The sequence below is a fragment of the Balaenoptera ricei genome, chromosome 18, assembly GCF_028023285.1.
Source record: "Balaenoptera ricei isolate mBalRic1 chromosome 18, mBalRic1.hap2, whole genome shotgun sequence".
Lineage (NCBI taxonomy): Eukaryota > Metazoa > Chordata > Mammalia > Artiodactyla > Balaenopteridae > Balaenoptera > Balaenoptera ricei.
This window is the reverse complement of record NC_082656.1, coordinates 45,990,994-46,567,709: the sequence shown is the minus strand read 5'-3', so window position 1 is coordinate 46,567,709 and position 576,716 is coordinate 45,990,994.

The window sequence follows — 576,716 nt, the reverse complement described above, 5'->3', positions numbered from 1 at the left end:
AAAAATCAGCTGGCACCAGTAAGGAAAGAAAGGTATAAGAAAAGTAAGGATGTACTGGGAATAACAGAAAAAGACATTAGGGAAGATAGAAACATTTTAAAAAGCCACTTGAGACTTGTAGACATGCAAAAAAATCTTGAGAAATGTGGATAAAAGTAAATGGAAAAAATGAAGAATTATAATATTCATCACAGACTGACTTATACTTAGCTCTACATAGGTTTGACTTAGGGACTTAAATTAGTTAGGTACTTAAATCATTTTGAAACCATGCAACCCAGACTGGGACTTGAACCCAATGGTCTTTTAAATGAGATCACAACCCTGATCTCAGAACTTAATGAAGCTCAGTTTCTTGATGTCTCATAGCAGAAAGTATTCAGTGAGAGACAAAGTGATAGGTAAGAAGTGAATTTATTTAGAGAGAAACAAACTCCACAGACAGAGTGTGGGCCATCTCAGAAGGTGAGAGGCCTCGAAATCTGGGTTGGTTAGTTTTTATGGGCTGGGTAATTTAGTAGGCTAATGGGTGAGAGGATTATTCCAACTATTTTGGGGAAGGGGTGGAGATTTCCAGGAATTGGGCCACCACCCACTTTTTGATCTTTGATGGTCAGCCTCGGCCTCAGAACTGTTATAGCACTGGTGAGCATGTCACTTAGCTTATGCTAATATATTACAATGAGTGTACAATGAGGCTCAAGGTCAAATCTTCTGCCATCTTGGACCTAGTTAGTTCTAACCAGTTTTTGTCATGTCCTATGGCTATTTCATTCTTTTAAAGATTGTGCCCTACCCCCTTCTTCCTGTTTCATTTTCAGCAAATTAAAGCATTTAAATAAATTGGAAAAAGAAAAAATAAAAAGCAAATCAAGAGGAAGGTATTAGTAAGTTTTAAAAAGCATGCAGTGAATTGGGGGGGAAGAAAATCTGCAGATTTCACAAATAATTTTAAAGAAGATATTTGACTAGTAATTTAAAAGCAACAACAACTAGATAAACAATTGGTAATATAATCAGTTTAAAAGAAAATAGAAATTGATAAATCAAGAGATCAAAACACATTGATATCAAGATATACAATGGAACTTAAAAATATTCTCAGTTTTTTATTTAAAAAAAAACTGTAACATGAGGGAGAAATTGGGAAATGTATTCCACAATGAATGTATAATTCATGTACACAAAGTGGTAAATAAAACCTCAGAAAAAATAGACATATCCATTCCCAGCTAATTTGTTTCAAATCCTAATTCGCATAAATGTTTGAGTTTTTGTCCTGAAATTTATTTTACTAGTTTTAAATTAACCACTTTTGCCTTTTGGAGAGGGGAATTGTATTCTAGCTTCTCTCTTTGAATATTTCTAAGTGACTTTTTTTTTTTTTTTTTTTAATTGTACAATTTGGTATAATCTGAAGAGCATCTTGGGCCAAAATTAACCTTAGGGAACACTCCTTTTATTAAAGTAAATCCAAGGTGACAAAAAAAATTTGCCCTGAGACAATTAGATTTTGTATTTTGGACCCCTTTTGAACATATCAAAATTCATATTTTAAAGTCATATTTTAAATTAGTTGTGTTTAATTCAATTTTTAATTACTTTCAGATTTATTACCAAATTCATAAAAATAAGAAGGCCATACTGCAGAGCAGAAATTTAATGTCCATACAGTATAAATGACCTGGTTTTAAACACTGGATCATTTGCTACCTGAAAAGTTGGAAATAACTTTTAATCTTTTCTTTAGGCTCAATTTTTTTCCATTTACTTTCAATCTTCCTCATTGACTATTATGATAATTAAATGACTCACCTTATGTAAATATTTTAGTATAGTGAATAATTTATTATGGTTTTAAAAATGTGAGGTAATTGACTTATTTTATATTTAGTTTTGAAAAGGTAGCCTTTTTTCTATACTGTTCTATTTTAAAACTATATCGTATTATGGCTCAATACTCCCACAATAAGAAGGAATGTCACATTTCTTTACCAACCACTAAAGTCCAGTAACCTATTTAAGAGTTCAGAGTGAGACTTTAGGTTCACTTTAGTCCCAGAAGATATTCCTGATATGGCCTGTGATTAAATGTGGCTACTGACAAGTTCTCACCTCTGATGAAACAAGGAGAGAGCAGTGGTCCCAGGAGGTCTCAGAACGTGAAAGTTCTTTGTTCTTCTTGACAATATTAGCAATCTCACAGGAAAAGTGAAGGCCTATCATCCTCTAAAAATGAGTTCATGCAAAAGTCATTGATGGGAAATGTGGTAAAGAGTATATTAATGTAGAGTGACTATTCTTCAGAAAAATAGAAAACTTCTATACCTACTGTCTTTGAGCTTAATTATTTCAGAATATTAAATTTACACAAAACTATCACATCATTAGGTAAGGTAAACATTTGTTAATGAGGTTCTTCTTTCAAATTATTAAATTTATTTAAAATCAAATTATAAGTAAAAAGAATGGGATAATTTCATGATGATAAACTCCATTTTAACCCACAATTCCCTGAAATAAGATTATCAGTATAAATGTACATAGATGGTTTATAAAAGAAAAAAATAAGTAACTGCTTTCTGATATTATATAGCCACCCAAGAAAGTGAATCTTATCTGAGTAGTCCTTAATTTATCATAGTTTCACGCTACAAACAATGATATGTATTATATGTATACAATAATAAGTGATTTAAAGACAAATACATATTTGATCATTCAGATGACCAAAATATATTTTTCATATCTGTTTGGTCTTCACCCAAGGTTCCTGGCACATAGCTCCCAAAACCTTAGACTTTCCTAAATGCCAAAAATGAAATCTTTTGTTATGTATCTTTTGAGGTGACTTTTTGAAAACACCTAAGAATGGGGGGCTGGTTGCCTGTGAAGCCAATCAAGTGATTAGAATTCAGCACCACCTTCCCCCACCAACCTCCAGGAAGAAGGGAGGAGCCTGAAATTGAGTTCAATCACCAACTTCCCATGATTTAGTCAATCATGCCAATATAACGAAAACTCCATAAAAACCCAAAAAGGATGAGTTCAGAAAGCTTCCTCGTTGGTGAATATGTGGATGTTTGGGAAGAGTGGTGTACCTGGAGAGGGCATGGAAGCTCTGCTCCCCTTTCCAAATACTTTGCCCTCGGCATCTCTTCTATCTGGCTGTTCTTGAGTTATATCCTTAGATAATAAACCAATAATCTAGTAAGTAAAATGTTCTCTGAGTTCTGTGAGCTGCTCTAGCAAATTAATAGAACCCAAGGCGGGGGGGGTGGGTCATGGTAACTTATGATTTATACTCAGGTAGTCATAAGTACAGGTAACAACCAGAACTTGCAATTGGCATTCTGAGTTGAACGGGGTCATTAAAACTTCCGATTTGCAGCTGGTGGGGTCAGAAGCACAGGTAATAACCTAGCTTTGCAACGGGCATAAAAAATTATGGGAGGAGGCATTCTTCTGGGACTGAGCCCTTAACCTCTGGCATCTGAGGCTATATCCAGGTAGATAGTGTCAGAATTGAGTTGAATTATAGGACACCCAGCTGGTGTATGGAGCATTGCTTATTAGTTTGGAGAGACCTCATATTCCCCCAACATACAGGTTGAAATTGGACCCCAGAACCCAAAATAATAAGGAATATTTTTATGCTATTTTTAAAGAAGATGATGCAAAATCTAAATATGTTTCTAATAAAAAATTTATAAAATAAAGAAAAGGAAAATTTCCTCTACAAAATATATACCTGGTAAAGTCTTAACAAGGAAGAAATCAGATTGAGAACCAATTAAATAGCAACCTAATGTTTATTTTATCTGTCAGGCAGAATTATATGATATAGTATTAGAGTTTATTACCTTTACCCTACTTAAGTCTCCCATAGTTTTTGCCATAACTACTTAAATCATTTGTTAAATCATTTGTTCTTTATCTTCATCAAATTTGTACAGAACAGCAAAATACCCAACATGCATGGAAAATCACTGGCAGTCATTGATAGTTTTGAAAGATTTATTCTATTAATACTTCATTGTGATGCATTGCACAAAGAGGAAGTGAAATGAGCTCCATGACTCCTAGACACCATCATGAATACAGAAAATGGAGATGTTTACATATCTTTCAGGCAATAACAAACTTTTAATTACCTTATAGAATCTCAGATCCATTATTTTGGTACTATATTTCAAATCAACTATATATTTTTTGTCTTGTTCTTGAAACAAAATACAATTGTATTCTAAACATTGAAATTGGATTCTTATTGTATAATTTAATTTTTAATTTTGTGGTTTTCCTATTCTTATAATTAATTAGTACATAAAATACAGTCTTTGTCATGGTCACCCTCATCAATCAGTTCAAGTAGCAACTGGAACAATTAAAATAACGAAAAAATAATGTCTTTATTTTAAGTATTTTTTATTATTTTTGTACCTGTAGTAAAATTCTTATAAAATAAAATTTGTCATCTTAACCATTTTTAAGGGTGAAGTTCGGTGGCATTAGTTGCATCCACACTGTTGTGCAAATATCATCACCTTTCATCTTCAGAATTATTTCATCTTGCACAACTGAAACTGTACCCATTAAATAATAAATCATCCTCCTCCTCTCCCTCCAACCCCTTGCAACCAACATTTTACCTCTGTCTCTATGAATTTGCCTATTCTAGGTACCTCACATAAATGGAATCATACGGTACTTGTTCAATAGTTTATTTCCCTTAGCATAGTGTTCTCAAGGTTCATCCATTTTGTAGTATGTGTCAGAATTTCCTTCCTTTTAAAAGGTGAATAATATTCCATTGTATGTATATACCACATTTTGTTCATCCATCTGTTCGTCAGTGGACATTTAGGTTACCTCCACCTTTGGACTATTTTGAATAATGTTGTTATGTAGAAATACCTGTTCAAGCCCTGCTTTCATTTTTTTAAAATGATGTCTCAAAATGTTTTTATTTTTTAAGATCTCTTTTTGTACACTTAAAAATGTTAGCTTATATGTCTATAAAGGTAAAATTTTAATATTAAAATTTTCAGTAGAATTATAAGATTGGAAAAAAATTCCTTGTTTGAATCTTCAACACCACACTTTCTTAAAACAAGAAAGCAAACAAACCTTTGAGTTGAAATTAAATACAAAGATAAGCATAGATATGTCTTAAGACTGTATGAGGCTTGATTCTTTTAAAGTCAAATAATTAATTACTGTTTTTATATGTGTATTTATTGAGCTAATACAGGTTTATAACATTAAATAAGTTTTATGTGTACAACATTATATTTTGACTTCTGTGTACACTACAATGTGCTCACTACCTAAAGTATAGTTTCCATCAGTCACTGTACAGTTGACCCCTTTTACTCATTTTGCCCTCCCTCCTCTCCTTCCCCTCTGTAACACTACTCTTTTTTTTGTACCTATGTGTTTGTTTTTGTTAGGTTTTATTTCATTTTTTTCCCACATGTGAGTGAGATCATATTTGTCTTTCTCCATCTGACTTATTTCACTTAGTGTAATACCCTCAAAGTCCATTGGTGTTGTCATAAATGATAAGATTTAATCTTTTTATGACTAAGTAGTATTCAATTGTGTATATATATATATAACATCTTCTTTATACATTCATCTGTAGATTGACACTTAGGTTTTCCATATCTTGGCTACTGTAAATAATGCTGTGATGAACACAGGAGTGCATATACTTTCGAATTAGTGATTTTGTATTGTTTGGATAAGTTCCCAGAAGTGGAATAGTTGAATCATAGGGTAGTTCTTAATTTTTGAGGTGTCTCCATAATTTTTTTCCATAGTGATGGCAATAGTTTACATTTCCATCAACAGTGCACGAGTGCTCCCTTTCCTCCACACCCTCTCCAGTACGTGTTATGCCTTGCCTTTTTGATAAACCATTTTAACAGGTGTGGGTTGATATCTCATTGTGATTTCTATTTACAATTGTTTAATTATTAGTGATGTTAAACAACTTTTCATGTGCCTATTTGCCCTGCATATGTCTTCTTTGGAAAAATGTCTATTCAGCCCTTCTGCCCATTTTAAAATCGGGTTGTTTATTTTTTATTATAGAGTTTTATGAGTTCTTTATGTATTTTGGTTTTTAACCCCTTACTGAATGTGATTTGCAAATATGTTTTCCCGTTCGGTATGTTGTCTTTTTGTTTTGTTGATAGTTTCTTTTGCTGTGCAGAAGCTTTTCAGTCTAATGTTGTCCATTTCCTTATTTTTGCTTTTGTTTTCCTTAGCTGTGGAGACATATCCAGAAAGATTTTGCTAAGACCCATGTCAAAGAGCATACTGTCTATGTTTTCTTCTAGGAGTTTTATGGTTTCAAATTTTATATTCAAACCTTTAATCTATTTTGAGTTGATATATGTGTACTGTGTGAATAGTGTTCTAGTTCCATTCTTTTTGCCTGTTGCTGTCCAGTTTTTCCTACACCATTTATTGAAGAGACTATTCTTTCTCCATTGAATGTCCTTTGCTCATTTTCATAAATTAATTGTCTATAAATCTGTAGCCATATAATTGGGCTCTCAATTCTGTTTCACTGATCTATGTATCTGTTTTTCTGCTGATACTATGTTGTTTGATTACTATAGCTTTGTAATAAAATTTGAAATCAGAGAGTGTGATGCAACAGCTTTGTTCTTTACTCTTAGGCTTGCTTTGGCTATTTGGGGCTCTTTGAGGTTCCATATAAATTTTAGGATTATTTTGTTCAATTTCCATGAAAAATGTCATTGGGATTTTGATAGAGATTGCACTGAATTTGTAGGTTGCTTTAGGTAATATGGGCATTTTAACAATGTTAATTCATTCAATTCATGAGCATAGAATGTCTTTTTATTTATTTGTGTCTTCTTCAATTTCTTTCAACATCTTATAGTTTTTAGTATACAGGTCTTTCACTTCCTAGGTTAAATTTATTCCTAGTTATTTTATTCTTTTTCTTGAGATTGTAAAGGGATTGTTTTCTTAATTTATCTTTCTGCTAGTTTATTGTTAGTGTATGGAAATGCAACAGACTTTTGTACATTGATTTTATACCCTACAACTTTACTGAATTTGTTTATTATTTCTAATAGTTTTTTGGTGGCCTTTAGGGTTGTCTATATATAAAGTCTTGTCATCTGCAAATAGTGATAGTTTTACTTCTTTCTTTCCAACTTGGATTCCTTACTTATTTTTCTTGCCTCATTTTTCTGGCTAGGACTTCCAATACTATGTTGAATAAGAGGTGCAAGAGTGGACATTTTTGTCTTGTTCTTGATCTTAGGGAAAAGGTTGAGCTTTTCATCACTGAGTATGATGTTAGATACAGATTTGTCATATATACCCTTTATTATGTTGAGGTACATTCTTTCTATACCCATTTTATTGAGTTTTTATCATAAATGTGTGTTGAATCTTGTCAAATGCCTTTTCTACATCTATCAAGATGATCTTATTTTTTTATCTTTCATTTTGTTAATATGATGTATCACATTGATTAATTCACAGATGTTGAACGATACTTGCATTCCTGGAATAAATCCTACTTGATCATGTTACATGATTTTTTTAAATGTACTGTTGTATTTGGTTTGTTAATATTTTGTTGGGGATATTTGCATTCATGTTCATCAGAGATATTGGCCTGTAATTTTTGTGTGTGTGCTGTCTTTCTATGGTTTTGGTGTCAGAGTAATATTGGCCTTGTAAAAAAAATTAGGAAGAATTTCCTCTCCTTCCATTTTTTGGAAAAGTTTGAGAAGAATAAGTATTAAATCTTCTTTGAATATCTGGCAGAATTCACATGTGAAGCCATCTGGTCCTGGACTTGTGTTTTTGGAGATGTTTTTGATTACTGTCTTATTCTCCTTCCTAGTGATTGGTCTATTCAGATTTTCTATTTCTTCATGATTCAGTCTTTGAAGGTTGTATTATTCTAAGAATTTATCCATTTCTTGTAGGTCATCCAATTTGCTGGTGTATAGCTCTTCATAACATTCTCTTATAATCCTTTGTTTCTCTGTGGTATCCACTGTTATTTTTCCTTTATTTGTTTCTGATTCCATTTATCAGGGTCTTCTCTCCTTTTTTCTTAGTAAGTTTTGCTAAAGGTTTGTCAGTTTTGATTTTCTTTTCAACAAACTAGTTCTTAGTTTTGTTGATCTTTTCTATTGTCTTCTTAGTATATTTTTTATTTTTCTGGTTTGATTTTATTATATCTTTCCTTCTACCAACTTAAGGTTTTTGTTATTCTTTTTTTCTAGTTCTTTTAGGTATAAAATTAAATTGTTTATTTGAGATTTTTCTTGTTTCTTGAGGTAGGACTCTATTGCTATAAACTTCCCTCTTAGTACTGCTTTTGTTGTATCCCATAGATTTTCATATGTCATATATTCATTTGCCTTCAGGAACTTTTTGATTTCTACTTTGATTTCTTCATTGACCCAATAGCTGTTCAGTAACATGTTATTCAGTCTCCATATCTTTGTGATTTTGCCAGTTTTATTCTTGTAGTTGATTTCTAGTTTTATACTATTGCAGTAAGAATTGAAGCTTGGGGATTTCAATCTTTTGAATTTATTGACTTGTTTACCCAACATATGGACTATCTTTGAGAATATTCTATGTGCACTTGAGAAGGATATGTATTCTGCTGCATTTGGATGGAATGTTCTGTATAAACCTATCAAGTCCACAGTGTCTAATGTTTTATTTAAGGTGACTCTTTTCTTGTTGACTTTCTGTTTGGATAATTCATTTATTGTTGTGAGTGGTTAAAGTCTCCTACTATTACTGTGTTGCTGTCAGTTTCTCCCTTTAAGTCTATTAATAATTTCTTTATATATTTTCAAGTTCCTATATTAGGTATATATATTAATACCTATTATGTCTCCTTGATGAACTATCTCTATTATCATTATGTAATGTCCAGCTTTGTCTCATTACCATTTTTTGTCTTGAAGTCTATTTTGTCTGATATGAATATGACTATACCCACTTTCTTTTGGCTGCCATTTGCTTGGAGTATCAACTTCTAATCCATCACTCTTATCCTATATTTCTCTTTAGAGCTGAGGTGAGTTTCCTGATTGCAGGGTATAGTTGGGTTTTTTTTTTTTTAATCCATCCAGCAATTCTGTGTCTTTTGATTTGTGATTTTAATCCATTTATCTTTATGATGACTATTGATGAATGAGGACATTAGACTGCAATTTTACCTTTTGTTTTCTGATTGTTCTGTATCTCCATTGTTTATTTTTTCCTTGTGTTTTTGTCTGCCATTTTAATAAGGTCGTTTGCTGTAATTTTTTTCTCAGTCTCCTCTTTTTTATGTTTTGAGTCTTTGCTCTAGATTTATGTTTTGTGGTTAGCATGAAGTTTGATAAAATGTCTTATAGATAAAATTGTCTTTTTTTCTGCTGTTAGCATCTTGTCTTCATTTGTTTGCCTGGGTTCCATCCTTTTCCTCTTCCCATTTTATATTTTTGTTATCTCAGATTATCCCTTTTTATTTTGGAGTTTGTTACCAAATTGAAGTACCTATAGCTGTTTTTACTGCTACTTTCCCCTTTAACTTTTATGCTATAATTGTTTAACAATCTATAATGTTATAGAATATCAATTTTCTGATTCTGTATGTCTATTTGTCATCTTACACCAAGTTTTGTGTACTACAGTCTTTTTGTTTACGGTTATAGAGCACCTTTCAACATATCTTGTAAGGCAAGTCTAGTGTTGATAGATTCCCTCAGCTTATGTTTTTATGGGAAAGCCTTTATATATCATTTATATCTGAATGATAACTTTGCTTGATAGAATATTCTTATATAACAGTTTTTATACTTCAATATTTAAAGAATGCCATTCCACTCTCTCCTGGACTGTAGAGTTTCTGCTGAGAAATCTGCTGATAGCCTAATGGGGTTTCTTTGTAGGTTATCATCCTTTTTTCCTTGGTCACCTTTAAAATTCTTTGTTTGTCATTGACTTTTGACAATTTTAATATAATGTGTTTTGGAGAAGGCCTTTTTACATTGAGGTATTAGGTATTCTTGTGACTTCATGGACTTGTATATCTAGTTCCTTTTCCAGATTTGGGAGTTATCAGCTATTATTTCTTTAAATATACTCTCTGCTCCCTTTTTACTCTCTTCTCCTTCTGGGATACTTTTTATCCTAATGTTGCCCTTCCTAATAGAGTTGGATAGTTCCATTGAATTTCTTCTCTCTCTCTCCTTCTACCTGTATCATTTCTAAATTTCTATCCTCAAGCTCCCTAATTCTCTCTTCTATATGGTCTGCTCTATTTGTAATGATTTCTAAATTTTTTTTTTTGAGTTTTCTGCTCCAGAATTTCTGGGTTTTTTTTTTTTTTTTTTTTTTTTTTTTTGAGTTTTAATCTCTTTGGTAAAGTATTTCTTCTGTTCATTAACTTTATTTCTGAGCTTATTGAACTGCCTTTCTGAGTTTTATTGTAGCCTGTTGTGTTTCTTTATGACAACTTTTTGAATTTTCTATCAGTTAGATCACAATATTCTGTGACTTTAAGTTTGGTTTCTGAAGAATTGTCTTTTTTTGTGTGATATTGTGTTACCATGGTTCTTCATGGTGTTTGATGAATTATTTCTCTGGTAGCATATTTGAAGTACTGAACACCTTTCTTTTTTAGAAAAATTTTTTAAATTGATTTTGATGATTCAACATATTAGTATTTAGCAGCCTTTCTTTTTTTTTTTTCAGTAAGAGGTACACATTTTTGGTTCCTCTTACCTGATTTGCCTCTGGTTATATTTGAAAATAGGTACTTTCTACCCTCCACTGCCTCTGTTAGAGGTGTCACCTGGTGCTCTCATTGTCACTGCTTGTGTCTCTGTGACTGTTGGTGTCTTGCTACTGCCAGTGTCTCTGATGTCACCACCTTGGGCACCAAGATGGCAAGTGCCTCCTCCACTGTGTCTGTTGTCTCCTGGGTTTCAGGCTTGGTTGCTGTAGGGGGATGGAAGGGATAGAACTGGGGTTGCAGGTGTCCCTACCATGCCTGAGGAGATTGAGTTTGCATGCCTCACTGCTGAGGGCAGAGGGCAGGCTAAAGTTGCAGGCACTTCCACTGCTTCCTGGTTCCCTATGGCCAAGGGTGGCCCTGCAGCCTGGAGGTCGGAGTTGTGTGCATCATCTTTCCTGAAACTACTTGGTTCTCTGGGGCTGCAGGTTCAGCTCAGGTTCTGGGATCACATGCACTGCCTCCACTGGTTCCTAGGTTCCACCTCTTCTATGTGTTCCAGTCCACCCACCTTTAGATGTACAGATGTGCGGAATTCTCTGGCATCCTTGTGTTTTGGGCAGAGATACTTTTGTTGAGTTATGGATGTTTTATTCGTTGTAGGTTGAAGGGGAGAGACAAAAGAAGCATATCACACCACCATAATGCCGACATTCAATTTTGCTTCAAATTCTTTTGGGAGTATACCCAGAAGTGGAGTTGCTGGATCTTATGTTAATTCTATTTTATATTTGTAGGAAACACCTTGCTGTTCTCCACGGCAATTGCACTAGCAAATAACATTTAAAAATTAGATTCATAGAATAAAACAGCTTCTGGAAAGTAAGTGTTGATTTCAGCATCAGCTGGAAATGATGTCATAATGTCAAGTGAAAGAAAAATGGCAAAACGGAATCCAGGAGAAAAATAAGTAAAAGGACAAGATCCATACTAATATGAAAATAATGAAAGCAGTAAAATATAAGAGATATAAAGATGATAAAAATAAGAGTCAACTACATGTTCATTTATATATATTCCTATTTTTAAGATATATATATTATTTAAAGTGAAGTTGTGTAGAAATTGTGCAACTTTTATATAAATATATTACTAGCCTCAATATCTTTTCAAGTGTATTAATAAGAATGCTTTGTAAAAATTTCACTCACATTTAGGGAATTTTTTTCTTTTATTTGCCTGCACTCCTGATTATCACTTTCTCCAAATGGAGAATGTATCTGTCCTTTATATTCTTGACAATGTGATATGCATTATAAACATTTATTTCATTAATGCTCTGATAACATTACATACCTACCTTATGCAATCATCACAACAATTATTGAATTAAGCACTATTATCATTTCCATATTTAGGTATTAAAACAATACTAGAAAATGTTGACAACCTATTCAAGTCTATACAATGTGTATGTAAATGAAACTAAGATTCAAATTCTTTCTTACTCAAACTTCATATTTCATCTCTATCTCTGCTTAGAAATACATTTTAGCCACTGTGTAAATATTTAAATAATTATGTGTATTGATTAAAAATGAAAATAATTTATTATATTAACCTCAGTCATTAGCTCATACAGTTACATGCTGACGTTACCATATGAATTTAAATTTAATCTTATATAAAGAATGCTAAATTTCAACATCCTAAAATATTTGCATAGTAAGAAAAGTCACACTACTGTTTGTTGAGGAGTACCAACAGCAATATTTCTGAAGAACAATAGTATATAAGTAGAAGCAATAAATCTTTTTGGCATTGAAATAAAAAATAATGGCACCTAGAAAATTGAAGTATGAGTATAGTTACAACTAAAGGCAAAATATATTCAATTACTCAGACTAAATGGGAACAGTTTTATAATCCTTTCTATGAATTATGGACCAATATTACTTCCAATAAAATAGTTATGAATTAAGCTATTATTTTTTAAATATATATCATTATGCCAGGTGTATATGCAGGTATGCATGTATGATGATCTTTATCAGATATGATTATGTTGTGTACCTGCCCTTTTTACTTATTCATAGCATCATTTCTACAGCATAAGAAAGGATCATTAGAGCTTGAGATACATGGGGTTTCCAAAGCCAGGAAGCATTCGGCTTTCAATCAATAATCAATCAATTACAGAAAAAAAAAAAAAGGATATATATTTTTCCCTACACTGTGACTCCCACATAATGAAGAGAATTTAAATAACAACATAAAGCTGTAGGTTGTATTTGAAAGTTCATCAGGTTTTATAAACACAGTTGTAATTATTATATTAGTCTTTGGCTATAAAAAATATACAATTTATGAGTTCAGTATTTTTATTTATTGAAATATTGCTATCGCAATGAGAAAATATACACTTAGTTATCTCTCTTTTCAAAGACATTGAATGCCTTTACAGTACAGTGGGTGTCTGACGCATTTTTTTCTTGGCATCATCCACCATAAGAACAAGGTTTAGTACAAAGCTTTGCTTAATAAAATATTTCTAACAACAACAAAATCAAACAGATTATTATCTCATTTTTAGTTATTAATGCCTGCATGCTATTTGAGCTTTCTTTGTTGAAAATTTTCATAGATTGTATGCCATATTTTAAAAATAGAATGATACATTTTATTTCTGTTACTCTTTTGTTACTTTAGTTAACTATATCTCTATGTCTATAGGTATATATTTAAATAAATATAATAAATATATATTAAGAATTATACATATACACAGCTTTTACACATGCAAAAATACATTTTATATATATGTATATACATTGGCTTCTGCTATAACAAATTCCTACCTTTGCCTATGACACTAATGAGCCAAGCTCAGTGGTAGCAATTCCTATTGTCAATTGTGGCTTACACAGAGTAGTCACCATTGAACTTCTCAAGGGTCTTAATTTTTTTATCATAACATTTTAAAATTCATTAATAAAGTCCTTTAAATCTTCTTGGGGAACATAGGCAGAGGGTGGGTTTTCTGTTCTCACATAACACATTTATTCTAATCTGCCTATCTCCATAAGATTCTGATCCTCTTCCTCAATTTCCTGCCAATGCCTTTCAGGCAGCTACCTCTCATTTACTTATGCCATAAATGCATCCATGCTTTAGAAGCAGTCCCATCAGCATGATAAGACTGTCTTCACAAATTTTTGAAAAGCCATTATTTCCTTATTAATTAGAGAGTAATCCCATGGACAATAAGATCTAGAAATACATAAATCATGAGACATTTTTGAAAAAGATAACTTGGTGATAAAATGTAATCAGTAAATTTATGAATCAAAAAATAAAAATAAAACACAGGAAGTGAATATTTAATACATTTAAATATATAGTTAAGACCTATCAACTATTAAAATAATAGCTACAGAAGAGAATAAAATGTTGCAAACATTTAAACATTGATAATAATGTTGCATAAATAATTTTATAACTATCAGATAGCCCAAAAGGAAAGGGAGTGGGAAAATGCAAGAAAATACAGTCTATTATGCTAATGTAACTTTCTCTATACCTCACACCAAAAAGTTAATAGAAAAATAAAAAAACACGTAAGGGTTTTTGGTGCTTTAAAACTTTTTACATGTGTGTTTGATTGTATATATGATATATATCATATTTACATAATGTTCTCATATTTTAGGAAATAATTCCTATAAAGAAATATTTTTATGAATTTCACAAAACCTTTTAATCCACGTAAAACTGTTGTTGTTGTAGGTGATGGTAATAATGTTAAATTTAGGAGTTCTCAGTTCAGTTAAAATTACTTGGTTCTGTTCTTGTTTTGGGAAGGGCTATCAGGACAGTCAGTCCAATCTGGTTGCATTCGTTTGACGTCTAGAAAAGAGGATGGTGCAGGAGGGCACAACAGCATCAGAAGGCAGGAACTGTACAGTGGTCAGGACTATCTGGTAGAAGATGGCAGAGACAGAAGCCAAATGGGAAGATAGGGATAGCCATGCCCAAGTGCTTGCTTTTAGGAAGAACACTCCCAGGGCAGTTATGAAAGAAAAAGATTGTTTATTTGTTTGTTTTTTGTTTTTTGTTTTTTTTGCAGCTTTATTGAGATAATATTGACATATGATATGTAGTGTAAGTTGTACATTGTGATGACTTCATAAATGTATGTTTTAAAAATGATTACCACAATAAGGTTAGTTAACACCTCTCTTCCCTCCCCAAATCTCCTTTTGTATATGTTTGTGTGTGATGATAACATTTAAGATTCGTTCTTTTAACAATTGTCAAATATATAATACAGTATTGTTAATTATAGTCACCATGATGTACAATAGATCCCCAAAGTTATTCATCTCATAGCTGCAAGTTTATGACGTATGACCAACAAAGATCGTTCACCCCCACACACATAGTGTCCTGGTCAAAGGTATTCACCACCCCACCCCTCAGAGGCCTGGTTGTTGCTCTTCCTCCACTTCCACAAAATAGCGGTGTCCCTTTCCAAAGGCTGTAATTTCACTTTTTCTTTTTCCAAATCATTCTTTGTTCACATTCAGACATTTTGTCCAGAAGAATCAAGTGCAAGAGAGACAAAAGTATTTATACAATCATAAATAAATGTGAACCACCTAAGCCACATTTGATTAGGCTGCCACCCAGAGGGTGTACCAATAAGGAAGACCTAGGGTAGCTGCTAGATGAAAGGACACACCATATCCAGGGATGTTAAACAAATAAAATAAATAAATAAAACCTTCAAGGAATAGCTGAGTCATTTAACTGATATAGGCCTCAAAATAGATATGAAAGGGAAATAAGTTTGGGGTTTCACTGGGAAGATTTTGAAGTATGTAGGAATTAAGGGTTGAAGATAAAAGTCCACAACTCAGCAGGTTATGTCTTTCTCATGACCATTTACTTCCCTCTAATTCAATGGGCCCAGGCAAAGATTGAAACTTAAATGTACTAAAGGAAAAAGATGTCAATGATCCAAATACAATACTGATACCATTAAATTTGATAGTGTATATCCCTAAATAAATTTTAGGGTGGGTCAGTCTAACACATGGAGCCAAATTAGAGCTAACCATCCTGTGGTCCCATTTCTAAGTGTAAAGGACATCACCACAGCATTGCATTGCATATATGGTATCAAGGAGAAGTGTTAGCAAGGCTGCTGTTATTGCTGGTCTTGTAGGAAAAATGTCTAGATCTTGAATAACTGAAACAGGTAATAAATAGAATAAAAGGAGACATTAGTGTTCTAAACTTTGCTCATGGTGGATTTTTATTTGTCTGATTAATATATATTTTTTTTCCTTTCACACAGTTCTAAAGTTTAAACCACCTCATATCAGAGTTTAATTCTTATCCTCATTAGGTAGCTTGTAGGCATTACAGTCTCAATTTTATTTGGCAACCTCCTATTCCATTCTTGTGATATGGGCATAACCTTTATTACATGTCCTGGATGCTAGTGCAATTGTCAAAAGCAGCTCCAATTCTCAAGCACTAAACAGGAATCCTCAGAGCATGAATTTGTGTTGGTGCTCTCTTACTGTCAAAGATTCATGCTTTCAATTTATTTTTAGTATCTGTGCCTTTCTTAATTTTATGAAAAATCACCATTGGATTTTAAAGGGTGTTTTAAAATATTATATCATGCATTTTAGCTGTTGCAATTGGAAATGTTCAGTAAACCTAATCAACCAAATTGCCAGAAATGGAAGACAGAAACTCATTTTTATCTTCTAATTTGCTTAAATACACTTAATTACCTGTATTAATTTTCTTGTGAAACTGTAATAAGTACCACTCAGTAGCTCTATTCCATTAGGTGTTTCTGGTTTAATGTGTGCTATTTCTTTTTCTGGCTGCTGTATCAGAACAATGGATGAGACATTGTAAGTCTTAGAGAAATGCCTGATATATTTTGATATATGATTGCTACTTATTACATAAACAGAGCTGTTTATTTTAACCTAATTTTTAACTAAATATTTTAGCTGAGCACTATAATTTAAACATGCAGAAAATAATAGTAGAATTTCCAGATTAAAACATAATTTTAGTAGGAAAAAAAGCTTTATGTCTACCAAATATAGTGAGACTCTAGAAGAACTTCAAGAAAAGAACAACACCATATACATCAATGGTTCTCAACTGGAGGTGATTTTTTTCTCCCTGGATATATTTGGTAGCTTCTTGAGACATTTTTGGTTGTCACATTGACTTGGAGGAGTGACTGTCTTTTAGTGGTAGAGACAGGGGATGCTGCTAAACATCCTACGATGCACAAGACAGCATTCCCTTCTTCCTTGCACACACACACACACAAAGAATTATCAAGACCAAAATGTCAACATTGTCAATGTTTGGAAATCCTGGCATAGATCTACATGATTGTTAGTAATACTGGGAAAAGCAGAGAGAATGTAGCCAGACAAGGCTTAAGCACTGTAGGACAATCATAAGCTAAGAGGGGATACAGATAGATTAATAAAATAGTGACACAGGGAAGAAGAAATCTTAGCAACTCTAAGGAAGACCGTTAAGACACAGACTAAAACAGAGATAGCAAAAATAAAGAGAAATTATCTAATTAGCCTCATAGATATAGATGGTGAAGTAAGATATATAATGCAAATAGTGGAAAATATGTAGGAATGAAACCTATTTTAGATGTAGATTTCTCACTAGGCAGTATTATTTTTGACTGTCTGCACAATTTTTCCTCTAAATTTCAAGTTTTTAGAAAAAAGGCTAGTAAATAAGTTATTCAAAATTTTCACATGGGGAGGAAAACCAAGTTAAGGATCAAGAAGAAACGATTAAATGCTCCATTCCTCTGCCAAATTAAAACAATAAATATCTTTATTTCAAATATAATTCTTTTTTTCCTGCAAAATGTATTGTTAAGCATGTCATTTTATTTATTTTTAAAATTTATTTATTTTATTGATTTATTTTTGGCTGTGCTGGGTCTTTGTTGCTGTGTGCGGGTTTTCTCTACTTGCAGTGAGTGGAGACTACTCTGTTGCGGTGTGTGGGGTTCTCATCCCGGTGGCTTCTCTTGTTGCAGGGCACAGGCTCTAGGCACGCAGGCTTCAGTAGTTGTGGCTCACGGGCTTAGTTGCTCCGCGACATGTGGGATATTCCCGGACCAGGGCTCAAACCCGTGTCCCCTGCATTGGCAGGCGAATTCTAAACCACGGCGCCACCAGGGAAGTCCCCTAGCATGTCATTTTAATGTAGAGTATGTTACTATGTCTTGAAAATCCCTTCAAAAATTGATTTGGTGTCATACCACAGATTTAATAAGAATATTTTTATACATTGCTTCTTTCTTCTAAGTAGCAAATGGTCCTAGAACTTATAATGATAAAAATGAACTTACCTATAGCTTATCTGTAACTCTAGCTTCTTTTAATCTGAGATTTAAATGTATTTTTATAATTCCATGCTTTGTAAATTGAAGGTTAAATCTCTGCTCTAAAGATATAATCTCTGTATTTTCCAAGACTATATTTATCAATCTGTGACTTTAATTTAGCATAACTCCAGTCTCAATTATTTCATAAAAATTAAATTGCTTTATACTTTAAACAGCTTACTTCTTATATTTGGTATAAATGTCAAATCATGAAAATATCTTCCTATGTACACAAGAAGGTAGTATAAAGGGTCATCCTCATCTAGGGCCAGTAAGAGAACTAAATTATCCCTGCCATTAATGCTGATGTTACACTGGTAATTACTACATAACATCTAGCAAAATTATACTTTGAGAGTAATTTCCCACTGAGTTGATTGCCACCTGGATTCACTGCTTCTTCTTCTTCTTTTTTTTTTTTTTTCACTGCTTCTTAATTGGTTAAGTAGTATCAAGCAATAATTGAAGAAAATAGAAAATAGCTTGTTTTAATTTAAGGAAACACAGAGGACTCAATCCATGAGGGGGGGGACGGGGAAGAAACAAATGTATTCCCATCCTGCTCTCATGCATTTATTATGTCCCTTGAATACATAAATTATTAAAATTCAAATTCATATATTTGTAACAGGCTAGTTTATAATGGCTTGGTATGAAGTAGAAATAGTTTATGCTTTAGTTTTATGTGGTAGAGTTAAGGTCCAGATAAATTTAGCATGTCTTTCTACATATCATTCATACATTAAATTCACACATTAAATCCATTGAAATTATTTTGATTATTTAAAATTTCAAACATTTTGGTGACTGTTTTGTTTCATCTTTGTAATAATAAAACAAATATTTCCCAGTAATATTTTAGGAAAGTTTATAATATTGACAAATATATAAATAATCATAATTTTTTTTTTGCTTTAGTTTTTAGCTTAAGTATATTTTATTACATAATAATACACAGAGAAAGTTTGCACAAGGTCAAACTTGGAGGCATATTATACCATTTAAACTGCACTGACTTGGAAATAGATAGAAACATGTGCTTGAACCTAGGTATATCACTTTCTAGCAGTGTGTCATTGGGGAAGGAACTTAACCACTTTAACCCTTAATTTCTGTAAAATGGGTCTTTGCTCATATTCTTTTCAGAATGAAAAACGTTCACATATAACTTGTAACTTAATAAACCCTAAGAAATTAGTAGCAAATATAATAATAATAATAAATAAAACATGACAAAAAAACTGTTTTTATAGGTCAAGGAACACTTAAGTTTGAATATGGCTCAGAATTACAAGACCTTTCATTCATTCATGTACAAAGTTGGCTTAGCTAAATGAGTACTGTGTTTGAAGGTTCTGCTTGTGTTAACCTGTGTCATTTGTTAAGCAAATTAATACTAACCTGCTACTGGTTTTATAATTTTCTTTCATTTCATGCTAAGGAACTATAGTAAAATCCTAATTAATTATAACTTTAATTTTGTGAAGGTCTAAGTGCTAATGTCATGAAATAGACAACATGAACTTTAGACAATATTAATTTAAGTTGAATATGCATTTCTATAGCAGCTTGCACATAACTTTAGAAACATTGATCACATTTATAATAAATTCTTGATAATATTATAGACATGTTTCACAGTTCAAATTTTTTAAATTGAATGCACTTAACAATAAATATGAAAAGCAACATTCAGCTTCCAGGCAGAGGAGTATGCTGAGACAGAGTTGTCCCTGATTACTCTAAACAAGGTTGAGCCTTACATGGAAAGTTCATCTTCTTATATTTCTGGTGTTTTGATCTAGCATCCAATGGAGTTTCAACTTAGAGTCCTAAATTTTGCTTGGTAATTTTGAAAAATTATTATTGTCAATGTTATGTTAGGACAATTGGTTGGTACATACAATAGAAGGCTGATTGTCAATGTAAGAAAATTTGAGAGTAGTACATAGCGCAAAATGTCTCAGCATTGTGTGTGCATCATTTACATATTGTTAAACTATAATTTGAGCACCAAAGAAACTTCAATATGTCAGAAATTCTGTTTAAGTGCCTTTGTTTAAATATGTCTATTAAATAATTACTTAGGGAAAAATAACAATATTTTAAATGCATAAAAATCTAAAATCTGTGATAGGTCTCAACATTTTATTGTCAATCTTAAAGGCTCTAATGACAATACAATTTTGAATTGGATTATAAAATTATTTCAATGTAAGTCCTATTTGACCTTGAAAATGAAGTAACACAAAAGGCTAAGAACTCTTGAAATCAAAATCTAATTGTGATACTGAAAAAGGAACTAGTATGTAATTTTATGCATAAGTGTATAATTTTGATTAAAAACAACAAAATAAATGAGCTGCAATTAAGACAGTATTTTATTTCCTCTGTCATTAAATCAACTTTGAATTTTATACTCAGTATTGTCAGATAAAAGAAAAATAGCAGTTTTGGTGGGTGTATATTGTATATAGAAAAATTCATGATATAAGGAATATATCTGATTTGATTGTTAAAATTAGCACCAATACATATAAATGTCTGATGAATATATATATTTTAAATATACTTTTTATACTAGCTTCAGTAAAATTAAAAAATAAATAAATGAGTGTAACCTGGTCTACAAACACCTTAAAACTATTCACAAGAACTCTGCAACACAACTTTAATAATGTATTAGAAATTCAAATTTAAGTAGGCAGTCCAACCTGTGCTTTCTTGGTTTGGAAGGGAAACATGTGACATTTATGCAAATTATTCTTAGGCCATTTAGTCATGGAGGAAACACTATCATTACTTTTTTTTCCCACTGGATATTTACATACATATATTTATCAAGTTGAGATCATACAGAATATAATGTTGTATATTAGACTTTATATGATATTTTATCTTGAACTTTTCTTCTCATCATTACAAACTTTTCAAAGTATGACTTCAACAGTCTTATAATGTTGTATAGAAGTGGTACTTGTTTTCTTTTTATTGACATATAATTGACTTATACATTATTTAGTTTCAGGTGTATAACATTATGACTTGATATATGTATATATTATGATTTGACCACAACGTCTAGTTAACATTCATCACCACAAATAGTTACAAAATTTTTTTCTTGTGATTAGAACATTTAAGATGTACTATCTTAGCAACTTTGAAAAATACAGTACAGTATTATTAACTATAATCACCAAGCTGTACATTACATTTCCAAGGCTTATACGTTTCATGACTGGAAATTTGCACCTTTTAACCACCTTCACTCATTTCACCCACCCCCAGTACCTGATGTATATATTAAATGAATAAGAAAGATTTTAAACCTATTTTCCTGTGTAACAAAGTTATTAAAGTGCTTTCAGAGGTCAATGATTTTTTTTGAATTTCATTTTACTTTATTTTTTTATACAGCAGATTCTTATTAGTTATCTATTTTACACACATTAGTGTACATATGTCAGTCTCAATCTCCCAATTCATCCCACCCTCCCTTTCCCCCCTTAGTGTCCATATGTTTGTTCTCTACATCTGTGTCTCTGTTTCTTCCTTGCAAACCAGTTCATCTCTACAATTTTTCGAGATTCCACATATATGCGTTAATATGCAATATTTGTTTTTCTCTTTCTGACTTACTTCACTCTGTATGACAGTCTCCAGTGCATCCTCATCTCTACAAATGATCCAATTTCATTCCTTTTTATGGCTGAGTAATAGTCCATTGTATATATGTGCCACATCTTCTTTATCCATTTGTCTATCAATGGGCATTATGTTGCTTCCATGACCTGGCTATTGTAAATCGTGCTGCAATGAACATTGGAGTGCATGTCTTTTTGAATTATGGTTTTCGCTGGGTATATGCCCAGTAGTGGGATTGCTGGGTCATATGGTAATTCTATTTTTAGTTTTTTAAGGAACCTCCATACTGTTATCCATAGTTGCTGTATCAATTTACATTCCCACAAACAGTGCAGGAGGGTTCCCTTTTCTCCACACCCTCTCCAGCATTTGGTGTTTGTAGATTTCCTTGTGATGCCCATTCTAACCGGTGGGAGGTGATGCCTCATTGTAGTTTTGATTTGCATTTATCTAATAATTAGTGATGTTGAGAAGCTTTTCCTGTGCCTCTTGGTCATCTATCTGCATGTCTTCTTTGGAGAATTGTCTATTTAGGTCTTATGCCCATTTTTGGATTCGGTTGTGTGTTTTTTTTGATATTGAGCTGCATGAGCTGCTTGTAAATTTTGGAGATTAATCCGTTGTCCATTGATTCATCTGCAAATATTTTCTCCCATTATGAGGGTTGCCTTCTCATATTCTTTATAGTTTCCATTGCTGTGCAAAAGCTTTTAAGTTTCACTAGGTCCCATTTGTTTATTTTTGTTTTTATTTCCATTACTCAAGGAGGTGGATCAAAAAAGATCTTGCTGTGATTTATGTCAGAGTGTTCTTCCTGTGTTTTCCTCTAAGAGTTTTATAGTGTCTAGTCTTACATTTAGGTCTTTAATCCATTGGAAGTTTATTTTTGTGTATGGTGTTAGGGAGTGTTCTAATTTCATTCTTTTATATGTAGCTGTCCAGTTTTCCCAGCACCACTTATTGAAGAGACTGTCTTTTCTCCATTGTATATCCTTGCCTCCATTGTCATAGATTACTTGACCATATGTGTGTGGGTTTATCTCTGGGCTTTCTATCCTTTTCCCTTGATCTATATTTCTGTTTTTGTGCAGTACCAGATTGTCTTGATTAATGTAGCTCTGTAATATAGTCTGAAGTCAGGGAGTTTGATTCCTCCAGCTCTGTTTTTTTTTCCCTCAAGATTGCTTGGGCTATTTGGGTTTATTTATTTATTTATTTATTTTTTGTCTCCATACAAATTTAAATTTCTTTTGTTCTAGTTCTCTTAAAAATGCCTTTGGTAATTTGATAAGGATTGCATTGAAACTGTAGATTGCCTTGGAGAGTATAGTAACTTTGACAACGTGGATTCTTCCAATCCAAGAACATTGTATATCTCTCCATCTGTTTGTGTCATCTTTGATTTCTTTCATCAGTATCTTATAGTTTTCTGAGTACAGATCTTTTACCTCCTTAAGTAGATTTATTCCTGAGTATTTTATTCTTTTTGTTGCGATTGTGAATGAGATCGTTTTCTTAATTTCTCTTTCTGATTTTTCATTGTTAGCGTACAAGAATGCAAGAGATTTCTGTGCATTAATTTCCTATCCTGCAACTTTACCCAATTCATTGATTAGCTCTAGTAGTTTTCTGGTGGCATCTTTAGGATTCTCTATGTATAGTATCTTGTCATCTGCAAACAGTGACAGTTTTACTTCTTCTTTTCCAATTTGTATTCATTTGTTTCTTTTTCTTCTCTGATTGCCATGGCTAGGACATCCAAAAATATGTTGAATAATAATGGTGAGGTTGGACATCCTTGTCTTGTTCCTGATCTTAGAGAAAATGCTTTCAGTTTTTCACCATTGAGAATGATGTTGGCTGTGGGTTTGTCATATATGGCCTTTATTATGTTGAGGTAAGTTCCCTCTATGATCACTATCTGGAGAGTTTTTATCATAAATCAGTGTTGAATTTTGTCAAAAGATTTTCTGCATCTATTGAGATGATCCTATGTTTTTTTTCCCTTCAGTTTGTTAATATAGTGTATCACATTGATTGATTTGTATATATTGAAGAATCTTTGCATCCCTGGGATAAATCCCACTTGATCGTGGTGTATGATCCTTTTAATGTGTTGTTGGATTCTGTTTGCTTATATTTTGTTAAGGTTTTTTTGCAACTATATTCATCAGTGATATTGGTCTGTAATTTTCTTTTCTCTAGTATCTTTGTCTGGTTTTGGTATCAGGGTGATGGTGGCCTCATAGAATGACTTTGGGAGTGTTCCTTCCTCTGCAATTTTTGGGAAGAGTTTGAGAAGGATGGGTGTTAGCTCTTCTCTAAATGTTTAATAGAATTCACCTGTGCAGCCATCTGGTCTTGGACTTTTATTTGTTGGAAGATTTTTAATCACAGTTTCAATTTCAGTGCTTGTGATTTGTCTGTTCATATTTTCTATTTCTTCCTGGTTCAGTCTTGGAAGGTTACACATTTTTAAGAAATTGTCCATTTCTTCCAGGTGGTCCATTTTATTGGCATAGAGTTTTTTATTGTAGTCTCTTATGGTGATTTGTATTTCTGCAGTATCCATTGTAACTTCTCCTTTTTCATTTCTAATTTTATTGATTTGAGTCCTCTCCCTCTTTTTCTTGATGAGTCTGGCTAAAGGTTTATCAATTTTGTTTATCTTCTTAAAGAACAAACTTTTAGTTTTATTGATCTTTGGTATTCTTTTCATTGTTTCTATTTCATTTATTTCTGCTCTAATATTTATATTTCTTTCCTTTTACTAAATTTGGGTTTTGTTTTTTCTTCTTTCTCTAGTTCCTTTAGGTGTAAGTTTAGATTGTTTGTTTGAGATTTTTCTTTGTTTCTTGAGGTAGGATTGTATTGCTATAAAATTCCCTCTTAGAACTGCTTTTGCTGCATCCCATAGGTTTTGTAGTCTCATGTATTTGTTGTCATTTGTCTCTAGGTATTTTTTGATTTCCTCTTTGATTTCTTCAGTGATATCTTGGTTATTTAGTAACGTATTGCTTAGCCTCCATGTTTTTGTGTTTTTTACATTTTTTTCCCTGTAATTTATTTCTAATCTCATAGCGTTGTGGTTGGAAAAGATGCTTGATACAATTTCACTTTTCTTAAATTTACCGAAGCTTGATTTGTGACCCAAGATGTGATCTATCCTGGAGAATGTTCTGTGTACACCTGAGAAGAAAGTGTATTCTGCTGTTTTTGGATGAAATATCCATTAAATATCAATTAAATCTATCTGGTCTATTGTGTCATTTAAAGCTTGTGTTTCTTTATTAATTTTCTGTCCAGATGCTCTGTCCATTGGTGTAAGTGAGGTGTTAAAGTCCCACAGTATTATTGTGTTACTGTCGATTTCCTCTTTTATAGCTGTTAGCAGTTGCCTTATGTATTGAGGTGTTCCTATGTTGGGTGCATATATATTTAAAATTGTTATATCTTCCTCTTCAATTGATCCCTTGATCATTGTGTAGTGTCCTTACTTGTCTCTTGTAATATATTTTATTTTAAAATCTATTTTTTTCTGATATGAGTATTGTTACTCCAGCTTTCTTTTGATTTCCATTTGAATGGAATATCTTTTTCCAACCCTTCACTTTCAGTCTGTATGTGTCTCTAGTTCTGAAGTGTGTCTCTTGTAGACAGCATATATACAGGTATTTTTATTGTATCCATTCGACAAGCCTGTGTCTTTTGGTTGGAACATTTAATCCATTCACATTTAAGGTGATTATCAATATGTATATTCCTATTACCATTTCCTTACTTGTTTTGGGTTTATTTATTTATTTTTTTAACATCTTTATTGGAGTATAATTGCTTTACAATGGTGTGTTAGTTTCTGCTTTATAACAAAGTGAATCAGTTATACATATACATATGTTTCCATATCTCTTCCCTCTTGCATCTCCCTCCCTCGCACCCTCCCTATCCCACCCCTCTGGTGATAACAAAGCACTGAGCTGATCTCCCTGTGCTATGCGGCTGCTTCCCACTAGCTATCTATTTTACGTTTGGTAGTGTATATATGTCCATGCCACTCTCTCACTTTGTCACAGTTTGCCCTTCCCCTTCCCCATATCCTCAAGTCCATTATCTAGTAGGTCTGTGTCTTTATTCCCGTCTTACCACTGGTTCTTCATGACCGTTTTTTTTTTTCCCCTTACATTCCATATATATATGTTAGCATACAGTATTTGTTTTTCTCTTTCTGACCTACTTCACTCTGTATGACAGACTCTAACTCCATCCACCTCAATACAAATAACTCAATTTCATTTCTTTTTACGGCTGAGTAATGTTCCATTGTGTATATGTGCCACATCTTCTTTATCCATTCATCCGATGATGGACACTTAGGTTGCTTCCATGTCCTGGCTATTGTAAATAGAGCTGCAATGAGCATTTTGGTACATGACTCTTTTTGAATTATGGTTTTCTCAGGGTATATGCCCAGGAGTGAGATTGCTGGGTCGTATGGTAATTCTATTTTTAGTTTTTTAAGGAACCTCCATACTGTTCTCCATAGTGGCTGTACCAATTTACATTCCCACCAACAGTGCGAGAGTGTTCCCTTTTCTCCACACCCTCTCCAGCATTTAATGTTTCTAGATTTTTTGATGACGGCCATTCTGACCGGTGTGAGATGATATCTCATTGTAGTTTTGATTTGCATTTCTCTAATGATTAATGATGTTGAGCATTCTTTCATGTGTTTGTTGGCAATCTATATATCTTTTTTGGAGAAATATCTGTTTAGGTCTTCTGCCCATTTTTGGATTGGGTTTTTAGTTTTTTTTGTTATTGAACTGCATGAGCTACTTGTAAATTTTGGGGATTAATCCTTTGTCAGTTGCTTCATTTGTAAATATTTTCTCCCATTCTGAGGGTTGTCTTATGGTCTTGTTTATGGTTTCCTTTGCTGTGCAAAAGTTTTAAGTTTCATTAGGTCCTATTTGTTTATTTTCTTTTCATTTCCATTTCTCTAGGAGCTGGGTCAAAAAGGATCTTGCTGTGATTTATGTCATAGAGTGTTCTGCCTATGCTTTCCTCTAAGAGTTTGATAGTGTCTGGACTTACATTTAGGTCTTTAATCCATTTTGAGTTTATTTTTGTGTATGGTGTTAGGGAGTGTTCTAATTTCATACTTTTACATATACCTGTCCAGTTTTCCCAGCACCAATTATTGAAGAGGCTGTCTTTTCTCCACTGTATATGCTTGCCTCCTTTATCAAAGATAAGGTGACCATATGTGCATGGGTTTATCTCTGGGCTTTCTATCCTATTCCATTGATCTATATTTCTGTTTTTGTGCCAGTACCATACTGTGTTGATTACTGTAGGTTTGTAGTATAGTCTGAAGTCAGGGAGCCTGATTCCTCCAGCTCCATTTTTCATTCTCAAGATTGCTTTGGCTATTCAGGGTCTTCTGTGTTGCCATACAAATTGTGAAATTTTTTGTTCTACTTCTGTGAAAAATGCCAGTGGTAGTTTGATAGGGATTGCATTGAATCTGTAGATTGCTTTGTGTAGTAGAGTCATTTTCACAATGTTGATTCTTCCAATCCAAGAACATGGTATATCTCTCCATCTATTTGTATCATCTTTAATTTCTTTCATCGGTGTCTTATAATTTTCTGCATACAGATCTTTTGTCTCCTTAGGTAGGTTTATTCCTAGATATTGTATTCTTTTTGTTGCAATGGTAAATGGGAGTGTTTTCTTAATTTCATTTTCAGATCTTTCATCATTAGTGTATAGGAATGCAAGAGATTTCTGTGCATGAATTTTGTATCCTGCTACTGTACCAAATTCATTGATTAGCTCTAGTAGTTTTTTGGTAGCATCTTTAGGATTCTCTACATACAGTATCATGTCATCCACAAACAGTGACAGCTTTACTTCTTCCTTTCCGATTTGGATTCCTTTTCTTTCTCTTTCTTCTCTGATTGCTGTGGCTAAGACTTCCAAAACTATGTTGAATAATAGTGGTGAGAGTGGGCAACCTTGTCTTGTTCCTGATCTTAGTGGAAATGGTTTCAGTTTTTCACCATTGAGGACAATGTTGGCTGTGGGTTTGTCATATATGGCCTTTATTATGTTGAGGAAAGTTCCCTCTATGCCTACTTTCTGTAGGGCTTTTATCATAAATGGGTGTTGAATTTTGTCGAGAGCTTTCTCTGCATCTATTGAGATGATCATATGGTTTTTCTCCTTCAATTTGTTAATATGGTGTATCACGTTGATTGATTTGCGTATATTGAAGAATCCTTGCATTCCTGGAATAAACCCCACTTGATCATGTTGTATGATTCTTTTAATGTGCAACATGTTGGATTCTGTTTGCTAGTATTTTGTTGAGGATTTATTTATTTTTGGCTGTGTTGGGTCTTCACTTCTGTGTGAGGGCTCTCTCTAGTTGTGGTGAGTGGAGGCCACTCTTCATCATGGTGCACGGGCCTCCCACCATTGCGGCCTCTCCTGTTGCAGAGCACAGGCTCCAGACACGCAGGCTCAGTAGTAGTGGCTCACGGGCCCAGTTGCGGGATCCTCCCAGGCCAGGGCTCGAACCAGTGTCCCCTACATCAGCAGGTGGATTCTCAACCATTGCACCACCAGGGAAGCCCTGTTGAGGATTTTTGCATCTATGTTCATCAATGATATTGGCCTGTGGTTTTCTTTCTTTGTGACATCTTTGTCTAGTTTTGGTATCAGGTTGATGGTGGCCTCATAGAATGAGTTGGGGAGTGTTCCTCCCTCTGCAATGTTTTGGGAGAGTTTGAGAAGCATAGGTGTTAGCTCTTCTCTAAATGTTTGATAGAATTCGCCAGTGAAGCCATCTGGTCCTGGGCTTTTGTTTGCTGGAAGATTTTTAATCACAGTTTCAATTTCAGTGCTTGTGATTGGTCTGTTCATATTTTCTATTTCTTCCTGGTTCAGTTTCGGCAGGTTGTGCATTTCTAAGAATTTGTCCATTTCTTCCAGGTTGTCCATTTTATTGGCATAGAGTTGCTTGTAGTAATCTCTCATGATCGTTTGTATTTCTGCAGTGTCAGTGGTTACTTCCCCTTTTTCATTTCTAATTCTATTGATTTGAGTCTTCTCCCTTTTTTTCTTGATGAGTCTGGCTAATGGTTTATCAATTTTGTTTATTTTCTCAAAGAACCAGCTTTTAGTTTTATTGATCTTTGCTATCATTTCCTTCATTTCTTTTTCATTTATTTCTGATGTGATCTTTATGATTTCTTTCCTTCTGCTAACTTTGGGGTTTTTTTGTTCTTCTTTCTCTAATTGCTTTAGGTGCAAGGTTAAGTTGTTTATTTGAGATGTTTCCTGTTTCTTAAGGCAGGATTGTATTGCTATGAACTTCCCTCTTAGAACTGCTTTTGCTTCATTCCATAGGTTTTGGGTCGTCGTGTTTTCACTGTCATTTGTTTCTAGGTATTTTTTGATTTCTCCTTTGATTTTTTCAGTGATCACTTCGTTATTAAGTAGTGTATTGTTTAGCCTCCATGTGTTTGTATTTTTTACAGATCTTTTCCTGTAATTGATATCTAGTCTCAAAGCATTGTGGTCGGAAAAGATACCTGATACGATTTCAATTTTCTTAAATTTACCAAGGCTTGATTTGGAGAACGTTTTATGAGAACTTGAGAAAAATGCATATTCTGTTGTTTTTGGGTGGAATGTCCTATAAGTATCAATTAAGTCCATCTTGTTTAATGTATCATTTAAAGCTAGTGTTTCCTTATTTATTTTCATTTTGGATGATCTGTCCATTGGTGAAAGTGGGGTGTTAAAGTCCCCTACTATGATTGTGTTACTGTCAATTTCCACTTTTATGGCTGTTAGTATTTGCCTTATGTATTGAGGTACTCCTATGTTGGGTGCATAAATATTTACAATTGTTATATCTTCTTCTTGGATCGATTCCTTGATCATTATGTAGTGTCCTTCTTTGTCTCTTGTAACAGTCTTTATTTTAAAGTCTATTTTGTCTCATATGAGAACTGCTACTCCAGCTTTCTTTTGATTTCCATTTACATGGAATATCTTTTTCCATCCCCTCACTTTCAGTCTGTATGTGTTCCTATGTCTGAAGTGGGTCTCTTGTAGACAGCATATATACGTGTCTTGCTTTTGTATCCATTCCACCAGTCTGGTTCTTTTGGTGGGAGCATTTAATCCATTTACATTTAAGGTAATTATCGATATGTATGTTCCTATTCCCATTTTCTTAAATGTTTTGGGTTTGTTATTGTAGGTGTTTGCCTTCTCTTGTGTTTCTTGCCTAGAGAAGTTCCTTTAGCATTTGTTGTAAAGCTGGTTTGATGGTGCTGAACTCTCTCAGCTTTTGCTTGTCTGTAAAGGTTTTAATTTCTCTGTCAAATCTGAATGAGATCCTTTCTGGGTAGAGTAATCTTGGTTGTAGGTTTTTCTCCTTCATCACTTTAAATACGTTCTGCCACTCCCTTCTGGCTTGCAGAGTTTCTGCTAAAAGATCAGCTGTTAACCTTATGGGGATTCCCTTGTGTGTTATTTGTTGTTTTTCCCTTGCTGCTTTTAATATGTTTTCTTTATATTTAATTTTTGATAGTTTGATTAATATGTGTCTTGGCGTGTTTCTCCGTGGATTTATCCTGTATGGGACTCTCTGTGCTTCCAGGACTTGATTAACTATTTCCTTTCCCATATTAGGGAAGTTTGCAACTAAAGTCTCTTCAAATATTTTCTCAGTCCCTTTCTTTTTCTCTTCTGCTTCTGGGGCCCTTATAATTCGAATGTCGGTGCGTTTAATCTTGTCCCAGAGGTCTCTGAGACTGTCCTCAGTTCTTTTCATTCTTTTTTCTTTATTCTGCTCTGCAGTAGTTATTTCCACCATTTTATCTTCCAGGTCACTTATCCGTTCTTCTGCCTCAGTTATTCTGCTATTGATCCCTTCAAGAGTATTTTTAATTTCATTTATTGTGTTGTTCATCATTGCTTGTTTACTCTTTAGTTCTTCTAGGTCCTTGTTAAATGTTTCTTGCATTTTGTCTATTCTATTTCCAAGATTTTGGATCATCTTTACTATCATTATTCTGAATTCTTTTTCAGGTAGACTGCCTATTTCCTCTTCATTTGTTAGATCTGGTGTGTTTTGACCCTGCTCCTTCATCTTCTGTGTGTTTTTCTGTCTTCTCATTTTGCTTATCTTACTGTGTTTTCGGTCTCCTTTTGCAGGCTGCTGGTTTGTAGTTCCTCTTGTTTTTGGTGTCTGTCCCCAGTAGCTAAGGTTGGTTCAGTGGGTTGTGTAGGTTTCCTGGTGGAGGGGACTAGTGCCTGTGTTCTGGTGGATGAGGCTGGATCTTGTCTTTCTGGTGGGCACGTCCACGTCTGGTGATGTGTTTTGGGGTGTCTGTGGCCTTATTATGATTTTAGGCAGCCTCTCTGCTAATGGATGGGGCTGTGTTCCTGTCTTGCTAGTTGTTTGGCATAGGGTGTCCAGCACTGTAGCTTGCTGGTCATTGAGTGAAGCTGGGTCTTGGTGTTGAGCTGGAGATCTCTAGGAGATTTTCGCCGTTTGGTATTACGTGGAGCTGGGAGGTGTCTTGTGGTCCAGTGTCCTGAGGTTGGCTCTCCCACCTCAGAGGCACAGACCTGATGCCTGGCTGAAGCACCAAGAGTCTTTCATCCACATGGCTCAGAATAAAAGGGAGAAAAAATAGAAAGAAAGAGAATAAAATAAAGTAAAATAAAATAAAGTTGTTAAATAATAATTATTAAGAAAAAAAATTTTTTTAAGTAAAAAAAAAAAAAAAAAAACAGATGGACAGAACCCTAGGACAAATGGTGAAAACAAAGGTATACAGACAAAATCTCACACAGAAGCATACACATACACACTCACAAAAAGAGGAAAAGTGGAAAAAATAATATATCTTGCTCCTAAAGTCCACCTCCTCAATTTGGGATGATTCATTGTCTATTCAGGTATTCCACAGTTACAGGGTACATCAGGTTGATTGTGGAGCTTAAATCCGCTGCTTCTGAGGCTGCTGGGAGAGATTTCCCTTTCTCTTCTTTGTTCGCACAGCTCTGCGAGTTCAGCTTTGGATTTGGACCTGCCTCTGCGAGTAGGTCACCTGAGGGCGTCTGTTATTTGCTCAGACAGGACAGGGTTAAAGGCGCAGCTGATTCGAGGGTTCTGGCTCACTCAGGCTGGCAGAAGGGAGGGGTACGGGTGTGGGGCGAGCCTGCAGCGGCAGAAGCCAGCGGGACGTTGCAGCAACCTGAAGTGTGCAGTGCGTTCTCCCGGGGAAGCTGTCCCTGGATCACGGGACCCTGGAGGTGGCGGGCTTCACAGGCTCCTGGGAGGGGAGGTGTGGAGATTAACCTGTGCTCGCACACAGGCTTCTTGGTGGCTGCAGTAGCAGCCTTAGCATCTCATGCCCGTCTCTGGGGTCCAAGCTGATAGCCGCAGCTCATGCCCGTCTCTGGAGCTCCTTTAAGCAGTGCTCTTAATCCCCTCTCCTCCCGCACCAGGAAACAAAGAGGCGAGAAAAAGTATCTTGTCTGTTCGGCAGCTCCAGACTTTTCCCAGACTCTCTCCCAGCTAGCTGTGGTGCACTAACCCCTTCAGGCTGTGTTCACGCAGCCAACCCCAGTCCTCTCCCTGTGATCCGACCGAAGCCTGAGCCTCAGCTCCCAGCCCCCGCCCACCCCAGCAGATGAGCAGACAAGTGTCTCGGGCTGGTGAGTGCTGGTCGGGACCGACCCACTGTGCGGGAATCTCTCCGATCTGCCCTCCGCACCCCTGTTGCTGCGCTCTCCTCCGTGGCTCTGAAGCTTCCCCCCTCTGCCACCCGCAGTCTCTGCCCGTGAAGGGGCTTCCTAGTGTGTGGAAACCTTTCCTCCTTCACAGCTCCCTCCCACTGGTGCAGGTCCCGTCCCTATTCTTTGTCTCTGTTTTTTCTTTTTCCTTTTGCCCTACCCAGGTACGTGGGGAGTTTCTTGCCTTTTGGGAGGTCTGAGGTCTTCTGCCAGCATTCAGTATGTGTTTATAGGAGCAGTTCCACGTGTAGATGTATTTCTGATGTATCTGTGGGGAGGAAGGTGATCTCTGCGTCTTACTCTTCCGCCATCTTTCTTGGGTTTATTTTTGTAGGTCCTTTTCTTCTCTTGTTTTTCCCACTTAGAGAAATTCCTTTAGTGTTTATTGTAGAGCTGGTTTGGTGGTGCTGAACTCTCTTAGCTTTTGTTTGTCTATAAAGCTTTTGATTTTTTCCATCGAATCTGAATGAGATCCTTGCTGGGTAGAGTAATCTTGGTTGTAGGTTCTTCCCTTCATCACTTTAAATTTATCATGCCGCTCCCTTCTGGCTTTTAGAGTCTCTATGAGAAAACAGCTCTTAGCCTTATGGGAGTTCCCTTGTACATTATTTGTCATTTTTCCCTTGTTGCTTTAATAATTTTTCTTTGTCTTTAATTTTTGCCAATTTGATTACTGTGTGTCTCGGCATGTTTCTCCTGGGTTTATCCTGCTTGGGACTCTCTGCACTTCCTGGACTTGTGTGGCTATTTCCTTTCCCATGTTAGGGAAGTTTTCAACTATAATCTCTTCAAATATTTTCTTGGGTCCTTTTTCTCTCTTTTCTCCTTCTGGGCCCACTATAATGTGAATGTTGGTGAGTTTAATTTTGTCCCAGAGGTCTCAAAGGCTGTCTTCATTTCTTTCATTCTTTTTTCTTTATTCTGTTCCACAGCAGTGAATTTACCATTCTCTCTTCCAGGTCACTTATCTGTTCTTCTGCCTCAGTTATTCTGCTATTGAATCCTTCTAGTGTATTTTTCATTTCAGTTATTTTTTTTTCATCTCTGTTTGTTTGTCCTTTAATTCTTCCAGGTGTTTGTTCTTTAATTCTTCCAGGTCTTTGTTAACAATTTCTTGCATCTTCTTGATCTTTGTCTCCATTCTTTTTCCAAGGTCTTGGATCATCTTCACTATCATTATTCTGAATTATTTTTCTGGAAGTTTGCCTATATCCCCTTCATTTAGTTGTTTTTCTGGGTTTTTTCTTGTTCCTTCATCTGGTACATAGTCTTCTGCCTTTTCATTTTATCTACGTCTCTGTGAATGTGGTTTTTCATTCCACAAGCTGCAGGATTATAGTTCTTCTTGCTTCTGCTGTCTGCCCTCTGGTGGATGAGGCTATGTAAGAGACCTGTGCAAGCTTCCTGATGGGAAATACTGGTGGTGGGTAGAGCTGGGTGTTGCTCTGGTGGGCAGAGCTCAGTAAAACTTTAATCCACTTGTCTGCCAATGGGTGTGGCTGACTTCCCCTCTTGTTGGTTTTTTGGTTTGAGGTGACCCAGCACTAGAGACTACAGGCTCTTTGGTGGGACTAATGGCAGACTCCAGGAGGGCTCATTCCTGGAGTACTTCCCAGAATTTCTGCTGCCAGTGTCCTTGTCCATGTGGTGAGCCACAGCCACCCCCCAACTCTGCAGGAGACCCTCCAACACTACCAGTTAGGTCTGGTTCAATCTCCTATGGGGTCATTGCTCCTCCCCCCTCTGTCCTGATGCACACACTACTTTGTGTGTGTCCTCCAAGAGTGGAGTCTGTTTCCCCCAGTCCTGTCAAAATCCTGCAATCAAATCCCACTAGCCTTCAAAGTCTGTTTCTCTGGGAATTCCTCCTCCTGTTGCCGGACTCCCAGGTTGGGAAGCCTGACATGGGGCACAGAACCTTCACTCCAGTAGGTGTACTTCGTTGGTATAACTGTTCTGCACTTTGTGAGTCACCCACCCAGATATTAAGGGATTTGATTTTATTGTGATTGTGCCCCTCCTACCATCTCATTGTGGCCTCTCCTTTGTCTTTGGATGTGGGTTATCTTTTTCGGTGAGTTCCAATGTCTTCCTGTCAATGATTGTTCAGCAGCTATTTGTGATTCTGGTGCTCTTGCAAGAGGGAGTGAACGCACGTCCTACTATGCTGCCAACTTGAAATGAGGTCGATGGTATTTTAAGATCACTTTTAATGTTGTGGTAAAAATGGTTTTGGAGGTGGAGCAATATAAGATAATTGTCAGAACTAAGGGAATGGAGATAAACATATGAAAACATAATGATTATAAATATATTTTAGATGCATAATGACTGTGTCATGCTGTTGGATCAGATACAAGAAGGGGAGGTAAATGAAATAAGTAATCAAGAATAATTTCTGTATTTCTGAATTAAAAATAATTTAAAGTCTTTGTACATGACCTGGAAATTTAATGTAATGGAGAAGATTGGGTTGTGACTTGAGGATGCAAATTTATGGAAGAAACAAAGAGTTCCTATTTGGATATGTCAAATTTGGATATTAAATAATTACATCTATTAAATAATTACTTAGGGAAAAATAACAATATTTTAAATGCATAAAAATCTAAAATCTGTGATAGGCCTCAACATTTTATTGTCAATCTTAAAGGCTCTAATGAGATTAAAATTTTGAACTTGATTATAAAACTGTTTCAATGAAAGTCCTGTTTGACCTTGAGAATGAAGTAACACAGAAGGCTAAGATCTTTTTAAATTCATATCTAATTGTGATACTGAAAAAGGAACTAGTATGTATTTTAGAATGAAGATGTATATGTATGGGGATTTAAATTTAGTAATTGAAAAACAAAGATAAAATTTAAATATTTTAAAATAAAATTTCAGTTTTCCTAATTTAAAGAAAAGGTGTAATGATAGAAGAAAACCCATGCTACATCCTGAAAAAAAGTAGATCAACTAGAAAAAAGAGGTGTCTCAGAAGGATATTAACAAGAGGTGTCTACTGAGGTGTGATTGTTAGTGATTCATAATTATTAGTGATTCAGAAGTCAAGAAACAAACATATTTTAACAAACACAAAATAATACCTAACACAAGGAGACACAAAATGCGGTGTATGTAAATGTATACACACACACATACTTTGGTTCTGAAGGTGATAAGAGAAAGATGTTATTTGGAAGGAAATGTGGACTCAAAATAAATTTCGTTTCAATTTGTTTATTATTAACATTAAAAGAAATTAGACAATTTATGATGATAATGATGATATAAGTGAGCTAATAACAATGGAATATAGTATACAATGTGTATATAAAATATATTTGATTAAACTCTGAAAGAAAATCATTCTTTTTTCCAAGTTAAATTGTGGTTAACACTGCATATCTTTTTTTTTTTTTTTTTTTAAAGGAGAGATGGGAGCGGCAATGTGAGACATCCCTGTATGGGAGCCTGATCCCAGGGCTGGGTCTGCAATTTTAAAGCTTCTCTTTTTTTTTTTTTTTTTTTAAAGGAAGGTTTTACTTTATTTATTTATTTATTTATTTTTGGCTGTGTTGGGTCTTCATTTCTGTGTGAGGGCTTTCTCCAGTTGTGGCAAGCAGGGGTCACTCTTCATCGCAGTGTGCGGGCCTCTCACCATTGCGGCCTCTCTTGTTGTGGAACACAGGCTCCAGACGCGCAGGCTCAGTAATTGTGGCTCACGGGCCCAGTTGCTCCACGGCATGTGGGATCCTACCAGACCAGGGCTCAAACCCGTGTCCCCTGCATTGGCAGGCAGACTCTCAACCACTGCGCCACCACGGAAGCCCAACACTGCATATCTTAATCTAGTTCAGATGACACAGAAATTGCTAAAATCTCATTTCTGCCTAAAATACTAAAAGATTGATAAAATACTTTTTATTTAAGGTATTCAATATATAATTTTTAGCTTAAACTTTTTATATATAAGAAATTAACACAGAAAACTGAAGTCTATCCTAATAAACTGGCACTGAAGTTCTTAAGTTCAAGGAAAATAGACCAAGAAACACAACACAAGCTTAACACAACAAAATCTCCAGTTGTTTTTTTAAAACATTGGATTTCCAAATATCTCATCCAACAACCATCATCTATACTGAAATATGAGCACAAATTTAAAGACAGAGATGGTAGAGTTGATTTTTAAAATGACCCAGCAATATCATGTCCACAAGAAATTCTTTTCATATCTAATGATATAGACTGGTTGAAATTAGAAGAATGAAAAATATATATTATGTAAAATATAATCAAAAGAAAGAAGAGGGTGGATATATTAATATCAGATAAAGTAGACTTCAGAATAAAGAAAATTTCCAGGGAAAGAGAGGAGAACAAATTACAATAAACAGTTAAGTCTTCAAGAAGACATAACAAACCTAAAATTGTATGCATCAAACAAAAGAATATGTAATGGAAAACTGATAGATTTTACAGGACAAATCCAAAATTATATGTGCAGACTTCAACACCCATCAGTCAGAAATTGCCAGAACAACTAGCTAGAAATCAGCAAGGTATATAATAACTCATCAACACAATCAATCAACCAATATGAACTGACATTTATAGAACACTGTAGCCAACAACAGCAGAATATACATTTCTTTTTTGTGCCCATGGAACATATATGAAATATATCCTATCCTAATACATAAAACAACCCTTGAAAATTTTAAGAAATTGAATCATACATAGTATATTATCTGATCATGATATATTCAAACTGGAAATAAATAACAGAAAGGCAAAAGGAAAAGTTCTAAACACGTGCAGAAGAAATGTTTAGTGAATATGAAGAGAACAATTAGATTATGTAAAATAAAATACAGGAAGAAGTAATACAAAATATAAAAGAACAATACCAAAAAAGAACAGAGCAACAGTGAGCTGTGAGATAGTTAAGCTGAATAGTTTTTTAAAAAAATAAATAAATAAAACTCTAAATCCATAGATACAAAGAACTCACTAACACCCAAGCACAGGAAGCATGGAGTAACAGAGCATATTATAATCAAATTTTTAAACCAGCTGTAAACAGGTAATACTAAAACAGATGTTGAATAAACAAATTTTACATGCAGAGGAAAAAGGCAAGTATCACTAGTAGGAACACAGGTGACCTAATCACATTGAACAGTTTCCCCCTGACATCCTCTAGTACTTTTCTAATACCTGACCCCAGTGCTTAAAAACTCTCTTGCCTTTTGTTTCAGTGAAGTTGAGTCCAACCTCTCTCCTCTACTGAAATAGTCTTGAATAAGTCTCACTTGACTGTGCAGGCAGTGCAATTTTTCTTTGACATTACAAAAATGTTTTTAAAGCACAGGAATAACAAGCAAAATGTCAGTTTGGATGTTCACTATAAAGGTATAAAAATGATATTAATGAGGTTAGTCTTGGCTAGCAGTTTTAATTTTCAAATAACTTTATTGAGGTATAATTCACATTCTGCAAAATACATCTTTTTAAAGTATAGAAGTCAGTTATTGTAGTCACAGAGTTGTCCAAACATTTATATCTAATATCAGGATATTTTCATTACCCTAAAAGGAGACATCATACGCATCAGCAGTTACTCCCAATTTTCCTATCATCCCAGTCACAGGCATTCAAGAATCTATGGATTTGTCTATTCTGGATATTTCATATAAATGGAAGAATACCATACGTGGTATTTTGTGATGGGCTTCTTTCACTTACTATAATACTCCTGCAATATTCAGACACAAGTCATTCTTATTCTATTCTCATAGTGGAATGTCACAAACTTTTTTTAATTTAGTTTTTTGGCCGAGTCGGGTCTTAGTTGCGGCATGCTGGATTTTTCGTTGTGCATGCAGGCTTTTTGTTGTGGCGTGCGGGTTTTCCCTCTCTAGCTGTGGCGTGCGGGCTCCAGGGTGCGTGGGTTCTGTAGTTGTGTTGTGTGGGCTCTGTAGTTTGCAGCATACAGGCTCTCTCGTTGAGGTGTGTGAGCTCAGTAGTTGTGGCACGTGGGCTTAGTTGCCCCGTGGCATGTGGGATCTTAGTTCCCTGACAAGGGATAGAACCCACGTCCCCTGCATTGGAAGGTGGATTCTTTACCACTGGACCAACAGGGAAGTCCCTGGAATGTCACAGACGTTTAAAGTCGTGTTTTAAATAGAACAGGAGAAATCAAAGCTTATCATCTAAGAGACAGAAGGAAAAAGTTACTGTAGGACATGAGGGATATAACTAAATCAATTTAGAAGAAAAAAGGGGAATTCAGCTTCTCCCTATATGCTTTCTACCTGTAAATCCTTAACAACCATATATTTAATTAATTAGACTGAACTAGTATTTATTCTCTAATGAATAAATAAGCAGGTAGCGAGAAATGATAATATATAGATAGCTCTGTATACATCACCAATATCCAGTGAGCCCCACACTTAATGTGGTTCCCTCACACTTAAATACACCAGGACTTAAAATAATCAATGGTCTAAAAAATACAGAACAGCACAGTTTTGAAAAGTATGAGGAAAATCAATATTTAGCAGCTAAGATGTGTCTACTGTATTATAAGCTCCTATGAATATTTCTCCATCATCATCTTAATCAACATTTTGAATAGATTTAGACAAAGTGGAATGTTCTTTCATCTTCAGATAGTTTTCTGTGTGTAACAGGAATATCAAATTATTGCACAGTGTTGTTAGCAGAGTCATATGCCTCTCCTGGTAAATAGAAATGGGTCCTGTGAATCAGTAAGGCCAATTCATTAATTTCTAAAAATTTTCTAATCTTGTACTCTAATTATTTGATGTTTTCTTTTCTGTTGTCATATCCCAAGACATAGCTGGGAGTCTATTTTTAAAAATTCCATGTCTCCCTCATTCTCACCTAGTTTATTGCCAAAATTTGTCTTTCTGTATTATATTTTTCCTTTAACAAAGCAACTATGTTTTTTAAAATATTAGCTTTCCGTCTGGATGTTACTTCTTGTTTTATCTATCACCTAGGTAACAAAACAAAGTTCAGTATTATTTGATAAGGATCAACAGAGAAGCTAATTTAACCGATAACACACACATGCTCACCTACCTTAAAGTGGCTTGTATTTCAGAGAAGCATATTCTCAATACAATTTTGTTTTAAGTTTCACAATTCAGCTAATGGAGTAAACAACTTACTGAAGCATCAGCTTGAAAGCTGCAACATTTGGCATCAAATCTTAGAGCAGATTTTAACAGCAAAGGAGACAAATATGTTTAGAGTTGCTGCTTCTATGATTTCTCATAACACAGCAGAAGTGAAAAGCAAATCCCACCACCTCGAAAAGCTCTTTGCCCTTGGCTGTATGACACTGTATTTTCTTTTCTGTCCTCTTCATGTTCCCTCTCTCTAGCTCTCTCCCATGTTTCTTAATAGCAATCAACATGCTTCTTCCAGTCCTAGCCTGACTGTATTTCCTAGTCTACTTAATGACCTGGCTCATTTGTTCACTATGCTGCGGCATGACTAATTATTTACCTTTTATTGAAAGGTTTTTTTTTTTTTTTTTTTTTTTTTAATCTATCTAACACTCTATAGTGTTTCTTATATACTGGGAACTCTTCTAGGTGCCATATAATAATCCGTAATTCTCAGAGCAACTGTATGCAATATATACTATTATTATCCCTATTTTACAGATGGGAAAGTTAAACTCAGAATAGGTTAAGTAAATTTCCCAAGATCACCAATTAATGTGTGGTGAGATTTAGATTCAAATCTACATTGTTTGGATCTAGATTCTGCTTTTGACTATAATTCTATATTTATCACTAGGATAGGCATGTTCTTTCCTATTCTAAATCCTACATTCAATGTTGGAGACACTGCAGTTTTGATATTCTCCACACCTTCCTTTGGGGGGATATCACCTTCATCTTGCTTTATCAGTGCTCCATCATGACCCATGATAAATGTTTCTCATCACTCAGACTTGTTCCACAGCTGACCGTAAATTTGAATATTCTATGTTTAAAACACACACTCTTATGCTCCATCATTTGCCTTACCTGTATTCACTACATTTATCCTTGACTTTACAGCAACTTCCATTCTTTCCTGTCTTCACTTACTTCATATTCTAGTTTATATTATCTGCTTCTGCAGCCTATTACTTCATTCAATCTCTTGCCAAGTGTAGCAAAATTTCCATAATATTTTTTACATCAACCATGTGGATAAATATTATCCCAACTCTTAGTTACCCCGTTTGTATCTAGGTTGCTGGAAATCAGTGGAAAAAAATCAAATGGATTACAAAACAAATTCATGTTTACATTTGTATCCAGAGGTTGCATTCATGGTCTTGGGCCTAATATATTCAGTTTCTCACTGGATCACTCAAAGACATCTCAAAAGGAGGATATTTTAATTTTAGCTCAGCTTGTTCTATGAAATTAAATGCAGACATTTCATCTAATTGGAGGGTCTAACATGTGATCAAAGACCCAACCAATGTCCCTCTCATAAAATAAATCTAATTTCTTCTAATTATTGCCTGTTGTGCTTGATGTGAAAACTTAAAGCCTTGAACCATTTTGTAAAGAAAGGCCTGTGAGACCATGCATAATTTAATATCCTGCCTATCTCTAAATCTCTTTTCCTCTTTCTCTTAATTACCCTACTCTACATACCCTGCTCTCTCAATTTTCTAGCACAGCAACTGTTTCCTACCACAGAGCATGTGCTCTCTCCTCCTGAAGTATCCTTTCAAGCACACTCAACTACCATTGCTACATAGCATTGTTCATTTCTCAGTTTAAATATCTCCACAGTAGATATTTAATCTACTACCACCCTATAGGCATCACCATTTTTTTATATTTATACATCCTTGTGTTATCAATTTGTTGCTTATTTATTTATTTGTTTTCTGGTTTGTTTTCCTGGCAGAATACTATATTGTTAAAAGGAAAAATAAAATCAAGAGTAACTAATCTCTGATTTTAAATAATTATTCTCAGCATATTGTCTGGCAGAATAGACACTCAACACATAATTGAAAGAAACACATGAGTGAGACCAAACGACAACTTTAGGCACCCCCTTAGAAGCAAATGTCTAAGAGTGCCACTGTGTGCACCCTAAATCAGCTGCCACTTGTGCAAAAAAGGGAGGTCCAAAAACATAGTCACATCCAGGCTTGGAAATGAACCTACCAATTATATTCTAGGAATTTGGCCCTATTTGCTCAATATTCTTTCTCTTTCAGTGAGTAAATCTGGGAGTTAGAGGGCCTTACACCTTGTGCTACCAGTATTCTTATGTGCTAGCACTTTTACATGCTCAAATTTCTTCCTAAACAAGAGCTACATGTAGTCATTGTAATTCCTGTACCTAGAACAATAAGTCATTCACAAGGTCACTATACAGGTACTACTGAATAAATAGACTGGGTATCCTTAAAATTATATTTCTTCATCTTGCAGTATCCTCAAATCCTCCTCTGTCTGGCAAAATCCTACTTATGCAATAACATGGAGACCAAATGCTGTCCTTCTAAAAAAATCTTTAAAATCCAGAAAGATTTCAGTAATATATTCACATATATGTACAGACACATATGCACACCACATAAACGCCTAAGGGGATCATGTATTACATGAGGTGTTTGAAAAACATTTTGGTTATTTTCATTTTTCTTGTCTCCAGATTCCCAGGTTTTTGCCATAACTCCTATCCATAACATTCTTGTTTTCAAGTAATAAGACTTTTACAACTTGATAAATTAAATAATTGCTTTTTTTCCCCTTAAGTAGATTTTTCTTGAATGCCATTGCCCTCTATAATATTCTAACTCTCCTTGGAGTTTTATTTATCATTTAATGCTGTGTCTTATTAACAGATTTTTAGCATCTATTGATAGAAGCATATGATTCATTCCCTTAAATTTTAATATAGTAAATTGTTTTGATAATTTGTAATGGCAAAAGTTGTCTGTATTCTTAGGCTCTGTATTTTTGTTTTTTCACTGGATTTTTACTAAGATTTTGTTTAGAGTTTTTGCATCAATATTTATATTTGGTTCTTAGTTTGATTTTAATTATGCATATAAGGTTATGGTAGCACTGTGCTGCTCTAAGAAATTTTACTGATTTTATCTATTTCTTAGTCTTAAAATAATTTAATGGTATTTGTATTATAAGTTCTTTCAAGGTTATTTGTGAGCCATTTGGCCCTGATAAATTTTTATATGTGTATCTCTAACCAGCTTTACAGCTTCCATTTTAATTAATATCTTCTAGTAATGCATTTGATACAATCCAATTTAAGTAATTGTTTTTTCTGGGAAACCATGCATTACTTGTGATGTAGATTACAGGTATTTGTGGCTGAGTACTTGGTAGATTTTTAACATCATATATTAATATGAATATATATACATACCTGAATGTACATATACACATATTTGAAAGTGTAATTCTTAAGAGGTTAATGACTCTGTTATTCATTTCTTAAACTTTAAAAATGAATTTTATATCTATTAGACATTTCATATTCTTAGAAATTTATTTTAACTTACAATCATAAATGTGGTCTCATCTTTTCTGCTTTTTTATAACTAGACATCAAATTTCTGTCATATACAACAAATTATTGCAAATTGAAACTGTCTTATACAGTATACCTATCAATTCAATGTCATGCTAAACTCAAAATCGATATTGTTCTAATATTATTATTGTCACTACTGCTTTTTTTAGTTATCTGACATCACTTTCCATGAAATTTTTTAAAACACTTTTTTAAATAACTTTATGTTATGTTATATTATGTTAAATACATATAATTTTTGTATTTTTATTTATGGACAATCTGGCAGCATCTGTATTTTAACAACACTATTTAATACACGTTTGATGTAATGATGGGTGATTTTAAAATATTTATTTTTTCCTGTTATATTTTTTAAACTATTTTAGTCATTTTCACTCTTCATCGTTTCTATTGTTGAAATAGATATTCAATTTTTCCTGTTTGTTACTTTGTAAAACGCTAATATAACTTCTCATTTCATTCATGATTACCTTTCTTTTCTGGTTACTTATAATGGGACACAAATTTCTCTACTATCTTTACACACAACATTTCCACTATTTTCTCCAGTAAGTTGCACTGGTTCTCCCACCAAGACACTGTAACCCAGCCCTCCACGCCCACTCTCAAATCTGACTTTGTATAGGACAGGCTATTAGGGAAACTAATCTTTCTCTCCTTCCCATCCTCCATATGTTTGTAGGCTTTTAGACTGTTGAGAAGCAATATATTTCTCACAGAAGTCTTAAGATTTTCTTTCACTGTCTTCCATGTTCCGGTTTTGAAAAAAAACAAAATCCGAGTCTGATAAATTGATTTGAAGTACAGGAGTCCCAGGAATCATATTTTTCTCAGTTTCTTTTGAATTGGAGATTTCTATTGTATATTCTTTGTTTGTATGTTTTTCAATCAGTCCCCTAGAAACTCAGTGAGACCTTCACCTTCAGATTTAAAACTATTTTCAGTTGAGATATTTTCTTCTAATTCTTATATAGTCATCTCCTCTCTTTTCTCTCTCTTTTTTTAAATTTCTGCTTTTCAAATTCTTGTTACTCATCTTTTCAAAAATCTTTTGTATCTATTGTCTAATTCTCCTATGCTTTCCCTCATAATTTACACCTTATTTTATTTTGGCTCTATGCTCTAACATATCTTCTTGATCTTCCTGGTCACTGATTAAGAACTCAAAGTGCATACCATAGTTTCCTTCACTTTATGTATTGAATTAAAAAAAAGAAATTACGTGCTTTGAGTCCACACACCAAAAAAAGTACTGTATTTAAATATTCTCAGTTTTGTTTTTTTCAGTTTTTTTATTTTTAATTTGTGTCCACTTCTGATAGTTTGATCAATTCTTAATCTGTATGAGTGTAGACAGATTGTTATTTTTCTTTTTTCTCAGTTTCTCAGGGAATCAAGTTGTTGGATTATCTTATTACAATTCACAGAAAAATGAAGTAGATTCTCCCACTTACGTCTTTGTACAGGGGCCAGTGTGAGACCTTTAAAGATTCAGGAAGAATTCTATCTGCTCCCTGCTCTACCTGAACTCTTATCCTCAGAAGTAGGTAGGGTCTTCCTACTAATTTCAATGATACCCTGTTTTTTTCTAGTTCTACATGGATCAACAAAATGTCTTCTCTGGGTTGTAGAATATCTGTTGACAAATCACATCTGCTTCTGTTGCTTTCTGATCTCCTCCACAAGTTCTCTAACACTGGGCTCAGTTCACAGGAGAGAAAGCACAGTAGCTTGTGTATGCTCAGATACCTACAGAGCCCAAAACTTCATTCTCACTCACCTTCCTTCCAGGTACAGTAGGAGTTTCACTCAGGAGATGTAGATAATTGGGAAAAGGGAGTGGATAAAACCAGCAGCTTCTAAAAATCCCTTCCCTGAAACTTTACCCATCTCTACATTTTTATTTTCTTTTTTACATTATCACTTTCTTTAAAGTTTTTATTTAATTAGACTCAGTATATTGCAATTATTTACTTACATGTCTTACTATTAATTTGAATTTTGAGAGAGCAGTATCAACATACTCTCTGCTGTTATACTGTGGTGCTTTGTACTCTACTAAGCACCATGTATATGTATAAACATTTAAAATATTCTACCTCATATGTGCTTACACAAGACTTTATTGGCATTAGGGTAATGTTCATTTTAAAGTCCATATTTAATTATTAGAATACTGGTTGGTCTAACCAATGTAAACACCATATTCACAATTCAGAGAAAAAAATTATAGCTTGTCACTCATCAAAATATGCAAATAAATAATTGCATTACTTTTATATTGATGTATTTTTCTAAGTATAAATGAACAATGCAATTTTAAATTATATATTTTAATATTTCCCCAGTGATGAGAAACACTTTAAATGAGTCTCTAGAATTTTTTTTCATTTTTCTGTTATTGGAAACTTCACACTCATTACTATTTACCATTTTATAAATACTTGTGCAAGATATTATTTTAATTATAAAAATGTGATTTTTACATACTTAAATCGTTGTTAGAAATGACAATCAAACATGTGACTTTGCTAAACTTTTGGGACAATTGAAGTACTATCAATTTCTAATAATTGCTAGGTATATATAATGTATCATGGTAAAATCTCTATGACACTCTCTAAATAATTGTTTTTAAACTTGAAAATAAATACAATATATAATAAATCTATTTTCTGTTCTGCAGAACAATGAAAAGTGTGCTATAAAAAAGATAGGTGATAGATGTGGTATACAATTCACAGCAACATGGATGGACCTAGAAAGGACAAATATCATATTATATCTCTTATATTTGGAATCTAAAAAAAAAAAAGATACAAATGAACTTATGTACAAAACAGAAATAGACCCACAGAATAGAAAACAAACTTATGGTTACCAAAGAGTATGGGAGAGGGATAAATTAGGAATCTAGGATTAAAATATACACACTAGTACATATAAGATAGATAACCAAAAAAGACCTACTGTATAACATAGGGAACTATACTCAATATATGTAATAACCTATAAGGGAAAAGAATCTGAAAAAGAATATATATATGTATGTATTCTTTTATATGTATGTATAGCTGAACTACTTTGCTGTACATCTAAACTAACACAACATTGTAAATCAACTTTACTTCAATAAGTATAGGTGCTTAAAATAATGAACATTTTAAATTAAAAAGCATTCCTTACATAATGATTATTTTACTTTATGTATGTGATTTTTATGTGATTCTAATATCACATAATGATCTTCATGTGATTCCAATGATTTTCATGTGATTCTAGTAATAGTAAACAATAAGATAACTAAATCATTTTTACAGATTGTAATGTTGGTTTTTCAATAACTACAATAAAACTAAAATATATAATCACATGCATACTATTATAATTTGTCTTGAGTTACCTCTAATTTTTTCGAGCTTTACTGAGATATAATTGACACAAAACATTGTGTAAGTTGAAGGTGTACAGTGTATTTATCTAATATACATAGGTATTACAAATGTACCACCATGTTATACATTAGATCCCCAGAATTTATCACATAGTTTGGAACTTTATACCCTTTGACCAACATCTCCCCATTCCCACACTCCCCAGCCCTGGTAACCAGCATTCTATTCTCTGTTTCTATGAGTTCAGCTCTTTTGGATTCTGCATATATGTGATATCACGTAGTATTTGTATTTCTTTCTGACTTATTTCATTTAGCAAACTGCGCTTAAGGTCTTTCCATATTTTCTTTTGTGAATAATGCTGCAATGAATATGGAAGTGCAGCTATCTCTTGAGGATACTATTTACATTTTCTTTGGGTATATACCCAGAAGAGGGATTGCTGAATCATATGTTATTTCTTGTTTTAATTTTTGAGGAAACTGCATATTGTTTTCCATAGTGCCTCCACCAATTTACATTTCCACCAACAGTGCATAAAGAATCACATTTCTCACATCCTCATCAACTCTTATTATCTCTTGTATTTTTTGATAATAGCCAATTTAATAGGTGTGATGTGATATCTTATTTGCATTTTCCTGATATTTAGTGATATTGAACATCTTTTCATGTACTCGTCCATTTGTATATCTTCATTGAAAAAATGTCTCTTCAGATCCTATGTCCATTTTATTCTATTTTTTTCTACTGAGTTGTATGAGTTATTTATATATTTTGAATATTAACTCCTTGTCAGATATATGACTTGCAAATATTTTCTCTTGTTCTGTAGACTGCCTTTGTAGTTTGTTGATAAGAAGTTTCTTTTTCTGTGCAGAAATTTTTTTAGCTTGATTAGTCCAACTTATTTATTTTTGCTTTTGTTGTTTGTGATTTTGATATCATACCCAGAAAACTGTTCTCCAGACCAATGTCAGGAACTTCTTCCCTATATTCTCTCCTAGGAGTTTTATGGTTTCAGGTATTATATTTAGGTCTTTAATTGAATTCAACTTCATTTTTTGTGAGTGGTGTTAGATAGGAGTCCAATTCATTATTCTGCATGTGGTTATCCAGTTTTCCCAACACCTTTTATGTAAATATCTATTCCCCATTGAGTATTCTTGGCTTCCTTGTCAAATATTTATTGACTGTATATGTGGGGGTTTATTTCTGGGCTCTAATTCTGTTTCATTGGTCTATATGTCTATATTTATGCCAGCACCACACTTTTTTGATTACCATAGCTGCATAGTGTAGTTTAAAATTAGGAAGTGTGATGCTTCTAGCATCTCCTTTTAATGTCTTTGACAGTTATATCTGCCACTCTCTCTGTCTTCCCCCCCCCCACCCCCCAGTCATACAGCTCATGATTCTGTACTCACTGCAATCCATCCAAACTCATTCTTTTTCTACAATGGTGTGCTAGAACTTCTCGTGTGGAATCCTGGACTTCCACATAGGCTCTCTCTCATCTGTGGGTAATTGTCTAAGGCAGAGTTCTCCTCGGGCTCCTGAACCATGACCAAGATGGGCTGGAGCCAGTTCATGGGCCACTTGGGGTGGGGGGCAGAGTCAGGACCTAGGTTTGTCTGTCTATTACCTGACTCATAGGTAGTCAGGACTCATGCTGTGTCTCTTGGTATACGGTGCTTGATCCCTCAGTTCCCTCAAAGGCACTTTTGTCTGTGGTTGGATGATGAATTTCTGTTGTTGAGGAGGTGAGCAAAAACAAACGATGTCTTATGCTGCCATGATGCTGATGTCACTCAAAATAGTACTAATTTTGATGTTCTTTTTATATACTTTATTGGATTTTAATATCAAAAGTTTACAGAAAAAAACAAAATCTTACTTTTTACAAAGGAATTGTAGAATGTCAAAATTTTCATAAGAAATTATAGTACATTAAAATTGAATAACGTATAAGTACATGTATATGAAAAATATTTTGCATGATATCTTAGAATGCCTAGCTGTCTTGAACAATTATTTTTTATTCATATTTATTGTATAAAGCATTACTAATTCTAAAGTCTACTTTGTTGGAATATATTTAAAATATGCTTCCCCTATCAAGTAAATAATTGACTTATAAGTCCCCTCTTCAAAATGACTTTATAATCTCCAGCATTAAATATGCCAAGAGAAATATTTTGATTTTGAAATGGTCATTTTAAATTTCCTATATTTGTATCTTAGTCATGGTGTAACTTGGTGCATCAATTAATTTATGTAAAAAACATGGTTATGGATATGGGCCAATATATAATTTGATATTAAACTTTGGAAAAGATGATGAATACCAAATACATAATTATTGCATGAATATAAGCAACCACTGCAGTACTTAGTCTTTATTCTTTTGCTTTAACCACCTGAATGGAAATATCTTCCTATTTTAGTTGACTAAACTGCCCTTAAAAATGTTTTCACATGTATTTGCTATCAGATAAATTCAAGAGAATTTTAAAATTTGTACTACAAATTTTGTTTGATGCAGGATTCAATATCTAACACATTAGTTACACTAATGTTTTTTTAATGTTTATATAGCATGAAAACTGTATTTAACTTAACTGATTCAGTACCATGCAATTTCAATAGAAGTTTATGTCTTATTCTTTTAAGTTCACATATGATTGCCCATTCTCTGTCTGTCTCTCTTGCTCTCTCCTTCATACACACACACACACACACACACACACACACACACACACACACACAGAAACTGTAGAAAGTGTGATGAACATATTTAAAGGGGTTTTGAGACATTATTCCTGAGGATTCAACTTATCCTTCAACCTGCTCAATAAGGAAATAAAGAAACATTATTTGAAACCATTATTTGGGGCAAGAGTGGCTTTCCTTAATGGCACGTTACAAAATTATAGGGATTTTAAGAAGAGCTAAAATAGTCCCAAAGCCAATAATGGTGTACCTGATTGTGGTTCAAAGTTTTTGTGTAATACTCTATAAAATACAGAATGTTTTATGTCTTGTCTACTCCATTTATTCATTTCCAGTTTTACAAAGAGAATTATAATTGGATAAAATGATCTAATGGTTTATGCAGGAGGATAAATGCCCAAGAATATTTTGAAAATGTTTAAAAAAAATAGTGAGAGATGGATTATTTTATGGTGTAGCAGAAGATTTATAAAACCTCATTGTTAAAAAATTAACATGGTTTTGTATAGTGAAGACAAATAAAACAGTGGACCAAATCAAAATATCTAGCTATAGGTCGTAGTGTATACTGGATTTTAGATGAGAACATTTAGTTATTTCTATTCAGAAGAAAATAAATTATATTTATATAATGAGCCAACCACATAGAAGAAAGTAAACTAGTACTTTCCATTTATACTGTAAATTAAATGAAATTTCATGCATATTAAAAAATGTTAAAAAGGCTAAAACAAATACTACAAGAAATTGTTAGTTACTAGCAGATAATATAGTAACTTAGAATATGTGGGTGTAGAAGGAATAGAGAGAGATGCAATGTATAAAACTTTTGCCATATATTTAGGATAATAACCATGCATCAAGACTAACTGATATCCTGAATAGTAGTAAGAGAATTCATGTGCTCAAGGATTATAATGTAAAATTATGACAAAATGTTCAATGACAGAATTGAAAACAATAGTTGAAAAAGTGTCAGCAAAGATAGGAGGTGGTATCTCTGGCTAGTTACAGAAGAGAAATTTTGCAAACTCCCCTGATCATCTGTAATGTCTCTCCTCCCATTATCTCTAATTTCTCCAAATATTACTTGTTTTGTTGTTGACTTTGTTTTTGTAGTTTTTATTTAAACATTAATGAGTTCATGGCTAATGAAATAGTCTGTTTATTTTCCCTTATTTTATTCATTTTACTTCAATAAAGAAAAACCAAACATACACAGATATACAAGTAGTAGAATAACGAATTCATATGACAATTTCAACAGGTGCCAAATCATAGGCAATATTTTTTTTCTCTATACTCTCATCCACTGCCCATACTGAAGAATATTTTAGGTAAACCCCAGATCTGTTTATTACCTCTATACATATTTTGCACTTTTCTTTAAAAAGATAAATTGTTCCTTAAAAATCTTATCCATAATATTATCACACAACATAATTAATTATCACTTAATATTATTAGACGTTAGTTTTCAAATTCTCAACTGTTTCATATATCCCTGTTCCCCTATACTATCTTCCAAATGTCTTTCCTCTTTTTGTGAGGAAATTTTCCTATGGAAAAATATCAAGTGGTTTTATATTCATTCAATTGGATTCCCAAAAAGAGATGAGAGTAGGATTAGGGTCAAGGAGAAGTCAGAATAAATATGTCAAGTCATATGGCTAAAAATTATCCAAATTCAATGAAAAATATAAATACACATTTCTCCAAGAAGTTCAACACACCATAAATAGCATAAACTATGCTAATACAGATACAATCCTTTGAGTTTAAAATAAATAAGTAAATAACCCAAAATTTAAAAAGTAATGGTGAAATAAAGGTGTTTCATCTGTAACGAGGCTAAGATAATTCAACTGCAGCAGAACTGTACTATAAAAATGATGTTCTTTTAGCAGAAGAACAATATTACAACTTGAAAACATGGATTTAACAAAGGAGTTTGGAGTGTAAGTGATTTTTCTGTGATCACTTATTTCCAGAAATGTTTTTTCCTAGATTCTTTAGAATTTTCTACATAGATTATCAAGTCATTTGTAAAAATAAACAGTCTTATTTTTTGGCTCAATCTGTATACCTTCTCTCCTTTCTTGTCTTATTTCAACAACTAGGACTTCTTAGCACAACGTTGAAAAAGACTGCTGAGAAAGGATAAAATTGTTTTATTCGCAATTTGGTGGGAAAGTGTTTCACTTCTCACCATTAAGTATGATATTAGTTGTAGGCTTTCTTTTGAAGATATTCTTTTTTTTCAACTTTATTGAGGTAATATTCAACAAACAAAATTATAAGATATTTAAAGTGTATAATGTGATGATTTGATATAGTATACACTGGAAAGGATTTCCTACATCAAGTTAACTTATCCATCACCTCACATATTTACTTGTGTGTCTGTGTATGAGAACACAAATTCTGCTCTCTTAAAAGATTTCAATTATACAATGTAGTATTATCAGTTATAGTCATCATGTTATACATTAGGCCCTCAGACCTTAGTCACTTCATAATGGAAAGTTTGTACCCTTTACCAGCTTCTCCCTATTTCCTCCACCCCCGATCCTTGGTAACTACCTTTCTCCTCTCTGTTTCCATGTGTTCAACATTTTTAAAAAGTTTTTAAATTCCACATATAAGTGATACCATGCAGTATTTGTCTTTCTCTTTCTGGCTTTATTTCACTTAGCATAATGTCCTCCAGTTTCATCCATGCTGTCACAAATGACAAGATTTCCTTCTTTTTATGGCTGAATAAATATAGATGTAGATACAGATATAGATATATCTTATATTTTCTTTATCTAGTCATCTATCTATGTACACTAACTTATTTCAAATCTTGGCTATCATGAGTTATACTGCTATTATTATGTTCTTTATCAAATTTAATATATTCCAGTTTGGTAGAAGTTTTTTTCATGAATTAGTATTGGTTTTCCTCAGTTGCTTATTCTGTATCAATTGATATAGATACATGATTTTTCTTCTTTCACCTGTTTATGTGGTGGATTATATTGATTGACTCTTGAAAATACCTTAAAAATTTAAAGAACTGTAATTGTATAAAACATATTCCCAGGATAAGTGGAATTAAACTAGAAATCAAAAAAAAGGATATGTGTAATAGTCCCACATAATTTGAGAGTAAATAACGTGTTTCTAAATAATACATGGATCAAAGAAGAATCTTGAGGAAATATTAAAAAATGGAACTGAATGAAAATGAAAATACAACTTATCAAAATCTGTGGGATATATCAAAAGAAGTGCTTATTGGGAAACTTATTGTACCAAATTCTTATTTTTTAGAAATTAACAAAGAGCTAAAATCAATAATTTAAAATAAATGTTAAAAAATAAAATAATTTAATCTTAAAGCTATCAGGATAAAGGAAATAACAAAAATTATTGTGTAAGTCAATTGACTTAAAAATCCAAAAATTGATGAAAAATGTCCTGGAACTAATAAAAGATTATAAAAAGGCCCAAGGATAAAGGGTAATATACAAAACCCATTTCTTTCCTAAATAATAGCAAGGTACAATTAGAATATGAAATTTTTAAAAATGTCATTTGTTACAGCACCAACCAAAAAATGAAATACTTAGATATAAATCTAGTAAAATATGTATAGGATCTATATGTGGAAAACTAAAAACTGTGATAAAAAATTGGATATCCAAATAATTTTAGTGATATTTTGTGTTCATGGTCTGGAAGATTCAATAGTGTTGAAATCTCAATTCTTCCCCACTTGATCTATGATTCAGTGCATTCCCAGTCTGAATCTTAGCAAGATTTATGGTGGATTTCTACAAAGATTTTAAGGTTTATATGAAAAGTCAAACTATCTAGAATAGCCAAAAAAATACTGAAGAAAGAGAACCAAATGGATGCCTTACACCTGATTTCAAGGCTGACTGTAAAGCTACATTAAGCAAGACAGTGTGGTATTGACAAAAGAATAGACAAAGATCAATGGAACAGAATAGAGATCCAAGAAATAGAACCAAACAAAAGAGATAATTGATCTTTAATTATGGAGCATATCCCTTTTATGGGAGAAAGGTAATCTTTTCAACAAATTGTGTTAGAAAAAATTAGACATTTATAAGCAAAAGAAATGAAACACAACCTAAAATTTACACCTTTCACAAAAAATAAACTAAGTGGATATAGATCTAAATCTAGTATGCAAAATTATAAACCTCCTACCAAAAAAAGGAGAAAATTTAGATATCCTTGGTTTGGTGATAAGTTTATATATAGAGCGAGAGAACAAAAGCATAAGGCCCGAAAGAAAAAAAAATTGATAAACTGGATTTTATTCAAATAAAAAACTTCTGCTCTGTGAAAGGCTCTGTTAATAGAATAAAAGACAAGCCACAAATTTGGAGAAAATATTTGCAAGACACATATCTGATAAAGGACTTATAACCAAATTATACAAAGAATACTTAAAACTCAAAAAATTAACAAACAGTCCAACTAAAATCTGAGGAAGAGCTAAATAGACGTGTCACCAAAGAAAATATGCACAAGTCAAATAAGTGTAAGAAAAGATGCTCAATATTACTGATTAAAAGTCAGTTGTATCACCAATTATTATGTCTTTTAAACCAGATTTTCAATAAAACAAAATGTCCATGTTTTCTTCTACTTTGATGAATAGTTTGGATATTCTTGACCCTTTGTAATTCTATATAAATTTTTAAATCAGATTGTTAACTTTCACAAAGAAAATTAAAAAACCTGTTGAGATTTTGGTTGTAATTTAAGTCTATAAGTGAATGAGAGGAGAATTTTTATCAGTACAATATTGCTTCCTCTAATTGATGAACATGATATATACATCCATAGATTTATGGCTTTAATTTCTATAAGTAATGTTTTACAGATTTATGCATAGATGCCTATATATCTTCCATTAGATTTAAAACCAGGAATTTTATATGTTTGATGTTATTGCAAAGAGTTATTTTTACATTTTATTTTCCAACTTTGTCATATTATATAGAAATTTTATATGTAGACTTTGTGCCCAGAAATCTTGCTAAACTTACTTATAATGGTAACATAATAACTTATCTGTAGACTCTTTTGGATTGTCAATATATACAGTCATATTGCAGAGGAATGACAGTATGTCATTAATTTCCTTTGAATCCTTGTAGCTTTTTAGCTTTTCTTTCTTACAAAACACTGTTGGATAAAACTATTATCTTCCTGTCTCATTTCTAGTTCAGAGGAAAGCTTTCAACTGTTCGACTTTGTTTGATGCTTGCTGTGGGCTTTTAATATATGTCCATAACCAGCTTAAAGAACTTCCCCTTTTCCTAGTTTGCTAAGGGTTTTAAGTAGTAATAAAAGTTGAATTTTATCAAATGATCCTTCTCTATCTATTTTTCCTTTTTTTCTATTAATGTTCTAAACCACACTAATTGATTTACAAGTGTTAAACCAATCTCACATCTCTAGGTTAAATTTTATTTGCTCATGAAATAATATTCTCTTCCTATATTGCCAGATTCAGTTTGCTAACATTGTTTTAGGATTTTTTTACCTATGTCCATGAATGAGACTGGCCTGATATTTGTTTTATGATGACCTTCTCAGTTTTTGGTGTTAAGGTTATGCTGACCTCATAAATGCATGGGAATATAGCCATTCTGTTTTTATTCTATGGAACACTTTATATAAGACAGAAATTATTTTGTCTTTATATATTTTATAGAATTTGCCAATAAGCCCACCTGAATTTGAAGTGTCCATTTAGTAAATGTTTAAAATGCTGATTCAATCTAAAATTATAGCATGAGAATAAAGAGAAGCAGACCTTCAATCCATTCTCTTCTTTTTACTGGGAGACTCTTAAGTAGAAAGAAATATGACCTAATCAAGCAAAACACGCTAATTATAGACCTCCTCAAGACCAAATTCAGTTCTACTACATATATTACACACCCAGTCATCCTTCCTGACAAAACCTTATATAAGCTCCTGTGTTCCTGTCCTTTGAAGTAAAAGGCTTTTTTTAGTCTCCCAGGCCTCCCTTGAGTCTCAAAAGGCTGACTCAAGAGTTACTGATTAGGAAATGTGAAGATACAGAAATAAAAAATAGCTGTTGGGCTGAGGAACTGGTAACAATTTAGACTATAAATCTGCCACATAACAGAATCACTGAACTCACAGTGAAAGATATAGACAAAGGCCTATTCCTAAACTGTTTTTACAGGAAGCAGATCTCCACGAGATGAAAGCTGCTGACTGCAAGAACATAGAGCTTAGACTGGTTGAAGCTTCACCTTGATGCCAATCAGTCTGAGAATTGTGCACAAACTGATCACACACTCTGCAGACCCCTCCCTCACACTGCTTTCAAAATCTCTTCCCTGAAATCCATCAGGGTGTTCAGGTCCTTTGAGCATGAGCTGCACATTCTCCTTGCTTGGTGTCCTGCAATAAATGCTGTACTTTCCTTAACCACAACCTAGTGTCAGTAGATTGGCTTTACTGCATGGGGGTGAGCAGAATTAAGTTAGGTTCAGTAACATTGATAGCCAGACCTGTGCCTGGGAGAAATTTGTCATTTTGGGAATTATTTTCCTTGATTGCCTTAAGAATTATAATTTGCTATTGTGAAAAAAATGTGAATTGCAAATTAAAGCAACACATAGACAGCACTGCATATCTGTTAGAATGACTGAAATCCAAAAACCTGAAAACATGAACCGTTGGTAAGATTGAGGAGCAAAAAGAGTTGTTATTAATGGCCAGTGGGAATGTAAAATGATATGGCCATTTTGGAAGACAGGTTGACCATTTTTTTACAAAGTTATCATAATATCCAGAAATCATAGTTCCAAGTGTTTCTCCAAATACCTTGAAAACTTAAGCTCACACATAAACCTGTATGTGATTATTTATAGCATTTTTATTCATAATTACTAAAAACTCCAACATGTGTTTCAATTCATGAATGGATTAAAACTAGTACATCCACACAATGGAATATTACTTAATGATAAAAAAAATCAAGCCATGAACAGACATAGATGAATCTTAAATACATTTTGCTACGTGAAAGATAATAGTGTGTAATTCCAATAATATGAAATTCTAGAAAATGTAATACCATAGAGGCAGTAAAACTCAGTGGTTGCCAGGGTTCAGAGGGAGAGAGAGAGATAATTGAAGCACAGGAAATATTTAGGGAAGTGAAACTAGTCTGTCTGTAACTGTAATTGTTAACACATGATATACTATGATATGTATATACTATGTATGATATGATATACTATGCATTTGTCAAAACTCACTGAACTTTACAGCAAAAGAATAAATTTTAATGCATGGAAATGTAAAATATCATTTAGTTGTCAAGGGAATCCTGCCCTCATATGCAGACTGTGACAAAATAATCTAACTGTATTACAGGTGTATAAAATGACCTCACTAATGAGGATGGAGAAAAATGGTGCTTACCTAAGTAACTTTGGAAATGAGAAAAGTTGTAAAACCAAAGGTAAAAAAAAAAACAAAAAACTGTACATACAAACTTTACTCATGTTGGTGAAGATGTTTCCTACGGGGATATAGGTTAAGAAAACTAAAACCACTCTACATTTATATTGGAAATGAGCAGTTAAGTAAATGAATGGCTGATAGTGGGTGGTAGGTTTCTGAATGTTTGAGTTGGAGGTTACAGATAAGCCACGGAAGTCAGCTAGAATATACATGTCATAATGCATCAGAGTTGAAGACATCAGTATGAACCCATGTTTAGCATAATAAAGAGATACACAGATTAGATAGATAGATAGGTGAATATTGTATGTAGGTTAAAATGCACACATATGTCCTTGTTCCATCAACCAAGAGAGCCTGGAAGCAATGGCACTCTCATAGTAATTATCAACCCTAGCACCTAGATTTGGTTTCTAATACCATTCTCCAATTAAAGGAAACTTGACTCCTTGTAAAAATGAATGTATCTAGTGCTGGCACATATATTATATAAGATAAACTTAAAGCATCTTTTAGGACCAGAAAGAAAGTACTCAAAAACAAAAACAAAACAAATCATACTCCAATAAAGATGTTAAAAAAAATAAAAAATAAAAAAAACAATGACATGTGTAGGTCAAAGGGACACAGGGAGCAACTGAAAGAGTCCCCAGTAGGCAGAACTGGTACAATTTAAGAGACAAAATGAAATGGTATTGGATTATAAAACAGAATATAAAATACATATCCATGTTTCCATCCTTATATAAATATAAAAAATGAATAAATAAATAGGGGGGAAAAGATACGTCTCCCATGAAGACAAATTTCAAGTTCACGCAGATGCTCTGCCCTGAAGGAAGTGAACCTAACTACCCTCTCTTTAAGTGTGTGTTGAGCATAATGAATTTTCTTCTAAAGAGCATAGTCTGGAAAGGATGAAAATACAGTAATTTTACAATGCAAAAACTTGACACTATCTGAAGACAGGTAATCAAGGTAAATATCAATAGTGATAAGTGATGCTGCTAGTATGTAGCCTTGATATGATGTGATGAAAAAGGCAATTTAGCTTTGTGGTATTCCTACCCCAAATCCATAACTCCAGTGTAATCATGAGAAAATTATCAGACAAATCCCAATCGAGTGGCATTCTAAAAAATAACTAACCAGTACTTTTTAAAAGTCAGGGTCATTAAACAAAAGGAGAGTTTGAGAAACTGTCACAATCAAGAGGAACCTAAGTGTTCATGACAACAAAATACAATGTGGCATTCTGGATGGAATCCTGGAATAGATATAGAGCATTAGATAAGAAATAAGTAATTCTAAATAAAAACATAGATTACATTTACCTATAATGCATTGATATTAATTCATTAATTGTAACAAATGTATAATACTGATATAATTTGTTAATAGTAAGCAAAACTGGCTGTGAGATATATGCGGAATCTTTGAACTATATTTGTATTTGGTAAATATAAATTATTCTAAAAAATGAAGTTTGTTTAAAACTTTTCAAAAACTTTTTTAGTCAGTAAGTGAAATAAAACCTTACTAATATAAAAGCTTTATTCTCATTTTTTGACAATGTGAAGTTTGAATATTTTAATTAGAGAATAAAGAAACATCTTGATTTACAGAAAAAATGAAATTACGGCAATATTTCTTATAATCAACAAAAGTGTGTGTTAATTTACACCTTCCCAATTTAGTCTCAACAGTTTTCAAAGTGAATGTTTAAGATATATACAAGCATTCGTATTGTAAAATGTTGTATTTCTAAGATTTTTCATTAAAATATTGGGAATATTATCTTTAAAGCATTGTTCATTATCTGTTAAAACAAAACATTTGGTTTTTAATCCCACTTGGTGAGCCACATACTTCAACCTTAAGTATATAAAGTATTTATGGATTTTATTTAATCATTTAAATAATGTAAAGAATTCTTTTCTAGATATATTAATAGGTTTTAGTGAAACTAGACCTTAATAGTCAATTATTCGCTGTTGTGAATGTACACGAAGGACATTTTATAATAGTAAAAGTGAGGCAGGCATACAAAAGTGACATATTTCTACTAGGGGAATTTCTCTGGGACCAGAACCACAAACTGGAGGACCCCTGCTGAAGTTGTCACTACCCTGAAAGAGTCTAGTCACTCCACATTTTTATGAGAGAACCCTGGGTGCAAGGGGATAGCCCTTCCCTCTAGAAATTCTAGGAACAATTTGGATTTGCATCATAGAGTGAGCACACTGTGAGGAATGGGTTAGCCCTTTTAGGCTACTTTAGAACCCAGGTCATGGGAGGAGGTAGAGACAAAGTACCTTAGGAAGCAGTCCACTTTTCTGCCCAAGATAGAAAAAATGGGCAGCATGGAAAGAGGTATCAAAGTTACAGCACAAATATTAGGACAGAAACCCTAATGATGTTCCTTCAAATAAAATAATGTGATTATGGGACTATGTGGTTGACAAAGAGAAAACTGATGAGCTGCCAAATTCTCAACTATAGAAGATATAGGGGTGAAGTAATGGAACTCTGTGGAATCCAAAGGGAACTATGGAATTCTGAATAAAAAGGATTTACAAAATAATGTAATCAAGAAAACGTTATTTTTCTCTGCAGTGAAAACAACTGAGAGACCTGAACAAGAAATATCCTGGGAAGCATTCCGTTTAAATATTAAAGCCCTTCTCCCTCACCTCGCCGTCTTTCTTGGAAGACACTAAGCCCACTGGGACCTAAGAAGAGGGACCAAATGATGACACCAATAATTTTCAGGAAAACAGAAACAAAGGTATTGACAAGATCTCCCACAGCCCTTGATGTCCTCTTGTAAACTTGATCCTAAACTGTGTTGCATAACATGCCTATATCCACTTTAAGACTATGCAGTTTAAGAATGCCAAGACAGTTTCCTGGTCTCCTACCATTTTCTTCCCTTATTGCCCACAGGCACCACTGACAATATGCTCTATATGCTCCAGTATGTGTGAACTGGAAAGGGAAAATCCCAGGTATTCCTGGGTTTCCTAGACATAGGAGCTCATACTTTCTCCATTCAACTGAACAAAGCCTTTAATCTGTTCCTTGTTCTTAGTGGAAAAAAATTGTCTCTCCATAGGAAAAAGAAAAAAACAAAAAACGTTCAATCAGTCAATATTTCAAAACTGCCAGGAGTATTCTTCAAGCCAAAATCAATTAAGGTGGGATAAACCCTGGAAAACTCAAGCATAAAATAAAAAAATATTGTGTCCAATGAGACAAACCTGGCTCCTGATGGCTAGACAAACTATAAACCTGTGATTACTCACCCTGTAGTAAAAGGTATGACCCTGCTAAATTCTTTATTTAAACCTCAAGGAATTCTGACTTTAAAGATGTTATCACCTACAAGAGTTGGAGTCTCAAAAGAAATCAAGGTTCCCTTATCTTGGTCAGAAGAGATTTAACAGAGGGCTTTAACAATCCATCAAAATTATAGTAAAGCATTGTTGGTGTTTTGTATTGGTAATTACATGTAATAGGCCAAAGGAGTCAGACTTCCAACAAAACCCTTAAAAGATGAATATAGACATACTCTTCAAGGGCCTCACTACCTGGTGAAGCTCACAGGTACCTAAGAGTTTGAAAGTGGAAAACAAAAGGGCAGCCCATTTGATGTAATATAAATGAAACAGAATTGAGAGTATCTAAACACCAAAAATATTTGCCCTTTGTTTTCCTTTCCCAGCCTGATACTGGTTAAAAAAGATACTAGTAATGATGACTGGACCAACACAGTTTTGGAGACTTTTTTTTTTTTCCTTTTTTTCAATTTCACAATGACATCTGGTGGCCATATACACTGAAAGGATAACTCTGACTTTATCATTGTCAGCAGTGGTTCTGCAATTGTGCCATATACCTTGTTCACAATGACTCTTAAGCCTGTGCAATAGATTTCCTCTCTTTTGAAACCACCGTCTCATTTTTAGGGGTCACTTTTAATGAGACAATAAGAAATCCTTTTTCAGTTTTCTAGATTAAAGCTCATTCCTCTAGAAAAATGATCATCTGGCCCTTCTGTGAAGTAGATGACAGATCTTGACTAGTGAGATGGAGGATAATTGTGACCTTGTCATACAGACACAAACAAAGACTCCTAATAACCTCTTGTGATCATCCCAGTATAGCAGGGAAGACCATCACTTTGTTGGATATGTCTTCATTTCATGAATACAGTGGTGAAAATCTCATTATCTCTCTCCCAGAACTGACTTTTGAACTAATATCAACCTGGGAGCAACTGGTATCAGTCCTGTAGTAATTTGATATGCTCAATTTAAGGCATCAGCTTTCCAGTGTTACTGATGTTCTGGGGTCTGGGATGGGCACATGCACAGAAGAAACCTTAAAAACCCATATTAGCAGTCCTTCACCATTTATTTTATGTCTAGTTAATCATTCTTTTTAAGGCCATTAAATCCAGTGCTCACCAAAAGTAACAACGCTATTACCACATGGTTCCATAACGTTGATCTGCGGTAAATAGCAGACAGTTCTCTGTGACATGGACTTTTTTGGTTTGTTTGAATGAAAGCCATGCCTTTGTTTTCTCTCATTCTTGAGCAATGGAGACAACTTTAAGGGAATTTACTGTAAAGTAACAAAATTTAGTTTTCAAAACTGATCACTTACACAAGTTCCTTCCAAGTCTGTGGAACAATTCCTGAGAATTTCTGTTATAATTTTGTATTACTTGATTACAAAAGCCCACTAAATTGAATAAGTGACAGGTTCAATAAAACCAAGAAATGCTGCTAGTCATTACAGTAACTGAAGACCTAGCTAGCTTGACCTCAATCCCCAGATCTGGTTTTTGTTATGCAATCAAAGCAATTTACTGAATGTATACAGATACTTTCCATTAATTGGTCAGACTTTCTCTAGATGGACTGTCTAAAGCAAAACATGGAAGCCATATCCTGTCTACCTCTTTGAGAGAGATTGTCAGCAAGAATTTCAAGGATTTTATTCTTATTTGAAGCTACTCTGTTCAGAAAACATGTTTTCTGTCATTACCAAATGATGCTAGATTCCCTCAAAGTCTACATAATACATGTCCCTTAGAAGAAGCTCCAGAGTTTGTCAGAAGACACTGAAATGAGTAAAGTGTCACTGAACAGCCCTGTTACTCCAGTAAAGCTCTTTACTTCCTTCAAGGAGTCTTTGAATAAGTGACTCTTTAGTGCTTCAAAGTATACAGTTGAAACTATGGTGGCTATGCATTTCATCAGGAGGCAGCCTGAGAAAACAAAGGGTTCTCACTTTGAGAAGAGTATAATCTCACTGCAAATGTTAGGGTCTTGTGAATTCACCATGTCACTCCTCTAATGTTCACTCCTCTGGATGAATTAACTAGAGAAACAATTGGAAAATAAGTAAACTATACCTAGGTAAAATTTGGGATAAGAATATCTTAGGAAACTATTAAACGTGAACAATAGTATAGTGGAAATTTTGGCCACAAAAGACTTAGAGAAAGAAAAAAACCAATTTTATTGAATTAAGTGAGAGAAGTTAAAATTTTTGAAAACCTTCAATTCTAAAATAAATAGCCCAAAACCAGACAGCAGACAGTAAGTTCTTAATCAAGTGTAGAATCTCTTTACAGAAACATCTATTTATCAGTAAATGAAGAAAATAAGAATATTGAAGACTGTGGTAAGGATTAGCATGCACATAAGGTGCCTGGCATGAAACTTGCAAGAGGTGTTTACAACGTTAACAGTAAACATACTCTGATTGATGTAACATTCTAATAAAGTGAATCTGGACTTCACTGAATATAAGACTTTTATTTGAGGAACTGGTTTCAAGATACCCTCTTTCTGTAATGCATTTTTAGAAAAGTCATCAAATGAAAGAAAATAAATAGAAACAGAAGACTGGTTCCTTAGCAAAATACCATCTTCTTTTCATGCAAACCACCAAAAATATAGACTGGCAGTAGAGGAAATAGAGAACCAATATATCCCAGCAGAGTATCCATTAGTTACATTTTTCTACTAGTTTTTAAAGTGAAACATCAGCAGATTTTTAAGTATCCTGCAATAACTGCCTCAAATCAGCAAAATCAAAGCTAAAAAACCCAAAACAACAAAAAAGTACCAGTTTAAAACCAAGATGAAATGTTTAATATATTATAGTCGGCAGCAAAAAGAATTAAATTTTGTTTATAATAACACTTTAACTTCTATGGATGATTTGTGGAGTGCAAATGCCAATTACTTTGCTCAGTAGAACTCCAATGTCCAGTCAATCAGTTGATCACAAACTGGTGATGCTGCTGCTTTTTAGAGAAAAACTAATTCGGCTACTACCCTACTGCAAAGCACCTGTGATCGCAACCTCCTGAGCAATGAAAATACTTCCTCCCAGACTTATGTAAAACTTTTATATGGAAAACTTCCAAAAAATCTAAATATGCATATTTCATAATTTACTGAGATATATTTTGCATCATGCTATTATATTCTACAACTAAGCAAGAATAAATATCATATTTGGGATTCTCTACTCATAAAGTGTGTTACAACAGTCAAATACAAGATGTACCATTTTATAATCAATATAGTTCATTTGAGCTTAAGTGGCAACCCTGGGGAGAGGATAAAAAAGAAAAACATAGCTAATTGAAGACTTCCATAAATGTCATCTTCCATTCCCTCTTACAATTTCATATTTTGTTTTAATTTCCATAGAATTTTCATACTCTTAATGAATTTATTAAAATTCTCATAGTTTTATTTTCAATCTAGAGTGTTAAGGTGCTTATATTTGAAGTAGAACTCAAAGACATTAAGAATATTGATGTAATATTATCGTTTTGAAAACCTAGTTTTAGAAATAACTACCACTTATATAAGTTGGTATGTGGTTAAAAAAAAAAAAAAAGCTTTACTCTAGTGAATGATAACCAAGAATATTTATCTGAATTTAAAAATTGAGATGTTAGTGAAAATGGAATTGTCCTCAAAATAATACTCTCTGTTGATAAATAATTGAACCATATGCTCTTTTCAAATACTTCTTCGGTTTTCAAAAATTTGTCCTAAGTAAACAAAACCACAAAATTATTCATAGATAGGTTATCATCATTGCATTTCCTCTGTTAAACATTTATGAAAATGATAAAGCCATATTTATGCATGGTAAATATTTGCACCAAGGTGTATGTGAAGACAGCAAGGCCTCAGCGACAAGGTAATTGAGAACGTCAGTTGTATCCTTTTTAGAGGACTGTGCTTTAAGAAATCTCTGTAAACTTAACATGTACCTTAAGACATTAGTAGGTTAAATGGACCTAAAGATTTTAAGGTATTTTAAATGTTTAAATCATTGTTGTAGGCTGCAATAATGATGACCATGTTACAATCACTCAGGACAGGACCCAAACAATCTTTTTGAATTGCCCTGCTTTCTAAATATTTATCACACACATAAATGATGATAAATCAAAATACATCATAAGCAATTATTAAGTCATATAATTTTCAGAAGTTCTCAAAAGCAGGCAAAAAAGTGTCCAATATATAATGTGTAATCATCTGGTGCTCTGTATGTGAAGGTACCATAAATTTCCCACCACCATTCCATTAGTCTCTGAGACTTTACACTAAATACACAGGTAGAAGAATCTCAATAAGAACTTTGAAAGTCATGCAAACTGCCATTTGGACTCAAAATATTTCAGTGGTCAATCCAAGGTAATTAGTCATGTAAATAACTTTAAAAATCCCCTTCTCTTTGTATCTTCAAAAAATGTGGCAATCCTCCCATATGTGCCTTTGATTTAATCAAGCTTCACACAGTCTAGGATTTTGTTCCTTTATTTGTGCATGTTTAGCTCACATTCTGAATCTCTTGCTGCAGTCTTTTCTGTACATACACACGAATGTACAACTGGGGTCTCAGAGAAATGGGTAAAGGTGGTCAAATTGTACAAACTTCCAGTTACAAGATGAATAAATTCTATGGATGTAGTATACAGCATGGTGACTACTGTTAATAATACTGAGTTGTATATTTGAAAGTTGCTAAGAGGGTAGAACTTAAAAAATCTCACCACACACAAAAAATGTAACTATATGAGGAGGTGGATGTGCTAACAAGCCTTATTGTGGTAACTAGTTTTCAATATATACATATATCAAATCATTACCTTGTAATATGTCAATTTTTTCTCAATAAATCTGGAAAAAGTGTACAACTATTTCATATATCTAAAAAATGTAACATTACGATTACTCTATTCCATAATCTTATTGCTATATACTTTGACCCTTGAACAACATGGGTTTGAACTTCACAGATCCACTTACACAGAGACTTCTTTCAATAAATATATTGAAACCATTTTTGGAGATTTGCAGACAAACTACATAGCCTTGAAATATCGAGAAAATTAAGAAAAAGTTAGGTATGTTATGAATGCATAAAGTACATGTAGATACTAGTCTATTTATCATTTACTGCCATAAAATATATATAAATCTCTTATTAAAAGTTAAAACTTATCAAACCTTACAGAACACATACAGACTGTACATGGCACCATTTGCAGTTGAGAAAAGTGTAAATAAATGTAAAGATGCAGTACTAAATCATAACCGTATAAAATTAACTGTACATTGTACTACTGTAAAATTTCATTGTCATCTCCTGTTGCCATCTTGCTGAGCTCAAGTGTTGTGAGTATCCTCTTAAAACACCTACAGATATTAATCACCTCTGCGTGAGCAGTGCGTCTCTCCAGTAAATTGTGTATCACAGTAAAAAGTGATCTCTCCTACTTCTCACGTATTCTTCGCAATGTTTGGTGCAGTACCATAAACCTTGAATAACACCATGGGACCCATACGAAACGCCACTAGTGCTGCTGGAAGTGCTTCCAAGAAGCAGAGAAAAGTCATGACATTACAAAAAAAAAAAGTTGAATTGCTTGATATGTACCTCAGATTGGGGTCTGCAGCTGTGGCTGTCTGCCATCCCAACATAAATGAATCCATCACAAGACTCCTTGTTAAAAAAAAGAAAAGGAAATTCATGAACCTGTTGCTGCAGCTATGCCAGCAGGTGCACAAATCTTACAGTTTTTGTGAAATAACCTTTTTATCTTGTATTGAAAATATAGCCTTTGTATGAGTGCAGGATTGTTGTAAGAAAGGCACACCTATAGACTAATATGACTCAAGAAAAAGTGAAGTCATTACGACAACTTAAATTAAAAGGAAGGTGAAAAACCTAAAGCTGAAGAATTTAATGCCAGCAAAGGATGATTTGATAATTTTAGAATTAAAAATCTGGCTAAAAAATGTCAAGATAACAGAAGAAGCAACATCTGTCAACCAAGAGGCAGCAGATGAGTTCCCAGAGGCCATTAAGAAATTCATTGAGGAGAAAGTATATCTGCCTGAACAAGTTTTTAATGCAGACAAAAGTGCCATATCTGAAAAAGAATGTCACAAAGAATATTTATTTATTAGTAACAAGAAGGGAGCACCAGGATTTAAGGCAAGAATGGATAGGCTAACTCAGCCTCTAGATCAGGTAGTCATAAGGACATCTAACACTTATTAACATGGTACTCTATGGAAAGATTGTCAACACAAAGGAAGAGAACCCCAATAGAGAGAACAACATGAAAGTCTGGGAAAGTTACACCATTGAAGATGCCATTGTTATTAAAGAAAAGCCATGAAAGCCATCAACTTGGAAACAATAATTTCCTGCTGGAGAAAACTGTGTCCAGATATTGTCCATGACTTCACAGAATTTACAATAAAGTCAACAAGGAAGTCATGAAAGAGATTGTGGCTATGGCAAAAAATAGTGGGGGAGGTTGGGTGCAAGTTTTCAAGATATGGATCTTGGAGAAATTTAATAGCTTATAGACATCACATCAGAGGAATTAACAGAAGATGACTTGATGGAGCTGAGTGTTTCTGAACAAGTGCTGGATGATGAAGCAGAAGACGTAGAAGAAGCAGTGACAGAAAAATTGACATTAGACTACAGATGGGTTCTGGTTATTTAAGTCTGCTTTTGATTTCTTTTAGGACATGGACCCTTCTATGATATGGGCACTGAAAGTAAAGCAAACGGTGGAAGAAGAATTTATACCATACAGAAAATATTTTTAGAGAAATGAAAAAGCAAAAAAATCAGATAGAAATTACAATGAATATCTCCATAAAGTTAAACTGAGTGTTCGTGCCTCTCCTGCCTCTCCTTCCACCTCCTCCACCTCTTCTGCTTCTGCCACCCCTGAGACAGCAAGACCAACCCCTCATCTTCCTCTTCCTCCTCAGCCTACTCAACAAGAAGAAGACGAGGATGAAGACATTTATGATGATCCACTTCCACTTAATGAACAGTGAATAATCATCATGCCATATAGTTAATAAACTAATCTGCTGTGCACATGAGTGTCTTTCAGTGAAAATCTAACAACTCTATGGCAAGCACTGTATGAGACATTTTTGTGTCAGCATCATCATCATTGCCTAATCATCATCATCATCATTCATCATCATCATTGCCTAGTACTCATCTTGTAGGACATCATGTGCAAGACTCGTATTGAAGTGGATAGCCTATTCTTACATAGGCATAAGATGTGATAATTAATACAAAATTAATCATATATTAGCTTTCTTACAGTTTTATAACCTTTATTTCAAAACATTACACTACCATTTGGTTGCCTTTCTCTTGTAATTGGAGAACTGCATGTCAGCCTATCAGTACAGGTGTTATTTTTTTTAAGTAACAATGTTTTTAATATGTATTATGAACATGCCTGTACTACTATATGCCATAAAATTTTATAACAATTCATTTATTGGTATATAGACTAGGCTACTATGAAACAATTTTATCAGTTTCACTAGGTTACAACAATCATATTGCTTCTTCTTCATTATCAATGCATGAATCATTATATCTATAAATAAATGTGAATTTCCTTTTCATATTATCTTTTCATTTTTGATGTCTAGTGTTAGTAGTACTAATAATATCTACAGTGTTTTGTATCATATAAGACGATATTGAAGTAGGTACGGAAAGGCAGATGATTCTTCTTGTAAACAGATGACATAAACTTGCAGTATTGATAAACACAGTACAATTGGCCCTTGAACAACATGGATTTGGGCTTCACAGGTCCACTTAAATGCAGATTTTTAAAAAGCAAGCACTATCCTATCCACGGTTGGTTGAATCCATAGATGTGGAACTTGCAGATATAGAAGGCCAACTATAGGGGACTAGAGTATCCACAGATTTTGGTATCCATAGCAGGTCTTGGAACCAATTCCTGCAGAGAGTAAGGGATGCCTGTACAGAACTGTAAAAGTATTTTATCTTTCTTGATTTTCTTAATAACATTTTTTTCTCTAGCTTACTTTATTGTAAGAATACAGTACATAATACACATAACATATGAAATGTGTTAACTCTTTATGTTATTGGTAAGGCTTCTGTTCAACAGTAGGCTATTGGTAGTTAAGTTTTGGGAAGGTTAAAATTTACATGTGGATTTTCGACTGGTTGGGAGATCAGTGCCCCTAACCTCCACATTGCTCAAGGGTCAACTGTATATGTTTTTAACCAAACTGATGACTATTCTAAAAAGGCTATATGATTTCTTTACAGAGGAAAAGTATAATATGTAATGAATAATAGATATTTCTGGAACAGAACTCAATGCTTAGCTGACATTTCTTTATAGTACTAGTCATACGTGGACAATTCTATTCACTTTATATGATGATCCATACTCTAATGACTTCCATATATATTGTTTCAATTTAGAGATTTCTTATCATATCTCTAGGACTGTCTGCTGTACAATTCAAGGCACTTCAAATGTAGCACATTCAAAATTTAACTCATGTTCCCTCATCCTTCGTCAGTCAAGGTGAGACTTCTGTAGCCTTTATCTCAGTGGCTGGCACATCCAATGACCAAATAATTTAGGCCTGAAAACCTGGACTTTCCTTATTTCCACAAAACTCAAGTAATAATTATTGCCTATTCCACTTGTTAGTTTCTGTGAAATACATTCTTTCATCTTTACCTATATTATCTCTGCTAATTTTACACATGTATGATACAGATTATTGTAGTTGTTAGTCAACTGGTCCCTTCATCTTCAATTTTAACTCTTTGAACTTCATCCTCAGCTAAAATAATAGTTTTAACGTTTTCATTTACTCTCCATCATGTACAAGGTAAAGCTAAAACTCCTTAGTCTTATAAATAAGGTCCTTCTTTTTATGGCCCTTACCCACTGATCCAGCATCAGTTCTAGTCACTTCCATCTTCACGTTCTACACTACAGCAGCTACTCAAACATGACCTATTATTTCTGGCATATGCCTCTGTTCTCATTGCTTTCTCTGCTAGGAACATTTTCTTTCTGCTCATTTTCATCTCCTAATTTTCCAATTTGAAATTTCTTGAAGCTTTCTGTGGCTCTTCCTAGTGTTTCATCACCGATTGATTAGGTACTTAGTTCTGTACTGCCACTGTAGCTGTTTATATCTTCATATAGAAATTTTATTTTAAATAAATGTTTAACTAAAAATTTCCCTATTTTTAGATGTTCCATAAGTTGCTTCCAGAACTCTGAGACTCACCAAGTGTTGTGCTTCCATCATCATCAGAGAGAAATACAAAATGTAATAATCTTCAGCTTTGAAGAAAATCTCCACATGTCATTGGACTCCGGATACCTTACAACTTGACTGATCAGACAGGCTCCCTGATACTTCATAATATTTATCTCCCACATATTAGGGCTATAGCATGCCAGCTAAGTCTTGCTTATCTGGCTATATCAGCATATTATCAATATATTGGATTAATATCATGTTCTTCAAGAAGTCCAAAGGATCAAAATCTTCTAAAACTATATTATGACAATATTTTGGAGAATTAGCATAGCCCTGGGACAAAACTGCACATGAATATTTTCTATTTTATATGAATTTGAACTGTTTATAAATATCTTTTCTGATTGGAGAAGAAAACATCTTAAAATCAATTACCAATACTATGCACCTGAAGCCATAGTAATCAGCTCTGACAAAGTTGCCATATCGAGCATGAGAGCTGAGACCATTGTCCCTATTTGGTTGATCTGGTAGTAGTCTGTGACCATCCACAAAGACCCTTTTAGGTTCTACAAGGCCACACTACTGAAGTAAATGAAAATATATTGGATACTACTATCCTGTCATTTTTTTAGATCCTTAAAAATGACATTAATTTCCACCATCTACCTGAAGTTCATGTACACATTTTTTTTTTTTAGTAACATTTTGACTAAGTGGAATGAACAGTATCAGAGATGTCCACTTGTCCTTTCTTATTAATATGGCAAGAGTTTATAATTTAAGAACATTATAAGTCTGGACCCAATGTGGTGGTCGCAACAACAACCAAAGAGGTCAACTCCAATTATATATTTGGAGTTCAGGGACATGACCGCTATCTACCACAGACTTTGCCCAGGAATTCATTTGTCACCATGTTGTCAGATGTCAGATGCACATTCTAGCAGGATGGGACACAATGATGCTTGGGTTTCTAAATATCAACATTATATAAGATCAGATATCCTACAGTCCTTAAAATGTCTGTGGATTGCCCTTTATCCAATGTGCAAATAGTCAAGCAAATAACATGGTGTTTTAGTTATTTCTTGCTATGTAACAAATTATCTCGAAACTCAGAGGACAAAACAATACATATTTATAATCCTCACTTTTTTTGTGTCAGTAATTCAGGAATGTCTAGGCTGAAGAGATCTGGCTCAGAGCCACTCATTATGTTGCAGTCAAGATGTCTTCTGGAGCTGTGGTAATCCAAAAGCTTGACGTGGGAAGGAGGCTTACTCACACAGCTGGTAAGTTGGTGCTGGTGGTTCACAGAAGACATCCATTTGTTTCCATACAGGGATCTCAATAGGTTGCTTAAGTTTCATCAGAACATGACAGCATTCTTGTCCCAGTACAAGTGATCTAAGAGACAGCAAGACAGGGTTTTGATTCTTTTTATGACAGATTTGTAAGTCATGCACCATCAATTCTACCACATTCTATTCATTAGAAATGGGTCACTAGATTCAGTTTACAATCAAGGTTAGAATAATTAAGTTCCAGCTTTTGAAGGAGGAATGTCATAAGTATTTGTGAACATAATTTAAATCTCCAATAGTCCTTTTAATGACAAGTTATTTACACTTCTCCACGATTGAAAATACACTCTCTCCAATACCTCCAATATTCTCATTCTTTTAAAGTACAAGTTTGAAGTTTGACATCTTATCATCTAAAATGGGTCCAGGTGCAAGAGTAAAAGCTCTTCAGAATTAGTTTCTCAAGTACTGTATAATTCCGCAGATAGGATGATTTGCAACTTAAAGAAGAAAGTTATGTCTCCTCCAACATACAGTGGTGTACAGGCATAAGATAATTGCTATTGACAATCATTTCAAAATAATGGAAAAACATAGGAGACAAACAGAAGTTCATATCAACCTTGAAATCTAGCATGGCACATAGGGACCATTCCTTGACTGGGATACAAGGCCTTGACATGTTTTTTCATGGCTCTTGGTTTTACCCTCTGAGCCATTTTAGTAAATCTTCCTTGTGCATTAAAGATAGGCTGTGTTTTTCTCAACATGTTTTATGTCCATAGAAATGTTTGAGTTCAAACATCTTGTTTTTTTTGTTAGTGTATTGTGTGTTTGTACTTTCTTTTTCCCTGCCATTTCTGTTCATCTAGCTAGTATTTCTGCCTATAATATTATCTTAAAATGTGTGGGTGTTCTATGAATCTTACTGGAGTTCATTAAATTAGGCAAAATCCATAGGCACAATTTTTTTAAAGCTATTTCCTTATCTTCCTTGGACTTACATTGAAGCTGCTGAAATACAGCATCTTTAAGGACTTCCTTAAATAGGAATACCCTGTTTTTGACTGTTTCTTCTTCTAATGCAGTGCCTTAGATTTTTTTGCCCTGTGGCTTTGTAACTAAATTTTACTATCACATTCTTAGCTTTATCTTTAGACCATGTTTTCCTGATAGTGTTCTGAATTTGATCTCTACCTGGAAGATGCTGTTTAATTGTAGCATTGTTGATCATCTGAAGAGGCTTGGAAGTTCCATTCCACACAACCCCCTCAGGGCACTCCTAAGAAGAGTCACATGAGAGATTCTGTATAAATGAGTGATAGAGGGGAAAAAAAGCTCAATTTCTATTTCATAAGAGTTGGAATATTATGTGGGAGCAAACAAAGTAGAAATTGCAGCTGCACTGAATCCTCACACAGAAGTAGCCTTGAAACACTTAGGTGAAGAAAAAAATTCTCTCAATGAGCAGAGTTTTGGTCAATGCATTTTTTTGTACACTTTATGTTGAAGGACAAGTGAACAGAGGTTAGACTCTTAGGCAGTGGAATCATGTGGATGGGCACATGCCATTATGATATGTTAGCACTCACCAGAGAGCATCCATCAGTGAAGAGGCATTAAACAACAAAGTTAACAAAATCACTTTGTTGATGTCAGCTAGTCTCAGTTATCCATTATCACAGTTTTAGCATGATGGATACTTAATGAATTGGCTTCGGTATCAGGAACCGAAGTCAACCATAGATACTATGACATGGACACCCACTTACCAAGGTTGATCTAGTTTGCCACTGTCAAATATTCAGGTCCTGGGGAAGCTGTTTTTTGCAAGAGTCCTGTCTATATAAATGATATGAGTTCTCCTAAGCTGAGTGTCTGCATTATTCTACCAGTCCAATCTCTTGATTCCTTGAAAAACTACCACCCAGGACAGTAAGAGAAATTTGCTCACCAAGACACCTGCCTGGAAGAAGAGCCTCTACTGGCCCTAGGAAAACAACAAAGGTGAAGTACTGCAGCTTCTTGGAGCACCTTGATGATCCCACATTCAGGGTGGAAGGTCAGAGAATTCCCTAGAGGAGAAACAAGAACAGGGTCCCATACAAATCACAGTCTGGGCTTGGGCTGCGTGCAGATGTTACTGTGGGTCTTGCCTGGTCTCAGCTTAGATAATTTCGAGTAGGCGCATTCAGTGTCTGGCATGCATGAGGGATCAGGTCTGTTCTCCGAATATCTTGTCCTGATGGCACAGCTGGCCTGAGCAGTTCCCAGAGACTGGCGAGGACATACAAAATATTGAGGAGAGCTCTCAAACTGAGGGACCCAATGTCCCTTGACTAGGTCTAAGGACACTATTGTTCCCAAGCCTCAGTCATTTTCTGAGCAATTTGAGTGCTGAGCTGAGTGACACCTGGCCTTCCACACGGCCTACTGTAGTGAGGACTGATATGACTCCACAACCATAGTGAGATAGAAGAAGAGGTAGCAGACATTGAGGGCTCTATACCCTTCAGAGATCAAAGTGAAGCCAAATTACTGAGGCATCTCTACCAGACTCTGATCAAATCTTAGAAAAACCCAACTCACGTGTTGCAACATTTAGAAACACATCATGGTCAAAAGATTTGTCAAATTTACAGAGACGGCTATGTCAGCAACCAGTACACTGTCACTCAGTGGGGGTCCTGACAGGATTCATAAGACTTGCATCTGACACATCTCTTGGGAGAAAAATCTCTGGCATTCCTCCACAATGTCACTGACTGTCCTTTGTTCTGAGTTACCGCTTCAAGGATACATGCAGGAATAGTGTCCTCCAACAACCTTGGAGGACAAGGATAGTATTTTTACTTACTTTTCTATGCATTTCTTTCATTCTTTTTAAAATATATATGTACTAAAACCTGAAACTCCTGATTTCTTACAGAGAAGAACATGGTGCCTCAGAAGCCCTTCATACTTTTCCTCCTTTTTCCTTGCCAAGGGAAAACAAAACAAACTAAAACAAAGCAAAACTTCTTCTCTGTGTATAACACTCAGAGAATATGCTTCTCCACTCTTGCCCTTGTACCCTGTGTTTGAAAGTTTTTCCCTAATTTAAACACAAGTTCCTACTAACACCACATACAGCAAGCCCTCCTGTAACCTCTCAATTTTTCCACTAAAATAGTTTTTCCTTCTGTGATTATTGTCAAAATTCTAGATAGCAATAACAAAGATCATCAACAATAGAAATATAAGTATTACCAGTTTTTCTGTATTACAGGCCTTATTATAAATGTATTTAATTGTCACATTTATCACCACAACAACCTTGTGAAGTAGATACTATAACTAAAAGTATATCTAATTTACTGATTATGTAAAATGAGGAATAAGGAGGTTGGACAACTTCACTGTCATTATTTTATCCCACTTTTTTTTTGTTTGTTTTTCAACAATATATTTATCAGTATACTCTATTTCCTCATTCTACATCTGGTTTGTCACTGAGGGAGTTGAAATAATACCTCATGATTGCCAGGGTTTTCTTCTCCAGTATATTGATTCGGCTGCTGATATCCTGCAAGATGTAAACAGAAGCTTGGTTTCATCTCTCAAAGAGCTAACTCTGTAACTTGAATAGTAACTGTTGTATGAAAAAAATAACATAATTTTAATATAAGTTGGAGAAAATCATTTCACAAATTATATCCTTATTTTATTCATTTGTGGAAATGGCAGGAATAAAGAGGAAGTAAAAACTAAGTTCTATATTTTTAATTTTATTTAACTTTTATCATGATCCTATGACATTGAGTTTTACATATCAATAAAGGAGCACCTAAATAAAATAACATGCTAATAAGAATTAATTGACAAAGCAGTATTTCCATCTAGCAAAGTTTGACATCAAAATGTGTATTTTTTTCTACTATAATATACAACATGGAGATAAAAACAGCTAACTATATTGTATATATAACCTTATGTATATGTAATAAGATATTTTAAAAACTGATACATTGTGCTAATTGTGAAAGCCAATCACTGTGAATCTTTCAGCAAGCTGAATGTTACCAAAAATATTTTAGAGTATGCAGTAAAATTTTGTGTTTACACAGATAGATTTGGGTGTCCGAATAACCTGCATGTTTTTTGTTTGTTTGTTTGTTTTAAACATCTTTATTGGACTATAATTCCTTTACAATGGTGTGTTACTTTCTGCTTTATAACAAAGTGAATCAGTTATACATATATATATATATATATATGTCCCCATATCTCTTCCCTCTTGCATCTCCTTCCCTCCCAACCTCCCTATCCCACCCCTCTGGTGATCTCAAAGCAGCACTGAGCTGATCTCCCTGTGCTATGCGGCTGCTTCCCACTAGCTATCTATTTTACGTTTAGTAGTGTATATGCGACCATGCCACTCTCTCACTTCATTCCAGTTTACCCTTTCCCCTCCCCGTATCCTCAAGTCCATTCTCTACTAGGTCTGTGTCTTTATTCCCGTCTTGCCCCTAGGTTCTTCATGAGGATTTTTTTTTTTTTTTACATTCCATATATATGTATAGCATACGGTATTTGCTTTTCTCTTTCTGACTTACTTCATTCTGTAGGATAGACTCTAGGTCCATCCACCTCACTACAAATAACTCAATTCCGTTTCTTTTTGTGGCTGAGTAATATTCCATTGTATATATGAGCCACATCTTCTTTATCCATTCATCTGTTGATGGACACTTAGGTTGCTTCCATGTCCTGGCTATTGTAAATAGAGCTGCAATGAACATTTTGGTACAAGACTCTTTTTGAATTATGGTTTTCTCAGGGTATATGTCCAGTAGAGGGATTGATGGGTTGTATGGTAGTTCTATTTTTAGTTTTTTAAAGAACCTCCATACTGTTTTCCATAGTGGCTATATCAATTTACATTCCCACCAACAGTGCAAGAGGGTTCCCTTTTCTCCACATCCTCTCCAGCATTTATTGTTTGTAGATTTTTTGATAATGGCCATTCTGACCGGTGTGAGATGATATCTCATTGTAGTTTTGATTTGCATTTCTCTAATGATTAATGATGTTGAGCATTCTTTCATGTGTTTTTTGCAACCTGTATATCTTCTTTGGAGAAATGTCTATTTAGGTCTTCTGCCCATTTTTGGATTGTGTTGTTTGTTTTTTTAATGTTGAGCTGCATGAGCTGCTTGTAAATTTTGGAGATTAATCCTTTGTCAGTTGCTTCATTTGCAAATATATTCTCCCATTCTGAGGGTTGTCTTTTGGTCTTGTTTATGGTTTCCTTTGCTGTGCAAAAGCTTTTAAGTTTCATTAGGTCCCACTTGTTTATTTTTGTTTTTATTTCCATTTCTCCAGGAGGTGGGTCAAAAAGGATCTTACTGTGATTTATGTCATAGAGTGTTCTGCCTATGTTTTCATCTGCGAGTTTCATATTGTCCGGCTTAACATTTAGGTCTTTAATCCATTTTGAGTTTATTTTTGTGTATGGTGCTAGGGATGGTTCTAATTTCATTCTTTTACATGTAGCTGTCCACTTTTCCCACCACCACATATTGAAGAGGCTGTCTTTTCTCCACTGTATATTCCTGCCTCTTTTATCAAAGATAAGGTGACCATATTTGTGTGGGCTTATCTCTGGGCTTTCTATCCTGTTCCATTGATCTATATTTCTGTTTTTGTGCCAGTACCATACTGTCTTGATTACTGTAGCTTTGCATTTTAGTCTGAAGACAGGGAGCCTGATTCCTCCAGCTCCATTTTTCTTTTGAAAGATTGCTATGGCTATTCGGGGTCTTTTGTGTTTCCATACAAATTGTGAAATTATTTGTTCTAGTTGTGTGAAAAATGCCAGTGGTAGTCTGAGAGAGATTGCATTGAATCTATAGATTGCTTAGGGTAGTATAATCGTTTTCACAATGTTAATTCTTCCAATCCAAGAACATGGTATATCTCTCCATCTACTTGTATCATCTTCAATTTCTTTCATCAGTGTGTTAAAATTTTCTGCATACAGGTCTTTTGTCTCCTTAGGTAGGTTTATTCCTAGGTATTTTATTCTTTTTGTTGCAATGGTAAACGGGAGTGTTTTCTTAATTTCACTTTCAGATTTTCATCATTAGTGTATAGGAATGCAAGAGATTTCTGTGCATTAATTTTGTATCCTACTACTTTACCACATTCATTGATTAGTGCCAGTAGTTTTCTGGTAGTATCTTTAGGATTGTCTATGTATAGTATCATGTCATCTGCAAACAGTGACAGTTTTACCTCTTCTTTTCTGATTTAGATTCCTTTTATTTCTTTTTCTTCTCTGATTGCTGTGGTTAAAACTTCCAAAACTATGTGGAATAATAGTGGTGAGAGTGGGCAACCTTGTCTTTTTCCTGACCTTAGTGGAAATGGTTTCAGTTTTTCACCATTGAGGATGATGTTGGCTGTGGGTTTGTCATATATGGCCTTTATTATGTTGAGGAAAGTTCCCTCTATGCCTACTTTCTGAAGGGTTATTATCATAAATGGTGTTGAATTTTGTTGAAAGCTTTCTCTGCATCTATTGTGATGATCATATGGTTTTTCTCCTTCAGTCTGTTAATATGGCATATCACATTGATTGATTTGCATATATTGAAGCATCCTTGCATTCCTGGGATAAACCCCACTTGATCATGCTGTATGATCCTTTTAATGTGCTGTTGGATTCTGTTTGCTAGTATTTTGTTGAGGATTTTTGCATCTATGTTCATCAGTGATATTGCCCTGTACTTTTCTTCTTTGTGACATCTTTGTCTGGTTTTGGTATCAGGGTGATGGTGGCCTCGTAGAATGAGTTTGGTAGTGTTCCTCCCTCTGCTATATTTTGGAAGAATTTGAGAAGGATAGGTGTTAGCTGTTCACCAAATGTTTGATAGAATTTGCCCATAATGCCATCTGGTCCTGGGCTTTTGTTTGTTGGAAGATTTTTAATCACAGTTTCAATTTCATTGCTTGTGATTGGTCTGTTCATATTTTCTATTTCTTCCTGGTTCAGTCTCAGAACATTGTGCATTTCTAAGGATTTGTTCATTTCTTCCAGGATTTCCAATTTATTGGCATATAGTTTCTTGTAGTAATCTCTCATGATCCTTTGTATTTCTGCAGTGTCAGTTGTTACTTCCCCTTTTTCATTTCTAATTCTATTGATTTGAGTCTTCTCCCTTTTTTTCTGATGAGTCTGGCTAATGGTTTATTAATTTTGCTTTTCTTCTGAAAGAACCAGCTTTTAGTTTTATTGATCTTGGCTATCGTTTCCTTCATTTCTTTTTCATTTATTTCTGATTTGATCTTTATGATTTCTTTCCTTTGCTAACTTTGGAGATTTTTAAGCAATATGTAATTGCTTTAGGTGTAAGGTTAGGTTGTTTATTTGAGATGTTTCTTGTTTCTTAAGGTAGGATGGTATTGCTATAAACTTCCCTCTTAGAGCTGCCTTTGCTGCATCCCATAGGTTTTGGGTCTTCATGATTTCATTGTCATTTGTTTCTAGGTATTTTTTTATTTCCTCTTTGATTTCTTCAGTGATGTCTTGGTTATTAAGTAGCATAATGTTTAGCATCCATGTGTTTGTATTTTTTCAGATTTTTTCCTGTCATTGACATCTAGGTTCATAGCGTTATGGTCGGAAAAGATACTTGATACAATTTCAATTTTCTTAAATTTACCAAGGCTTGATTTGTGACCGAAGATATGATCTATCTGGGAGGATATTCCATGAGCACTTGAGAAGAATGTGTATTCTGTGGTTTTTGTATGGAATGTCCTATAAATATCAATTAAGTCCATCTTGTTTAAAGTATCATTTAAAGCTTGTGTTTCCTTATTTATTTTCATTTTGCATGATCTGTCCATTGGTGAATGTAGGGTGTTAAAGTCCTCTACTATGATTCTGTTACTGTTGATTTCCCCTTTTATAGCTGTTAGTATTTGCCTTGTTTTTTGAGGTGCTGCTATGTTGGGTCCATAAATATTTACATTTATTATATCTTCTCCTTGGATTGATCCCTTGATCATTATGCAATGTCCTTCTTTGTCTCTTCTAATAGTCTTTTTTTTTTAAGTCTATTTTGTCTTATATGAGAATTGCTACTACAGCTTAGTTTTGATTTCTATTTGCATGGAATATCTTTTTCCATCCCCTCACTTTCAGTCTGTATGTGTCCCTAGGTCTGAAGTGGGTCTCTTGTACACAGCATATATATTGGTCTTGTTTTTGTATCCATTCAGCCAGTCTATGTTTTTTGGTTGGAGCATTTAATCCATTTATATTTAAGGTAATTATCTATATGTATGTCCCTATTACCATTTTCTTAATTGTTTTTGGTTTGTTCTTTTAGGTCTTTTCCTTCTCTTGTGTTTCCTGCCTATAGAAGTTCCTGTAGCATTTGTTGGAAAGCAGGTTTGGTGGTTCTGAATTCTCTTTACTTGTCTGTAAAGTTTTTAATTTCTCCGTCAAATCTGAATGAGGTCCTTGTTGGGTAGAGTAATCTTGGTTGTAGGTTTTTCTCCTTCATCACTTTAAATATGTCCTGCCACTCCTTTCTGACTTGCAGAGTTTCTGCTGAGCCATCAGCTACCTTATGGGGATTTCCTTGTGTGTTATTTGTTGTTTTTCCCTTGCTGCTTTTAATAATTTTTTCTTTTTATTTAATTTTTGATAGTTTGATTCATATGTGTCTTGGCATGTTTCTCCTTGGATTTATCCTGTATGGGACTCTCTGTGCTTTCTGGACATGATTAACTATTTCCTTTCCCATATTAAGGAAGTTTTCAACTATAATCTCTTCAAATATTTTCTCAGTCCCTTTCTTTTTCTCTTCTTTTTCTGGGACCGCTATAATTCGAATGTTGGTGCATTTAATGCTGTCCCAGAGGTCTCTGAGACTGTCCTCAGTTCTTTTCATTCTTTTTTCTTTATTCTGCTCTGCAGTAGTTATTTCCACTATTTTATCTTCCAGGTCACTTACCCATTCTTCTGCCTCAGTTATTCTGCTATTGATCCCTTCTAGAGTATTTTTAATTTCATTTATTATGCTGTTCATCATTGCTTGTTTACTCTTTAGTTCTTCTAGGTCTTTGTTAAATGTTTCTTGCATTTTGTCTATTCTATTTCCAAGATTTTGGATCATCTTTACTATCATTATTCTGAATTATTTTTCAGGTAGACTGCCTATTTCCTCTTCATTTCTTAGGTTGGGTGGGTTTTTGCCTAGCTCCTTCATCTGCTGTGTGTTTCTCTGTCTTCTCATTTTGCTTAACTTACTGTGTTTGTGGTCTCCTTTTTGCAGGCTGCAGGTTCGTAGTTCCTGTTGTTTGTGGTGTCTGTCCCCAGTGGCTAAGGTTGGTTCAGTGGGTTGTGTAGGTTTCCTGGTGGAGGTGCCTGTGTTCTCGTGGATGAGGCTGGATATTGTTTTTCTGGTAGGCAGGTCCACATCTGGTTGTGTTTTGCAGTGTCTGTGGCCTTATTATAATTTTAGGCAGCCTTTCTGCTAATGGATGGGGTTGTGTTCCTGTCTTGCTAGTTGTTTGGCATAGGGTGTCCAGCACTGTAGCTTGCTTGTTGTTGAGTGGAGCTGGGCCTTGGCGTTGAGATGGATATCTCAGGGAGATTTTCACCATTTGATATTACGTGGAGCTGGGAAGTCTCTTGTGTATCATTGTCCTGAACTTGGCTCTCCCACCTCAGTGGCACAGCCCTGATGCCTGGCTGGAGCACCAAGAGCCTGTCATCCACACGGCTCAGAATAAAAGGGAGACAAAGAAAGAAAGAAAGAAAGAATAAGATAAAATAAAATAAAATAATGTAAAATAGAATAAAATAATGTTACTAAAATGAAAAATAAAAAATAATTATTAAAAAAAATTTTAATGTAATAAAAAAAAGAAGGAAAGAAAGAAGAGAGCAACCAAACCAAAAAACACATCTACAAATTATAACAAGTGCTAAAAATTATACTAAAAAAAACCGGAAAGACAAAACCCTAGGACAAATCATAAAAGCAAAGCTATACAGACAAAATCACACACAGAAGCATACACATACAAACTCACAAAAGGAGAAAAAGGGGAAAAAATATATATATATCATTGCTCCCAAAGTCCACCTCCTCTATTTGGAATGATTCGTTGTCTATTCAGGTATTCCACTGATGCGGGGTACATCAAGTTGATTGTGGAGATTTAATCCGCTGCTCCTGATGCTGCTGGGAGAAATTTCCCTTTCTCTTCTTTGTTCGCACAGCTCCTGGGGTTCAGCTTTGGATTTGGCCCCGCCTCTGCATGTAGGTCGCCTGAGGGAGTCTATTCTTTGCTCAGACAGGATGTGGTTAAAGGAGCAGCTGCTTCGGGGGCTCTGGCTCACTCAGGCTGGGGAGAGGGTTAGGTACAGTGTGCGGGACAAACCTGCAGCAGCAGAGGCAGGTGTTACATTGCAACAGCCTGAGGCACACCATGTGTTCTCCCGGGGAGTTTATTCCTGGATCACGGGACCCTGGCAGTAACAGGCTGCACAGTCTTCTGGGAGGGGAAGTGTGGAGAGTGACCTGTGCTTGCACACAAGCTTTTTGGTGGCTGCAGCAGCAGCTTTAGCATCTCATGCCCGTCTCTGGGGTCCATGCTGATAGCCACGGCTCGTGCCTGTCTCTGGAGCTCCTTTAAGTGGCGCTCTTAATCCCCTCTCCTCGCACCAGGAAACAAAGAGTCAAGAAAAAGTCTCTTGCCTCTTCGACAGCTCCAGACATTTTCCTGGACTCCCTCCTGGCTAGCTGTGGTGCACTAGCCCCCTTCAGGCTGTGTTCATGCAGCCAATCCCAGTCCTCTCCTTGGGCTCAGATCTCTGAAGCCAGAGCCTCAGCTCCCAGCCCCCACCCGTCCTGGCAGGTGAGCAGAAAAGCCTCTCAGGCTGGTGAGTGCTGGTTGGCACCTGTCCTCTGTACAGGAATCTCTCCACTTTGCCCTCCGCACCCCTGTGGCTGCGCTCTCCTCTGTGGCTCCGAAACTTCCCCCCTCTGCCACCCGCAGTCTCCGCCTGCATAAGGCCTTCCTAGTGTGTGGAAACCTTTCCTCCTTCACAGCTCTCTCCCACTGGTGCAGGTCCCATCCCTATTCTTTTCTCTCTGTTTTTTCTTTTTTCTTTTGCCCTACCCAGGTACATGGGGAGTTTCTTGCCTTTTGGGAGGTCTGAGGTCTTCTGCCAGCGTTCAGTAGGTGTTCTGTAGGAGTTGCTCCACATGTAGATGTACTTCTGATGTATCTGTGGGGAGGAAGGTGATCTCCACGTCTTACTCTTCCGCCATCTTGAAGCTCCTCCTCTAACCTGCTTGTTATATTAAAACAGCTTCTTTCTATCTGAGAAGTCATAGCCAAAATATTCAACTTTAATTATAGTTTTTTCATTCATAAAATTGGAATATGCCACTCTTTTAACCATTCAGTTCCATTTGGCTGATAGTATCTAGAACCAAATCTGTTCAATTTGTTCCATCTAGCAGTGAATTATCAAGGCTATTATCAATATGATAATAAGGCTATTATCAAACTGCTGGCTTCTAAGTTACATATACATTCATTCAAAGCTTAATAGAAAGCTTTAGTAATTGTGACAATGTGGGTTTAATAATATATAATAACTTTCAGAAAACTTATAGACCAATGAGTCAGAATACATAGTCCAGAAATATACCCATACTTAAAGGTTGATTGAATTTTGACAAAAGTGCCAAGGTAATTCATTGGGAAGGGGCATGACAGTATTTTAAAAGAATATGCTAAATATTAGATATCCATCTTTTAAGGTTTGAAGTTCATTATTTTAACACTTGCTGCCTCCTACCATCAGTGCTTTTCTCCTTTTTCTCTGATTGATACCCTGATCTTTCATGGATATACTTAAGTAGTACTTAGTCAAAGCTTTTATCCCTACTCATCTGGAGATGCTGCCTTGATGTTAAGACTATTTTTCCTTTGTCCTTCTTTCAGTACTCATTACAATGGATTGCACAACTTCACATGTGATTTTCTTGCCTGTGAGATTGAATACATGCCAAGGGCAAAGAGCATGACTTACTCTCCTTTGACTTTTTCTTAATGCCTATCACATTGCTGACACAAAATAGTGTTCCATAAATATCTATTGAATAATTAAACACAAAGACTTATTTAAAGGCCTTGTTATTGTCTAACTATACAGCTATTTTGTAAAGCCTGTAAGGGAAATGAATGAGCAAAGACACATTGAAGATTTTTACTAGCCTTTTAAAGGTAATGGGACACTATATATTAAATCATCTCACTGAACAGAGAGAGAATACAGGTTTCAAGAGTTAAATTTAGCATTATGTATTAGAAGGATCAGCTCATTATTGAATTTTGAAAATTTTCTCTCTGGCTATGATGAAAGAAAATTTTCACTTAGAATATTTATATGTATTTAAAATTCATTTGATACTTGTGCTAAACAAGCTACAAATATAATTTGATAGACTAAGTAGTAAATTTTCAACATACTATAATGATGTAAAATGTGAACTATATTGAAAAACCCTCTGAATGATGACATAGTTGTTTTATCAAAATACTGAAAGCTGAATACATTCAAACAAATCAGATGACAGCAGAATTTGATTATTAAGGAGTAAACTAATTCAAAATTATAAAACACCCAGAGGGGTAAAAATGTATACATTAAAAAGTGTTCGAAAGAGAAAATACAATTGACTTAACTCTTATTTATTTATTAAACATTTTTAAGAATAACTACTATTTGCCACTTGGACTAAGCATTGGTGATAAATTATGAAAGAGTCTGAAATACACCTTGTCCTTGTAAGGATAAAGCTTTGTTAAGAAAATAAAGAAACGTGTTATCAAAAATCACTCAAGTATATTTTCAGTAGTAAATGTTGATTTTGAATTATGCAACCACCACATCCTTAAAATGAAGTTTTACCTAAGGACATAGAACATAGAAGCAAACACTAGAAATCATTTAATAACATCTTCACATTTATACATTTAAATAAATTTTCTAGAGACCCAAAGTTCATTGGTATAAATATTGGAAATAAAGACATTGTTTTTTGTTTTGCTTTGTTTTTAATAATATACTTTTTTCCTAGTGTAATGTGTTTTCTAATCAGGTGAAGAAAAACAATCTCTGTATATGGAACTTGCTTTTCTACTCCATTAACTTCTATAGTTATTCCTAGTGTTAGTGTATAACTCACACCAATCCATATGTTCATGTCATACATTTAATATTTCTTCCCCCAAACAGATTGCTTTTAAAAATATTATATATCTTGGGAACTCTGTCATTTATCTTCTCTAACAATCAAGAAATATGAGTTTCAACTTTCTACTTCTCTGCTTCTCACCAACATTTATTAGCTATCATGGTAGTATAGAAAAGCTCAATAAATTTAATTTCAAAAAATAAATGCATAAGAATAATTTCAAGACACATACACTCTCCTTGAACACAGGTACATTCACTCATTTTGAATTAAGTCCTTTCATTTAGCTAATATTCATTTATAGCACATGCCTAGTTGTTATTTTTTTTTTTTTTTTAATAAATATCAGGCATGTTTTCGTGGAAAAAAAATTCTTGCCTTCATTGGAGTTTACGTACTAATGGTGAAAAAAAATATTAAGTATTTAATATACATTCTTACAGTTTTTCATCCTTGTAGATTTTTCTTGGTTTTTTAAAAATGTATTTTCAACTGGAACCAAATTTGTAAATTAATCTGGGGAATGCTTACAATGTTATGCTGTAATGGGCAATCCCACTACAAAAAAAACCTTTTTTTTGTCTCTGTATATTTCCTTAAAAATTGTCTTCTCCATAATTAATACGGCTGCATAGATGATTGGGAAAATCATTTGGGCCTTTTTCAACCAGCTCAGTAATCTAACACATTTTGTTACATAGTTCTCACTTTTCTTTCTTCTTAGTAGCTATTTCAAAACTTCTCTGCAATTGTAAAACTTCCCATCTGATCTACCTTTTATATCACACACAAAACAGAAGCCATTAGGTAAGGACTGCTTCAATACCTTTCCACCCAGAAAATAACTTACCTATATGGCACTTGTATTTTTAGATTTCCCGTCTTTTACTGTTGAAAAAAACCTGATTTGACTCATTTCTAAGGATAATAGTTCTAATATTCACGATTATTTCATCAGGACTTTCAATGAGAAAAAGTCTATTATTCATGATCTCTCCTTTTTGAACCTCTCATTTCTACTAGATTATCTTCATTATATTTCTCTCTTCCCCATCACAGTCAAACTTTCTTAAGTGTTGGGTAAAGCTGATTTCTCTTCTTAATCAACTCTTCAAACTATGGCAATTTGGCTTCAACTTGCACACTACGCTGAAATCTTTCTTGCAAATGTCACCTACTAGCTCTGTTTTGCTAAATAAGACCATGCATAATGGCTAGGAAGGTAATCAACACCACACACTGCAGGACTAGTTTTAGGGCATTTGAAACAAGTAGTGGAAAGATTGAAAATAAATGGATATTTCAGTTTTTGAGAGTAACAGACAGGTGTGATTTTTTTTTTTTTTTTTTGCTTTTACTTTTTTAACTTTTTAAAAAATTTGTTTGTTGTATGACAATATATACTTTGGCACATCCAAGGTAATGGAATAAAGAGTTAATAGATTCTTCTTTTTAGCAGTAGGTAAAAATAAACTTAATTACACTGTACACGCAGATTTTTTCAAGATCTTTAAAACAAAGCTCAAAACATTTCCAATATTTGTTGTTTGTTAGCACAGTGACTTAAAGCAGCCTCTTCTCTGAAGTCATTCTCTTCAATCTTAAGAGACATGTTTTTGGTTTCTAATAAAATTATTCTCTATATATTATCACTGATCTTTACAGAGTAGCTGAGATTTATTATTTAGTACAGGGAAAACTAAAATGAACCATGAATTATATTCAAAGAGGGAAAGTCCTATAGAATGAGTTGTATAATAGTCACAAAGCATTTGAGCCAACTGGTGCCTGAATTCTTAGTTGGGGAGGTGGAAGTGCTAATCATAGTACAAGCAGACATTGAATTCAATTAATATGTGAATTGCAAATATTCTCTCTCAGTCTATATTTGTACATCACTCTCTTAACAATGTCTTTTGCAGAAGAAAAGTTTTAATAAGCACAATCTGTCATATTTTTCTTTCATGATTCTGCTTTTGGTGTCATATCAAAGAACTCTTTGCCTAACCCAGGCCATGAATATTTTCTTCCAAATTTTCTTCTGCAAATTTAAAACTTCTGTTAGTTTTAAATTTTTATATGATACATTTTATTTTAATTTTGTAAGATGTGAGAATGAGGTTGAAGTTTTTTTGCTTGTGTGTTTTGTTTATTTTTGTTTTCTGTTTTTTCTTATAAATGTCCAAGTTGCCAACATCATTTGTCAAAAAGATCATTCTTTCTTCATTGCATTACACCTTTGTCAAAAATCAATTGACCATGTTGTGTAATTATATTTTTCTGGAATCTACTTTTTCCATTGATCTATGTTTCACTCTTTTCACAAATAGCACATGTATTGCATTTTGTAGTTTCACAGTAAGCCTTAAAATCAGAGAGTGTGATTACTGCATTCTTATTTTTCAAAATTAGTTTGGCTATTCTAGTACTTTTGCCTTTACATATACGTTTAGAATCATCTTGTCTATATCTACACAAAAATCCTGCTGGCATTTTAATTAGCAGTAGTAAATTTGAAAATTAATTTGGGGAAGCTCTGCAATATTAACTTTTCCAGTCCATGAATACAGTATAAATTTCATTTATTTCAGTCTTCATTGATTATTTTCATTAGTGTTTTGTAGTTTTCAGCATATAGAATCTGTATGTACTTGATACATTTATACCTTAGTATTTCTTGTTTTAGAGCTATTGTTAGTGAATTTAAAAAAAATAAATTTAAGTTTCTAATTGTATTCTGCTCCATTATAGAAATGAGATTGGTTTTGTGTGTTGAACTGGTATCTTTCAATATTGTTAAACCAATGTATTAGTTATTAGATTATTGGTGTGTCTGTAGAATTTTAGGTGTTTTCTATATAGACAATCATGTTCTATATAGACAATCTCCAAATATACCTTATTTCTTCTTTTCTAATCTGTAATACTTTTATTTTTATGTTCTTTTAATTGCACTGTATAAGATATTCAGTATTATGCTACATAGTCATGTGGATAGTGGACATCCTCACCTTGCTCCTAATCTTAGTGGGAAAGCATTGTTTTTCATTAACGAGTATGTTAAGGAAGTTCACTTACATTTCTAGTTTCCTGAGAGTTTTTATTTTGAATGAATGTTATATTTTGCTAAATAATTTTCTATATAAATTGGTAAGATCTTGTGGGTTTTCTTCTTTATGCTGAATTAAAATGACAGATTTCTGAATATTATTCCAGCCCAGCATTCCCATGATAAAACCCTCTTGATCCTTTGGTGTCTCATTCTACTTATATAGTTCTGGGTATATGAGTTGTTAATATTTTGCAGAGAATTTTGCATCTACATTCATGAGGGATATTGGTCTATACTTTCCCTCCTTCCCTCTCTTCCTTCTGGTATAGTTTTTATCTGGTTTTGTTATAAAAGCAATTCTGGCCAGATAAAATAAGACGGATAATATTCCTTCCTCTTATGTTTTTTGTAAGATAATTTTAGAAATTTTGTATTAATTATTTTTTACTTTTTAATACTGAATGAAATGAAACCAGTGAGGCCTAAGCATTTCTAGAACTGTTGAATTATGAATTTAATTAGTTTAATAATATAAGGTTATTCACTTTTTTTTATTTTGGGTAAGTTTTGACAATTTGTCATTTTAGAAAATTGGTTCATTGAATCTAAGTTTTCAAATTTATGTTGAGATTTAGTAGGATTCTCTTTTTGAAATTTAATGACTGCATGGTCTGAAGTCATATCCTTTCTTTAATTCTTCCTACTGATAATTTCTGTCATCTCACATTTTTTTCTTTGTGAAACTTGCTAGATGTTTATCAGTTTCATAAATCTTTTCAAAGATTTGATTTTGGTTTCATCGATTTTTCTCTATTTGTTTGTTGTTTTTTTGTGTCAGTGATTTTACTTTTATCCTTATTATTTTATCCTTCTACTTGATTTAGGATTATTTTGTTCATATTTTCTCATTTCTTAAGAGAAAATTTTAGGTTGCTATTCTGAAGCCCTCTTTCTTTTCTGGTGTGAGAATTTAATGCTATACATTCCACACTAAGTACTGCTTTAGCTGCATCACACATATTTAGATATATATCAGTCTGTTCAGTTCAAAATAAATTTAAATTTTCTTTGAAGCTCTGTCTGTGAGCTGTGGATTATTTAGGAGTAGGTTTTATAATTTCCAAGTGATTGGAGATTTTCCTCTATTTTTCTATTATTGATTTCTATGTTAATTCTATTATATGCATTTTGTATGAATTAGATTTTATATATTTATGGTTTGTTTAATGACCTAGAACATGAGCATTCTTGGTGAATGTTCTATATACACTTGAAAGGAATGTGTATTCTGCAGTCTTTTTGTGAAGTGTTCTATACATGTTGACTAGATTCATTTGGTTGATGGTATTGATAAACTCTTCAATGTGTCTATGAAATTTATATCTGCTAGTACTATTTATTACTAAGAGAGGAATGTTGAAGTTCTCAGCTGTGATTGTGACTTTTTCTGCATTTCATTCCAGTTCTGTCAGTTTGTCAGTTTTGCTTTATCTATTTTGAAGCTCTGTTGTTAGGTGCATACACATGTTGGATTTTTATTTCTTCCTGGATATTTGACAATTTTATCATCATTTTGTGTCCCTCTTTATTTCTGGTAACAAGTTTCTAGTTCATTTCTGTACTGTATGACACTAATGTAGCAAATTGAGTGTTTGTATGGCATGTCATTTTCTTTTCTTTTACCTTTAAGTTACTAATTTTGTTATATTTAATACAAGTTTCCTATATTCAAGCATATAGTTGTGTCTTTTTTATCAATTATGATAATCTTTTGTTTTAATTGGCTTTTTAAGACCATTGTTATTTAATATGATTATTGATGTGCTTGAGATTAGTTCTACCTTTTTATTATATGTTTTGGGTTTTTTGTTTGTTGTGTTTTTCTTTTTTTCTTCCTGTATTTTGTCACTCTCCTCTTCTTTTGGGTTATTTGAACATTCCTTATGCGTGTTTTAAAAAGTTTCCATGAAGCAGGAAGAAATTCAATGAAGCTAAGTAAAATAAATGAGAGATTAACAGCACCAAAGAAAATAAATTGTAGACATATTTGACACAGAAAGGAGACAGTTAAAATAAGGTTTGGCAACGTTTTTGAAATCATAAGTCTTAGTAAAGTGGACATAATATTTTTGGAATATTATAGAATGTTAGATTGTGTGTTTGTACTTCTCTTAAGCTTGAGAGAGTCAAATTATTCAACAATATCCTGCCCTGTTTTAAAAATTTTACTTTGGCCTTCTATTTTGCCACATCACACACCCCAATTACCATTCACAGAAACAAGCCCATCCTTTTATTCACATGCAACTGATTATTCTAAAAACAAAAACAAAAACAAAAAAACAAATTCATGGCAATATTCCAAGTGTCCAAATGTAATGAAAATGTATATCAATTTTCAGGGAAAAAAGTGGAAAGTTGGGCTTCCACTGTGTTTAAATTTAACTTATGTCTTTCAGGGTTATTTTCACTTGCAAAGTCAGTGTTCTGTATAAAATCTTCAGGTTGTATAGATTACAAAAAATTACTAACAAAACATTTATTATTCCAGAATCTAAAATAAGTAAAGAAAAAATAAGTAAGTAAGCATAAAATAAGTGAGATGCTTCATGGAATTCTTATTAAAAAGAGATTATTATCAAGTTTTAAGTTTAACATTGTGTCCACACAGGGTGGAAAGATGATCATATCTCCTTATGTACCCTTCCTAACCCAGAGGAAAATTTGGTTGATTTTTTTGGTGTGTTATAAAATATATATATATATATATTAAAGAATATCATTTAATGACATTTAATGCATTCACAATGTTGTGCAACCTCACCACTATCTAGGCTCAGAATATTTACGTCACTCCATGTGCCCATTAAACAATCAATTAAGGTATCTATTAAGTGGTCACTCCTCATTTCTCCCTTCCCTCAGCCCTTGGCAATGACTAATCTGCTATCTGTCTCTACGGATGTGCCTTATCTGAATAATTCATGTGAATGGAATCACATAATATGGACCTTTTGAGTCTGGCTTCTTTCACTAAGCATAATGTTTATGATATATACAAGTTATAGTAGAAGTGAATACCTTATTATATTTATTGGTAAATAATATTTCATTATATGCCTATACCACAATTTGTTTATACGCCTCATAAGTTGTGGGACATTAATTTATTTATTTATTTTCTCTTTTGGCTATTGTGAATAGTTTTCTTATGCATGTACATATACTAATTTAGATTCTATCACCTGGTAACAATTCCATCTAGTAGTGGAACCACTGGATCCTTATTAAGTGACCACAGAACTGCTTTCCACATGAATTAATCATTTTATATTTATACTATATTGAAGAATCCTTGCATCACTGGAATAAAGCCCACTTGATCATGGTGCATGATGCTTTTAATGTGTTGTTGGTTTTGGTTTGCTAGTATTTTGTTGAGGATTTTTGCGTCTATGCTCATCAATGATATTAGCCGGTAATTGTCTTTTTTTGTGATATCTTTGTCTGGTTTTGGTATCAGGGTGATGGTGGCCTTGTAGAATGAGTTTGGGAATGTTCCTCCTGCAAATTTTTTGGAAGAGTTTGAGAAGGATAGGTGTTAGCTCTTCTCTAAATGTTTGATAGAATTCGTCTGTGAAGCCCTCTGGTCCTTAACTTTTGTTTGCTGGAAGATTTTTAATTACAGTTTCAATTCCATTACTTATGAGTGGTCTGTTCATATTTTCTATTTCTTCCTGATTCGGTCTTGGAAGATTGTACTTTTCTAAGAACTTGTCCATTTCTTCCAGGTTGTCCATTTTATTGGCATATAGTTGCCTGTAGTAGTCTTATGATCCTTTGTATTTCTGTGGTGTCAGTTGAAACTTCTCCTTTTTCATTTCTAATTTGATTGATTTGAGTCCTCTCCCTTTTTTTCTTGGTGAGTCTGGCTAAATGTTTATCAATTTTGTTTATCTTCTCAAAGAAACAGCTTTTATTTTTATTGATCTGTGCTATTGTTTCCTTCATTTCTTTTTCATTTATTTCTGCTCTGATCTTTATGGTTTCTTTCCTCCTACTAACTTTGGGGTTTTTTTTTGTCCTTGTTTCTCTTGTTGCTTTAGGTGTAAGGTCAGCTTGTTTATTTGAAATTTTTCTTGTTTCTTGAGGTAGGATTACATTGCTATAAACTTCCCTCAGAACTGCTTTTGTTGCATCCCATAAGTTTTGGATCATCGTGTTTTCATTGTCATTTGTTTCTAGGTATTTTTTGATTTCCTCTTTGATTTCTTCAGTGATTTCTTGGTTATATAATAGCATATTGTTTAGCCTCCACGAGTTTGTGTTTTTTTGGGGTTTTTTTCCTTGTAATTGATTTCTAATCTCATAGCATGTGGTTGGAAAAGATGTTTGATATGATCTGAATTTATACCAGTAATGTATGAGCATTCAGTGTCTCCACAATCTCACCAACAGTTATTTTTCCTTTTCTTTTCTTTTTTCTAATTATAGCTATTCCAGTGGGCATCAAGTAGTATTTCATTGAGGTTTTGAGAATTTTTCTATGATTAATGACAATTGACCTCTTCTCCATGTTCTTTTTGGCCATTTGTATGGCCAAAAATACTTTTCCCATTTTTAAATTGGGTCATTTATCTTTACATTGTTGAATTTTACAAGTTCTCTGTATATTCTGGATATCAGATCTTTATCAGGTATATTATTTCCAAATATTTTCTCCCAATATTTGGATTGCCTTCTCACTTTCTTGATAGTGTCTTTTGACACAAAAAAGTTTTTAATTTTGATGAAACCTAACTTATCTATTGTATTTTTCTTTCAAATCTTTTCTCTCTATTTTTCATTTTGGCCAATTTCTATTGCTCTATCTTCAATTTTCACAAACTCTTTCCTTTATCAGATTTATTCTACTATTGAATCCACCAGTGAAATTTCTACTTCAATTTTTAATAATTTTCATATGGTTCTTATTTATATCTTCTATTGTAACATTTGATGCAAGATAATTTTTATGGCTTATTTGAGCATTTCTTAAAAGTAAATGTTTTAAACTATTAGTTAAATATTTTCAACATCTGTGTCACCTCAGTTGTTGTCTATTGGCTTTTTTTTTTTTTCTTGTAAGAGTTGATATTTTCTGGTTCTTTATATAACGAGTAAATTTGTATTGTATTCTCTATATTTTGAATGTTGTATTATGAGACTCTTGGTACTGCTTTAACTAGAGAATGTTGGTATTTTTACTTTTGCCCAAAATTGACCTGTTTAATTTTGTTTTTCAACTTTCAACATCTACCTTATAGGCTATGGTTCCATTATCAGTTCAGTTTTCAAAAACTTTATAGTACTCTTTCTATCTGTCCTGTTTGTGTGTCACCCAGTAGCATGACTGTGACTTGGTGGGTGGTCTATTTATACAGTACTCAAAGTCTTTGGTATGCTAGTTAAGATCAGTTATATGCAGCTGAAGCTCAAGGTTAAGTTTTGGAGTTCAAAAATAATTTTATGAGATTGTTTTCATGAGCTCCTCCATTTCCACCATCTCTCCTAGACTTTTCTGTTCCCTGCAGCTCCTTTTTTTTGGTCATCTGACTAGAATCTTGAGTTTATAGTTTATTTACTCTTCCATGCCCTTTCATGTTTGTTAAAACATTCATGCCGTAGCATTGGGAAGGCAGAGAAAGAGAAAATAGCAACAAGGTTTGGTCCCACTATCATGGGATCTTAACTCTGAGAGAAAGGTTTCTTCTCTCAAAGTTTCAGCTCCTGTTAGTCCTTCATACTGGCTGCTGCCATTGTTGGATCGTTACGAATCTGGAATATGAAAGGACAGAGAAAATGAAGGAAAGAAAAATAATTGTGTTTCTGCACTCTGAAGGAGTATTAGGATTTTCCTGTTTGTCTCCTTAAGTCAGAATTATAGGGCTAGAACTTTGGGTGTTACTGTGCTCATTTCCACGTTGTTAATTGTATTATAGTCAAGCTGAGTTTCCTTCTTTCCTGGAGGGAGAGAAAGGGTATACTCACAGCCAGTTTGCTGGTAATTTTTTTTTTTTTTCTTTTTGATGCTCATTGATGATCCATGCACTACTATTTACTTTGCACAGTCCTGAAATGATTGCTGTATGCATTCTGTCCTGTTTGTACCATTGTATTAAGTGGGAGAAGCAATTGAAGTGTGTTAAATTTATATTATACAAAAACAGAACCTTAGGCTACTGTTTATTAGGCTGAAAAGTCATTTGTAATGCAACTCTTTTAAGATCTTCAGAGGCTGCCAATCCTTTCGAATCCTAGACAGACCCAAACACTTTTCAAATCATGATCCATAAATCTAATCTCTGCCTTTTAAGTTTGCATTTCATTTAGCAAAAGGCTTTACTGCCTTGCCATAATCTATGTGTCTCAGCTCTCATCTTGAATTTTTCCGTGAATCAACATAATGGAAACAGCTGGAGTTGTAAGGTAACTCTTACCCTCCCCCTAAACCCACTATTTAGAATTAACTTAGATATTATTTCTTGTATCATGTTAGGAAATAAAAATCAGCAAGTCCTTCTGAAGGGCTCAGAGGATCAAAATTCTCACACATCACTAGGTTTCCCATATCTCAGTATTATCTTCCATAGTTTTAACCACAGCCATTGGTCAGGGTAAAAAATAATAAAAAGAAAAAATAACAATAATAATAAATAAAAAGATTTTACAAGTCATATGACTAACTAGCAATTGTCCATCTTGAATTACTCTTGACTAAAAAAAATGCAATAAATTTCATGTCCATACTTTCTAGACTATAAATACCCTAGTATGTAATGAAATATACCTATTTTTTGTAAAGAAAAGAAAAATACAACTTATTCTAGCATCCTGGTAATAATTCTATAAATTCCCATAAACTCCAGCATCAGTCAAAACTAATCTGAGCCCAATATACCACAGGTGAAATTTCAGCTTCTTCACTGTGGGTTACAAAAGATTTACTATATTCAACCAGGTATTATGACATCAGTATTGTTCTCAACCAAATTAATAAGCAATACCACATTCCTTACAATGTGACCTGAACCATTACACTTTTAACTATTAATTAACAGTGAAGACTCATATTTATGCATTGCTAAAACTAACATAGGCAATCAAAACAAATAAGGACTTCTTTCTTCCAGTGTCCATAGAACTTTACTTGGGTCAGTTGTTCACTTGATGGGATTCTATGATTGAACACGTCATGTATCTATCCCTGTGCCAGTGGTGAATGGTCCTGTGATTAACAGCCTCACCAGCAACAAATGCATTGGGGGAGAATATCTTTCAACAAAGGAAGGAATTATTGGCACACAAAACAACATTTTTTACTTAATATTTCTCTATTTAATTTGCTATTTTGTGCCAAAGGAATGTTTGTAGTTTCTTATATGGTTGGTAAGTTTTAACTTTTTCCCTATATGTAAAACTGTATCTATGTTCTCTTCTGTTTTCATTGATACTACTTGATATGTTGTGAATATTTTAAGTTTTCAGATTGAATCACTTCTATATATCAGAGCTAGGCCTGGTATTCTTTCCACAACTACATTTCCTAACATCTCTGTTCAGATTCTTTGAAGTGGATTATCTCTGTAGCATATCATCAGCCTTTGTCCATTTACTTTGATATAATGATAAAATAATTTTGTTATTCATAAATCTTCTGGAAAATAATATTAATTATAATCCCTTACAAACCAGAATGTAGATCATTAAACATGATGCATGTATATTTTGCCACATAATATATACAATTTTGTAACTCAGAAAAGGCAATAAGTGGTCTTCTCACTTTCCAATGGAGTATCAAAAGAGCTAACATCCACAGACAAGGAAACATATGGAACCTCCCTTTTTTCTCACCGTGTGGTGAAGGGTGGATGAAGTTACACTAAAAAATAAATCTACTTCAACTTTTTGATAGACTTTTCTTAATTATCTTCCCAAAACATTTTATATTTATTTTGTGTTGGGAGTGATATTAATTTGATATGTCCCTGTATTATCATTCAACTATGTCACCAAGACAGCTTCTAATTCTGCATGTCTTCTCATTCCAAGTATAAGCACAACATAAGTTCTGATATGATCTTCCTCCTTGGTTGGTACTCTATACCCTTTTATTTCTTGATGATGCTGGGACAATCAAGATATCCTTGCTGATATTCCTACAGACGCTTCTCACTGCAGATACTTGTCTTTTAATGACAGGGATATTAGTTCAGTTTGGCTGATCCTCTTCTATTTCCCAGGGCAGGCTTGTCTTCATATTCAAGGAACCAAGAGGTAGACTTCCATCCTCCTGGTATGGTATAAGAAACAGGAACTTTATTAGCTTAAGGAAATGTCAGGGGATTTAGGCACATGTTCTCATTAGGATGTGTCACCATCCTTTGAAACTTTTCTTGTCCATAGAAAAGCCATTTTTATTTCATCAAATATATGTTTCTCTGAATAGAACTTTATCATATTATCCTAGGTTAGCTAAATTGTTAAAAAAAATGTTGTAAAAGTTGTTTCTGTTTGTGAACATATGACATGGAAATGTCTAGATAGATATTTTTAATCAAATTAAGAGGTTATATTTGGGATAATCTAACTTTAAGTATAGAATTTAGAATACATAAAACAATTCACTTTGACAAGCTCTGAAGAAAATCACCTCACAGACCTAAAATGTCACTACCAAAGAAGAAAGTCCAGGTACAATAAGAGATTAGTTTGAATGCAAACTAGGAAAGACAAGAGTTACACAAAGATCTCATTGAAAACAAGAAAAATGATGATTTTGAATATTAAAAGAAATTGAAGAGGCTGACACTTAAGATTGCAGACATTTATTTGTGATCAAGTTGATTTCCACCAAGCAACTCTGTGTCACATGTTCCAGAGTGAACATACTCAGTCATTTATATAATTTACAACATTGATGGTTCACTTGAGCAAAGCAGTTTAGAAAGGTTACTATGTATTATATCAAAACAATTAGGTAGCCATGTTCAAATAGTCCTTAAATACATATCATTGGGAGATACCAGAGAAAGAAAATACAGTGTTTAAATACAAGTTCAAATGAGAAATATTTAGAGTAATGAAGTGTCAAAAATGTTGTTAATGCTTCATTATACTTTTCTGATATTAATGCAAATTATGTAAATTTTAAGCCTCACCTATATTCTTCGTTGGTTTGCTTTAAAGATGATATTTGTATAAGTGCAATATAAATAAAGCTCTTTTTTTTTTTTTTGGTTTTTGCAGAAATTTTGCACTCATTTTATGCCTCTATAACTAACATTGCACAGGATGTGTCACAAAATATATATAGCTCCAACTTCCCGGAGATGCTGTGCTAACTTTCTTGCTTTAATGACTATTTCACTTTCAAATGGAATTATTAACAGAAATAAGTACACTCTAAACAGATGGTTGTCAGAAATCTGCTTACTTCAATAAAATAATTGAGAGTTAACAAACGTTTGCAGCTTGGTGTGGTATGAAGCATCACTGCATTAAGTTGCCGTAAGGAATGAAGCACATAGCACATTTTATAAGATAACTCATATTTATGTAGTTTTGATTTCAGTAATATTAAATACATAAAGTGCTTGTGTAAATGACTAACCCAAAACTGTAAATAATATTCATTAGATAACACCTATCATCTTCAAAGCTTACATAAAGTCTTCTGAAACCCGTGTAAAAATAGGATCAGCTGCCGCCAAAATGGGGAGAGATTGTATTTTTACTCTGAAAAATAATAAGCCAAATGTCTGAATATTTATGATTGATTTCCTTAAAACTTTTTCTCCAAACCCTCTGTATAATAAAATAAATAACTTAGAGAATATTCAAAATCTCAACTAAAATAAAAAGTGTCAGATAATGTGCAGTATTAATCTTTCTAAACCATATTAAAATGTTGTGTAGCTAGTAGCATGCTATTGCAGCATGTAAAGGTAAGACATTACAATTAAGATAAAGTAGAGCTAGACAAACAACATTTAATGGGGACAATGTTTAAAGTTAGAAATTTTGTTTTGAGTACTAAAGAAAATAAAGGGATAAATTAAGAAAAATAAAGAAATGAGTGGGTTGTTTCTTTTTCCAGGAATGAATAATCTTTCATTTTTAACTAGGAGATACACTGTCTATTCTCTGTTTCTGTGATTTATTCCCAGTTTATTTTCCTGAATACCAGTTTAGTCTATCTCGCAGTGATTAGACAGATATATAAGGAGATAGATAGATAATAGATGTGTGATAGATGCATGTATCTATCTATATCTGTATATATAGATATGTATATGTACACATACATCTATATTAACTTGTTTCTAGTTAGCATTATCACTTCAATAATTTAAATTCTCTCTCTAGACTGCAAGCTACATTAGACTGCAGTATTCACACTTACCAATTTCTCCAAAAAATGTTGGGATAAGTGAATAAGTCAGCAGAATATATGGGGGAAATCTTAAAAATGTATATTTGAAACATAATTCATGAAATTAATTTTGCTATAGGGAAAATTGTAAAAATTAATTATTCTACTCAAATTACTCTCCAGAATTACTTTGTATTTTATAATTTTTAATGAGAAATATGCTTAAATCCTTAAAAAGTATCGGGTAATTAAACTGACCCTGTTAAAATTGAATTTTTACATTTTCACCTCTGTGTTTTAAATAGACAGGTCAAAGGTATGCAGCTAACTTGAAAATCTGAAATTTCTGGTGGTGATTGATTTCAATATTTATTCTAAAATATCAGTAAGAGGATCTGGTCTTGAGAAAGTGGGTTGAGTACCTGTCAAAATCAATCTGGTGTTTTAACTGATTTTGTTTATGAATGTTAGAAGAGGATTTTTTTTTCAAAGTAGCATCAAGTAATTATAAATTCCAATTCCTTCTTTATGTTCATGTATGCTTTTGGTATTCATCACGTATCTATCTTGCATAGAGGGAATCAGAATGTCAGGGAAACTAAATAGCCCTGCCATAGTTTCTTTTCTGAGTAGAATAGGTAGAACAGAGCTGTATCCCTGCTGCCAGACACAGTGAACAATCCTCTTTACCAGCGGAAGCTGTGCAGGTAACAGGATGAGCATCATTCCACATTTGCCTAGACTGATGATCACATGGTTAATGTGATGATAATGACAAATACACTGCCTGGAAGATGGTTTACAGAATCAAATGATAAAAATTTTATATGCGCTGCAAAGAAATAAAATTTCTTCCAATCCTTGGCTTAATTAGCAGAGTCTTATGACAGAGCAGGGACCCATTCCTCTTCCACAGAAATAGCTCTTTAATAGTATCCTCTTGTTTTTCAACTTCACTTTTGTGATTTTCAGTGTAATGAACTCAATGTTCAGAGCTGTTTCAGAAGAGATATTCTTAGTCCAATCACTCCTCAAAAAGTACTTTATATGAATGTCATATACATGATATTAATTAATACATTTTTCCAGTTTAATTATTTAAGTTGAATAATTCCACTTCTTCACAAGCTAAGCAACACAAAAATTTGAGGAGGAAAGAATTTTGATAAAGGAAATGAAAGCAGAAAGACCTGGGTCTCATCAAGTGCCAAGGACAGATGTTTTAAATACAACATGGGTATGGCCAACAGGAGAGTTAATAGGTAAACGATGAAGGTTAACCAAGAGACGTCAAAGGTGGGAGCATCTACTCCCAAGATGCCCAAGGCTAGATGCTCAAGAAATGAATGCATCAGTGACTGAGGGAACTGAGTATGATTCCAAATTGGGAGAAAAAATATACTAAACTAAATGAATGATTTTTTTTTTTTTTTTTTGCTTGATCTTCTCTAATGCCATGTTGGTAAAATTTCCTGCAAGTTGTAACTGTTGGTTATAATTGAGTTTACTATATGTTAATCAATACGAATTATAATGCTTTATTTTTCATTTGAATGTAGGTTCCCCTTTAATTAATAATATTACACACTTTTATTGTATTTATGAAATACAATTTTTAACTTGAAAATAAAATCACTCACTTCAGTTATGAACAATCTAGTCTACTTTTGAAGGAAAGGGACAGAAACGGTGTTAGAATACAATATTTAGTATGGGAGAGACATTTAAAATATTTGCAAAAAAAAAATGACAATGTTTTTCCGTTAGAAATATGTTTACCTTAACATTTCAGTAATAGTAGTATAACTTACCAATGGAATTTTCAAAGTATAACTGAAACCTGCAATTAATCTACTTAAGTTCACAAAAAACAATCTTGTAGTTACTTTTCATCATTCTCTATTTATGGGTAGTAAAAGTAAACAAGTCAGAATAATACTACTGCCAAATTATTATCTCTATCATTAGGAGTTATACTGTTTGCCTTCATTAGATAAACTTGGAAATTCATCAGAATAAAACAAAATCATTACCAGAACATAGTACATACTTTTGAATACTTTGGGCAGCCAGTATATTAAAAAATAAAGACATACACATTAAAATTCTGCCTGGGTATTAGAAGAATTATATAGAATTGAATTAATCTCATAAATGTTTAAATATTTGAAATATATAACAATTATTTTGGTCATGATCATTTTTAGTTATTCAGTTTAATTTTAATATATTTGAAATGGTTGATACTTTGTCATTTTGTATTAGTGCCAATTAGTTTACCTAGTTTTCTTCCATATGTGCATTATTTTTGTTTGACCAAATTGCAGTTTCATATCATATCTTTCTTCCCATCTATTATATTTTTGTTTTATCTATTTTTTAATAATTTTATTGTTTGTGCTTGGGATTTGAACATCCATCCTTAAGTTTTCACAATCTACGTAATAGTTGATTTTAAGTTCACTATTCCTTCTGGGTCATCTTGGAGTCTGTATTAATTATACAGTAGTGGTAGCAATAGTTACATTTTTCTATTTCTTTGCATGTCTAGCATTTGGTCAATTATATGTTAGAAAATATGGGTGCTACTTATTTTGTCCTCTTTTTCGAGGTGTTGAGTATTGTTTTGGCATGCAGTTCTATTACTGGTAGATCCTTTTGATCTTTTCAGCTGTGGTTTTATGTTTTCTTCTATTGGTCTATTTCAGTTTTGTTTTAGTAATAGGTTGTAATCTAGGGTGTGGCTTTTACTTATTTGGTCTTTAGCTCACTTGTCTCATCTAAATATCTGATTTGCTAAGCAAGGTGTCTTCACTTTTCTCTCTGGAATTCCAGTCTCCCCAGCACTGCATGACTCTTGGTATCTCTGTTAGCTATCGACCTCACAGTGTCTTCTTTCTGCTAGTCTGAGTCATGACTGAAACATAAAAAACTCCAGCTCTCAGTTAAGATACCACAAGGAACTTAGACACAGACTTCCATCACTTCCCCTCCAAAATTCCCTTCTTTCTGGTTTGCAATCTGTTTGCAAAATTCCACTGGTCAAGGGCCAAGTGGATCAACACAAATGTGGGGGTCCTCTCACTGTTAAGGGAGCTCCCAAAAAAAAAGCTTTGACAATTTTATTGACCTCAGGGTTGGGAGAGGAGGGCTGGGAGGAGAACTAGGAGTGAAAAAGAACTCAGTAAATCAAGGAGAGGAAAAGGGACTTTAAGACTTTCTTCTCCTTTCTCCCCCACCCCTGTTCTGTCTCCAAAAGGAGACCTCAACAGATGCAGCTGAATAAGACTTCTGCCCAAGGCCTCAGATAAAGAGACATTGGTATGAACATGCTGGGGACTTAGAAATCACAATATGTTAAGCATTTGACAGGCCAGGAGGGCCTGAGTCCTTTACTACAACTTCCTTCAGAGACTGCAATGCATTGGCTATGGCTGGGTCTGGTGTGGAGAGGGCTGATTTCCCCCATGAGGCCTGCCAGGTAAAGTCTTTGTCATTGCCTAGAATCAGGTCTGAAAAATCACACACAGATCTTTAACCAGGAGCTGTGTCATTAGGACACAGGAACCAATAAGAAAGAGCTTCTTATGTCCAAAAGTGGTACAAAATTTAATTTAAAAAATAGCATTGAATAAACCAAAGAAATAGAAAGTCATCAGTAGAACATCTCAACAGTAAATGCTACAGGTGAGACTCACTGATGAATGCTAAAATTAATGGGTGGTTGGAAACGCCAACAGGTTGGTGGACCTTATGGTTCAGATGGCCTCCAAGGGGTAAAGACCCTCCTGGACCACTAGCACCACTGATACTCTGAAAAGAAGAAAGAGTGCCTCAGCTGTCAAAGGGTCCTTGTCCCAACTCAGTCCTCCAACACTCTTGAGAATCTCCCATCCTTAATACAGAGTCTATCCCAGAACCCCAAAGAAGGGGAAGGGCTCAAAAATCCCTGCCTTGTTGTATACAATAAAGTATACAATATACCCCGCCAAAAAATATAAATAATGGGTGAAACTTTAAGAAGAAACATGATATTTACATAGTGTTTCCAAAGTAATATTTATTAATCTCAGTGTTTCTTTCTTTCCCTTTCTTTCTCTTTCTTTCTTTCTTTCTTTTTTTCTTTCTTTCTTTCTTTTTTCTCAGTGTGCCTTACATCTTTTTGTTTGTTTGTTTTTTAACATCTTTATTGGAGTATAATTGCTTTATAATGGTGTGTTAGTTTCTGCTTTATAACAAAGTGAATCAGCTATACATATACATATACCCCCATACCTCCTGCCTCTTGGGTCTCCCTCCCACCCTCCCTGTCCCACCCCTCTTGGTGGTCACAAAGCACTGAGTTTATCTCCCTGTGCTATGCAGCTTCTTCCCACTAGCTATCTATTTTACATTTGGTTTATTTTAACATGTATTCACATATGTTTTTAACATATTTTAACACTTTTTTTTAGCTATGTTATTTGATATTCATCTCTCCTGGTATTGGTGCTTAATTTTCCTCCCCTGAACAGTGAGCTAGACTTAGTAACACACTTCTAATGAATATGGTATAGATATGAATATTGTCTGGAAAGGGAAAAATAGTTATCTGACGGACACAATCTAAATAATGATCAGTGTTAGCATCACAAGTAAGATGCAGGTTATGTCCTCAATTATATAATTTAATGAGAAGGGCATTACCCCCATGTAGAATTCAAAGAAATCTATAACCTTAGTCTAATCATGAGAAGACATCAGACAAATCTAAATACAGGGAATTCTACAAAATATTCAACCAATACTATTCAAAAGTGTGAAGGTCTTGAAAAACAATGAAAGACTAGGAAACTGTCATAGTGGAGGAGACTAAGGGGACATGGCAACTAAGTATAATATTTTATTCTGGATTGGATACTAGATTAGAAAGAAATAATATTGGAGGAAATTCTGGTGAAATCCAAATAAAGTCTATAGTTTAGGTAACGTTATGTTACCAATGTCAATTTATTAGTTTGGTAATTATAGCAGGGTTATGTAACATTCAGGGGAGCTAGTAAAGGGTATACAGTAATTTGCTGCAGCTATTGGCCACTTTTCAGCAAATCTAAAGTTACTTCAAAAAGAAAAGTTTAAAATAAAGCATACTGATTTAAGGAGAGCATGTTCTTTGATCTTTTAAAATCTTTTATATTCAAAGATTAATGAGGAGTCAAATTGACACTGCTATATTTTTACTTTTGTTTCTTTAGAAGATTGTTCTTAATTTTTCTGGAAAATTGAATTTATTCAGTTGAATTTGAGATAAAAGTTGCCAACACCTACCATTTGATTTTCAACTGTTTCCCTTGCTCTGATATTGTTACAAAGTTTTCCTTAATTATCAAAAAGCTACATTTAAACAAACTTTTATAGTGTTATTTCAGTTAACAGTGTTGTATTAAAGCAATTTCAGTGTCGGGCTTCCCTGGTGGCACAGTGGTTAAGAATCCGCCTGTCAATGCAAGGGCAATGGGTTTGAGCCCTGGTCCGGGAAGATACCACATGTCACGTACCAACTAAGGCAGTGTGCCACAACTACAGGGCCTGTGCTCTAGAACCCGCAAGCCACAACTACTGAGCCCGCATGCCACAACTACTGAAGCCCACATGCCTAGAGCCCGTGCTCTGCAACAAGAGAAGCCACCTCAATAAGAAGCCTGTGCACCACAGCTAAGAGTAACCCCAGCTCACCGCAACTAGAGGAAACCTGCGCACAGCAACAAAGACCAAACACAGCCAAAAATAAATAAATAAAATAAATAAATTTATTAAAAAAAACTATTTCAGTGTCATGCTCTGGACATAAAAAATATTACAAAACATGGCCCATGACATTAACAAATTATGCAAATAAAGAATTACAAGATTTATGTGAGAATTATGGTTGGTAATGAAGCATTCGCTCTATTTGGTGAAAGGAAAGCAAGAAAATCGTTATGAAGATGTATATTCAAGCTGATTCAAAGTATATTTATAAAGATACTAATTTATTATTTATTTTTAATTGTTATAATAATTTTATTTTTAAATTACTCTTAAAAATATGAGCAATATACTATTTCTGCTTTTTTCCCCTCTTTGGTTTATAATTCAATACCATCATAACTTAATAATATTATATTAGCTTCAGGTGTACAGCATAGTGATTCAATATTTTAATAGCTTATACTCCGCTTAAAGTTATTATAAAATAATGACTATATTTCCCTGTGCTGTACCATACAGACTTGTTGCTTTTTTTTTTTTTAATACATAATAATTTGTATTCTTAATCGCATAAGCCTATCCTGCCCCTTCCCCCTTCCCTCTCCACACTGGTATCCACTAGTTTGTTTTCTATATCTGTGAGTCTGTTTCTGTTTTGTTATATACAGTCATTTGTTTTATTTTTTAGATTCCACCTATAAGTGATAACATATAGTATTTTTCTTTCTCTGTCTGACTAATTTCACTAAACATAATATTCTCTAGGTCTAACCATGGTATTGAAAATGGCAGAATTTCATTCTTTTTATGGTTGAGTAGAATTCCATTGTGTGTATATATATATATATATATATATATATATATATATATATCATCTTCTTTATTCATCCATCTGTTGATGAACACTTCATATGCTTCCATATTTTGACTATTGTAAATAATGCTGCTATGTACATTGGTGTTCATGTATCTTTTCAAATTAGAGTTTTTCTTTTGTTTTGTTTTGGATTTCTACCCAGGATTGAGTGGAATTGCTGGATCATATGGTAGCTACATTTTTAGTTTTCTGAGGAACATTCATACTGTTTTCCATAGCGGCTGCATCCATTTACATTCCCACGAGCAGTGTGTGAGTGTTCCCTTTTATTCACATTCTCTCTAATATTTGTTATTTTTAGACATTTTATGACAACCATTCTGACAGGTGTAAGGTGATAGCTCATTTTTGTTTTGATTTTCATTTTTCTAATAATTAGCAATATTGAGCAATTTTTTCACATGCCTGTTATTCCTGATTTATTTTTAATAGGTTTTTTCATTTTTAATTTTTTTGAAGAGTTTAAAATTTTTTAGCTGGTTTTTGAAACTAAATTGAAACATTCATATATAAACATATATGGGATTGTATTTGAATTGATATAAAGAAGTGTGATATCAACTATTTCAGGCATTGGTAGTAGGTACGTGCATCATATTAATACAATGTTACCATCTCACTTTTTATATGCTATCTTCTGAACTTGGAAACCTAAATTATAATAACTAAATCACATAATATTAATTTTACTATCCATTGTGTGAATTTGTTCCAGAATGAAGAATATCAAAAACTTGTATTTCAACCCCTAAATTACTATTTGGGGATAGAACAAACTTCAAATAACAAAATGCTAACATATAGAGAATATAAACACAATATAAATGTTTGCATTTACTATTTTAATTCAAAACACAAAGTATATTACAAAAGGTATATTCTGATTACTCAGGTCAAACAATTATTTCATATCTAATAATTTCCTTATTTTCTTTATATCATTTGATGATATGTCTTTTTTTCCCACATCACCTTGCAGTAGAGATTCAGAATGTCAATGAGAAATGTCTCATGCTACAAAAGGTAGCTATCTATGAGAATTTTTCTAGTTGTCAATATCACAAGTCACAACATTTTATGAATCAGGATAGTTAACAAGCTATTTTTTAAATAGATAGATATATAAAGAAAGTTGAAATATCATACTTATAATTAAAATAATCTGTGATTTACTTTAAATTAACAATCCATAAAATGGCACATTTTTGAGATTCAGTTTTACTGAAAATTTTATTTTCTAATTTTATAACATTTGAAAAATTTTATTCCATAAGAATTTACACAAAATGTGAAGATTTTAAAAGAGACCTCATCCTAGGTCAAGAAGTGTCTTTGTTTGTAGAGTTAACATGCTACTGAATGTGTCTTTAGATACCCCTGTCCTGGTGGTATTTTCAATAGCCACTAACCTTGCCTGGTACAATATGAGAGTTGTAAATTGGCATGGAAATTTAAACCACCAAAGGTTCTTGTTGGTGCTCAGCACAAATTAGTTATATATGGGGATGGTAGGTTTTTCATTTTCAGTTGTCTCTGATGCAGTTTATACAAAATAATTGTTGTTCTGTTAACTGAATATCACTCTGTAATTGCAAAAAAAAAAAAAAAAGAAAAAAGTTGCAGCTGTTTCGTTGGCATTCTGAATGCTTCTAAGTAAATACAATTTTAAAAAAATTAATGAAGTATCTAGATAATTAGTAAATGGTTGTGTTCTGTCATATTTCAATACATAATCCTGTAATTTATTTAAAAACATAACCAAGCACACATCTCAGTATTAAAAGTAGACATATCGTTTTTTAATTTTTTATTTATTTTAGTTTTGATACTTATTTGTAAATTATTAACTTGCTATAAAAATCATGTATTTATCTTAACAGAAAAAAACCTCACTTTCTATTAAAGGTGGATGCACATTTTCTCTAATTAACAATATAAACATGAATTTTTTAAAGAGATTTTTTTCTCCATATATTGAAGCATAATAATCCTCATCGCCTAATTCAAAAGTATGGATTAAAGAATAACAGAAAAATGTATTTCTCTTAGTAATAGAAGTTACTCCAGGGGGCAAAAAATAGCAAAAGACATTCTATGTAGTTAAAATTGATGTTTTAACAAACGTGCATTTTATAATTATAATGGGTTGTTTTGAGCCCAATTATTTTTTTTTATTCACAATATAATTTAAATAAGAATTTATATTTCTCATTTAAAATAAGTAACATAAAAAAGAACATTTTGCTGGTTATCAGAAAAGCAAGATTCTAACCTCATTTCCACTCTTAGGAGCTGTACAAAAATGAATTTAAAGTATCTGAATATGCTTCCTTATTTGTAAATATACTACGAATACTTGCCTTAATAGTTGTTGCATTAAGTGAGAGAATAAAAATAACATATTATGATGAAGCACAAGATACATAAAAACTGTTATCCAGAAAAATTTTTGCTTTTTTTGTTTGTTTGTTTGTTTGTTTATTTATTTATGGCTGTGTTGGGTCTTTCGTTTCTGTGTGAGGGCTTTCTCTAGTTGTGGCAAGCGGGGGCCACTCTTCATCGTGGTGCGCGGGCCTCTCACTATTGCGGCCTCTCTTGTTGTGGAGCACAGGCTCCAGACGCGCAGGCTCAGTAATTGTGGCTCACGGGCCCAGCTGTTCCACGGCATGTGGGATCTTCCCAGACCAGGGCTCGAACCCGTGTCCCCTGCATTGGCAGGCAGATTCTCAACCACTGTGCCACCAGGGAAGCCTTCTTTTGCTTTTTAATGATACATTTTGAAGAGCATATGTTTTTAAAATGGAACTTAATATTGTATTAAATTATCATATTGTTTTCTTCTTTGGACCTTGCTTTTGGCATCATATCTAAGAAATTTTTGTCTAATGCAAAAGCACATTGAATTTTTCCTCAGTTTCCTTCTACAAATTTTGGCTTTAATTGACAGTACCATAGAATTCTTTAACTAATTAATTAGTTGATCTGCTTAAGATGGATAGGAGAGAAAGCCAGCAAAGTTGATCTAAAATTGGATGTTGACGAGGCTTTTAGCTATTTTTACTCTAATTTCACCAGTGATAAAGGTCAGGTAAGAGAAAGTCAATGCTCTGGGAGAATGGAGGAACCCAATTCTCTTAGCTCCCTTCTTAGACTCAGTGTGGACAGAATGCATGCATCATCATCCTTTTTTATTCCCCCACAGAGTCAGTGCCCAGGACAAAGTACATGCTCAGTGAATAATCGTTAAATGAACGAAGGGTTCAGAAAGAACACTATGCTTAACATAGTCACCAGAAGAAAGCTTAGGAGAGATTCTTGAGTTTGCTCTGTGAGGGCGTATATAATAATACCATATCTTATTTCAAATAATGTAACAAAAAGTTTTTAGTGTTGTATTTTGAAAGCTGATCCTTTAGTTATTCCCCCATTTCCCTGTGTACACACTCCTACATGTAGATATATGTTCATAACTTTTAGTTCCCCCAAGGATGCTATTTCCTATCCCAAACAGTGTTATCCAATCAATCTTAGGGTGATGCTGATTGATATGGCCTCCGTGATATTTCCTTTAAAAAGAAATCAGATTTAGCGACATACCAAAATTCTTCCCCACTTGTCCCTAGTTTTAAAATCACATTTTAAAAACAACCCTAAATTACCCTGGGCATCCCATAATATTTTCAAGGTAGATTTTACAAATTAAAACATAAAATTGATCCTGGATTCCACATATAAAAAATATACTTCACTGTCAGAATACAGCTCCTGGCTGGCAGAGAGTAAGTATACTAAACTTCAGTTAAAAGGTATTGCAAAGAACATCCTGCCTTTTAATTTAAGCAATCTGATAAACTGGCCTGTCTCCTGCAAGGTGAAGGACGCCTCAGAAACCTTAATGAACATCTTCCTGAATAGCAGTTACAAGCTTAGCTGCTCACCATGGAAGACTGATTAAGCTAGGGAGGATATTACCTTTTCATCCAGTCTGTCCTCTCACATACTTTGCCACTGAGATTGAACTAGCTAGTGTCTGCAGTGCAAAGATAGTATTGCTCAAAGCACATGTCCTGTTAATCCACAGATAGAATCATTTATCCTAGAAGCTCTTTATCAAAGTCCTTGCCAATGATTATAGAGTTGTCCCATAAGTACAAGTAAGTATTACAACATATTTAATTCAGTGGAGAAAGTGATGGATAAAGTTATATTTCAAAAGAAAAGAAGTATTCTTGTATTTCTATGCATTCCAGTGTGAATTATGTTTCTCATTAGGTTAATCAAGATCTCATCATATTTAGAAAGAGAAACCCAATCGTCCCTACAAGATTTTTACACATTTCAGAGTTTAAACACATAACAGCATTTGGCATATACATTATTAAACAATCTAAGTTGCCAAATAAAGGAGAATCACAAAAAATAATAAAAATCATATTACACATCAATGAATGTGTCCTATGTATAGAAAAATAGAGATTTCAATGTCATCTGACATAATTTCACATATAGGGCCTGTTCATTATTACCAAACAGGCTTCAATAACCTATTTATATTTGTCTCTTTGCTATACTTGAATAGAACCGAACCAAGTTAATCTTTCTGGCAACTGTATAACCCCAAGATAATAATAATAAAACAAGTAATATTTTTTTATAAACAAGCTTTTGAAATAGAATAGTGCACATACTAGAACTATTGATACCCTCATATTCTCCTTTTATAGGAAGTGTCCTTTCATATCCATGACAACACTATCCAGCATCTCATGTCAAAAATTATTTTATTTTTTACAGTGTTTCCACATATTAAAGTAAGTAAAAAAGATGCATTGCTTATTTTCTAGTTTTTCCTGTGTTTATTTTCTTACTTATAATGGAATTATACTGATTATATTCAATGAACTTTTGTGTTACCTTCAGATTTTAACCAATATTTACTCATACAAGAGATAAACACCAACCATGTTCTACGCTCCATTAATGGCATAGAGAATACATCAATTCACAAAATAAAGAGAAATCCACATCCTTATGAGGCTAGCATTCTAATAGGGAATAGTGATGATTTACAAGATAAATCATTAAACATATAGTGGATTGAATGGAAATAATTACTAAGGAAAGACAGAAAAAAGAGGGATAGAGAGGTCTGGAGTACACTGCATTTTCTATTGAGTAAACAATGAAGGTCTCAGAGCAGGTGCAAAGGCCCTTAGGTGGCAACATGTTAGGCCTGTTTGATAATTTGCCACGCACCTGAGTATATTACCAATCATTGCCTGTAGGATTCCCTGGAAGCAGAGGCTGAAAGGGAAATTGAGGTTTAAAGTAAGCCTTAGTAATAAACACCCATGAAGTGATAGGAGAAGTAGCATTGAGCAGACGAAGAAGACGGACTGCAGTTCAGAGCTGACAGGGCCCACATCAACATGGATGGGAAGGCGGACTATGCTTTTCCCTGTCACAGCGCACCCCCATCTCTCTGAAATGTCCAGACTTTTCTTTGCCCCCAGTTGTGGGCTGATTCAGGAAGGGTCTGACCATCGGCAAAGAGATGCTCTGTAGCTGAGCCAGACCCTGAAGGACCTAAGGGTGGGAGGCTGCCTGCTGACCGAACTATCACGGGAGCCAGGCAGAGTGCTTCCTTGAAGGCGATGAAGCTAGTCCTCTGTCTCCCCAGCTAATCTGGTCTCCTTGTGAGCTACATGTTTGCGGGGGGATTTTTTTTTTTTTTTCACATAAACAATGAGCAATCTGATCCTCAGTCATTGTTTACATGACTTGCTTCCCTGTCTCAATTTCATATAGAATTTTGCTGAAACAGAAGCTTTATAACCAAATCTTTATAATATCCTGCATTTTACAGCCTCTTGGTAAACCTTTTCTGAACTGAATAATGTAGCTACTCATCTGCTCACTTTTTCTCCCCAACCATCTGTTATTACTGAAACATAAAGATGTTTCAGTAATAACTCCAATTTTAAGCTGAAGAGTCTTTTTGAATCCTTAGAATCTCAATTATGTGACATCATGTTTTAGAACTGGGAATTTCAGCATGTGATTTTACTTTCTCCTTATATGAATATAAAACAAATCACTATTGGAAGTTTTAGCATTCTTTGGCATCTTAAAATACTTGTTTGGAATTCCTATTAGTGAGTGTGTTTGTCTATTGCTTTGTTTTCTTTTTTCCCTAATATGCAGTTACTACATGTTTTATTTTTACCCTGTTGCTCTGCTTCCATATTACCTATGTTCTGTGATTTGCCTTAAGATATTATACTAGAATGAATAATGAGTTCCACTTTGCATATGATCATTCATTTCTATTTTTAATTGATTATTGATGGAATAGGTGTATAGTGGTATACTTTTGTTCCTATTTTCAACTAATATAAGGAATGATTATTTTGATATTTATTGATATTTATTATATAGTTATACATTAACTATATAAAGCACTACTCTGGCATAAATGTAACATCTAGGAATTTTTCTTGATTAATAGTATATTAAAAGGCTCCTCAAGACTAGGGGAGATTGGAAGAATCCACAGATATTTAAGAATTTCCAAATTTTCCCCATCTTTTCCCCAAACTTTCTTTCTTTCTCAAAATCAAACTAAAACAAGACAAATATTTCATGCTCTATCTTCAGTGGTAACAGAAGCATTATTAAATGAGTAAATATGGGACCAAATTTCCCTTAGATGCTATTAGCTCTAGAATAGCTATTTTTTTTGTTGTTGGATAAGAACTTAACACATCCTATTAAATACACCATGTTCAACATATTATTTATATTTTTTTCTGATACTTAAACATCTGCTCAATCTTCTTTAGTATGTCTTAACTGGTTTAATATTATTAACATCTATTCAATCAAATAATATAAAAATTTACTTCCTTAATTCTACATATTCTACATATTCAATGTCATAAATATTGAGAAAGTTTTCAATTGTTTTTAAAAACATGACATTATCATTCATGGTTTGTGCTTCTCCAAGTGTTGATATCTTGCTTCAGATAGTCCTTCCTAATAGTTTCTGCTGGGGAAATCCTACTCATCCATACAAATTAAATATTTATATTTGCAACAATGTTATCTTCTCTGTTCTATTTCCTGTGTTATAAATGTTAACACTTATTAAATTATATCTTGATGCTTGTCTCCCCAGGAAATAATTTACCTTCTTGAGAACAAAGGATCATGCCTTATTCATGTTTGTATTCAGTTATAGGAACACAGAAACATTAAAGTATTTCTCATGTAACTGAAGGTTTTGAAATGATTTATGCACACCTACCCTCTCCACCTTACTAAGAATTTGAGATATCTAGAAGAAATTATCTACCAATTTCACCAGTATTTCTTTATGCTCAAGAACCACTTGTGGTCTCCAGGAGATGTGCAGCTATAATAAGTGTGCAGCTATAATCGTAAATGAAACATGGGGAAGGCTGAAGGAGAATGAAAGATCTGAAAGGGTATGAAGTGGAGCCACTTGACTTAACAAAAGAATATATGTTGGGGAGAAATATTTCCTGAAGAAAAGAATGATAATGGCTTGTTTAGAGTTCATCAATAAAAGACATATTCTATGAGATCAAATGATTATTTGGTGAATTATTCACCTAAGAATTACTTAATGAAATAATTGATTACTTTTTGAGCATTGCTCTGTATTATGCCATATGATACATGAACTATGTGCCACTCATAGTAAATATTTTTTACCTCTTATAAACCATGAGAAAATAGAAGATAGCAACCTCCCATAAGAGAACTCCCAAGTCTACTAGTATGAATGAACATATATCAGTCTTCTTCCCCATTACAAACAAAGCAGCCCTTATATCCAAGGCCAACATCACCAAAAAGAGGAACCACTTTCTGCTTTGTCGTGAAACTGTGCTTCTTCATATTTGTATTGTCATACATGTATTTCCTCTGCTTTTCCTGATACACAAACATTACATAATGTCTACTACTTAATATGCACCCTTCTAAAACAAAGAGTAAATATAGTAAAAGAGAGAAAGAAACAAAGTCACTTTTGTTATAAAACTAATACATTTAAAAAAAACATACTTTTAAACTCATACATACTATGCTGGATATTAAAATAGGGTGGAAGGATTGTGTGTGCGTGGAAGCCCTGAGTGAAAGAATGATATTTAGGTGGATATATGAATGTGAATATTGCTTCTGTCAAGAAAAAATATAGACAACCTAAAAGTTGAGAATTATGTTTCATTTGGCAGAATTTCTGAGGACTTAAGCCTGGAAGACAGCCTCTCAAATAGCTCTGAGGGACTGTTACTCTGAGCTCCCTTACTCATTACCTCTTACTCCGTAGAGGTAAGGGAGGAGCCAGTATATATAGGAATTTTGCAACAAACAACAGGTAGTCAGAATATCAAAAGATTACTCAATTAAAGAAAACCAGACATCTCAAGGTAATGTATTTAGCGCTTTTCTGTATATGCTAGAGCCTGGGCTCATTGAAATCATTCCTTTGATATGCACCTTAACCATCTAGGGTTACTATCCCATTTTTCTCCATCCTGAATCTCCTCAGGGTGCACAGTTGGGGGTGACTGCAGTGGCTGCTGGCTTGATGGCCGCAACATCCTTTATTTACTGATATGGCAGGTGACATTCTTCATCCGCAGGAGGATCAAGGAAATGGGTCAATAGGTAAAAAGTATTTTTTTTTCAGGATAGGTTTTAATTAGTTGAAGACAGGAAACACTAAATATGCATGCTTATGTTAGGTAGAGAGAAAAGAAGTGCTGAAATAAAAAAGAAAAAATTGGAGCAAAATCCTTGGCAGTCAAAGAAGAAATTGAGATACAAAGTTTAATTGGAAGAATGTTACTTGTACCAAAGCAAATATTCTTCAAAACTGTTCTTCCATATTCTTCATAATTTAAATATTAATTACTCATACATCAGCTTAAATATTAGTTATTTAAATATGAAATGATTCCACAGATTACATCAAATTTTCTCTTTATAAGCCTTAATATATCACCCTGTATTTTACAAATACCTCATGAATGTGTAAAAGGACAAATGAATAACTATCAAGCCAACACATATATACTGATCACCAACTCTATATATATGGTGGTGTTTTTCCTCCATCATAGGAACATGTCTATCTTCTACTGATTTTCTTCACCTTAGAATCTTGGAATTCATCTCAATATTCAGTACTGTTTTCACCAGTGTTTTGTAAATGTGAATTAACTCTCTCAATTGTATTTAAAAGATTAGCTTGATGTTCCAAAATTATTTTGGCTTGGTGGATTAAAAAATCAGTCTCTAATGTAAACAACTTGAATTAATTACAATGTTTGAAGTGGAATTATGCACAATCTCACAAAATCATAAAGTGTTACCAAAATTTAAAATGTGTAAATGCCTTATTGGTAAAAATAAATGAATGCTCATACCATATTATCAGATAAACCATGAAAAGAAGTCATGCAAAACCTAACTATTTTAAGTAGAATATCACTAATTATGTTCCAGTTTTAAAATATTTATTCATAATGTTTCACCAGTTTAAACGGAATAGAGTACCGGACTCCTAGTAAAATTACCATAAACACTTTACAGAAATTTATATTGACCAACCACTCAAAAAGACAAAAGACACTGAAAAACAAAAATGAAAATAAGATTTATGGTAAACAAATATTGTATGTATAAAAACTTAGATTTGACCTTCTGGGGTATTGGGTGACTATAACTTATAAAAACTACTCCAATGCTGGTCAAAGATATAAATAAGCAGAATTTCAAATCTGATTAAAGTCATGGAAAAAAAAAATTTTCAAACAATTACACCTAGAAATGTGTATAAGAATAACAGTTTTAAAATGTTTTCCATATTTATTAAATGTCATAGATCATTTCACTGTTGGATGTCAATAATGCAATATAACTTAGATATATCAACAGCTGAAATAATCACAGTGCAATGCAGTTTTTCAAATAATGCAGGCACGTTCACACATCGCAATCAAACACACATACACGCTTTCAGCACATAAAAGTTCATAAACACTAATTTTCACTCCCCTCCAAACACTCTGTAAGGTGTTGATCTGTACATAGACACTAAGCAGAAGAATGCTGACGCTGCACTGTCCTTTACAGGATAGGAAAAAATAAATGTACTGCTTGAGTAATTTGGGGACGATAACACAACAGCAATCTTATTTCTAACCTGGAGGTGAGAAGGTTTTCCAGAAGTCTTCAGATACTACTTCGATGTTTAAAGAAATAAATGGTGATGTGATTTCCAGGGTTAGGTTGTGCTTTATTCGAAGAGGAGGTTTGGGGCAGAAGGTTCTCTGTCTCAAAAATAAATAGCCCTTTTTTCCAAATTTCCCATTTTAAATTTATTCTTCTCCAGGAGGGTGAATAAAGATTCTTAAATCCATCCACGTGAGATTATGTGACCCAAATCCAGGTAATAACCTAATATTATCAGGATGTTGTCATATAGACATGAAAGATCAGGGTGTCTCCAAGGTAATAAAGATATATATTGGCCCAATTTGTAATGAGAATAACCCAGCTAGAACAAATCACAGGGAAAAACCTAAAAATCTCAGGAATGGGCAAAAACATATAATATATAGCCAGACAATTTAGAGCTACCTTTAATGCTGGGTTCCATTCCTTTGTAACCATAAGATATTGGGCAAATTCTATAATATATCTGCATTTCAGTTTCGCTACATGTAAATTGAGTTAAGAGTAGTGACTGAGATGGTAAATTCTCAAGAACCGACCCCAGACATTGTTCCTAATTATTCCTTTTATTACTACTACCACTAGTATTTTTCAGATTTATATTCTGATGAAGATCATTTACATGTATATTTATTATTATCAAAAATTTTTGCTCTTTAGGGGTAATTTTAACTATGATACTCAATAAATATTTAATTAATGAGTGATTCTATTCAATGTGCTTCTGGTTTACAGTCTTCTTACTGCATATTAAGCATAAAATGCAGCTGTTTTAAAATAACTATTAAAAATTCTGATGGCTATTTATTAAAAAAAAGAGAAATAAATAGCATTTATATAAGAACTTATAAAAATAAATTTGAAATTGTTGCTGACTTTGAGGTGTGTTTAAAATTATAAATAAGGACACAGTATTTTCAAAATCAAACCAAAAACAAAAATATCACAACATATTTCTAGCTATTTTACCAATATGTCATTTGATTTAATAATCACAATAGGGTTATGAGTTTGGCATTATTATCCCTATTTTATAGATGATTTTATACATACACTCAGATATTATTTATACATATACTCAGATATCATATACTCAGATATTATTATATTATTGGATTTCCCACTTGATTCCTATCCAGTAAGTGGTGGAGCTAACATCTTAATGAAGGTGTTTGACTTCAAACTTAAGCCCAAACGTAAGTCACCAAATGTTTAAAAGCTTATTGTGAAGTCTTAAGAAACTGGAAAACAGCATCATCTCTGTAAAGGAAAGAATTTCTCCAAATACGGTATACATTTGGCCTATATGATTGCCTCTGTGGGAAACTACTACCATCCTTTTAGATGCTGAAGAAGACATCCTAGGTGAATTTTACTGAGAACATAATGGTACCTCACTTAAGAAAATGCTGACCATTTTATTGCCATGGTCACGAATCAACAGCAGAACCAGTTTAAAACCTGTCTAAACAACTAATGACAACTGACTTTATAAACACATAGCTAAAAGCCAACCAATCAGTACCAGCCCCACTTCTTGAAAATTAGCCAGTTGGCAGAAGACTCATGCCAGCATACCAGTTTCCAAGGCTGACATCAACTCTTGTCTCCATGGCTCTGTAACTAATAGAATTGCAAAAGGAATGTGTTCCAAAAATTCAATATAAGATCAGGAGTTGGCTTCACTTAGTGAAAAGATACATGCATAGGCTAACTCTCCCTTATGTAATAAAAGGAGGACTACAATTCAGCTTTTATTTTAGATTTTAAATGATGGTTTTATTCTCAGTATTACTAATATACACAACACATGGAAGGTGAAGGTTGAGTCCAGGCTGATCATGGTTGGGGGGGAGGGGATGAGAGAGCAGAAGATAAAATAAAGTTGTCCCCCGCCCAGACCCTTTAGCGAAGGTAACATAGTGCACAACTGAATTTGGTATTTACACATAAATCAGAGCACAGATGACCACACCAGACCATGAACCCAGGCACCAATAGAATTTAATCGTTTTTGCTGCAAAACACACAAAGTGAAACAATCTAGTGGCTAAGAGTCTAATTGCAGAGCCAAAGAGGAATGTGAGGGTTGTTCCCCTGCTTATAAATGAGATTATCTTGCGCAAATCATTCATGCCCTTCAGGATCCTCCTTTGGCCTTAGAAACGTGAAACATAAAATGAGAATAATAGTACTTTTTCAATAGGATATTAATCACAGTAGTGTATTGGAATCATTTTTTTAAAAAATGCTGCTCTCCAGGTATTCTTATTGAATTGTCTAAGAGAGAGTGGAGGCTATGGCATTCTCCCTGGAAGATTCTAATGAGCAGTGTTGAGGCCACTGAGTTAGGAGAATTAAAGTGTTTATTCTTGAAAGGTACTAAGAAGAATTTCTCTATAATAAGTGCTTACTACATGATATTTTTGTCATTACTGTAGAAGCATTTATAGTACTATTAGTTATCAGCATAGTAAAGGTTGTGATGGGGGTGTTGGTAGAAATAGCTGTGAAAATTCATGCTGCATGATTGCCTCAAGCCCTGTATTTCTCCTTAGTATGTGGGTAGATATCTCTATCTGAAAAGTTAAATGATATTAAATCTAAAGGTATATTTTCCTTTGTATCTGGACCTGAAATATTTGGAGACATGTAGGATTTCTGAGAGAATCCATTTTCCATTTTACTACCAAAGAAGTGTAGATAGCCTTCTAAAACTATGAACAAATAGATAAAATTGCAAATTAATTTGTGACTTACTGTGACTGAAATAATAACATTTGTATATAATGTCTATAATAATAATAAATAAATGTCAGCTAATAAATAGAGATATTTTTAAAAAATAGAAAAGTTCTAATTTTAGTTTTCAACAAGGGTGCATCTATGAAATTAGAATAGAAGTATTCTCGCACAGGAATCATTCAAGTGGATAAAGATGACTATTATTAAGCTAAAAATGGCCATGGAAGTGGAGAAGAATAATTATAACATTGAGAAACCTGAATCAGTGGAATAGAAGTTAAATTGAGTAATTCTCACATAATTCAGAATAACAGTATAGTGAATATAAAAGTTAAAAAAATAAGGAACACAAATACAAATTCTATAATTAAGCATAAGGTTCACCATTTTATGCATTTACTGGAGATTATATATATATATATATACACACACACACACACACACACACACATATATATACACTTATATATATGCTTTATCTCTCTCAAGATATTTTTAACTTTACTGAATTGTTAGTGACTGTTATATTTAAGCTATCCAAGGTTAGCAGTCCATTTATATTGCAAGTGTCTTTTCTATTGCTTCTTTTTCCTTTTAACATTGTTATTGTGGATTGATTTTACATGAAAAGTTTTAAGGTTTAATATTAGCATATTTGTCTTTTGTTTCATGATATCCTATTTTTATTTTTTGCACTAAAAAGAAAAAGAAATATCTGTTCCATAAAAAAAAATCTTCAGTGTTTTCTGCTACAATTTTACTTCTCCATTTTATTCAAAATTTTAATTCATCTGTAATTATTTTCTCTGTATGGCTTGAGATTAATTTTAAACTCCCAACTTTATTCTCAAGCACTGACTGTTTATCTCAGCATCATTTATTACTACTTCAGATTTATCTTACTAACTCTGTGCCGCCATTTTAGTATACTAAAGACTATATATACCAAATCCAAAAAAAAAAAAAATTTTGAGTCTGTATCACTGAATTGTTCATTCATTTCTAAACTAGTATTTTAATAATTTTAGAGTTCTAGGATTGCACCCCAGGTTCTACTCTGAAACCGCTGGTCCTTCTAGGTGTTCTACTTTTTCAGCAATGTAATTTACACACACGTGCTACCATACAGACACAAAGAGACATATATGCATTTTTGTTTGCTACATGATTAAATATCCAGTATGGATCATGTTTTTTTTTAAAGATATGCAAATAATCTTTCTACAAATCTGTACATAATATTAATCCTGGTTCAGAAAGGAAAGAAAGTGGATAGTTAGTAAGGAAAAACATCAGAATTGTGGTTATAACCAAGATTGCTTTTCTAGAAGAGAAAGAAAGTTCTGACTTTGACAAACCTGTACTATCATTAGATGTGATCACATTCTTGGGACTTTTTAATTTTCCACTACACCTCTTGATGGTCCTCATAATTAGAAAAAAAAAGTTGGATATCCATCCAGCATATCAAAATTCCAAGCAGGAATTAATAAAAATAAACAAAGACCACAAGGACACAGAGCAATAAAATCGTCCCTTATTAAATGCTTTACCCAAAACCTCACCCAGGATATTAGAGTTACATTTGCCAGATGTATGCAGTAACCTTTCTTAGCTATAAGGGGTAATGACCAATGCTAGATTATAGTTGGACACTGTACAGCTCCAAAAGAACATAGGATTATCTAGGAGGGAGAGGAAAAATCAGTCTCTGTCATAAACACCATGCATTTTTGTGATTAGTAGAATACTCAAATTACCTGGGTTGTAAAAACATTAATAGGTAATCTTATTCACAGGTAAAAATTGTATTTTGAAATTTTAACATGGAACTAAATGACAAATATTTATGCTCATACTGCAAATGGGAAAATAACACATTGAAAAAATTTTCAGAGCAGTTTACTTATTGAAATGATAAACACATGAAATGTGTTTTGAGGTTAAGAAAAACTTCAAAACTATATACATAAAGAAAGAACAAAACACTACTACAGCAATGAAAGACAAGGACTTTGAAGTCTGTCAACACCATTTGACATTTTCAAATTTCGGTACTTGGTTTTTAAGTAAATAAATTAAACATAAATGATAAAAATAATAGATTATATTACTATAAATAATGATTTCTCTATGTTCCTGGAAATACCCTACATTTTTTTCTTCTGTTGGGTAAAAGTATCACTCTCATTGAGATTGGACACCTGTGTAATTTATTAAAAGAATTTATAGTGACAAATATCATTTATCAAGTGATTGTGGTTTTGCGAATGTATTGAAATATGTAAAAAGTAATATCTTTTGATACTGTTGACAGCAGCTCATTTTGCACACGTTTCAATTGAATGCTCACAAAAATCATGCCATATTTATCTCAAGTGAAAAGATGAGACCAGCTGGCAAGTACTGAGATTGTAATTATGAAATGATAGATTTTAACCACTTAAAAAGAGCTATTTTTGGCAATAACATACATAAATATGGCTTAACGAAGTAAAACTATAAAGTTTGTAAAGGCAGAAAATCCAAATGAAAATAACATCTGAAAATCATGTCAGCAAATATATGTGTAGTAATTAATAAGAAAAAATTAAATGACCAGGTAAATTTTAAAAGTTTGTTTTTGATTAGTGGGGGCCTGGAGAGTCCCCAAACTATGATAATGTGTGTCCAAAGCTATACTCTGATGGAAAAAGTCTTCAATGAACTAAGAACAAGTAATTTCAAGCTATAAGTAAATGCCCTGAATCAAGTGTTAGGCCTAAAAAAGATGTATTCACATAAATAGATTCTCAAAACTTATCATCTATTCACTTTTTTTTTCCTTAGGTTTGCCATGTATTTTATTTTATTATTATTATTATTTTTATTTTATTATTATTATTTTTTTGCTACCGATACCCTTATATTTTTATTTTAATTTTTTTAACATCTTTATTGGAGTGTAATTGCTTTACAATGGTGTGTTAGTTTCTGCTTTATAACAAAGTGAATCAGTTATACATATACATATGTCCCTATATCTCTTCCCTCTTGCATCTCCCTCCCTCCCACTCTCCCTATCCCACCCCTCTAGGTGATCACAAAGCACCGAGTTGATCTCCCTGTGCTATGCGGCTGCTTCCCACTAGCTATCTATGTTACGTTTGGTAGTGTATATATGTCCATGCCACTCTCTCACTTTGTCTCAGCTTACCCTTCCCCCTCCCCGTATCCTCAAGTCCATTCTCTACTAGGTATGCATCTTTTTTCCCATCTTGCCCCTAGGTTCTTCATGACCTTGTTTTTTTTTTTTTGATTCCATATATATGTGTTAGCATATGATATATATTTGTTTTTCTCTTTGTGACTTACTTCACTCTCTATGACAGACTCTAGGTCCATCCATCTTACTACAAATAACTCAGTTTCGTTCCTTTTTATGGCTGAGTAATATTCCATTGTATATATATGCCACATCTTCTTTATCCATTCATCTGTCGATGGACACTTAGGTTACTTCCATTTCCTGGCTATTGTAAATAGAGTTGCAATGAACATTGTGGTACATGACTCTTTTTGAATTATGGTTTCCTCAGGGTATATGCCCAGTAGGGGGATTGCTGGGTCGTGTGATAGTTCTATTTTTGGATTTTAAGGAACCTCCATACTGTTCTCCATAGTGGTTGTATCAATTTACATTCTCACCAACAGTGCAAGAGGGTTCCCTTTTCTCCAAACCCTCTCCAGCATTTATTGTTTCTAGATTTTTTGATGATGGCCATTCTGACTGGTGTGAGATGATATCTCATTGTAGTTTTGATTTGCATTTCTCTAATGATTAATGATGTTGAGCATTCTTTCATGTGTCTGTTGGCAATCTGTATATCTTCTTTGGAGAAATGTCTGTTTAGGTCTTCTGCCCATTTTTGGATTGGGTTGTTTGTTCTTTTGTTATTGAGCTGCATGAGCTGCTTGTAAATTTTGGAGATTAATCCTTTGTCAGTTGCTTCATTTGAAAATATATTCTCCCATTCTGAGGGTTGTCTTTTGGTCTTGTTTATCATTTCCTTTGCTGTGCAAAACCTTTTAAGTTTCATTAGGTACCATTTGTTTATTTTTGTTTTTATTTCCATTTCTCTAGGAGGTGGGTCAAAAAGGATCTTGCTGTGATTTATGTCATAGATGTTCTGCCTATGTTTTCCTCTAAGAGTTTGACGGTGTCTGGCCTTACATTTAGGTCTTTAATCCATTTTGAGTTTATTTTGGTGTATGGTGTTAGGGAGTGTCCTAATTTCATTATTTTATATATAGCTGTCCAGTTTTCCCAGCACCACTAATTGAAGAGGCTGTCTTTTCTCCACTGTATATTCTTGCCTCCTTTATCAAAGACAAGGTGACCATATGTGCGTGGGTTTATCTCTGGGCTTTCTATCCTGTTCCATTGAACTACATTTCTGTTTCGGTGCCAGTAACATACTGTCTTGATTACTGTAGCTTTCTAGTATAGTCTGAAGTCAGGGAGCCTGATTCCTCCAGCTCCATTTTTCTTTCTCAAGATTGCTTTGGCTATTCGGGGTCTTTTGTGTTTCCATACAAATTGTGAAATTTTTTGTTCTAGTTCTGTGAAAAATGCCAGTGGTAGTTTGATAGGGATTGCATTGAATCTGTTGATTGTTTTGGGTAGTATAGTCATTTTCACAATGTTGATTCTTCCAATCCAACAACATGGTTTATCTCTCCATCTATTTATATCACCTTTAATTTCTTTCATGAGTTTCTTATAATTTTCTGCATACAGGTCTTTAGTCTCCTTATGTAGGTTTATTCCTAGGTATTTTATTCTTTTAGTTGCAATGGTAAATGGGTGTGCTTCCTTAATTTCTCTTCCAGATTTTTCATCATTAGTGTATAGGAATGCAAGAGATTTCTGTGCATTAATTTTGTATCCTGCTACTTTACCAAATTCATTGATTAGCTCTAGTAGTTTTCTGGTAGTATTTTTAGTATTCTCTATGTATACTATCATGTCTTCTGCAAAGAGTGACAGCTTTACTTCTTCTTTTCCGATTTGGATTCCTTTTATTTCTTTTTCTTCTCTGATTGCTGTGGTTAAAACTTCCAAAACTATGTTGAATAACAGTGGTGACAGTGGGCAACATTGTCTTTTTCCTGATCTTAGTGGAAATGGTTTCTGTTTTCCATCATTGAGGATGATGTTGGCTGTGTGTTTGTCATATATGGCCTCTATTATGTTGAGGAAAGTTCCCTCTATGCCTACTTTCTGGGGTTTTTTTAATCAAAAATTGGTGTTGAATTTTGTCACAAGCTTTCTCTGCAGCTATTAAGTTGTTCATATGGGTTTTCTCTTTCAATTTGTTAATATGGTGTATCATGTTGATTGATTTGTGTATATTGAAGAATCCTTGCATTCCTGGGATAAAACCCACTTGATCATGCTGAGTGATCCTTTCAATGTGTTGTTGGATTCTGTTTGCTAGTATTTTGTTGAGGATTTTTGCATCTATGTTCATCAGTGATATTGGCCTGTAATTTCCTTTCTTTGTGACATCTTTGCCTGGTTTTGGTATCAGGGTGATGGTGGCCTCATAGAGTGAGTTGGGGAGTGTTCCTCCCTCTGCTATATTTTGGAAGAGTTTGAGAAGGATAGGTGTTAGCTCTTCTCTAAATGTTTGATAGAATTCTCCTGTGAAGCCATCTGGTCCTGGGCTTTTATTTGTTAGAAGATTTTTAATCACAGTTTCAATTTCATTGCTGTGATTGGTCTGTTCATATTTTCTATTTCTTCCTGGTTCAGTCTCGGAAGGTTGTGCATTTCTAAGAATTTGTCCATTTCTTCCAGGATGTCCATTTTATTGGCATATAGTTGCTTGTATTAATCTCTCATGATCCTTTGTGTTTTTGTAGTGTCAGTTGTTACTTCTCCTTTTTCATTTCTAATTCTATTGATTTGAGTCTTCTCCCTTTTTTTCTTGATAAGTCTGCCTAATGGCTTATCAATTTTGTTTTTCTTTTCAAGGAAACATCTTTAAGTTTTATTGATCTTTGCTATCATTTCCTTCATTTCTTTTTCATTTATTTCTGATCTGATCTTCATGATTTCTTTCCTTCTGCTAATTTTGGGGTTTTTTTTTGTTCTTATTTCTCTAATTGCTTTAGGTGTAAGGTTAGGTTGTTTATTTCATATATTTCTTGTTTCTTAAGGTAGGATTGTATTGCTATAAACTTCCTTCTTAGAACTTCTTTTGCTGCATTCCATAGGTTTTGCGTCATCGTGTTTTCACTGTCATTTGTTTCTAGGTATTATTTGATTTCTTCAGTGATCTCTTGGTTATTAAGTAGTGTGTTGTTTAGCTGCCATGTGTTTGTATTTCTTACAGATTTTTTCCTGTAATTGATATCTAGTCTCATAGCGTTGTGGTCGGAAAAGATACTTGATATGATTTCTATTTTCTTATATTTACCAAGGCTTGATTTGTGACCCAAGATGTGATTTATCCTGGAGAATATTCCATGAGTACTTGAGAAGAATGTGTATTCTGTTGTTTTTGGATGGAATGTCTTATAAATATCAATTAAGTCCATCTTGTTTAACGTATCATTTAAAGCTTGTGTTTCCTTATTTATTTTCATCTTGGATGATCTGTCCATTGGTGAAAGTGGGGTGTTAAAGTCCCCTACTATGATTGTGTTACTGTTGATTTCCCCTTTTATTGGTGTTAGTATCTGTCTTATGTGTTGTGGTGCTCCTATGTTGGGTTCATAAATGTTTACAATTGTTATATCTTCTTGGATTGATCCCTTGATCATTATGTAGCGTTCTTCTTTGTCTCCTGTAATAGTATTTGTTTTAATGTCTATTTTGTCTCATATGAGAATTGCTAATCCAACTTTCTTTTGATTTCCATTTTCATGGAATATCTTTTTCCATCCCCTCACTTTCAGTCTGTATGTGTCCCTACGACTGAAGTGGGTCTCTTGTAGACAGCATATATACTAGTCTTGTTTTATTATCCATTCAGCCAATGTATGTCTTTTGGTTGGAGCATTTAATCCTTTTACATTTAAGGTAATTCTCAATATGTATGTTCCTATTACCATTTTCTTAATTGTTTTGGGTTTATTTTTGTAGGTCTTTTCCTTCTCGTGTATTTCCTGTCTAGAGAAGTTCCTTTAGCATTTGTTCTAAACCTGATTTGGTGGTGTTGAATCCTCTTAGCTTTTGCTTTTCTGTAAAGGTTTTAATTTCTCTGTCATATCTGAATGAGATCCTTGCTGAGTAGAGTAATCTTGGCTGTAGGTTTTTCTCCTTCATCACTTTACATATGTCCTGCCACTCCCTTCTGGCTTGAAGAGTTTCTGCTGAAAGATCAGCTCTTAACCTTACGGGGATTCCCTTATGTGTTATTTGCTGTTTTTCCCTTGCTGCTTTTAATATTTGTTCTTTGTATTTAATTTTTTTTTAATTAATTAATTAATTTATTTATTTTTGGCTGTGTTGGGTCTTCGTTTCTGTGCGAGGGCTTTCTCCAGTTGTGGCAAGCGGGGGCCACTCTTCATCGCAGTGTGCGGGCCTCTCACTATCGTGGCCTCTCTTGTTGCGGAGCAAAGGCTCTAGATGCGCAGGCTCAGCAACTGTGGCTCATGGGTGTAGTCGCTCCGCGGCATGTGGGATCTTCCCACACCAGGGCTCGAACCCGTGTCCCCTGCATTGGCAGGCAGATTCTCAACCAGTGCGCCACCAGGGAAGCCCTGTATTTAATTTTTGATAGTTTGATTAATGTGTGTCTTGGTGTGTTTCCCCTTGGATTTATCTTGTATGAGAATCTCTCTGCTTCCTAGATTTGATTAATTATTTCCTTTCCCATATTAGGAAAGTTTTCAACTATAATCACTTCAAATATTTTCTCAGTCCCTTTCTTTTTCTCTTCTTCTTCTGGGACCCCTATAATTCAAATCTTGGTGCGTTTAATGTTGTCCCAGAGGTCTCTGAGACTGTCCTCAATTCTTTTTCTTTATTCTGCTCTGTAGTAGTTATTTCCAATATTTTTTCTTCCAGGTCACTTATCCATTCTTCTGCCTCAGTTATTCTGCTATTGATCCCTTCCAGAGAATTTTTAATTTCAAATATTGTGTTGTTCATCACTGTTTGTTTGCTCTTTAGTTCTTCTACGTCCTTGTTAAACATTTCTTGTATTTTCTCCATTCTATTTCCAAGATTTTGGATCATCTTTACTATCATTATTCTGAATTCTTTTTCAGGTAGACTGCCTACTTCCTCTTCATTTGTTAGGTCTGGTGGGTTTTTGCCTTGCTCCTTCATCTGCTGTCTGTTTCTCTGTTTTCTCATTTTGCTTAAATTACTGTGTTTGGGGTCTCCTTTTCACAGGCTGCAGGTTCATAGTTCCCATTGTTTTTAATGTCTGTCCGCAGTGACTAAGGTTGGTTCAGTGGGTGGTTTAGGCTTCCTGGTGGAGGGGACTAGTGCCTGTGTTCTGGTGGATGAGGCTGGATCTTGTCTTTCTGCTGGGCAGGTCCACGTCTGGCAGTGTGTTTTGGGGTGTCTGTGGCCTTATTATGATTTTAGGCAGCCTCTCTGCTAATGGATGGGGTTTTGTTCCTGTGTTGCTAGTTGTTTGGCATAGGGTGTACAACACTGTAGCTTGCTGGTCGTTGAGTGGAGCTGGGTCTTGGCGCTGAGATGGAGATCTCTGGGAGATTTTTGCCATTTGATATTACATGGAGATGGGCGGTCTCTTGTGGACCAGTGTCCTGAACTTGGCTCTCCACCACAGTGACACAACCCTGATGCCTGGCTGGAACACCAATAGCCTGTCCTCCACACAGCTCAGAATAAAAGGGAGAGAGAAAAGAAAGAAAGAAAGAAAGAAGATAAAATAAAATAAAGTAAAATAAAATGAAGTTATTAAAAAATAATTATTAAGAAAAAAGTTTCTTTTAAGTAATAAAAAATAAATAAATAAAAATTAAAAGGACAGACAGAACCCTAAGACAAATGGTAAAAACAAAGTTATACAGACAAAATCACACACAGAAACATATACATACACACTCACAAAAAGAGAAAAAGGGAAAAATATATATATATATCGTTGTTCCCAAAGTCCACCTCCTCAATTTGGGATGATTCGTTGTCTATTCAGGTATTCCACAGATGCAGGGTACATCAAGTTGATTATGGGGATTTAATCTGCTGCTCCTGAGGCTGCTGGGAGAGTTTTCCCTTTCTCTTCTTTGTTTGCACAACTCCCAGGATTCAGCTTTGGATTTGGACCCACCTCTGTGTGTAGGTCACCTGAGGGTGTCTCTTCTTTGCTCAGACAGGACGTGGTTAAAGCAGCAGCTGCTTCAGGGGCTCCGGCTCACTCAGGCCGGGGGGAGGGAGGGGTACGGAGTGAGGGGTGAGCCTGCGGTGGCAGAGGCTGGCATGACATTGCACCAGCCTGAGGCACACTGTGCGTTCTCCCCGGGAAGTTGTCCCTGGATCACGGGACCCTGGCAGTGGCGGGCTGCACAGGCTCCCAGGATGGGAGGTGTGTATAGTGACGTGTGCTTGCACACAGGCTTCTTGGTGGCGGCAGCAGCAGCCTTAGCATCTCATGTCCATCTCTGGGGTCCACGCTGATAGCCGCGGCTCATGCCTGTCTCTGGAGCTCCTTTAAACGGAGCTCTTAATCCCCTCTCCTCACGCACCAGGAAACAAAGAGGCAAGAAAAACCCTCTTGCCTCCTCGGCAGCTCCAGACTTTTCACGGACTCCCTCCCGGCTAGCTGTGGCACACTAACTCCCTTGAGGCTGTGTTCACGCAGCCAACCCCAGTCCTCTCCCTGGGCTCAGACCTCTGAAGCCCGAGCCTCAGCTCCCAGCCCCCGCCCGCCCCGGCGGGTGTGCAGACATGCCTCTCGGGCTGGTGAGTGCAGCGATCCTCTGCCCGGGAATCTCTCCACTTTGCCCTCTGCACCCCTCTTGCTGTGCTCTCCTTCGTGGCTCTGAAGCTTTCCCCCTCCACCACCCACAGTCTCTGCCCGCTAAGGGCCTTCCTAGTGTGTGGAAACCTTTCCTCCTCCACAGCTCCCTCCCACTTGTGCAGGTCCCATCCCTATTCTTTTGTCTCTGTTTTTTCTTTCTTCTTTTGCCCTACCCAGGTACGTGGGGAGTTTTTTGCCTTTTGGGAGGTCTGAGGTCTTCTGCCAGCTTTCAGTAGGTGTTCTATAGGAGCTGTTCCACATGTAGATGTATTTCTGACGTATTTGTGTGGAGGAAGGTGATCTCCACATCTTACTCTTCCACCATCTTGAAGCTCCTCTTACATCCATTCACTTTTAAACATTTTCTTAGATATTTGGAATCAATGGAAAATTTTTTACACACACACACATATTTGTATATGTATATTTATATATGCCTATAGAATTTATTTGTATAATTATACTTGTTCCTTATGTTTTTATTCCCCAAATCCATGCCTTCATTTACACACACACACACACACACCATATATATATATATATATATATATATATATATATATATATATATATATATATATATACACCAGGGGATTTAAAGCTGTTGGTATATCCTTACTTCATAATAGCTTGTTATTTTAACTACATATTACCTTGTGCTATTAGAAAATCATAATGGGAATGAAATGTTGCAGTTTTATCTTCTTTTCATAACATTACAAAAATAGTTAAAATGGTATTTAGATCTACAATGATTAAACCCTGAGTTTATTTATTCAAATAATCTTTTGTATAAGGTTCATGACGTAATTTATATCTCTGCAGTTTGTTTTCCTGAAAGGGATCAATTTATGTACTAATTAATATATCAAAATGAATTTTTTTCTGAATAAACTTTAAAAATTATTGATAATTTGGTAATTAGGCTAACTGAACAAAATAGACAAAGTTCTTTCCATAAATCAAATGTCCTTCCAAAGTTTTGAGGTAATGTGCTTAAAAGCACATGGTAAGATAAAATATTTATTAAAATATTGCATTGGCAAAGGACTAATAAAAGAAACAATGCTGTTATTTCCCAATGTGCTATAATTAAATCAGGTTAAACGCAAGCCTGTAAGTTAAATAGAAAGAGATAGAAACAGGTGGTATTAGCTGTCATCTGTTAAATCTTAATAAAGGTTTCTGACACACTTCCCAGAAATAAAGTGAAAGTCTCTAATGACTAAATATCAAATCCTTTTACAACCAAAATGCTTTCCAGTACCCCTCTAATTTCTCAATTTTTAAGAAGGAATTAATTGAATTTTCATCAAAAGGATGTGTGTGTGTGGGCAGGGGGTGTATGCCCACACGTATGTGTATATGTGTGTACGTAAGTAAATAGAGAGATGTTAGAGCACTATGCAATTTATGAAATATACCTTGATTGTACAACAAAGAATTGAAAAAAAATGTTTATTCATTCCAAATTATCTATTTATCCAATGTATCTATTTTATCTATCTAATCATCTTTTATATGTGAAAGTTTCTTATGGTTTACATCTATAGAAAGAAAAAAGAGCAATACTACTTTTGTCGAAAGCTGTCATTCAAGGAACAACTCAAAATCATTTTTGAATTTTTAATTAATTAAAGATTATATAATCATTTTGAGAAACATTTTCCAAAAAACTAAATTTTATATTTGATTATCATTTTTCAATATTTTTAATATTTTGTTTAATTCCTTCATAAATTTACTCTGAATTATTTTTGCTTCATAAAAATAATATCTGCTTATAAAATTTGTTTTATTAGTACTTTATTCAACATTGCATTTGGTATTTTTATTAATTATAGTATATAAAATTAATAAAACAAGTGATTTTTAAAATGTCATTGTTTTGTTTAAGATCTTATAACATGTATTATGATGGGAAAGAGAACTAACCTTATATAAACCCACATTTAGTTAGGTTTCTCATGTAAGGACCAGGCTATTCTCTTTATTAAAAAGAAAAAATCTGTTTTTATGATTACTCCATAATGATTTATATTTTTGCTATTATGAAATTGAACCCTTTAATATTTCATGCTTTATAACACCTTATTGCTGGTTTATAAGAAAATACAAATGTACATTTAAATGTACGTTGTGCTCTCCTATATAAGTTCTCTTCCTAAGTATACAGAGTTTCAATTTTATTTTTTGTTAAAAGTGAAATGATTACAAACATTGACTACTTTGGAACTTTCACATTCTCTTATTGCATTGGTTAAAAACCACAAAAATTTTAAAATTAGGGTTGTTACCAGTCATTTGTATCTTGTAAGATATTATTTTTTTTTATTTTTTTAAATTTTTTTAAACATCTTTATTGAAGTATAATTGCCTTACAATGGTGTGTTAGCTTCTGCTTTATAACAAAGTTAATCAGTTATACATATACAATATGTTCCCACATCTCTTCCCTCTTGCAACTCCCTCCCTCCCACCCTCCCATTCCCACCCCACTAGGTGGTCACAAAGCACCGAGCTGATCTCCCTGTGCTATGCGGCTGCTTCCCACTAGCTATCTATTTTACATTTGGTAGTGTATATATGTCCATGACACTCTCTCACCCTGTCACATCTCACCCCACCCCCTCGCCATATCCTCAAGTCCATTCTCTAGTAGGTCTGTGTCTTTATTCCCGTCTTGCCACTAGGTTCTTCATGGCCTTTTTTTTTTTTTTTTTTTTTCCTTAGATTCCGTATATATGTGTTAGCATACTGTATTTGTTTTTCTCTTTCTGACTTACTTCACTCTGTATGACAGACTCTAACTCCATCCACCTCATTACAAATACCTCCATTTCATTTCTTTTTATGGCTGAGTAATATTCCATTGTATATATGTGCCACATCTTCTTTATCCATTCATCTGTCGATGGACATTTAGGTTGCTTCCATGTCCTGGCTATTGTAAATAGAGCTGCAATGAACATTTTGGTACATGACTCTTTTTGAACTATGGTTTTCTCAGGGTATATGCCCAGTAGTGAGATTGCTGGGTCGTGTGGTAGTTCTATTTTCAGTTTTTTAAGGAACCTCCATACTTTTCTCCATAGTGGCTGTATCAATTTACATTCCCACCAACAGTGCAAGAGAGTTCCCTTTCCTCCACACCCTCTCCAGCATTTATTGTTTCTAGATTTTTTGATGATGGCCATTCTGACCGGTGTGAGATGATATCTCATTGTAGTTTTGATTTGCATTTCTCTAATGATTAATGATGTTGAGCATTCTTTCATGTGTCTGTAGGCCATCTGTATATCTTCTTTGGAGAAATGTCTATTTAGGTCTTCTGCCCATTTTTGGATTGGGTTGTTCGTTTTTTTGTTATTGAGCTGCATGAGCTGCTTGTAAATCTTGGAGATTAATCCTTTGTCAGTGGCTTCATTTGCAAATATTTTCTCCCATTCTGATGGTTGTCTTTTGGTCTTGTTTATGGTTTCCTTTGCTGTGCAAAAGCTTTTAAGTTTCATTAGGTCCCATTTGTTTATTTTTGTTTTTATTTCCATTTCTGTAGGAGGTGGGTCAAAAAGGATCTTGCTGTGATTTACGTCATAGAGTGTTCTGCCTATGCTTTCCTCTAAGAGTTTGATAGTGTCTGGCCTTACATTTAGGTCTTTAATCCATTTTGAGTTTATTTTTGTGTATGGTGTTAAGGAGTGTTCTAATTTCATACTTTTACATGTACCTGTCCAGTTTTCCCAGCACCACTTATTGAAGAGGCTGTCTTTTCTCCACTGTATATGCTTGCCTCCTTTATCAAAGATAAGGTGACCGTATTTGTGTGGGTTTATCTCTGGGCTTTCTATCCTGTTCCATTGATCTATATTTCTGTTTTTGTGCCAGTACCATACTGTCTAGATTACTGTAGCTTTGTAGTATAGTCTGAAGTCAGGGAGCCTGATTCCTCCAGCTCCATTTTTCGCTCTCAAGATTGCTTTGGCTATTCGGGGTCTTTTGTGTTTCCATACAAATTGTGAAATTTTTTGTTCTAGTTCTGTGAAAAATGCCAGTTGTAGTTTGATAGGGATTGCATTGAATCTGTTGATTGCTTTGGGTAGTAGAGTCATTTTCACAATGTTGATTCTTCCAATCCAGGAACATGGTATATCTTTCCATCTATTTGTATCATCTTTAATTTCTTTCATCAATATCTTATAATTTTCTGCATACAGGTCTTTTGTCTCCTTAGGTAGGTTTATTCCTAGATATTTTATTCTTTTTGTTGCAATGGTAAACGGGAGTGTTTTCTTAATTTCACTTTCAGATTTTTCATCATTAGTGTATAGAAATGCAAGAGATTTCTGTGCATTAATTTTGTATCCTGCTACTTTACCAAGTTCATTGATTAGCTCTAGTAGTTTTCTGGTAGCATCTTTAGGATTCTCTATGTATAGTATCATGTCATCTGCAAACAGTGACAGCTTTACTTCTTCTTTTCCGATTTAGATTCCTTTTATTTCTTTGTCTTCTCTGATTGCTGTGGCTAACACTTCCAAAACTATGTTGAATAATAGTGGTGAGAGTGGGCAACCTTGTCTTGTTCCTGATCTTAGTGGAAATGGTTTCAGTTTTTCACCATTGAGGACAATGTTGACTGTGGGTTTGTCATATATGGCCTTTATTATGTTGAGGAAAGTTCCCTCTAGGCCTACTTTCTGCAGGGCTTTTATCATAAATGGGTGTTGAATTTTGTCAAAAGCTTTCTCTGCATCTATTGAGATGATCATATGGTTTTTCTCCTTCAATTTGTTAATATGGTGTATCACATTAATTGATTTGTGTATATTGAAGAATTCTTGCATTCATGGGATAAACCCCACTTGATCATGGTGTAAGATCCTTTTAATGTGCTGTTGGATTCTGTTTGCTAGTATTTTGTTGAAGATTTTTGCATCTATGTTCATCAGTGATATTGGCCTGTAGTTTTCTTTCTTTGTGACATCTTTGTCTGGTTTTGGTATCAGGGTGATGGTGGCCTCGTAGAATGAGTTTGGGAGTGTTCCTCCCTCTGCAATATTTTGGAAGAGTTTGAGAAGGATAGGTCTTAGCTCTTCTCTAAATGTTTGATAGAATTCACCTGTGAAGCCATCTGGTCCTGGGCTTTTGTTTGTTGGAAGGTTTTTAATCACAGTTTCAATTTCAGTGCTTGTGATTGGTCTGTTCATATTTTCTATTTCTTCCTGGTTCAGTCTCGGCAGTTTGTGCATTTCTAAGAATCTGTCCATTTCTTCCAGGTTGTCCATTTTATTGGCGTAGAGTCGTTGTAGTAATCTCTCATGATCTTTTGTGTTTCTGCAGTTTCAGTGGTTACTTCTCCTTTTTCATTTCTAATTCTATTGATTTGAGTCTTCTCCCTTTTTCTCTTGATGAGTCTGGCTAATGGTTTATCAATTTTGTTTATCTTCTCAAAGAACCAGCTTTTAGTTTTATTGATTTTTGCTATTGTTTCCTTCATTTCTTTTTCATTTATTTCTGACCTGATCTTTATGATTTCTTTCCTTCTGCTAGCTTTGGGGTTTTTTTGTTCTTCTTTCTCTAATTGCTTTAGGTGCAAGGTTAGGTTGTTTATTCGAGATGTTTCCTGTTTCTTGAGGTAGGCTTGTATTGCTATAAACTTCCCTCTTAGCACTGCTTTTGCTGCGTCCCATAGGTTTTGGGTCATCGCATCTCCATTGTCATTTGTTTCTAGGTATTTTTTGATTTCCCCTTTGATTTCTTCAGTGATCACTTCGTTATTAAGTAGTGTATTGTGTAGCCTCCATGTGTTTGTATTTTTTACACATCTCTTCCTGTAATTGATATCTAGTCTCATAGCGTTGTGGTCGGAAAAGATACTTGATACGATTTCAATTTTCTTAAATTTACCAAGGCTTGATTTGTGACCCAAGATATGATCTATCCTGGAGAATGTTCCATGCGCACTTGAGAAAAATGTGTATTCTGTTGTTTTTGGGTGGAATGTCCTATAAATATCAATTAAGTCCATCTTGTTTAATGTATCATTTAAAGCTTGTGTTTCCTTATTTATTTTCATTTTGGATGATCTGTCCATTGGTGAAAGTGGGGTGTTAAAGTCCCCTACTATGATTGTGTTGCTGTTGATTTCCCCTTTTATGGCTGTTAGTATTTGCCTTATGTATTGAGGTGCTCCTATGTTGGGTGCATAAATATTTACAATTGTTATACCTTCCTTTTGGATCGATCCCTTGATCATTATATATTGTCCTTCTTTGTCTCTTACAATATTCTTTATTTTAAAGTCTATTTTGTCTGATATGAGAATTGCTACTCCAGCTTTCTTTTGATTTCCATTGGCATGGAATATCTTTTTCCATCCCCTCACTTTCATTCAGTCTGTATGTGTCCCTAGGTCTGAAGTGGGTCTCTTGTAGGCAGCATATATATGGGTCTTGTTTTTGTATCCATTCAGCCAGTCTGTGTCTTTTGGTGGGAGCATTTAATCCATTTACATTTAAGGTAATTATCGATATGTATGTTCCTATTCCCATTTTCTTAAATGTTTTGGGTTTGTTATTGTAGGTGTTTTCCTTCTCTTGTGTTTCTTGCCTAGAGAAGTTCCTTTAGCATTTGTTGTAAAGCTGGTTTGGTGGTGCTGAACTCTCTCAGCTTTTGCTTGTTTGTAAAGGTTTTAATTTCTCCATCAAATCTGAATGAGATCCTTGCTGGGTAGAGTAATCTTGGTTGTAGGTTTTTCTCCTTCATCACTTTAAATATATCCTGCCACTCCCTTCTGGCTTGCAGAGTTTCTGCTGAAAGATCAGATGTTAACCTTATGGGGATTCCCTTGTGTGTTATTTGTTGTTTTTCCCTTGCTGCTTTTAATATGTTTTCTTTATATTTAATTTTTGACAGTTTGATTAATATGTGTCTTGGCGTGTTTCTCCTTGGGTTTATCCTTCATGGGACTCTCTGTGCTTCCTGGACTTGATTAACTATTTCCTTTCCCATATTAGGGAAGTTTTCAACTATAATCTCTTCAAATATTTTCTCAGTCCCTTTCTTTTTCTCTTCTTCTTCTGGGACCCCTATAATTCGAATGTTGGTGCGTTTAATGTTGTCCCAGAGGTCTCTGAGATTGTCCTCAGTTCTTTTCATTCTTTTTTCTTTATCCTGCTCTGCAGTAGTTATTTCCACCATTTTATCTTCCAGGTCACTTATCCGTTCTTCTGCCTCAGTTATTCTGCTATTGATCCCATCTAGAGTATTTTTAATTTCATTTATTGTGTTTTTCATCGTTGCTTGGTTCCTCTTTAGTTCTTCTACGTCCTTGTTAAATGTTTCTTGCATTTTGTGTATTCTATTTCCAAGATTTTGGATCATCCTTACTATCATTATTCTGAATTCTTTTTCAGGTAGACTACCTATTTCCTCTTCATTTGTTAGGTCTGGTGTGTTTTGACCCTGCTCCTTCATCTGCAGTGTGTTTTTCTGTCGTCTCATTTTGCTTATCTTACTGTGTTTGGGGTCTCCTTTTCACAGGCTGCAGGTTCGTAGTTCCCGTTGTTTTTGGTATCTGTCCCCAGTGGGTAAGGTTGGTTCAGTGTGTTGTGTAGGCTTCCTGGTGGAGGGGACTAGTGCCTGTGTTCTGGTGGATGAGGTTGAATCTTGTCTTTCTGGTGGGCACGTCCACGTCTGGCAGTGTGTTTTGGGGTGTCTGTGCCCTTATGACTTTAGGCAGCCTCCCTGATAATGGATGGGGCTGTGTTCCTGTCTTGCTAGTTGTTTGGCATAGGGTGTCCAGCACTGTAGCTTGCTGGTCGTTGAGTGAAGCTGGGTCTTGATGATGAGATGGAGATCTCTGAGAGATTTTTACCGTTTGTTATTACGTGGAGCTGGTAGGTCTCTTGTGGACCAGTGTCCTGAAGTTGGCTCTCCCACCTCAGAGGCACAGCCCTGATGCCTGGCTGGAGCACCAAGAGCCTTTCATCCACACAGCTCAGAATATAAGGGAGAAAAAAATAGAAAGATAGAAAGAGGGTAAAATAAAATAAAATAAATCTACTATAATAAAAAATAAGAAAAACAATTATTAAGAGTAAATGTATTCAGAAAAAATTTTTTTTTAATTTTTAAAAATAGATTTATTAATTTTTTATAGTTAAAAAATAAGAAAAAAAATTTTAAGAAAAAAATTTATTAAGAAAAAAAATTTTAATTTTTTAAAATAAAAAATATGAAAAAACTTATTAAAAATTTTTTTAATTTCTAAAAATAGAAAATATGGAAAAAATTATTAAGAAAACATATATTAGGAAAAAAAAATTTTTTTAAGTAAAAAAAAAAAAAAAATGGAACGTCCTAACCCTAGGACTAATGGTGAAAGCAAAGCTATACAGACAAAATCTCACCCAGAAGCATACACATATACACTCACAAAAAAAAGGAAAAGGGGAAATTAATATATCCTGCTCCTATAGTTCACCTTTTGAATTTGGGATGATTCGTTGTCTATTCAGGTATTCAACAGATACAGGCACATCAAGTTGTTTGTGGAGCTTTAATCCGCTGCTTCTGAGGCTGCTGGGAGAGATTTCCCTTTCTCTTCTTTGTTTGTACAGCTCCCAGCGTTCAGCTTTGGATTTGGACCTGCCTCTGCATGTACGTCGCCTGAGGGCGTCCATTCCCTGCCCAGACAGAACGGGGTTAAAGGAGCAGCTGCTTCAGGGGCTCTGGCTCACTCAGGCCTGGGGAGGGAGCGGTACGGAAGAGGCGGGGCGAGCCTGCGGCGTCAGAGGCGTCGTGACATTGCAGCAGCCTGAGGCGCGCCGTGTGTTCTCCCAGGGAAGTTGTCCCCAGATCACGGGAGCCTGGCAGTGGCGAGCTGCACCGGCTCCCGGGAGGGGCGGTGTGAAGAGTGACCTGTGCTCGCACACAGGCTTCTTGGTGGCGGCAGCAGCAGCCTTAGCGTCTCCTACCAGTCTCTGGGGTCCGCGCTGATGGCCGCGGCTCGCGCCCGTCTCTGGGGTCCGCGCTGTTAGCCGTGGCTCACGCCCGCCTCTGGAGTTCATCTAGGCGGCGCTCTGAATCCCCTCTCCTTGCGTGCCGCGAATCAAAGAGGCAAGAAAAAGTCTCTTGCCTCTTCGGCGGCTGCAGACCTCCTCTCCGGCTCCCTCCCGGCTCGCCGCGGCACGCCAACCCCTTCAGGCTGTGTTCACGCCGCCAACCCCAGTCCTCTCCCTGCGATCTGACCGAAGCCCGCGCCTCAGCTCCCAGCCCCGCCCGCCCCGGCGGGTGAGCAGACAAGCCTCTCGGGCTGGTGAGCACTGCTTGGCGCTGAGCCTCTGTGCGGGAATCTCTCCGTTTTTCCCTCTGCGCCCCTGTTGCTGTGGGATCCGCGCTGATAGCCGCGGCTCGCACCCGTCTCTGGATTTCGTTTAGGCAGCGCTCTGAATCCCCTCTCCTTGCGCGCCGCGAAACAAAGAGGCAAGAAAAAGTCTCTTGCCTCTTCGGCAGATGCAGACTTTTTCCCAGACTCCCTCCCGGCTAGCACCAAAGCCCGAGCCTCAGCTCCCAGCCCCCGCCCGCCCCGGCGGGTGAGCAGACAAGCCTCTCGGGCTGGTGAGTGCTGGTTGGTGCTGAGCCTCTGTGCGGGAGTCTCTCCGCTTTGCCCTCCGCACCCCTGTGGCTGCGCTCTCCTCCGCGGCTCCGAAGCTTCCCCCCTCTGCCACCCACAGTCTCTGCCCGCAAAGGGGCTTCCTAGTGCCTGGAAACCTTTCCTCCTTCACGGCTCCCTCCCACTGGCGCAGGTCCCGTCCCTATTCTTTTGTCTCTGTTATTTCTTTTTTCTTTTGCCCTACCCAAGTACGTGGGGATTTTCTTGCCTTTTGGGAGGTCTGACGTCTTCTGCCAGTGTTCAGTGGGTGTTCTGTAGGAGCAGTTCCACGTGTAGATGTATTTCTACTGTATCTGTGGGAAGGAAGGTGATCTCCGCGTCTTACTCTTCCGCCATCTTGCCCCTCCCCTTCTGCCATCTTGCCCCTCCCTTGTAAGATATTATAATGGGAAGATCTACTGTTTCATCGTGAGCTTCACTCATGCTTGGTTTCAGAGAGTTTCTTTTCATCATCTTAAAAAACAATATTATATTTTGCATTCATTAAAATGTTTATGAAAACTTAATTTTAGATTTATATAATATACTATTATTAGATTTAAACTATATTTTTCTCAATTGACATCACAATGTGATAAATTTTAACAGCAGGCTTCTGAAGGTGGAACACTTTTTGCATACTATGAAATTCAACATTTGTGATCTATCGCTATATTAAATTTTCTAGTATGAAGTTTTATATATTTTATGTTAAATAAATCATTTGGTTTTCTTTTTAGGTTTTGACATTTTATTCTAACTGTTCAAGATAATTTGGCAAAACCTTATTTTTTTTCTATTCTCTAACTACATTTTTACCTAGGATTAATTATGTCTGATAATGTTTTCTGAGCCCTGTGCCAGTGCAAAGAGGCTTATTCTGTGATTTTTTTTTTCCTTTGTTGCATAAATATTTTTTATTAAGTTTTTCTATTTCTTCTTGGGTCAAATTTTGACAATTTATAAAATTATTTATAGTCAATAATTTAAATTGTATTGCTATTAATAATATGTTATTGTAAATCTTAATCTCTTTTATCTCAGTGTTTCGAGTCTCCCTTTACAATTTCTTCTGCAGACCCCTTGTAATTTATCATTAGCTTTGTCATAGTTTATTTAAAAAAAGAAACTCTTGAAATCATATATCTATACAAATTTTTTTATTTTAATATTTTCTAAATAATTAATACTTGCTCTGTATTTTACCCCCGCCTTTATTTGTTTTTATTTTACATACCTTTAATATAGAAAATTTGCTCATTTATTTTACTGAATTCTTATAAAAAGAAACTTTTATGAATATTGTGTCCTTACACTCAACTAAATTCAACTTTTCCTAATGTGCATGAAGTTTTGTAAATCTTTTTATTAAAACACATATACATAAACATACAGCTTAATGAATAGTCACAATGACACATCTGCATAAGCACCACTTTTATCTGGAAATAGAACACTGAGAACACCTTGGAAGTTCTCCTTGTGTTCCTCCCAGCTAACACTCCTTTTCTCCAAAGCCTACCATTATTCTGACTTTCATTATCATAGAATATTTTTGTCTATTTTTGGACTCATAGAATCATATAATATGAATAGGATCATATAATATGCTTTCTTTTATGCTTGCCTTCATCTGCTCAAACATATGAATATAATTTTTGTGATATTCATTCATACTGGTGCATGGAATAATATAGTTCATTCTTTTCATTGATATGATATGATATTCCATTGCATGAATGTATCAGAATTTGATACAATTAACAATTGTATTAACAATTGTCAACAATTTGATGATTGATTGGTGTCATTTCTACTTTTTGTTGTTCCCTGTGTGGAGCTAATACTAGGAACATCATGTGAACATTCTTATCCATATATTTGGATGAACATATGATTACATTTCTGTGTATTATACATCTTGTATGGCCGTTAAGGATTCATAGAATATGCTTATTTTCAATATGTAAACTCTGTCAAATTGTTTTCCACTGTACTTATATGAATTTACAACTCCAGCAGTGAATAAAAATTCTGACAGCTCCACAACATTGCTAACTCTTGATGGCTTCTCTCTTTTACTTTTTACTTTTACTAAATGCTAGTATAATCTATGAAGGTATTTTATTATGGTACTAATTTCATTTTCTGCATGACAAATAAGGCTGAACACTTCATTACCGTATTGGCCATTTAAACATTGGTCTTGTTAAATTGCCCGTTCAAGTTTCTTTCTATTTTTAAAAACTGAATTTTCCCTTTCATTTTTATTTTTTTGTAAAGTTCCTTACATTGTCTGATATGAGAGTTTAAAGAAAATAGATATTGCAATGGTCTTTTGCCACCCTATGACTTGCCTTTAACTTCTTTTACTAGAGTCTTTTGAAGAGTCCATTAATAAAAAATATACAAGGGACTCCATAAATAAAATATAATTTTCCACATTTTAATCAGCATTTAGTACTTTTATGACCCTTTGGAAAAAATGTTGCCTACCTCTAAAGTAATAAATATATGTCATATGTTATTGTATAGAAGGTAATGAATACATTTTATAGATTATTGTCTAGAAGCTTTCATGTTTTTGCTTCTATTTAGATCTACAACCCACCTAGAATCAAACCTGGCTTCTCCCAAGCTAACAGAGTCTGTCCCAGTAAATCTGTGTCATGTAGCAGAAAGGAAGGCAAGTTCCTGAAAGTCAGTAGACTCCAAAATTATAGAAGATATTTCCCCCCTTTAACTTTTCCATATTTTAAAATTTTCTCTCTTTATAATATTTTTCATAGATTCCCTGCTGTTCTTATTGATCACTATTTACTAATTTTTGAAAAGTACATGTGTCTCAGAGGGGAGGAAACAACCATGAGATCTATATAATAATAACATGAAAAGAGAATTTAGGGAAACTTCTTTCTTTTCTCTCTCCTTCCTAATGTTTACCACAACTTTTATTCTTTCAATATTACATCTAAAAATGTTCTGCAATATGATTATGATGTGCATGTGTGTAATTTTTTGTGTATTTATTCTGTATTCAGTTTTTTGAGCCGTTTTGTTGTGTGGATTTTGAATTATCAAGTTTGAAATTTCAGGGTACATTATTTTTTATATATTATTTTCCTTTTTCCTCCAATCTTCCTTTATTTAAGACTCCAGTTACATGGTGTGGTGGGTTGAATTGTAAACCTCAAAATGTATGTTTACCCAGAACCTTAGAATGTGACCTTATTTGGAATAAGGATCTTGAATGTATAATTAAGGATCTCAAGATGAAGTCATACTAAATTTAGGGACTTTCCTAAATCCAATGAGAGGAATCCATTTCAGGGAAAAAGAGGAGCAAATAAAACAACACTCAAAGGAGAAGGCCATGTGAAGACAGAGACAGAGATTGAAGTGATGCATTTGCTTGGACTGGACAATTTCTCAGAGCCTCTAGAAGTAACCAACTTTGCTGATACCTTGATTTCAGAATTCTGAAATCCAAAACTACGAGAGAATACTTTTCTGTTGTTTTAAGCCACTAAGTGTTTGGTATTTTGAAATGGAGATCTTAAAATAATGCACATGGTTATGAAAACACCTGATATTCTCCCACAATTAAATGTGATTCTGTTCATTTTTTCTCTTCTTTTACTCTACGCTTCATCTTTCATAATTTGTATTACGTTTTAAAGTTTTTTTTTTCCCCTTCTGCAGCATCTTCTCCACTACTAAATCCATCTAAAGAAGTTTTTTTTTTTTAACATCTTTATTGGAGTATAATTGCTTTACAACGGTGTGTTAGTTTCTGCTTTATAACAAAGTGAATCCGTTATACATATACATATGTTCCCATATCTCTTCCCTCTTGCATCTCCCTCCCTCGCACCCTCCCTATCCCACCCCTCTAGGTGGTCACAAAGCACAGAGCTGATCTCCCTGTGCTATGCGGTTGCTTCCCACTAGCTATCTATTTTATATTTGGTAGTGTATATATGTCCATGCCACTCTCTCACCCTGTCACATCTTACCCTTCCCCCTCCCCATATCCTCAAGTCCATTCTCTAGTAGGTCTGTGTCTTTATTCCCCTCTTGCACCTAGGTTCTTCATGACATTTTTTTTTCTTTTTCTTAGAATCATATATATGTGTTAGCATACTGTATTTGTTTTTCTCTTTCTGACTTACTTCACTCTGTATGACAGACTCTAACTCCATCCACCTCACTAAAAATAACTCAATTTCGTTTCTTTTTATGTCTGAGTAATATTCCATTGTATATATGTGCCATATATTCTTTATCCGTTCATCCAATGATGGACATTTAGATTGCTTCCATGTCCTGGCTATTGTAAAGAGAGCTGCAATGAACATTTTGGTACATGGCTCTTTTTGAATTATGGTTTTCTCAGGGTATATGCCCAGTAGTGAGATTGCTGGGTCTTGTGGTAGTTCTATTTTCAGTTTTTTAAGGAACCTCCAAACTGTTCTCCATAGTGGCTGTATCAATTTACATTCCCACCAACAGTGCAAGAGTGTTCACTTTTCTCCACACCCTCTCCAGCATTTATTGTTTCTAGATTTTTTGATGATGGCCATTCTGACTGGTGTGAGATGATATCTCATTGTAGTTTTGATTTGCATTTCTCTAATGATTAATGATGTTGAGCATTCTTTCATGTGCTTGATGGCAATCTGCATATCTTCTTTGGAGAAATGTCTGTTTAGGTCTTCTGCCCATTTTTGGATTGGGTTGCTTGTTTTTTTGTTATTGAGCTGCATGAGTTGCTTGTAAATCTTGGAGATTAATCCTTTGTCAGTTGCTTCATTTGCAAATATATTCCCCCATTCTGAGGGTTGTCTTTTGGTCTTGTTTATGGTTTCCTTTGCTGTGCAAAAGCTTTTAAGTTTCATTAGGTCCCATTTGTTTATTTTTGTTTTTATCTCCATTTCTCTAGGAGCTAGGTCAAAAAGGATCTGGCTGTGATTTATGTCATAGACTGTTCTGCCTATGTTTTCCTCTAAGAGTTTGATAGTGTCTGGCCTTACATTTAGGTCTTTAATCCATTTTGAGTTTATTTTTGTGTATGGTGTTAGAGAGTGTTCTAATTTCATACTTTTACATGTACCTGTCCAGTCTTCCCAGCACCAATTATTGAAGAGGCTGTCTTTTCTCCACTGTATATGCTTGTCTCCTTTATCAAAGATCAGTTGACCATATGTGCTTGGGTTTATCTCTGGGCTTTCTATCCTGTTCCATGGATCTATGTTTCTGTTTTTGTGCCAGTACCATACTGTCTTGATTACTGTAACTTTGTAGTATACTCTGGAGTCAGGGAGCCTGATTCCTCCAACTCCATTTTTCGTTCTCAAGATTGCTTTGGCTATTCGGGGTCTTTTGTGTTTCCATAAACATTGTGAAATGTTTTGTTCTAGTTCTGTGAAAACTGCCAGTGGTAGTTTGATAGGGATTGCATTGAATCTCTACATTGCTTTAGGCAGTAGAGTCATTTTCACAATGTTGATTCTTTCAATCCAAGAACATGTTATATCTCTCAATCTATTTGTATCATCTTTAATTTCTTTCATCAGTGTCTTATAATTTTCTGCTTACAGGTCTTCTGTCCCTTAGGTAGGTTTATTCCTAGATATTTTATTCTTTTTGTTGCAATGATAAATGTCAGTGTTTTCTTAATTTCACTTTCAGATTTTTCATCATTAGTGTATAGGAATGCAAGAGATTTCTGTGCATAAATTTTGTATCCTGCTACTTTACCGAATTCATTGATTAGCTCTAGGAGTTTTCTGGTAGAATCTTGAAGATTTTCTATGTATAGTATCATGTCATCTGCAAACAGTGACAGCTTTACTTCTTCTTTTCCAATTTTGATTCCTTTTATTTCTTTTTCTTCTCTGATTGCTGTGACTAAAACTTCCAAAACTATGTTGAATAATAGTGGTGAGAGTGGGCAACCTTGTCTTGTTCCTGATCTTAGTGGACATGGTTTCAGTTTTTCACCATTGGGGATGATGTTGGCTGTGGGTTTGTCATATATGGCCTTTATTATGTTGAGGAAAGTTCCCTCTATGCCTACTTTCTGCAGGGCTTTTATCATAAATGGCTGTTGAATTTTGTCGAAAGCTTTCTCTGCATCTATTGAGATGATCATATGGTTTTTCTCCTTCAACTTGTTAATATGGTGTATCACGTTGATTGATTTGTGTATATTGAAGAATCTTTGCCTTCCTGGAATAAACCCCACTTGATCATGGTGTATGATCATTTTAATGTGCTGTTGGATTCTGTTTGCTAGTATTTTGTTGAGGATTTTTGCATCTATGTTCATCAGTGATATTGGCCTGTAGTTTTCTTTCTTTGTGACATCTTTGTCTGGTTTTGGTATCAGGGTGATGGTGGCCTCATAGAATGAGTTGGGGAGTGTTCCTCCCTCTGCAATATTTTGGAAGAGTTTGAGAAGGATACATGTTAGCTCTTCTCTAAATGTTTGATAGAATTCACCTGTGAAGCCATCTGGTCCTGGGCTTTTGTTTTTTGGAAGATTTTTACTCACAGCTTCAATTTCAGTGCTTGTGATTGGTCTGTTCATATTTTCTATTTCTTCCTGGTTCAGTCTCGGCAGGTTGTGCATTTCTAAGAATCTGTCCATTTCTTCCAGGTTGTCCATTTTATTGGCATAGAGTTGCTTGTAGTAATCTCTGATGATGGTTTTTATTTCTGCAGTGTCAATTTTTACTCCTTTTTCATTTCTAATTCCATTGATTTGAGTCTTCTCCCTTTTTTTCTTGATGAGTCTGGCTAATCGTTTATCAATTTTGTTTATGGTCTCAAAGAACCAGCTTTTAGTTTTATTGATCTTTGCTATTGTTTCCTTCATTTATTTTTCATTTATTTCTGATCTGATCTTTATGATTTCTTTTCTTCTGCTAACTTTGGGGGTTTTTTTTGTTCTTCTTTCTCTAATTGCGTTATGTGCAAGGTTAGGTTGTTTATTTGAGATGTTTCCTGTTTCTTGAGGTAGGATTTTATTGTTATAAACTATCCTCTTAGAAGTGCTTTTGCTGCATCCCATAGGTTGTGGGTCATCATGTCTCCATTGTCACTTGTTTCTAGGTATTTTTTTATTTCCCCTTTGATTTCTTCAGTGATCACTTCGTTATTAATTAATGTATTGTGTAGCCTCCATGTGTTTGTATTTTTTACAGATCTTTCCCTGTAATTGATATCTAGTCTCATAGCGTTGTGGTCAGAAAAGATACTTGATACGATTTCAATTTTCTTAAATTTATCAAGGTTTGATTTGTGGCCCAAGATATGATCTATCCTGGAGAATATTCCATGAGCACTTGAGAAAAATGTGTATTCTGTTGTTTTTGGGTGGAATGTCCTATAAATATCAATTAAGTCCATCTTGCTTAATGTATCATTTAAAGCTTGTGTTTCCTTATTTATTTTCATTTTGGATGATCTGTCCATTGGTGAAAGTGGGGTGTTAAAGTCCCCTACTCTGATTGTGTTACTGTCCATTTCCCCTTATATGGCTGTTAGTATTTGCTTTATGTATTGAGGTGCTCCTATGTTGGGTGCATAAATATTTAAAATTGTTATATCTTCTTCTTGAATCGATCCCTTGATCATTATATAGTGTCCGTGTTTGTCTCTTGTAATAGTCTTTATTTTAAAATCTATTTTGTCTGATATGAGAATTGCTACTTCAGCTTTCTTTTGATTTCCATTTGCATGAAATATCTTTTTCATTCCCCTCACTTTCAGTCTGTATGTGTCCCTATGTCTGAAGTGGGTCTCTTGTAGACAGCATATATATGGGTCTTGTTTTTGTATCCATTCAGCCAGTCTGTGTCTTTTGGTGGGAGCATTTAATCCATTTTCATTTAAGGTAATTATAGATATGTATGTTCCTATTCCCATTTTCTTAAATGTTTTGTGTTTGTTATTGTAAGTGTTCTCCTTCTCTTGTGTTTCTTGTCTAGAGAAGTTCCTTTAGCATTTGTTGTAAAGCTGGTTTGGTGGTGCTGTACTTTCTCAGCTTTTGCTTGTCTGTAAATGTTTTAATTTCTCCATCAAATCTGAATGAGATCCTTGCTGGGTAGAGTAATCTTGGTTGTAGGTTTTTCTCCTTCATCACTTTAAATATGTTCTGCCACTCCCTTCTGCCTTGCAGAGTTTCTGCTGAAACATTGGTTGTTAACCTTATGGGGATTCCCTTGTGTGTTATTTGTTGTTTTTCCCTTGCTGCTTTTAATATTTTTTTCTTTTTATTTAATTTTTGATAGTTTGATTAATATGTATCTTGGCGTGTTTCTCCTTGGATTTATCCTGTATGGGACTCTCTGTGCTTCCAGGACTTGATTAACTACTTCCTTTCCCATATTAGGGAAGTTTTCAACTATAATCTCTTCAAATATTTTCTCATTCTCTTTCTTTTTCTCTTCTTCTTCTGGGACCCCTATAATTCGAATGTTTGTGTGTTTAATGTTGTCTCAGAGGTCTCTGAGACTGTCCTCAGTTCTTTTCATTCTTTTTTCTTTATTCTGCTCTGCAGTAGTTATTTCCACTATTTTATCTTTCAGGTCACTTATCCATTCTTCTGCCTCAGTTATTCTGCTATTGATCCCTTCTAGGGTATTTTTAATTTCATTTATTGTGTTTTTCATCATTGTTTGGTTCCTCTTTAGGTCTTCTAGGTCCTTGTTAAATGTTTCTTGCATTTTGTCCAGTCTATTTCCAAGATTTTGGATCATCTTTACTATCATTATTCTGAATTATTTTTCAGGTAAAGTGCCTATTTCCTCTCCATTTGTTAGGTCTGGTGTATTTTTACCTTGCTCTTTCATCTGCTGTGTGTTTTCTGTCTTCTCATTTTGCTTATCTTACTGTGTTTTCCGTCTCCTTTTTGCAGGCTGCAGGTTCGTAGTTCCTGTTATTTTTGGTATCTGTCCCAAGTGGGTAAGGTTCGTTCAGTGGGTTGTGTAGGCTTCCTGATGGAGGGGACTAGTGCCTGTGTTCTGGTGGATGAGGCTGGATCTTGTCTTTCTGGTGGGCAGGTGCACGTCTGGTGGTGTGTTTTGGGGTGTCTGTGGCCTTACTATGATTTTAGGCAGCCTCTCTGCTAATGGCTGGGGCTGTGTTCCTGTCTTAATAGTTTTCTGTCATAGGGTGCCCAGCACTATAGCTTGCTGGTCGTTGAGTGAAGCTGGGTCTTGGTGTTGAGATGGAGATCTCTTGGAGTTTTTCATCATTTGGTATTACATGGAGCTGGGAGGTCTCTTGTGGACCAGTGTTCTGAAGTTGGCTCTCACACCTCAGAGGCATAGCCCTGATGCCTGGTTGGAGCACCAAGAGCCTTTAATCCACACGGCTCAGAATGAAAGAAAAAAAATAGAAAGAAAAAAGAAGATAAAATAAAATAAAGTAGATAAAATAAAATAAAGTTATTAAAGTAAAAAATAAAAAAATAATTTAAAAGAAAACAAAATTTTTTAAATTAAAAAAAAAAAAAAAAGGATGGACAGAACCCTAGGACAAATGGTGAAAGCAAAGCTATACAGACAAAATCTCAAACAGAAGCATACACATACACACTCACAAAAAGAGGAAAAGCGGAAAATATAATATATCTTGCTCCCAAAGTCCTCCTCCTCAATTTGGGATGATTCATTGTCTATTTGGGTAATCCCGAGATTCAGGTACATCAAATTGTTTGTGGAGCTTTAATCCACTGCTTCTGAGGCTGCTGGGAGAGATTTCCCTTTCTCTTCTTTGTTTGCACAGCTCCCAGGATTCAGCTTTGGATTTAGCCCCGCCTCTGCATGTAGGTCACCTGAGGGCATTTGTTCTTCACTCAGACATGACAGGGTTAAAGGAGAAGCTCCTTCAGGGGCTCTGGCTCACTCAGGCCTGGGGGAGGGAAGGGTACGGTTGCTGGGCGAACCTGCGGCGGTGGCAGAGGCCTGTGTGACGTTGCAGCAGCCTGAGGCACACCGTGCATTCTCCCGGGGAAGTTGTCCCTGGATCACGGGACCCTGGCAGTGGCAGGCTGCACAGGCTCCCAGGAGGGGCGGTGTGGATAGTGACCTGTGCTCGCACATAGGCTTCTTGGTGGGAGCAGCAGCAGCCTTAACGTCTCATGCCCATCTCTGGGGTCCGCGCTGATAGCCGCGGCTTGCGCCCATCTCTGGAGCTCGTTTAGGCGGCGCTCTGAATCCCCTCTCCTTGCACACCAGGAAACAAAGAGGCAAGAAAAAGTCTCTTGCCTGTTCGGCATCTCCAGACCTTTTCCCAGACTCCTTCCTGGCTAGCCGTGGTGCACTAACCCCTTCAGCCTGTGTTTACGCCGCCAACCCCAGTCTTCTCCCTGCGATCCGACTGATCCCGAGCCTCAGCTCCCAGCCCCCGCCCGCCCCGGCGGGTGAGCAGACAAGCCTCTTGGGCTGGTGAGTGCTGCTAGTCACTGATCCTCTGTGCAGTAATCTCTCCGCCTTGCCCTCTGCACCCCTATTGCTGCGCTCTCCTCCGTGGCTCCAAAGCTTCCCCTTTCTGCCACCCTCAGTCTCCACCTGTGAAGGTGCTTCCTAGTGAGTGGAAACCTTTCCTCCTTCACAGCTCCCTCCCATGGTGCAGGTCCCATGCCTATTCTTTTGTCTCTGTTGTTTCTTTTTTCTTTTGCCGTACCCAGGTACGTGGGGAGTTTCTTGCCTTTTGGGAGGTCTGAGGTCTTCTGCCAGCATTCAGTGGGTGTTCTATAGGAGCAGTTTCACGTGTAGATGTATTTCTGATGTATCTGTGGGGAGGAAGGTGATCTCCGCGTCTTACTCTTCCACCATCTTCTCCTAAGGAAGTTTTTATTTAGGAGGCATTTTTAATTTCAAAATAATTCATTGGATATTTTAATATTCTTTTCCTCATTATATTATTTTTTCATTAAATACCTGACCTAGTGAGAATATCTGTCCTATGTTCTGTGTGCCAATTCCATCTTATCTATCATTATTTAGTATGATTCTATTAACTGTTAGTTTTATGTCACATATCCCTGTGTATTTGAATGTATAATAAATTCTGATTAGATTCTATGTATTGTGAATATTATGTTGATGAAGCTGAGCATTGTTACATTCATTAAAGACTGTCGGGGGGCTTCCCTGGTGGCGCAGTGGTTGAGAGTCTGCCTGCCACTGCAGGGGGCATGGGCTCGAGTCCTGGTCTGGGAGGATCCCACATGCCGCGGAGCAACTGGGCCCGTGAGCCACAACTACTGAGCCTGCGCGTCTGGAGCCTGTGCTCCGCAACAATAGAGGCCGCGATAGTGAGAGGCCCACGCACCACGATGAAGAGTGGCCCCCGCCTGCCACAAGTAGAGAAAGCCCTCGCACAGAAATGAAGACCCAACACAGCCAAAAATTAATTAATTAATTAATTAAATAAAATATGTATGTTATCTCTAAAAAATAAATAAATAAATGGATAGCAACATTAAAATGTTAAAAAAAAAAAAAAGACTGTTGGATGCTGTTTCACTCTCTGTTGTTTGAAAATGACCTTAAACCTCTCAACAGTTCTAAGCTTTGTTAAGGTGGATTTAGTGTAGCCTTATTCAAAGGCTAGTTTACTACTAGTACTACTAATACTTCTGTTACTACTACTACTGGTGTCACTCCTGAATGTTCCAGGTGTCATAATAAATGTTGCCTCTGGTTGGCAAAAATTCAAAGGGAACTAATTAATTTATAACTATCCAGCCAGGGAGTTTCACCCCATGTAGCCATGGCTTCATATTCATCAAAACACTTAAAAGGACCACTTACGTAAGTTACTTGGTATCTTTCGTGCATAGGTTTCTTTGCAATCATACTGTCCCCAAATTACAGCCATCTCCACCTCTCCAAACTTGTGTATCTCAATTTAGAAAGACATTGTGCTCTGCTTGACTTCCTTACTATTCTTAGATGCCTTATCATGGTTCCAAAAATATCTGTAAGCAAAAATCCAGGACCATTATGGAAATTACTTCATTTATATCCCTTCGTTTAGTGAAAACCAAACAGTTGTCACTGTTTCCAATGTCTGAAAAAAGCTGTCCAATTAATTTTATCTGGTTTTCTGGTTATTTATAATGGGGTGAAAATTCCAATCTCTCATTCTCTATCAACACCGAAAGTGGTAATCCTTTACAATTATACATAAGCATGTTAAATTATTAAATAATATTTAACTAATTTAATGATATCATTCTATTAAAAATAGTGAAATTACTATACTTAAAGTGTTTTCATATTATTATACTTTATAGACACAGTAAAAAGATAAGTTCTACTCATCTATTATGCTCTATGTATATCTGTTCTTGAAGATTATCATGAGCACATTGCGAATATGCAAGTTTTCTTGCCTGTCTTGACACTCCTGAGCATACAACTATACAGACACACCTTGCAGTTATTGTGAATTCTGTTCCAGGCCACTGTAGCAAAGCAAACATTGCAATAAAAAAGTCACACAATTTTTTCCATTTTCCATTGCATATAAAATTTACATTTACATTATACTGCAGTCTAATAAGTGTGCAATAGTTTTATGTCTAAAAAATGTACATACCTTGGGCTTCCCTGGTGGCACAATGGTTGAGAATCTGCCTGCCAATGTAGGGGACACGGGTTCGAGCCCTGGTCTGGGAAGATCCCACATGCCACAGAGCAACTGGGCCCGTGGGCCACAATTACTGAGCCTGCGCGTCTGGAGCCTGTGCTCCGCAACAAGAGAGGTCGCGATAGTGAGAGGCCCACGCACCGCGATGAAGAGTGGCCTCCGCTTGCCGCAACTGGAGAAAGCCCTCGCACAGAAACGAAGACCCAACACAGCCATAAATAAATAAAAATAAATAATAAATTGCCATATCTTTAAAAAAATGTACATACCTTAATTTTAAAATATTTTATTGCTGAAAAACCCTAACCATCATCTGAGTCTTCAAAAAGTTGTAATCTTTTTGTTAGTGAAAAGTCTTGTCCAGAAGTTGATGGCAGTGGTTGCTGAAGGTTGGGTTGGCAGTGGCAATTTCTTAAAATAAAACAGCAACGAAGTTTGCCACTTAGATTGACTCTTAATTTCACAAGCGATTTCTCTGTAGCATGCAATGCTTTTTGATAGCATTTTACCATGGCAGAACTTCTTTTGAAATTGGAGTCAATCCTCTCAAACACTGATGCTGCTTTATCAATTAAGTTTATGCAATATTCTAAATGATTTGTTGTTGCATCAATAATTTTGACAGCATTTTCAGCAGTGGTATATTCCATCTCAAGAAACCACTTTTTATTATCCATAAAAAGCAGCTCCTCATCCATGAAAGTTTTATCATGACGTTGCAACAATTCAGTCACATCTTTGGTCTCCACTTTTAGTTCTAGTTCTCTTGCTATTTCCAAAACATCTGCAGTTACTTCCTTCACAGAAGTCTTAAACCCATGAAAGTCACCCATGAGTGTTGGAGTCAACTTCTTCCAAACTCCTGTTAATGTTGATATTTTGACCTCTTCTGATGAATTATGAATGTTCTTCATGCATCTAGAAAGTGAATTCTTTTCAGAGGTTTCCAATTTACTTTGCCCAGATCCATCAGATGACTCACCATCTAGGACAGTTATAACCTTACAAAATATATTTCCTAAATAAGACTTGAAAGCAGAAATTATTCCTCAATCCGTAGGCTGCAGAATGGATGTTGTGTTAGCAGGCATAAAAACAAAATGAATCTCATTGTTTGTCCACATCAGAGCTCTGGGTGACCAGGTGCATTGTCAGAGGGCAGAAATATTATGAAAGGAATCTTTTTCTGAGCAATAGATCTCAACAGTGGGCTTCAAATAGTCAGTAAGCTATGTTGTTAACTGATGTGTTTTCATCCAGGCTTTGTTGTTCCATTTATAGAGCACAGACAGAGTAGAATTAGCATAATTCTAAAGGACCCTAGGATTTTCAGAATGGTAAATGACTTCACCTTTAAGTCCCCAGCCACATTAACCCCCAACAAGATAGTCAGCTCGTCCTTTGAAGCTTTAAAGCCAGGCATTGACTTCTCTTCTCTAGCTATAAAAGTTCTGAATGTTATCTTCTTCCGATATAAGGCTACTTTATCTACATTGAAAATCTGTTGTTCAGTGCAGCCACCTTCATTAATCATCTTAGCTAAATCTTCTGGATAACTTGCTGCAACTTCTACAACAGCATTTTCTGCTTCCTCTTACACTTTTATGTTATGGAGAGGACTTCTTTCCTTCAACCTCATGACCCAACCTCTGCTAGCATCAAACTTTCCTTCTGCACCTACCTCACCTCCCTCAGCCTTCACAGAATTGAAGAGAGTTAGGGTCTTGCTTTAGATTAGGCTTTGGCTTAAGGGAATGCTGTGGCTGGTTTGATCTTCTACCCAGACCACTAAAACTTTCTCCATACCAGCAATAAGGCTGTTTTGTTTTCTTATCATTAGTGTGTTCACTGGAGTAGCACTTTAAATTTCTTTCAAGAACATTTCTTAACGTTCACAACTTGGGTGTTTGGCACAAGAGGCCCAGCTTTCAACACATCTCAGTTTTAGACATGCTTTTCTCGCTAAGCTTGATCTTTTCCAGCTTTGGATTTAAAGTGAAAGACATATGACTCTTTCTTTCACTTAAACACTTAGAGGCCTTTGTAGGGTTATTAATTGGCCTAATTTCAATAGTGTTGTGTCTCAGGGACCAAGGAGACCTCTGGAGAAGGGGAGAGGTGGGGGGATGCTCAACCGCTGGAGCAGTCAAATCACACGACATTTATCTACTAAGCTCATCACTTTATATGGGTGTGGTTCTTGGCACCCCAAAATAATTGCAATAGTGACATCAAAGATCACTGATCTCAGATCACCATAACACATAATAATAATGAAAATTTTGAAATATTGTGAGAATTATCGAAAAGGTAATGCAGAGGAACCAAGTAAACAAATGCTGTTAGAAAAATGGCACCAATAGACTTGCTTGATGCCGGGTGCCACACACCTTCAACTTGTAAAAAACTCAACATCTGCAATAAAGCAAAGCACAATAAAACAAGGTATTCCTGTATTAGTATCTTTTAAAAACTTATGTGTACAACATTTATTCATGTGAGTAGATCACTGAGAGGCAGAATTATAAGAGTTATATATTCCAAGTCCCAGCCCGTTATTTAGGTCTTGGCACTATTTTCTAACTTCCTGTTATATTTTGGTTACCTTTCTAAGTCTAATTTCTTTTCTGAATTATTTTCTTCAGCACATCCAAATGCATACACAATACATAAATTTTTTACAAAGAGTACAACTTTAACGCTTATTACATTTGAAGGTCTTGCTTTTAACCATTATACCCTAAGGGAGGGAGTATATCACAATGGTTTAAGAACATGGTTTCTGGAGTGGTGCTGAGTGGGTGAACACAATAACTTGTCACGTTTTGAGCACATGGCCTGTGTAATCAGAAAATCGATTAGACACTCTTCTGGCCTTAGTTTCCTCAGCTGTGGGCTGAAATTAAAGAAAATATTTACCACATAGAATTGTCTTTGAGAAATGAGTAAGAAATGACTTATTACTGTACTTCATACAGTATGAATGATTGGTCCACAGAACAAAACAGCAAAAGTTAGTTACTCGTTTAATTTTGGACATAATATGGTGATTTCTATCCCATTCCATATATTATGAGTTCATTTGATTCAAGATCTGGTATTCGTTTCTAATTATACTGATTGCTTCTTGGCAAGATCAGTAGGTACCTGGAGGACAGAAATGGAAGAAGACTTTTAAATTTAAAAAAGTTACTAATAAAGGCCCGCCCCCTCAAGCCAAAGCCTCCTCCACCTGCACAGTCTCCAGAGTCCTGAGCACCGCCACTGCTAAAGCCTCCTCTGGAATCAGTCTTGGGCACCCCAGCCTGAGAAAGGAAGCCACCAGTGCTGAAGGGCGCTGAGTGCTAAAGCTTGTGGTCAGGAGAGTGGATCTGGGTAGAGGACCAGTGTTGGCTGCACAGAGAAAACCTGAGGGAATGGGAGTGAGGTGCTCCATGGCCAGGAATGCTCCTAGAGGAAGCGTGGTCTGCCTTGGAAATGAGGCACCACTGTTGAGTGGCGTGCAAGGGGCAGGGCTGCCATTGCAAGCCCCTTCCCCACCCAAAGGCCCCTGCTTCTGTGGTCACTTGGAGGGACTCACACCCAGAGTGAGTGTGTCCCAGTCTGTTGCATCTTCTTGCTGGTCTCTGCCACTGCAGGCACTTCACACACACCAAAGCTGTGGCCACCTTATCCCTCCTCAGCCTGAGTGAATAATTGCCCCAAACAGCCTGAGAGCCCCAATCAGCCACTGCTTCTGCCCTTCTTGCCTGGGCAGGGAACAGACACCTGAGGGTGGCCCATACATAGAGGTGGGGCCAAAACCAAAACTGAGCCCAGCGACAATGTGATTAAGAAAGAGGAACAGAAATCTCTCAGTGCAGCTGAACAAGCCACAGGTTAAATCTGCATGATCTGCTTGGTAAATCTTGCATCTGTGGAATATCTGAATGGACAATGAGTACTATCAACAACTGAGACCAGTCTAAATTTGGCGGCTGTGGACTTTGGGGGCAAGTACATGTGGAAGTTGGGTCAGGTTAGGGTCTGAGCTGGCCCAACAGTGCCCACAGCAAGTTCAGAGAACTACCTAGTGTTAGTGGAGGGCCTCCTGGGGAGGCAAGGGTTGACTGTGGCTCACTGGAGGAACAAGGACACTGAGAGTGGAGGCCTCAGGAAAATATTATTACTGTTTTTTTCTTTTTTCTTTTCATTTTTTGTTTCATTTTGTTCTGTTATTGTTTTATTATTTTTTTCTCTTTAATTATATTTTTTATTTTTTGTTTTCTAATTTTTTAATACTTTTTTTAGTTTTCAATTTTTACTTGACGTTTTGTGTTTTTTTCTTGTTTTTGATTTTGTCTTTGTTTTGTGGTTTTATATCTTGATCATTTTGGTATATTTGTTTAAAGTTGTCTTTGTTTTTTTTAGTTTGCTTTCTGTTTTTCTTGTGTTTTGTTTTTTTATTTTTGTTACTTCTGTTTTTATTGTTAGTTTTTGTTTGGATTTTATTTTCTTCTTCTTTTTTTTTTTTTTTTTTGGTTTGGTCTTGCTTTTATCATTTGTCTTGGATTTTGTTTGTTTGTTTTCTTTATTGTATTTCATTATTTTCTTTTTCTGGCTCCACCATGCAGCTGGCATGGTCTTTGTTCCCTGGCCAAGGGTCATGCCTGAGCCTCTAGAGTAAGAGTGCTGAGTCCAAGACGCTGGAATGCCAGAGAATTCCTGGCCCCAGGGAATATTAATCAACGTGAGCTTTTCCAGAGGTCTCCATCTCAACCCGAAGGCCCAGCTCCACCCAACTGCCTACAGGCTCCACTGCTGGATGCCCCACACCAAACAACTAGCAAGACAGGAACACAGCCTCACCCATCAGCAGACAGGCTGCCTAAAGTCATACTAAGCTCACAAACAACCCCCAAAACAGCACCTGACATGGTCCAGCCCATCAGGGCACAAGACTCAGCTCCACCCACCACAGCACAGACACCAGACCCTCCCAAAAAGAAGCCTACACAAGCCCCTGTAACACCCTCACCAATAAGGGGGAAAATACACCAGAAGCAAGAGGAACTATGACCCTGCAGCCTGCAGAAAGGAGACCACAAACACAGTAAGTCAGACAAAATGAGATGACAGAAAAATATGTTACAGATGAAGGAGCAAGGTAAAAATCCATAAGACCAAATAAATGAAGAGAAAATAGGCAACCTACCTGAAAAAGAATTCAGAGTAATGATTCTTAAGATGATCCAAGATCTTGAAAATAGAATGGAGGCACAGAAATAGAAAGGAGACCCAAGAAATGTTTGTCAAGGACCTAGAAGAACTGCAGAACAAAAAGCAGTGATGAACAACACAATAACTGAAGTGAAAAATACACTAGAAGGAATCAATAGCAGAATAACTAAGGCAGAAGAACAGATAAGTGAGCTGGAAGATAGAATGGTGGAAATAACTGCTACAGAGCAGAATAAAAAAAGAAAAAAAAAGGATGCAGAGAAATGAGGAGAGTCTCAGAGACCTCTGGGACAACATTAAAAGCACCAACATTCGAATTATAGGAGTCACAAAAGAAGAAAAAGAGACAGGGTCTGAGAAAACATTTGAAGAGATTATAGTCAAAAACTTCCCTAACATGGGAAAGGAAATTGTCACCCAAATCCAGGAAGGGCAGAAAGTCCTATACAGGATAAACCCAAGGAGAAACACGCCAAGACATATATTATTCAAACTAACAAAAATTAAATACAAAGAAAATGTATTAAAACCAGTGAGGGAAAAGAAACAAATAATATACAAGGGTATATTATGAAAACCATAAGGTTTTCAGGTGATTTTTCAGCAGAAATGCTGCAGTCCAGAAGGGAGTGACATAATATATTTAAAGTGATGAAAGGGAAAAACCTACAACCAAGACTACTCGAGAATTCAGCACCACCACACCAGCTCTACAACAAATGCTAAAGGAACTTCACAAAGTGAGAAATACAAGACCAGAAAAAGACCTGCAAAAACAAACCCAAAACAATTAAGAAAATGGAACATACATATCAATAATTACCTTAAATATGAATGGATTAAATGCTCCAACCAAAATACACAGGCCAGCTGAATAGATAAAAAACAAGACTTGTACATATGCTGTCTACAAGAGACCCACTTCAGACCTAGGGACACATACAGACTGAAAGTGAAGGAATGGAAAAAGATATTTCATGCAAATGAAAATCAAAACAAAGCTGGAGTAGCAATACTCATATCAGACAAAATAGACTTTAAAATAAAGACTATTACAAGAGACAAGGAAGGACAGTACACAATGATCAAGGGATCAATCCAAGAAGAAGATGCAACAATTGTAAATATTAAAGCACCCAACATAGGAGCACCTCAATACATAAGGAAAATGCTAACAGCCATAAAAGGGGAAATTGATACTAACACTATAAGTGGGGTAACTTAACACTCCATTCACACCAATGGGCAGATCATTCAAACAGAAAATTAATAAGGAAACACAAGCCTTAAATGACACATTAGACCAGATAGATTTAATTGATATTTATAGGACATTCCATCTGAAATCAGCAGAACACACTTTCTTCTCCAGTGAATATGGAACCTTCTCTAGGAGAGATCACATCTTAGGTCAAAAAGCAAGCCTTGGTAAATTTAAGGAAATTAAAATCATATCAAGCATCATTTCTAACCACAAGACTATGAGATTAGAAATCAATTGCAGAAAATAAAAAGTGTAAAAAACACAAATTCATGGAAGTTAAACAATATGCTACTAAATAACCAAGAGCTCACAGAAGAAATCAAAGAGGAAATCAGAATATACCTAGAAACAAATGACAACAAATGCATGATGACCCTAAATGTATGGGATGCAGCAAAAGCACTTTTAAGAGGGAAATTTATAACAATACAATCCCACCTCAAAAAAACATGAAAAATTTCAAATAAACAGCCTAACTTTACACCTAAAGCAACTAGAGAAAGAAGAACAAACAAACCCCAAAGTTAGTAGAAGAAAAGAAAACATAAAGATCAGAAAAGAAATAAATGACATAAAAAAGAAGAAAACAATGGCAAAGACCAATGAAACTAGAAGCTGGTTCTTTGAGAGAAGATAAACAAACCTGATAAAACTTTAGCCAGACTCATCAAGACAAAAAAAAAAAGGAGAGGACTCAAATCAATAAAATTAGAAATGACAAAGAAGTTACAACTGACACTGCAGAAACACAAATGACCATAAGAGACTACTACAAGAAACTATATGCCAAAAAAATGAACAACCTGGAAGAAATGGACAAATTCTTAGAAAAGTGTAACCTTCCAAGACTGAACCAGGAAGAAATAAAAATATGAAAAGAACAATCACAAGTAATGAAATTGAAACTGTGATTAAAAGTCTTCCGGCAAAAAAAGTCCAGGACCAGATGGCTTCACAGGTGAATTCCATTAAAGTACTGGAGAATAGGTAACATCTGTCCTTCTCAAAGTCTTCCAAAAAGTTACAGAGAGAGGAACACTCCCTACCTCACTCTACAAAGCCACCATCACCCTGATACCAAAACCAGACAAAGATATCACAAAAAAGACAATTACAGGCCAATATCACTGATGAACATAGATGCAAAGATCCTCAATGAAACACTAACAAACAGAATCCAAAAACACATTAAAGGATGATACACCATGAACAAGTGGAATTTATCCTAGGGATGAAAGATTCTTTAATATATGCAAATCAAACAATGTGATACACCATATTAATAAATTGAAGATTAAAAACCATATGATCATCTCAATAGATGTAGAAAAAGCTTTTGACAAAACTCAACACTCATTTATAATAAAAACTCTCCAGAAAGTGGGCATAGAGGGAACCTACCTCAACGTAATAAAGGCCATATATGACAAAGCCCACAGCAAACATCATTCACAATGGTGAAAAACTGAAAGCATTTACTCTAAGGTCAGGAAGAACAGAAGGATGTCCACTCTCACCACCATCATTCAACATAGATTTGGAAGTCCTAGCCATGGCAATCAAAGAAGAAAAAGAAATAAAAGGAATGCAAATCAGAAAAGAAGAAGTATAACTGTCACTGTTTGCAGATGACATTATACTATACATAGAAAATCCTAAAGATGACACCAGAAAACTAGTAGAACTAATTAATGAATTTAGTAAAGTTGCAGGATACAAAATCAATGCAGAGAAATCTCTTGCATTCTGATACATTAACAACAAAATATCAGAAAGAGAAATTAAGGAAACAATCCCATTTACCATAGCAATGAAAAGAATAAAATACCCAGGAATAAACCTACCTAAGGAGGCAAAAGACCTGTACTAAGAAAACTATCAGATACTAATGAAAGAAATCAAAAACAATGCAAGCAGATGGAGAGATATACCATGTTCTTGGATTGGAAGAATCAATATTGTGAAAATGACTATACTACCTAAAGCAATCTACAGATTTAATGCAATCCCTATCATTTTACCAATGGCATTTTTCAAAGAATTAGAATGAAAAATTTTACAATTTGTATGGAAACGCAAAAGAACCTGAGTAGCCAAAGCAATCCTGAGAAAGAAAAATGGAGCTGGAGGAATCAGACTCCCTGACTTCAGACTATACTACAAAACTACAGTAATCAAGGCAGTATGGTACTGGCACAAAAATAGAAATATAAATCAGTGGAACAGGATAGAAAGCCCAGAGATAAACCCACACACTTATCATCACCTAATCTATGATAAAGGAGGCAAAAATATACAGTGGAGAAAAGACAGTTTCTTTAATAAATGGTGCTGGGAAAACTGGACAGCTACATGTAAAAGAATGAAATTAGAGCACTACCTAACAGCATACACAAAAATAAACTCAAAATTGATTAAAGACCTAAATGTAAGACCGGACACTATTAAACTCTTACAGGAAAGCATAGGAAAAACACTCTGACATAAATCACAGCAAGATCGTTTTTGACCCACCTCCTAGAGTAATGAATATAAAAACAAAAATAAATGAATGGGACCTAATGAAACTTAAAAGCTTTTGCACAACAAAGGAAGCTATAAACAAGACAAAAAGACAACCCTCAGAATGGTAGAAAATATTTGCAAATGTATCAATGGACAAAGGATTAATCTCCAGAATATAAAAACAGCTCATGCAGTTCAATATCAAAAAAGCAAACAATCCAATTAAAAATGGACAGAAGACCTAAATAGACAGTTCTCCAAGAAGACATACATATGGCCAACAAACACATGAAAAGATGCTCAACATCACTAATTATTAGAGAAATGCAAATCAAAACTACAATGTGGTATCACCTCACATCGGTCAGAATGGCCATCATCAAAAAATCCACAAACAATAAATGTTGGAGAAGGTGTGGAGAAAGGGGAACCCTCTTACACTGTTGGTGGGAATGTAAATTGATACTGCCACTATGGAGAACAGTAACTACCATATGACCCAGCAATCCCACTCCAGGGCATATACCTGGAGAGAATCATAATTCAAAAAAGGTAATGCACCCCAATAGTCATTGGCACACTATTTACAATAGCCAGGACTTGGAAGCAACCTAAATGTCCGTCTACAGCAGAATGGATAAGGAAGATGTGGTACATATATACAATGGAATATTACTCAGTCAGAAAATAATGAAATTGTGCAATTTGCTGAGACATGGATAGACCTAGAGACTTAGAGACTTTCATACAGAGTGAAGTATGTCAGAAAGAGAAAAACATATATTGTATAATATCGCTTATATGTGGAATCTAGGAAAATGATACAGATGAACATATTTGCAAAGCAGAAATAGAGACACAGACGTAGAAAATGGACATATGGATACCGGTGGGGAGAAGAGGGGGTGGGATGAATTGGGAGAATGGGATTGACATATATATACTACTATGTATAAAATATATAACTAATGAGAACCTACTGTATAGCACAGGGAACTCTACTCAGTGCTCTGTGGTGATCTAAATGGGAAGGAAATCCATAAAAGAGGGGATATATGTGTACATATAGCTGATTTACTTTGCTATACAGCAGAAACTAACACAACATTGTAAAACAACTATACTCCAAAAACAGTTAATTTTTAAAAAGTTACCAATAAATTAACAATATGAATAGTTATATCAAGAAATTAATAATATTAATAAATAATATTTTAGTTTAAAATTTGGTTTTATATGCAAGTGCCTACTCAAAAATAAATAAGTAAATTTAAAACAAAAATAATGTTTAGACTTTGTGATACCCTGGAGGGATTATTATTGTTTTAAAGTACTTAGAACATCAACGATTCAAACATATTTATAGAGATCAGTGAGACTAAATTAGTGGTCTGTTCATGATTTATAGAATCTTATTAAGAATTCTGTTATGATTTAAAAAATAATCCCCCAAACATATATGTTTAATAAAGGAAGCCCAAGATGCACATACACACACACACATTCACACACACACACACAAACACACACAGATTAGATAGACATACCTATCTATACCTTAACTGACTACTAATTTGGTCTGAGAGCCTCACTATTTTTAATATTTATTTGCAAAATTCTGAAATCTGGGGAACATATGTGTCTGCTAGTATCTAAAATAGGTTTCCTGTAGGTAATAATTCTGGTATTGTCAAAGCAAATGAGAATTTTAAGTTCAAGAATCAGTCATTTAATGTCCTTGTTCTCCATAAAACCATAATAAAGTGAGCAATTTCAATTATTCATGACTATGAATAAGTATTTAGTAAAACAGGCCTTTGGGACTTTGTTCTAACTGCTACTGAAAAATGGTTCCAATTAGAATTTTGATTACAAGGGAAATCAAGAATGAAATTCAAATTCCAGTAATGTTTAACATTATTTTACAATAAAAATGCTACATATAGAAAAGACATATGTAATGAAAATACATGATTTTAATTATGCCTAATTAATTACATATATTGTTCAGGTGCTACATTATAGAAAGATCATTCCCTTACAATCATTATACTCAGTTGAAAATTCTTTAAACACTCCAGTTTAAAAGACAGAAAAGCAATGTTTAGAGACTGAAAAATTTCTTATGCTATTACCTTTTTAGTGCTCATCTGTTATTTTAATTATTGTGTTTGTTGCTAAACTTCATAAAAAAATGTGATTATTTTAAAACTATGGTGCACCAGAAAGGAAATTATTTATTTATTATCAAATAATGAATCAAGAAATATTACATCCTTATTCTGACTGGCAAATATGACATCATATTTTAAACTTGTAATATTATATTTCTCCACATAAGTTAATATCTAAATATGAATTGATGTTTGTCCAAGGGATTATCATTATAACTATTATCTTTACAATGTTTTCTCCACAGTGGCTTCTGTTAACATCTTATCAATATCAAGCAAATAACACCTAAAGCAATTAAGTACATTTCAAATAACGTGAAGAAATTAGTTTTTAATGACTTAGATTGTACTCTAAATACATAAATGTAGTAGAGTAATTCAGGTCATATTACCTTTTGAAGGTCATTAGACACTGAGTGATTCAATATAGGAATAAATATAGTATTACAATTTATTTTTAGAATGTTTTATTGTTTAATAAAAGACAGAAATACTGTACAATTTTTTAAAGTATGTTTGCTATTTTGCTATTATATAAATGGATGTAATAAATTAAAACATTCAACTACTTAGTTAAATCCATGTTTCTACAGTACTATATATTAGTTACTGATATCACCTGGACTTTCACATTTAAAAAAATCCAATATATAAATAAATTTGAGAAAGCGACAACATATTTTTTAAATGAGCCAGTGCACTGAATGGCGTTAGCTTTACATGTAACTGATTCACTGTGACTAATGTGTATTTAAATATCCTCATTAAACATTGTTTATGATTATTCATGCCCAAAACATTCTTATTTGCACATGCTGAAAAACAAATATTAATAGACTGTCTACTAACATGAAAACAAAGGGACTATGGCAAAATATCTACAAAATCTAGGACAGTACATTCCATATAGTAGTGGTTCAACAACTATTTCTTAAAGTAATAAGTAATAATTTTAAGCTATAGCAACTCCGATTTAATAAGAACACACTACTTTTAAAAATAAAATCTTCCTAAGAAATGCTTTACATTCTACAGGGAATATACATAATACTAGAATTTTAAGGGTTTGTAATTTTAAGTCATGCATTTTGAAGGTTTTGTCTCAAATTTAATAGGAATATTTTATTTAGTTGACTATGTGATGATGTGACTTATCTTTGTGAATGCCATGTTTGTCAGAACGTATTATCAATTTGTAGTAAGTGCCTGAAATGCAATATCTTTGTGTATTTTATTTATGCATATCCTGGCTAGTTCCATAAAGTATTTAATACACTTGGTTCTTTATTTTATCAGCATGTATATCAGATTTAATGCACTGCAATTGTCCTATCATAAAAGAAGACTTCAACATTAGAAGTACCTATATATAATGTGGCAACTGATAATACAACAAACCTCCTGGATGTGCCTGAGAATGATATGTTGCTTCCAATAAATATGGATCAAATTCTAAAGTATATTTTATAGCTAATACCATCACACTAAGATAAGACTAAAGAGACTACACTTATAGAAGAAACATTAGTAAGAGTATTGGTGTTGTTGACATGGGTCACAACTAATTAGAATCTATTCATGCCAAAAGGAATGATTTGTTGCAAAAACGCTTCAGAGGCAGTAGTTAACACTATTTTTATGCCCTTAAATCTGTAATTGGGAGTAGTACTAAAATGAAAAATGTATTTAAGTGATATTTTGTTATATTTTTAAATTTTTCTTAGAACTGTATACTTGTACTTTCCAACTCTCTTACTTTCAGAAAGAACAAAGTTAATTAATATTTTAGTAAAAACTTTTGTATATTTTACCAAATATTTTCCTCAGAATATTGCATTATTGAAATAATAAGTCCTACAAGCTAGTAAATTTATGTGAGCTACATTTTTGGAATAAATCAATAAAATGAGAATAAAGAGCTATATATTTAAGCATTTTTGTATTGGTTTTTCTTAAATTATCACTTGCATTATATCTGTATCTATATATCTATATTTGTCTCTATGATGTATACATATTCATTTCTTAAGCTGGCACTAAGATCAATACATATGTATGACCTATTAAAAATGCAATATAATTAATTTTGATCTATTTATTTTTATATCTCTATATCTTCATCATCTTTGGAGGACACAAACACTTCACCTTAGCAAATGTAGACATTTATCCAATAGCATGACAGATATTTTTTAGTGCCTTTTATACCAGACTTTGTGTTGACTGAAAATACAAGATGCAAATATATAGTTTGCTTTTCAGAAGCTTAGGCTAACTAGGAACCCAAATACAAATAATGGTTTAACCATAAATCAACCATTTTTTGATAAGGATATACAGAGGATGATAAAGGAATCAAGCAACTATGTTTATTTCTGAAAGTTAGAGAGGTCTTTCCAGAGTGTTAAAACCTTGCACTAAGATTTGAGGAATGGTACAAAATTCTGCAAATGAGAAATCAGTGTTGCAAAGGTGTGATGGACAAAGATCTATTTATTCAGTCTTCAAATAAGCATTGACCATCTACCATATCACCAGAGGTGGGGACTTATATTAAAGAAAAAAAAAAAAAAAAAGCAAGAGGTGTAGAATTGCTCATATATAGATCCTGGGAAAAATCACAGTGAATATGCCAAGCATGCTAATTTATGTTAAGTACTACCCGTCCCTTCTCCCCTTTCCACACACAAGTTGGCTGCCAGGCATAGGCATTCGTACATGTATATGCATGTCTCACATCACAAGCTTGTTTCCATATTTGCAATTGGAAACTCTGTCTCTTAATATTGTAAAATAATAAGGTACAATATGCAAATATGCCAACAGATTTCTCAATAGGAGATAGCTAATTTCATATCCAGCTACACAATTTAAAGCAATGTCAGGAGCAATTACTCCCTAAATTCCAGGATCTCCAGCTGATACCAATTTCTCAATCTCTGATGTACTCCCTCCTGATCCTTAACTTTCAGGCTAAACAAACCAAATATACAATGATAAAGGGAAATTATAGTTTTTAAAAGTTTATACTTAAAAATGTGGGGAAAAAATTGACAAGCATCAAATAACAGACACCAAATCAATCTATGGTAACCTATAAGATGGGACAAAAACACAGATGCTTCAGTGGTGGTGGAGTAGAATTTTTAGACTGCAAATCTGACTGACCCTGATCATGTTTGGGAGACATTTTTTTTATCATGTCTCTCCATAGTGATACCTGAGATTAAGGACGATAGGGGAACTTTGTAGAGGTCTTAAGATTCCATTACAGGTTGGTCTGCTTTACAACATCTCAGAAATTACTTTAGCAGTATAACAATCACCAGCACTTTGGGATATTTGGGGGAATACAGTTATCTTAATACACTTAGCTGCTCTTTCATTTCAGTTTTGAGGACTCTCTTAACTAGTACCAATTTCAGTATTTTATTTATTAGGAAGATTTTTTTTCCTTTGAATAAGGACATGGGCCTTGGAGATCATTCCTCATTATCCTCAGCTCTGAGAGCTTTACCACAGTTATACCAGCCCTTATTTTATGGGCTTTTGTTCTACACCTTTATAGATATCTAATTTGATCCTCAGGTCATGTCCTATTTGATTTTTCTTTATGATGAGTGACATCAGGAACAGGATGTCAAACTAAAGCACACAAGAGGGGTCTGGATGGGGCACTAAAGGGCTCCATTCCTATGGTTATTTTAGACTCTTTCCAAGTTTGCCTAATACCTTTAGCAAAGGATAGAAAACTTCCTCTGGCAAAGTGGCACAGCTCATGCTTTCTTGTATCTCATTAGTCTTGGATCACAGGTTATATTCAGAAAAGTCCTCTCCTTACAAAGATACAAGCTTTTTAATTTCAAGAGGCCAAGTTGAACAAAAACTTTTTTTTCAGTATTACATCTTAACAGCTGTAAGAAGTAACCAACAACCTTCTGTGTCTATAACATTTTCCTCTGTAAGAACCATGGTCAGAATCCTAAGATAATGGGTCATAATACAAAATGTACTTTTCTGTGCCTCAACAGGTAAGGCTCAGTTGGCCTGGCATGGAGAGATCCTTGCCAATTCCAAATCCACCTTAAGTCAGGTAGTATCATATTTTAGTTTTATTTTTCACAAATATTGCATTCCAGACCCAAACATCTGTATTAAGATTTTCCCCAAAAGTTGGAAAAGGAATTTAATCAAATAATATTAACACAAAGCCAGATAATTTATTGCTCATGTAATGATTCTCCCCTACACATTTGAGGCAGGCACCTGTCACTGGATTCTGAATGATTTGACTCAAAGTCTCAAGTACCATCTTCTCTGTTCTATCTATCTTTTAGTGTAATTTCTCAAATCAGGTGGAATCAAGAAAATATATGTAACTACTTGAATCTTCAAGTGTATATACAACATATCTTCTTTGATACAAGAAAGAATGATAAAATTTAAAAGGAAGTAATCTTCCATTCTAAAATGGAAAATTTCAGGAAACTTTTTAAACTGTTAAAACTTGAGTCACACATGCCTTATTTAATCACTAAGTCAGAGAAGAAATTATGATTGGCCTAGTTTATGTCATGGGCTGAAACCTGGCTTGGGATGTGGAAAATTGTTTTGAGAAGAAGGAAGGAGTTGCAGTGACATCACTATGAGGAAATTTTATGAGCTGGACCGTTACCCTAATTTTTCTGTTTTGTTGAAGTATAATTGATAAATAAGATTGTGGCATATTTAAAGTATAAATCATGATGATTTGATATACATATATGCAATACATGGTGAAAAGATTCCCACAATTGAGTTATTTAACACATCCATCTCATCATATATTTAACTTTTTCTTTCTATTTTTTTTTTCTGGTGAGAACACTTTAGTTCTACTCTTTTAGCAAATTTAAATTATACAATATAGTATTATCAATTATAGTCACCATGTTATACATCAGAACCTCTGACCTTACTCATATTACAGATGAAAATTTGTATCCTTTTACCAACCTTTCCCCATTCCCCACCTCTCTCTCAACTCTGGGACTCACCATTGGTCCTTGGCAATCACCATTCTATTTTTTACTTATGAGTTTAACTTTTTATTTCTGTTTTTAGATTCCACATACAAGTGATACAATGTAGTTTTTGTCTTTGGCTTATTTCACTTAGCGTAATGCCTTCCAAATTCATCCATATTGTCACTGTGGTAGAATTTCCTTCTTTATTAAGGCTGACTAATATTCCATTATATATATATATCATATTTTCTTTATCCATTTATCCATCAGTTGACACAGGTTATTTCAGGTTATTTCCATGTCTTGGCTCTTGCTAATAATGCTGCAATGAATATGGGAGTGAAGATAGCTTTTTGAGATGATAATGATTTCATCTTCTTTGGATACATCTCCAAAAGTGTGACTGCTGTATCATATGGAAGTTCTATTTTTGCAGTTTTTAGGAACCTCCATACTGTATTCCATTGTAACTGTACCAATTTATATCCCTGTCAAAAGTATACAAGGAGTCCCTTTTCTCCACAGCCTCACCAGCATTTGTTATCTCTTATCTTTATGGTAATAGCCACCAAACAGGTATGAGGTGATATTTCATAATTGTTTTGATTTGCACCCTTTCATGTACCTGTTGGTCATCTCTATGTCTTCTCTGGAAAAACGTATATTCATTTCCTCTCCTTTTTTAAAAAAAATGGATTATTTGGTTTTTAGTTGGTGAGTTGTATGAGTTCTGTGTATATTTTGGCTATTAACCCCTTATCAGATACATGGCTTGCAACTATTTCTTCCCATTCTGTAAGCTGCCTGTTCATTTTGTTGATTGTTTCCTTTGTTTTGTGGAAGCTTTCTAATTTTATGTAGTCCCACTTGTTTATTTGTGATTTTGTTACCTTTGTTTTTGTTGTAAAAGCTGAAATACATTGTCAAGACCCGTGTTAAGAAGCTTACTTTCTATGTTGTCTTCCTGGACTTTTACAGTTTCAGGTCTTATGTTCAAGTTTATTTTTGTGTATGATAGGAATCCAGTTTTGTTCTTTTGCATGTTGCTGTTCAGTTTTCCCAACACCATTTATGAAAGAGACTAATTTCCCCAATGTATATTCTTTGGCGCATTTGTCTAAAATAATTGACAATACATGTGGGTTTATTTCTGGGGTTTCTTTTCCATTCCATTGATCTAGGTATCTGTTTTTATACTAACACCATACTGTTTTGATTATGATAGCTTTGTAATATAGTTTAAAATCAAGAGGTGTGATGCCTCCAGCTTTGTTCATATTTCTCAATATTGCTTTGCCTATTCAGAGTCTTTTGTGATTACATATGAATTTTAGAGTTGTTTGGAAAAAAATGCCATTGGAATTTTGACAGGAATTGCATTGAATCTATGGATGACTTTGGGTCAGATGCACATTTTAACAATATCAATTCTTCCCATCCATGAGCACAGGATATCTTTCCATTTATTTGTTTCTTATTCAACTTTTTTCAATAATGCTTTATAGTTTTCAATGCACAGATCTTTCACTTTCTTTGTTAAATTTATTTCTAAGTATTTTTTGTTTTAGATGTTATTATAAATGGGATTGTTTTATTAATTTCTCATTCTGATAATGTGTAGTTCTTTTTGTTTATAGAAATGTAAATAATTTTGTATATTGATATTGTGTCCTGCAATTTTACTGAATTTGCTTATTAGTTCTACCAATTTCTGAATGGAGTACTTAGGGTTTTCTCTAAATAATACACGTCATCTATAAACAGAGAGGATTTTACCTCTTCCTTTCTGATTTCAATGTCTTTTATTTCTTTTTCCTGCTAATTTACCTGGCTAGGACTTTCAATACTTTTTTGAACAAAAGTGGTAAGAGTTGGCATCCTTGCCTGGTTTCTGAGTTTGGAAGAAAACCTTTCTGTTTTCATCATTGAGTATGACATGCGTTGTGGGCTTGTCATATATGGCCTTTATTACATTGCTATATCATCCCTCGACATTAAGTTTGTTGGGAATTTTTATCAGGAAAAGATGTTGATTTATGTCAAATGATTTTTCTATATCTATTGAGATGATGCTATGATTTTTTTTCCCTTCTTTTGTTAATGTTGTGTATCACACTGATTAATTTGCATATGTTAAGCCATCCTTGCATCCCCTGGAGTAAATCTCACTTGATCATGGTGTATGATCCTTTTAATGTATTGTTGAACTCAGTTTGCTAATATTCATCGAGGACTTTTGATTGCTTATCAGGATATTATCTTATAATTTTGTTTTCTTGTCATGTTCTATCTGACTTTGGCATTAGCAGTCACCTTGATTTGGAGATATCCTCTCATGAATCTTTTTTTTTTCTCTCATGAATCTTAAAATCTATTATAAATGCATTATAAATCAATTATAAATAATATAGTATGCAAAAAATTACTTTAAACAAATAGTTTACCTGGAGCTAGGTTGCTTGGTTTTAATCCAGGCATTTCCACTTACTAAAAGAGGGAAATTTCACAAATAAATACATCATTTTGTGCCCTGATTTTCTTATCTTGCCTCAATTTTTTTTATAGTCAACAGGGTTGTGAGCATTAAACAACACGTAAAAAGTTGGAGCACATACAAGGACATACAGTTAGTGCTATACAAATGTTACCTCTCATTATTGTCATTATTATATTATATAAAAATCGGGCAACTTCAGGAAAGGTTTCTCTTAGAAAGTGACATCTTTACTGCGGTTACAAACACATGTAAGCTTGAAGTAGATAGGAGGAAGCTCAAATTAATCAAGGAACATGGAACTTTGAGAAGCTAAAAGAGGTCATTATGGAAGAATTGTAGAAATCTAGAGAAAGTGATAAAGAATTGGAAAGTTTGCAAGAGACAGGTTACATGGGCATTCATAAGTCATATGAAAAATATTGTCCCATATTCCAGGAGAAATAAAATGTCATTAAAATTTTTGGGGAAAATAATAACATGGTATATTTTAAATTTGAAAAATTGCTTGCTTCTTGGCCAGAACATATATTGAATTCTGGAAGCCCAGTATAAAGGGTAATGTTTTATAATAAAATATTTTCCCCTTGCTCAAATGATCACATGGGTATACTTTTCAACCATATAAATCTCTCTATTAACCCATTATATCTCTTTCTATCTGTAAGCACATTCCTCATCCAGTCTAGCACACATTGGCTTTTACCTGAAAACCTTAATACTAAATTATTCTGACACGCAAGTATTTAATTATTGTTAAATTATTGGAAAATTCCATATTAAACAGACTGTTTTTTATATTATACATGGTCTTGGAATTTAAATTGGCTCTCAGATGTATTCAATCAATTAAATATAGCTCCTGTTTTTCACATCCGAGCAAGACAATTTTATACTTCCCCATTTTCCTTAAACCTCTAAAATTTTAATTCAGAGATGTTTCTTAGCATTTAAAATTAATTAAAAAGTTAAGATTAACAGAGCATTCTCATCTTGTTCCCATCAAGCTTAAGAACCACTGACTGACTATACTTCTATTTTTTCCTTCCCTATTTCAAGGGAGGACTTATTTCTCTCCCGGAAAGAGGAGAGAAGAGAGGTTGCCTAACCGTTATGCTCAGGGACTTATCCTTTGCCTTCTGAAGGACTTGAATCTGTTAGTTTTTCAATGGTCTCTATCATGTTTTCTTTTTCTATTGTATTATTCACATTAATACAATGATATAGGTGGAACAAAATAAACTTCTCTTAAACTGTAACTCCACATCTCTGAATAGCTACAACTTTTTGTAATCTATTTTTTAGTAATTTGCTGAGTGTTTCTTTTTGGCCAACTCCAGATCATCTTATAAAACAATATAACCTGGCTTTGTACCCAGTAAACCGTTAAAGCTCCTTTTATTATTGTCACCAACAATTTCCAAGTTTTAAAATCAATGGACCCTTTCTGTCATCTCTTTCTCATACTGTCAATGTTTTTAAATGTGGTTTATCACACCATCTTTTATGAACCACCTTCATTTTTTTTGGCTACTCTGACAGCACTTTATCATGTGTGGTTTGTTGTTTTGCTTTCCATAAATAAATAGTCCAGCCTTCTCAGCATACTTTGGCTATACCTCCTACATCACCTATTCTCTGAATGTTGGGATTTCTCAACTCTCAGTACTTTGCTCATATTTTCTCTCTCTCACACTTCCTATGGATGTAAATGCCACCTGTGATCTGATGCTTCTCAAAAATATACAAGGAAATCACACAGTACCCACATATGATTATAGCGAATAGGTTCACATGTACTAAAATCAAATAATAAAAGAATACAAAAAGGTTAAACCTCCCTCAGAAAATTGTAAGGTAAATTTTCTCCTAATAGCAATTTGTATGTTAGTGTTTGGTGTTTGCCTTGAGAACCTAATATAACTGCCTGTGCAAACTATCAATGGTGAAAATTAGAAGTAATTTAATACTAATTACATTAAATTACTTATCTTGATATTAAAATATGTCATTTAGAATCCAAATTATTATCTTAGCCAGTTATAAAAACATAATTAATAGCCATTCTGAATAAAACAATGTAAGTATAATTTCCATTTCAAATAATTCCTAGATATATGTACATTTTCTGAACTGAATATCTATTCCTTTTCCGTTATCTGAAATATTAGATTTACAGCTAACCAATGTCTCTAAACTAAAAATGCTGTCATAGATAATTAGTGAGAAAACATTAAATGCATAGACAGTTTGATTTGACTTTATTATTTCTCTATTACATGTATTTCTCTATACATGTAATAATACTAAGTATTTTAAGTAATAACTTCTGAAGGGAAAAGTGGAAATTCAATAAATTCTCATTTTCTTTGAATTGGAAATGCGTAGACTTTCTCACAAATGAAATCTTACATCATTTTTATTGCTAAATTATTTTTAAATTAGTAGCATCTAGGGGGAAATTATTTTACTTGGAATCCATAATATTATCCAAGCTGGTTATGAAATGTTATAACACAATTAATCATGTGTACTATGAATGTTTCTGTACATTTAAATAGAGGTAGAGTGACTAATGACAAAGCAGTTATAAAAGTCTATAATTTTAGTGCAAGAGGTTGCAAACAATAGTTAATACATATCGCAGACTATAAAACACACATGATTCTCAGTGCTTTTATGCCAGTTATCATTTAATCATTTCAGATCAATTCTCCAATCTCTTCTTTACCCTGGAAACTAAACTTCTTGGATTCTACCAATTGGCTTAGTTATATTTGGTTTCCAGTTGGATTCAGCCAGTGGACAAGTATGCACTATATAGAAAAGAGTGAAGAGAGTAAGGAGAGAATATTTACTTCATAGCTTCATTCCAGTATGATCACTTTGGAGTGGTTGAGTCCTCTACTTTACAGATCCCATCTTGGCTGCCAGTCTGAACAACTCTCTGTAAAAGTTTGTAGTTACTGAAGTAACCGTACTTTACCCCAGTCCTTTCACATGAGGAGTGGTAGCATCACTGTTATTGCTGGTCCTAGGGCACTGAAATATCCCTTGTGAGTTTCTTTCATCATTTTCACACATTTAAATAACTCCTTTATAATATTAATTCTCTATCATTCTAACTTGAGTGTATACATTTTCCCCCTAATTGACACAGCCATACATAAATTAATACCTTAAGTTCTCCCAATGATCATTTGATGGGAACAATTTTGTCTCTATTTTGCACATGAGACAATTGAGGCAGAGTGGGTTTAGGTCACACAAATGGTATGTGGTAGAAGTAAGATTTGAATCAGTTAATCTGATTCAGTTTAATCAGCAGCCACACATACACAACATATATGCGCAACACATACTGAAATATCACAGTCATGTCAAGAGTATAGGAACATTTTGATAACTTTATACAGCAAAAATAGCATAAGAATAGCATTTGCCTGAATGTTTCTAATTCTTCTAATAATATTACTTGGGAAATGATTTTAAGTGAGGACATGTCTTCATAGAGGTGACCGAACTTGGTCAAGGACACATTACCTGTTAAGGTTTCCTAGAAAAGTTTGTAATAAACTGACATAAACCATGATAAAGGGAAAGATTACTTTAGTCCTTTGTTAATCATAGCAGATATTAAAGGAAAGAATTTGAGTGTTTCAGGGAGAAAAGTGTGGGGTGTCTCGCCAGAAATGAACAGTCTCCACTAGCAAGTGTTTACAGAGTAGCAGAAAGCCCTTCTTGCTCTGAGCACATGGGACTCTAGATTCCTACTTACGGCAGTTGGGTAGATAATCTTTTCCAAGAGTCTGGGATCCCTCTGGACTTCTAAATAATTAAACATCGTATGACTAATGAAAAAAAAAAAAAAAAAAAAAAAAAAAGGATTGGGCTTCCCTGGTGGCACAGTGGTTGAGAATCTGCCTGCCAATGCAGGGGACACGGGTTCGAGCCCTGGTCTGGGAAGATCCCACATGCCGCGGAGCAACTAGGCCCGTGAGCCACAGCTACTGAGCCTGCGCATCTGGAGCCTGTGCTCTGCAACAAGAGAGGCTGCGACAGTGAGAGGCCCGCGCACCGCGATGAAGAGTGGCCCCCGTTTGCCGCAACTGGAGAAAGCCCTCGCACAGAAACGAAGACCCAACACAGCCAAAAATAAATAAATAAAAGAGTTCTTTAAATAAATAAATAAATAAATAAATAAATAAACTTACTTAGATAACTAATAATTGTGTTCTATATTGAAGTTTTGCAATGCTGCAAGAAAATCTAATTTCTCATAAACTATAGTTAAAAAGAAAATCAAACTCACAATTTCAATGTAGCTCTTCTGTGCTTACTTGTGGCTAGTAGTCCTGATGAAATAATTGCTTCTTGAGCAGATCTGCCTTTCCCTGGTGACTGACCCTCCCACCATGACTCTAGGTCTCACTATAAGGGCACAATCCTTTCCTTAGTTTCTATAATTGCATCTCTTACTATGAGATGTACTGAACATTCACTGAAAATGTCAAGGAATTATAATACAGATGATAATTTAAAGACTTTGCATTATGTAAAAGTCCAACTTCTTCAAGTTTCCTCATGCCTATACATTTGTATCAAATATACAACACCACCAGAGAACAAATTAATTGTTTTCTGGTCCCAGGATAAGATTGAACTCTTGATATCAATATTTCCTGTCATATAAATAAATCATGATTCATAAAATGTCTTTTCCTTTTCTTACTCTATGTCCTCTCTCTAGGTATCATAAACCATTCCCAAATAAAATATATTGTCTCTAGTCTAGACATTTGAAATTCCTTCAGTGAATTTCATGTCTATATATAAATGTTTATACTTGATGCTTCCACTTGAGGGCACAAATTTAGCTCACGTCAAAATATTCAAATACAATAGCAACCTCTCCTAACCCTCCTAAACCTCCTAACCTAATATTCAAATACAGTAGCAACCTCTCCTAACCCTAACCTCTCCTAACCTCTCCTAATATTCAAATACAATAGCAACCTCTCCTAATAGCAGTCCTCTTCTAAGATAACAGGGAAAGAAAACTCTCCAAGAAGCAATGATTTTAACAGGATTACCAACCACAAGTAGGCAGAGAAGTGATACAATGAAGTAGCTTGCATTTTTTAATGGTACCAACATCCTTCCTATTACAAAGAATAACGACATAAGAGTCATCCTTGATATCATAGCTTCCCATAATGAAGCCGTCACCAAATTCAGACCACCTTCTATATAACTTTTGACTGAATCAAATTCTTCCTGTTCCTTGATATTACTCTAGTGTAAACTACCTCATCCCTTAGACAACTGCAATTGTCTGTTAAACGGTTTTACTCTATCTTCTCTGCATTCCCTCTAAATTGTAGTCATCTGTATAACTAATTATTATGTCAAAACCATTGGTTATGCCTTCCCAGATTAAAATGAATCAAGAAAAGCCAAATGTTTTCAAGGTGAAGACCAGGTCCTGCACAACCCAACCTTCTTCTCCGTTTATCCAGCACCGTATGTCTTCATTCTCTAGATAATATAATTTCCTTCCAATTGTAAAAACTACTGTACCTCACCCCCGCCCCCAGGCTGTTGTTATTTTGCCTGAGGGAAATCTTTCCTGTGAAGTTGGGTTAGTCATTCTCCACTGTCGCCTATTAGGTCAATCATTATCTGACAGGTTTCTTTATCTCCCTGACTAGGAAATGTACATAGCCACTAATTCACTTATACCATTTTAAATTTTGTATTTATTTAAGTTATTATTTTCTGACTCTCTGTCTTAAGCTCCACTTAAGCTCAATGTGAAAGGGGTTCATGGCATGTTTGTTTATAGTAAGATTCTCAGCTAACAGCATAGTCTTACCATATATTTATTGAATAAATAAAATAATAAATAGATGCATAGCAATGCAAAAATATCTGTCCTCCCGGGGACAATATCTCACTAAAAGGTGTATAATCAGACCACTTACATAATAATATGACACTTATCTATTTTGCCAAACTGGATTTTTCAACTTTCAATGTCATTATTTGTCATTTTGTTATATTATGTACCATCATCAGTATTATTGCTATTAGTATTACTTCTATACTTCAAAAATTGGTTTATAATTTCTTTTTCTAAAGATGTTGGCAAAATGCTGATCAATAACTAAACTCCATTAGTTGTCTTCTCATTCATTTATGTTCTTCTCAATAATAAACAAAGTATCTCCATCAGTTCTCCATGTTACAGAAGATATTTTCCTATTATAATAATCAACTCAGTGCTCACTTACAAGTAAAGGCAGAACTGCAATAAATATCAGAGATCTACATGCTCATTTATGTGGATTTGTGTTTGACTAAAGAATACATCATATCATACTTGATATTTCAAGCTAAAATATTAAAAATAAATAACTTACAGTCTCAAATTTCTAACGGTTGAGTAACTCTGCAAATACTGAAAAAAAAATCTTGTAAATTTATTTGGATTGTAAAATATATCCACTCTCTCCTTGTTTCATCCACCTATGAATATAAAACCCTTCTCTTTAATATTGGAGTAGATAAAAATTAGATACTCAGTATATCTGGTTTGACTTGGTTCTATTATATAAATTTAAATTTGTTCATGGACTCTTAGTTTTTGCTTGACTGAGAAGTTCTTTATCTCTCCTTCAGTTCTGCTGGATAGAGTATCCTAGGTTGCAGGTTTTTGACTCTCAGCACTTTAAATATATCACGCCACTCCCTTCTGCCCTGAAAAGTTTCTGCAGAAAAATCATCTGATAGCTTTATGAGGATTCCCTTCGATATGAACTCTTTTTTCTTTTGAATGTTTTATAATTCTCTCTTTAACTTTTGCCATTTTAATTATGATATGTCTTGGGGTAGGTCTGTTTAGGTTCAACTTATGGGGAACCTGTTCTTACTGTACCTGGACATCTCTTTCCTTTTTCAAGCTTGGGAAGTTTTCAGCCATAATTTCATTAAGCACATTTTAACACCATTCTCTCTCTCCTCCTCCTGGGACCCTTATACTTGATATTATCCCAAAGAATCCTTAGAATGTTTTCTTCTACTATTTTTTTTTTTTTAATTTGTTAAACAGACTCACAGATATAGGAAACAAACTAACGGTTATCAGTGGGGAAAATAAAGGGGAGGAAGTTGAGATTAAGGGATATAAACTATTATTTATGAAATAAATAACAAGGATATATGTAAAGCACAAGAAAATATAGCCATTATTTTGTAATAACTTTAAATGGAGAATAATCTATAAAAATATTGTATCACTATGTTGTACACTTGAACCTAATATATTCTTGTAAAGCAACTATACCTCAATAAGAAAAAAAAATTGTTCACAAACACATCCTCAGAATATTTGAGACAAATTATGTAAAGAAAAAAGACTGTGTACTTAGAATATTTCAATAGGCCCCAGTGATTTGAACCAAATGTAAACCCATTTAAAGTTCTATGCGTATTAATGTGTTATTTTCCTTCAAGTACAAAAGCATAATTATTTTATTTTTTAAAATAAATTAGAGAGGAGAGCTTCAAGATGGCAGAAGAGTAAGACGCAGAGATCACCTTCCTTCCCACAAATACATCAGAAACACATCTACAAGTGGAACAACGTCTACAGAACACTTACTGAATGCTGGCAGAAGACCTCAGACCTCCTAAAAGGCAAGAAACTTCCCACGTACCTGGGTAGGGCAAAACAAAAAAGAAAAAAACAGAGACAAAAGAATAGGGACGGGACTTGCACCAGTGGGAGGGAGCTGTGAAGGAGGAAAGGTTTCCACGCACTAGGAAGCCCCTTTGCAGGTGGAGACTGGGTGGCAGAGTGGGGAAGCCTCAGAGCCACGGAGGAGAGATCAGCAACAGGGGTGCGGAGAGCAAAGCACAGAGATTCCCACACAGAGGAACAGTGACGACCAGCACTCATCTGCCGGGATGGGTGGGGGCTGGGAGCTGAGTCTCAGACTTTGGTTGGATACCAGGAAGAGGACTGGGGTTGGCTGCATGAACACAGCCTGAAGGGGCTAATGCGCCACAGCTAGCCAGGAGGGAGTCCAGAAAAAATTCTGGAGCTGCCAAAGAAGCAGGAAACTTTATCTTGCCTCTTTGTTTCCTGGTGCATGAGGAGAGGGGATTAAGAGTATCTCATAAAGGAGCTCAAGAGATGGTGTGAGCCGCGGCTATCAGCTTGGACCCCAGAGATGGGCATGAGACACTAAGGCTGCTGCTGCAGACACCAAGAAGCCTGTGTGCAAGCACAAGTCACTATACACACCTCCCCTCCTGGGAGCCTGTGCAGCCCACCACTGCCAAGGTCCCGTGATCCAGGAACAACTTTCCCGGGAGAATGCACAGCACGCCTCAGGCTTGTGCAACGTCACTCCGGCCTCTGCCGCCGCAGGGTCACCATGCATCTGTACCCCTCCCTCGCCCCGGCCTGAGTGAGCCAGAGCCCACAAGTCAGCTGCTGCTTTAACCCCGTCCTGTCTGAGTGAAGAACAGACGCCCTCAGGTGACCTACATGCAGAGGCGGGTCCAAATCCAAAGGAAACCTGGTAGCTCTGTGAAAAAAGAAGAGAAAGGGAAATCTCTCCCAGCAGCCTCAGGAGCAGCAGATTAAATCTCCACAATCAACTTGATGTACCCTGCATCTGTGGAATACCTGAATAGACAACAAATCATCCCAAAGTGAGGAGGTAGACTTCAGGAACAATGATATATATATATTTTTCCCTTTTTCTCTTTTTGTGAGTGTGTATGTGTATGCTTCTGTGTGTGATTTTCTCTGTATAGCTTTGCTTTTACCATTTATCCTAGGGTTCTCTCTGTCCGTTTTTTTTTCTGTTTTTTTATCTTTATTATTTAAATTTTTTTCCTAATAATTAGTTTTATTTTTTATTTTAATTATTTTATTTTATTTTACTTTATTTTATTTTATTTTATCTTCTTCTTTCTTTTTCTTTTTTCCTCCCTTTTATTCTGATCCATGTGGAGGACAGGCTCTTCATGCTCCAGCCAGGCATCAGGACTGTGCCACTGAGGTGGGAGAGCCTAGTTCAGGACACTGGTCCACAAGAGACCTTCCAGCTCCACGAAATATCAAATGGTGAAAAACTCCCAGAGATCTTCATCTCAATGCCAAGACCCAGCTCCACTCAACAACAAGCAAGCTACAGTGCTGGACACCCTATGCCAAACAGATAGCAACACAGAAACAAAAAGCCATCCATTAACACAGAGGCTGCCTAAAATCATAATAAGGCCACAGACACCCGAAAACACACCACCAGATGTGGATCTGCCCACCAGAAAGACAAGATCCAGCCTCATCCATGAGAACACAGGCACTAGTCCCCTCTACCAGGAAGCCTAAACCACCCATTGAATCAACCTTAGCCACTGGGGACAGACACCAAAAACAACGGGAACTACGGACCTACAGCCTGCGAAAAGGAGACCCCAAACACAGTAAGTTAAGCAAAATGAGAAGACAGAGAAACACACAGCAGATGAAGGAGCAAGACAAAAACCCACCGGACGTAACAAATGAAGAGGAAATAGGCAGTATACCTGAAAAAGAATTCAGAATAATGATAGTAAAAATGATCCAAAATCTTGGAAATAGAATGGAGAAAATACAAGAAACATTTAACAAAGACCTAGAAGAACTAAAGGGCAAACAAATAGTGATGAACAACACAATAAATGAAATTAAAAATACTCGAGAAGGGATCAATAGCAGAATAACTGAGGCAGAAGAACGGATAAGTGACCTGGAAGATAAAATAGTGGAAATAACTACTGCGGAGCAGAATAAAGAAAAAAGAATGAAAAGAATTGAGGACAGTCTCAGAGACCTCTGGGACAACATTAAACACACCAACATTAGAATTGTAGGGGCCCCAGAAGAAGAAGAGAAAAAGAAAGGGACTGAGAAAATATTTGAAGAGATTATAGTTGAAAATTTCCCTAATATGGGAAACTAAATAGTTAATCAAGTCCAGGAAGCACAAGAGTCCCATACAGGATAAATCCAAGGAGAAACACGCCAAGACACATATTAATCAAACTATCAAAAACTAAATACAAAGAACAAATATTAAAAGCAGCAAGGGAAAAACAACAAAAAACACATAAGGGAATCCCCAAATGGTTAACAGCTAATCTTTCAGCAGAAACTCTGCAAGCTAGAAGGGAGTGGCAGGATATATTTAAAGTGTTGAAGGGGAAAAACCTACAACCAAGATTACTTTATCCAGCACAGATCTCATTCAGATTTAACAGAGAAATTAAAAACTTTACAGACAAGCAAAAGCTATGAGAATTCAGCACCACCAAACCAGCTTTACAAAAAATGCTAAAGGAACTTCTCTAGACAGGAAATACAAGAGAAGGAAAAGACCTACAATAATAAACCCAAAACAATTAAGAAAATGGTAATAGGAACATAAATATTGATAATTACCTTAAATGTAAATGGATTATATGCTCCATCCAAAAGACATTCATTGGCTGAATGGATACTAAAACAAGACTAGTATATAGGTTGTCTACAAGAGACCCACTTCAGACGTACGGACACATAAAGACTGAAAGTGAGGGGATGGAGAAAGATATTCAATGAAAATGGAAATCGAAAGAAAGCTGGAGTAGCAATTCTCACATGAGACAAAATAGACATTAAAACAAGTACTATTATAAGAGACAAAGAAGGACACTACATAATGATCAAGGGATCAATCCAAGAGGAAGATATAACAATTGTAAATATTTATGCACCCAACATAGGAGCACCTCAACACATAAGACAGATACTAACACCAATAAAAGGGGAAATCAACAGTAACACAATCATAGTAGGGGACTTTAACACCCCACTTTCACCAATGGACAGATCATCCAAAATGAAAATAAATAAGGAAGCACAAGCTTTAAATGATACATTAAACAAGATGGATGGACTTAATTGATATTTATAGGACATTCAATCCAAAAACAACAAAATACACATTTTTCTCAAGTACTCATGGAATATTCTCCAGGATAGATCATTTCTTGGGTCACAAATCAAGCCTTGGTAAATATAAACAAATTGAAATCGTATCAAGTATCTTTTCCAACCACAATGCTATGAAACTAGATATCAATTACAGGAAAAAATCTGTAAGAAATACAAACATATGGCAGCTAAAGAACACACTACTTACTAACCAAGATATCACTAAAGAAATCAAAGATGAAATCAAAAAATACCAAGAAACAAATGACAATGAAAACACGACGACCCAAAACCTATAGGATGCAGCAAAAGCAGTTCTAAGAGGGAAGATTAAAGCAATACAATCCTAACTTAAGAAACAAGAAACATCTTAAATAAACAACCTAACCTTACACATAAAGCAACTAGAGAAAGAAGAACAAAAAAACCCCAAAGTTAGCAGAAGGAAAGAAATCATGAAGATCAGATCAGAAATAAATGAAAAAGAAATGAAGGAAACGATAGCAAAGATCAATAAAACTAAAAGCTGGTTCCTTGAGAAGATAAAAAAAAATTGATAAACCATTAGGCAGAATTATCAAGAAAAAAAGGGAGAAGACTCAAATCAATAGATTTAGAAATGAAAAAGGAGAAGTAACAACTGACACTGCAGAAATACAAAGGATCATGAGAGATTACTACAAGCAACTATATGTCAATAAAATGAACAACCTGGAAGAAATGGACAGATTCTTAGAAATGCACAACCTTCCAAGACTGAACCAGGAAGAAATAGAAAATATGAACAGACCACTCAAAAGCACTGAAATTGAAACTGTGATTAAAAATCTTTGTACAAAGAAAAGCCCAGGACCAGATGGCTTCACAGGAGAATTCTATCAAACATTTAGAGAAGAGCTAACACCTATGCTTCTCAAACTCTCCTAAAATATAGTAGAGGGAGGAACACTCCCAAACTCATCCTACGAGGTCATCATCACTCTGATACCAAAAGCAGACAAAGATGTCACAAAGAAAGGAAACTACAGGCCAATATCACTGATGAACATAGATGCAAAAATCCTCAACAAAATACTAGAAAACAGAATCCAACAACACATTAAAAGGATCACTCAGCATGATCAAGTGGGTTTTATCCCAGGAATGCAAGGATTCTTCAATATACACAAATCAATCAACGTGATACACCATATTAACAAATTGAAAGAGAAAAGCCGTATGATCACCTCAGTAGCTGCAGAGAAAGCTTGTGACAAAATTCAACACCGATTTATGATAAAAACCCTCCAGAAAGTAGGTATAGAGGGAATTTCCCTCAACATAATAAAGGCCATATATGACAAACCCATAGCCAACATTGTCCTCAATGGTGAATAACTGAAACCATTTCCACTAACATCAGGAACAAGACAATGTTGCCCACTGTCACCACTGTTATTCAACATAGTTTTGGAATTTTTAACCACAGCAATCAGAGAAGAAAAAGAAATAAAAGGAATCCAAATTGGAAAAGAAGAAATAAAGCTGTCATTGTTTGCAGACGACATGATACTATATGTAGAGACTCCTAAAGATGCTACCAGAAAACTATTAGAGCTAATCAATGAATCTGGTAAAGTTGCAGGATACGAAATTAATGCACAGAAATCTCTTGCTTTGCTATACACTAAGGATGAAAAATCTGAAAGAGAAATTAAGGAAGCACTCCCATTTACCATTGCAACAAAAAGGATAAAATATCTGGGAATAAACCTACATAAGGAGACAAAAGACCTGTATGGAGAAAATTATGACACTCATGAAAGAAATTAAAGGTGATATAAATAGATGGAGAGATATACCATATTCTTGGACTGGAAGAATCAACATTGTGAAAATGACTGTACTACCCAAAACAATCTACAGATTCAATGCAATCCCTATCAAACTATCACAGGCATTTTTCATACAACTAGAACAAAAAATTTCACAATTTGTATGGAAACACAAAAGACCCCGTATAGCCAAAGCAATCTTGAGAAAGAAAAACGGAGCTGGAGGAATCAGGCTCCCTGACTTCAGACTATACTACAAAGCTACAGTAATCAAGACAGTATGGTACTAGCACCAAAACAGAAATGTAGATCAATGCAACATGATAGAAAGCCCAGAGATAAATCCACACACATATGGTCACCTTATCTTTGATAAAGGAGGCAAGAATATACAATGGAGAAAAGACAGCCTCTTCAATTAGTGGTGCTGGGAAAACTGGACAGCTCTATGTAAAAGAATGAAATTAGGACACTCCCTAACACCATACACAAAAATAAACTCAAAATGGATTAAACACCTAAATGTAAGGCCTGACACCATCAAACTCCTAGAGGAAAACATAGACAGAACACTCTATGACATATATCACAGCAAGATCCTTTTTGACCCACCTGCTAGAGAAATGGAAATAAAAACAAAAATAAACAAATGGGACCTAATGAAACTTAAAAACTTTTACACAGCGAAGGAAACTATAAACAACACAAAAAGACAACACTCAGAATGGGAGAATATATTTGCAACTGAAGCAACTGACAAAGGATTAATTTCCAAAATTTACAAGCAGCTCATGAAGATCAATATCAAAAAAAAAAACAACCTAATCTAAAAATGAGCAGAAGACCTAAATAGACATTTCTCCAAAGAAGATATACAGATTGCCAACAAACACATGAAAGAATGCTCTACATCATTAATCATTAGAGAAATGCAAATCAAAACTACAATGAGATAGCATCTCACACTGGTCAGAATGGCCATCATCAGAAAATCTAGAAACAATAAATGCTGGAGAGGGTGTGGAGAAAATGGAACCCTCTTGCACTATTGGTGGGAATGTAAATTGATACAGCCACTATGGAGAACAGTATGGAGGTTCCATAAAAAACTAAAAATAGAACTACCATATGACCCAGCAATTCCACTACTGGGCATATACCCTGAGAAAACCATAATTCAAAAAGAGTCATGTACCACAATGTTCATTGAAGCTCTATTTATAATACTCAGGACATGGAAGCAACCTAAGTGTCCATGTTCTGATGAGTGGATAAAGAAGATGTGACACATATATACAATGGAATATTACTCAGCCATATAAAGGAAAGAAACTGAGTTATTTGTAGTGAGGTGGATGGACATAGAGCCTGTCATACAGAGTGAAGTAAGTCAGAAAGAGAAAAACAAATATCGTATGCTAACACATATATGTGGAATCTTAAAAAGAAAAAAAATAAATGGTCAGAAGAACCTAGGGGCAAGATGGGAATAAAGGTGCAGACCTACTAGAGAATGGACTTGAGCATACGGGGAGGGGGAAGGGTAAGCTGGGACAAAGTGAGAGAGTGGCATGGACATATATACACTATCAAACGTAAAATAGATAGCTAGTGGGAAGCAGTCGCGTAGCATAGGGGGATCAGCTCGGTGCTTTATGACCACCTAGAGGGGTGGGATAGGGAGTGTGGGAAGGAGGGAGATGAAAGAGGGAAGAGATATGGGGACATATGTATATGTATAACTGATTCACTTTGTTATAAAGCAGAAACTAACACACCATTGTAAAGCAATTATACTCCAATAAAGATATTAAAAAAAATAAAATAAAATAAAGTAAATTAGTTTGTGTGTGTGATAAAAACATTTATAAGGTCTAACCTCTTAGAAATCTTTTGACCCTATAATACAATATTGTTAACTTCATACCTTAATAAAGAGGTTTTAAAATATTAAAATTAAACATGTAAAAACTAGTGTTCTTAATATAATTGACATGATGTATGTCACCTAAAATTAATTTTTCTTTAAATTCAGCTTTATGCTGTCTTCTGTAGGGCTTTAAAGTCTGTTCATATTTGGAGGAATCTTTCAGCTTCTATACTACTCAATATTTTCTGTCTCATAACAGGATGAGTCGGTTTGTAGAAAGTCACTTGTGACATTTGGGTCCCTTTGTACTAATCTGAATAAGTTGTGTTGAAAACATTCATCTACATGAACAACAGGAGATCAGTTGTAGGATACTTCAGCAGATTATCACTGTACATACACTGCTTGTAATTCCATTGAAAGTTTCTTTTATTTTCAATTTTTTTAAACCTTTGAAGGTGGAAATATTGAAAAAAATACATAATATAAAACAAGCTAACAACATTATTTTAACTATGCTCCTCATTGATGCCATTTAACACTTAGAAACTTAAAATGAATATAAATATAGTGTATTGTTTTCAGATTGCTGTGATAACAAATTAGCACAAACTTAGTCACTTGAAAGAGCATGAATTTATTACCTTACAGGTCTGGAGGTAAGATGTTTGAAGTGAGGTCACTGAGTGAAAATCAAGATATTAGCAGGATTGGGTTTCTTCTGGAGACTCTAGGGGAAAAAATGTTTACTTGCCTTTTCTAGCATCTAAAGACTGTCCACATTTCTTGGTTCATGATCCTGCATCATTCCATGTCTTTCCATTTTGACATCTCATTCTCTGCCTATGACCCTCTTGCTTCTTCTTATAAGCACACATGTGGTTACATTTGGGCTTACCTTGAAAACCAGATCATTTCTTCATCTCAATATAATGAACTTAATCACATCAGCAAAGTCCCTTATACAGTGTAAGGTAAGATATTCAAATGTTCTAGGAATTAGGATGTGGACATATTTGGAGCACCACTATTAGGCCTACTAGACATAGTGAAGGTGCTAATAAGTCTTGAAGTAAAGAAACTACTGTATTTATTTTAGCCATTGTTTATCAAACAAAGACTTTATTTCCTGCTTAAAATGATTATTTCAAGGAAATTGTTTCTGGGAATATGCTTTGGGAAGCAATTTTTTTAAAAGAATAAATACAATATGTTTAAAGTAACTTACAAAATTTAAAAGTAGCTAAAATAATACATGAAATGATACACAGGATAAAAATTTTTAATTATGTGTTAAATTAATATAAATTTGCAATTAATGAATAAGCTGTTAAAACAAACAGAATCATTGAAACACTGGTTATATAAAAACATAAAAGCAAGTAATATCACTTGAAAGACATGCTAAACAAAGATAAAGTAGTATAAATGATAGGGTAGGTACGAAGTATGCATGACTTTGAGACAAGTGAAACTGTTGAAGGAGGTCAGCAAGTCGCTCTACCAGGCAGAAATTCATGTGGGAAATCCTACCGGCTTTGGTAACAAAAAAATCAATACAAGCTTTCTAATCTAAACTTAGGAAAATACTTTGAGTAATTTGGGGGTATTTAAATTAAAGTCACTAAATATTAAATAAATGTCATTACATATTTTTCAGCCTCTGTGGATTTTGTCATATGTCATATTTGTTTTTTTTCTAGAAAGCATGCTCAAAATAAATACACTAAAAAGATATAAGTTGATCTTTGGCTAAATGGCTGATTCTAGGGTGAGGTAGAGAAACCATAAGATGATCCTAGAGAATCTTGTCATGTCAGAAATAGGGAAGTACTATCAACCCATCACGTTTTACACCTTAACTATATACAACTTTCATTTGTCAATTATACTTCAATAAAGCTGGGGAAAAAATGAAGTGCTCAAAGCACAAGAAAGTGGGGCATGTCAAAACACTCAAGTGCCATACTCTAAGAGAACTCTGTGTCAAGCATGAAAGAATTTGAACAAACAATACATAACATAGTCTTGGATTATAAAGCAAAATTAAATAAATAAGCAATCCATACTTATATGGATACAGGATTGCATAAATAAACAAATGAGAGAGATGAAACAAAACTTACAGAAGAATTTCAGATAATATAGGTAGTTACTTCTCTCTCTTTAAATGCAGGCTTGATTTAGTGATTGGATTCCAAAGAATACAGAAATGGAAAAATAGTAACCTTTTAGTGGAAAAACCAAGCAAATACTACCTTAACCAAGTGACCAGGATTCATGTTACCAATTACCTTCTGTATCATGTAAATCCTCATAAAATGTGATGAGAACACTGCACTTCTGTGGTATTATTTCCAAAAATCCATAACCTCTATCTAAGCATGAAAACACAATAAACAAACTCATACTCGGACTTCACTCGTGGTCCAGTGCTAAAGAATCTGCCTTCCAATGCAGGGGACATGAGTTCCATCCCTGATCAGGGAACTAGGATCCCACATGCCCCAGGGCAACTAAACCCATGTGCCACAACTACTGAGCTTGGGAGCCTCAACAAGAGTGCCCATGTGCTGCAAACTACAGATCCCACGCACTCTGGACCCTGCGTGCCACAACTACAGATCCCACGTGCCCTTGAGCCCATGCACCACAACTAGAGAGAGAAAAAAATACCCACACACCACTGGAGGGAAACTCATATGCCACAACGAAGAGCCCGCGTGCCACAACTAAGACCTGACACAGCCAAGAACAACAACAACAACAACAACAACAACAAAAAAAAAACAGACCCATACTGAGGGGCATTCTATAAAACACCTGACCAGTTCTCTTCAAAACTATAAAGATTGTAAGAAACAAAGGGACTGGGAATCTTTCATTAACCAGTGGAAACAAAGACAACGGATTCCTCAATGAACATGGAACCCTGGATGGGATCCTGGAACAGAAAAAGGACTATAATGAGAAAACCTGGTAAAATCACAATAAATATTTGAGTGTAGTAAATCGTAACTTAGGAAAAAATCTTTCTTTGTTTTGATAATTGTATCCAGGTTATATAGAATAATAACTTTATATGAAACTGGGTAATAGATATACTGGAATTCATTACACAATCTCTGCAGCTTTTCCAAAAATTTTAAATAATTCCAAATTAAAATCTTCACTTTAAGAAAACAAATGAACTTAGCTTTCTAATGGACATTGATAATGTTATCCCAAAAAACATCATTTTAATAATTTGAACTCTTGTTATCTAAAGGATCATAGACAGTACCAGTAAGCATTTTAAAAATATTTTTGTATTATTAATAAGTTCTTGTTTATTTTTCTGGATACGATCTCTCTTCTAGTCTTAAACTTTTAGCTTAATTAAAAATCTGGAATTCGAAATAAATAAAAACACCCTAGGAGTTCATTATCCTTCAGTAAGTATGTCAATTATTTAGACTTTTCATCAGACAGATATCACCATCCATATTTAACTGCAAATATTATGCTGGCAATTTGTAGTTACCTAAACAAATCATGAGTTGTTATCACTGCAATGTAGAATGACAGAATGTTTTTCTAGCAATGATTTTGTGGAAAGGAATTTTATATTATTTCCTCTATTATATTTTACTTTAACTTTCATGATAATGTAAATATGTCAAAAATTGAAATTGATTATTTAAACAAAAAATTACTTGTATCACCTCACAAAAGAATAAAATTGGCTCATTGCCTATGCAAAAAATTATATCACAGGAAGTCTAAGATTCAAAAACCCCTTACAGTTGTAAACTTGTTTTCAATTTATTTTTAGTAAGAAAAAAATTATTATTCATTTAAGAGTGGTGTATCAATATAAATATTGACATTCCAATCCATGAAAAAAATGGGATTATAAAATATTATGAATAAATGTTATTAGAATTTTTGCCAGATAAAGTAGAAAGCTCTTATAAGCTATGTGATTAAGTCTGATTCCACACCATTCTTTGTCTTCTCCTGATACCTTTTCATGATGATTTCTACTAACTTCAGAAGAGTGAGAGTAACACTCTCTAAAGCTTTACAAGCCTTAAATATTTCAACAATATGTTTCTACACATTTTGAGAACGCCTTATTTTTTTTTACAGATACTCTATAAACATGGTGATATAAAATATTGTTTCTTCCAATTTGTGAGCACAGTGTGAACTTCAATTAAACACCATTTTCTTTAATACTGGAGGATTTTAAAAGAAACTAGAAAATATTGATGACTGATATAAATATATATATAATAGTAATAAAATAATACCTTATTAGAGTAGGGGAGGCAAAATTTTACCCTTACGCTTTTAGGGTTTTTCAGCTGGACCTGAGAATTAAACTGACATAAGACAGATGAGCAGAAGAAATGCATAAAAATTCATACAACTTTTGCATGACACAGAGCCCTCATAAGAGATGAAGACCTAAAGAAATGGTAGAACCAATATACTTTTATAGTAGGTTGAACAAAAAGAGAATTATGGAAAAGTAACTAAACTATCTATGTGGGGAGGCTAAAGGAAGATAAGAATTATTTTAACAGGTTCTTTTTGTATAGAATTCTTTGTATAAAATTCTCTCTGTCTCAACTTTTTGTCCTTGATGATAAGAATGTTACTTTTCTTCTGGTATAGGGAGGACATTTTTCTTTTAAGAAAAAGAAGAAAGGTCAGAGTGTTTTTCTTGCACTTGCTGTTTTTCAAGTGCCTTTAACTCAAAATAATCCTTATGTCAAAGTGGCATATTTTGCAGTGGCATATTCTGTCACCGTTTGTCAGCAAATAGTGAAATATTTCTGTTTCCTGATTTATAGAAGAATATGAACATTTTTTCTAGAAATGTCACAGATGTGAGATATAGAAAAAAAATAAGGTTCATTCCTATCTCCTAAATAAAAGCTATTTATTTTTAAAGGAATTACATTTATAATTATATATTTATTTTCCAGAATTACATTACAAATGCAAATTAATTAATTTTAGACTATGTAACTTTATTCTACTAAACAGTTACTCTTACAGATGTATGGATGTACTTCATTTTGAAATTGTTTTTAAAATTAAATATCTGTTAATGTTAAAAATGTAGTTTTCATCTTATATTTATTAAAGTGAGATGTAGTGAAAAAATCTATATAAATGAAATTAAATGTATCTCTTATGGAGAGAAATGAACAAATAAAGGCCTTATTTTCTGAAAATGGGACATGGACAGAAGTCTGCAATCACCTTTATAAATATTTATTATAACTTCTTTAGTTTAAAGGTTGTAACATAATATAAAAAACATTATAAATTTCATCTATAAAATTTAACATTACTATATATTAATTATACAGATCAATAATTTATTAAGACATTCTACATCATGATTTTTATAATATTTAAATATGCCTATATATATAGCTATTACATATATAGCTATTTTTTGAATGATAATGTCATCATTGTCTGACTGTATAGCTAACTCTCTTTGGGGAATAAAGGGAAGAATTGAGCTCAGTGATGGCCACTGTGCTAAAAAAAAAAAATCTATGATAAACTTTTCTCCGATGGAGGCAATCCTGACATTACTTTGAACATTTGATTGACATAAATTCCCTTTCTCTACACTCTTGACTAATCCCTCAATAACCAGAAATTCACCCAATATATAAAATGAAAAAGGTTAATTTTTCTTACAAAAGCTGGTATGAAGTTAATACTAACAGAGAGTAAGCAAAAGAAAAGAAGGAAGTGAAAGAAGTAGAGGGGAAAACAGGGACAGAAAGAAATGGAGAGAAAAGAAGAAAACACAGCTCCAACAATCAAATAACTGGAGAATAATTTGTATTTTAACAGATAGTCTCCCCACAGAACACTTTTTCATTGTGCATCTAATCGCTCTGAAACTGTCAAGAAAAATCCTGTTCCCATTGCTCCTGCCTTGTAGAATCTCCAGGGGGAAAGAAAGTTACTTAAAACTCTCGCTTTACGAGGATCCTGCAAGTATTCCCAGTTGCAAGTGTTCTTGGATGGACCTTAGCTACTCCCACTGATCCTTATTCCTCTCTTCCATAAATTACTGTTCTTGCCTTTTATACATCAAGTAAATAGAAAGGAAAGAGACGTTTCTAGTAAATTCATTGCTCACAGATGATAATTGAAAATAATGTAACTTTTCTATCCACTGAGCTATTGTCAGGAGAAATATTTTAAAAATTGTTCAACTTACTCTTTAGGAAGCTCTAAGTCTAAAGAGTCTGTTACTTTTAAAAACATTTTCCAGTGATATGAATGACATGTATTTTTGCATAAAACAAACCACAACCGAATTAACATTCGTTATTTGATGAAATCCCCCCAATTTTTGATTTTGTACTCCACGAACTTTATTTCTTCCCTATACTTCCCATGTTTACAGTCTGGAAATAATAATGTTTTAGATGCTTTTTATCCTGCTTTTAAACAAAGTTACCATAGTGTTTGAAAATCAAATGTATACAATTTGATAATTTATAGAACGAAAGGCTTACTGCTAGGTTTTGAAGTATACTTAACATTATGCCCATTAAAAAAGTTGTACTTCCATAACTTTCAGAACTGTATCTGTGTTAAAAAGGGGTGTGCATTTTTTAATGCAAAACCATCTATTTAAAACACAATATCAATTAAAATGATGTCATTTTTTTAATTTGAACTCCTCCTAAAATGATTTCTTACTTGTTTTGTTCACAGATATGTAGAGTTGAGTAATTATTAAATAACAGAATGGTTAAGAACATGAGCTTCAAGTTCAGAGAACCCAGCTTCAGTTTTGAAATAAACCATTTGGTAACTGTGAGACTTCCATTAAATTACTTAACTCTTCAACACCTCAGCTTCCTCACATGTGAGAGTTGAGAGGATTAAATGACAGAAGACATGTAAAGTCCTTAGCTCACACTGTAGGACATATTATGTGTTCAAAGATACTTGAAGGCACCATTACTATTATTTTAAATGTAAATTGCTGACACATATGATGGACTATAGAGCTACAAATGCACTTTTTACCAAAAGCAACAGAGAGTTCTTGAACAATTAAGTACCAAGCATTTTAAGGAAATTGAATTTCAGAACCAATTTGAGTAGTATTTTCCATATATATACAAATATATATATAAGGCCTGAAACTTTATGTCATGCTTTTGAACTATGATATGTATGAAATCCCATTCACTATAGAAACCAACTTCACATTTCCTCTCTCTACTAAGTCAGTTTAAATGATTTTTTGGTGAAACAAACAAACAAACAAAACCTTTGGTGGAATAGGTGGAGAATATAAATTACACTATAAATATATGTGATACTGTTTTTCCCTCTCTCTCTTTTTAGAAATTGATAAATATGTAGGGATCCTGGCAGCCTGGCATTTGAACAAAATTAAATCCAGAGAACGTTGAAGGTGTGAAAGCTTGCAATCCCTACTCCAGTGTAAAAAATTTTAAGACTTTCTCTTAACCCACGTTTTTTGTCAGAATATTTTCTGGAACTAAGTAGTTATTTTAAGCATTCTACTTTATTGGTTAGGTCCTACAGTGAGTTATTGGGAAAACTGTTGTGTTTGACCAGTTTAGCTAACATTTTCATCATTTAATTCTACAAATTTATCTCCCTAATGTAGGGGAGAGATCCATTCCTTATCATTTATTGCTCTCAGAACAAGAATATCCCCATCAATGATATATGAATTATAATTTCAAATATATACACGTAGTCTAATTTCTACCAGATATTATATCATCACATCTGTACAAAGAGAGCAGTAGAACTAAGAAAATGTTATGACATTTTTCAAGCAAGCACTCACTAAAAAATTATTTAAATCCTTAAATTCTTTCTAGTCTTTTTCCCATGAAGTCACTCTCCCTATCTCTCTCTCCTGTTCTCTCTTTCTGTCTCTGTCTCTCTTGATTTCTTTTGCTCTTTCTCTCTGTCTTTCTCTCTCTCTCTCACACACACACACTCACACACAAACTATAAGTGTGATAATGTGAAAAGCAAAAAGCAGGAAACTGTCTTGAATATATTGATGCAAATGAGCTCATTCTATAAGGTATTCAAAGCCTCCATCCTGCCCATTGTGGTTCTAATTATGTCCCTGAGACTGATAATGAAGTACCAGTATGACACTACAGTTTCAGTATACAAGTGTCAAAAACATTTCAAAGTCAAATGCACTATAAGGCAAATTCATGTTTAGATAAAGAGAATGTAACAGTCTATCATGCAGAAATGCAATTAATTGTGCTGTTTGAGTAAAGAAGGTCAGACAGAGACAAGCTGTTTGCTTTTGTCAGCATTTTGAAGACACTGAAAATCCCACACCACCTAAATTAACCAAGGCCTATTCCCTTATAACATTACTAAATCCACACTACTTGTTACACCATAATTTCCTATAATAAAACTGCAGCCATTGATAACACTTTTTCTGTTTATAAGGAAAATAATATTTTCAAAAACTACTGGAATGGGATGAACTATAAATTGTGGAGAGTCTTTCCAAAAATATAGAACTATTGTTTCATCATTTCATAAAATTTATTTTTCTTCCATAAATATTATTTTAATCCTGATCCTTCCCCCTAAATACTTTTAAATATATCATTTTAAAACCAATATATTTAACACTCAAAAAATAAGTAATATACAGTGTTATTTCCAAGAGAATTATATTGGAAAAATGGACGTGATTATCTGATTTTTCCAGAAGATATTCTGCTGTTGAACAGTTCTGCTTAATGTGTGAATAAATCTGTGTATGTTTCACATCTCAAACAGAAAATTAGAAAATTTTATTAGTTTCTAATAAAAGCAAAAATAGATAAAAGTTTGACCTGGAATTGTAGGAGACATATTTTACATATATGAGTGTGTATTTTATACATGTATTTCTTGATGGTATATATTTCATATACACAATATCTAACTAATATAATACTAATGTTTATTATTGTGTTATATTATCTTGTATTTACTGTTCTTATTCACCTTCTCCAAGAAATTGAGATCATCTCTGTATCCCTAGCTAAACTAGCTGGTTAGTAGTAACTTTAAGATAAGGGCTAAAACAGAGTGATTAATGTGACATTTCAAGTTCATTTAAAGATATATACTATATTCTAGACTTTACAATTACCATTAACCAATCTCCTTATGTACATAAAGGAGTAGAGGAGGAGGTTTGGTATTTTAATGTTTGTTTTTCAGACATCCTTATCCCTATGATTAACAAATCTTAATATTTCTTGGAGACATGATCAAGACTTTACTTTTGAATATTACAAGTTGCCTATGCATGGCAAGAAGTTAAGCTCCTATTAGAGATGTAAAGGATATCAGCAAAAAGATGTGGAGAACAAAGATTTCTTTAAGAGATAAGGCATATAATGTCAAGATATACAATTAAAACCTACATGCAACCTAAGGAATATTGAATACTTCTAGGCCACTGTTAGGATTGTGGATTCACTCTGAGTACCTTTGGCTGACACTAAATGGGGAAGTAGAAGAGACTTCTACAATGCTCTTGTGTTCTTGTGTTATTTACTTTTTTTTCTTTTGCAAATATTTAATATTGTGAAATATATCACACATTATTTCATAGCTTAAGAACTACAAATATGGGGGAGGGAGAACCTATCAGAAGTTGCATACAAATGATTTCTATTGCACAATTTATAGAGGAAAACAAGAATATGGAGATTAGATTTAATAACATGTTTCCTGCTCTCTTGAACTGAGTCATGTAAACCTTTGACAGTCATGGAATCAGGAATTATGACTGACTTCATGAAGGGCATCAAACATTGGAACTGTGCTTTCTCATAAATTATCTCAAAAGGGAAAATCTTCCCAACTATAGAGGGAACGCGTAACACATGTATTTTGTCAAACAGTGGAGAACATACTTGTCACAATATTGGATTATAAAGGTATGTAGAGTAAATTGTCAAATATTTCCTTTTCTTTTTGGCACCAACAGTACAAGACCTGACTTAAAAAAGACACAAAAAGCAAGTTGGTAATATGAAGGAATTTGTAGAGGGAAAAATTAAAACCTAAGAAGAGATTTAATAAATTCATTAACCAGAATCCACAAGTGGAGTTTCTAAAATAAAATTGTCTAAAATCAGTGAACTTCCTTGCAAGTGACTAAAATTCCATTAATATATGCCTTACTTCAATGACCTATTTGGAACCACAACCTAACAAAATGAAGTTACAGTAATAATATCATTATTTTACTAAGAAAAGTTTATGTAATACTTAATATTGTGGCAAATGAATATATATGAGTGTGTATATATATATATATATATGGATAATTAACTAGGAAAACATGGAATAAGGACATACAAAATCTCTGACAAAACCCACCAATCCACCTACTATTCTAAATCAGGGAAGAGACCCACAGCTGTAAAGAGGAAAACAAGAGTTAGTTGATAATTTGGCTTGCCTCCAGGATAGAGTCCAACTTAATGACTAAGGAATGTATTTTCCATACTTCCAGGAATGTTTGCTGCTTGTGGCTTGCAGTTACATCCCTTTCTGGGAATTATGGTCTATCACAAGGAGCTGCCTCCCCTAAGGTCATGCTTAATATCCAGGGCCACTCTATAACCAGTGACTTATTAATGGGGAAATGCAATGTTTCTATCCTCTCTTTTCAATTCAAGGCATCTCTTAAACACCATTTTAGCTTGAAAACACCTATTGGGGAAGTATCTACATAAATTACCGGGATTTCTGTATGAAAGATTTGTCTCTCCTGTATCAATCATTTATTTATATCAATATGGACTTATATCCATTGTATAATTTGGGTTATAATCAAATATAATGTTATTTATCTTGGTGCTCAAATTGCTGCAGTTTTGGCCATTGGGAGCTCTAACAGTTGGTATCCTTTGATGTTATCTTATATTTTTGCATTTGAATATCCCCTTACTTTCTGGTACAAGATGTTCCAGGCTCATCTTGCATATTTGCTGCCCAGCCCTAGAATCAACAATTACCTCCAAGAAGCTCTGCTTCCTTTCATCGAAGAATGCCATTAGAAACCAAATTCTAGGTGTTGGGTGTGCTTATTTCTAGACCCTCTCAGGGAGCAGGGGTAGGGAATACATGCATGTCTACTAACCCATATGTATACACACCTATAACTATTAATGCAATTAGATGCATCTATATATGCTAAATATTGAGTTCATATTTATGCCTCCCACTCTAATCCAGTACCACGAGTCATACGAACGTCTCCTCCCCACTTACTTGTCTGTAACCTCCTCCTCCAACAGTAAGACAACTGACTTTCACTATCCTACATTCACTTATTATTTTTAAAATTCCATTATGTATATATAGAAATTTCAGAATTGTTAATTCATATCCTTGTGAGAAACAACTTTAGCAACTAACGTACAATGTTTATGTGTAGTTCTTTTGTCTTTAGTTTTACAGTTTCCTGTCAAAACATCTTTTTCCAAAGGTACTTAAGTCAGCAGTTTTAACAGAAGCTGTCCAGTGAGAATATGATGTACATTGTTAATTTAGTTAAATATTTTCATCATTCTGCATTCTATCTTGAGGTTCTCCTACCTCCTTTTTTTTTTTATAATTTGCATATATTAAGTTTCACTATTTGTGTTGTAAATTTGTATGGGTTTTGACAAACGCATAGCATCATTTATCTGCCACTGCAATAACGTACTGATTAGTTGCACTGCTCTCAAGTTCTTCCCCTGTTCTTCTCCTCTTCAAACACTACTCTTTCCCAAGACTGGCAACTTTCTCAAGTTCTTCCCCTGTTCTTCTCCTCTTCAAACACTACTCTTTCCCAAGACTGGCAACTCTTTCCCAAGATTCCTATCCTTTTGCTTTCTCAATAATGTCAAATAAATGGTGTTACTGTATGTATATAGCCTTTTAGATTTGGTTTCTTTCACTTACCAACATGCATTCAATTCATTGATGTTGTTGGGTGGATTAACCATACATTTACTTTAATCACTGAATAATATTATTCCATTGAATGTATGTACTACAGTTGTTTTTATTTTTTAATTTTTAATATAATTTTTAAAGGTTACCTTCCATTTGCAGTTATCACAAAATATTGGCTATATTCCGCACATTGTGCAACACATCCTTGAGCCTGTCTTATACCCAATAGTTTGTACCTATTTTTAAATTCCTTTCACCTATTGAAAACATCTTTGGTGCTTGTATTTTTGTTGATTATACATAATAGTAATCTCTGTAAGCTACAATAAATATTCATTCACAGATTTTTATGTGGTCATAAATTTTCAAATCCGTTAGATAAATACTTAATTGTGTGAATCCTGGATCATATGGTGTGTCTATGTTTAACTTGGTAAGAAACTGCCAAACTGACTTCCAAAGTGGCTGTACCAATTTTAATTATCACCTACAATGAATGAGAGTTCCTGTTGCTCTACATAATCACCAACATTTGTTATTTTCAGTGTTTAGGGTTTTAGCCATTATAATAGGTGGGTAGCAGTAAATTCTTGATGTTTTTAATTAGCACCTCCCTAAGGAAAATTATGTTGAGAAACTTTTTGTGTCCCTTTTCTATATTGAATCTTAAATATCTTTTTTGATCTGTTCGGACTTTTTTGTTCTGTTTTTTTCTTTGGGCAGATTTTTAGAAATATCTATTTCTAAACTTTGGTATTATTGTTTGTTTTTAATTCTTTGTATTTTAGGGCAAAAAAAGGAAAAAGGGTTTGAAGAGTAGAGATAGAACAAAAGGATAAATATTATATTCTACTTTTAAAAGCAAGTGTCTTAATACCTCAAATGAATGAACTCTTCCAAAATGCCCTAATATTTTATAGTAGTACTTCATAAAATGTATATCTAAAAATATACACTTATTATTTGTCAAATATTACCTATCTTTAAAATGCCAATGATACAAAATTACCAAATTCTAGTAGACAGTAGATGGCAAAACAGACTTAAAATTCTGCAATTTTTCTTTCATTATTTTTACATTTGTCTCATTTCTCTTTTCACCTGAAAACTTTCTCTGTTATTGGTATTCTCCTTCTTTCATTTTTTCTACATTTATCATGCATCTACAGTAGAATAGCAATTACTCTTTCTCTCAGTGCTAAGACAAATGATTTTTTTTTTATTTGTTACCATCCTAGATTGGTCTTTTTCATTTCTTTCTGTATTTCTCAGATGTCCTACTAACTATCCCAACTCCTTTCTTCAATCTGCTCACCACTTACATGTCAGATAAATATTGTAGTGAAAAAGCACATAATATGAAATCTACCCTTTAATAAAATTTGAAGTGTATAGTAAGTATAGTACCATTAACTATAAACTCAATATTGTACAGTACATTTCTAGAAATTTCTATTCTTTTGTGCCTGAAACTTTATACTCAGTTGAACAAATGCTTCCATTTCTCTTCCCCTTAGCTGCTTGAAACCAACATTCTATTTTCTTCTTCAATGAGTTTGATTATAGATAACTCCTATAAGTAGAATCATGAATACTTGCCTGTTCTTCTGTGTCTGGTTTATTACACTTGGCAGAATGTCCTCAAGATTCATCCATGTTGTAGCATATATCAAAATTTTATTACTGAATAATATTCCATTATATGTATATTCCACATTTTCTTTATCTGATCATCTGTTGATGGACATCTGGGTTGTTTTCACTTCTTGGTTATTGTGAATAATGGTGCAATGAACATGGACATACAAATATCTCTTCAAGATTGTGATTTTAACTCTTTTGGTTAATTACCCAGATGTGAGATTACTAGATCACATGACAGTTCCATTTCTAATTTTTTGAGGCTGTTTTCCATAGGGGCTGAATCATTTTACATTCCCCATAAAAATGTATAAGATTTCCAATTTCTCCACACACTCACCAATATTAGTTATTTTCTGGTTTTTTGACAAATGGCAATCCTAACAGGTATAAGGTGTTCACTGTGCCTTGGATTTGCATTTTCCTAATAAATAGTGAAGCTGTGCATCTTTTCATATACCTATTAGACATTTGTGTGTCTTCTTGGAGGAAATGCTGATTCAAGTCCTTTGACCATTTTTTAAAATAGATATTTATTGGCGTATAATTGCTTCACAATACTGTGTTAGTTTCTGTTGCACAAAGCAAACAAAGCAAATCAGCCACATGCATACACATGTCCCTATATCCCCTCCATCTTAAGCCTCCCTCCCACCCTCCCCATACCACACCTCTAGGTCATCCTTTGCCCATTTTTAATCTGGATATTTGTTTATTTTGCTATTGAGTTATATCAGTGACTGATATATCTTGAATATTAACCTATTATCATGAGTATGGTTTGAAAATATTTTCTCCCATTTCATATGTTGCCTTTTCATTCTGTTGATATTTCCTTTGCTGTGTGGAATTTTTAAATTTGATATATTCTCAATTGTTTGTTTTTGCTTTTGTTGCCTATGTTTTTGGTGTCAAATCCAAGAAATTACTGCCATCACCAATGTCATGAAGCTTTTCCTCTATGTTTTCTTCCAGGAATTTTACAATTTCACATCTTACTTAAAGTCTTTATTTTGACTTGATAATTGTGTCTGGTGGATATCCAGTTTTCCCAAAGCCATTTGTTGAAAAGACTATCTTTTCCCCATTGTGTACTTCCTATTGTGGCAATCTTGTCAAAAATCAGTTGACCATATATGTGTGAGTTTATTTCCGGCTCTCTATTTTGTTTCATTGGTCTACATGTCTATCATTTTGCCAGTATCATACTACTTTAATTACTGTAGTTTTGTAATATGTTTTAAAAGCAGGAAGTGCAAGCCATCTAGCTTTGTTCTTCTTCCTCAAGATTGTTTTGCTTTTGGGGAGTCTTTTTTTAGTTCCATATGAGAATGGATGTCTGTGATTACTTTTTATTTTTCTGTGAAAAATGCAAATAAAATCATGATAGAAACTGCATTGAATCTATAGATTGCTCTGAGTAGTATGGACAGTTTAAAAACTTTAAGTCTACCAATCAGTGAACACAAGATACCTTTTCATTTATCAGTGTGTTCTTTAATTTCTTTCAGCAATATTTTGTAGTTTTCAATGTACAAGCTTTTTGGCTCCTTGGTTAAGTTTATTCCTAAATATTTTGTTCATTTTGATGTTATTGTAGGTGGATAATTTGTTGGTAGTGTATAAATATGCCAATGATTTCTGTATGCAGATTCTGTATCCTACAACTTTACTGAATAAGTTTATTAGTTCTTATAGTTCCTTTTTTGTGGACTCTTAGTGCTTTTCTACATATTAGTTCATGTCATCTGTGAACAGAGATCATTTTATTCTTTCTTTCTGATTTGAATGCCTTTTATTTCTGTTCTTATCATAATTGCTGTGGCTAGGACTTCCAGTGCTATTACATTTAATACAAGTAGTGACAGGTGCTTATAACGTCTTGCTCCATTAGTGTCTGTCTGCTGTACCATAATGCTCTGTAGCAGCAGCACACCACCTAGCTCTTTTTTTTTTTGTTCTCAGTGGCACCCAAGCACCTAGAGTATGCTGTGTCCTGTCCACATTCTGAAACAGATGATACAGAAACAAGCCCCTCAGGGAGCCTCCCAAAACATCAGAATATTTACTGACCAGTCTTTTCTTTCCAACACCAAGGTTAAGTTGGGAGGTGGAAGTTTCCCCCTGATCACATGGAATTGTGTTGCAAGGAGGGACTATGGTGACAAGTTACCATGCATTTTCCTACTAGCTTCAATGGAGCTGGTTTTGCACTTGCCTGAGGCAGAGGAGCCTCTTAACTTGTTTCTGAATTTCTCACAAAGAGAACTGGTCTGTGTATTGTTCTTGAGTAGATATCTCCATGGGAGGAAGGAGGGTCTGAAGACTCCTATTTGCCATCTTGCTAATGTCCCAGATTAATATTTTAAAGAAAAATTTTTACCATGTCTTCATGTCTTTCTTGATAGACTATAAATTATTCTCTAATTCTTAGTTATAAAATCCAATACATTTTATAAATTAATTATACAATTTAATTCTTAGATGTAACATTTAAATTTTAACATTAATTTATTGGTAATCTGGCATTCCAATTTCTTCCATAGCGTCCATCATACATAATTGTTCAGATAAAATCCTCACACTGCCCTTCAAAAATTATAAATCAAACATTATGTAAGGAAACAGGTTCTGCTAAAGATTTCCCTAAACTTGTTTATTCTAATCTGTACAGTTTTGTCCTTTTTTCCCCTTTTCTATAAATCCTTTCATACATTGCTCCATCACATTCTTATTTTTTCCATGTGAACTCAATTTTGTCATTGCAATATTTTGATCAAAATATTGTACAAAATCACAATAATTCCTCCTCAACTAATCATTTCTAGGATACAATGTGCCTGAGTGGTTTTCAAATTGTTTTGGTCATTAACTCTGAATAACTTTTGAAAATGTATGCTTCTCCATCACACAATTTCATGATGATAGTTAAAAAGAAAAACATCAAATAAAATTATCATAAATTTAAAATTTTTGATATTTTTAAATAAAATATAGTACTGATTTTTTTTTTTATTGGAATATAGTTGCTTTACAATGTTGTGCTAATTTCTGCTGTACAATCAAGTGAATCAGCTCTATGTATACATATATCCTCTCTCTCTTCTTGTTACTCAGTAGCTGAAGGCCATTGCTATTATTATGTTAAATTATTATTAATAATAAAAATGCATGTAGAGCCACAGAGGAAGCTACACAATAGGTGCTTGCTCAATCATTTAAACTTTTTTTTTTCCTTTTTTGACACTGGGGGATAGTTTATTGTCTCTACCACAGGCAAACTGGCTATTTAGGAGGAAAAGATCAATTTAGATCCTCATTTTATATCATGCATCAAAATAAATTCAGATGAATTAAATGGTTAAATATTTAGTTCAAAAACAATATGTAGGAATATTTATCTGATTTCTACATAGGAATTTTTTTCTAAAGCATGAAAAGCAGAGGAATATTACAAAGAGAAAAATTGATCTGACCACTTACAAACTGTTCAGTGTACAAATTGTTAAGCTTAAAACAAAATTGACCAACAGGAGAAAATATTTGTCAAAATAAGGGCAAGACCAGGTAAATAATTCACATAAATATATTAAGCACCCATTCAAAATAAGAAAAATTTTAATATAGCAATGGAAAAAAAGACCAGTAGGCAAAAAAAGAAATGCAAATTAAAACAAGGAGGTGCCTTTTGGCCTTACCAAGTGTGACAGACAGAATAACATGTCCATCCCCCAAAGATGTCCATGTTCTAATATCTGGAACCTGTGAATGTGTTCTGTTACATGGCAAAGGAGAACTACGATTGTAGGTGGAATTAAGTTTGTTAATCATCTGACCCTAAAATAGAGAGATTATCCTGGGTTATCCAGGTGGGCCTAATGTAATCACAAAAGTCCATACTTTTTTCCTCTACTTCTGTGTCTCAATTTCTGCTCTGCAAACCAGTTCATCTTTACCATTTTCTAAGTTCCACATACATGCATTAATATACAATATTTGTTTTTCTCTTTCTGACTTACTTCACTCTGTATGACAGTCTCTAGATGCATCCACCTCTCTACAAATGACCCAATTTCATTCTTTTTATGGCTGAGTAATATTCCATTGTATATATGTACCACATATTCTTTATCCATTTGTCTGTTGATGGGCATTTAAGTTGCTTCCATGCCCTGGCTATTGTAAATACAGCTGCAATGAACATTTGGGTACATGACTCTTTTTGAATTATGGTTTTCTCAGGGTATATGCCCAGTAGTGAGATTGCTGGGTCATATGGTAATTCTATTATTAGTTTTTTAAGGAACCTGCATACTGTTCTCCATAGTGGCTGTATCAATTTACATTCCCACCAACAGTGCAAGAGGGTTCCCTTTTCTCCACACCCTCTCCAGCATTTGTTGTTTGTAGATTTTCTGATGATGCCCATTCTAACTGGTGGGAAGTGATACCTCACTGTAGTTTTCATTTGCATTACTCTGACAATTAGTGATGTTGAGAAACTTTTCATGTGCCTCTTGGCCATCTGTATGTCTTCTTTGGAGAAATGTCTATTTAGGTCTTCTGCCCATTTTTGGATGAGGTTGTTTTTTTAATATTGAGCTGCGTGAGCTGTTTATATATTTTGGAGATTAATCCTTTGTCTGTTGATTCGTTTGCAAATATTTTCTCCCATTCTGAGGGTTGTCTTTTCATCTTGTTTATGGTTTCTTTTGCTGTGCAAAAGCTTTTAAGTTTCATTAGGTCCCATTTGTTTATTTTTGTTTTTATTTCCATTACTCTAGGATATGGATCAAAAAAGATCTTGCTGTGCTTTATGTCAAAGAGTGTTCTTCCTATATTTTACACTAAAAGTTTTTTAGTGCCCGGTCTTACATTTAGGTTTCTAATTCATTTTGAGTTTATTTTTGTGTATGGTGTTAGGGAGTGTTCTAATTTCATTCTTTTACATGTAGCTGTCCAGTTTTCCCAGCACCACTTATTGAAGAGACTGTGTTTTCTCCATTGTATATCCTTGTCTCCTTTGTCATAGATTAGTTGACCATAGGTGTGTGGGTTTATCTTTGAGCTTTCTATCCTATTCCATTGATCTATATTTCTGTTTTTGTGCCAGTACTGTATTGTCTTGATTACTGTAGCTTTGTGGTATAGTCTGAAGTCAGGGAGTCTCATTCCTCCATCTCCTTTTTTTTTTCCCTCAAGACTGCCTTGGCTATTCGGGGTCTTTTGTGTCTCCATACAAAATTTTAAGATTTTTTGTTCTAGTTCTGTAAAAAATGCCAGTGGTAGTTTGATATGGATTGCATTGAATCTGTAGATTGCTTTGGGTAGTATAGTCATTTTCACAATATTGATTATTCCAATCCAAGAACATGGTATATTTCTCCATCTGTTGGTATCATCTTTAATTCCTTTCATCAGTGTCTTATATTTTTCTGCATACAGGTCTTTTGTCTCCTTAGGTAGGTTTATTCCTAGGTTTTTTTTTCTTTTTTTTGCAATGGTAAATGGGAGTGTTTCCTTAATTTCTCTTTCAGACTTTTAATCATTAGTGTATAGGAATGCAAAAGATTTATGTGCATTAATTTTGTATCCTGCAACTTTACCAAATTCATTGATTAGCTATAGTAGTTTTCTTGTGGCAACTTTAGGATTCTCTATGTATAGTATCATGTCAGTTGCAAACAGTGACACTTTTACTTCTTCTTTTCCAATTTGTATTCTTTTTATTTCTTTTTCTTCTCTGATTGCTGTGGCTAGGACTTCCAAAACTGTGTTGAATAATAGTAGTGAGAGTTGACATCCTTGTCTTGTTCCTGATCTTAGAGGAAATGCTTTCAGTTTTTCACCATTGAGAATGATGTTTGCTGTGGGTTTGTCATATATGGCCTTTATTATGTTGAGGTAGGTTCCCTCTATGCCCACCTTCTGGGGAGTTTTTATCATAAATATGTGTTGAATTTTGTCAAAAGCTTTTTCTGCATCTATTGAGATGATCATATGTCTTTTATTCTTCACTTTGTTAATATGGTGTATCACATTGATTGATTTGTGTATATTGAAGAATCCTTGCATCCCTGGGATAAATCCCACTTGACCATGGTGTATGATCCTTTTAATGTGTTGTTGGATTCTGTTTGCCAGTATTTTGTTGAGGATTTTTGCATCTACATTAATCAGTGATATTGGTCTGTAATTTTCTTTTTTTGTCGTATCTTTGACTGGTTTTGGTATCAGGGTGATGGTGGCCTCATAGAAAGAGTTTGGGAGTTTTCCTTCCTCTGCAATTTTTTTGGAAGAGTTTGAGAAGGATGGGTGTTAGCTCTTCTCTGAATGTTTGACAGTATTCACCTGTGAAGCCATCTTGTCCTGGACTTTGTTTGTTGGAAGAATTTTAATCACAGTTTCTATTTCATTACTTGTGATTGGTCTGTTCATATTTTCTATTTTTTTCCTGTTTCAGTCTTGGAAGGTTACACCTTTCTAAGAATTTGTCCGTTTCTTCCAGGTTGTCCATTTTTTTGTCATAGAGTTGCTTGCAGTAGTCTCTTAGGATGCTTTTTATGTTTCAGTGTATTTTGTAACTTCTCCTTTTTCATTTCTAATATTATTGATTTGAGTCCTCTCCCTCTTTTTCTTGTATAGTCTGGCTAATGGTTTATCAATTTTGTTTATCTTCTCAAAGAACCAGCTTTTTGTTTTATTGATTTTGCTATTGTTTTCTTTTTTTCTATTTCATTTATTTTTGCTCTGATCTTGATGATTTCTTTCCTTCTGATATCTTTGGGTTTTGTTAGTTTTTCTTTCTCTAGCTCCTTTAAGTGTAAGTTTAGATTGTTTATTTGAGATGTTTCTTGTTTCTTGAGGTAGACTTGTATAGCTATAAACTTCCCTCTTAGAAATGCTTTTGCTGCATCCCATAGGTTTTGGATCATCGTGTTTTCATTGTCATTTGTCTCTAGGTACTTTTTGATTTCTTCAGTGATCTCTTTGTTATTTAGTAACGTATTGTTTAGCCTCCATGTGTTTGTGTTTTTTACGTTTTTTTCCCTGTAAATGATTTCTAATCTCATAGCATTGTGGTCAGAAAAGATGCTTGATATGATTTCAATTTTCTTAAATTTACTGAGGCTTGATTTGTGACCCAAGATGTGATCTATCCTGGAGAATGTTCTGTGCACACTTGAGAAGAAAATATAATCTGCTGTTTTTGGATGGAATGTCCTATAAAAATCAATTAAATCTATCTGGTCTATTGTGTCATTTAAAGCTTCTGCTTCCTTATTTATTTTCATTTTGGATGATCTGTCCATTGGTGTAAGTGAGGTGTTAAAGTCCCCCACTATTATTGTGTTACTGTCGATTTCCTCTTTTATAGCTGTTAGCAGTTGCCTTATGTATTGAGGTGCTCCTATGTTGGGTGCATATATATTTATAATTGTTATATCTTCTTCTTGGATCGATGCCTTGATCATTATGTAGTCTCCTTCTTTGTCTCTTGTAACAGTCTTTATTTTAAAGTCTAATTTGTCTCATATGAGAACTGCTACTCCAGCTTTCTTTTGATTTCCATTTGCATGGAATATCTTTTTCCATCCCCTCACTCAGTCTGTATATGCCCCTATGTCTAAAGTGGGTCTCTTGAAGACAGCATATATATGGGTCTTGTTTTTGTATCCAATCAGCAAGCCTGTGTCTTTTGGTTGGAGCATTTAATATATTCACCTTTAAGGTAATTATCTATATGTATGTTCCTATGACCATTTTCTTAATGTTTTTGGGTTTGTTTTTGTAGGTCCTTTTCTTCACTTGTGTTTCCTACTTAGGGATGTTCCTTTAGCATTTGTTGTAGAGCTGGTTTGGTGGTGCTGAATTCTCTTAGCTTTTGCTTGTCTGTGAAGCTTTTGATTTCTCCATCGAATCTGAATGAGATCCTTGCTGGGTAGAGCAATCTTGCTTGTAGGTTCTTCCCTTTCAACACTTTAAGTATATCATGCCACTCTCTTCTGGCTTCTAGAGTTTCTGCTGAGAAATCAGTTGTTAACCTTATGGGAGTTCCCTTGTGTGTTATTTGTCATTTTTCCCTTGTTTTCAATAATTTTTATTTGTCTTTAAATTTTGCCAGTTTGATTACTATGTGTCTCACGATGTTTCTCCTTGGTTTTATCCTGTATGGGACTCTCTGCACTTCCTGGACTTGGGTGGCTATTTCCTTTCCCATGTTAGGGAATTTTTTGACTATAATCTCTTCAAATATTTTCTCGGGTCCTTTCTCTCTGTCTTCTCCTTCTTGGACCCCTATAACGTGAATGTTGTTGTGTTTAATATTGCCTCAGAGGTCTCTTAGGCTGTCTTCATTTCTTTTTATTCTTTTTTCTTTATTCTGTTCTGCAGCAGTGAATTCCACCATTCTGTCTTCCATGTCACTTATCCGTTCTTCTGCCGCAGTTATTCTGCTATTGATTCCTTCTAGTGTATTTTTCATTTCGGTTATTTTATTTTTCATCTCTGTTTGTTTGTTCTTTAAGTCTTCTAAATCTTTGTTAAACATTTCTTGCATCTTCTCGATCGTTACCTCCATTCCTTTTCCAAGGTCCTGGATCATCTTCACTATCATTATTCTGAATTCTCTTTCTGGAAGATTGCCTATCTCCATTTCATTTAGTTTTTTTTTTCTTGTGTTTTATCTTGTTCCTTCATCTGGTATATAGTCCTCTGCCTTTTCATCTTGTCTGTCTTTTTGTGAATGTGTTTTTTTTTCCACAGGCTGCAGGATTGTAGTTCTTCTTGCTTCTGCTGTCTGCCCTCTAGTGGATGAGGCTATCTAAGAGGCTTATGCAAGTTTCCTGATGGGAGGGACTGCTGGTGGGTAGAGCTGGCTGTTGCTCTGGTGGGCAGAGCTTAGTAAAACTTTAATCCACTTGTCTGCTGATAGGTGGGGCTGGGTTCCCTCCCTGTTGGTTGCTTGGCCTGAGGCAACCCAACACTGGAGACAGCCGGGCTCCTTGATGGAGCTAATGGTGGACTCTGAGAGGGCTCACGCTAAGGAATACTTCGCAGAACTTCTGCTGCCAGTGTCCTTGTCCTCACGGTGAGGCACAGCCACCCCACGCCTCTGCAGGAGACCCTCCAACACTAGCAGGCCGGTCTGCTTCAGTGTCCTATGGGGTCACTGCTCCTTCCCCTGGGTCCCAAGGCACACACTAATTTGTGTTTGCCTTCCAAGAGTGGAGTCTCTGTTTCCCTCAGTCCTGTCAAAATCCTGCAATCAAATCCTGCTAGCCTTCAAAGTCTGATTCTCTAGGAATTCCTCCTCCTGGTGCCAGACCCCCGGGTTGGGAAGCCTGACGTGGGGCTCAGAACCTTCACTCCAGTTGGTGGACTTCAGTGGTATAAGTGTTCTCAAGTTTGTGTGTCACCCACCCAGCAGTTATGGGATTTGATTTTATTGTGATTGTGCCCCTCCTACTGTCTCATTGCGGCTTCTCCTTTGTCTTTGCATGTGGGGTATCTTTTTTGGTCAGTTCCAGTGTCTTCATGTTGATGACTGTTCAGAAGTTAGCTGTGATTCCGGTGTTCTCGAAAAAGGGAGTGAGAGCATGTCCTTCTACTCTGCCATCTTGAACCAATCTCTCAATCATTTAAACTTTAACAATTTAGGTCATAATAAAAAAGTTGTACACACCTTTTTTTCTTTAATTTAGCTCTGCATACATACACATAAATTTGTTTTAGAATCATCAACATAATGTCAAAAACTCAATTGTTATTTCACCATTATTAGTGATTTTAATAAATTGCCTTCTTCTTATTAATAGTTTTATTGAGATATAACTTATATACCATACAATTCAGACTGTAAAGTACAATTCAATGACATTTTAGTATATTCACAGGATTGTGCAACTGTCACCACAATCTAATTTTAGAATATTTTCATTCACCCTAAAAGAAAGCCTGTAACCATCAGCAGTCATTCTCTGTTCTCAATTCAACGTTATCTCTCATACCTCCCAGTCTAGGCAGACAATAAGCTACTTTCTGTCTCTATAGATTTGCATGTTTTGAACATTTCATATAAATGTACTCAAATCCTGTGATCTTTTGTGACTGGTTAATTTCACTTAGCATAATATTTTCAAGGTTCATCAACACTGTAGCATATATCAGTAGTTTATTTTTTTTGTTGTGGAATAATATTCCATTGTATGGATATAAACCTATTTTATTCACCCATTCATCAGTTGATGAGTATTTGGGTTGTTCCCACTTTTTGGTTATTATGAATAATGCTGATATATGTATATGAATGTTCATGTACATGTTTTGGTGTGGGTATATGTTCTAATTTCTCTTGGGTGTATATCTAGAGGTAGAATTTTTAGGTCAACTGGTATTGAATTTTCAGCACGTCTTATGCAGACTTTGTCATATTTATTCTTAATTATTTCATGTTTTAAATAGTATAAATGGCATTGTTTCTGTAAGTTTCAATATCCAGCTGTTTGTTGATAGTATATGAACATATAATTGATTTTTGTACATTGCTCTTGTATTCTATGACCTTGCTAAACTCACTTATTAGTTCTAATTGCTTTTATTGTGGACTATCAAGGATTTTCTGTGTTCAGGATCATAATTAATTCAATTGTTTTCTTTCTAATATATGACTTTTATTTATTTTTCCTTTTCTTCCTATATTGCATTAGTATAATGCTGAATAGATAGGGGAAGAGTGTATATCCTTCTCTTTTTCTTTCCTTTTTTTCACAGCAAAGTGTTTTGGTTATACATATACATGTATCTATTCTTTTTCAAATTCTTTTCCCATTTAGGTTTTTACATTATATTGAGCAGAATGCCCTGTGCTATACAGTAGATCTTTGTTGGTTATCCGTTTTAAATATAGCAGCATGTACATGTCAATCCCAAACTCCCTAACTATCCCTTCTCCTCATCCTTCTCCCCTGGTAACCATAAGTTTGTTCTCTAAATCTGTGAGTCTGTTCCTGTTTTGTAAATAATTTCATTTTTTATCATTTTTTTAAGATTCTGCATATAAGTGATACCATACAATATTCGTTTTTCTCTGTCTGACTTACCTCACTCAGCATGACGATCTCTATATCCATCTACTTTGCTGCAAGTAGCATTATTTCATTCTTTTTAATGGCTGAGTAATATTCCATTGTATATATGTACCACATCTTCTTTATCCATTCATTTGTCACTGGAAATTTAGGTTGTTTCCATGTCTTGGTTATGCACATTGGGGTGCATGTATTCTTTCGACCCATGTTTTTCTCCAGATACATGCCCAGGAGTGGGATTGCTAGATTTTATGGTAGGTCTATTTTTAGTTTTATAAGGAAACTCCATACTGTTCTCCAAAGTGGCTGTACCAATTTTCATTCCCAGCAACAGTGTAGGAGAGTTTCCTTCTCTCCACACCCTCTCTAGCATTTATTATTAGTGGATTTTTTGATGATAGCCATTCTGACTGGTGTGAGATGATATCTCATTGTAGTTTTGATTTGCATTTCTCTAATAATTAGTGATGTTGAACATCTTTTCATATGCCTCTTGGCCATCTGTATGTCTTCTTTGAAGAAATGTCTATTTAGGTTTTCTGTCCATTTTTTTTGATGGGGTTGTTTGTTTTTATGATATTAATCCACATGAGCTGTTTGAAAATTTTGGAGACTAATCCCTTGTCAGTCGCAACGTTTGCAAATATTTTCTCCCATCATGTGGGTTATCTTTTAATTTTGTTTATGGTTTTCTGTGCTGCGGAAAAGCTTTTGAGTTTAATTAGGTCCCTTTTGTTTATTTCTGTTTTTATTTCCATTACTCTGGGAGACGGATCCAAAAACATATTGCTGTGATTTGTGTCAGAGAGTGTTCTGCCTATGTTTTCCACTAAGAGTTTTATACTGTCCAGTCACACTTCTAGGTCTTTAATCAGTTTTGAGTTTATTTTTGTGTGTGGTGTTAAAAAGTGTTCTAATTTCATTTTTTTCCATGTAGTTGTCTACTTTTCCCAGCACCATTTATTGAAGAGACTGCTTTTTCTCCATTGTATAGTCTTGCCTCCTTTGCTGTAGATTAATTGTCCGTAAGTGTATGGGTTTATTTCTGGGCTTTCTATCCTGTTCCATTGATCTATATTTCTATTTTTGTGTGAGTACAGTACTGTTTTGATGACAATTGTTTTGTCATATAGTCTGAAGTCAGGGAGCCTGATTCCTCCAGCTCCTTTTCTCTTTCTCAAGACCTTTGGCTATTCGAGGTCCTTTTTGTCACCAAACAAATTTTAAGATTTTTTTGTTCTAGTTCTGTGAAATATGCCATTGGTAATTTTATAGGGATTGCATTGAATCTGTAGATTGCTTTGGGTAGTATAGTCATTTTCACAATGTTCATTCTTCCAATCCAAGAACATGGTATACTTTTCCATCTTTTTGTGTCATCTTCAATTTCTTTCATCAATGTCTTACAGTTCTTGGAGTATAGGTCTTTTGTCTCCTTAGGTAGTTTATTCTTAAGTATTTTATTTTGTTTGATGTGATGGTAAATGGGATTGTTTCCTTAATTTCTCTTTTTGATCTTTCATTGATAGAGTATAGAAATGCAACAGATTTTTGTGAATTAATTTTGTATCTTACAACTTTACTGAATTCACTGATTAGGTCTAGTAGTTCTCTAGTGACATCTTTAGGATTTTCTATGTATAGTATCATGTCATCTGAAAACAGTTTTACTTCTTCTTTTCCAATTTGTATTCCTTTTATTTCTTTTTCTTCTCTGATTGCCATGGTGAGGACTTCCAAAACTATGTTGAATAATAGTGGGGAGAGTGGACATCCTTGTCTTGTTCCTGATCTTAGAGGAAATGCTTCCAGTTTTTCACCATTGAGAATGATGTTTGTTGTGGATTTGACATATATGGCCTTTATTATGTTGAGGTAGGTTCCCTCTATGCTCACTTTCTGGAGAGTTTTTATCATAAATATGTGCTGAATTTTGTTGAAAGATTTTTCTGCATCTATTGAGATGATTATATGTTTTTTTTCCTTCACTTTGTTAATATGGTGTATCACATTGATTGATTTGCGTATATTGAAGAATCCTTGCATCCCTGGGATAAATCCCACTTGATCATGGTGTATCATCCTTTTAATGTGCTGTTGGATTATGTTTGTTAGTATTTTGTTGATGATTTTTCTTCTACATTCCTCAATAATATTGGGCTGTAATTTTCTTTTTTTGTGGTGTCTTTGTCTGGTTTTGGTATCAGACTGGTGGTGGCCACGTAGAATGAGTTTAGGAGTATTCCTTCCTCTGCAATTTTTTGGAACAGTTTCAGAAAGATAGGTGCTAACTTTTCTCTAAATATTTAATAGAATTTGCCTGTGAAGCCATCTGGTCTTGGACATCAGTTTGTTGGGGGTTTTTATTTTTTATTTTTATTTTTTAAATTTTTTAAAAATTAATTAATTTTTAATTTATTTTTGGCTGTGTTGGGTCTTTGTTGCTTCGTGCGGGCTTTCTCTAGTTGTGGTGAGCAGGGGATACTCTTTGTTGGGGTGTGTGGGCTTCTTATTGTAGCGGCTTCTCTTGTTGTGGAGCATGGGCTCTAGGCACATGGGCTTCAGTAGTTGTGGCACATGGGCTTCAGTAGTTGTGGCACGCAGGCTCAGTAGTTGTGGTGCACAGGCTTAGTTGCTCTGTGGCATGTGGGATCTTCCCAGACCAGGGCTCAAACCCGTGTCCCCTGCATTGGCAGACAGATTCTTAACCACTGCTCCACCAGGGAAGCCCCTGTTGGGGGTTTTTAAATCACAGTTTCCATTTCATTATATGTGATTGGTCTGTTAATATTTTCTATTTCTTCCTGGTTCAGTCTTGGGTGCTTGTACCTTTCTAAGAATTTGTCCATTTCTTCCAAGTTGTCCATGTTATTGGCATACAGTTGCTTGTAGTAGTCTCTTTTGATCCTTTATATTTCTGTGGTGTCAGTTGTAACTTCTCCTCTTCCATTTCTAATTTTATTGATTTGAGCCCTCTCCCTTTTTTTTCTTGATGAGTCTGGCTAAAGGTTTATTAATTTTGTTTGTCTTTTCAAATAACCAGCTCTTAGTTTCACTGATTTTTTCCACTGTTTTCTTCATCTCTATTTCATTTATTTCTGCTCTGAAATTTATGATTTCTTTCCTGTACTAACTTTAGGTTTTATTTGTTCTTGTTTCTCTTGTTGCTTTATGTGTAAGTTTAGTCATTTATTTGGTATTTTTTTTTGTTTCCTGAGGTAACATTTTATTGCTCTAAACTTCACTCTTAGAACTGCTTTTTCTGCTTTCCACAGGTTTTGAATCATTGTGTTTTTTCATTTGTCTCTAGGTATTTTCTGATTTCCTCTTTGATTTCTTCAGTGATCCACTGGCTGTTTAGAAGCATATTATTTAGTCTCCACGTGTTTGTGTTTTTTTACAGTTTTTTTTTTCTTGTACTTGATTTCTAATCTCATAACGTTGTAGTAGGAAAAGATGCTTGATATGATTTCAGTTTTCTTAAATTTACCGAGCCTCACTTTGTGGCCCAGCACATTGTCAGTCATGGAGAATGTTCCATGTACACATGAGAAGAATGTGTATTCTGCTGCTTTTGGGTGGAATGCTCTGTAAGTATCAATTAAGTCCATCTGGTCTAATGTGTCATTTAATTCCTGTGTTTCCTTATTGATTTTCTGTCTGGATGATCTGTCCATTGATCATCAAAAAGTGGGGTGTTAAAGTCCCCCACTATTATTGTGTTACTGTTGATTTCCCCCTTTACGGCTGTTAGTATTTGCCTTATATATTGAGGTGCTCTTATATTGGGTGCACATATGTTTACAATTCTTATATCTTCTTCTTGGATTGATCCCTTGAACATTATGTAGTGTCCTTGTCTCTTATGACAGTCTTTTTTAAAGTCTATTTTGTCTCATATAAGTATTGCTACTCTAGTTTTCTTTCTTTCTTTTTTTTTTATAAATTTATTTATTTATTTATTTTTGCTGTGTTGGGTCTTCGTTTCTGTGTGAGGGCTTTCTCTAGTTGCAGCTAGCGGGGGCCACTCTTCATCGCGGTGCGCGAGCCTCTCACCATCGCGGCCTCTGTTGTTGCAGAGAACAGTCTCCAGACGCGCAGGCTCAGTAGTTGTGGCTCACGGGCCCACTTGCTCCGCGGCATGTGGGATCTTCCCAGACCAGGGCTCGAGCCCGTGTCCCCTGCATTGGCAGGCAGATTCTCAACCACTGCGCCACCAGGGAAGCCCCCTAGTTTTCTTTTGATTTCCATTTGTGTGGAATATCTTTTTCCATCCCCTCACTTTCAGTCTGTATGTGTCCCTAGGTCTGAAATGGGTCTCTTGTAGACAGTGTATACATGGGTCTTGTTTTTGTATGCATTCAGCCAGCCTATGCCTTTTGATTGAAGCATTTAATCCATTTATATTTAAGGTAATTATTGATATATATGTTCCTATTGGCATTTCCTTAATTGTTTTGAGTTTGGTTTTGTAGGTCTTTTTTCTTCCCTTCCTCTTTGGTCTCTTCTCTTGTAGTTTGATGACCATCTTTAGTGTTGTGTTTGGTTTGCCTTTTCTTATTTGTGTGTGTATCTATTGTAGTTGTTGTGTTTGCTGTTCCTATGAGGTTTTGATACAGCAGTCTCTATATGTAGAAATTTGTTTTAAGTTGCTGGTCTCTTTCCTGCTTAGAGAAGTTCCTTTATCATTTGTTACAAAGCTGGTCTGGTTGTGTTGAATTCTCTTAGCGCTTCTTGTCTGTAAGGCTTTTGATTTCTCCTTCAAATCTGAATGAGAGCCTTGCTGGGTAGAGTATTCTTGGTTGTCGGTTATTTCCTTTCATCAGTTTAAATATATTATGCCACTCCCTTTTGATCTGCAAAGTTTCTGCTGAGAAATCAGCTGATAAACTTATGGGAGTTCACTTGTATATTGTTTGTCACTTTTCCCTTGTTTCTTTTAATATTTATTCTTTGTCTTTAATTTTTGTCTGTTTGATTACTATGTGTCTCAGCATGTTCCTCTTTGGGTTTATCCTGTCTGGAACTCTCTGTGCTTCCTGGACTTGGGTGACTGTTCTTTTCCCCATGTTATAGAAGATTTCACCTTTTATCTCTTCAAATATTTTCTCACATCCTTTATATCTCTGTTCTCCTTCTGGGACCTCTATAATGTGAATGTTGGTGTGTTTAATGTTGTCTCAGTGGTCTCTTAGACTGTCTTCATATTTTTTCATTCTTTTTTCTTTATTCTGTTCTATGGCAGTGATTTCCACCATTCTGTCTTACAGGTCACTTTCCCGTTCTTCTTCCTCACTTATTCTGCTATTGATTCCTTCTAGTGTATTTTCCTTTTCAGTTATTGTGTTGGTCATCTCTGTTTGTTTGTTCTTTATCTGTTCTAGATCTTTGTTAAACATTTCTTGCATTTTCTCAGTCCTTGCCTCCATTCTTTTTCTGAGATCTTGGATCATATTCACTTACATGTTTCTGAATTCTTTTTCCAGTAGGTTGGCTATCTCCACTTCACTTAGTTGTTCTTCTGGGGTTTCATCTTGTTCCTTCATCTGGGACATATTCCTCTGCCATCTCATTTTGTCTAACTTTCTGTGATTTTGGTTTCTGATCAGCAGGCTGCAGGATTGTAGTTCTTGCTTCTGCTCTCTCCCTCTGGTGGATGAGGCTGTTTAAGAGGCTTGTGCAGGCTTCCTGATGGGAACTATGTTCCTACCCTGTTGGTTGTTTAGCCTCAGGTGACTCAGCACTGGAGCCTACAGGCTGTTTGGTGGGGCTTAATGGCAGCCTCTGGGAAGGCTCACACCAATGAGTACTTCCCAGAACTGATGCTGTTCATGTCTTTGTCCCCACAGTGAGCCACAGATGCTGCTCTCCTCTGTAGTAGAACTTCCATTACTAATAAGTCTGGCATAGTCTCTTATGGAGTCACTGCTTTCTTCATCTGGGTCCTGTGAGCATGAGACTTTGTATGCACTCTCCAAGAGTGGAGTTTGTCTTTCTCCCAGTCCTGTGGAAGTCCCAGAATCAAACCCCACTGGCTTTCAAAGTCAGAAGGCCAGGGAATTCCTCCTCCCATTGCTGGACCCCCAGGCTGGGAAGCCTGACTTGGGGCTCAAAACTTTCACTCCTGTGGGATAACTTCTGTGGTATTATTGTTTTCCAAGTTTGTGGAAACCCAATGGGTATGAGGTTTGATTTTATTGTTGTTGCACCCTTCCTACATCTCATTGTAGCTTCTTTTTTGTCTTTGGATGTAGGGTAATTTTTTTTGGTAGGTTCCAGCATTATTTTGTCAATGGTTGTTCAGCAATTAGTTGTGATTTTGGTGATTTCATAAGAATGGAGTGAGCTCATGTCCTTCTACTCCACCAACTAGAGTTAATCTCTCACTGAATTATCTTCTACACTAAAAGTCTTTTAGTCTTAGCCATCATTGATCACCTGAAATGCATTGTAAGCCCCACGATACAGTATTCATATGGATCTCTAACTATACAGACATCTGTCAGGTAATAAATCCAAAAATAAATAGATTGTCAAATTGATTGATAAATTACATAGAGGAAAATCTTATGATGTAGAATGTTAAATATTTATAAAGTGCAAAGGGCACACAGACACTATATTTTATCACTAAAATTACCAAGTAAAGTTATGAAAACAGTAGGGGAGATTGCAGTGAAGCAATTTAAAAGCAATATATTATGGCATAATTTAATTGGAGATATGTTTGCAAGACAAACTATATAAAACAAGAAAATATGAAGAACTAGATTTTTTAATGAGCAGCATGTGAGATATTGATTACTTTGTCTATTTAGAGCATGTGAAACCTCCACTGTTACCTAAATGATTAGGAGAGTCATTTAGTAATTACTGTGGCAAGAGATAAAGAATGTAAAGAGAATTATAGCTCTGTTTTAGAATAATGAATGTCAAAATATGACATATGTTTTCAAAATTACAAAAAACACTGCTTTGATATAAAATATATAAGCAAAGATAAAGCAAAAGAATTGAGAAGTCTAATCAAAAAGTCAGTCTAGACAAATTGGCATATAGATTTATCTATCCCAACATGTACTGCTGTAAACAGTATGGAAATAAGGCCAAATGCAGCCAAACAAGTATTCTGTAAAGTAGGAGGAGAAAGACACATTGGTGATTGACCCTAAGACTGGAGGAACAACATTTAGACAGAGCCTGTTATAACCCATCATCCAAAAGCAGAAGGTCCAGTGTCTCCTTACTCCAAATCTAGCAAACGAAGTTGGCCTAGTTAGGCTCATTCCACCATCAGGTTTAATGGATGTTCTCGTAAGCCCAGGGATACCACTAAGAAGTATCAGTCACAAGTGCAGCTAACACAAAGCAGCCACAAGCATACTCTTCAACCTAAACATCAGATGGCGATGACCAGGAAACACCAGCAAGGGAAATTACACCACAATAAGTGCCTAGCTAGGAAGTGCTCTTCCTGTTTGTGAATCAAATAGCCCTTTCTCCCAACTAGAGACAAAGAAGCAGTTAGGCAACTTCAATAGAAGGAATCTACTACAACAAGAGGCCAAGGCTGGGAAATGTTCTTTGTTCCCATGGACCATAGAATCCTGTCATCCAGCTAGAGCTAGTAAGTAGCCTGACAAGACTGGTAGTTAAGATACCCCAGAACAGGTGATCAAGCCTGGGATCTAGTCTTCATCTAGATAGGACAAATAACACTTTCCATCAATGAGAGTAAACAGTCATCCAAAGGATCCAGACATGGCTGATTCCTTCCCAATGGCACCAGGTCTAGGATGTACTCTTTGTCCTCACAAACCACAAAATTCCTCCAACCCAAAGCCACTAAACATCAGGACTTGGGACAACTCCTTTTATTGCATCAAAAAGCAGAAGTGGGAAAAAATGGACACTGCAGATGAAATAGTGCAATCAAGAATACCAAAACAGCACAGGGAACGTTTTGAAAATCAAATTGTTATTGGATCCACAGCCCAAAAACGCTGGCCATCATCTGTGTGATAAAACTAAGTTGGATGACAGCCTTCTAAGATACAACAAATTTTACCCAGAATCTCCTAAAATGTTAGCCAAAATGTCCTGAATACAACTGAAATTCACCCATCATAAAAAAAAAAGAAGAACTGAAAGATCACAATTTGAATGAGGAGAGATGATTGAATGACATGAAATCAGAGATACATCAGATATTGGATTTATCAGACAAGGATTTTAAAGCAGTTATTATAAAAATAATTAAACAAGTACTTAAAAATTCTCTTGAACAAATTTTAAAAACTCAACTACACTGGCACTCTGATCTTGGACTTTCAGCCTCCAGAACAGTGAGAAATAAATTTCTGTTTTTTTAAAGCTATCCAGTCTGTGGTATGTGTTATAGCAGCTTGAATGAACTATGACAGTAGCAAAATTATCCTTCAACAATAAAAAGGATACAAAATATTCATAGATAAAAGTGAACTAAAACAATTGGCCACCATTTGTCAACAACAGAAAGGTTAAAAGAAGTTCTTGAAGAATAGCTAAACAAATTATTCAAGTAGAAAGGAAGCTATGAGAAAATCTTGAATCATCAGGAAGAAATATATTTTTTTAAATAAATGTTGATAATTGAGGTAGCAATTATAACATCATATATTAGACAAAACAATATTGAACAATTTGGAAAATTAAAGGGACTTAAATTGAATCCAAGTTCCCACACTTCACACAACATGATAAAACACTGATACCAGTAGACTGTAATAAACCACATATGTGTATTGTAATACATAGATGAACCACTAAAAAACTGTACAAAAATACACTTAAAAACACTATAAATATATCAAATGGAATTCTAAAAAATCTTCAAATAAACCATAAGAAGACATGAAAAGAGAAATGAAGGAAACAAAACGAAAATAATTAACAAAATGGTAGGCAGAAACCCAAATAAACAATTATACTAAACATAAATGGACCAAATAGCAATTAAAAGGCAGAGATGGACAGAATGGGTTAAAAAATAAACAAACAAAAACCCACATCATCTTGTTGCTTACAAGATCATTTCAAATTTAACAACGTATGTAGGTTTAACATAAAAGAATGAAAATGATATACCATGAAAACATTAATTGCAAGAGAAAACACAAATGACTATATTAATATCAGATAAAGTAGACTTCAGGGCAAAGAAAATTACTACAAGCAAAAAGGGACATTACATTATCAATCCACCAGGAACACATAATAATCTGACATGGGTAAGCAGTAAACAACAGATCCTCAAAATATATAAAGCAAAAAACTGAAAGAGTTGATAAAAAATTGACAGATGCACAATTATATTTGTAGACTTCCATACCCTACTCTCTGCAACTGAGATTACTATGAGACAGAAAATCAGCACGAATATAGAGATCTGAAAAACATAGTCAACCTACAGGATTTAATTGACATATATAGAACACTCTATTCAGCAGGAAGACACATTTTAAAAAAATAAAACCTTTGTCAAACTACTTCATATCCTGAGAAATAATATAACCTCAGTAAATTTAAAAGAAACAATATTATGTGGAGTATATATTTTTTTGTTCCTAATGGAATCAAACTAGAAATAAATAACAGAAACACATAAGTAACATCCCTAAGTATTTGGCAATTTAAAACCACACTGCTAAATAATCCATAAATCAGAGATGAAATTTGAAAGGAAACAAAACATTCGTAGAATTGAATGAAAATGAAAATGTAGCATGTCAAAAATATATGTGACCCAACTTAAAGCAACACTGAGAAGGATATTTATAGCATTAAGTTCTTATGTTTGATAAGAGGAATGTTCTCAAATTAATAATTTAACTTCCAACTTCAGCAGACAACAAAAAAAAGAACAAACACAAAGGAAAGCAAGTAGAAGGGAAAAAAAGTAGGATACATCTTTAAATAATCAATAGAATTGTAAACAGGAAAACAAGGGGAAAATCAGTGAAAGAGGATACTGGTTTTAAAAACTCTGTCTCAAAAGTTTACGTACCTTATGGTTTTATTTATGTAACATTTTAATGTTATAAAATTATAAAGATACAGAACAGATCAATTGTTGGCAGGCATTAGGGAAGAGGGGAGGAAGGCAGGTGGGCCTGCCCATAAAAGGGCAGCATAAGGGATCCCTGTGATGATACTGTCTGTATTTTCACTATAGTGGTGGTTTCATGAATGTACACAAGTGAAAAAAGAAATTGTGGAATTAAATACACACTCATACAAACAACTGATTTGAGATAAAATGTGCAAAATGTGAATAAGATTGATGGACAATATCAATATTAATTTCCTGAACTACAGTTATACAAGTTGTTATTATTGGAAGAAACTGGCTGGAGGTTACATAAGATGTCTTCTATATTTTACAACTTTATGTGAATCTATAATACAATACCTCAAAACAAAAAGTTTTTAAAAGCATGATAAACAAAGTTAAAACACAAGTAAAAATGAGTAAAACAACAAACTGAGAATGATATTTTAACTAAAATGAGCAAAAAATATTGGCACATAGTTTACAGATTTAAAAATAATAGTAATAAAATCCTACATACCCATAAAAAATCAATAGTGGAAATGGCAAAATATATGATTAGACAATTCATGTAAGAGGAAATGATAATGGAAAATAAATATATAAAACAATTATCTGCACACTCGTAAAATAATCACCAATTTCAACTCCTTTCCACCATCCACAGAGGTAAAAAATGAGCCCTAAATGTTCAGTGAAAGTTCTGTCACTGCTGTACACACAGTGCCTAGAATAATATCTGGCAAATGATATAGACTACATAGATATTCATTAAATGAAGTCATCTATCTAAGTGGTAATCAGGAGAATGTATGTTATGATAAGAACATATTTATATGAATTAAGCTGGCATAGGATGGCAAAAGTTTGTTTGACAATATCCTATATTAGTGAGAATGTCATGAAAAGTGTCCTCATTGCAAGAAAGTACACATATTAAAACAATTACACTAAGATCAAATCTTTATTAAAACTGGAAATATTCATCCAATATAGTTACTTAGGCAGTTCTAATTTCTGATATTGAGTCTAAATAAAAACTAGCACAGGTATAGAAAGGGACAAGCAAGAGAAATTTTTATATACTTCTGTTTGTAGAGAAATGTAATAAGAAATTACTTGAACAGCCATCAAAGGGGAAAGGTTAAATACATACCTATGATGGAATACTATATTGCAGTTAAATTAATAACCAGAAATTGCATGCAGCAATATTCATACATTTGTATATTTATTTAATAATTACTTATATAGTATCTAATATTTGTTAGACATTCTTCTAAGCACTTTACAAATATTAACGTATTTAATACTGATAACCTTATGAGATAGGTACACTTCTATCCTCACTTATAGATGAGAAAACTTCATCAGGAAGAGTTTATGAAACATGGCTAGGGTCACAGAATTATTAAAAGTTGGAGCTGAAATCCAGATCCAAGCAGTTTGGATCTTAATTGCTCTCAACCATTGTGCTATGTTTGTAATAGAGAAGAACAAACCTGACTCCATATTGGCTCTATTCCTTTAGCTCTAACCCTTGTGCTGTGTTGCCTGTGTTTAGTCATGTTGGGGCACCTTTGTAAAAGAATGTTGCCGGTAGCCTAAAATACATATGATAACATTCTCAAGGCTCTGTCTCCCAGGCTTGACCTTTAAAGGTATAATAAAAAATTGTGGAACAGAAAATAACAATTGTCTTGTTGGAGTTTTATAAGGAACATTGTAACCAGACTTATGTGGACAGTTGCAAGAACAAAGGATTCTGTTACCAAGAAGTTTGTAACAACCAGCCACACTCCCTCTCCTTTTAATATAAAAGAAGCCTGAATTCTAACTCAAGTAGGACTGTTCTTTGGGACACTAGTCCTCCATCTTCTCGGTCTGCTGGCTTTCTGAATAAAGTCACAGTTCCTTGCCCCAAGGACTTATCTCTGGATTTATTGGCCTGTCATGCAGTAAGAAGTATGTGCTTGGACTCAGTGACATCTTCACACACACACATACACACACACATTTGTATAACATTAATAAATGGAAGAATGTTACTCATAGAATCTCAATTATAAATATTTTAAAGTGTTATATAAAAATATTGTATATAGAGACACATAACACATACTTATATTCCTACATGTTGGTAATTTTTTTTTTCATGGTGGCTGATAAGAAACCAGACACATTCGTAGTTATCTCCGAGAAACTAAAGAGGGAGCTGAGATTTGGTGATAAAGTTAATCATAGCAAAAGTAAAAGTTAAGGAGATTAATCACTGATACTGTTTTATTTTAACTTAAAGAAAACAGGCCTATAAAATTTCAGCTAATGATCTTGCTTACTACTTAACTGGGGCCAAGAAGAAGGAGTCGATTGAATTCTACAGACCTCTTCTGTGATTTCTACCCACCTAAGCAGAATCTGTATCCACACACTCTATTTTCCATCCTCTTACTCTGGGTGAAATGTCCATACTCTTAACTAGAGCTAGTCCCACCAGGTATTCACTAAACTATAACCCTTTCATCTATAAAAGATCAATAAGCCAGAAATATTTTTTACCTTTACTCCTTTATCATCATGTTAAAAGCTCTGGGGGGGGGTGTGGAGGGGTTGAATTAGCTTATGTACTTGGCATTATTTCTTCTATCATATACAAAGTTTAAAAAAAAGTTTTCATAATTTTATTTTTTGACCAGCTGCTACCATGCATATTTGTTCCATTTTTTAATGAAAATATCTCTTGAAAGAATTGTCTTTATACTTCTATTTTCAAGCCCTTCAGATGAAAATATAAATGGCCACTACTTTGAGGAAAGATTGATTTACCTAATAAAGTTGAAAATTCAAATACAGCAATTTACTTCTAGGTGTATATCTTATAGCATACCTTACATATGTTCACCCATAAACATGTAAAAGCAGGCATGTAAAGCATGAATTGTTTGCAGAGAAACAATCAAACAAAAAGGTACAACTCAAATTTCTACCAGTGTTCCCTGATAATCAATGGATCAATAAATTGTAGTACAGTCATAATGCAATATAAACATAATGTACATTATAACAGTAAAAATCAATTATAGTTACATGCAGTTATATAATTGAATTTTAGTAATGCGATATGTAAAAAAACAAAAGGTATTGAAAAATATGTGTAGTACATTCCAATCTCAAAATTCTAAACTATGTAAAAGTACACATATTTAGGGATTCCAACTCTTGTTATAAAATTGTCAAAAGCAACAAGGGAATCTTACAAACAAAATTCTGGATAGAAAATACGTTTGAAGGTAGAAGATTTTAATAGTATTTAAAGGGACACATAGAGACCTCAAAAACAATGGAAATGTTCTTTTGCTTGAGGTGGATTTTGAGTACTGTGTACTCTCTGTGTTCTCATTCTTTATTCCTTATGTACATTTTATGATTATTCTTTTAATTTTTAAAAGGTACAGAAATACATGGATCAGGAACATAGTAAATTAACATTTTTCTAAGCTAAATAAACATCTGAGTTCTCAAACCACCAATACGTGGCAAAATTAATCATGAGATCAATGTCAGAATAAATTTCAGTGTTTAATTGTTTCAAGAATATATAAGAGATACACTGGGATGAGGAAGTTTTTATAAGAATAAAATTATGGGAAGAAATTATAGTGAGTAATGCACACATATCTATAAAAATGTTTTGTTACTATATTTATCAAACAAAATAATTATAAGGCAACACTATCTGGTAGAAATGATAGGGAAACTGTTATAGAAAACTTTTTTAATCAAGGAGATAAAAAGAAGAAAAACTACCCATAAAGCTGGACAAAGAGTGTGAGTAAACAGAAAGTAAATATCTTCGTAGTGAAGTGTTTGGACTAGATGGGATCAGACACAGACAAGTAAAGACCTCAAGGTCATGCAGCTACTAAGTACTATAAGGAACCAAATCCAGCCTGCTTGAGTCTAAAGTCCATGCTATAAATATCAACACTACAGAATTTTATCAGACCCAGGAAGAAAATCCATATATTTACCCAAGTAATTCTAGAATATTTTTTAATATTTAATATTTTAATGAAAAAGCAATCTTGTGTTTTAAGAAGACTAAAAATTTGAAGATGTCTATTAAATAATACTTTACTTTTTCCGTGATATTTATGAACTTGCTTAAAGATACTGAGAAGTCTAAAGGCAAAGTTGTGCCTAATGATTAAAGTGTCCTTTTTATTACCTGTATATTCAACTATTTCCTTCCTATTGAATCCTTTTCATTGGTTAGTAAACACGTTCATGTTTCTCCATTAAAAAAAAAAATTGCAATCTCTGTTGCCATATCCCAATTCATCTAAATTTCATTTAAATTAATTTCATTCTTTCCTCCCTTTACAATCACACATTTTTTAATTTAAGATGTTTTGGCCGTGTGACACATGGCATGTGGGATCTGAGTTCCATGTCCAGGGATCGAATCCATGCTGCCTGCAGTGGAAGCTCAGAGTTCTAACGACTGGACTGCCAGGGAAGTCCCTAAAAAGTATTTAAATTTATTTTTATTGAGGTAACATTGGTTTACAACCTTGTGTATGTTTCATCTGTACAACATTATAGTTCTACTTCTGTATATAAAACAGCATGCTTACCACCAAAAATTTAGTTTCCATCTGTTACCATGTAGTTGATCCCCTTCACCTTTTTACCACCCCTTTCCCCTCTGGTAACCACTACTTTGTTCTCAATATCTTTGTGTTTGGTTTTGTTTGGTTTAATTTGTTCATTTATTTTTGTTTTTTTGGTTTGCTTTTTATTGGTGTGTGTTCATTGTAGCATTTACAATAGCCAAGATATGGAAACAATTCAAGTGCCCACCAACAGATAAACAGATAAAGAAGATGTGGTGTATGTATATACAATGGAATATTACTCATCCAGAAAAAAAGGTGAAGTCTTGCCATTTGCAACAACATTGATGGACCTTTAGCGTATTATGTTAAATTAAAGTCAGATGGAGAAAGACAAATACAGTATGATTTTACTTATATGTGGAATGTAAAAATACAGTCAAACTTATTAAGGGAGTTTTCTGTACTGGCTATCTCCATCTCCTCATTTCCACTAACTTCTCAAATAAATCTATCCAATGACTACCAACAACTTTCCCCCAAATGAGCACTCACTAATGTAACAATAAAGTTCAAATTCTAATGCATAACAGAGCCATCTTATTTGACCTCTCAGCAGAATGAACACAATGGTAATCTTTCCCTCCTTGACACTGTCACATTCTCTCAATTCAGGGACAAAATAGTATGTCTTCCCTTGGCATCAAAATCTGCAGGTGCTCAAGTCCCTTACATAAAATGACATAGTACTCTCAATACTCTGTATCTGTGGGTTCTGCTTCCATGAATTGTTGGATGCAGAACCCACAGATATGGAGAGCAGACTCTATTCTCATTTTCTACCTACTCTTTAAGCAGTGCTTCTATTTCCCATTTATTGAACAGATTAATTTTAATGGTATTTAAAAGTTGGAATCATCCAAGGCTTTTCCCTTCTCACTCTGAACCTTACAGCATTCTGTTTATTGACTATAATTTTGTGGTTATTGAAAAAATGTACATTGTTACTCTGAGCTTCTCCTTTTGAGTCCAGATTCCCATATTCACTTTTCTAGTTATATCCTCTGTTACGGTTTTCAAAGGATAAGAAAAAGAATATCCCTTTTGTAGCCATTGAGTTGTGAATAAATTAATAAATAGATAAAAATCCAGGTAAATGGAAATTTAAATGTCATCTTTATTTCTGACCATGCCAGGTTGTAGGAACAAGATTAGATATATAGGCAAATGATCTTGAGTTTTGCAAATGGATCCTCCTCTTTAACAAGTATCTTTGAAATCTGGATCATAAGCTACTCAAAATTTAGACAAGTCTCTCTTTCTTTCCTGTGAAAGAGTAAATTAGGAAGTTTATACATCCAGGAGTGCTATTTTATTGTGATTACTTTACATGGAAGCATGATAAATGAAAAAAAGCATTTACTATTTCCTATTTGTCTCTTTGTTATTGTTGTTATTGTCACTTTGTTTACCATTTGGACCTAGGTCCTAGGTTATTCCTCCCAAACATATGACTAATAATAACAGGTTCTTCTTGATGTCCTGAGCATCCTTTATTCCTGGAGACAGAGTACTCTTGGCCCAGGCATTTTTATTACCTTCATACATTTTTCAGTTTATAAAATGAACCTATCCAGAGCCAAATGAGACCCGATATATGGAAATGCCTCTAGAGAAGTTAATCCTTCCAGTTCAATTGCCTTGAATGCAATTACTGAAATTGTTGTATGAATTTTTATGCTGTCTACCCAAGTCTGGCAACAATAACTGAAATCAAACCTTATGCATTAGGGCTCTGTGGTACACATGGAACTTAACTCACTTTTCACTGCAAAATCTATCTTGGTCTGCAGATTCTGCTGAAAACAAAGTAAACTGTCAGTGATCTGTTTACCAATTTTCATTTAGAACTGATTCTGGCTGTAGCCTTTTTAAAATACTAGGCCAAAGGGCATATTATCAGCTTAATATTGAAATGCAGCAGCTTTTACACTATTGTCTCATTATATTTTGAGTTTAACAAAGTTCTCTCCTGCCTAAAATCAAATTGGTTTTTATTTGTGGGAAAAGGGTAAGAGGGTGGACTGCTTACCAGAAGCTGAAGCAAAGAACAAAAGTCAAGATACCACATATCCCATAATAATTAGGTCCCGAACCAAATGAAGATTACATAAGAAATGTCAAATTTTATGGGTTATTTTGCAATGTGTCAGACATTTTCTTATATTTCCTTTCTTCCTCTTTCTCTTAACTTGCTTATTGATGTGGTCATGTGCATAAAGTGCATAAAATGAACTGAGTGATAAAAAATCAAAGAAAGTTACCACAGTGTAAACAGGGAAATCTATAGCATTTTTACACAAATGAAAGAAGGTTAACTTGTGTCCCGTCCCATCATCTGCCCTTCTCAATGTAAACCACTCTTCTATCACCTTGATTAGTTTTGCCTCTTCTAAAATTTTATGTAAATAAAATCATAGTGTATGTACTCTTTTGAAGTTGGCTTCTTTTGCTCAAAGTTAGGTCTATAAGTTTTTTTTCACGCTATTGTATGTATCAGTAGTTTGCTTTTCTGTGTGGTATTTCATTGAGCAAATAAAATGAAATATGTTTATTAATTATCTTTTTGATGGATAATTGTGTTGTAGTAGTTTGGGGAAATTACAGATAGAATTCGTATGTACATTCTTATGCATATCTTTTTTTGGCCACATATACTCATTTATTTTGGGTAGTTACCTCTAAGCAACATTGTTGAGTCATAAGCTAATATTAAACCACCCTTGCATTTGTTGCATCTAGATAGTGGATATATGAGCATTCTTCATACACTTCTTTCAACCTTTCTATATGTTTGAAATATTTCAAAATTTAAAAAAAAGGAAAATCTAGCATGGAGGACATGGGCAAGTAGTAGTGTTACTCATTCTTGATCAGTGTACAAGACACTTTTAAATACTCAAACATGACTATGTAAGGAAAACCATGTGCTGCACCACAGAGAGGCTGGCCCTTGTCAGCAGGCTGGGAAAGTAGACCAGAATTCAACACTTCTGCAGGCAGATATATGCAAAAGAGGACATGTAATGTTTGTAATCTATACTTTTTCTTTTTCACAAACGCATAAATCAGTTAAATCATACCTCTTCTCTTAGAAATGAATGAAGGGATGAACAGAATCCTGAAGTGATATATTTTTAGTTGTTTCATATGAAAGCTTGATGAAAGAGAGTTCATGTTTTCCCATAATAAGGTCATATCACATGCTTCAAAAGCATCTTAAGGACTCTAAAATAAACATAAAATCTCTTTAATCTTGATCTTCCACTCTACTGGTGAGGTCACATGTCGAGGGATCATCCTTGAAGCACTTACTAATTTGAATCCATATCTAATCACTAAATGTTGATGTTAATTTCACCTGCCAAATCATGTCTTATCAACGCTATTTTGTAATAGATCCCATGAGGCTTTGTAATGAGAAGTTAAGACTATATAAAAATATAAAACACAATTTTAACAACATAGAGATGCCTGAATTTTGAACACTGAAGTCCTTCTCATGAATGTTGAAAGGATAGTATTAAATTCCCTTTTCTAGTAGGCTTGAGTCTGAAGGAGCCAAATGGCAACATTCTTAAATAAAAATCCTTATGTCTGGCCCTTTTTCAGTTTATCAGCAAATAGCAATGGCTTTTATGATGAACATTTTTCATCTTTTACTTTTCTTCACTTATACAACTTATATTTATACCTCTGAACAAGCTATCATCAATCTCCTGATAACCTCCTAACTAGTCTACACTAGTCTGCTCTGCCTCTCTGTCTGGTGCTCATTTTCTTTACTGTATGAAAGATCTCTTGAAATACAAGTCAGAGTACTTTACTCTCCCAGCTTAAAGCCATCAGGGCTTCTCATTCCTCTTAATATAGAGGCAAAATGCATTAAAGTTGACTAAAGTTTTTAGCTCTTAACATATTCTGTCACTGGTCTTATTTTCAGCATACCCAGCACTGTGCACAAATTCTATCTCTGCTCAGTCCCTTATCCTTACCAGACTCACTCCCGAGAGAGAGGGAGAGGAAGTGACATAGGAGGAGGAGGAGGAGGTGGAAGAGGAAGAGAAAGGGCAAGGGAAAGGAGAAGAAAAATACAAATGAAATCTAGGTGTTGACTATAATATTTGAGGTATGAAGAAAGGTCTATGTAAGTACAAATGCTAAAAAATACACACATATTTTGAACACTTAGAGGAAGGTTAATGTCTCTAGCCTGAAACTGAATAGATACCCACTCAAACCCACCTGCTCTGAAATTAAATTTATGTGACGAAATCTAACAGACCAGCAAAAAATCATTGATACAATGAATGGTGGATCTCCTTGTAGTAGCTATCCAAGCAGTTATTCTTGTTGGCATCATTATAACTACCCAGTAGATTTTGTAATAAACTGATCATTTAACATTCTGTCTATGTGCTTATATTTACATTCCAAATTAGGTCTTTATCCTTGAATTCTTCTTTAATGGTAAAATTCATTGTTTCACAAACACACACACACAAAATCCCCCATCTACTGCAAAGTTCATAGCAGGTTATTTGATAAAAATTCAAAAAATAAGATATTTAATCATGTATCTTCCAAAGAATGTGCTCAAGATCTCTTTGAAATATGCGAGAGAAGTAAGACCACTTATCCCAAATGGAACTTTACAGTCGTTTCTCAGCATACATGGGGGACTGGTTTCAGCATTCCCTCTTAGACACCAAAATCTGTGGATGCTTAATTCCCTCATATAAAAAGTCTTAGTATTTGCATGTAATTTACACATATCCTCCCATATACTTTAAATCATCTCTATATTACTTATAATATTTAATACCATGTAAATGCTATATAAATAGTTGTAAATTCAAGTTTTGCCTTTTGGAAATTTCTGGAATTTTTAAAAATATTTTTGATACTTGGTTGGATGAATCCACAATGCAGAACCTGCATATACAGAGGGTTGTCTGTATTACTATTTTCTGAATCCATCTGTTTTTGTTTTTATCTCTTCAAGGACCACAGGTTAGTCCTTTTTACTCCATGACCATATTCTCAAGGGGGTGTTGTAAAAAGCCATAACCCTTTCATTTTCATGGTAGTCTCAAAATTAAAAGGAAAAAAGAAAGAGTCAAGAAAGAAAGAAAAAGAAAAACAAAATTAAAAGAAAAGCAAGAGAGAAGAGAGGAACTTGGTGGATGCTCCAAATTTTCCCTCATTTATTTGTACAAGATGCTAAACAGGGCACAGAGACACATTTGCAATTTTAGTTGTCTAATGACATTAGAAATCTTTGGTTGCCTATAAAAGGTAATCAAAAATAGCTCAACTAATAACTTTGGCTCACATATGTAGTTTTAATTTCCTGAGCTCAATGATAACAAAGATCATAACCTCTTCACCTTTTCATTCATCATTGATTTGGAAAATAATCACCATACAATTTTTCATATCATGTGAGAGGTTCTGTAGTAAGCTATGTTTTCTGTGTGAGGTTGAATTGGAATCTAGAGCTATTTAACTTCTATATTTATATTCTTGACCCCTATTTACTCATATTTGGCCAACAGAGTTATGATGGATGTTAATCTAAGCATCATAATAAAATGTGTGCTAAAAATTAATTTTTGTTCTTGTTGAAGTAAATTATTAGTTTTTCCAGTCCTTTTTATGACACAAATTGCTTATCTCCAAAGCTAACATTTCAGTACTCTTAAAGAATATCCAAGGAAGAAATTGAGAAATCATCTGACAAATGCATGTGAAAGAAATCTGCCTTTAAGAAAAAGTATATTTAAGGACAAAGAAATTTTATTTGCATTGCTCAAATTTCTCATAAAACTGTTAAACTGTCCACTTAATTGAGCAAGAGTTACCTGAATTTTTAAGAATGTGACTTAGCTAAAATTATATTTGTCAAAAATGTATGTTTACATAGTACATATGTAAATATATAGAGATGGGAAGAATAATGCTTCAAATAGACGAAAGTTTCTGAGGTTGAGCTTGACTTGATCAGTCCTTTTAGTTCAGACCTAATTGTTCATCAGACCCTGAAATTCGCACCAATGTCGTACATTTGCATTATGAAATGTTTAAAACATTTTTTTAAGTTGAAAAAAAAAATATCATCAGAAAATTTTACAGAGAAATATCATCAGAGTATCAAATTATATCAAATTGTACCCCATCCTCCCTCAGGTTAAAATCATACTATATTCTAACTGCTATTAACGTAACATTAACTTAAAACTTCAGTGAGGAAAGAAAAGTTTGACTTAAGTAAAAGCATAAAATTAAAGATCCTTTACATGATGTTAATAAAGAAATTACCACACATATTTTAAACAAACCTTTATATCTAAATATTGTTTGAAACATGATTCTCCATAATGTAATTGTAAAGTTATAAAATATATTTATTTGTATAAAAATTATTGAATTTAAATTGTTAGAAATTATGTTTCTATATATTGGGAAGACAACCTTACATACATTCCTTCCTTTTCTACAGGAAGCTGTGCATCCATTGAAAAAGAGATTTTCCTGACCCCATTTCCACTGGGCTACTTTCTCTACAAATAGAAAAGTTCTAGTTATTATTAGCAGTGCCCAATAGACCTACAGGTGAAAGGATTACTGAATATGGCATACATCTTGTTAGGAAAAAGCACTAGAGAGAAAAATGCAGCTGCAGGGTTATTATAAAAATATGCTTTTGCTTAAAGGTAAATTGCAAGGACATTTTTTCTTCTGTATTTTAATTAGGTAATCTCAGACATATTTAATGTGCAGAATACTTCAAGTGGTGAGGGAAACGAGTGTAATTTAGCAACTAATAGTTTTTAAAATAGTCTTTTATGATATTTTTGTTGGTCTCTTGAAGTTCTACCAGCTGGTTTGCAATTACAGAAATGCTGTAGAACATATCACTCTGGGACAACTGAATTACTGGAAACTTTAGTGGAGTAGGATCAAAGGCTGACAAGGGGCTCTACTTAGAAGATAAAGTACAATAGGGTTGTGAAAAGTTTTATTTGAGATCATTTCCTTATCTCTCAAAGACTGAAAAAAACTTTTGAAACATCAGCAATCCAGAGCAATCCACTTTCCTCTGACCTGAGCTTCTATAAGCCAACTGCTGTAGTTTAATACTTTGATTTGTTGGGAACAAAAAAAAAGAAGAAGAAAAGAGTAAAAGCTTGATTTTCTCATATCAGGAAAAGCAAACTCTTATGTAGTCATGTCAGGAGATGAAGTGAATTGTTTACTCAAATGTTCTTTTAATTAGACAATTCCTATAACATAAGCCATATTATTTTAATAATTATAAGTTATATAGAATTTATATTAATAAAAGTATTAATGCAAAATGAATTTATATTATTAAGATAATATAAATTATTTCTATAGATGGAAATTGACTAAAATGTATATTCCATAATCTTTAATCTATTCAGTCATAAAATAAGATTTAGTGACTTTCTCACAGACAAATTAGAAAATATTTGGTGGACCTCCCAGATTTCCTTTCCTCTCTGATATATTTTCCATGCACCCACTGAATGGTGTCAACTCCTTTTCTAAAATGGATCCATTTCTTTGTTGTTTAGACTAGATCTCTTGCTCCCTTTTTATTATCTCCACCTGCTTCAGCATATTCAAGCACATTTTCTCTAAAATGCTTTTATATGCATTTACTTAAGCATCTGTATTCAACACCTACCTTTTCTTTACTCGTTGAATTATTACTTCAGTCCTATCCATCTATTGAACTTTAGTTGCCAAGGTCACTAATGACACTTTTGTTACTAAATCTTATAAGCATGCACATTTTTTTCTTATTGCAACTCAGTTGTATTTTTCATTGTTTAGTATTGCTTCCCCACCTAGAGTTCTCTCTTCTCTTGACTCACTTGACACTATTCTCCTACTTCCCTGGCTATTTCTTCTCAGTCTTTCTGAAGGTCACAAGCTGCACTGAAATGTTAAAAGTTGACTTTGCCAGGATTTTTGCCTTTATTTCATTTCTCTTCTCTCTGCACCTACTCTTCCTGTCAGGGTGATCCACTCCCTGACTCCATGTTCTATATGCTAATAACTACAATTCTACATTTCAAATCTATCTCCATTTCTCATGAGCTAAACAATTACATATCTTGGATTTAGGCATTGGAGTGCTATATGACATCTCTGATCAGAACATAAAGTAAATTGAATTAATTGTTTTTTTTCCCTCAGAAATGATTTTCCAGTATCCCTAGTTTTAGAACTGGATACTGTAATTCACCACTATTTATGGCATAAATATTCATACTGCTTGCATCTCACCTTTCACCTATGTTATTTTCTCTTCCATCAAACTCTTGTACTATATGGCTATATCACCTCGTTCCTCAAATATTTCATTTTCTATCATCTGTCTTGAGTACATTCTAGCTGCTATAAAAAAATACCCATAACCTGAGTGGCTTAACAGTAAACACAGCTCTGAAATCTGGGAAGTCCAAGATAAAGGCACCGTCATATTCAGTGTGTGGTGAGGGAGAGCCTGTTTCCTAGTTTATAAACAATCTTTCTTCTCACTGTGTCTTCACATGGTAGAAGGGGTAGCTCTTTGGGGGTCTCTTGTATAAGGGCACTAATCCTATTAATGAGCTCCCCACCCTCATGACCTAATCACTTCCCAAAGTCCTCATCTCCAAATACTGTTGCACTGGGGACTAAGATTTCAGCATATGAATTTTGGAGAGACACAACAATTTGGCCTATAGCACTAGCTCAGAGTGTCTCCTGACGCTTTCATATTGAAATCACCATAGGAGATATTTGATGGTGATACAACAATGCAGTTTCACTGTTCTTATTTTGACCCTGAGGCAATTATCAGAAAACAGACTTGAAGAATTTCTGTTAAGAAATGGTATGCCCTCCAATCTGATTCTTCTCTTAACCCTAAAATCATGTACAGAAACCTGTGATAATTTCATTATTTTATCTTATGGTTTGAGGGGAAGGGAGGACCCTTGGATTAGATGACAGCTTGGTACACTATTCCCTTGCCAAATAGTCTAAAGTAAAACTTTCTGTGCACTTGTCATTTACATGATCAGACCTTCTCTCAGACATAGCATTTAGAGACCACCCACATCCAAATAGGTAGGAAAGGTTGAGACACACTCTTGCCATAAATACCACCTGCAGCACAGCACCATACAATCAGATGGGAACCCCAAACCTAACAAACATGTGCATACTTTCCATAGAACAACATCAGAATATACATTATCCTCAAGAGCACATGAATATTCTCTAGGATAGATCATTATGTTAGGGCACAAAAAATGTCTTAGTAAATTTTAAAAGACTGAAATCATATCAAGAATCTTTTCTGACCACAACAATATGAAAGCAGAAATCAAGTACAAGAAGAAAACTGGAAAATTCACAAATGTGTGGAGATTAAATGTGTGCTCCTGAAAAGCCAATATGTCAAAGAAAAACTTGAAGTATAAAGAAAAACATCTTAAGAAAATGCAAATAGAAATACAGCATACTAAACTTTTGGAATACAGCAAAAATAGTCCTAAGCTGGAAGTTTATAGTAAAAAATACCTACATTAAAAAAAAAATCTCAAATAAATGACTTACCTTTACACCTCAAGTAAATAGAAAAAAGAAATAACAAAGACCAGAACAGAAAAAAATAAAATAGAGACTTAAAAACTGTAGAAAAAAATCAGTGAAACTAAGTTGTCTTTTTGAAGAGATAAACAAACTTGAAAACCTTAAGCTAGACAAAGAAAAAAAAGAGGGAAATCTCAAATAAATAAATCAGGAATGAAAGAAGAGACATTTTAACTCATAACACAGAAATACTGAAAATCATAAGATGCTATATGAACAAATTATATGCCAACAAATTAGATAAACTAGAAAAATAAGTTAAATTCTTAGAAACATACAATTTACCAAGATCAAATCATGAAGAAGTAGAAAATATGAACAGACCCATTACTGTTAAGGAAATTAAAACAGTAATAGGAGATTAAACCAGTAATCAAAAAGCCTCCCAACAAAGGAAAATCTATGGACAGACAGTTTTCACTAGTAAAGTCTCCCAAACACTTAAAGAAAAATTAATGCCACTGCTTTTTGAAGTATTCCCAAAAATAGAATAGGAAGCCACACTACCAACTCATTTTAGGAGGCCAGGCCAGCATTACACTGAAGCCAAAGACACATAAAAACACTTAAAAAAAAAAAAAAAAAAAAAAAGAAAGAAAGAAAGAAAGGGAATTACAGACAATTATCTCTGATGAACACAGATGCAAAAATATTGGCAAACCAAACTCAGCGGTACATTAAAAGGATCATACACTATAATTAAATAAGATTTATTCCATAGATACAAGGGTGTTTTAACATACACAAATCAATTAACCTCATACACCATATTAAAAAAATGAAGGCTAAAAATCATATGACCTTCTCAACAGATGCAGAAAAAGCATTTGATAAAATTTAATATCTTTTTATGATTAAAACTCTCAACAAGCTGGATACAGAAGAATCGTACCTTAACGTAACAAAGACCACATAAGAAGCCACAACTAACATTATATTCAAAGATGAGAAGTTGAAAGCTTTTCATTTAAGTCAAAGACAAGGCAAGGAGGCTCACTTTTGACACTTTTACTTAACATAGCACTGGAAGTCCTAGCCAGAGCAATTAAGCAAGAGAAAGACATGAAAGGCATCCAGATTGGAGAGGAAGAAGTAAAATTCTCTCTATTTGAAGATGAACTGATAACATATATAGAAAATCGTAAAGATTCCAAAAAAACTTGTTAGAACTAATAAATTTAGTAAATTTGCAGGACACAAAATCAATATACAAAGGATAGTTGGGTTTCTTTACACTAACAATGAACTGTCAGAAAACAATCCCATTCATAATATCATCAAAAAGAATAAAATGCTTAGGAGTAACTTTAACCAAAGAAGTGAAATATCTGTGCACTGAAAACTATAAAACACTGTTGAAAGAAACTGAAGAAAAAACAAATAAATGGACAGATATTCCATATTCATAGGCTGAAAGAATTAATATTGTTAAAATTTCCATACTACCCAAAGCAATCTACAGATTCAATTCCAATCCCTATCAAAATTCCAATAGCATTTTTTACAGAAATAGGAAAATCAATCCTAAATTTTGTATGGAATCACCAAAGACCCAGAATAGTCAAAATGATCTTGAGAAATGACAAAGCTGGTGGTATCACACTTCATGATTTTAAACTATATTACAAAGTTACAATAATTGAGACAGAACACACAGACCAATGGGATAGAATAGAGAACCAAGAAATAAACCCATTCATATTTGATCAATTAATTTTTGACAAAAAGCCTAGAATTTACTATGGGGAAAGTATAGTCTCTTAAATAAATGGTGCTGCAAAAACTGTATATCCACATGTAAAAGAATGAAACTGAATCCCTATCATACATCATATACAAACATCAATTCAAAATGATTGAAGACTTAAAAATAAGACTTGAAACCATAATATTCCTAGAAGAAAACAAAGAGCATACTCCTTGACATTGGTCTTGGCAATGATTGTGGATTTGACACCAAAAGCAAAGACAACAAAAGCAAAAATAAACAAATTGGACTACATTAAACAAAAATGCTTCTGCATAGCAAAGGAAACCAACAAAATGATAAGGCAACCTATGAAATGGGAGAAAATATTTGTAAATCACATATCCCAAAAGGGGTTAATATCTAAAATATATAAGTAACTCAAACAACTCAATAGCAAAAAATTGGGCAAAGCATCTGAGAAGACATTTTTCCAAAGAAGACATAAGGGTGGCCAAAATATATATGAAAAGGTGCTCAACATCATTAATCATCAGGAAAATTGAAATCAAAGCCAAAATGAAGTATCACCTCACACCTATTAGTATGTCTTGTCAAAAAGACAAGAGATAACAAATTTTGATGAGGTTATAGAGAAAAGAAAATCCTTGTACACTGTTGATGAGAATGTAAACTTGTATAGCCACTATGGAAAACAGTATGAATTTCCTCAAAAAATTAAAAATAGAATTACCATGTGGTCCAGCAATCCCATTTCTGAATATATATCCAAAGGAATTTAAACCACTATCTTGAAGAGATAGCTGTACTCCCATGTTCATTGCAGTACTATTCATAATAGCCAAGGTATGGAAGCAATTGAAATGTCTTTTAAAAGATGAATGTATAAAGAAAATGTGGTATACATACACAATGGACTATTATTACACTTAAAATGAAGGATATCCTACCATTTGTGACAACAAGGATGAACCCGGAGGGAATTGTGCTGAGTGAAATAAGCTAGACAGAGAAAGACAAATAATGCATGCTATCACTTATATGTAGAATAAAAAAAGTCAAACTTACAGAATCAGAGAATAGAATGATAGTTGTCAGAGACTGAGGGCTGTGTGGAAATAGTGAGAGGCTAATAAGAGGGTACAAACTTTCAGTTATAAGATGAATAATGTCAGAGGATCTATGTATAATATGGTGAGGATAGTTGATAATAATGTATTGTACTGCATGATTGAAATTTGCTGAGAGTAGAACTGGTGTTCTCACCATAAAAAGAAAAAAAGAAAAAAAAAAAAAGAAAAGAAAAAGTCAAGTGAGAGAGTTTTCGAGAAAATTAAGAAGAGAAGACAACTGAGACCAACGGCATTCCAATCTTATTTGCTGGGACTTTGCTGTCCACTTTCCAAGTTGGATGTCTTTGGATATTTATTCTTTGTGCCTGATTATTCCAGAAAAATATTCCTAGAAGATGTAGAGCTGATCTGACCACCACATATCTTGACGTTTTCAAATGTATCTTATTCATTTGAACTGAATATAATTTTAGCTTAAAAATTTATTTTTATTCTTATCATTTATAAGTTCGAACTATGTTACCAATATTAGCAAATGAATTTGTTAGGATTTTTTCATCTCCTCCTTCTGACTTCCACAGTAAGCGCAGCATTATCATTTGAAGACTATCTTCTTTAGTGTTACATGAAGGCTACTGATTGCAAAAGGCTTGGTCATTTACGTCTAACTGGAGAAAGACAGTGAGCTCCATTCTCTGAAACCATCAGTTAACACATAGCACATCCCACTGACCTGAAGTAGACCATGAATAAACTGAAAAAATGCTGTGATCATGGACTTGAGTATTTTAAAGTGAATCAAGGTCCATTCTTATTCTTGGAGTGAGGCAATCCTACCAAAATCATTTGGCTGAGTGGAAAGGGAGAAAAAAAGCTTAGGAGGCAACTAGCAAATCTCATTATGTCCCACAATGTAGCACAAAACCTAGTTTACAAAAGACAATCATTCTGGGCATGTCAAATAAATGCAAATATATAATGTATAATAAAAATAGCAAATCATCACATAGTATTTATTATCTATGAACCTTACATGTATTTATGTATTTATTTCTCATATGCACTCTGTTATTTAGATATCAATATTATTATTCTCATTTTATAGGTAAGAAAACTGAGGCAAAGAACTTAGGTAATTTGCCCAGAAATTCACAACTCTTAAGTGGCAAAGACAGTTTTCAAACCCAGGCAGTAGAGTCTACAATTCCTTCTTATAAACAAATCTTAACTGCTTACATAGAGTAAAATTTCAAGGATGTTCTTTTAGTTTCAATTTCCTCTACGAATATAATCTACTGAAAAAAAATTGTTTCTAAATAAGGAAATGGTTTTAATATAAACTTACCATGTCATACTTTGAAGCCACTAAAATCAATGAGGTAAATCTCTATGTACAGACATGTGAATACAAAGGGCTTTTCCATTCTTTGGAGTTTTAGGTGTACCTGTGTGATCACACACACTATCCTCCTTCTCCTTAGAACAGTAATATCTCCTGTTGCCTAAATAAGCACGGATTGACTTAGGCATCCTGAAGTTTATGTGGTTTTGGACTTATTTCTCACATCTAGTTAGTCATGGTTTCATTAGCACTTAAATTAACCCAGATTTACCCACACAATACAACTGCAAAATGTATTTGAATCTTCTGTTGTATGAATGGAATCTTACCATGATTTATATCACTGATATTAAATTTTGATCATTTTTGAGAATTTGATGGAGATAATAAAAGGCATAGGCTCAGAGCTCCTTTTGCACTGCTATAAATTGTTCATTTATAAATAAAATGATCTTTCATAATATTTAATATCCATAAGACGTGGTGTCCTGTAAATATGAAATTACTTCACTTAAACAGATGGACCTATCCTATCTTTGAAACTTACTTAATTTTGCCACAAGATTTGTGTGTTCCCTTGCTTTTTAGTTGCTGAAAATTGTACAGAGGAATTAACTTTAATTTTTAAAAATTTGTATTCTGAATGAATATTATTTTAGAATGATAAATGATATTTGTTTCTACTCATGTCATCAATAATTCTTTGCACTCTGTTTGAATGAGAACCAGACACTTTTGTAAATTTTACTGAAAAACTATTATATGATATTATTGTTCAAAACAAAATTTACCTACTATGCAGTTTTTTTCTTGATAGTTGTGTAAATATATAGATTTTTCAAAAAGTTTTATAATAATTATCTATTGAATTAGGCTTGAAATTGCATACTAATTCAATGTACTCAATAGTTAAAACAGATTAATTTTTGTTATTCCAAGCAGGACTATATGCATTTTTCATATGCATTTAGTTTCATTCAAGTTTCATTCAAGGTTCATTCAGAAATACAAGGCTCAATTTCCATCACGTAACAGTGAGCTATTTTAATCTGATTTTGATTAGTTTATTTTAGATATATCTATATTGATCTATCTACCATCTATCTATCTGTCATTCAGTAAACACTTACATAGCAAAAGGAGAATGCAGTTCAATATCAAAAAAAAAACAAACAACCCAAGCCAAAAATGGGTAGAAGACCTAAATAGACATTTCTCCAAAGAAGATATACAGATTTCCAACAAACTCATGAAAGGATGCTTAACATCACTAATCATTAGTGAAATGCAAATCAAAACTACAGTGAGGTATCAACTCACACCAGTCAGAATGTCCACCATCAAAATATCTACAAACAATAAATGCTGGAGAGGGTGTGGAGAAAAGGGAACTCTCTTGCACTGTTGGTGGGAATGTAAATTGATACAGCCACTGTGGAGAAAAGTATGATTGTTCCTTAAAAGACTAAAAATAGAACTACCATATGACCCAGCAATCCCACTACTGGACATGTACCCTGAGAAAACCATAATTCAAAGAGAGACATGTACCACAATGTTCATTGCAGCACTATTTACAATAGCCAGGACATGGAAGCAACCTAAATGTTCATTGACTGATTAATGGATAAAGAAGATGTGGCACATATATACAATGGAATATTACTCAGCCATACAAAGAAATGAAACTGAGTTATTTGTAGTGAGGTGGATGGGCCTAGAGTCTGTCATTCAGAGTGAAGTAAGTCAGAAAGTGAAAAACAAATACCATATACTAACACATCTATATGGAATCTAAAAAAAAAAATCATTCTGATCTACATAGTGGCAAGACAGGAATAAAGATGCAGAAGTAGGGAATGGACTTGAGGACACAGTGAGGGGACAAGGTGAAGCTGGGATGTAGTGAGAGAGTAACACTGGCATATATACACTACCAAATGTAAAATAGATAGCTAGTGGGAAGCAACTGCATAGCACAGAGAGATCAACTTGGTGCTTTGTGACCACCTAGAGGGGTAGGATAGGGAGGGTGGGAGGGAGATGCAAGAGGGAGGGGTATGGGTATCATGTATACACATAGCTGATTCACTTTGTTATACAGCAGAAACTAACACACCATTGTAAAGCAGTTATACTCCAATAAAGATGTAAAAAAAGAAATTCTGTTATTCCCAATTTGCTTGACATGTTTTCTCATTGTGTCCTCATAAATAAAAATCCTGTGTATATCTAAAAATATTTTTCTTTTATTAAAAGTGTCATAAAAGTGGGTTTTCTGGATGAAATTTCATAAATATTTTAGAGGTCTTAAGTTATAATACATTATAAAATTTTAATTGCAATTATAAAATTGACTTTTCCAAATTTGTAGCTTATTCACAGTATCATTTCATTATAATGCAAATCTCTAAGTAAGAGATCTCTCAGCTTTAAAGAGCACTGTCAGCTTAAAAAAAAAAAATAGAACTATTTGAGAACCATACTCTAAATTAGAACTATTTGACATACTATCACAGCTTGCCTTTATATCCTTACCCCCCAAACTAGTTCTCTATGTATTCAAGTTTTATTTTATCTTTCCAAGAGCTACTGTTCTCTCCATATAGACTGATTACTTTATAACTTCATAATTTATTTAATTTAATTGTACTCAAGGATGATAAAAGTATTACTGACAAGACTACAGAAATAAATATAAAGAAATAAAGAAAAAATAAATACAAGGTCATGATTTTCATTCAAGGTGAAAAATTTTGCCATTTCATGCTTAGACAAATGACATGGATAACTAATTTCATGAATCTTAGGAAACCTCTCAACTTCTTCCAGATCAGAAACTTCTGGGCAACTGCCTTATTACATAAAGTAGAAAAAGGAGGTAAAGTGAGCTCAAATTTCTCTTTCAGGAAAATTGTTTATTCTTAGAATTAGTGGTGTGTTGACAGCTTATACAAGTCTATGAGAATATTGTGACATTTTCATGAATTTTATTAAATAATTGTTAAATACAACTGTTACTAAAATTAAGCTTCACAGACATATTGAATAAGCTGTAAAAAAAACAAAGCTAATAAATATCCAAATCTCACCTTTACCTAATTATTTCACAACATTTTACTATTATTTCAGCTTTTGTGATATTTATTTATATGTACCATATCCATATGATAAAAATATTTTATAAAGCTTGCTATTGCACACTGTTAACCAACTCTGCATTCAATGACCTCATGTTGGTATCTTGAGCTCAGCTATGTTGGGTGTGTCTATTCTACAGAAACCAGTGAACACCACAAATTGTCTTTTTCTTTCCAGAGTGCACTTAAATATTTACCAACGCATCATTGTACACACATTTATATATGCATATGTGTGTATATATATGGATACACATACATTTCTTATTAAAATTTATGTAATTTAAATATTTACATAATCAAATAAAAATACTCATGTTGGAAAAGCACATTCAATCAAAGTTTGCTACTAGGGTGGAGAATATGAATGAGATATGTGGATAAAATGGTGTGTATAAATAAACAATAAAACAAAAACAGGAACTTGCAAGGACCAATGATGATATTGGACAATGTGCTTTGAATTGACCAGTATGAACAAGATAAATTTTCCACCTTCAGTTGAGAGAGAGAGAATAATTTCTGTACATTTAATTATAAAACTGGTAGTTTTATACATTTAATTATAAAACTTATATACGTTTATACATTTAATTATAAAACTAATAGTTTAAATATCACCCTAAGTATTTAAAGTCAAATTGGAAGGATACATTGATTGTGTCCTCATGATTATGGTCTAAAGCACTTAACTTATTATATGACTTAATCTAGTTAAAATCCACATATAGATAACTGCCCAGACTGTTGAAAATATATTTGTTTTCAAATAATATATATTGTATCAATATGTCTTGATATTATAAAACCAGAGATTTTGTGTGTTTTTGTGTTATTTTTCTCTTTCAATTCTCCATAGTCCATGAAGAAGTAGCAGTATAGAGCAGACAGGAGATGTCTTATGTCAGTGACTAGAGTGAAACCTCAGGAGATAGGTACACCACCTTTCAAAAAGGCCATTGTATTTATATAGTTATTGTGCAGAAGTGTCTGTACTTTACTAAAGAAAAAGAAAAAATTCTATAATCACTAATGTCACTGGGGAGATGTGTTCTGAGAATGTACCTAGTTAGTGTTATGGTTGCCTTGGAAAACAGGGAGAAAACAATGACTAGGAGATGAAACTCAGATACTGTTAGAAAACTGAAATTACTTTAAAATATTGTAGAAAGTTTTGGGTGGAAAATTACTAAAGAAAATATACAATAATTAACAGTGAATTTTGGAAGAAGTAAGAAATAAGTTTGCGTTAGATTAGGTCTTTTCTTGCTGTAAGATTCCTAGCTGCTATGATGATCAAAATGTAAAATAGATAGTGGGAAGCAGCTGCATAGCACAGGGAGATTAGCTTGGTGCTTTGTGACCACCTAGAGGAGTGGGATAGGGAGGGTGGGAGGGAGACGCAAGAGGGAGGACATATGGTGATATATGTATATGTATAGATGATTCACTTTGTTATAAAGCAGAAACTACCACACCATTGCAAAGCAATTATACTCCAATAAAGATATTTTTAAAAATGTAAATCATTTAAACACTACATTATTGTAGAGACAGTTCAGCCATACTGAAGAATATGAAATTGTATATTCCCTGAGTGTCCCTTGTATTTCTTATTATACATATTTATTGGCATAAAAACGTTATTCTCTTTAAAAACCCAGTTTATTCTGAAGACCTTCTTAATTAAAATGGAAATGTTCTTTCATCTATCTCCTAATCTATTTTTATTTCATTGGAAGGTACACTTTTAGCTATAAAAGGGTAAATTTTAACAGATGATATGTGGCCAGAATATATTTCATGATCTTAAGGTAACTTTAACTGAAAAAAAATTGATGAAAAGTGTACTAAAATAGCTACTGTTCCATTGAGAATTTAACCCAAAGCATATGCCTTGGGGACATTACCTACAAAGAAATAAAATTATGTGTCATATAGGTTTATAAGTATAAGAAGTGATACCTCATAGTTGTTATTCAGTGGAAAAAGCACTGAATGTAAAATAAGACCCAGTTTCCAAGTTTTAACTATGGCACTTACCTATCATATAGCTTTGGACACTCAAACACCATTTATTACCGTACACAATGAAAATACAAAACTTTCTTTCAAGCTTTGTTCAAAGAATCTAGCATGTAACAGTACTTTGTAAAATTCTATGATTATTTTTCTGACAATCATATACTACTTCTAACATCTCAGAGAGAGAAACCAAACACATCCTGTACCTGGCAATAAAAATTGCATTATTTCCCACAAATGTATTTCCCAGGAAGTTAAATATTTCTTAGAATTAATTATTAGTAGTTCATGAGTTAAATACAAGACTTTAAAAATGTCTTGCTGAATAAAAACATATTGGAACTCATAGAATAAGAAAAACTCTAAAAAAACAGAGACTTCGAATATTGAACACCTGGAATATTGAATTTTTATAGTATTATAAAAATAATATAAAAAGAATCACAACAATGCTGCTTAAAATTTTCCTAAACTTCAGTGCAGAAAGTCCTCTGTAGTCAAATATTGGACATTTTGAATGTGATACATAATGATGAGAATTCTCTTTTTATTCATTGAGGTTGGCATACTTCTAAGGATATATCTAATCATTTGTTGATTCTTTTGTAGATGTAATTGAGGTCTCAAATTAAGATGAGATTATCTCAGTGGACCTGACACAATCAGGTGAACCCTTTGAAAGTAAAGAGATTTCCCTGGCTGATAGAAAAGGGATAGAAAGAATCAAAATATGGGGAAGATTTGACATATTGTGGTTGACTTGAAGACTGGAGTTGGGAGAGAAGCATATGACAAAGATTTTCAGCAGCTTCTAGAAACTGAGAGTAGTCCATGGATGAAAGTAAACAAGAAAACAGGGACCTCAGCTTACAACATCTTGCAAATGAATTTTGCCAACCATCTGATGATCTTGGAAGCATATTCTACCCCAGAGACTCCCCATAAAATCCCAGCCCAGCCAACACCTTAATTTCAGCCTTGGAATACTAAACAGAAACTCAGTTGAACTTGCCTGGAATTTCTGACCTATAGAACTATTAAATAATAAGTGATAGAATTTTAAAATTGTGGTAATTTGTTACTTAATAATAGAAAATCAATACATTCATTCAACAAATTGTTTTTGTGTGCCAGCAAGATTTAAGGCACTATGTTGAATAATGTGAGCAAACAAGTATTAAACATATATAAAAGTTGCTCTCTGAAAAATATAGAAATTAGTTGAGGAGATAAAATGCATAAGTAAACAATCATACAATAAGATAGAAGGGAATTCCAGAAGACACATGGAGAAAAAAGTTATGGATACAAAATACATGTTTGAAGGGAAACCTGATGAGAGAGTTGATGAAGACATTTTTATAAAGGTAGTCAAATAAAATACTAGATTATGTGAGCTTCAAATATCAATTGAAAATATTAGTTGTGCAATTTTTCAGTAAATATCCTGAAGACTGTGAGAAATATAATTGAAAAGGTAAATTGGGATTGTATTACGTAGGCATTGAATGATTATCTAAGAATAGTGGACATTATTCTTTATAAAAAGCAGAGCTAACAACATTTATCATTGGAGTGACCTATTTAGAGAAGTAGTCCTGGAAGAATGAAAGGAAAGCATTAGAATAAAATGGATAAGAAAGGGAAAAAGAGTTTCCCCAGAAAACCAGGTTAAGGATCTATTTAAATATCATGGTAAGTGAAATGTGGCCTTAAATATATATATACACAGATATCTATACAAATATACATATATTTATACACAAATATAAATAGGAACAAAGCACTTTGAGAGATATTGCAAGGTTATTTCTAAAGAGCAAGAAAGAAATGAAAGGGAGAGAAAAATGTGTGTATATATATTTTTATCCCTTTCCTTTCTCTCTTGCTTCTTGAAATCTCAGTATATACTGTTTCTGAAATCCTGCGTCTAGGTATGCAGGCAGGCAGAGAATAGCATGACATTAATTCAAATGTAAGCAGATGGGCAAGAGAAGTCTGTTTGCAGTATAGGGAGTGGGTGGTTTTAAAGTAACTATTTCAACTTTCAGTGGGTTTTTTAAAAAAAAACTGTGTGTTCTACTTATGAAAGTATAGTTTGAAGTTCTCAGAGATAAAGTTTGAAGTTTTTCCTTGAACTTCGCAAAAGTTATGCCTCATATTCTTAATTCTATAGTGAGCAAAACCCAGTAAAAATTATCAGACTGTCCTACAGGATTAAGTAGACAAAAAATAGGGTTCAAGACTCTCAAATATGAAAGTGTCATGTTAAAAACCCAGTAGGTTCAATCTGAATCCTTGAAAGGCTACTCCCAAGAATCAATTCTAACGTAAAAAAACTGGGTCTTAACAAAGCTTGAAGTTCACCCACATATATCAGAATGTCTGATTGGATTAAAATTCCAAATCAAATTATTGGTCAAGAAGTTGGGCAGTCAAGATAAACTTTTAGCAATCTCACAGAGTTGGGAATATAGAGGTGTCCACCAAGACACAAGAGAGCTATAAATATTCAGTCTTTATAATGCAGTCATAGAAGGGAACAACTTTTAAGTAAAAGGAATCCTGGAATAGAAAAACCCTCAAAAGATTTAAAACCCTGTCTTGAATAAGCACAATCTCAGATTGGACTTAGAGGGCTGCCATATTGGAGGAAAATATAGCAAGTTTTTTTTTTTTAACATCTTTATTAGAGTACAATTGCTTTAAAATGCTGTGTTAGTTTCTGCTTTATAACAAAGTGAATCAGTTATACATATACATATGCCCCCATATCTCTTCCCTAATGCATCTCCCTCCCTCCCACCCTCCCTATCCCACCCCTCTAGGTGGTCACAAAGCACCGAGCTGATTGCCCTCTGCTATGTGGCTGCTTCCCACTAGCTATCTATTTTATTTTGGTAGTGTATATATGCCCATGTCACTCTCTGACTTTGGCCCAGCTTACCCTTCCCCCTCCCCATATCCTCAAGTCCATTCTCTAGTAGGTCTGCATCTTTATTTCCGTCTTGCCCCTAGGTTTTTCTGACCTTGTTTTTTTTTTTTTTTAGATTCCATATATATGTTAGCATAAAGTATATGTTTTTCTCTTTGTGACTTACTTCACTTTGTATGACAGTCTCTATGTCAATCCACCTCACTACAAATAACTCAGTTTCGTTCCTTTTTATGGCTGAGTAATATTCCATTGTATATATGTGCCACAGCTTCTTTATCCATTCATCTGTCAATGGACACTTAGGTTGCTTCCATGTCCTGGCTATTGTAAGTAGTGCTGCAATGAACATTGTGGTACATGATTCTTTTTGAATTATGGTTTTCTCAGGGTATAAGCCCAGTAGTGGGATTGCTGGATCGTATGGTAGTTCTATTTTTAGTTTTTTAAGGAACCTCCATACTGTTCTCCATAGTGGCTGTATCAATTTACATTCCCACCAACACTGCAAGAGGGTTCCCTTTTCTCCACATACTCTCCGGCATTTACTGTTTGTAGATTTTCTGATGATGGCCATTCTGACCGGTGTGAGATGATATCTCATGGTCGTTTTGATTTGTATTTCTCTAATGATTAATGATGTTGAGCATTCTTCATGTGTTTGTTGACAATCTGCATATCTTCTTTGGAGAAATGTCTGTTTAGGTCTTCTGCCCATTTATGGATTGGGTTGTCTGTTTTTTTGATATTGAGCTGCATGGGTTGCTTGTATGCTTTGGAGGTTAATCCTTTGTGAGTTGCTTCATTTGCAAATATTTTCTCCCATTCTGAGGGTTGTCTTTTGGTCTTGTTTATGGTTTCCTTTGCTGTGCAAAAGCTTTTAAGTTTCATTAGGTCCCATTTGTTTATTTTTGTTTTTATTATCATTTCTCTAGGTGGTGGGTCAAAAAGGATCTTGCTGTGATTTATGACATACAGTGTTCTGCCTATGTTTTCCTTTAAGAGTTTGATAGTGTCCAGCCTTACATCTAGGTCTTTAATCCATTTTGAGATTATTTTTGTGTATGGTGTTAGAGAGTGTTCTAACTTCATACTTTTACATGTACCTGTCCAGTTTTCCCAGCACCATTTATTGAAGAGGCTATCTTTCCTCCACTGTATATTCTCTCCTCCTTTATCAAAGATAACATGATGATATGTGCGTGAGTTTATCTCTGGGCTTTCTATCCTGTTCCATTGATCTATATTTTTGTTTTTGTGCCAGTACTATACTGTCTTGATTACTGTAGCTTTGTAGTATAGTCTGAAGACAGGGAGCCTGATTCCTCCAGCCCCGTTTTTCTTTCTCAAGATAGCTTTGGCTATTTGGGGTCTTTTGTGTTTCCATACAAATTGTGAGATTTTTTGTTCTAGGCCTATGAAAAATGCCAGTGGTAGTTTCATAGGGATTGCATTGAATCTGTAGATTGCTTTGGGTAGTAGAGTCATTTTCACAATGTTGATTCTTCCAATCCAAGAATATAGTATATCTCTCCATCTATTTGTATCACCTCTACTTTCTGTCATCAGTGTCTTATAATTTTCTGCATACAATTGTTTTTTCTCCTTAGGTAGGTTTATTCCTAGATATTTTATTCTTTTTGTTGCAATGGTAAATGGGAGTGTTTTCTTAATTTCATTTTCAGATTTTTCATCCTTAGTGTATAGGAATGCAAGAGATTTCTGTGCATTAATTTTGTATCCTGCTACTTTACCAAATTCATTGATTAGCTCTAGTAGTTTCTGATAGCACCTTTCGGATTCTCTATGTATAGCATCATGTCATATGCAAACAGTGACAGCTTTACTTCTTCTTTTCCAATTTTGATTCCTTTTATTTCTTTTTCTTCTCTGACTACTGTGACCAAAACTTCCAAAACTCTGTTGAATAATAGTGGTGAGAGTGGGCAACCTTGTCTTGTTCCTGATCTTAGTGGACATGGTTTCAGTTTTTCACCATTGGGGATGATGTTGGCTGTGGGTTTGTCATATATGGCCTTTATTATGTTGAGGAAAGTTCCCTCTATGCTCACTTTCTGGAGGGTTTTTATCATAAATGGGTGTTGAATTTTGTCAAAAGCTTTCTCTGCATCTATTGAAATGATCATATAGTTTTTCTCCTTCAATTAGGGTAATATGGTGTATCACGTTGATTGATTTGCGTATACTGAAGAATCATTGCATCCCTGGGATAAACCCCACTTGATCAGAGTATATGATCCTTTTAATGTGCTGTTGATTTCTGTTTGATTGTATTTTGTTGAGGATTTTTGCATCTATGTTCATCAGTGATATTGGCCTGTAGTTTTCTTTCTTTGTGACATCTCTGTCTGGTTTTGGTATCAGAGTGATGGTGGCCTCGTAGGATGAGTTTGGGAGTGTTCCTCCCTCTACTATATTTTGGAAGAGTTTGAGAAGCATAGGTGTTAGCTCTTCTCTAAATGTTTGATAGAATTCGCCAGTGAAGCCATCTGGTCCTGGGCTTTTGTTTGCTGGAAGATTTTTAATCACAGTTTCAATTTCAGTGCTTGTGATTGGTCTGTTCATATTTTCTATTTCTTCCTGGTTCAGTCTCGGAACATTGTGCATTTCTAAGAATTTGTCCATTTCTTCCAGGTTGTCCATTTAATTGGCATGTATTTGCTTGTAGTAATCTCTCATGATCCTTTGCATTTCTGCAGTGTCAGTTGTTACTTCTCCTTTTTCATTTCTAATTCTATTGATTTGAGTCTTCTCCCTTTTTTTCTTGATAATTCTGGCTAATGGTTTATGAATTTTATGGTCTCAAAGAACCAGCTTTTACTTTTATTGATCTTTGCTATCATTTCCTTCATTTCTTTTTCATTTATTTCTGATCTGATCTTTATGATTTCTTTCCCTCTGCTAACTTTGGGGTTTTTTGTTCTTGTTTCCCTAATTCCTTTAGGTGTAAGGTTAGGTTGTTTATTTGAGATGTTTCTTGTTTCTTAAGGTAGGCTTGTATAACTATAAACTTCCCTCTTAGAACTGCTTGTGTGCATCCCATAGGTTTTGGGTCGTCGTGTTTTCATTCTCATTTTTTTCTAGGTATTTTTTGATTTCATCTTTGATTTCTTCAATGATCTCTTGGTTATTAAGTAGTGTGTTGTTTAGCCTCCATGTGTTTCTATTCCTTACAAATTTTTTCCTGTAATTGATATCTAGTCTCATAGCGTTGTGGTCGGAAAAGATACTTGATACAATTTCAATTTTCTTAAATTTACCAAGGCTTGATTTGTGACCCAAGATATGATCTATCCTGGAGAATGTTCATGAGCACTTGAGAAGAAAGTGTATTCTGTTGTTTTTGGGTGGAATGTCCTATAAATATCAATTAAGTCCATCTTGTTTGATGTATCATTTAAAGCTTGTGTTTCCTTATTTATTTTCATTTTGGATGATCTGTCCATTGGTGAAAGTGGGGTGTTAAAGTCCCCTACTATGATTGTGTTACTGTCGATTTCCCCTTTATGGCTGTTAGAATTTTCCTTATGTATTGAGGTTCTCCTATGTTTGGTGCATAAATATTTACAATTGTTATATCTTCTTCTTGGATTCATCCCTTGATCATTATGTAGTGTCCTTCTTTGACTCTTGTAATAGCCTTTGGTTTTTTTTCTTTTTTTTTTAAATAATTAATTAATTTATTTATTTATTTTTGGCTGTGTTGGGACTCCGTCTCTGTGCGAGTGCTTTCTCTAGCTGCGGCAAGTGGGGGCCACACTTCACCGCGGTGCATGGGCCTCTCACTGTCACGGCCTCTTGCTGCGGAGCACAGGCTCCAGACATGCAGGCTCAGTAATTGTGGCTCACGGGCCCAGTTGCTCCATGGCATGTGGGATCCTCCCAGACCAGGGCTCGAAACTGTCCCCTGCATTGGCAGGCAGATTCTCAACCACTGCACCACCAGGGAAGCCCTAGCCTTTGTTTTAATGTCTATTTTTTGTCATATGAGAATTGCTATTCCAGTTTTCTTCTGATTTCCATTTGCATGGAATATCTTTTTCCATCCCCTCACTTTCAGTCTGTATGTGTCCCTAGGTCTGAAGCGCGTCTCTTGTAGTCAGCATATATATGGTTCTTGTTTTTATATCCGTTCAGCCAGTCTACGTCTTTTGGTTGGAGCATTTAATCCATTTACATTTTTTTAAAATTATTTATTTATTTATTTATTTATGGCTGTGTTGGGTCTTCGTTTCTGTGCAAGGGCTTTCTCTAGTTGTGGCAAGCGGGGACCACTCTTCATCACGGTGCACAGGCCTCTCACTATTGCAGCCTCTCTTGTTGCGGAGCACAGGCTCCAGATGCGCAGGCTCAGTAATTGTGGCTCACGGGCCCAGCTGCTCCGCGGCACGTGGGATCTTCCCAGACCAGGGCTCGAACCCATGTCCCCTGCATTGGCAGGCAGACTCTCAACCACTGCGCCACCAGGGAAGCCCAATTCATTTACATTTTAAGTAATTATCGATATGTATGTTCCTATTACCATATAGCAAGTTTTAAAATATCTTTCTAATTTTTAATACACACCATTCAGTATTCATTAAAATATTATCAGGCGATAAAATCAAGTGGGTTTAGGCAAAATGAAAATATAAAATAGAATAAGACTCACTGGAGATGCAGATATCTGAGAAATTAAAAAGGCTTTTAAAATAACTGATTTATGTGTGCCAGATAATATGTTACAGGCTGAAAATCTCAGCAGAGAACTATAGGGAGAAGAAGGAGAAGGGAGTAGGGGACTATAGAGAGGAATTATTGAACCAGAGAATATAACAAATGACCCTTTAGATTCAATAGATGATTTTAACATATGATTAAATACTCCCAAAGAGAGGATTAAAATGCATGATCGGAATAATACCTGGGAAATATATAACTGGATGTAAAATAAATGGATTTAATGTGTTTAAATGTCCTTTCATTTTCCATGAAATAGTATAGGGACTATTTTATACTAGACTTTAATTAGTCAATAATGTAAGTTGAAACATTTAGGGTAAATTCAAAAAACAGGGAAATTATATCTAACACAATATTAGGCAAAATGGAAGACAAGAGAAGTATAAAGAAAGTAGTCTAAATTAAAATCAAATTGAAAAATGATAAATTTAAACATGAATTTACTAATAATTGCATTAAACATAAATTGACCAATAATTTAAACCAAAGATAAAGTTAGAATGAATAAAAACAAATAAGCAAACAAATATATACTATTAATAAAATAACCACACTTTAAATATAAAGATTCATAGAAGGTGAATGCAAAAGAATAGGGAAAATACGCCATCCATAAACTAAACAAGAGGAAGATAGTGTAGCTGTAATAGTATCAGATAAATTAATCCCAAAAAATCCTTTTAAATAAGCATATTTTGTAATGATAAAAAGACTCAATAATCCAGTCATTCCAAATTCTGTGCACCTTTTAATGCATCTTCAATATACAAAAAGCAAAACTTCTGGGTAGTAGTAATATGGTACCGTGTTGTCTAGGTTACTCCAGTGGGGGTAAACCCCTCACTCATCTTTGCTGTTGCATACTTTGTTGCTATCACCAACTAACTTAAATGTCCCCAGCCCACCAGAAGTGTTGTGGATTGCGATTGAGGAGGCCACTGGCTCAACATTTAAATCAAAGGGGACAGAGGAATAATTACCTTATTCTTGTACCTGCCCCCACCCCAGACCAAATACCTGCTAAAGTGGGTCTATTACTCAGAGAGTGTAAAAGCCCCAGACAATATGCGTGGCTGGGAGGTGGCTGGCAGGCCTTGCAATGAGAAGCAGTTACCTATGAGGAGTGCTACCAGGACCTCATTGAAGTGCTGAGGTTTTTCCTCTCATCACCCAGAAGGTCCCAACAGTCGGCAGCAAATAGAAACCACATCAGAAAGCTGCAATTTTACTAGATTAGAAACACACAGTATATTTAGTGACTTTGTCCAAAATAATAATGAAAAAGCAACCAGCTGGCTATTAGGTCTATATAATGTACCGTGGGAGTTACTACTTACTGCAGTGGAAATAAGACAGCTGGTTTGTCTAGAGATCCAAAAATCTATGATTTGTTAAGAGATCCAACTACCTTAAAGACTCAAACTGCCCATGATAGTGAGAGGCCACCAGATTAAAAATGACTTAATTCAGAAATAAAGCACTCTGCTTCCTCTGATGAGGCCTGACCACAAGATCCTCTGCCCTTATTATGGGGTCTTTATGGCCTGAAAAGTTGTCCACCCTTCTATTTCTCTAAGGCTAACACCCTTGGGAAATTTTGGAGGAGGCTCATACCTTGCTACCTAAATCTGCACGGTATAATGGGTATATCACTTTGCAGAACATCTAGAGAGAGAGAAGCCTATAACTACACCTGAAGCAACTCCTTTTTTGAGTTGAAACAAAATAAATTTTTAAAAATTTTTGTTGAGTATAGTTGATTTACAATGTTGTGTTAGCAAAATAACTCTTTTTACAAGGAAGCCCTACTCATTATCAGGCCTCTCTACTCTCTTTAATAAATCTTATTTATACAGTTAAAGAAGAATTAGATAGCATAGAGATGTTAACCCACAATGGAGATGGCTCTCTTAATTTCCCAACTTTAACTACTAATAGGACAATTAAAACATCTTCCAAAGAAACCGTCCAGTGAATTTAATTCTACCCAGCCTCCTGAGCCTCCCTCTACTTCCCATCATCTCAAAATCCCCAGGAAGCCTTCTATTAGCAATTAAGGCATCTAAAGCATTTAGGAGTGCCAAATGATTTAATTTCAGAAGCACTCACCCCCAGCAATGACAAGACATACTAAATTCCATTAATGTGCCTCATCCTTAGAAGTTCTCCTAGCCACAACCCCAAGGGTCACCAGAGCCCTGGTCTCATCAGCTGCAGCTGAAGCCCCTCCACTCACTTGCCCCAAGGAAACCAACTCGGCCCCTCCCATAGGAATTCAATACACCTTTTGGACCTCTATAGCTGTCAGAGGACAATTGCCCATACATTACCTTGGTGGTCCATTGGAATCAAAAAATTCCCAGCATTTCCTGACTCTCCTAAGTACAGAACCCCGAATAACTATCTTGCCCAGGGATCTCTCTAAATATAAGGCATCTCTTTTCAACTTACAGGGGGTCACTAGCTTTAAAGTCTTAGTCGAGTTAACTAAATAGGATGTCAAAATTAGAATAATTTGATTGAGAAATGTTGCCATGGTTACCGTTCTTCTTAAACTGAAATTCCCCATAATTGGAATAGATGTCATCTCAGGGAAATCCACTGATCGGAAAAAAAGAAATCTGTAGCCTTATTGGTGGGCCATGCTGAATGGAAACCTACTGATTTACCTATGCTGGTTAAAATAGCTAACATCTCAAACTACCAGTTGAAACAAGAACCAGAAAAACTGTGGCCAGACATACAACATTTATTGAAAGAAGGGGTCATAATATCCGCAATTTATCCTTTTAATAGCCCAATTTGGCCTGTCCTTAAGGCAGATAAAAATAAATGGAAGCTCACCACTGAATATTGTGATAATCTAAATGCTGTAGTTCCTCCCATCAAAGCTCCCATATTCAATATTATTGAGATGAATGAGGACATTCAAAAGTCTCTAGGAAGTATTTTTCCATCATTGACTTAGTCAGTATGTCTTATCTTGTCCCTATTACTACAATTTCCCAGTTGAAATTTGCCTTCTCCATTGAAGAAGGTATACCTTTACCTGTTTGCCTACAGGATATTTAAATACCCCTGCTGTGGCCCATAATCTTTGTCTCCAAGAACTGGAAGATATACCCATTTTGACTTTTGCTCTGCTGATATTATATAAATAATATTCTTTTAAAACCCAGATAACTAGGGGTCATCCAGTCCAGTTTGGATGTGATGGTGGCAGGACCTCAAACTAGAGGTTGGGTTACAGATCCGCATAAAATCCAAAAGTCAGTATTTTCTGTTGAATTTGAGAGCATTATCTGGTCAGTAGGTGGATGACAGATTCCTGAGGGAATTAAGCATCAACAGTTGATACTAAAAGCCCCAACTATCTTAAAACAGGCCTTACATCTGCTGGGTCTCGTTGGGTTTTAGAGAAAACATATTCTTTATTTGTCTATCATAATAAGGTCCATCTATCAGATTACCCATACATTATTCAACTGTTATGTTCCTGGGAGCTTGCCCAGTTGGCCACTCCACAGGACTTGCCTTTGGCATTGCTGGGGTCCAACTTTTTAGTGGGGGTCTGGTCACCAAAGACTATGTCTCTTGAAACCTAGGGACAGAGACAGTCTACTGGATTTTGAACCTGGTGACTGCATGTGACAGACACCTGGTACACATTGGGGGCAACATGCCCCAATACACTGGACACTCCTGGAAACAAAAACCACTAGAGGGCCCTAATATGTTCCTCTGCATACTTCAGTGCCCATAATTCAGTGGGTTAAAAACTTACCACCTATATGGCTCAACATGGCCACAGAATCCTCACTATTCAGGATAAGGCTAAACCCAACATCGAAGGTCTTTCCACACTATAGCAGGAGGTGGCTTCCCCCATCTTCAACCCCACTGTAAAATCAGGAGCGCCTTGGGACCAACTATCTGAAGAGAAAAGAGAGTCACTGATGGCATTACCAACTTCACATGTGATGGAGCTCCCTAGAGGGCACTGCATTCCCCTTGACTATTCCCTCACATGGGATAGCACCCTTGGCTTGTCCTAATTAGAAGAATTAGAGACCATGCCCAAGTTATCAATGGTTTGCCTTTTTACAGGTTCCTGGGGACTAGCTAACAGACTTGCTGTTTGTTCCAGTCAATGGGAAATGGACAACTTCTTCATGCAGGGTAAAGAACTATGAGGATAGTCCATTTGGCAGCAACTGAGGAGTATTCCCTTTGGGTGGCTCATTTCTCTGTTCATACCAAGGCCAATACTCCCAAGGCTCTCTTCCATAATCAAGTTGATAAACAGGCCAATATTGCCCTTGCTCAATCTTCCTTATTTTTGTTACCATGGGGAGTCTGAACCCATGAGACATTTAGCCACTGGGGAGTCTTTTCTCTGACAGATTGGGACAAAGCTACAGGACTTTCTCTAATACAACCCTGGCAAATTAAACTATTAATAAATGTACACACTGTCATCAAATCTGTCATTGGCAATTCATGAGATAAAAAAAAAATAATTCCCTGGGGAAATATTCCCTACAGGAAATTGCAACTAGATGATATCAGACTGCTTTCCCCTTCAGCAGAAGTCATGCGTTATGCTCAAACTATGGTAGATAACTATACTGGCTTCCTACTGGCCTTTCATACTAGGCATGCAATGGCTGAAACCACAATAACCGGCCATATTAAAACCATTCTTCTCCCCTTTGGGATTCTAACATTATTGATTCAGATCAGGGTTCTCATTTTATAGCACATACCGTGAAACAACTGACCCTGGAACAGGGTATTCAATAAAATTTCCATCTGGCATATTGCCCCAGGGCAACTGGTTTAATTAAACCAGTTGAACAACTGCTTTTTAAACTTCAGTCTGGAAATGTACTCTTCAATGAGTCTCAGTTTTACATCAGGCCCTAATTTCTCTTAATTCCAGACCTTTGGGCAGACTTATGCCACATGCTAATTTTTACACAACTTCCTATCAAGCTTTTCTATATTTAAAGGGGGACAGGCCTCATCTTTATGTTTAGGAAGATTCTTTACAAAAGGCTCTTTAAGAAAACCTCTCTCAATGAATATAAGTTGTCAGTCTTGCCCCATTCCCCAGGAGCTGTAAGCCAGATCAAGGACAGATATTTTTATGACACCCAATAATGAGAGATTGTCCTACAGGCCTGGCATTTGCCCCACTTGCTATGGAACCCATTTGAACCCAAATTTTCACCATTGAAAAATCTTCCACATTCTTCATGCTATAAAGTATGGATGATTAATCTGGCCTCCTTCTCTGATTCTCTTCAGAAAGTAGGAATTATTGCTCCAAGGTCATTTCTACAGACAGTATGACAACCAAGAAGGGAGATAAGCAACCCCACTTGGCAAATTAAAATCACATTCAAAAATAATTATGGAAATAAGACCTTATTCCACCAAAATAAAACTAGACAATCCCTCTTTGGTAATAATTCATGCTGGAGAGAAAGAAACATCAACAATAAAATCCCTATAAGATGCATTGCCACACTATTCTGTTGGCTCTTGGTCTTATTATTATTGATCTGAGTGTTTTCATTGGTTTATGATCTGGAGACTCAAACTCTCCAAATAAGCCATTATTTGAACCAAACAGGGCAAATGCAAAAGCCCACAAACCACTGAGTTTGGCTAATGCAAGCCTTACAGCCCAAAGACCTCACTAGCTTGCTCTTCTCTAACCAAACCAACAACTGAAATAAAAGGTCCACAATAATGGCTAAAATTAAGGACCTGCCTACAGATTAATGCTGTGGCCCCAGCCTCAACCTTGGATATTTTAATTGGCAAACATCCTGACACCCTATTAATCACATACACGAAAATCGGGCCCTGTGATCTTAAATCTATTTGTATCAGAACCCCTCCCATCACTAATCTGAACAAAACCTTGCTGTGTTAGGAGCTTTTAGATTCATCCACTCTTAATTGGTACTTTAATGGTGGCTGTTGGGTCATTGTCCTTTGGTCCATTTATGGCAGTATCAAAGATGCCATCATTACGTTTGCTAACAGTATACCCCCAAAACATCTTGATTTAACATGTATTTTGAAGTCAAGTTCACATACCTAAGTTGCCTCCATACTCTATAAGCAGGGCAGCCTCGTTATAATATTATAGAACTACTAATACATGACCACATCAATTCTAGCTGGTGTCTAGCTGGGAAGGATATTCCAGCCTCAAGTTGCTCTAGCCAAGATACTCTCAGATACCCTCAGTTCTCTAGGGACGAATTGCACTGCTGAGTCCTATTTTAAAAGGTGGAACCAACCCCAAACTAGAGTGATTTTCCAGACATTAAGTTTGCTTTCTCCACAATTCAATCTTTTCTTGTGTTACCTGTAAAACTGTAAAGTCTGACCCCTATAATTCTAACATATAATTTTAAGCCCTTATGCGATGCTTCTGCAATATGTCCAAGGCTAAAATTTTGCTAGTATCATTCATCTTTCCTGCCTAACAAACAGGTGACTTTATCAAAATATCAATCCTGTGTTTTCTTCTCGGTATAACAGAATTTATTGGTTTCTCAGTGGTCAAACCACTTATTCTTCTCTCTCCTTTTCCTCTCCCTTTTCCATATTATCCAATATCCATCTCCTCTTGCCAACTTTCCTATGCTAACAGTGTCTAATCTGTTGCCCTCCAAAAGATTACATGGCAAAGAAAATCCAAACCCATTTCCCCAGCCCCTTAGATTTTTATACAGACATTACATACCTTTAACTGAGCCAGCCTCTCATGCTTTGACTCTCCATAATTATTGAATTTTCCATCAGCCTGCTTCCACATATCCCATACCACACATTTATCCCACTGTGAGATAGATAGATATTGGGAAATTAAGACACCTTTCAAACTGTTACCTTTGCTTATTTCTTGGGTGTCTCCTCTTGTGACACCCAAGCAGTATCCTCAAGTGGCGACTGCTGTCATATCTCCTCAATATGCCACACAGAGGAGAAACCTAGTGGACAATTAATTCTACCTCCTCACCATATGCCTCTCAAACACCAATATCTTCCTCCAGTCCTATTCTTTAGTAATTCCCAATGTGTAAAGCAAATTGCAATTTCCCAATCTAAAGTCTACAAGTCTATATTTTGACCCTGTGTTCATCTTCTCTATTTTTCCCTTCCACTACCCTTAAGCCTCAGATCACATGGATACATTCCAGTCTCTCTTAGCCTTTCCATTTATATATATGTTAATCATTCTTCCCCCACCCTGGCCAAATGTCATCAATATACCACATTCATACCGATAATATTGGTATCTGCCACCACTTTGGGACTTGCATGAATGGCTGCAGAAACCATAGCTTTAACCCAACTGTTAAAAAGCATTGACACTAAAAAAATTAAATAAAATAGGGGGGGGGAGAAAAAGCATTGACACTAACTGACACATGTCTAAAACTCAAATATCTCATATTTTAAAATACCTCATGTATCAAACCTACTTAAACAAAGCCAGGGAAACCTGGTAAAAATAGTTTTTTAACAATAGAGTGGCCATTGATCATTTATTATTTAATCAAGACAGTGTTTTTAATATTAATACTTGCATATGGATTGACAACATCTATCTGTCAAGTGGCTAGTCTAATAAAAAATGTGAACCATGAAATCACTTTCATCAAAAAAATAAATAACCCACACCTTTAGCACATTTCATAATTCAACTAAAATATTCCTAGAGGTTCCTGTCATGAATGATTTTTCTCCCCTTATTAACACCAAACAAATGGAGAGACTAACACCAAACAAATAAAGAAGCTTCAAGAATTCCTCATGTTCTACTAGGTTCTTTTTACCGTCGTAACAAAATGTTTTTTATGCTGTTTAGGACAACTCATGCCCTACTCTCTGGAGGTCTCCTCTACTATTCAGGCCAGTCAAGTACCTCAAATCATTGAGTTCAAAACTGATGTCAAGACATCAAGGTGTCAATTGTAATATAATATTTCACAAGTACTGTCTTGACCCAGTTTTGAAGTCATGGTCAAAAACTTTTAATTCCCCTTCAAAATGTGCCACTCCCCAACAACAAACACTCCCTTTACCAGGCTTCTATTCTCTGGAGCTACAATGAATACACAGCAACTGCCTCACTTATCAGGATCCCACATTCTGGGACAAGGTACCAAACAGCTAAGGACAGACTTTCTACCCTGGAGATCATGAAATCGTTCAAATTAGCCAGTCTTCAGGAAACCTAGTGAAATATAATACCCCTAACCACTTGTATATATAAACTGCCCCCTACAGCTAGGCTTGCTGGTTACACTGTCCTTAGTTGCAAACTTCTAAGTGACCTTGTGTGGCAGCCTTCTATGTTTGAGAGCTGTAAGTAACAAAGAGTTCAGCATTTCATCTATCCAAGTGTCACTGTGTTGTATCTCACCATAAAATGAATCATTAGGTCTTATAAAATATACAATAGACAAAAGAGTGTTAGCTCTTATGAAATAACTGAACTACAAATAAAAGAGTATGATGTTATCTGTTTGTCTATGGTGTTATGGTTTGTCTGAATCCTGGGACAAACACAAAAAGTTAAAAAAAAAAAGATAAATGGCATGACATGTCAAGGAGGAGACAAAATGGAATCAAATAAAATGCTTAATTAAAATCAGAGTGCACAGAAAGTAGAGGTGGAAAAAAGACCAAATCAATGAATAGAAAAGAGTTACAAAGATGGTAGATTTTACTCCAACTATATCTATAATCCCTTAAAAGTGAACAGCATAAATATGAGTTAAAAGACAGAGATTATCAGATTGGATTAAAAATGCAAGATCCAACTATATTCTGTTTACAAGAAACACATTTTAAATATAAAGACTCAGGTTAGAAATAAAGATATGATGAAATATATACCATGTTATTCCCCACTTAAAAGAAAACTGGAATAGCTATATTAATTTCAAAGTGAGTTCAGAACAAGAAAGATTATCAGAGATAAGGTAGTAATTACATAATGATAAAGAAGTCATTTCTGTGAGAAGACATAACAATCTTTTTTTTTTTTTTAAAGAAATTCACGTTCTTTTATTTATTTATTTATTTATTTATGACTGTGTTGAGTCTTCGTTTCTGTACGAGGGCTTTCTCTAGTTGCTGCAAGTGGGGACCACTTTTCATCATGGTGTGCGGGCCTCTCACCATCGCGGCCTCTCTTGTTATGGGGCACAGGCTCCAGACGCGCAGGCTCAGTAATTGTGGCTCACGGGCCCAGTTGCTCCGTGGCATGTGGGATCTTCCCAGACCAGGGCTCGAACCCGTGTCCCCTGCATTGGCAGGCAGGTTCTCAACCACTGCGCCACCAGGGAAGCCCAACAATCTTAAACATATATGTATCTAACAATGAAGCATCAACATATGTAAGGCAAAAAATTAGAATTGAAAGGAGCAATAGACAAACCTATTGTTGTACGAGTTTAAGAGAATTCAACACATCTCTCCCAATAATTGAAAACCCAAGCAGGCAAAAATCTCCAAAGATATAAATTAAAGGAACAATGGTATCAACACATTGATCTAGTTGACATTGATAAAATACTCCATTGAATAGTAAAACACACATTCATCTCAATAACATTTACTAAGAGAGACCACATTGTGGATCTTAAAACACAACTTAAGAACATTTAAAAGAAAATAAATCCACAAAGTGACAAATACTATATAATTCCACTTATATGCAGTATCTAAAGTAGTCAAATTCATGGAAACAGAAAATAGAACAATGGTTACGAGGATGGGGACAGAGAAAAATGCAAAGCTGTTTAATAGAAATAGAGTTTCAGTTTTGCAAAATAAAATGAGTGATGGAGATGGATAGTGGTGATGCTTGCACAATGAAGTGAGTGTAATTAATGCCACTGAACTGTACATATAACATGGTTAAGAAGGAAAATTTTATGTTACATGTATTTTGACACAATTTTTAAAAGGATGCTAATGATCTCACAGATATGAAAAAATAAGAGGGAACACTACAGACAACTCTATGCCCATAAAATTGGTATTCTAGATGAGGCAAACAATTTCCATGAACGTAGACCACATAAATTTACTCAGGAAAAGATAGTTAACCTGAATATTTTACCTCTGAAAAAGAAATCAAATTATTAACTAAACTTTTTAGATAAAGGAAAAAAATATATATCCAAATGCTTTAACTGGTGAATTTGACTAACATATTATGGATGACGTAATACCAATTCTATAAAATCTCTTTCTATACAATAGAAAATAAGAGAGTAGTTACAAACTCTTTATGAAGCCCATATTACTCTACTACCAAACTGAAGACATTACAGGAAAAGAAAACCACAGAAATATATCTCTTATGAACATCAATAGAAAATCATCAACAAAATATTAACAAATTAAACCCAGTAAACAATAAAATGGTAATATCAGAAAAAAGTAGGGCTTCTTCCAGGAATATAATAAGGCTGATTTAATATTCATAAAGCAATTTATGCAGTCCATAATATTGTGAGATGAAACTACAAAACCATTCAACATTTTAGCCCCTATTTATGAAAAACTCTACAGGAACATTTTTTCCTGATCTATTAAATAGGATACACAAAAGAACTATAGCTAAACCATAAGTAATAGTGAGAAACTGAATGCCTTAAGTTCAAGAGCCAGGCATGTACTCTTACAATTCTTGTTCCATATAATAATGGGTGTCATATTTTGTTCAATAAGACAAGAAATAAGGAAAAAATTCAATGAATCCAAAGCAAAAGAAATATGAAAAACTACCTAAAATACATCATAATCACCATTTTCAAAATAAGAGATAAAAATAAAATCTGAAAAGTAGACGCATTACATCAAGATGAACAAACATAGGCAGATGGCAAATTTCTTGATGACTTAAAATTTTATATCCTAAAAAACTTCTATAATTCAAGAATGAAGGTAAAAACAAACTTGTTTTAGTTGAGAAACCAGCATTAAAAAACAATAACTACACTATACATTAAAGAAAGTCCTACAGGCAGATGAAAAATGATAGCAGATGAACAGATACAAAGGAATACAGAAACCTGGAAACATTAAATATGTGGGTACATTTAAAATATTTTTTCATTATTTTAATCTTTTCAAGTGGTTATTTGATTCACTAAAAACAAAAATAATCTATTGTAGTGTATATATTACCTACAGAAGTAAAATCAACAAGAATTACACAAATGCTGGGAGAGGAGAAACAGACATAAGTAGTTGCATGGTTTTATACTAGATGTGATATGTTATATTATTTGAAGGTAGAGCATGATTATTTAATAATGCATATTGTAAAACCTAGGGAAACAAGAGAAAAGTATAGTTAATAAGGTAATAAAGGAGAAAACATAGAATATAAAATCAAGCAGAGGCTATGCTCTGAGTTCTCTCCCACACCACTTGTGGGCTCTCTGATGAGGTTGACATTACATGGTGTCATAAGAGATCTGAAGGCACCAACCACTTGAACCTCCGGAATCAAATGAGATTCCTGCACTTGAGTCCTTTGCACTGTTTGCTTCTGTGGGTCATGGTAACTTTTAGTTTGGCGTGAGGCTGACAGGATCTTGGTGCTCCGGCCATGTGTCAGGCCTGTGCCTCTGAGGGGGGAGAGATGAGTTCAAGACATTGGTCCACCAGAGACAACTCGGCTCCATGTAATATCAAACAGCAAAAACTCTCCCAGAGATCTCTATCTCAACTCTAAGACCCAGCTCCACTCAATGACCAGCAAGCTACAGTGCTTGACACCATATGCCAAACAACTAGCAAGACAGGAACACAAGCCCTCCCATTAGCAGAGAGGCTGCCTAAAATCATAATAAGGTCACAGACACCACAAAACACACCACCGGACGTGGTCCTGCCCACCAGGAAGACTAGACATAGCCCCATCCACCAGAACACAGGCAACAGTCCCCTCCACCAGGAAACCTACACAACCCACTGAACCAACCTTACACACACTGGGGGCAGACAACAAAAACAATGGGAACTACGAACCTGCAGCCTGAAAAAGGAAACCCCAAACACAGTAAGTTAAGCAAAATGAGAAGACAGAGAAACACAGCAGATGAAGGAGCAAGGTAAAAACCCACCAAACCAAACAGAAGAAGAGGAAATAGGCAGTCTACGTGAAAAAGAATTCAGAGTGATGATAGTAAAGATGATCCAAAATCTTAGAAATAGAATGGAGAAAATGCAAGAAATGTTTAAGAAGGACCGAGAAGAACTAAAGAGGAAACAACCCATGATGAACAACACAATAAATGAAATTAAAAATTCTCTAGAAGAAATCAATAGCAGAGTAACTGAGGAAGAAGAATGGATAAGTGACCTGGAAGATAAAATAGTGGAAATAACTATGGCAAAGCAGAATAAAGAAAAAAGAATGAAAAGACTTGAGGACACTCTCAGAGACCTCTGGGATAACATTAAATGCACTGACATTCGAATTATATGTGTCCCAGAAGAAGAAGATAAAAAGAAAGGGACTGAGAAAATATTTGAGAGATTATAGTTAAAAACTTCCCTAATATGGGAAAGGAAATAGTGAACCAAGTCTAGGAAGTGCAGAGTATCACACAGTATAAATCCAAGGAGAAACATGCCAAGACACATATTAATCAAAGTATCAAAACTTAAATAAAAGGAAAAAATATTAAAAGCAGGAAAGGAAAAGTAACAAATAACATACAAGGGAATTGCCATAAGGTTAACAGCTGATCTTTCAGGAGAACTCTGCAAGTCAGAAGGGAGTGGCAAGACATATTTAAAGTGATAAAAGGAAAAAAAAACTACAACCAAGATTACTCTGCTCAGCAAGAATCTCATTCAGATTTGACTGAGAAAATAAAACCTTTACAGACAAACAAAAACTAAGAGAATTCAGCACCACCAAGCCAGTTTAACAACAAAGGCTAAAGGAACTTCTCTAGGTGGGAAACAAAAGAGAAGGAAAGACCTACAATAACAAACCCAAAACAATTAAGAAAATGGTAATAGGACCATACATTTTGATAATTACCTTAAATGTAAATGGATTAAGTGCTCCCACCAAAAGAAATAGACTGGCTGAATGGATACAAAACACCTAGGGACACATACAGACTGAAAGAGAGGGGATGGAAAAAGATATTCCATGCAAATGGAAATCAAAAGAAAGCTGGAGTAGCAATTCTCATATCAGATAAAATAGACTTTAAAACAAAGACTATTACAAGAGACAAAGAAGGACACTACATAATGATCAAGGGATCAATCCAAGAAAAAGATATAACAATTGTAAATATTTATGTACCCAACATAGGAGCACCTCAATACATAAGGCAAATACTAACACCCATAAAAGGGGAAATCAACAGTAACACAATCATAGTAGGGGACTTTTAACACCCCACGTTCACCAATGGAAAGATCATCCAAAATGAAAATAAATAAGGAAACACAAGCTTTAAATGATACATTAAACAACATGGACTTAATTGATATTTATAGGACATTCCAATCAAAAACAACAGAATACACATTCTTCTCAAGTGCTCATGGAACATTCTGAAGGATAGATAATACCTTGGATCACAAATCAAGCCTTGGTGAATTTAAGAAAATTGAAATTGTATGAAGTATCTTTTCCGACAACAAGACTATGAGACTACATATCAATTACAGGAAAAAAATCTTTAAAAAATACAAACACATGGAGGCTAAGCAGTACACTACTTAATAACCAAGAGATCACTGAAGAAAGCAAAGAGGAAATCAAAAAATACCTAGAAACAAATGACAATGAAAACATGATGACCCAAAACCTATGGGATTCACACAAGCAGTTCTAAGAGGGAAGATTATAGCAATATAATCCTACCTTAAGAAACAAGAAACATCTCAAATAAACAACCTAACCTTACACCTAAAGCAATTAGAGAAAGAAGAACAAAAAAACCCCAAAGTTAACAGAGGGAAAGAAATCATAAAGATCAGATCAGAAATAAATGAAAAAGAAATGAAGGAAATGATAGCAAAGATCAATAAAAGTAAAAGCTGGTTCTTTGAGACCATAAACAAAATTGATAAACCATTAGCCAGACTCATCAAGAAAAAAAGGGAGAAAACTCAAATCAATAGAATTAGAAATGAAAAAGGAGAAGTAACAACAGACACTGCAGAAATACAAAGGATCATGAGAGATTACTACAAACAACTACATGCCAATAAAATGGACAACCTGGAAGAAATGGACAAATTTTTAGAAATGCACAGCCTTCCAAGACTGAATCAGGAAGAAATACAAAATATGAACAGACCAATCACAAGCACTGAAACTGAGACTATGATTAAAAATCTTGCAACAAACAAAAGCCCAGGACCAGATGACTTCACAGGTGAATTCAATCAAACGTTTAGAGAAGAGCTAACACCTATCCTTCTCAAATTCTTCCAAAATATAGCAGAGGGAGTAACACTCCCAAACTCATTCTATGAGGCCACCATCACCCTGATACCAAAACCAGACAAAGATATCACAAAGAAAGAAAACTACAGGCAAATATCACTGATGAACACAGATTCAAAAATCCTCAACAAAATCCTAGCAAACAGAATCCAAGAGCACATTCAAAGGATCCTACACCATGATCAAGTGGGGTTTATCCCAGGAATGCAAGGATTCTTCAATATACGCAAATCAACCCATGTGATACACCATATTAACAATTTGAAGGAGAAAAAACGTATGATCATCTCAATAGATGCAGAGAAAGCTTTCGACAAAATTCAACACACATTTATGATAAAAACCCTCCAGAAAGTAGGCATAGAGGGAACTTTCCTCAACATAATAAAAGCCATATCTACAAACCCACAGCCATCATCGTCCTCAATGGTGAAAAACTGAAACCATGTCCACTAAGATCAGGAACAAGACAAGGCTGCCACTCTCACCACTTTTATTCAGCATAGTTTTGGAAGTTTTAGCCACAGCAATCAGAGAAGAAAAAGAAAAAAAAAGAATCCAAATTGGAAAAGAAGAAGTAAACCTGTCACTGTTTACAGATGACACGATAGTATACATAGAGAATCCTAAAGACTCTACCAGAAAACTAGAGCTAATCAATTAATTTGGTAAAGTATCAGGATACAAAATTAATGCACAGAAATCTCTTGCATTCCTCTACACTAATGATGAAAAATCTGAAAGTGAAATTAAGAAAACACTCCCGTTTACCATTGCAACAAAAAGAATAAAATACCTAGGAATAAACCTACCTAAGTAGACAAAAGACCTGTATGCGGAAAACTATAAGATATTGATGAAAGAAATTAAAGATGATACAAACAGATGGAGAGATATACCATGTTCTTGGACTGGAAGAATCAACATTGTGAAAATGACTATACCACACAAAGCAATCTACAGATTCAATGCAATCCCTATCAAACTACCAATGGCATTTTTCACAGAACTATAACCAAAAATTTCACAATATGTATGGAGACACAAAAGACCCTGAATAGCCAAAGCAATGTTGAGAAAGAATAACGGAGCTGGAGGAATCAGACTTCCTGACTACAGACTATACTACAAAGCTATAATAATCAAGACAGTATGATACTGGCACTAAAACAGAAATAAAGATCAATGGAACAGGATAGAAAACCCAGAGATAAACCCACGCACATATGGTCACCTTATTTTTGATAAAGGAGGCAAGAATATACAATGGAGAAATGACAGCCTCTTCAATAAGTGGTGCTGGGAAAACTGGACAGCTACATGTTAAACAATGAAATTAGAACACTCCATAACACCATACACAAAAATAAACTCAAAATGGATTAAAGACCTAAGTGTAAGGCCAGACACTATGAAACTCTTAGAGGAAAACATAGGCAGAACATTCTATTTCATAAATCACAGCAACATCCTTTTTGACCCACCTCCTAGAGAAATGGTAATAAAAAGAAAAATAAGCAAATGGGACCTAATTAAACTTAAAAGCTTTTGCACAGCAAAGGAAACCATAAACAAGTCAAAAAGGCAACCCTCAGAATGGTAGAAATATTTGCAAATGAAGCAACTGACAAAGGATTAATCTCCAAAATTTATAAGCAGCTCATGCAGCTCAATATCAAAAAAACAAACAACCCAATACAAAAATGAGCAGAAGACCTAAATAGACATTCTCCAAAGCAGATATACAGATTGCAAACAATCACATGAAAGGATGCTCAACATCACTAATCATTAGAGAAAAGCAAATCAAAACTACAATGAGTTATCACCTCACACCAGTCAGAATAGCCATCATGAAAATATCTAGCAACAGTAAATGCTGGAGGGTGTGTGGAGAAAAGGGAACCCTCTTGCATTTTTGGTGGGAATATAAATTGATACATCCACTATGGAGAACAGTATGGAGGTTCCTTTAAAAACTAGAAATAGAATTACCATACGACCCAGCAATCCCACTACTGGGCATATGCTCCGAGAAAACCATAATTCAAAAAGAGTCATGTACCACAATGTTCATTGCAGCACTATTTACAATAGCCAGCACATGGAAGCAACCTAATTGTCCATGGACAGATAAATGGATAAAGAAGATGTGACACATATATGCAATGGAATATTACTCAGCCATAAGAAGAAACAAAATTGAGAAATTTGTAGTGAGGTAGCTGGACTTACAGGCTGTCATACAGAGTGAAGTAAGTCAGAAGGAGAAAAACAAATACCGTATGCTAACACATATATATGGAATCTAAAGAAAAAGGTTCTGAAGGACCTAGGAACAGGACAGGAATAAAGACGCACATGCAGAGAATGGACTTGAGGACACGGGGAGGGGGAAGGGTAAGCTGGGACGAAATGAGGGAGTGGCATGGACTTATATATACTACCAAATATAAAATAGATAGCTGGTTGGAAGCCGCCACATAGCACAGGGTGATAAGCTCAGTGCTTTGTGAACCCCTAGAGGGGTGGGACAGGAATGGTGGGAGGGAAATGCAAGAGGCAGGAGTTACAGGGATATATGTATATGTATAGCTGATTCACTTTGGTATAAAGCAGAAACTAACACACCATGGTAAAGAAATTATACTCCAATAAAGATGTTAAAAAAATATATAAAATCAGATGTGATATTTGTTCTAATAAAAGTAACATGTATAGGTATATATAGGTACATTTTATAAGTATGTCTTATGTAAAACAGAATGAACAAAATTTTAAACATATTTACATTTAAAAAGATCAAAATAATATCACTATGTTACAAATATGAAAGTAAAATAATTAATTTGCTTTACTTTGTATAATTTTGTATTGTTTCAAACATTTTAGCAATAATATCTATTAATGTATGGATAAAAAAGAAAAAAAAATAGTTGTTAATATTCTTTCTGTCAGGGTACCTACATTTGGTCAAATACCCTGTATACTAATTGCATTCCTAGGAATCTACATTAAAATAAATATAATATCGATGTTCTTAAGTTATTATATAGGAAATGTGCACCTGCTTTGGATGTGTGTAGTTTTTAAACAAGATAAAGTAGTCTACTCAAAAATTAGATGAAGGGACATTTGGGGTGTAGTTAAGGAGAGGTTGTGAAACAGTATGAGAGGAGAGTTTGCAAAATTATTTTAATAATCAAAGCACATTAGGAATGTGTCAAATCTGTGTTGTTGGCAGGAAAATAATGGCAGGAGGAAGCAGGTGGGGTTTAGAAAGGGAGATCATAGACTAATCATCTGTGTTTTACAAATTAAATAGAATTATTGAAGCAATTGATTTCTTCAGGCTCGGGTAGTTTAAAATTACAGTATACTTCAGCATTCAACGTCAGCTTAGTGACTCAGGGTACAGGCTTAGTTAAGAGCCTAATCTCCACCTTTTTTGAGTCAATGAAGGCAAAAAATATGATACAGAATGTATTTGGCCCTATCATTTCTTGCAGCTTTCTCTTTATTTTCAGTTGATAAAAATAATTTTCATTCAGTTTTCCAGACCTTCAAAAAGTATCTCTCAGATATTTTGAAGTGTACTTTCCTACTTCTGTATGTAATGTACTCCACAAATGTGTATAAACATTGAATGTGTGAAACTTGAACCAGAATGTGACATTGAGAAAGCAGGGGTTCTATTCCCAGAGAATTTCAAAATATTATTTCACTTTTAAGACAGGATCTTCAGCAATATGTTTTCTGAAATATTTTTGTTTAATTTGTTATTTTTCTTAAAATTAAACATACCATTGACTATCTTTGGTCCACCTAAGCATCTGATTCTTCTCACAATTTACAATCTAGAATATCTAAAGATTTTCTTCCTATATTAGTTTGTGAAATCTACATGTGTTATCACTAGAAGCAACAATTTTAATATTCAGTTTTAGATTTAGAAGTTATTAAATCTAAAATTAAATAAAATAGATGTACAATTAAATTAAAAACAATTTAATAACATTGTTCTACAGAAAAAATAAAACCTGTAAAAGTTATGAAAAGTAAGCTAATGGCCAGTAGGCATTTTCCTCCATGAAACGACAAAACATTAATTGATCAAATAATGACTAAATATTAATTGATCAATAATTGAAACTCAGCTTTAGGAACATTCTTAAAACTCCAGACTCTGACGTTGTATGAAGGTCAAACTTACAAAATTGAGCATTAGTTATAACATTCCTTCAATGCTTAAATGTATAATTCATTATTCCCGAATAATTCTGAAAATAGCTTCTCAATCGGCAAAGGTAAAACATTATTCATTATATAAATTCATAATTTTAACTGTTCATAACTGTGGAATATTGAAAAAATACTTAAATCTTTGCCGCAGATATACCACTATTTGCATTCAGATGGCAAAGATTTTAAAATTTCCCTTGCTTCTTAAAATTTTAAAACAATTTTTATTTATTTCTTTTTTATTGAAGTATAGCTCCTGTACGACATTATGTAAGTTACAGATATACAATATCTGTACAAAAATCAAATAAAATACAATATCTGTACAAAAATCACAATTTTTAAAGCTTATATTCCATTTATAGTTATTATAAAGTATTGGCTATATTTTATACGTGTTCAATATTGACTATATTTTATTTAAAAAATTATTTTTATTTATGGATAGTCATAATTATGAATCACATTTGACATTTTTTTACTTCTATTTTAGTATCTAAAACCATCAAAGTTATATTACATAGCAGACATTTTACATTTTAAAAAATTGAATTAATAAATATGTGACAAAATAAATTTTATTAATCTTAGATTATAATTTAGATACTGAAGTTGCAACTTTTGTTTTCAAAAAAATCTTGATAACTTTTCGTATCATTACCATTGTTAACTTGCTACAACAAACATGTTGCTTCAAAATTTCTGGATATTTAAGAGTTACAGTTTATTGATTTTAGGATACTCAGTATTTGCTTTATTTTCAAAATAACAAGGAAATATATCATCACAAATGTCAATAAAAAAACAATAATAGCTATAATTTTTCAGTATTCATTAAGCACAAGTCACTTCTTAGACCCATTAACTCACTAAAACTTCACAACCACCTTATAGCTAGACATAAACATCATTATTATCATCTTTATTATTATCATTTTATGATAATATAAAAAACATGTTGAAGCTTAGAAGCTTTCCAAAATGGACAAAATTACTAAGTGGCAAAACCAGTATTTGAACACAGGTAGCACTGTTAATCACTATGTTATAATTTAATATTTATTATATAATTATATGTGTAATAATATATATTAATATTATATTACTATAAATACATATAATATATGAATCATATGTTATATTTATCATATAAATAGGTTAGAGAGAACTAATGCAGATAAATAATACCTAATTCCTTTCCCATTGTTATGTGAAAATTGGACTCTGCAATTAATGTGTAATGCAAAAGTTTCATAAAAAGTTAGTTATAAATAGCTTAAAGAATTAGAAAGTAGGATATTATAGATAGATATGCTATAAAGAAAAAACTGCTAAAGTGAATTTATTCTCATGTAGTGGTTTTTGTTCTTTGTAAAGGGGAAATATAAATTTTAAAATATAAGAATGAAATTTAAGAAAACCCTTTCATTATCAGCATGTATTTAATTAAACAGCAAGTTCTTTCCTGGCTCAATGATTTTGTACATTGTTCTCTTTCTAGAATGCTCTTACTGGTAACACATCTCCCCTTATCCCTGTCCCATACACAGTGGCACTTGGTTTATTCCAACTCAGCCTACAAGTCTCAAGTTAAATATTGTTTTCCCACTTGACTACCTCATCACCACATGTATTTTTCTTAATGTTTTCCTTGTAACTAATTATAATTCAACACTTAAATGTATTTTGTGATTATGAATATACATATATTCAACTAGGCTCTGATATAAACTTTACAAATGTTTAACTGTTAAACGTCCTTTCAAAAAAAGTAATATCAATGAAGTATAGAACACTTAAAAATACAGCTAAGCAAAAGAGAATTAAAAATGCACAGACACATACTCATACAATCCCAGCATCCAGATATAGTTTGTAGTAAAATATGGTTATATATACATATGAATATACACACATAATGGGATTATACTGTATATGCTCTGTGGTAACAGGTTTTGTTTACTTAACAGCACATCTTTCACCTTAAATTAATATTCACCTACTTTTATGACTTTTTTTTACTATTATAAACAGTTCTGAGATAAACTCTCTTCACAGTAAAATTTTCACCCATATCCCTAATTATTTCATTAAGATAAATTCCTAGTTGTGGAATTGCTTGGTAAATGTTACATGTGGTTTTAAGGCTTTTGACAGTTGTTCCCAAATCATTTTCTAGAGAGGCTGTAGCAATTTATAATCCCATCAGCAATATGTGCAAGTACTCATCTCCCTATGCTTTCTCCAAAACTGAAATTATGTAATCACTCAAATATTTGAGAATTTTATAAAATTAAAATATTAACCTCAAAAAAACCCCCAAAAACCTCCTTTCTTTTTTTTAATGTGAACTTATCAAAATGTCTGGAGAATAGAATATATTGAGTAGATATGTCTTTAGTAACTAATGCTATTTTTGTTAAATGTTTACTATGTACATATGTATTATATGTTTTATATGTATTATATTGTAATACATATGTATTACATTAATAATATATTATATTATTAACAATTAATATAATAGTGTTATATAATATTAATATAATATACACTATAACATTAATATTCTATAATATAATATTAATATACTATATACTATATAATATTGATATTATATATAATATATTAGATTATAATACTATAATGTTATATATTATATTATATTGCTGTAGAATCTGCAATGGTCACCATCTCCTAGTTTCTGTCTTCCTACTGAGTGTAAGTCAACATTCACATCATTCTCCAAGTCTACCTTTTTCCATGGCAGAGAAAATAAATCAGGTTTAATACCCATTTAATACCCATTTAAGGCATTTCAAAACATATTAATAATTTGAAAATAAAATAACTAAAAATATGCAAACTAATTATGAAAAAATCATAACAAAGCTTTATGTCAGTTGATTTAAAAATAATTTTGTTAATATTGAGAACTTATATAAATTACTATATTTTGTTAGATCTTTGGCACTGTATATAGCATTCAAATAAAATGCCAGACATTCTTAAAAGCTTCTAGAACTGTGAGTTTTGTAAATGTTACATTATTTTCTTTATTATTATTCTTCCCAAGGAAATCCTCTTTCAAATAAAAACAAAAGCCTAGAGTTAAACTAAAATGTAAAATGGATTAAAATAAAAAATAATTTTTTGAGTTCCAAGAAGCATATACTCAAAAAAAAAAAAAAAGTGGTTTAGGTAAAAGAGTGAATCTCAGACAGAATTACTAAGATTTCACTTATGACTACTTTCTTTGTTTTGAATTCTATTCACTGCTCCCATCTTGTATTACATCTCTGGTATATGTTCAGATTAATTTCAGTTACTTTTATGTAAATACCTAGCTCTTATACCTGGTTGTTACTGCAAGTTTGTCTTCATCATATAGTGGACTGTGTTTTTGCTTAATAGTTCTTCTATTCCAAACACAAAAAATACCCTACAATATTATGACTGTCACTAATATTCACTTCCCTACCAAAAAAAAAAAAAAGTAAGAGCAACTTCTAGAATATGTATTTAGATATTAATTTATGTTTATCTGTGGTATGTAAGTTTGTTTTGGAATACTTAATGATTTCTGATCCCAAGCAATTAGCCAATGCCTTCTACATCTCCATTTATGTAAATGACTTTTGTTATATTAGTGCTATTCAGAGCTTACATTAAAGTTTCCAGACTCCTAGGGAAAAAAAAAACCACAAAAATCATATCGAAAGCTTTATTTTGGAATTTGTAGGTTTATAGAGAAAAAAATAATTTGATTATTAGGTTGAGAAGTTCCTCAGAGACAGAAGCAAAAGGTATATGTGATAATCAGAAAAGTTTTTGAGAGCTTCCAGAAATCAGGAAAAAAGAGGAATTTGCAGGTTCCTTCAACAGAACTTAATTGACTGCATGGTGCATCCATGGGGCTGAAACACTTGAAAACAGTTGAAACATAGGCTCCCAGTCTTGGCCATGACTCCTGTGTTTCAAATTTGAAACAACAAAAGCCTAGTCCTTTGTCTTAGAAAGACCAGGTATGCTATGCAAGGGCCATTTCATTATAATCAGCACAGACTAAAGATAGAGAATATTGTCTGCATTTTCCATACTATATAATTGGGACATTCTACATTCTCCTCTTTATGGAGAATGAGGTAAACCCTCTTATTATAATGAAGTTTTACTTTCTGTGAGCCATATTAATATAGAACCAGAATAGATTGTGAAACTTAGAAAAATAAGATAATTAAAAAAAATTTTTTATAGGTATATAAAACCTGGATATGCTCTCCTGCTTCTCCAATCATTTCTTTCCTTTGTCCTAATACTTATTTTCTTCTCTCCCCTTGGAGGTGGCAGCATAGCTAGAGACCAAAGAAATGGTGGGGCCATAAAAAAGGCCACATTAGCATCAGGAATCAATGGTGGAACCAGAAATCAAGGAAGTGACTAGCTAGGTTGGGATATATAAGGTTATTTAGCAAATAAATAAATATATTGGGGTTGATGGAAATTAAATTTCTCATTGTCAAAGAAAGACTTTACAAATATAGAAAAGAGAAGACTGGAAAAAACAAACAGCATAATACATACAAAGGATAAAACTCCTTGGATGTTGAATTGGAATTAGAGGTGCTGGTGTGAACTCAAAGATAGTCAGGGTAGGTAGATAAATGATAGAAAGATAAATGATAGATAAATGATAGATGATTGATTGATTGATTGATAGACATAGTTATATATGTGAACATGTATATATTGGCAAGTGTATGTGTGTGTCTCCAACTCTAATTCACCACCACATGTTTAATTCTAGCTTTCTCCCCCACATTGCTATTTGTAATTTCTTTCTCTGAGAGTGAAAAACTTGGCTATCATTACCTGCAGTTCATTTGTTTATTTGTTCAACTCTATAATGCATCTTAAATACTCTCAGAATTCTTAACTCATATTCATATGTAAAACATACTCACCAACAGTTATTTTGGTCTTTAGCATTACAATTTCCAGTCAAAACACCCTTTTCCAGAACTACTTAGGTTTGGTTCTTTTCAATCCACATATCTGCTAAGTTTTCCTTTCATAATTTCCTTTCTTTTTTCATTCTTCATTTATATCTTTTCAGGATAATCATCTACTTCACCACTTCTACTTTCTCTCTAATATTAACTAAACCATTAATTAATTTCTCAATAGCAGCTACATACTTTATTTTTAAATTTTCAATTTGGTTGTTCTTAAAACTTCATTTATCATCTCTGAAAAGCTATTGACTCTTTAGAATATTTTGACACTGTCCTATATGTCTTTAATTACATTAAGCATGAATAGCTATACCTTGAATCAGATTATTTCAATATTTCCAATTTTTAATTAGACTCCTCAATTTTATATTTTTGGATGGTATTTTGTGTTTGACTGGATTGTCTCTCATTTTTTCTTTTATTGTGAACTTAATTTTTTCTCAATTAGTAAAAATTATTTGTTGCTTGTATATAAGGTGCATTCCTCTAGAAGCATTTCAAAATCCTGCAACAGGACACTATGTGCACTAACACAGATTTATTTAAATACAATACCAAGCTTGGCATATTTAGACTTATTTGCATACAGGAAGTTTGAATTCTGGTATTTTCCTCACTGGAGGATAACCTTTTAGTTAGGAATTCTCAGAAATCTTTTTATTTTCTCTTTATACCCACCAACTATAACTTCAAAGTTTGATGTCTTCGTCTTTTAGAGGTTTCTGTTTTATTTGTAGTGTCTCTGATTCAACTTCCCACTTTACAAGGGAACAAGCCTTTGTCACCTTCCTGCCATGTGTGGATTGCATAAGCAGGAGCTCTAAACTACCAGATTTAGCAGTGTAAAGCAAAAGTCACATTCAGAGCCAATACACTCCTTTAAAAAATGTAATTTTTCAAGTTTTTTATCTGTATGAGATTCCCTGAATGTTTATTATTAATTTGCATAAGAAAGTTTTTCTAGAAAGTATATATGTTCTATAATTTTAGATATTTTGAACTGGAGGGTTTCTCAAAGCATGTGGTGTTTCATTTCCTAAGTGATATTTTTTTTTCTGAGTGATGTGGAATACAAACCCCAACTGCTGTCAGTTTAAATTATTGAATTTATTATTTAAATTATTCATATGGCCATAGATAAATGAGAAGTCTTTAATCTTGTCAGATCTTAAGATAATTAAAAGTTCAAGTTCTAGAAAGCAGTGAGCAAAAGGTACAACATTCCAAGAAAAAAAATTGGTATGAAATATTTTAACTTATAATATTAAGAATAATCATATATATTGCATAATTTTTAAGGTGGACATAAGTAATCTTTTCTTGAAATCTTTAAACATTCTGAGCATCACTAGAGTTGCGTTTTCTCCTTTCTTCCATCATTTTCTCATAAAAGAAGACAGGGAAAAAAAATGTCTCCCACAACATACAAGAAGCTGCTCTATGAATGGTTTCTTCATTTGTGATCATCTTCAAATCTTTAGAAACCATAACATACTGTAGTAATACCAATGATATTTTTGTGTTCTTGTTTGTGGCATCTATGTGTGAGCCTTCTCTATTTTCAACAGGCAAGTACACAAAAATTACTGCAGTGCAATACAAGATAGAACAAGAAAGGATACACTGGACAATGAAAAATGATGAACTGGGTGGGGTTTACAGCAGATTATACAATGAAGAGTAAAATGTTAGTTGAAGTTGAAATCAACACAATAAAAAATTTCCAAAATGAAAACTAAATAAATAAATAAATAAATAAATAAATAAGCAAACCTAAGAGATAAAGAGCAAAGCATCAAACAGCTGTGGGAAAATTTCAAGCAGTCTAATCTATATGTAATTGAGTCCTTAAAGGAGAGGAGAGAAAGAAGAAAAATTATGTAAAGAAATAATGCCTGAAAACATTTCAAGTTTGATGAAAACTATAAACTGATCCAACAAGCTCAATTATGCCTATACAGTATAAAAAGAACATGAAGAAAACTTCCAGCTACATCATAATCAAGTTTCTCAAACCTATAAAAAATAGAAAAACAGAACAAAGTGTTAATCTAATAACCTGAAAAAGGACATAATCATATCATACCAAACAATCCAAGAAAGGCTGAAAAACCAAATAATATTAATAATCAAATGAAATAGAAATGATGTAAATACTCCAGTTAAAAGGCAGGGATTATCACACTGGGAAAAAAAATACTCATTATGTTATCTAAAGAAATCCTCTTTAAATATAAAAAAAAATGTATTTTCAAAAAAATGCTGGGCAAAAAATGTAACATACATCAATCAAAAGAAATCTGGAGGCACAATATTTAAATCAGACAAGGAATTAAAAAGTAATTTCATAAGGATACTGTTGTCAATTACTCAAGAGTACATAACATATAAAGCAAAAAATTGATAGAACTTCAAAGAAAAGCAGATAAACCTCAACTATAGTCAGATCCAACATCTCCTCTCTATAAATCATAGAACAAATTTCAGAGAAAAGTTAAAGAATATAGAAGATGACTGTTCATCAACTTGACCTAATTAACATTTATGTGAGATTCCATCCAATACAGCAGAATGCACATGTATTTTAGGGTGAACATCAGAAATTTAACAACATACCATAATATGAGCCATGCAACAAGCTTTGACAAATTTTTAAAAATTCAAGTGATACAATATGCTTCTGATCATTATGGAACCATATTAGAAATAAGTAATAGAAAGATGTCTAGAAAATCCTCATTTTATGGAAAATAAATATAATAAATCTAAATAACTCATGAGTCAAATAAAAAAATGGGAATAAGAAATTATTTAGAGCAATTATTTTATTTTGAATTCAAATATAATAGAACATAGAATTGTGGAGTATACCTAAGCAGTGTTTGTTGAGGTACTTATATCACTAAACACATATTAAAGATTAGAAAGTTCTTAATGACCTTAGATTGCATGTGATGAAACTCAGAAAAGAACAAATAACCCAAAGTAAGTAGTATTTATGAAATAATAAGAACAGAAAGCAATAAATAGAAAACAGAGAAGCAGAATATAGAAAATTAATATAATCAAAATTTGATTATTTGTGATTAATCAAAGGAGTAAAATTCCAACCAGAATGTTTAGGAAAAAAAGATAGAAATTACTAATGTTAGGAAAGGAAGAGAATAGTAAATCCAGATGTAAACCCACACGTTCAGTTTAGTTTGAAAAATATGCCAAGGTAATTCACTGGTTCTAGATCTACTGGATAGCAATATGAAAAATAATAATTAATCTTTTCCCTCATATTCCACCTGATATAAGAAGTGGTTTGGTATTTATCATATTCCTAAATATAATAACTGAAACTATAAATTTTGCAAGATACGTTAGAAAATCTTAATGACCTTAAGTTTGACAAGGATTTCTTAGTTAAGAAAATAACTAAGCACACCTAAAGCACAATCCATTAAAGGAAAAACTGATAAATTAAACTTTATCAAAATGAAGGACTTTTGCTCTTTCTACAACACTGTTAAAGAAAGGAAGAACCAGGCCACAGAGTGGGAAAGGTTTCCATCCATAAAGAACCCTCAAAACTCAATTAAAAAAATCCTTTTTTTCTTAAATGGGCACAATAGTTGAATAGACAATTCACAAAAGGAGCTATATGGATGACAAATAATCACAAGGAAAATGCTCAAAAAAATGATGCTCAGCTTTACTAAAGATTTGGAAAGTGTAAGTTAAAACCAAAATGAGATACTGCTAAACACATTAGAATGACTAAAATTAAAAGACTGGCCATAGCAAGTGTTGGCAAGCATATGAAGCAACACTACTGGTGTAATGAAAAATGATATAATTTCTTTGGAAAATAGTTGACTGTTGCTTAAAAAGTTAAAAATATACTTACTATACGATGAAGTCACTACAGTACTAGTTTTTTTACCCAATAGAAATAAAAACATTTGTGCAAAGACTCTTACATGACTGTTTACAGCAGCTTTGTTTGTGATAGCCAATAACTGAAATCAATACAAATATCTGTGAACTAGGGAATAGATGTTTGTATAACCATACAGTGAAATATAACAGCAATGAAAAGGAATGGATACAGACATTCTAACTACATGGGTGAATTTCTAAATAAAAATGCTGAGTAGAAGAAGCCAGAGAATAGATTATTCCATTCATATAAATTTCTAGAAAATGCAAACTAATCTATAGTGATACAAATCATATCAATGGTTTGTTTGTGGACCGTGTCTAGGCATCAGGGAGGGAGGGGGAAAGAGATTACAAAGACACACAAGAAAACTTTTGGAGATAATGGTTATATTTGTTTTCTTCACTGTGGTAAATGTTTCATGAATGTGTACATATATAAAAATGTATCAAGTTGTACACTTTATATATGACATTAGTGTTGTCAGTTTTACCTCAGTGAAGCTGTAATTTCAAACAAACAAACAAAAAAACGATATAAAAAGATAGGAGCACTTTATGCTCTTATTTTATCTGTCTCTGTCACTTTCTCCTCTGTCTCTCTCTCTGGAAAATTTAAATCTTCTCATGGTAAGGAAAAGACTCAAATCTTGTATCTGTGTTGTGTCATCTAATAATGGTTTAATAATTCCTTTTGTTGAGCGATGAATAAAGAATCATTAACTGGCAAATGGCCAAGCAACTTCCAGGCCTGCTGTTATAGAATGTGTAAGGGTCCATAGGCATAAATCTATGTATTAAGATAGATTCTATTTATCTCATGAAATTAAATGCAGTTCATCTTTGAAATTCAATAACGTTCTGCCTTTCAACAATTATTTCACTATCCCTAAGATTATTTAACTGTTTGTCTTAGTCTGTTATGGCTGCTATAACAAAATATCCAAAGAGGTTGGATAGCTTATAAACAACAGAAATTGTGTTCTGGAAGCCGGGAAGTCCAAGATCAGGGTGCCAGCATTGTCAGTTGAGTGTTCTTGTCCTGGTTCATAGCCAGTTCTTTCTCACTGTTTCCTCACATGGTGGAAAGGTGTAGGGAGCTCTGTAGGGTCTTTTATATAAAAGCACTAATCTTACTCAAGAAAGTTTCTCCCTCATGACTTAAGCACCTCCCAAAGGCCCACCTCCTAATACCATCACAGTGGGAATTAGTTTTCACATATAGATTTTTTGGGTACACAAAACATTCAGACCATGGTACTGATAAATCTCTTAACTATATCAATATGCAACATGATGTAAATTAGGATCATGGTATAATATCATGTTATTAAGGGAAATCAAGAAAGGTATACATACATATACCATTATATATATGTGAATATATACTTTGCATTACACAAATAGATAGTTAGATATACTAGACACTCCTACAAGGTGAGCAAAGCAAATAAGCTAAAGATTCAGAAAAGGCCAAATGTTAAGAGCTATGTGCGTAGAATGGTAATGATCAAAGTAGCTTTAATTTTTCAGAAAAAATTGCCTAATTTGAATGTAATACATGTGCCTGAATGCATTTTACAAAGGATAAGGTTGATGCCTGTTCCCAGAAAACTAACAAACATGATATCTTAGTAATTTTTGTTATGTCTTCTCTGGACATTTTATAAGCAATCCCTGTGCAAAAATAAGAACTTTGTAAGATTTTTAACACCAGCATATTGGCCTTTACCTTGAATATCTGGTATAACTGAAACACAGCAGCCTGTGACATATTTAGGATACACAGTTAATGTGACTTAATGAGGTTACATTAACCTTATTGTGCATGTTACAATAGGTTAACTCCCCATTCTACCTTACCACACAATGTTCTGTCTTTTAACAATTCATCCTACCTAAGGGTCATGGACCTCTCCAGTGGATGCTTTTATCAGCCCACTAATCTCCCCTGGATCTTATTTAACTAACAAGCTAGCTCTCTGGTTCTGCAAAGCTCTATCTAGATACAATTGATTACTTTTTTGTTTCAAATCAAGATGGTTATAAAATAGGTAAACAGGAAATTACAATCAAAGAAAGAATTTAATATTATTCCACATGTAGTATAATAAAGTTAATTACTTTTGTACAATGGAGGAATTTTTTCTTGCTATATTCTTATTGGAAAACAACATTTTATCTTGCCAAAAAGAAAGGGTAGATTATTCAGCTTTTGTCAATACTTTGGACAACTCAGAGAATTTTTTAAAAGATCAAATTATCTTATATTTCAGAATTGTGTGTGTTTTATGTGTGTGTGCACCTATGTATGCACATATGCACATGTGGATATCTGAACACTTTAGGGACAGGAGTAGAGGGAGTTTCATGTATTAATCAAAGAAATCTTAGAACCACAGATGAGAGACTGAGAAGTCTGCTATTTGGATTTTTAAAAATAGACAAAATCAGTAGAAAAAAAAACATTTTTACATAAAATAGAATAACCTGTAAGAGAGAATAATTGCATAATATAACACCAATATTATATACATATATGTAAGAACTGTCTTACACCAAACTATGATGTACCAATTCTTGTTTCTACTTGCTCGCATTTTGTTCACACTTTTAAGTTCCCTACTCACTGCTGTCATGAGTCTCTGCAGGAAGAATATATTTTACCAAGTCACTGATTCTGGGCTAACCACATAATTGGCTTTAGACAATGGCATGCAAATGGATGTGACATAGGACATGTTTAAACTATAATTTTAAATATCATTACATGGTTTGATTACTCACTTCTTCCTGAATCCATACTTGAACGTTGGGCTTCTGCTGTGATAATAGGATGAGAAGACATGTAGAACTGAGTCAGGTTCAACCAAATGTGGCCATGAAATCCCAGGCAAGCCCAGTAGAGCTACAGGCAAACTGATGTAATGAACCCAAGGAATAAATGTTCAGTGTTTTAAACCTCTGAGATTTGTTGATTTTTTAATTACTTGAGCAAAAGCTGACTAATGTGCCCTAAAAAGATGCTAAAAGTAAATGTGAGGACCATGCTTTTTTTAAAAAATTAAGTTTTTATATAGGTAATTATTCTGTTTACTATATCTAAATGTTGCTATTTAGATATACTATCTAGCACATTTTATATCATTAATTCCAAAATTCTGGTTAAGATATAACATTTGTTAGAATGTTTTTTTGCTTATTTTATTTTGTTTTACAAGACAGTCCCAAAGTAGCAAGCTAACAAATCCCTTCAAGCATTGTTAAGGAAGGATATATAAATCCAAAGAACTCAACTAACAACGTAAAATCAAGATTTTGATGCCATGTGTGTACAGTCTAAGCTAGCAATTTCCCTTACTACCAAATAAAATCTTAGTAAAGGTTTATTGTTAGCTAGATTTGAAATGTCCTATACTCCCACTATTTAACATTCAATCTCAATTTAAAATTCAAATTTGCTGCTCTTTTCCTTAAATCATTACTGCTTTTTTTCTTTTAAAATATGAGAAGTGGCAGTTAATGACTCTCTTCACAATATAAGTGATATTTAAATCAAGAGAAAACAGATTAAAGGGGAGAAAATGGTTGGTCCTTTAAGGTGCTGAATTTTTCTAACTCCTTAAACTTGCCAGAGAGAATAACAATAATTTCTAATATACCATGTTTGGTATTTGAAAACTGCCTAAAGTGCACTAATAATAGAGCACAAAGACTGTTAGTTGATTGTATAGTCTGAAAAAATATGTTTTTTTCCAATATGAGTATTACAAGTGTGAATTTGAATTTTATATTGCGTGATTTGTGTATGAAACTGAAATCTACAATGCAGTTTGTAATTTTGATGTGCGAAAGGAGTCTGAAAGTTGCCTTTCTACACAATGTTCAAGTTTAGTTCTATTATCACTAAGTTTTTTAGCAATTTCTAAAATGGTCTAAATAGCAGTGCTCCCTCCAAACAGCCCAAACCTAAAACAAATAAAAAAAGAAAAAAGAAAAAGAAACAGACTGAGATAAAATATATTTGAGAGTAGACCTATTTCTAAAAGAGTGTATCAGTACCACTATCCTCTGCCACTGATTTCCTGAGGCAAGTAGACGCTCCAAAAAAAAAAAAAAAAAGTGGTTTAAGTGTCTATGAATCATATAGGTTAGGTCAAGGGCTATAAAAATTAAAATTTATTTAGGGTCATTATTCCCTAGACAAATATTTGGGGTCTAAAGGTATTGTGGTTGTAAGATTCACTGTGCTCTTATTTTTTCTTTTTATTTCCTTTGTATATAACCCAAGGGCTTCATGTAGTTTCCTTAGCTATGAGTTTAAATGTCTGATCTATTTTTCTTCTAAATGTTTTGCTTTTCTGTGTTAACCTTTTTTATCCATCTATATTTAGCTTGGTCTGTAAATAGTAAAAGTGCTGACTGAACTGTCTCAAAGGAGAATGAAGAAAATAAAATGGACCTGAAAATCAAGGAAATAAAGGAAATCATTTTAACTGTTTGTAGTCATTCTTAAAACAGTATTTTGTAGTGAAGTAGTACAAATTCATAGATAGGCTGTCTTCTTAAATGACAGCATATAAGACTATCACTTGCAGAAGATAATGGACCATTAGCATTTACCATAGATTTAGAGAAGATGCAGTCTAAACTATTTCCCTTGATTTTATAGGAAAAAAAATCCATGATCAGAGAGCTAAAGGTCACATAACTAGTTCCTTGGTAGATTGATAAGTATCAACAAGGTGTTCTGATTTCCATGGAAGCATATTTTCTGTTTAGAAATGGTCCTTGTAGTTGATTAATATATTCTTAGTAAAAACCTAGCTAATCATTCAGAATAGCATTTTGTATTATGAACTGATTTCATTTACTTGTTAATATGTATATGAGATACAAGAAGAGTTTAAGTAATTTTTACAGTTTTTTTTTGTTGTTGTTGTTATTTTAAGAATGTCGTCAGGACTTCTAGTTTCTGGTCAGACATGTAACAAATTTGGAATAATCCCTTCCTTCCTCACAACGAGAAAAACACTGAACAAACTGGAAATCAGGTCTTCTTAGATACATCAGAGAACTGAAGTCACAGTGCAACCTGCTGCCCTGAAAACTGGACAGATAGGCAAATGCAGTAGTCCCTCCTTATCCACAGTTTCACTTTCTGTGGTTTTAGTTAGCTGTGGTCAAACTTGGTCCAAAAATATTAAATGAAAAACTCCAGAAATAAACAATTCATAAGTTTTAAATCGTGTGCCATTCTGAGTACATAATGAAATCTCAAGCTGTCTTGCTCTATCCTGCCCTTTGTGCATTGTATCCGTGCTGTACGCACCACCCTCACCTTAGTCACTTAGCAGCTGTCTTGGTTATCAGATTGGCTGTTGTGGTATTGCAGTGCTTCTGTTCAAGTAACCCTTATTTACTTATTAAAGGCCCCAAAGCACAAGGGTAACAATGCTAGAGATTTGGATATTCTCTTACTGTGCCTAATTTATAAATTAAACTTTATCATAGTTATGTATGTATAAGAAAAAAGCATAGTGTACATAGGATTTGGTGTTTTCTGTGGTTTCAGGCATCCACCAGAGCTCTTGGAATGTATCCCCTATAGATAAGGAAGACTACTGTCTATAAAGAATCACAGCTCACCAGGACCAGAATCTGTTGCTGGAGCCAGAAATTGAGAGGAACACCGAAAGGGTAATTGGGTGAATGCTATAAACTATGGCCTAGCTTGAAAGCTAAAAACTCACACTTTTGTAGGTTTTACTACCACAAACCCTATTAAATTCTCAGGGTAAAGAACGTAGAAAAATTCCCAGTATTTCCTGCAGGTAAAGTGGAGAAGTAACCATTTTAAAATAAGCCCATAATGTTTCCTTCTCCTTTACAAAGCTCTTCCCTCAAGGAAAACTATTTTGACAGAGCTTAATTGACTTAGGTTTCACAAGAGCCTAATCAACCTGGGAAAGGGAAATACCAAGCTACAGCCTCCACATGAATGTTTATTGCAGCTTTATTCTTAATTGACAAAAATTGGAGGCAACCAAAATGTCCTTGACTAAGTAAATAGATAAAAAAATGATACATTCATATAAAAAATGTAATCAAAGGAAATCAAGTCACAGAAAGACAGGGAAGAGCCGTCAATGTATATTATTAAGTAAAAGTGAAAAGTCTGAAAGTCTGCATACTGTATGTTTCTGTCAATGTAAAATTTGCACTGGACAAAGTTAAACAGGCAGGGAAGACTTATTGAGACTATTGCAGTGGAGGAGAGAGACTGAACTCAACCCCACTGAAACAAAATTCAGGAGGATTTTTAAGCACAGGGGCTGTCTAGTGGAAAATTACTGGAGGAAATTAGAGGAAAGGTTGATCAATGAGTGTGTCCAGCACATTGAGTTACTCCTGAGTAAATGTTATTCCTGAACAAAAGTTTTTCTCTTTAATTAGGCCATCTGTGTTTGCTAATTGGTGCCCATGTAAGTTATGCCCCAGCCATGGAACAGAGACTGGAAGATAGGGTTGCTCTCTCCTTCCATGTTTACATTTCAAAGAAATGGTTCCCTGATCATTAATAAAATCATTTTCTGGGATTGTAAAACTGGCTAGAGACTGGGAGAAAACGTCCATACATTTCAAAGGGGCAGAGAAAGAGTTTACAATTATAAGTTTTCTAAAGTAAATGCTCTAAGAAAACGAATGTTAGGGGTTTATAGTCAGAAAGAAACCTGTCTATAGTTTAATTAAGCTGAGGAGAATGTTAAGGCAGTGTTGATCATTCCAGCTAAATGCAATTCTGGAAAAGGCAAAACTACGGAGATGGTAGAAAGACGGCTGATTGCCAGGCTGGGGAAAAATATGTGGGTGGAGCATGAGAGAGTTTTAGGTGCACTGAAACTGTTCTGTATGATACCATAATGATGGATACAAGACATCCCATAGAACTGTACAAGACAAGGAATGAACACCACTGTAAACTAGGACATTTAGTTAATAGTAAAATATCAATTGATTATAACAACTGTACTACCATAAATACAATATGCTAATAATAGGGGTAACTGGGTGGTGAGGAGTCGAGGAGGGTATATGGAAAAACCTTTACATTTAACTCAAATTTTATGTAAACTTAAAACAGTTTAAAAAAATAAAATCTCTACAGTAAAAAAAAAATTATCACAATCTTTTTATGTTACCCAGTTGTTTCATGTTATTACTATTACCATTCATTTCCTTAAAACGGTATTAGATAAATATTTGCTGTATATCACTTGGGATAAAATTATACTTAGATAAATATAAAATACATTGCCTAAAACTATTATTAACATAATAATTTTGAAAAAAACTTTGAAAGGAGTTTTATTTCATACTTCTTTTTCTGCTACTAGTAATTTAATATACTTATTTCTTGGGTTCCATTTAGAAAGTTCCCTTCTAAAGCTTGCTTTATATGAATTAACTTATTTTTTAATCAAAATTACTCATCATTTCATCAGTTTTGAAGGAAACTATATCATCTTCAGTGTATTTCTGTCTGCAAATTATGGATTAATAAAATCTGAATTATATTTTCAAGGACAACTGCTAAATTTTCTCCTCTACTAATCTTATATAAATTATCAATCCAGAAAAAAATGCCTGCTTCTTGTAAAACTGCAATAGCATTCATATATAGCTGCTCATATTTTGTAATTATAAACATATTAGGGCATGCTCTTCCCAAGATTAAAGTAAAAATTAAAAAATTCTAATACCAATATAGGCACAAAACAGACTATTTGGTAAATGATGTTTGATGCCAGAAAGCAACAATAATATGTTTTCATGTCACTACATGTCCCACCATTGGTGAGGAAGACCATCCAGAAGGTTACTAAAGATGACATTTTAGAACCCTTGGTTTACAAAGATATGATGTATTATAAATGTATTGCAAGAGATTGTCTACACTTGTTAAAAGCAAACACACTTTTTTCCAGAGAGTAAATATAATACGGTAAAAAATTCATAGTGGTAGTTTCTCTGAACCTGACTTTTCACTTGGAATATTCATTTGGATTTGCCTCTCCCACCACACTGTCTGGTTAGAAGAGTAAGTTTCTCAGTCCTTATAACTTTGTCTCAAGTGTAGATATAGATAGGAGCCAGTATAAAGCAGCACTAAAAATAACCCTTTCCTTTATTCTTCTTAGCTTAGTATTGATTGACTTTTTCCAAATTGTTATTTAAAGCTAAATGTGATCAAAAGGAAATCATTGCAGAAAATATCAACTCCTTGTAATTAGTAAAATATCCACATACAGATTAGGCTTATACTATTTTACATGTGTTTTCTTGATTCCCAACTCTCAGCTTATCTCCAATGGGGAAATAAAATATATATAGTAAAAAAATCTAAATCACCATGAGATGGATTTATTGCAGTGCTACTCAAAGGTACAGCTCTGGACTGGTGTTGATTTGCAAATTATTTGTTGCAGGTCCTTGACGAGATATATTTAAATGCTATATTATTTGAAAAATGTAGATAAATTATGATTCACTTGTACAGCCTTTGAATAGAGTAAAAGTATTGCTCATAAATATAAAAGAAATTGGGCTTTTATTTTGTATATTTTTAGTTTTATTTTTCTAGTGTTTTACATTTATTTTAATTTTACTAAAATATCTATGGGTCAGAAAACTGTAAATTAAAAAACAAGCAAACAAAAAAAAAAAACCCTTCCTGCTTATAAGGCAGCTAGCTGTTCACTAGTTAATTTTCCTCTCTCAGTCTGGCAGAGTTCTGAGGAACAGAGGCCCTGGTGTTAATTTCCAAAGATCAGATCCCAGGTGTCCTCTTCTTTTCTATGTTACACTGGGTGGTTGTTTACCTGTGTCCCTCTCATGATGTACGTGTGGCATTTAGCTCTGTGCCTGACATCACTAAGTGATCAACAAGTGTCCGTAATATCTATTATTGTTATTCTCTGAGTCAAAGAAAATTTCTCATCCCACTTTCTCCCATGTGAATCCTGTTCAATTCTGCATTCTGGTCTGAGGGACATAAACAACAAAACCCAAGATTTGTCCATGAATGTCTTCCAGGACTGTGAGGAGAGGCAAAATTATACTTATAAATTGAGACATTAGCGCAGGGAGAAATAACTTTGAAACTTACAACTCCAAGGAATTATAACCTTAACTATGCAATAACTATGCATTGGATGATTAAACAACTACAGAGTTACCAGACTTCTACTTAAAATTGCAATATCTGTCTTTCTTACTATATACAAATGGAAGCAGGAGAGCTTTATGATTTTGTTCACTCATATCTATCCTTGGCATCTCAGAGTGTCTCAATAAAGTTTTAGAAGTGTCTCAATAAAGTTTTATTAACTAGATAAATAAACACAAAGTGAACATCAAGATGTATATATACTCTTTCTTATCTGCTCTTTTGGTAGCTCATCTAACAGCAGCAGCAGAAGAAAAACAGATCAGAATTCTCACATTCTGGCAGTTGTTTTTGTCCATACTTCTTTGACTGCCATAGAATTTATGTAAAACTATTGTAAGGCATCTTCTGGACACTTAATTATACCAAAAGATAACCAATTAACCCTCGGAGACTCTAAAACACTAAATTTAAAGCTTGGTCTGCAAACAACCTAAATAATTATAACTGGGGAATGCATTAAACATGAATATTCTAAGCATTTAACTTCTTTTTTATTAACATTTTTATTGGAATATAATTGCTTTACAATGGTGTGTTAGTGTCTGCTTTATAACAAAGTGAATCAGTTATACATAAACATATATCCCCACATCTCTTCCCTCTTGTGTCTCCCTCCCTCCCACCCTTCTAGCTGGTCACAAACCACCGAGCTAATCTCCCTGTGCTATGCGACTGCTTCCCACTACCTATCTATTTTACATTTGGTAGTGTATATATATCCATATATACACTACCACTCTCTCACTTTGTCCCAGCTTACCCTTCCCCCTCACCATGTCCTCAAGTCCAGTCTCTAGTAGGTCTGCGTCTTTATTCTCGTTTGTCCCTAGGTTCTTCATGACCTTTTTTTTTTTTTTTTAGATTCCATATATATGTGTTAGCATACAGAATTTCTTTTTCTCTTTCTGACTTAGATCACTCTGTATGACAGACTCTATGTCCATCCACCTCACTACAAATAACTCAATTTCGTTTCCTTTTATGGCAGAGTAATATTCCACTGTATATAAGTGCCACATCCTCTTTATCCTTTCATCTGTCGATGGACACTTATGTGGCTTCCATGTCCTGGCTATTGTAAATAGAGCTGCAATGAACATTTTGGTACATGACTCTTTTTGAATTATGGTTTTCTCAGGGTAAATGACCAGTAGTGGGATTGCTGGGTCATATGGTAATTCTATTTTTAGTTGTTTAAGGAACCTCCATACTGTTCTCTATAGTGGCTGTGTCAATTTACATTCCCACCAACACTGCAAGAGGGTTCCCTTTTCTCCACACCCTCTCCAGCATTTATTGTTTCTAGATTTTTTGATGATGACCATTCTGACTGGTGTGAGAAGATATTGCATTGTAGTTTTGATTTGCATTTCTCTAATGATTAACGATGTTGAGCATTCTTTCATGTGCTTGATGGCAATCTGCATATCTTCTTTGGAGAAATGTCTGTTTAGGTCTTCTCCCTATTTCTGGATTGGGTTGTTTGTTTTTTTGATATTGAGCTGCATGAGCTGCTTGTAAATTTTGGAGATTAATCCTTTGTCAGTTGCTTCATTTGCAAATATTCCCTCCCATTCTGAGGGTTGTCTTTTCGTCTTGTTTATGGTTTCCTTTGTTGTGCAAAAGATTGTAAGTTTCATTAGGTCTCATTTGTTTATTTTTGTTTTTATTTCCATTTCTCTAGGAGGTGGGTCAAAAAGGATCTTGCTGTGATTTATGTCATAGAGTGTTCTGCTTATGTTTTCCTTTAAGAGTTTTATAGCATCTGGCCTTACATTTAGGCCTTTAATCCATCTTGAGTTTATTTTGTGTATGGTGTTAGGGAGTATTCTAATTTCATTCTTTTACATGTAGCTATCCAGTTTTCCCAGCACCACTTATTGAAGAAGCTCTCTTTTCTCCATTGTATATTCTAGCCTGCTTTACCAAAGATAAGGTGACCATACGTGCGTGAGTTTATCTCTGGGTTTTCTATCCTGTTCCACTGATCTATATGTCTGTTTTGGTGCCAGTACCATACTGTCTTGATTACTGTACCTTTGTAGCATAGTCTGAAGCCCAGGAGCCTGATTCCTCCAGCCCTGTTTTTCGTTCTCAAGATTGCTTTGGCTATTCGGGGTCTTTTGTGTCTCCATACAAATTGTGAAATTTTTTGCTCTAGTTCTGTGAAAAATGCCAGTGGTAGTTTGATAGGGATTGCATTGAATCTGCAGATTGCTTTAGGTAGTACAGTCATTTTCACAATGTTGATTCTTCCAATCCAAGAACATGGTATATCTCTCCATCTTTTTGTATCATCTTTAATTTCTTTCATCAGTGTCTTATAGTTCTCTGCCTACAGGTCTTTTGTCTCCTTAGGTAGGTTTATTCCTAGGTATTTTATTCTTTTTGTTGCAATGGTAAATGGGAGTGTTTTCTTAATTTCACTTTCAGATATTTCATCATTAGTGTAAGGAATGCAAGAGATTTCTGTGCATTAATTTTGTATCCTGCTACTTTCCCAAATTCATTGATTAGCTCTAGTAGTTTTCTGGTAGCATCTTTAGGATTCTCTATGTATAGTATCATGTCATCTGCAGTGACAGCTTTACTTCTTATTTTCCAGTTCGGATTCCTTTTATTTCTTTTTCTTCTCTGATTGCTGTGGCTAAAACTTCCAAAACTGTGCTGAATAATAGTGGTGAGTGTGGGCAACCTTGTCTTGTTCCTCATCTTAGTGGAAATGGTTTCAGTTTTTCACCATTGAGGATGATGTTGGCTGTGGGTTTGTCATATATGGCCTTTCTTATGTTGAGGTAAGTTCCCTCTATGCTTACATTCTGGAGCATTTTTATCATAAATGGGTGTTGAATTTTGTCGAAAGCTTTCTCTGCATCTATTGAGAAGATCATATGGATTTTCTCCTTCAGTTTGTTAGTATGGTGTATCGCATTGATTGATTTGCATATATTGAAGAATCCTTGCATTCCTGGGATAAATCCCACTTGATCATTGTGTATGATCCTTTTAATTTGCTGTTGGATTCTGTTTGCTAGTATTTTCTTGAGGATTTTTGCATCTATGTTCATCAGTGATATTGGCCTGTAGTTTTCTTTCTTTGTGACACCTCTGTGTGGTTTTGGGATCAGGGTGATGGTGACCTCATAGAATGAGTTTGGGAGTGTTCCTCCCTCTGCTATATTTTGGAAGAGTTTGAGAAGGATAGGTGTTAGCTCTTCTCTAATTGATAGAATTCACCTGTGAAGGCATCTGGTCCTGGGCTTTCATTTGTTGAAAGATTTTTAATCACAGTCTCAATTTCAGTGCTTGTGACTGGTCTGTTTTTATTTTCTATTTCTTTCTGGTTCAGTCTTGGCAGGTTGTGCATTTCTAACAATTTGTCCATTTCTTCCAGGTTGTCCATTTTATTGACATATAGTTGCTTGTAGTATCTCTCATGATCCTTTGTATTTCTGCAGTGTCAGTTCTTACTTCTCCTTTTTCATTTCTAATTCTATTGATTTGAGTCTTCTCCCTGTTTTCTTGATGAGTCTGGCTAATGGTTTATCAATTTTGTTTATCTTCTCAAAGAACCAGCTTTTAGTTATATTTATCTTTGCTAACATTTTTTTCATTTTTTTTTCATTTATTTCTGATCTGATCTTTATGATTTCTTTCCTTCTGCTTATTTTGGGATTTTTTTGTTCTTCTTTCTCTAATTGCTTTAGGTGTAAGTTTAGGTTGTTTATTTGAGATGTTTCTTGTTTCTTAAGTTAGGATTGTATTGCTATATACTTCCCTCTTAGAACTGCTTTTGCTGCATCCCATAGGTTTTGGGTCATCGTGTTTTCATTGTCATTTGTTTCTCGGCATTTTTTGATTTCCTCTTTGATATCTTCAGTGATTTCTTGTTTATTAAATAGTGTATTGTTTAGCCTTCATGTGTTTGTATTTTTTCCAGATATTTTCCTGTAATTGATATCTAGTCTCATAGTTTTGTGGTCAGAAAAGATACTTGATACGAGTTCAATTTTCTTAAATTTACCAAGGCTTGATTTGTGACCCAAGATATGATCTATCCTGGAGAATGTTCCATGAGCAGTTGAGAAAAACGTGTATTCTGTTGTTTTTGGGTGGAATGTCCTATAAATATCAATTAAGTCCATCTTGTTTAATGTATCATTTAAAGCTTGTGTTTCCTTATTTATTTTCATTTTGGATGATCTGTCCATTGGTGAAAGTGGGCTGTTAAAGTCCCCTACTATGATTGTGTTACTATCTATTTCCCCTTTTATTGGTGTTAGTATTTGTCTTATGTATTGAGGTGCTCCTATGTTGGGTGCATAAATATTTACAATTCTTATATCTTCTTCTTGGATTGATCCCTTTATCATTAAGTAGTGCCTTTCTTTGTCTCTTGTAATAGTGTTTGTTTTAAAGTCTCTTTTCTCTGATATGAGAATTGCTACTCCAGCTTTCTTTTGATTTCCATTTGCATGGAATATCCTTTTCTATCCCCTCACGTTCAGTCTGTATGTGTCCTTAGGTCTGAAGTGGGTCTCTTGTAGATGACATATATATGGGTCTTGTTTTTGTATCCATTCAGCCAGTCTGTGTCTTTTGGTGGGAACATTTAATCCATTTACATTTAAGGTAATTATCGATATGTATGCTCCTATTACCATTTTCTAAATTGTTTTGGGTTTGTTATTGTAGATCTTTTCCTTCTCTTGTGTTTCCTGCTTAGACAAGTTCCTTTAGCATTTGTTGTAAAGCTGGTTTGTGGTGCTTCATTATCTTAGCTTTTGCTTGTCTGTAAAGGTTTTAACTTCTCCATCAAATCTGAATGAGATCCTTACTCGATAGAGTAATCTTGATTGTAGTTTTTTCCCTTTCGTCACTTTTAATATGTACTGCCACTCCCTTCTGACTTTCAGAGTTTCTGTTGAAAGATCAGCTCTTAACCTTATGGAGATTCCCTTGTATGTTATTTTTTGTTTTTCCCTTGCTGCTTTTAATATTTTTTCTTTGTATTTAATTTTTGATAGTTTGATTAATATTTGTCTTGGCATTTTTTTCCTTGGATTTATCCTGTATGGGAGTCTGTTCCTCCTGGACTTGATTAACTATTTCCTTTCCCATATTAGGAAAGTTTTCAAGTATGATCTCTTCAAATATTTTCTCAGTCCCTTTCTTTTTCTCTTCTTCTTCTGGGGCCCCTATAATTCGAATGTTGGTGCATTTAATGTTGTCCCAGAGGTCTCTGAGACTGTCCTCAGTTCTTTTCATTCTTTTTTCTTTATTCTGCTTTGCAGTAGTTATTTCCACCATTTTATCTTCCAGGTCACTTATCCGTTCTTCTGCCTCAGTTATTCTGCTATTGATCCCTTCTAGAGTATTTTTAATTTCATTTATTGTGTTGTTCATCATTGCTTGTTTACTCTTTAATTCTTCTAGGTCCCTGTTAAATGTCTCCCTTTTGCAGGCTGCAGGTTTGTAGTTCCTGTTGTTTTTGGTATCTGTCCCAAGTGGCTAAGGTTCGTTCATTCAGTGGGTTGTTTAGGCTTCCTGGTGGAGGGGACTAGTGCCTGTTTTCTGGTGGATGAGGCTGGATCTTGTCTTTCTGGTGGGCACATCCACATCCGGTGATGTGTTTTGTGGTGTCTGTGGCCTTATTATGATTTTAGGCAGCCTCTCTGCTAATGGATGGGGTTGTGTTCCTGTCTTGCTAGTTGTTTGGCATAGGGTGCCCAGCACTTTAGCTTGCTGGTCATTGAGTGGAGCTGGATCTTGGTGTTGAGATGGAGATCTCTGGGACATTTTCGCCATTTGATATTACATGGAGCTGGGAGGTCTCTGGTGGACCAATTTCCTGAACTTGGCTCTCCCAACTCAGAGGCACAGCCCTGATGCCTGGCTGCAGCACTAAGAGCCTGTCATCCACACAGCTCAGAATAAAAGGGAGAAAGAAAGAAAGAAAGAAAAATAAAATAAAATAGTTATTAAATAAAAAACAAAAAAAATTATTAAAGAAAATTTTTTAAGTAATTTAAAAAAAAGAAAGAAGAGAACAACCAAACCAAAAAATAAATCCATCATTGTTAACAAGCACTGAAAACTATACTAAAACAAAGAAACAAACAAACAAAAAAAACGGACAGACAGAACCCTAGGACAAATGGTAAAAGCAAAGCTATACAGACAAAATCACACACAGAATCATACACATACACACTCACCAAAAGAGGAAAAGGGAAAATATATATATATATCGTTGCTCCCAAAGTCCACCTCCTCAGTTTGGGATGATTCACTGTCTGTTCAGATGCAGGGTACATTAAGTTGATTGTGGAGCTTTAATCCGCTGCTCCTGAGGCTGCTGGGAGAGATTTCCCTTTCTCTTCTTTGTTAGCACAGTTCCTGGGATTCAGCTTTGGATTTGGCCCCGCCTCTGCATGTAGGTCACCTGGGGGTGTCTGTTCTTTGCTCAGACAGGATGGGGTTAAAGGAGCAGCTGCTTTGGGGGCTCTGGCTCACTCAGGCCATGGGAAGGGAGGGGTACAGAGTGCGGGGCGAGCCTGCAGTGGCAGAGGTAGGCATGACATTGCAATAGCCTGTGGTGCACCATGTGTTCTCCTGGGTAAGTTGTCCCTGGATCACAGGACCCTGGCAGTGGCAAGCTGCACAGGCTCCCGGGAGGGGAGGTGTGGAGAGTGACCTGTGCTTGCACACAGGTTTCTTGGTGGCAGCAGCAGCAGCCTTAGCGTCTCATGCCCGTCTCTGCGGTCCATGCTGCTAGCTGCTGCTCACGTCCGTCTCTGGAGCTCCTTTAAGCGATGCTCTTAATCCCCTCTCCTCGTGCACCAGGAAACAAAGAGGCAAGAAAGTCTCTTGCCTCTTCGGCAGCTCCAGACTTTTTCCCGGACTCCCTCCCAGCTAGGTGTGGCTCACTAGCCCCCTTCAGGCTGTGTTCATGCAGGCAACCCCAGTACTCTCCCTGCTATCCAACTGAAGCCCGAGCCTCAGCTCCCAGCCCACGCCTGCCCTGTCAGGTGAGCAGAGAAGCTTCTCGGGCTGGTGAGTGCTGGTCGGCACTGATCCTCTGTGCAGGAATCTCTCTGCTTTGCCCTCTGCACCCCTGTTACTGAGCTCTCCTCCGTGGCTCTGAAGCTTCCCCCCTCCACCACCCGCAGTCTCCACCCATGAAGGGCCTTCCTAGTGTGTGGAAACCTTTCCTCCTTCACAGCTCCCTCCCACTGGTGCAGGTCCCATCCCTATTCCTTTTGTCTCTGTTTTTTTCTTTTGTCTTACCCAGGTACGTGGGGAGTTTCTTGCCTTTTGGGAGGTCTGAGGTCTTCTGCCAGCATTCAGTAGGTGTTCCGTAGGAGTTGTTCCACATGTAGATGTATTTCTGATGTATTTGTGGGGAGGAAGGTGATCTCCACATCTTACTCTTCCGCCATCTTTAAGCCTTTAACATTTAAGAAGCACTGGTATGCAGAAATCTATTTGTTATAACCTGGCACCATCTCCTTTTAGTTAAATGTTAAATGTCTCAGATTAATAACTGATTTTTCAAATATTGCATTTATACCAATCATTGTTTTTTGTCAAAGTCACAATTTTTGAGACAACCTGACAAAAGCTGTGGACTCACACTCAAAAAAAACTCAAATAAGTGTATTCATAAAGATTACACAAGTGTTTAATTTCAAGGGAGTCATGAAGTCTCCAGAAGAAAATGGACCCCAAGTTTACAATTCTTTCTTATTAGGTTTTTAAAATACCCTCTTCTCTGTTCCCACCCAGAAAATATTTTTCTCAAACGTGCTTTATTCCATTATCTTTCACTTACTTTTTTTCTCATGTGTTCAGAGATGTACTTAAAAATATCAAATGACAACATATTTCCTTTAAAATATTTGTATAGGAATTTAAGATAGAATGTTCCTCTCTTTTTTAATAGTAAGTTCCATATTTTGATTACTGATATATCCTTATGTTTTTAATATTTTTTTGTCATACCTTTCTTTTTTAAGTCTTGTTTTCTTCCTTCTTTCCTTCTATTATATTTAAGGGGTTTAGTTCTTTTTCATTTTTGATTTTTTCCCAACTTGTTTTGAGATTGACATTATTTAATTTTTATTTTTAGTTTAGTTAATATTATAAATGTTGACATCCATTCTAAACATGTATTAAAAAATTCAATCATTTTATTCTTGCAACTCAAATATTTAAAAATATTTAAAGTCATTTAACACCAAATTCTACCCTCTCATGTACTCCTTTTGTAGTGTCAAACCACAAAAATTAATCATTAATATATAGATTTTTACCCAATATTTATACATGAACTATCTTACAATTTATTTTCACTAACATAGTAGGTCTTCCAGTGGTTGATTTGAATTTTCATTTCTGAAAATATCATCACCCTCATTCATTAATGCTAGTTGGAGATATTTTCCCTTTACTTATGGTAGTTAAGGTTGCTGATGAAAAGTCAATTTTCACAAGTAATCCATTTTGTTTTGTTTCTAATAGCTTTTGAGATTTTATTTTTGGGAGGAGTAATCTGCATTTTTACTATTATGCACCTTTATTATTATTATGCATGCTTATTATTATGTATTTTAATCCTTTGGAGATGACTCATGACTTTTCAATCATGAGAAATTATTTACTATTGGATTTTAAATATTGTTTTTTTTCCCCATTTTCAATTTATCTTTATTTTTATTTTCTATTTTACCAAATTCTCTTTCATAATTTGCACCTCTGAAACTTTTGCTCTGGTGTGTGTACTTTTCTTTGATCTATATTCTAAAAACAAATTCTTTTTAAGATAAAATTAGTCTAACTGCTAATATGTCTATCATAATTTCCCATTCAAATACTTATTTTTTTTTATTCCAACATGCCTATTCTTTTCTCTACTATTATGCAATTACCTTATGATTTCTCTTACTTTATTTGTGTTATGTATATTTTAAACATTCTTATTTTGGAAACTCTTTCAAACCTCTATGTTGTTTCTTATGTTTGGTAAGAAAATTACCCAAATTTTATGTCAGCTGACTTCATCTCTTGAGGTTTTCTTTCCTTAGTTAATTTTTAATTTGTTTTTCTTGACTCAACTTCAAACAGTTTGTTTTGATGGAATGCCAATCTGTGTTGTGTTGTGTAGACATGTATGGGATATCTAGTCTTGATGTCATTTTAAGATTGATGCTTTTGGTTGAAATTACTAAACTAAGCATTTAGTAAGATTTTGGGTCCAGCATATATGTTTACTGAAGTCTGCTCTGTATTTACTTTTTGGAGAATAAAAGACTTCCCAGCCTACTTCTGAGCCTATGATCAATAAGAAGATTATTTACAATTTCCCAAGGATTGTGGGTGGAGCATTTATAATCCCTGTTTCACAGATGTGACAGTGATTTGCAAACCTACTTTATACAATTAGATCAGTTTCAAACTCAGTTTTAGCTTTCCCTTTTGGCAGGATTCTACGAATTTTCTCCTGTCATCACAATGTAATTAAAATCTCAACTCCACAATCAGTGTCTTATTGCCTTTTGATATTTTGTGAGTTGCTCAGCTTCAGTTTGTGGTCATTTAATATGATTTTTGGCAGCTGGGATGTTCTTATCTATTTTTTCTCCTTCTATATTATGTGGTGTTAGAAAGTATCTAGCATTTTATGTGTTTTTAATAAGAGAATCCTTCCTTCTAATTCAATTTTTTTTGCCATAGTAACCATAAGTCCTCATTATCACTAGTTTGCATAATACATAACTTGAAATGTAAAGTTATTTTCCCAAACATATCTATAAATATGGGAAAATTGGCATTTTCCAAAGTTTTATAATTAATTTAAATCTTAACTGATGAGCATATTAATAGATGTTATTTCTAAAAAAAAAAAAAAAAAAAATCCTTGGGTGTTATAACTAAAAATTGCCTAACAATGTATGAAAAATCATTTTCAAAGATTATTTAACACATTTCAAATTTAGTGTGTTTTACAGTTTGTATGAAAGTGATCATTTTGTTCAAATCTGTTATAAAATATATCTTGTGTGGTAAGTGTGATCAGGAAAACTGAAGAATTAAAGTGTTGCAAGAAGCTCCTTTTAAAAATGTAACCCTGTTGCTTGTCAGATCTTCATTCTTAATATTACGTTTTCCTTTTGTGTTTAAAATGGAAAGGAAATGTTAAAATACTATCAAAACTGATATTCCTCACTTTTATTTGCAATGCTTTTAGTTATACACTCACGCAATCTCTAAATTGGAATATACAAACTCTTCCCAATTTTGAATCATAAATCTGCAGGTCATGAAAATAAGTTGTATGCATTTTAAGTAATATTGAAAGGGAATTTTTAAATTTTTGCCAGAAAATTTTATTGTGATATACATATTAAATATGTTTTCATATGCATTGAAACATACTAATAATTTGCATCCTATTAAAAATTATGGAGAAATTTTAGTACTATGTCAAGGAATCTATAAATTATATAATGTTCCATGATAAGTTTGGAGGCTTAACTTTTCCAAGTCAACATGAAATTTTATTTAATATAGTGTCTCCATCTACACATTAAACCATGCTGATTTTATTGTAAATGTAAGTTATTAGATTCATGTTGATTTGAAACTTTTAAATATTTGACGTAAGGCTTGACAACATTTCAAGTTGCAATCTATGACAACAAACAGTTGTCCTGAATCCATGTCAATGAACAGCTGAGAAATTTCAAGTTACAATTCACGAAAATGAAAAGTTTTAATTAAAAAAATAGTGAAAAATTTTCTATATCTATCCTTTACCATTTGTATTCTGTGTGTAACAACATTTTCAGAAGAAAAAAGGGAGGTTTAATTATGTGCAGAATTTTATCTTAATTGCTTCAACTTGAAGGAGTACAGTAAGAGGAAACATGTATGTTAATATGGTAAAGAAATATGTATGTCATAAATAACTTCACTAATGCAATAATCCATTATTTGATTTATTGATGATATATGATTGAATCAATTTTCAATTATCTTTTCAAAGGTCATTTATTATTGCTTATAGAATAGGATAATTATTAACTTCCATTTGCATAGCATATTGTATTCAATTTTGTTTAACTGAAAGTTAGAAATTAATTAGGAAAACAAAGATGCAAGTGCATTAACAATAGACTTTTGAAATTGTGCCAAACAATGAGTGGCTAGAAATAACAAATGGTATATTTGAATTCAAAATTGCCTGTCCTATCGCTACCGTGGGGCATGGATCCTTCAGAACCCCTCTACCTCACCCCATGAGATCAACTACAACATGTCTATTCTCTGGGTACATGTACTTTTCTGAGCAGCAGGATTCATAGTCTCATCAGATTTTCTAAAAGACCTAGAAATAGAAGAAATATTTCTAAACCCACTTGCAGGGGTGGACTAGATCCATTAAGTGTAACATTCTCTGTGATTACGTAACCTAATGAACTTTAAGGGTATTTTATTTTACAGGGTTAGAGGAATACAGGACTATAGTTCTCTTTTAGGTTTAGAGTTGAGGAGAGGTGGAATTGAGATGTTTTTGATTGAGAAGAACATTTGAAGAGATATGAATTTATATATTTTAAAAAGTATATGCTCTTAAATGTACACATTTCAGAATACTGTTCCCCGTAACCACCTCTGCAGTTTGTCGTGAACTTTTTGATCTCATGCTATTACCTTTTTCTTTGGCATGTAGGTCAATATAGAATGTCAGACAAATTTAGGAAAGGGAGTTGTGAATTGAGAGAACATCGAATCTAATTTTCTTAATTTACATTCAGAAATGAAGGCTAATTTAAATTCCCAATGACAAAACAAAGCAAACAAAACAAAACAAAAAGCTAGAGATAAGATAGAAGTCAAAATGAACATAAAAATAAAAGTCACTCTTCTGCTTTCAGGTTTGTCTTTTCACCTCACTGTCTTACATTGCCTAGAAAAATAATAGAAATCACCCCAGGAAAACATTCACAGGTTAACCGAACTTTTAGTTAATATTTGCTTTACCATTACCAATGGTTCCCATAGTTAGGGATAAAACAGGGACCCAGTTGCTAATATATGTAGAGTAGCATTGAAACAAAACTGGCCTCAGGCAAAATCACAAGCTGGGATCAGTCCTTGGAGGTTTTAATTTATTTTGCCAAGGGTGTTTTTCCACTGTTCATTATCTTCTACCAACAATCGCATTAGAGTCCTTGAATTGTTGTTTTACCCCTTGGGTAGAGTATCCCAGTAATTTAAGCCTATAGTCATTCCACAACATAAAAATATGAAAACCACTGTATACTATTGTAAGGTCCTGGCCCAGAATTTTTGATATTTTACTGCCTTAAATGTGTCAATCTACAGTATATTTCTGGGGAAGTTACATGGATTTGAAAAACTTTGTATATACAGCTGAAAGATCTCTTAGATGGTGACTGGCAATGGGAAGGAAATGAAATAAAAAATAATTAGGAGAATCATGAAAAATATATGGGGTCACGTCATGTATTGGCCATTGCATTCATGTGGGGAAATGCTTCTATAGAACAAGAAACTTCTTTAAATGTGAGGCATTGATTTCTAAACCTGCATATACATTTAATAATAATAATAATAATAATAAAAATAATAATAATTGCCATTTACTGAGTATGTACTGTTTGCCAGGAACTCCTGACCACTTTGAATATATAACATTAATACTGACAATATTTACTTACATTGATCCATTTTATGGAGGACATTGAAACAATAAGAGAAAATATTTTAAAACTGAAAGCCATTTTGCTTGGGGCTTCAGAAACAGCTTTCCAGAAAAGAAGATGTTCTCAGGATTTCCTTTAATGGAAAACAATAAACACTTAATGAAAAGTTGAGGTACTAAAAATGGAAGGAAAGAAAACAGATTATAGATGGAAAGAGTGAAATGCACAAAGGAACTGGTTTGAAAACAACAAATATACAAATTGTTCAACATTATTGGGCTGCAAAATGAGGAGGTAAGAAAGAGCAAGGCTAAAGCAGAGAGGATTTGACATATGCAGCTTTCTGGCAATTACTGATAATGATTCTGGATCTATTAAGAAGAAAAGAGGATTGGAAAGATGCAAGGAAGCTCACAGGATAAAGAGAAGTCCAGAAGATTCAACCCCAGAAAATGGGCACAACCCAAGGAAGAGAGACCGTGGAGAATACAGTCACTCACACCATGGGCCTCGCCTGCTCAAGACACCTCCCTTGGACCTTGGTAACAGTGGCTTTGCCACAAAAGACTTCACAGCCCTCACTGGATGCTTTCCACTGCTACTCGTGGAAAACATGACAGCCTCGAATAACTTCCAGTTGATATGAATCTTCGAGTCACTCCTTCTTGTTACAAATCCTTCTTGGAAGAGTCCATTTGGTCAATCTTGGTTCACATATATATGTCTCAGCTGACATCATGCCAGGTGAGGTAATTACTTTGTGGTTACATTTAGTTTCTAAAGGATGACACCAAAACTCACAAAACGGAGGCATCTCACAAATAGGACTGGAGTTATGTCATAGAGAACAGCTTATTGGAGGAATAAATCTAAAATTAAGCTTAAATTTTTAATACTGGAAGTCTTCATTTTGCAGATTCCGACATGTTCGAATTTCAGTTACCAAGGCTTATCTCACTAACAATAGTTCCTCAACAAGCAGTTCACATTTTAATTTTTACTGTTAAATTAATTAATTAAACTAGGAGGCCATTTGACTGAGGGGGCTCTAATATGGGGACAGCTTACATAAGCCAACTAATATCTAAGCTTGTAAATGCCTCAAAGTTTTGAAATCAAAATGCTAAGGACAACCAATAACAAACAACCAAGTAGGCTTTAAGCTAGAGCCAACCAAATAACTTCCTTTCTTTGCTTCTGCACCTTCTCTATATGTCTTTCCCTTGGCTCTTGTTGGCACATCACTCCTAACCATTTCCTGGTTTGGCACTGCCCAACTGGATTCAAATTTTGCTCAAATCAACTATTAAAAATTTTAAAGTGCCTCAGTTCATCTTTTAACAATTCATTAACTGTGAGTAAGTACATAAAGAACAAACTTTCCTGCTAGTTCTACATTCCACAGATCATTATGTAAATAACAGATGAACATCAGGATCAGTTACCAATAATGTAATTTTTCCCAATTCTGTAGGTAGTTGGTCACTCTGCATCTGTTAATAAGTTCATGCACAGATAGCAAAGCATGAAATTGTGTTGATTCCTTGTCTCCTAGTGATAAATTCATCGTGCTAGCATGATTACAGCATACATTTTAAAAATGACTGCAGAGCTCTTTGAGAAAGTTATGTACATAAATGCTAGATAACAACAAGTATATCTAATTTGTTCTTGTATTATAGGATATCTAAGGCTGCAGCAATTTTGAAACCTCTTGAATATCAAGTAGATGTTCATTTTTCTTTTGCGTCACTTTTCTTTTCTCTCCGTACAATACTGTCAACTGCAGACATGGAATTGAATCATAAATTCAACAAATATTGAATGTCTATTAGAATTCAGACATTTTGCTAGGCACTAGAATTCAGAAAAAATCTATCACTATTTAACAAATTCTACAATTTTAGTTCTATTTCTCCAACTCTTGACATTTATACACAGTATTTAACTAAAATAATGTTAAGTGTTTTTCTATTGAATCCTTTATATCCTCACACTAGCATTTTCTCTACAAACTAACCTTCTAAAAATTCCCACTCTTAGCAATTGTACTCCACAGATAAACCAATATGCTGATGTTTCCACCAATTAATTACATTTTGTTTTCTCTTTTGTGTTTAGTAAAAATAGTTTATAATAATTTACTATTTTATTTTATTTCATTTCATTTGATTTCATTTTATTTTATTTTATTCTTTGGCTGTACCACATGACTTGCGGTATCTTAGTTCCCCCACCAGGGTTCAAACCCCAGGCCGCCAACAATGAAAACGCTAAGTCCCAACCACTGGACCACCAGGGAATTCCCTCATTTACTCCATTTTATATTTACTAACCTGTTACTAGGTATCAAGCTCACTCTGTTATACTTTTAATCCTTTTACACTCATGTTATTTTTCATTAATCTGTGAATGGGAAACTTCTCAGCTAAAAATTCTTGGAAACATTTTCTCATCTTCAAAATTCTGATTGTTTATAACTCAATTCCTTTTCTAGAACTTTAAACTATTATTTGCTCCACACTTTTTATCAGGAATACTCAAGATCAGACACAATTCACTTACCTTAGAAAAGTATGAAGTAATAATAATAAATAGGTTCCCTCAATGTGAGAGGAGAGTCTAGCAGCCTAAGCTGTACTCCAACATTTGAGCATTTGGATTTTGATATTTGATATTTCCTGGAAAGCATATGTCTTAGGAAAATATGTTTTAAATCTAAGTATATCCAATATTCCCCTAAAAAATACTAAAAACATCCAAAGTGTATATCGTTAAATTATACAGAATAATAAAAATATATAATATATATGTCATTAAAACATTGCTAAGGTCAATAGAATAAACATACAATATAAATGAATAGGTATAAGATACTGATTTTCTGATATGAAGATTTACAAAATGGAGGTGACTAAGGTAGTTCAAGTCACATTATATCTTGTTTGGACTATTGTGATTGCTTCCTTCCTGTTTTCCTTACATCTAGCTCTCTTCACCACACTTGGAAAACTTCCACATTCTTGTTATGGCCTGCAAGATTTTGCATATTTTGGTCTATAGCTTTCTCTTCAAATTAACCTTATTCTACTTTTCCTTTACCCAGTGTACTCCAGAAACTCCAGTAATACTCAGTTCTTGAAATGCAAATCTGGGCCTTTGGAGTTGCTTCTTTCCTCAACTCTGAATAGTATCTACCCTCACTCCCATGTTTATTTGCTCAAAACATAGGGCATTTCAGTTTAGGTAAGTTAAAATTACTTTTTGCACCTAACATTACAGTATATATAACTTTCTTCATTGAAAAGTCAACATACCAACCTTTATTATTATAAGGGTAAAAATGACTATCATAAATATGATAATCTGGATTGCTTGTAAAAGTGTTGTTCTATTTTGCAGTCATTAAGTTCAAAGTTTTAACCGTTTATATTTTAGCTGCTTTTATTTCCTTAACATTTTTTGGTGAAGTTATTAAGAGACCATGTTAAATTACTATCATGACTAAGAGAGATATTCTGACAGAAGTAAAAATGCTATTTTTTAAATAGCAAATACACATATGTCTTGAATTATGTGTGTAAATATACCACTCATACATTCTGGATGACAGAACTATGACTCAAAAAAGAAAGAAAATAGAATTTTGAAAGAAGATTTAAAAAATAAGAAGGAACACTATGGATGTATTTGTATAAGTTTTATACATAAGATCTTTGCAAAAGAATCTTTTTATCAGCTAGTTTTGTTACAATTTCTTTGTTTTTATCTAATCTAACTACATACCCTTTACATGAATATAAATCAAGGTCAACCTAATATTATTAAAATAATATATACTTTTATTTTCAAATGTTTTAATTTTTATTTTAGAATATTTCAGTCAAAAATTATCACAGGAACTCATACATAATCTCTATCACATCATTTATACATATATTTTCTATCACATAAATTTTTATTCCTTCGTTTATTAAAAAAAATGTCAGCTTAAAGTCAGTAATGATTTAAGCTTAAATATTAGCAATTGCCAAACTGAAATCTAGTATATACATTTGGACAGTTTAGAAAAAATATTTAGTTTATACAGAGGAAAAAAAAATATTGTAATGACTGCTAACCTTGCAATAGTAGGAGCAAAATACTTTGTATACTGTCAAAAAAGATAAAAAGGAAAGCAACATATATTGAAAAGATCAACTTATTTTTTTGCCCGAGTCTCCATTTCATATTATTTAAAAATATATGCAACACCTACTTTACTCAGCCTCTAGGCATTTAAAGGCAAGAAATAGATATGGCATATGAGAAGGAAGGAGAAAGAGGAGAGAGTCTATTTGTGTCTACAACACAAGAAAATGGATAGGAATAAAGTTGGAATGGTTGTCTTTAGAGAAGTATTTTTGACTTTTTATAGGTAGATTTCCAAAAGCTCAGCTTCGAGGGCAAGGAAGAACACTTCTGATTTTATCCAACTGGAAAGAGTTCATTTGGGGTTACTGAGAAAGTCACAAAGCATAAGCAGAAATTGCTAGTTGCTAATAGAAGCTTATTCTCTTAACTGTATGTTGGCAAACTTGACTTATTTATCATTATGATATTAAAATATAAATACTGAGGATATTAAGTCACAGAGATCTTAAATGGCTTGCTCAGCTTAAGCTGTGCTTAAGAATGGAGTTATTTTACAGCTGGAACTAGGATAGCTCTATGTTTATCTCTGAATATGCCTGGATAACTGGTACTTACCCCTGGAAGAGATAAGGATGAGATGCCCTAGCTAGTGATTTATAATGAACCATTGTTAAAAGTTTGAAACTCCCCTGGAATTTAGATGGATGGTTTGCACCTGGTTCAACCACTTACAAAGCAAGGCTTTATAGCTTCTTCACCAATGAGGTATAATATATACCTTAATAAACTCATGCCTGAGCTCCCTGAAACTGAAATATGTTGCATATTTCTTGAGGTTCAGAATCCAACATGTGTTCCTTGTGACTAAGAAAGTACACTAGCTTCTGTACCCACAAATATTCAGGCATCTCCATGACTGCATTTTCTTTCTCTTCTTGTTGAGACAGGCTGGACCTGGGACCCTTTGCTGTAGTACTGCAGTGCTTGCACCTGGACAAACCCCTCCTCTAGCCACAAAATACAAAGAAACAATATGGGACTAAAAATAACTGCATGCATGTGGCAGTTAGAGCAAATTCTGGACAAAAGATACAAAGAGACCAAAAACTCAACTGCCACTTTTGAAGAGCCTGGAGCAAAAGCAGGGGATAGGGAGCAAAAGCAAGGTACTGCACATGCCCCCTGCACACAACACCACCTAAGGGGTGGGCAAATCACCTAAGCCACCCCTCCAGCCTGAGCCCTGGACACACCCCTACCCTCACCCCATACAAGGAACAAGCTTGTCCCCCCCTCAGGGAGCAAGTGAGCAAGGGAACATATTACTTGTTCTCACTCCCCTCTGCTGCAGCAGGGGCCACAACAAAGCCTTGTCTGAATTTCTTGTCTGGCCTTTAGTCAATTTCTATTGATTGGGTAAGGCCAAGAACCCTGGTCGGTATCATTGTGTCTTATCATTTACATTTATTAGAGCTTTATATGAGCATAAACCTCTGAATCCTTGTCACTCCTTTCAATTATCTGATACTGCATAATCAGTGACATAGTGAATCATGAGAAGAAACAGAAGTGTAATGCAGTCCTTCTTATTTAATATTCATATTTTATCAATTTTGCTTAGGAAAATTAACTTAATTTTAAAATTTAAGAATTAGCTTATTTTTAAAACACATAGATATGAAATTTTATGAGTGATTAATTCATGAGATGAAATGTGTTTTTTTTACAAGTGTAACAATGATAACAACTAAACTAAGTAAATTACTGAATTATATTCTGAAGAAATGTATAAATAAATAATACATGTTAAAACGCATTATCCATCTCTCTCTTGAAGTGTACACAAATTTGAATAAATTCAACAGGAGTTTTTGTTGTTTTTCAGAAAATAGACTATTTATTTGGATTCTATATATAAAATGGAAAAAAAAATGTGTTGTCTGTCAAAACTTCAGAGTAAAAAGTATTTCTGAAATATTTATCTCTATAGCAGTACTCATTTACAAAGCAATTATACTACTTTTAATGGATTGATAATGGAACAGAACTTGGAATTACTAATCTTTTTGGAAACAATTTTTTGACATAAATAGTAAGACATTGCCTTGAATGACTGAAAAAGATTACAGATACAGAGAACTGTTATTAGCCAACCAAATCTTAATTATCATAAAATTAAATTCCCAAATATTTGAGTTAGACTTCTATATCTACAGAGCTAAGACTATCTTTCACCAATTATTTAGACATTTTATGATTAATTAAAATATTTTTTCTAAAACTTTCCTATAAGACATTGGATTGAGTTATACATGATTCTTCAATAAAGTTATAGAGATAATTTATATGACATGGGACGTATTAGTAGCAAAAACTAAGTAACTATAATAATCCACAATACTTCTGATGCTATAAAAATATCTATGGAATAATAAATATTTGAAAAATAAATAAAGAATGAATAAAAATTCCAGGAAATGAAGAGCTTTATAATTTGCCAGAGCATATAAAGCTTTAGTTTAGCAATCAGTTTTAAAAGCAGTTTTAAGATAATGCAAGGTTTTAAAGTTTTGAAAGCAGTGCTATGATAAAAATATGAAAAGATTGCCAATCAAAACTGAGCATCAAGTCACTAACATATAAATCCATAAACAAATGCACTTTTAAGAAAATGAAACCATCAGAATCTTTTTCTTTTTCCAACTCTGTACTGCTCACTGCAAAAGGGGACCAAAGTGCTCCAAAGAAAGTGGCATGTAGAATACCCCCTTATTTTGAATGTTAGATAATAGTTCAATTTCTCTATTCAACTCATTTTATTTGCTATTCCTAGTGCTTGTGTGTCTTTTTTCCTGTAATAACTACATCACTTATCCACTTAATGTAAAATTCTACCTTGAGGTCAGGTCTAACTCAATGTAATTGAAAATAATTCTCAGTCTATTGGAAATTTCAGCCCAGACAACAATTGCATACTATGAAGAAGAATGCAATTCCCTCAGGCTGAAACCCTGAGAAACCTGAGGCTTAAATACAATGAAGGATATTTTTTCCCCTTTTTGTATTGTTTCTTGCTAAAATATCATGCTTGTTAAAGCCATCTAAATGTGTAGATCGATAGACAGGCAGGAAGGCTTTCAGCCTGATATGTCACAGAGGTAGACAGCGTCACCTGTAGTCACAGTTCCCTAATTTGGCAGATTTGGTTTCAGAGACATCAAAGCTCACTCAAATAGGAACAAAGGAATTTGAGGCTTACTGGAAAAATAAGACTTCAGAAAAGTACATATGTATGTGAAAAGATTTCTGCCTGCTCCTTGCAGAATTATAGGATTAATTATTCACTTTCATGAATTTGAAGTCTATATACAAGGAGAAAGAAAAATTTCACCTGTCGCTTATCACAAAGTCAATGAGACATTATTAACAATGACACCTAGTGGTGAAAGAGCCTTGCCACAAAAGCTCCATTAAAAATGTGGTCTAAATTAATCTGACCCTATCTTGGTTTAACATGCATGACCTATTTTATCTTATGCTTCAATGGAGACCTGCATATATTCAATTTTTTTAGTGTAGGCCACCTGTGCTTCTCAAAGGGTTATCTGTGGATTGTCTGTGTCACAATAATGTAGGGTGCCTGTTTAAAATGCACAATTTAATCCTTCATGGTAAAGACAAGAAGTATCCATGGTTTAAGAGGCCTGCAGGTAATTCAAAGATGTGTGAATGTTTGAGAACACAGAAATAGGAGAATGACAGAGGAACAAACACTATGCGCAGAATAATATGCTATATATAGAAGACCTAATGTAAGTTCTTACTTTCATTTTGAAGTATCATATGGCTCATTTGTGTATGCATGTGTGTATTTCTGTTGCCACCCATAATCAAGGAAAATAAAGATGAAGATTATTGTCATTCCATTCCTTGAGGGGTTCACATTCTTATAGGAGAGGTAAAAGGTTAAATTATAAGATTTACATAAACAGTAGGTAAACAAAGGAAAGAGTGACAATATCTGGGTGTAACATGAGAAAGAGTCACCAGGAATACTATATTTGAACTCATTTTTGATGACTGATCAGCAGTTTGTCAGATGATGACATATGTCAGGAAGAAAACAACAGGTAGAAGAAAGAGCATAAACCTGTCAGCAAGCATGGCACATCAACTGAATAATACATTTTGAAAATGAACAGAATGTGGTCTGTAGGAGAAACAGAGTAAAAAAGAGGGATGAGTCTGCACACTGCAATAGGGTTCCATCCTTCTGAACTACTCTCTGTTCCCCAAACTGGTGGTGAATTTTGTTAAAATGGAAAGAAATCCTTTTATTTGTAAAAATAGATTAAGATAGGGAGATAGGAAGATGATAGATGATAGATAGATAGATAGATAGATAGATAGATAGATAGATAGATGATATATCTATCAATCAATGATGTGAGTCAGAATCTCAAATACATAAGTTTGTCCTCAATAAATGCCTTTGAAAAATTACTATTCTTTATATTGGGAGTTTACTGAACCTAAAGTTTACCAAAAATTAATAATGGATGCCCATAAATTACTTATTTTTATTCATTCAGATAATCTTTATTTTTTTAAAACAACATTATTGACCTATAATTGATGTACAAAAACTGGACATATTTAATGTATACAATTTGATGAGTATGAAGATATGCCTACCCTAGTGAAACCATCACCACAATCAAGTTAATAAACATATCCATCACCTTGAAAAGTTTTATCCTGCCCCTTTGATTTTGTGTGTGTGTGTGTGTGTGTGTGTGTGGTAAGAGTACATGAAATCTAGCCTCCTAACAAATTTCTAAGTGTACAATACTGAAATGTTAACTATGTGCACATTGTTCCATGGAAGATCTCTAGAACTTATTCATCTTGCATAACTGAAACTGAAACCCATTGAACAACAACTCCCCATTTCCCATTTCACCCAGCTCCTGGCAACCACCATTTTACTGTCTTTCTATGATTTTTCCTCTTTGAGCTCTCTCATGCAAATATAATCATGCAGTATTTGTCCTTCTGTGGTGGCTTAATTGACTTAGCATAATGACCTCCATGTTCATCCATGTTGTTGCATATGACAGAGTTTTCTTCTTTTTTAAGGCTGAATAATATTCCATTGTATTTATATAACAAATTTTCTTTTTCCAGTGATCCTTTGATGGACATTTAGTTGTTTGCATGTCTTGGCTATTGTGAATAATGCTGCTATGCATATGAGTGTGCAAATAGCTCTTCAAAATCCTGATTTCAATTCTATTGGATTTACCCCCAGGCATGGGATTGCTGGATAATATGGTAGTTCTACTTTTAATTTTTTGAGGAACCTACATACTGTTTTCCATAGTGGCTGCACTATTTTCATTCCCACCAATAGTGTACAAGGATTTTGATTTCTCCACATTCAGGTTAACACTTCTTATCTTGGTTTTTTTGAGAATGGCCATCCTAATGGGTATGAGAGGCTGTCTCATCATGGTTTTGACTTGCATTTCCCTGATGATGAGTGATGTTGAGAATATTTTTATTTACGTCTGGCAAGTTTATATGTCTTCTTTGGAGAAATGCCTATTCAAGTCCTTTGCTCCTTTTAAAACAGGATTATTTGCAGGGTTTTTTGCTATTGAGTTGTAGCAGTTCAATGTATACTTTGGATATTAATTGCCCATCTGAGATATGGTTTACAACTACTTTCTTCCATTCTGTAGGTTACCTTTTCATTCTTCTGATTTTTCCTTCACTGTGCAGAAGCTTTTTAGTTTGATATAGTTTCATTTGTCTGTTTTTGCTTTTGTTGCCTGCACTTTTGGTGTCATACCTAAGAAATCATTGCCAAGGCCAATGCCAAGAAGCTCGTCCCCTATATTTTGTTTTGGAAGTTTCAAGAAATACATTGCCCAAGTTCTTTTATTTTAAACTAAATGGTTTATTTCATTTTAAATTAAATGGGTCATTTTAAACTATATGTATTTTTAATAATAATAATGTCTTTTTACCTAAAGCTGACATTAAAGAGCTGACATGTATTACTAAAATAAGACAAAGAAAACTAACGTATTAAGATAGTCATCTATTCAACTAGCACTTAATGAGTACCTCTTATGTATTCTACAATATTCTGAGTAATCTTCCTTGGGGCAGATAATCAAGAAAACTGAAAGAGAAAGTAAGTTCAGTACAATTCTAGGAGAATCGCTAACTCTGTCATAGGAAGTTTATTAAAGGAATGCAAGGAAGTTTCAATAGATGGAAACCATTAATATAATCCATCATAGACACACAAAAAAATTTAAAGAAAAAAGGTCTGGATTATCTCCTTAGATGCCAAAAAGGAAGTTTATTATAAGAACAAGTATATGTGATGAAACATTTAAAAATAAGATACGTACTTTTTTAACATGATGATTATTTAGATGATAGATAAGTAGATAGATACATAGATGGATGGCTAGTTAGATAGATAGATAAATAGACAGATAGTGAAAACTGATAAACACATAAATAAATACCTACACCCAAAATTGAGCATCATACTTAACTTGATAAAATCAGGAACAAATCCAGGCTGCCAATAATCTCACAGTTAGCTTGCTAGTATTGGCAACACTAGATAAAATAATTAGACAAGAGTAATAAACTATATGTATAAGAATTAGAAAAATAGTGGTAAATCTACCCCTGTTTTTATATGATATGTCTGTGTATCTGAAAATTCTAAAGGAGCCAAGTGAAAAATAATTTCACAAAATCACATAACTCACTAAATATAAATATATATAACTAAAATATATAAACAGTTATATATTGATTTATATGCATATAGTTGATATGGAAATGTAACATAGACAAAGGTGACATTAAATAATGTGGAAAAATATCCTTTTAAAATTGGTATTGAGATAATTTGATATCCATATATAGTTTAAAAATAAAACTGGATCTGTACTGTGTAAACAATAAAAAATTCCAATTCTTATGGGTGAAATAAGATTAGCAAAACATTGATAATTGTTGAAGTTGAGTTGTGGATACATGAGGATTCAGTACACTTTTCACCTTAATTTTGTGTAGTATATTTAACTTTACTATGTTAAAAATACTATTAAAAATTAAAAATAGATAACTTGTTGCTTGATCTAAAATTTAAGACTGTCTAAATAACATATAAAAATTTAAATATAGCTTAAATTTGTTAAAAGGGCCTGAACATCTTTGAAAAATATAAATAAAATATAGTTTATTGCAACTTATCTTCCTTTATTTAACATACACACAAAAAACTATATAAACATAAAAAGACTTGAAATACTGTGGCAGGCAGGACTACCCACCTAGCATACAACATCAGCTGAATCAATTCTGGGTTGACAGATATTGTGAAAAAATTGTCATCATAGCCAAATCAATTTCAGTAAAATTGATGGGGGCATTCACAAGTATGTTTTCAGCTGTTGTAAATTTTATTAGAAAAGACCAGCATTCACTTCATGCATCCTCTTTTTTTTTTCCTTCTTTCTGTTCTAGATATCTAATCTTTCCCTTTTTATAACTCTTATGGTGAGCTCTAGATACTCAAAATAAAAACAACTATTAAAAGTAGTAATACATGATTTCTGGTATTTATACTTAATGTATATTCTTTTATGACTCAATTCATCTCAATAAATGTTCATTGCGTTCCAGGCATTGATTTTGGCACTGAGGATAAGCAATGAACTAAGGAAAGCTCCTTCTCATGCAGAGCTTATGGTCAAGGGAAGAACTCTGGATGATACATAAATCAGACATTGATAAGTGTTATGAAGGAAAACAAAGTAGGATAAGGACGTACAGAATGGGGAGGGCACTATGTTATATGTGAGGTTAGGAAGGTCTCTCTTATAAGGTGACAGTGATGTAAACTTGAAGAAATTGAAGGAGTAAACCAGGCCCTTATCATGGGTAAAAAATTTTCATGCAGAGAAAACAGTAAAGTCCCAGAGATGGAAGCCATCCTGACACGACATATCAATCAAAATGAGACCAGTGTGACTGTGGCAGATAAAGTAAGGTAGGCAGCGGGCAGCAGAGATTAGGTGGTTATCCAGAGGTTGCGTAATGCAGAACATAGCACGTAACTGCTTTGTTTTTAAACAGAGTGATGAGTTTGAATCCAAAAGTGATATGATGTAACTTACATTTTAAAATAACCTTTCTATAGTGTGAAGGATAATAACTGAACCTCAGGTAAGTTCTTGATGCTCCAAGAAATTATAACAAATTTCTCTAAGCCATTTATTCTCCCATTCTCCTTGAAAACTCATAAACCATCCTCTTTCCTCCACCCTCCAAGTCCTCTGTCATCCTCATTATTCACACTAGTAATGCCACTCACCATCACATTTAAACCTTGAGATCTTCTGAGGGGATTGGACACACATCTACCACCTCTCATTTACCTGCACCTGTGATCATAAATTTGCCTTCTTTTCTGTTAATCTGCATTAGTAGTCAAAATTAAGAAACTTTCCACCAGTATACAAATGATGCCTTCAATTTGGTATACTCAATAATTTTGCTTCAGAAATTCCCCCCTCTTTCTTTGACATCATTTTCTTCTCTCTCTATTGTATAATTCTCATCATCATGCCAATATGCGATCATTTTCCTCCTCCTTAAAAATAGATCAGTCTTGATTACACTTGTCTTTGAGGTCAGCACTTTAAATCTCTGTTTTCCTTCACTGTAAAACTAAAAGAAAGAGTGGTTTCACTGGCTATTTTCTTCTAATTCACCTTTGAACTTATTCCAAACAACTTATTTCATCAACTAATAAATGATGGTGGCTTGGTGCAGCAGTGCAGGTAATGAATGTTGCCAGATTCTTTATATAGTTCAAAGGTAAAGATGATTGGATGGGAAGGATGTGAAGAGTAAAGAATGCTGGATGCTTCTAAAACCCCACCACACTCAGCCCTTACCTCCTCAGTGCTTACTAAGGCTTCCCACTCCCAGGATCTGCATCTTTTTGTCTGAAGGATTTCTCTGAAGGGCAATTATAGAGCCCTGAGAGCAGCCTTCATCCAAATATTTTATTAGAGACTGTATGCACATACTCCCAATTCTCTCCTTTATAAACCTGGTAACTCTCAAACATATGTTTTATTCCATTTCCCAAGCTTTCCCTGCAGAGGTAGCTCCAGCTGTCCAAAGCTGGCATTCAAACTCGCACTGCCTTCCTTTACATTGTCTTACTTCCTCAATCTTTGCTGTGATGAGCGTACCTTCCAAATAAATTCTTGCACTCAAGTCCTTGTCTCAGGATCTGTTTCTAAGAAAGCTTACACAAAGCTGTATGGTATTCTTAGGTTTTAAGAACTAGAGGGAGTAAGTGGAAAAGAGAATATCCCCAAAACTGAGTTTACTGCCATGAGCAGAATTAAAACAAATAAAATGTTACACAAAAATTCATCCATGTACTGGCAGCTGAAGGGCATCTATTGTAAGAATACTGTCTACATTTTGAACATTACAGTTTACATCAAAAGGGGATGGGTATTGGACCCTGAGGGAGCCTCCATGTAAGGTCCCTTGGGGTGCAGGATCACTTGAATTCCTGTGATAGCTAAGACAGCAATATGTCCAATATTTTCAGGGTAGAAGCAGTCATTGAACTTGTAACAAAGAGCTGCAGCCAAAGTGAGATATGTGAAGCACTGTGAGATTCAATAATGTTGGAAGAAGGCTAGGAAAAATCTTGCCAAAGTTTAAAATGGTGTGCTTATCATGAGAGCGTAGACTGACAGTGTTGACAGCTCCAGATCTTGTATGGGAAATCTATTTATTTCAAACTCAGATGTCATTGCCTACTCAGCCACTTCTCTGCTGCTATAAACTCTCACTTTCTGTTAGACATCTAGACTGGCAGGTGAAAAAAAAAAATGAGATTTAGATTTTTCAGTAAAAGAATGCAAGTTCAAAGCATTGCACTGGTAGCTTTGTTTCTGAAAAATTTTCTGCCGCTAAATTTGGGTACAGAATTGAGCTAATAATAAACTTGGTGAGGAGAACACTTGGGAAGGTATTTCTGTAGGTATCAAGACACACACACACACATTCATACACACACACATATACACATACATTCTAAATGATCTGTGTTACCAGTTATCAAATTCATTTTCTTATATGGGGGACATCAGGTATTAATTCTTCATCTTTGGTATTTAGTGATGATCTATGTTCCTCTATGGCAACTTCAGTTTAGTTTTAGTATAAAGACAGTTGTGTAATAATCTAAATGAGGAGGATACATAACAGCAAACAATAAATAAATATAATAGATTTCTTCTTGGCAATTTCACTAAAATGAGAGTGTGAATGAACACAGGCTTGATACTTGAGATTACATCTGAGCAGAAAACATAAGCTATTTCAATAAAAAGGTGAAAGGAAAGAACCATTTTAAGCTCATCTTGTGCATAACCTCTAGGTAAACAGAGCATCTTATTTTTCCAAAGCTATAATGTGTTCATCTTTCAAAATGAAATTATGTGGTAAAAATAAGAAAATGATGCAGAAAGGAAGTTATACATCTATAAATCAATAAATATTTTAAAAGATGATTTTTGAGTTAAACTGTCCCCTTGAAAACTGTTAATTTACAAATTGAATAAAGGAATAAAGGAAGTTTGGAGGGAGAATAAAGAATAAAGAAAGTTTGGAGGGAGCTCAGGCACATGTAATATTAGAAAATTTAATTTTAAAAAATTAAAATTTTACCACTTAAGCAATGAAAGTTTTACCTGGAAATTCAGAAATACATTAATTATAACTAGTTGGGTAAAAACAGTATTTATAATAAATATAAAACCTACTTAACCAAGTTTTTCAAAGTAGTATTTTAAATATGTAGGAAAAATAGCAAAAGAGCCAAAATGATTTATTGTTCTGCAAGAGACATCAAAATGACTACTGCTTCTTTTTCTTCCTTTCCTTCCTCCCTTCCTTCCTTTTTTCTCTTTCTTTCAACTCTAAAATATGAACAGATCTAAAAAGTAAGTGATTTCAAGAGTGAGCACCAGTGATCTGTATTTGTTTTGAGTGTGTTCACTGACACTAATCAATACCCCATGTGACTTCCTTATAGTGAAATGTCAGTACTAGACCTCATTTATAAACAGATAGAAAATATGAGCTGTTTCATAAGAACTTCAGTTCATTCTGGGGAAATCTTCTTAGTTATGTCATATTTTCAAATACATAGGTGTAATTTAATATAGGATAGAAATGATAGACCAGCTGATTGACAGATATATGGATGGAGACACTTCCCAGTGTATCCACAGTACTCAGCATAAGCTCTTGCACTCCTGTGTATACCCAATGCATCCATTAGCTTAAATGAATGAATGAATATGAAAATAAATCCATTCATCATTAATCTGTGTGCACCAAACAACTTACTCACTCAATATTCCATCTAGTTTTGCAACACCAGCAGTCTGCCTTTTGAAAAAGCTGAGGACATTTGGAGATCATCTCTGTTTTATTTTATTTCATAATTAATTTGTTTGTCTCTTTATATGTTTGATCATGGCTAATACATTTGATCCCACAATGAACTGCATGAATAAAATCACCTGAGGTCTAATTAAGTAGTATGGTTATCAGGACCACTTTAAATCTAGGATTATGTTAGGCCACCCAATCCTGTCATCCAAGATACTGCTGGAGACATGTTGTCTCCACTACATGTTTCAAGCACTACATTATCAATCAACAAATGGTTTGGCCGAAAGCCTGGCTAAACCATTATGCACAGGATGAGTTGCCCTCAGTTTGTTTCACACACTTGGTGGGCTTCAGTTAACATATTTCTCTAGGATTCTATATCAAAATTGGTGTTGATTTTTTCTATGTCAGTATTTATTTAACATCTATTCTTGCAACAGTAAATATAATGCACAAGTACATACATATGTGTATCTCAATACTACTTTTTAAATAAAGTTAGTTATGTGGCAATAACAAATTTTTCTAAATGAAAAGAACTACCTCCTCACTCAATTCATTATGCTAAATATTTTATTCAGTCAGCCATGAAATGTTAAAAATGGAAATTTATTTACTACCTATGAAAAACAAATATCAAACAATGTACCTTTGAAAAAAGATAATTAAGGCATGACTTGGGCAAATAAACTTTGCTTTTTTAACTTAAATATGCAAAAGTAAAACATATATACACAAAAACTACTTCAACAAACTCTGAGTGTGATGGATCTGTCTTGTTAAATATTTTCTAAGCAATTTTTAATTGACAACATGTGTTAAACTTCACAGAGCAATGTGCATGAAGCACTTTGCATCTGTCAAAGCTTCTAAGAGTTAATTCCTCTTTGATATGTTTGCTTCTTTTGTATTGCAGTGTGCTTTATTTCTGCACATCAGATTCCAATATTGGTATTTTATGGGAAACAGGTGAATATAATCTTGGTAACTCGAAAGGAAGTGACTCTAAAAGTATTTTTTTAAATAACAATCCATAAATGTATGGCTTCTAGAATTGAACATTTAAAAACTAATTTTACACAAGTACTCAGTTGCTTATGCTGAATTAAAATAAAGATTGAGGTAAGATACATGTAGATCTCTACTTAAATATAAGGAAAATATTAAGTTAACAGGGGAAAACTCCATGCTTTATGTTAGTTTTATTTCCATTAACTTGTGGAAAAATGAGTTAAAACATCGACTTTATTGGATAGCCGCATGTAAGTCAATGAATTTAGAACACACCCTCACACCATAAACAAAAATAAACACAAAATACTTAAAGACATAAATACAAGACATGACACCATAAAACTCCTAGAATAGAACATAGGCAAAACATTCCCTGACATAAATCATACCAATGTTTTCTTAGGTCACTCTCCCAAGGCAATAGAAATAAAAGCAAAAATAAACAAATGGAACCTAATCAAACTTATAAGCTTTTGTACAGCAAAAGAAACCATCAACAAAACAAAAAGACAGCCTACAAGCTGGGAGAAAATATTTGCAAATGATGCGACCAACAAAGGCTTAATTTCCAAAATATAAAAGCAGCTCATACAACTCAACAACCAAAAAACAAACAACCCAATTGAAAAAATGGGCAAAATACCTAAATAGACATTTCTCTAAAGAAGGCATACAGATGGCCAACAGGCACATAAAAAGATGCTCAACATCATGAATTATTAGAGAAATCCAAATCAAAACTACAATGAGATTATCACCTCACACCAGTCAGAATGGCCATCATTAAAAAGTCTACAAATAATAAAGGCTGGAGGGGGTTTGGAGAAAAGGAAACCTCCTACGTTGTTTGTGGGAATATAAATTGGTGCAGCCACTATGGAAAATAGTATGGCGGATCCCCAAAAAACTAAAAATAGAGTTGCCGATAATCCAGCAATCCCACTCCTGGGCACATATCCAGACAAAACCATAATGCAAAAAGATACATGCACCCCTATATTCATAGCAGTACTATTCACAATAGCCAAGACATGGAAACAACCTAAATGTCTATCGACAGATGAATGGATAAAGAAGACATGGAATGTATATACAATGGAATACTACTCAGCCATAAAAAAGAATGAAATTATGCTATTTGCAGCAACATGGATGGACCCAGAGACTATCATACAAAGTGAAGTAAGCCATAAAGAGAAAGACAAATACCATATGATATCACTTATATCTGGAATCCGAAATATGACACAAATTAACTTATCTACAAAACAGAAACAGACTCATAGACATAGAGAGCAGATTATGGTTGCCAAGGGGGAGAGGGGATGCTGGAGTGATGGAGTGGGAGTTTGGGGTTAGCAGATGCAAACTAGAATGTACCACATAAAAAACAAAGTCCTACAGTATAGCATAGGGAAATATATTCAATATCCTGTGATAAACTGTAATGGAAAAGATGATGAAAAAGAATACATATATATATATATATATACATATATATATATATATATGTATATATATATAACTTAACCACTTTGCTTTACAGCAGAAATTAACACAACATTGTAAATCAACTATATTTCAATAAAATAAATTTTTAAAATAATAAAAGATAAAATTAGAAAAAAAATTGACTTTATATCAGTCCCATGTGGTGTAGTAGTATTCACTTAGTAGATCTCTTAAGACAAATTATGAAATTCCCATTAATTAATAATGCACAAACCAATAGATTTACTAAAAATTATTATTCTTTTCTTTGTCATCTTCCTTAGTTTGGCCACGCAGCAAGATCCTTTTTCCCTCCACACACCACATTTTTAACACAGTGAAATTGAATTGGATTGAAGAATTGCAGTAGAATTCAAGTCTTGGTGAAAGGAACCATCACTGAATGACATTCTATACATATGAGCTTGCCCAAAGGGGGTTTTGTTCTTTCCCAGCACAGAAGGTTTCTGCTGGCATCAGAAGCATAAGAGATTTTGTATTTCTTGTTCCTCAACTTCGAATTTTTCAATTTCACCTCTGGTGCATTGTGGTTTCTTTCTAGTCACTGTAGTTATTTCAAAATTGTACAATTATTTCAAGTTCCCTCTGTCTGTCTGTCTGTCTCTATCTCTCATAGTTATACCAATTCAACCATCTCTGTCCAACTGTCAATTTTTCCTTTTGCATCTCATTTTTCAATTTCGCCCCTGTTTCCTCTCATCCTTGGTAAAGCAGTAGTTTGGAGACAATTCCAGTTGTTATTTAGAACACACCCACCACAGCCAGATGATGGCATATGAAGCATCGTGAATGAGTGTCTTTAAAATAAGCGGGCTGCAATAGGAGCGAGCAGTCTCTCTTAAGAATATTCACCTGAAACGAATATAATATTATAAACCAACTATAATAAAACATGATATGCACATTTGCATTATAGCCAAAACCAATGGGTACTTTGGAAAGATTGGGAGTGTAGAAAGCTAAAAATTTCCATGACAGCACGCCCATATGGTAAAACAAAACAAAAAAAATACCTTGAGCTATGGATGACTTTCATTGGGGAAATATAACAAAAGTAGAAGGATGAAGGTATAGGAAAAGATAGATAAATTCTACTTATGAGCATGTTAAGTAAACATGTACATCATAAATTTTCTGAAATACTGTTTTGAATTTGACTGACTTGGGGGTCACCTTTAGCTTGAATATGTCTTTTAAATGGCGATCAGTTCATTTTTAGATTGACTCAGAGAAGTCTAGTCATTTATTAATTGGGCATTGTTTGTTAGCTGAAATATGTGAGCCATTTTAATGTTTTCTTTCTTTCACAATTATTATTTTTTAAATACTGGGTATCAAAAATAGATTCTTGGGCTTCCCTGGTGGCGCAGTGGTTGAGAATCTGCCTGCCAATGCAGGGGACACGGGTTCGAGCCCTGGTCTGGGAAGATCCCACATGCCACGGAGCAACTGGGCCCGTGAGCCACAATTACTGAGCCTGCGCGTCTGGAGCCTGTGCTCCGCAACAAGAGAGGCCGCGATGGTGAGAGGCCTGCGCACCGCGATGAAGAGTGGTCCCCACTTGCCGCAACTAGAGAAAGCCCTCGCACAGAAACGAAGACTCAACACAGTCATAAATAAATAAATTAATAAAAGAACGTGAATTTCTTAAAAAAAAAAAAGATTCTTGTCTAAAATATTACAGTTTTATTGCACATATTTTAATTACATTTCAATTATTTGCAAATAAAACATTAGTACTAAGAATAACTGACTTTAAAATTAAATATTAGCTTTCTCATCTTTTAAAGTAAAAACTCTTATTTTAAATGATTCCTGAAGCAAAAGTTCAGATCACACAGGAATTTTATATATCTTCTCCCTTCACTACAAGGAAAAGTGAGGGATTTTATCTGATCATTTGGAATTTTTCTCTTTGAAACTGAGTATACATGTCCCCACTATGTTGTTATCTGTATGGACCTATTTATTAGGAATAGCCTTTAGAGGAGTAAATCAGTATATTTTATGACAATGTAACAAATGCTTTTTTCATAGAAACATTAATATCCAGCATGATGCACAGAGTCTATAAGAAAAATTAACACCCACAGTAATAAAGGTTATTTTTGACCAAACCTGTTGAAAAATATTCTACACTTTTGGAAAATCCTGTTTATAACAGTATTATATTCCAAAGGTAGTATATCCTTGGATGACTGAAAAATCCAACATTCCACTTCAATATGAAGTGGAATAACTATGCTTTTGGTTTTCTTGAGACAGAGAACAACTTGGGATGGGAAAGATTGCTAGGACACATATTAAACCATAGAAATTTGAAACAGTCAACCATCATGGCTTTGAAATCCCAGGGAGAGCTGTAGAACCTTGGCCATGGAGGAGAAAGAAGAGCTATGTAGGCTTCAGCACCCACGGCTACTTCAAATAGAGCAAGTCCAATCAACCTGGATAGTTTTCCATCCAGGAAAGTGGCTCAACTGCTCTCCATGCCCAGCTGCCAACTCTTAGCTATTCTCTCACCTCCTCTTTCCTGCCTGCAATCTGTCCACACACATTTCATTTTACACGTGTAATACACATGTACCGGAGCCATCTTAAGGCCACTTTCAGCATTACGTGACAGTTAAAAGAAGCATCAATTCAATGTTAAACCTTTGAAAAGTAATGCAGTTGTTTAACGTAGATTTCTGCCAGGAGATGAATAAGGCAACGTTACATTAAAAAATAATAATAATAGGAAAATGTCGTTAACGTTTTCTTTACACATACCTCTTTTCACTGTTGTACTTTTTCTAACAAGTGCTTTTTCACTCAACTTCCTTTTTCTCTCTCCTCCTCTATAGATTCCACTTTCACAATTTCTCCTTCTCCACTCCTTTTTATCTCTCACCCTTTCTCATGTATTGATGTATGTTCTGTTCTGTCTTTAGCCTTTTTAGTGAAGGCTAAGTGGTTTATCAGAAAAGAAAACTGTCCTTCCTCTTTAGGAGTTGTGGGAAAGGATAGATCACAAATATTTGCTTTAAAAAAAAAAAAACACACATTTTACTTGCTTATTTTAAAAAAATTGTTATTGGAGTATAGTTGATTTACAATGTTGTGTTAGTTTCACATGTACAGTAAAGTGGATCAGCTATACATATACATATTTCCACTCTTTTTAAGATTCTTTTCTCATATAGGTCATTACAGAGTATTGAGTAGAGTTCCCTGTACTATAAAGTAGGTCCTTATTAGTTATCTATGTTGTAATAGTAATGTGTATATGTCAATCCCAATCTCCGAATTTATCTCCTCCTTTCACCTCTGGTAACCATAAGTGTGTTTTCTACATCTGTGACTCTATTTCTGTTTTGTAAATAAGTTCATTTGTACCATTTGTTCTTTAGATTCCACATATAAGGGATATCATATGTTATTTGTCTTTCTCTGTCTGACTTACTTCACTCAGTATGACAGTCTCTAGGTCCATCCATGTTACTGCAAATGGCATTTTTTTCATTCTTTTTTATGGCTAATATTCCATTGTATATATGTACCACATCTTCTTTATCCACTTCTCCGTTGATGGACATTTAGGTTGCTTCCATGTGTTGGCTATTGTAAATAGTGCTGCAATGAACATTGGGGTGCATGTATCTTTTTGAATTATAGTTTTCTCTGGATATATGAATATTTGTAGTGTGTTGTGTTTCACTGTAACATTTTCCTATACCACACTGGTATACATCCAAAAAAGTGGGCTGCAGTGTTTACTGTGGTACCTAGTGCCCCTTCCAACTAACAAAGCAATCATTTTATTTTATTCTTTCCTCTATTTAATTAAAAAATGTTTATTAATCTAAAGAAATTGCTTTCATTTGAAATTGTGACTAAAAGTAAATAGTAAATTAAAATGTAAAAGTACAATCTCACATTTAGAAAAAAGGAAAAATAACACATGTAAATTTTTTTCTTTGCTTTGTTCTGTTTTTCCAGCTTTATTGAGATATAATTGACATAACATTGTGTAAGTTTACGGTGTATAATGTGATGGTTTGTTACACTTATATATTGCAAAATGTTTACCACAATAAGGTTAGTTAACACATCCTTTACGTCACATAATGACCACTTGGCTATTGTTGTTGTTATGGTGAGAACGTTAAAGTGTAATAATCAAAGTGTACAAATATTCAGTTACGTTAGAAGATATAAGTTATAAATTATAAGATATATGTTATAAGTTCCTGGGATCTAATGTCCAGCATGGTGACTATAGTTAACAATATTTCTTCCTTTTCTAATTGGCCTGGACATACTTTTTAGTTTTTCTTTTTGTAATGCCTCTGAACACAGTGCCACCTGACTTGTTCTAATTGTCCTCCTTGCCCCCAATCCCTTGGAAACTTTGTTGTTGGGAAATTTGGGGAAGACCTAGAGAAAACAAATTGCTAATTGTTCAGTCCCCCTGTCTGAATGTCTAGTGCATACCTATCGAGGATATGAAGAACTGCTGTCATATAAAGCATGTTACAAATTTATTCACACGCAAAATTTTGTACATAACTTTACTTCTTCAGAATTGTGGCTGTCAAGGTGGGGGGTGAAGGATGGATTGGGAATTTGGTGTTAGCAGATATTATATATAAAACTATTATATATAAAATGGATAAATAATAAGGTCCTACAGTGTAGCACAGGGAACTATATTCAATATCCTGTGATAAACCATAATGGAAAAGAATATGAAAAAGAATGTGTATATGTATAACTGAATCACTTTGCTGTACAGCAGAAATTAACACAACATTGTAAATCAACTATACTTCAATAAAAACAAACAAACAAAAAAAACCCCACAGTAGTTCTTTATCTTGCATACAGCAAACTGCCTAATGGGGATTCAAATGGAGTGCAGACTAAGAAATCCTTGCATTATCTCAGATTCCCTAATCTCCAGCACCTAATTTGGTCTCAATTCCATCAAATGATGTCTTGTTGTTTGTTTGCTTATTTGTTTCTTCTTCAGAGCAGCCCTGGAAAATACTTTTTCACATTCTACAAAGTTATCTTAACCAGTAATATGAATTCAGCTGGCTGACCATGTTTCTGGAATTTTTTTTTCTCTCAGCTCTTAATAATTTTTCTACTAACTTGCTGTAGTATAATCACTCAAAATGTAATCCACCTAATTTTATGGACTACCACAATATTCCCTCTAGCCTGAATATACATGCAAAATACTTCTTCTATTTTTGTAAGTTAATAGTTTATGTACAAGACTTATAAATAGGGACAATTATTCAAATTGTCATGTGGGTTTTCTAGGGCTGTCTTATGCACCAGAAACAAAATATACATCTTTGATGCTGTGATTCAATGAATAATTCCTAATGTCTTATCCTCCAAATTTTTACCTACCCTCCATCAGTTCTCAGTCTTTTAAAACTGTCACACTGTATTATTTCAGTAGTGTGTTCAAATTACAGCAGAATAATCAACAAATATATTAATTTGTACTTTACTCTTGCTTTATCCACCCTCATTTTTTCTTGCATTAACCGTCAATCATTCCATTTCTGGTTCCATTTCCATGTTTGTGTTTTCTCATTTCAAGAAGATTGTGCTTCAGAGAAGGAAGAATTTTATGATAAATATCCTTCATAACATTTGATTTTGAAAACTGTTTGTTGCTTCATTATGCTTAGACAAGGTTTACTTGCAGAACCTTGGAAAGGAGCTGCTTCATGTTACACCTTTGGAGGCTAGACCACAGATGCTAGGCTTCAAGCCTCTAAAAAGATGTATACCCAGGCATGAGATGGAAGATGCAGGGTCATGCTCTCCAAGTGTCTATGGAATTGTTACCAGACTATTATGGACCCTAGATTAGAGGGATCTTTCTAAGTGTTCTGATGTGGGTAAGAACCCCAGCTTCCTTTTCCTGACCTCCCTAGTGGTGTCTATTTTCTTCTAACTTAGAACAATGGAGGTTCAGTGGCAGATACGATTTCATCTAAAAAACTGTAATATATAACAGGTCTTATATAACTAATTTAGTAGAATAAGGTTCATGACCACCAAATAAACATGTTTCAAATCCTTTTTCTTCTGTCCCTGGTAAATGCTCTCCACATGCCTTTTTGTGCTCTTTGGGAACAAGAGTCCTCATGTAGTAATTTCAAATCATTTTTTATTTCTAGGCTATGATAGCGGTACACTTACTGGTAAATTTGGTCCCAGACAATACAAATGGACAAGAGTCCTGAACTATTTCACTTTGATCCTTTTCTCCCATAAATGAAATAGTCAAATTGCTCAGCTATTAGATACTAATAAGTTTAGTATTTATCACCAGTCTGAAAACTTTTGAGAAATTTCTCAAAAATGCTCAATCTGGATTGCACATATAACCCTGATGAGGTCTAATTCTCTCACTAATACCTAAAGTCTGTGTGCATTAACCCAGAATAGTTTCTGCAATTTTCTTCCAAAGATTATCTTGAATCCAAAGGTTAATATTGACTTTTCTGTAAAATAAGTCCAACAACTTAATAGTCAGGAATTATTTCTCAGTGTTAGTAAGGTTTGGGTTTTGTTTTTATATTGTTTTGGCTGGTTGTGTTTTTTCTTATGATGCAACTGACTGTTACTGCCTATAGGCTCGAAATTTGAGGCAATGGCATCATCTCTTGCCACCTCACAAAGTAACCCACATTTTCAAGAGCCAACTTCTGACCAGTATTAACATAGGTATATCAAGGGAAATACAGAAATGACTCCAAAATTCTTACCAAGTGTTATGGACTAAATTGTGTCCATCCAAATCAACATGTTGTAGCCCTATGCCTCAATGCAACCATATTTGGAGACAGGTACAAGTGCCTTTCATTGCATTTGATTTTGAAAAATTAAGTTCATTTCATTATTCTTAGACAAGGAGACAATTAACATTAAATGAGGTCATAAACGTGGGGCCCTAATCCAATAGGATCAGTGTCCTTATAAGAAGAGAAAGAGATACCAGGAGCAACTGTGCACAGAGGAAATGTTATGTGGAACACAATGGAAGGTAACCTTAGCAGACTAATACATCGTTATAATCCCAGTCTTTAATGTAAGATTTTGAGGCATTTTAAAGAAGTATATACATAAGTATATACTGTAAAACCAACCTGGACTTTTCCAAAAACCTCATATTCAGTATCTAATGCTCTGTCTTCCTTTTTACCTATGTGATTTAAATTCTCCATTTACTAGCTTCTCTCCCATATTCTTGTTCATAAAGGGTACTGTGAGGTGCTGTAGTCATTTGCCAAAGTTTCTTCAAAAATCCTCACTCCTGAACAGCACAACAAGCAGGAATTATAGTGTAAACAGTTAAGCAAACACTTTTTCCTTTTCAGAGGATGAGCAAGGATTGAAATACAAACAAAACAGTTCACAAAAGGAAGCAAAATAAATGGCTAACAAGAAAGGATTGTTTGGATTACATGAGTCACAGGGTAGAACAATCACTGCAATAACAGAGTAAACATTTTCTAAAGCACTTACTATGGGCCAGGTAAAGCAGTAAATGTTTATGAGAAAAACATGATCTAATAGTCACAAAACCTACAAGAAAAGTACTATTTCTGTTCCTATTCTACTTAGAAGAAAACAAGCTTAGTAATTTTGAATAAAGCACTGGTATTTTCTTTTATGTAGGTGTGTATGTGTGTGACCAAAAAAAATATAAGTCAATGTGCCATCAATGGTTATATCTAGGAATAAAACCTTGGATTATTGTTGCTCACTTGTTCTTCTCCTTTCCTTCCCCTTCCTTGTCTCCGCCTTCTCCTCCTCCTCCTCTTTTGGGCTTTTGAATCATCGAGTAGTAATATGCTCTGTTATTATAATTAGAGAAATAGATGTTAACATTTTTTAGTAAGAACAAAAGAGCATGTAATCTAATTTATTTTAATTTTTTATTTATTTATTTATTTTTGGCTGTGTTGGGTCTTCGTTTCTGTGCGAGGGCTTTCTCTAGTTGTGGCAAGCGGGGGCCACTCTTCATCGCGGTGCGCGGGCCTCTCACTATCGTGGCCTCTCCTGTTGCGGAGCACAGGCTCCAGACGCGCAGGCTCAGTAATTGTGGCTCACGGGCCCAGTTGCTCTGCGGCATGTGGGATCTTCCCAGACCAGGGCTCGAACCCGTGTCCCCTGCATTGGCAGGCAGATTCTCAACCACTGCGCCACCAGGGAAGTCCCTAATTTATTTTAGAGTTAGTCAACTCATAAAGGTCACTGATCTTTAAAAAAAATAAATATTCTCAAAAAATAAAAAGAATAATTAACTATGTTAAGATTTTGGACTTCACTACTATAAAAATTGCCACAAAAATCAAATATAATTTTCAACTGCCAAATTTTAGAGTACACAAATCTAACCAGGATCTAATGAAGATAGACATTCTTTTTTTTTTTTTTTTTTTTTTTTCTTTAGCAGTTTTATTCTTATTTGCAATAACTGGAAGGGACCATGATTTACTTGAATGGGTGACTGGATAAACAAACTGGCATATCTACACAATGGAATATTATTTTTTAATTTTTTAAATTGAAGTATAGTTGATTTACAATACTGTGTTAGTTTCAGGTATACAGTAAAGTGATTTCATAATACATATATATGTATATATCTATAATCTTTTTTATTCTTTTCCATTATAGTTTATTATAATATATTGAATATAATACTTAATTCCCTGTGCTATACAGTAAATCCTTGTTGTTTATCTATTTTATGTATGATAGTGTATATCTGTTAATCCCATACTCCCAATATATCCCTCCTCCCCCAGGCATTCTTATATATTACTGCTGGAAATATTTATTATTATAAACATGCTAGTAACAGAGGAATGTATTGCAAGGTCCTTTACAACGCTGATACTTTGATGCACAATAGTTCCACTTTTAGGATCCTTTCCTAAGAAAATAAAGAGAAATGTTGACAAGATGTTCATCGCAGGCTTGTTTGTAATATCTGCATATTGGAGATAACATAATAACCTACTTTATAGGAGTGATAAATGACAACACATCTGCATCAAAAATTGCAATGGAGGCATTAATGTAAGATATCCAAAGATTGTTATAAATTTCATTAAAAAATTAAGTAAAAATATAAGGAATGCAAAATTTGAGACATGATATTATAATATTTAGATTTTATGCAAAATAATCTTAACAATGTTTTCCTCCATTGATAAGTCTGTAGGTGATGTTTCCTTATTTTCTTCATATTTTTCTTGTTTTTTCCCATTGGTTACATACCAAGAGAGAAAGAGATGAATGTGCAGATGAAACCATTTTGGTCCATGGTGCAAATATATTTCTCATTGAAAAATAGTATACTGGAATCCATATTTTATTGAGCAGTTTCCTGTGCCCTGTAGACCTTAGTCCATCTACCTCTGATAAGGGCATCCAATCGCTTTGTTTTCTGATCAGAAAAGATTACTGAGATAAGAACTATGACTTAGTAAGTCCAAAAGATTATGCAAACCACATGAGGCCAATGAGTAGATAGCATGCCATACCAGTGTAACATGCCAACTTCATCGGGTGATCATTTTAAAAACAAAATCTCTCCGTGTTTCATTATAAAAGCAAATGTTAAGGAAAACAGACAGACGATATAATCAAAGAGGAAATATCTATTTTGTGGTTTATGCCCATTTCTTCTCAGAGTATTTGAAAAACGAATATAATTTAATTTCATTCTCAATGTTCACTATTTCCTCCAACACTGAATTGAAATGAAGAGACATACAATTGAATAGCAACAATGTGTTGTCTGAATAAATAATGTCTGATTGACCTTCAGATAGAATTTTTTAAAACCTAAGTAACAATTACTTTTTACTCTAAGCGTAATTTTGACTCTCAATGTATCCTTTCGTGTTGTGGTTCATCGCTTTTTATTTAAAAAATATGTGTGTATGTATATTTTTCACAACATGAATTTTCAGTGACAAAAAAATAAGTTCTTTAGAATATCTGTCTAACATGCAGGCCATATATATGCCAAAAGCTTATTCATTATATTGTTAATTAATATATTTAATAGTATGAATATATGATACTGTATTCTCTTAAATATTTCACAACGTTAATATTATGCAATATCCAACAGTGCTCTTAGGTTTATGTGCTTTCCTTCAGCAATAAGATTTGTTGTTATTTCTGTGATTACTTTCACAAATTTCTTAGTTATAGTATTATATTCCTTGTAATTCATTCAACACTGAATGATGTCGCCTTAGTTTCCTGAAAACTGTATCCAAATAGATTTTTTTAAAAATCAGATTACAGGGACTTCCTTGGTGGTTCAGTGGTTGAGACTTCACCTTCCAATGCAGGGGTTGCTGGTTTGATCCCTGGTCAGAGAGCTAAGATCCCACATGTCTCAGGGCCAAAAAATCAAAACATAAAACAGAAACAATATTGTAACAAATTAGATAAAGACTTTAAATATGGTTCACATCAAAAAAATCTTTAGAAAAAAGATCAGTTTGCATAATTTGTCCAAATGACAATTGGCTTACTTGTTGAGCCACTGTTCTTTCTTTGCAATTCATGTGAAACTATTGATAGTTTTATTCACTATTTGATAATCAGTTCTTATAATAGACAACATAGTTAGAAATACAAATGAAATGTCTCACCATTAAATTCAATTACTAGCTATTCTGTGGTTTCTATACTTTTTTTTTAGCTGCTTGTGCAAAATCATTACTTCTTTTATTCATTTATGCCAATATATTTATTGACATCTGTATTCCCAATGGAAATCTGTTTATAATGCTCACTGTTTACATTTTCAATACTAGTCAGTTATAGTAATTACATTATTATTTGCCTCAGCATTTCAAAAGTCAGTCAATAACACAATCATTACTTTACAAAAGTGCAAATTTAACCAATGGAAAAGCCATTAGCCTAGATGGTAGATTCTCAATCCTGGCTGCATGTTGGAATCCTAGCCTAACCAGAGGTAAGTTTGGAGATGTTCTTTAAATTAATTAACCACTGCAATGGTTGTGAAAATCCTAATGGCACAATTATTATTAAAAATATAATTCTTTGAAGTAATAAGTGCATATTTTAATTTTGTGAGATCTTTTTTCATATTTTCATCTAAATCTACTCAGCTTTCTATCAACCACTTGATACCCTGACAGAAACATTCATTGTTCACTGAAAAATAACTTATATAATAGACCTTGAATATTTGGTTTAAAAATATAACCCATTGCTTACATAAACTTGTTTATATTGTATAATTTGCTTATCTTTTTGTGAAACATAATATATAAGCTAACAAAGGATTTCAAGTAACAAAAGAAGACATAGAACAAGATGGCAAATGTGGAAAACATATTTATTCTAAGCAATAATTAAAGAAGGGCAAATTGAATCAAACTGGCAAATATTTTTAAGAGATTATACTTGATGTTTGCAAAAATGCAGGGCCAGTAGAAGCTCATAAAACAATGGTGGTAGTATAAGTTTGGACAACTCTTTTATTAATAGACTTGTTAATTAATTTAGGGTTTAGAATTTAAAAAATCCTAAAGTCATGAAACAAAAAATAGAATAATACAAACAAATCCTTATAGACAAACATGTTGGTAAAAATATAGTTTACCATTTCCAAAAGTTTGGAAACAAATTAAATATTCAATGACAAAAAATAAATAAGCATTGCTGTACTTATTCAAAGTATTATTATGTGCCAGTTACCAGTGATCTTAATAAGAAAGTCCTTGCATTGTAATCTTAGAGGTAAAACTGAAGACAGAAAAGTATATGTATAATTGGATAACAAGTATGTAAAGACATATAAACACTATGCATAGAGAAAATTTTTTTTAATATTTTAAATTGCTTTACCAAATTTTGCCTCTGCGTAATAACCCCAAAACATTTTTATTGTCCATCTGGCTTTTTAGATTTATTGAGTTGTAAAATGTTCATGTTTACCTGTATAATAAGAATAAAAATAGGAAAGTAATTGTATTATCTCACACAATGATGGTGAAGGTGGAGATGCATTTCCTTAGAGATCTTAATTTTTCATATCTGCTATTTCTGTTGAAACTTTTGCAATGGCAGTGTTATTCCTCAAAGATGACATAACATGTTTACAGGCACTAGTGATAAAGTTGTAAGTCAAAGAAAGGATTGAATGCTTCTTGAAATATACCCCATAAAAATACGACTGTATAATTTGTCATCAAATTCTTCAGTCTAGAGTGAAATGGGTACTAGTAATAACGTTTCCGGGACTAAGGTTTAAACTGGAACTCTCTCAGGCAATTAAGGTTGAACATTTACCTTACATGTGAATCCAAATAATGGCAGAAACATCAAAACAGGAATATTAAACATGCAGTTAGTTGATTCTTTGACTTTTTTTCTTTTCCTCATTGTAAACCATAATATTTCTATTTAATTCTAAAACTAATACTTACCATGATTAAAGTATATTCTCCTAATGGGTGAGATAAAAAATTGTTTTTCTGCTAATTCACATCAAAAGATGTTTTGGAAAATCCTGGTGTTTCTTCTTACTATTTATTTTGTCTTTTTGCATTGTTTACCAGGTACAGTTGACCATACTTATCACCATTAAGTCTTAACCTTGTTTTTACATAATGTTACGTCTATTGAAATTTATATTAGATATTTCTGAAAATGTCTGTAAGAACAAGAAACGACACTTCTATATTTCATCTAGGATGTGAAATATTGAAATACTTGGAAATGTTCTTGATGTATTGTATCATAGTAAGGTGGACAGAAAAACAGTATAATTCTGACCTTGTCTTTGGTTGTTAAAACCAAATGTTTAACTGGCATGGCAAAAGCCTCAAGCAGAGTGCCAACTTAAGAAGCGTTATTGCCACTGTTATTTTTTTTTCCAGGAATGGAAACATAATGAATGAAAAACCTAACTCACATTGTTTTTCAATAAATTTTAGCTTTCTTCTAAAATGTGTTCTCTGGGGACATTTTAGTCAGTTTAAATTATAATACTTTGACTGCTGACTATTACTGCAGCAACTTTTAAAACTGTATGTGTTGCTATAAATTGCCTATGAGTCAGATTCATTGCAAGGTGAGGAAGGGCATTCTGAATGCCCTATCTGTTTTTCTCATCTAATCCAAACCTAAAATAAATAAGCACTCATGCATTTTACTTGCTTCACTCAGCTTTAAAAAATACCTACCACTACTTCCTTCAAGAAAATAAGTTAAAGCAAAAGAAAACCATGTTTCTATTAGAAAAAAAGAAAAAAAAAAGCAAAGTTTCCAGGATTAGCTAGCATTTTGTATAACCTTGTGAAAAGTGTTCTGATTAGCATTGACCTTCCTTTTCGTATGGAGGACTGTGCTAGCCAGGTAGGAAATGAAATCTCAAAGGTAAAGTAACAGGTTAGTAAAGTCAAGCATTTAATCAGATAATGGAAGCCTATGTCATTAATAAGTGTGTCATTTGCTTCAATAAAGGCATCACTTTAAGAAATTAAATCAGTCCTTTAATACTCTGCATAAGTCCCACCCTCCTAACCCACAAACTCTTCCATGATCGCCTGCATTCATTAATTGCTCCTTCCTCTGAACTCTTATGACACTATTATCTATATTCCTCATTTTGACTTTAAGTAGAAAGTTCTATTATATAGCCATGAAAATACTTTACATATGCTTAGTTTGACTAACCAGTTTATAAATCTCTTTAGAACTGTAAATGTGTCTTATTGCCAAATCTCAAGAAAACAGAGATTTCTGTGTTGCCGAATAGCGTTATTAGCACCTAAAGGAGCTAAGTGGCTATGATGAACAAAGAAAGTTTGAAAGCGTTATGAAATAATATATTCCTGAAATAACTGAAAATTATGTGATTATAGTAATACATATAAGCATATTTTGTTCAACTGATTATTAAACCTGGAAGTTATTTAAATAAATATTGATGAGTGAATGAATGAAATGAAAACAATTTAACTATCACTTTTATCATTATTGGATAAGACCAACAAAAAATGAACAAAACAGATTCTAAATGTTCTCAGATTCAGAATTCCTCTGTTCTTCTTTCTAAGTTTTACAGGATCTAGTGCAGTATCTCATACATAAGGGTAGCATGGTGCAATGAAAATAACCCTGAGCTAAAGCAAAAAAAATACCTTGGTTTTTGTTTCTGTTTAGTGGTCTGTTGTTGAATGGATCATGTTACCTCTCATTTTTAAAATCAATTCAACTAAATATTTCCCTAATATTCTTTTAGCTCTGAATTCTATGTATTCCCTAGTGGATTTCTTTTCTTTTACAGCATCATTCTCTTTGCACCAAATGACACATTTGGTTCCATCTTAATGGGCATTAATGTTAAGCTTGCATCTACCTCAACACTGACAGTTGAACAACAACATGTTTGAAACTATGAATAAATGTATGTTCACCCTAGTATTCTATGACATATCTCTAATGCTGACATGATGATCCATCCTCCCTCCTTGTATTCCTGTTTTGAAAACTATTTTTGCAATTTGACTCCAGATTCATCTATTACTAACCAGTTCAGTTATTGAAATTTACATTCAAATGTTCAGTCTTCTGAGTCAAGTCCCACCCACATCTCAATTCTTGTATGGCTATCAGACTTTGACATTATTTCCCATTCAATTGTATTGACCTCTCATAAACTTTATTCTGGGAATGTGTTTTTAATCTTTAAGAAAGATACTTGCTGGCTAAATCAAGTACCAGTAGTATTGAACCATCCAATGTCCCTACCGTTTTAGAACTATCTACAAATGATTATCTCAATGCCTATCCCAAAAACTCCAAGAACTAGTCAGATTTTAACATTCAAATATATAATTTTCAGCAAAATAATAATATGCACATATGTACATGTGTGTTAAAATTTGTTTATAAATATATGTTCATTCATATGTTGATGTGTATGTGTACTTACATTAATGAGAATGATTTTTATATATGGATGTCAATTAATTCTCACACCTTTATTATTGAATTTTGTTAGTAAATGGAGAAGTCCAGGTAAGGTATGAAATGTTTATTTAATGGAATTTTATATGTAAAATATAATTTTGCATAAAATTTGTCTAATTCTGAGAAACAAAGTAGTAAAAGTTTTGATTATTTAGTCTTATTGAGGCAACCTGAATGTAAGCATGCTCTGGTGTTGTTTTGTTTTGTTTTATTTTAACTGAAAGGGACTATGCATTACCTTAACTTCATCTCCTTCTATTTTCTGTACCTTACAGATGCAATATGATGAAAATCTAAAGAGTATTTATTAAAATTAATTAAAAATAAGACAATATGTCCAAAATGAAGTCACTTATGCTAAGACTCACTTCACCAAATTGAGACTTAATTACATTTTCAGCTGTCGCAGAAATGAATCCTGAACCAGTCAATCAGGAATTACCTGAAGAGCACTAGTGAGTTAGTTACCTGCCTGATAGAACCTTGCCATCCCCTAAAGGAAAGTAACTTTGAGGGTTGTCACCAACCTGCTTTTTTTGCTTGGTATAACTTCCTTGTTCCCACTCTTTTCTGCTTATGAAAGTCTTTCACTTTGTACAGCTCCTCAGAGCTCATTTCAATTTGCTAGACTGGATGCTGCCTGAATTTGAATTGCTTTTTGCTCACATAAACTCTCACAGTCTAGTTTCTAAGTTGACCCTATTTAACCCTGGATCCAGTCCAGTTTCTAAGTAAGTTGGACCCGGTCTAACTTTGGTTGATGGTTTCTGTACCCAATCCACAAAAAGAGATGCTCAAATAAATTGTGAAAGCTTGTGATGCAAAATCTGCAGAGCCAGGACCAGGAGGGACTGACTCATCACCTCCAAAGGCAGCAAGAAAGCAGTTAGTTCCTCCTTCCTTCTCTGACCATATTGTCCCTAAATCTTACACCATGAAGGTCTTTATGATTCTTTTGCCTGCTCTGGCTTGGAAAGATAATACCATTGTTCACATATCTCAGACCATTGTATGGGGCGGGGTGGTAATCTAACTTCCAAATGACTGTTGGATTTGCTATGATCTTGTAGTTCTATCCATCACAAAATTACCCCTGATTTCCAATGCCTCAGTTTTTCTGGAACAAATTCAGCCCTCCCTCTATCATGTCAGGCTTCATATCCCCTTTAGGTCCATTTCCCTCTCTCTAATTAACATCCCTAAGCCCAGGGAAACTTGAAACCAGGCTTTGTACAAAGAAAGGGATACAAGGCAAGGGTAACCAGATACAACTGCCTGTGTAGTCTACAGACTCTTAAATTTCACTGGCCTTTCAGGGCTGTAATCTTTCTGTTCTGAGCCACCAACTCAAACCAGAATTACCAGGAGGCATTCATGATTCAATTTTTTTTTCCTTTGGCAGTTCCTTACTTCCCTGGCTAAGAGTAAGTGCAAATGAGACTATGATCAGGAATCTCTACTTAATTCTTGAAGATATTACAGAATCTGTTCCTAAAGCAATAGCTGTCCAACTAAAAATCTCTAGTCTCTCTGGCCAGTTATTCCTGATAATAAGATAGCCCTTGATTACCTTCTAGCTGAGCAAAGAAGTGTTTGTACTATGGCCAACACCACTTGCTGTACTGGATTAACTTTCAAGGAAGTTGAGACTCAGCTATATAAGATCATTGAACTTGTCAGTTGGCTTAAGAAAATGACTCCTTCAACAAGGTCTTTCTTTGACTTATTTGATTCTAACCGGTTTGGATCTTGGGGACCATGACTCCAAAGTGCATTCCAGACATTGGAATTATCCTATTTATAGTAATCATTGTTCTCTCCCTGGTGTACCGTATTTTTTCAAAAGCTTTAAAGCATGATTTCAGCTGCTAACCACCAAGCAAGTAATCTTCCCAAGAATAGAAAGAACACTGAAAAAAGAACAAAAAGAACAACCAACTTAAAGAATGTGAACTCAATGTTGTGACTTGTGAATGCCACACAGAGAAATAGCAAACACTTTGAGAAATCCAGAGTGGTATCTGGAAGTAGTGTTAATGCCTTGAATTTATTATCCTATCTCTCTGTTAAGCTGAGAGTTTAATCTAAAGAGGGATTTTCTTAAAAACAAGACAATAGGCCCAAAATGGAGTTGTTTACGCTAAGCCCCATGTCACCAAACCAAAGTTTAATTTAATTACAGTTTCAGCTCTCCCAGAAGTAAAATCTTAAACAGTCAATCAGGAATTGCCTAAACAGCACTATTGGGTAATCTGACTAATAGACTGCTGCCATCCCTTAAAGGAAAGCAACCTTTCAATATTTTGCCTGGTATAACTTCCTTGTTCCCGCTACCTTCTGCCTATGAAATTATTTCATGTTGTATGGCTCTTCAGAACTCCTTTCTATCTGTTATATTGGATGATGCCCAATTAGTATCAATTATTGCTCAGAAAAACTCTCATTTTAAATATGCCTCAGTTTATTTTTAATAATACCTAATTAAAATATTTGTTGATTTAGAGTTTATGACCAATTTCATATGGACTACCTTATTTGATTTTGACAATAATTCCTAAAAGTAAAACGGTAAAATATAATTATATTAATATTATAGGTGAGGCAAATAAGAGGTTAAGTAGGCTAGCATCAAAGAACTATTTAATAAAGAGCCTGGAATTAATATGAGCATTCTAATTACAGATTCACTGCTCTTTTAATTTAAAATATTATAAAATTATTAAGAAAACATATGCTACTATTCATATGTGTATACATACATTAAATCAACATTTATTTAGAAAATATTTATTTGTGTCTTTTATGAACTGGACATTGTTCAAAGCACTTGAGATATATCAGGTGATGTAAGAAGCAAAGTTTCCTGTTGTAAAGGATTTAACAATTTACTAGAGGAGATAAATAATAAACAGTAAATGACAACATAATGAACAAGTAAATTACATAGTAAAAAACTGGACATATATGCTACAGAAAAATTTTTAAATATATGAAGTGTAAGGAAGATTAGAAGCAATTCTTATTTTTTTTAATTGGAGTATAATTGCTTTACAATGTTGTGATAGTTTCTGCTGTACAACGAAGTGAATCAGCTGTATGTATAAATATATACCTTCCCTCTTGAACCCCCCTCCCACCCTCCAACCCATCCATGTAGGTCATCACCAAGCACCAAGCTGAGTTACCTGTGCTATACAGCAGGTTCCCACCAGCTATCTATTTTACACATGGTAGTGTATATATGTCAATTCTAATTTCCCAGTTTATCCCACACTCCCCTTCCCCTACTGTGTCCACATGTTCAGTCTCTATGTCTGCATCTCTATTCCTGCCCTGCAAATAAGTTCATCTGTACCATTTTTCTAGATTCCACATATATGCATTAACATGCTATATTTGTTTTTCTCTTTCTGATGTACTTCACTCTGTACGACAGAACCTATGTCCATTTATATCTCTACAAATGACTCAATTTTGTTCCTTGTTATGGCTGAGTAATATTCTATCATACATATGTACCACATCTTCTTTATACATTCATCTGTCGATGGACACTTAACTAGCTTCTATGTCCTGGTTATTGTAAATAGTGCTGCAGTGAACATTGTAGTACATGTGTCTTTTTGAATTATGGTTTTCTCAGGGTATAAGCCCAAGAGTGGGATTACTGGGTCATATGGTAGTTCTATTTTTAGTTTTTTAAGGAACCTCCATACTGTTCTCCATAGTGGCTGTATCAATTTACATTCCCACCAAAAATGCAAGAGTGTTCCCTTTTCCCCACACACTCTCCAGCATTTATTATTTGTAGATTTTTTGATGATGACCATTCTGACTGGTGTGAGGTGATAACTCATTGTAGTTTTGATTTGCATTTCTCTAATAATTAGTGATGTTGAGCATCCTTTCATGTGCCCCTTGGTCATCTGTATGTCTTCCTTGGAGAGGTGTCTATTTAGGTCTTCTGCTTATCTTTTGATTGGGTTATTTGTTGTTTTGATATTGAGCTGCACGAGCTGTTTGTATGTTTTGGAGATTAATACTTTGTCAGCTGCTTCATTTTCAAATATTTTCTCCCATTCTGAGGGTTGTCTTTTCATCTTGTTTATAGTTCCTTGCTGTGCAGAAGCTTTTAAGTTTCATTAGGTCCCATTTGTTTATTTTTGTTTTTATTTTCTATAAAATAAAATTACTATAGGAGAAAATGTTTTCTCTGTTTTCTATTGTTTTCCTCTAAGCGTTTTATAGTGTCCGGTCTTACATTTAGGTCTTTAATCCATTTTGAGTTTATTTTTGTATATGGTGTTAGATAGTGTTCTAATTTCATTCTTTTATATGTAGCTGTCCAGTTTACCCAGCACCACTTATTGAAGAGACTGTCTTGTCTTCATTTTACATTCTAGCCTCCTTTGTCATAGATTAGGTGACCATAGGTGCATGGGTTTAGCTCTGGGCTTTCTATCCTGTTTCATTGATCTATATTTCTGTTTTTGTGCCAGTACCATACTGACTTGATTACTGTAACTTTGTAGTATAGTTTGAAATAGGGATATCTGATTCCTCCAGCTCTGTTTTTCTTTCTCAAGATTGCTTTGGCTATTTGGGGTCTTTCATATTTCCATACAAACTGTAAATTTTTTGTTCTAATTTTGTGAAAAATGCCATTGGTAATTTGATAGGGATTGCATTGAATCTGTAGATTGCTTTGGGTAGTATAGTCATTTTCTCAGTACTGATTCTTCTAGTCCAAAAACATGGTTTATTTCTCCACCTGTTTATGTCATCTTTGATTTCATTCATCAGTGTTTTATAGATTTCTGGGTAGAGGTCTTTTGCCTTCTTATGTAGGTTTATTCCTAGGTATTTTATTCTTTTTGTTGCATTGGTAAATGGGATTGTTTCTTTAATTTCTCTTTCTATCTTTCGTTGTTAGTGTATAGGAATACAAGAGATTTCTGTGTATTAATTTTGTATCCTGCAACTTTACCAAATTAATTGATTACTTCTAGAAGTTTTCTGGTAGCATCTTTAGGATTTTCTATGTATAGTACCATGTCATCTGCAGTGACAGTTTCACTTCTTCTTTTCCAATTTGTATTTTTTTATTTCTTTTTCTTCTCTGATTGCTGTGTCTAGGACATCCAAATCTATGTTGAATAATAGTGGTGAGAGTGGACATCCTTGTCTTGATCCTGATCTTAGAGGAAATGTTTTCATTTTTTCACCATTGAGAATGATGTTTGCTGTGGGTTTGTTGTATATGGCCTTTATTTTGTTGAGGTAGGTTCCCTCTATCCCCACTATCTGGAGAGTTTTTTTTATAAATGGGTGTTGAATTTTGTCAAAAGCTTTTCTGCATCTATTGAGATGATCATATGGTTTTCATTCTTTAATTTGTTAATATGGTATATCACATAGATTAATTTGCATATATTGAAAAATCCTTGCATTCCTGGGATAATTCCCACATGATCATAGTGGATGATCCTTTTAATGTGTTGCTGGATCCTGTTGGCTGTATTTGGTTGAGGATTTTTGCATCTATATTCATCAGTGATATTGGTCTGTAATTTTCTTTTTTTGTAATGTCTTTGTCTGGTTTTGGTATCAGAGTGATGGTGGCCTCGTAGAACGAGTTTGGCAGTATTCCTCCCTCTGCAATTTTTTGGAAGAGTTTAAGAAGAATAGGTGTTAGCTCTTCTCTAAGTGTTTGATAGAGTTTGCCTGTGAAGCCAGCTGGTCTTGGACTTTTGTTTGTTGGAAGATTTTTAATTACAGTTTCAATGTGATTGCTTGTGACTGGTCTGTTTTTATTTTCTATTTCTTCCTGGTTCAGTCTTGGAAGGTTATATCTTTCTATGAATTTGTCCATTTCTTCCAAGATGTTCATTTTATTGGCATATAGTTGCCTGTAGTAGTCTCTTATAATCCTTTTTATTTCTGCAGTGCCAGTTGTAATTTCTCCTTTTTCATTTCTAATTGTATTGATTTGAATCCTCTCCCCTTTTTTCTTGATGAGTTTGGCTAAAGTTTTATCAATTTTGTTTATCTTCTCAAAGAAACAATTTTTAGTTTTATTGATATTTCCTATTGCTTTCTTTGTTACTATTTCATTTATTTCTGCTCTGATCTGTATGATTTTTTTTTCCTTCTACTAACTTTGTTTTTTTGTTGTTGTGTTGTTGCTGTTTTTGTTCTTCTTCTTCTTTCTCTAGTTGCTTTAGGTGTAAGGTTAGATTGTCTATTTGAGATTTATTGTTTCTTGAGGTGAGATTGAATTACTATAAACTTCCTCTTAGAACTGTTTTTGCGGTGTGCCATAGGTTTTGGGTCATTGTGTTTTCGTTGTCATTTGTTTCTATGTATTTTTTGATTTCCTTTTTGATTTCTTCAGTAATCTCTTGGTTATTTAGTAGTGTATTGTTTAGCCTCCGTGTGTTCATGCTTTTTACAGTTTTTTTCATGTAATTGATTTCTAATCTCATATTGTTGTGGTCAGAAAAGATTCTTGATAAAATTTCTGTTTTTAAAAATTTACTGAGGCTTGATTTGTGACCCAAGATGTGATCTATCCTGGAGATGTTTGATGTGCACTTGAGAGGAAAGTGTATTTTGTTGCTTTCGGTTGGAATGCCCTATGAATATCAATTAAGTTTATCTGGTCTATTATGTCATTTAAATAAGGAAACCCTTATTTATTTTCTGTTTTGATGATCTGTCCATTAGTTTAAGTAGGGTGTTAAAGTCTCCTACTATTATTGCATTGCTGTTGATTTCCCCTTTTATGGCTGTTAACATTTGCCTCATGTATTGAGGTGCTCTTAAGTTGAGTGCATACATATTTATAATTGTTTTATCTTCTCTTGGACTGACCCCTTGATCTTTATGTAGTGACCTTCCTTGTCTCTTGTTACAGTCTTTTTAAAAAAATCTATTTATCTTATATGAGTATTGCTACTCCAGCTTTCTTTTGATTTCCATTTACATTGAATATCTTTTTCCATCCCCTCACTCTCAGTTTGTATGTGTCCCTAGGTCTGAAGTGGGTCTTTGTAGACAACATATATACAGGTCTTGTATTTGTATCCATTCAGCCAGTCTGTGTCTTTTGGTTGGAGCATATAATCCATTTACATTCAAGGTAATTATCAACATGTATGTTCCTATTACCATTTTCTTAATTGTTTGGGGTTTGTTTTTGTAGGTCTTTTACTTCTCTTGTGTTCCTGCCTAGAGAAGTTCCTTTGCCATTTGTTGTAAAACCAGTTTAGCAATTCTGAATTCTCTTAGCTTTTCCTTATCTGTATAACTTTTGATTTCTCCATCAAATCTGAATGAGATCCTTGCTAGGTAGAGTAATCGTGGTTGTAGGTTTTTCCTTTTCATCATTTTAAATATATCCTGTCACTCCCTTCTGGCCTCCAGAGTTTCTACTGAAAAAACAGTTGATAACCTTATGGGTGTTCCCTTGTATATTATTTGTTGCTTTCCCCTTGCTGCTTTTAATATATATATTTTTTAATTTAATTTTTGTTAGCTTGATTAGTATGTGTCTCGACATGTTTCTCCTTGGATTTATTCTGTACGGGACTCTCTGTGCTTCCTGAACTTGGGTGGCTCTTTCCTTTCCCATGTTAGGGAACTTTTCGACTATAATCTTTTAAATATTTTCTCAGGCCATTTTTCTTTCTCTTCTTCTTCTGGGACCCCTATGATTTGAATGTTGTTGTGTTTAATGTTTTCCAAGAGGTCTCTGAGACTGTCCTCATTTCTTTTCACTCCTTTCCTTTTTTCTGTTCCTTGGCACTTATATCCACCATTCTATCTTCCAGCTCACTTATTCATTCTTCTGCTTCAGTTTTTCTGCTACTGATTCCTTCCAGTGTATTTTTCATTTCAGTTATTGTGTTGCTCATCATTGTTTGTTTGTTCTTTAGTTCTCCTACATCCTTATTAAGCATTTATTTTATTTCTCAACCCATGCCTCCATTCTATTTCCAAGATTTTGGATCATCTTTACTATCATTACTCTGAATTCTTTTTCATGCAGATTGCCTACTTCTCTTTCATTTATTTGGTCTTGTAGGCTTTTACCTTGCTCATTCGTTTGTACCATATTTTTTGCTGTCTCCTTTTTTTTGATGGGTGGAGCTGTGTTCCTGTCTTGAAGGTTGTTTGGCCTGAGGTGTCCAGCACTGGAGTTTGCAGGCAGTTGGTTGGAGCAGGTCTTGGTGTCAAGATGAGGACCTCTGGGAGAGCTCACACCAATTAATATTCCCTGAGGTCTGGGCTTCTCTGTTAGCACAGCAGTTTGGACTTGGCACTCCCACCACAGAAGCTCAGGCTTGACCCCTGGCCTGGGAACCAAGACCCCACAAGCTGTGTGGCACAGAAAAAAAAATGCGACAAACAAATAGGAACTAAATAATAACAAAGAATAAAAATATAAAATTAGAAAAATAAAAAATAACTTAGAAAAAATAAAACAACAACACAGCAAAATAGAACCACAACAGCAAAAAAAAAAAAAAAAACCTGAAAAGGCCTTGGTGGTGGGGGGCAAGGGGCAGGACTCTTGCCGCTGGAAGAGTCCTGCGGGGGGGCCTTAGACCCAGGACCCACATGGCCAGAAAAGGCCTTGGCGGGGGGTTGCTCAGGCTTAGGACCTGTAACACCAGAAAATGCCTTGATGGGGACGTGGGGCTTAGGCACAGGAACTGTGTGGCTAGAACAGGCCCTGGGGGATGCTTAGGGTCAGGACACTCGAAGCCAGAGGGGGACCTGGAGAGCAGAGATTCAGGCCTGGGATCCCAGCAGGTTTGCCAGGGCCTGAGCAGGCAAGGGAGATGCTGGCTGCATTCCCTTCTGATCCTCTGATCCCCTAAAGGTCTCTTCCTGTCCCCGCTGATCCCCACACCATGAGTCAGACCCTCCAAGCATGAGAACCCCTCCCCTCCCCCACTGCCCCTCAGGGGTGCTGGTCCCATCCTGCCTCAACTTTTACTCCCTTCCTCCTTCCCTCCCAGTCCTCAGGACCCGAGCAGTTGGAGAGGGCCCCAGAGGGGTGAGGCTCAGGCCAGGACCCCAGCAAGCTTGCCAGGGCTGGAACATGTGGGGGAGACACTGGCTATGTTCCCTTCTGATCCCCCAATCCCCTGAAGTACTCTCCCCATCCCTGCTGATCCCCTCTCCATGAGTGGTCCCCTCTGATCATGGGAACAACTCCCCTCCCACCACCACCCATCAGGGGTGCTGGTCCCATCCTGCTTCCACCTTTCCGCCATCCCTCCTTCCCCCCAAATGTCCTACCCAGTCATGAGGGGATTCCTCCCATACCCTTAGGTGTCCAAGTTCCCCCACCAGCACTTGCTAGGTACCCTACTTGTGAGGAGATGTAAACTCTGTGTCCTCCTACTCTGCCCTCTTGACTCTGCCCCCTGCATTTCTTATCATTGATGGTACAATTTTAATTAGGCTTGTCAAGGTAGAGCTCATTGTAAAGGTAGAATTTGAGCAAAAATTTGAAGAAGTGAAATATTTAGTCATGCAGCTCTGAAACCATGGCTAGTCTTATCTGAAGAACATCTAGGAGGCCAACTGGGTTGTAGCAGATTGAGTAAGTGTTGTAGGATGTGTGAAGTGAGGCAGAACATGAAGAGCTGTGTACATCATTTTACAGATGCTGGCTTTTCTGGGAAACATGGGGAACCATTATGAGTGAGATAAGAAACCACTATGTGGAAGTAAATGGTTAAGATAAAGTGGCAGAAAATTATTTTACTATTGGAAGAAAGTAAGAAGGTAAAAAAATCGTGAAATCATATATAGACTAATTATATAGATAGTGAAATTTCAAAAAAATTATGACATTTGGTGGCGGGGGCAAAAATTTGTAAGAATGAGGAAGAGTGAGACAAGACTTCAAATCTTGCTGGTAGAAACCTGGGGATTGAAGATGTCTGCATTCAGGGAGGGACTGTTTGTAAAGGTGCGTGATAAATATATAACTTTTGTTAAATGAATGGCACTAGATATAAACTTCTAGTTCTTAAAAGGAAGGGAAGGAGATGTTCTACAAACATTAGGGAAGAAACTAACTCCATCTCTATACTCAATTTCATGAAGGCTACCCAGGAGGAAGGAGTCACTTCTTCAGAGGGCTACACAAAAATCATTTTTCTAAAGAAGCATAGGGTAATAAAACCAGGTAGTATAATACATACATTCTCAATAGCATAGGTTTAACATATTAATTTTATTCGGCCCTTATGACTCTGTTTCACATTGTTAGCTAGGGGCATTGATCCCTCCTGTCTACTGATTTCTTCCACTGTGTAACAGCATCATTTTCAACATGTGCCTACTAAGGTCACCTTGGAAGAGAGAATGAGAAACACTGAAAGAGGCTTTTTATAAGTTCAGGCATGGAACTGCTGTACATTATTTCAGCCCACATTCCATTCGTCAGAAAGATCCAGTGATACTCTGTTAGAGGTATTGTCCATACTTTGAATGAGAATTTATACTGGATAATCTTAACTTCTTTTCTATTTTGACAACCAGTGATGCTGGATTTTTCAATAGAAGGCTGAGCATTGGAAGTTTAGATGAAGAAAGAGATTGGTGTAAGATGAGATGAGATGAGATGAAAAAAAATTAGAGGGCATGAGAAAAGTATTCAAGGAAGAGATACATGGAGCGAAATATAACTTTTTATTCATATTGTACCTCAAGAAGAGGAAATCCTTAATTAAACCATTTTTAGAATAAATGCCACTGTAGAACATAAAATGCACATAAAATTTAATAAAGTTATTAACTGATTATTTGCTAAGATTAAATATTTTCCACGTATATGACATGGGATGACTGAAAATGTTTTACAAATATAATTATCCCATTTCATTATAGATTTGTGATTCCACTTAAATATTTTTAAAATGTTTTTCATTAAAATATATTCTGAAAAAACTTATTCTCAATATTTTATGTTATTATAGAAATACTATGTTCCTGTTTATGTTGCCTTGATACTGAGAAATGATCCGAGTATTACAAACTAAAAACAGACACTCATTTCTGGTAGGTTTTTAACTGAAAGAATGGGTCTAATTTATTAATCATTGGTTTATTGTTTTGGAACAATAGAAACAACTAGGGTTAGGTCAGTTTTTAAAGTATTCTTGATTTCAGTTTTGAGATAATCTTTGAAATCGGGTGCTTAGATTTGTCCTTAGTAAGTTTACAGAAACATTCTAAAGTGCTCCTCTGACATAAATACAGCAGCCTTTTCCAAAGCAAAAGGTTAACTGTTTCTCCATCAATGTACTTTCAATTCAATTATTTTACATTTTAGAAGGTTGCAGGTGGTAAGATTTCTTCATAGCCTCCAAAAATAAATCAAGAAGGTCAGGCTTGAAAAGTTCACATTTATATTGAATACATTGACATCCAAGAAAGACTAATGGGATGAAATAATGAAGGCTATAACAATTATAATGGAGAAGGTAGAGAAAATTAATAGTAATCATAGCATGTTAACAGAGATAATTCAATAGCAACTTCCTTTTTAAACTGTGAAAACACTATATTATATATGTAATAGCTAAAATTATTTATGTGTGCATATATATAGATATATAAAACTCAAAAGAATGGTGTGCCCTTATTGAATTTGAGGGAAAATTCCTATTTTCAGGAGTTAATTTCAGCTGGACAATTTGATGGATAAACATATCAATTTGTACAACAAAAGCTTTTATTCCTTTATGCAACAAATGTGAATATACATATTATGGACAATGAAATGTGTTAAGACCTATGGAGCACATAAAAAACACTCTAAGCTCCAAGTTGCTTTAGTAAAGTATCAAATTTTCAGAAAATGGTAAATCTTGCAGTTCATCAGTTTTACCAGTTCAAACAAGTGTTTGTGTGTGTGTGCATGTGTGTGTACACAAACATAGGTATATATATATATATATGTTTGTATATATAGCAAATATTCAAGTACACGTATATATGCATGTGGTTGTGTATATGTTCACACATACATATGGACCTCTTACAATATACTGAGGCTTTGCTATTCACATAAAAGTCCTTGCTACTAAAGGTATAGGATTAAAATTGAAGATAAATCAGGAGAGATTTAATAGAATATGAAATCTGCTAAGAAGTAGTATCTTTGAGTGGAGGGATCATACCTTATCCCCAACATCTCATGAAGATGCTCACAAGATAATTGTTGACCGAATATGTTTTTTATTTCTAGTAGCATCTAAATTGATTGTCTTAGGTTTCCCAAATAGATTATCATATGGGCAAGTGATAATTTTTCTTTCTTTTTTTGGAAATTTTTACTTTTTCCTCCTTTGTCAAATTGTGTAATACCTTTTTTATAATGCACACACCGCTTTTAAATACCACTTAAAAACCTATAAAATATCATAGTAATATCATACTGACATATAAGCATTTCAAGAGTACTGTATGATGATAGGATTTAAAATATGACATAGGCATTATTTCTATAACATTGAAATATTAAGTATGCCAGATTAAAAGTTGCTGTAATGATTAAGTTGCATAAAGATTTTCCATGTCTAAAAAAAAATAGGGTGCAGGCATACTGTGAAGAACTGCTAATTCTACATTAAAATTTAATTTGAATTCTCCTGACCAAAAAGACAACTTACTATTAAACCTTTGCAAATGCGATCATTTTTCTTCCTCCAAATGGAGTGCCTTCTCTCCTTAGCTCATTTCCCACACCTCCCCTTGAACTGATTACTTCAAGTTTCACTTTGCCTCAGAGCATTCCCTTTGATATTTTTACCAAAGATTTTATATTTTTCCATTCACAGAGGGGAACTCCTCACTTGATGCAAGTTGCATGCAATTAATAACATTGAATTGAACATTCAAACTCACTCTTTTGAGAAAAGCTAAATTATCTTATGTGCATTGGTAGGAGGGTTCAGGCACATGGATTTATTTTCTGTTTCTACCATTTGCTGACTGGATGAACCTGTATTAGTTAGTAAACTAATCTTGTCTCTTCACGTGCAAAGTTATTGTTTTAGGAATTGATAGTTAAAGGTATTCAAAATATAATAAAATTCTTATTTCATAATCAGTAGGCTGGTAACATAATTTAACAACCAAGGTAGGATAATTTATTATTGAATGAGGATGCTCTTAATAGGTATTCTTGGACAACAGGACAACAGATGTAAACTGGGATCATCCTGGGCAAACTAGGATGTCTGAGCAATATAAATGTGTGCAATAAATACTAGATTTGTCAATGATAATGATGATGTTGATGTCACATGTTCTGAATTTCAGCAATCTTTTGAAAAACATTAGAGGAATGTGAATTAAATTTCCTTTTATTGTCATGTATGGAGGCAATAGTATTAGTCAAACACAGATTTGTTCTACTCCTAATAAAAATATAAACGTATTTTAGTAAAACAAACAATTTTCTTCCATTAGTTCAGATTATTTAATATATACTACAAGGATTATCTTCTCCACCTTTTATGGATTAATGTGAAAATTATATATATATATATATGAGACAGACAGAGAAAACCTAGTAAGGTATGCTATGCAGAGCAGTCAGTAAGTGATTGTCTCATTTCTTTCTCTACTGAGTAACATTAAACATGTAGCATATATAAGCAGCACTTTCTAAGAATCAACGATGATTTACTACAATTATGTGTGAGCTCACCTGGTTTAGATTTTTGCCTTTAATGGTACTTAAAGGTAATTTTAATTTAACAGGCTAAAATTAAACAAAATCAAAGAATTACCTGTGAATTGTAACATTGGCTGTAAAGTACATGTATTCTACAAAAGAAATAATTTAAGCATGTTTATATACAGGAAACTCCACATAACATTCAGGATGTGCCTTATATTAACATTGAATCATTTTCACTAGAAAATTAATACGAACTTTAGGTTTATATGATTAAATAAACAGAATATGGCAATTGTACTCAATTCGTTGCTACTTGTATGCTACCTATTTGAAGATTCTTGAAAAGAAGTAGTAAAGTGATATATAAAAACATTTAAATATATGTGTCAACTGGTTCATTCTTATTCCTCTAATTTAAATCCTGGTTTGTATTTTAATATAATTACTCCTTGTTTATAAGAATGCTGCACATTTTACTGTCTATTTTATTTCTTTGATTATCCAGAAAACATGTTATACATCTTAACTAGATATTTTTAGCTTTTAATTTCCTACTTATTATTTTTCCTTAATTAGTTTAAGAACTACCGTAGTATGTGATAATACTATGGTTTTCTTAGACTCGTGTTAATTTTGAAATCCAGTAAACATAGGTTGGGAGCTAATTCTTTCAACACAATATTTTATGTTAGAATTTCTAGGTCTGCTTAATTTTAAGAAGGAAACATAAAATTTCAGTTCAAATAAATGAATTACCTGAAGATTTTCAAAAATAAAACACCCCCTATGAAATGCAGCAATTCATATCTTGTATGAAACATAACCTAAATTTTGAGGTAACACTTGGCATACTTTCTAAACCAAGTGTATAGTCAAAGTATGGGGACAACTTTGCTTCATTAAGAAAATGAGTAAAATGTTAATTAATTGCTTTAAAGTCGTGAATGTGTCAAACTGGTTTATTGGAGCATTTATTTTCTTGTATGAAAAATAATTGGCATTTTTAGAGTTATCAGCATCTAGCATACATTGCTTTGGTTATCATGTTATAATTTTCCATATTAACATAATATCCGTGCTATTGACTAAATGTTATTGTTTCCCCAAAATTCCCATGTTAGATCCTAACCCTCAGTGTGGTGATATTAGGGGGCAGGGCCTTTGGGAAGTAATTAGATCATAAGGGTGGAGCCCTCATGAGTGGTATTAGTGCCCAATACCAATACCAATAAAAGAGAGTCCAGAGAGCTGTTTTGTCCCTTCTGCAATGTGAGAACACAGTGAGAAGGCAGCTATCTATGAACAAGAAGCAGGCCTTCAGCAGACACCTAATCTGTTGGTGACTTGATCTTGGACTTTCTGGCCCCCAGAACTGTGAGAAATACATTTCTGTTATCTATAAGCCACCCAGCATGTGGCATTCTGTCATAGCAACCTGAATGGACTGAGACACTGTTGAGAAAACGTACAATAAAGAAAACTGTAATTGACTATGAAGAGGTTTAAAAAAATTCCCCGAATCAGTAATGCATCAGTGTATTGTAAATGGCTAAAAATTGTGGGAAAACATAAGCAGTTATATTTAGGACCAGAGTTCAGTCCCCTGTTTCATGTTCTGTTACACAAAGGCATGGACAGATACAACTGTAAAACTATGGCTTATTTTTCTGATCTCAACCACATTAGCAGTGACAATAGATTTGATGTCTTGCCATCTATCGCAGCATTTGTATAATGCTGATGTAGTGCTCTGTGTCAAACATTTTTGTAGCATCTATAATAAACGCAATGTTCAAACATAATAGATTTGTCTTTTTGCTTTATGGAAGTAAGCACATTGAATATTCCTAGTGTTTCGACATCATCTTATATCATAGAATAGCTCTATTTTTTTAAGTTAATGGCTTACATGCTTTGTAAATATAAGTAATTATGGACTTTAAATACTCTGCCAGGTTAAAAGTCCTACTGGAGACTTAGAAGGAGGATTTATTGATGGACACTATAGTGACAGGCTACCTAGTGACAAACCTCTGTCAGTCAGATAATTAATGTGCACTGAAGCAAACTGACAAAATTACAGATTGAACAGTATTACAAAGAAAAAAATTCAGGTCCCTTGCCTGAAGAAACTTTAGTGTAATTAAGCCAGGTTTGCAAATACCAAAAGATTTACTGCAAGTTTATTATAATCTCTCAGACTCACAAAACCAACTGCAAATCTATTTTATTTTTCCAAGACACCCTAGAACTGATTGTGTTAGATATAACTATAATACCTTAATGTCATGTTCTAGAACTTTATCGATCTTCATGTTTGCAGTTGTAGAATACAGATAAAAAAACTTTCTTTTCTCTTTTTTTGAGAACCCAGTGCCCATTAATTTGTTACAGAAAAACTAAACTGAGGAAATGGTAATAAATAAAAAACAACATAATATTGATTAAAAAGAAATAAAATATTTTACTTATATTCTTTCAAAAGTTAAAGCAGGAAACATTTTCCAATAAACAATGAAATACAGGATAAATATGCATGTATAGTTATATATGCATATGCAATTATATGTTCATATAATCTTATATGTTATGATTTTCTACTTATCAATGATATTTTCTTGCATTTCTTCTTACCCAGGCAGATTAAATTATCTTATCCTTCATTAATAGCACTACCATACGTATCCTTTCAACTTCTTTGCCCTTTCTTCATGTTGATAGACTGCAGTTCTAGTGAATGCCAGCTCTCGGCCTACTCAATGACTACATACATACATATGAATGAAGCTGGAGAATGTCACACTGTTGACTTGCCTTATTGCAATCCCATGATCACTACCCTCAAATGAGACCTTAGTGCTTCCAGGCAATCAGTTATATTTCCTCCCTTTGAGTCACTTTATTTCATTCTTCTTTTTTTAAAACTTCTTGTAAGAGAAAGCTTCCACTTTAAAACTAGTAAATTTTATTTTTAAATTATCATCAAAATAAAGGCATAAAATTGTAACAGGAGTCTCAGAAACAGTATGGGTTCCTGAATATACATTCTTAGGTCACAATTTGAGAAATACCTTCACAATGCTACCAATAAATTCACCCCATTTGAGGAGTCAGAAATAAGATGATGTTCCATATGAGTTCCTTAAGGATGAAGATAGTGAAGGAGATAAATATGGTGGGACAAGAAAGAGCAATCACTTGTAACAGCAACCATTTTTGAGAGCATAGACATGCTATGGCAAGAGCTTATTTCATGTCCATATTTTAGGTCATGGCATGTTCTAGGAAGTATGGATGGTACAGTCAGTATGGCTGGACTGTAGTGTGTATTATTGGGGAAATAACTGAAGAAGAGGTCGAAATAAGAGATTAGCTTTGAAGGAGGTTGAATGTATATTAAGGAGTTAGGACTAGTCTAAATCAGTGTTTTACAACCTTTCTTTCTATCTCTTTTGTTTTTCCTCTGTCTCTGTCTCTGTCTCTCTTTCTCACAGTGAAACTCTTTATGAACAAGATCTTATTCAGAAGATAAATATGTAACAAAGAAAAGGAGGTTTGCCCCAGTGGAAGCCAGAGAGATGGCTAGGAACCAGCCCTGCCCCTCTTTTCTATTCCACCAATTGCTTCTTAAACAAAGGTCTTTGAAGGCATACCTGCAAACTCCTAGGACTTAAACACGCACAGTCTGAAAACCTGCTCTAGTTAATGGAAATTCACCAGATCTATTTTTAAGAATAATCACCACCGGTTCTATGTAGAGATAAGAAAGACCAAATAGTCTCTTGCAGTCATGGAAAGGAGAGATTATGAGCTATGATAATGAAAGTGAAGAAGAGGGACAGATGTATAGTCAGGACTGAAGCAGAGCCAGTATAATGTTGTGACTTCTTAAATACAGGGTGTGAGGGAAGTGGGATTAACAAGATTGGTGGGGTTATATAGTCAGCCTAAATTGATTGGGACATTCTGGCTAACACTAGGAAACAAACATGAAAGAACTATATTCTCCTTGTTCCAGAGCATGAGGCCACCATGCTGAAAATATAGAGGGTGGTCCTCAAGAAAGAATAAATGCATTTGGAAAGAGAAAGAGAATGATCAATGAGGATCTAGTTTAGAACATAGTCCCATTATCACATTAACCAAACATAATCCCCCCAGAAGTAAGGACTTGAGATGGAGAGCTCTAAAATTCTAATGGTTTGGAAAGGGTGTAGAGAACCCTTCATATTACTATGGACCTGAGTCAGCTGTGTGGTGATTGTGGGGAAGGACAGGCAAAATTTGAAACATAAAAGAGATCAAAAGTGAATAACAAGTAACTAATCATTAGACAAATGCAAATAAAAATCACAATGTGGTATCACCTCATACCGGTCAGAATGGCCATAATAAAATATCTACAAACAGTAAATGCTGGAGACGGTGTGGAGAAAAGGGAACACTCTTGCACAGTTAGTGGGAATGTAAATTGATACAGCCACTATGGAGAACAGTATGGAGGTTCCTTAAAAAACTAAAAATAGAACCTCCATGTGACCCAGCAATCCCACTACTGGGCATATACCCTGAGAAAACTATAATTCAAAAAGAGTCATGTACCACAATGTTCATTGCAGCTCTATTTACAATAGCCAGGACATGGAAGAAAACTAAGTGTCCATCCACAGATGAATGGATAAAGAAGATGTGGGACATATATACAATAGAATGTTGCTCAGCCATAAAAAGAAACGAAATTGAGTTATTTGTAGTGAAGTGGATGAACCTAGAGTCTGCCATACAAGGTGAAATAAGTGAGAAAGAGAAAAATAAATACTATATGCTAACACATATATATGGAATCTAAAAAATAAAAAAAGTTTCTGATGAACCTAGGGGTAGGACAGGAATAAAGACACAGATGTAGAGAATGGACTTGAGGACATGGGGAGGGGGAAGGGTAAGCTGGGACGAAGTGAGAGAGTGGCATTGACATGTAAAATGTAAAATAGATAGCTAGTTGGAAGCAGCTTCAAAGCACAGGGAGATTAGCTCGGTGCTTTGTGACCACCTAGAGGGGTGGGATAGGGAAGGCGGGAGGGAGACACAAGAGAGAGGAGATATAGGGATATATGTATATGTATAGCTGATTCACTTTGTTATACAGCAGAAACTAACACACCATTGTAAAGCAATTATACTCCAATAAAGTTGTTTTAAAAAAATGAATGAAAAAAATATGTATATGAGTTCCCAAACTGGTATACAGATTCTGGATAATACCTTAGTCCATATACATCACTGATTCAAGAAGCTAATGGAAACCAGAGACATAAGGAACTTGCTAAATGAACAAAAACTATCTAGTGTCGCTATCACCCACTCTCCTGAACACAACAAACACACAATCATATATATTTCCTCGTTTTGAGTAACTTTCCTTGATTTTTATACTGTTTTCTGCTCCCTCTTCAAACTTCTTAAAGTTCCTTCACTTTTTTCACAGTTGAAGACTTTGCTCTCTATTTCACTTATAGAAGCAATTTCACTGAATCTTGCTATTTATACCTTCTTAAAAAGAAAAACTAAACAAAACAAACAAAAACCCTTTTAAACTTATATCCATTATGTTAAAACAAATTTTGTTAAAATCAACAATGCCATCCATAATGATAAATTCAATGGCCAATATTCATTCTTTATCTCACGTAAATTATCAGTAGCATTTAATACACATGACCTCATTCCCCTCCTTGAAACAACCTTTTAATTTTGCTTTTAGACACCATATCCTCCTGGCTGTCCTGCTGCTCCATTGTACATCAATTTTCAATATTCTTTCCTAATTCTTCTTCAGTTTTTGAAATGTTAATGATGGAAACTAAATAATTAAATTCATAAACTTAAAAAAAAAATCTTCACTTTCTATAATGGTAAATTGTATGTGTTAACTTGACTAGGCCAGGATGTACCCAGATATTTAGTTAAATATTATCCCTAAGGCACTCCTAAGTGTGTCTGTGAAAGTATATCTGGATGAAATTAATGTTTGAATCAGGATACTGGGTAAAGCAGGTTGCTTTTCCCAGTGAAGAGGGCTCCATTCGATCTGTTGAAGGCTTGAATAGAACAAAAATTTAACAGAGAATTTACTCTCTGTCTGACTGTCTTCTAGCTGGAACATTAGTCTTGTCCTGCCCTTCAACTCTGATTTGGATTTGAACTTATATCATTAACTCTCCTATACTATTATCTCCTGAGACACAATTTTTTAAAAACTTATTTTTAAAAATCAAGTGACAAATCAAGACATAGCTTGGCTTCCTTTAACAAAGGAAATCCTTAGACAAGTGGTCATATATAATAAATTATTTGGGGAAGATATCACAGAGAATTAAGGTGGAAGAACTGGGTTGATTTCAACAGAAAAGGAGAGCCATTTAATTTGTTTAATTGAGCTACTTACCACTGTGAACATCTGATGTTCAGTCCTGCTGGGGACCATATGAGGGTGTGCCTTTTTTCTTGCTGTTGAGTTTTAAGATTTCTTTGAATACTTTGGATAACAGTCCTTTATCAGATATTTATTTTGCAAATATTTTCTCCCAGTCTGTGGCTTATCTTCTAATTATCTTGATACTGTCTTTTACTGAGCAGAAGTTTTAAATTTGAATAAAGTCCAGATTATCAGTTATTTCTTTTGTGGTTTTGTCACTGGTGTTGTACCTAAAAGACATCACCATACCCAATGTCATCTAGGTTTTCTTCTAAGTTATCTTCTAGGAGTTTTATAGGTTTGCATTTTACACTTAGGTCTATGATCCATTTTGAGTAATTTTTGTTAAAGGTGTAAGGTCTATATCTCGATTCATTTTTTTTTTTTGCAAGTGAATTTCCAGTTATTCCAGCACCATTTGTTGAAGAAACAACCTTTACTCCATTGTATTGCCTTATCTCCTTTGTCAAAGGTCAGTTGACTCTATTTATGGGGTTCTATTTCAAGGATCTCTATCATGTTCCATTGACTCATTTGTCTTTTCTTTTGCCAGTATGACACAGTCTTGATTACTGTAGCTTTATAGTGATTCTTGGTGTCAAGTATCATCAGTCCTCCAACTTTGTTCTTCTTCAATATTTTATGGCTATCCTGTGTCTTTTGCCTCTCCATATAAATTTTGCAGTTTGCCTATATCAATAAAACACTTAGTGGGAATTTCATTGAAATTGCTTTGAGTCTATAGGTCAAGTTGGGAAGAATTGACATCTTGATACTTTTGAATCTTTCTATCCATGAACACAGAAAATCTCTCCACTTATTTAGTTCTTCTTTGATTTTGTTCATTAGAGTAAATGGTGTATTTTTATTTTTAAAAAAAGACACCAATATAAAAACAGCTGGTTTCTGGTCATTAAAATGTGTGTTTCTATGTTTCTGTGGAGCAACAGTGAAAGGATGGACTTTTTTTTTAATGCCGGATGAATGGCCTGGCCAAATTCTTATAGTATTACAATAGTGAGCCAGGAAATCTGTGCTTCAGGTCAATTCAATTGTCTTTGATTTTAGTTGATGATACTCTTAGGTCTGACAAATTATTGACTGTCTACTGCATATTTTAGTGTTAGTGTCATCTTTCATCCTTTTTTTATGAATCTCCTTCATATACAGTGAGGATATGAGAATTTATTTCAAGGGCATTATGTGAGAAAGGTAACATTGTATGCTAAGTTTTGATAATTTTCTGATTTTTATGGTATTAAAAGATGGTATCTTTTGGAGGTTGGAAACAGTACATTTAATTTATTAGAGAAAATAATTTGTCCTTTAGGATGTTACATAATCATACTCTTAAACATAGATTTAAGGAAAACCTTAAATAAAATTATTGCTTTTTTGCAACTTTAAGATGCACAATGTTACTGGATGTAGCAATACAATGACATTCTTATTTGTTTTGTCTTTATAATATTGCCTAGCTTATGCCACAACTAAGCACTGAAATTTACTTAGTAGCCAAAAGAACTCTTGAGACAGCGTAGAACATGGCAAGGAAGGGCAATATGTAAGGATATTTTACCCGACAGGCAGAGAATTACTAAAAGAATAACTGTTTATTGCCCCCTCCTTTTTTATTTAAACAAATCATCAACCAAGTGTTTTGTATTAGGAACGTAAGACAGGGAGTAGGTAACCACGTTGTATATGTTAGGATAAAGACCAAAAAAGCTGGCCTATCTTAAGCCCAGGCAAAATAATCCAAAGCAATAGAAATTGTTAACTTTGTTGAAATACAAGTACACCTTGGAGATATCAGGGATTCAGTTCCAGATCACCACAATAAAGCGAATAGCAAAATAAAGTGAGTCACACAAGTATTTTGGTTTCCCAATGCATGTAAAAGTTATGTTGACACTCTACTATAGTCTGTTAAGTGTGCAAAACTATTTTAAAAAACAATGTACATACCTTAAATTAAAAATGCTAAACATGCTAACTGTCATCTGGGCCTTCAGCAAGTTGTAATCTTTTTGCTGGTGGAGGGTTTTGCTTTGGTGTTCATCACTGCTGACTGATCCGGGTGGTGGCTGCTGAAGATTGGTGTGGCTGTGGCAGTTTCTTAAAATAAGACAACAACAAAGTTTGCCACTTAGATTGACTCTCCTTTCACAAGTGATTTCTCTGTAGCATGCAATGCTGTTTGATACCATTTTACCCACAATAGAACTTTCATATTGGTGTCAATCCTCTCAAACCTGGCTGGAGCTTTATCAGTGAAGTTCATGTAACATTCTAAATCCTTTGTTGTCATTTCAACAATCTCGACAGCATTTTCATTAGGAGCAGCTTCCATCTCAAGAAACCACTTTCTTTGCTCATCCATAAGAAGCAATGCCTCATCCATGAAAGTTTTATCTTGGGGTTGCAACAATTCAATCACATCTGCAGGCTCCACTTCTAATTACAGTTCCCTTTCTATGTCTCCACTGATATTTTGAACCCCTCAAAATCATTCATGAAGGCTGGAAACAACTTCTTCCACACTCCTGTTAAGGTTCTGACCTCTTCCCAGGAATCATGAATGTTCTTAGTGGCATCTCTAATGTTGAATCTTCTCTAGAAGGTTTTCAATACACTTTGTCTAGATCCATTAGAGGAATCATATCTATGGCAGCTATAGCCTTAAGATGTATTTCTTAAATAATATGACTTAAAAATTGAAATTACTCCTTGATACACAGGCTACAAAGTGAATTTTGTGTTCGCAAGCATGAAAACAACATGAATCTCATTGTTCATCTCCATCAGAGCTCTTAGGTTACCAGGTGCATTTTCAATGAGCAGTAATATTTTGAAAGGAACCTTTTTGCTGAGTAATGGACTTCAACAGTGGGCTTCAAATATTCCGTTGTAAAGAGATGTGCTTTTATTCAGGTTTTGTTGTTTATTTCTGGAGTATAGGTAGAGTAAATTTAGCATAATTCTTAAGGTCCCTGGGATTTTTAGAATGGTAAATGAGTATTGGCTTCAACTTCAAGTTGCCAGCTGCATTAGCCCTTGACAAGAGAGTCAACTTGTATTTTGAAGACAGGCATTGATTCTCCTCTCTAACCATGAAAGTTCTAGATGACACTTTCCAATAGAAGGTTATTTTACCTACATTGAAACTCTCTTGTTAGGTAGAGCCACCTTTATTCATTATCTTAGCTAGGTCTTCTGGATACCTTGCTGCAGCTTCTACATCAGCACTTGCTGCTTCACCTTGTACTTTTTTGTTATGGAGATGTCTTCTTTCCTTCAACCTCATGACCCAAACTCTGCTAGCTTCAAATTTTTCCTCTAAAGGTTTCTCACCTCTCTTAGCATTCATAAAATTGAATACAGGGCACTGCTATAGCTTAGGCTTGGCTTAAGGTAATGTTGTGGCTGGTTTGATGTTCTATCCAGACAACTACAACTTTCCCCTTATTGGCAATGAAGCTTTTTTACATTCTTATCATTCATGTGTTCACTGGAGTAGCATTTTTAATACCCTTCAAGAACTTTTTTGACCTACATTAATTATGAAATGATTATCACAGTAAGTTTAAGGAACATCATCTCGTATAGATACAAAATTAAAGAAATAGAAAAAAAATTCCTTGTGATGAGAACTGTTAGAATTAACTCTCATTAGCTTTCATATATAACACACAGCAATGTTAATTATAGCAATCATTTTGTATATTATGTCCCTATATTTATCATATAACTGGGAGTGCCTTTTGAGTGCCTACATCCAATTCCCCCTCCCCCACCCCCTGCCTCCAGTAACCAGAGATCTGATTTGATGTCTGTTTCTATTAGTTTGTTTGTTTGTTCTTAAAGTATGATTCACCCAGAACACTATCTTAGATCCTGTTACACAACATTGTGATTCAATACTTCTATACATTTCTACTTGATTTTAGAGATTCAGTAGGTAAGAAATCAGAGGTCTTTCTTTTCTTTTCTGGTAGGTGGTGCAATCGTTCAAGTTTTTGGTTTCTCTTACCTGAGCTGCCTCTGGTTATATTTGAGTGTTGTCACTTTCCACTCTCCACCACATTTGTCAGAAGTTTCACCCCATGCCCTCGCTATCACTTCTTGTGCCTCCAAGGTCATTGGTGTCTTGCTGCTTCCAGTGTCATTGGCATCAGAGCCTGTGGCACCAGGATCATGTGCTCTTCCACCATATCTGGGAAATACTGAGTCACAGGTTCTGCCTCTGAAAGATGACGGGAAGTGGGGGCTATCCAGGGTTGCATGGGTACTTCTGCTGTGTCTATTGCTGTAATATTCATGGGCTTCACTGCTGTGGGTTGGGGATCAGGCGGTCAGAGTCACACATGCCTTTGTGACTAGAGGCATGGGGTCCCAGACACTATTGCTTCCCAGTTACCTATGGCCACAGGTGTCACTGCTGCCAGGAGTTCAGTGTCATGTACACACCCTCCATTGATGTTACCGGGTTCTCTGGAGCTGCAAGTTCAGCTGTCATGGCCAGAGGGCCAGAATTGCAGGCAGCGCCTTTACTCTTCCCCCAGTTCCACCTCTTCTATTTGTTCCAGTTGATCCACTGTTAGATGTACAGATATGTGAAATTCTCTGGTATCCTGTTGTGTTGGACAGAGGTACCCTTGTTAGGTTGTGGTTGTTTTACAGGTTGTAGATTAAAGGGGAGAGACAAATGGAATGTCTCAGTCTACCATGGTTCTGACATCACTTTGCATTTACAACTTGGCTAACTGGTGCAAGAGGCTTAGCTTCTGGCCTGTTTCAGCTTTTGACATGCCTTCCTCACTGAGCTTAATCATTCCTAGATTTTGATTTAAAGTGAGAAATGTTCAACTCTTGCTTTCACTCAGTTAGATGCAATTGTAGGGTTATTAACTGGCTTAATTTAAATGTTGTTATGTCTCAAGGAACAAGGAGGCTTGAGGAGAGAGAGACCAGGCAGTGAGTGGAGCAGTTAGATTACACACAATGTTTATTAATTAAGTTTGCCATCCTGTATGGGCACAGCTTATGGTGCCCCAAAACATTTACAAAAGTAATATCAAAGATCATTGATTACAGATCATCATAACAAATATAATGATGAAAAAGTTTGAAATTTTGTGAGAATTATAAAAATGTAAAACAGAGACACTAAGTGAAGAAATGTTATTGCAAAAATGGTGCCAATAGACTTTCTTGATGCAGGATTGCCACAAATCTTCAATTTGTAAAAAAAAAAAAAATGCAAAAAATGCAATATCTGCAAAGCACAGTAAAGTGAGGCACAATAAATTGAGGGATGCCTGTAGATTAACTATAAATCTTTCAAAACTTGGAGATGTTGATGTTCAAAAGAAGATGATGCTTCAAATAAAGATGTCTATTAACACAGAGTGATTATGCCATAAATATTTTTGTCACATAAATAAAGAAACAAACAAATCCATCCAGGATGGCTTTTGAGAGAAACTATTTAAAATACAGCAAATGTAACCCTACTAAGGAAAACAAATGGATATTTAAGTAAAACTCTAAAAATGTAATTCTACTTTTTATTCTGTCTGAGAGTTTTGTACTCAAAAATTCTAAATTCTCACTTTATGATGAAGCAATTCATATCTACATGTGTACAACCAAGGTCTAATTCTTTTGATAAAGGAAAGGAACACTAATTTTTACAAACAAGTTTGAGAACAAAACCATGTTTCTACAAAATGAGCCAATTTTCCAGGGAAGAATTAATCCAAATCCTCTAAAACCTAGAAGAGGCAGACAGTTATAGATTTAAAAGATGCATGTTTCATCCTCTTTGTTCTTCCTACACCTGTTTCCCTAAATATTTATAATTTAGGAATAATAGTAGTATAACTTACTATACTACTATATCAGGAGGTATTAAATACATACTACTACAATATATGGCTAGTCACAATCTTAATGAACTATTTTGTTGTTATTATGCCAGGTACACACACACACACACACACACACACACACACACACACACACACGCATATATGTAAGTTCTTAGGTAATAAGGCAAACATTTTCTATGCAATTTATCAAGAGCAACTTACATTCAGAGTAAGTGAATTTGGAATATTCTAAATTTCAGCTCTCTTCTTATAGGTTATTAAGTTTGTAAATTTCTCAAAAAGAGACATTTTCAACATATTGCTTAAAATTTGTTGCATTCCTATGCTTTGTTTCTGAAGACAACAGTGACAGAGATCTAATCATTATATATCCAGATAAATGCCCATGTTTATAATAAAGAGATAAGCACGAAGATATCTTTATCTCCTTTAAAGATAAAGAAATAGTTTTTGGTTTGGGCCACAGAAATCAGATGACAAAGGGAATGGAAAGTGTTACAATAAGATATGCATGATATGATGCCACTGTAATTCGACCACCTTAAGAAGTGGACCTGTGACAACTGTATCTAAACTTCTAAGCACAAAGAGAAAGTATAACTCCAGTGCCAAGCCTAAATGACAAAATGCCATTGGTATAGCAGACCACAGATTCAGGCATGAGGTCCCTGAAGGAATGATACCCAAATCTGAGAGGACAGCTGCTGCAGCATTCAGTTCATCTTAAGTAATTGACTAATTAGTCATTAAAAAAATGTTCTGGCTAAAAAAAATTAATGTGCATGTGTTGTGTATGTGTACTTATTTTCAAAGTGTTTTGAAATGTTTTCTACCATATATTTCTATTCTATGTGTTAACGTAGACACTAACAATCATATTGAACAAAATGTACTGATATATGGCCCTAAATCTTAAAAATTTTCTGCCATACTTATTTAAATTTAAAGACCTAGGTGGTGATGAATGATTATCATTCAGCATATTTTTATATTCATCATAGTTAGTATAATATAGCATATATGTATTCTGAGGTGGAAGTTGCAGTTTTAAAATTTTATTTAGAAAATTGTAAATCATACATTCTTTTCTCTTAACTTATTCTAACATAGTTAAGATACTGTCAGTCAATATATTCAGAGAACATAATTTGATTTTAATATCTGTTTAAGACAAGCCAATTAAGTAAATAAATCTCAACAAATATCAATCAATATATTCCAACCACATGTTGATGACTCTGGAAATGATCATGTTGCCATAGGCATGTTTAATTTTATTTGTTTTGTTTGTTTTTGTGTTTACTAAAATATCATTTAATGTTGTATTATAATATAATAGATTATGTGGCACCCTATGGAGCTTTATATTCTTCTTCTGGAAAGGCAGAAAAAGAATAAGATGGGTGTGGGGCAGCTAGTTGTTATATGGGACTTGGAACAAGTAACCAGTAAAATGAGCAACACATCTACTGCCCATTAGTCCAAAACTCCTCCTCAGGGTTATGTTGTCAAATTTAATTTTTTTTTCACTTCTGTTTATTGGACTTCTGTAGAATATGGTAAAAGGAAACACTTGCATAAAAAATTTAGGTCTAAACACTAAAAATAAAAAGTAAACTAATCCACTAAGTTTACTAATGACTCAGTGGACACTAGAGAAATATTTTTACTTATCTTCTTTCATATCTAGATTTACAAAGCATTTAACAAAAGTAATACACATTAATATGTCAATATACTGTGTGTGGTATTTGAGATCTATTTAGCATTTTTATTGATCTCCTGTGTTAACATTTTCAGAAATGGACTGTTATTAATTACCAATATAAATCCATACTTTGATACCATGGGTCACTATTAAATGGGTCATTTCAGCAGTAATAGCTCTTACTAAGAGCAATAATTCAATTTCAGCAGATTTCAGTGTTAATAATTAAAGTGTGCATGTATCACAACATATTTGTCATGGTAACTAGACAGCATAAGACATTAACATGATTCTGCTCTTGATGAAAGACACCACTCCAATCCACTGCTATTTTCAAAAGCATTTCACTTCTCTTAATCTAGTCTAATTAAAGGAAACTGGTTATTTACCTGTCATGTAAAAATAATAATTTCATATCTTAACAGTAATCTTGGGAGTTATGATTGCTAAATTTGCCAGTAGGAAATATTGCATATAATTTATTGTCGTTTCATTAGTTCTGCAAAACCTACTATCACTGGCATCATTAAGGACCACAAGCATTCGTCTGTGCGTATTCATCTTCAAGAAATCTCAAATGTAAAATCTTGTGCAAATTTCTTTCTCTCCAGCTCTTATTTTCCTGCAGCCTACCCTGTATTCCAAAAAGTTATCTAGTAAATTTGTGTAGCATGTTATGTGATAGCAGCTCTGAAATTATAGCTTTGTCTCAGTCTAGCTGTGGGATCTAGACAAAAATTACCTAGTCTCCCTGAGCCACAGTTTTCTCTCGAGTATCATTTAAACTTTTCTCCTCCTGGCTTTGAAATTCTATGGTGTCATTTAATCTCTAATATTAGACAGAATAAAACTAGAATTAAAATAGTCTCAACTCTAAGAAGTGTACTTTGTATATGATAAACATCATTACCTATTATAAGTATGTTAATGAAATATGTTTTCTTATCCTTAGATATATGACAATATCACTCATTTAAGCTATTTAAAAGGAAATAAATATAGGATGTTTCAAATCTCCTTTATCCTGAAACAATTATTTTATATCTTATAGAAAAAGCATAGAAAATTTGTGAAGAGTGGTAGGAGGTTTAACAATGAGTGGTCCATCTTCTCCAAAAGTTCACACCCCAGGTCCTTTGTAGAGAAGAATCATTTTCTTTTCAGCTCATACGTACACACACATCAACACACAGTGTTCTATTTTAAAGTATTGTTGTGTTGTAAAATGAAAAAGAAAATTAGTAATGTTATTTTCTAACCCAATTGCCAATACTTTATTAGAACTATGAAGAAAACACTATATTTTTCATGGTCCTCTAAATGTATTTGAATATTATTTTTATCATCAAACAATCAGCTAGCCGTAACTAAAATATCATGAGGTCAGCCAACATGACATTTGTAATCAGATCCCTGAAGGTAGAAAGGCTTATCTCTACTGGAATGTAAATATAAGACTAACATTGTGCTTGTCACTAGTAGGTGAGGGTAATGGCATTGTTGTCTATATGGTTTCATTATGAGGCTTTGTTACTAGGAGAACTGTAATTTTCTTTATGTATTGTTTCTTCCTTCACTGATCCATGTGCCTCACTAGAAGCTAATGTCCACCCTAGATAAAGTGTAGTCCTGATTACTCTAAGACAGTGTTTCTAACCCTCAGCACTATTGACATTTTGGGCTGGATAATTCTTTGCTATGGGGGATTGTCCTGTGCATTCTAGGTTGTTTATCACTCTTCCTGGCCTCTACTCACTAAATGCCAGTAGTACTGCTCTAATTATCACAACCAAAAAAAGTTTCAGATATTGTCATATGTCCCCTCAAGGGCAAAATCACCCCCAAAGTCATATCACTGATCTGAGAACATTCTAAATCCTTCCCAATTAACTGCTCATAAATGTGTGATCAGATACAAGAGGGCTTCTGGAAAGATTCTGGGAAAAAATTTCAGCACTTCTAAGAGGGCACAATGGAGAGACGTCATTTCTCTTCCTCCTCTGAATATTGTAATGTCTGGAGGTGGTGCCTGGAACTGCTGCAGCCAGCTTCCTATATATCTGAAGGTGAAGCCAAGGTTATGGATGGTGAGTGAATAGATGGGAAGCTCCTGATATATACTAAAGCCATCAGGTAGTTAATGAATCAGCCATCATTCAAGCTCACATTTGGACTTTTACTAATGTGATGGAAGTTATTTCTTTAGTCTATAAGCCAACGTGATTTTTGTTTTGTTATTTAGAGAAGACATTTTATGTGTTAGCAGAAGGAAATACTATACAATTTACATTGGGTTTTACAGATCTTTTCTTTGGCTTCCCCCAACCGCTAACCCCCCAAGCTCCTGATGGTTTAGAAGTTTTAAAAATCTAAACCAAAATTATCACTTTTATTCATTTTATTTGGGGTTTTTAGATTTCGAAAAATGAAAAAAAAATACTCTTTTGCTACCAAAATTAAGCTGATTAATATTAAGTTGAAAATTCATGACTCAGACCCAAGACTTATTTAAAATTATGTCTTTATCAGGTTTGAGGAGCAGCATATATTAATTTCAATGAAAGCTAATTAGGCTGCAATGTAGTATTTACTCATGATGTAGAGGTGATTTTTTTTCCGCACAGCTTTGACTTTTTTTTTTTATGACAGCTGATTTCAATCTGATTTCAAAGTTTGTAACTTACTTTTCTGGATTAGTTCTAAAACATATTGTTGAAATTCAGATGCATCACATTGTACCATCGCAACATGAGTCATAGTTCTTCGTGGTCTCTAAGCTCAAAAAACAAATTTTGAGGAAGAAGAAATTTCCTTGTCTATTGAGTAAATTGTGACCTTTAACTTAAAAGAAGTGCTGTCCTCCATATGATATTATCTTCTTTATTTTAAATGAATAAATATTAGGAAAATTTACTTTTGTATTCCAGGCCTATACAAGACTAATTTTTAAAAAATTTTTAAATAAAATGTTTTTATCTCATTGTTTCAACAAATTATCCCTTTTTGGGGAGCTGATTCATCACCTTAATGTTGCAGAAATCTAACATGAAATCTTGGGAATGTGGGAATCAATATGCACAATCCTTTCTTCTTTACGACTTGTCTTCATCGAATATGTGTGAAAACCCAGATGTATTCACAAATACAGTCACAAAACAGACCAACAAAAATCTAGTATTAATTTCATTATTAACATATTGCTGAAAAGATCTTACAAAGGATAATCATTTTCAGGAATCAGCACAGATCTGCAGCTTAAAAATTGCTGTGTATTAAATTGTTACATCTTCTCTGATCCCACCTCTTATCCTTCCATATTATAATCTTTAGTGCCTCAAAACAGACAAAAAATTTGATGCATAGGACTTTTCTGATGCATTGATTATTACATTTTTACTCTCTCTCCCCTCTTTGAAAACCTCTTTTCTTTCCTACCCAGTGTATATTCTGGTCATTGGTTATAATAATTTCCTTCTAAACACCATTACATCCCTTGCCCCTTCTCACTTTGTCGTGCCTGCTCAGCAAAATCACAATTTTAATTACATCCAATTTTAGGCCACTCTTACTTTGCACTAATACAGCCAAATGTAAGTAGAAAACAAAAACAAACAAAAGAACACTTTACCACTCTATCTGTTCTCTCTTTAATTTCATTATTGTGAACCTCAAGTGAACCCTGGGTGCTGCCTGGTCACCGTAATGCACTTCTGTATTCTCTTCTCTTGTCTCTTCTACTTGATAACTATTTCATACTCTCCTCTCTCTCCACACCTCCATCACTTCCTCCTCTATCCTAATCTCAGGCCATAACTTTGTTTCCTACTTCCCCAGGAAACATAAATAAGAGATCCCAAGAGATGCCTACTATCATTTATTCCCATCATATAACATCAGCAGCCTTCCACCCCCTTCAAAATTATTTACTTCATATTCTTGCACATATAACTTCATGGAAAACCCATGATTACAGTTAATCTGCCAAAAACCCTGAATTCATGAGGGTTCTTTTTCTCTCTCACACTTTACACTGCACTTGTCATGATATCCTGTAGGCTCTACCTTCAAAACACATATAGAATCTGATAATAAATTATTATCTCTACTTCCAGCAGTTCATTCTCTCACTGTATTATTTAAATAACCTCTAGTATTTCTCTATGCTTCTATTTTTGTTCCAGGAATTGTATTCTCACCAGTTGCTATAGATGCTCTTATAGAAACCTTCTGTGGACTCAATGAGTTAACCGAATTTCTTTCTAATAAATTCTTCCTGTATTTTTTATTTTTTCTTCTGATGATTTGAAATGTTTATTTTACTTTCAAACAACAGTCCTACCCAGATTTTTCAGTGTTTGGTCATGTGATATTTCTATGTTCATTTCTGTAGTTCTAATTATACTGTATACATTTCTAGGCAGAAGTATTTTGTTATATATTCACACCATTGCAAATTTTAAACTATTTTTTATTGTTAATAGTAATAGTGTTTTTTTAAGTTATCTCCAATATCAGATAATATTTGTATACAAATCAGAACCGCATCTGAACATCAAATATCATAAAATATAGCAAATATTTGTTTTTTAACTGCTAAATCTTTACTGAATAGCTAATATGTGCGAATATTGTGCTAAATTCTGGGGATATATTGGCTTACAATACAAGGTTTCTGATCTCAAGGAAAGTTTTATGAAAAAGGTAGTGTAATAGTTACAGTAGAATATATAATAAGTATTTAAATGCATGTATTTCAATGAAGGTAATTAATTAGAGTGTTACAAAAGCTTATAAAAATGTCCTTGTCAATTCCACACTAAAGAATTGATATGATTTCTTTGGGCAGATTAAGGAAGAAGAGGAGGAAAGGCACCATGGGCAGGCAGCAAATAAATGACTCTGTATTGGGAGATGACACAGTAACTAGGGGAGAGCTAGGGGCTGAGATCTGAGAGGAAGGCTATTCCAGCTCATATCTGTTCTCTAGCAGCCATCCAAGACCAAACAAGATAATGGAAACTCTTCTTTCAGTATTTCATATCTAATTTCTTTATTGTTTTCAGAGATAATAGCCTGAATTTCCTCTCTGTGAATATTTTTGGTTATCTATTACATGTTACATTCATTTGTTTCAGATTACAGCTTTAACACAGTGGTTTTCTGCATTCACAGTGAAACACGTTATTCTTCCCCTAATCTTGACTGTTAATGCTCATAATTAGTCACTTTCTTCTTAATGGATTCACTGAAAACTAGCACTTTAATTACTGCAAAAGAAGTGCCTACAAATAGCCCAGAGCAAAGGGAAAAGTTGTAAGCTACAACCATTTTAACTGATGAAGGGGCCACAAGGGAAATACAATCCTTATAAGTAATGAATAGTTTATAATTTTCACATATCCTTGTTTTGATTATTATTCATTCAATAAACATTAAAGGCTAAACTATTATATTTATATCATACCATAATCGCATGGTATGTTATTATGTCATATCATACTAAACTACATATAAAACCCCTACTTAGCATCTGAGAATGTGAAACTGCCATTTTCCCCCATGAGATAAATCCTTAGAAGAGAAAATTGTATCACATAATTTGTTTTTTTCTGTTCTGCGTGTTCTGAAATGTGAGGTTCAGATAAATGTAGTCTGTCTTACAAAACATGCACTAAGAAAAGAAACAAGAGGTCGGACCGTACATTGTTCATTGGAAAGTGACCTAAAAGCTTGGGTTCAGTTTCTGGCTCCCTCTCTTATTATATGTATTATCTTTGATAATCCCCTTGCATTTATGAAAGTTTTGAATCTGTAGTAGTAGTAATACTAATAATAAATTTATCATAGAATTTTATACCATCTACTTTTACTCTGGGTCACACATTATTTTTCTTCTCTAGTCATCTGGCCCCTTTCCACTTGCTTTTACTTCTTCCTCTGTTCACAAAAAAGAAAAACAAAATGATAGTTTGACAGATGATACAAATATATCAATTACTATTTTCCAGAAAAATTAGGATAAAACACATTTTGTTCATATCCAAAAACATAACATCAATAATTATTTTTCTTATAAAGGAAACTAAAATATATGCATATTTTCTTTGAAATGCATATTTTGACATGTTATATTTTTTATTATTCAGCATCTCTATTACTTAAGAACAAACCTTACTATAACAACCTTTAGATTCTGATTCAGAAAAATATATCTTGGATTTCTAATGAAGGAGTTTGATTATGCTAGCTAAGTGGCATTTATTCTTGAGGAACTATATAAGGAATATTTTTTATTCATCATGTTGCATATTCTCACAAATTTTTTCACCAGTATGAATACCCAAAGTTATTGGGGTGTTCTTAGTATAATCTTTAATTTTGTTACCATTTCCAGACTAATGCTGGTTCTTCTTTCTCAATTGTATTTGTTGAATGTATTCTGATTATGTATTATATAAAAAATGCAATGGGCCACTTGAGTGTTGAAAAATGGCACTGAGAAATGGTACACATTTTAACTTGGATGGTCTTAAGCATTACTCTTAAAATAGCTCTTTCATTAGCAACTTTAGTTGATTATCATATTTTAAAAGGAATATACAGGAAAAAAGAGTCAGGAAAGTACTAAAAATATATCTTATTAACCATAAGTTTTGGAGAAATACAGAGCCTAATTTCAGTTATAAGACTTATAATCAAGGCAGAACATTTTTATTAAGATGTGATTTCTGACGCCCCATGCAGATGCGTAATCAACATTCTTTCTGCTTTTAATTCTCAGTTTACGGAAGTAAAATGTCTTCTAATGTTTGAAGATACATTTGTTTAAAGTGCTGTTTTCGTGTAAAGTGGTCTAAAGGAAAACAAAAAAAAAACAAAAATTGTGACAGGTTCTCAATATATTATTCCTTTCTACCTAATATTGTATAAAGATTTAATGAAATGACACTTCTGTATTTTCCTTTTTCTTTTTTCCTATGACTGCTCTTCCACTTTTATCCTTTTATGAGTCTTACATGAATCAAACAGAGATCAAACTGGGAATCCAATTTGAATGATAGCCACCATTATAATCTTAAAATTGCTCTTCTCCTTAGATGACACTAAGTGCTCTCTGATTGGGTCAAGATAATCCTGCCTGGCTCCAGAATCTTTACAAGACATATCTCAGCACTCATACAGTGAATGTTGAGTGTGCCTCATAATGTTTTTTTTTTATTAGACAGGCATAGAAACATCAGACTTTAAATTAGTTCCTGGATGAGACTACTAAAATAATCTGATTAATAGCGTAAGAATAATTATGTATATCTTTAAAAAAATGTTTCTTTTAGAGTTGTAATAAACCATCTATTCTATAAAAAATAAAATCTCACTTAAATACAACATAATCACACAGAAAAAGAAAACAAATAAAAAAATAACTTGTAGTAGATAGCACAATTAGTCATTACCAACCCACAACAAGTAAACACCTGCTACCGAGTCCAAGCTAGTACTGGTCACCACAAGACAGACCAATAAACCAAAAGATGAAGTGTTGGCGCAAGAGACAGCAATTTTATTCGGGAAATCAGCAGACTGAGAAGATGGAGGACTAGTGTTCCAAAGAACCATCTTATTGGAGTTAGAATCCAGGCTTCTTTTATACTAAAAGGGGAGGGCATGTGGCTGTCTGTTGCAAACTTCTTGGTGCCAGCCAGACTCCAGAGGGGATGTGATAATCCTCTGCTTTTGCAGCTGTCCACATAGGTCTGCTCACAATGTTCCTGTAAACCTCCAACAAGACAAATGTTATTCTCTGGTCTGCAACTTTTTATCTCCATATGAATGAAAAGTGTTATACCTTTGAAGCCTAGGAGGCAGACCCTTGAGAAATGGCTATTATGTACATTTCAGGCTATAGGCAATGTACCATTACAAAGGTGCAGAGCCAGCATGACTAAGCACAGGCAATAGAGCACAAGCATTAGAGCTGAAAGGATAGATCCAATATGAGTTAGGTTTGTTCTTCTCTGTTACACATCCATTCCCAAAAAAGTGAGATCTTATTTTAATGTCTCAAATTTCCTTCACAGCTAAAACTTGGAAGTATTAAATATGTCTCAAATGTCAGGAAAATTAGAAGAGGACAATGTAGACAGAAATCACTAATCAAATCCCCATAGGTTGATACTACTACAATAATGTCAGAAAGAATCGTTTTAAATATGATTTCAAACTTCGTTATGAATATGGGCTGTATTGAGCAAAACATTTTTGAGCAAGTTTCTCAACCTCAACACTACTGAAATTTTTTTTTAATGTCATAAAATCACAAAACATAAGACCTATCCTCAATACATTTCTTAAGTGTACATGGACAGTACAGTGTTGTAGACTTCAGGCACAATATTGTACAGCAACTTACTAGAACTTATTCATTTCATGTAACTGAAATTTTATACACATTGGACAGCAGCTCCCATTTATCCCCTCTCTCCAGACCCTGGAAACCACAATTCTACTGTCTTTCTACAGTTTTGACTATTTTAGATACCTTAGATAAGTGGGATTACACAGTATTTGCCCTTCTGTGACAGGCTTATTTCACTTAGAAGAATGTCCTCCAGTTCCATTTATGTTGTTGTATTATGACAGGATTTCTTATTTTTTTAAGGTTGAATAATATTCCATTATATGTATAAACCGGATTTTCTTTATGCATTCATGTCTTGATAAACATTAGTTGTTTCCATATCTTAGCTATTATAAATAAAGCTGTTCTGAACATGGGTGTGCAGATATCTCTTTGAGATCTGATTTCAATTCTTTTGGATATATGCTCAAAAGTGGGGTTACTGGATGATGATAGTTCTATTTTTAATTATTTGAGGAAACTTCATATTGTTTTTCATAGTGGTTGCGCCATTTTACATTCCCATCAATGGTATACAAGCATTCCAATTTCCCTACATTCTCATCAACATTTTTTATCTTTTGTTTGTTTTTATAACAGCCATCCTAAAAGGTGTGAAATGATATCTCATTGTGGTTTTGATTTGTATTTCCCTGATGATTAGTGATATTTAACATCTTTTCATATAGCTGTTTGTCTTTTGTATATCTTGTTTGGAGAAATTTCTATTCACATTTTTCACCCATTAAAAAAAAATGGGGAAAAAAAAATGGGTATAGTTGATTTACAATGTTGTATTAGTTTCAGGTGTACAGCAAAATGAATCTGTTATACATATACATGTATCCACTCTTTTTAAAGATTATTTTCCATATAGGTCATTTCAGAGTATTGAGTAGAGTTCCTTGTGCTATACAGTACGTCCTTATTAGTTATCTATTTTACATATAGTAGTCTGTACATGTCAATTCCAATCTTCCAATTTATCCCTCCCCCCCTTACCCCCTGGTAACTATAACTTTATTTTCTACATCTGTACCTCTATTTCTGTTTTGTAGATAAGTTCATATTTACCCATTTTTAGATTCCATATATAATTGATATCATATGATATTTGTCTTTCTCTGTCTGACTTACTTCACTCAGTATGACAATCTCTAGGTCCATCCATGTTGCTGCAAATGGCATTATTTTGTTCTTTTTCATGGCTTAGTAATATTCCATTGTGTATATGTACCACATATATCCATTGCATTTGATTGCTTATATGTACTACATATTCCATTGTATATGTGTACCACATATACCCCATCTGATAAGGAGTTAGTATTTTGGATGCTAACCCCTTATCAGAGATATGGATTGCAAATATTTTCTCCCATTCCATAGATTCACTTTGTTGGTTGTTTCCTTTGTTGTGCAGAAGCGTTTTAGTTTGAGGTAGCTCCACTTCTTTGTTTTTGCTTTTGTGCTCTGTGTCTTTTCCCTTTGTTCTTAGGTGTCCTAGGCATGCCACTTCCTTCAGCACTCTATAAAGGAAGACAGAAACCATCCCTTTGGGCAACTCACTAGAAGGCCAGGATGTTGGAGGACTGTTCCATTCTCTTTATTCTCAAGTGAATTTGGGGGCCAAGGTAATTTCTCTTGGCACTCAACTGTGTCAGTTTGGTATAAGAGCCGACATGTTAAAGTGAAATCACTCACCTTACTCATTTCCATGCGGCTATTTTTAGGTTTGTTCTTGTCTGAGGACTGAAACTTCTTGACTAAATCCTGGACTTCTCAGAAGGTAATTTGGTTCATATATTGTTGTCAAATTAATGTTTCTGTGAGAAACTACACCTGGGATTTCCTCTTCTGCCATTTTGCTGACATAACTTCCTATATATCTTTGTTTTCTCCTTTGAGTTATGTATATTCATTCATGTGATTTTTTTGTATACTTAATGAATTGTTAAAAGATAAACTGAAATATATTAAATTTTTTAAGAGTTTATTTGAACATTATTTGAATGGGGCAGCAAATCAGAAGTGGTTAAGAGTGCTCCACCCATACAGGCTAGGGGAAGCACATAGAGAAAATGCCAAAGCATAAAAAGGAAATTATTTGATTGGCTATAACTTAAAGCCTAATTTGCTTTTAGTGATTGGTTGCTCTTAGGTTTTGATTTCTAAATATCTAGAGGCATTTATAGGCATTTATAGGCTTAGATTTTGGTTTGCATATGTAAGCCACTAGGGCATTAGAGCCACCTCAGTCTAATGGTCTCCTTGTTTAATTAACTTACCAATAGAAATATATGTAAACTGCATGCTCTTTAAAATTAAATGTACCTAGAAGAAAAGATTATGTTTGAAATGATGCATAAATTTTCTAGTTCACTAAATATAATTCATTGATTAGTCAGATTTTCATCTGAATGAAACCAATGTGAATTACCAAATGTCATAGTCATCTGAATATTCATATATTTTATCAGAGTTTTATAAAAATAATAACTTTTCACATGACTGCGAATAATCAGATAAAATTCATTCCCTCATTAAATAAAATATATTGCCTATATCCAAAAGAGAACCTAAATTGCTTATACTGTTTTGTACTATAGTTTAATTGTATTGTGTTTTAAACATTTAGAAAATTGTAATTTAAACATGAGGTATTAGATCATAAAATTATTTCTACTGATTATTATGAAGGTTTTTACTACATGCATAATTAATCTTTATTTTTACCATGAACTTAGAATCCAAAATGAAAAACATTAATAACTAATACATTCTGGGACCTTTATCTTTTTTGTGGACTTACAAAATGTACTGACTTTTCTCCTGGGCTGATTAGAAATAATTTAAAATTAAACTGCTTTGCAAGAATTAACTAAAAATCAAATTTTTCTTACAGAAAATATTTCCTTTATAATTCTCTAACTTTAAAGGACCCATTTCTCTTTATATTTACATGAAAAAACTTTTATTTCTCATAAGATTTAAGAAAACAATTCAGTAGTTTGAGGATACCTGAATAATATAAAAAGGCATGAAGTAAAAATATGGTGTCTTCATTTTGTTGGATAATTTTTAAAATGTGCATTTTCTTTAAGTATAAATAAGTGTGTCAACTTAAAATGTATGTTTCCTTACAAGTTCACTGATAACTTGATATACAATATAAACTTTTAGTTTAATTTTCTTTATTTGCTACCAATTTATAAACTGTTGTTAATGAAATGTTATCATAAACTGATTTATCTATCTGATCTATTTATCTATCTTATTTTGAAATATAAAGAATCATAGAGTGAATCAAAAACGAGAATAAGGAAATAATTTCTCAAAACAATGTTTAAAATATTTTAAATTTAAACATATATCTACTGAGGATAAATTATATATTCAAGAGTTTTGTTAAAAACAATATATAAAATATATATTTATATATATTTATAACTAAATCACTTTGCTGTACACCTGAAACTAGCACACCATTGTAAATCAACTATATTTCAGTAAAAAAATTTTAAAAAAATTAAAAATATGCAATTATGATGAACTTAATTTGCCAAAAAAAGGAAATAAAATATATTTGTATGCCCTGATTTATTCCTGCACACATTCATCCAGGAAATATCTATTGGCAGCCACTCTTTTACAGAAACTGCAAATTAGAAATGTTTGATGAGGAAGATATCATAAAGTTCTAAATGGATTATTATTTTCTGGTTTCTTAGAAATCTATTCTACATTCAGTTTCCTAGTCAGAATCTCACTGCAGAGATCATAATCCTCTGCCTTTCCTCTCCAAATATTAGAGATATAGATGCTCTTTAAATATTGAAAAAAGGAAAGAATACCAAAATATTATGTAGTTCATTGGACAAGTAGTTGCTGTGTCTTCTCTAAGCCTCATGCCTGTCCTAAAGTTATCTTCTAAGTTTGACAACCTTATCAACTGTATTTGTTTTTAAGACTGATGACTCTTTTTAAACATATTAAGAATACTTAATGAGGCTCCTTTCTGGAGAATAAACTTTTATGTTGAGATGACAAAATATAGGCACAAGCGTCTACATTTGCTGACCATTGGTGAACTTTAGTAAATGCATTACCCACCTCATTTTATTCTAGGCTCATTAAGCTCAGTGTGTTTTAGCTAATACATCACTTTCATTAGAATTTAGCAATTCTTTTGTTCAATAAGGATGTGAGTGTCTACTTCAAGCTCTAGCTGGATGACTGACTGACTGACTAACCAGCATAGGCTAATTATTTCCTTAAGTTGAGGCATAGAATTACAATGTATGTGGAATAATAGAATACATTGACATTGTAAAAGAACTAGTAGAATATTAAAGGGAAAAAATCATGTTTAAAAGATAATTAAAAGTGCTTAGCAGTGTGCTTAAAAATGGTTTTGAATAAAATTATACTCCATAGAACACTTTTATATACTGCATCTAATTTAAGAAATATAAACAATTGTTTCAATTAAATACATCTAAACATTTTCTTAAAAACAGTTTTGGGTGACCATTAATATATGTATTTAATGTGAATGTTTTCTATGCACCAGGCACCTTTCTCAGAACTTCAGATATATTAGTGAACAAAAGACCAAAACTCTTGTTTCTTGGAGCTTATATTCTAGCCATAGTAGATAGATAATAAATAATACAGGTAATAATTATTTCTTGTATTAAAAAGTTAATGAATACTGTGGGAAGAAAAGAAAAAGAATTCTAAGTAAGTAGAGTCAGGAGACTTTGGAAAGAAGAATTCTATATGATGAAATGAATAAATTTAATTAACATAAATATATTTATGGACACCCTAAACATAAATGTGAAGTGTCTTGTTTTTCCTGCTTTTCCTTAAAAAATAATTGATTTTCCTCTCATTCTATATGAGTGTCTACAGAAATTGATTTCTCTTTATTTGGGCCTACATACCCTGAAAATACAAGGTACTGCCTTTCTACCCTATAATCCTCTCAAATTTAGCTCAGCCTTATCTCATTTTCCACTAAAATTAAAGAATCATAAAAAATAATCTGTATCTTGACTCTAAGTGAATGCCTCCCATTTGCTTCCATTTTTTCTTTATTTTTTCTAATACATTCTTTTCCCATATATTTAAATTTATCCACTGACTATTAAAACCCCTTGTAAGGCAATTTTAGAACTTCTCTGAGACCCTCTCTCTCCTAGAAAAAAACAGAAAAAACTCCAAATACCAAAGACCAACATATAAATCATAGTCATTTTTGTTTCTCCAATCACTTAATTCACTGCCTGACACAAATGAAGTGATTATTTCAGAATTTGTGTGGTAGAAATGACAGTGCATACATTGAGGGAATGCGGAATCTTCCTCTACATGCTTTATGAAATGTATGTAATAATCTCAGTATTGTTTAAGCTATTTTATATATATATGGTGGACAATGAAATATTTCATAGCCACAGATCCATGCTCTTAGCTACCGGAACTGTAGAAAAATGGAAAATTTTTGAAACCTCACAAAAAAAGAATCATCTCTCATTCTTTTCCTTTTTTCCTTTTTTATTTATTTACTTTTTACTAAAACAATTTAGGATTGACCCTGATATGTAAAGGGTTAGTGAGAGTTAATACTCCACAGCCACACTGCCATCTACTGGAGGAGGAGGGAATGAAAATCAGATACTTGTTTCTCTCCATTCAGATTATTTTGTGATGGTGATGGTGGTTGGGGAAGTGAGAGGGGTGTTAATAAAACACAATATGCTATTTTTTTATGAGCCCTCAATTAAAAATACCTTTTTTTGCTTCTATGACAATTCACCAATGAATGAAATTCTGAAGTCTCAGATTGTATCCTTAGAAGATACAAGAGTCTGAGGTCATTGAAATTATTCCTTTGATATGCACCTTAACCATCTACGGCCAATATCTTATTTTCCTCCATCCTGAATCCCCTCAGGGTGCATAGTCTGGGGGTGGCTGCCTTGGCTGATGGCTTGATGGCCATCTACAACATTCTTTGCTTACTGATGTGACAGGAGACATTTTTCATCTGCAATAGCGATGGAAATGCTGTAAAGAAAATTTTGGAAAATTTAGAATATTCTTTCCCAGCTACCAAGTATGCATTTTTTGTCTTTCCCTTTTTCATTCCTACTACGTGGAATGCAAATGGATGCATGGAGTACTATCTATTACTTATCCTGAATCACCCTTGGGAATGGAAGACCCATGGTGAGGAGGGCAGAACAGAAAGAGAAGGTATCTGATTCCTGGGATTTATGGAACTGATACCGAGCAGGACCCTGTGGGGCTTCTGGGCACAAAAGCCTTCCTATGTCCCCCATTTCTCTGATTAGGAAATAGGCTTCATTCAGCCTCCATGATCTTCCCTGAGTTCCAACAAGCAGGTTCGAACAGTTGTTAATTAGGGAAGGGAGGGGATGAGAGACAAAGGAGGGACAGGCAAGAGAAACAATAGTGCAGCCTTGGGGCAATGTTCTGGCTCCCCATCAACGGATACACACAACTATATCTTTGAGCTGTTATGCAGATACTGAAACCCCCAACAAGTGGGAGAAGTTGACTGTATGCTGCCCACAAGCACATAGACCCCAGACCAGCTGGAACCAGAAGGTTGATGTTGATGATGTTGACTCCCACTTACCTCACCACTAACCAATCAGAAGAATGTCCACAAGCTGATCATGCCCTCTTTGCCCATTACTATAAAATTTCCCACTACTGCCTCCAGGTTGGGACACACAGTTTTGAAGGCATTAGCCCACTGTGGCCCCCTTTGCTGGCAAAGCAATAAAGCTATTCTTTTCTACTTCACCCAAAACTCTGTGTCCGAGATTTAATTTGGTGTCCGGGTACCGAGGCCAGATTTGGCTTCAGAACCACCATATCAGGCCCACTCTTCTATCTCCAGACTGCTTTCATTTGAAAGACAAATCTTTATATGTTTTAACCTTTCTTTATTTTGGATTTTCTGATACAAATTCCAACCTATACCCTGCTCAAGATTCAAAATTTCAGGAGAGAATGTCCAGCTCATAGCTTTTAAGTGTCCACACTTCACCTTGCATATAATAAGGTTACTTCATTTATAGTCCCATTTAGAGTGACCATCAGCAAAGAGAGAGAATATCCCAAATGAATTGATAAATTTGGATGCTCTTAACATAATATGGGAATGGATGTTTCACGTGCCAAATAACAATCAACTTCTATCATAGGTAGATAGGTAGATAGATAACCTCCCTCAAGTGTCCTTATAAAAATAATAATGTTGGGAGACGCAAGAGGGAGGGGATATGGGGATATACTCATGCATATAGCTGATTCACTTTGTTATAAAGCAGAAACTAACACAACACTGTAACTCAATTATACTCCAATAAAGATGTTAAAAAAAAAAAAAGGGGGGGTTTGGGAAGATGGAATTATGAAGTTGCCTGAAAAATGGCAGAAGGTAGTGGAACAAAAGGGTGAATACTTTGTTCAATAAATTTCCTGGTGAAAATGAAAAAAAAATGTTTAAGTAATGAATGAGATTTGCAAAAGTATTCTTGAATTTAAATGAATTCACATGATATAGCTGCTTCTTAAACCAGCTCTCACTGAAGGCAAATGTAATTACCACAAAGTACCTTCAGTAAAAGTAACACCAAGGAAGATAGTGGTATAATATTGCCCAAAGATGTAGATCTGAGAAACTGTTTTAATTCAATGAAGACTTGAGAGAACCCATATTCTTCAGGAAATGTATAAAAATGCATTTATTTAAACTGAGAGTCCTAATGTATTCTTATTTTCCAACATCAGGAATGGAATCATTCTACATTGGCATCAAATCTTTAAAGAAAACTACACAGAAATCCATTTCACATTATTTGGTGAAAATATCTTGTAATGATGAGTGACTACTTATTAGGATTTACACTTGTGATCTTACATATACTTTGATATTAGTCCTACATTAGGCAATTTATTTACATTTTACAGTTAAGGAAACAGTTCAAAAAAGGTTAGAAATAGATTTCCAAACCAAAATAGTTTTCCCAAATCACAGAGTTGGGAAGTGGAAGAACTAAAATTCACATTTAGATCTATCTGATTACAAAAATTCAACTCTCTTTATTAAAATACCTCCCTAAGTTTTTCATGAGGCAACGAGAGAAAATATTTGAAAATATATAGGACTACAATATTTCTCAGGAATTGATGTTTGTGAATGAAACTGAGGTCATATATGTATGTAAAACAAGTCGGATATCTTTCCTTCAGTGATATATTCTACACCCGGGAGAATAGACTCTCTCACCATGGACAGTCAACCATAATGTGTTTTTGGTATATTGGGAAAAGCTGGAGCCCAGGCTTGCTACCCCTATACACAAGCACCCTCTCCCATTTGCCAACCCCAGCTGGACATAGTTCATTTTCGGAAGGTCATGTTGTGAAAACATTTGGAAGACACTGTCTTATATAACAGAGTGTATTTCTTAGACATTCTTGTTAGGGTTGCCAGATTTAGCAAATATAAATACAAGATACTCAATTAAATTTTAATTTCAGATAAAGCCCACATAACTTTTTCATATTAAGTGTGATATATCCCATGCCATATTATGGAGAGCATATTAACACCAAAAAATTTATATGTTCTTACTGGACATCCTATATTTTAGCTGACAATCCTGATTCTTATAGGTTTTTCCTAGATCATTATGACACTCACATAGTTGTTTCTATTTCAATCAGTAATAGTGATCTCAATTTCTAAACCGTTTCTTGAACACAGGTGGAAAAACAGGGTGAGACTCTAATGAAAAGGGATATTGCTGATATGAAGCATTTCATTAATGTCAAGATAAAACATGATGGTAAATGTCTTGGTCATTAGCCTTGTGAGTACCCTGAGGTTTCATTGCAATATAACTTTCAAGTTCTAAATGCTCAGGGATACATCACTTAATTACTGGAAAGTTATCACTCTGAATATATTTCTAAAGTGTTTAAGAAAATGACCCTGTGTTATAGGTTATGTTTGCTCAGAGCAGTAACTTAAAGTCCTAGTGCTCTGAGATTCTCCTCCCGACACCCAGCTTCTGCCTGTGCTATTGATCACCTTCCTGAACTACATGAGGTCATTCTTTTCTGTTTTGCGTCCTACTCTGACTTTCTGGGAGATGAAAATATCTTCCATATTCTATCCTACACCCAGCATGAGATCTTTCCTTCATTCCTGAAGAGTGTGGTTTTTCCTTTACCCCCTTCAAAAGATAAGAACATCATAAAGCACTTTCAGTGTGTGCCAAGGTCTGAATCACTTTATTTGAAATAGCACCCCCCGCAGGCCATGTAAATCATGTCTCCTTTCAGCTGCATCCAGTTCGCTTTAGTTCATTTCCCTTCTCTTCTTCAGTAAAAAGTGAAAAAGATAGAACTTTCAGATCTTACTCCAATCATCAGGAGTCTGTGCTTTTGATTTTTGAAAATGTGAATTATGGAAAAAAATATTTACAAGCACAATCGTGTTTTAATTCTTATTTTAACATAAATATTTAGGAATAAAACTTGTTGAGATGAAACTCTGCATATAATGATTACAAGCTCTTTATATTTTATGTAGAAAAAAATAACTCCTTCAGGCAAACCTTTCATTAACAATATTTTTTAGTTTTAATTGTGCATTAATAAAGGCCATCCAGCTTTTTTCCCCCTAGAACAAAGATAAAGGCAACCTCGAGGGTAAATTGTGTTCCAACTTTTAGAAAATTGAAAGCATAAATTATACATCACCCTTTTTTTTTTTCCAATTTCTTCTCTCATAAACTGAGAAACATCTGAAGTTTCATTTTCACCCAAGGAATTTGCTATGCCTATAATGTAGTTATATCATGCAAGACATCTTGTTCTAATCTATTTATATTAACTTCTGTTTAAAAGAATCTATATTGAATCGTTTTCATGAAGTATTGTGTCATTTAATAATCCTTTAGTTTTCTAAGCTGTACAAACAGCTCTAGGTTAATATGCAGTGTTGTATAAAAAATAAATAAAAAAACTTCTGCAAGAACTTTATTCATTAATATTTCTTTTATTTTCTTTTTCATAGTTAGGAAAAAGACTTCCGTGCTGCTCTCAAAAGTTGGTTAATGTATCTTAAGTGTAGGAAAGATAATTTTCCTATGAAAATATCTCCAGATTCCGAAGCTCCCTTTATAAAAAGAATGATTCAGTGGTTCTCAAAAAATTCCAAAGCAGGGGAGTCAGAAGAAATCTTGCCAGAACAACCTAGATTTTTAAAAAGTGATATATTTAAATATATATATGCAGTTATATACCATTACATACATCATATTTCTATATATTTACAATTATATACCATTGAAAATGTCAATATTGTAAACTGCAAAGTATTATGACTTTCATTCATACACTCCATAAAAACACATTCCTGCAACTTATCACATATTACTAGGCTTTGAGTACAAAACAGCACATGCAAGAAGCATGTCGCTCAGTGAGAATAGTGTCCTGAGGAGAAGCTAAAATTAAATAAAGAATTCCAGGGGTTTTGGCAGAATAAAGTAGGCTAGGGAATAGGGAATGAGGGCGTTTTCAATGAAGGGACACTAGATCTCACTAAGAAATATACATTAATGGTGAGATAATTTAGACCAGGCAGGCAAACAGTGTTCCAGGAGAGTGGATTAAAATATGTACGTGAAAATATGTTCTGATAATAGAAATGAATTCCTTAGATTATTGTTATGCTAGGCTTTAACAACTGATTCCAGTATTATTTACTACTATACCTCTGCCAGGATATTGTCAATCTTTTTATGATTCAGTCTAAATGTGAAAATATGAAAAATTTTATGCTTATATATTTATACAAATGCATTCCAACCTGACATAAACTTACTATACTATCTTGTTAGTGGAGAATTCATGTTTTATGAATGTGTCCTACGCTATTCTCAGTTGAACTATTTTCTTAGTAGAATCCTTTTTGACTAATCTCTAAAGGGTTTTTCTCAGTGTATCTTATTTTGTTTATTTTATATAGATGATTTCTGTGACATCCTATGTCTCATCTATTCAGCTATAAAAGTAGAATCAGCTGATATTTTGTTTTTAAAAGTTATTTAAACATAAAAATATACTTCTGTCAACACATTTGTAAAATAATATTGTGAAACATGAATTTTGATTGTTGTTCATTTGCTTTTTAAAAATATTAAATAAATAAGCTTAAAAATATCCATCTTTTCTGGGGCAAGAATAGTTCTATTGTTATGACTCCACTTGTCACTGGTGAAATTAATCTACTTGTCATTTAATGTGACCTACTTTGTCATGGAAGATACTTGCAGTTTTCTTTATCATAATCGTGACTAGAATGATTGTTCTTTTGATGGGCTTGTAAGATTTCGTCATGAACAATCTGATATTATTTTGAACTGGAGAAGGGTGCTTCCCTTGTGCACCCAGTTTAATAAATCTTCTAGGTGCAGTCTCTATCCTGGCTTGCAAGGTCCGACACTAATCACACTAAGCACTGAAGCCTTCATTGTGATTCTGGCATTTCTCATGGGAGATGATAGCAAAATATTTCATCAATACTCTGGAAGTTCAATTTTTGATGAAGGTTCCATGAACCCTCTTTAACTCCTTCTTTGGAATTCAGACCTTAGTCAATTAGCTTAGCAATCCCCTCTCCTTTTTTTTTTTTTTTTTTTTAACATCTTTATTGGAATATAATTGCTTTACAGTGGTGTGTTAGTTTCTGCTGTATAACAAAGTGAATCAGCTATACATATACATATATTCCCATATCTCCTCCCTCTTGTGTCTCCCTCCCCCCCCTCCTTATCTCACCCCTCTAGGTGGTTGCAAAGCACCAAGCTGATCTCCCTGTGCTATGCGGCTGCTTCCCACTAGCTATTTTCTATTTGTTAGTGTACATAAGCCCATGCCACTCTGTCACTTCGTCCCAGCTTACCCTTCCCCCTCCTCATGTCTTCAAGTCCATTCTCTACATCTGTGTCTTTATTCATGTCCTGCCTCTAGGTTCTTCATAACCATTTTTTTTTCTCTCTTTCTGACTTACTTCTCTCTGTATGACAGACCCTAAGTCCATCCACCTCACTACAAATAACTCAATTTTGTTTCTATCTATGGCTGAGTAATATTCCACTGTATATACATGCCACATCTTCTTCATCCATTCATCTGTCAATGGGCACTTAGGTTGTTTTGATGTCCTAGATATTGTAAATAGAGCTGCAATGAACATTGTGGTACATAAATCTTTCTGAATTATGGTTTTCTCGGGGTATATGCACAGTAGTGAGATTGCTGGGTCGTATGGTAGTTCTATTTGTAGTTTTTTAAGGAACCTCCATACTGTTCTCCATAATGGCCGTATCAATTTACATTCCCACCAACAGTGCAAGAGGGTTCCCTTTTCTCCACACCCGCTCCAGCATTTATTGTTTGTAGATATTTTAATGATGGCCATTCTGACTGGTGTGAGTTGATACCTCATTGTAGTTTTGATTTGCATTTCTTTAATGATTAGTGATGTTGAGCATCCTTTCATGTGTTTGTTGGCAATCTGTATATCCTCTTTGGAGAAATGTCTATTTAGGTCTCCTGCCCATTTTTGGATTGAGTTTTTTGTTCTTTTTATATTGAGCTGCAGGAGCTGCTTGTAAATTTTGGAGATTAATCCTTTGTCAGTTGCTTCATTTGCAAATATTTTCTCCCATTCTGAGGGTTGTCTTTTCATCTTTTTTAAGGTTTCCTTTGCTGTGCAAAAGCTTTGAAGTTTCATTAGTCCCATTTGTTTATTTTTGTTTTTATTTCCATTTCTCTAGAAGGTGGGTCAAAGAGGATCTTGCTGTGATTTATGTCATAGAGTGTTCTGCCTATGTTTTCCTCTAAGAGTTTGGCCTTACATTTAGGTCTTTAATCCATTTTGAGTTTATTTTTGTGTATGGTGTTAGGGAGTGTTCTAATTTCATACTTTTACTTGTACCTGTCCAGTTTTCCAAGCACCACTTATTGAAGAGGCTGTCTTTTCTCCATTGTATATTCTTGCCTCCTTTATCAAAATTAAGGTGACCATATGTGTCTGGGTTTATCTCTGGGCTTTCTATCCTGTTCCATTGATCTATATTTCTCTTTTTGTGCCAGTAATATATTATCTTGAAAACTGTAGCTTTGTGGTATAGTCTGAATTCAGGGAGCCTGATTCCTCCAGCTGCATTTTTCTTTCTCAAGATTGCTTTGGCTATTCGGGGTCTTTTGTGTTTCCATACAAATTGTGAAATTTTTTGTTCTAGTTCTGTGAAAAGTGCCATTGGTAGTTTGATAGGGATTGCACTGAATTTGTAGATTGCTTTGGGTAGTATAGTCATTTTCACAATGTTGATTCTTCCAATCCAAGAACATGGTATATCTCTCCATCTGTTTTTATCATCTTTAATTTCTTCCATCAGTGTCTTATAGTTTTCTGCATACAGGTCTTTTGTCACCTTAAGTAGTTTTATTCCTAGGTATTTTATTGTTTTTGTTGCAGTGGTAAATGGGAGGGTTTCCTTAATTGCTCTTTCAGATTTTTCATCATTAGTTTATAGGAATACAAGAGATTTCTGTACATTAATTTTGTATCCTGCTACTTTACCAAATTCACTGATTAGCTCTAGTACTTTTCTGGTAGAGTCTTTAGGATTCTCTATGTATAGTATCATGTCATCTGCAAACAGTGACAGCTTTACTTCTTCTTTTCCAATTTGGATTCCTTTTATTTCTTTTTCTTCTCTGATTGCTGTGGCTAAAACTTCCAAAGCTATATTGAATAATAGTGGTGAGAGTGGGTAACCTTGTCTTGTTCCCTCTCCTTTTTTAATGTCTTCCTCCTTTTCCTCAATAATCTCAAAATCATGTTTTTTAATTGATTCTTTTTTTCTTATTTTTTTAGATGTCATTTTAGAATTTATGTGAGAAATTGCATGATTTTCTTCTAAAGCCATTGGACACTTTAGTTGAACCTAACCAAGGGATACTTTTCCAGAGAAGTCCTACAAGTGTGTCTTGCTGTTTCTCATAGATGACACTGTTTTGATTGAAACAGGTAGGTTTTGTGTCTCCTGGCCATCTGTAGAGCTGGGAGAATTGGAGTGACAATTTACAAGTGGAGTAAGATTTGTGATGGGCAGGTTGGGGGGAGGTAGAGGTGGAAGGGTGGGGATGGAAGCAGCTGTAGGAGCAGTGAGAGATCTACAGTAGATTTTTCACTGGTGAGATTCAAATGACCATTTAACTTGAGCTGTACTATATTTGTCAGATGTGATATTCAAACTTGTTATTTATTAAAATATCAATTAAATCTAAATCCAAAGGCATTTTCTGAGAAAGAGAAGATACAACATCTCTACTAGAACATTCAGAAGCTTTTGAATGGCTGTTGTCTACATTAGTCTAGACGGATTTTGTTTTCTTTTATTTATTTATGTATCTATTTATTTATTCTTTGTTTTTTATTTATTTTATTTATTTACTTTTGGCTGCATTGGGTTTTCGTTGTTGCATGGGCTTTCTCTAGTTGTGGTAAGTGGGGGCTACTCTTCATTGCAGTGCGTGGGTGTCTCATTGTGGTGGCTTCTCTTGTTGTGGAGCATGGGCTCTAAGTGTGCAGGCTTCAGTAGTTGTGGCACATGGGCTCAGTAGTTGTGGGTCATGGGCTCTAGAGCACTGGCTCAGTAGTTGTGGTGCATAGGCTTAGGTGCTCTGTGGCATGTGGGATCCTCCCAGACCAGGGCTCAAACCCATGTTCCTTGCATTGGCAGGCGGATTCTTAACCAGTGCACCACCAGGGAAGCCCCATATTTTGTTTTCTAGAAAGCAGAAACTTCTATGACTGTCTGCTTTATTTGATTAAATTTAGGCCAGTGTCTCTGAATCTCTTTAAAAATATAATTGTGTAAAGTATATGTAACTAATGTCCTTAGGATTCCAATTGGCTGCTTGTTTGCAGGATTGTTCTGAGGGAATTCTTTGTGTTTTGGAATGATACCATCTCTTTGCAAGGAAGCAAGCAGTGCAGGTGTCTTGTAGGTCTTCAGTTCTGGGAAACACATCCTCTTCTGCCATTATGACTGCTGAGAAACACTGCTGTCCATGTGTATATTTCGAATTGTATTTGCAGGGCTCATGGGTGATATCCTTTTCCTCTCAGACACTGCATCTGAAACAGGTACTTTGAATTTGTACTCTGCTATGGTCTGAAAGTTTGTGTTCCCCCAAAATTCATAAGTTGAAATCCTGATGCTCTATGTGATGGTATTAAGAGGTGGGGCCTTAGGGTGGTGATTAGGTTATGAGGGTGGAGCCCTTATGAATGGGATTAGTACTGTAATGTAAGAGACTCCATAGAGCTCTCTTGCCCCTTTGGTCAGGTGAGGACACAGCGAGAAGTCTATGATCCAGAAGAAGACCCTCCCCTGACCATGCTGGTACCCTGATTTCAGAGTTCCAGCTTCCAGAACTGGGAGAAATAAATTTCCGTTGTTTAAAAGTTCTCCCAGTCTGTGGTAATTTGTAATAGCAGCCTGAAGAGACTAAAACACATTATTTTCCTACTTTCCTCCTTAGAACTGAATCAAAGGTCAGTTCCTTTGAATTATGGTCTTCTTCCTTGGAATTAAATTCTGTGGGTCTGGTCAGTCTCCAGTGCTGAGAAGCTCATCTGGATGAGCATCACAAACAGGACAGAGATACTGTCATGGCTCTGCTCTTCCATAGACTCAGTCTCCACCCTCTTGTGTCATCTAAATCTCCCAACCCACCTGCTCCAGCTTCCACTGTTGGCTCTGCTGCCACTACCACAGCTACAACCAGTGCACTGCTGGTCTGTTTAATTTTGAGAAAGAAAATAAACTTGAAAACCTTCAAGATAATTTCCTTCTGAAGTATACAGGCATTGAAAGAAGCATAAACATTTATAGATTTCTAGAAACAATTGTTTCTAGAAAGAATTTAAATCTTTCTGAAATCAATTGGTGTTAGCATTTATGATTCAATCAACATGAGTATATTTATTTTACAGAAATAGTTCTAGTTGCATTGGAAGCTGTATAATTAAGCATTTTGTAAGGCTTTTGATTCATCTAAGTCACATAATAGAAACTATAATTTTGTGCATAACAAAACTATTAGCGATAGATACCGTTTCTGTCATACAACTCACCTAAACCACAAGCAGAAAGTCACTGAAGTCCTACTCTATAGTAAATTCCATTTCTATAAATAGTTCATCTTACTCATTTTAAAAAATAAAAGTGTAACATATTTCTAAGAACTCTAATACTGTTTACTAATATACGTTGTTGCTAACATTGTCTTTAATTTTTCTGCTTTGATTTAGCTTCCACGTTAGACAATATTCCATTCTTGTAGTATTTCAAAGCTTGAATTCAATAGACTTTCACTTTCTTTTAATTGGGTAAAGAAATTCCATGAGAAAATTTTCTCACAGTGCTACTATCCAGCATTACAACAGCTTTTAAAAAATGTCATGCTCTGGCAATGATTGACACCTATCACTCAATAGCTTTCATGGCATCCAGGCTTCTAGCCTTCATGGAGTAGTTTAAAACTTGAATTTAATTATCTTTCATTTCTTTGCTTTTGAGGGATGGGGGGGCTTGTCCCTTAGATACTCTCAGTTAAGGAACTTTTTTCAGTTATAGTGATTGTATTAATTTGGTTAGATGCTAATCTGTTAGACAAGGATACTCAGTACATAATCGTTTGTATTAATGTATTTCTTTTTATTTAATAATGTAATGCATAATGCAGCAAAGTTTGATGTAAAGGCCATATGGTCTCCGTTATTGCTACTCAACTCTGCTGTTGTAGCTTAAAAGTAGCAGTAGACAATAGATAAATGAGTGAGCATTGCTGTGTTCCAATACAACTTTGTTTACAAAGCAGTCTGTAGGTTGCAGTTTCTCGACCCTTGATGCAGAGGGAAGCTGGTAGGGCAGCTCTGTCATGCTTATCACAAGGATTTTGCAGTTTCTCCAGACATCACCATATCTCAGCAAATTACCCAAGTACCTATCTATAGGAGGGAAGGGAGGAAGTGAGTGTCTGGAATACAGACAATAGTCTGTAAGAAGGCTGCCATGTTCACTCACTAACCCCTGCTCATAATGTAGCCAGTGGTCCAACAGAATGAGGCTCTAGCTGGGCACTTATGGACCTAAGAAAAGATCAGGGATTCTACTCTAAAAGGAAGAAATGAAATATGGATACTGGAAGGCTGTTACAAGTTTCTACCATATTCCATGTCTCCTAGATCTTGAGCACACTAGTTCCTTCCCTAAGGATAATCCAAGTCTCATCCAGGTACTGCGTCCAATTGGAAGTCTGGGATATCTGCATGAAGCCTAGTCTTCCCCCTGGCATATGGATGTGGTTCCTTGAAAATCCAGCAAACTATAAGCTAATAAATTGTCTTGCTTTTTTTCAAACTCAGTATTCAAAAAAGAATACAGACAGGATAGTCACAATAAATGATCTCATTCAAAAACTGGAAAAATAGAAAACACAGCAGTCAGGCATGCACAGAAATTGAAAAATGTTTCTGGTCAGCAATTTTGAATACTACCTGAAATGGCATAAGCACACCCTTAAAATTTGTGGGATCTGGGCCAAAAGTACAAAAAGAAAACCACGTACAATATATCTAAGTTCTTTAAGTTTATATATATAGTGCCAACTGTTCCAGTATGTTATGTGGTCCTAACTTGAAAAAACAAACCTTCCTTACAATAACAACAACAAAAATTTAAACATAAATCTATAGACTGTAAGATTTAAAGTCAGCTAAACATTTTAAAGACTACAAAATGTAAATATTATTGCATATTTCAGTGTTCTGCTGATCAGCCATCCACATTTGTATGAACTACCAAATATCATAAATTGTATTCTGTTGATAGTATGGTTTGTTAGACTACTATTCTTGAATTATTATAGTTTGTAGTTTTTGCTTCAGTGCAGTTTGGAAAAAATCCCTCTGCTGAGTCAGTAGCAACTGGAATTATTAATAAACATGGTAGTACAATATTTAGATTCAGAAATCAACCATGAATTTTATATGTTGTCCCCTAATTGCAGAAAATTTTATAACAATATTCTGACTCTATCATATCAATTACTATTTGTTATATCCTGATTCTTTAAATCATTCTTAAATGAACATTTAGAGCCAAACAATATTTCCTATATTATTTCTGTTTCAAGATGTTCACTACTGGTATATTATTATAAAAATGAGAACAGTAATACATTGCTTAATTGGTTTAATACTCTCTTCAGTTAAGACTCCATGGCAAACTATAGTGGCCTTACAAATATTCTTCATAAAATTTTATTTGGAGTTTCCTTGTTGATGAATTTTTCCATTTATACATTTTTATTTCCTTATTCTAAGTTTCTTATATTTTCTTGAGATGTCACTTTTGTTGCATATTTCATATCTACTTTCTTTCAGTTTACATAAGTCATATTTCTAAATTTTTAAAGAGTATTTTGAAGTAGAATAGCTAACCATAGACCTATTTTTATAAGCTTTTTCTAGTAATATTCATAATAATCAACAGTTCATATTAAATAACTGTAACAACCATATTCAAAATTAATTTTTATATCTGTCAGTGGTCACAATTTCCTCTTTATATAAGAATGCTTTGTTATTTTGGTAACTCCTTCTCTTGTAGCTCATATAAAATTTCAAATAATCTAAATTAAATCTAATCATTTTAATAACATTTAGTTGACTTTCTCAGAATTTGTTCTTAAATGACTTTAATGCAAGAAGTGATAAAAACATCAGCAAGATATTCTATTTGGAGCAGATCCAGAAAATATAATATTTATTCTTTGATTTATTCCAAACAATGTCACTGCTTCAGCACCTTTGAGACCATGTCTCCTCATTCTAACACAAAGTTATGCACTCTAGGTTTTTATTATCTGTAAAGTTTCAAAATTAAAAAAAAAATAGTATTACACTTTATAGGTATAATGCTTATACCTATATTTAAATTAAAATAATATGAATTGTTTAATATTGCAAAATGTACCATAGCTACCTTGTGAATCTGTTGGAAATACTGCCATAATTTGCAAGCAATTCCAGGAACATGTAGTGGGATACAAAAAGAAGCAAGAAGTTGAAAATCAGGCACTATCCAGAAATTATAGGTTGTTATGGAAGACTGTTGAATTCTTACTATCTGAAAAGATACGGAAAAAACCTAAATGTGTGTTTTCTTTAACTTCCGTACTTCTACTCTCCACTTTCTCCCTTCTCTCAGAAGCAATGTCCTCTAGTAACAGTACCATACACCAAAAAACAAAGTGTTCGGGTGGAGGTATGGCTTAACTTAGCGCAGTACCCTGAGTCTTATGGGTATCCATGCATTCTTTGGTACTTTTTTGGTGTATGTATTTTGAGATACATGAGGCTTCTGAAGCCCCAGGCCCCAGGGCAATGTCCTCCTGTAAGTAGTTCTCAGGAAGGAATTGACTGTTGGTGAAGTTGTTCCATGGTGACCCATTTGGCTGCCCCTGAGGCTCCTTTATAATAACTCCTATGTGCATCTTCTCACTTATAGCAGAGGTCCCCAACCTTTTTGGCACCAGGGATCGGTTTCGTGGAAGCCAATTTTTCCACGGATGGGGAGGGGTGGTTCAGGCGGTAATGTGAGCAATGGGGAGTGATGGGGAGTTGCAGATGAAGCTTCACTCACTTGCCCGCTGCTCATCTTCTGCTGTGTGGTCCAGTTCCTAACAGGCCATGGACCGGTACTGGTCTGTGGCCCGGGGGTTGGGGACCCCTGATTTATAGTCTTTGAATTTGCTCTTTCTTTAGGTCTTCCTTATCTAATGTCCTTTAAGATAATATCTAAAGAAGATGTTACGAAGTATGCTTTCCTGGGGATTTATAGCCTTTAACAGCCCACTCCTACTACTGTAGGTCGAGGGTACTGAGGCTACTTTAAGTATTAAACAGTCCCAAGCTTCTATTAACATGTTTGTAATTTCTTTGGCAATGCAATTTCCTCAAAATTCATTAAGCTCTGGTTATTATTTGCTTTCAATCAATCATGTGAAAGTTTAATACTCAAAGATCCTTTCTGAGCATAATTCTAACTTGCAAAGTTTCCACTTTTATTTGCTGTCTGTTCAGCCTGTGACAGCTGCTTCCCTGCCACATGCTGTCTAACACGAAATGCTCTGCATTTTAGGATTTGGCTTACAGCAACACAAAACAACCATTAGTATGGACTATGCTGTTGTAATCAAAAGAACCTGATCTACAATGGCCTTTCAATAAAGTAAAACCTTATTTCTCTCACACGTAACAGTCCAAGGTAAGTAGTCTAGGGCTGATGGGGTGGCTATACTACCCCAACACCTGGGCCCCAAGGTTGTTTCACTTGTTTTTATTTTTCTGCTAGTAAGAATGGAGAAAGGAATCCAAAGATGGCATTACATTTTTAATTTAATTCGTAGATATATATTTTAGCCTGGTTTATTTTTTGTATTTATTTTTGTTGTTATTATTACTTGGAAATTTAAATGCAAAAGAATGGCAGATGTCTTCATTTTAGAGCCAATTAGTGAACATTTATGGTCATTGTTTATGTTTTTAGGAAAACCAGCACTTTTAATTTGCCACATTTTTTTCTTTGTTCTGCCTCCTCAGGTTAGGAAATGAAAACACATTCTTCCAGGTTTCCTTGAGGCTAGAATTCAGAAATATGACTGAAATTTTACCAGTCAGATGCACGTGTTCAAGGCTTATGTGTAAAATAGTCACATAAAAAGATGTTCAACAGTTTCCTTCTTGTAAGGGTGGTAAAGCATGTTGGGGAGGCATTCTTCTTTCAGAGGCAGTAATGTCAGAGTTTGTAGCCCACTTAGTGGTACAAGCTGAAAATCCTTGCTCCCTCACTTAGCCAGCCAAATATTTTGAAGCAGTTCATGTGTATTTGATGAAATTATGTTTTAAAATTGTTGGGGAAAGAGAATTAAAAAGAAAATCTTTTCCCATGCCAGAAAACCTCTCCACAAAGGTAGCAGAGAAAGAAGACATTTTATGATTGAATAAGCATTAAACCAGAATGCGAGGCAACATCACAGGCAATCCACTAAGAAGTTGTAAAGACAGAAAGAAATCTCACGCTTTTATATACCCAAGCAGATACAACTCATTACTTATTTATTCTCATGATAAACAATGACCAGTCCTCAAGTCAGAGGATTTGAGGGCACCATTTGTCACACATAGTTCATCTTAGCTACACCTGAATTGAGGTGCTATCAGTTTTAGCTACTTGACTTCATCCAGAGGAAAAACAAATTTCCCATATCTTAACCACAGAAAGTATTTTTGCAACCCAGAGCAAGGCACCCACTGAAATTAAGTTTTTATTCTCCCACAGAAACTGGGAGATAGGGGTACTATCTTCCTTAATGCTTACATTTCAATTAGATGGTTCCTGAGTCCCTAAAATGGTATACCTGCCATAATAAAGCTGATTAAATGACCATCTAGTTTCAAAAGAATTTATGTCCGTTTCAAAGGAGGAGAAAGTACTTTATAATTACATGTCTCTAAGGTAAATTCTCTAAGAAAAAGGGAGGGGGAGAAGTCTCTTGTATTATTTTCAACATAGAGAATTAAGCCTATTGTTTTAAATTTTATTTGTGTTTATAGTCTATAGCTCTAATTCTCTTGTCGTGCTAAAGTTCCTATGAATTAACTAATATATAATACAGTTCTTTTGGTTTAAACTTTTTTTGCAAATGTGGCTTCGCTTATTTGGAAATGTTTATTCTAACTGATAACCCTATATCTTCATAGCATCTCTAATTTATACTAATCTATTTCTAGAAATTATAATATTTATGGTCAAAAATACTTAGATTAATTATTTTACTCAGTTTCCAAATTGTAAGTATTTGACCTGGGATGTGAAATCAGTTCTATTTAATTCTAGACTTTTGCTCATAATCACTACATTCTATAGTAGGTGTTGTTCTTGAACGAATTTGAATACAGATTGCTTAGGAAACCAAATTGCACCAAGGCTTTGTTATATGATCAGTTTCCTCTCTTCCATTTAAAAATAGCTTAGTTATAATAATAAAATGCCAATCTTTAAATGTGGTTAGCTGAAAGACATTATGGATGGATTGATAGCTAGTTAGCTTGCTAGAGATAGATCCTCTTAATAACAAGGAGTAATTATATTCATTGCAAACACTTGGCTTATATTTCCTTTATCCAGAGTGTAAATCACATAACTAAATATGCCTTCATCTTTATGTCGGCATTTAAGAAGCATGGAAAATATGAATACACATAGATTGTGGGAGAAATTGAGAGTGATACCCCAATACATGTTCATCTTTCATCTATATGAATAGAATCTTTCCTGCCAGAATCAATATTATATTTTTTCCTAGCCTCATTGCCAGTTAGATGTAGCCATGAAATTCAAGTGAATGTGATAAGATAGCTTATTGAGATATTTCTGGAAGAGAATATCCTTGAGGACCCTTTGCTTCTTCTTCACTCCTCTATCCTACTACTTGGAAAATGAATGCTGTCATCTCAACTCATAAAAACAAAGGCCATAACCTAAAAATTATGGAGTAGTGAGGGGGAAAGAGCCAGGGTCCTTGCCTACTTTATAGGATAGAGCTGTCATATCAACCCTGGACTACATGCCTCCAGAAGACCTCCTGACTGAGATCTATACTTTGATCTTGTTTAAGCTACTGTTACTGAGTGATTTTATTTAAGTTCAATATAGGATTATAATCCTAAATACTTACTTAAAAACATTTCTCCCTCTCTCTGTCTCTCTCTCTCCACATTAAAATACACAGCTCCCCACTATGAATATCTTGCAACAGAGTGGTACATTTGTTATAATTAATGAAAGCACATTGACACATCATCACACAAAGTTCATACTTTAGAGTTCACTCTTGATGTTGTATGTTCTATGAGTTTTGGGAAATAGATAATGACTTGTATCCACCATTATAATATCATACAGAATAGTTTCACTGCTCTAAAATCTGTGGTCCACGTATTCATCCCTCCCTACCCTTTAACCCCTGACGGTCACTGATCTTTTATCTCCATAGTTTTGCTTTTCTGGAATGCCACATAATTAGATTCAAACAGTATATAGTCTTTTCAGATTGGCTTCTTTCCCTTAGCAATATGCTTTTAAGGTTCTTCTATGTCTTTTCATGGCTTGATAGCTCATTTCTTTTCAGTGTTGAAATAATATTTCAGTGTCTGAATGTACCACAGTTTATTTGTCCACTAACCTGTTTGAGGACAACTTGATTGCCTCCAAATTTTGACAATTATGAATAAAGCTGCTATAAACATTCCTGTATAGGTTATTGTGTGGACAGGTTTTCAAAGAGCATTGTGATGGTTGATTTTATTGACCATTTTATTGACTGGGCTAAAGAATGCTCAAATAGCTGTTAAAACATTATTTCTGGGTGTGTCTGTGAGGTGGCTTCTGGAAAGAATTAGCATTTTATTCCCACTGAGCAGTGAATGGAATGAAAGGGTGAAGGAAGGACAAATTCCCTTTCTTCTTGAACTAGGTCATCCATCTTTTACTACTTTTGGACATTGGAGCTACTGGTTCTCTGGCCTGGAGGTGCTGGGACTTACACCGTTGGCTCCCCTGGTTCTCAAGCATTCAGACTTTGAATTTACCGCTGGCTTTCCTGGTTCTCCAGCTTCCAGATGGTAGATTGTTGGACTCTCAGTCTCCATGATCACATGTGCCAGTCCCTATAATAAATTTATACACACGCACACACACACACACACATATATATATATATATATATATATATATTTTTTTTTTTTTCTATTGGTTCTGTTTCTCTGGAAAACCCTAATACAATTGTGATTGCTGGATTGTATAGAAGAGTATACTTAATTTTGTAAGAAACCGCCAAACTGTCTTTCAAACTGGGCGTACCAATTTCTGTTTCCACCAGCAGTGGATGAGTGTTCCTATTGCTCCATATCCTCACCAATATTTTGTGTTGTCAGTGTTTTGGGGTTTTGTCATTCTGATAGGTGTGTACTGGAATCTGATTATAGTTTTAATTTTCAATTCCCAATGACAAATGATGCTGAGAACCTTTTTCTATGCTTATTTGCTGTTTGTATATGTTCTTTGGTGAGGTGTTTGCCCATTTTTAATTGGGTTGTTTGCTTCTTATTGTTGTGTCTTAAGAGTTCTTTGTGTATTTTGGATAATAGTTCTTCATCAGATAAGTCTTTTACAAATATTTTCTCCGAGTCTGTGGCTTATCTATTTTTCTGAAAGAGATATTTTAAAAAGTTGAATTAAAAATCCATCTGTGTTTACAAGACACATAAATCTAAGAAAAAGAAAGATTGAATATAACATATCAGTAAATAAAAGCAAAAAATAATATTCTATATTAATTTAGATAAGTTAGCTTTAATGCACAAAATATAAATAAGTTTAAGATCATGATGTGATGAATGATAACGATTCACCAGAAAGTTACAATAACCTTAAGCCTACAAATGTAGATAATACTTTACTGACCCTAAGAGTCTGTTAATTATAATTTCCACTAGCTTTTAAGATAAAGCTAAAAATACTGTCAATAAAATATAAACCAATATTCTTTTATCATTCAGAATTTATATTTAGTAATTATTGAAAGTAATCTTTAGATTTTTCAGGTACTTTTATTAAATCTTATTTTATGCTTATGTTAAAAATATAATTAAATATAAATGCATTGGCATAGTGTTATGCATATGTCTTTATTGTTATTTTTATGTCTATAGATTCTGTAATAAAAAATATTTTTTCATTGATATACCTCATATGTGTTCTTTCTCCTTTAATCAATATGGCTAGAGTTTAATAGTTTGCTTATTATTATTATTTTTTTTTACTTCCCTTCTTTTGTTTTTTGTTTATCATCTATTCAAAGATCCAGGTTTTGGCTTTGTTAATTTTAATATTTGTCAATTTTTCTTTTGGTTTTTGTTCTTGTCTTTATTAATTTCATCCTTCATTTTAGTTTGTGATTTTCTTGTTGTTGTTGTTGCTAGCTTTGAAATTAGAACTTTATGTAAGTGATTTTGGACTTTTTATTTTTAATATAAATTTAGTCCTATAAGGTTTTCACTTTTTACTGATTTATCCTCTGCTCACATTTTAGATATATTTTCATTTTTACTCAGTTTGAAATATATTTTAGTGTTTTATTAATCAGCATTCTCCAGAGAAACAGAACAAATAGAAGGTATCTGTGATGTATATGCATATATGTGGGGTGTGTGTGTGTGTGTTTGTGAATATACACATAATTATAAGAAATTGGCTCACATAATTATGAAGTTGAAAATTCTCAAGATCTAAAGGGTGAGTTGCCAAGCTGAAGACTTAAGAGAGTTGATAGTGTAGTTCCAGTAATTCCAAATGTTTGAGATCCAGGAGACCTAATGGTATAGTTCCAGTCTGAAGGCTCAAGTCTCAGGAAGAAATGAAGGCAGGAAAAAGTCAATATCCCAGTTTGAAGGCTGTCAGGCAGGAGGGATTCTTTCACTTGGAGGAGGGTCAGTATTTTGTTTTATTCAGTTCTTCAATTGATTAGATGGGGCTTACCCACTTTAAAGAGGACAATCTGCTTTACTTGGTCTACTAAGTTAAATATTAATATCATCCAAAACACTCTCACAGAAACATTCAGAAAAATGTTTGATCAACTCTCTGGACAACTCTTGGCCCAGTCAATTTGTCACATAAAATCAGCTATCAGAAGTTTCAATTTGTATTTCTTCATTGATTTATGAATTTTTAGGTGCGTATAGATTATATGCTTTTAAATTTATTGTTTTTTTTTGGTACTACATATGGTCATTACTAGTGATCATACCACATGTACTGGACAAAATTGTATCCTGCATTTATCAGATTTAGTCATCTAAATTACTGTTTTCACGGCATTACCATTCATTTAATTTAAACCTCTTGGTCTATTTTCAAAGAGTTGTCTTTGGTAGATAACATATAGTTGAGTCTTATTTTATAGCCATTCTGCCTTTTTATTGGAAACTCCATTTTCATTTAATAAATTTAGTGATTATTAAATTTCTCTATCACCTTTTTATTTGTTTTCCTTTTCACCCTCCCCCATTTGATTTTGTTCCTCTGTTTGCCCTTTCATTCCTTTTTTGGTATTATTTGAAATTTGCTTTTAGAATTCCATTTTATTTATTTGCTTTTTCACTATATATTTTAGTCATTTCTCTAGCCATTACAATATATAAGGTATTTCATTTTCACAATTAATTTGGTTTCATTTTTTGCCTTTTCTCATAAACTTCGGACACTTTGCAATCATTTAGGTCCATGTATGCTCCCACCTACCATTATTCTTTTCTGTTTGATATTATATGTAAGACAACTACATACCAAAACCCTACAAGACAATGTTATACTTTTTGCTTTAGAGAGTCATATGTGTTTCAAACAAGTTGTTATATAGTATTTTATGGTGAGAGGGATAAACTGGGAGATTGGGACTGATAAACACATTACTATATATAAAATAAATAACTAATAAGAACCTGCTGTATAGCACAGGGAACTCTACTCAATACTCTGTAATAGCCTTTATGGGAAAATAATGTTTTACAAAAAGATGTTATATAGTATTTTATACATATACAGACATACATATTTCTCTTTTAGGAATAAAATGAATAGAATAAAAGGTATAATGGTTGGAAAGAAAGGAACAATCATTGTTCCTATTCAAATAACTTGTCCATAGATAATATTTTCTATCTTCAAAGGAATTTATGAACAAATCATGAACATTTCCAAAAGAGTTTGACAAAGCTGCTGGATCATGAAATCAATCTATAAAAATTATGTTCACTTCTATATATCACCACAAGAAACAGGAAATATAATGTTAAGCAATATATCTATTGCCGAAGAAATAAAAATATAAAATATTGAGGAATAAATAGAAGACAACTGTGTAGACTATTGAGAATTATGCTGTAAAGGTTTATTGAAAGGCACTTAAAAATTTAATGAAATAAAAGGATGTATAAAATATTGGGTAAAGATATTTAATAGCATAGGGATATTAATCCTCCCAAATTATCTAATATAGGAAGGACAATTCCAACAAAAACCCAACTGTATTTTTTTTTTAATTTTAGTGAAAATTTGGCAATTAATACTAAAATTTGTCAGAAATATAGATGTTCAGGAGTGAACAATACATTTTTTGATGAAGAACAGTGCATTATGAGGACTTGCCACATAATAGAGCAAAAGTTATTTTCCAATGTAAATAAAATAGATTGCTATATGCACAAAACTAGACTATTGAGCAGAATACCAAGACCCAACTCTATATGGAAACTTCATATAAGACAAAAATGACATTACTAGTAAAAAAGTAATATAAGGTGAAAACCAAGGAATTTCTATTGCTACAAATTACATGGTTATTATAGTGTTATTTGAAAATTAGCTTAAAAGGAGGAAATATATTGCAAGTAGTTGAAAGGAGAATTGGAAATAAGGAAATAGGGAGAAGCAAGGATAGACTTTTTCCCAAAAAATATTGGAGAGTTAATGTCTATTTTATGCCACATGTTATTCCAAATGCTTTCAAACACATAACTCTGTTTTTCCTTTTTGGATGACCCTAAATGTGTCACTTTATAACTCATTTTATAGGTGCTAGATATTGAAACTCTGAAACATGATCTTCCTGCTTTCCACAGATAGTATGTAGTCAGCTGTCTTTAGAATTTGATGCTATAGCTCCTCCTACTCGAGATCTTTGCTGCATTAACTATTTCCTACCTGGCAACTGTTTCCTACTTTCTGATCAATGGGAAATCCTATTTTGTAGAGATTATATATATATATATATATATATATATATATATATATATATATAGTCATTGAAGAGAGATCTTTCCACCTAAAAGTTAAAAACCCTAGCAAATTTACAAGTAAATATAGTCAAGGGATTTGAGAATACCTCTCTTAGCAGGTGTTTTCACAAAGTGGGTTCCGAACTCTACTCTTTATCTACCTCCCTGTGTTTCTGCCAAATACCTCACAGTAAAGCTAATAGGAACAAAGCTAATAATTTCAATGTCCACAGGAATTTTTACAGAAAGAAACCACCTGAGGCAATGCACTTTTGTGAATTTTTTTTTCTAAATCTTTCAAAAATGCTAGCCACAAGAGAGAAATGTTGTCCTTCAAATAGCTCCACAGCATTAGAATTTTTAGAGCCTAATGCAGTAATATTGCTAGAGCTGTTTTAGATTTTTTTCCAATTTTAGATTGGAAACAGCATTAAAAAGAGCCGTTCAAGTAAAGAATAAAATCAAAAAAAAAAAAAAAAGTTTATGCTTAGGAGAATGAGAGAAACAAGTAAAACACTGCATAGAGGCTGCTGAGGATCTCTTATACGGACGCACCAAAGCCCTCATTGACTATGAGAATTCAAATAAGGCATTGGATAAGGCCCGGTTAAAAAGCAAAGACGTCAGGCTAGCTGAGGCACACCAGCAGGAATGCTGCCAAAAATTTGAACAGCTTTCTGAATCTGCAAAAGGAGAGCTAATCAATTTCAAACGAAAGATAGTGACAGCATTTAGGAAGAATCTGATTGAAATGTCTGAGCTGGGAATAAAGCATGCCAGGAACAATGTCTCCCCCTCCTACAGAGCTGCATCGACTTGTTCAAGGACAACTGAACCAAGGACGGGAATGTGAAGAAAGCCAGCATCACTTGCACTCAGATCATTACCATGGAAGATTTATTACCTTTGACTTTAGTTTAAAATTATGTGAAGAAATATTTTGATTTCTAAAGATCTTAACACTTAAAAAAAAAATCAATGCTCACTGAAACAAACCATGACTCCATATTTAATAACATAGTAATTTGCAAGTAATGGGCACTCATTAATACAACAAATCCTTTAATGTGTCAAACAATCTACTAATACAATACTCTACCTACCTACAAGGGAATTATAACCCAGTGAGGGAGGGGGACTTGACTGAGCAAAGAAGTAGCATATAACGAATTCTTCCTCAAGAAAAGTAAGGCTTCCTATGGCTGGTGCTAACAGATTTGAGCCTTGCAGTAAGGATAGAAGAACAGCCAGGCAAGTGTTAAACAAACACAAAAAAATGTGTAAAAACAAAAAGTGTAAATGAGCTGGTTGTGTTCAGGGAACAATACGAAATTTAATTTAACATAGTGTCACATATGCTTAGAGGAAGAATGATGGCTAAGTCAGCTAAAAATTAAGGTTAACATTACATTTTGCATGATTGTAAATATAGGTAAATCTTATATAGTACCACGTCAGACACTGTTTTAAACATTTTACATAGATTAACACACTTAATGTTTACAAAAATGCTCTAAATATATCAAATAAAATTGTACAGGAGAAGTCAAAAAAGGAAGACTTTATTCAAGACTCCTGCAGTAGGGGAGAGAAATTGAACTTAACTCTGCTGAAACAAAAGACAGGTGAGTTTTTAAGCATTTGGGTGAGATAGCGGAAAAGTACTGGAGAACATCAAGGAGGAGACTGGTCAGTATGACTAGGATATGTGTTTGCTAATTGGCACTTATTGAAGATTGGCTCCCATCATCCTATAGAGACTAGGAGCAGAGGGGCATTATTTTTCTTGATGATTCAAAGGTGTGGCTCCCAGATCCCTGAGAAAGATATTTCTAGGTTGTAAAATTAGCAAGAGAAAACTAGCAAGAGAAAATCTACATCTCAGAAGGACAGAGAAAGAATTGACAATTGCACATTTCCTAAAGTAAATGCTCTAAGACAACGGAGGTCAGGGGCCTATAGTCAGGAAGAAACCTATCTAAAATTTGGTCAAGTTGAAGGGAGATGTTAAATCTGTCTTCATCAGGTAAGTGCTATTATTTTCCCATTTTATAGGTAAGAAAACTGAAGCATAAAAAAGATAAACAGATTGTACAGTGTTATATGGTTTACTTAATGATTAATGATCTTGATGATTTAAAATTATATGATTTACTTAATGATTAATGATCAATGATTTGATGATTTAAAATTAAGACCCAGGCAGTCTGGAGAAGGTTCAAGATGGTGGTGTTAGAAGATCCTAAACTCACCATCTCCCATGGACACAACAAGTTTACAACTAAATATGGGATAATGGACCTGAAAACTGGATAAACAGATCCTCCACAACACAGAATAAAAAGACAGCATTGAAATAGGTAGGAGAGCCATAGACAGAGTCTCACCAAGGGGTGGGGGTGGGGGGGAAAGACACGTCTCAGACACAGCTATCCACAATTGGTAGGGATCACAGAGGCATAGATCTTTCTCCTGAGGAGCAAAGGAATCAACAAATCGAGGTCCACAACAAGCACTCCAACCTGTTGATCTTACACAGGAGAGATGAGCCCCCAAGACACCTGGTTTTGAAAACCAATGGAGAATATGTCCAGAAAAACCATAAACAGCAAGGAATAAAAAAAAAAAAATTTAAAGGGCTCCCATACAGACTCACTTGACCTGAAAACTGGTACAAATACATGAGATGGAAAAGTGCATAAACCATGGTTGAAGGAGACCCACTTGTTAATCTTAAGCATCTGCTGAAGAGGCAGGTACCAGCTGGGACACTCCCTAGGGACTGAGACACTGATGGGAACCATTTGTGTGATTTCAGGCTACTTTGCTAATGCCGGCACTGGTAAGTGTCAGTTTGAAATTCTCTATCTAGTCTGTTAGTGCCAGTGTGCATGTCCTGCTGAGAGCCCTGCCCATCCCTGAGCCTTGGCTGGGCCCCACAGCTGGTCTGAGTGCCAGCCCTGTCTATCAGAAGCCTGAAGCAGCCACAGCAGCAACCACAGCCAGTCTGGGGATCAGCCCCTCCCTCCAGCACCCAACAGCAGCAACAGCAGCCCCACCACAAGAGGAGGGTGCAGGTAAACAACATAAGAGACAGTCCTTGAGTGCATGACTCTGGTGGCCAGTTGACACTGCACCTCTGAGTCCCACAGGACATCTCATAATAAAACCACTCCTTTAAGACTGAGAGAGATAGCTGATTTACCTAATACATAGAAACAAGCACAGAGAATTAGGCAAAATGAGGAGTAGAAGGTATATGTTCTAATCAAAAAACAAGACAAAACCTCAGAAAAGAACTAGGCAAAATGGAGATAAGCAATCTACCTAATAACGTGTTCAAAGTAATGGTCCTAAAAATGCTAACCAAACTCAGGACAAAAAAGAACGCAGTGAGAACTTAAACAAAGTTAGAAAATATAAGAAAGTATCAAAAGGAAGTTATGGTTGAACTTAAAAGTACACTAGCAAGGTTCAGGAGCAGATGTAATGAGACAGAATAACACATTTTGAAGCAGGAAGACAAAACAATGAAACTCATCTAGACAGAGTAGTAAAATGAATAAAGAATTTAAAAAATCAAAGATACTTTAAAGAACACATGGGACAACATCATGCAGAATAACATTCACTTTATAAGGGTTGCAAAAGGGGGAGAGAAAAAGGAGAAGAAAAAGGGCTAGAGAAATTATTTGAAGAAATAGTGGCTGAAAACGTCCTTAATCTAGGGAGGGAAACAGACATCCAAGTTCAGGAAGCACATAGAATTCCAAATAATATGAACCCATAGAGACATACACCAAGACACATTATAATTAAAATGGTAAAAATTAAGGATAAAGAGAATCTTAAAAGCAGCAAGAGAAAAACAACTTGTTACATACAAAGGAAAGCATATAAGGCTACCAGCAGATTTTTCAGCAGAAATTCTATAGGTCAGAAAGGAATGGCATGGCATATTAAAAGTGCTGAAAGGAAAAAACTTCTGACCAAGAATTACTTACCCAGCAAGGTTATCATTCAGAACTCTCTTTTGAGAGACCAAGAATTTTCCAGATAAGTAAAAGCTAAAGGAGTTCATTATCACTAAACTGGTATTACAAAAAATGTTAAAGTTACTTCTTTAAGCTGAAAATAATTGACAGTAATTAATAATAAGAAGACACATAAAAGTAAAAATCTCACTGGAAATGTAAATACATCATTAAGGTTGTGAATCAATCAGTCACAAAGCAAGCATAAAGGTTAAAAGAAAAAAGTACTAAAATTAACTAAAATTACAACTATTAATTAAGGGATGCATAACATAAAAAGATGCCAAAGATTTATTGAAACTATAAAACATGGGACGGGGCATAAGAAGTAAAGCTTTAGAATGTGTTCAAATTTACATTGCTACAAACTTAAAATAGGCTACTATTTACATAAGATATCATAGGTGAACCTCACAGAAAACCGCATGAAAAAAAGACATGGTTAATACATAAAAGGAAATGAGACAGGAATCTAAACATAACACTAAAGAAAATGAGCAAAACGCAAGGGAAGAGAGAAAGAGAAGAAAAGAACAGAGAGGAACTACAAAAATAGCCAGAAAACAATTAACAAAATGCCAGTAAGTACATACGTGTCAGTAATCACTTTAAATGTAAATTTGTTGATCAAAAGACATTAAGTCTCTGAATGGATTTTAAAAAACCCCAAAAAACAAAAACAAGACCCATCTAAATGATACCTACAAGAGACTCACTTCAGAAGAAAGGATACACACGGTCTGAAAGTGAAAGGATGGAAAAGATATCTCATGCAAATGGAAACAAAAAGAAAACTGGGTAGCTATACTCATATCAGATGAAATAGACTTTAAAACAAAGACCACAATAAAAGACAAAAAAGGACATTCCATAATAATAAAGGGGTCAATCCAGCTACAAGATATAACATATATAAATGTATATTCATCCAACAGAGGAGCAACAAGATACACAAAGCAAATATTAGTGGACTTAAAGAGAGAAATTGAAAGCAATACAATAATAGTAGAAAACTTTAACAAAACCCCATTACATAAATGTATAGATCATCCAGGGAAAAAATCAATATGGAAGCATCAGACTTAAATGACACACTAAGTCTGAACTCCTTGCTTGTCACCCTGCAATAAATGCTGCACTTTCCTTCACCACAACCTGATATCAGTAAATTGGCTTTACTATGTGCAGGAGAGCAGACCCAAGTTTAGTTCAGTAACATTAGGTCACAAAACAAGTCTCAATAAATTTGAGAATATTTAAATCATATCAAGCGTCTTCTCTGACCACAATGGTATGAAACTAAAAATAAATCACAATTTAAAAAAAGGAAAAAACACAAAAACATGAAGATTAAACAGCATATTACTGAAAAAAACAATGACTCATCAAATAAATCAAAGGAAAAGTAAAAGAAAAAAAAAGCTAGAGACAATTGAAAACAGAAATGCTACATAGCAAAATCTATGGGATACAGCAAAAGTGTTTCTAAAAGGGAAACTCATAGAAATACAGGCTCAAGAAACAACAACAGGGGTGTCTGGGCAAGATGGCGGAAGAGTAAGACGCAGAGATCACCTTCCTCCCCACAGATACATCAGAAATACACCTACACGTGGAACTGCTCTTACAGAACACCCACTGAACGCTGGCAGAAGACGTCAGACCCCCCAAAAGGCAAGAAACTCCCCACGTACCTGGGTAGGGCAAAAGGAAAAAGAAATAACAGAGACAAAAGAATAGGGATGGGACCTGCACCAGTGGGAGGGACCTGTGAAGGAGGAAAGGTTTCCACACACTAGGAAGCCCCTTCATGGGCGGAAACTGTGGGTGGCAGAGCGGGAAAGCTTCAGAGCCATGGAGGAGAGTGCAGCCACAGGGGTGTGGAGGGCAAAGCGGAGAGATTGCTGCACAGAGGATTGGTGCCTAGCAGCACTCAACAGCCCCACAGGCTTGTCTGCTGACCTCTGGGGCAGGCGGGGGCTGGGAGCTGAGGCTCGGGCCTCGGAGGTCGGATCCCAGGGAGAGGACTGGGGTTGGCAGCATGAACACAGCCTGAAGGGTTTAGCGCAACACAGCTAGCCGGGAGGGAGTCTGGGAAAAGGTCTGGAGCTGACGAACAGGCAAGAGACTTTTTCTTGCCTCTTTGTTTCCTGGTGCGCGAGGAGAGGGGATTCAGAGCGCCACCTAAATGAGCTCCAGAGATGGGCGTGAGCCGCAGCTATCAGCGCGGGTCCAAGAGACAGGCATGAGACACTAAGGCTGCTGCTGCCGCCACCGAGAAGCCTGTGTGCGAGCACAGGTCACTCTCCACACCTCCCCTCCTGGGAGCCTGTGCAGCCCGCCACTGCAAGGGTCCCATGATCTAGGGACAACATCCCCGGGAGAACGCACTGCACGCCTCAGGCTGCTTCAACGTCACGCCAGCCTCTGCCACCGCAGGCTCGCCCTGCATCCGTACCCCTCCCTTCCGCCGGCCTGAGTGAGCCAGAGCCCCCGAAGCAGCTGCTCCTTTAACCCCGTCCTGTGTGAGTGAAGAACAGACACCCTCAGGCGACCTACATGCAGAGGCGGGTCCAAATTCAAAGTTGAGCCCCGGGAGCTGTACGAACAAAGAAGAGAACGGGAAATGTCTCCCAGCAGCCTCAGAAGCAGCGGATTAAAGCTCCACAAAAAACTTGATGTACCTGCATCTGTTGAATTCCTGAATAGACAACGAATCATCCCAAATTGAGGAGGTGGACTTTGGGAGCAGGATATATTATTTTTTCCCCCTTTTCCTCTTTTTGTGAGTGTGTATGTGTATGCTTCTGTGTGAGATTTTATCTGCATAGCTTTGCTTTCACCTTTTGTCCTAGGGTTTGGTCTGTGCGTTTTTCTTTTTTTTTTTACGTAAAACATTTTTTTTTAATAAATTTTTTTTTAGTAATATTTTTCTTCTTTTTTATTTAAAAAAATTAAAAATATTTTTCTTAAACTTTTTCTTAATAATGATTTTCTTATTTTTTACTTTAAAAAATTAAAAAATATTTTTTCTTAAAGTTTTTCTTAATAATTTTTTTATTTTTTATTTTAAATTTTTCTTAATAAATTATTTTCTTAATAATTATTTTCTTATTTATTTAAAAAAATTAAAATATTTAAAAAATAAAAAAAATTTTTCTTAATAAATTTTCACTTAATAATTTTTTCCTTATTTTTTATTTTAACAGCTTTATTTTATTTTATCTTACTTTATTTTATTTTATTTTATCCTCTTTCTTTCTTTCTTTCTATTTTTTCTCCCTTTTATTCTGAGCCATGTGGATGAAAGGCTCCTGGTGCTCCAGCCAGGTGTCAGGGCTGTGCCTCTGAGGTGGGAGAGCCAACTTCAGGACACTGGTCCACAAGAGACCTCCCAGCTCCACATAATACCAAACAGTGAAAATCTCTCAGAGATCTCCATCTCAACACCAAGACCCAGCTTCACTCAACGACAAGCAAGCTATAGTGCTGGACACCCTATGCCAAACAACTAACAAGACAGGAACAAAGCCCCATCCATTAGCAGAGACGCTGCCTAAAATCATAATAAGGCCATAGACACCCCAAAACACACCACCAGACATGAACCTGCCCACCAGAAAGACGAGATCCAGCCTCATCCACCAGAACACAGGCACTAGTCCCCTCCACCAGGAAGCCTACACAACACACTGAACCAACCTTAGCCACTGGGGACAGATATCATAAACAACAGGAACTATGAACCTGCAGCCTGTGAAAAGGAGACCCCAAACACGGTAAGATAAGCAAAATGAGAAGACAGAAAAACACACTGCAGATGAAGGAGGAAGGTAAACACACCAGACCTAACAAATGAAGACAAAAGAGGCAGTCTACCTGAAAAATAATTCAGAAAAATGATAGTAAAGATGATCCAAAATCTTGGAAATAGAATAGACAAAATGCAAGAAACTTTTAACAAGGACATAGAAGAACTAAAGAGGAACCAAGCAATGATGAAAAACACAATAAATGAAATTAAAAATACTCTAGAAGGGATCAATAGCAGAATAATTGAGGCAGAAGAACGGGTAAGTGACCTGGAAGATAAAATAGTGGAAATAAATACTGCAGAGCAGAATAAAGAAAAAAGAATGAAAAGAACTGAGGACAGTCTCAGAGACAACTGCGGCAACATTAAACGCACCAACATTTGAATTATAGGGGTCCCAGAAGAAGAAGAGAAAAAGAAAGGGACTGAGAAAATATTTGAAGAGATTATAGTTGAAAACTTTCCTAATATGGGAAAGGAAATATTTAATCAAGTCCAGGAAGCACAGAGAGTCCCAATCAGGATAAATCCAAGGAGAAACAAGCCAAGACACATATTAATCAAACTATCAAAAATTAGATATAAAGAAAACATATTAAAAGCAGCAAGGGAAAAACAACAAATAACACACAAGGGAATCCCCATAAGGTTAACATCTGATCTTTCAGCAGAAACTCTGCAAGCCAGAAGGGAATGGCAGGATAAACTTAAAGTGATGAAGGAGAAAAACCTACAACCAAGAATACTCTACCCAGCAAGGATCTCATTCAGATTTGATGGAGAAATTAAAACCTTTACAGACAAGCAAAAGCTGAGAGAGTTCAGCACCACCAAACCAGCTTTACAACAAATGCTAAAGGAACTTCTCTAGGCAAGAAACACAAGAGAAGGAAAAGACCTACAATAACAAACCCAAAACATTTAAGAAACTGGGAATAGGAACATACATATCGATAATTATCTTAAATGTAAATGGATTAAATGCTCCCACCAAAAGACACAGACTGGCTGAATGGATACAAAAACAAGACCCATATATATGCTGTCTACAAGAGACCCACTTCAGACCTAGAGACACATACAGACTGAAAGTGAGGGGATGGAAAAAGATATTCCATGCAAATGGAAATCAAAAGAAAGCTGGAGTAGCAATTCTCATATCAGACAAAAGAGACTTTAAAATAAAGACTATTACAAGAGACAAAGAAGGACACTATATAATGATCAAGGGATCGATCCAAGAAGAATGTGTAACAATTGTAAATATTTGTGCACCCAACATAGGAGCACCAAAATACATAAGGCAAATACTAACAGCCATAAAAGGGGATATCGACAGTTACACAATCATAGTAGGGGACTTTAACACCCCAGTTTCACCAATGGACAGATCATCCAAAATGAAAATAAATAAGGAAACACAAACTTTAAATGATACATTAAACAAGATGGACTTAATTGATATTTATAGGAAATTCCACCCTAAAACAACAGAATACACATTTTTCTCAAGTGCTCATGGAACATTCTCCAGGACAGATCATATCTTGGACCACAAATCAAGCCTTGGTAAATTTAAGAAAATTGAAATCATATCAAGTATCTTTTCCGACCACAATGCTATGAGACAAGATATCAATTACAGGAAAAGATCTGTAAAAAATACAACACATGGAGGCTACACAATACACTACTTAATAACGAAGTGATCACTGAAGAAATCAAAGGGGAAATCAAAAAATACCTAGAAATAAATGACAGTGGAGACACGATGACCCAAAACCTATGGGATGCAGCAAAAGCAGTTCTAAGAGGGAAGTTTATAGCAATACAAGCCTACCTCAAGAAACAGGAAACATCTCAAATAAACAGCCTAACCTTGCATCTAAAGTAATTAGAGAAAGAAGAACAAAAAAAACCCCAAAGATAGCAGAAGGAAAGAAATCATAAAGATCAGATCAGAAATAAATGAAAAAGAAATGAAGGAAACGTTAACAAAGATCAGCAAAACTAAAAGCTGGTTCTTCAAGAAGATAAACAAAATTGATAAACCATTAGCAAGACTCATCAAGAAAAAAAGGGAGAGGTCTCAAATCAATAGAATTAGAAATGAAAAAGGAGAAGTAACCATTGACACTGCAGAAATACAAACGATCATGAGAGATTACTACAAGCAACTCTATGCCAATAAAATGGACAACCTGGAAGAAATGGAGAGATTCTTAGAAATACACAACCTGCCAAGACTGAACCAGGAAGAAATAGAAAATATGAACAGACCAATCACAAGCACTGAAATTGAAACTGTGATTAAAAATCTTCCAACAAATAAAAGCCCAGGACCAGATGGCTTCACAGGCGAATTCTATCAAACATTTAGAGAAGAGCTATCACCTATCCTTCTCAAACTCTTCTAAAATATTGCAGAGAGAGGAACAGTCCCCAACTCATTCTACAAGGCCACCATCACCCTGATACCAAAACCAAAGATGTCACGAAGAAAGAAAACTACAGGCAAATATAACTGATGAACATAGATGCAAAAATCCTCAACAAAGTAATAGCAAACACAATCCAACAGCACATTAAAACGATCATACACCATGATCAAGTGGGATTTATTCCAGGAATGCAAGGATTCTTCAATATATGCAAATCAATCAACGTGATACACCATATTAACAAATTAAAGGAGAAAAACCATATGATCATCTCAATAGATGCAGAGAAAGCTGTCGACAAAATTCAACAGCCATTTATGATAAAAGCCCTGCAGAAAGTAGGCATAGAGGGAACTTTCCTCAACGTAATAAAGGCCATATATGACAAACTCACAGCCAACATTGTACTCAATGGTAAAAATCTGAAATCATTTGCACTAAGATCAGGAACAAGACAAGGTTGCCCACTCTCACCACTATTATTCAACATGGTTTTGGAAGTGTTAGCCACAGCAATCAGAGAAGAAAAAGAAATAAAAGGAATCCAAATCGGAAAAGAAGTAAAGCTGTCACTGTTTGCATATGAAATGATACTATACATCGAGAATCCTAAAGATGCTACCAGAAAACTCCTAGAGCTAATCAGTGAATTTGGTAAAGTAGCAGGATACAAAATTAATGCACAGAAATCTCTTGCATTCCTATATACTAATGATGAAAAATCTCAAAGGGAAATTAAGTAAACATTCCGTTTACCATTGCAACAAAAAGAATAAAATATCTAGGAATAAACCTACCTAAGGAGACAAAAGACCTGTATGCAGAAAATTATAAGACACTGATGAAAGAAATTAAAGATGATACAAATAGATGGAGAGATATACCATGTTCCTGGATTGGAAGAATCAACATTGTGAAAATGACTCTACTACCCAAAGCAATCTACAGATTCAATGCAATCCCTATCAAACGACCACTGGCATTTTTCACAGAACTAGAACAAAAACTTTCACAATTTGTATGGAAACACAAAAGACCCCGAATAGCCAAAGCAATCTTGAGAACGAAAAATTCAGCTGGAGGAATCAGGCTCGCTGACTTCAGACTATACTACAAAGCTACAGTAATCAAGACAGTTTGGTACTGGCACAAAACAAGAAACATAGATCAATGGAACAGGGTAGAAAGCCCAGAGATAAACCCATACACATATGGTCACCTTATCTTTGATAAAGGAGGCAAGCATATACAGTGGAGAAAAGACAGCCTCTTCAATAAGTGGTGCTGGGAAAACTGGACAGGTACATGTAAAAGTATGAAATTAGAACACTCCCTAACACCATACACAAAAATAAACTCAAAATGGATTAAAGACCTAAATGTAAGGCCAGACACTATCAAACTCTTAGAGGAAAACTTAGGCAGAACACTCTATGACATAAATCACAGCAAGATCCTTTTTGACCCAGCTCCTAGAGAAATGGAAATAAAAACAAAAATAAACAAATGGGACCTAATGAAACTTAAAAGCTTTTGCACAGCAAAGGAAACCTTAAAAAAGATGAAAAGACAACCCTCAGAATGGGAGAAAATATTTGCAAATGAAGCAAATGACAAAGGATTAATCTCCAAGATTTACAAGCAGCTCATGCAGCTGAATAACAAAAAAACAAACAACCCAATCCAAAAAGGGGCAGAAGACCTAAATAGACATTTCTCCAAAGAAGATATACAGATTGCCAACAAACACATGAAAGAATGCTCATCATCATTAATCATTAGAGAATTGCAAATCAAAACTACAATGAGATATCATCTCCCACCGGTCAGAATGGCCATCATCAAAAAATCTAGAAACAATAAATGCTGGAGAGGGTGTGGAGAAAAGGGAACACTCTTGCACTGTTGGTGGGAATGTAAATTGATACAGCCACTATTGAGAACAGTATAGAGCTTCCTTAAAAACTAAAAATAGAACTACCATACGACCCAGCAATCCCACTACTGGGCATATACCCTGAGAAAACCATAATTCCAAATGTATCATGTACCAAAATATTCATTGCAGCTCCATTTACAATAGCCAGGACATGGAAGTAACCTAAGTGTCCACTGACAGATGAATGGATAAAGAAGATGTGGCACATATATACAATGGAATATTACTCAGCCATAAAAAGAAATGAAATGGAGTTATTTGTATTGAGTTGGATGAACCTAGAGTCTGTCATACAGAGTGAAGTAAGTCAGAAAGAGAAAAACAAATACAGTATGCTAACACATATATATGGAATCTAAGGAAAAAATTTAAAAAAGGTCATGAAGAACCTAGTGGCAAGATGGGAATAAAGACAAAGACCTACTAGAGAATTGACTTGAGAATATGGGGAGGGGGAAGGGTAAGATGTGACAAAGAGAGAGAGTGGCATGGACATATATACACTACCAAACGTGAAATAGATAGCTAGTGGGAAGCAACTGCATAGCACAGGGAGATCAGCTCTGTGCTTTGTGACCACATAGAGGGGTGGAATAGGGAGGGCGGGAGGGAGGGAGATGCAAGAGGGAAGAAATATGGGAACATATGTATATGTATAACTGATTCACTTTTTTATAAAGCAGAAACTAACACACCATTGTAAAGCAATTATACTTCAATAAAGATGTTAAAAAAAAAAAAACAAAAAGGAAACAAAAACAACAAAAATCCCAAATAAACAGTATAACTTTACACCTAAATACATTTTTAAAATAAGAATAAATTAAGCCCAAAATTAGTAGAAAAAGAAGCCATAAAGAAGAGAGTGGAAATAAATGAAATGGAAACTAAAAATTAATAGAAAAGATCAATGAAACTAAGAGTTGGTTCTTTGAAAAGATTAAAAAAATAGATAAACCTTTAGATAGACTAAGAGAAAAAGAGAGAGGACTCAAATAAAATCAGTAATGAAAGAGAAGTTACAACTGAATCCATAGAAATACAAAGGATCATAAGAGACTATTACAAATAAATATATGTCAACAAACTGTACAACTTAGAGGAAATAGATAAATTCCTAGAAACATACAATCTTCCAAGACTGAATAATGAAGATATAAAAACTCTTAATATATCAATTACTAGTACGGGAACTGAAAGGGTAATAAAAAATCTCCCAACAAACCCGGGACCAGATACTTCACTGGCAAGACTCTAAAAACATTAAAAGATTATTTAATAAGCATCCTCCTCAAACTCTTCCAAAAAACTGAAGAGGAGGGAAATGTTTCAACACATTTTATGAAGCCAGCATAACACTGATACCAAAACCAGACAAGAACACTGCCAAAAAGAAAATTATAGGCCAATATCCTTGATGAACATAGATGTAAAGATACTCAACAAAATATTAACAAACTGAATCCAACAATACATTAAAAGGATCATAAACCATGATCAAGGGGAATTTATTCCAGAGATGCATGAATGGTTTAATATCCACAAATCTATCAATGTGATACACTAAATTAACAAAATGAAGCATAAAAATATATGATCATTTCAATAGATGTAGGAAAAACATTTGACAAAAGTCAACATCCATTTGTGATAAAAACTCTCAACAAAGTGGATATAGATGGAACATACCTCAACATAATAAACAGCATATATGACAAACCCACATCATACTCAACAGTGAAAAGCTGAAAGATTTTTCTCTAAGATCAAGAACAAGACAAGGTTACCCATCTTACACTTTAATCAACATAGTACTGAAAGTCTTAGCCACAGCAATTGGGCAGGGGAAAAATATAAAAGTCATCCAAGTTAAAAAGAAAGAAGTAAAAATGTCACTGTTTGCAGAAGACATGACCCTCTATAGAGAGAACCCTAATGACTCCACCAAAATACTGTTAGAATAAATAAATTCAATAAAGTTGCAAGATATGAAATTAATATACAGAAATCTGTGATGTTTCTATACACTAATAATGAACTATCAGAAAGAAAATAATTTTTTTAAGAAATCCCATTTATAATTACAGCAAAAAGAATAAAATATTTGGACATAAATTTAACCACAGAGGTGAAAGATCTATGTACTTCAAAGTATAAGACACTGATGAATTGTCTGAATATTAATTGTATGAATATTAATTGGAAGAATTAATATTGTTGAAATGTTCATATTACCCAGAGGAGACAGGGTTGGGGGGCAGTAGGCAAAATGGGAGAAGGGGGTTAACTGTATGGTGATGGTTGGTAACTAGACTTCTGGGGATCATTTTGTAATGTATTCAGATGCCAAATTATAATGCTGTACATTTGTTTATATATATACATATATGTATTTATACAAACAAACAGTCTGGATCTAGAATTTAAGGCAATTCCTGAAACATCACACTAACTATTGAATGCTATGCAGTACATTCTTCATCTTTATTTAATTAATCATTTTGGAGTTATTAGGAAAGCAGTGAAATTTGTGTTTTAGGAAGATGTCTCTGGAGTTTCTAAACTGAATGGAAATTTACAGAAATTCATAGTACCGGCATAAATCATTGTGGGTCATTTGTATCAATGGATGTCAATTATAGGGGAAAAAGAGCTAAAAATCTGAATTAAGATACTAGAAACAGTGATCCATGATATTATGTTTAGCTTGGAAATACAGATAGAAAGATGGGGCATGTCTTTAAAAGGAAATTTCAAGATGCGTATTGTATGCATTGTGTTTGAAATTAATGTGGAAAAGAAGGAAGAAAAAAAAGGTAAGGGGGAATGAAGAAAAAGAACAGAAAGAGACTATATTCTTGAAGACTCCTACATTGACAGATACAATGTTGACCATTTTTTTGTTTTGCTTTGTTTTGTTTTAGAGCCTTCCTCCCTCAATAATAATTAGTTTGGGAACCAAGGTGGAACTGACACTGTCGTGGAGAATACCACTTAATCCATTCTAATCTTCTTTCTGTTAGGATAGAAAATGTGCTCCTCTTCCAATTTAAACCTAACTCCTCTGCCTATGATTTGAATTTCATTCCCCCACCTTCTTTAGATTCTCACACTCTAGATTTTTCCCTTCTGTCTCTTCCTTTTTAGTGAAACCTAATAACTGGATTTTTCCTATTGGATTAGTGAATATGTTCAAGTATGTCCATAAAAAGAAAAGCATACATAGTTAAAAAAAAACAAAACAAAACAATAGTTACCTTGATCCCACATCCTGCACTGGATATATCATTTCTCTCATCTCTTTCATAGCAATATATCTAAAACGGTTAATGATGCATCCTCATTTTCTCATATTAACACCCCTTCTATCTACTATAATCTTTCTTTTCCTCCTGTGACATTAACAACTTCTTTTCCCACCAAAATAATGAATGCTATCTAAGTTCCTAAATTAAGGAAAGAGCCTTTTTTCTTTGGCCAAAGGTCTCTGCCCTCGTTCCTGAGTAATAAGGGTGCCTGGTAACGTTTTGGTTGAGAAGGACAGCTGCTTTTGACTGTGTAGAATAAAGCTGGGAATAAAGCAGGGAGCTACTCTGGTAGTTTAAAATCTGACTCAGTCTTGTATGTTCCTTCAATATCTTTGAGTCTGTAATAGATATAAGCTCTACTTGAGATAGGAACAATTAATTATTCTTCACAAGTAATTTGGGAACCATATACATTTCGCTTGATTTGTAGTATGACTGAGAAGTTTTAAATCACATATTAAAACAAATCTAAACTAAGTTAAAACAAATAAGCAAAAAAGAAGCTCATAAAATCCCCAATAGATACTTTCTCTTCAAGTATTCACCTTAGGCACCAGCCACTGGGTTCACCTCTCTGGACTGACATTTCCCTAATGAAGCAGCTACATCTTTTCTGGTCCCTGTCTTTATAAACAAGATATCCCATTGGGGTCTTTCAACACTTTTGTTCTTTCACTATAGCTATCATTCCTCTCAGCAAACAAAGGACTTATAATAAGGTATATATTTTGGGGTGGGGACTGGAGCTTACAAATATTATTGTTGTATTTTTTTCAAGCACACATTTTCCTGTATTTTGTTTTCTCTTAGAAGAATGTTACTGACTGGAAGAAAGGATCTGTGTCTATTTCTTTTTTAATCCTATTTACTTTTGGTAAATAATAGGTACAAACAGGCATATTATTTAAGTAAATAAGCTAATTAATAAGTGAAAAGTGCAAAACTACTAAGTAATGCAAAACATAAGGAAAAACATCAGTACAGAAACTTGTTTGAGAAAAGGGAAGCTGCTAATATTGACTGGCAGAAAGTTTCACTTGGGTTGATCTGATACTGCTACAACTTTGTTAATTTCACAAAGAAGATTGGCAAATGGTATTTGTTCAGATGGATAAAATTAAATGGCTTCAAAGTTTCAATTTTTTAATTGGTAAATTTGTACACAAGAATCAATTATCTCTTTAGAAAATAGCTACTAATATGCTAGATTGAAGGAATGTTCAGTACAAACCAGATTTAAATTCAGTAATAGCAAGGACTTCAGAATGAGTCTATTATCATGATACCATTGCAGAACTGAGATCATCTGTTTGTTTCTAACTCTAGGAGTTTCTGTCATAATGAACTTTCAAATTCCCTTTGGTAACTCACTATAAGAGATTATTTGCATCTATGCAAGTTATTACACAATAATTTTCCAGCCATTTGCTGGAGTTGTTTGTTTTGTTTTGTTTTAATTACTAAAAGACTCTTTTTCTACCTGTTTGGGATTCTCATAAAAATATTGCCCAAATCTGTAAATGTCAAAACTAATCATTTTTTTTTTTCCGATTGGGGGATTTATTATTTTAGAAATTCCTTTTTTTGTCATTGACATGAGTTTTCAATCTTCAATGTTTATCAAGAAATCTACATAGTCTAAAATGCAATTAGGCAATCAATATTATAATTTGCTTTTATTTATTTACAATATATTTTAAGTATTTCCTCATGTAACAAAAGAAATCTTATAAAGGAATAGGTATACGTGTACTCACAGGAAGTTTAACAGGTGATTCTCACATGAATCCTTGATTAAAAATCAGTGTTCTAAAGCTAGGCTTTAATGGAGAAAGAAGAATAGCAATGACATATAATATTTATTGTTGGCTTCCTGAATGCCAGCCTTTGTGTGAAATCCTTGACATGTAATAACTTACATAATTCTTACAACCATTCTCCGAGGTAAGTATAATGTTTATTTTTAGAATTCAGGAATGTCAACTAATTCCTGAATAATTTGTTTCCCTTAGCCTCAGAAAGATTGGGTGCTAGCTTTTATTTTCCTTTATATTTCAAAGCATGTAATAAGGAAAATTGTTATCATATTGTTTTAAAATAACTTTATGTTATTAATAGTGATGTCATTTGGGTGGGTATTTTTCCATTAGGAATGCCTCTACATGTCAAAGACACTGTTCCAGCCTATGTGCTAGGTATGGTATTAATATAAGAAAATCTGACTGGTCCTACCAGTCAGAGACACCTGACAAAGAGATGTGATAACAGGGAACCAACATTATCAAAAGGGCAAAGGGCAAGTGTGATTTATCAAAACAGAGAAGAGAGGCAGAGAGGGAGAGGCTTGTGTGGAGAGCATCACTTGACAAGAGACTTACCCAAAAGCAGTCAGCTCAATAACCTGAAGTAAGAAATCAGTAGGAGTGAAAATCCGGACTCTATTTCTCCCACTCTCCCACTCTCTGGTCTCTTACTTGGCCTCTCAATTGATTAAATCCAACCTGAGACCACAGGATTAGCAAGCTGTTTTGTTGCTTCTAGGGTGAGGAGAAGGGTGGAAAGTGACCGTAGAAGGGCAAACAGAAAATATGCTACACAAAGCTTCAGAATCACTTTCTCAGCCATAAACTGGAATTTACTAATCAATATTTTGAGAAAGGAAAAGAAGGTTATGATAACAGAAAAACAGACATAGGACTTCAGAAATCCTTGGGTCAAAACCAGGTGGGTCACAAACCGCTAAAAGTTTTCTTCAGAGTGAACATTGCCCTCTGCTCTGTTCTAAAAGAAGACTTTTGTACAATGTAAGGTAAATAAATATATAACAGGTATTAGATAATTTATCAAGGAAAGAAAATGCAAAGATGACAATATACAAAATCTAATATAAATTTCATAAGAATTTTAAAATATATTTGCTCTAAATGTAACAGTGCATTTAGATATGTAAGATGATTAATTAAAAATAAAAGGGGGGGGGGACTTCCCTGGCGGTCCAGTGGTTGAGATTTCGCCTTCCAATGCAGGGGGTGCAGGTTCGATCCCTGGTCTGGGAACTAGGATCCCACATGCCTCGTGGCCAAAAAACTAAAACATAAAACAGAAACAATATTGTAACGAATTCAATAAAGTCTTTAAAAATTAATAAAATTTTTTAAAAAGGGTGTAAACTTTTAGAAGAAAGAAAAGGGATAAAGCTTCATGATCTTAGATTTAGCAATAATTTCTTAGATATGACACCAAAAACACAAGAAACAAGAGAAAAATTAATAAACTGGACATCAAAATTAAAAACTTTTGTGCATCAAAGCATATTGTCAAGAAAGTGAAAAGATAACCCATAGTATACAAGAAAATTAATTTGGAAATCATACATCTGATAAGGCTCCACTATTCAGAACCTATAAAGAACTCTTACAATTCAGCAACAAAAAGTAAAAAAACCCAATTAAAAAATGGAAAAATACACGAATTGTCATTTCTCCAGAGAAGGTTAAAGGCCAACAATCACATGAATAATGGTCAATTTTTATTAGTCATTAGGGGACCGTACACCAACACTGTAATGAGATACCACTTTATACCCAATAGGATGGCTAATTGTCTATAAAACAGAAAACAACAAGTGTTGGGAGGATGTAAAAAAATTGAAACCATCATACATTGCTAATGGGGATGTAAAATGGCACAGCTCTGTGGAAAGAGTTTGGCAGTTCCTGAAAATGTTAAACATATAACTACCATATGACCCAGAAATTCTACTCTTAGTTATATAATTGGAAGAGTTAAAAACATGAATTCAAACAAAAACTTATGCACAAGTGTTTATAGTACTACTCATTACAATAGGCAAGGGTGGAAACAATGCAAATGTTCATCAGTTGATGAGTGGGTAAACAAAAACGTGGTATATTTATGCAATGGATAATTTAGAATGAACTGGGACAGGCTATGAAATAGTTGAATCTCAAAAGCAATATGCTAAGCAAAAGAAGCCAGACACAAAAGGTCACATATTGAGAGATTCCATGTATATGGAATATCCAGAATAGGTAAGTTCATAAGTAGATTAATGATTGCCTGGAGAGAGGGGAGAATAGGAAGTGACTTGGTAATTGGCATGAGTTTTTCTTTTGTTGCTATGAAAATATTTTTATAGAGGTGGTGACTTATACCTTTTAAACATACTAAGAGAATCATACACTTTAAAGTGTTAATTTTATGATATGTGACTTTTGCCTCAATAAAAAAATTAGAAATAAAAGGGTGTATCGGATATACAAATTTTAAATTAGAATTAATAAAGTCATGTTATAATAATTCTGAAGATGTTTGTCACTGATATAAAATAATTATGTAATTACTTTAAAATGTCATCTACTCCAACAATCAAAATACACTTAATTGAAATAAACAATTATACGTTTGTCTTAATTTATCTTCAACTTATTTTGCTAATATAAAATATCCTTAAAAATATAAAAAAAGATCAAAATAGGCTATATACCAAAATATCTCCTTAGCAGATTACTGTGCAAAGAGTAAGCAATTTATAGAGCAAAGAAGTATATATTCTATTTATTTAGGAATGTTTGGCACATAGTCATCTAAATTTTCTGTACACATACTTATTTTCATTACAGCCTTAAATCAAAATATTCTACTTCTTACTTATTGAATCTTATATAAAAATAAAGAGTCAAACCCTTCATCGAATTATGAGTGCCACCCTACCGCTGTAATCCATTTTTCTTTTGAAGAATATTGGGTTTTCAAACATTGTAATAAGATTGTCAACTCTGCCACCAGCTTGCCTGATATATACAATATATGCACTTGTTTTTAATTACAACATAAAATACTGGATTTAATGAAAGCTCTCAATGAATTCAGCCATGACACACATGTAGCCTTTGACCAAAGCTTGCTTGAAATGTTTGATAGCTCACACAACTGAGATGTTAAGTTCCAGAAGTTTTAAACTTTGTTTATAGAGGAATTTATTTTCCAAAAACATCACATTTGGACCATATCATCTTTGAATCTACAGCAGTGACTTTCCTGAATTATTTAATAATATGCCCTCATCTTTTTCAGAGGGCAGCCAGGAGGAAATTTTCATTTAAAAAGTATTTTCAAAACTGTACTCAAATATTTTGCCTGTTATACTGCTCAAAATGTTTTATGTGAATATTCCCAAAATAAGTGGTGGATAGACTCTGCTCTTGACAAAAAATTACCCTCTCCAGAGGAAGGTATTTTTAAAAATTCTTCACTACACCACTACAAATACAGAAACATTATTTTATTACTACAAAATTTAGAACCATTAAACATCTGTTAACCAGGATTTTAGAATCAGTTGACTTTTTGTAAATATTGTTTTCTGTATTTACAAACTGATTTATTGAATAAAAGAAGTATTATATGTATATGTTAATACATTAATCTAATACTATTTTAACAGCTCTATTGAGCTAAAGTTGGCATATAATAATAATTACAGATTCACATGCAGTTGTAAGAAATAATACAGAGAGAGCCTATGTAAATTTTTCCCAGTTTTCCCACAAGTAATACCTTACAAAACTCTAGTACAATATCACCAGGATATTGACATTTTTAAATCCACTGACCTATTTCAGATTTCCCCAGTTTTATTTGTCCCCATTTGTGTGCATATGTGTGTGCTTAATTACATGCATTTTTTTCACATGTGTAGGTGCACAAGAGTCCCTCTTGTTGCTTTTTATAACCAGCTCATCTCTCTACTAACCCTATATCTGTGCCTAACCTGTAAAAATCATTAATCTAATAATGTTACCCATTTCTATAATTTTCAAAATATTAAGTAAATAGAATCACATAGTATGTAACCTTTTTGGATTGACTTCTTTTCACTCAGAATAATTTCCTGGAGTTTCATCCAAGCTGCTTATATATCATCTGTATGTCTTCATTGTTGTGAATGTACCAGAATTTGTTTAGCCATTCACTTATAAAAAGTCACCTGTGTTGTTTCCATTGAGGATACTATGAATAAAGCTGCTATGAGCATTCATGTACTGGTTTTTCTGTGAACATAAGTTTTTACTTGTATGCAATAAATGCCAAAATAACACTACTAGGTCAAATGGTAATTTCATGTTAAGATTTATAAGAAACATTAAAACTCTTTTCCAGAGGGGTTTTACCATTTTACATTTCCACTAGCAATGTATGAGTGATCCAGTTTCTCCATGTTCTCTGCAGCATTTCATGTTGTCATTTAAAAATAAAATTTAGCCATTTGATAGGTTTGTAGTGATATCTCATTGTGCTTTTAATTTACATTTCCTTATTGCCTAATGATGTCGAACATCTTTTTATGTTGCAATCTGTATAAACTTCGGCAACATGTCTGTTCAAGTCATTTTTCCATTTTCTAATCTGTAAGTTTATGTAGTTTTCTGAATTTAGGAAGTTATCAGCCATTATTTTTTTCAAATACTCGTTTGTCTCCATCTTTCTTTCTTTCTTTCTTTCTTTCTTTCTTTCTTGGACTCTGATAATACAAATATTGGATATTTTGTTATTGTTCTTAGAGTCCCTTAGAGTCCCTTTTCATTTTTTTTTATTCTAATATCTGTTTTTCATATTGGATTAATTCTACTGATGTTTTCTTAATTCACAGCTTCTATTCTCTGTCATTTTAACTCCACTGGTGAACCTATTCAGTAATATATAACTTTAAAAATTGTAGTTGTATTTTTCTCTTCTGTGGGAATTTCATTTTTTTCATAACTCCTCTTTATTTGCTGACATTATCTATTTTTTATTTGTTTTGAAAGTAATTTCTTGTTGAAGCATTTTTATGACCATTGCTTAAAAATCCCTGTCAGATAATTCCAGTATCTGATTCATATTGCCATTGGTGTCAGTTGATTTTCCTTTCTCATTCAAGTTTCTATTTTCCTGATTCTTGGTATGATGGGTAATTTTTTACTGAATCATGGACAGTTTATTACGTTAGGATAGTCTAGGTACAATTTGAATCTTTTATTTTTTCAGACAGTCACTCTTTTTAGGTTTAAAATGTAGATTCTGACCTGTTTTTGTGTTCTGTGTTTCCAAAGAAAATTTAATTTGACGTGCTATTTTGGTGAGTTTGTTCAATCTGACCCCACTGGGAATCTATAATACTTGTTCCTGCTGGTGCTGCCTGTGGGGACAGACGACAGTTTCCTAGGTCAGACCACCTGGCACATGTGCTTGTAGGTGGAGAAGGAAGCCTTCAGTCCATCATAACTAAGAGTATTCCTGGGCCGGGCAGCTTACTGTAGTAGGATCCCATTTGTCACTGTCACCAGGTCATCGAATCTTAAGTTGGGAAAGGGATTCGCTGGCCACAGGCATGCAGACACTTTCTGTTTAGTGTGGGCTGTTTGTTGTGGTGTGATTTCCTGCTAGAGCTGTCCAGTCACCAAGGGTCTCTAGGTGGAGAGAGGAAATACCCAAAGACATTGGGAGGCCTGTCAGGACCCGCAAGGGGGATCCTGCCACAACAAGTTATGAACCTGGAAAGCACTCTGCTTCCCTGATAGGCTTGAATGCCTCTTCCCTCACACAGAGACACCAGAAACCTGGGGGCACCTACGGGAAATGTACCACAAGAGGCACCCAACTCAGGGAGCCTCTTTGTCTCCTTGGATCATGGAACCAAGACTCCTCTACTCGCACCACTAGACACACACACATGTGTATGTGTGTGTGTGTGTGTTTCTAGTAGTTTTGTTTGGGTTCCTTTACACATATGATAGCCATTTACCCATTTTATCAATTCTCACCTCTAATTTTTGAACCATAGTACATTACTTAATATTTTTTGTTAATTCCAAAATCTCTTGTCTTCACGCTTATGATTCCAGTTTTTTTTTGTCCTGTGGTCTCTTATTGATTCTTTGATTTCTTGATTTCTTGGATGTTTAGTGATAGAATGGGAGTTTTTCATTTTCTTTAAAATGATATGTGTACACCAATTATATGGAATTTCCTTGGTGCTAGAGCTTGAAAACTGAGATGGTGTGTGTTCCTCAAAAATAGGTTTGCATTGGCCTCTGTCATGTATGTGGGTCTCCTAAAGTCACATATGACTAAGCTTAGCCTTTTTTTTTTTTTGGTAATATTGGGTAATATGAATTTGAGGTGAAAAATCAAGTCAACTTGATTCCAAAATATCAGAGAATCTTGTTATGCCCTCTACCATGCACCAAGGTTCAAAGCGGATTTTTTTGTTCTTAGTTTCTCCTGGGGAAAGCATGATTTTTTTTTTTTTTTTCTAGTTCAATTTTAACCTGCCATTTTCTCATCACAGATTCTAGCTCTATGGTAGAGTTTTCAACACTGCACTTGGACAGGCCCTTGACTTTGTCTCCAATCTCTCTTGAACACAGTGAGTCTTGAACACTGTGTGAAATTCAATAGTTCATCAAAGTGCCTGCAAGACTAAAACAAGCTTCAGGGCTCAGTTTACTTTTCTGAGTTCTTATACTCATTTAAGTTTCCCTTCCTTTCTTGACAACTTGTGGTTGCATTTAAGATAATATTAAAAATGTTTTTAAACCAAGAGGTTTAGTTTTTTTCTGGAGAAGTGTCAGTCTACTATATTGCAGGAAACAGAAGTCAACCCACATACTTTTCTAAACATTTATATCATATTATTTGCCATCTCAAAATGACTCTAAAGATAATTTTTTATCTTAATCATGTTGTCTGAGTTTTTATTTTTCTATTTTATTAACCCCCTTCCCACACACACACATACACATCTGGCTTTTTTTCTTATACAAACAAAATTTTAATTTTGCAAGTATTTCTTACTGTGAGCACCATGCAATTCATCTTGAAAAGTCTTCTGGTGGTTTCATTGCTTACTATTTTTGTGACCTTGTGCAAGTCACTTAACCTCTTGCTGCCTCAGTTACCTCTCAGTTAAAGGAGGATAATAGAGCCTCTGTAATAGGAGTTTTCAAAGATTAGGCAAACATATGCCAGATGCTGCTTTAGGCACTGGACCTTTGGCAGTGAAATAAACAGCTAAAATAAATTCCTGTCATTGTGGAGTTTTCAGTCTAGTTAGGCAGAGAAGGAATACCCAAACACTGTTGTTAAACAAACATGTGCTGAGGCTCAATGACATAAGAAAAGTAGTAAGAGTGTGAGTGAGGCCTATGAAAATGCTGAGTGCCTTCAATTTGGAGGGACTGAAGTATACACTGAATGACAAGATTACCTTCATAAGGCCTGGGAGATCCTTACCTTGCACATGTTTTTCACACGTCTGATAATGTGTGCTTAATAATTAAAAGTAAAAGATAGTCAATAGTTATTGAATGCTTACTATATAAGTACAGTACTCAAACTTATGTATGTGTAATCTTATTTCATTTTTACAACACTGTGAAATAGTTTTCAAAGAAAATATCACTTCAGTAAAAATATTCCCAGTAATTCCAGAAAGGTTTAAATGATTTCTTCTTTCCCTTATTCTAAAAAAAAAAAAAAAAAAAAATCAGAGTTTATATAATTTGTATAACATTTATATACATGAGCAATAATAAATCAAAAATGTTGTAGTCAGTGTCATGACCATAATGTTGACATGATTCATGTTTTTATTCCCACTTGAGCAATTTCCAATGGCTAATTTTACTTGTATTGTGATGCATACATAAAATGTATAAACATTTTTATTCCATGGAATAAATGTTTTACATACAACTATTTGTGTTTCTTAACTGAAATGCAAACTGACACACAATGTTATTTCTAATATTGATAAATTTGTAGTGAAAGTTTTAATTGTAGAGAATAATTGAAGTAACTCCAAAATTTCACTTCGGTTTGGACAACTTTTAATTTTTAATTTGAAAACCTTTCTAAACTTTATAAGTTAGAATTGGTATTTCTCTAAGTTAGCAACACTGTCAACCACAAAACACTGGACAAAAACATTCAGCTAAGCACTGCATAAGTTCAGGAATATTTTAACTAAAAAAAAAAGAAAAAAAATCCATTTAAACTGTACCCAACCCTAATTTAAAAGACCATAAAATAGTGTAACTTACAGTGAGAAGGAGTTTCTATAATTTGGTATCAAAAATAGAAAGTAGCAGAAGTATCCTTAACTTGTCAAAGGAAATATAACGTAAATTATTATGAATATAATACTAAACTTGAGCTAAAGGTTTTTTTTTCAGTTTTAATGCTAATTAGGAAAAGTTTCTAAAGGTGAGAACAAGTAATGTTCACTTTTAATGACTAACTATAGTTGAAAGAGAAAAAATCAATGAATAAAAGTATGCAATAAAAATGCAGTGTATATAAATGGGAAGTAAAGTCCTGCCTAACATGCCTTATAACTTTGTTATTCCTTTAAATATTGGGAATATTAAGACATTTGAAAGGAAAATTGTCTATAAGTATAGGGAATATGAATTAGCTGTCATCTGGGAAAAGACACGGAAAAGAAAAAATAGTAACAAAATATTATTCATCATAGATTCTTATTTTCCATAGGTTATGTGCCAGAAACTGTGCTCTGCAATGATAATGTAGAAAAGATGATTTTTGTGTTCATTAATTGCATGATGTGTAAAGAAAAACTACTTTAAACAAATTAATCATTTTAATAAGTATGTGATTTGAAGGAGATGAATGTAATGCTATGAAAGCCTATAATCAGAACACAGGACCTGGTATTTGTGAGAGATAGGAAATGAATCCAGGTATTATTCTCTGAATAAGTGATGTTGGAGCTGAGTCAGAAGGATTGAAAAAAATTAACAATGGCAAGCACAGTTTATTTCAGAGATTATTAACACATCTTTTGAAGCATTATGTTTTTCCTGAGAAAATCTTTACCACTGGATTATAATGCTTTTAGAGTATGTGGAGGGTTTGAATTAGTGATTCCTATCCTCTTTTCATAAGTGAAGCCATAGAACCATCACCTAGGGGAGCCCTATGTCAGCACAATTGTGACTGAGATAGAGGGAGGTATGGTGCATAGCAGGAAGAATGGAGAAGAGGAAAACCATTCTTCCCTCTCCAGTTTTCATAAAGATTAAGCTAGAAGATTAAAAGGTCAGAAGGACCTTATGTTCCTCTGAGAATGAATGCTACAAAGTTAGAATGTCTTCTAGAGCCTTGATACACATGTTTTAAGTTAGCAAGAAGGCAGTGATTAAAGTAGGGATGTGTATTGTTTAATATAGGAAACAAGCATAGACAAAATAAATAATCATTTTGTCTTATGGTAGAGGTGCAGCCCTTCATGCCCTATAAAAATTATAAAAGACCCTGAATGATTGAACACTTCTCAAATTAACTTGTTTATGTGAAACACTGACACTCAATTTCCTCACTAAACAAGAAGAGGGGCTATAAGAGAACATGATGACTGTAGTTTTCCATGATGACTCTTGTGTGATTTTAGTCCCTGCATCTATTTCCTGAAGCCTTCTCTTGCCCTTGACCTTAGCCCTGGCCACTGTGCCACTCCCCTCACCTTGCTAAACCTGAATTACCCACTAAATGCTTGTTAAATTACAAAAATATTTCCTACTTCTTTGGAGAACCATTTTGACCAACTATTCTTGAAAGTAGCTGAACTTTGACACATTTGCTAAAGCTCTAAAAATATTGTGCCATGTTTTTCCCCCAAATTAGAATACTCCTTTGGAGTCATCTTTTGTTGCAACACTCTGAATAAAAGCTTATGTTTAACAGTGCTCTAGCTGATTTTCTTCCACGAAATGCAGTTTTGCTCAGTCTCTATCACAAGGCCATGCAATTATTGCTCACACGCCTTATTTTTCAACCAGAAAATCAGTAAAAGACATGAAAAGCCAACTTTATTCTCCTTTATTACTATGTTCCTTTTCTTTTGCATGTGTGTGTGTGTGTGTGTGTGTGTGTGTGTTTGGCTTCTAGACACAAAGAAATCAACAACATATGGGGGAAAAAACATACTCCCTGCCTTTTTCCTTTTGGTTTCATCTCTACATAATATAAAAGCATTATAATCCAGTGGTGAAAAGTTTCTCAAGAAGAATATGAATTGTGAATAAAGTATCCCTGTTAATTTTAATAGTCCTGAAATGGCGTATACCGTATTGACAATTACATGCTTTCTTACATGCAAGAAAATGTGAATATCTTCCAACAAACAAAAGCCCAGGACCAGATGCCTTCACAGGAGAATTCTATCAAACATTTAGAGAAGAGCTAACACTCATCCCTCTCAAATTCTTACAAAATATTGCAGAGGGAGGAACATTCCCCAACTCATTCTATGAGGCCACCATCACCCTGATACCAAAACCAGACAAAGATGTCACAAAGAAAGAAAACTACAGGCCAATATCACTGATGAACATAGATGCAAAAATCCTCAACAAAATACTAGCAAACAGAATCCAACAGCACATTAAAAGGATCATACAGCATGACCAAGTGGGGTTTATCCCAGGAATGCAAGGATTCTTCAATATACGCAAATCAATCAACGTGATAAACCATGTTAACAAATTGAAGGAGAAAAACCATATGATCATCTCAATAGATGCAGAGAAAGCTTTTGACAAAATTCAACACCCATTTATGATAAAAGCCCTGCAGAAAGTAGGCATAGAGGAAACTTTCCTCAACATAATAAAGGCCATATATGACAAACCCACAGCCAACATCGTCCTCAATGGTGAAAAACTGAAACCATTTCCACTAAGATCAGGAAAAAGACAAGGTTGCCCACTCTCACCACTATTATTCAACATAGTTTTGGATGTTTTAGCCACAGCAATCAGAGAAGAAAAAGAAATAAAAGGAATCCAAGTCAGAAAAGAAGAAGTAAAGCTGTCACTGTTTGCAGATGACATGATACTATACATAGAGAATCCTAAAGATGCTACCAGAAAACTACTAGAGCTAATCAATGAATTTGGTAAAGTAGCAGGATACAAAATTAATGCACAGAAATCTCTTGCATTCCTATACACTAATGATGAAAAATCTGAAAGTGAAATTAAGAAACACTCTCATTTACCATTGCAACAAAAAAAATAAAATATCTAGGAATAAATCTACCTAAGGAGACAAAAAACCTGTATGCAGAAAATTATAAGACACTGATGAAAGAAATTAAAAATGATACAAATAGGTGGAGAGATATACCATGTTCTTGGATTGGAAGAATCAATATTGTGAAAATGACTCTACTACCCAAAGCAATCTACAGATTCAATGCAACCCCTATCAAACTACCACTGGCATTTTTCAGAGAACTAGAACAAAAAATTTCACAATTTGTATGGAAACACAAAAGACCCTGAATAGACAAAGCAATCTTGAGAATGAAAAATGCAGCTGGAGAAATCAGGCTCCCTGACTTCAGAAAATACTACAAAGCTACAGTAATCAAGACAGTTTGGTACTGGCACAAAAACAGAAACATAGATCACTGGAACAGGATAGAAAGCCCAGAGATAAACCCACACACATATGGTCACCTTATCTTTGATAAAGGAGGCAAGCATATACAGTGGAGAAAAGACAGCCACTTCAAAAAGTGGTGCTGGGAAAACTGGACAGGTACATGTAAAAGTATGAAGTTAGAACACTCTCTAACACCATACACAAAAATAAATTCAAAATGGATTAAAGACCTAAATATACAGCCAGACACTATCAAACTCTTAGAGGAAAACATAGGCAGAACACTCTGTGACATAAATCACAGCAAGATCCTTTTTGACCCAGCTCCTACAGAAATGGAGATAAAAACAAAAATAAACAAATGGGACCTAATGAAACTTAAAAGCTTTTGCACAGCAAAGGAAACCATAAACAAGACCAAAAGACAACCCTCAGAATGGGAGAAAATATTTGCAAATGAAGCAAATGACAAAGGATTAATCTCCAATATTTACAAGCAGCTCAAGCAGCTCAATAACAAAAAATCAAACAACCCAATCCAAAAAGGGGCAGAAGACCTAAACAGACATTTCTCCAACGAAGATATACAGATTGCCAACAAACACATGAAAGAATGCTCAACATCATTAATCATTAGAGAAGTGCAAATCAAAACTACAATGCGATATCATCTCACAGTGGTCAGAATGGCCATCATCAAAAAATCTAGAAACAATAAATGCTGGAGAGGGTGTGGAGAAAAGGGAACACTCTTGCACTGTTGGTGGGAATGTAAATTGATACAGCCACTATGAGAACAGTATGGAGGTTCCTTAAAAAACTGAAAATAGAACTACCACACGACTCAGCAATCTCACTACTGGGCATATACCCTGAGAAAACCATAGTTCAAAAAGAGTCATGTACCAAAATGTTCATTGCAGCTCTATTTACAATAGCCAGGACATGGAAACAACCTAAATGTCCATCATCGGATGAATGGATAAAGAAGATGTGGCACATATATACCATGGAATATTACTCAGCCATAAAAAGAAATGAAATGGAGGTATTTGTAGTGAGGTGAATGGAGTTAGAGTCTGTCATACAGAGTGAAGTAAGTCAGAAAGAGAAAAACAAATACAGTATGCTAACACATATATATGGAATCTAAGGGAAGAAAAAAAAAGGTCATGCAGAACCTAGTGGCAAGACGGGAATAAAGACACAGACCTACTAGAGAATGGACTTGAGGATATGGGGAGGGGGAAGGGTAAGATGTTGCAAAGTGAGAGAGTGGCATGGACGTATATGCACTACCAAACATAAAATAGATAGTTAGTGGGAAGCAACCGCATAGCATAGGGAGATCAGCTCTGTGCTTTGTGACCACCTAGAGGGGCAGGATAGGGAGGGTGGGAGGGAGGGAGATGCAAGAGGGAAGAGATATGGGAACATATGTATATGTATAACTGATTCACTTTGTTATAAAGCAGAAACTAACACACCATTGTAAAGCAATTATACTCCAATTAAGATGTTAAAAAAAAAAGAAAAAGAAAATGTGAATAGCATATGTCCATAAGTTGCAAATGCTTATGCAAATGCAAATAATTACATCCTGTGATATCTTGTTCAAAATATTCAAATAAAGTTAAAATTAACATTTATGATTACTTTTTCAGTATATGACAATTAATTAAAATCAAAGTATTTTCGTAATCTATAACTAGTATCCAAATAAGCTAGCTGTCTATTTACCACAGATACATTCTCATAGTATTGTGCATTCAAGCATTAGATTAGAGAATGCAGATTATATGTACACTGGATGTCTTTTAATCTCTTTCCAACAATTTAACACATATGGATTAGTTGATATCACATTTCACAAACAGATTAAAAAAGAAAAAAAACACTTGGTGATTTTTTTTTTTTTTTTGGCATTTTGTTGACTTTCATTTAAAAAAAAGCAGATCAGAAAGCAAACCTCAATTTAATTTTTAAGGTAATATTTTGGAGATTAGAATCAGAGATAAATGAAATGACAACATTTTTAATTGATAAATGAGTTAATACGTTTCAATTACGTTATCTTATTAACGGCTTTAAAGAATAGTAGATAGCTTTTATAATTGATTCAATATATTATTTAATTATCATTTTAACACAATTATAAGATTTTTAAAAATCTACTCAAACATTAGTGTATTATATTAAAGTTATAGGGAAACAATTTATCACTGAATAAATTTAGTATACAACAATCTATATCAAAAAATTTCTCACAGTCTATTCTATTTGCAGAGAAAAGCATTGCCCCACACTTATAGTTATATACAAAAATTAGAACAATAAGTCAGGTTCTCTCTCATTTCAGTAGAAAGCTTTTCTAAATAACATTCATAAATTTAATAAGTATTATTATTTTTACTAAAGCATTATCAGCAAAAAGACTATTGAAAACTATGACTATTGCCTTACAGTAATAACTAAGTTGGTTTTAGTTGAATGTCTCAGTTCTGTTTTCATTTTCTGCTCATTCCTACATCTATGTGAATTGAAAATGTGACAGAAATTACATTGCCAGCTGAAATACTTCACTTTTTTTTCAATCCTTTTTTTCTCTCCAAATTACACTCTAGTTGGCTACAAGGTCAATAAAAAAAATTGTAAAAAAACTCTGAAATTAAATGTACAAAAAATTCCCTTCTTTTAAGCCAAATAGAGCCCTGAAGAAGCATTACATAGTGAGGTATTGAATGGATGGTGAATAGTATACAAGGCTTACAAGACTTTTGCTGTCAGAGAATTGAGTTGGAAATCAGGAGTGATTATCTTTGCACCATTTCAACCAGTAGCCACCTGTATGATGGTAAATCCTCTGGCCACTTTTTCCTCTACTTTCCTCATACATAGAAAGAAACATGAAGTGATATCAGCAAGAAGGTAGAATAAAAAGCCCTAGACCTTCCTTCACCCCCACACACACTGATACAGCAATAAATCAAAGACAAATTCCCTTTATGAGAAGTTGGAAACTAACTGAAATGCTTCTGCACCCTGGAATAATGTGAAACCAACTCACCAAAGCTGATAGGGAGATATGGGGCATCCTCTTGCCAGAGACCTGCCCTTAGTGCCATACCATCTGATCAGAAAGAGACTCATATATCCCAGCTACACCTGGGGAGACAATAGATTGGTTCACATTCAGTGCCTCAGCTTTCTGAAGGAGCTCCCCAGAGGATCGTCTTCTGTCTTGCCAGTCTTTGAGCTCTGATGGGTCCAGCACAGTCTAACCACCCAGGGAAGAATATATGAGGTAACTTTCATTGTTAGACACCATTGATCCTACCCCCTTTCAGCATAGAGCAAGCAGATTAAAAAAAAAAAAAAAAATCCAAGTCTCACCTTCCCCCTGAGGAAAGAAGGCATTGATTTGTACATCCAGTGCCACAACTTTTCCAGGACTGCCTAAAAAACTATCATCTGTCTTGCCAGTAATGGAGTGCTGATGGGTCTGTCACAGTCTAGTTGCCCAGGAGAGGATGGAGATGATGTGTCTTGGGCTGGTATATGCCATAGCTACTACCCCCCTCCCCCATTTCAATGCAGAGTAAGCAGACAAAAATCACATCTACTTGCTTCTTCTTGAGGGAGGTAAAGAATTGTTAGAGGCCCTTAGAATCTTTCACCAGTCTTATTGGTTGGGGTCCTCTTCTGTATGAGATCAGTCCCTGAAGACTGGGAGAGAGAACTGTTTTGTTGAATGTATAGATATCAACGCAGAGTCAACAAAAATTAACAGTCAGGCAAAGATGTTCCAAATGAAAGAATAAGAAACTGACCCAAATGAAATAAAGTTAGAAGTTTTACCTGAAGAGACAATTAAAAGTAACTCTCATAAATGTGCTTACTGAGGTCAAGAGAACGGTCAAGAGAACAATGAATGAACAAAGTGAACGTTTCAACAAAAATAAAAATTTTAAAAGTACCAAACCAAAATAATAGAACTGAAGAGCACAATAACTATGCTGAAAATTTTACAGTAGGGTTCAACAGCATACTAGGTCAAGCAGAATAAAGGATCAGTAAACTCAAAGACAGTTCATGGGAAATAATTTAGTCAGAGGAACAACATGAAAAAAGAATGAAGATGAGTGAAGGAAGCTTAAGGGACTTAAGAGACATTATCAAGTGGACCAATATGCACATTATGGGAGTTCTAGAAATTGAAGAGATGAATGACCAGAAAGTTTATTCAAAGAAATAATGGCTGAAACCTCCCCAAATCTGGAGAAGGGAAGGGTCATTCAAATCTAAGATGTCTGAGAAAGACCAAATGATATGAAACCAAAGAATTCACATGGAGACATACAAGAATCAAACTGTCAAAAGTCAAATACAAAAAGATAATTTTGAAAGCAGCAAGAGAAAGCAAATTATCACATACAAGGGAAACCCCCTACCCATAAGACTATCAGTGGATTCTTTCAGCAGAAATCTTACATGCCAGAAGGGAATAGGAGGTTATATTCAAAGTCCTGGGGAAAAAATTGTCAAACAAGGATATAACACCTGGCAAAACTACCCTTCATTTTTGTTTATCACTGACCATAAGTTGTTATCACCTTAAAATAAACTGTTACAAATGTAAGATATTTTATGTAAGCCCCAAGGTAACCATAAAAGAAAACTACTTATAGAAGTTACACAAAAGAAAAAAAGAATCAAAGCATACCAATTTACAAAACTAGCAGGATACAAAGGAAGACAAAAAGAGAGGGAATGACAAAAAAAGAAATACAAGACTAAAAGAAAACAACTAACATATGACAATAATAAATCTTTTCCTATTAATAATTACTTTAAATGTAAATGGATTAATTTCCCAATCGAAAGACAAAGAGTGAAAGAATGGATACAAAAACAAGGTCCCACTATAGGCTTTCTACCAGTGACTCACTTTAGATTTAAGAATGCACATAGGCTGTAAGTGAGGGGATGGAAAAAGATATTCCATGAAAATAGTAACCAAAAAGGAGCAAGGGTTGCTATACTCACATCAAACAAAATAGACTTCATGAAATAGACTTTAAGCCAAAACCTGTCACAGGAAACAAAGGGCATTATACAACAATAAAAGAGTCAATTCATCAGAAAACTATAAGAATTAAAAATGTGTATGCATTTAACATCAGAGCACCTAGATATATAAAGCAAAGAGAACTTAAAGGAAAAATAGTAATGCAGTAATAGTAGAACCCTTCAATACTTTCAATAATGGATAGAACATCCATACAGAATATCAATAATTAAACAGAGGACTTGAAAAACACTATAGACAAAATGTATGCAAAAAATATATAATATATATATATGTGTGTGTGTCTGTGTGTAACATTCAACCCAACAGCAGTAGAATACACATTCTTCTCAAGTGTAAAAGGAACATTTTCTAAGATTGATCACATATTAGAGTATTATTTAAGCCTAGAGAAACAACACCTAATTCAACCTGGAGCAGGTGAATAACATCCATAACATGAACATTTGAAATTTGAATCAGAACAATAAGCATTGTAATATCTTCATATTCAAACTGACAAAGACCATTAATTACCATTATACTTATTTTACTTCTGTTCTATACTGATGATATTCTATAAAAAATTATATAGAATTCTATAGAAAATATGTAAAATCTTAGCAAAATCAGTTTGGAAAATTATAAAACAAGGAAACTTTATCATATATATGTACAAAATTCTCCAAGAAAGGTAGTCAAAAGGTACAAATTTCCAGTTACAAGATAAATTAGTAGGAAGGATGTATAGTTAACACTGCTGTATGATATATATGAAAGGCATTAAGGGAATAAATTCTAAGAGTTCTCATCACAAGGAAAAAGCTTTTTTTTCTTTTTATGCCTTCTCTTTTTATTGTATCTATGAGATGATTGATACTAACTAAATTTATTGTGATAATCATTTCACAATATATGTAAGTCAAACCATTAAGCTGCACACCTCAAACTTATAGAGTGCTGTATGTCAATTATATGTCGATAAAACTGGGAAAAAAATTTTCAAAAGTGAAAAGCTGCAGTTTTATTTTACATTTTGTGAAGATATTTTGTTTTGAAAAATCAGCTTAGTATTTCTGTAATTAAATCATTGGGTCCGTTACTTTTAGTTTTTTAAGAAACCTCCCTACTGTTCTCCATAGTGGCTCTACCAATTTACATCCCCACCAACAGTGTAGGAGGGTTCCCTTCTCTCCACACCCTCCCCAGCATTTATTGTTTGTGTAATTTTTGATGATGGCCTTTCTGACTGCTGTAATGGGATATCCCATTGTAGTTCTGATTTGCATTTATCTAATAATTAGTGATGATGAACATCTTTTCATGTGCTCTTGGTTATCTGTATGTCTCTTTGGAGAAATGTTTATTTAGTTCTTCTGCTCTAAATAGACATTTAGGGCACTAAACAGACACTAATAATAGATCTGCCATATGATCCTGCAATCCCACTCCTGGGCATATATGTGGAGAAAAACATCATCTGAAAGGATACATGCACCTCAATGTTCATTGCAGCACTGTTTACAATAGCCAAATATAGAAGCAACTTAAATGTCCATCAACAGAGGAATGGATAAAGAAGATGTGGTACATATAAGCAACGGAATATTACTCAGCCATTAAAAAGAATGAAAAATGCCACTTGCAGCAACACGGATGGACCTAGAGAATGTCATACTGAGTGATGTAAGTCAGACAGAGAAAGAGAAATATTGTATGATATCACTTAAATGTGGAATCTAAGAAGAAATGATACCAATGAACTTATTTACAAAACAGAAACAGACTCACCAACTTAGAGAATGAACTTATGGTTACCAGGAGGGAAGGGTGGAGGGAAAGGATATTTAGGGAGCTTGGGATTGACATGTACACACTGCTATATTTAAAATGGATAACCAACAAGGACCTACTGTATAGCACAGGGACTCTGCTCAATATTATGTAACAACCTAAATGGGAAAATAATTTTAAAAAGAATAGATATGTGTATATGTATAACTGAATTGCTTTGCGGTACACCTGAAACTAATGCAACATTGTTAATCAACTGTACTCCAATATAAAATAAAAAGTTTAAAAAAAAAGAAATACAAAGGGAAAAAAAGAATCACTGCATATACTGTTTGCTAATCATCTAAAATTCCACTCAATTCTATATACAGATTTCAACAAATACTTAATAATTGTGTATCACATGAAGTCAGGAAGTGATGGGTACAGTCTTACTCAACAGATCTGTGAATTTAAATAAAATAGATTGTTATGAGACTTGTTTGTGTATAAATTTAAAAAAAATCATTTGGTCCTTATTAAGAGCTATAAGCTCTGTTGGTGCTGAGGATTCAAAGGTGGAAAGAGCTACATTTGGAACATGGAGACACTCATTGACTAGAGAGGAAAAACACAATCTCAAAATCACACATTTCACAGGCAATGTGTTATGTCCTATAAAACAGATGAATGAGAGTCCAGATAAGGCAGCATGAATTCTGCCTTGAGGAAACAGTGAGGAAAGTCCATCCCCAAGAAATGACATTTGAACTAATATGCCATACACATTATGTTTTACACTATGATTAATATGAAATTATCAGACTGATTTCATTATTATTACATTCCTACAGATATTCAGAAAAGAGAGGGAATTCTTTTTTTTTTTTTAATTTCTTTTTTTGATTGCAAAGCAATGTTTTTTTTTTCTAACAACTTTATTGGAGTATAATTGTTTTATAATGGAGTGTTAGTTTCTGCTGTATTACAAAGTGAATCAGCTATATGTATACATGTATCCCCATATCCCCTCCTTCTTGCATCTCCCTCCCACCCTTCCTATCCCACCCCTCTAGGTGGTCACAAAGCACCAAGCTGATCACCCTGTGTTATGCGCCTGCTTCCCACTAGCTATCTATTTTACATTTGGTGGTGTATATATGTCCATGCCACTCTCTCACTTCGTCCCAGCTTACCCTTCCCCCTCCCCGTGTCCTCAAGTCCATTTTCTATGTCTGTGTCTTTATTCCTGTCCTGCCCCTAGGTTCTTCATAACCTTTTTTTTTTTTTTTTTTTTAGATTCTATATATATGTGTTAGCATATGGTATTTGTTTTTCTCTTTCTGACTTACTTCACTCTGTATGACAGACTCTAGGTCCATCCACCTCACTACAAATAACTCAATTTCATTTCTTTTTATGGCTGAGTAATATTCCATTGTATATATGTGCCACATCTTCTTTATCCATTCATCTGTCGATGGACACTTAGATTGCTTCCATGTCCTGGCTATTGTAAATAGAGCTGCAATGAACATTGTGGCACATGACTCTTTTTTGAATTATGGTTTTCTCAGGGTATATACCCAGTAGTGGGATTGCTGGGTCTTTTGGTAGTTCTATTTTTAATTTTTTAAGGAACCTCCATACTGTTCCCCATAGTGGCTGTATCAAATTACATTCCCACCAACAGTGCAAGAGTGTTCCCTTTTCTCCACATCCCCTCCAGCATTTGTTTGTAGATTTTTTCATAATGGCCATTTTGACCGCTGTGAGGTGATACCTCATTGTAGTTTTGATTTGCATTTCTCTAATGATTAGTGATGTTGAGCATCCTTTCATGTGTTTGTTGGCAATCTGTATATCTTCTTTGGAGAAATGTCTATTTAGGTCTTCTGCCCATTTTTGGACTCAGTTGTTTGTTTTTTTGATATTGAGCTGCATGTGCTGCTTGTAAATTTTGGAGGTTAATCTGTTGTCAGTTGCTTTATTTGCAAGTATTTTCTCCCATTCTGAGGGTTGTCTTTTGGTCTTGTTTATGGTTTCCTTTGCTGTGCCAAAGCTTTGAAGTTTCATTAGGTCCCATTTGTTTATTTTTGTTTTTATTTCCATTTCTCTAGGAGGTGAGTCAGAAAGGATTCTGTTGTGATTTATGTCATGGAGTGTTCTGCTTATGTTTTCCTCTAAGAGTTTGATAGTGTCTGGCCTTACATTTAGGTCTTCAATCAATTTTGAGTTTATTTTTGTATATGGTATTAGGGAGTGTTCTAATTTCATTCTTTTACATGTAGCTGTCCAGTTTTCCCAGCACCTCTTATTGAAGAGGCTGTCTTTTCTCCATTGTATATTCTTGCTTTCTTTATCAAAGATAAGGTGACCATACGTACGTGGGTCACAATCCTGTTAGCTGTCTGGGGCACTCTTTCAAAATTATGCTCATTAGCATAAAAATACTAAACACATTTTATATTTCATGTAAAAGATATTTAGAAATGGATACTGGCCTCTAATTTCTTATACCCTCTGACCAAGATGTCCCTTGGAATTCTGAAGTTTTCAGATCTTACAAAGGTAATATGAATATACAGTAATGTATTATATGTTCACCATGATGTGTGTGAGGTCTGGAGCAACACTCTGTACTCAAACATATTGATTTTTCTATACTAAAAGTTGTGGGCATTCACAATAAATAGGTATATAAAGACTATGAATATATTTATATCAGTTCAGTTTATGTTTTGCTACCAATGCACATGCCACAAATTTAAGGAAAAAATGATTTCAGAAATAGTCAGGCTTTGAAATTGAAAATAAGGAATTGGGAATCTGTAAATAACTGAAAGTTTTAAAGAGAGTAAATTTTAAGTCAGTTGCAAAGGGATAAATAAAAGCCTTTGCTTCCATGGACAGAGTGAGAACGGCTCTGTATTTTATATGGCAAAGTTTTTTTTATTTTGCCGGAGGTCTCCACTGTTACTGGTTTACAGGCCTCATTTATACTTGTACTTAAAGACATGTTTATTTAAGCCAAAAATTGTAGCAAATGTAAAATCCAGTCTTGCAGGGCAAGACTTACTTAAACATATCTTTATCTGAAATAAATGAATAAAAAATAAACACATGTATGCATATACAAAAGACCATGACTTAAGCTATGAATTTTAGAAACGTTGTGTTTACTCTGAGGCTAAGGATCAGGAGTCAAAATTGGGAACTCAAGGTCTAAAGATGTCAATATTCAATTGGCTATATTAATAAACTCTCCACTGTATGTAAAAGATAACCAAATTTAGTTTCTAGATAAGGATGAAAATAGTCATCAGGTAGAATCAATACATGGTTCCTTAATATCTCCAATTCATACCCATCTCCAATCCAAAACAATCTAAGAAATGCTGAGGAGCATCAATTCTTCCTTAGTAGTCAAAAGCTTCTAAATAGAGGAATTCCAATGTATATTAAAAAAGAAAGAAGTGTTTAAATTTTAGCCAGGTCTTACCTTTCCCACATCATATGTGTAAGTATGGTTAACAGTTGGTGCAGAGATTAGACCTGTCATCTATTCATAGTAGATTTTGGAGATTGTACGCGTAGCCCTGAAACCAACACTAGATTCAGAGAAAGAAAGCTAGAATTAACAGAAGTTCATGTGAAAAAGTCTTCTATTTCATCCTATTAGCAATGATTCCAGAGACACATCACAGAATATCAGGGAAAGGAAGTTTAGTTACCTTATTGCCTATGACATCATTAGGGAGCCTTTTCCAATTAAAAAGTTCTTCTAGAAGAAAACATGTGGGGCTTTCTGAAATCAATATAGATGAGTCAGATGATTATGAGTTTTAATCAAGTCTTCTCCATTTTCTACTTGTGTGATTTTTGTCAATCAATTGAATGTCTCTGACTTCAGTTTCCTTAACCAATCTAACCAGAATAATCATCCCCACAATTTCCTTTCTGTAAATTGAGTAAATCTATAATTCTGGCATAGAATCTCTGTGAGAAATAAACATAAATGTAAATAATTTAGTGCAGGTCACAGAACATTGCAAGCTCTTCACGAATGATATTTATTATGTATTAATTTTATCCATAATTAGTAATTACAACAACTATTTTCATATGCCAAATGTGGGTATGCATTAGATTTGACAGCTCTCATAATTTTGTTAATATTCTCTCAGATCATTAGCTGACTTCTCTTACAATTTTTCCCTGAGATGGAAGATATTGCAGTGTGCAGTGAAAACTAAAATAGCACCCTTTGTGTTTTCCTGATGGTGATATCCACTGTCTCTCTCCCCTACTCCTCTCATAGGCAAACATTTGTAGAAATAGTGGTTTTCAAACATTTTGATCATGATTCAGAGAAAAAAGTTTATTTTACAGCACATCACAATACTCTCTCCCAACACATAATTATATAAACAAAGCAAAATATTTTTTAAAAGATATGCACTCTCAAAAGTATTATTCTATTCTATTTCATTTTAAGACATACTTTCATAAATGTGTTGCTGCTGGAAGTTTAAAAATCCATTGCCCTAAAGAAAATGAGTTGATAAGTATGTTTCATAAAAATATACAAATAAAAAATCACTGCATTGAATTTTAGTGGTAATAAAAAGAAATAAATGGTTTTTTGGTACTATTTTTTCTTTCTTTCTTTCTTTCTTTCTTTCTTTCTTTCTTTCTTTCTTTCTTTCTTTCTTTCTTTCTTTCTTTTCTTTTTTGGCCATGCAGCTTGTAGGATCTTAGTTCCCTGACCAGGGATCGAACTCAGGCCCCTGGCAGTGGAAGCACAGACTCCTAACCACTGGATTGCCAGGGGATTCCCAATGTACTATTTTCAAAAATTTTAGATGTAGCACTGTTTGCCACAGCCTCTCTCAATTTTGTTACCCTTAAAATAAAAGCTGTAATATTTTCCATTCAATAAAACTTGCTGAGTACAAATTATATGTAAAATTATATAAGTAAACTGTTTAAGAATGACATGGCACAGTTAAACATACTTTAACACTATATTAAAGAAATAAAGAATTGAGAACCATATTTTAGTATAATATTAAACACTTCTTATATAAGCAATAGTAATTGTCTATCTTTGTTAGCTATTTGTTGAGGGATTATCTACATTGAAATTATGAAATCATTAGTGAGAGAGTAAAACATATCATCTGTGGTTCTTATCCCAGAATAAGACTGCTCTTCCTAGTCTCATGCCCAGTCAAATAGTATACCACTAAGCAGTGTATAGCTTCTGACATTTGTTGAAGATTTTCTATATATAAAATATGACTAAAGCTTCAAATAGCAAAATGCCTAATGTCTCTTCTTCCTCAAACCACCTAGTAATTTTTCTGCAGTGTGTCACATTGAAAATTTAAAATAACCAGTTAGTTGTAAAAAATAAATAAATAATATGGAAGCAGATATAGATTATGTATTTTAAGACTTTTTGAACAAACGTATCAAAATATTTGTAAAGTAATTTTTAGTATTTATTGGAGCATAGGCTTAATGATTTGCTCAAGGTCACAGGGTTGATCATTGAAAGATTTATGTTTGATATTGAGTACATCTGCCACTTTGTCCTAGGACCTAAAAAGTTTCCCTTATTATAGAAACACTCTACTCTGAAACAGAAAATATAGTTTTAATATGTAGACTAGAGCTACACTTTTTCCTTAGTCTTATTTTAAGCTTATCAACTCCTTGTTCTATTTTGTAATTGTATGTAGTACACATAATTTATGTTTTAATTCCAAAACCTACTAGACATTGACATTAAGCAGAAGATGCCAAATATATTGTCTATTTCTTTGAAAATTTTTTTGTCTCTAATAAAATGTGACCAGATACACTTTCATATAATTTAGCTTAAAGCTGGCTGTTGCTATTTCCTACAGGATTTACATAAAGTACAGGTTTATAGAGTTAACCTCAATAATCAAACTGGATGAAGTTATTTTCATTTAATTCACCTTCATTTAATAAAATGAAACACAATAGAGTTGAATTATTTTTATATCTCTTCAGATCAAGCCCTTGTAACATTAAATGTTGTAAATGTATGAGTTGAAACGTTATGATTCACTGAAAAGCAAAGCTACTGCACAAGACACAGCAAATTTGTGTATACCTCTTACTGTAACATAATGATAATACGTTTTTGATGCATGCATGCTTCATATACATAACACAAATAGCAAATCACCATCATTCTTAATTTAAGATTGCCTATTAGTCCATGAGATTTAACTGTCTCTGAAGACCTAAAAATTTCAATATTTGAGTAAGTTTCTACCTTAAATTGTCTGCTTCAGTAATTTCATTATGTTAGGTGTCTTCATATATGCATAATTCACAGATATATATTTCAAGTAGGAAGCTATTTTGTCTTCAGTACTCGGAAGATTAAGTAAAGATGGCTAGGGCAATGGAGATTATCTAAGAAAAAACATAAAAGACTTTCTGTATTTCATAGTATCCTTTTAAAAAATAATCTAAATTTCTAAAATTGCTCAACTCAGCACTTGAAAAGATGATGCGCTCCATCTAGCCACAGAGAGTAGCTGCAAGAACCAGTCAGCTGTATGAACCAAGTAAAACCCTTGTCTCAAATGCAATGAATGGATTTTTTTCACCTGTTCTTACAGTAAAGCATACCAGGGTATAGTGGGCATCTAGCCAGAAGCAGAGAAGCAGCAAAAGAGAAGTCCAAGGGGAGGAAATGTAATTCACTAAAATAAATTTACTGGAAACTTTTGGGCAGCCGCCAACCAGGATGAAGGCAAAGCAGAGAAACAAATTATATCAACATAACTTTAGCAATGAAAAACAGAGGCATGAAAAAGGTAATACCCTTTTCCAAAAGGTTATTTGAAGTCCATATTTTGGAATAAAGTATAAGCAGTCTCCAAAGGGGGAAAAAAAAAGCTCTGATGTTTTAAAATATTTGAGGATGTTATTTAAAACAGGAAACATATTTCCCATAGACATTATATAATAAATGATAATTAGATCATCATGCCAAAAGCAAGTTTATTTCAGCAATAGAGGATGCAACGGCTACAACTGCCTGATGCTTCTCTGACCTCTGTGTGTAATGACATATCCAGAGGGAAGTGCATTTCCATTCCCATCTTGCGAGATCAAGATCCTGTTTCTTATTGTCAAAAAGTATAAGGAGATTTCCTGCTGGTGGGGAAAATTCTCTATGAAGGGCTATCTTCAGGACATGAATCAATTTCCTGCCAGGTGGGATCTGGGAATACAGGAGGAGTTAATTGAACATTGTTTGTGATTATCATGGGGTGATGTGAGGGCCTAATACTGAAAATCAAGAACAAGATATTCAGAAACAGCTTCAGATATATGCCATTTCTATCATATTTTTTTAACAAGGTGTGGGTTGTTTTGATTTTTTTGTCAGCCCCAAGAATCAGCTGCCTTCTTTATTTTCCACATTTTCACTACTTATTTACTAAAACTACAGTGTATTTTTCTTCAAATTATTGTGGAAAATTATACAACATTTTTTCTTTCCTTCTATCCCTGTCAAGCACACAAATATTTCTACATACATTCAGTACTTGTAAAAAGAGTTAAATAGTAATATTCTTCCTCCTAAAGACTCTCTCTCTTTTTAAATTAGGAGTTTTAAATAAAACATTGCAACATAAGTATTTCATGAATGATTAATGTTAGTTACATAAAAGAATATGTATTTTCTTAAATTTGTTTTATAGTTCTTGAAAAATGGGAAGTGGAAAAGGTAAAAGATGATAAGGACTTTTGAAATCTTAGTAGTAAGAATAAATATTGTTTATTAAATAACCAACAGGATATCAATTTCCTTCTTTCTTATCTTACCAAACTTCTCTTTATAAAGACAAGGCAGGAATATAATGCCAACCAATTTTGCTCCAAATGAAAGGTTAAGAAAAAAAAGAAATTCCAAGTATAGGGGTGAATAAATTTTCTTCTACTCTCTTAGAGTCTGTGTCTAGTCCTATGAACTAAACTGATGTAAAACAAGCTAACAGGAGAAAAGCATACAAATTTAAATATTTTTCTGTGTACATAGGAATCTTCAAAAGGAAAATAAATATCTGAAGAAGCCAGTAGGTCCAAAAACATATATCTTTTTAAACAAAGAATAATAAATTGTTGATATTTGATAAGAAAAGATGGATTGGGCTGAGGGCAATAAATTGTAGGACCATGACTAGGAAATATATAGGAGAAACTAATGGAAGATAGGGGTTACTTCATTAGATTTACTTATACATGTTCATTTAAGTGTTGACCCCCAATCTCTGGTAATAAGAATGCTTTTCTCTTCCTAGTACAGGGATGGAAAGTTTTCCATCATAAATTTTATGGTCTGCTTTTAGGCAGAAAGAGGAGGGCAGAGAGCCCTTCCTGCATCTCCTCTTTCTTAAGTGCCCTCAACTCAAGATAATCAGTATGCAAGCAATTAACTAAATGTTTGTGTCTCCCCCAAATTCATGTTGAAATCTTAACCCCTAATGTGATGGTGTTAGGAGGTGGGGCCTTTGGGAAGTAATTAGGTCATAAGGGTGGAATTCTCATAAATGGGACTAGTGCTTTTATGAAAGAAACCCAAGAGGGCTCTCTAGAACACTTTCTGACATGTGAGACTACAAAAAGATAGTCAACAGTCTACCTGGAACAGGGACCTCACCAGAATCGACAATGCTGGCACTCTTATTTCAGACTTCTACCCTCCAGAAATGTGATGAATAAATTTCTGTTTATAAGCCATCCAATATATGCTACTTTGTTATAGCAGCTGGAACTGGCTAAGATAAAAATTGGTACCCAGAAGTAGGATGCTGCTGTAATAGATACCAAAAAATGTGCCTTTGGAACTGGAAGATGGGTAAAGATCAAAATTTCTAGAAGGACAGTCTTAGGTAACATAATATAACCACAAGAGTGATTTCCCATAGCATTTGCCTCATTCTATTGTTTAGAGGAAAGTCACTAGCCTTTCCCACACACAGGGAGAAGGGATTTATTATATAAGAATGTGAGCATCCAGTGGATGGTGATCATGGGAGCACCTTAAAATCTGTTCATTATTATCTTTTTCAGGGTTTGGTGTCAGGATAATATTGGCCTAATGGAATAAGATGAAAACTGTTCCTCTGAAAAAATGTTAAGCATTTATGTAAAATTGGCATTGATCTTCCTTAAATGTTTGGTAGAATACACTAGTGATATCATCTGGGCCTGGAGTTTTCTTTGTTGGAAGTTTCTTTGTAATTACAAATTCATATTCCTAAATGGCTATAAGTCTATTTAGGTTATCTATTTTTTTCTTGAGTGAGTTTCAGTACTTTTGTGTTTCAAGAAATTTGTGCATTTCACAAAATTTTCTTAATTTACTGTTATAATATTCTCTTATTATAATTTTAATATTTTTAACATATGTAGTAATGCACCCTCTCATCTTTCTGATATTGGTAATTCATTTCCTGTCTTGTTTTTTCTGATTAGTTTGAATAATAGTTTAAGAATTTTACTCTTCTTTTCAAAGAAATAACTTTTGGATTCACTGATTCTTATTATAAATTTTGCTCTCAATGTTATCATTTTGGGTGTTCATCTTTAGCATTTTCTTCTTTTTCTTATTTACATTTGATTAATCTCATCATTATAAGAAATGATTGTCTTTATTCCTAGCAACATTCTTCCTGAAAAGTTTTTTATAATCAGATATTCATATGGCTTCTAGTGTTACTTGGTTAGAACTAACATTGTATATCTTTTGCCATTCTATTACTTCTAATCTATCTGTGGTTTTATAGTCAAAGTGTAACAATTCTGCTTTTAATTGAAAAGTGTATAAATTTTAATTTTATTATTTATAAAGCTGGATTTAAATTTTCTTTGTAAGTGATCGCTTTGTATTTATTTTATCTGTTTTTTGATCTATTTTTCATATTGGATTAATTATTAAATATGATTCAATTCTGTTTCATTTATTTATTTTTTATTTTTTTATTGACAGTTAATTGATTTACAATGTTGTGTTAGTTTCAAGTACATAACAAAGTGATTCAATTATATATATTCTTTTTCCGATTCTTTTCCCTTATAAATTATCACAAAGTTCTGCTTCATTTTTTAGTGATTACTTTAAATTTATAGAATACATCTTTAACTTATCACAAATAATCTCATACCACTTAACATATAGCATATAACATATAACGCATAGCAATAGTATGTGACTTTACCTTACAACCATATACTTCCATTTTCCCTGTCCTAAACTCTATGTTTTTGTTTTACTTAGAACTATGTGATAAGCTCCACAATATATTATTATTAGTTTTCCATTAAGCAGTCAACTATCATTTAAATGATGCAAAAATAATAAAAATGTACCTGTCCAAAGCTTTACCTTTGATTCACCTTTTATTATGGAAAGATGTTTTTGTTGATAATAGAATTCTACATTAACTCTACCACTACATCCACTTCCCATTTCAGGACTTTAATGTGTTTTTTCACTTTTCTTGCTTGCAATGTTTTCATAACAATCTGCTATAGTTCATGCTTTTCTTCCTCTGTATATAATGTGACATTCTTTCTCTGGTTGTTGTTAACATTTTCTCTTTTTTACTTTTTAATATTTTTTATAATTTTAATTATGATGGAACTTAGTGCAGATTTCTTCATTTTTATTTTCATTTGTTTTTGTTAACTTTCTTAGTTCTGAAGGTTTTGTTTTTACCAGATTTGAAAACAAATTGATCTCCTTATATCAGTTATGACAATTATACATAGAGTTAGCCATTTGAAATTGGACTACAGTTCATGATATTTTATTCTTATTTTCAGTTGTTTTTCTATTTAGACAGTTTCTATTGCTTCATCTTCAAGTTTATTAATCTTATCTTTTGCAGTATCTAATCCACTGTTAATTTGATCAAGTGTATATTTCCTGCCAGAAATTTTATTTTCCCTCTTAAGAAGTTTACATGTCTTTTATCTACCTCTTTTTATTTCCCTCTTTAACATATTCATAATTTTTTAACACATGAAACATAATTATATTAACTCTTATTTTTCTTGTCTACTAATTCTACCTGTTATTCCTGGATCTTTTTCTATAGACTTTTTATTTATTATTATGAATTGTATTTTTTTCCTTTTTGTGTGTGTAATATTATTCTTTTGTATACTAGACATGGTAATTTTTACTGTATTGGTTGATGAATACTTGTGTATTCCTAAACATACTTGAGCTTTCTTTCAGGATGTAGTTAAGTTACATGGACCAGTACAATCTTTATTGTGGGATTAATTTTTATTTATGACTAAGGCAATTGCCTTCTGAGTATTTGACTTGATGCCCATCTATTATTATGTTTTTCCACTGTGACTGGTAGGAAGATGATATATTTCTAGCCTTGGTGTTCCCTAACAATTATTCTGTTGGCTTGTTTTCAGTGATTCTTCTCTTGGCCTCAAGTGCTTTCGTCTCATATGTGCTGATCAGGACTCAGCTTAAATATCAAGGAAATCATGTGCAGATGTCTGGACCTCTCTTTCTGTGCACTTCTTTCCTCACAGTGATGTTTTCCTTCCTCCTGTACTCTGTTCTGTAAATTCTAGGCAACTTGGCCTTCTTGAATTCTTAACTGTCTGTGTTTAGCGGAGGGAGTATTCTGGGCTCTGAGTTCTCATTCATGTACTGTGATCTAGATACTTTGTCTAGGCAGTAAACTGGCTAGACCACAGGAATAGTTCTGTCAGAGATCACTGCCTTATGCTGCATCTTTTCAAAATTTCATTTTGACATTTATGTTTCTTTGTTTAAAGTGGGATGATTACATTTAGTAGTTTCTGTTACCCCATCATGGTTGGAAGTAGAATTCAGTAGATTATTAGTAATTGCTGATATTTGAATCATTCTATATTCCAGATTTAAAATAAAGAGCTAAACTTGAAAGAATTCATATAAACCTGAGACTGAAAGTAAAGTTAATTACAGTATCTGTATAGGACCAGAAAGAAAAAAAAAGAAACTGATGATCAAGAAAAAGATAAAACCAACTGCAGAATTGAGAGTAGAAATCCTCTCCAGCACTAAAAGTCATAACAAGCCTGTTCATCCTAACATGGTGGGAAAACCATAGTGTAAAACCAGATTTAAGGTCTACATATTCAGTAGATCAGTTAACAAAATAATATCAAAGATACTATTCACAAAGAAGAGCATTGCCATACTCAGTCCTCCAAAGTACAGACAAAAATGACCAAGATATCTGCACAACTGGAAATAAAGAGCAAGATATATAATACAAAGTCAAGGATTAAGGTAAAATAACAGGCAAGTTCATATGAAGTAATAGTATAGAATTAGAAGATTCAATACTTTTATATGACACCTGTGGAGGAAAGACTAATTCCAGAATGATAAGCTGTGAGAAGGTAGATATTAAGAAGACCTGGTTGAGGTTAAAGACAGGTGGACAGTGTCAAAAACCTGTCACTGCAAGGTAGAACCTGACTTATTTTCATGAAAATAGATTTGATTAATTTAACTTTTCAAATTCAGGGTTTTCTTATTTAGATCATTTAAAGATTTACTGATACAAAAATAAATAATACATGTGGAAAATAACCAAAAACGTTTTCACTTCTCTTCTATTTTCCATTTACATAGGAAACAAAATAGGTTAACTGAAATTTTCCATCTGTAAAATTAGTAAATTTTTCAGTTTTTATGAAAAGTTAGTTACTACAGAGTTAACTGAATAAATTTTAATATATTTTAATATTTATCAAAGGATAAACACATTTATTATACTGAGTTTACTTTTAGTGTTGTGAAAGTGTAGAATTAGAGCTAATTCTGAAAATGGTAGGAAAATAGCAGTTGGATATGAAAAATTATAATACATTCTAATAAGAAAGCAAAAAAAAAAGGTAAAAGATACTTCCAGTTTTTCAATAATAAGGGCAACAAAAGTAAGAACATCTCAAAGGAAAGGAAAAGTTTTGAATGGGAAAAGGAAGATAAATAGTTTGAGGAAGAAAACATATGGCATTTTGTTTTGTTATAAATAGAGGTCTATCTCATAGCAAAAAACTACAAAGTATAGTTTACTCTCTTAAATCCCTGTAGGATATTTTTGAAAAGCAACAAAGCATGCTATAATTTTGTGTATTCCATGGTTTTGACAGGAAACAATTTCAAGTTTTCTTGCATTTTTGATTCAAAGAAATAAATCAGATATGGTAAGGAAAAAATCATTGTTATTGATAAAGTTTCTTTCAATAAAATAAGAAAAACATATTTTAGAACAAAAAGTTTCTGTAAATTGTTTTACTTTAAGAATATAACCAAATATTTTTCTTTGAAAGATTAAATCTGATTAGAAAGGAGTTTGAAATTTTTAATATTGCTCTACAATAACACAACTTTAAAACTATATAGATCATCTATTAAATCTATATTTCCAGTTTTAATCATGGTTATAATAGTGTAGGTACTGGATTAAGAAAATGTTAGATTCCTCCTAAAATTCTACTAGAATGTACAATAGAGAAATATAACTATTCTTTTTTCTAAGAAACAGCATGCCAAATCTTAACCATAGTTTTTTTTCTTTTTAATTACCCATTACATGTATTGCCAAATAGCCAAAATACTTTATTTTTCAGTTTCGTATATGTTGCCATTTGGACAAAAAAATTACATTTATGATAAAATTTTACAACGGATTTATATTGGTAAAGAGTTCTTGTCTACTTATTCCCTCTTAATAATTTAAGCAGCTTGATTTGTTTTCTGCAAAATATCTTACGTTCAACACATTGAAATAAATGACTGATGCTTTCTTCCCTGCAAAAGAAAAAAAATATATATATATATATACATACATACATATAAATAACTATGGTAGAATCCAAGGACTTTTTTTAAGTCAAACAATAGACAATTAAAAACTATTGAATTTTGCTAAAAGCTTAACTTTAAAGTTTTTATTATTGCATGAAGTTAAATAATGATAGGAAGTACAGCATGCTCAGTGGTATACATTATAACAGCAGTTGCAGAGGCATGTGGAACATGTTAAAGTTGTTTTCAAACCTTTAGAATTTGAAATGGATAATGCTTTTGACCCTCTCAACACAGTAGACTCACTATCCCCAGAGAGTACTTTCACTGGCTTGTTAATCTCCATCTAAGTAGTAAACCATGTAAACCATGTACCAGTATAATAAAGATCAAGTCAGTTAAAGTACCTCTGGTCCCAGTTAATGCATAAATACTTCTGGCAGCAAAGATAAAACCAGAAAATACCCAGAGGTATCTAAGCAACTGCAAACTGAAGATAAAATTATTCAACTTAGTGGAATTGCTAAATTTAAGGCCAATATAGAAATTTTATCACTTTATCCTGAAAGAAGTTGAAAAATCTAGTACTTCAAATAATATATTGTAGAAGATGAAGTGCTTAACTTGCTGTTGTAGGTGTAGCTGTCTCTGGACTTACTCCTGTAATGCTCACTAAAAAGAAAAAGTAAATGATGAATCTTTCATATATATGACTGTGACTTTTCAAAATTATCGTGAAAGAAAGTTACTGCTTACTGTGTATTTAGTGTTCACAAATATTTCCAGCTATTAGAATATTACCTATTGAGCAAAGGTGCACATTTAGGCTAATTGAAACATAGTTGTGTTGTAAATATAGATGCCAATTTTCAGGTTTATTCCACGTGGAACACCAGGGCTTAATAATGCAAAAAACTATTATTATCAGAAAGTGAACTGTTTAATCTTGACTTTATGAAAAATTTTAATCACTTTGGAATACATAGTAATTAAGAAATCAGGTATTTGATCCATGCAGCCAATTAAAATTATTTCCTGCTAGTTTATTAATACATCTTTTTCTGTCACTTGAATTTAGTCAGGCATACAAATCCATCATCCCCACATAGAAATGTTTCTGTCAGATCTATTTATAATAATGATTCATCTTTACATGTTCATAATTTATTTTATTTTTTAGAAAGTGTGTTATTTTTACATTAATGTATATGTTAAGTACAGCTATGTGAAATAGATTTGGCAGTTCTTATCATCCCCATTTTACAGATAAGAATACACAAAGACCAAGGGCAAGAAGAGATAATTGAGATAATTTTAGGTTCCCAGAGCTACTTATTTATATGTTAAAAACTAATAGTCTTCCTATTATGTTACACTTCCAGTTAAGAATATCTAAGTAGAAATGATTAATTATTCATAGAGCAGTGTGCTTTCTTCTAGAAAGAGGAATACTTTTTATTAAAGGGATGGTTTAAAATCCTAAAATCAAGCAAGTTGGTACTCCTTAATGATTGCTCAAAGAATTCGAGATAGAACTATAGCCATCTTTTCATTTGGACTTAAAAATCATTTCACAGTTAGGCTATAAATAAACTGTATATAATCCTCTCCTTTGGATTATATTATATACACATAATTGTCTGAAATCAGTGAGCTCTGCAGAAATGTGCTTATACATTGAGGTGGATCTGAAACTGCTACAAAACCCAGAGGGTTCAACTTTTCTCCAGAAGTTAATAAAAGAGGTAGGGGCACTGTCTAGTGCTCCCCAGATACCTGAGATCATCCCTTTTTTCTGTTTCTGTGGGACACTCCTCTAACTATCGTGTGAATTTGCTTCCACTAATGCATGCCTGTGGCTCATCTTGGAGGACTGCCCTTGAACCATTGGAGCACCTACCTTTTACCCACAAATGTAGAGAGCAGAAGTGCCTGGGGGTTTCCGTCTCAGAGTATGAAAACGTAAACTTTCCCTGCTGAAATCACAATGAAATCAGACTTATCCTGACCTTTCCCTCTATCCTGGCTTCATCCCCATCCTTGACAAACTTCCCCTACTTTCTTGCCAGATTCTCAAAACATGTCACTTGCACGTGAGTCCCTATTTCAGGTCATGGTACCCAGCCAAAGACAGTAGAAAATTCACAACTACTCCAATATAGCTGTGGATCCAAGGATTTGTCTCTAAATGAGGACACATTCTTCCTGTGGCAGTGCCCAGGACACTGTCAACATTTATCGTTTTACTTCCCCTTTTTCCTATGCTTCAAAGATGACTTAATCACTTCTATTTTTTTAAGGTTTTCTTCTGAAAATGTTATTAGACTTTATTGTTTACAGTCAAGTTTTACTGGTCTGGCAGTCATTCTACACAAATTAAATTTAACAGATTTACTTTCAACAATAGTATTACTTTCAAATCCTTTGGATAAGACACAGTGGAAACCTTTAAACTAAGAACAAAAACTAATGGCATGGACATAATTTCATATAAATGAGGGATCCCAATCAATATTTTATTTGGAGGTGTTTAATAAAAGAAAATAATTACACTCAGAGACAGCAATTGGTGATTTGAAATACATTGCTTAATCATTCAAACTCTTGAGGAATAAAACTCTTTCCCAGAATTTCTTGAAAGAGATAATTAACTCTCTGCAGATTCACTGGATTGGGGACTCTTGTTTATATTAAGACTATAATGATACTTTCTGTTTAATTGTCATGACTTTTATATGATTGGCCTAGTCATTTTTAATAAGTAGGTACTATTCTTCACATATTTACAGAAGAAGTAACTGAAACTCAAAAAAAATCAGGTTGTTAAATGTTACATGGTAGTACGTAACCCAAAGAGGTCTTAAATATATAGATTTGATTTCTAAATTCCATGTTGTTTCAAAGGCATTAAAATTCAGGAGAGGTTATTTAAGCAAAAACACAAGTAATACAGATAAAACAATTTTGCTCATAATATCTAGAAAACTGAGAGAAAAATCTATGTGTTATATCCATTTCCAAATATATACATAATTTTACATATGCAGAAGTAAGTATCTTGATGGCAACCTGAAGTGTGTACTTTATAGCTTATTTTAAAATGCTTAAACTTAAATACAAATTCAAACATTCAACCTTCAGTGTTCAATGTTGTGAATAAATTCATCTACATTATTAATAAGGGAATTTCAAACTCTCCCTTTTCTAGGAGGTTTTCAAGGCCTCAGGGTTATACTTAAAGACAAACTTTAGGAGATCCATCAAGATTCATTTGTCTACTGGTGTTACACACAAAAAGCCCATTGTCTCAACCTTTATGATACAAGCAGGTAAAGTAGCTGTGTTGCTCACATGCCACCCCAGGTAGCCAGGGAGTCTGGTGAGATCTGAGGACGAGTGCCCCGGATACAGCTTACTTGACTAGACATCTACTCCATTTGGTCTCTTAGTATCTCATTCAGCCAATGGGACATAGTGAGTTTCTCCACTGTTTTCTGAACATGCAGATGACATTAGTTTCCTAGGGCTTCCATAACAAAATACCACAAACCAGTACATTAAAACAATAGAAATTATTTTCTCACAGTTCTGAAGGCCAGAAATCTGAAATCAAGTTGTTGGCAGTGTTGATTCCTTCTGAAGGCTCAGAATCTGTTCCACGCTTCTCTTACTTTCGGGTGATGCCTGCCAATCATTGGTGTTCCCTGGCTTGCAGATACATCACTCCAATCTCTGTCTTATCTTCATATGATATTCTCCCTGCTATGTCTCTTCTTTTCTTCTTATAAAGCCACTGGTCATGAGTGTTACATTCCATTGGTATTGGATTAAGGTTCACTCTAATGACCTTGTCTTAATTACATCTTCAAAGACACTATTTCCAAATACATTTGTATTCACAGAAACCAGAGGATAGGACTTTAACATGTCTTTCTGAGGAATACCATTCAACCCATAACAACATTCAGACTTAATCTTTATCTGATCAAACTTCTTCCTGTGCTCAAAAGCACTGCCCTTTACATCCCCCCTTTCTCTCAATGGATAATTGCATAATTGTTTTGACAAGCTCAAATTCCTCAAAAAACAGGATATGGAAGAAGGAGTAATTAAGTTAGACTTGGATAATGAGTAAAAGAAAGGAATTTTAAAAACTCTAAAAAAAAAAACTCTAAAAAAGAGCATCTAAAAAAAACTCTAAAAAACTCTAAAAAAAAAAAAAAAACTCTAAAAATGAGCATCTGATTGTTAACATAAAGAAAAACATGTTTGCATAAATAAAAATTGACACCATTTACTAGTGCTGACCCCAAACTTGAGGGCAGAAATATAGATTATTATTATTTTTCTACATAAGCTGTAGATTGATGAACAAGTGAAAGTTGACAAAATATGATAAACTACTTATAGCTATTAACTAGATTAAAGTAAATATTTTATTCAACAATGCCCTTAAAGTAGTATCAATCAAAGCTTTTCACTTGAAAGAAAAGAAAAATGTTTATTCATTTAGAGAATAGACTCTAAAAGAATTTTTATAAATATATGGGAGGCTTTCTGAGATACTGTATCCATATATGCATATATTTAAGTAAATCATTCCTTTAATAAATATTTATTGAGCACCAGCTATATTCCAGGGACTATACTAAATGGCAGGATTACAGAATGATTTTTTTAAAAGAAAATAATTTCCTCATAGACCCTAGCATTGTACCTGTTATCATTTAAGTAAAAATAGAAGTGAAGTGAAATTATATAAGAGCTAAGGAAGAAAAAAGTGGGGAGGCATACAGAATATTCAAGGGTCAGGAAGTCCCAAGTTTATGGGAAAAGGTGACATTTGAGCCAATATCAGAAGAGATGTAAGGGAGTAAGCCCTGTGGATATCTGGAGGAAGTTTAAACATCTTAAAGACGGAATGTGCCTAGAGTGTTTGAGGAACATCAAAGAAACCAACATGAATTGGGCAGGGTGAGTCAGAGAGTAAAGGAGATAAAATATGAGATAAAGAGTCTTCTTGGTTACTCTAGGGATTATGCTTTATATTTTGCATGAGTTGGAAAGCCAACAGAGGATTTTGAGCCCGGAAGTAAAGATTTCCATTTTACAGGATAGTAGTTATTCTGGCTACTTTGGTGAGAATAACATAGGAGGAAGAACAAAAATATTGAGATCTTTTAGGAAGCTACTGCAATGATCTAGATACAGTACGATGGTTTAGACCAGATGTGACAGTGGAGGTGAGAGAGAGTGTATGGTCTAAGTGTAACTCAATGGAGAGACAAAGGAATCTGTGAAGAGATTGGATTCGTGGCATGAGAAAAAGAGAAAAGTTAAGGAAAGTTTTAAGGTTCTCACCTTAAACAACTTAAAGAATATGGTTGACATTATGCAGAATTAAAGGTTGTGAAAGGAATAGGCTTATGGGGGAAACAGTAGTATAGTTTTAGACGTGTTAAATTTGATATGCCAATTTTACTTCCAAGTGAATGTGTCAAGCAGTTGGAAGTAAATGTGTATCTCAAGAGAGAGGTCTGGCCTGTAGATATAAATATGCTAGTTGTCAGTGTCTACAGATAATTAAAGCCATGATGCTAACACAGATAGATATTAAAGGAATTGCATGTTGAAAGCAAAGAGAAGTGTTTCGAGACCAAGCCAATTAATTGTAAAGGATGGAATGTTAGGAGACTAGAAAAATGAAGAGAAATCTGCAAAGGATACTGAAAATGAGCATTTAACGTGGAAGGACAAAGAACATAATGGTATTGATCTGGAAGCCAAGTGAGGAAAGACCATGAAACTGGATAAAAAGTGTGACCAAAAGTGTTAAATGTTTGTTATAAATAAAGATGATATCTAAGAACTGACTATTGGATTAAGCAAATTTTAAGTCAAATTTTCATCGCACTTTCTGTGGAGTGATACAATCAGAATGGGAGGAGTGGAATTTGAGATCATAAATATAGGCAACAGTTTCAAGGAGTTTTGTTGCAAAGGGTAATGTATTAGATGAATGAAATTGATAGCAGTAAAAATAAAGAGCCTGTATTTTACCTTCCTTGCAATCTTACGATTTAGCTTGCTGCAATTTCATAAATACTAGTAGAAGACCCACCACTACTGGATCAGAGATGAAAGATAGCATATAACTCACAAGAATAGCAGTAGTTATAGTTTCAGCATTTTCAACAGGTCTCTCCTCTGAGCCCCAAAACAGAAGAAAAAGTCTGGGTTTAAGGGACCTGAGTCATATGTAAAGGACCAAGAAAGTTCTCCCTTTTGCTCCAGCAGGAGGCATTATATCTATTTTCCAAGGGTGATTCCTGTACAAACATCCTAGAAAAAAAAGTAATCTGGAACAAAGAACACTCAGTGCTTCACTTTGCAAGATGTACACAATTGTGATAGACCAATGGAGAATTGTCTCCCAACAAGTAGTAGAGTATTTTTCCTTAATGAATAAAATTAACTCTATCTTTGTATGTTGATAGAAATGATTCAGTACATAGAGAGAAATTTATGATGCAGGAAAAAAGAGACAATTTTTAGAGTGATCTGCTCGAGCAGATACAATTACATGAAATTTAATGTACAAGTGAATGATTTGGTCTCAGATACTCAGACAATAGGTCATCCATGAGGACAGGAAGGATGACAGAACACATATACACATATGCTAGTAGTGGGATATTTGTGGCATTGGGAGTTGGTAAAAGTTCTCTTATTTTTTTTTTAATTGAAGTATAGTTGATTTACAATATAATTCTCGTTTCAGGTGTACAACATGGCGATTCAGTATTTTTATAGTTTATACTCCATATAAATTACAAAATATTGGTTATATTTACATTACATTAGATGTACATTACATCCTTGTTATTTATTTTATACTTAGTAATTTGTACCTCTTAATGTCCTTTACCTATCTTGCCCTACCCTGCACCCCTCTCCTCTCTGGTAATGTCTTGTTTGTTCCTTGTATCTGTGAGTCTCTTTCTCTATTGTTATATTCCTTCATTTGTTTTATTTTTATGTAACACACATAAGTGGGAACATACAGTATTTCTCCTTCCCTGTCTGATTTTTTTTCACTAAACATACCCTCCAGGCTTATCCATGTTGTCAAAAATGGCAAAATTTTATTCTTTTTAATTACATATATGGTCTAGTCTTATACTACTTCTTTATGCATTCATCTGTTGATGGACACCGCGTTGCTTCCATATCTTGGCTATTGTAAATAATGCAGCTATGAACATTGGGATGCATATTTATTTTCAAATTAGTGTTTCCATTTTCTTCAGATATATACCCAGGAGTGTAATTTCTAGATCATATAATGGTTCTATTTTTAGTTTTTTGAGGAATCCTCATACTGTTTCCATAGTGGCTGTATCTACTTAATTCCTGACCTAAGTATACTAGGATTCCCTTTTATCCACATCCTTTCCAACACTGTTTATTTCTTGTTTTCATGACAGTAGCCAGTCTGACAGGTGTGAGGCAATACCCTTTTGTGCTGTTGATTTGCATTTCCCTGATGATTAATAATGTTGAGCAGTTTTTCATGTGCCTGTTGTCCATATGTAGGTCTTCTTTAAAAAAAAATACCCATTCAGGTCCTCTGCCCATTTTTCAATTGGGTGTTTTGTTTTTTTGATATTGAGTTGTATAAGATATTTATGGGTTTTTTTTATTTTAAACCTTATGGGATGTATGATTTACAAATATCTTCTCCTATTCACTAGGTTACTTTTCATTTTGCTGATTTCCTTTGCTGTGCACTATGTTTTAAGTTTGATTAAGTCACATTTTTAAAACTTCTGCTTTTGTTTCCCTTGCCTGTGAAGACAGGTGCAAAAAAATATTGCTAAGACCTATGTCTAAGAGTGTACTGCCCATGTTTTCTTCAAGGAGATATATGGTTTCAGTCTTACATTTAGGTCTGTAATCCATATTGATTTTATTTTTGTATATGATGTGAGAAACTAGTCCAGTTTGATTCTTTTGCACGTAGCTGTCAAGTTTTTGCAATATCACTTACTGAAGTGACTGTCCATCTTCTTTGTATATTCTTGCCTCCTTTGTTGTAGATTAATTGACTGTATAAATCTGGGTTTGTTTCTGGGCTCTTTATTCAGTTCTATTTATCTATGTGTCTGGTTTTATGCCAGTACCATACTGTTCTGATTACTTTATCTGTATAGTATAGACTGAAGTCAGGAGTGTGATACCTCCAGTTTTGTTTTTCTTTGTCAAGAATGCTTTGTCAGAGACCTTCAAGATGGTGGAGGAGTAAGACGTGAAGATCATCTTCCTCCCCACAAATACATCAAAAATACATCTACGCGTGGAACAACTCCTACAGAACACCTATTGAACACTGGCAGAAGACCTCAGACTTCCCAAAAGTCAAGAAAATCCCCACGTACCTGGGTAGGGCAAAAGAAAAAAGAGAAAACATATACAAAATAATAGGGATGGGACCTACACCTCTGGGAAAGAGGTGTGAAGGAGGAAAAGTTTCCACACACTAGGGAGCCCCTTCACTGGTAGGGATGGGAGGAGGGTGGGTGAGAGATTCAGAGTCATGGAGGAGAGTGCAGCAACAGGGGTGTAGAAGGCAAAGTGGAGAGATTCCTGCACAGAGAATCAGTGCTGACCAGCATTCACCAGCCTGAGATGCTTTTCTACTCACCTGCTAGGGTGGGTGGGAGCTGGGAGCTGAGACTCGGGCTTCAGAGTTCAGATCCCAGGGGGAGGACTGGGGTTGGCTGCATGATGACAGCCTGAAGGGGGCTAGTGCACCACAGCTAACCGAGAGGGAGTCTGGGAAAAAGTCTGGACCTGCCTAAGAGGCAAGAGACCATTGTTTCGGGGTGCACGAGGAGAGGAGATTCCTTCCCCATGAGCCCACAGAAGGCAGAGCACTGCTTAAGAAAGCTCCAGAGATGGGCACGAGCTGTGGCTATCAGCACAGACCCCAGAGACAGGCATGAAACACTAACGCTGTTGCTACTGCCACCAAGAATCCTGGTTGCAAACACAGGTCACTGCCCACACCCCCCTGGGAGCCTGTGCAGTATGCCAGGGTCCTGAGACCAGGGACAACTTCCCCAGGAGAACACACAGCATGCCTCAGTCTGTTTCAATGTCACACCAGCCTCTGGAACCACAGGCACACCTGCATTCCAATTATGACTACCGTATCCCTTCCTCTCCCTGGCCTGAGTGAGCAAGCTAGCCCTAATCAGCAGCTGCTTTAATCCCATCCTGTCTGGGTGGGGAAGAGATGCCTGAGGAAAACATACACAGAGGCAGGGCCAAAACCAAAGCTGAACCCCAGGAGCTGGGTGAACAAAGTAGAGAAAGGGAAATTTCTCCATGCAGCCTCATGAGCAGTAGATTAAATCTCCACTATCCACTTGATAAATCCTACATCTGTGGAATACCTGAATAGACAAGGAATGTTCCTAAAATTGAGGCGGTGGATTTTGGTAGCAACTGTAGACATGGGGTTTGATTTCTGTGACTGATTTGCTTCAGATTTTTATGTTTATCTTAGTCTAGTTTTAGTGCTTGTTATCACTGATGGATTTGTGTATTGGTTTTGTTGCACTCTTTTTTTTTTTTTTGAATTTTAAAAAATTTTGTAAATTTAATTTTATTTTTTTAAATTTATTCATTTTCTTAATTTTCTTCTGAGCCGTGTGACTGGCAGGGTCTTAGTGCTCCAGCCAGGTGTCAGGCCCGAGCCTCTGAGGTGGGAGAGTTGAGTCCAGGACATTGGACCACCAGAGACCTCCGAGCCCCACATAATATCAATCAACAAGAGCTCTCCAAGAGACCTCTGTCTCAACGCTAAGACCCAGCTCCACCCAATGACCAGCAAGCTCCAGTGATGGATGCCCCATGCCAACCAACTAGCAAGACAAGAACACAACCCCACTCATTAACAGACAGGCTGCCTAAGTCATACTAAGTTCACAGACACAACAAAACAAAAACACACCACAGGAGGAGGCCCTGCCCACCAGAAAGACAAGATTCAGCCACACCCACCAGAACACAGACACCAGTTCCCTCCACCAGGAAACGTACACAAACCACTGAACCAACTTCACCCACTGGAGGCAGGCAACAAAAACAACGGGAACTACGAACCTACAGCCTGCAAAATGGAGACCCCAAACACAATAAGTTAAATGAACTGGGAAGACAGAGATATATGCAGCAGATGAAGGAGCAAGGTAAAAACCCACCAGACCAAACAAATGAAGAGGAAATAGGAAATCTACCTAAAAAAAATATGGAGTAATGATAGTAAAGATGATCCAAAATCTTGGAAATAGAATGGAGGAAACACAAAAAACATTTAACAAGGACCTAGAAGAGTTAAAGAGCAAACAAACAATGATGAAAAACACAATAAATGAAACTAAAATTCTCTAGCAGGAATCAATAACAGAATAACTGAGGCAGAAGAATGGACAAGTGACCTGGAAGATGAAATAGTGGAAATAACTTCCACAGAGGAGAATAAAGAAAAAAGAATGAAAAGAATTGAAGGCACTATCAGAGACCTCTGGGACAAGACTAAATGCACCAACATTTGAATTATAGGGGTCCCAGAAGAAGAAGAGAAAAAGAAAGGGTCTGAGAAAATATTTGAAGAGATTATAGTGGAAAACTTCCCTAACATGGGAAAGGAAATAGTCAGTCAAACCCAGGAACCACAGAGAGTCCCATACAAGATAAATCCAAGGAGAAACATGCCAAGACACATACTAATCAATCTATCAAAAATTAAATACAAAGAAAAAATATTAAAAGCAGCAAGGGAAAAGCAACAAATAACATACAAGAGAATCCACAGAAGGTTAACAGCTGATACTTCAGCAGAAACTCTGCAAGCCAGAAGGGAGTGGCAGGACATATTTAAAGTGATGAAAGGGAAAAACCTACAACTAAGGTTACACACCCAGCAAGGATCTCATTCAGATTTGATGGAGAAATTAAAACCTTTACAGACAAGCAAAAGCTAAGAGAATTCAGTACCACCAAACCAGCTTTATAACAAATGCTAAAGGAACTTCTCTAGGCAGAAAGCACAGGAGAAGGAAAAGACCTACAATACAAACCCAAAACAATTAAGAAAATGGTAATAGGAACATACATATCGATAATTAACCTTAAATGTAAATGGATTAAATGCTCCAACCAAAAGACAAAAACTGGCTGAATGGATAGAAAAACAAGACCCGTATATATGCTGTCTACAAGAGACCCACGTCAGACCTAGGGACACATACAGACTGAAAGTGAGGGGTTAGAAAAAGATATTCCATGCAAATGGAAATCAAAAGAAAGCTGGAGTAGCAATTCTCATATCAGACAAAATAGACTTTAAAATAAAGACTATTACAAGAGACAAAGAAGGACATTACATAATGATCAAGGGATCCATCTAAGAAGAAGGTATAACAATTGTAAATATATATGCACCCAACATAAGGGCACCTCAATACATAAGGCAAATGCTAACACCCACAAAAGGGGAAATCGACAGTAACACTATAATAACAGGGGACTTTAACACCCCACTTTCACCAATAGACAGACCATCAAAAATGAAAATAAATAAGGAAACACAAGCTCTAAATAATACCTTAAAAAAGATGGACTTAATTGATACTTATAGGATATTCCATCAAAAAACAACAGAATACACTATCTTCTTAAGTGCTCATGGAATATTCTCCAAGATAGATAATATCTTGGGTTGCAAATCAAGTCTCAGAACATTAAGAAAAATAAAATCATATCAAGTACCTTTTCCAACCACAAGGCTATGAGACTAGTATCAATTACAGAAAAAAAAAAACTGTAAAAAATACAAACACATGGAAGCTAAACAATACACTACTAAATAACCAAGAGATCACTGAAGAAATCAAAGAGGAAATCAAAAAATACCTAGAAAAAAATGACAATGAAAAAACGACGATCCAAAACCTGTGGGATGCACCAAAGGCAGTTCTAGGAGGGAAGTTTATAGCAATACAATCCTATCTCAAGAAACAAGAAAACTCTCAAATAAAACAATGTAACCTTACACCTAAAGCAATTAGAGAAAAAAGAACAAAAATACCCAGAGTTAGCAGAAGGAAAGAAATCATAAAGATCAGATCAGAAATAAATGAAAAAGAAATGAAGGAAACATGAGCAAAGATCAATAAAACAAAAAGCTGGTTCTTTGAGAAAAACAAAACTGATAAACCATTAATCAGCCTCATCAAGATAAAAAGGGAGAAGACTCAAATCAACAGTGTTAGAAATGAAAAAGGAGAAGTAACAACTGACACTACAGAAAAACAAAGGATCATGAGAGATTACTTCAAGTTACTCTATGCCAATAAAATGGACAACCTGGAAGAAATAGACAGATTCTTAGAAAAGCACAACCTTACAAGACTGAAACAGGAAGAAATAGAAAATATGAACAGACCAATAACAAGCACTGAAATTGAAACTGTGATTAAAAATCTTCCAACAAACAAAAGCCCAGGACCAGATGGCTTCACAGGTGAATTCTATCAAGTATTTAGAGAAGAGCTAACACCTATCCTTCTCTAACTCTTCCAAAATATAGCAGAGGGAGGAACACTCCCCAACTCATTCTATGAGGCCACCATCACCCTGACACCAAAACTAGAAAAATATGTCACAAGAATAGAAAACTACAGGCCTATATCACTGATGAACATACATGCAAAAATCCTCAACAAAATACTAGCAAACAGAATCCAACAGCACATTAAAAGGATCATACAGCATGACCAAGTGGGGTTTATCCCAGGAATGCAAGGATTCTTCAATATACGAAAATCAATCAATGTGATAAACCATGTTAACAAATTGAAGGAGAAAAACCATATGATCATCTCAATAGATGCAGAGAAAGCTTTTGACAAAATTCAACACTGATTTATGATAAAAACCCTCCAGAAAGTAGGCATAGAGGGAACTTACCTCAACATAATAAAGGCCACGTAAGACAAACTCACAGCCATCATCATTCTCGATGGTGAAAAACTGAAACCATTTCCACTAAGATCAGGAACAAGACAAGGTTGCCCACTCTCACCACTATTATTCAACATAGTTTTGGAAGTGTTAGCCACAGCAATCAGAGAAGACAAAGAAATAAAAGGAATCCAAATCGGAAAAGAAGAAGTAAAGCTGTCATTGATTGCAGATGACATGATACTATACATAGAGAATCCTAAAGATGCTACCAGAAAACTAGTAGAGCTAATCATGAATTTGGTAAAGTAGCAGGATACAAAATTAATGCACAGAAATCTCTTACATTCCTATACACTATTTATGAAAAATATGAAAGAGAAAATAAAGAAACACTCCCATTTACCATTGCAACAGAAACAATAAAATAGCTAGGAATAAACCTACCTAAGGAGATAAAAGACCTTTATGCAGAAAACTATAAGACAGTGATGAAAGAAATTAAAGATGATACAAACAGATGGAGAGATATACCATGTTCTGGGTTTGGAAGAATCAACATTGTGTAAATGACTATACTACCCAAAGCAATCTACAGATTCAATGCAATCCCTACCTAACTACCATTGGATAGAAAGCCCAGAGATAAACCCACACAAATATGGTCACCTTATCTTTAATAAAGGAGGCAAGAATATACAATGGAGAAAAGACAACCTCTTCAGTAAATGGTACTGTGAAAACTGGACAGCTACAAGTAAAAGAATGAAATTAGAACACTCCCTAACACCATACACAAAAATAAACTCAAAATGGATTAAAGACCTAAATGTAAGGTCAGACACTATCAAACTCTTAGAGGAAAACATAGGCAGAACACTCTATGACATAAATCACAGAAACATTATTTTTGATCGACCTCCTAGAGAAATGGAAATAAAAACAAAAATGAACAAATGGGAGCTAATGAAACTTAAAAGCTTTTGCACAGCAAAGGCAACCATAAACAAGATGAAAAGACAATCCTCAGAATGGGAGAATATGTTTGCGAATGAAGCAACTGACAAACGATTAATCTCCAAGATACACAAGCAGCTCATGCAGCTCAATATCAAAAAGCAAACAACCCAATCAAAAAACGGGTAGAAGACCTAAATAGACATTTCTCCAAAGAAGATATACAGATGGCCAACAAACACATGAAAAGATGCCCAACATCACTAATCATTAGAGAAATGCAAATCAAAACCACACTGAGATATCACCTCACACCCATCAGAATGACCATCATCAAAATATCTTCAAACAATAAGTGCTGGAGAGGGTGTGGAGAAAAGGTAACCGTCTTTCATTGTTGGTGGGAATGTAAATTGGTACAGCCACTATTGAGAACAGTATGAAGGTCCCTTAAAAAACTAAAAATAGAACCACCATATGACCCAGCAATCCCACTACTGGGCATATACCCTGAGAAAACCATAATTCAAAAAGGGTCATTTGCCACAATATTCATTGCAGCACTATTTACAAGAGCCAGGACATGGAAGAAACCTAAGTGTCCACCGACAGATGAATGGATAAAGAAGATGTGGTACATATATACAATGGAGTATTACTCAGCCATAAAAAGAAAAAAAATTGAATTATTTGTAGTGAGGTGGATGGACATAGAGTCTGTCATACAGAGTGAAGTAAGTCAGAAGGAGAAAAACAAATACCGTATGCTAGCACATATACATGGAATCTAAAAAGATATGGTTCTGATGAACCTAGGAGCAGGACAAGAATAAAGATGCAGACGTAGAGAATGTACTTGAGGACAAGGGAGGTGGAAGGATAAGCTGGGATGAAGTGAGAGTGTAACATTGACAAATATACACTACCAAAACAAAAAATAGATATCTGGTGGGAAGCAGCTGCACAGCACAGGGAAATCAGCTAGGTGCTTTGTGACCACCTAGAGAAGTGGGATAGGGAGTGTGGGAGGGAGGCACAAGAGGGAGGGGATATATGTATACCTATAACTGATTCACTTTGTTATACAGCAGAAACTAATACAACATTGTAAAGCAATTATACTCCAATAAAGATGTTAAAAGCAAATGCTTTGTCTATTCATGGTCTTTTGTGCTTCCATACAAATTTTATGATTTTTTTTGTTCTAGTTCTGTGAAAAAAGTCATGGGTATTTTGATAGAAGTTGCATTAAAGTTGTGAATTGCTTTGGATAGTATGGACATATTAACCATATTAATTGTTCCAAACCATAAACATGAATATCTTTCCATTTATTTATATCTTCTTCAGTTTCCTTCACCAAAGTCTTATATTTTTCAGAGTATAAATCTTTCACCTCCTTGTTTAAGTTTATTCCTAGGTATACTGTTATTTTTGGTGTGATTGTAAATGGGGTTGTTTTCTTAATTTCTATTTCTATATACAGTATCATGTTCTGCAAATAATAACAGTTTTACTTCTCCAATTTGGATATTCTGCAAATAATAACAGTTTTACTTCTCCAATTTGGATGCTTTTAATTTCTTTTTAGTATCCGATTGCTGTGGCTAGAACTTCTAATAATATGTTAAATAGAAATGGTGAGAGTGGGTATCCTGGTCTTGTTCCTGATCTTAGAGGAAAAGCTTTCAGGTTTTCACCATTGAGTATGATGTTAGTGGTGGGTTTCTCTTAAATGGCCTTTATTATGTTGAGATATTCACTCTATACCAACTTTGTTAAGAGTTTCTATCATGAATAAATATTGAATGTTGCAAATGATTTTTCTGCATCTATTGAGATGATCATGTGATTTTTATCCTTTTTTTTAATGTTGTGTATCACATTGATTGATCTGTGGATATTGAACTATCCCTGCATCCCTGGTATAAATCCCACTTGATCATGGTGTATGATTGTTTTTATGTATTGCTGAATTTGGTTCACTAATATTTTGTTGAGGATTTTTTCATCTAGGTTTATAAGGGATATGGGAAAATAATTTCCTCTTTATTTTAGCATCTTTTTCTGGTTTTAATATCAGGGTAATTCTGACTTCATAGAATGAGTTAGAAAGTGTTCTCTTCTCTTCAATTTTTTGGAATTGTTTGAGAAAGATATGAGTTAACTCTTTAAATGTTTAGTAGAATTATCCTGTAAAGTGTCCAGTCCTGGACTTTTGTTTGTTGGGGGTTTTTTTTATTACCAATTTTATTTAAATACTAGTAATCACTCTATTTGGATTTTCTCTTTCTTCTTGATTCAGTCCTGGAAGACTGTATGTTTCTAGAAATTTATCCATTTATTCTAGGTTGTCCAATCTGTTGGCATATAACTGTTCATAGTTCATCAAAATCTTATGATTGTTTGTATTTCTGTGATATCAATTGTAACTTCTCTTTCATTACTAGCTTTCATTTATTTGTGCCCACTTTCTTTTTTTCTTAATAAATATTGTTAAAGTTTTATCAATTTTATCTTTTCAAAAAACAGCTCTTAGTTTCATTGATATTTTCTATGTTTTTTTGTTTTTTATTTTTTTCTTGTGTCTATTTTATTTATTTCCACGCTGGTCTTTGTTATTTCCTTCCTTCTGCTGACTTTGGGCTTTGATTTTTCTTCTTTTTCTAATTCCTTTTAGATAAAAATTTATGTTTTGTATTTGAGAATTTTCTTGTTTACTGAGGCAGGCCTTTTTCATTATAAACTTCCCTCTTAAAACTACTTCTGCTGTATACCATGCAGGTTTGGGAAAGTTTTCATTTGTCTTCATGCCTTTTCTTATTTTTTCTTTTATTTCTTCGTAGACTCACTGATTTTGCAGTAGCAAGTTATTTAGTCTACATATGCTTTTTATTTCTTTAATTAATTGATTTCTAGTTTGATACATTTGTGGTCTGAAAAGAAGCTTAATATAATTTCATTTTTCCTAAATTTATTGAAACTTGTTTTGTGGCCTAGCATGTAATCTATCCAGAAAAAACATCCCATGTACACTTGAAGACAATGTGTATTCTTCTATTTTTTGGTGGAATGTCTTGTAAATATTTAAAGTCCCTCTCTTCTAATGTGTCACTTAAGGCACTCTTTCCTTATTGATTTTCTCTCTGGGTGATCTATCCATTGATGTAAGTAGAGTGTATAATCCTCTACTATTATTCTATTACTGTCATTTTTTTCCCTTTATGTCTGTTATTTTTGCTTTATATATTTAGGTGTTCCTATATTAGGTATATCTATGTTTACCAATGTTATAGCCTCTTCTTGGATTGATACCTTTATCAATATAGAACATCCTTCTTTGTCTTTTGTTATAAATGTTGTTTTAAAGTCTATTTTTCTAATATGAGTTTTGCCTACCTCAGCTTTCTTTTCATTTCCATTAGCCTGAAATATCTTTCTCCATCTCTTCACTTTAAGTGTTTGTGTGTCTTTGGCTCTGAAGTGAGTGTCTTGTAGGTAGCTTATAGATGGCTTTCACCTATCCTATGTCTTTTAATTGGAGAATTCAGTCCATTTACATTTAGAGGGATTACTGATAAGTATGTACTTATTGCTATTTTGTTACTCGTTTTCTGGTTGTTTTTGTAGTTATGCTCTGTTCTATTCTTCTTCTTTTAGTCTCTTCCCTGTTGTTCAATGATTTTATTTAATATTATGTTTGGATAAGTTTCTCTTTAATTTTTGTGTATCTATTGTAGTTTTTTGAACTGTGGTTGCCATGAAGTTTATATGTATCAATGTATAACTATATCTACTTGTTTTAAGCTGATAATCATTTAAGTTTAAACATATTCTAAAAGATCAATATTTTTACTCCCTCTCATCATTTTATGCTTTTCATGTCATATTCTATACTTTCATGTCTATCCCTTAACTCTTAATTGCAGTTTTAGTTGGTTTTAAATCTTTGTCTTTTAACCTCCATACTAGTTTATTAAGTAGTTGATACAATTCCTTTCCCACATATTTTCCTTTACCAGTGAGAATTTTTACTTCATACATTTTCTTATTTCTTATACTGGTCTTTTCCTTTTTGCTTAAATAAGACTCTTTTTCATTTCTTGTAAGGTCAGCTTAGTTGTGATAAACTCTTAGTTTTTGCTTGTCTTGGAAATTCTTTCCCTCTCCTTCAGTTCTGAATGATAACCTTTCCAGTTAGAGTGTCTTAGGTTGTAAGCTTTTTTTTCCCAGCAGTTTGAATATATCATTCCACTCCCTTCTGGCCTGCAAAGTTTCTGCTGAAAAAACAGCCAATAACCTTATGGGGGTTCCCTTGTATGTGACTTTTTATTTTTGTCTTGCTGCATTTAAAATTCTGTCTTTAACTTTTGCCATTTTAATAATGATGTATCTTGGTGTGCTTATCTTTGGATTCATCTTGTTTGGTACTTGCTATGCATTCTGGACCTGGACATCTGTTCCTTCCTCAGGTTCAGGAGGTTTTCAGCCATAATTTCATAAAATACCTTTTATGTTCCTTTCTCTCTCTCTTCTCCTTCTGGCAGCCTTATAATGCCAATGTTAGTATGCTTGTAGTTGTCCAAGAGTTACCTTAAACTATCTTCTTTTTTTAAAAAAAAAGGTTTTTTTGGGGACCTCCCTGGTGGCGCAGTGGTTAAGAATCCACCTGCCAGTGCAGGGGACATGGGTTTGATCCCTGGTCTGGGAAGATCCCACATCTTAGAAGATCCCACAACTAAGCCCATGAGCCACAACTACTGAAGCCTGTGTGTCTAGAGCCCATGCTCCACAACAAGAAAAGCCACTGCAATGAGAAGCCCATGCACCACAACAAAGAGTAGCCCCTGCTCACCACAACTACAGAAAGCCTGTGCACAGCAACGAAGACCCAACGCAGCCAAAATAAAATTAATTAATTAAAAATAAATAAATAAATAAATAAAAAGCTTAAAAAAAAGTTTTCTTTTCTTTTTGCTGTTTTTATTGGATGATTTTTACTATTCTAGCTTCCATTTTGCTTATGCATTCTCCTGCATCACCTAATCTGCTGTTAATTCCTTATACTGCATTTTTCATTTCAATTATTTTATTCTTCAGCTCTGGCTACTTTTTATAAAATATTTTCTTTCTTGAAGTTCTCACTGTGTTCCTCTATCCTTTTCCTGAGTTCAGTGAACATTTTATTACTATTGCTTTGAAGTGTTTATCAGGTAAATTATTTATCTCCAGTTCATTAGGTTTTTATTCCTGAGGTTTTATCTTTTCTTTCATTTGAAACATACTCCTCTGTCTTCTCATTTTATTTAACTTCCTCTGTCTCTATGAAATTAAGCAAAACAGTTTCCTATTCTGGTTTTGAAGGTGTGTCTGCGTGGGAGTATTCCTAAGCAGTCTGTGTGTGTCCAGTGCCTTTGTTGGGAGAGCTGGGTCTAAAGTGAGCATGGGTTGCATCTTCTCTTGGGCGTATGCTAGCAGCTGCTACCTTGGTGGGAGGTAGGGCTGGAGTCAGAGGGGCTAGAGCTGCAGCCAAGTGTGAGAGCAGATTTTCTCAGACTCCATGGTGGTTGCTACCCTACTGGGGGGTAGGGCCAGGGCCCAAGGGGCTGGAGCAGGAGCCTTAAGGGAGTGGGGCTTCTCTCTTTTGTGATGGTAGTCTTCACCTTTGTCAGAGGTGGGGTTGGGGCCTGAGCATTTAGAGTCACACTTCTGAGCTGGCTCCACGTTTTCCCTAGGGCACATGCACATGATAACAGTGGCAGTCTCCCCACTAGAAGGGAGCAGTGCCAGAGCAAGAGGCAGTGGAACAGGAGCCCAGTGTGGGCTGGAGGCTGCCTGGGGTGTTTCTGGAAGACTGACCAGAACAGAGGACAGTTTTCAATCAGCGATCTCTGTGCTGGAACTAAGAGCAAGCAAGTCTGTGCATGCACTCTTCAAGTACAGAGTCTTGGTTTCTTACAGCCCTCCAGTAAACCCCAATGGTTTTCAAGTCAGGTAAGGGGGCTTGCCTTCCCTGTGCTGGTCCCCAGGGCTGGATGCATATTAATGGACTCAAATACCTCACACCTTACTTAAGATTCCCGAGACTGTGATATACCCCTCCACTTCTGGGTCACCCACTAGATGTGTGGGTCCTGAGTAAATTACTTCTCCTCCCCTTCTACTAGACTCCTTGGGTTTCTTTCTTTATAGCCTTGGTTGTAGAAGAACTGTTCTTCTAGTCTTCAGGTCATTCTCAATGAGAGTTTTCTATATGTAGTTTTCATTTTGATGTGTTCAATGAGCTCAGGGTCCTTTTTACTTCACCATCTTGATCCCACCTCCCTAGAAGTTCTCTTCTGATTGCTCTGATTTTATCAGTGAAATAGAAATCAAGGTAAACAGCTAAAAATGAGGATTGGACATGAGGCACAAGAAGTTTTGGAGAGAGAAGAAGATATGAAAGGATTATTCAGAAAATATAGAGATGTAAACTCTAAAAGCATTTAGAGCAGACATGGCAATGGCAGACACGGTTACTGTGTTAAATACCTTCTATTTACCTTCCTGCACTCCATGCATCTCCAGCATGTTCTCTACTTATATAGATTTTATCTCTTTCTTTAGGTTTTCAGTTGGGTTCAGCTAATGGTAAGTCACTAAAGAATACTGAAGAAACAAAGGAAAGTTAGGTCAAATTATCAATTCCTCAAAATATGCCTCCCTCAGAGACACCTTTAGTTGGCTGTGTCTCAAGTAAGTCAATGCTCATTTATTTATTTATTTATTTTTTATTTGGGGTTTTCATTACTGCATGCAGGCTTTCTCTAGTTGTGGCGAGTGGGGGCTACTCTTTGTTGCAGTGCATGGGTTTCTCATTGCAATAGCTTCTCTTGTTGTGGAGCACAGGCTCTTGGCGTGCAGGCTTCAGTAGTTGTGGCTTGTGGACTCTAGAGCACAGGCTCAGTAGTTGTGGAGCACTGGCTTAGTTGCCCCATGACATATGGGATCTTCCCAGACTAGGGCTCGAACCCATTTCTCCTGCACTGGCAGGAGGATTCTTAACCACTGCACCACCAAAGAAGACCTCAATGCTCATTTTAAGATAGGCTTTTCTTCATTTAGTTTCCATTAACCCTTCCTTGCCCTTGGCCCTTTAGACTTAGGGTTGGTAAAGTGTTTCCTAGCACTAGTACTGAACTTTCCCATGCACCATGTATGTACCTTTGAATCAGTTCCTTTACTTGAAAAATAATGATTTAAAATATCTTTATATGAGAGTGTGATGCTCTTTTGTTGGAACCTGAATAATGAAACTACAGATACTATTCACTTGGTATTTTGTTCACTGAATAAGTGAAATGTATAGATTCCTTAAAGTTGGAATGAGTCTAGTTAAACTCATACTTGGGATGAGTCTAGTGGACCCCCAATGTCTAGATCAGGTTAATTTGTCATACTCTCTGATAACTGAACCCATTCTCTCTAGTTTTTCTGTATAGTCTAACATGTGTGTTGTCCTCCAGAAAAAAAACAAAAACAAAACTGGTCCTTTAAGCTCATTACAGGATTTGTGTTAGGGGCATAATGGTAGCAGATGTCCACTGAGAAGTCTGAAAGTTTTACGAACTACCTTCCTGCCTGACCTAATACATAACAACCTCCTTTGAGTTTAAACAGATTTATTTTCTTCACATTGCCCAAGAATGCATCATTAAAAAAAAAAAAAAAAAACTTTCACCATATAGCAAGATCTTATCACATTTAATTCTTAGCCATCTGATCTCAAGTCTCTTCTTTAGATTCTTTTTAATTGATTCTTTATCTTTAACATCCAACCTCATCTTTTCTATTCTTCACTGTCCTTCAACATTTTAACTGGAAGATATGCTAAGTTTCAATGTTGGAATATCTTGGATTTGTAATCTAGACCTGATTTTTGCTACCACTATTTATTTGTGCACATTATTTAACTTACCTGAACCTCTATTTCCTTTATCAATAATAATTATAATAATAATAATACTTTTCTGAAAGTGGTTTAATAAAGATTAAATATGATAATCTATGTAAAGGGCATAATACCAAACAATAATTCAATATATATTAGCCCTCTTTTTTTTTATCTATACCTCATTTCATGGTGATCTATGCAACTAAACTTCTAACATTAGAATAATTTCAGGATAACATTTATAACATACAGCATATTTTTATAAGTACCATAAATGCAACACTAAGAATTTAGAAACATTTAAAAGGAGCTGTGTTTCTAATTAAAATGTCATAGCTATATTTTGTTACCTCAACATAAATTGCATATGTGTTGGTGAGAGAGGAATAGGGGATATTCTTGCAACTAACTAAGGAGCTGAGGATGGAGCATATTTTAACTTCAAAGCCCAAAGTAGTGCTACGTTAAATTAAGAATAATTCATTTTGATGAGATGGGAAAGGAAGCATTGTCAAATATATGATAAAATAATAATTTTAAATTTGAAAAGGAAAACCTTGTTTTGAGTTGTATATGTATAAAAGATAAATCAACAACAAAAAGTTGTCTTTTTTGTCTATCAATATTTAAGATAGCATGTCATGGTTCTTTTTTAATACTGTGCTATTCCAGATCATCCCACTGGACAAACACCAGCTGAGATTTTTTCGGAAATAACATAGCAATTCAAGGCCTGACTTCAAAAAGCACTAGATTTCATTCTGTACATGGAAAAAACTTCCTAAAATAGTGGAAAGAAAATGCCAAGAAGCTCTACTTCAGTCTTCATACTTCAAAAAATACTTCAAAATGAATAATTCTATTTATTACTGAAACACAATAAGAAGGGCTCAAGAATAAGACTGCCTTACCTGGATTACAGATATAAGTTAACTGAAATGCTGAAATAATAAGATTTAAGATGCACACGTTGCTTTTCCTCAACAATCGTTCTAGAAAAAAACCCTTCAGTATCTAAGACTTACTAAAAGAATGAAGTATTTGTATTCTACAAATAAAATTGATGATGATATTCTTCTATTTTAGACTCATTCATGCTTTACAAGGGTATAAGAAAATATTCATAAAACTGAATTAAAATGATTTAATTCAGCTAATATTATGAGATTATTATTATGATTATTGTAATTCTATTCTGGAAAGGGATAAATATTCATTACTTGGAATTTTTGGAAAAGATGTAGAGAAAATATATGTCACAATGAGAGTTTTCTGTACTTGTGAACTAGAGATAATAATCCAAAATACTCATAAAAAAGATACAAATACACAGTGAATATAAAAATAAGTTTTAAAATAATGTACTTTTATTCATTATTTTCCCAATAGAATAAATTTCTTCATATATTAAAAATTAAGCATTAACAATTTCTAGGATGCTCATTTTATCACTTCAGAATATAATGTTAAACCAATGATCCTGCCTTCCTATTATTGATCAAAAATGATTTTTGAATTCTTATTGTGTGAAAGGCATTACTTTTTGTGTGTGGATGCTTTTCCTTCAAGAAGACAAACATACTCTGATATCTAAAATTTTTAATAAAGGTATACTTTCTATGTTTAAATGATAGTTAATCAAACATTAAATACCAAACTCTTTATAATCATTAAAAGTTGTGACATTCTTTTGCTTCCATCTAGTTGTATATCAATGTGAATGCCTCTTAATTAGCTGAGTTTTAATTAATTCATTTATAAAATGAGAGAAATGGTTTATATTATCTCTAAACTCTACTTCCGTTAAAGAAGATAAAAGAACAGAGAGAGAGAGTTAAATTGTTTTGTAGAAAGAAATCCTATAGTTCTCTAATATGGAATACATTTTTACAGACAAATTTTCTAAATGTTTTTTTGAACACTGAGTTAAAGAAAAAGCCTAATTTCTGGTTAAGCACTGTGAATTAAAAACATCTCCCTGGAACTGAAAGCAGAATAATTTATTGAAAGTCTTTATAAGGAGCGCCAGGCTTCAGAACAATTTTCCCACCACTTTGCCTCTACAGCCAGAATTTGGTCCTTGGCACTTGTCAGTAAGGAACAGGAGGGTTAGCTCTAGAGAGATGGAAAGAGAATCTCTGGTCTGTTGAAAAGCAAGTCACCACAGTGATTATGTGGAAGTCCACATACTCAACAGTGAGAAACCTGCCCCTCTCTGTTGATTCCCCTCAGAGTTGACATCATAGACAAGGGACTTGTGTAGTCACCCAGAACCCACACTCAGAAGGGTCCTACTCTTGGTTTAATGTTTTGCTCTTGCTTCCTTAAAATTCCTAATAATTTTTGAGCAAGGCATCCTTAAATTATGCAGCTGGTCCTGCTTCCCCTTCTTGCCTCCCAAATCCTGGGTGCCAGATTTACAATCACTGCAGGAGAATGCAGAACTTTTCTCTGGGGGAAATTATCTTGCTGGAAAGAAAAATTCTCAAGATGCCAATCCTGAGGGTAATCCATGGAATGGCCAGGATGCAGCCCAGTTAGCCTACAGACAGGCCACACATTAAAGAAGTCTCCGCCACTACCACCACACCCACACACACAGCTTCAAACAGTATTTTAGTGTCTCACTCTCATAAATGAACAAGGAGCCAACAATCACCCAATACTGAAGAAAAATCCCAAATATGGAAGGGAGTGACTGAGACACACAAACAGAAAAGAAGGAACTTAGATAAAGGCAAAATGTAGGGAGCATATGTTTAAATATATATAAAATACTAAAAATTGTGAGTATTTCATTCATGAACTAAATCACACATTGCTATTTTAAACACATTTAAAACACATTGCTATTTTAAACACATAATCAAAATAAACACTCTAAGAGAATAAAAAAAGAACTTGAGAACAACATAATAGCAAAAATTACAATAAATATTGGAATGCATAATTGAGAATATCTTCCCAATAATAGAATAAAAACACAGAGATAATGAGAGAGATTAGACAAGGAATATAAATCAATAAATGTGATACAATATCCAAATAACAAGATAAAAAAATTACAGAGAAGAAAATTCACAAGAGTCTCAGAAGGGAAAGAGAAAATTTTCCAGATAAATAAACCCCAAACAGCACCCATAATAATTTTAAAATATAAAATTTTAAAAAATACTTCAGGGCGATTGGTTCAAGATGGTGGAGTAGAAGGAAGTGCACTCACTCCTTCTTGCGAGAGCACTGGAATCACAATTAGCTGCTGAACAATCATTGACAGGAAGACACTGTGACTCACCAAAAAAGATACCCCACACCAAAAGACAAAGGAGAAGCAACAATGAGATGGTAGGAGGGAGTGCAATCACAATAAAAAGAAATCCCATAACCATTGGATGGGTGACTCACAAACTAGGGAACAATTATACCACAGAAGTCCACCCACTGGAGTGAAAGTTCTGGGCCCTACATCAGGCTTCCCAACCTGGGGGTCTGGCAACAAGAGGAGGAATTCCCAGAGAATCAGACTTTGAAGGTTAATAGGATTTGATTGCGGGACTTTGACAGGACTGGGGGAAACAGAGACTATACTGTTGGAGGGCACACAAAGTACTCTGTGCATCAGGACCAGGGGGAAGGACCAGTGGCCCCAGAGTAGACTAACCAGACCTACCTTGTAGTGTTTGAGGGTCTCCTTCAGAGACAGGGGTATGGCTATGGCTCACTGTGGGGAAAAGGACACTGGCAGCAGAAGTTTGGGGAAGTACCCCTTGGCATGAACCCTCCTAGAGTCTGCCATTAGCCCCACCAAAGAGCCTATAGGCTCCAGTGTTGGGTTGTCTCAGACCAAACAACCAACAGGGAGGGAACTCAGCCCCATCCATTAGCAGACAAGTGGATTAAAGTTTTACTGAACTCTGCGACCGGAGCAACACCCAGCTCTACCCACCACCAGTCTCTTCCCTCAGGAAGCTTTCACAAGCCTCTTAGATAGCCTCATCCACCAGAGCACACACAGCAGAAGCAAGAAGAACTACAGTCCTACAGCCTGTGGAATGAAAAACACATTCACAGAAAGATAGACAAAATGAAACGGCAGAAGAGTATGTACCAGATGAAGGATCAAGATAAAATCCCAGATAAACAAATAAATGAAGTGGAGATAGGAAACATTCCAGAAAAATAATTCAGAAGAATGATAGTGAAGATGATCCAGGACCTCGGAAAAAGAATGGAGGCAAAGATCAAGAAGATGCAAGAAATGGTTAACAAAGAACTGGAAGAATTAAAGAAGAAACACCTAGAAGAATTAAAGAACAAACAAACAGAGATGAAGAATATAATAAGGGAAATGAAAAAATACACTAGAATGAATCAATAGCAGAATAACTGAGGCAGAAGAACGGATAAGTGACATGGAAGACAGAATGGTGGAATTCACGGCCATGGAATAGAATAAAGAAGAAGAATGAAAAGAAATGAAGACAGCCTAAGAGACCTCTGGGACTGCATTAAACGCACCAATATTCACATAATAGGGATCCCAACAGGAGAAGAGAGAAATGACCCTAGAAAAAATTTGAAGAGATTATAGTCGAAAACTTTCCTAACATGGGAAAGGAAATAGCCACCCAATTCCAGGAAGCACAGAGAGTCCTAGGCAGGATAAACCCAAGGAGAAACATGTCGAGACACACATTAATCAAATTGACAAAAATTAAAGACAAAGAAAAATTATTAAAAGCAACAAGGGAAAAATGACAAATAACATAAAATGGAACTCCCATAAGGTTAATAGCTGATTTCTCAGCAGAAACTCTACAAGCCAGGAGGGAGTGGCACAATATATTTAAAGTGATGAAAGTGAAGAACCTACAATCAAGGTTACACTACCCAGCAAGGATCTCATTCAGATTCAACAGATAAATCAAATATTTTACAGACAAGCAAAAGCTAAGAGAATTTAGCACCACAAAACCAGCTCTACAACAAATGCTAAAGGAACTTCTCTAAGTGGGAAACACAAGAGAAGAAAAGAACCTACAAAAGCAAACCCAAAACAGTTAAGAAATGGTAATAGGAACATATATATCAATAATTACCTTAAATGTGAATGGATTAAATGCTCCAACCAAAAGACACAGCCTTGCTGAATGGATACAAAAACAAGACCGGTATATATGCTGTCTTCAAGAGACCCACTTCAGACCTAGGGACACATACAGACTGAAAGTGAGGGGATGGAAAAAGATATTCCATGCAAATGGAAATCAAAAGAAAGCTGGAGTAGCAATATTCATATCAGATAAAATAGACTTTAAAATAAAGAATGTTACAAGAGACAAGGAAGGACACTACATAATGATCAAGGGATCAATCCAAGAAAAAGATATAACAATTATAAATATATATGCACCCAACACAGAAGCACCTCAATACATAAGGCAAATGCTAACAGCTATAAAAAGGAAATTGACAGTAACACAATAATACTGGGGGACTTTAACACCTCACTTACAACAATGGACAGATTATCCAGACAGAAAGTTAATAAGGAAACACAAGCTTCAAATGACAAAATAGACCAGATAGATTTAATTGATATTTATAGGCTATTCCACCCAAAAACAACAAAATACACTTTCTTCTCAAGTGGACATGGAAAATTCTCCATGATAGATCACATCTTGGGTCACAAATCAAGCCTCAGTAAATTTAAGAAAATTGAAGTCATATCAAGCATCTTTTCTGACCACAATGCTATGAGATTAGAAGTGTTACAGGGAAAAAAAACGTAAGAATACAAACACATGGAGGCTAAAAAATATGTTACTAAATAACCAAGAATCACTGAAGAAATCAAAGAGGAAATCAGAAAATACCTAGAGACAAAAGACAATGAAAACACAATGATCCAAAACCTATGGGATGCAGCAAAAGCAGTTCTAGGAGGGCAGTTTATAGCAATACAATCTTACCTCAAGAAACAAAAAAAATCTCAAGAAAGCAATCTAACATTACCCCTAAAGGAACTAGAGAAAGAAGAACAAACAAAACCCAAATTTAGTAGAAGGAAAGAAATTATAAAGATCAGAGAAGAAATAAATGAAATAGGAACAAAGAAAACAATAGTAAAGATCAATAAAACTGAAAGCTGGTTCTTTGAGAAGATAAACAAAACTGATAAACTTTTAGGCAGACTCATCAGTAAAAAGAGAGAGAGGACTCAAATCAGTAAAGTTAGAAATGAAAAAGGAGAAGTTACAAGGGACACTGCAGAAATAAAAAGCATCATAAGAGACTGCTACAAGCAACTCTATGCCAATAAAATGGACAACCTGGAAGAAATGGACAAATTCTTGCACAGGTATAACCTTCCAAGACTGAATGAAGAAGAAATAGAAAATATGGACAGACCAATCTCAAGTAATGAAATTGAAACTGTGATTAAAAATCTTCCAACAAACAAAAGTCCAGGACCAGATGACTTCACAAGTGAATTCTATCAACCATTTAGAGAAGAGTTAACACCCAACAGTTTCAAACTCTTCCAAAAAATTGCAGAGGAAAGAACACTCCCAAACTCATTCTATGAGGCCACCATCACCTTGAAACAAAACCAGACAAAGATACTACAAAAAAAAGAAAATTACAGACCAATATTACTGACGAATATAGATTCAAAAATCCTCAACAAAATACTAACAAACAGAATCCAACAACACTTTAAAAGGATCATACACCATGATCAAGTGGGATTTATCCCAGGGATGCAAGGATTCTTCAATATATGCAAATCAATCAGTGTGATACACCATATCAACAAATTGAAGAATAAAAACCATATGATCATCTCAATAGATGCAGAAAAAGCTTTTGACAAAATTTAACACCCATTTATGATAAAAACTCTCCAGAAAGTGGGCATAGAGTTACCCTACCTCAACATAATAAAGGCCATATATGACAAACCCACAGCAAACATCATTCTCAATGGTGAAAAACTGAAAGCATTTCCTCTAAGATCAGGAACAAGACAAGGATGTCCACTCTCACCATTATTATTCAACATAGTTTCAGAAGTCCTAGCCACGGCAATCAGAGAAGAAAAAGAAATAAAATAATACAAATTGGAAAAGAAGAAGTAAAAGTGTCACTGTTTGCAGATGACATGGAACTATACATAGAAAATCCTAAAGATTCCACCAGAAAACTACTAGAGCTAACCAATGAATTTGGTAAAGTAGCAGGATACAAAATTAATGCATAGAAATATCTTGCATCCCTATACACTGACAATGAAAGATCAGAAAGAGAAATTAAGGGAACAATACTATTCACCATTGCAACAAAAAGAATAAAATCCCTAGGAATAAACCTACCTAAGGAAGTAAAAGACCTGTACTCAGAAAACTATAAGACACTGATGAAAGAAATCAAAGATGACACAAACAGTTGGAGAGATATACCATTTTCTTGGGTTGGAAGAATCAACTTTGTGAAAATGACTATACTACCCAAAGTAATCTACAGATTCAATGCAATTCCTATCAAATTACCAATGGCATTTTTTACAGAACTAGAACAAAAAATTTAAAATTTGTATGGAGACACAAAATACCCCAAATAGCCAAAGAAATATTGAGGGAAGAATACTGAGCTGGAAGAATCAGACTCCCTGACTTCAGACTATATTGCAAAGGTACAGTAATCAAGACAATATGGTACTGGTAGCAAAACAGAAATATAGATCAATGGAACAGGATAGAAAGCCCAGAGATAAACCCACACACATATGGTCACCTTATCTTTGATAAAGGAGGCAAGAATATACAATGGAGAAAGGACAGTCTCCTCAGTAAGCTGTGCTGGGAAAACTGGACAGCTACATGTAAAATAATGAAATTAGAACACTCCCTAACACCATACACAAAAATAAACTCAAAATGAATTAAAGACCTAAATGTAAGACCGGACACTATAAAACTCTTAGAGGAAAACACAGGAAGGATACTCTATGACATAAATAACAGCAATAACCTTTTTGACCCACCTCCCAGAGTAATGGAAATAAAAACAAAAATAAACAAATGGAACCTAATGAAAGTTAAAAGCTTTTTCACAGCAAAGGAAACTATAATCAAGATGAAAAGACAACCCTCAGAATGCAAGAAAATATATGCAAATGAATCAGCAAAGGATTAATCTCCAAAATATACAAAAGCTCATGCAGCTCAATATTAAAAAAACAAACAACCCAATCAACGAACGGGCAGAAGACCTAAATAGACATTTTTCCAAAGAAGACATACAGATGGCCAAGAGGCACATGAAAACCTGCTCAAGACTTTGACCTGGAATCCGGAGAACGAGTCAAGCATCCACTGGTCCTCTCAATCTAGTGCCACCTCCCCAAGTGGCCCCTGGGACCTGGAGAAAGCAGTCCCTCTTGGCATTTCTGGTCAAGTTCATCTTTAAAATAACACTTCCATTGCATTAGGGTCAAGAATGTCCAGACAGGACTTCCCTGGTGGCATAGTGGTTAAGAATCCTCCTGCCAATGCAGGGGACATGGGTTTGATCCCTGGTCCGGGAAGATCCCACATGCCAAGGAGCAACTAAGCCCGTGCGCCACAACTACTGAGCCTGCATACCACAACTACTGAAGCCCGCACACCTAGAGCTCATGCTCCACAACAAGAGAAGCCACTGCAGTGAGAAACTTACTCACTGCAATGAAGAGTAGACCCCACTCGCTGCAACTAGAGAAAGCCTGCCTGCAGCAAGGAAGACCCAATGCAGCCAAAAAAAACAAAACAAACAAACAAAAAACCCCCAAAAGAACCCCAGAATGTCCAGACAGGGTGAGTGCATTTCCTGATGGGACGAGGCAGAGACATCTCCGTCCAGACTTGCTCACCCCCTGGCTGCTTAGAGGTCCTCCCTTGGGATTCTGAGGTTGATCCTCACTCATATAAACCCAGCCTCCCACCCTGCCTGCCTGCCAGCCCCAGGAGGGGCCTTCTCTGCCCAAGCCAGACCTGGCTGCCCCTGCCAGCTCAGTGGATCCACGTGGCCTTGGCTCCCAGGAAAATTCCTTGGCTGGGGTTCTTTGGATGGTGAACAAATAAGCACTCAGCTACTGTCAGTCCACTCAGCTGCAAAGTCCTTCAGGGTCTGAACTCTGAAAATGATCAGGATTAACGTAAGAATTATGCATCAGTGTTTCTAACACTTGCCCTCTGAATGGCAATGGGCTTGCTCATCAGTACCCTCCCTTTCACCCACTAACCATATTTGACTTAGTTTTTGATGTGAATTTTATCACCTGGAAGGATGTGCAAAACATGTATGAATGGCTTAAAGAACAAATTAGAAATTACACAGCCAAATAACCACAGCCAATGAGGAATGTTGCCAGGATCCCACCCCATCCCCATTGTGTAGTGGACCCCCCTTTGCCAATAAAAATCCTCTCTTTTCCCCAGAGGTAATCTGACTCTATGGAACATATTTTCTTGCTTTGTTTTATACTCTGTCACCTATGTATGATTCTCTGTAATTTCATTTTCCTTGCTTTTGAAATTATATACATGGGATGGTGATGTATATATTATTTTGGGTTTTGCTTCTTTGCTAAATATTGTGAGATTCATCATGTTGTGTGAAGCTAGGCTGTATTTTGTTTGCTGTATGGCATTCCATTGTATGAATACTGTAATTTTATCATTTCTACTGTTATGGGATATTTGGGTTGTTTTCTTTATTTGTCTTACTGTGAACAATGCTGCTATAAACCTTAAAAAAAAAAGCAAAAAAGAAAAGCTGCTCAACATCACTAATTATTAGAGAAATGCAAATTAAAACTACATGAGGTATCACCTCAAACCGGTCAGAATGACCGTCATCAAAAAATCTACAAACAATAAATGTTGGAGAGGGTGTGGAGAAAAGGGAACCCTCTTGCACCATTTGTGGGAATGTAAATTGATACAGCCACTATGGAGAACAGTATGGAGGTTCCTTAAAAAACTAAAAATAGAACTACCATATGACCCAGCAATCCCACTATTGGGCATATAACCATATGCACCCCAATGTTCATTGTAGCACTATTTATAGTAGCCAGGTCATGGAAACAACCTAAATGCGCACCGACAGATGAATGTATAAAGAAGATGTGTTACCTATATACAATGGAATATTACTCAGCCATAAAAAGGAACGAAATTGGGTCATTTGTAGAGACATGGATGGATCTAGAGACTGTCATACAGAGTGAAGTAAGTCAGAAAGAGAAAAACAAATATCGTGTATTAACGCGTATATGTGGAATTTAGAAAAATGGTACAGGTGAACTGGTTTGCAAGACAGAAATAGAGACACAGATGTAGAGAACAAACGTATGGACACCAAGGCAGGAAAGCAGGGGAATGGGGTGGTGGTGAGATGAATTGGGAGATTGGGATTGACATATATACAGTAATATGTATAAAATAGATAACTAATAAGAACCTGCTGTATAAAAAAATACATAAAATAACATTCAATAATAAAATAGAATAAATGGAAAAAAATAAAATTACTTCATTCCAAGACACATTAATTAAAATTAAAAGAAAAATAGTGATGAGTAAAATATTCTAGAGAATTATGTAGAGAGAAAGAGAAAAGAAAGAAATCAGGAATCAAACTGTCATAGAACTTCTTACAAAAAAATAAAAAATGAAAAAATTGAGACAAAGTCTTGAATATTCTAAGGGACCATGATTCTGTTAAAAAGGGAAAATATTAAGCAAGGAAATAGTGAAAAAGGGATTGAAATAATCATGGTGCACAGAACTAAATGTTAGGAAGTAAAAAATATGAGCTATTCATACTGGGCATATACCCTGAGAAAACCATAATTCAAAAAGAGTCATGTACCACAATATTCATTGCAGCTCTATTTACAATAGCCAGGACATGGAAGAAACCTAAGTGTCCATCGACAGATGAATGGATAAAGAAGATGTGGCACACATATACAATGGAATATTACTCAGCCATAAAAAGAAATGAAATTGAGTTATTTGTAGTGAGGTAGATGGACTTAGAGTCTGTCATACAGAGTGAAGTAAGTCAGAAAGAGAAAAACAAATACCGTATGCTAACACATATATATATAGAATCTTAAAAAAAAAAAGATTATGAAGAACCTAGGGGCAGGACAGGAATAAAGATGCAGACCTTCTAGAGAATGGACTTGAGGACACAGGGAGGGGTAAGGGTAAGCTGGGACAAAGTGGGAGAGTGGCATGGACATATATACACTACCAAATGTAAAATCAATAGCTAGTAGGAAGCAGCTGCATAGCACAGGGAGATCAGCTCGGTGCTTTGTGACCACCTAGAGGGGTGGGATAGGAAGGGTGGGAGGGAGATGCAAGAGTGAGGAGATATGGGGATATACGTATACATATAGCTGATTCACTTTGTTATAAAGCAGAAACTAACACACCATTGTAAAGCAATTATACTCCAATAAGGATGTTAAACAAAACAAAACAAAAAAATGAACGATGAAGAACAAGCTAGAATTGTATCAAAACTGAAAATGCTAATATACTGTGCAGGTCAGGTAGTCTAAATTGCAAATTGTAATAATATGAAAGCCAAATATAGATTTAGCTACAAATACTTATCTGTTATAATGGGAGTATAACAGAAGGGGAAATGTGATTTTGAATTGGATATGAGAGATGGTATTTGATACTAATGTTCTAATGTCTATATTAGACACAAGTAATAAACAGTGATAATATCTAAAACTGAAAAAAAGAAAAGAGAGGTGGCATAAAGACCCACAGGAGAGTGGGAGAGAATGAAGGATGGAGAACATTTTACTTAGAAATTTGGAGTCAAAAACCTGAAAACAATGAAAAATATTTGTGATTGGTTCCCTATGGGGAATGAGACTTAGAATTGAAGAAAACTGTCCTGATTTTTTTTAAAATTAATTAATTAATTTTAAAATTTTTTTAGCTGTGTTGAGTCTTGGTTGCTGTGCACGGGCTTTCTTTAGTTGTGGCAAGCGGGGGGTACTCTTCATTGCAGTGTGTGGGCTTCCTATTTCGGTGGCTTGTCTTGTTGCAGAGCAAAGGCTCTAGGCATGCGGACTCTGTAGTTGTGGCTCGCGGGCTCAGTAGTTGTGGTTTGCGGGCTCTAGAGCACAGGCTCAGTATTTGTGACACATGGGCTTCGTTGCTCCACGGCATGTGGGATTTTCCCTGACCAGCACTCGAACCCATGTTACCTGCACTGGCAGATGGATTCATAACCACTGCGCCACCAGGGAAGTCTTGCCTGATTTGTTTTTGAATTGGTCTTGTGGTATTATCTTTTAGACCAGATATAAGTTTGAAAAAAATTTAAGAAAACTTTATTACTATTTGGCTGATTTCTCATCTCCTGCCTGTTTAAATTCCACATAAAATTAAACACTCCTCAGATGTAATTTTTGTATGATATTTATATTTATCACTTTAACACAATATCAACATTGTTATTGAGTGGGTATTGAATTTTCAAATTCTTATAAAACCACTACACATACAGATATGGGTACATAAAAACTTGAATCATCTAAATCTACTCTTATAAAAAGAAATTACAAGATGAAAATGGAATGCACTGGTTTAAGTACGGTGAGTACCATGATAAGGTAAATTCCAGTGTTTCTTCATTTCACAGAGCAGAATCACTTAAAAGTCTATGAGGCAAAGTCACAGTTTCCACCTTAAACTCAAATAACAAGTAGGTTATGTTTGGTGAATTACTATTTCATGTATTTAGGAGAATAAGTACCTGAAATTCCCCTTAAAATGTGCCAGAAGTCCCGCAATGATTTCAGAATTAATGATACAAAAATAAACCAATAAAATTAATTTGACTATGTTCATCTGAATCAAGGAATGATCTTCTGGTTTACTCTGTTGCTTATAGGTAGATCCTTGGTTACTAAATCAACTAGAATAAAAAGAGAATAAGCAAAACAGAAAAGAAAAATAGATAAAGCAAGGGGAAAATGTCAGGAACTTAGCAGACAGGGTAAAGGAGTAAACTAACGTGTAAGAGAACTTTCATCATGTAGTAGCCCAAACTAGACTACATCATGAAGAGAAATATCCCTTCCAGTGGTGAGCTTCTTAGAGAGATCTGCCATAGAGGCTTTTGCAGAGTGTGCAGTGAGTTCAAAATCAATCACATTCTTTATAGTAAGAGACATTTCTGTTTTTACTGCTTTACTAGTACCTCTGGGTGAAGACTGAGCATAAATGACAATTTTTTCAGTAGAGACAATCTGAAGTGGGGGCAGGTAGAGGAGTGTGGTTCAGGCATATCATTTCCAATGAGCTAATTTAATACAAGGATGCATCCTGGAATATTTTGAGGCAACAAGAGCCAACTTATTCCTCATGCTCTCAGATATCAGCTGTATCAGCAGACTTTCAAGAGTACTTGAATGGCAGAGAAATCAAATTTGACATCATTAGCAAGAAACTGAATAGCATACGGTCTATATTTCACATTAAAAGAAGATCTATGTGGCTTAAAATCCATATAACTGATGGCAAAGTTAATGCCTTATTTTGAAAAAAAAAGAAAAACAAACAAAAATCCCCTGGCTTGTATTATTACATTAATGAAGATTGTGGTACCTCTGCATGGAATTTAGCTACAAACAGGTTTATTTGCGGGACCAATAATAAAAGTAGTAGTAGTAGAAGTAGTAGTAGTAGTAGTAGTAGTAGTAATAATAATAATAATAATAATAATAATAATTAATAATAATAATAATAAAGCACTTTATTTGGGTTTAATTTGCTGTTCAATCAAATGTGTTCTCAGTTGCGGCTCCACATCTTTCACCATGAATTGGAAATTCACTAAAACTATTGGGAAGCTATATTGAGTTACAGAGCTTGTTAGATATTTTTCTAAACCCTAGGGTAAATATTCCAACCTTCAGCCCAATCAAGACAGCCAACTTAAACTGCAGTAGAAAAACTTTTTCTGAATTATTCAGCGGCAAGTTTTCCTCATTCTCCTCTCCATCTATTTTAGATTTCAGGTTAATTATTATAAATACTTAAATCTGTTCTTCCCTTTCCCTCTTTTACACTCTCCTGTGTAATTGCAGCTTCTTTCTCTGTATGGAGACACATAACTTGGAAAGCAAATTCAAGGTTTTTCAACACCGCCTGGTGATATTACTACTTTCCTCCATTAATCCTAGTTTTCCCCTCTCCTCAGTGCTGCTCAACTTAGCACTTTTACTCAGTACTTTCTTTCCCCCACAATTGCTTCTCCACCTTTAGTTTACTATCTTTGTTTTTCTCATAATTCTTTAAAAAACAGAATTTTTCAGTTGGGAATTTCTTGTCTTCCTCTGTGTGTTCAAACTTGTCGTTTGATAAAATGAAGACAGTGTCCTCCACATTTGTTCTGGATCTCTGCCCTTCTAATCACCAAAGGCTGCCTCTTCACTTATCCTCCCAGCTCCATCATTATCTGCCAGTTCTTTCCTGAATCTATTCATCTAAAAAGAAAATGGAAACTCTGCTAAAGCCATTACATTTTTTGTCCAGGCAAATGCCAAGGAGTTTTTGAAACTCCCGTCTCACATGCTACTTTTTCTCACTATTTTTCAAACTGACATTTCTCTGATTGGATCTCTGGCCTTTGACTGACTTTAGTTCTACTTCTCTAGCTGTAGGAATCTGTCTCAGGCTGAATGGCCCCCTGTGGTTGGTTGAGTTTTGTTAGGTCTCTGGATAGTTTATTTTCTGGTAGAAAAATAACATTTTTGCCATGGATTCTTTCTACATGTGCCCTTCAACAAATAACCTCCATCCTATAACTTTCTCAGGTCAAAAACATAATGTATCATGCCCTCCTGGAGATGGTCTGCTTTTTAAAATTTTATTTAAAAAATTTCTGTTTCTTTTTTCCTCACTGTTTGCCACTGGGGCATGGATCTCACTCTCATTGGTACAACCTGGTTAAGCCCAGATATTATTGTAATAAAACTGAATCCTTAGAATGACCTTCAACTGAATAAGGCTACAGGAACAATCCGCATTTTCTCTAATTATGAAATAGAGTTCCCAGATAGCTTAAATCTAAAACAGCGTTCATGCAAGATCTCACCATAAAGCCTTTTCACTTCTAATTTTGTTTCAAAACTATATATTCATGCTCTTTACTATATAAAGGGCTATATAGAAGAATACAATACTCACATAGTTCCTCATACATTTCTCTTTTCTGTAATTGTAAAAATAATATATACTCACTGTATTAAATTAATACCATAGAAACATATAAATTACAAAATAAAAAATTTCCCTATCTTATTTTAAATTCACCTGCTAAGAAACTTGTTAAAGTTTATAATTCACAACATAATACTCTTCTATTTATAAAAATGTTTTATTTTAGTTCATCTATTTTAAAATTAGAAACTTTTAATTACCATTATGACATAATGTAATTTAACAAGGTGCTAATTATCTATCAGATATCAATAAAGATTAAAATGACTGCTCCATTTCTCTAATAATTAGTGATGTTAAGCATCTTTTCATGTGTCTCTTGGCCATCTGTATGTCTTCCCTGGAGAAATGTCTGTTTATTACAATGAGGTATCACCTCACACCGGTCAGAATGGCCATTACCAAAAAATCTACAAACAATAAATGCTGGAGAGGGTGTGGAGAAGAGAATCCTCTTGCACTGTTGGTGGGAATGTAAATTGATACAGCCACTATGGAGAACAGTATGGAGGTTCCTTAAAAAACTAAAAATAGAACTACCATATGACCCAGCAATCCCAGTCCTGGGCATACACCCTGAGAAAACTATAATTCAAAAAGACACATGCACCCCAATGTTCACTGCAGGACTATTTAAAATAACCAGGACATGGAAGCAATCTAAATGCCCATCAATAGCTGAATGGATAAAGAAGAGGGGGTACATATATCCAATGGAATATGTGTAAAAAGGAGCAAAATTGGGTCATTTGTAGAGATGTGGATGGACCTAGAGACTATCATAGAGAGTGAAGTAAGTCAGAAAGAGAAAAACAAATATTGTATATTAATCATATATGTGGAATCTAGAAAAATGGTTCAGAGAAACCTATTTGCAAAGCAGAAATAGAGACACAGACATAGAGAACAAATGTGTGGACACCAAGGGGAGAAAGGGAGGGTGGGATGAATTGGGAGATTGGGATTGACATATATACACTACTATGTATAAAATAGATAATGAGAACCTACTGTATAGCACAGGGAACTCTACTCAGTGCTCTGTGGTGATCTAAATGGGAAGGAAATCCAAAAAAGTGGGGATATATGTATACATACAGCTGATTCACTTAGCTGTACAGCTGAAACTAACACACCATTGTAAAGCAACTATACCCCAATTAAAAAAAAAAAAAAAAAGACTGCTCCATTTGCTTTTACAAGGTACACTATATTCAGGGGGCAACAAAATAATTTGTACTGGCCTTTCCAGTCCAATCAAGCCATTCTTCTTTGAAGAGGAGTGACTATCCAGGAATATACATTTCAGTGTGGAATGTGGTATAATTTTGAAGTATCAGCTCAGCTAGCCAAATAGACATTTTTGAAGTACCAGTCTGGATAGTGTCACATCCCCTACATGTGGTCAGTCAAACCACTGGTTTATTGCTTATTTTAAATTTTCAAATTAAATATTAGAGAAAGTCAAAGAACCCAAAAGATAGACTCAACCAATAACCTGATTTGGGCACCATGCAATACATCCAAGACTCAACCAATAACCTGATTTGGGAACCATGCAATACATTCCAAATTTTCTAGTTTCCTGACTCAGAGTTTTTGCTTTTGAAATTGCTTGATTGCTCTGGAGACAGCTATTGTTTTATTTTCTTTAACTACCTCAATATCTTAAAACTATTTATATTGGTGATTCTATTTAATTTTTTTTAAAAGTCAAATCCAAATATTCCTATAGACATAGACTTGTAGGGAAATTTCACAACACTTGTGTTTCATGATTTATATTTGCAAATCCAATTAATGCTAATTATGTTTTTAAAGTACATCTCCTTACATTCTGCCTTTGTTACCAAGCATTTAATGAAAACTTCCAAAAACATATTTGTTTTCAACTACTTTAACCACCAAAAAAAGTGAACAAAATGAACACATACAAAATTTTGATGAGCAACACATCAAAATGAAATAAATTCATTAATGATAATAATTTAGGCAGTTTGCATATGGCCTAAGCTTTTTGGATCCTAAAGTTAATTTTATAATAAAACGACCAACCTACTGCTGATATCAGTTCCTTAGCTGATCCATTTATTCTGGAATTGATTATATGACACATTATGACAGAGGTAAGTACTCCTCAGTGCATAACTGTGCTCATTAAACCAAATGATAACTCCATAAAAACAGTATTTGGGGCCATATATGTGAGATTTTACAGACACATAATAGTTCTTCTCATACTATGATTTGGAAAGAAAATGCATTCATCCTTTGTAAACTTAAACTGCTGGAGAAAAGTATTAGCAAGATAAATTCAAATGGTAGATAGTCCACCCAAGGCTGTCTTTTGTCTTTGCTTTTATAGCAACATTTAAATCTTGGTGTGAGAGAAATCAAACTGAGACCCAGGGAGCACAAAGAAGATGATTCTAGGTTTGAAGATGTTGTAAGCTGACATTTTCTTCTGTTAGATTTTAATCACTCTATTTCAGTCATGTATCAGTCCTCAAAAAGTAACGTGATATCATTAGTCAAATGATAAAGTCCATTTTTTTTTTATTCCAAAATAGTCAAGGATCAAATAGTCCAAAGGAAAAAAAAATTTTTATAGGTTACAAGGAAAGTCATGGGAAAATATCTGAAAGTTTGAACAAATGGATTCTAAATTGAAATAAATAGGTATTTGGCAAATGATGTTTTAAATCATTGTGAAAGAGGTAATAAGTTGAGCTTAAAAGGTTTATACAAAAACAGTAGAAGTGATATATCTGCCCCAACTCCTCTTTTTAATAGGATTCTGGGGAAAAGAAGAGATAAATGTATGGTAAATATACAATTTATAACTGGAAATTTCCAGTCTTTTAAAAATGTATATATTAGATGTTTGAAAGAAATTTTAACACATTACTGGCTATTTCTTGAACTGTCCCCTCAAAACTTGTTTTTTTAGTCAGAAAACATGACTTATAGTCTCATACTATTACACAAAACTGGAACGTATTCTAAAGAGTATTTCATTCAAGATGATAATATCAGGTGACTTTACAATAGTCATTCTAATTATGTCCCATATTAACTTTTGCAATTAACTGAGGCAACTTTTTTTAGATTTTTGAATTTTACCTATAGCCATCCTATATACTTTATTTTTCTGTAGAAAGAAGAACTGCCACCTAATTTCCAGAATCTCTGATCTGACCTAGTTCCCATCTATGTGTCTTCAATAGAATGGATAATGAATTTCTTTTCAAATAGTGTTAAAATGGATTAAAGAAGACAATTTAGGTGATGCAAACAAATTCATTTAACACTTGATGAAGTGGACAGTGTCCTTTAGTAGAACTGCAACATGGGACAGAAGGCAGGAAGATTTACAGGATAAAAAATATAAAACAAGAGAGATAAATAGAAAATACCTGATTGTCTGGGGCCACAGAGTCAAACTTGCTTCGGGTGAGAAGGAACAAAGAAATAAATACAGAGCCCAGAGATGGCTCAGTGTTTGGGGATTGGCTGACTGAATGAATATGTTACATTTCTGTCCAAGAGGAGTATTTACATGGGCATGAAAGTCATCTAAGCTTCAGTTTGCTGATGTGACACTCTGGGCAGGAGCTGCCATATCGTGGGCCTAGAAACTTACTTCAACAATAGATAGCTATAAGTTACAGGACTAGTTAAAATGTGAATTACCATAACTGTGACTTTGGACAATATTTGTTAAATTTGGCATATACATTATCCCATGTTAAAAAATAATGAGAATTTTGATTTTATACATCCTCTTAAATAGAAGTTTAATATCAAACTGTTAACCAGTTATTTATGGGCAATGGGTTCTATATGTATGTAGTAGTTAATAGAACAGATTAGCCATTTGGACTGAATACAATGTAATGTAGAGTTAAGCTCTGAATGACATGGCCTTAAGTTGTGTGGGTCCACTTATATGTGGATTTTTTAAAAATAAATACTACAAATGTGTGGGTCCACTTATATGTGGATTTTTAAAATAAATACTACAGTACTAAACAATCCTTGGTTGGTTGAGTCCACAGATTTGGAACCGTTGATGCAAAGTGCAGATTGTAGTTATGTGTGGATTTTTGACTGGGCAGGGGTTGACACCCACTTCATGTTCAAGGGTCAACTGTAGAAGCATCCTCAATTTTGCCCTTGATATTTTCCAAAATGAGCACATGAACACATGTGCACACACACACACACATTTCTATTTGTTGGGGAAATACAGTTAAAACCAAAATCTTCTCCCAACTCAGAAAACCTCTCTGCAAATGTAGTAGAGAAAAAGAACAGTTTTATTTTTTAATAAGCATTACACCAGAATGTGCCGTACATCACAGGCAATACCCTAAAAGACTGCAAATGTGAAAAGAAATCTCATCTCTTTAGAGCCAAGCAGATAAGGCCTGTAACATACATATTCTCAGGGTAAACAATAACTAACCTTCATGGAACAGGACTTTACAGGACCACCAGTCACACACAGTTTATTGTAGACTTCCCTGTTAATTGGGTGACCACTGTGATTTTGTTCAACATTTCCCACCCTGCCATCCTAGCTTCTCCCATGAAATATATGTGAAGGAGGTTCTAAATATTAAATTACTTGGTAAGTAAAATAAAAGCAGGTCTACAGGCTCTAACTAGCTTTTGTTTCTTGCTTTTCATGATTTTATCTCAGTTTACAACTCAACCATGGTAGGACATTAAGGATCTAGCAAACTTTGATATCACAGGGTCTAAATCTCTATCCACAGGGCTAAAATACATCCATTGTGCTAGATTTTAATTATACTCTTCCTCAGTATTCACTTCCTTCCTATCTTTCAAACTCCATAAACTCCTCCTGTACTACCTCTGATAACTTTACAACTAACAACAGGTGTTATGTAACTATTTCCTATAATATTCCATTTTGCCTACCAGGGCAAGCCTATTGATCTGATTCTAAATCTCAGGAAAGTAAAATGGAAAGTATCTTGATCAAATTCAAAGTTAACTAGTTACATGGCTGATACTAGTTTCAAGTTAAGCATTCTTCCCCATTATGCAACTCATTAAATTTAATGCATTGTAACAAAACCATAAATTAATCAAAACCAGTAACTCAAAAATGAACCCCCAAACTGGTGGCATTTCCTTCTAGTACAGTGAAATTTTATATGAAAGGTAACATAATACCATAATGTAGTCATGCCATTAAAATAGATATGGAACTGTCTAGTGTAACTTGGTTGTTAGAGATATCATCAATTATATCCTACCAGATATCTGGTGAGCTTTAAGAAATATCATATTTACATTATATTTCCTTGTTTTCTTTCTTTTCTTCTATTTGGTAATTAAGACTAGCACGTGTAAGTGTCTAGAGAAAATGTTATGCACATTATCAATCTTCATGCATCCCTCACTGAAGTCTAAGGTCAAAATGAATTGGTTCCTGTTGTACAAAATTAACTGAAAGGAAATGAGAGCAATTTACAATAGACAAATTGCTGCTGAAGATCAAAGTGCAGCAGGGCAATATTGATCAATTCTCTATAGCTTCACAATGTACAGCAGAAATATGAATAATTATGTGGTGAATTTAGTCTTTAACCAGATATAAAAATATACATGTATTTTTAATTAGTCCATCTGTGAAGACTCTGCCGATGGTGTAAAATGTGCCATTTGCATCTTCTTAATTGTCTAAAGGCCCTTTTCTATTTAACCCCAGCTAAGACACAAATAAAATAATAAACTAAAATAAAATAAAATAAAATAAAACCAGGAAGAGACAGAGAGAGGAGAGACTAACTCAGGGACTTGTATGATACCCCTTATCCCTCAAATTTACACCACATGACAAAGTTATATTTCCTCAAATTATAATAGCAAGCCATTTTTTTTCTCCCTTAAAGTTGATAAACAGGCAGCAATGATTTACTAACAGATAACATATGATAAAGAAAAGTAATTGTAACACAACAAAAGGGGAGGAAAATTGTCTAGGACAGTGAACAGTGTGATTAGGATAATTAATTCCTGTAAATCATAAAACTTTTAGTCAAATATATTAAATTTATGAATTATTCGCTTAGAAAACAACACATGAGTTTATTTGTAAAATTTGGTTAAGTATGATTTTTGTTTTGTTTTGTTTTTGGTCTTGTTTTTCAGCCTAGAGCAAGCATCATTTGTTTACAAAATGGAGATGCAGAGTATCTAGACGGAAAACGGGTCTTGGAGGATGCTTTATATCAGACATGCTCAGGGAAGAGTCTGTACATATTAGCTGATCCTTTAAGCCCCTTCCAAATCTGTGATTATGATTCTGAGTTGAGAGAAACATAAAATGGTCAAAAGAACATGGGCTTTGGTTTAAGAAGATCCAGACTTTACTCTTAACTACAGAGCTTTCTGTTATCCTGTACTCAAACAAGCCACATCTAAAATAAAATTGTGGGCTAGAAAGTATTGTTATTTTTAATGCACAATGTAATGCAGTTGAAGAATTTAATGGTTATGTGCATGTGTTTTGCATTTAGAAAGATTTGGATCTGAATCCCATCTCTATCACTTGCCAACTGTGATGACTTGTTGAAGGAATTTAAATTCTCTGGGTTTCAAATTTCTTATCTATAATATAAGGATAAAAACAATCATCTCAAAGGTCAACTCAAGGGTGAATTAGCTAATGTTTATAAAGAATTCATCCCACTGTGTGGTGCTTATACATGTACAATAAGTGTTGGTGATATTTTTATCCTCTTTAATTCCTTAGGACATAGCAATGCCCAGCAATCATTTATTGTAACATTGTTTCTTCCAACTCTTAGCCATTTTTTAGCTAATTATCTTGCTTATCAGTATCTCTTCTACAGTTAAATAATTTTATTCCTTTTTTTTTAAAATTAGTAATGATTTTATGACCCTATTTCAAGGATTGAAGGAAAATGTCTGGGAAGTCCCAAAGGGATGCAGTATGTAAACAGGAAGGGATTTCTATGAAATGTTATTTGAAACACACTAAAACACTCTACTCACTTTAGTATACATCTGACGTTAACACAACATTGTAAGTTAACTATATTTCACTAAAAATTAAAAAAATAAAAATAAATAAAAGCACATCCACCAAAAAATATATGAATAAAGAAAGAAATTTAAAAAACACTCTATTCTAAAGTAGCTGATTCCCAAATTCTGATGGCTAGCACTACTTTCTAGAGTTAGAAATTACAGACTAACTGGACTTCATTGTTATTTAATTTAAAAGGATAATTGGTAAGCTGGCCAATATAAAATTAGCATGCTAATATAGACATGAGGTAGTCTAATATTTTGGTCCCCTGCCATGACAGATGGTCCCCACCCAAAATTTGGTTTGGGTATGGAGAATTATTCCATACACACTTTAAGAACTGCAGAGAAGTCAGCAACAGTTTTAGTTTAGTTGATAAAATAATGGAACAACAAAATATATACTAACAAAGCCATTCAGATTCTACTATCAATATTGTTCCCTTAGGCTCAGTGCTTTAATAGCTATTTTAAAAATGTGAATAGCCCAGTTATATTAGTATCAGTTGTTTTAACTTTGAAGCATTTCAGAGTTTAAGGCATGAGAGGATAAGAGGGAGGAAAGGGGCAGCATCATCGAGAGGCAAAAACAAAACAAAAAACCTCAAAACAACAATAGTAACAAACCACAGTTGGGAGGCTTAAGGAAACAAAAATGATTTACCTTATTGAGCAAACACACAGGATCAGAAAAGTTGTCAGACTCAGAGGAATTGGAGATCTTAGTATAAACACTTTCAAGAATAAAGATGATCAAGAAGGAGGCTCAGATGAAGCCTAGACAGGACAGGAACATCAAGGCCAGGTCTTCAAGTTTCCTCTCCCTGCACAGGACATGCCCCTCTGGCTCAGAATAGGTAAGATCTCTAAATGAGTTTTCTAGTGAGGCCCCTCACATAGTGGGGAGCTTTCTGTTACTAAACATCTCCATCTTATACTCCAGAGTTTTGAATAGCTTATGTGACATTCTCCAGAAAATCAGCTTCATAGATTCTGGGTTCTATTTACTATAACTGATCCATGGAGGGTCTTCTTGCCAAGGATATTTCATAGATAAATTCTCTTTCTCCAAGCAAATATCATTATTTGTCTACTTATAAGGGAGTCCTGTTTACAAGGAGATTAAACTTAACCACTTACCATCTTTCCTTTTCCCTGGGGACATCCTCCTGGTGAAGGGAGTGAGTAGATCTTAGGACAGGTGATTTAACTCCTTTCTGCTACTAATACATCACAATTTTGCCTTCTTTTGGTCCTTGTGTTTAAGGCTGCAAGAACAACAACAGCAAACAATAGACATTAACCTGCAAAGAAGGCCTATGTTAAATTGGAAGACAGAAAAAGTCATAAAAATAGAAGTGAAGAAATCTGATTTTCCATGTCTGTAAACTCAAAGTATTCTTTATTGTTCTTCCTTACTCTGCCTCCCTTTCCTTCCATATTCTAAGTTCTCTCTACAACATTGAGAATGAGACGTTAAGTGACTTGCCGAAGATAACCCAGTAGGTTTGTTATTTATTAGCTGACCAGCACAAAACTCAAGGTCTTCTAAATTTGAGAAAAACTTTTTTCAGCCTTCCCTCTTCTATGAACTAACTTTGTATGTTACTGATCTCAATCTCAATCTTGCAAAAACAATTTATTACATGATTTATTCAAATAAATTTATCCATAAGCTAACCTACCTATCACCGTATGGGATTATAAAGACACAATGTAGAGCAAACTATAGTCCCTGCCCTCAAATGGCTACCTTTCTAGTGTACTTAAAAGGTAAAAAATATAGCAGTAAGTAAAAAATATTATGAGAACACATACAAGAGGACTGTACCATAGTCTTGCTGGTTGGTGTAGGCTTTTTGAAACCTGAAGGTAGTTGGGAAAAGGATGGGAAGGACTTTCCACACAGAGAGAGCAACAAATATGCAGGCTTAAAAGGGAGATGAGAAGATCAATGTATTAGTATTTGTTCAATATCGGTTGAACAAAGAACGTGACGGAAGAGAAAGTGTAAAGTGGGGATGAACAAGTAATAAGAAATTAAATACTAAAGAAACCTGAATAAAACGCCAAGGAGTTGGGAATTTATTCTGTAATCAACTGGTAGCCTTTGTAGCTAAGCATCACAAGGTCATCACCAAATTTATTTCTTAGAGCAAAAAGCAAACCTTTCTGCCATCAAATATGTAAATCAGCCACTGGGTTAAATACAATTAAATGGAATTCTTTAATTCATAACTTCATGGTGGCATTAATATGTTGACATTCATTACCGATGTCACAGAGGGAGATTTATTATGCAGTGTTTTTCAAACTCATTTGATCATGAACTTCTCCATTCTCTTTCAAGATTATTATTGTCAAGAATTATTGTTTTCCAGTTTATCTGAGAAAATTATTTGTTGCTGTAATGTAGAAATAGGCTAAATAGAAGCATAACTGGCACAAGAAAATCAGAAAAGAGTCTGTTTCAGTAATCCAATTGAGAGATTTTAAAAGAATGAACTAAGATATTGGAAGAGCAATAGATTTGAAAGGTAGTAGGATGCGGAATTTAAAGGAGCAGAGTAATCTAACAGTCAATAACCCGGTCACATCTGGACACACTGACATTTTCTACATCTAGATAAAGAAGGTCTTATTCTCATTCTGTCACCCATCTCTGATTTCCAGTTGCAGTTTCTTATCTGAGATGTTTAATTCTGTCCTTTATCCTTTGGGAGAGACCAATTTGGCTTTAACCTTGCAATCTCTTCCAGTTTGCCATAATATAGTGCAATAATCATAGAACTACCATAGCCAAATAACAAATAGTAACAAAGAGGGCATTAGTTATGCACAGTATGCTGTGGCTTTAAACAACTTAGTCATGCTGGCTTTACTGTCAAAAGGAATTTTTTTGGGGGGATGATGTTTTAATATTAAATAATGTCTTATATTTTTATCATGGATTATGGTAAAGTGCACTGAGTTGGTAAGTTGCTGACCTAAAAGAAATATGACAAGATTTTAGTAAATCAAAGAATCCACAAGCTGGATAAATAAGAATAAATTGTGAAATTGTGATCCCCACTGAATTCACATATTTGATTTTCCTTCCTGCCACACACGGAATTACTAAGATACAGAAAAATGAGGGAAGCAAAAAGATATATTTCATGCCAATAAATATTTACAACTCTATTTTGAGGTTAATGCATTTTTATTACTATTTAAAGTTTAAAACATGGTGTGTTTTTAAAAAGTAACTAAGATTCTAAAAAGGTAAAAACAAGTGCCTATATTTCTAAAGCGAGCACAAAATAAGCAAAATGGGGCATTTTGTGGCAAAACTGTAATAATAATTTCAGTCTTTAAAAAAATATCTTCGCCACTGCCGAACAGATAGGTCACATTTGAGAGAGACAGAGGGAAAAAAAACAGCTTCCAACCACATATTTATTTTTTTTTATAGATACCTTCACTTTAAAACTGTATTTTGTGTTAAAGTGCTCTTCAGAGTACTATTTCCTAGAAGAAATTATTCATAAATGACACTAATGAGTGTCAAGCTGCATTTCAAGGCATTTTGAAAATTGTCCTATTAATTAATGGTGTAATTAAGCTTTTGTCAGTGACATATCATATTTCTGACAGGAATAGATGGCCTGTGTAAGTTAGTGCCAGACAGCCATCCAGGCAGCCACTGTGTATAATGGATGGTAGCAATTTAGTGCAGGTTTACAGTGATGGGACCACCTACGTGAGGGAGGCTGGCAACTTGCATACACAAACAGTACTTAACACTGTACTTGGGGAAATAACTGTAGCTGAGATTGATGTGGCCCCCTCCCCAGGATGACATATTAGCCTTTTACCATTAAACTATAAATAGCGTTTCTCTGAGCTTTTGTGACAAAAATGTCAATTAGCTTCCAAATTTCATTTTCATTTAATTTTGTATTCTAATTCCATTTGTATATTAATGTGAACACGGTGCAGAACTGTTAGATTATAATATCTCACTAAGGCTAATAGGATGTAATACACACTTATTGAGGGTAATAGTTATACACATTTAAATGTCCTCCCCCCACTCAACTATTTGTGTGAGAGATATGCCACCCTTTAATGCCTCTCGAATATCAGTGTGTCACATACAGTAAGATTTAAACTTGGCTACAGAGAAATAAAAGAGCTATAATTGAAAAAGAAGAAAGATCTAAGTGCACTCACGTCAACACAATTAAATATAAATCATTTTATTCTGATCCTCTCTCTGCAACAGATGTCTATTAATTCTGGTATTAATAATTTACATTCTGGCTCCAGCTATCAAGGTCTTAAAATCGAATAAAAATCAAATACAAGATTGGAATTTCCCTGGTAGAAACATTTCACTTCAGTGAAGCTCACAGGTTCAGAATGAATTTTTTACAGAAAGAACTATTTTTTCTCTTATACATTTTTATATTTTCTGGCTTTTAATAATCCATTTTTATTAAAAACCTATTTTCATAGAAAATTACAAAAATATATTTCAATTCACAGCATCTATATTTAGGCTCTAGTCTTCCAAATATCTTCCACGGTTTAAATAGAATTATGGAATGGTTAATTGGCACTAGTTCAGGAATCAGTGTTGCCATACTTAGACTCTGACTTTTTAAAGGAGAAAAAAGGACATTAAAGATCACCTAGTTCGACCCACTTTATTTTACAGATGAAGAAACAGAAGTCTGAGAGATTATATACCTCACCCAAGGTCAGACATCTAGTAAGTGGCAGAGAGATGACTATGACCTGACAAGCTCAACTGTTTTCTCCCCCAGAGGTTGTTTTCAAAGTTATTTTTTTTTTTAAGATAACAGTTTAGATTTAAATGGAAATTAAAAGATTAAATAAGTAAGATGACAGAAAGAAAGGGAATGAGGAAAGGAAAGAGAAAAAATGAAAGAGTCAGGGAGTGAGTGAGAAAGGAAGAAGCAAGGATGGGAAGAAAGAAGGGAGAGAGGGAGGAAGGAAAAAAAATTATGATGTTGTGAGGTTCTTATTTCAATCCTTTAAGATGCCTCAGTCATTTGATAAAGTGCTTTGTTCATCTTTTGAGGCACCGATTGTTTGCATAACTTTGTGTAATTAATCCCCAACTTACCAATGAGGGAATGAGGTGAGTTCCAGATTTCTATTTTGCAACATATTTTTTAAATTATTTTAGTCATAGGAACAAGGTTATAGCAGGTTAACACCCAAGTGTCAGTAGTTTATATAACCCATAGTGGATCTTAAATACTTGGATTAAGAAATATCAAAGTTTCAGGGATAAGAATCACTTTGGTTGGAGGGCAGAGTTAAGACAAAGTCCTAGCAGACTTAGAAATGTGGGTTCTACACAAGTTAATACATTGGTAATCCCTTAAAGAAATATTCTTTAATAATTTCTCCCAAATTTAGAGAAAAGATTGAGCACTTGTGAGAAAAGGCAGAGAGGAAAGATTGCTGATGGCATCTTTGGCTTTCTTCCATATTGTCCAGTATGACTCAATTTTGTCTTGAAATTGCTGTCCCACTCAGCAAATGAATGCCCTAGAAGGCTGTTTAGATTAAGCTTTGTTACTAAAGCACTCCTTCTTTGGAGGGTCTTATATATCACCCCTTACAGGTTAGCAAAGTATGTATTCTAGTCACATAGCACTTTCACTGATAGAAGTTTCCAATAACGGCTTTAGCATTTCTTAGAACAATAACTAATACACAGGTGGTGGAATTCTGTGCTGTGTGTAATCCTAAATTCTTTTTCATGTATGAATTCATTTACTTCTCAAGGCTGCCCTATGTGGTATATGTTGGTATTATTGTCATTTTACAGATGAGGAAACCAAGGCACATATGTTAAACAAGTTGACTAAATTCATACAGCTAGTAGATAGCAGAGATGGAATTCAAACCATCCAGACCACCTAGTTCCAAGATTCATAAAGAAAGAACACCCTCATTGTCTGTTAAAGGTGGAGAAGATTAGTAAATGTAGAGTTAGAGTAGTGATAATGATTTTCTTTTCTTAATTTGTGTTTTTTTCCCTCTGTCTTCAGACTCTCATGGAATAAAAAAATATCATCATTAAAATGGTAGAGACAATGACTTCCCTGGCAGTCCAGTGGTTGAGACTCCATGCTTCCACTGCAAGGGACATGGGTTAGATCCCTGGTCAGGGAACTAAGATCCGGCATGCCACACAGCGCAGCCAGAAAAAACAAAAGGTAGAGACAGCAATTTATTAAAAGGGGTAACTGCCCAAGATTCTTATCTTCTTTCCCCTTTTTGGGTGGGGGGAGGGAGAATCAAAAGAAAATACGTTGGGAGAAAGACAGTAACTCAACATCAGAGAGATTTTCCTCTCATCTTCTGATGATACCTTTGTGTTATGGGTTGAATTATGTGGTACCCAAAAAAGATGTGTTGAAGTCCTAACCCACAGTGACTCAGAATGCCACCTTATTTTGAAGTAAGGTTTTTGCAGAGGTAATCAAACTAAAATAAAGTCATTAGGGTAGATTCTAAACCAATAGGGTTGGTGTCCTTAAAAGGGTGGGAGGGAAATTTGGACACAGAGACAGACATGCACGCATAGGGAGGATGCCATGTGAGCACAAAAGCACATTGGGGTGATGCACTTACAGCCAAGGAACACTAAAAGTCGTGATGGACCACCAGAAACTAGAAGAGAGGAGGAGAACAGATTCTCCCTCACAGTACTCAGAAGGAACCAACCCTGAAATCTCAGCATTTTAGCCTCCAGAACTGTGAGACAATTAATTTCTGTTGTTTAATTGCTTGGTTATGGCAGCCCTAGGAAATTAATGCATCTTGAGACAGCACCTCTAAGTTGCACAGATTGGGGAAACCCACACTCAGAAATGGAGAGAGGGCCAGAGGAGCTAAGGTCATGCCTCTAGATGTGGAAGACATGAGCATTTCGTGTGGCCATGGAATTTGTAAAGTTTTTATTCCATGAAAATTAAACAAAGCAAATATCTGCTATTGATCTGGACTCTTAAAATTCAGTCACTCATTTTCCTAATTCCATCACTTTTTCACAAACTCTGTTATTTTTTAGCAAAAACCTTTTCCCGACATTCACATCCACATGTACTGAGTATAAATCTTACTCTAAATTTAGGAATGTAATAGAGATCATAGTACTTCAGTTTTAAAAAACAATTTAAATCAGACTCAAGGCCCATCCTATCTGAATCTTAGAGTATTTGTTATCAGTTTTATGATCTGGTGACATTTGGAGGATGGGAGCATCTTTCTGGGGACTCACAAGAATATAAGACATTTATTTGGAAATGGAGGAAAGATTGCTAGCATTTAGTCACTGGTACCTGTATTTGAAGCTCAAATAGTTCTTTAAATGAGGAGGTTAAGTGACTTTCCTGCCACTCTTGAGCAAAGCAAATTTTGAAAGAGCTTCCTAAGGTAATATAATATCATTTCCCTTTGATGTCCTGCCAGCTCTCAGAGTAAGACTGCAAGTCAGACTCCCACCAAGATCTGGGATCAGCAGATTACTGACTCTTTTCCCATCTTGAAGGTCCCTCTCTCCATCTCGCTTCTTCCAACAACCCCTTCACATAAATTTTCTTACATACCTAGCTCTGCTTTAGACTCTGACAGAAATCTCTCCTGAAGCAAAGTAATAAATTGAGCTGGAAAGGGAGTGGGATCTTAGGAAGAACGTAGGAAGTTATAACACAGCAACAATGAAATCTGCCACACCTATCTCATTGCTGGATAGGTCCACTGCTAAGAGTCAAGAGTTCCATAAAATCAGCAGAATCTAAAAGAATTCCTCACACAGCACCAACCCTGCCTATCAAGGCAAAACAGATTTGTTCCCATCTCAGGATGAGCACTGTGATACAGTCGGTTGCCTAAAGCAGAGGTCCATTTGTTATCTTTGACTCTTGTTTTATTTATTCCTTCATCCAAGTAAAAGCCAAACTCTCTCTCTTCTCCATCATAAATCTGTCTGAAACCCCTACTACCTTAGGGAATCAATATTCTTTATTACATCATGCACCATGTGACTCATTCAACATGACCATTCAGTAGTTTGCAACACCCTCTAAATGGCCTTTGTGTCTTAAATGTTGCCTCTACAATCCATTCTCCACATTTTGTTGTTTTAAAATATCAGATTTGATCAGAGCATTACTTTGCTTAGGACTCCACAATGGCTTTATAGATTTTCAAGGTGAAGTCCAGACTCCTTACAATGCCATGCAAGGCCCTTCACTATCTGATTCCTGGTTACTTCCAGGCCTTTCCATGTTACCGCTATTTTTCTCCCTACCTTACACACATACTCCACAACTCATGTCTCAGAATTACTGAACTATTTATATTATAAACATTACCTGGAATTTCTCTTGCCTCTAAGCTTTTGAAAATGCCATTTTTTTTCTGGAGTTTTCCTCACTTACACCTTCACCTCATTTTGTCTCTTCATTTCATCAACATTGTTTTATCCTGAAAAATTAATGAAAGCGTCACTTTCTCCGGAAGTTTTACAGGAACTTTCTAACATTCTGGGTTCCAAGAACATCATGTGCTCAGAGAGCTCTGTGGCTTCTCATTATCACATGAAGCTATGTTATGGTTTTCTGTTCACTTGCTCATCTTCCTCAGCTAGCTTATAAACCCTTCCAGAAAAGTGATGATATCTTATTCATTAATACATCTCCAGTGCCATATAGAGCTTTGTCATTTAGCAAGTGCTAAGTGTTGAATGAATGATTGAGTATCCCAAGGGCATATGTGACTGTTACACAGGTAATTCAAAAACTGCCTATTAAACTTCCTTTATTATAATCTTTTAATAAGAATCTCAATACTACTCTATCAAAAATAGTTGAAATAGAAAAACAAATGAATTCATTTCTAAGAATTAAAAAAGGAAAGGAGATAAAACAATATCTAGTATAAAGACTTTGCTCTTAATAATTCTGTCTTCTTCTTGTGGTTTAGGGCCCAAAATAAATTTATTATGCTAAAAATCTTGCAGGATGACTTTTTAGGTATTCAGTAATGATCAGTTCTACACTAAATGCATAAAATGAGCTCAGTATCCATTTGGTGAATATCTAATATGTTTAAATTAAATTGGCAACTCATTATAGTGACTAAGACATAGAATTACTTTGTCATAAATTATAGGTAATCTGTATTTTCACATTAACTCTATTACCAGTAATAGAGTTTTAATGTGGTACTTACACTTTGATAAAAGAGAAATCGTGTTGCCACTAGAAATATGTAAGATATGGATAGAGAAAAACTGGGAAGTCAGGGGAAAAAAGGAATGAAAGATGTGGAGGAGAATGAAGAATTATAGGAAAAGCCAGAATGACCAAGAATATAGCAACAAAGAAAGGGAGGAAGAAGAAAGATGGATGGAAAGAAAAGTAACAGGATGGGCTGTGGAAATTATAGGGAAGGAAGAACATTAAGAAAAGATGAAATAGAAAAATAGAGAAGGAAAGTTAGAGCACAACGATATGAAACTTATATGGGTCACTGCTATACTGAGAAAATAAAATGAAATGCATATACTATCTGCATACATTTAAACAGGAGTTTTCACATGACTAACAGAAATAGAAAGCTATAATATTACATTTTGAACTATTTGATAGTGATTACCAAGAATCCTATTTTATAGCCTGAAATTACTCTAAAAATTATAGTTAGATTGGTCATGGAATGAGGGAAATGACTTTCTTTCTCTCCAGGCTGTGCAATGGCAGGACAGTCCTAAGTAATGCTGTCAGGTTTATGTTTATGTTTATCAAGGTGAATTCCATGTACCTTCCTTAGGTACTAGGTTCTGCAATAACAATATATATCCAAGATCAAGGAAAGGGGGAATGAGCAACATAATCATTAGCTCAGACATTAACAAGAAACATGTGCAGTGTTCCCATTTTATAGAAGTATTTTTTTCCTTAAGAATATAGCATTTTATTTCCCCAGTAGATTTTCTTTAAACCCATTTTATGTGTCTGCTGTAATGCCTATGGAATTCACTATTTGATATCTTGTTACAGAATAAAGGAAAGCTTTCTCATTGGATTTTAGGAATTGGACATTTTGGAGGTTTATATTGAAAATAATAAAGAAAATGAACTTTCTGACTCACTTTCTATCTTTCTCATATGATTAATTTTAATTCTGTAGTATAGAAAAATGGAAAATGCAAAGTACAAGCTTTGAGCTGATAGAATAAATCACTGTATCGAAAAAAGAAAGCTTCTGTATGAACAAGACAGGAACTGATTGAATGACCCAACATATCACAAATTCAGATAAATTGGTGTTAAATTGGATTTCTAGGAATATGGGTATTGGTTCAAGACCATAAGAGCATAAATTTGATAGAAGATGGAAATAGTCTATGTTTTCTGTTAGCTATAGTGAAGTTTTCAAAAATTCATATGCATAGTAAGTGGCAAATTTTTGATTTAAATGAGTAAAATAATATTTGGGAAATTATCCCTCCTCCTTAGAAGAATTAATATCAACGTGGCTATACATTATTAGCTGGGGATTTATTTGATACCATAAATTTTTTATGTAAGAAAATTAATACCAACAGATATATTGGGTCTAAATCTTCCATTTGGCATGAGGAGACACAGTTGAGATAAATGTCTTTTGCAGGTGGGGTGGGAGTGGAGTGTGATGGGGTTTTTGGAGAAAGGGATGTGAAATTATACACAGGAATTTGGCTATTGTACTATAATCTTTCTTCCATACTCCTTTCATTTACAAAGAGTTGGATTTGTGAAAAGGAAAATTACTGGCAAAAACATAAATACTGTACAATGGTCTCTCTGCTCCCAACTCCTTAAAAAGATCCCACATTTTTGCATTCCAAGGGAAGAATTAGAATAAAAGAGTACAACAATATTTTTTAATTATCTTGTACTCTTGAGGAAGGATGAACGTTAACACATCAGCAGACAATTTGCTTGGGAGACTTTTGTGGCCATAAATATTCAGTTCAGGATTAATTATCTGACCATTCACCTATTTGTCATAGCTTCTAATTAAGGTCCTTAATTGAGGAAATAAATATATCATGATATTGAACAGGTATACTTTCTGAAGCCATTCCTCCAACCTGACTGGCTCTAACTTTTAAAATATCAAGCCATTAAAAGAAACTTTCCACAGGAAATTAGAAAAGTTATCTTCCAGAAAACTTATAGCTTCCTGGGAACAATATTATATTCATATTCATGTTACTTTAAACTTTTCTTACCTCTTCCACATTTCCTTTTTGTCTACCACCACTATCCTAACTAATTTGTGTTTTCATTAATTACATACACATTTGCATAATTAACTACTATGGGAGTTCTGTGGATATTAGAAATATCTCTTATTCATGTATCATCTATTCATCTTTTTATTTTGCTACCTCACACAGTGCCTTTGGTATATTATATGTACAATGAATGCTTGCTGATTTAATGCACTTAAATGTAATGTAATAATAGTGTCAAATTACCCGGTAAAAATAGTTAATACCTAGTCTAAATTAAATTATTAACTGATATCCTAAAAGTGATTTTTGAAATAAAATCCAATTTATTTTTTCAAACACAAATATTGGGCAATTGTTTCCATGAATAATATTTTTTTAATGAGAAATGTAAACTATTTAAAAATATAGTTTGTTTTTCTAGAAATCAGATTTCAGGTCTCATAAGTTTTTGACATGGCTTTATAGTTGGAAGTCATAATGGACAGGGAACAATGATTTTAGTGATTAATACACACACATGCAACCTTTGAACTGGGACAAGTGCTGCCTAGTGAAAGTCAAGAACAAAAAATTGCTCTTTGTGCTGTTGGCTAACTGGTAAAAATACATGTTATTTAAGGTTCTCCAAGAAGCAGAGATCAATATGGAATTAAACATCCAAGGAATTTATTAAGGAAAACACCTGTAGGAGAAAGGAAGAGGGAGCCCAAGGAGAGCTGACGGACCATGATGCAAGCTCTGAGCCTTGTGAAGAAAAGAGGGAAAGTAGGAATGCAGGATGAAGGAATCTCAGATGGGAAGGCAATCTTAACAATTTTGATGAGGCCAAATGGGAATCCTGAGCCAAAGTCATCCATTGGAAGAGTCCTACTGTCCTAGCAATGAGCCTGTCTTGGTATCCTTGCTAAGCCAGTCATTGGTTGGTCACTGTGAGAGGTGTGGCCTCAGAGCACACTAGGTTATGGATTTCAGAAAGCAGTAACAGGGATGTTTGATCACTTATGGCCCCCACAGTTTAAGATCAGAGAGCAACATTTACCCGGCTGCCATGGAAGGTAATGAATGCCACAATGGCTGTGATTAATTGACAGTGTTTTTCAAATTAAGGGGTGATGGTGGAAAAGAAGAATAACAATGATTGATCAATAAAAAGATGGACATTAGATTAACAGTATGGTCTGAGCAGAAGCAAGAACTCCTGGACTGATGGTTTGTGCAGAAACCCTGGAATCCCGCTCTTGGATTCAAATCTGAAACTCCAAACTTGCTAGCTATGTACCTGTGGGCAAATTAATCCAGCTTACTTTTCCTCGATTTCCTCATCTGTAAAATGAAGTTAATTATTTGCCTCGTTTCTAGGAAGTACTATTATCCTCTTAGATTGTTAAAATTGGAAGATACTTTAAAGGTCATGTCATTCAACAACATATGACATACTATGTCTTAAGCCCATACCACTATGAACCCACCAAGTGGATTGTTTTAATTTATGTGAGTTAGAAAATAGAGAATGGATAAGGAAATCAGCTCTACCTTCATGATAAGGCAATGGATCAAAGAGAAACATCAAAATTCTTGACCCAAATTACATTTAGGCCCAGTAATAATTCATTAGGTTTCATTCCCAAGGTATATATGTGCGTGCCACACACGTGTGTATGTGTATGTGTAAACTAAAACTATATTTGCAACAAAATCATAATAATTGATCATGATATAAATAATTTTAAACATTAAATAATATTAAACTACTTTTAGATAAATATAAGAAGATGAAACACTTAAACACAATTGAAACAGTTTATATTAACTTTCCATAATAAAATGTTTTGATTTTGCTTAGGGAGAAGGTAATACACATGCATATAACACACTGGCCAGTTTATAATTTATATTGGGAAAGAGTGCTGTGTCACATATTGTTTATTCTTAAGAATAAACTATGTGAAACTATCTCTGCATTGTTGGACAATTAACCTCCTTGCCTCCACACATTTTGAAACGCCTACAAGGAAGACCCTTCTCTAAATTAAGAAATGTACAGGATACTTCATATCAAAGAAGGCATTCAGGTTTCATAGAGCTTGGAGGTCTCTCTTTGAGAAATAAAAAATCAAAAACTAATTTTCAAGTATATATTTATTTGCAGTGAGAAGATAGATGATAAAAGTTAGACATTCTACAAAACTGACAAATCAACACAAAATTTTAAAAATTAAATTAATAATATACTTGGCAGTTATCTGTTTTAAATGCTATTATAATTGTCCATTTCCCACTGTTACATATAACTTTACCACAGACTAGTTTCTGGTTTCATATATTTTTAATCTTGTTTATGCTCCACCATTTATATCATAAGAAATTTTCTTCTTATACTAGGGCCTCTAAACCTGCAAATTCATTCACTAGGCTGGGGCAGTCAACACAGTAAATAATAGAAATATACCTGGAAGCCATTCCTTCAGTGGAAAGGAGGACAGTAATTAACTAGATATGGAAGTGCCTATGAACCACATAAATATCACCCACTGCCCCACCCACAAATGTGCTCCATTCATTTTCCTGTTATTTAGATCCACAAAATGCCTAAGGTGTCTTCAGTGTCACCCATCAGAGGGGAATTGTGATGGAGAGAAAATCGATACAAAGAGACAATTATTCTAACCAACTGTGGTCAGAATATCTTACTTCTAAAAATTTTACAAAAGCATGTGACCTTATGAAAGTATTGTCAAAAAGGAACCTAGGCAAAGATGGGTCCTTAAGATTAAGCTACATTAGCTTCTTGGTAAATCTACCTCCTTTCAAAAGAAAAGCATTTTCCCCCAAACAGAAACAATTGCATACCTATATACCTATTCTAAAAATGCATGTTTCTATTTTATTTAAAAATTCATTGTGACTATGGGAGCTAAATTCTTTAACAACTATTATATCTTAGTATTACCTTTTCTCTTATGTTGTGTAAGTCAAACTACTAGTGATGGTCTCTGATTTACAAAAATTAACTTACAATTTTTCAACTTCACAAAAGTGCAAAAGTGATACGTATTTAGTAGAAACCGCACTTAGAATTTTGAATTTTGGGTTTTTTTCCGTGCTAGCGATATGATGCTGTCCAGCAGCAGTGACAGCACAGCTCCCAGTCAGCCACGCGATCACAAGGGTCAACAACCAATACACTTATGAACGAAAACAAACTATACCCTTAGAAGCATTCTGTTCCCATACAACAATTTTGTTTCTATCAGTGCAGTATTCAATAAATTACATGAGATATCGAGTACAATTATAAAATCGGCTTTGTGTTAGATGGTTTTGCCCAACTGTAGGCGAATGTAAGTGTTCTGAGGATATTTAGTGTAGTCTAGGCTAGGCGATGATGTTTGGTATGTTAGTTGTATTAAATGCATTTTCAATTTGTGATGGGTTTATCCAGATGTAACCCTATTGTAAATCAGGAAAGACACTTTTGTATCACTTTTGTAGATACTTTCCCAATCTATGGTTACTCTGTGGAATTTCAGTTTTTAGACCATGTAATTGCTCAGCAAACAAAGTTATTGGTGTTTAGGTATCTTAATGAAATATAAATTTTTGAATTATAAAAAAGCATCATATGATCTGACTGCCTTCCTCCCTGAAAATAATTGATCTTCTTAGAGGAAATTTTTATAATGTGACATATACAATGATTTTAATTTGTGCTTCCATTCATTTTCAAATTTACATTGATGAAGGATTCTGAATTTTCTTTGTCATTGCCATCTATTTTTTGGTTTTACTGTAAATAAAGTAATTAATTCCCAATTGACTATATATAATCTGTATTTATTTGCAATTATAAATGTATACACATGTATATATATTAACCTCCCACCAAAGTTACAGATAAATGTCTGTTTTCCTGTCCTGATAAAATTGTATCCCAATCTCATAATTATTAGAAAAAGTTAATTAGTTCACAGTCAAATAATCTATTTATCATGCAATCATTCCTAACAAGACAATCTAGCAAAATTGATACAATTGTTCAGCACTGTTCTTTTTTAATTTAAAATAAAGCCAGAATATAGAAATAAATATTGTATATGGTACAAAATATATTGTTTTGAAACATGTGGCTCTAATAAAACATCTGCTCATAATGCTGTTTCCTTCTTTGCAGAATTAAATTGAAACAACTAATCATATAAAAAATACTGCTACTTTGAGAAGTAGACTAGACCAATTTTTCCTTCTGCAAATTGGGAAAAGATTGGAATTGTTTTACATATTTCACAGAGCTCTGAGTTGCAAACATTTGTGCTTCGGCAAATACCACATTTTAAAAATTAGACTGGCAAAAAAACACTTATTCTATCAACACCTTGTTATATGTGTGAAAGACAATTTAATCTGCAAAGTGCTTCCATATTATACTTTGGAATTCTATGGATTAATCAACATTAGAAAGCTATATTCTGCATCACTGACGGTTTGTGTGTAGCTGCTAAATAACTTCTTTTGTTATGAAGGAATAAGTGCCAAGTGTTCAGCACATTTACAATTTTAAATTGAGCATTTTCACACATGCTTAAACTGGTAATTTGACTTATAAAAATATTTAAGGGAATGTTACAATAGTGATAAATGTAACTTATAGGCCATAAGCTATTGTAAGTGTCACAATTGCTTGGCAATGAGAGAAATACAGTACTAGAATTAATTTTTGAGATCAAAACATAATGAATACCAAGATTCAAGTACAGCTATGCAACGTCACCTAAAAGAAGTATAACAATCTCACCAACCCCCTGTGCTTAAGCCAGCACAGGACTTACGTATATGTTAATTATTAACTATGTATATATTAATACACTTTTTTTTTAACTGTGTAAACTTAGAGGGCTATTGAGGAAAAATCAGAAACCTGGGCCAGTGGTCCTCATATGTGGCAAATGAGCATGCCTGTCCAGTGCAATACAGGATGAAAATCACAGCTAATGTGTATTTATTATTGTTTCATTTTAACCTATGTTTTAGAGTATATTTGTATGCTTTATAATATTTAAAATATATTAGAACCGTATTGCATGAATCAATGTATAGATATTGGAGTGAGTACTTTAAAATGATTCTTAATAGCAGAGTGTAAGATAAAAATGTTTAGATATCACTTACCTAGACAAAACCATACCCAGCCCAACTCTGTCCAGAAGTTTGAAGAGTCTTAGTCAATCAAATATGAGTGGTCTGATCCCATAAGGAATGCCATCTCTATTAAAAAATGGTAATCTTAACCTAATATTAGTCTAATTCAAACCAGCTGTGGTTCTTTCTATAAAATTCCAAATAGACATTCTGATTTTATCAATTCTATGGCTTTAATAAATATGCATCAACCCAGGGAAAAAACATAACCTAATTCAGTGCCTCAGTGTTTTCATAACACCTTTTGTCAGGAAAATACCAAAGGGATGATTTTAGACCTTGTTGAATTTGCTAAATCAATGAGTGCAACATGCCAACTTAAGAAAAATAACGTACTGATCTTGTCCCTTGAAGTTTTCACCTTATAACCATGTGACTATGTGAAAGCATATAGGACTCTGATACACTAATGCATATAGGACACTGATATGTTAATATCTTCTAATAGATAAGTTCTCTTTGTACCACATTCTCATGTAATCCCCTTCCACACTGACAACTGGCCTTTCTATTTGCTTTGGACAATAAGACATTAGCAGACATACTAGAAGCTGAAGGTTGAAACATACTTACACATTGGAGTGATCCCTCCCATGTTGCTGGCTAGAACTCTTCCCCCAACAAGTGTGGAAGCCTGTCTCAGCCTGCTGGATTCCATGTCCCAGTCAACAGCCAAATGCAGCCCAGACGTGTGAGTCAGTGAGGTTATATTAACTCACTCATTTCCAGTGAAGCCACCAGGACATCAAAGCCACATAATTTATCCTTAGAGTGACTAGTAGAATAAACGCCAACTAAATCCAGCCAAAAGTGCTGACCCACAAAATTATGAGCAAATAAAAAATTGTGTTTTTAAGCTTTGGGGTACTTTGTTACACATCCACATATAACTGAGACAAGCATTCTAGAAGTTTGCTGAAAAGAGCAATGTTACTTTAATTTCCAATTCTAAGGTCAAGAGCAGAGTTGAAGAATTACACTTCTCTCCTGAGTTGCAAAATCATGTAAGAGGTGTGTGTGTGTGTGTGTGTGTGTTTGTATAAAACTGTAAGGGTATGATTATGGACTGAAATGTTATACAACAGTTGCTGAGGTATGTCTCTGGGGAAATTGAATGATATGGTAATTATCATTTAGTGGTTATACACTTGCCCAAAAATGAACAGAGAATTTTGCTCTATACAGTAATGGGAAGCTTACCAGTAAGTTTAAAAGGTCAGGTGTATTGAATGTGAATGTAAAATGTGAGACATTTTACTTCTGATTATTAGAGGAAACACTTAGGTGCCAGTCTGTATTACAAGGGGAAATAGTACATCCCATCTACAGCAACTTGATCAACAATGTGACTAACAGTAAGAGAATGGAGAGGTTAGTTTAGACAATAGTTGAAAAAAACCAAGAGTAGAAACAACCAATCAGAGAAAAAGATGATACAGTATTTCCAAGGGCATATAATTTCTTATAATCAAATACGATGACTCATAGAAAGAAGTTGTTTAAAATGTAAGCATTATCTAAATGTTTTCATATTGTTACATCATTATCACAGTATTCTTTTTCTTATATGCTCTTAGTGCTTTAGGAGCTGCTATAAATGACAGGCTAGCTATATAATCATTTGCAACTGTGAGTATCCACTATTATCAAATTCTTGTAATTGTGATCTTTTAAATATTTGCACCTGCAAATATTTGGAGCATAAGATCATAATGTGTCTTCCAAAAATGAATGAAACAAATGAATTTGCTTGCATGCATTGATATTTCTGAATACATGCACAGTTATGTCATTTCTAAAACAACTATTTCTAAGATAACTAAGGCACATTTTTATTTAAGATGTGAGTGGAAATCTCATTTTAGCCTTAAGCTATCTACTGATAAAACTTTTGCAAGAGCATATGAAAATGTATATCTATGTGACTATAATGACATAAACGTGTAAATTTGAGAGGCTTTGGTTAAACTCTACTTTTTAAATGTTTCAGAAAAATCTGTATTTTTAAAAATTAAAAACTAAAATAATGGCCACATACTGAGGAGACTCTACATGGAGATAAAGAGATGGCAAACAATTCCTTTATACGTAGCTTTCTAATTTTGAGTATATGTTTCTGAAAATATGTTTAGAAATAAAATACTTATAAGTTTATAGAATGGAATCTTTATGCTCAGTGGTTTGGAGGGTGGAGAATAATGGAGTTCTATTAATTACTTTGTCTCAGTCTGTAATCTCTTTTTCTCTCCCTCTCTATAAGATATAGAGAGATACAGATTTATTTATAGATTATATATATATATATATATATATATATATATATATATAATATATAGCTATATAATTTTCCTCCTATTTAGGTCCTGTCTTCTTCAGGACCAGGCAGCCTAATGAAGTTTGAAAATGAGACATCGTGCATGAACTTCCAGGACTGCTATTAAAGGCCCCAGTGTAACACCTTTCCTTGATACCATTGGAGCCATGAGATGAGCCCAATATTTTCTTTTTCTGGGCCACTCACAAGTAAATCAACAATTAAATAGCAGCATGGAAAAACAATATTGCAGGATGGATTTCCTTATTCACTCACCAATTTCTACTTCACATATAAATTAAACACACCACTTGGAGGGTTCATAGTAGAGTGGGCTTAAGCCATGGGGCTATTTGAATTGTTGCTTTGTTCCTTTTTGGAATTATCTAAAGCTCTTATTAACACAAGAATCAGAGACAATAGATTAAGTTTTTTCCAGTGTCTGTTCCTCATGTTACCGAGGGAAGTGAAAGGAACCAATCTTTGTGGAGCAACATGCATACCTGTCACTAACCAGGGAGGTTTACACATATTTTCTCATTTAATCCTAATAATAATCTCATGATATATATGTAATCATTACTAAATTTACAAATAAAGAAAATGAGGCTTAGGGAGATTATTTTATTTTTCCATTTTTACACAGTAGGTAATTTGTGTAACAGATATGCTAGATTAATCAGAGACTTAAGCCTACTCAATGTCTCTAGAACTTGTTTTCTCCTTTAGCAGACAAGGTTGTTTGGTTATTGTTAATATTGTTGTACTAGATACTCTATAGGGAAAATACCATAAATAATATTCAGTGATTGTGTGCTTTTAAGAGTATACATGAACTAAAATTCAAAAAGGCACACCTTATGTATATTTACATTTTAACACAATTTTAAATCTTAATGCAAGAAGTTAAAATTTTTTCTCTGATTTCAGATAAAGGTTGTTAGGGTACAGATATAAGGATGGTAATGATGTTCCTTTATTTATTTATTTTCCCAGTGAGGGCCACTGTAATTTTCCAGTGAGACTCCACTGTAATTAAAGCAGCTGTTCCTTCTACTTACTACAAAACAAGCTTTATGCTTAGATCATTGTTGTGATGGAATACACATAGCTGGTGGATATAAAAGTACTTACAAAAGTTTGTGTTTAGAGATTTGAATTTTAAAATGGTTCACTGCTGGGAAAGGTAAATTCTATGGGAGACAATAATGTTAAACAGCTCTAATATACTCCGACACGTGGGATATCAACTCATAAAATATTAATAATCTTAATCAGTTTAATACCAATGATGTTGAAACACATAGAATATAACTGGGCATGTTAATTTTAATGATTCCATTTGAGATTGAGAATACTGAAATTCAACTAAACTTAACCATTCCCTGTTATCATTTCCCCCCAAAATCTCTAAAGAGATAGCTGAACTAGAGAAAACCATGCATAGGAGAAAACTGAAATGAAAACAACAATAAGCAAACAAAAAATATGCAAAATGACCTTTTTCCCTGAGGGTGGATTTTGGATTTCCTCAGACAAAACTGTCTGGTTGACTTCTGTTATTTAATCAAAGGCAGACCTTGAATCCAGGGTCTATATTCAGATTCTCTACTACAAAATGAATGCCTTGGAAAAGGCTAGAATGAGCCATATGGTATGGGATTACTTGGGGGCATCCCTATAAACCATGATTAGCATAATTCTAGATAGATTGATAAAGTAATCATTATAGATGTGTGTCTGCATGGATTAGAATACACGCATATGCCTTCTAGTTCTGTCTGCCCAAAGGGCCCAGAAGCAATGACACACCAATAGCAATTAACACACACAGCACCCAATCCTGGTTTCTAATAGAATTCACCAATAGAAAGAACCAGGGCTTTTTGGAGAATGCTTGATTTTAGGGCTGTTACAGGGGATATAATATCAACATGAAGAATTTGAAATGTCAGAAAATAAGGAAATGCTCAAAAAAAAGAGAAAAGAAAAAAAGAGAGAAAGAAAAGGAGAGGACATGTCAAAACGACAAAGGAGCCAACTGAAAGAGCTCCAACACCAAACCTGGAACCATCTGGGCAATGATATAAAGAATATAGTATTATCTAAGAGGCCTTACTGATTTTGTGGTGTGTGTGTGTGTATATATATATATATATATATATATATATATATATATATATATATATAATTTATATAAATTTATAGGAAAAATACATGCTCTGAGTACACTGCAGCAGCCCTGGGGGAATGCCCTTCTTGAAGAGAGATGGAGGATTTCCATGAACAGCCAGTTCCAACTTGTCAACTATGTCAGTTAACCACCTTGGAAAGTAGATTCTCCAGCTCCAGTGATGCCACCAGATGCCCGAAGCCTGGCATCCATAGGATTACAACCTCAGTGAGAGACCCTTAGCCAGAACTGCACAGAGCAGCTGCTTCTGAATTTTGGATCTACCAAAACCATAAGAGGTAATAAATGATAATTATTGTTTTAAATCACTAATTTGGGGTATAACTTAAGCAGTAAGAACTCATATAACCTCTACAGTTTGTTGAAGGCTGGTTTTCTGAAAGGGTTGATCAAGATAGCTTCTGATTTCATGGACACCAAATACAAATCTTAGGGTGATATTAAGTGAATATCTTTGTGTGAAAGCCTATTTTTCACATTGTCTTCCAGAACAGAGGGAAACAGGAGATATACACAGGCAAATGATTGAGGAATTCCACATAGGGAAAAGACTAAATGGAAGAGAAAAGACCAATAAATACTGACCTTTCATGATTTCCCAATGAAAAAACTGCACCTTTATCTGATCAACACAAAGTAAAATTCACCCATCCACCACAGTTCTGCCCACATGCAGAGAATTCTTCTATTAACTTCTTAGTGCATTGCACATAACTATGACAGGACACCTAATAGTCACCTGACATTTAAGGAAACTTCCTAAAGATTTAAGCCAGACAAAAAGGAACTATGAAATAAAGAAATTTAGAGAAAAAGAGAAAAATATAAGAATCAGTAAGAAGTTTAAAAATCATTCAAAAAAGATATTTCATCCAGAAGAAATGTAATACTAGATAAAAAGGAAAAAATGACACTAGAATTTAAAAATAAATGAATAAATAAATAAAGAGTAAATATAAAATATAAACTTGAAATTTTCACCCAGAAAAAACAAAAAAGTGAGGTTGAAATGGAAATAAGGAAATTCTATCACTACACTTGACTAAAACAATTCAGATTTCAGGAAAGGAGAAGGGGAAAATGGAAGTGAGGTTATTATTAATGTAATAATATGAACATGATTCCCAGATCTGAATAATAGACATTTTCAGACTAAAAAAGTCCACAGAGAGTCCAGCACAATAAATTAAGAAAAGATCAATAATGATACAAATCATTGTGAAATTGCAGATCAGCAGGGGTAAAGAGAAAATTCTAAAAGCTTCTGGAGACAAAGATGTAAAAAAAAAAAAATAGATCATTGACAAAGAAAATAAAATAAATTGCATTTCTTTAATACAAACCATAGAAACCAGATTTACGAGGACACTGTAGGCTTAAGGCTTCCAGAAACCATTGTGTTTCCTCATGGAAAGAGCCTGCCTGAGAATGAAGGTAATCGAAGCAAACACATGCAAAATATGCAGGAGAAGATCCACTTCTGATGACACCATCAAGTCCTCAGTTCTACAGTAGCCAAGCCCAGTCCCACTCTTTGTACATGCCAGTTGCAGACCATAATTAATTTTTTTAAAGCTAATTTTAGTTGGATTTCTGTCAGTTAGAATTGAAACTCTCCTGACAAATACAAGTACAGGAATATCTCCTTCCACTTCACTTTACTTCATTGTGCTTTGCAATATATTGTGTATTTTACAAATTGAAGGTTTATGGCAACCCTGAATGGAGCAGGTCTCTTGGTGCCGTTTTTTCAACAGCATTTTCTCATTTCATATCTCTGTGTCACATTTTGGCAATTGTTGTAATATTTCAAACCTTTTAGTTATTATTGTATGTGTTATGGTGATCTGTGATCAGCGATCTCTGATGTTATTATTTTGACTTTTTTGAGGTGCCAGGTATCACACCCATACAAGAAGACAGACTTAATTGCTAAATGTATACATTCTAACAGCTCCACCGACTGGCCATTCCCCATCTCTCTACTCTCCTCAGAAATCCTGATTTCCAAAGACAAAAAAAAAAATTAAAACTAGGTCAGTTAATAACCTTACAATGGCCTCCAAGTGAAAGGAAGAGCCACAGGTCCCTCACTTTAAGTCAAAAGCTATAAATGAGCAAGTTTAGTGAGAAAAGCATGGCAAAAGCTGAGATAGACTGAAAGCTAGGCCCCTTGCATCAAAGAGTTAGTCATTCACATCAAGTTGTGAATGCAAAGGAAAAGTTCTTGAAAGAAATTGAAAGTGATACTCCAGCGAACACACAAATGATAAAGCAAAGCAGTCTTTTTGCTGATATTAAGAATGTTATAGTGGTCTGGATAGAAAATCAAACCAGCTACAACATTCCCTTAAGCCAAAGCCTAATCCAGAGCAAGGCTCTAATTCTCTTCAATTCTATGAAGGCTGAGAGAGGTGAGGAAGCTGCAGAAGAAAAGTCTTAAGCCAACAGAGGTTGGTTCATGAGGTTGAAGGAAAGAAGCCATCTCCATAACATAAAAGTGCAAAAGGAAGCAGCAAGTGCTGATGTAGTAGAAGCTGCAGCAACGTATCCAGAAGATCTAGCTAAGATGATTAATGAAGGTGGTTACACTAAACAAGAGAGATTCAATGTAGATAAAATAGCTTTCTATTGGAAGAAGATGTCATCTAGAACTTTCATAGTTAGAGATGAGGAGTCAATGTCTGCCTTCAAAACTCAAAGGATGGTTTGACTTGTGTTAGGAACCAATGATGCTGGTGACTTTAAGTTGAAGCCAATGCTCTTGTACCATTTTCAAAAATCCTAAGGCCCTTAAGAATGATGCTAAACCCACTCTGCTTGTGCTCTATAAATGGAACAATAAAGCCTAGATGACAGCACATCTGTTTAACACATGGTTTACTGAATATTTGAAGCCCAGTGTTAACAAATACTGCTCAAAAAAACAGATTCATTTCAAAATATTACTGTTCAGTGAAAATGTACCTGGTCATCAAAGAGCTTTGACGGAGATGGACAATGAGATTAATGTTGTTTTCATGCCTGCTAACACAACCATTCCATGGGTCATGGATAAAGGAGTAATTTTGAATTTCAAGTCATTATTTATGACGTATATTTTGTAAAGCTAAAGCTGCCATAAATAGTGATTCCTCTGATGGATATGGACAAAGTAAATTTGAAAGCTTCTGGAAAGGATTCACTATTCTAGATGCCATGAAGAACATTTGTGATTCATGGGAAGAGGTCAAAGTATTAATATTAACAGAAGTTTGAAAGGAGTTGATTCCACCCTCATGGATAACTTCAGTGGAGGAAGTAACCAATAGAAAGAGAACTAGAATTAGAAGTGAAACCTGAAGATGTGACTGAACTGCTCCAATCTCATGATAAAACAAAACTTTCATGGATGAGGAGTTGCTTCTTGTGGATGAGCAAAGAAAGTGGTTTCTTGAGATGGAAGCTACTCCTGGTGAAGATGCTGTGAAGATTGTTGAAATGACAACAAAGGATTTAGAATATTACATGAACTTCGTTGATAAAGCAGTGGAAGGGTTTGAAAGGATTTACTTCAAGTTTGAAATAAGTTCTACTATTACCAAGGCTGTTGCTCCAGAATCATACCCCTGCTCCTCCCTCCATTGGAAACCAATTGATCTTATTTAAGTTTCAGGAGGAAGCTGCAAAGAGGAAGACACAAGAACTGGTTAGCACTTACTAGTCCCAAGATGGTGGAAGACTTGACTTTCAGTAGACTTTGAACCACATTATACACTCATTGTAATACATTAGCATGCTAAATTACACAGCTACCCTCACCATGACAGTTGACAATTGCCATGACAACAACCGGAAAAGCCCATACAAGGACTGAAAAGGAGTGTTACCAAAGTTCCGGGTCCAAACCACACCCCTGTTCTCAGATAACTCATGAATATTACCCTCACTCTTTCCAAATCCTTTCCTTTTACCCCGACCCATATATATATATATATATATATATATATAGTCTCTACCCGAATCAGGTTGAGAAGTTGATTTGTGAATAAGTTCCCATTTCTCCATTCTTTGGCCACTGAATAAAACTTGTGCTTTTCCAGTCTCAGCATCAGTTTCCTTATTGTCTGTGTGAATCCGAGCAGTAAAAGAACCTCCTTGGCTGAGACAAGGGGTCTTGGCTCGGGATGTGCGTGGGTCCAGGCTACTTATTTGGTAACACGACTTTGACTAAAATGTTATTAAACAGCATTGCATGCTACAGAGAAATCATCTGTGAAAGGAAGAGTATATTGATGCAGCAGATGTCATTGTTGTCTTATTTTCAGAAATTACCACCCCAGCCTTCAGCAATCACCACTCTGATCAATCAGCAGCCATCAACATGACAAGACCCTCCACCAGCAAAACGATTTTGACTCACTGAAGTCTTAGATGATATTGTCAGGGAGGAAGAAATTTCCTCTATCTTTCTAGGTTCTCTTGGCTGGTCTAAGACTTAAATTGACATGAGACAGATTAAAAGGAGACAATCAAACAAAACTTTAATAACGTATATACATGGGAGAGATGAAGGAGAACTAAGTAACTTGCCAAAATGGCCAAAACCCTCACCATAAATACCATCCTTAGTTAAAGACAAAAGTGGATTTTGGGGTTAGTGGTTTGGGTCTTCGAAGGGGATGAAGGCAATTCATTTGGAGATGGAAACGGAAAAGTTTTATAAACAAATGTTTGTTGGGCCATGCAGAGACAAAGGGACACAGTGGACTCCGATCTCCAGGCCTCGCTGAATTTCCCCCAACACACATAGCGTGTATTTTTTGTAGATGACTCTGGTAATAGCTCTATTTAGGGAACAGATCCTTTGTCTAAAGTATTTAGGTTGCTAAGGGGGAGGTAGAAAAATAAAACAAAATAAGATAAAATCAGTTCCTGAGTCTTCTGTTTCTTGAAAATAATCAACCTATATTAATCCCCATGTTGCAAGAAGGGGGATCCCTTCCAGACCCTGAGAGTGTGCTCTTATCTAACACTCAGAAATTAATTGTCTGAGGAGACACACGAGCTGACAAAGCAAGAAACTTTATTGGAAAGGAGTGCCTGGGTGGAGAGCAGCAGGGTAAGGGAACCCAGGAGAACTCCTCTGCCATGTGGCTCGCAGTTTCGGATTTTATGGTAATGGAGTTAGTTAGTTTCTGGGTTGTCTCTAGCCAATCATTCTGACTCGGGATCCTTCCTGGTGGAGCACACATAGCTCAGCCAAGATGGATTCTAGAAAGAAGGATTCTGGGAGGTTGGTAGGACATATGGGCTGGCATCTCCTCTCTCCTTTTGACCTTTCCCAAATTCTTCTTGTTGCTGGTAGCTTGTTAGTTACACATTCCTTACCAGGATTTCCTGTTGTAAGATAACTCATGCAAGTGTTTACTATCTTGCCTGGCCAGGGCAGGAGGTTTCGTAGTGGTTCCCCTAACACTCACGCCAAGGAGAGATATTTTGAGGTGACAAATTTTGTTCCCTTGCAATTGTTAGCATTTTTTAGAAATAAGGTATTTTTTTTAATTAATTAATTTATTTATTTATTTATTTATTTATGGCTGTGTTGGGTCTTCGTTTCTGTGCGAGGGCTTTCTCTAGTTGCGGCGAGCGGGGGCCACTCTTCATCGCGGTGCGCGGGCCTCTCACTATCGTGGCCTCTCTTGTTGCGGAGCACAGGCTCCAGACGCACAGGCTCAGTAGTTGTGGCTCACGGGCCCAGTTGCTCCGCGGCATGTGGGATCTTCCCAGACCAGGGCTCGAACCCGTGTCCCCTGCATTGGCAGGCAGATTCTCAACCACTGCGCCACCAGGGAAGCCCAGAAATAAGGTATTTTTAAACTAAGGTACATTCATTGTTTTTTAGACATAATGCTGCTGCACACTTAGTAGACTACACTATAGTGTAAACATAACTTTTATAGGCACTGGGAAATCAGAAACATTGTGTGACTCACTTTATTGCAATGCTCACATTACTGTGGTGGTCTGGAACCAAACCCACAATATCTCTGAGGTATGCCTGTAGATTCACTATTGCTACTACACACACACACACACACACACACACACAAATACACACACATATGCATACAAACACATATATAAAACATTTATTCCTACTATGCATTCAAAACTTAGGATGTTTACATTATATACTTTTACCCAAAGATCAGAAACAGGACCATCTTGTGAGTCATCAAGGATCTTGTTTCAGATTTATATGTTGATATGGAACCACCGACATTTCATAGGTCCTTGTGAACCAACATGTAGAGGGACATGGGGATTAGTAAGGTAAACGTGAAAAGGTTATGTCTTGAGAGGGGATCCCCAAAAGTCAAGCCTAAGATGAGAGTCTGTGAGAAAGTGATTTATTAAGGAAATCCTTTCAGGGAACTAAAATGGAACTGAAAAAGCAGAAAAATGGGGTGTAAGCCAACCAAGGGTGTAATCTCAGGCAGAATCCTCAAGGTAGTAGCAATATGTTGAGTGTAAGTTATACCTCAGTATTTTCCTGCCCTGTGCCAAGGAATCTGGGGCTTTCTTAGTCCCACATCTGTTGGTCTTTGGTTGGTGGCCACCCAAAGATGATGCAAATTCCCAGGCACTTCTGGTTTTTGGGGCTTGTGGACAAAGCAAGCTTTAGAAGCTGTAGGTGCTGGCTGTTGGAAGCAAAAGCACCCTGAAGCCTCATGATACACAAACACATGGTAATAAAAAGGGCTGTGGGACCAAGACCATGTGGGTGACACACTTACATTGGTGGCTACACATAATAAATATAAAGTTGTAGACTACCTAGATCTTTTAGGTTGGAAGCAAATAAACAATCTAGTATTCTAAGTTCAAACTAAATTATTGATACAAGCAAATAGACAATCTAGGTCATCTAGATCAAAAGATTAAGAGACAGAGAAAAAGAAGATTCAGAGAATCCCTACCTCCTCCCTATTCATCTCTGCCCATTACCTGGAGAGGAAGCAGTTTACCGGTGATGCTTTACTTACTCATCTCTTACATTAACTAGTATAGGATCTGGCTGACTAGTGGTCACTGCTCTTAATCTCTGGGTTGGCAGTAACTGTTTTCCACACTGATGCTTTCCAACTCTCTCCCATGAGCTTATCCTACAGGTATTCCCAAATTCATAATATTTGAATATGAATTCTGTCTCCTCACACAAAGAAATTTGCTCTCCCTAGGCCTCTGATGTCAGTAATTTGAACCATTAAACACTCAGTCATCCAAGTGGGAAATGGAAGTACCACCCCGGAAATTGTCCCAATGACGTATCTGCTGAATGTGATCCCCCTTTATCCAGTCTTGTTTCTTATCAATTCTCCCCATGACAGCAATAAAAATTTTCTTTTTCTTTTCTTTTTATTAAGCATCTGATATCACTCCTCTGATTAAAAATGTTCACTGGCTCCCTACTGATTCGAGACTCCTTACTCCACCTCCTAAGATCCTGTAACACTCCCACATCCCACTTTTTGGCATGTTTATCTTCCACTCTTATATTGTAGCATACTGAACAATTTTCAATTTACTGATTTCATAAGCTTCTCTGATTCCTTTGATCTTTTGTATATGCTATACCTTCATCTGGAAATAACTTATCTTCTGCCTTTCCTCCCTGTCCTTACAGACTAACTCCTCTATACCATCCAAATATTTAAATAACTCTTCCTCTGGGAACTTCTATCCATTAAGACCTGTTTAGTTGTCTCTCCTATGACCTTTCTTACCCTAATCACACTTTTATATTCTATTTGACTCTGTATTTCTGGTCTTCACAACCAAATTTAAAACGCTTGAGGGCAGAGAAAGTGACTGATTCTTCCCTGTCTCTGTACCTAATATAGTGTCTGACACAGATTAATCAATCAATGAGTCTTTGAATTAATTAATATATACATAAAAAACTTTTTTTCTAGTTTGACTTATTTTAAAATGTTAGTGTAGTATCCTTTTAAAACTTTTCTTTTTTTTTTTTTTTTTTTCTTCTTTGACTGTCATCAGTGATAGTTCCTGGGGTAATCTAGTATCACAGAATAATCTTAAATTTAATTCTGTCATATCATCCTCTGCCTAGAGTAAAATAAATTATGGAAAAGATCATCAAAGTTCTTAATAGATGTGAGCACTTTTCTAGATAGTTCACAGCTTGACAGGCATTTGTCATAATCAACAGTAGACACTTTTGTGCTCATAATTACTTTAAAAACACACCAGATAATCTGATTGTCCAACGATGTGAGGAAATGCAAGTGACAACAACAAAGTACTCGCATTAAGTTTTGGATGTTTATAAAGCTGCAAAAACTGTTGATGGATGAGCTTTTTCCATATGATTCCTCTATACATACAAATTCTCTCAAAGTCAAACAAAGATAAATTATATAAGCAGGGATAGGAAAGGGGATCACTATTCTCCTCTTGCAGGAAAGCAATGGGCTATTAAGAAGTTTACTTCTTCGTAATTGTTCTTACTAACCTTTCCACTTCCCCTAGCACATCACATACTTGCACGCGCATGTGCACATGCACACACACACACACACACACACAGCTTCTCCTCTATATAACAGCATGCTGCCGTGGAAGACAGAATGACCCTGCAGCTAAAGATAATAAACTACTATAAACAATTCACATAAAAGAACAGAAATTTCTGAAATTTCTTTGCAATATAAATATATTTATATCATTCTTCTTTAGTTTAAGGAAAAAAAAAAAAGGCTGCAAGTAGTACTAGGTGAGCTCACGTCCTCTGCATTTCAGCATGAAATACTGCAGACTGTTTTCTTTTATTCATACTCCATTTCATGGAGACCTCAGAGAGTCCACACATAAAACCCCTATGTCCCTGGAGTAGGAAACTTGATGCCTGATCATCATATTTTGACAAGCCTCCTGCAACACAATGGGAACTCAATCTCAATTACAATAGTTTAGCACATATTCTAATCACTGATCCTTCTGAAAATCAGAAAAGCCCCGCATATACATTCACCACGTACAGTCACATTTTCACACCAGACCCTCAAACCTATTGCCCGCAGAGGCCCTCATTTCCGTTTAAGGGATTGATTTCTTATCTTAGAATTTCAGATATTATCATAATCATTCAAGATCTAATCTCCTTCCCCCCCACCCCCTGCCCCAGCGAAGAGATTCCCTCATGAGATTAGTTTCAGAGATCATAAGGGAATGTAGAAGAGTTCATACATCAACTATTTCCTCTTCTGATGTACAAGGACCCAGTGCCTACCCCTGGTTCAAGCAGGGTTACATGTAGGACATATGACTTTCTTCCTTGTTGTTTCCTTCTCTCCTGTAGAGATGATGTCCCCTTTGCACATTTATGCTGTTCCATTTTTGCTGACATGATGAACTCCAGAAGAAGGTAATCATTATATTGTCCTCTGTCAGCACACTTACTGTTTCCCAGGGATGCAAGGAAAGGGCAGAGACACTCCTCAATATTCCTTCTCTTCACCTATCCCCACTAGGAGCACCCCCAGCACAGACATGGTATATTCTCCTTTTCCTTTATTAGGTAGGATGGAAAAGGCATATCAAATAAACATAGAGAAGTTTTGACATAGACTTCTATTACCAACAATAGAGATTAAATTTTAGAGAAATAAAAACATCTGTCTATTCCAGAATGGATTAGATATTGGTTAGCATAAACCATTATTTTTTCTTTTACTTATCCTCTGAGAATACAATACTAATAGTTCAGATGTATTCAATTTGATTGAAATGCGAATATAATATGCAATTTTATTCACATTTTTTTCATGCTAAGCTTAGAGAATTCTATGATGGAGTTCCCTTATTCTTTTCTTATTATTTATTAACAAAGGACCTTATTTATAACTGTTCTCACACTGTTTTCTTAATAAAGATCAAAGTTTACCTAGTGAACCCAAACTCAATTACTGAATTTCCTGATATTCTAACTTATTCAGGAATTTGGTTTGTCTTAGAATTCAAAGTACCAGAATGCATAAAAATACACTAGCCAGAAATCTGTTTGGGGTATGCTCTAGGAGAGAGAACAGAGAGTTCTGAAATCCATATAGAGAAATGAAAGTAAAAACTCTCTCTAGATCTCATATTTTATTTAACTGGTAATATTCCAGCAGGAAGAGAAATGGTGCTGTCAGTTACTTTCTATCAATGAAAAATAAATATTTTATTTTGACAGTGCTGCATGACATATAAACGTAAAAAATCACCTTTATCCTCATTATATTTAGGTCAAAGTTTCTGACTTTTTAAGAAGATCTTGAAATACATTTATTTCAGAAAACATACAATCTCTGAAACTAGATAACATTTCACATTTTATGTGTTCTTTTAATTCTTATGATTATTAAATCACACACGAATTTCAAAACAAAATAGAACAGCAGAAAGATACAGCCATCAACCACCTCTATCGAGGGTTGAAAAAAGTAAATGGTGGTACCCCCAAAAATAGATAGAAGCACTCATAAGCACAGGAAAAGTGATATTTTATATTTGTATAAATGTTATTAAAAGTTTCCAAATGAATTTCATTTTAACTCCAAAAATAGTTGAATGAAAGGTAAGAAACATGTGTGATATTTTGTTTTTTAATTATTTTATAACATAAAAATTGGTGGTCTGGTGTGATTAGTCTATTTACTAATGGTCACAAAATTCACAGTTAACTAAGTTTAGATCCTAATTCAGGTCCTTAGATGTCTAGTTTACAGTATTTTCAGTTCTCCAGTGGAAATATGTCCTGGTCTTAAAGAATTCTTTGGGACACTTGTTAAAAAATACAGATCCTGAAGCTTCTTCCCTTGAGATATTAATTCAATAGTCTGAAAGAACACACTTAGGTGTTTTCCTCACTACCTTATAAAATTAATCTAAAATATAGAACACCTTTCATATTTTCTATTTACGTTCATATTAAGCTAAGTAGTCATATTAAGCTAGAAAGGTAACACCCTTTGTTGAGCACTAAGGTTGTCAGAGAGAAACTGAGCCAATGAAGCAGAAAGATGAGGGAATGCTGAGGAACACACCCCACCAAAATCCAGATGCTCTCATGCTTAGATCTATACAAATTCAATTTTTCAAACAAGGACAAGGAGACTAATCCACAAAGGAAACAACTGGAAGCATGTGTTTTTAGTTTTTCAATACAGAAATCACATTGGGACTTTTTCTTACCAAATCATATAGGAACTTTTTCTTAACAAAATTGAAAGCAAGATCTTATGTAAAGTGCAAAACAGTAATTTTAGAATAAAATAAATTAAATATGCCAGTGTGAATTACAAACACATTAAATAATTTATACAAAGTACAGTCAGATAAGGCAAATCTCTGGCAAAGAATGTCATTAAAACTAACAACCAAGATGTTATGAAATAATTTTAATGCTGCATAACATAAAGGTAAAATGAAATGATACATATTTCATACCATAAACTGATTGTCTTTAGGAATAGCCTTGCTTTCCTTGGCTACTATACAATTGACGTCAGGACTAGTATGACTTGTTTCATTTTCATCTGGTGTGAGTGAAAGATTTATCAAGGTCAAAAGAAGAATCTAGGGCAGTACTGACCAGTGGTTCATCCAAATGACAACTAGAGATTTGCCAGTACTGTTAATCATTTGAGATGTTTTTCCTGATGCCTTTAAAATTGTACAGCAAATAAAAAGTGAAATCTAAGAATAGCAAATACTACAAACCTAAGTAAAAATAAATTAACACTTGTATTTCTATCAGGGTTTAAATTGACACTTTCTTAAGTATGTTTGATATGGTTTTTTTGTTTGTTTTGTTTTGTTTTTTTTTGTTTTCCAACCAGAAGCATATGAAAATTGAAACGGTTTTCTCTTGATTTTCTTTCAAGTTAAAGATCACCTTGCTGGTGAAAACAGACTGGGTAGTACTAAAAATTAATAACAAAATAAAGTAAAAATTTGCTACTTGAGTTACCCAGGATTAGATGTAACATAATTATCACACAGAGGTACTGCTCTACTGTAAGGACAACTATAGGCCTAACTATGGAATAAGCAAGTCTCATGTGCTTTGTTCATTTCAATATACCATTTACAGATTTCTATAAGAATAAGGTGCTATGCAAGTACATAAGGATTAGGATGTCTAGGTTCTGGAGCCAGATCTGATTTTTAATATTAGTTTGCCTTCTATAAACCCATTACACTCTCTATACCTCTGTCTCCTCTTCTGTAAAGTAAGAGATGGGTATTGGAAGACTGCAGCATTGCAAAGGACTGTACATATGTTATATATCATTGCACTTAAAATTTACAAAACCATACAATGGACGAATCATTGCAGAAGTGGCCCTAATTCGCCACTTTTTTTTGCAATGGGACTTTCTACTCCTTCTTTAAAGGATAAAATCTGTGCCTCACTCCTTGAATCCGGATGGGCCATATCCAAGCTTTCAGATGCTTTGTGTACTTGTACTTACTCAAAAGGATCCCAAGGGAAAGAGGGAAGAAAATCTATTCCAGGATGAGAGATCATGTGAAGCAGAGATGAACAGTTCCCACTGAGGGTGTCCTAGAACTGCCAGCCCTCAGTTGATTTGCTAACTAGTTACAGATATGAGTGAACCCAGACACAATGAGCCAATCCCAGTTCAGATCAGCAAGATCAGCAGCAAAACCCAGATGACCAGACTCCTGAGCAAGAACAAAAGCTTATTGTTTAAGCCACTGTGTTTTAAACTGGTTTGTTACCCACTATTTTATCAATAGATAACGGATACATCTATACTGAATATATTATTATCCCTTTCTCACTTGTATCAATTAGAAAACTAGAACTCAGAAAAGTCAACTAACTTGCTCAAGATTAATAAGTAGAAAAGTTGTGATTCCAACTCAAACACTTTTCACTACAGAACAGTGTATCTACATGTCTATGGGCTCATAATCATGTCTACCACTCAAATTATTATAAGCCACAAATGTCCTTCCAAAACTATGAAAAAATATAAATTATCACAAGTTTTATTAACTGATTACATACTCCATCAAAGATGCGTATATATGTAAAGAGCTTTTAAAAGCTGAGGCGCATCATTTGATATATGCTTTCAGTTCTGAAGGATGTGTTCATTCAGTTTCTTTCTCCTGAAAGTGTATATCTATTTGCATATGGGGCTTAGGAAAGATATTAGTAGTGGGAATGGGAACAATATAAAGATATATAACACATGTTTAGTGTGGGCTGCAGAGTACAATGAATACAAATCCATTTCTCTCTGCTCTAATAACTGCAAAAGATTTATGATGTCTTCAATATCTACTTTTCCTCAAGAACTCACCATACAAATCTTTATATTGTGTGTTTGTGTGTGTGGTGGTATTAAAATTTAGAATAATGAAAATCTTTGGGCAGAAAAATACACTGATAAATGATTTATTCAAGAAGACTTGTGTTCTATATTCATGTAGCACTAAGTGTACATAGCAGGTTTTGATTACATTTAAGACACTCCCACACCAATTGGAAATTTAGCCATTAAAATTACATATATCATACTGTCATATGTTTAAATACAGGACTCCAGACTTTATTCTACCTATTTCTGGAAGTTTACCTTGATTTTTTTTGAGGTGAATTGGGACTATTCTCTCTGGAATTTAACTAGATAAAAAGAAGTGTGGGACCCTGACTTTTATTATACTCTGTGACCAGAAAGGCCAGAGGGAACCCTTTCTTTCTGGCAGGGAAAAAAGAACAGGTTGATAAGATAGTAGTAAAACAATTAAGCTAAAACAAATTTCATTAATACATGTCTATTTATTCAACAAGTATTTGTTGATCATATAACTTGTATTGTATACAGTGATCTACAGTTATTAAAAATTGGCACTTAAGGAATTTAAACTATAGGGAAGAGATGATACTAATAACTAGATAATTTGAGGTATCCCTAAAACCATTTTAAAACAATGCATAATTTTTGTTTCAATTATTTAGATATTTCAGGTGAAAGTGTTTTGTGTTTTTTTTTTAACCTATCACAAATGAGGAAACTTGGGATTTACTTCTCACCATCCTCACTATGATTTGTTTTATTATCATAACTAAGTTAATAATACTTTGTATGCATACACTGTGTAGCAAGGTTGTGGTCAGAGTAGAATGGGATGGTATAAATGAGAAGGAGTTGTAAAATAATATATATTATTCAATATAAACTTATGTCTTCCGAATATATATTGTGAAATATTTGACTTTGTTCAGAATTCTGTCAAACAAATTCAAACTTGAAAATCTGTCCTCCTTATTAAAATAGTTATTTAATCCTAAAAGGGTGTTTCCTATTAAGAAATTTCCCCAATGGGTTACATGTTATAGAGCTTTACTTGCCCCCAGTGTCTTACCAGGGATAAATTGTTCCTTGTATTCTCATGTGGAAAAATAGTGGCAAAATTGAAATTTCCTCCTTTCTAGAGTAAATCAACAGATGGAAGGTATCCTTGGCTTTCTAGAAATTTGATCCCTATAAATTGTGGAAGTGGGCAGAGTGTTTGTCCAATGCTAATGTATAGCAATTTTTTCCCCATAACATTTGGTGAGGTAAAAAATAACTCTTCTAGCTATCATTTCTCTTCTCACATTTGTGACAGCCCATCATCACTGACATGACATTAGTGTTCAGGGTGTCCATCATGGGGAAATGCATTATTCATTTACATTATGAATGAACTTCTAAAGCAAAAATGTCATAGATGGTCTACAGGAACTGAAGAAAATAATATATCTAATTATACAAGGAAACATCAACTGATATATAATGCCTTTTTTCACATTTTTCATACATGATTTATTAGTTATGGTGGTATTGCATGTGCATTTTTGTTTTAAGACAAGATGGTTTTTAACACAAGGGACAAGATAGGAGCACACACGTCAATGAACATTTGCACACACAAGCTACTTGTTATTAATACAATGTCTTCTGTAGGGATATTTTGGTAATGATAATAGAGAACATCTGAAGGGTATGAATCTTAATTTTTGACAACTTGCCTGAATATTGTCTTTGCAGTTTGAGAGTGACAATTAAGTTTTAGTGACTAAGTTTCCAATTGTGATAGGAGTATTCCTGAGATGTAATAGAATCCTGATGATAAGTAGACACTATGCTGTACAGAACTCAAGTCTTCTTGAATAAGTCATTTAATTTTCAATCTTTTTTCTTCCCCAAACTTTTCATCTTAATAAGAAATGTATTGTTTTATCAGACATGCAAATCTTACAGAATGCATACATATATTTGTCAGATATCCAAAGCATATATAATGCATATATATATTTTAAAAAATAATAATAACGTTAACTTCTATGTACTCACTATCAGCTGAAAAATTAAAACCAAAACAGGAAAAGTTAGAAAAAAAAATGGCTAAGGTCTGAATGAAAGTGCCTCAGTTTTGTTTTAAGTTAAGGGAAAGAAAACAGAAGCCGGGGTTCCCTGAATATCAGTTAGTTTGACAAAACTTTATTAAGTTTTAATAGATATCAATATATTTTTCCAACTTCATAAGCTTCCAAACTTTGCATTATTCATAACATTTTCTTAAATTTTTAGGAATTTCTTTGTAGATTATCAAAAAAATCTTACTCAGATAATAATAGAAGTGATGATCTTTGCTCTTTTTATCTCTTACCCCATGTTAGGTGGGGAGCATCACCACCAAGGGCCAGGTATAGAGGAAAATGTAAATGAACCAGATAAGTCCTAGAATCCAAGGGGAATTAAATAAGGGTTAGGTGTGGAGTTAACCCTTTCTACCTGGCAACCAGTGCCCTTTATCATATTTCTTTATCATCCTTATCCTAAAGTTTCAATCTAAATGTCATCTCCACCATAAAGCTGGTTTTTATCCTCTTAGAAACTATTAGTTCATGGACACGAGGAATGAAGTCAAATTCATCACTGTGTTTCTTTCTCCCTTACTCAATGATGAATTCTCCATTTGCTGCAGGGTTTTTATATATGTGCTCCTAGCAGCCTAAGTTTCTAACTTCCAGAGCATACATATAGTATTAGCATTTTGTTTCAATGTGGAATCCATGAATATTGTCCTGTTCTTTTATCTCATAAATATTTTTTTTTAATTTAACATCTTTATTGGAGTATAATTGCTTTACAGTGTTAGTTTCTGCTTTATAACAAAGTGAATCAGCTATACATATACATATATCCCAATATCTCCTCCCTCTCGCATCTCCCTCCCACGCTCTCTATCCCACCCCTCTAGGTGGTCACAAAACACCAAGCCGATCTCCCTGTGCTATGCAGCTGCTTCCCACTAGCTATCTATTTTATATTTGGTAGTATTTATAAGTCAATGCCACTCTCTCACTTGGTCCCAGTTTACCTTTTCCCTTCCCCCTGTGCTCAAGTCCTTTCTCTACGTCTGCATCTTTATTCCTCTCCTGCCCCTAGGTTCTTCAGAATCATTTTTTTTTCTAGATTCCATGTATATGTGTTAGCATACGGTATTTGTTTTTCTCTTTCTGACTTACTTCACTCTGTATGACAAACTCTAGGTTCATCCACCTCAATACAAATAACTCAATTTTGTTTCTTTTTATGGCTGAGTAATATTCCATTGCATATATGTGCCACATCCTCTTTATCCATTCATCTGTCGATGGACATTTAAGTGGCTTCCATGTCCTGGCTATTGTAAATAGAGCTGCAATGAACATTTTGGTACATGACTCTTTTTGAATTATGGTTTTCTCAGGGTATATGCCCAGTAGTGGGATGGCTGGGTCATATGGTAGTTCTATTTTTAATTTTTTAAGGAACCTCCATACTGTTCTCCATAGTGGCTATATCAAATCACATTCCCACCAACAGTGCAAGAGGGTTCCCTTTTCTCCACACCCTCTCCAGCATTTTTTGTTTGTAGATTTTTTATTATGGCCATTCTGACTGGTGTGAGGTGATACCTCATTGTAGTTTTGATTTGCATTTCTCTAATGATTAGCGATGTTAAGCATTTTTTCATGTGTTTGTTGGCAATCTGTATATCTTCTTTGTAGAAATGTCTGTTTAGGTCTTCTGCCCATTTTTGTATTGGGTTGTTTGTTTTTTTGATATTGAGTTGCATGAGCTGCTTGTAAAGTTTGGAGGTTAATCCTTTGTCAGTTGCTTCATTTGCAAATATTTTCTCCCATTCTGAGGGTTGTCTTTTCCTTGTTTATGGTTTCCTTTGCTGTGCAAAAGCTTTGAAGTTTCATTAGGTCCCATTTGTTTATTTTTATTTCTATTTCTCTAAGAGGTGGGTCAAAAAAGATCTGCTGTGATTTATGTCATAGAGTGTTCTGCCTATGCTTTCCTCTAACAGTTTGATAGTGTCTGGCCTTACATTTAGGTCTTTAATCCATTTTGAGTTTATTTTTGGGTATGGTGTTAGGGAGTTTTCTAATTTCATTCATTTACTTGTAGCTGTCCAGTTTTCCCAGCACAACTTATTGAAGAGGCTGTCTTTTCTCCATTGTATATCTTTGCCTCCTTTATCAAAAATAATGTGACCATATGTGCATGGGTTTATCTTTGAGCTTTCTATCCTGTTCCATTGATCTATATTTCTGTTTTTGTGCCCATCCCATACTATCTTGATTACTGTAGCTTTGTAGTATAGTCTGAAGTCAGGAAGTCTGATTCCTCCAGCTCCGTTTTTCTTTCTCAAGATTGCTTTGGCTATTCGGGGTCTTTTGTATTTCCATACAAATTCTGAATTTTTTTGTTCTAGTTCTGTGAAAAATGTTGTTGTTAGTTTAATAGGGATTGCATTGAATCTGTAGATTGCTTTGGGTAGTATAGTCATTTTCACAATGTTGATTCTTCCAATCCAAGAACATGGTATATCTCTCCATCTGTATGTGTCATCTTTGATTTCTTTCATCAGTGTCTTATAGCTTTCTGAGTACAGGTCTTTTACCTCCTTAGGTAGGTTTATTCCTAGGTATCTTATTCTTTTTGTTGCAATGGTAAATGGTAAATTAAGTGTTTCCTTAATTTCTCATTCATATTTTTCATCATTAGTGTATATGAATGCAAGAGATTTCTGTGCATTAATTTGGTATCCTGCTACTTTGCCAAATTTATTGATTAACTCTGCTAGATTTCTGGTAGCATCTTTAGGATTCTCTATGTATAGTATCATGTCATCTGCAAGCAGTGACACCTTTACTTCTTTTCTGATTTGGATTCCTTTTATTTCTTTTTCTTCTCTGATTGCTGCAGCTAAAATTTCCAATACTATGTTGAATTATAGTGGTGAGAGTGGACAACCTTGTTTTGTTCCTGATCTTAGTAGAAATGGTTTCAGTTTTACACCATTGAGAATGATGTTGGCTGTGGCTTTTTCATATATGGCCTTTATTATGTTGAGGTAAGTTCCCTCTATGACTACTTTCTGGAGGGTTTTTATCATAAACTGCTGTGGGATTTTGTTGAAAGCTTTTTCTGCATCTATTGAGATGATTATATGGTTTCTTTCCTTCAATTTGTTAACATGGTTTATCACATTGATTGACTTGCGTATATTGAGGAGTCTTTGCATTCCTGGGATAAACCCCACCTGATCATGTTGCATGAATCTTTTAACGTGCCGTTGAATTCTGTTTGCTAGTATTTTGTTGAGGATTTTTACATTTATGTTCATCCAGTGATATTGATCTGTAGTTTTCTTTCTTTGTGCCATCTTTGCCTGGTTTTGGTGTCAGGGTGATGGAGGCCTTGTAGAATGAATTTGGTAGTGTTCCTCCCCCTGCTATATTTTGGAAGAGTTTGAGAAGGATAGGTGTTAGCTCTTCTCTAAATGTTAGATAGAATTTGCCTGTGAAGCCATCTGATCCTGGGCTTTCGTTTGTTGTAAGAGTTTTAATCACAGTCTCCATTTCAGTGCTTGTGATTGGTCTGTTTATATTTTCTATTTCTTCCTGGTTTGGTCTCAGAAGGTTGTGCTTTTCTAAGAATTTGTCCATTTCTTCCAGGTTGTCCATTTTATTGGCATATAGTTGCTTGTCATAATCTCTCAGGATCCTTTGTATTTCTGCAGTGTCAGTTGTTACTTCTCCTTTTTCATTTCTAATTCTATTGATTTGAATCTTCTCCCTTTTTTTCTTGATGAGTCTGGCTAATGGTTTATCAATTTTATTTATGTTCTCAAAGAACCAGTTTTAGTTTTATTGATCTTTGTTATTGTTTCCTTAGTTTGTTTTTCATTTATTTCTGATCTGATCTTTATGATTTCTTTCCTTCTGCTAACTTTGGGATTTTTTGGTTCTCCTTTCTCTAATTGCCTTAGGTGTAAAGTTAGGTTGCTTATTTGAGATGTTTCTTGTTTCTTGAGGTAGGATTGTATTGCTGTAAACTTCCCTGTTAGAACTGCTTTTGCTGCATCCCATAGGTTTTTGGTCTTCGTGTTTTCATTGTCAGTTTTTTCTAAGTATTTTTTAATTTCTTCTTTGATTTCTTCAGTGATCTCTTGGTTATTAAGTAATGTATTGTTTAGTCTCAATGTGTTTGTATTTTTTACAGATTTTTTCCTGTAATTGATATGTATTCGCATAGTATTGTGGTCGGAAAAGATACTTGATACAATTTCAATTTTCTTAAATGTACTGAGGCTTGATTTGTGACCCAAGATATGATCTGTCTTGGAGAATGTTCCATGAGCACCTCAGAAGAAAGTGTTTTCTGTTGTTTTTGAATGGAATGTCCTATAAATATCAATTAAGTCCATCTTGTTTAATGTATAATTTAAAGCTTGTGTTTCCTTATTTATTTTCATTTTGGATGACCTGTCCATTGGTGAAAGTGATGTGTTAAAGTCCCCTAGTATGATTGTGTTACTGTTGATTTCCCCTTTTATGGCTGTTAACATTTGCCTTATGTATTGAGGTGCTCCTATGTTGGGTGCATAAATATTTACAATTGTTATATCTTCTTTTTGGATTGATCCATTGATTATTATGTAGTGTCTTTCTTTGTCTCTTGTAATAGTCTTTATTTTCTTATATCATAATTTTATGCATATTTGTTTGCTGTTGGTCTTTTCCACTCTTCTGCCATTTCCATGATAATAGCAACCATTTCATTTTGATCACCATTGTATATCCTTCACCTGACACAACAGCTTGCTTATAAAAGCTCAATAAATACAATGTTTGCTAAGTGGGTGAACTTAGGTTCAGCACAATGATATCTTGCAAGGACAGAGGGTGAGGAACAATCCCACATGGATCAAAATACTTAAAAATTTGTTGAGATATGTGTATGTATCCACTTTCTCTCATATCTAACTGTTCTTCAAACAGACTGCTAAGTCCTTTGCAAATCTTTTTCTAGGGTATTTATTTTTTTAAGGTTGGAAATCATAGTAGCTTAAAATCAAGGAACCATGGGACTCTTCCAAACTTTTTTCAAAGCTAAGTCCAGAGATATGCATCTTATCTATATAGGGCCCTTATCCAAAGCACAGAATGCTTTCTGTTTTTCTCCATCCTGAATTCCCCTCAGGGCACACCATGTGTAGTGGAGGTAGGCAGCTGTAGTGGCAGATGGCTTGATCCTTGGAGAACTGGAATGGTGGGCAACATTCTTTTTGTTTATTAGAATGGCAGGCAACATACCCTTTGCATAGTAACCTTCAGATCTGAGGGGACTTGAATGAGGTGACTTGAACCAAGAGGATATCAACTCCCTGCCCTGATTTTCCACCTCTAATTTTTTTTAGTAGATCATGCACATACTGACAAATAAGAACCCTGATAAGTTTCTAAGTCAGGCAGAGAAAGATAGATTGTCCAATACAAACAGTATCATCAAAAATATTACCATCTGTAGCTGAGACACACAGTATTATATACCTACAGCTATTGCCTAATCATAGTGAGTTACCATTTCAATCAATTTTGAAGTCCTTTTATCTTACAAGCCCCATTGCTTCCACTGAGAAGTTTTGCTTTAAAATATTTATTTTGAAAATTACTTCTGTTAACAACTATTATGACATAGGTATTCTTATCGTAAAGCTTAAATTTAGAACTGTGATCTTTCTTTGGGCCTTGGTTTATGTTCTAGCTATTTTATTGTATCTTTAATGAAAATTACAAAGATATTTTGTTTGCCTGGATATATGAACCTCTCTTTGTGCATGTGTATAAGAGAGACCTTATATGAACTATGCAACCTGAAGAACCACTATTAAAATAAAAACTCCACTAGAAAAACCATTCACACTCAGTTCAGTTTTCTTGTCTTTAGATGACTTATTTGACTCTATGAAATCCTCATATGTTTATTCTATTCAATACAATAACATTTTCTTTTAGTTAAAACTTCTCTGTTAAGGCATAAACAACTTTTGTACTGTATGGTCTTATTTTGCCCTTCAGAATCCCCTCTTCTAAGTCTGTGACCCTGAGGTTCTTACTCTACATGTTTTTTCATGAATCATCTGGGAAATATTCCAAGAGTATTGAAGCACAGCCAGGAAGCTGAGGAAATGTTGAAGAGAGCTGGAGAAAAACTGCTGGGAGGGTCAGAAGAATGTCAGAGAAGGTCGGGGAACATCAAACCCAGGAAGACTCTAAACACATGCCCTGAGGTCAATATCATGTCACAGCCAAAACTTCAAAAATATCAATGTTAGAAAAACTACTCTGCATCACTTTTTCTATCCCTCTTCATTAGTTTGGTTTTTTTTAATATTTACTATTAAGGAGATAAATAGTACAGTAATAGAAATATATTAGCAATAATACTATGGCTCAGATTAACAATGACTACTTAATAACGAGCATAATAGCTACTAATTGTTGAGAGTTATCCGTTAGAAGCTCTGTATTGATCACTGCACATACTTAAGCTCGTATGATCCCCATAAAATTTTTGTGGTATTATTATCTCATTTTGCTGATGCAGAATCAGAGATTCAAAGAACTTATGTTAGTTTGAGAAGTTCACTCAGCCATTGAGTGAAATTCAGAACCAGATGTACCTGACCCCAAACTTCCTTAGTTGTGTTATGGCAATGACTTTTGCAATTGTCTAAATGCTGTGAGTGTATATGGTTACTAAATTAACTGTAAGTATAGTTTTATTTTTCTTTCCTTTTATAAGCCAAATTTCAGGACAAAAAAAAAGTCAACTTATTCTGGCTTATTGAAAGGTTAAGTATACCTAATATTTTTAATCCCCCCCCAATATATATCATCTTGTAGAAAGCCTTTATATTCTCCTTGTTGTAATCAAGTTTGTTTTTCAGGTTTACTAGAATAAATAGAATAAAATAGTCTTATCTCTGAAAACAATGTTAAATTGTACTGTTTAAGATTATTTTAAAATTGGAAATTTTACTTTTGTTATAAAAATATTCAACTGTTATCATCAGTTACTAACAAAGAGGACCTATGAGATTTATATGATGCAACAAGATAGCCTATCCAACTATAGATTCATGAATGACATGGGTCATAAAAATTGACATTAATATAAACAGAGCTGTGCCTTTGAGCTATGAGATTTATGAATTTAAAAAAAAGTTCTATTCTGATCTTTAGTAGATCTACTTATATTGCTGAAATAGCATGGGATCATATTTATACTAGTTGCACTTGGATTACTGAAACATAATTTTAAATTTGTAAACCATTATATCCTATCTTTAAATGATGAATGTATCATTTCTTGAAGTTGTATGTGTTGAAGTAACAGTGAAACAGCATAATTTTTTTATAAATAAATTGTCCATCAATATGATTTGATTTCTTTAAATGATATTTGATTTCAGTTTAATTTAAAGATACTCAGTATGTACTCTAATCCATATACTATGACATTTCTAGGGGAAAGGGGCAAATAATTTATGGTACTTGCCTCTAAAAAGCTTTTATCCTAAATGAAAGACAGGTGTTAAATAAATTATTTTAATGTAATGAATTACATGATCATATAGAGTCTACAAGAAGCACTACTACATGCTAAGGGGGAGGAACTTAATTTTAGGAATTTGGATCATTCACTAGCTGCCCTTCAGAATAAACTGAAAACATGTATCTATTGCTGTTTTTCAGATTCTATGCACAACTGGCTGTACTGATACTGTTATTTACATTCCATAATATTTTTATTTCATCAGGCCAGACTGACAAAATTATTTAATCTGTTCCCTGCAGTAACAGACAATAAAATAGATTTTTGTACACCTTGAGTGGAATATATCCATTATATCTACTACTAAAATCCTGGTACCTATCACAGTGTCTAGATAAAACCAGTGTCAAGAGATACTTTCTGAATGGATAAAGGAAGGAGTGAATTGAAACTGATAAGATAATAGTCTTACCCAAAAATGCATTGTAAAGTGCTTAGATCGTGAAATACTTCTAATGTGCAGAGTTTCCTCTCATTCCTTTGAATCATTAAAAAAAAAAGACCAACTCCTTAATATTGATATGGGTAAAGTTATTATATTAATCTATAAAAAGCTCAAATTAAAGTGGGGAAAATCACTAAGCATGTGTAAACATAGTAAGTGACAAATGATTTGACAGACTTTAAAATTCTACAGAACTATTGAAGATTTTACTTCAATAAAGTAAAAGATTTAAAGTAAGATTTTACTTGCATGATATGTTTAAACATATTCTACATATCTCAGAGGACTGAAGAAAAACAGTGCACTCTGTACTCATTTAAGCAAACACTTTTACAATACCCAGAGCCAAAGATATAATTTACGAAGGGCATGAGCCATTTCTAGAGCTGGGAAAGAATGATAAACGCAAATTTTTTCCTCTGTTTTATTCTTGACATCTCAACCAGTAGAATATTACAGATTATTGGTAATGGCTTGAATTTGAAGTATAAGGCTCACTTTGCTCCAGGCACGCAGGCTTTTGTTTTGTTTCTCCAAGTCTAGTTTTCCCTTATTTCTAAACAATTGTATACAATTCTGTGAGAAAACTCTCTCTTGATCCTTTCACTGATTGAACTATACTCTTCCTCCAGATGTCAAGACAAATATAACCAACTAAGGAAAAATTCCCTGATCTCTCAGCTCTTCCTGATCTAAGAACTCATAACAACATAAAATATTCATAGCTTGTATCACAGTTTCTGAATATATATTTACTTGCTCACTAGTGGAATCAGCATCTCTCTTCCACAAGCTTTAAGTAATGTATGAACAGAGATGATGCTGTAGGCAGAATAATGATCCCCAGAGATGTCCACATTAATATGTTATGTTCCATGGCATAGGGGAATTAAAGTTGCAGATAGAATTATGCTTGCAATAATTTTAAGCTGACCTTAAAATTGGGAGATTTTCCTGGATTAGCAAGGAGTGGGTATCATGTAATCACATATATCCTTAAAAACAAAAGAAGGAGTTGGGAGACTCAATGTCAAAATAATTCAATGTGAGAATGACTACACCAACCATTACTGATTTGAAGATGGAAAGTGGCCATAAGTCAAGGAATATGGGTAGCCCTTAGAAGTTGGAAAACTCAAGAAAATGGGTTCTCCTCTAGTGCTTCAGAAAGGAATGCAGTTCCCTCAGCAACTTGATTTAAGCCTAATGATAACATGTCAGACATCTATAGAATGGTAAGATAATAAAGTTTGCAGTGTTAAGCCCCTAAATATGTTATAATTTGTTACTGCAGTCATAGAAAGCAAATAGTAGATGATATTCCCAGAATCTAGTACATGCCTGACACATGATGTTTGATACTATTTGTTTAATAAACAAATAGATAATGAGCCTGAGAGATGCACTATATCTACTGTATGATATTAAGGTCCGAATATTTTCTTCTCCTTCATTTATAAATGAATTAATCTGAGTCAAGGAACAAAGAAAACCCGCAAAACTCTATAATCAGTATTTTGGAATTGAAAATTACAGATCACAATCTACTAAGCCTGCATGCATGGTAGATGTAGAGTGACAGTCTGCATTACCCACCTTCACCAGGTTTGTTTGTTTGAACCTTTATTCTGGCTCTGGAAGTGGGAACACTGAGATAACATGGAGGAGCTACAGCTGGGCAAGTGCTGGAACATTGTTCAGAAATTAAGTGTGAAACAATGTGTGCCTCAAATTAAATGACTCCCATTATTTGGTGGTGACTATATTATGACTTCTTACTTCATTTATGCTATCTCATTTACAACAACCCTGTGGGCTACCTATTACTAGTCCTATTTTCATATTATTAATTCAGGCTCAAAACATCCAGTGAGGGCTGGTCATGGTAATATATGAAAGTAGAAAGGTAAAGATGGTGGGAGCAGCCCACCTCAGTAAGGAGCAGTGTTTTATCACTGACATTTTTTAAAAAAGCCTACACATGATGAAAATAAAAAGCAGACCAACTTTTCATTGTTTCTACTCTTCTTCACTTCTCTGTAGACAATGCACTCTCTCCCTTTCTTCCTCCATGGCACTGAGATGTGGGATTAAATTCAGGCTTATTGAACACAGCATCTACTTTTCTTCAATCATGTCATGTCTCTGTCTAGAATGAGGCTGCCTGTGGTCAACTTCTTTTTTTTTTTTTGTCCTGCACTATACAGAAAGTTCTTTTTTTCTTATTTATTTATTTATTTGTTTATTGTACAGCAGGTTCTTAACAGTTATCTATTTTGTACATATTAGTGTATATAACTCAATCTTAATCGCCCAATTCATCCCACCTCCATCTTGCCCCCCCCCCCTGCTTTCCCCCTTTGGTGTCCATACATTTGTTCTCTACATCTGTGTCTTTATTTCTGCCATGCAAACCGGTTCATCTGTACCATTTTTCTAGATGCCACATATATGCGTTAATATATGATATTTGCTTTTCTCTTTCTGACTTACTTCACTCTGTATGACAGCCTCTAGATCCATCCATGTCTGTACAAATGACCCAATTTCATTTCTTTTTATGGCTGAGTGATATTCCATTGTATATATTACCACATCTTCTTTATCCATTCCTCTGTCAATGGGCATTTAGGTTGCTTCCCTGGCCTAGCTATTGTAAATAGTGCTGAACATTGGGGTGCATGCGTCTTTTTGAATTATGGTTTTCTTGGGTATATGCCGAGGAGTGGGATTGCTGGGTCATATGGTAATTTTATTTTTAGTTTTCTAAGGAACCTCCATACTGTTTTCCATAGTGGCTGTATCAATTTACATTCCCACCAACAGTGCAAGAGGGTTTCCTTTTTTCCACACCCTGTCCAACATTTGTTGCTTGTAGATTTTCTGATGATGCCCATTCTAACCGGTGTGAGGTGATGTCTCATTGTAGTTTGGACTTGCATTTCTCTAATAATTAATGATGTTGAGCAGGTTTTCATGTTCCTCTTGGCCATTTGTATGTCTTCTTAGGAGAAATGTCTATCTAGGTCTTCTGCCCATTTTTTGATTGTCTTGTTTGTTTTATTAATAGTGATCTGCATGAGCTGTTTATATATTTTGGAGATTAATCCTTTGTCTGTTGGTTCATTTGCAAATATTTTCTCCCATTCTGAGGGCTGTCTTTTCGTCTTGTTTATAGTTTCCTTTGATGTGCAAAAGCTTTTAACTTTCATTAGGTCCCATTTATTTATTTTTGTTTTTATTCCCATTACTCTAGGAGGTGGGTCAAAAATGATCTTGCTGTGATTTATGTCAAAGAGTGTTCTTCCTAAGTTTTCTTCTCAGAGTTTTATGGTGTCCAGTCTTATATTTAGGTCTTTAAGCCATTTTGAGTTTATTTTTGTATATGGTGTTAGGGAGTACTCTAAATTCATTCTTTTACATGTAGCTGTCCAGTTTTCCCAGCACCACTTATTGAAGAGACTGTCTTTTCTCCATTGTACATCCTTGCCTCCTTTGTCATAGATTAGTTGACCATAGGTATGTGGGTTTATCTCTGGGCTTTCTATCCTGTTCCATTGATCTATATTTCTGTTTTTGTGCCAGGATCATATTGTCTTGAATATTGTACCTGTGTAGTATAGTCTGAAGTCAGGGAGTCTGATTCCTCCAGCTCTGTTTTTTTCCCTCAAGATAGCTTTGGCTATTCAAGGTCTTTTATGTTTCCATACAAATTGTGAAATTTTTTGTTCTATTTCTGTGAAAAGTGCCACTGGTAGTTTGATAGGGATTGCATTGAATCTGTAGATTACTTTGGGTAGTGTAGTCATTTTAACAATATTGATTCTTCCAATCCAAGAACATGGTATATCTCTCCATCTGTATGTGTCATCTTTGATTTCTTTCATCAGTGTCTTATAGCTTTCTGAGTACAGGTCTTTTACCTCCTTAGGTAGGTTTATTCCTAGGTATTTTATTTTATTTTTTTGCTGGTGAATGGGATTGTTTCCTTAATTTCTCTTTCTGATTTTTTGGTTGTTAGTGTATAGGGATGCAAGGGATTTTTTGTTGTTAGTGTATAGGAATGCAAAGGATTAATGCAATATGCAATAATTTTGTATCCTGCAACTTTACCAAATTCAGTGATTAGTTCTAGTAGTTTTCTGGTAGCATCTCTAGGATTATCTATGTATAGTATTGTGTCATCTGCAAACAGTGACAGTTTTACTTCTTCTTTTCCAATTTGTATTCCTTTTATTACTTTTTCTTCTCTGATTGCTGTGGCTAGGACTTCCAAAACTATGTTGAATAATAGTGGCAAGAGTGGACATCCTTGTCTTGTTCCTGATTTTAGAGGAAATGATTTCAAATTTTCACCATTGAGAATGATGTTTGCTATAACTTTGTCATATATGGCCTTTATTATGTTTAGGTAGGTTCCCTCTGTGCCCACTTTCTGGAGAGTTTTTATCATGAATGGATGTTGAATTTTGTCAAAATATTTTTCTGCATCTATTGAGATGATCATATGTTTTTTCTCCTTCAATTTGTTAATATGGTGTATCACATTGATTGGCTTGCATATATTGAAGAATTCTTGCATCCCTGGGATAAATCCCTCTTGATCATGGTGTATGTCCTTTTAATGTGCTGTTGGATTCTGTTTGCTCGTATTTTGTTAAGGATTTTTGCATCTATATTCATTAGTGATGTTGGTCTACAATTTTCTTTTTTTTGTAGTATCTTTGGCTGGTTTTGGTATCACAGTGATGGTGGCCTTGTAGAATGAGTTTGGGAGTGTTCCTTCCTCTGCAATGTTTTGGAAGAATTTGAGAAGGATGGGTGTTAGCTCTTCTCTAAATGTTTGATAGAATTCACCTGTGAAGCCATCTGGTCCTGGACTTTTGTTTGTTGGAAGATCTTTAATTGCAGTTTCAATTTCATTACTTGTGATGGGTCTGTGCATATTTTCTATTTCTTCCTAGTTCAGTCTTGGAAGGTTATACCTTTCTAAGGATTTGCCCATTTTTTCCAGGTTGTACATTTTATTGGCATAGATTTGCTTGTAGTAGTCTCTTATGATGTTTTGTATTTCTGCAGTGTCTGTTGTAACTTCCCTGTTTTCATTTCTAATTTTATTGATTTGAGTCCTTGCCCTCTTTTTCTTCATGAGTCTGGCTAAAGTTTGTCAATCGTGTCTATCTTTTCAAAGAACCAGCTTTTAGTTTTATTGATCTTTGCTATTGCTTTCTTTGTTTCTATTTCATTTATTTCTGCTCTGATTTTTATGATTTCTTTCATTCTACTGACTTCGGGGATTTTTGTTCTTCTTTCTCTAGTTCATTTAGGTGTAAGGTTAGATTGTTTTTTTTTTTTTTTTTTTTTAAACATCTTTATTGAAGTATAATTGCCTTACAATAGTGTGTTAGCTTCTGCTTTATAACAAAGTGAATCAGTTATACATATACAATATGTTCCCATTTCTCTTCCCTCTTGCATCTCCCTCCCTCCCACCCTCCCCATCCCACCCCTCTAGGTGGTCACAAAGCACCGAGCTGATCTCCCTGTGCTATGCGGCTGCTTCCCACTAGCTATCTATTTTACATTTGGTAGTGTATATATGTCCATGACACTCTCTTACCCTGTCACATCTCACCCCACCCCCTCCCCATATCCTCAAGTCCATTCTCTAGTAGGTCTGTGTCTTTATTCCCGTCTTGCCACTAGGTTCTTCATGGCCTTTTTTTTTTTTTTTTCCTTAGATTCCGTATATATGTGTTAGCATACTGTATTTGTTTTTCTCTTTCTGACTTACTTCACTCTGTATGACAGACTCTAACTCCATCCACCTCATTACAAATACCTCCATTTCATTTCTTTTTACGGCTGAGTAATATTCCATTGTATATATGTGCCACATCTTCTTTATCCATTCATCTGTCGATGGACATTTAGGTTGCTTCCATGTCCTGGCTATTGTAAATAGAGCTGCAATGAACATTGTGGTACATGACACTTTTTGACCTATGGTTTTCTCAGGGTATATGCCCAGTAGTGGGATTGCTGGGTCGTATGGTAGTTCTATTTGTACTTTTTTAAGGAACCTGCATACTGTTCTCCATAGTGGCTGTATCAATTTACATTCCCACCAACAGTGCAAGAGTGTTCCCTTTCCTCCACACCCTCTCCAGCATTTATTGTTTCTAGATTTTTTGATGATGGCCATTCTGACCAGTGTGAGATGATATCTCATTGTAGTTTTGATTTGCATTTCTCTAATGATTAATGATGTTGAGCATTCTTTCATGTGTCTGTAGGCCATCTGTATATCTTCTTTGGAGAAATGTCTATTTAGGTCTTCTGCCCATTTTTGGATTGGGTTGTTCGTTTTTTCGTTATTGAGCTGCATGAGCTGCTTGTAAATCTTGGAGATTAATCCTTTGTCAGTTGCTTCATTTGCAAATATTTTCTCCCATTCTAAGGGTTGTCTTTTTGTCTTGTTTATGGTTTCCTTTGCTGTGCAAAAGCTTTTAAGTTTCATTAGGTCCCATTTGTTTATTTGTGTTCTTATTTCCATTTCTCTGGGAGCTGGGTCAAAAAGAATCTTGCTGTGATGTATGTCATAGAGTGTTCTGCCTATGTTTTCCTCTAAGAGTTTGATAGTGTCTGGCCTTACACTTAGGTCTTTAATCCATTTTGAGTTTATTTTTGTGCATGGTGTCAGGGAGTGTTCTAATTTCATACTTTTACATGTACCTGTCCAATTTTCCCAGCACCACTTATTGAAGAGGCTGTCTTTTCTCCACTGTATATGCTTGCCTCCTTTATCAAAGATAAGGTGACCATATGTGTGTGGGTTTATCTCTGGGCTTTCTATCCTGTTCCATTGATCTATATTTCTGTTTTTCTGCCAGTACCAAACTGTCTTGATTACTGAAGCTTTGTAATATAGTCTGAAGTCAGGGAGCCTGATTCCCCCAGCTCCATTTTTCGTTCTCAAGATTGCTTTGGCTATTCGGGGTTTTTTGTGTTTCCATACAAATTGTGAAATTTTTTGTTCTAGTTCTGTGAAAAATGCCAGTGGTAGTTTGATAGGGATTGCATTGAATCTGTAGATTGCTTTGGGTAGTAGAGTCATTTTCACAATGTTGATTCTTCCAATCCAGGAACATGGTATATCTCTCCATCTATTTGTATCATCTTTAATTTCTTTCATCAGTGTCTTATAATTTTCTGCATACAGGTCTTTTGTCTCCTTAGGTAGGTTTATTCCTAGATATCTTATTCTTTTTGTTGCAATGGTAAACGGGAGTGTTTTCTTAATTTCACTTTCAGATTTTTCGTCATTAGTGTATAGAAATGCAAGCGATTTCTGTGCATTAATTTTGTATCCTGCTACTTTACCAAATTCATTGATTAGCTCTAGGAGTTTTCTGGTAGCCTCTTTAGGATTCTCTATGTATAGTATCATGTCATCTGCAAATAGTGACAGCTTTACTTCTTCTTTTCCGATTTGGATTCCTTTTATTTCTTTGTCTTCTCTGATTGCTGTGGCTAACACTTCCAAAACTATGTTGAATAATAGTGGTGAGAGTGGGCAACCTTGTCTTGTTCCTGATCTTAGTGGAAATGGTTTCAGTTTTTCACCATTGAGGACAATGTTGGCTGTGGGTTTGTCATATATGGCCTTTATTATGTTGAGGAAAGTTCCCTCTATGCCTACTTTCTGCAGGGCTTTTATCATAAATGGGTGTTGAATTTTGTCGAAAGCTTTCTCTGCATCTATTGAGATGATCATATGGTTTTTCTCCTTCAATTTGTTAATATGGTGTATCACATTGATTGATTTGCGTATATTGAAGAATCCTTGCATTCCTGGGATAAATCCCACTTGATCATGGTGTATGATCCTTTTAATGTGCTGTTGGATTCTGTTTGCGAGTATTTTGTTGAGGATTTTTGCATCTATGTTCATCAGTGATATTGGCCTGTAGTTTTCTTTCTTTGTTACATCTTTGTCTGGTTTTGGTATCAGGGTGATGGTGGCCTCGTAGAATGAGTTGGGGAGTGTTCCTCCCTCTGCAATATTTTGGAAGAGTTTGAGAAGGATAGGTGTTAGCTCTTCTCTAAATGTTTGATAGAATTCACCTGTGAAGCCATCTGGTCCTGGGCTTTTGTTTGTTGGAAGGTTTTTAATCACAGTTTCAATTTCAGTGCTTGTGATTGGTCTGTTCATATTTTCTATTTCTTCCTGGTTCAGTCTCGGCAGTTTGTGCATTTCTAAGAATCTGTCCATTTCTTCCAGGTTGTCCATTTTATTGGCATAGAGTTGCTTGTAGTAATCTCTCATGATCTTTTGTATTTCTGCAGTGTCAGTGGTTATTTCTCCTTTTTCATTTCTAATTCTATTGATCTGAGTCTTCTCCCTTTTTCTCTTGATGAGTCTGGCTAATGGTTTATCAATTTTGTTTATCTTCTCAAAGAACCAGCTTTTAGTTTCATTGATTTTTGCTATTGTTTCCTTCATTTCTTTTTCATTTATTTCTGACCTGATCCTTATAATTACTTTCCTTCTGCTGGCTTTGGGGTTTTTTTGTTCTTCTTTCTCTAATTGCTTTAGGTGCAAGGTTAGGTTGTTTATTCGAGATGTTTCCTGTTTCTTGAGGTAGGCTTGTATTGCTATAAACTTCCCTCTTAGCACTGCTTTTGCTGCGTCCCATAGGTTTTGGGTCGTCGTATCTCCATTGTCATTTATTTCTAGGTATTTTTTGATTTCCCCTTTGATTTCTTCAGTAATCACTTCATTATTAAGTAATGTATTGTGTAGCCTCCATGTGTTTGTATTTTTTACAGATCTTTTCCTGTAATTGATATCTAGTCTCATAGCGTTGTGGTCGGAAAAGATACTTGATACGATTCAATTTTCTTAAATTTACCAAGGTTTGATTTGTGACCCAAGATATGATCTATCCTGGAGAATGTTCCATGAGCACTTGAGAAAAATGTGTATTCTGTTGTTTTTGGGTGGAATGTCCTATAAATATCAATTAAGTCCATCTTGTTTAATGTATCATTTAAAGCTTGTGTTTCCTTATTTATTTTCATTTTGGATGATCTGTCCATTGGTGAAAGTGGGGTGTTAAAGTCCCCTACTATGATTGTGTTGCTGTCGATTTCCCCTTTTATGGCTGTTAGTACTTGCCTTATGTATTGAGGTGCTCCTATGTTGGGTGCATAAATATTTACAATTGTTATACCTTCCTCTTGGATCGATCCCTTGATCATTATATAGTGTCCTTCTTTGTCTCTTGTGATAGTCTTTATTTTAAAGTCTATTTTGTCTGATATGAGAATTGCTACTCCAGCTTTCTTTTGATTTCCATTTGCATGGAATATCTTTTTCCATCCCCTCACTTTCAGTCTGTATGTGTCTCTAGGTCTGAAGTGGGTCTCTTGTAGACAGCATATATATGGGTCTTGTTTTTGTATCCATTCAGCCAGCCTGTGTCTTTTGGTGGCAGCATTTAATCCATTTACATTCAAGGTAATTATCGATATGTATGTTCCTATTCCCATTTTCTTAAATGTTTTGGGTTTGTTATTGTAGGTGTTTTCCTTCTCTTGTGTTTCTTGCCTAGAGAAGTTCCTTTAGCATTTGTTGTAAAGCTGGTTTGGTAGTGCTGAACTCTCTCAGCTTTTGCTTGTCTGTAAAGGTTTTAATTTCTCCATCACATTTGAATGAGATCCTTGCTGGGTAGAGTAATCTTGGTTGTAGGTTCTTCTCCTTCATCACTTTAAGTATATCCTGCCACTCCCTTCTGGCTTGCAGAGTTTCTGCTGAAAGATCAGATGTTAACCTTATGGGGATTCCCTTGTGTGTTATTTGTTGTTTTTCCCTTGCTGCCTTTAATATGTTTTCCTTATATTTAATTTTTGACAGTTTGATTAATATGTGTCTTGGCGTGTTTCTCCTTGGGTTTATCCTGTATGGGACTCTCTGTGCTTCCTGGACTTGATTAACTATTTCCTTTCCCATATTAGGGAAGTTTTCAACTATAATCTCTTCAAATATTTTCTCAGTCCCTTTCTTTTTCTCTTCTTCTTCTGGGACCCCTATAATTCGAATGTTGGTGCGTTTAATGTTGTCCCAGAGGTCTCTGAGACTGTCCTCAGTTCTTTTCATTCTTTTTTCTTTATCCTGCTCTGCAGTAGTTATTTCCACCATTTTATCTTCCAGGTCACTTATCCTTTCTTCTGCCTCAGTTATTCTGCTATTGATCCCATCTAGAGTATTTTTAATTTCATTTATTGTGTTTTTCATCATTGCTTGATTCCTCTTTAGTTCTTCTACGTCCTTGTTAAATGCTTCTTGCATTTTGTCTATTCTATTTCCAAGATTTTGGATCATCCTTACTATCATTATTCTGAATTCTTTTTCAGGTAGACTACTTATTTCCTCTTCATTTGTTAAGTCTAGTGTGTTTTGACCCTGCTCCTTCATCTGCTGTGTGTTCTTCTGTCGTCTCATTTTGCTTATCTTACTGTGTTTGGGGTCTCCTTATCACAGGTTGCAGGTTTGTAGTTCCCGTTGTTTTTGGTATCTGTCCCCAGTGGCTAAGGTTGGTTCAGTGGGTTGTGTAGGCTTCCTGGTGGAGGGAACTAGTGCCTGAGCTCTGGTGGATGAGGCTGGATCTTGTCTTTCTGGTGGGCACGTCCACGTCTGGTGGTGTATTTTGGGGTGTCTGTGGCCTTATTATGATTTTAGGCAGCCTCTCTGCTAATGGCTGAGGCTGTGTTCCTGTCTTGCTAGTTGTTTGGCATAGGGTGTTCAGCACTGTAGCTTGCTGGTCATTGAGCGATGCTGGGTCTTGATGTTGAGATGGAGATCTCTGAGAGATTTTTGCCGTTTGGTATTACGTGGAGCTGGGAGGTCTCTTGTGGACCAGTGTCCTGAAGTTGGCTCTCCCACCTCCGAGGTACGGCCCTGATGCCTGGCTGAAGCACCAAGAGCCTTTCGTCCACACGGTTCAGAGTAAAAGGGAGAAAAAATAGAAAGAAAGAAAGAAAGGAAGGAAGGAAGGAAGGGAGGGAGGAAGGAGGAAGGAAGGAAGGAAGGAAGGAAAGAAAGAAAGAAAGAAAGAAAAAAGAAAGAAGCTATAATATAGTGAAGTAAAATAAAGCTATTGTAAAGCAAAGCTATACAGACAAAATCTCCCCCAGAAGCATATACATATACACTCACAAAAAAAAAAGGAAAAGGGGAAAAATTAATATATCCTGCTCCCAAAGTCCACCTCCTGAATTTGGGATGATTCGTTGTCTATTCAGGTATTCAACAGATGCAGGCACATCAAGTTGTTTGTGGAGTTTTAATCCGCTTCTTCTGAGGCTACTGGGACAGATTTCCCCTCCTCTTCTCTGTTCGCACAGCTCCTGGGGATCAGCTTTGGATTTGGACCCGCCTCTGCGTGTAGGTCGCCTGAGGGCGTCTGTTCCCCGCCCAGACAGGACGGGGTTAAAGGAGCAGCTGCTTCGGGGGCTCTGGCTCACCCAGGCCGCGGGGAGGGAGGGGTACAGAGGAGGCGGGGCGAGCCTGCGGCGTCAGAGGCTGGCGTGACGTTGCAGCAGCCTGAGGCGCACAGTGCGTTCTCCCGGGGGATGTTGTCCCTGGATCACGGGACCCTGGCAGTGGCGGGCTGCACAGGCTCCCGGGAGGGGCGGTGTGGAGAGTGACCTGTGCTCGCACACAGGCTTCTTGGAGGCGGCAGCAGCAGCCCCAGTGTCTCACGCCCGTCTCTGGGGTCCGCGCTGATAGCCGCGGCTCGCGCCTGTTTCTGGAGTTCGTTTAGGCGGCGCTCTGAATCCCCTCTCCTTGCGCGCCGCGAAACAAAGAGGCAAGAAAAAGTCTCTTGCCTCTTCGGCAGCTGCAGACTTTTTCCCGGTCTCCCTCCCAGCCAGCTGTGGTGCGCCAACCCCTTCAGGCTGTGTTCACGCCGCCAACCCCAGTCCTCTCCCTGCGATCCGACCGAAGCCCGAGCCTCCGCTCCCAGCCCCGCCCGCCCCGGCGGGGGAGCAGACAAGCCTCTCGGGCTGGTGAGCGCTGCTCGGCGCCGAGCCTCTGTGCGGGAGTCTCTCCGTTTTTCCCTCTGCGCCCCTGTTGCTATGGGATCCGCGCTGTTAGCTGCGGCTCGCGCCCGTCTCTGATGTTCGTTTAGGCGGCGCTCTGAATCCCCTCTCCTCGCGCACCAGGAAACAGGGAAGAAAAAGTCTCTTGCCTCTTCGGCAGCTGCAGACTTTTTCCCGGGCTCCCTCCCGGCTAGCTGTGGTGCACTAACCCCTTCAGGCTGTGTTCACGCCGCCAACCCCAGTCCTCTCCCTGCTATCCGACCGAAGCCCGAGCCTCAGCTCCCAGCCCCGCCCGCCCCGGCGGCTGAGCAGACAAGCCTCTCGGGCTGGTGAGTGCTGGTCAGCGCCGAGCCTCCGTGCGGGAATCTCTCCGCTTTGCCCTCCGCACCCCTGTGGCTGCGCTCTCCTCCGTGGCTCCGAAGCTTCCCCCCTCTGCCACCCGCAGTCTCTGCCCGCGAAGGGGCTCCTAGTGCGTGGAAATCTTTCCTCCTTCACAGCTCCCTCCCACTGGTGCAGGTCTCGTCCCTATTCTTTTGTCTCTGTTATTTCTTTTTTCTTTTGCCCTACCCAAGTACGGGGGGAGTTTCTTGCCTTTTGGGAGGTCTGACGTTTTCTGCCAGCGTTCAGTGGGTGTTCTGTAGGAGCAGTTCCACGTGTAGATGTATTTCTACTGTATCTGTGGGAAGGAAGGTGATCTCCGCGTCTTACTCTTCCGCCATCTTCTCTCCTCCCCCCGGTTAGATTGTTTATTTGAGATTTTTCTTGTTTCTTGAGGTAAGATTGTATTGCTATAAACTTCCCTCTTAGAACTGCCTTTGCTGCATCCCATAGGTTTTGGATCATCGTGTTTTTGTTGTCATTTGTCTCTATGTATTTTTTTATTTCTTTTTTGACTTCTTCAGTTATTTCTTGGTTATTTAGTAGCACACTGTTTAGCCTTCATGTATTTGTGTTTTTTACAGTTTTTTTTTTTTTTTCCCTGTAATTGATTTCCAGTCTCATAGCATTGGGGTCAGAAAAGATGTTTGATATGATTTCAATTTTCTTAAATTTACCAAGGCTTTATTTGTGACCCAAGATGTGATCTATCCTGGAGAATGTTCCATGTGCACTTGAGAAGAAAGTGTAATCTGCTGTTTTCAGTTGGAATGTCCTATAAATATCAATTAAATCTACCTGGTTCAACTTCTTTTCAAATTTGAGTATCAGTTGCCCTTTCTCTGCCTCAGTTTCATTGTCTATTAAAGCAACAATATCTATCTCAAAGATTTTTGTTAGATTTAAACAGTTTAATATATGAAAAAATATGTTTAGAATAGCATCTGCCATAGAGATGCACTTTGTATATCTTAGCTCTTATCATAAGAACTCTGAAATTGTCACTGGAAAATCTTCTCAGTGTGAGCTTGGAAGAAATATTTTGCTAAAGTACATGAGGTGATTGAGGAGACAATCCTATGAAGCATAGGTAATATATTTTGATCTAACATGCCTTCTTAAAAAGGATGAGTTGGATCAGCTAGAAGGTTTTAGTTTGCTGAATAGTATGTTCATGTTTCCTGACAAAGCTGACTCTTTGGGCCAATATAACTACATCAAGCCTGGTTTTTGAGTCACACGCCCTGGGTTCCAATCCCAACACTGCCACTCACTATGTGTATAACTTTGGGCAAGTTAATTTGCCTTTGGTGCCTCTATTGTATTGTCTATAAGATAGGGATAGTGATGATACCAAACTCACAGGGTTCTGAGTGTTAAACAAGTTCATATTTGAAATGTACTTATAATAGTGACTGTCTCATAAGTGCCCCATAGTTATTAGATATTTTTATCATAATATTCCAAAGTAGTCTTTCACAAAATCTTTATTATTTTTAGACTAAAAGCATTATTTTCTTTCACAGTAGATTTTTAATGGTTCAAATAACTAAAATAACAACAACAACGAAGTAAACAGCATATGTTCTTCAGAGCCAAGGTCACTTACCACTAAGCAGTTGAAGATATACTTACTTCACATATTCACTAGCTAGTTAAGCTACAAAAGGGTATTTTAAAGATTTTGTTGTTGAAATTATGAAGTTAAAACTATGGCAGTGGAATGTTTGTGAAGATATTTTTGTTTCATTTTCTGGTAAACAAAAATAACTTTCAAAAAGCTAAGTGGTGTGTTTTTATTTGTTTCCTGTCACACATTCTAAAGGGCCTTTAAAAGTCAGTAACTGTTACTCAAGAATAATGTGGTATATTATACTCTCAATGCACATGCAAATCTCCAATTAACACTAATGGGATTTATGGCAGTGAAACCAAAGGAAACTCTACTTCAGTGTTTCACAGTAAGGAACCTTTATTTTTGATACCTAAATTTTTACCATCTAAGTACTGTCAAGCAAAAATAAACAACTTAGTATTAAGCATCAATTTGACATGTCCATTCATGTTGACATTCTGAAATACTGTCTTTAAACAGTAATGTGTTTTAAAGCAGAGATGTGGCTTTAGATATCAGTTAAGAACATATATGTCTCTCCCTCCTCTGTCATTAGTATTAAAAATAAAAAGAATAAGCTGAGCAGTCCTGATAATGCTTGAGAAATATAGAAATGATGATTTTTTTGAGTATGTGTGGCAAAACATTTTTAAGAACAGCATTTCAGAAAATTATCTCTTTTATGTGCACACATAGATAGAATCCTATTATCTCTTTCATGTACAATCATATATCCCTCTTTAGTAAATATTTCTTTCTTAGATTTCTATAACTTTAGTCTTCATCATGTAGTCAAATCTTCCTAGAAGGCACCTTTTAAGTAGGGAAGTGAAAAACCATTAAGATACTACTGAATTGAAATAACGTGTTAAAGAATGTATGCTTGAGGTATTTGTATAACTATCTGTATGAGATGTGAGAGCACAATTGAAATAATTATTTTTATTAGCCTAAGTGTAGGATGATCTATAGACACTCCAGCCATAGATCTTTGGTACAGTCTCAGTCTTTAAGATAATTATTTAAAGACATTGGACTACATAGTTAAAGTGTAAATCTCTGTGTAAAGAGGACAAAGACGCCCACTTTAATAGAATTCAGTCAAAAAAAGAATAAAAGATATGATAATATACAGAATATATGTTGCTACCGCCAAAGTCTATTCATTCATTATCTAACGTTATTTATTTCTGGATGCCTGAATAAACACATCTTTCAGAAAACTTATTTAAAGTGACTATAGCAAGTAAATAACTCATAAAAACATAGAAAAATATGTTTTCCTAGCTATTAAAATAGAATATTTCCCTCTAAAGATTTTGACTGATAAAGTAAAGTCGCCCACAAGCTGAGATATTTGTCTAACATCAACTCATCTAAGGTGTAATCATGTCTAAACAAGGTCTATCAGTCTTTTTTAGGTAGAGAGAAGTTGACATTTTAAGAAGCTAATCTATTAAAACAAGAGATGGGTTTTATTTTACATGCCCACCAGATAGTCTAGGGAAAATTTAACTTAGTGATTAGGCCTGGAATAATGCCCAGAACAGAGCAGGTACTTGATAAATATTTTTTGAATTAATAAATTAATTAACTAACTTTTCAGAAATTCTATTTGCAACATCAAAAATGTGTTTGTCTTTTCTGTACCTTGACTTTCAGTTCCATGAGCTGAGAACAAGATATATTAGTCGGTTTTATGAAGCTCAAAGTGTGCCTGGGTATGGAGGAAAAAGAAAGTTATTATGATTTAAGGTAATAAGTATTAATGTATAATATAGTAAATGACATTTAAATGAATTAATGCCATTCCATAATATGAGATACATACAAGAAGTTTATTTCTGGAGAAAGTTTTTGTTTTAAAACATACTAATTTGCATGATTAGTTTGTTAATTCATCCCTATGTACTCTATCAGCTTATGTCAATAAATATATTTTTAGATATTCCAAAAACACAAAGAATATTCGAAAATTGTTAATTATACTTTTGGATTTTATTTAATTAATAAAGTAAAGCAAAATGTTACTTACAGTGTCTTAAAGTTATACAAATAAAATTATATTTATTTGCTCAACCAAATGATTACCTTATTATGAAATTAGTAATTTGCACTAATTTCATTGATGATACTGTCAATTTTATACTGTGAAATGTTGGATAGATATAGTCTAGGGGATATAGGAATAGTTTTGTTTTTTTGTGTGATCATATTCATGACAACTGGGATTTTATTTACAAATTACTGGTAGATTAAATTGTTTCATATTGATTTATAGCCATCTGGACTTTTAGCTCCTTGTTCTCAAACATGACCATGAAACTAATCTTGGTTGATAGATTTTTATCTATGCAGTGGTAGTATCACCCTAAGTGGTATGTCATCAGGATCCACTGAAGCTAATTTTAGTTTTTGAATTTCTTTTTTGAGGAGTTCTAACTATTTGTAAGACGATATTTTATGATATTTATTCTTTCTTAACTGTCCTTTGAAGAACAAGAAGAAAATATACTTCATATTTTTTAATTGAATAAAACTCATTCTATCCCATAATTAAAATATAGGTTCATTGCATCTCTTTATGAATCTAACATACATACTGTATCTTAGTTATCTTATATTTCCCATACATTGGAATATTTTGTTAATTATCCTCAAAATTATTTCACTGTTGTTTGTCCATTATTCCCAACTATTCAAAAAATGAATAAATAAAGGTTTAAAACAAAAAGAAAATGGAACGGAAGAATGAAAGAATCACCTAGAAAGATGATGCAATGAGAAATTGATTGTCTCTCATTTTTCTTAGTGTATTGCCAAAATATTGCATCATCTTTCATGAATGTATTATATTCTTCCTTTAGATTTCACTAGGTAGAGAATTCAGAATCTTAAAATTTATTCTTTTAGTAGCAAAAACTGAAAGAAGATATTTTACAATTATATGAATCAGAAGATGAATGCAAAATTATTCATAGCAGCTCTGTTGACATTAATCATGACAGTGAAATTGATCATATAATTCTGCAAATCATATAATGAATGATTAAGGACAAAAAGGAAATATGGTATTTTCTTCCAGTTGCCCATTCAATAGGAAGACCTTTATCATGCAATGGACCATTACATTTTGCCAAAAGAATATGTGGCAATATTCATTCATTTATATTTCTCTTGGTATGCTGGGGCTTAAATGACCACAACATAATCACAGAAAGTCGTAGATAAAAGGCACAATATTGGATATTTCAGAGATACTATCTAAAAAAATTAGGAAAGTTTTATGTGTTTTAATAGGCATTCAAACTCATAAACATCTAAACAATCATGATGTCCCAAGGGCTCCCAGAAGTTTTTCAGAAGCTTCTCAGCAGGTTTAATATAGAAATGATTATGTTCCTAAAAATAGGCCACTCTTTCTAAATGGCAAAATAGGTAGTTGGCACATCTCTAAGAAGTGAATATAAATCTTATTATATAGTTTGTTCTTAAACTTAAAAATTTAATAAAAAGTTAAGACTTCTGGTGAAATCAGATTTTTTTCCCACTAATTCAGAAGTCAGTCTCAAAAAAAGAACTCTTCATTGACAGTGGATTTCAACTGTGAAAAAATCAAGCAAAAAGAGAGATAGGATAAAGAAAAACATACATAGTAGGATGATAAACTGGGAGGAAATCTGTCCTAGAGGGGTTTAGGAGTGATTATCAATTGCATTCTTTTTCAAAAAATATGCCCTTATTGTTTTTTATGAATCTTCAGGAAAAAAAAGTAAAATTTATCTTCACTGGGTTTTCAGAAAAAAAGGTCTGTTAAAACTATTGATTGATAATTTCAGATACAGTAAAAGTACATTATAACCTACATATTTTTTCCAGTTGAGATGGATATAATTTCTGTGCAGGGAAAATAATAACCTCAAAGTTTAGACTAAATACACAATTGGATATTAACCATCTTTGTATCTAATTCAGAAGTTTATCATAAAATTCATTTATTAAATTCCTAGCTTTTTAAATGGTCTTCTAACAATTTGGAAATCTTTTGAATCTCCCATTAATAAATGATTTGGATAAAATTGTGATACATATCATTATATATTTTTATGAGTTTTGTTCTTAACTTTTTGGAAATTATACTTCAATAGTTTTAGAGTTTGTCCCAAGTGGAGTAACCTGATAATCGTTTAAACAATGTTATTTAAGAAGTGCACTTCATGGGCTGCTTAAGCCTTGTCACGCGCATTTTCTTATCTCCCAGAATGAATCCCAAGTGTCAGTAGAACATTAAGTTTCTGAGCCTGTTTATCTGCACTTTTTTCTTTTTTCTTCTCCAATGATTTTGTAATTTTGTTTTTGTTTCTGCTTCAGTCATGTTCAGTAAGAATTTTCCATATGGAGCCCATGCCTGCTAAACCCACAAGGATGTCTGACTTACTGGGACCAAATCTCCCAGCTGGAAAGGACGGTTACTTCCTTGCAGACCAGAAACTTTAGCAAATTTGGGGCATCTCAAAATTAGAAGAATTTACACATAAAAAATACTAGTATTACATTTTGTAGACAGTGGTTAATTCTCTGGCTTAATAGTTGCACAATAGATTTATATGGCTCTAAATTCATAGTGCAAACTCAGGGAGGTCTTTATCATGTTGCATCTATGCAGATAATCAGTCTAAACATAATAAAACTTGCCCCTTTTTGCAATTAAGAATGACTTTTAGAGACTTTTTATAATCACCGTGGAAAGGAATGTTAAGACAATTCATTTACATATCCAGATTTGGTGAAGTTCCTTATTATCTTCAGATTTTTGTCTGGTTGATATGCATATAATCATTCAGTGGAAAAAACCTCAGTGATTTGGTCTTATTACCTTGTAGAACATTAACTAGTTTTGTATTTAATCTAACAGTCTTACACTAACATTTCTTTATTAGTTGCCTATAAATTCTTAGCACTCCATATGCTCTCTGAACCAGTTTTAATATCTGACTGGTTACTCCACTAATTAGTTGAATAAACTTTTTGACACATATTCATTATATATTTATGTGAATCATGTTTTTCAATTTTGAAAATTACACTTTAACAAATATAAAAGCACATGGTTATTTGCCCCTAAAGGAACTTTATGTTTCTTTTTCATGTGTATATCCCAATACATAAAATTGAGTATGAAAATGTATTTTTATTCAATAAATGTTAATTGAATGAATAAATGGGTAGACAATAAATAAATATTAACATTTGTAGCTAGATTAAAGCTAAAAAATGCATGTTTTGATCAAGCTTAAGAGTGTTCTTCAATAATATTGTTATAGTATGGATACAGTTCCTGATAGAGGTATAAAACATGAAGTTATATTTTTCTTCATCCATTTGTTCTCTATGACACTTCTTTTTTTTTTTTTTTTTTCCCAGCATAGTCACAATGACATTTATCCCTCAGTGCCCATGGAAGATTTATGCCATAAGAAGAATAAAAATTTTAAGGTCCAAAAGCCCTGTATTCAAACCCTGCCTCTAATAGGTCATTTGATCTCTTTAGGCCTTAAATTTCTCTTCTACAATTTGAGTATAAAATTATCTGTCTTGAAGTATTATAGTGAAGAAACGTGAGGTGATATATATATATATATATATATATATATATATATATATATATATTTAACATAGTTACCGGCATATGGGTGATCACCAAATAATAAAGCTCCTCTCCATTATTTATAATTCCCTCTTGATAACCCACAACCCAGGGCCATGGGCTCTGCTGAGGAATACAACTTGGTTTGTCATCATTTATCTGTCAGTTTGAGACAACTATTTAATCACTTTAAATCTCAATTTTCTCAAATTCAAAATGAGGGATTTGAAACAGTGGTATGCAATTCAAGGGATGGCCCAGGGACCAGCAGCATCAGCATTATATGGACATTTATTAGAAATGTAATATTTTATACCCACCTCTGACCTACTGAATCAAAAGTAGCATTTTTATAAGATCTTCAGGTGATTCATAGGCACATTAAATTTTAAGCAGCTCAAACTAAATTACTCTAAGCTATCTTTCTGCTCTCAGTTCTGAAAATATAAAAATATTTTAAAAATAATATCCCTGTTATTGTGTTAAAAACAGTTAACACTTTAAACTTTTTAGTCATATGCCGTTTCAGTTATCAATTGTTAAGTCACAAACTGCTACAAAGCTTGGTGGAATGAAACAACAACTATGTTATTCTGTCAGTAAGAAATTCAGACAGGACACAGCAAGGATGACTTGTATCTGCTCCACAATGTCTGGGGACTTTGTGGGAAAGATTTAAACTTCCTGGGGTTACCTGAATGTCAGGGAGATGATATTATTTAGAGGGTTTTTCACTCACAAAACTGGCACCTGGACTGGGATGTCTAGAAGGTTAGGCATATCTGAAGTGTAGATTAAAATGTCTACATGAGGTCTACCAAGAAACTTGAGCTTCTCAGAGTATTTAGACCTTAGGATGGTAAGACTTCTGACATGACATCTCAGGAGTTCAAGAGAAAATGTTCTTTTGAACCCAAGACAGAATCTAAATGATCATTTCTGCATTAGCTTCAGTCCCAGTGTATTCAACTACTCCAAACACTGACAGACTTGCCCAGTTTCAAAGAGAGAGGGTGTGGATCCCCCATTTCCATAGAGAGGTGTCAAAGTATTAGCAGCCATGTTTTTAAACCTGCACGCTTTAAGTTTTTGTATTTACGAAAAGGTTTTCAAAATTTTTACCAAAATGAGTCCTCTGAAGAATGAATAGAAAATAGCTGCAGTTTGGGGGAAAGTGCCATCAACAAGATGACAGAATAAGAAGTTCCAGCCCTTGTTCCCAAACAGAAGCATCAATCAAAGGACTAAAATACTTCATGAGAGGTACAGAATTCAGTTAAGAAGCTGAAGTAACCCCGATGTACCCAAAACAGAACAAGTGCACTGAAACAGACAAGAAGAGCAACTTCAATTTATCCACATCAGCCACCCTCCCAGGTTGTCACAGCTAATATGAAAAGTGAGCACCCAGGGCTGCAACTTCCACCTCAGGTTGGGGGGATGGGGTGAACAGCCAAAGTCTCCTGCCTTTCAGTGAGCTTCCTAAGGGGCTGGCTTCTATCTCACCTAACAGAGTACTGAAAGAACTGGCATAGTCTAGATGCCTGGGATAGCTAGGAACAAAGGAAAAGGAGTGGGAGGGCTTACTTCATCAAAACAATCTTGAGAAAGAAGAACAAAGCTGGAGATATCACACCTTCTGATTTCATGCTATATTACAAAGCTACAGTATTCAAAACAGTATGGTAGTGCATTAAAAAAAAAGACATATAAACCAATGGGACAGAATATATCTGAGAAACAAACCCATGCATGTATGGCCACCAGCTCTTCAACAACTGTGCCAAGAATAAACAATGAGAAAATGATGGTCTCTTCAATAAATGGTGCTTGGAAAACTGGATAGCAATATGGCAAAGAATAAAATTGAACTCCTATCTTACACCATACACAGGAATAAACTAAATCTGAAACTATAAATTTCCTAGAAGATAACACAAGGGGTGAGCTTCATGACATCAGGCTTAACAACATTTTTTTCAATATGATACCAAAGCACAAGCAACAAAAACAAAATGGGATTGCATCAAACTAAAAATCTTCTGCACAGCAAAGGAAATAATAAACAGAGTGAAAAGACAATCTAAGAAATAGGAGAAATTATTGGCAAATCATATATTTGAAAAGAGGTTATTATCCAAAATACATAAAAATTCATACAATGCAATAGCAAGTAATAATAATCCAGTTAAAAAATGGGCTGCAGATTTGAATAGGCATTTCTCTAAAGAAGACTGAATGGCCAAAATGTGTTTGAAAACATGAAAAGAAGTTCAACATCACTAATCATTAGGAAAGGTAAATCAAAATCACAGTGAGATATAACTTCACCCCTGTTAGGCTGGCTATTATAAATATACATATATAATATACATAATGCATCATTACATACATGTATATAATACATATATCATTACATATATGTATTATATACTTACGTATATCTCTACATTTATATTTACTGAGGAGGATGTGGAGAAATTTGAACACTTGTGCACTGTTGGCGGGAATGTAAAGTGGTGTAGCTGCTATGGAAAACAGTATAGAGGTTTTAAAATAAGTTTTAAAATAGAATTACTGTATGATACAGCAATCCCACTGTTCTGAGTATATATCCAAAAGAATTGAAATCAGGATTGTAAAGAGATATTTGCACTTCCATGTTCATTGCAGTACCATTCACAATAGCCAAGACCTAAGTTTTCATTGATGCATGAATGTATAAACAAAATGTGATATATACATAAAATGGAGTACTATTCAGCCTGAAAAAAAAGATAGGATGCCATTTTTGACAACATAGGTGAACCTGCTAGATGAAATAAGCTGGTCACAAAAAGAACATGATTCTACTTATATGAGGTACCTAAAATAGTCAAATTCAGAGAAGCAGAAAATAAAGTGGTTGCCTGGGGGAGAGGAAAACGAGTTGCTGCTCAATGGGTATAATGTTTCAGTTTTGCAAATGAGTAAGTTCTAGAGATCTATGGTACAACATTATGTAATGTAGTTAACATATTCTATTGTTACTTACATTTTGTTAAGAAGGTAGATCTCATGTTAGGCGTTATTACCCCCATAAAAAAAATGAAAATAATAAAATAAATTATCCAAAGGGAGGAAATAGTAGCAGTTCTGGAAAGATAATATTACTCAAAAAGAAAATGTTATTAAATAACCTTGTTTTATTATTAAATCACTTCATTTTATTGTTAAATTATATAAAATGTTTGCATCTGTTAATGTATTTTATGTTTCTAAATATTTTAATTAGTGTTTCAGGTAAAATACAGGACTCAAAGTTAAATTTGAATTTCAGATAACTGACAATTTATTTTTTTAAGTATAAGTATGTCCCAAATATTGCAAAGGACATATTTTCACTAAGTAAATTATTGCTTATCTGAAATTTAGATTTAACTGTCAGGCTTGTATTTATTTACTAAATCTGAAAACCCTAAGTTTAATTTAGATGTATACTTTCTCCAATCTTTTATTAATATTGATGCTTTAGGAGGATGTGCTGTATTTACCCGGATTCTTCTCCTACCCTATGATTCAACATGGGGTATACCCTAGAATACATACACCTCAATGTTAGGGGTACGGTTGGTCACAAGACTAAGTAATAACAATTTCAAACTGGTGAAAAGCTACCAGGGACTATACTTTGAGACAAGCAGTCATTTTAGATTCCTACAAATTCCAAGTGTTTATTTGTAATTCTCTATTAAGATATTTTAGTATATTAATGTTTATAAAGTTTTAGAATTCAATATTCAAAGATATTATGAATACTCAACCAGATATATAATCAGAATGTATATATTGAATTTCACTCTATTGATAAACCGTGCAGAGCTATAATCATAGCATTCTTAGATTTCGGATACCATGATTATATTCTTCTACCTGTGAATCTTATACCTTCAGTTAAAGCCTATGCATGTACTAGGAATTTAACAAATTTAACAAATTCTGGTTGAAAAATTAGAAATTATGTGGTTGAAAAATTAGAAATTATTTGCATACAAAATAAAAGGTAATTTCCAACATAACCTTATATAACAGTCAGGGAAATAATTTTTATAAAACATTTTTCCCAGTAAATGTTTTACTTCTTTAAATCAGGTTTCCAATACATTTTATGTATTTTTTATTATTTTACTTTTGAACCTTTAAATAAATATTGCAAATATATGATATTAAGCTGCGGAAATGTAGCTGAAAATTTAGTTTATACATCCATCCACAGCAACTATAAATATAACTCAATGTTTCCCTTCAGAAGAATCTAAGACATCTCAAAACTTTTCCCCCCACTAAATGTAAGACCTTACATGTCTGATTTTGTGCATTAAAAGCAGGTTATTCAACTGAAGCAAATCCACAGTTATGTTAATTTCTCTGAGGAAAAAAAAAAGTCTGTTGAAGAAGATAAACCCTTTCCTACTTTTCCTTTTTCAGGTCAAAGGAAAATATACCTTTCTTATTTTTGAAAGCTTGTATGAGAGGAAGAATTATAACCACATACTGTAAAGTTCATATTAAATCATAGAGTTTTGAGAAGAAAACAATCAAAAGTTCTTCACTGCTTCCATTAATATTTCAACTGTTTGTATTTAAATACTTTTGCTGATGGGTCAGAAAATAGTGTGAGTTATATATAGCACAATATCAAAGGAACAAAAATTATGGAACAAAACAAGAATTTCCGGAAGAGCTGTCAGAAAATACTGGCACCCATTATCATAGGAGCAAACATTTTAGTATAGACATAATATGTTATTAGACTTCTTTTCCTTTTAATATGGCTCTATATATTTTCAAGGTGACTTAGAATCATGATGTGATTAATTCTAACAAAATTCTCAAGGTCCCAAAGATGTACATGTTCTTTGTTAACAATGATGTGATGGTAGAAATTACCCTTGAATTTCCTATTTACCTCTGAAATAGAAATTCTTTGGATTTCCAAATTCAAAAGCATATTTGCTCAAATACTAATCATAAGTGCTTATAGGAAAATAAAAAAAACAAACCAAGAAACTTATGATTAGGTTTTCACGGCACACATTCTTTTTTAGAATTACTAATTTGGTAGAAATGTATTGAATATTGTGCTAGGACACAAAATACTAATAGATTATTTGCAGTCTTTTTGCTAAAAAATTTTACATGAGATTCAGAAAAACAAAAAGCATTATAAGGAGAGAAAAATAATATTACATATGTATGTAGTTAAGTAAATAAAATTACTTTTCCTATTCAATAAATTGCTATTGGCAAAGTAATTTGTGCTTTTTTTGGCATTAAAGTATAGACAGAAAAATATGTATCTTCCTTGACTTACCATGGGGTGGGTTACCTCCCAAAAAACCCAACAAGTTGAAAATATCATAAGTTGAAAATGCACTTAATACAGCTAACCCACTGAACATCATAGCTTAGCCTAACCTGCCTTAAATGTACCCAGAACACTTATGTTAGCCTACAGTCATGCAAAATCATCTAACAACACAAAGCCTATTTTACAGTAAAGTGATAGATATATTGCATAATATATTGAATACTGTACTGAAAGTATGAAACAAAATGGTTGTAAGTGTATGGGTTGTTTACCCTTGTGATTACATGGCTGACTGGGAGCTGCAGCTCACTGACTCTGTCCAGTTTCCTAAGAGAGCATCATACCACACATATCACTACCAAGGAAAGGACCAAAACTTAAAATTCAAAGTACAGTTTCTACTGAATAACTATTGCTTTTGCAGCATCATAAAGTTGAAAAATTATAAGTTGGACCATCATCAGTTGTGACTGTCTATAGTAATTTCTAATGGAAATTGGAAATAGTTGATGACATGGAAAAGACAAAAGCATTTAGTTTACACTGTAGCTCAATTTTAATTATAAATAAAAGAGAAGAAATGAGTTAAATGCTGAATGCATTTGAGGGCACAGAGTGGATTTCAATATATGTTTGTGGAACAAAGGAAAGCATGGAGGGAAGAAGAAAACGTTATGGTCACTGCATATGAGTTGGGGTAGCTTGTGTCCAACATGTTACCATTTATTTTTACCCCTTCAGTACACACATGCCATCAAATTATGACATCTATTTCTCCACCCTCTTGATCTGGCCTGGCATGTGATTGCTCTGAAAAATTATATATGGAGAAAATGACTCTAGTCAGTTCCAGGCCTCACCACTGAGAGGATTGGTATATTCCTCCAAGCTGTCTTTCCTTTAGTTTTCTTTTCTTTGCCTTTATTTGTTTTTATTTTGTATTTTTTCTTCTAGTTTTATTGAGATATAATTGATATACAACACTGTATAAGTTTAAGATATACAGCATAATGATTTGGCTTATATACATCATGAAACAATTACCACAATAAGTTTAGTGAATATCCGTCATCTCATATAGATACAAAATCAAAGAAATAGAAAAATTATTTTTTCCTTGTGATGAGAACTCTTAGGATTTAATCTCTTAACAACTTTCATAGTAAAATACAGCAGTGTTAATTATATTTACCATGTTGTTCATTAAATCTCTAGAACTTATTTATCTTATAACTGACCTGATAATTTTTTAGGGTGATATTGATGAAGTTTAATTCTGATTAATGAAGTTTACATTCAGAAAGTTGTATAGCATATGTCACAGTTTACAAAGCACTCTGTTGTACAAAAAACGTTTGAGACTTAAAATAACTCTGCGATGTAGGCATTATGAGTTATATGATTTTCAAAAGCAAGTATCCATTGCTCTCTCTTCTCCCTCTATATCCTGAGCTACATTGATTGCCTCCTTTCCTAGCTGCAGATGATTCTCCTAGCTGTTTTGTAATGCTTTCCTTTAGAAGTCAGCAACCATGTAAGAAATAAGACTATACTGACATCATCAAGCTCTAAGCAGCCCAACTAGAGTTTAAAACACCATGTGTTGAGAGGTGAAGGAGTATCAAGGCACCAGTCACATGAGTGAAAAATTTTATATTGGCTATCCTACCCAAGAGGCTTCAGATGTCTGCAGTTTCAGGCATTATCTGACTGCAGTTGCATGTGAGGCACTAAGCTAGAACTATTCCTAAGCTCATTCAATCTAAAGGTCAAAGAGAAATATTGATTATTGTTATTTTAAGCCACTAAATTTTCATGGGATTTGTTATTGAGTAATAGATAACTAAAACAGGGGCCTGTTCATGTTCAAAACTACCAAGAAACTTTGATAAACTCTATTCAAACTGACTCATGTGTGTGTATTTGCTGTAGTGCAAGAACCATAGGACCTGCCCCCTAACAGGTAGACATCCCTTCCAGGGAAAGGAAAAATCTGTTTCTGGTGTTAACTACACAGTGGTAATATCCACCTCATTGCAGATTACAGTTTGAAAAGTGAAAAATTATGTCAGACATAACAAAGGACAGGATGACAACAGCTAAAAATAGTGTCAATGGTAAGAGGAGACATTCTTTCAGTTGAGACCAACTTAGACATATAATAAACAAATGTGGAAATGAGAAATATATAAAGATTAAAAAGGGGCTAAAAACTGAAATTACAGGGACTAGCGAATAAGGCTAATGAATTTCCTTAACTTCATTCCCCAAGAAAGGAAGGCTTTTTTTGGAAAGGTATTGGCTGTTATTTCAAGATGGAACTTCGTAGAAATAAAAGAAGAAAAGCTTGGGCAATAGAGCAGTGCAAATACTCTTACCCTCAAAAAAGGAGTGGTTGGGTGGGGATGGGGGCAGTGGTACAAGATTGAAGATGGGAAAGAGTCAGCCCACCCTGAGAAAAAAGGTATAAAACATTACATACAATTTGCTCTTGTAACTCCTAAGCCCTATCTATATATTTTACAACTCACTAAATTATACTCTTGAAGAAAACTTAAAATGGAGTCTAAACCTTAGTTTTTCTAAGCCTGTTTTAGCCAGGAACATTCTCAGGTACCCATTAAGTTATCTCTACAGTCTTCAAGATAGATGGCAGCTATATTTACTCTCTGAGAATTTCCCAAAACTGCACTATTTCTTGAAAAAAAATTATCAGTGATTTCTTTCCTTCACATTCTCCACCATCCACAAGTCTCCTGCTATTGGTCTTTGTAATTATTCCCTGTGCAGTAGAAGGAAATAATTCCTTGTGCCCTATGGGTAACACACAAATAATACAAAATAGTGTATCTCAAAATAATAGCTAACCTTTACTCAATACATATTACATTATATCTATGTTCATAGATTCACATAGATTATTTCAATTAATTCTCGTAACTCTATGAGGTAAGCATAATAGTACAGTATTATTTGCACTTACCTCAGTAAATGTTAAAGTACTTAATTTACAGATAAACAAATAATAAATAATAATAATAATAACAAGTAGGTTGTCCAAAGTTACAGATATTGACTATATCTTTGGACAAGGATTTGAACCCAAGCAATCTAACTCTAGAGTGTGCCTCCTATTTTCTAGAATACACTAGGTATAACAATTAATGGAAGGTCAGAGCATTGCTAAAGGCACATAAAATCCTGAGGGAACTTAGCAGATACTCCTGTGGGATTTTGAAACTTCCCATCAATAAGCTCTTTACCACTTAATAATATATAAGGGGATACAACTGGGCAAACATATATGTGACCTTTATCAGGTTTACAAAGCAAAAAATATAAGTAGAAGGAAGCAAAAAAAGGGAAGAGAGGAACTTATTACTTTATGTAGATTGGTTTAATGTGTACATTTCAGAAACTAAATTATGTTAAACATCACATTCAATTAAATTTAAGCTGTACTTTGTACAATTCAATTTAATATTTGTATAATTCTGGTTCTTCTTTAATTTAAAATTTATAATTAACCTTGAGGGTTGTCTTTTTTTCTAACCTATGAAAAGCTGTTTAATTTTGAAGGCATGTCTTGGTTTTGATGTCACAGCTTACACTTAATGGCATATTTGAAGTATAAGACTACAGTCACCGCTGGCTTCCTGGACACACAACATGTATAGTCACACAAGACCCTGTGTGTATAATGGTCCCAGTCTTGGTTAGACATTCTGGTGCTCCTGCCTTAAAATTCTTAATAAGAATGAATAAAGAGCCACATGTTTTCATTTTGCACTAGACAGCACAATTGAAGCAGCCAATTTTGATGACTGTAATATTTGGCATAATTATTGATGTATGATTTAGTAACTCAGAATTTGGGCTCAAATTTTGTGATTTTTGGTATATTCTAATTGTGTCCTTATCATCACTTTGCATTAGCTATTTTCTGGATTCAGTGACCTGGAAGTTATCACATACTAGAAGGAAGATGTTTATCATATTCTAGAATCCTCACAAATCACCATACATATCACATTCTTTGGATGAAACTGACAACTAGTTCAACAGATGGAACTACTAATTTGAAAGAAAGGAACATACGGTATCTCTCTGTCCGTCATTGTAAGAGATATACCTCATTTTAGACCCAAGTGTAACCCCATCCCACACAGACCTGATGTTATCTGACATTTATTTTGGTAAACTATTTACATCAGAAATGCTACATTATGAAAATAAGGCTACAGAATATTTTATTTATGCTAAGACATTAATCATACAACTTTAAACCTCCTACATCACACTTTCCATGTGTTCTTCATTCTGTTTCTGTACCCATATTCTTCCTGCTCTTTAGTCTTGGACATTTGAGAAATTTAAAGTAATATATTACATCAGTGTTTGTAATAACATTTTGCCAAATATACATGATAACCTATAACTGAAGGAATATCACACATTGTGAAAAAAGCTATATTTTTAAAGTAGTGACTATAAAACCAGCAGTCATAAACTCTGGTGAAACTTATTTAACGAGCTCTTAAAACATTGTTTCCTAATTTTTTTTTTTTTAAAGGAATTCCTTTATTTTTATTATTTATTTATTTATTTATTTATTTTTGGCTGTGTTGGGTCTTCGTTTCTGTGCAAGGGCTTTCTCTAGTTGCGGCAAGCGGGGGCCACTCTTCATCGTGGTGCGCGGGCCTCTCACTATCGCGGCCTCTCTTGTTGCGGAGCACAAGCTCCAGATGCGCAGGCTCAGCAGTTGTGGCTCACGGGCCCAGTTGCTCCTTGGCATGTGGGATCTTCGAACCCGTGTCCCTTGCATTAGCAGGCAGATTCTCAACCACTGCGTCACCAGGGAAGCCCTGTTTCCTAATTTTTTTAAAGGTTTGTTCTGAAACAGATATTTGCACTTTTGGAAAATATTGTGTGTTTTAAGCTAAAATATTGACAAGAGGAAGCTCTGAATCATTGAAAAATTGAATAGATCTATCTCCTATCAACCTATGTATCTATGTATCTATCTATCATCCATCTATCTCTCTTTCTTCCTCTTTCCCTCCCTCCCTGCCCCTTCCTTCCTTCCTTCTTTCCCTCCCTCCCTGCCCCTTCCTTCCTTCTTTCCTTCCTTCCTTCCTTCCTTCCTTCCTTCCTTCCTTCCTTCCTTCCTTCCTTCCTTTCTCTCTCTCTCTCTCTTTCTTTCTTTCTTTCTCTCCATCTGTCTTATAGATATTTTTGCTTCTGTTTCTTGGAGAAAATCTGTGAACAGCTTTGAGGGGGTTGTCATAAGATGACCTGTTTCTCTTCTCTCCATCTTTTCAGAGACATTCCATTGTTATTAAGCATTTAATGACTGAGTAAAAATCATAATAACAACTGTAAAGAAAAATAAGAGAAAGAAGGGAGTTAACTCCACATGCATTCAGAAAATAAAATCCTATATTATTATATTTATCTACATGTCCATTTTTATACCATTATTATACTGTCTTGATGCAAAATAATAGAAATCTTAAAGTAAGACAATTTAAGTCACCCTTCTTGAATGTCATTCAAACTCCTTTTGGCTCTCCTAAGTCTTCATGCATATCTATATAGATTTTAGAATTTGCTTGTCAATTTTGAAAAGAAAACCTAATGGTATATGAGCTCTATTTGGGAGGAATTAGCTTCTTAAGAATATTGAGTCTTTGACTGATGAATATGATACTTAGCCTCTTTACTTAGATCTTCCAAGTTTTGTAGTTTTCAGTGAATATACCTTTTACAGAGTTCATTGAAAATACTTAACTGTTTTATGGTGGGTTTTTTTGCCATTGTAAAATTTTGTTTAAATAATTTCATTATCTAATTGCTCATTGCTACCATTTAATAATAAAATTAATTTTGATATATCAATCTTGTATCTTGCAACCTTGCTATTCTCACTCAGTTTTGGGGTTTTGTGTGTGTCTGTATGTGGGTTTTTTTGTGTTTTTTTTTTGTATATTGTATAAAATCATCTCTATATATGATTATGTTATCTGTGAATAAATATTCTCCTCTTGATTTCTTAGGTCAATGATTTCTATATCTTTCAATTGCCTTTGTGATTTCTTAATGAGGATCCCTTGCATGTGACTAGTCATTTTTATCTTGCTGCATTCTTGATTCTCTCTGTTTTGTCTTTCATAGCTTAATGTGTTTAATTTTATGTCCTTATGTTTATGCTATTTTGAGTTATTTGAACCTGGATGTTTACATTTATGTTTTTCATCAAAGTTGGGAGGTTTTCAGCTATTATTTCTTCAAATATTTTGTGTGCTGGTCCATTTTTGATGTCCTATAACTCACTTAGACTCTTCACTTTTCTCCATTCTTTTTTTCTTTCTGAAGTTTACCCTTAGTTCTGCATAAATGGTGGAGTCACTCTAGGATAAGGAAACTATGCTAAAAGAAGTAAAGGGGGATGTGAAAATGTCTCATAAATAGAAAATATCAATAAAAGAAATAGAAATTTTAGAGAACCAAAGCTGAATATACTCTAAGAAACAGGTACTTCAGTGACCATGCATGACAAGGAATACAGTTTCTTAAAAAAAAAAAAGGAAATAGTGTCTGGACAAACGCCATTATGGTATTGGGAGGTGAGGACTTTGGGAGATAACTAGATCATGAGGGTGGAACCTTGTTAATGGAATTAGTGTCTTTATAAAAGAGACCTTACAGAACTCTCTCAACCTTTTCACCATATGAGGACACAGTAAGAAGACAGCCACCAATGAACCAGGCATTGGGTACTCACCAGACACCAAATTTGCTGGTGCCTTGATTTTGGACTTCTCAGACTCCACAACATTAAAAAATAAATTTATGTTGCTTGTAAGCCACACAGTCTATGATGGATTGTTATAGCAGCCCAAACAGACCAAGACAGGAAATTTGTACCAAGAAGTGGGGTGTTGCTCCTAAAATAAAAATATCTTAAAAATGGAAGCAGCTTTGGAGCTGGGTTATGGACAGAAGTTGGAAGCATTTTGAGGTCTATGCTAGAAAAAGCCTACATTGTTGTGAATGAACTATTAAGGGTGATTACGGTGAGATCCCAGGAAGAAAAGAGGCATGCTGTAGAGAAAGCCTCAACTTTGTTAGTGAATACCTAAGTAATCCTGAACATAATGTTGGTAGGAATTATGGATGGTATAGGCCATTCTGATGATGTCATGAGTGGAATGAGGAAAATGTTATTTGGAAATGGAGGAAAAGTCATCCTTGATATGAAGTGGAAATAAAGTCTGAATTGTGTTTGTGCACTTGTATTTTGTGTAGAACTTGTGAGCTATGAAATCAGCTGCAGCAATTTCTAAGCAAGTGTTGAAGGAGTAGTCTGGTTTCTTCTGACTGCTTATTGTAAAATATAAGAATAAAGAAATAATTTTAAAGACAGAATTGTTAATTAGGATGAAAGCAGAACTGAAAATTTTGGAAAGTTCTCAGCTTATTCATATTGAAAAGAATAGGAAAGGCTGTTTGGGAAAAAAACAAACAAAAAAACTAAGGGAGTAGCCAGGGAACATTTGATAATGAGATTAATATGAATCAGCCATCTCCACAGAGCCAAATCTATCCTCCACAGGCAATGGAACAATGACCAGAAAGACAATCAGGACATCACTAAGGCTGCCCTTCCCATCACAGACCCAGAGTACAGAAGCCCTGGGGACATGGCTGTCTCTACTTAGATTTTAAAGAACAGAACCACAATCCCTCAGAGCTGTGGGGACAGGGCCCAGGTAGAGGGCTGCCATGGGAGCAGGGCCACCCAGAGCCTTGGGGGCCCAACTCCTGCCAGACGGACTTCAAAGGAGGGAACCTTTGCTCAAATGAGTTCCAGAAGGTGGGACCCTTGCCACAGAAATGTAAGACCTCTGTCTCTTGGCATGCAGGGCAGAGCATTGAGTCAAAGGATTATTCTCAAGTCCTAAGATCTCATGGAGTTTCCCTTATAGTTTGGACTAACTTGGGACCTGTTACCCCTTTCTTTTTTCTTAATTTTCCCCTTTGGAATCAGAATGTTTATCCTCTGCCTTTCCTACCATACTAATTTGGCAGCCTATAACTTGTCTGATTTTATAGGTCCATATATATATTTTTTATATATCTTTATAGATAAGATATTATTTGAAGGAAGATTGTGATAAACTAACAAAGTGTGTTGAAAAACTCAGAAAAATAAAATATGTTAAAAAGTCACAATAAAATCAATGAGAGACAATGACTGTAAGTCAATGTCTGCAAAGATACACTTAAAATATAATGATACTGATTTTTTTTTAATAAAAACAATCTCACAGCATTTATTGTCATCTAGTAATAACATAAAGGTGAGCAAAACAATATGAATAAATGCTTTAGAACTACACTTCTAACAAAGGACACCTAAACAAACTGTATTGCCTTCTCAACAATTTCTCACTTCATTGATCATTTCTAGTTGGAGACACTTTGGAGCAGAGTAATGTCATCTCCTTTTAGCATGATCTGACCCAGTTGTATTCTTGACTTTATTTTATAAATGGTATGTATCTTGTTCTGTTAATGCTGCTATAACAAATACTATAGAATTGGTGGCTTATAAACAACAGAAATGTATTTCTTATAGTTCAGGAGGCCAGGAAGTCCAAGATCAAAGTGCAGGCAGATTCAATGTTTGGTGAGAGCCTGCTTCCTGATGCATAGATAGTTGTCTTTTCACCATAACCTCATACGATGGAAGAGGCAAGGGAGCTCTCTGAGACCTTCTATAAAGTCACTAATCCCATTCATGAGAACTCCACCCTAATAACCTAAGCACCTCCCAAAGGCCCTACTTCCTAATACCATCATATTGAGGTTAGGATTTCAACATATGGATTTGGGGGGACACAAACAGTCAGACCAGAGCATTCTACTCAGCTCCCCAGAATTCATGTCTTTGCATGCAAAATACATTCATTTCATCCCAGTATCCCCAAAAGTCCTAACTGGTTCCAGCATCAATTTAAAAATCTAAGTCTAAAGTAACATCTTAAATATCATCTAAATCAGATATTGATAAGATATGATTCATCCTGGGACAAATTGCTCTCCAGACTTTACATATAGTGTAAGAATATTATAGCACTGCACTTTTGTATCCCCAAATCTAGTGTTTAGGGTATTATTATCATACTTTTATCCCTGCATAAATTATAAACCCCACATTACATTTTAATTATTTTACTTTAACAATTATTTCACTTAACTAACTATAAAGAAAAATATATTTTATATTTAGCCACATACTTATAATTACAATGTTTTTCAACTAATTGTATAGATTTCTTATTATTGAATAAATTTATTTGCTGGATATAAAATTCTAGTTTGAGAGTTCATATTTTACTTTCAGAGATTTAGAGATATCATTTCACTGTCAATTCCTTCCATGATGTTTTTTTTTCCCTCTGGGTATAATGCTTTACCCTGGCCTCAATATCTTTTTAAGATTTTCTCTTTATCTCAGATTTCCAGAAATTTAATTATAATGTGCCTTGGTATAGTTGTTATTATTACATTATTTTTTTTCTTTGTTTATTTCCATCTGTCTGTCTCTCTGTCCTTCTGTCTTTCTTAAATCTTGTTTGGGGTGCTTTGAGTGTTCCAGATCTGTAGGTATTTTCGCTTACATTAAATTTGAAAGATTTTGGGCCATTTTTTTTCAAATATTTTTTCTTCCCTGTTGTTTCTATTCTTTTGGGATTCCAGTTATTAAAACACTACTTACTTTGAAATAGTTCAAGAGTTCAATAAGTTTCTGGCACTTTTTTGTTTGTACTTTAGTGTCTTTTTTTTTTTTTTTAAGTTGCTCTATTTTTATTTTTTATTTCTTTTTATTGTCTTTGAATTTTATTTTATTTATTTTTTATAGTTATCAATTTTTTAGTAGTTATCCATTTTAAACATATTAGTGTATACGTGTCAATGTGCTTTAGTTTTAATAATTGTTTTTATGTTGTGCTCATACCTATTTCATCTGCTATTAATCATACTCAAATTTTTATTTCATATGTGAATATTTCAACTCAGAAGTCAGCTCCTTTTTTATATTACCAATTTCTCTTCTCAGTATCTTCATCTTTTTCCTTTTATCCTTGAACAAAACTGTTTTAATGTTATTGTTGATTCCATTATCTCTCATGCCTGTATCCATTTCTGTTAAATAAAATTTCTCTAATATTTTTAATATATTTTAGGGTGATGCTATTCTATCTTGCTAATGGTTTTACTGGATGATAGCCATGGTGAATATGGTGTTGAGTGTATATATTACTGAGTGTCCGTTTGATGAATGAACAATTTACCCTTCAAGTGTCATTGTAAATAGAACAAAGAAACAGAGGCAGACAATAGGTAATACTTCCTTCCTTCATTTTATTAGAAAATATATTCCTAGTTATAAATAAATAGAGCATGAATAGAAGGTAAACATTATTCTCCAGCTGTCTGGTCAAGGAATCAGCAGTAGGAGCTTGATTATCTTTTCCTGGAGGTGCTAAAATTATAGTAAGAACAAAGTATATTTCAGTAAGAATATTCACCAATAACAGTTTCTCAAATCTTCAGTACACTAAGAAACCACAGTCCATCATTCAGGATGAACTACAGTGAGAACTGAAGATAAGAAAGATGCAGAGACAACACATGTTATGGTTTTGGTCCAGCAGTTTATGACTATTTTCTGAATTGCCTCTGGAAAGGGCATTTTAGGATGTCTCTGCTTTCATCACGTGTTCATGTGTTAATTTTGGTGGGGAAAATAAATCCAATTAATAAATGAAAACAATTTTTCCTTACCTGAATTTTAGTCATCTCATTTCATGGGGGGCTCTACAGTATTTGTCAAATTTAATATTAGAAATACTTTGTTAAAGTGGACTCAAAATGTTTACAGCAATCATTTACTTTAGCATTCATTTCTCATCAGCTGTGTTGAGCCTAGGACTTTATGTCTTCTCATGTAGCTCACTATTTTCCCCCATATTCCTACTGACCTAGAGTCTAAAATTTTTTATTTATTTACCACAAAATTTATTAAATATAAAGTCACTTATATAATGTCATATAAACATATGAAGGTTTTTTTGTTTGTTTTCACTGTATTTTTCCTCCCAGTTATCTTGCCATTTTAGAGAAATTAGCCAGGGCTTTTAGACACCTGTACCTCAGAAGATGATTAAGTTGCAGGGCCCAAAGGAGAAGTTCTTCTAAAACAATTTGTCTTCCTCTCAATTTTTTGGATGATGAGGTAGACCTGCATTCCCTTGAAGGGACTATGCTCTTAAGAATGGACACAGGTGAAACAGAAAAAATTTTAAAAATGAGAGAGAGAGAGAGGGAGAGAGACACCCTAAGATTAAGAAGGACAGAGAAGTCCATTGTGTCCAGAAGAAATGGGATTTTGTGACCTCACTGTCTAGTAATACCCAGAGAAGTGATAGTGACAGGTTCTCCATCAAAGTGAAAAGTACCGCTTTGGTTCCCCAAGAATTAGGACCTTGAACATTGAAACATAAATGCAGAGAGATGACTCTGGGCAGTAGGAAGCATCAAGAGAAGCATGAACCTGGGAAATGTGATCCTTATATTTGGTAAGTGTTGCTTTATGTCACCAGCATATCCTGGAATGTGTTAGGCCTTCATAAAGCAATGGTGACTTGAAACTGGTCATCAAATGAAAACCAGAGTGAACCAAGAGTGTATGTGTGGTATGAGTGTGTGTATCTGTGTGTGTGTGGATATGTGTTACTTTTCTTGTTCTGCCTAATGCCACAAGTATATATTACAAACCATGAGAAAATTAAAAGACCCCAATAATGATCAATTCTACAACTCTTTACACTTAGGTTATGAGAAGCAAAGTCAGATTTAATTTGATTTGAAGAAAATGAATTACTATGACAAACCTTGTGTATCCTAGTTTATGTAGTAAGATACTCACCCAGTACAATAGCTCATTAAGACTGGTAAATATATCAGGAAGACTGCTGATTGATGATGGATTTTTCTGAAGTAGTTCTGGCCATCTTTTTTATATTATTACCTGATTCAAGTTTGTTTTCTTACACAATTCTTTTCCTTTCAGAGCTGGCTTGCACTAGCACACAGCTACCATTATCACCACAATGATACATTTTGGCCATTGTCTTACTGAGTATAATCAGCACATACACCACTGCCATCCTGAAAGATCTTAAATGAGCCCTTCCAACATAGTGGCAAGATGGTAATTTATTCTCCCTCCTTTTATCTTCTTATTAAGAATTTCACAATCCCAGAGGTGATTTCTCATTGCATTTTTCATAAGTGTGTAACAGACTGTGGTGGTTTTCATCAGAGAGTTTGGAAATTGCCTCCTTTTAGATGAAGATCAACAGATCTGTATATTCAAGTGTGTGTTAGATTAACTACTTTATGCCAAAAATATTTAAATATCTGGGTAATGTAGGTATTCCAAAGCAAATACAAATTATCATATTTTTTCTCAAGACTATTTAATCATGAGAAAAAGCAACAATTAGTCAGAGCTAACAGTAAAAGACACCAGCAACACTGTAAGAAAGTAAACTGAAATTTTCCAGTATTGAATACCAATAAGAGAAACTTAAAAAGAAATAAAGGAAAATTAATCGAGTCTACTTAAACAGTTAATCATTCTTAGCATCTATTGCATTCTTACTACATTTGAGGCCTTTGCTAACCATTAAACATAAATTAATCTATGTAATACTCAGAAGATTCTTTGAGATAGTTACTATCACTACTATTAGGTGAGGAAACTCTGGTGCAGGGGAATGACTATCAGCTCAACATCACAAATCAGTAAGTGGTGAATCCAGGATTCAAACCTAGGCCATCTGGCTCAGAGATCCTGTTCTCATCACATTCTTACAGTGACTATTCTGCAAGTATGAACAAAAATGTGAAAATTCTGAATGAAATAGGAAAACTAACTACTAAAAATATTTAAACACTGATCAACATTGTTATAAGTATTTGACAAAACCCACCACACTTTTGTGTAATAAACAGTCAAAAAACACACAAAGTAGACAAAGCTACTAGAGAAGAACTCATTAAATGTAGAAATAAGCATACAGAAATTATTTAAAGCAAATTCACTGAGAGGTGAATTTTAATTCAATTTTAATTATCCTGAAATTATTCTCTTAATTCAACATATTTTCAATAAAATTTTCAAGAAAATTTATTTTTTAATACATTACTTAATTATTATAAGCTGTATAAAAGATGAAGAGCAAGTGTAGATTTGCAAAGAATTTTGCCCTAAAGTTATACTATATACTTATATTGTAATAAACTAGATTAATTTATATTATATAATATTGGATGTGAATAGATAAGTGATCAGTGTAAAAGCTTTAAATTCAGGAAATTTTTCAGGAAAAGACCATAATTTTAGTTTATAAAAAAATAGAAAATTAAGTAATAAACTAACCTTTACTTATTAAGATTGCTAAATATTTCCAATGCATTTATTAAACTTACTAGATAATGTCTAAGTCTGTTCGAGCCACTATAAAAGAATACCATAGACCAGGTGTTTTAAAGGCAACATAAATTTATTTTTTACAACTTTGAACGCTGGGAAGTCCAAGATCAAGGTGCCAGCAGATTTGGCATCTGATGAGACTTGCTTCCTAGTTCATAAACAACTGCCTTCTCACTGTGTCTTCACGTGGCAGAAGAGAGGAGGAAGCTTTCTGGAGTCTCAGTCAAAAGGGTACTAATCCCATTTTTAGGGACTCTGTCCTCATGACCTCATCACCACTCAAATGTCCTACCTCCTAATACCACCACATTGGGGGTAAGGATTTCAACATGAATTTTGTGGAGACACAAACATTCAGTCCATAACAGATAAAATACATGGTTAAAAAATGAATATCAGTATGAAAAAGGCTTTTCTTGGCAATATTCAAAACCCCATAATCATATAGGGAAAGGTCAAGAAATTGACAATTGTGACAACATGCTTCGACCTTGAAGGCATTATTGCTAAATGAGATAAGTCAGACAGAGAAAGACAAATACTGTGTGATATCACTTATATGTGGAATGTAAAAAAGTTTAACTCATAAAAAGAGAGTAGAATGGTGGTTACTAGGGGGTGGGGGTTAGGGGAATTGGGAAGATACTGTTTAAAGTTACAAACTTGTAGCCAGTAGATAAATAAGTCCTGGAGATCTAATGCATAGCATAGTGATTGTAGACAACAATACTGTTATTAAGAGACTAGATCTTAATTGTTCCCAACACAAAAAAGAAATAATAATTATGTGACCTGATAGCAGTGTTAGTTAATGCCATGGTGGGTGGTAATCATATTGCAATATATAAATGTTTCAAATCTACACATCACATAATTTAAATTTATACAATGTTACATGTCAATTATATCTCAGAAGGATAAATTTAAAAAATGAAAAAGCATAGGGAAGGGAAATTATCATCATCATGTGCTCTTAAAACAGTAATGCCATTGACCTAAAAAAAAGAGAAAAGAAAAAAAAAATGACCTCATGAAGCATAAAACCACTGACCCATTAAAGGCACAACGACAAAGAATTATTATTCATAACACAGAGGGAATGCCGAAAGTAAAATATAATAAATTATTTTTAAAAACTGAGCAAAATGCTTAATAATCAAACCTCATAGGAAAATAAGACACGTAGGTGGCCAATGTATAGTAACTGATATGCAATCTCACTCATAACTAAAGAGATACAATGAATCATGTCTTGCCTATCAGAGTAGCAACATTTTATAGGGCATATTATGTCATATTTTGACAAAATTTCTGGAAAATAGGTCTTCTCAGATTCCTCTTGGTGAATTAAAAATAATAAAGTATGTTCAAAGCCTTTAAGTCAACAATTATTTTTGTAGAAATCCAGTAAAAACAAACCAACACAATAAGAATAATTTTAAAAAATACATGTCCATGCCTAACTCTTATATTTAAGATACAAACCCACAAAAGATGCCAAATAGCCAAAATGATCTTGAGAAAAAATAGCAAAATTTATGTTATAAATACAGAGATCAGATTAGTGGTTAGCAGAGGGGATGGTGGTTAAGGGATGAGCGACATGGGTGAAGGCGTCAGAGTAAGGTGATGATGGATAGTAGCTAGATTTGTGGTGGTGATCACTTTGTAGTGTATACAGATGTTGAATTATAATGCTGTACACCTGAAACTTATGTAATATTTTTTAAAAAACTTTTTTTAAAAGAAGAAAAAGCAAGACACACACGGCAGCAACAGCAATAACAATTATCCTAAATCTCGTTAAAGTGTAGTCTTTAAAACATTATGGGGTATCCCATTGCATTCTTATATGGATTTCTACTAAGTCATCAATAAGAAAAAGGTAGACATATGCATATCCTCTTTCTATGTTATTAAACTACTGACAACATATTTACCATGCTTTATGTTATGTTTACAATACATGCTGAGTATACTTACACACTTGTGTATGAAAATAGAGTGAACTGAAACAGTGCACACCACTTTAAGTCAGGCTATCTGAGGAATAAGGAAGAAATACAGGGAGGGTGAATAGGAATTTTTTTATGTTTTAATCTATAGACATATTCATTATTGGAAACTTTAGATCAGAAATTTGTTCATGCATGACATGCAAAAAAAACGTGTAATTTTAAACATGTTGAAGTATAAAAGAAATGTGCTGCTGCTACAAAACTTCTTCATTTTATGAATATAATTTCTCCTTACTCTATTCTGGCAAATTCACAAAATGGGGAGATAGCTACTTGGTAGTTATGTACAAATTAATCATTTACTCCCATTCAATAAATATTTGTTGAGCTCCATTCTTTGTAACATACAAGTGTGGTAGGTGCTGTGGACGAAACAGTCAGGAGAATAGATAAAGTCTCTTGACTCATTAGATTGCAATCTACTTGGCCAGATAAAACAAATAAGTAATGACAATGATCACAGACTGTAACATCCAATAAAAGGAAATAAAAAATGTGGTTCACAAAGATACAGGAAAAGCCACTTTAAGTGAAATAGTCACTTGTGACATTTGAATGTAGTCCTATAGAATATGAATAAATTAGCCATTGAAGACCAGTGAGGTAAATATTCTACATATAGGGGAAAATAGTGTAAAGGATTTGGCTTTTTTGAGGAGTGGAAAACAGGCAAGATGAGGAAAGCGAAAAATAAAATAAGGTTGTATAAATCAATGGGAGTCAGATTATGCAGTCTTAAAAGTTATAATTAAGAATTGGGATTTTATTCCCAGACTTATCTTCCAGGAGTGAGTATAACTGGAACAGATAAATAAGCTAATAGTGTTTGTGATTTGTTTAGTTTAACATAAGCATGTGAAAGTATGTTGGTTTTGTTTCTGATGGTATATTTCTAAAAGTTTTTGTAAGGGTGAGAGAAAGTTAAATTATAGCTCTAGAGATGCCTGAATCATAATAAGCTCAGGATAAATGTTGTATCCGTTTCTATCTTGTGCTTCTTGCCCTGTGTTTGGTTTATGAACTTCAGAAATGAATGAATGGATGGATGAATGAATGAATGAATAAGTGAATAAATAAGTAAATACTGAAAAAATGGTACACTCTTTTTATTTTCTATTTGTATCTT